At 54.4% G+C, this 547098-nt stretch overlaps 30 protein-coding genes across 109 annotated transcripts; 22 read left to right on the top strand and 8 right to left on the bottom strand.

Moving 5' to 3' along the window:
- Nucleotides 1–13113: 13113 nt before the first annotated feature.
- On the bottom strand, nt 13114–80402 carry LOC102462624 (integrin alpha-D). 7 transcript variants are annotated; one of them, XM_075928884.1, is made up of 31 exons: nt 80226–80402; nt 61330–61428; nt 55189–55303; nt 54957–55060; nt 54131–54195; nt 53349–53463; nt 43751–43881; nt 43134–43279; nt 41242–41395; nt 30628–30778; nt 30179–30252; nt 29711–29840; nt 28258–28406; nt 26461–26601; nt 25958–26164; nt 25592–25722; nt 23209–23366; nt 22888–23042; nt 22598–22729; nt 18211–18284; nt 17736–17877; nt 17397–17510; nt 16483–16562; nt 16280–16363; nt 16055–16133; nt 15690–15797; nt 15372–15455; nt 15081–15194; nt 14871–14963; nt 14592–14702; nt 13114–14401 (listed from the first exon to the last, which is right to left on the bottom strand). In XM_075928884.1, exons 2-31 carry the CDS (start codon nt 61364–61366, stop codon nt 14282–14284), a joined length of 3498 nt encoding a protein of 1165 aa, XP_075784999.1. In that variant the 5' UTR covers nt 61367–61428; nt 80226–80402; the 3' UTR covers nt 13114–14281. The 7 variants fall into 7 exon arrangements, with proteins under 7 accessions (XP_075784999.1, XP_075785001.1, XP_075785000.1 ...); XM_075928886.1 differs by having other exon boundaries at nt 61330–61424; XM_075928885.1 differs by lacking the exon at nt 80226–80402 and adding an exon at nt 74974–75435 and having other exon boundaries at nt 61330–61424.
- On the top strand, nt 66921–67787 carry TMEM187 (transmembrane protein 187). Its single transcript, XM_075929109.1, has one exon. It carries the CDS (start codon nt 66930–66932, stop codon nt 67680–67682), a length of 753 nt encoding a protein of 250 aa, XP_075785224.1. The 5' UTR covers nt 66921–66929; the 3' UTR covers nt 67683–67787.
- Nucleotides 80403–95188: 14786 nt separating the features above from the next.
- On the bottom strand, nt 95189–98284 carry LOC102460317 (uncharacterized). 8 transcript variants are annotated; one of them, XM_075929040.1, is made up of 4 exons: nt 98081–98099; nt 97256–97343; nt 96880–96994; nt 95189–96547 (listed from the first exon to the last, which is right to left on the bottom strand). In XM_075929040.1, the coding sequence occupies exons 3-4, from the start codon at nt 96956–96958 to the stop codon at nt 95256–95258; spliced, it is 1371 nt and encodes a 456-aa protein (XP_075785155.1). In that variant the 5' UTR covers nt 96959–96994; nt 97256–97343; nt 98081–98099; the 3' UTR covers nt 95189–95255. The 8 variants fall into 8 exon arrangements, with proteins under 8 accessions (XP_075785155.1, XP_075785156.1, XP_075785153.1 ...); XM_075929041.1 differs by lacking the exons at nt 97256–97343; nt 98081–98099 and adding an exon at nt 98168–98284 and having other exon boundaries at nt 96880–96995; XM_075929038.1 differs by lacking the exon at nt 97256–97343 and having other exon boundaries at nt 98081–98212.
- Nucleotides 98080–133919, top strand: LOC102461287 (uncharacterized). 10 transcript variants are annotated; one of them, XM_075928996.1, is made up of 5 exons: nt 98365–98523; nt 98760–98859; nt 101886–103113; nt 117011–117862; nt 130698–133919. In XM_075928996.1, exons 2-5 carry the CDS (start codon nt 98796–98798, stop codon nt 131722–131724), a joined length of 3171 nt encoding a protein of 1056 aa, XP_075785111.1. In that variant the 5' UTR covers nt 98365–98523; nt 98760–98795; the 3' UTR covers nt 131725–133919. The 10 variants fall into 10 exon arrangements, with proteins under 10 accessions (XP_075785107.1, XP_075785105.1, XP_075785108.1 ...); XM_075928992.1 differs by lacking the exons at nt 98365–98523; nt 117011–117862; nt 130698–133919 and adding an exon at nt 98080–98117 and having other exon boundaries at nt 101889–105692; XM_075928990.1 differs by lacking the exons at nt 98365–98523; nt 117011–117862; nt 130698–133919 and adding an exon at nt 98081–98117 and having other exon boundaries at nt 101886–105692.
- Nucleotides 133920–134694: 775 nt separating this feature from the next.
- LOC102461336 (uncharacterized) lies at nt 134695–153121 on the bottom strand. Of its 8 annotated transcripts, XR_012903747.1 has the most exons (5): nt 152214–152665; nt 151120–151200; nt 149379–149447; nt 147077–147157; nt 134695–138218 (listed from the first exon to the last, which is right to left on the bottom strand). XR_012903747.1 is itself a non-coding variant. In XM_075929016.1 (4 exons), the coding sequence occupies exons 1-2, from the start codon at nt 152569–152571 to the stop codon at nt 148282–148284; spliced, it is 1524 nt and encodes a 507-aa protein (XP_075785131.1). In that variant the 5' UTR covers nt 152572–152665; the 3' UTR covers nt 134958–138218; nt 147077–147157; nt 147951–148281. The 8 variants fall into 8 exon arrangements, 5 of the variants coding, with proteins under 5 accessions (XP_075785131.1, XP_075785134.1, XP_075785133.1 ...); XR_012903745.1 differs by lacking the exon at nt 151120–151200 and having other exon boundaries at nt 134958–138218; XM_075929016.1 differs by lacking the exon at nt 151120–151200 and having other exon boundaries at nt 134958–138218; nt 147951–149447.
- Nucleotides 153122–155102: 1981 nt separating this feature from the next.
- Nucleotides 155103–163173, top strand: PRR14 (proline rich 14). 5 transcript variants are annotated; one of them, XM_075928946.1, is made up of 12 exons: nt 155103–155281; nt 156883–157082; nt 157399–157657; nt 158058–158206; nt 158485–158752; nt 159011–159060; nt 159163–159221; nt 159897–160698; nt 161022–161106; nt 161238–161344; nt 161563–161634; nt 161974–163173. In XM_075928946.1, exons 2-12 carry the CDS (start codon nt 156985–156987, stop codon nt 162230–162232), a joined length of 2208 nt encoding a protein of 735 aa, XP_075785061.1. In that variant the 5' UTR covers nt 155103–155281; nt 156883–156984; the 3' UTR covers nt 162233–163173. The 5 variants fall into 5 exon arrangements, with proteins under 5 accessions (XP_075785061.1, XP_075785059.1, XP_075785062.1 ...); XM_075928944.1 differs by having other exon boundaries at nt 155104–155281; nt 158485–158758; XM_075928947.1 differs by having other exon boundaries at nt 155108–155281; nt 159900–160698.
- A 1538-nt stretch (nt 163174–164711) lies between these two features.
- On the top strand, nt 164712–188573 carry FBRS (fibrosin). 2 transcript variants are annotated; one of them, XM_075928903.1, is made up of 18 exons: nt 164713–166535; nt 167511–167696; nt 167982–168017; nt 168136–168165; nt 168387–168435; nt 170262–170661; nt 171122–171357; nt 171685–171884; nt 171997–172041; nt 177103–177198; nt 177449–177517; nt 177600–177629; nt 177823–177894; nt 185164–185296; nt 185508–185591; nt 185748–185831; nt 186358–186577; nt 186876–188573. In XM_075928903.1, the coding sequence occupies exons 1-18, from the start codon at nt 166191–166193 to the stop codon at nt 187528–187530; spliced, it is 2970 nt and encodes a 989-aa protein (XP_075785018.1). In that variant the 5' UTR covers nt 164713–166190; the 3' UTR covers nt 187531–188573. The 2 variants fall into 2 exon arrangements, with proteins under 2 accessions (XP_075785017.1, XP_075785018.1); XM_075928902.1 differs by having other exon boundaries at nt 164712–166535; nt 185508–185831.
- Nucleotides 188574–194555: 5982 nt separating this feature from the next.
- SRCAP (Snf2 related CREBBP activator protein) lies at nt 194556–224167 on the top strand. Of its 10 annotated transcripts, none has more exons than XM_075928867.1 (34): nt 194556–194825; nt 197598–197665; nt 200185–200417; nt 201918–202157; nt 202495–202680; nt 205116–205256; nt 205693–205927; nt 206231–206508; nt 206752–206842; nt 206963–207067; nt 207725–207880; nt 207963–208222; nt 208299–208476; nt 208751–208887; nt 210479–210648; nt 210741–210933; nt 211453–211589; nt 212009–212195; nt 212513–212682; nt 212894–213225; nt 213515–213805; nt 213895–214059; nt 214849–215073; nt 215285–215596; nt 215678–215925; nt 216206–216549; nt 216792–216994; nt 217151–217320; nt 217576–217772; nt 217891–218005; nt 218207–218335; nt 218420–218602; nt 219005–219088; nt 219732–224167. In XM_075928867.1, the coding sequence occupies exons 3-34, from the start codon at nt 200373–200375 to the stop codon at nt 223032–223034; spliced, it is 9210 nt and encodes a 3069-aa protein (XP_075784982.1). In that variant the 5' UTR covers nt 194556–194825; nt 197598–197665; nt 200185–200372; the 3' UTR covers nt 223035–224167. The 10 variants fall into 10 exon arrangements, with proteins under 10 accessions (XP_075784982.1, XP_075784978.1, XP_075784974.1 ...); XM_075928863.1 differs by lacking the exon at nt 194556–194825 and adding an exon at nt 195202–196821 and having other exon boundaries at nt 206231–206487; nt 206755–206842; XM_075928859.1 differs by lacking the exon at nt 194556–194825 and adding an exon at nt 195202–196821 and having other exon boundaries at nt 206755–206842.
- A 5708-nt stretch (nt 224168–229875) lies between these two features.
- LOC142829360 (uncharacterized) lies at nt 229876–234841 on the top strand. 3 transcript variants are annotated; one of them, XM_075928974.1, is made up of 2 exons: nt 229876–230032; nt 231723–234841. In XM_075928974.1, exon 2 carries the CDS (start codon nt 231769–231771, stop codon nt 233593–233595), a length of 1827 nt encoding a protein of 608 aa, XP_075785089.1. In that variant the 5' UTR covers nt 229876–230032; nt 231723–231768; the 3' UTR covers nt 233596–234841. The 3 variants fall into 3 exon arrangements, with proteins under 3 accessions (XP_075785089.1, XP_075785090.1, XP_075785088.1); XM_075928975.1 differs by having other exon boundaries at nt 229904–230043; XM_075928973.1 differs by having other exon boundaries at nt 229958–230108.
- A 13126-nt stretch (nt 234842–247967) lies between these two features.
- TMEM265 (transmembrane protein 265) lies at nt 247968–251891 on the top strand. Of its 3 annotated transcripts, none has more exons than XM_075929135.1 (3): nt 247968–248594; nt 250397–250648; nt 250968–251891. In XM_075929135.1, exons 2-3 carry the CDS (start codon nt 250433–250435, stop codon nt 251124–251126), a joined length of 375 nt encoding a protein of 124 aa, XP_075785250.1. In that variant the 5' UTR covers nt 247968–248594; nt 250397–250432; the 3' UTR covers nt 251127–251891. The 3 variants fall into 3 exon arrangements, with proteins under 3 accessions (XP_075785250.1, XP_075785249.1, XP_075785248.1); XM_075929134.1 differs by lacking the exon at nt 247968–248594 and adding an exon at nt 248787–249306; XM_075929133.1 differs by lacking the exon at nt 247968–248594 and adding an exon at nt 249316–249504.
- A 5884-nt stretch (nt 251892–257775) lies between these two features.
- PHKG2 (phosphorylase kinase catalytic subunit gamma 2) lies at nt 257776–268262 on the top strand. Of its 2 annotated transcripts, none has more exons than XM_075929053.1 (10): nt 257776–257928; nt 259602–259741; nt 260837–261012; nt 264709–264763; nt 265174–265239; nt 265338–265501; nt 265842–265932; nt 266520–266673; nt 266859–266984; nt 267388–268262. In XM_075929053.1, exons 2-10 carry the CDS (start codon nt 259647–259649, stop codon nt 267697–267699), a joined length of 1239 nt encoding a protein of 412 aa, XP_075785168.1. In that variant the 5' UTR covers nt 257776–257928; nt 259602–259646; the 3' UTR covers nt 267700–268262. The 2 variants fall into 2 exon arrangements, with proteins under 2 accessions (XP_075785168.1, XP_075785167.1); XM_075929052.1 differs by lacking the exon at nt 257776–257928 and adding an exon at nt 258556–258676.
- Nucleotides 268263–268409: 147 nt separating this feature from the next.
- On the bottom strand, nt 268410–273638 carry CFAP119 (cilia and flagella associated protein 119). 4 transcript variants are annotated; one of them, XM_006131358.4, is made up of 9 exons: nt 273517–273638; nt 272084–272115; nt 270947–271012; nt 270547–270716; nt 270109–270179; nt 269830–269946; nt 269513–269576; nt 268789–268872; nt 268410–268624 (listed from the first exon to the last, which is right to left on the bottom strand). In XM_006131358.4, exons 1-9 carry the CDS (start codon nt 273541–273543, stop codon nt 268446–268448), a joined length of 810 nt encoding a protein of 269 aa, XP_006131420.2. In that variant the 5' UTR covers nt 273544–273638; the 3' UTR covers nt 268410–268445. The 4 variants fall into 4 exon arrangements, with proteins under 4 accessions (XP_006131420.2, XP_075785190.1, XP_025044602.1 ...); XM_075929075.1 differs by having other exon boundaries at nt 270947–271072; nt 273517–273599; XM_025188817.2 differs by lacking the exon at nt 272084–272115 and having other exon boundaries at nt 273517–273596.
- A 384-nt stretch (nt 273639–274022) lies between these two features.
- RNF40 (ring finger protein 40) lies at nt 274023–284084 on the top strand. The gene is made up of 20 exons (XM_075928904.1): nt 274023–274095; nt 274684–274884; nt 275075–275242; nt 275820–275985; nt 276183–276416; nt 276529–276650; nt 276780–276926; nt 277176–277250; nt 277488–277607; nt 277757–277936; nt 278205–278340; nt 278780–278901; nt 279106–279539; nt 279620–279737; nt 281027–281176; nt 281324–281536; nt 282646–282771; nt 282981–283121; nt 283214–283315; nt 283446–284084. The coding sequence occupies exons 2-20, from the start codon at nt 274753–274755 to the stop codon at nt 283620–283622; spliced, it is 3063 nt and encodes a 1020-aa protein (XP_075785019.1). The 5' UTR covers nt 274023–274095; nt 274684–274752; the 3' UTR covers nt 283623–284084.
- Nucleotides 284085–288656: 4572 nt separating this feature from the next.
- Nucleotides 288657–298450, top strand: LOC102463670 (uncharacterized). The gene is made up of 4 exons (XM_075929140.1): nt 288657–289917; nt 290854–291005; nt 291906–293171; nt 297511–298450. Exons 2-4 carry the CDS (start codon nt 290867–290869, stop codon nt 298218–298220), a joined length of 2115 nt encoding a protein of 704 aa, XP_075785255.1. The 5' UTR covers nt 288657–289917; nt 290854–290866; the 3' UTR covers nt 298221–298450.
- Nucleotides 298451–302233: 3783 nt separating this feature from the next.
- Nucleotides 302234–310332, top strand: RUSF1 (RUS family member 1). The gene is made up of 15 exons (XM_075929058.1): nt 302234–302326; nt 303601–303764; nt 304210–304287; nt 304556–304670; nt 306683–306728; nt 306829–306861; nt 307378–307483; nt 308100–308201; nt 308350–308420; nt 308590–308774; nt 309053–309110; nt 309296–309366; nt 309519–309677; nt 309788–309865; nt 310051–310332. Exons 2-15 carry the CDS (start codon nt 303606–303608, stop codon nt 310143–310145), a joined length of 1356 nt encoding a protein of 451 aa, XP_075785173.1. The 5' UTR covers nt 302234–302326; nt 303601–303605; the 3' UTR covers nt 310146–310332.
- Nucleotides 310333–310467: 135 nt separating this feature from the next.
- On the top strand, nt 310468–317993 carry LOC102463922 (phosphatidylserine decarboxylase proenzyme, mitochondrial-like). 3 transcript variants are annotated; one of them, XM_075929081.1, is made up of 7 exons: nt 310468–311045; nt 313198–313376; nt 313505–313735; nt 314719–314845; nt 315017–315148; nt 315273–315433; nt 315795–317993. In XM_075929081.1, exons 2-7 carry the CDS (start codon nt 313254–313256, stop codon nt 316017–316019), a joined length of 999 nt encoding a protein of 332 aa, XP_075785196.1. In that variant the 5' UTR covers nt 310468–311045; nt 313198–313253; the 3' UTR covers nt 316020–317993. The 3 variants fall into 3 exon arrangements, with proteins under 3 accessions (XP_075785196.1, XP_075785195.1, XP_006131422.2); XM_075929080.1 differs by having other exon boundaries at nt 310468–311043; nt 313209–313376; nt 315795–317992; XM_006131360.4 differs by lacking the exon at nt 310468–311045 and having other exon boundaries at nt 312854–313376.
- SLC5A2 (solute carrier family 5 member 2) lies at nt 317426–327127 on the bottom strand. Of its 2 annotated transcripts, XM_075928954.1 has the most exons (15): nt 326976–327127; nt 324471–324542; nt 323851–323955; nt 323702–323761; nt 323435–323539; nt 323175–323280; nt 322986–323066; nt 322077–322306; nt 321674–321809; nt 321444–321551; nt 320175–320325; nt 319905–320073; nt 318623–318838; nt 318192–318339; nt 317426–317737 (listed from the first exon to the last, which is right to left on the bottom strand). In XM_075928954.1, exons 1-15 carry the CDS (start codon nt 327072–327074, stop codon nt 317517–317519), a joined length of 2007 nt encoding a protein of 668 aa, XP_075785069.1. In that variant the 5' UTR covers nt 327075–327127; the 3' UTR covers nt 317426–317516. The 2 variants fall into 2 exon arrangements, with proteins under 2 accessions (XP_075785069.1, XP_075785070.1); XM_075928955.1 differs by lacking the exon at nt 318623–318838.
- Nucleotides 327128–330099: 2972 nt separating this feature from the next.
- Nucleotides 330100–335845, bottom strand: LOC102446302 (carbonic anhydrase 4-like). Its single transcript, XM_075929092.1, has 9 exons — nt 335747–335845; nt 335271–335377; nt 335155–335184; nt 334553–334717; nt 334311–334459; nt 334065–334154; nt 333756–333828; nt 332983–333146; nt 330100–332734 (listed from the first exon to the last, which is right to left on the bottom strand). Exons 2-9 carry the CDS (start codon nt 335347–335349, stop codon nt 332525–332527), a joined length of 960 nt encoding a protein of 319 aa, XP_075785207.1. The 5' UTR covers nt 335350–335377; nt 335747–335845; the 3' UTR covers nt 330100–332524.
- A 3543-nt stretch (nt 335846–339388) lies between these two features.
- ARMC5 (armadillo repeat containing 5) lies at nt 339389–352097 on the top strand. Of its 2 annotated transcripts, XM_075928871.1 has the most exons (8): nt 339389–339726; nt 340692–340799; nt 341417–342254; nt 342716–344742; nt 345196–345328; nt 345580–347954; nt 351223–351273; nt 351972–352097. In XM_075928871.1, the coding sequence occupies exons 1-6, from the start codon at nt 339420–339422 to the stop codon at nt 346379–346381; spliced, it is 4215 nt and encodes a 1404-aa protein (XP_075784986.1). In that variant the 5' UTR covers nt 339389–339419; the 3' UTR covers nt 346382–347954; nt 351223–351273; nt 351972–352097. The 2 variants fall into 2 exon arrangements, with proteins under 2 accessions (XP_075784986.1, XP_075784985.1); XM_075928870.1 differs by lacking the exon at nt 351223–351273.
- Nucleotides 347813–364689, top strand: TGFB1I1 (transforming growth factor beta 1 induced transcript 1). 3 transcript variants are annotated; one of them, XM_075928978.1, is made up of 12 exons: nt 347813–347954; nt 351223–351273; nt 351972–352126; nt 352403–352470; nt 353992–354134; nt 354604–354700; nt 354959–355064; nt 356881–357114; nt 357553–357726; nt 360716–360797; nt 361535–361683; nt 362648–364689. In XM_075928978.1, the coding sequence occupies exons 1-12, from the start codon at nt 347813–347815 to the stop codon at nt 362912–362914; spliced, it is 1668 nt and encodes a 555-aa protein (XP_075785093.1). In that variant the 3' UTR covers nt 362915–364689. The 3 variants fall into 3 exon arrangements, with proteins under 3 accessions (XP_075785093.1, XP_075785092.1, XP_075785094.1); XM_075928977.1 differs by having other exon boundaries at nt 351870–352126; XM_075928979.1 differs by lacking the exon at nt 351223–351273.
- Nucleotides 364690–365319: 630 nt separating this feature from the next.
- On the top strand, nt 365320–396328 carry LOC106732577 (uncharacterized). The gene is made up of 13 exons (XM_075928815.1): nt 365320–365531; nt 367029–367198; nt 378623–378739; nt 379136–379282; nt 380009–380164; nt 380429–380527; nt 381190–382085; nt 386423–386544; nt 387261–387739; nt 388466–388589; nt 389810–390805; nt 392804–393004; nt 394398–396328. The coding sequence occupies exons 1-13, from the start codon at nt 365450–365452 to the stop codon at nt 395897–395899; spliced, it is 5091 nt and encodes a 1696-aa protein (XP_075784930.1). The 5' UTR covers nt 365320–365449; the 3' UTR covers nt 395900–396328.
- A 1888-nt stretch (nt 396329–398216) lies between these two features.
- LOC102447019 (uncharacterized) lies at nt 398217–411126 on the top strand. The gene is made up of 7 exons (XM_075928814.1): nt 398217–398347; nt 398898–399024; nt 399586–399699; nt 400432–401007; nt 406767–407078; nt 408575–408688; nt 408973–411126. Exons 1-7 carry the CDS (start codon nt 398234–398236, stop codon nt 410637–410639), a joined length of 3024 nt encoding a protein of 1007 aa, XP_075784929.1. The 5' UTR covers nt 398217–398233; the 3' UTR covers nt 410640–411126.
- Nucleotides 411127–413168: 2042 nt separating this feature from the next.
- LOC102447281 (uncharacterized) lies at nt 413169–420473 on the top strand. 9 transcript variants are annotated; one of them, XM_075928961.1, is made up of 6 exons: nt 413213–413290; nt 413565–413732; nt 413909–413985; nt 414661–414787; nt 415129–415245; nt 416735–420473. In XM_075928961.1, the coding sequence occupies exons 1-6, from the start codon at nt 413272–413274 to the stop codon at nt 418135–418137; spliced, it is 1911 nt and encodes a 636-aa protein (XP_075785076.1). In that variant the 5' UTR covers nt 413213–413271; the 3' UTR covers nt 418138–420473. The 9 variants fall into 9 exon arrangements, with proteins under 9 accessions (XP_075785080.1, XP_075785076.1, XP_075785081.1 ...); XM_075928965.1 differs by lacking the exon at nt 413565–413732 and having other exon boundaries at nt 413169–413290; XM_075928966.1 differs by lacking the exons at nt 413213–413290; nt 413565–413732 and adding an exon at nt 413299–413533.
- Nucleotides 420474–423399: 2926 nt separating this feature from the next.
- On the top strand, nt 423400–426782 carry LOC102447526 (BLOC-1-related complex subunit 6). Its single transcript, XM_075929110.1, has one exon. The coding sequence runs from the start codon at nt 425146–425148 to the stop codon at nt 425851–425853; it is 708 nt and encodes a 235-aa protein (XP_075785225.1). The 5' UTR covers nt 423400–425145; the 3' UTR covers nt 425854–426782.
- A 150-nt stretch (nt 426783–426932) lies between these two features.
- Nucleotides 426933–436281, top strand: ITPA (inosine triphosphatase). The gene is made up of 8 exons (XM_006131361.4): nt 426933–427204; nt 427635–427692; nt 427785–427849; nt 428712–428785; nt 430692–430723; nt 433252–433367; nt 434280–434356; nt 435757–436281. The coding sequence occupies exons 1-8, from the start codon at nt 427151–427153 to the stop codon at nt 435878–435880; spliced, it is 600 nt and encodes a 199-aa protein (XP_006131423.1). The 5' UTR covers nt 426933–427150; the 3' UTR covers nt 435881–436281.
- Nucleotides 436282–441522: 5241 nt separating this feature from the next.
- Nucleotides 441523–467267, top strand: LOC102447774 (uncharacterized). Its single transcript, XM_075928906.1, has 7 exons — nt 441523–441581; nt 453627–453719; nt 456687–456827; nt 457045–457136; nt 457694–457820; nt 458745–458858; nt 459232–467267. The coding sequence occupies exons 3-7, from the start codon at nt 456725–456727 to the stop codon at nt 461826–461828; spliced, it is 3033 nt and encodes a 1010-aa protein (XP_075785021.1). The 5' UTR covers nt 441523–441581; nt 453627–453719; nt 456687–456724; the 3' UTR covers nt 461829–467267.
- Nucleotides 467268–468426: 1159 nt separating this feature from the next.
- LOC102443689 (zinc finger protein 641-like) lies at nt 468427–477326 on the top strand. Of its 6 annotated transcripts, XM_075929032.1 has the most exons (10): nt 468702–468831; nt 470587–470734; nt 471556–471647; nt 471751–471945; nt 473150–473289; nt 473471–473562; nt 474089–474215; nt 474519–474632; nt 474904–475139; nt 475807–477325. In XM_075929032.1, exons 5-10 carry the CDS (start codon nt 473190–473192, stop codon nt 476488–476490), a joined length of 1353 nt encoding a protein of 450 aa, XP_075785147.1. In that variant the 5' UTR covers nt 468702–468831; nt 470587–470734; nt 471556–471647; nt 471751–471945; nt 473150–473189; the 3' UTR covers nt 476491–477325. The 6 variants fall into 6 exon arrangements, with proteins under 6 accessions (XP_075785145.1, XP_075785147.1, XP_075785148.1 ...); XM_075929033.1 differs by lacking the exons at nt 471556–471647; nt 471751–471945 and adding an exon at nt 472486–472585 and having other exon boundaries at nt 475807–477326; XM_075929035.1 differs by lacking the exon at nt 471751–471945 and having other exon boundaries at nt 475807–477326.
- Nucleotides 477327–477481: 155 nt separating this feature from the next.
- Nucleotides 477482–491481, top strand: LOC102447119 (uncharacterized). 7 transcript variants are annotated; one of them, XM_075929045.1, is made up of 5 exons: nt 477482–478139; nt 484805–484897; nt 486497–486682; nt 489544–489630; nt 489748–491352. In XM_075929045.1, the coding sequence occupies exons 3-5, from the start codon at nt 486670–486672 to the stop codon at nt 491040–491042; spliced, it is 1395 nt and encodes a 464-aa protein (XP_075785160.1). In that variant the 5' UTR covers nt 477482–478139; nt 484805–484897; nt 486497–486669; the 3' UTR covers nt 491043–491352. The 7 variants fall into 7 exon arrangements, with proteins under 7 accessions (XP_075785160.1, XP_075785159.1, XP_075785165.1 ...); XM_075929044.1 differs by having other exon boundaries at nt 489745–491350; XM_075929050.1 differs by lacking the exon at nt 486497–486682 and having other exon boundaries at nt 489748–491348.
- A 380-nt stretch (nt 491482–491861) lies between these two features.
- Nucleotides 491862–522785, bottom strand: LOC102448841 (integrin alpha-L). 2 transcript variants are annotated; one of them, XM_075928896.1, is made up of 30 exons: nt 522072–522782; nt 508751–508859; nt 508078–508172; nt 507928–507992; nt 507682–507796; nt 507432–507562; nt 506083–506228; nt 505755–505893; nt 505483–505630; nt 504663–504730; nt 504201–504333; nt 503740–503888; nt 503136–503273; nt 502730–502933; nt 501764–501894; nt 501434–501594; nt 501127–501278; nt 500517–500636; nt 500316–500389; nt 499517–499658; nt 498524–498631; nt 497498–497577; nt 497018–497104; nt 496705–496780; nt 496356–496466; nt 495609–495671; nt 494895–495002; nt 494381–494473; nt 493989–494099; nt 491863–493442 (listed from the first exon to the last, which is right to left on the bottom strand). In XM_075928896.1, the coding sequence occupies exons 1-30, from the start codon at nt 522127–522129 to the stop codon at nt 493302–493304; spliced, it is 3456 nt and encodes a 1151-aa protein (XP_075785011.1). In that variant the 5' UTR covers nt 522130–522782; the 3' UTR covers nt 491863–493301. The 2 variants fall into 2 exon arrangements, with proteins under 2 accessions (XP_075785012.1, XP_075785011.1); XM_075928897.1 differs by lacking the exon at nt 494895–495002 and having other exon boundaries at nt 491862–493442; nt 522072–522785.
- A 363-nt stretch (nt 522786–523148) lies between these two features.
- On the bottom strand, nt 523149–532951 carry LOC102448600 (uncharacterized). Of its 3 annotated transcripts, none has more exons than XM_075929078.1 (2): nt 532759–532951; nt 523149–525512 (listed from the first exon to the last, which is right to left on the bottom strand). In XM_075929078.1, the coding sequence occupies exon 2, from the start codon at nt 525419–525421 to the stop codon at nt 524387–524389; it is 1035 nt and encodes a 344-aa protein (XP_075785193.1). In that variant the 5' UTR covers nt 525422–525512; nt 532759–532951; the 3' UTR covers nt 523149–524386. The 3 variants fall into 3 exon arrangements, with proteins under 3 accessions (XP_075785193.1, XP_075785192.1, XP_075785194.1); XM_075929077.1 differs by lacking the exon at nt 532759–532951 and adding an exon at nt 529345–529849; XM_075929079.1 differs by lacking the exon at nt 532759–532951 and adding an exon at nt 528843–529279.
- Between the last annotated feature and the right edge of the window lie 14147 nt (nt 532952–547098).

Here is a 547098-nt window from a genome sequence, read left to right as displayed (position 1 = left end):
CAAGGGAAGGCATCGCCTTCCCACAGGTGCCTACGCTCTCCAGCAGGGCTGGGCTGTGGCGTGGCAGCCCCGCCCTCCGACTGGCCTGGAAGGATCCGGCTTCAGGGCTGGGGCTGGGGTTTGGTCGCTCTCACTCTGGCGACAACCCAGTTACAACACTTCATGCTGTGCTAGGTCACAATCACTGTCACCATGGCAACATCGGACAGTTGCCTCCATCCCTCACAAGCGGGGTGGCAGCAGGGGTCCCCCCCATTCACCACGGCAGGAAGCAGAGCCCCCTGGGGCCGGGGGAGGGTGGTGGGGTGGCATGGAGCAGGCTGCTGGGTCGCTCCGGCTCCTGCTGCCACAGTCAGTGCAGGGGGGAGGCAGAGGGACCCTGCTGCTGCCCCACTCCAGACCTGTCCACAGGATGGTTGAGGCCCCACCATGAGGCCCCCAAAGCCTGGGGCCTGAGCAGCCATCCTGAACCTAAAATCTAAAATGTCACAGTATTGAAATTGTAGTTGCCCTGACCCAAAAAAGGAGTGTATGGGGGGGGGGATCACAAGGTTGTCATGGTGGAGGTTGCCAGCCTTACTTGTGTGCTGCTGCTGCTGGTGATGCTGCTTTCAGGGCTGTCCAGCTGGAGAGCAGCAGCTGTTGGCCAAGTTCCAGCTCTGAAGGCAGAGATGCCAGCAGCAGCAGCGCAGAAGGAAGGACAGCCTGGTGTGATATTGCCACCCAGCACTGAAGGCAGCAGGGCCCACCAGCAGCAATACAGGAATAACAGTGGCAATGTCATACCAGGCCACCTCTGCGTCTGTGCTGCTGCCTTCAGAACTGGGTGCCAAAGAACTTCCCAGCATTTATTCTGATTGAGCTAGAACAGATCTTCCAGAAAAATGTCCAAACTTGATTTCCAATTTCCAGGGATGAAAAATTGCCCACAACGTTTGGCAAACTGTTCCAGCTGTCAATTGCACTTCCCATTAAAATATCTTGATCAAACAGATAGACAAACTCTCCAAGGGTATGTCTACACTACAAAGTTAGTTCGAACTAACGGACGTTAGTTCGAACTAACTTTAATAGGTGCTACACTAGCGCTCCGCTAGTTCGATTTTGAATCGAACTAGCGGAGCGCTTAGTTCGAACTAGGTAAACCTCATTTTACGAGGACTAACGCCTAGTTCGAACTAGCTAGTTTGAACTAAGGGCTGTGTAGCCCTTTAGTTCGAACTAGTGGGAGGCTAGCCCTCCCCAGGTTTCCCTGGTGGCCACTCTGGCCAACACCAGGGAAACTCTATGCCCCCCTCCCGGCCCCGGACCCCTTAAAGGGGCACGGGCTGGCTACGGTGCCCGTGCCAGGTGCAAGCCTGCCAGCACCCAGCTAGCAGACCCTGCACCTGGCACGGCACAGAGCCACCCACCCGATGCCCCCCAGCCCACCCCCTCTTCCCGGGACCAGGCTGGCGGCTCCCGGGAGCTTCCCCTGGACTGCAATAGGCGGGCACCTTCCTGGGCTAGTGCGGACATCGTGGACCTTGTCCACGATCTCCGCACTAGGCACAGGAAAGTGGCCGTCTAGGGCAGGAGAGCTGCCAGCCTGGCCACCCAGGACCAGGTGTGCATGAAAATCAAGGGGGTCCACTGAGACCCCCGACACTGAGCCCTGAGCTTACAATGGCCGTCCTGGGTCAGACCAAAGGTCCATCTAGCCCAGTAGCCTGTCTGCCGACAGCGGCCAACCCTAGGGATCCTGGAGGGGATGGACCGAAGACAGTGACCAAGCCATTTGTCTCGTGCCATCCCTCTCCAGTCTTCCACAAACTTTGGGCAGGGACTCCACTCCTACCCTCTGGCTAATAGGACTCCATGGACCCAACCTCCATCACTTTATCTCACTTCCCTTTAAACTCTGTTCTAGTTCTAGCCTTCACAGCCTCCTGCAGCAAGGAGTTCCACAGGTTAACTATTTGCTTTGTCAACAACAATAACTTTCTCTTACTAGTTTCAAGCCTGCTACCCATTCCTTTCCTTTGGTGTCCTCTAGTCCTTCTTTATGGGAACTCAGGAAGAACTTTTCTGAATGCACCCTCTCCACCCAACCCCTGCTTTTAGAGACCTCTATCCTGTCCCCCCTCCGTCTCCTCTTTTCTAAGCTGAACAGTCCCAGTCTCTGTAGCCTTTCTTCATCTGGGACCTGTTCCCAACCCCTGATCATGTTAGTTGCCCTCCCCTCTCCCAGCCTTTCTCTTCCCCTCTCCCACCTCCTTTTCCCAGTCTCCCCCAGTTTTGTTCAATAAAGACAGAGTCAATGTTGGAAGAAACGTTATCTTTATTTTGTACATCAATAAGAAGGGGGGCTAGGGAAGGGTAAGTGGAAGGAGGTGAGGGAGGAATGGGGTACGTGCCCCCGATGGGGAGGACTGGGCTGGCTCTGCGGGCTTCTGGGGGTGGAAGCTCTCCTGCAGCCCCCCAATTGCCCCCTCTCCCCAGATGGCAGCCTGCGGCAAGTGCAGCTGGGCTGATGGCCGAGTGGTGTGATGTGCCCAGTGTGGGCACTCAGGGCACTCCAAGCCAGAACTTCTTTGCAAGAGGGGCACCCCTTAGAACTGTGTGTCCGGGGTGGGGGTCGGGACCCTTTAAGCGCAGCCCTCGGCTAGCCTGAGACAGCATCTCCACGCTCTAAGTCCTCCTCTGATGCCCTGCCGGCACTGCTTCCGGCCATCCTTAAGCCCTGTTCAGAGTCCACTCAATGTGGACTTACTAGTTCGAACTAGCAAAACGCTAGTTCAAACTAGTTTTTAGTTCTAGATGCGTTAGTTCGAACTAGCTTAGTTCGAATTAACTAATTCGAACTAAGTTAGTTCGAACTAGCGCTGTAGTGTAGACGTACCCCAAAATACTGAGTAGATTTGCTTTAGAAATATTTGTTGTTTTTTTATCTGGCAGTATAAACATAATAAAAATTAATGAAATTATTTGTATGACCACAGGATGTAACATTAAACATTAACATAGATGTGAAAAAGCTATAAAACTGGGAGACCATTTTTAAAAAACATTATACCCAATACTGGACTGTTAAAAATACCCGGCCATTGTGGACTAGAATGTGTATTTTTTTAAACTGAGCCGCTTTAGCTGTTAGTGCCTTTGCAATGTCATTAATCCCTTGTCTCTGTTGTCTTTGGCTTTCATCCTCAGTTCCAAAGAAACAGTCTTGGGCAGGTCGCTGTGATCCAAACAGTGCCATTTCCTCTCCTTTTTACCCCTTTGTATAGCAGCCTCCTTGCTGTGTTCTTATGTTCTTATCTACTGATTCCTCATTTTTCCAAGAGCATAACAAAGTGGTTTGGTACAAATGGGCTTTGACCACTTGACCTATATGTTCTTGCTTTGCCAAACCACAGGTCATGCACTCAGATTTCAGCCACACAACAGCCACTAGCCTCCGTGACCTATAGCACATTTCAGAGATATTTAGAGCTAGCAATATCCCAGCAAGGGAATCCACCACGACCCTCGGTACATTGTTCCCCTGGGTAATTACTTGCGCTGGTTAAAATATCCATTGTATTTCCTATCTGAATGAGTCTCACTTTAGCTTCCAGACACTGGATTATGTTAGGATTTTCTGTGCTGCACTCAAGAGCCCATCTTCATACATTTGTTCCCCTGGTCGGCCTTTATAGACCAAGATCAGTCCCCTTCACCTTCGCTTCATTAATCTAAACACACACTAGGTACAGGGGCAACATATAAGGAGGGCACGGGACACCGTGTGTCCCACCACCAGCTACTGGCCAGCCCCGCCCATCCACAGAGCTTGGAGGACACATGATGCCCCATCCCCCGCACACACACCTCACCACTGTACCAAAGTGTGCATTTAACTACAGGCTTTCTGGAGGAAAGGTTTCTAGTTCATGCACTTGCCTGAGGCTTTGAGGAGCAAAAAGTTTCCAGTGGGGATGCCCCTTTCCCAAGAACGGACTTCTTGAAATGTGTTAGCAGGGAAAAGTTTAGATAGTCCGTCAGAGTTTATTGTTTTCTTTGTTTGGGGGTTTGGAAATCATGTCTGAGCTAATTGTTTTGCTTTTTTCTAACTAAGGTTTACAGCCCAGGGACTTTCCCTGAGTCTGTATCTCTTCATGGCTATTTACCACCTAGTCAATTTGCTATGCTTGCAACCTTAGTTTTGATAATAAAAGGGTTTTTCTTTTGTTTTGATTAACCGATATTGGTTGATTGTTGTCTCTTTAGGGTTATGTGCCTAGTTACTTGGGCAGTCCATTGTTCTCTGCAGATTCTTTCTGTTTGTTTTCCCAACTCCAAGCAAAATGGAGGTTGGGGAAGGGGGGAGAGCTTTGCATTGGGGAAGGGATTCCCAAATGATCTCTCCCCTGGAAAAAGGTTTATTTTATACCTTTTTAAGTACACTTGGGTGGTGGCAGGGAATTTTTATTTATCTTTTATTTGGCTCTCAGGGAGACTGAGACGGGATAAGCTTGTCTCTGGGAGTGTCAGGGACAGGTTTTACAGAGTTTATTCTGCTAGCCGGCCCCTATCTCTGCATGCAGAATGTTGGGTTGGGGGATTGAGCCGTAACAGAGAGGCTCATGGCTGCCAGGAGTACCAGTGCCCACCGGAGCCACCCTCAGTGTTCGATTTAGCAAGTCTTAACTAGATGCACTAAATCAAACACCAGAAGATGAATCTCCAGAGCAACAAGTGAAAACGTGGCCTAAGGAAAAGAATCCTCATGATAGTGTGGCAGACCACAGCCTGTGAACTGCAAATATCTTACAAAAGGCAGCTATACTGGGAGGTGGGTGAATGCCTTCTTGTTTCCCAGTTAGACTCACCTGAACACAGCCTGGCAATCAGGGCAGACAACGGAGGCCTAATTAGGCGTCAGCCTGCAACAGGGGTTAATTAAGCACCTGTTGCTGTTAAGGTTTCTGGGTCCCTATAAAAGGTTTCCTCCCAGGCAGTAGGAGGGAGAGTTTTGAGAGGCACAGGGCAAAAGGAAGAAGATAATAGAAGGAAGTGGTAGGTGAAGTAGCCTAGGGGAAAGGTAGTGGTATTAGGGTGGGGCAAGAAGCCTTGCCAGCTGCTCCTCCTGTAGGGCCCCTGGGCCAGAGTCTAGTGGAGGGAGGGGGTGGGCGGGCAGGCCTGGATTCTCACCCCCCTTCTCTGGGAGGATTACCCTGCTGGGGAGATGGGAACAGACCAAAGGCTGGGAAAAGGGGGTTTCTCCCCTCCCCCCCACCATTCAGGACTTCTCTGTGATGAGAATGACTTGGTAAGCAGAGACCCTTGCCTCTGGGGATGTCCCAAGGCAACAAAGGGGTCACTGAGTCTGAGGCACACAAGAAACCATCAAGAAGCTCAGAACCCCTGGGGAGCTAACAAGGGACCTTGTCACAATAGTTTTTGCAAGCAGTTTGCTGTAACTGAAGGGAGTAGAAGTGATTTGATTGAGGGAGATCAGGAGAAATGTCTGTTTGTAGAAATCAGCAGTTTGTATATTGAAATGCTTGTTTCAGTTCTTAGCAGCTAGAATTTTTCTGTTTAAAAAATGATTCCACTACCTTTGGTCTGGAAAGATCCAGTGAGCATGTTTGAGGAGCTTTCAGATGGATTGAAAGTTGCTGTGGATGAAGTAAAAACTTGCAGGGAATTTGAACCGCTCTGTGATGACCGAGTGGCTGTGCTTAACCAGCTTCCCGGCCTGAGAAGACAATGTTGCTTGATTCTGTTAAGTGGACAAGGTGTGTCCCAAGGTCAGAGAGCAGACTGGGTAGCTGAATGTGCAGAGCAGAAAAGCTGTGCACTCATTCTCTCCAGAAGGCAGGGTAATGGCAGGTGAAGTTGCAATTTCTCAGTGGACTTGACATCTGATTCCATGTAGGAGCAGAGGTTAATGAGGAAAAGATACCAGAACTTTGAGCCTAGCATGCGAGTGGACCCTGTCTCTGAGGGTACGCCTAGACTGCAGGCTTCTTTCGGAAGAAGCTTTTCCAGGAGAGATCTTCCAAAACTTCTTCTGAAAGAGTGTCCCCACTGCCAAAATGCATCAAAAAAGCAATCTGCTTTTTCGAGAGAGAGCATCCAGACTGAATGGACGCGCTCTCGCATTTAAGCTGTGATTACTATGGACGGAGTGGCCAACAGGGCACCTGTACTTTCCTCTTTCCTCTTCTTTCAAAAAAAACCTCCCTCTTCCACATCCACACATGCCTTTTTCCTAAAGAGCTTGTGACAAGCAAACAGGCAGGAGTACCCAGGCCCAGCTGGCTGAAAGAGCCCTGCCCCTCCAGCCCTGCAGGGCCTGCTCCCAGCAGAGCCAGAGTATAAAGGCAGAGAGTGCCTTGCAGGAGAGGAGGCAGCTGGAGGGTAGAAGGGCACAGGCAGTAACCTGGGTGTTCCTGCGGCAGCTGAGGCCAGAGAGGGGGGCCTGGCATTGGACTCCAGGAGTGAAGCTGGCAGCCAATGAGGGACCGGACCACCTACAACTCCAGCACCAGCCACGGTAAGGACGGAGGCAGATAGACTATAGGGGGGCCAGGGCGGTAGGAAGCAGTCCAGAGCAAGGGATTGCTATCACAGCTTGGTGTGAATCGGCTGGATTCCCCACCAAGCAGGCAGGAGCAAGAGTCCCTGCCTACAGGGCCCTGAGTTGGGACCTGGTGGAGAAGGAGGGCCCGGGTCCCCCTATCACTCCTTTCTGCTCTCTGGGCAAGTACCCCTGGCGGGGAGAGGCTTTCCCTGGGGGCAAGGCCTCAGATACCATATAGGCCCTGATAGAGGGGCCGGGACTTGGTATTGTGACTATTAGCACCGCGTATGCCCTGATCAAGGGGCCAGGACTAGGGCAATGGGACCTTGGGGGGGGGGGGGGAACCCCCTCCCCCTCCAACAGAGCTCTTTTGGAAAAGGCGTTCTTCCTCATGAGGTTTACCGATGTCAGAAAAACCCCTTTGTTTTTTTTATTTTCTTTTGAAAACGCAATAGTAGTGTGGACGTAATTGAAGTTTTTTTGGAAAAATAGCCATTTTTCTGAAAAAAACCTGCAGTCTAGATGCACGCTGAGACAGAAAACAGCCTTACAATTGGTGGCAGCTGAGAATCTGAACGATGATGAATTTTAGTGTCTGTGTTTATATAAATTACCTGATTGGGAGGAGAGAGACTCCTCGGCAGTTGTGAACAGAGGAGCCACACAGCCAGCCAAACAATGGACTCTGTTAAGCAAGGGCCAACAGGGATTGAACCTTTGGAGCAAGGAGGAAGAGGAGAAAAAGCTTAATTTTGCGAAGGGAAGCCACAGATTTCCCCTAAAGCCAAAACTCCAATGGTATTGGGCCAAAGATGCGGCATGACAAACATTTGTAAATGTACACTTTCAATGGAATTGTTCTTACTGTACGTGTTACTTTTGTAACTGATGTGCTAATACCAAGAATGGTAAAAATGTGCATGAGCTTTTGGAAAAACCTATGAACATGTCAAGAGTGATAAGGACACACTTCATATTAAAAAAAAAACCTTGTGATAGTGTACTTTACAGTTGGTGCCTGTAACTAGTCTTGGAACTTTTCATAGGAGAAAAGACATTCCAGATCTATTGTGCTGTATGGGAAGGGGAAACTGAGGCACAGTACCATACTGCTTGCATGGCTAAATCCCAAGATTCCTACACTATGGAGAACAGGAATATTCCACTTAACTTCAAGTTAATGTAATTCCAAAACCTTTGCTAGAGCTTGTAGAGAGACATTAACTTTCTTTAGTTCTTTGCAAGATCACATAAAACATGCAGGAAGACAGATCCAATCCACTAATGGTCTAACCAAGTATTACCTTGAGTTTGCAAAAGGGCTCAATTATATTGTTGCTTCCATCATGACCATTAAATACTACAGCCTGTTTTAGGCAAACATGGTTTTCATAAACCATTCCAGTTATATGCTGATAACTTAATGCTGGATTAGAACCTGTCAGAGTGAACAAAAAAAGTGAAAAGGCCTCAGTATGCAGTCAGTGATGCTGGTATCGTCCCTTCCTGCAGTCATTTTCATTGGGGGTGTGACCTTATTGGATTGCGATATGAACACATGGATCATTGTTGCAACCACTATTATGTGTTTGCACTACATCTTGTACAAAGTGGGCCAAGTGAGGTGTCTGTAAAAAGCTTGTGATTTGCTGGTTGTTTATGCCACTCATATGCATGCAGCATTTTTGTTTGAAGTTAAGTATTTGTTCTGTACTCGTATGTCAATTTTTTTTTCTGGGAGATATCAACAGGAGGCCTGGGCAGCCTATTCTGAAAGGACTCCTAGTCAAGTGACTAGAGGTACTTGACTGACACTGGGCCTTGGGTGGTGCCAATCTGCATCTCATCAGCTTTGCTGTGAATGTTCAGACCAGCATGGGAGTGATGGCTGCTAACCATAACAGCCTGAGTCATGCATAGATAGTGACTTGTTCATGTCCATTTTGTAGCTGCATTTTTCCACAGGAAAACAATGAGAGTCCCTTCACATGGACGAGGGATATAAAAGAGCAGCTGGAAATCCCTGCATTTTGTGTTCACTCCTCCTCACCTCTGGAGGATCTTTGCTATCAACTGAAGCTTGAAAAGAAAAAAAAAACTGGTGATCCATCCCAGCTGTGGATGTACTCCAGAGACTCAATTTATGGTGACAGATTATTCCACCTCTGCTACAAGCCTGCACGAAGAACTCTGCAACTGGTGTATGGCATTTGATTCTGCTAACAATTTTAGTTTGCACTCTTTCTTTCTATAAACATACCCTGAGATTTTAGACTCTAAAGGACTGGCACAAGCATGCTTTTGGGGTAAGAGCTGAGTGATAAATTGACCTGAGCCTGTGGTGGTCCTTAGGCATCAGAAGAACCTTTTCATGTGGTAAGACTGGTTTTCATAACCTCTTGTGGGTGGAAGGAGCAGTACTGATGACACAGGAAAAGTGGAGTGTCTAAGGAAATTGTTTGTATGGCTTCCTGTTGGCCACTGTGGTTAAACAGAACTGCTATTTGGGACTGGTTTGACATCTCATAGTGGAATATCCCTATTTTGGGCTGTAAGTAGCCCTGTCTCAAAACAATTTGCCCAGAATTGATACTCTCAGGCATGCTCCCCAGAAACCTCTCTATTACAACCCCAGCTAAATCCATCTTACTCTGTATAAAAGTTTTTTACACAGTCTAGGGGAATAGAATACAAAGGAAACTGAACCCAGGAGTCTGGATTGCCAGGCTCCCCCCCGCCCCTTCCCACACACACTAAATCCCCATTCTCCTCCCAGAGCTGAGGAGAAAACCCAGGAGTCCTGGTGCACAGGCCCCAGGCTGTAACCCACCAGACCCCACTCGTCTCCCAGAGCCAGCCACGGACAGGACCCAGGAGTCCTGAGCCTCCAGCTACTTCCATCCCCCTGCGAGAGGGGTACATGCTGGGCACCCATGGGGGGGAGGCCAGCTTTTCCCAGTGCCTGGGTCTGGCACTTACCTATACAGAGGTACGAGCAGAGGCAGAGGCGATCCATCCTGTGTTGGGGGTGTAGATGCTTTCCTAGGACGTGGGAGCTTCCAGGTCACTGCCCAGAGGAAAGAGATAATATTTGAAAAGAAAGGAACAGGGCTGGGGCTAGGGAGGGGGCGAGGACTCAGGAATGTTACACAAGGAGGGAGCAAAGTGAAATAGGACTGTGCTGATGACTTCTTTCTAATTGTCAGACACAGCCCACAGCTATGAGGAGACACATGAAAATCAAACAAAAAAGACCAACCACACGTAGCCTGAACCTACCCCTCGCTCCACTTCCCACTGATAATCAGCTAATCATTTTCCACCCCCTGCCCTTTCTGAATTCAAACATCCCTCTAACTTCAGTTGTTGGGAAAACACTGTGAACACACACACACATGTACAACTGGACAGAGAAAATTGGACATACACCCATACTCCAAGACAAAGACACACACAGCTACATTGCACTAGACAAATACACAATTAGACGCAACTGCAGTGACACACACAGGCTGTGTCTACACTGGCATGATTTTTGTGCAAAAGCGGCTGCCTGTCTACATTGGCCGTGAGTATTTGCACAAGAACACTGACATTGTAATGTACAAGATCAGTGCTTCTTACGCAAATACTCTGATGCTCCCGCTCAGGGATAAGCCCTCTTGCACAAGTGCTCTTGCGCAAGAGGCCAGTGTAGACAGGCAATGTTAATTTCTTGTGCAAGAAAGCCCGATGGCTAAAATGGTCATCGGAGCTTTCTTCCGCAAGAGAGCGTCCACACTGGCACAGATGCTTTTGCGCAAAAGCATATGCCTGTGTGGACGCTGTATTGCGCAAATACTTAATGGAAAAACTTTTCCATTTAAAGTACTAGTGCAAAAGCGCACCAGTGTAGACGCAGCCACACAGCTAAATAGACACAAACACCGAGACCGAAACACAATATTGAAATACACAAATCACACACACAGGACAAGACTGTCACCCAAATACACACACTGAGACAGCCAGACATGGACAGTCATACTCAAAGGGTCCATTTACACACACGTATTCAAAAAACACACTGAGAAACCCTCTCACACCACCCGGCAGTGAAACAACCCCACACTTTTCTTACACCCAAGGGAGACCACTGCACAAACGCCACCCTCCCAGCAGTTCCTGCAGGAGCTAAGCCCTGTGGGCCAGTGCTCCCTTTGCCTGTGAGAGCTGCATGGCTTGAGCAGGGCAGAGGGCTCCCAGCCCAGTGGCAGCGATATTGGGGGCAGTTCACAGGAGGGAAGCAGGGCTCTGCTAGGCCAGGGCCAGGATGGGGGAAACTCAGGGAACGGGGGGTTTCAACAGCAAACTGGGTTCACTTCTTGTAGGCTGCATTGTGGTGGCACAGCTAGCCAGCCCCTTCGCCCCCCACCAGTGGCTATAGCTCAGCACCAGGCAGGGAATCCCTGTATAAACAGATGCTGTCCCACACCCTAGAGGCAGTTGCATCTCAGCACTAGGCAAGGGACCCCTGTATAAACCACACCTGAGCCCCACCCCAGAGGCAGTCACATCTCAGTGCTGAGCTAGTTACCCTGTATAAACAGCCCCCACCTGCCCCCCTCCAGAGACAGCTGGCGCCCAGACACTCTGACCCCAGAGGAAACAGATAGGAGAGTTGGTCAGTTCAGAAGAATGGGGAACTAGAGCTGCTGCTAATTTCTCCCATTCTTATCTACAGGGCCGGCCTTGTGGTTGGGCCCGGGGAAGGGAGGAGAGATGTGGCTGTGCCCAGCTGGGGGCTCCTCTGGGCAGAAGGGAGGAACTCAGGTGTTCAGCCAGCCCAGGGCTCCCCTGGCTAAGGGGAGGGGGGCACTCAGGCTGTTTCCACAGGAAGGGAGTGAATGTGGGGCTCTGGCCACAGGGGGAAGGAGTCTCAGGGCTCCGGTTGGGGGGGCACAGAAGGGGCAGAGCCTAGGGCTAGTCTCCCCAAAAAGGGGCTCCACCCACCGTCCATGGTCTTGTCTCTTTTGCACTGAGTGATTCCTCTGTGTTCAGGCTCCAGTGGGTTTCTCCTGCCTGAAGGTTAAATGGCTGCTGGAGGCAGGTGTCTCTGGGTGACTCTCTCCTTTTACAGGGCACATACAAAGTCCTGGTTCTCTGAACAGCAACAATCAAACAGCAGGAGACAGTTTTGTTGCTCACACTCCCACCCATTTCCAGCCAGCTCTCTCTGCAAAACCCCTCTTGCCGCCTTCTCAGGACCATGCTTTTCGCGTGACTAGGGCTAACGTTTCCTTAACGACTTTCTTTTGCTTACACAGTACACCCAGAAAAGACTCTCACCCCCACCCTCGATACACATGCTGCTCAGTTTCCGACTGGCCTTGCATGGCCTGCACTTTGCAGTACCTCTCTGCTGAGTGTCCCAGCAGAACCGGTGTTACCAGCTTTGCCTGTTACTTTGGAGTGTGCTTCTCTATTAGGGTCACTCTTCTGAAGGGGGTCAGGTTGTTCTATCAGTGCGCTGTGTCACTTGTGTTCTCATACAGAATCCGACTTCCCCTTGGTGCCAGGTCCCTCCCTATGGAGCTCTCCTGCAGCATCCAGGTTCCCCAGGACGGGGTTGTTCCCACCCTAGAATCACACCCCCCCCTACTCACACCCACTGCCAGAGACTCCATGCTCTGCTAAAATCTATCTTTCTCTCTCAAATATTCTTACATACCAGTGTGTTTTCTTTCCTTTATAGCCTCTTTCAGACTGCTAAACTTGCAACTGCTGCCTGTGCTTCAAGACAACTGGAAGAGTTAAATTATCTTGGCTCATGTGACTACTTTATTATTTTTATTTTGTTGCAACAAGTGTCTATTTTGCACCCTTTTTAAACAAAAGTAGGTGTGGTACCAAACTACTGTACTATCATTGTTGCAGTATAATATTAACACAGATTTTTTTTTGCAAAGTTAAAGGTCTCAGTTATAAATATTTGTACATATATTTCTGCCTCAACATGTAGTGCAATTGCAAACAAAAATAATTCTTCAAGAGAAATGTAAAACAAACAAACAAAAAACCTAGATTATGTTAACTAACTTAAACTGTTTAAGGTTTCATCCCACAGACTAGGGATGTTAAATTTAGATTAATCGGCTAATCAAATAGTTAATTCAATTTGCATATTCGATTAGTCAATAAGAGCACCTCCACCTTTGAAGTGTCCTCCACCCAGGGCTATTCCTACACGTCAAAGGTGAAAACACTGCTGGAAACACGAGGTCAGTGGCGGACGCAAGCCAGTGCTCCCTGCAGCATTTCAGAGTGGCAGTACTGCATGAAGCCTGAGGTCATTCCCCAGCTGACCCCAGGCTCCATGCGGCACTGCTGCTTTGAAGCACCCCCTCCTCTTTCCACACCCTTCCCCTCCTGCCTTTTTCTGATTGAGGCAGCAAAGGGGAGAGAATTGACTAGTCGAGTAGTCATTCACATCGCTACCACAGACCAGAAACACCAGACGATATCACAACACAAAACACACCAGAAAATAACAGTATACGGTGAAGAAATGTCCAAGAATCAAGACAAGAAAAATGAAGTGTTTTATAAACAAGAGATTGTTCACCTTGATCTACCATCTATGAGCAATTTGTTAGAAATTACTGTTAGTTAACTTAAACATGGCTATATGTAAAATCGACTGTGTGATTGCTATAGCACTCTATTACTGCTGTATTGTATTATTGCTGTACACCATGTATAATGTGCGTTACATTGCTAAACTGTTTAACCAACACATAGGTAAAAATCACCAAACAAATGGCAGCAAGCAACATGAAAGCAAGAAAAGAACAAACTGGTAAACAAAAAGTAATAAATTGCATAGAACTCAAATTGAGTAAACAAATACCCTGTTAATGCCAGTGACATTGTCCCTTAACCAGGCACATGTCATTCAAAATAATCTCGTTCAGTGTCTCATTACCAGTGCTAAATCCTAACACAGCAACAATTGATCGCTGTCCATTCAAGCATGCTTTCTATTTTTCTTAATTTAAATTTTCAGTTACTGAAAATCACAGATGGAATCAAACCCTAATATTAAAATCAATGTTTTCATTGCAGTAAGTCAAATTATAATTGTTCAAACACAAATTATTAGCATCACAGGTCAAAATATACAAACACAAGAGCCTTAAATCAAGCTCTAATACACTCTCAAGCAGAAATTTTGATTATTACGGATGGAAATATTTTGCCACCAGTTTCTATGTGTACAATGAACTCAGCTTTTACCAATTAAATCCAGTCCTTCCAAGCACAGTTATAAAGCTTTAACTTTTTGAATCTCAACCTCTACTGCCATTAAATAATTGCCTGATCATCACATATCGCGTGGCCCCTGAAACATACAAATTCCCACAACCGTGATCATTGAAATTGATAAAAAATGGGGGGGAAATGCTTAAAACTTATAATTTTCCACATCACAATTTAAATCAATAGAACTCAACAAAAAAAAGCCTATGAACTAACTTGTGTCTTCCTTCAAAATTATAGGAAGGTAACTATCCGGCCAAGTCTAATCTGAGTATTGATTAGCTTGAGTTGGCACCAGGACATGATTGGCTGGTGGGAGGGTAGGCAGTGATCAGTCTTTCTGTATCTTGAAGGTGACAAATGCAAGAGGGTAGGGTGGAGCTGGAGCAGCCCAGCGGGAAGCAAAGCCAGGGGGAATGGGTGCATGGCGGGCTATTGTGCGGATACATCAGAAGCAGGGGAGTTGCCATCAGTGGCACTCTGGGTCGGGCCAGCCCCCTCGTCCTCCAGAGTGTCCATCATCTCCTTGTACTGGCGCTTGAAGAAGCCAAACTGGAAAGATACAGAGGGGAAAGATGATGAGAGCCAGATGGACACAGGCTCAGAGCAGGAGTGGGAGAGACAGGCTGTAAGAAGCTCCAAAGGAAAGAGACCTGCCCCTCCCCCACCATCTCGAGAGCCACAGGCCTGGCTGGCAGGGTGATGGGCTGTGGAGGATGGGTGTGAGCCCTGCCCCCCTCACCTTGTAGAGGGCTGCAGTGATGAGAGCCAGCAGGACCAGGCCTCCCACGCTGCTGCCCACAATGATGGGCAGGTAGTTATAGACCACGAGCTGCTCCACCACCGTCTGCACCTGGGGGAGAAGCCGTGAGATGGGGACCCAGGACTCCTGCCACCATCCCCCCACCTCTGCTCTAAACCCCCAGACTCCACTTCCTGCCGGAGCAGGGACAGGAGACCTGGCTCCCAGCTCTAACCACTAGCCCATGCTCTCTCTGTCCCGGCATGGTCACTCTGGTACCTGGCGCTGGACAAATCCCTCCTTCTGGGTGTATTTCTTCTCCTCGTATTCAATCCGGGCCTCGCTCACCAGGGTCACTTTCTGCTGCTGAGTCTGGAACAGAGAAACTCCCTGTCCCTGACTGGAAATGACACCGACCTGCCCAGAGCATCATCCCAGGGGTCCCAGAGCAACTGACAGGCCAGTCGTACAGGAGCAATCCCTGTGTACCTGCGAGACCCACTGAAAGCTGACGTTCCCTTTGATCATGAACTCCAGTGGCTGCTGCATTTTCAGGGAGGCGACTGTGCACCGGATCTTCTTACAGGTGGCCACGGAGCAGTCCTGGGGTGGAAGGATATCGCCAGGTGAGGCAGGGACATGCAGGGACTTGGCAAGGCCATGGGGGCCTGGGTCTGTCTATAGCAGGAGGCTTTCCCCCAACCCAACCCAGCCCACCACTTGCTGTATGTGTTAATGCAGGAAAAAGGGGCTGCTGGTACCACACTGGCCTGAACTCACCAGCAGGGGGCGCTCGTTCATCTGCTTCACAATGTCCTTCAAACCAGGTGTTCCCACCTCACTGATGCACTGAGCCAGCTGGAGCTGGACCAGGAGAGAGACATGGAGTTAACAGGGTGGGAAGAAGACATGGGGCCTTTCCCCTGTTGGGCACCAGCTTCAATCCACCTCCAGAAAAGAGAACTGGCTGGTTTAGGTGGTGCAAACATGGAGCCCTTTCCTCCCCCCCGCCCTGCCCCGTCCCACCAGGGGCGCTGTGGGGGCAATTCAGGTGTCACGGGGCCCATCACACACACAAGCCCAGGGAGAGGCAGGTACCTTGGAGGGGACGACCTCAGAGGCGTCCCACACACGGACCCCGCTCAGCTCCACGGGGAACTGGAACGTGACCGACAGGGGGACGCTTCGCTGCCGCAGATTCTTCACCTGGAAGAAACAGACTCCCCATAGGAACTTCAGGGAGACAACCCAGCAGCTCTGACCCCCAGACTCCGGCTCCACTCCTCAGACCCTGCTCACCTCCCAGAGCTGGGGAAGAGAACCCAGGAGTCCTGGCTCCCTGCCCACCCCACCCCTCTGTGCTCTAACCCACTAGATCCAGTTCAGGCAGTTCCACCCCCACCCCCTCTTCTGAGCCCCCCCTTGCTCCACCTCCCCCTCACACACTGTGCGACCGGCCTCACCTCGTACCGATGTGTCACTGGCGCGCTTGTCTCTGCCGCGTTGGCGGAGAAGTTGATGTACTTGGTCGACTCCTCGAGGCTGGGGGAGGAACGAGGGAGACGGGAGTGTGATGGAGGGAGCTGGAGGGTGGCAGTGGGGTGTCATGCCCTACATGTGGCACTGTGCTGCAGAGAAAAGGGGCCCAGCACGGGGGGGATCTCCCATCTGCCTCTGTACTGACCTACCTGGTGAGGATGATGAAGATGCCGTACTTGACCGGCAGCTCCACCCGGTGAACCATGCGCTCGGTGACGGGGCCGCCATTGTCACTGGAGAGATGGGGAGGCAAAGGAGGACGGGCAACAGGTAAGAGGAGACCCGGTGGCCATGTGACCCCCCTGCCTTCCACTGTGCCCTCCCAGCCCTCTGGTCCCGCACAGCCCCTCACCTGCTGGCGCTGGCCGTGATCTGCAGCCTGTCCCCTAGATCGGCCTCAGAGGAGACATCAAATGTGGCGATGAAGACGGCCTGGGAAACACACAGGGGGTGAGAGAGTCGCAGGGCTCAGGGCCTGTGGAACTGCCAGAGACTGCGGGGGAGGGGCTGGCACGGAGGTTAGGGGCAAGGGGCTGTGGTATGAATAAATGGGCCCAGACAGTGTGTCTAGACTACAGGGTTTTTTCGAAAAAAGTGGCCTTTTTTTGAAAAATCTTTACCTGTGTCTAGACTGCTGCCACATTCTTTCGAAAGTAAATAGAAAAAACACAGCAGTTTTTTCGACTGCAGAAAACCTCATTTTACGAGGAATAACACTTTTTTTTTAAAGTGCTCTTTCGAAAAAAGATGGTATGTAATGCAAACTGTGCTTTTTCAAAAGAGAGCAGCCAGACTGCCTGGGTGCTCTCTTTCAAAAAAGCGATTTGCTTTTTCGAAAGCACTGGGTGTAGTCTAGATGCTCTTTTTCGAAAGAGGACTACAGTCTAGACATAGTCAGAGAGGCAAAGGTACTACCATGGCCGGGGCCCTGCCCAACATCAAACAACCTTAACCCAGTCAGGGATCTCGAGACCCCAGCTGGCTTCATGCCATGGCAATGCCCCATTAACTGTCCTTTTAAGGACCCCAACAGGGAAGGACACAGCCCCTCCCCTCACTATCATCTCCTCCAGTGGGGCCTCGTTCCCAGCGGCCCAATCCAGCCCTTGTTTCCCAGCCCTGACACGGCCTGACCCAGCCTGGAGTGAGTTCAGGGCTCTGTTTGCACACCCCTCACCACAGCCTGGACTGCCCCAGTGATCTGCCCCTTTCTGCTCACAGCTGGGTTCACACCTGGGGCATTCCCAGGCGAGGGCCCGTCCCTACCTCGGCTCCGCTCCAGAAGATGGGGGGGTTGATGTGGCAGGTGCTGTTCCTCTGAGTCTGCTCCTCCGAGCTCACTGCCGAGCTGCACTTAATGGCCATGGTGGTCCTGTTAGACTGAGCACAGAGACCAGCCAGTGAGAGACAGGGCCCAGAGCGCCCCCTGCTGGGCCACCTGCCTGCTCCCTGCTGCACAGCACCCCCTGCTGAGCCCCTTGCTTGCTCCTGACAGCACTGCACCCTCTACTGAGCTCCTCATCCACTGCCTTTAAGACAGTGCTCCCTGCTGAGCCCTTGTCCACTCCCTACAGCATGCCCCATGCCAAGCGTGCATCGTGGTACCTGTAGCAGCAGGACCCGGCGGTAGGACAGCGCGGCCGGGTAGAAGAACCGCACTGTGGTGCTGTAGGAATTCTCCCCGCGGTTCTGGATGGAAACGGTGATGTTGAATTCAGGCATCACCCCCACCACCAGGGTGCTCAAACTAAGGGACAGAGAAAGTGGTGAGTTTCCTCAGGGCAATGCCCTGACTGACCTGTGAACTTCATCTATCAGTGTCCAGCTGGGGACCCCAGCACTCTTAGCTTCCCACAGCAGTGCCCAGCTGGGATTTCTTCTGCTGTGAGTATCCCATAACAGTGCCTAGCTGAGGAACCCAGTGCTGTGAGCTTCCCAAAAGCAGTGCCCCCCACCTAGGATCCATCAACACTGGAAATCTGGCAAGATTTCCAGCTGGATGTTGAAGATCCAAGGTGTGATCAAGCCAGATGGGTTCGCCCATGGCAGGTGTTTTTTGGGGTAGGCTTAGGTAACTTACCCAGAGAAATTGAAGGAGATTTCTAGCTGGTCATCACAGCGGCCATCTGTGCCACAATCCTTCTGAAAAGGGAGCTGGGGAGAGACACAGGCGTGCATTGGTCAGGATGCGCATGGACAGGGCTCCAGCACCTCCTGCAAGAATGACACTTCAGGGACTAAGGGACCTTCCAGTTACCCCAACACCTCTCAGTCTGCTGCACAGGAGACAGCTAATCAGCTTGTTCCCTGCCACCAAACCATGCACACACATACACACACACTTTTCTCCTCCTCCTTCTACCTCCTGGCTCTGACCAGCAGCAGAATCACAATTCTAAAGGTGCCAGTGCCGGCAGACTTCCTGGCTCATAGAGGGGATGGAAAACAGGGTGTAATATGACTGGATTATAATATGAACATACAGATCATGGTTGCAACCACTATTATATGTTTGCACCTGATATTGTACAAAGTGGGCCAAGTAAGAAGTCTATGAAAAGCTGATGGTTCACTGATTGTGTTTATGCTATTTGTATGCATGTATTGCTTTTGTATTTGAAGTTATCTGTATTAGCTCTGTACTTGTATTTCAAATGTTTGCTTCTGAGAGATCAACAGGTGGCTTGGTCAGCCTATTGTGAGAAGACTATTAGTCAAGTGAACAGAAGTATTTCACTGACAATGCACCTTAAGTGGTGCCAATCCACACCTTTTCTGTGAATGTTCAGACCAGTAAGTGATGAATCATGCCTGGACAGGTGACTTGCTCATGCGACCAACTCTATCTAGGGACATACTTTCACACAGTGAGAACAATGGGAGTCCCTCCACATGTCTAAGGGTATAAAAAGGGCCCTTGGGGACTCTTCTTTTGTCTTCAATCCAGCTCATCATCTCGGGAGCATCTTTGCTACAAACTCACGCTTGAAAGGAGTGATGACTCCAAACAGAGGATGTACTCCAGAGATTTGATTTAAAATAGCAGATTATTCCACCTCTGCTACAAGCTTGCACCAAGAACTTGCAATTGGTGTATGTTTTTCATTCCTTTAACAATTTTAACTTTATATCTTTTTTATGAATAAGCCCTTAGATTTTAGATTCTAAAGAATTGGCTAGCTGCATGCCTTTTTGAGTAAGATCTGAGTTACAAATTAACCTGGAAATATGGCTGATCCTTTGGCCTCAGAAGAACCTAGATGGATTTGGTGAGATTGATTTTCATAACCTCTCATCTGTATAAGGAGTGCTGCCTGTGGGGCACAAGAGAACTGGAGTATCTGAAGGGCATTCCTTGTTTGACTTTTTGCTAGACAATGTGGCAAACAGAAGTGCTCTTTGTGACTGATTTGGTGCTTTATAGTAGAGTATCCCCAGTCTTGGGCTTTAAGTAGCCCCATCTCTAAGCAATTTGCCATGATTTGATAAGAACATAAGAATGGCCAGACTGGGTCAAACCAATGGTCCATCTAGCCCGGTATCGTGTCTGCCGACAGTGGCCAATACCAGATGCCCCAGAGAAAGGGAACAGAACAGGTAATCCTCACGTGATCCTTCTCCACGTCTAGACTGAGGTTTCAATTTTGAAATAGTGCTTTTTTCAAAAGAGCGCCATTACGTGATTATGCAAATGAAGTGTGGGATATTTAAATCCCGGCTTCATTTGCCCTTTCAAAGTGCTTCATTTACATCCCTCTACCAACAGAGGGATGTAGTCTATACACAGCCTTAGGCAAACTCTCCCCTTGGTCACAATAGGGCTGGGTAGACACAGACAACATCCCAGAATCACACGCACCCGGGGCGGCCCGTGCCTATAGGCAAACTAGGCAGCCGCCTAGGGCGCCAAGTTGCATAGGGCACCAAATTCCAAACCCTGCCCCTTCCATTTCCCATTCCCTTTCCGGTGCCTTACCTGGAGCACGGCTTCCCTGCGGCCAGGAGGGAGGTAAGTCCTGGGAGAGGCAGCACACGGTGGGGGGGGGAGGAACGTGGGGGAGTTGGCCCCAGGGGAGGAGGAACACAGGGGGGTTTCCCCTGTGCTGCGGGAGCGGGGGGTTGCCCCGGGAGAGGCGCATGCTGTCTTCTCTCTGGCAGGGTGGGATCTTGGGGGGGGTGCAGGGGACTCTCTTCCTCAACTGGCACCCTGTTCCCTCTCCCCGGCCCCCAGCCCCCGAACTCCATCCCCAGCCCCCAGCACTCCATCCCTGGCCCCCGGCTCCCAGCCCCAGAACTACAACTCCATCCCCAACCCCCTGACCCCTCAGTCACCAGCCACAGAACTCCATCCCCAGCCCCTCAGCCGCCAGCCACAGAACTCCAGCCCCAGAACTCCAACTCCATCCCCAACCCCCTGGGCCCCAGCTCCCAACCCTCTTGGCCCCCAGCCACAGAACTCCAGCCCCAGCCCCTCAGCCCCCAGCCACAGAAATCCATTCCCAGCCCCTCGGCCCCCAGCCACAGATCTCCATCCCCAGCCCTCCTCTCCCCAGCACAGAACCAAAACCCTCAGTCGATATCTGCCCTTGGGATTGCGGGCGGGGGGGGGGGAGACGCAGATTGCATGGTTCGCCTAGGGTGCCAGTTGCTGGCAGCAAGTCTAGGGCCGCCCCTGCACGCACCCCCTTCACAAACCTCCCTGTTAGCTACTAGTAACAGAAGATTTACACTCATACAGGTTCTGGGGCTGGGTTGATATCAGCCGGATTACACATACCTGCCAGGCCATAATCACACCCCATACCCACACAGTTATACCCTGAACACCTAGGAGGATACAGTCTCTGCCATTGTTCCTTCTCTGGATCTGGAGTTTCCTGGGGGTGTTGAACAGTGATTGGAGCATCCATGGGAGCATGGGGGTTAGATGGTGAAGTTGGAGTGCTCAGCAGCTTAGTTTTCACCACTTCAGCTATGGCCTTCTCTTTAGCACATCTTGCCTGTGCTTCCACTTCCACTCACCTCATCTGTGCCTCTAATTCTGCTAGCCTTGCCTTGGCCTTCACTTGTGCACGCTTCACCTCGGCCTCTATTTCTGCTAGCCTCACCTGTTTTTCCACTTCCACTTGTGCTAGCCTTGCCTCCCTTTCTGCTTTTATTTGTTTCATGCATAGTAAGAACTCCACTTCTTTCTTAGTTAGAGGTCTGCCTGAAGGAACATGCTCCTGTCTCCCCTCCTTAGGGTGTGACTCTTCCCTGGAGCAAGACATCTTGCCCTGATCTAGCCTAGCTATCCAGTTGCCCCGAAAGCTAGAAAAAAAAACTGGGTTGGACTGTCTGGCTTTAGGTTACCCTTTGTGTGCCTCTCCCCAAGGCAGCAACAGAAAAGAAAAAACAAAACTCCAAAGCTTGCAACTAGTCAAAAGAAAAATCTGTGTCCTTTTAAAATTCTGCATTCTCAAAATTGTCAAGGCTGTTCCCCACTCTGGCACAACGAATGCAGAAGTGGGGCCCCACAAAAGCACCCCAAAACCTTGTCTCTACAGGCTCGGGTACAAAAAACTTCCTCCCCAAATCCTAATACCCGGATTTGGGGAAATCCGCTGCCACCACCCAAGTAATTCCAAGAAAACCAGGTAAAACTCTCCCCTGCCCCAACCTCTTTATAACTTGGAGTTGGCAAAAACAGAGGGGATTCACAGACAACAATGGACTCTGCCCTTATAATTAGGCACTGAGTCAAAGGACACAACAATCAACCAATTCCGGTTAATTAGAAAAAAGAAAAATTTTTATTATCAAAACAAAACTACCGTTGCAAGCATAGTAAAGTGGCTAGATGGAAAGAGCCACTAACTGATCTAGGTACTCAGGTGGACCCCCCCCGGGCTAACAGCTTTAATTACAAAAGAGAAAAAAATGCACTTAACAGCTCAGACATTAGTTTCAAATTTCCAAATCAGGAAAAACAACAAATCCTGACCGACTATCTAAACTTTTCCCTACTTACACCTTATAAGAAGTCCGTTCTTGGAGAGAGAAGTGTCTCCCATCTCCCCCAGTCTTGGAAGAAAAAACTGCTCTAAAACTCAAACCCAGAAGAGAGAGAGAAAACCCCCTCTCTTTCAGTTTGAAATTTCTACCTGCATTGTTATTGGCTGACCACCCAACACCTGGCTAGGTACAGGAGGAATTAGTTAACCCCTTAGTCACCAGCTGCTGATCAGCGCTCCTGATTATGAGACCTTGAGAGGAAATTGAAATGTTCACATCCAAGGGTGACGGGTCCATCATCAAGGCAAGATTGGCATCATTCTCTGCTCCCACACTGGGGTCTGCATTCTGTAAGAGGTTCAGGAGGCTGCTGCTGCTGGCTCTAAACTTTGCTGTCTTTTGATTTTGAACTCTAAGGTCACTGACTCGATCCCTGCAACAGACCCACCTGTGATTGGGCTCTGGCACCTTACCAAGCCTGCAGACACCAGCGCAGAGTCCTCACTCAGGATGGGTCTGAGGCCGTCGGTGGCAGCAATGGGTTCTCCCGTGAGGGTGTAGTTGAGGCGCAGGGTGATGGGGGTTAAGGTGTCCTCAGGGCAGAACTGGAAAGACAGAGACATGTTGGGCTCCTGGAGGGAAAGGGAGGCTGGGCAGGATCCAGAGAGAGGGTTTTTTGCTAGGCAATTTGGAGCAAGGGGCAGGGTGGAAGGTACAGACACAGCAGGAGGGGAAGAAGCTGGGACCCCCCACACACACTCACCAGTAACATTATCTGGTGCTTCTCACATTTCATCTCAATGCCCAGACGGAGGTTCCCGCTCAGGACGGGGCCAGTGGAGCCGAAGCCAGCTCGGATCTTCATCCGCCCAGGGTCTAGGGCCAGGCTGTATTGGATCATGCTAAAGATCTCGTCACCTATGAGGGAGGGGAAATGAGGGTCAGAGAGAGACTGAGAATGGGACTCTCAAGGGGAAATGGGACATAGGTCTTTTCCCCCAAGGGCGCTGGCTCCAAATCAAGCCTCAAGCAAGGGGCGGGCTGGCTCAGGAAAGTGGAGAATGGGGAATAGGTTTGGTCTGACCTAGGTTGTCCCTGGTGCTCTTTGTGATGGTGAAGCAGATCTCTGTCTCGCTGGCCTCCGTGCTGAGTTGCTCCTGCTCCTGGCAGTTGATGGCTGAGGTGGGAATCATAGTGGGCTGGAAATTGATGGTGATTCCAACTCTGAGCACTGGTCTGGACCTGGCATGGGGGGGGCAAAGAACCATCGTCAAGCTACTCCCTGAAATGAGGCCAGGCCCCATTGCTCCCCTCACCCTCCCACCCAGCTTGGAACTGCTCCCAGAAGCTCAGGGAGACCTATTATGGATGCATAGCACTGCCAGAGCAGATGTTGGGGGAAGAGAAGGGAACAGAAAAGCTGTCACACACACACACACACACACATACACACACACACACACACACACACACACAGATGTTGGGGGAAGAGAAGGGAACAGAAAAGCTGTCACACACACACACACACACACACACTGTATTGCTGCTATGTGTGGGCTTGTCTACGCTACAGATAGCTGAGTTTAATAACTAGTTCTCATTCTCAAAATGATGCTTCAAAGCCTCTCTGATTCAAATAGCCCCCCTTGCACCCCTGCAATAGCCCTAGTATCTGGCTGCTCAAAATCAGCAGCTAGACAATCTGCCTCAGCACACCACGCTGGACAAGCTTTTCATCCTTAGCCTCACAAAGACGAGAGCGCTTAGGGTATGTCTACAGGATGCAAATGTAGTATACCGAAATTGCTAATGAAGGGCAGGATTTAAATACAATGAGTTTTAACAGTTATTCCGAGAGAAGGGTTTTCTCTCGAAATAACGCATCTACACAGGGCGATTTATTGTGCAATAATGCAATTTCAAAATGGTGGCTGGACGCAGTTATGCTAATTAAGCATGGGATATTTCAATCCCCACGCTTCATTAGCAATTTCGGTACACTACATTTGCATCCCTATCTCGAGATAGGGAGCAAATGTAGACATACCCTTACAGAATAGCTATAACAATTAGAATGTTTTCCTCACTTAGATCTAATCTGCCATAAAGGAAACACCAGCACACTTTTAATCTGCTAAATGCACATTCCACAATCATTCTTCATCTACTCAGACTATTGATGAAGCTCTAATTGCGCAATCCAAGTTTCCCATGTAAGGCTTCATGAGCCATAGGAGTATAGGTACACTGGGTCTCCCAGGATCACAATGAGTATTTCAACATATCCCTCTGTAATCTTTTGGTCTGGAAAGACAGTCACTGCTTGCAGCTTTCTGTACAGGTCCATGTTTCTGCCAATGCATGTACCATGAACCTTCCCAAATGACACTGCCTTGATGTCAATGAAACACTCATGGGGATCCACAGTCACCTGCAATACTATAGTGAAGTGCTGATGTACTCCATGATGGTCTAGGGACAAAGTTGGAATATGCATTCCATCAATTATCCTTCTGCAGTTTCTCATTTCCACAAAGCCATTCACTATTTCATGCACAATATCAAGAGTCATTGTCTTTCATAGCAGGATTCAACTAATGGCCCTGCACACTTGCATTAACACTGCCCTTGTGATTGACTTCATGACTTCAACTGATTTGCAACCAACTGGTAACAGTCCAGGGTAGCCAGCATCTACAATGCAATCATCATTTGCTTCTCCACCAAGAGGGCAGCCCTCATTTTGGTGTCCTTGCACTGCAGGGATGAGGGGAGCTCTGTACACAGTTCCAAGAAGGTGGTGTTCCACATCCAAAAGTCCTGTACCCACTGCTTATCGTCCCAGAGCTGCACAGTGATGTGATCCCTACCAGTCAGTGCTTTTTTCCCCAAGCCCAAAAGTGACAGTCCACTATTTTTAGCTGATCTGTGAATACCAAAGCAATCTGATGTTGTTTCTTTCCCTTGCACACAGCAGGTGGAAGCTCATGATACGCTGCCCCACCATTCATGATGTATTCACAACAGTGATCACAACAGCAGAAAGCCATGCAGGATCCGTCCTTTTGGACAGAGATGGCAGGCAAACAGTAAAGAAGGGCCACTGAAAAATTCTACGGAATACACTTGAAAGCCGATGGAATATTGGGATGAAAAGAACTGCATCATGGGATAATGAGCCTGCATCCATGATGCACTGTGATCCACTCCACCTTCCCACCACTCCTTGCTGAAGAATGTGGGGAGTAGAGAGACAGGTACCCACAGTTCAATGTTTTCACTGTCAATGCAACAGCACCAAGTGTAGCTGTGCTCTGCCGACATAAGGAGCTTAGTATGAAGATGCAATAGTGATGAAATGATAGCACTTTTTGACCGTCGACCTCACTTGTATTGAAAAAATTCCATAGCATAGACAAGGATTGACATTGTCTTGCGGGGCAGGGGCAGGACACAGAGGGACTCACCTCAGCAGCAGGACCTGCCCTTGTGCTCCCACCGCGATGTCCGGCAGCCCATCCCCCGTCAGGTCTGTCCCGCCACTGACGGCCTGGCCAAAGTAGTGCAGCCTGCTGGGGAACTGCGCCCCCTCTATGCGCTGTGGGGCAGAGAGAGCAGTAAGGAGTGCGGAAGGGATGGCTGATCTTATAAAGTGGGCAGCAGAGAGAAAGGGCTAGGAAATGGGTGAATCTTCTGTATAATGATCATTAGGGGGCAGCAGAGAGGAATAGGAAAGGGGCAGCTAGGGGCTCACCAGCATTAGGGGGCTATAGGGCGCCATGATGTCACTTCAGGGCTGTGTGCTGAATCTTCCCTGCAGGAGCTGGGCTCACCTGTCTGTACCGGGGACTGAGGCCTCCCTTTTCCCCATGGAAGATGTACAAGGCTCCGTGGTTGTTGTCCTCCATGGGGGCCCCGATGGCCACGTCCGTCTGTCCGTCCCCGCTGATGTCCCCGATTTCAGACATGCTGGCCCCGAAGCGCCCAGACACCTGCCCCACCTGCCCCTGCAAAGTCTTGCTGCAGATCAGCGTCGCCCCCTGCAGGCCCATCCAAAGAGACAGGAGAAGAAAGGATCAGCACTGACTGCCAGGGGAGAGCGCCCCCTACAGAGATCCTTCCCCGCTCCCTGCAGCACAGCGCCCCCTAGAGATGCTCTGGAGCACTAGAGCCAGCACTGACTGGGAGGGATGAGCACCCCCTACTGAGCTTCTATCCTGCTCCCTAGAGCTCCACTCCTGCTACTGCCATTCTCATTGTCGCAGCCCCACAGCACTCCAGTCAAACTAGAACCTCAGGCCACCCATCTTCCCCATTGCACCGTCCTCTTTCTTACCGGCCAGTTAATCAGGCAGACACAGACCCGGCCTCCGGTCGAAGGTGTGTGGTACATGGGGGCTCCGATCAGAATCAGGTCTGTGTTCTCATCACTGTTCAGGTCCACAGCGCACAGTGTGCCCCCAAAATATGAGCCAATCTGGAGATGCAGATAAGTTACCCCCTCAATTTCATCCCCTCTCCTTTCTCCTCCCATTGGGAGCCTTCTGGCCTAAGGGGAAAAGGATTCAGCCCAAATGTCCATTCCATCTTTAGCATCAATCTCCTGCAGCACAGCAGGTGGCACCATCACTGTGTGTGTTCTTGAATGTAAATCTTGCAGGTAAATCTTGGCGGGACAGGGATGCTGAATGTTAACTATCAGAGGGGTAGCTGTGTTAGTCTGAATCTGCAAAAGCAGCAAGGAGTCCTGTGGCACCTTATAGACTAACTGAAGTGTTGGAGCATAAGCTTTCATGGGCAAAGACCCACTTCGTCAGATGCATCTGACGAAGTGGGTCTTTGCCCACGAAAGCTTATGCTCCAACACTTCAGTTAGTCTAAAAGGTGCCACAGGACTCCTCGCCACTTTTGAATGTTAACTGCGGTTCAATTTTCTCTTAAAGGTTGGACTACAAATAAATTTCATTTGCTTATTAAGCCACTCATCACCTTTGTATGGCTGGAATGTATAGGCAGTTGGAGCTTAGAAAAATTCACTGTAATTGTGGTGTGATCTTTTCCAGGCTGTTTACATCACTAATAACATTATTTTCCTTGTCTGAATCTCTCTTGCCCAGATCCACAAAGCTAATTATGTGATTAACTCCTATACTTATCTGCCACTGTGATCCACAAAACCTCTGCATGGCTGCCATTGACCCCTGTAGGTACCTAAACTGACTGAGTGCTTAAGTTTTTGCAGTAGAATTTCCTCATATTGATGCTTCAAGGGCCGCACATGTGCCTTACTGCCCTACTCTAAGCAACCAATTGCCCATTTCACACCACACTCCAGTATGATCCACAAACCGTGGGAAAACAGGCGCTTCTCCATCTAATTCCCCTGTGGAACCTCTCTGGTACCAGTGGCCAGCAGAGAGTTGACTCAGCATCTACAATTTCCCATATCAGTGCTCTACCCCTGTGCTGTGGGATATTCTTGTATAGCCTCCCTCAGTCTCTAAAGTTGTTCCACTTTAACTAATTAAGTCTGAGTTGGGCCACAGAACATGTGCAAATCACAACTACCCCATGCTCAGTGGTCAGAGCACTCCTTGAGAAAGGGCTGATCCCCGTTAAAGCCTTCTCCGCAATCAGGCAAAGCAGGGATTTGACCAGGGGTCGCCCATGTCCTAGGTGAGCATTCTAAACCTTGGGCTGCAAGGGAAACTCTCTCCTCCAGCTAGTTTGAAAAGATCTTGGCATCTCTGAGCATGCCTAATGGATGAGCCACACGCTGTGGGCTAGGTGAAAGAGTGTCCATTGTGCCTTCCTCATGCATCCATCATTGGCAGGGGCAGTTGCCTTCCTGCAGCATCACAATGCCTAAGTCCTTTGGTGGGTCAGGGCCTCCATCTGTACCTGTCTTATGAGTTCTGTCTAGACTGTCTAGAAGGCAACAGCAGTAGGATATTGGAGAGATGCTGAATGTGAGCTGTGGCGCAGTTCTCTAACCCAGTCAAGCTTACTCCCTGCCTGAGGCTCTCTCACTCAATTGTGCCTGAAGGTAAAGCCAAACACAAAATTACACAATGTCAAAACCTTAAAGGCTTCCTCCAGAACCCTGTTCCCTTGTATCCATGTTCCATATTACCTGCTCTCCCATCACCTCCGATCTGAGTGCCCATTCCCCTCCCTTGGTATCTCGGCCGAACAGGACGACTTTGCCAGTGTGTTGGTAGCGAGGGGCCCCGACCACATAGCTGCTCTGCCCATTGGCTGTGACAATCTGAGATGAATAACCTCAAAGGAAGAGAGTGACATGGGGAGGTGAGAAAACAGCTATGCAACAGTGTCATGGGTAGGACCACCCCATTTGATGTGCCACCTCATGTACTGGGGTTTCACCTCTACCAGCTTGGATTTTCTCTCCCTGTTTTGCTGAATTAGGTTCTCGGGCCTCCTACAGAACTCAGTCCCACAAAGGGCACACCGAGGTGGAGTCACATACTGAAGACAGCTGTGTGACACAGGACTCGCCTGGCTCTTATGTGCACATCCCTTTTTGGGGATAAACCCAAAATACTCCCGTCTTGCTCTATGCAGAAAGGTCTGCACTGGGCAAGCTCATAAAAATTTGCCTTCTCCTTCAATGTGGAAAGAGGTATGCACAGCTTCTCCACTCTCCCACCCTGCTATGAATTGCACAAACTAAGTTATAATAGTGTTATTCAGTACAAAAGGAGAATGTTAAGGGATTACAGGGGAGAGCAAACAGAACAAAGCAGATTGCCCAAGTAAATAAACATTAACTGCCAACTGCGCTGAGCACACTAGACAGGTAAGACAGAAAGAAGTGACAATTGTTCTTCGAGATGTGCCCCGACACCAAGAGTGAAGCACCCACATGCCCACTCGAAGAAGAATGAGCAGATTCTCACCCTGAGTGATAAACAGGCAGTAGATTCTCAAGGCACAAGAGGCCCTGACTTTCCCAGGCTTCCATACTCAGCTAAAAATCTGTCTAGCTCGGACCATCACATCCCACTGTCCTTGCCTCTACAGTGTTTCCAGGTGTGTTGTTGTAGGGAGAGTGACACCCCTAATCTCTTTGATGTCATTGTCCCCATTTTAAATCTTCTTCCCACTTGCTGGAAAATTCTTTTGTTGGGACCTGGGTCAGACAGTTCCCCTTGTGTTGTGCTATCTCAGAGAGGTTTCTGTTGTACCCTGTTCCTGGGGTAACCCTGGTGCTTGTGTGCATTGCCCCAGTAAATTGGCTAACACCTTTATCGTTGTACCTGGAAAGCTGCTGTGGGCATTGTGAACCTCACCACACATTTCAGTAACACATACGCAGCCAAACACCATAGCTCCACATACAACAACACCACAAACTATCCAATGAGATACTCATGTTTAGCAGAGCAAGACTTTTAGAATGATCCTTTGGACAAAACATCTCCTCCTTACAGGACAGTGAGGGGATCTTGGGGTGTCAGTGCTACAAAACGATCCCTTTCTGAGAACTGAGATGCAGCCATCTCTGGGGTGAGAAGCGGGGGCAGTTTACACAGGTAAGGGGAAATCTTTGAGTTTGTTCTTACCGAGATAAGCATCATTCATGTCCCTGGAGGTTCTGGGTATATTGATGAAGCTTGGCTTTCCACTACTTCCATACAGGTAAATCCCACCGGACCAATCATAGGCCCCCACTGCTCCCAGCACAGGGCCATCCTAAAGCAACACATACATTGCAAATGGGACTGATTACAAGAAACAGACAGCACAGCATGTTTGTATCCCCTGGCACTGTGCTGAAACACTGGGGTATGTGGTGCTGGTAGAGGCAGAGAGCACCCCTACTGGGTCCCCACGCCAATTACTGGAGTATAGCAACCCCTAGTGCCTGCCCTGAGAGGGAGGGGAGGATGCCCCCTTCACTGCTGCAGACTAGTAAAGGACTGTTTCCCCTGCAAACACTAGACCAACCAGCACCTGTTTAACTTGAAAGTGCTGGCAGGGCCCCAGCACAGGGCAGGATATGACGCACTCTAGGGTCAGGCATCACTCACCGGGGACAGCAGGGAGCTGAACCCCTCCTGAGACATCTCCAACTGGAAGGAGCTGCCGCTGTGGGTCTGGGTGCCTGAGGGGACAGACAGACAGACATGGGAGAGACCATCAAAGAGGGGAAAGGCCCTGTGTCCCATTCCCTTCTCCTCAGAGCCAGACCTTCTCCCCACGTAGAGGCTGGATTGGCTCCCGTACCCCCTAGAGAGAAGACCTCAGTATCACATCCCTCAGTCCCTTGAGCCAGCAGACTCCTGCCCAGGGGGGCCTGGATGACAAAGATATCAGAGGTATTCATGAAGAAACAGCAATAGGCAGATATTGGACGGGGAAAGAGAGAGAATATTTGGGGCCTATTTGAGCTCTGGATTCCCAACAGTTCCCCCTCCCATCTGGGAGAACTATCTCTAGAGCCCCTGGGCCAGTGCAGCCCCTGCTCTGGTTCTGGTACCTTCGATGGCGAAGATCTTCTCCTGCAGCTGGCTCTCAATGCCCTGGAGGGCGTCGAAATTGTCCACCCGGAAGACGTGCTGGTCGGCGGGTGCAGAGGCGATCTCTTGGAGCTCCTTCTGGGCAGCATCACTGGAGAAGGCCCGGCCGACCTTCATGGGATAGAGGGCGTTGCAGGGGAGATGAAGGCATCAGCATCAGTCATAGCCAAGAGCCCTGGGCACGTACCCACCTGTTCTGAGAGCTGCTGGGCTCTAGAGAGGCACAGCTCAGCCAGCGCCAGGTGCCGCTCAGATAGGCAGGATGGCTCTGGAGCAGCTGGTCATAAGTGTCACTGGTGTGAGGAGAGGGGACCACAAGGCTGGAGTTATGGAGGCTGCTCCATTTCAGCACCAAGTTTTGTAGGTTGTGTCAGCAGCAGCGCACGGGCAGCTTCTTGCCATGAGGACTGTTAATCCTCTGGGGCCTACATGACTGAGTCCCCAGGGCGCAGGGAGGGGTGGGTGTGGGCCATGTCTCTGGGGGTGCCTCAGGGTGGGGTGAAGGGATGGGACCACTGAGCTATTCTGGGTGGGTTGTTTGCAGCTGGTTCCGCGGTGAAGTGCAGGCATCTCCCAATCGCTGGGCCCGACATAAACAGCAGACAAAGATCTAACAAGATCCACTGGCTAGAAGGGGAATTTACACCAATTCAGAGTGGAAAGAAGGTGTCAGTTAAACTGTGAGGGGAATTAACCATTGGAGCAGCTCACCACAGGATTATCTTAAAAGGATAATGCTTACCAGTTCCAGTTAACTGGAAACCCCTGGGGGCTGAACCAGCATTGACTATTCTAGCAGGACCGACATGGTGGCAGCCCCAGCCCCAGCTTGGATCTTGCTCATTTAGGTAAATGGTTAAATGTCAAATGTTGGAGGGCAGGGACGGGGTCCAAAGTGACCTAGACAAATTGGAGTATTAGGCCAAAAGAAATCTAATGAGGTTCAATAAGGACGAGTGCAGAGATCTGCACTTGGGACAGAAGAATCCCAAGCATTGTTACAAGCTGGAGACCTGCTGGCTAAGCAGCAGTTCAGCAGAAAAGGACCTGGGGATTACAGTGGATGAGAATCTGGATAGGAGTCAACAGAGTACCCTTGCAGCCAAGAAGTCCAAAGACATATTAGGTTGCATTAGGAGGAGCATTGCCACCAGATCTAGAGAAGTGATTATTCCCCTTTATTCGGCATTGGTGAGGCCACATCTAGAGTGTTGCATCCAGTTCTGGGCTCCCACTACTGAAAGGATGTGGATGCATTGGAGAGGGTCCAGCGGAGGGCAACCAAAATGTTTATGGGGCTGGAGCACATGGCCTAGAAGGAGAGGCTGAGGGACTTTTGCTTATTTAGTCTGCAGAAGTGAAGAGTGAGGGGGGATTTGCTAGCAGACTTCAACTTCGTGAAGAGGGGTGTCATGGTCATGAGGGATGGCCAGCAGCCTGGGGACTAAGGGGTTAACTGTACCTAGCCAGGTAGCATTCAGCCAATAGAAATGCAGGTAGGGATTTCAAACTGAGACAAAGGAATTTTGGGGTTTTCCCTCCTTTGTCTCTGGCAGTTTTTGCTCTTGACAGTGAGGGTATGCCTACACTTGTGCCTTCTTTCGATAGAGGGATGAAAATGCAGACATTCGAAATTGTAAATGAAGCCGGTATTTAAATATCCCGCACTTCATTTGCATAATCGCGTTATGGTGCTATTTCTAAATAAAAATGCTGTGAGATGTGGTTATTTTGAAAGCAAACTCTTCTTCCGAAATAACTGTTAAACCTCATTTTATAAGGAATAAAGGTTATTTCAGAAGAAAGGTTTTCTTTTGAAATAACCACATCTACACAGCGTTTTTATTTTGGAATAGCATTATTTTGAAATAGCACCATAATGCGATTATGCAAATGAAGTGTGGGATATTTAAATCCTGGCTTCATTTACAATTTTGAATGTCTGCATTTGCATCTCTCTATCAAAAGAGGGTGCAAGTGTAGACATACCCTTGAGAGAGACAGAAGACATGTCTCCAAGAAAGACTCTTCAAAATGTGTAAGTAGGGTAAAATTTAGATAAATCTGTTAGGTTTTATTGTTGATCTGATGTCTGTGCTGTTAGAAATGGGTTTTCCTCTCCTTTGTAACTAAGTTTTGGCCTAGGGGAGTCCCCATGTGTATATTAATTGGTGATTTTTTCCATCTAGTCATTATGCTTGCAACAGAAGTATTGTTTTGATAATAAAAGTTTTCTTTCTTTCTTTTTATTAACTGGGTATTGGTTCATTTCTGTGTCCTGGAAAATCTGTTTGTGGGATCTATAGGCCTCTGACTAGGGGACAGCAGCCATAGACTGCCATTTGTATTTTCTCTTTCTTTTTCAAGCTCTTTGGAGAAAAGAGCTTGGGGCATCCCTGGGGATGGTTTCAAGTGTCCACCCCTGATTGTGGGTCCAAAAGCACTTGGTGGTGGCAGCAGATTTTTATCCCCCAAATGTAGGTTTTCAGGATTTGGGGGAGGGGGGAGTTTTATACCAAAGCCTGGAAAGATAAGGTTTTGGGGTACTTTTGCGGGCCCCCACTTCTGCATTCATCATACCAGAGTGAGGAATCAGCCTTGACGGGGCTTCCAAAGAGGATGGAGAGAGGCTATTCTCAGTGGGGACAGATGGCAGAACAAGGAGCAATGGGCTCACGTTGCTGTGGGGGAGGTCTAGGTTGGACATTAGGAAAAACTATTTCACTAGGAAGGTGGGGAAGCACTGTCATAGGTTTCCAAAGGAGGTGGTGGAATCTCCATCCCTAGAAGTTGTTAAGTCCCGGCTTAACAAAGCCCTGACTGGGTTGATTTAGTTGAGATTGCTCCTGCTTTGGGCAGGAGGCTGGACTCAATGACCTTCTGAGATCTCTTCCAGCCCTAAGATTCTATGATTCTATGAAAATTCAACCAGGTAACTGATTAATCAGGATTTTACATCCCTAGTGTAAAGTTGCCCTTTGTCTTGCTGCTGGTGCCCATTTCAATCTTTTTGGCTCAGCAGTTTAACGGAGATCAATGTCAAGTGACAGACCAGTTTGCGGAGGATCAGAGCTGCTGTTTGAACCCCAGGGTGTGCGTAAAAAAGACTTTATAAGAACTGGGTGACTTTGCTGTTTATCTCAGGAACCCATTCTTCAAATGACCCCATATTTGGGCTCCTTACCCTACTCTGTGTGCCCATGAGGCAAACCAAATTTCATGGCAATCTGAGTCAGCACGTGGACTGCAGGGCAGGCAGAAAAAGGGAGTTATGCACTTTGTGTAGTAGCGACTGTTCTTCGACATGTGCCCCTCCATGGGTGCTCTACTATAGGTGACTGGTCACCCGGAGCCGCAGATCAGAGCCTTGCAAAGCAGTTTCCCCCATTGAACCATGTGTGGGCAAGGGGCACCTCATGCCACTCCCACCCAAACTTGTAGTTTGCGCAGCTTAACCCCTCCCTTTCAGCACCTCGTCTACACCCAAGAAATGAGACTCCAAACAGAGAGGAGAAAGGAAGTGTCGTGGAGCACCCATGGGAACACACATCTCGAAGAACAGTCGCTACTGCACGAAGTGAGTAACTCCCTTTTCTTCCTCGAGTGATTTCCCCGTGGGTGCTCCACTATAGATGACTAAATAGCAGTATCTGGTATGGATGGAGGGAGCCAGAGTCACTGTTTGGCAGTAGTGGACAAAACTGCAGTAGCCTCCGCTGAATCAGAAGCAAGTTGTGGTAATATGGCATAATTTTTGGCAAAAGTATGGTCCAATGATCATGTCACAGCTCAATAAATGTCTATCAACAGAATGTTGTTCAAGAGGGCCGTGGAAGCTGCTATAGCCCGAGTGGAATGTGCTCTTGGTGGATGCTGAAACGGTCTGTTAGTCATGGTATGACACTTAATTATGCATGTGGATATCCATCTTGAAATACACTGGGATGAAATGGGTGTGTCTCTTGAGCATTCTGCGATGGAAATAAAAAGTCTTTGAGATTTCCGGAATGCTCGTGTTCTGTCCAGAAAGAATGCCAATGCTCGTCAGATATCGAGAGTATCTAGGGTAGCATCTCATGATAAGGCATGTGGCTTCAGGAAAAAGGTAGGTAGAACAATGGGTTCATTCACATGGAATGGTGTACAGACTTTTGGTAAGAATGCCGGATGGGGGTCTTAACATGACTCTGTCCTTTGTAAAGAACATATATGGGGGTCAGCCATTAGCGTTGCAAGTTCCCCAACTCTCCTTACTGAAGTGACAGCTAGTAGAAAACAGACCTTCATAAAGAGGAAGGATAGTTCAACAGTGGCCAGCAGATTAAAGGGGGATGTCTGGTCAGATAATCCAAAACAAGATTCAAATCCCATGAGGGAGTGGGGTCCTGTGAGGAGGGAATATGTTATGAAGGCCCTTAAAGAACCTTTTGGTGATAGGATGCTGGAATACAGAAAAACCATCCACCAGTGTGTGAAAGGCTGTTATTGTGGAAAGGTGGACCCTTAGAGATGAGTGTGAAAGCCCCAACATCTTAAGGTTTAAAATGTAATCGAGAACAATGTTCAGTGGGCACATCCGTGGTTCAGCATTGGACCCCTGGCACCACCGAGAGAACTGGGCCTATTTTTGTAGGTAAGTTTTTCATGTAGATGGTCTTCTGCTATGAAGGAGAATGCCTTTCACCCCCTGAGAGCATAGTTCTTCTAATTCTGTGAACCACAGAGTAGCCACGCCTGGAGGTGAGTATTGGGTTGCAGATGCAACATCTTTCTTCTGTTCTGGGAGAAAAGGTTGTATCAGCATGGCAGAGGGTAAGGAGGTTGGACTGCAAGCTCGTGTAAGTATAGGTACTAGGTCTGGCATGACCACGATGGGGCTATGCACCATCGGTGTGAATTTTGTGTAGGACTCTGGGGATAAGCAGTATAGGTGAAAAAGCATAATGCATGGGGTCTGTCTGCTTGATCAGAAATGCATCCCCTAGGGAGTACTTGCCGAGTCCCACTCAGGAGCAGAATCAGGGGCATTTCGTATTTTGGAGAGAAGCAAAGAGGTCTATTGATGGCTTCCCCCATTTGTGGAATATTAAGTTGGTGACCTCTGGGTGTAGTTCCCACTCGTGGTCCACAGGGAAATTGCGTGATGTCCTTCATCATGTTGCTGGCCCCAGGCAGGTAGGATGCTGTAAGCATAGTCTGGTTGCAGACACACCAGCTCCATAAGCTGATGGCCTCTGCACATGGGGAGTGGGAGCTGTTCTGTGTTTATATAAAACATCATGCAGATGTTGTCTGTAAGGATTCTAACTGTACGATTAACAAGTTCAGGTGCAAAATGTGCACATGCATTTCTTACAGCTCTCAGTTCCAGGAGGTTGAAGTGCAATGATGTCTCATGCAGGGACCATTTGCCTTGGACTAATTGGTCATTCATGTGGGCTCCTCAGCCTAGAAGGTAATCTGTAGTAGTCTGTGATAATCTGTACCATTGGCTCAAGTCGGTGGAATGGGACCTCTGCCAGGAGATTGTCTGCTAACGTCCATCATCGCAGAGAGTTGAGAACATCTGGAGGTACGATAATTCTCTTGTTTTGATAATGTTGGGATGGAATGTACACAGTTGCTATCCATAGTTGAGAGCAGCAGATGTGCACACAGGCATGACAGATCATGTATCTCATTGCAACCATATGCCCCATCAGTCAGAGACAGGTGAGTATGGTAGTAAAATGGGTCATGGGCCAAGATGGAATCTAGGCGGGCACCTATAAATTCTATGTCTTGTACTGGATGCAACATTGATTTCTTTTGTTGGTTAGAAGCCCTAGACGTCTGAGGAAAGTTCTAGTTATATGTATCATAGAGGAGATTTCCTCGCATGACATCTGTTTTAATCAGGCAGTCATCGAGATACAGAAAGATGATGACGTGTTGTTGCCTGAGGTATGCTGCGACTACTGTTGGTACTTTTGAAAATACCTGGGGAACAGATGAAAGGCCAAAGACTAGGACTTTGTATTGAAAATGGTCTGATCCAAGATTGAAGCATAGGTAACATGGGTGTTCTGGATGTATGGTGACATGAAAGTAAGCATCTTTCAGGTCAAGGGCTGCAAACCTGTACCCTTGATCCAATGCCGGAATAATTGTATTTAGTGTGACCATCTTGAATTGGTGTTTTTTTAGAAATTTGTTCAATTTGCAGAGGTCGAGGATCAGCCTCCAACCCCTGGTTTTTTTCTCTGTGGGGAAATAGTTTGAGTAGAACCCCCTTCCATGAAATTCCTCGGGTACTTTCTCTATGGCCCCAATCAGCAAGAGATGATCAATCTCTTGTTTTAATAGGGACTCGTGAGAGAGGGATCCCTGAAGAGAGATGGAGTAGGGATTCGGGGTGGTGGATGGAGGTAAATGATATTGTGTCCGACACAAATTATTTCCAACACCCACCGGTCTGATGTTATAGACTCCCATTGTGTTAGAAAAGAGTGCAAATGGTGGGTAAAGAGGTGGTCAGATTGTAAAGGCATTGGATTGCAAGGAATATTTTGCAGACCCTCAACCACACCCTCAAATTTGCTGTTTAGTGGTTTGGTTGGTGGCGGGGCGGCTCTGGTTGGGGAGTCTTTTCAGTGGCTGTTGTCTCGGCCTGGTATCTTCATAGGGCCGCTGTGGTGATCAATTATATTGACCATATCTATTGCAGTTGTAGTTGTTATAGCGGATGTATCGCTTACATCCATAGGGCGGAGTGTACATGCCCAGAGTCCAAAGTGTCGTTCTCGAATCTTTACTACTATGCAAGACCTCATCTGTTTTGGTTGCGAATAACTTACGTTTGTCAAATGACAGGTCCTCGACTTTGGACTGAAACTCGCGGGGACACCAGAGGCCTGTAAGATGCCCTGCAAGAGGAAGACCAAGGACAGGGTAGGCCCACTGCTTAGTGAGGAGGGAGAAGCAGTAACAGGAAACTTGGAAATGGCAGAGATGCTCAATGACTTCTTTGTTTCGGTCTTCACCGAGAAGTCTGGAGGTGTGCCTAACGTAGTGAATACAAGCAGAGAGAGGGTAAGTTTAGAAGATAGGATACACAAAGAACAAGTTAAAAATCACTTAGGAAAGTTAGATGTCAGCAAGTCACCAGGTCCTGATGAAATGCATCCCAGGATACTCAAGGAGCTGATAGAGGAGGTATCTGAGCCTTTAGCTATGATTTTTTAAAAATCATGGCAGACAGGGGAGATTCCAGAAGACTGGAAAAGGGCAAATATTGTGCCCATCTATAAAAAGGGGAATAAGAACAACCCAGGAAACTACAGACCGGTCAGTTTAACGTCTGTCCCAGGGAAGATAATGGAGCAGGTAATTAAGGAAATCATATGCAAACACTTTGAAGGTAATAAAGTGATAGGGAATAGCCAGCATGGGTTTGTGAAGAACAAGTCATGCCAAACTAATCTGATAGCTTTCTTTGATAGGATAACGAGCCTTGTGGATAAGGGAGAAGCGGTGGATGTCATATACCTAGACTTTAGTAAGGCATTTGATACAGTCTCGCATGATATTCTTATTGATAAACTAGGCAAATATAACTTAGATAGGGCCACGATAAGATGGGTGCATAATTTGCTGGATAACCGTAGTCAGAGAGTTGTTGTTAACGATGCTAAATCCTGCTGGAAAGGGATAACAAGTGGAGTTCCGCAAGGGTCTGTTTTGGGACCCGTACTGTTCAATATCTTCATCAATGATGTAGATATTGGGATAGAGAGTAAGCTTATTAAGTTTGCAGATGATACCAAACTGGGTGGGGTTGCAACTTCTTTGGAGGATAGGGACATAATTCAAAATGACCTTAGCAAGTTAGAGAAATGGTCAGAGGTAAACAGGATGAGGTTTAATAAAGAGAAATGCAAAGTGCTCCACTTAGGAAGGAACAATCAGTTCCATACATACAAGATGCGAAGCGACTGTCTAGGAAGGAGCATGGCGGAAAGGGATCTAGGGGTCATAGTGGACCACAAGTTGAATATGAGTCAACAGTGTGATGCTGTTACAAAAAAAGCAAATATGATTCTAGGTTGTATCAACAGGTGTGTTGTAAGCAAAACTCATGAAGTCATTCTGCCGCTCTACTCTGCACTAGTTAGGCCTCAGCTGGAGTACTGTGTCCAGTTCTGGGCGTCACATTTCAAGAAAGATGTGGAGAAATTGGAAAGGGTACAGAGAAGAGCGACAAGAATGATTAAAGGTTTAGAGAACATGACCTATGAAGCCAGGCTTCATGAACTGGGCTTGTTTAGTTTGGAAAAAAGAAGATTAAGGGGGGACATGATAGCGGTTTTCAAATATCTAAAAGGGTGTCACAAGGAGGAAGGAGAAAATTTGTTCCTCTTGGTTACTGAGGACAGGACAAGGAGTAATGGGCTTAAAGTGCAGCAGGGGAGGTTTAGATTGGACATTAGGAAAAAATTCCTAACTGTTAGGGTGATCAAATATTGGAATAAATTGCCAAGGGAGGTGGTGGAATCTCCCTCTCTGGAGATATTTAAGAACAGGTTAGATAGACATCTGTCAGGGATGGTGTAGACAGAGCTTGGTCCTGCCTTGAGGGTGGGGGGCTGGACTTGATGACCTCTTGAGGTCCCTTCCAGTCCTATTATTCTATGATTCTATGATTACAATTGCTGTAGCTATCATCCTAGCTCCAGTGCTGGTGACATCCAGTGCTATTTATAGTGCAGTACAGGTGATCGTGTGGCCCTTATGGACTACTGCCTTTAAGACAGATCTCCCTGACTCAGGAAGATGTTCCATAAGATCCCCCAATTTTAAATAATTATCAAAGTCATGGTTAGCCAAAAGTACAGAGTAGTTGGCTATTCTTAGTTGCAGCATAGAAGAAGAATAGACCTTTTTGCCAAAGAGATCTAATTTCTTGTGGTCTTTGTCTTGATTGCCTGATCTATACTGTGGTAGCTTGGATCTCTGCTGGGCTGATTCCACCACCAGGAAGTTTGCTTGAGGGTGTGTGAGCAGAAATTCAGTATCCTTTGGCAGGACGAAATATTTTCTGTCCATCCTCTTGCTAGTAAGTTGAGTAGATGCAGGTGCTTTCTCCAATTCATATGATATTTCCATAATTGCCTCATCTATAGGTAAGGCAATCTTCACTTGGGATGTAGGGTGTAGGTTTTTAAACAGACAGTGTTGTTTTTCCTGTACCTCCTGAGGGGAGACTTGTTGGCTTGTTGCCACCCTCTTGAAAAGTTCTTGAAATTGTCTAATGTCATCTCTTGGGCATGTATCAGATGGTATAACAGCTACATCTGGCATTGAGGTAGAATTGTCCATTGGGACTGCATCAAGTGTGTGAGAGTCCAGGTCTGTGTGAAGCACTTGTGCGTCGTCCTCCTCAGAGTCTTCTGTAGGAGGGAGGGGGTGGGAGGCAGACCTCTTCTTGCTGGTGTGGAGTGAATTGAGGACTGACGTCTGCACAGGTCCCAATATTCCCAAGGAGCCCACTATGGTGGGCAAGGCACTGGGGGATAAGCCCAATGTGAGTACCAGGGTTTTGGTGTGGTCTAGGTCTATAGCAGTGGGGTCGTGACCCCACCGGTGATGCCTGCAGTGAGGAGAATGCAGTCATCTGGTCATCCTGAGGTAAGGGACCATGGTGAGACCATTCCGGGAATTGAATTATCTCAGGAGAGTCACGAGCCGAGGGCATTTCGAGTGGCAGAACTGCAGCAAGAGGGCAAGAGAGGGGGTGCCTGCTATAATTATCCAGCACTGACTGCATGGTTTCCCCCAAGCACCATATGCATAACGAATGGCCATCTAATACCAGCAAAGGCTCTCGGCACTCCTCACATTTTTTTGAAGCCCAAGGACATTGACATGTTGAATTGTCTATGATATCTGTTTATGTTCCTTCTGTATTTCACTTTATCTTCTTTTTTTGTTTTGAACCGAGAACAGCTGGTAGAAGTGTGGTTTGTCCTGTACTTGAGCAGCAGAACCACGTTCACATCCCCTAAGGCGAAATTGTATTTATTTATTTATTGTATAAAATAAACTTGGGAAACTCCTAATAAACTAGTAAGATAACTATTGTTAAATTATTAAAGGTAACTAACTATAACTGTGAAACGCTGTGTGAGGTAACAGGCTGAGGGGAGATGTTAACGCTCTGTTCGCTGACAAGGGGAGGGGTTGAGCCATGCGAGCTTCATGCTCGGGCCGGAGTGGTGTGAAGTGCTCCTTGCGCATGGGCAGCTCAATGGGGAAAACTGCTTTGCAAGGCTCCGATCTGCAGCTTCGGGCAACCCGTCACCTACAGTGGAGCACCCATGGGGACATCTCTCGAAGAAGAAATCTGACAACTAAACTAGAAAGCAACGCTCAACTTGTACATCAGAAGTTTCAGCTCTTCTATAAAGTCACACGTTGGCCCAATTACAGCCCAGCATTGTTTTTTCTCCCTAACCCAATGTGATCCCACCTTCCTGTCCCATATTCCTTGACATGGCCTCAGACCCACACCAGTTCTCTGCCCAGCCTCAGCTTACCCCAATGGCATAGCGGATGATCCCAGCTCTCTCTGCCTCGGGAATGGCATCTGAATAAGAAAGTGGGTCTCCAAATTTCCGCCCATCTGTGATCACAATGAGAACCTTGGTGGCCTCATTCCGAGCACCACTCCTAAATGTGAACAGCTCCCACCTGGAAAAGGGAGGGTTGAGAACACATGGGAGGATTAGTGATATATAACCACATCTAGCTTCCATCTACTGCTTTGGTATTGCTGATCAGAAAGTCCTTGTCATTGTCTCCATTTTACCAATGGGAAAACTGAGGCACAGGGCATTGCTGCAACTTGAAGTCACACAGCAACAGGGATTCAGAGCTGGCCATAGAACCCTGGAGTCCTTGCTCCTGGCACTACTGTAACCTATTGGTGCCCAGTCCCCTCCTAGAGTCAAGAGCAGAGCTCAGGGGTGCTGAGCTAAGTTCCCCTTAAGCTGCACAGCCATGCAGCTTCCCACTCAGGGCTGCAGCTGCTGTGGCCACAGCCAGGGAAAAGGGACCTCTTCTCACCAGCCCCAGCAGCAAGCCACCCAAGTAAACCCAAGTTCAAACCTGCTGCCCAATGCTGATCCTCTGCAGCCCTGAGCAACCTTTTGCACCCCAAAGCCCTCATCTCTGGCCCACCCCAAAGCCCATACCTCCAGCCCAAAGCCTGTACCCCCTTCTCCACCCAGAAGCCCAGTCCAGAGCCTATGTTCCCTGCTGTATCCCAACCCCGCACCACTCCCCAAACCTCTCACTTCAGCCTCACCCTGGAGCCTGCACCCCCCACCACAGCCATTGCACCCCAACCCTCTATCCTAGCCCTTAGAAACACAGACAGCTGGGTTTGTAATGACCAGGAGACTTGCCTGCCTGGTGCAAATGTTGTGGCTCTCAAGACGTCTAGTGAGACTTACATGCGGTGCTAGGCAGAAGCCAGTGGTCATGGTACATATACATACTAGTGACATATGGAAGGGTAGGAGAGAGGTCCTGGGGGCCAAATTTAGGCTGCTAGGAAAGAAATTGAAATCCAGGACCTAACTGGTGATGTTCTCTGAAATGCTTCCAGTTCCACATGCAGGGGAGAGGTAGGCAGACAGAACTGCAGGGTCTCAATGTGTGAATAAGACAAAGGTGTAGGCAGGAGGGGTTTAGATTTATGAGAAACTGGGGATGCCATATGAAGAGAGATTAAAAAGTCTGAAACTTTTCATCTTAGAAAAGAGGAGACTAAGAGGTATATGACAGAGGTCTATAAAATCATGTCTGGTGTGGAAAAAATGAAAAAGGAAAAGTTATTGGCTTGTTCCCATAACATAAGAACTAGGAGTCACCAAATGAAATTAATAGGTAGCAGATTGAAAACAAACAAAAGGAATTGTTTCTTTGTGCAACTCACAGTCAACCTGTGGAACTCCTTACCAGATAATTTTGTGAAGGCCAGGACTTTAACAGACTCAAAAAAGAGCTAGATGATGGGTCCACCTATGGCTATTAGCCAGGATGGCTAGGAATTATTTCCCTAGTCTCTGTTTGTCAGAGACTGAGATTAAGTGACAGGGGTGGGAACACTTGATGATTCCCTGTTCTGTTCATTCCCTCTGGAGGCACATAGTATTGGCCACTGTTAGCAGATCAGACACTAGGCTACATGATCTGTCCCAGTATGGCCATTCTTATGTTCTTATATCCTTAAATTTGTTATGTGCACCAATATGAAGCTGAGGTGTTGCATTTCACCTCCACATTGGTGCACGTAAGAAAAGTAATTCCATTCAGGCATGAGAAAAATTAAAGGAGACAATGGTCCTGAGTCCATCTATCTAGCTTGCAGGCCCTGACAGCCCTTTCCCTTTGGAGTCCACACAGGGAGGGGGGCGATACCTACACCACTTTCCGGATGGCGGTGGCTGTGTATGTCCATCCACCCAGCTGTGCAACCTTCCAGACAAGGTAATTCGGCTTACGATTTCTCCTGTACGCTGTGAAGTCGAAGTGCTGTTTAAATTCATTGGAGTACTGCATGAGGGCAAACTGCAAGAGGAGGCACAGAAAGAGAGGAAAACAACCTAAGGGATGAAGGGTAAGGAATCAGACTCAGTCAAGGGCTGGGACTGGCAGTTGGGGATAGTCAATTCTGTGGGAACATTTTTCTGGTTTGGAATGCAAAATCCATTATAGCCAGTCCCCAACTTACAAACGAGTTACGTATCAAACACTTGGTCATAACTCGATCTATTCGTAAGTCGGACCCCATTCATTTAAATGCGACTGCGCTGTTTGTAAGCACGGATCGCACATTAGTAACTTGGGGACTGGCTGTAATGCGCTTAATGGGAGGTTGGTCGTAAGTCCAAACAGTCGTAAGTCGATGAGTTTGTAACTCGGGGACCAGCTGTACTCCTCCCTGCAGCACAGCACCCCCAAGCGCCGCACTGGATCATTGGGGTCAGCACCGACTGCGAGGGGCAGGTAAATAGGTAGGGTTCTGCCTCTGCCTGTTACCTGCGTGTCGGTGCCACGGAAACGCTTCATGATCTCAGAGAGAAACATCTTCATCTTTTCAAAGTCCTTGGGTAGGATACTGCTCGAGCCGTCGATGAGAAGCGTGATGTCCGTGACATGTTTGGGGCACTCTGAGGGGGACAGGGAAGAAGCGCGTCCTGACTCACCACCACAAGGAACAGGACTATGTAGCATTTTAAAGACTAACAAGATGGTTTATTAGATGATGAGCTTTCGTGGGCCAGACCCACTTCCTCAGATCAAATAGTGGAAGAAAATTGTCACAACCATATATACCAAAGGATACAATTAAAAAAAATGAACACATATGAAAAGGACAAATCACATTTCAGAACAGAAGGGGGATGGGGGGGTAAATGTCTGTGAGCTAATGATATTAGAGGTGATAATTGGGGAAGCTATCTTTGTAATGGGTAAGGTAATTAGATTCTTTATTCAAACTCAGGCTTTATTCACAAGGACTGAGCTGCCCATCTAGCCTGATATCCCACCTATCAGCTAACTCAATCAAACCACTTCATATGATGATTTCTCGCCATTCATAGGATGGTTTGGGGCTACCCTCTGGCTCTGCATTTTGGGAGGACCTGCATGGCCCAGATTGGTCCAGTGGATTAGCAGGGGGCCTGGTGTTGGCAGCAGGGACTGGGCCTATCCCCGCACTCACAGGCAGCAGTGGAATCATAGAATCATAGAATCATAGAATAATAGGACTGGAAGGGACCTCGAGAGGTCATCGAGTCCAGCCCCCCGCCCTCAAGGCAGGACCAAGCTCCGTCTACACCATCCCTGACAGATGTCTATCTAACCTGTTCTTAAATATCTCCAGAGAGGGAGATTCCACCACCTCCCTTGGCAATTTATTTCAATATTTGACCACCCTGACAGTTAGGAATTTTTTCCTAATGTCCAATCTAAACCTCCCCTGCTGCACTTTAAGCCCATTACTCCTTGTCCTGTCCTCAGAAACCAAGAGGAACAAATTTTCGCCTTCCTCCTTGTGACACCCTTTTAGATATTTGAAAACCGCTATCATGTCCCCCCTTAATCTTCTTTTTTCCAAACTAAACAAGCCCAGTTCATGAAGCCTGGCTTCATAGGTCATGTTCTCTAAACCTTTAATCATTCTTGTCGCTCTTCTCTGTACCCTTTCCAATTTCTCCACATCTTTCTTGAAATGTGGCGCCCAGAACTGGACACAGTACTCCAGCTGAGGCCTAACTAGTGCAGAATAGAGCGGCAGAATGACTTCACGAGTTTTGCTTACAACACACCTGTTGATACAACCTAGAATCATATTTGCTTTTTTTGCAACAGCATCACACTGTTGACTCATATTCAACTTGTGGTCCACTATGACCCCTAGATCCCTTTCCGCCATGCTCCTTCCTAGACAGTCGCTTCCCATCTTGTATGTATGGAACTGATTGTTCCTTCCTAAGTGGAGCACTCTGCATTTCTCCTTATTAAACCTCATCCTGTTTACCTCTGACCATTTCTCTAACTTGCTAAGGTCATTTTGAATTATGTCCCTATCCTCCAAAGAAGTTGCAACCCCACCCAGTTTGGTATCATCTGCAAACTTAAAGTGGAACAGAACAATGTGGCTGAGGCTGGGTGGATCTTGCTGCTTCCTGGCACCATCAGTGAGTGCAAGGGTGGCCCTGAGCCCTGCTACTAGTTTCAAAATCCCGCTAATGCCACGAGCTGCATTCCTTCATCTTAAAGCAGGGGTTCTTAACCAGTGAGGTGCACCTCCCCAGGGGAGGTGTGAAGGGGATACAGGAGAGGTGTGAGGTGCCTCCCAGAAAATTTATCGCAATTGCCTTCTTACTGGAAAAAATTCTAAAGTTTAGATTTCTTCATAATTAATATTATGAATTAAAATTATAAACATTAATTTCTTATTAACTTCTAGAGATCGGTGGCCCAGGCAGGGAAACCTTCGCTGGCCTGAGGGAAGGAAGCTGTGGGAGGCCCAGGCCAGGGTCTCAGCCTCGTCAGCCAGGAGCTCTGGGCAGGCCTCTGTCTCCCTCAGAGGCTGGGCCCCGACTGAGCTCCCTGGCAGAGTTCTTATAGTCCTAGCCACGCCCCTCAGCTTCCTTTCAGGTGAGGGGGCGGGGCTAGGCTGTGCACAAAATGGCTCCTGGGGGGGGGGGGGGGACATGAAATTCACTTTCAGGGGAGGTGTGAAGGTAAAAAGGTTAAGAACCCCTGGAAGGAGTGGAATGGGGACAGACTAGGGACAGAGCAGGGACATGAAGTGGGACAGGGTAGAAAAGAACGGTTACTTATCTGTAACTGTTTTTCTTCGAGATGTGTTGCTCATGTCCATTCGAATTAGGTGTGCGCACAGCGTGCACTGCGTCTTCCAGAGCATTTTCCCTCGCAGTACCCGTAGCGCCGGCAGGGCGCCCCCTGGAGTGGCGCCACCATGGCGGAGCATAAGTGTCCCTGCCAGTGCTCCCCCACCTCAGTTCCTTCTTGCCAGACGCTCCGACAAACAGGTAGGGGGGAGTCGAATGGACATAAGCAACACATCGCAAAGAACAACAGTTACAGGTAAGTAACCGTTCTTTTCTTCTTCAAGTGGTTGCTCATGTCCATTCGAATTAGGTGACTTCCAAGCCAACCCCACTTCATGGAGGAGGGGTCGGAGCACCCAGAAAGAGAGGTCCACGAAAGTTGAACAACCCAAAACTTATTTATTCAAATAACATAACACAGAGAACTGTAAAAAAGTGCAAAGTGATACAGATAAAAACAAACATATTTACAATACAGAGCTGAGGACCGCAGAGCCCAACCCTGAGTCCTCCCTAGCCTGCTGTGTCAGCACGTAGTGCGCCGTAAAGGTATGGAGCGACGACCACGTGGCTGCCCTGCAGATTTCAGTGATTGGAACCTGCGCCTCAAAAGCTACTGAGGACGCCTGCGCCCTGGTGGAATGTGCTGTAACCCAGGGCGGGACCTTCCCGGCCAAGGCATAACACTCCCTGATACACCTCGCGACCCAATTGGACAACCTCTGGGTTGATATGGGCTCATTCTGTCAGCAAAAGCAATAAAAAATTGTGTGGACTTGCGAAAGGGTTTAGTCCTATCAATATAAAAGGCTAGCGCACGTCTAGCATCCAGGGAATGGAGCACTTGCTCCTTAGGGGAGGCATGGGGCTTTGGAAAGAAAACTGGGAGGTAAATTTCTTGGGACAAATGGAATGGTGACACCATCTTGGGGAGAAAGGCTGGATGAGGGCAGAGCCTCACATTATTGTCTGAGAACACTAGGTAGAGTGGGTTTACAGTTAACGCCCTCAGCTCGGAGACCCTGCGAGCCGACGTAATGGCCACAATGAACGCAACCTTCATAGAGAGGTGCTTCAAAGAGCATATGGCCAGCAGCTCAAAGGGGGGTGACACGAGTCTAGACAACACAAGGTTAAGGTCCCAAGTGGGGAGAGGGGGCCTAACTGAGGGGCACAACTTGTGCAAACCCTTAAGGAACCTTTTGACCACAGGGTCAGAAAACAGGGAGACTCCTGCTGATCCAACATGGAAGGCGGAGAGAGATGCCACATGGACTTTGATAGAAGAGGTAGAGAGGCCACCGGACCTAAGCTCAAAAAGGTAGTCCAGACTGGACGGGACAGGTGCACAGGATGGGTGCACTCCCCTTCTGGACGCCCAAGACGAGAAGCGCCGCCACTTGGCTGCGTATGACCACCTGGTAGATGGTTTCCTACTACTTAGGAGCACCATCTGTACCTCCTGGGAACATTCCCTTTCCGGTTGGGTCAGCCACGGATAAACCAGGCCGTCAGGTGGAGAGAGCTGAGATTCAGGTGAACCATGAGGTCCCCGTCCCAAGGTTGGGTCAGGAGGTCCCAAACCAGCGGGAGCGTTATAGGGTCCTTGGTGAGCATATACACCAGGATAGAGAACCAGAACTACCTGGGCCACTGAGGGGCTATCAGGATGACCATGGACCTGAAGGTCCTGACCCTGGTCAGAACCCTGGGAATTAGGGGAAATGGAGGGAATGCATAGAGGATGCCCGCCGGCCACGGCACGGACATGGCATCTCGCCTGGAGTATTCCCCCAGCCCTAACAGGGAGCAGTAACTCTGGCACTTGGCATTGTGTGCCGAGGCAAACAGGTCCACTAAGGAATAACCCCACCTGTGGAAAACCTGATGAGAGACCATCCGTGGGCTCCAAAGGACTTGCTCAGAGCATCGGCCAACAGATTCTTGCACCCCGGTAGGTACTCTGACTGCAATACTATATCGTGCGGTACGCACAGGTCCCACAGCCCCAAGGCCTTGCGGCAGAGAGGAGGCAACCAGGATCCCCCCTGCCTGTTGAGGTAAAACACAGCCGCCGTGTTGTCCAGGCACACCAGGACAGAGCGGCAAGACAGCTTCGACAAGAAGGTCTCGCAGGTTCTCCTGACTGCCCTGAGCTCCCGGACATTTATGTGCAGAGCCCGCTCTGCAGGAGACCACAGGCCTTGGGTTCTGTGACATCCCAGGTGCGCTCCCCAACCCAGGTCCGAAGCATCTGTGACGAGTGTAAGTGAGGGAGGAGGTACAGTAAACGGAACCCTGCTGCACACCACAGCCTCCTGAGTCCACCATTGTAAGGAGGCTATCACCTCCAGAAGCACTGTGAGAACCGTGTCCCAGAGACTCCTGGACTGATTGAATGCCCTTGCCAACCAGGCCTGCAGCGGCCTGAGTCTCATTCGAGCATGGCATACCACATATGTACATGCCGCCATGTGTCCCAGCAGCCTCGAGCAGACCCAGGCGGTAGTGATGGGGAACCGGGTTAACTCGGAGACCAGCTCCACTACGGACAGAAACCTGGTTCTGGGGAGGAGTGCTTTCGCCACCCTGGCGTCTAAGAGAGCACCTACGAATTCAAGGTGCTGAGAGGGAGTCAACAATGACTTTCCTTGTTTAGCATGAGTCCCAGGCTTACGAAGAGGGCCCTTGAGAGGGAAACATGGGCCTCCACTTGTTCGTAGAAACGACCACGAATGAGCCAGTCATCTAGGTATGGAAAAACGTGTACCCCTTTTTTGCGGAGGAACGCCGCTACGACCGCCATGCATTTTGAAAAGACCCTGGGTGCTGTTGAAAGGCCAAATGGGAGCACCATAAATTGGAAGTGGCATCGGGAAACAATAAAACGGAGAAACATCCTGTGGATGGGTCTTATTGCCACATGGAAGTAAGCATCTTTGAGATGGAGAGTTGCGTACCAGTCTCCTAGCTGTAAAAAACCGGGATAACAGAAGCCAGGATTACCATTCTGAACTTGGATTTCGCCACTGTCTTGTTGAGGTCCCTGAGATCTAAGATAGGACAAACCCTGCCCTTGGGTTTTGGGACAATGAAATACCGGGAATAAAACCCCTTGCCCTTCAGATGTGAAGGGACCCTCTCTACAGCTCCCTTTTCAAGGAGCGCCAACACCTCCTGACGGAGGATGCCTTCGTGAGAGGTGTTCCTGAAAAGGGACGGGGTGGGTGGGTTGGAAGGGGGCGAGCCCAGGAAGGGGATGGTATAGCCATTTCTGACTATTTTCAGAACCCAAGCATCGGTGGTGATTTCTGCCCACGCGTGGGCAAACTGGGATAAGCTGGCCCCAAACAGGGGGCCAGGGTGGGAGGTTGGTGTGCAACTCTCTAGCAGCCCGTCAAAACTGGTGCTTGGGCTGCTGAGAGGGGCCTTAACCAACTCCACGAGGGTTGTCCCCTCTCGGGCAGCGACGACAACCCCTTGAGGACAACGGGGCCGCAGCCACCCCTGCACCCCCACTGGGGGCACGAGAAAGGCATCTCCAGTAATCCCCACAGGGGACCTGGGACTGCGTTCTCCCCTGCTGTCTATAGGGAATCTGACGATGCTGAGGGGCCGGCATGTGGATCCCCAAGGACCAGAGAGTAGATCTCGTGTCCTTAAGCGTATGGAGCCTGGAGTCAGTGTGCTCCAAAAACAACGCTTTGCCATCAAAAGGCAGGTCCTGAATCACGGTTTGGACATCCAGAGGTATTCCGGACACCTGCAGCCAGGTACCACGGCACATAACTACACCCGACGCCATGGTACGGGCTGCAGAGTCAACAGCATCCAGGGAAGCCTGGAGAGCCGTGCGGGTGATGGTTCTGCCCTCCGAGGTCACGGCCGCAAACTCCTGACGGGCCTCAGCAGAGAGCTTATCCTTAAACTTATCTACCGCCTGCCATGTATTATAAGCATATCGACTCAGCATTGCTTGCTGGTTAGCAATGCAGAGCTGCACCCCACCAGTGGCATACATCTTACATCCCATCAGGTCAAGACATTTGGGCTCCCTAGCCTTTGGGGACGGCCCCGGCTGCGGAAGCCTCTCCTTTTGAGCCACAGCTTGAACGACCAGGGACCCCGGAACAGGTTGGGAGTACAGGTGTTCGTGCCCCAACTGGGGAACGTAATAGCGCCTCTCAACTCCCTTTAAGGTAGGGGTCAGGGAAGCTGGGGTCTGCCACAGGGCATTAGTAATCTTGGCCATGGTTTTATTAAGTGTCAAAGGCAAGCGGGCGGGTGCATCATCTGAGAGGATGTCAATCATGGGGGGTCCATGTCCTCCACTACTGGCTCCACTGGGACACCCAGGTTGGAGGCCAGACACCTAAGCAGATCCTGATGTGCTCGAGCATCCAAAGTAGGCAACGCCGGTGCGGGACCCGCCAAGGCTTCATCAGGAGACGAAGATGACAACGACTCCTGGATCAGTACCGGATCCAGTGTAGGGACCGGTATAGGGGCCGGCTGGACAGGCAGCACCGCTTGAGGAAGTGGCTCTGGCACCGAAGCCTGAGGCTCTGTAGCAGCCTCTGTAGCAACAGACCTCTGGGGCGAAGGAGAGAGTCGTGACAGCGACGCCGACAGCGGCACTCGGTGCCCCGAGACACCGGACACCATGGAGGGGGGCACAGGCCCCTGCCACTGGTGGTATGCCCACGGCATCCAGAAGGGCCATTGCGGTTGTGGCGGCCAAGTCTACTGCACACGCGGACGATCATGCCGGTGCCGGAAACGGGATCTATGACGAGAGGAAGCTCCCGAGGACTCCGATCTGAACAAGGCCACATCAGAATCTGACAAGTAGTCAGACTCAGGCCAGGGGGGCACAGATGACGAATGCTATGCCACCAATGGGGGAGCAAACCTGGCCATAGACTCGGGTTTGCCCGCGTGCGTGCGATGAGGGCATGCCGGCACTGGGAAGATAGGTCCCAGTGCCAGTTGCGGTGCCAGGAGGACAGGTCCCAGTGCTGTGAGTGGAGTCAGTGCTGGGAAGACAGGTCCTGGTGCTGGTTATGGTGCCGACACGGTGGATGGCTGTGCTGTCGAAGTCAGCGCCGGTTGCAGAACCCCAAAAGCCGGCTGTCCTTCTGCCAGCAGCCCCATCGCTGTTCCCGCAAACTACCACAGGCTGGGATGAAGGCGCTAGAGTTACAGAGACAAATCTCAAAGGGATCAGTGTTACTGGCGATGGTGGTACCGGCATGGCCCACGGGGCCGATGCTGGTGCCTGTATCGGTGCTGAAACCTGTATCGGTGCCGAAGAGCCCGGAGCCAGAACTTACATAGGTGCCGAAGAGCTTGCTGTGGAAGAGCCCGGTGCCGAAGACAGGGGCGGCATCCCGGGAAAGCTGCTCGGCACTGGTACCAATGATGGTGCCGTAGACGGTGCCACAAGGCCTGGGTAATACGGCACTGGTGCAGCCAAGATGGGGTCTGGAAGAGGTCCCAGCACCGAAGGGGGTCGAGCCCAGTCAAGCGCCGGGTGAAGCCTGGCAGACTGTGCCGAGACCAGCACCGAGGTAGAGGCAAGCGGTACTGGTCCCACAGTGGACGGTCCCACTGCATAAGCAACCGGTGTCAGCCGATCGCGCCGGTGTGGAGGCAAAGCCAGTGCCAACACAGCCTCTGGCGTAGGCGACCTCGACCTCTCCGCCTCAGCCAACGATGGAGGGGAGGTAGTGAGGCTAATGAGATCCTGCGCCACCTCAAAAGTGTCCGGCGTGGAGTGATGATGCGAGGGCAGCTGACCCAGGCTGGATGGTCATCCCGCTCACTTACGCCGCACAGTGGTAGTCGAGGACGTGTGCCCTGGAGATCTGGTACTATGGTGTAGGCCCGACTTGGACTTCTGGCTTGGAGACCTACCACGGGACGTTCTTGATCTCTTCGGTACCGGGGACTGAGAACGGTGCCGAACCCTTGATACTGAGGCCTGCGCGCGAGATGGAGCGTCGTGTGTCGACGCCAGCGCACTGCCGCCACAGAATGTCCAGTCGGTGCTGGCTGTAAAGCTGCCTCCATGAGGAGAAGCTTTAAACGGGAGTCCCTCTCCCTCTTAGTGTGCAGCTTAAATGACCTGCAGATCTTACAGGCGTCTGTTAGGTGGCCCTCACCCAGACACTTCAGACAACTATCGTGAGGGTCTCCTTTGGGCATAAACTTTGCGCACAGAGCGCATGCCTTAAAGTCTTGCAGCCCTGGCATTCTTCACCCCCGAAGGGGGAGAAGAAAAATAAAGAACTACTAACTATCTAACTAATGTGAACAATTTAGAACTATCTACAACACTAAGAGAAACGGGAACCATTAACTGCTCTAACAGAGAGACACGCTCCAACGACTGTCACAGGCGGTAAGAAGAAACTGAGGTGGGGGAGCACTGGCAGGGGTACTTATGCCCCGCCAAGGCAGCATCACTCCAGGGGGCGCCCTGCCAGCGCTACAGGTACCACTAGGGAAAACGCTCTGGAAGACGCAGTGCATGTGGTGCGCACACCTAATTCAAATGGACATGAGCAACCACTCAAAGAAGAACTCCTATTTTTCTAGGAGGGTGGTAAAGTCCTGGAATGGGTTCCCTAAGGAGATGGTGGAATCTCCAGCCCTAGAGGTTTTTAAATCTCATCTTGAAAAAGCCCTGGCTGGGATGATTTAGTTGGAGTGGATCCTGCTTTGAGCAGGGGGCTGGACTCAACTCTTGAGGTCTCTTCCCACCCTAGAATTCTATGATTTTATGATGCTTACAGAGATGGCAAGAGGTAGGGCAGGGGAAGGTCCTGGGATGGTGGAGGGGGGGTTGTCCCAGTCCCCACACACCTCCAGGGACATCCCTATCAGTAGTCCCTTCTGTCACAATATCATCCCTTCCCTGTTGTTGAGGGGTCCTGAGAGCAGTGTGTGACATGCACTGGAATGAAAAATGCACCCACCCCTCCCAAAGCTGGGGACAGAACTTAGGGGTCCTGGCCCCCAACCTCCCCTGCTCTAACCTAACATACCCCACTGCCTTCAGTGAACAGACACACACTCCAGCAGTTCTGACTGCCAGCTCCTACTGACATCCTGAATCAAACCAATCGGCCCCTCAAGGCAGGTATCTCACCCCCTATCAGATCCATGGGCCCATCTAGAACCATCTTCCCTGCACCTCCTCATGGCCCATGTACCCACCCATAGCTCCAGGATGGTAGTCCCCCACTCACACTGGTGTCACCCTTCACCTGCCAGGCTGTCCGGGATGCGCCGGAGTTGCTGGAGGCTCTGGTCCAGGAGGAAGCAGTAGCCATTGATGTACATGTTCTCCCCGCAGGCCCGGTGCACTGTGGGGCCGCAGGCCTGGGACACAAGGCACAGGGTCAGCAGGTATCCCTCTGAACAGAGCACTGAGGTGGGGGAAGAGAGACCGGGGCCTGCTCCATCCCCCACCATAGATATGCAGAGAAAGGCAGAGGACCCCCTTGGGAAAGACAGGACACCAGGACTGAGCATCCAACTCCCAGAAAGGGGAGAGGGGAGCCCCACATGGGCATCACCTATTTGCCACACACCTTGCAATGGCTACATTCAGCCACTGTCACCTGGTTGCCGGGCTCCCTGCTGTGTCCGTGCACAGTGACCATCACCATGGCAACAACCCCCCTTTCAATGCTTCCTGTTAAGTCAGCACAGTCACGAAGGCATCAGCCAGTTCCCTCCCTCCCATCATCATCTCACAGCCCCTATTGCAAAAGCGAGGCTACCTAGCTACCACCATTCCCTACTATGTTACTAGGTGGCCCCTTCAGTTACAGGTATTACCAAAAGCTCTTGCATAGTAACCATGTTGCCATGGTAACATCACCCAATTGTCATCTCTGCACCATTGTTTCAGCCACACCGACACCGCCCAGTTACTACCATCCGTGAGGAGTGGGCTTTGGGGGGGGAGCTGTCCCATGGAACCATAAAGGAATAATGCTGGACCCGAGTCCCAGCACCCATCTCCCCCGGGTGTGGTACCTACCAGGAACTGGGAACCTCGGGCAGCCAGAGATAAACCGAGAGACATGTTCGTGGCATCAGCAGGCCCTGAAAGGGCAGAGTAGGGCTGTCAGGGGGATTCGACCAGAACATCAGATAAATAAGGGGCCCAGACCGTTAAAAGTCCTGTTGGCAGGGCTGGAAGACTCCCCACCTGGCACCGCATGGCTCTCAGAAGCAGCGACGTCCTACACAGAGGGACAGGCAGGGAGACTCCATACACTGCCCCCACCTCATGCCCTGGCTCCACAGCTTTCATTGGCCAGGAATGCAGTCAATGGAAGCTGTGGGGGTGGCGCCTGCAGGCAGAGACAGCACCCAGTGCCAAGAACCACCTGGCCACCCCTAAGCCTACAAGCCACTTCCAGGGATCCCTCCAAGGTAACTGCTGCCCGAAGCCTGCACCTCCCACTCCTTCCCACACCTCAACTCCCTGCCCTTCCCACACCCAAACTCCCTCCTGGAGCCTGCATGTCCTCCTGCAAACCAACCCCCTGCCCAAAGCTGGTGAAATGAGCATGTGAAGTAGGGGAGTGACGAGCGGGCAAGGGACAGGACGGGGTGGATGGAGTGAGGCCTCAGAGAAGGGGCAGGGTAAGAGTTTCAGTTCTGTGGGGTTAGAAAGTTGACAACCTGAGGGAACAGATGCACCACAGGGAGAGCAAATAAACTCTCCTCCCATCCCAGAGAATAGGATAGGCTTGAGGATTTCTCACTCCCAGCTCCCCCTGCTCTAACCACTACACCCCGCACAACTGGGGACAGAACCCAGCGGTCCTGGCTCCCACCCCACAGCGCAGAGGCCCTACTCTGGATGGGGATCTCCTGGCAGCTTTTGGAGCGCACGTCACAGTTGTAGACTTTGCCGGTTTCATTCACATTTCCAATCTGCAGTGGGGCCCCAATAATCAACCTGTGGGAGAAAGCAGGGGAGTTCAGGAGATGCCTCATCACAGGCCCAGGAAGGGCAGCCCAGCCAAACAGCCCACTCAAGGGTGGGCACAAGTCATATGGGGCTCTGAGCCCATGTTTGGGCCTTACCCCCCAGTGCTGGAATTCCCAAGCTGCACCACGCTCTGCCCGAACCCCACGGCTGCCTCCTGGAAGGTGGTGGGTCCCTCCACATCCACGCTGAATCCACGGCTGGGGGCCAGCACTGCAGGGGTTAAACAGTCTCCAGTTAGAGTTTCCCCTGTGGAGAACAGGCAGGTGGCTGGGGGCCGGCTTCTTCTGGCTACAGGACTGAATTCCAGCTCCGCCCCCCCCAGACACACACACAGCTCTCTCCAAACCACCATGCCCCACTCCTCTCCCAATGCCAGGAATAGAACCTGGGTGTCCTGACTCCAGCTCCTCACCACCTATTCCCTGGTATCTAGCCCCTATATGACACACATCATTCCACACACTCATTGGCCTAAGGCCACTGCCGAACACCCCCACTGAAACATAAATCTCATAAGCAGGGCCCTGCTAAATCCACTGTCCATTCTGATCCACATCATGGTCACCAGATTTTAAAAATCACAGATTTCATGCTTGCAGCTCTTTTAATCTGAAATGTCACAGTGTTGAAATTGTCGGGATGCTCATGCAAAAAGGAGTTGGAGGATCACAAGGTTATTGCCAAGGGCATAAATGCCAACTTTCCTCTTTCTGAGGAGAGTTCAACTCTACACACACACACACACACACACACACGCACACACCCCTGCCCTGTTCAGACAGACAGCGACGGGATTAGTTCTTTTGGCCACAGCATCACATTGCTGAGTTTGTGTCACAGGAGCCAGAGCTGAGACGCACCAAGCTCAAGTCACACACACCACCAAACAGCCTACACTGAACCCCAAACACAGAGGGTAGCCAACTCCCCGGATGCATCGCCACCCCTGTAGGACTGGCCAGGGGCAGTGGGGAAACCCCTCCCTGACTGGTCGCCCTTTCCGCCTCCTCGGGAAAGGCAGCCAATCAGGCAAATGAAATTGTGGGAGAGAAGTAGGAAGTGGCGATAATCTGTCAGGGTGGCTCTGCTCTCCTCCCCACTCTCCACCCTGCAAGCCCAAACCTGTGGAGCAGAGATTCCTGCTGGGAAGTAATAAAATTCCTCCAGATTTGCAGGAGGGGCAGACGTGGGGGAAGTTAGATGCAGAATTGGGGGGGGGCGAGCTGGAAACTTTGGGGGCTGGATGGAGAAAGGGCAGGGTCAGGCAATTTCAATCTTCCCTTCATGCTGCTTTCAGCCCTGTCTCTCAAACTCACCAATCCCAGCTCCAAGTCTGCCCACCACCCCAAAGTCTGCCTGCCCTTATGCCCTGCAAGGTTCCAGCTTCACAGAGATGTGACATTGAAAAAAAAAAAGAATCTGTGGTGACTTTTATACCAAGACTTTACCAACCATGTCCCCTTCCTACCCACAAACCCTAGCCTTGGCCCACATCCTACCAGGCACACCTGCCCAAAGTATAGTATAGCCCTCTACCAATACATTCTCCTGCTCTCATGTTTAACTCACAATTGTGAAGGACTTGTATCTTACATATGCTCACAGTCACTACGAGACAGAGAGCTGGTGCTAGGCATGTGACCAGTGCTTGTGTTTAAAATGTTTGGGGCAGTGCTCTGTCTAGTGTTAACAATGGTCCTGCTGGAACACGTTGCCATTTGTTTTCACAAATTTAACCTTGGATGCCAGCCCCCCTTGCTATCGCCTGATGAGAAGCTATGCAGGGCATGGAAACAGCCTCACAAAATTCAAGAGGATTTTTTGCATGACATCATGCTTCAAGCTGCTGAAAAGAAAAAAACTGAAGGAGCAGAGGGACAGTGAGAGGAAGGAATAAAAGAACATGGAGCAGTTCCTAAATATTATGGAGCACCAAGCAGACATGCTTGCACTTGAAACGGGGCAGCTGTGTGACTGCTCCCCCTGCAGCCAGCATCCCAAAGCTGTTTTCCATTCATTCCTCACACCACCAAAACAATTTGACCATCACCCTGTCCCTAGCCAGAACCTGCCAGACTCCATACCTCGCCTCTCACTGTCCTGCCCTGCAGATGCCCACAGGCAACCAATGCACACAGCCCCCATCCCTATGCACGTTAGCTCTGAGGAACTGCAGCCTCCATTGCACTGCACGAGACAACAGGGCTGTATACGAAACCTGCTGGACACATGCAAACTTGTAAACATCCTTGGGGTCTCACTTCTTCTGTCATGAATAAGAACTGCAAGGGAGAGTTTGACTTACCTGGAGTGCGAGGAAAGCATCAAGCTAACTTGGAGCTGCAACTGAGGGAGGAGGGCTTTAGACATTCAGCCAATTAAATGCATATAAGCAATTTCAAACAAGAGAGGGGTTTTTTCCCTTTGTTTGGAGTCAAGCAGCAGTTTCCCAGCAGGTACAGAGCAGGAGAGATGGACTCTCTCAGGAACAGAATCCTTGAATTCATTAAAATGTGAAAGTAGGAAAAAGTTTAGCTAGCCTGTTGGGTTTTGTTTTCCTTGTTTGGGGGTTTGGAAATCTCAGCTGGTAAAGTGTTTTTCTCTTCTGTTTTATAACTAAGAACTACAATCCAGGAAGAATCCCTGAATCTATTTCAATTCATGGCTTTTAACACCCAGTCATTTACTATGCTTGCAACAGTAGTCTTGTTTTAATAATAAAAGTGTTTCCTCTTTTGTTTAGTTAATAGTTATTGGTTAATTTTTGTGTCCTTAAACTTACATGCCTACGTGAAATCACTTTACTGGGAGATCCAGAGCCCTGTTGTCTCTGCTGATTATCTGTTTATTTCTTCTACTCCTAGCAGAACAGAGATGAGGACAGCAAGAGCTTTGTCACAAGTCTCAAGGGCACTGAAACCAGACAAGTTACAGAGCCAGAGTTTATTCTATTAGCCAGCCCCCATTATTTACACTCAAAACGACAGGTTGGAGAATTGATCCATGACATCTTCCCATCCCTCTTCCCTCCCAGCAAGTACAGGTGTGTCATGCTGCATGTGTGTTTTACGTTTCTTGTTTTTAATAAATGAAATTGTTGTATTTCAAAACAATCTTTATTCTACCGCATGAAAGCAAGCAGGCAAGCACATCACTGCAAAGCAAAGGTCACTTTAGCACAAAGTGCATCATATGGACCAATCAAAATAATCCCTTTGCAATGCAGCCACTGCACTCCCATGTGTGGCAACACATATTACTGACTTTCAGCATCAAATTGCTGCCTCAAGGCATCTCTAACCCTTCTTGCCCTGCACTGGGCTCCTCTAACAGTCCTGATATTGGACTTTTCAAACTCAACCTCCAGGCACTGAGCCTCAATGGTCTAACTGAGTGAAGCTTCCCCCAATCCTTTCCATCAATATTATGGAGGGTATAGCAAAGGACTATATCTATAGGATGTTGCATGAGCCATGTCTAGCTTCTCATACAAACATCGCCAGCAGGGGCTGGAACACACAAAATCTACTAGGCTGAGTCCTCCTAGGCTCTGGTATGCCAGGGGAATATGGAGAGTGTCTTTCTCCTCAGTTGAGTGCCATGTCAGTGAGGGTTTTTTGTGTATGGCTCCCAAATGAATTTTCTGTGGGTCAGTGGCCCCCGATCCAAAAAAGGTTCCCCAACCCTGCTTTAGAGAAAGATCCCATCTTCGTTTAAAATTGCCCATGACAGGGAATGCACCAGGACCCCTGGTAAACTGCTCCAGTGTTCAATTCCCCTCACTGTTAAAAATTTGTACCTTCTTTCCAGTCTAAATGTGTCTTGCTTCATCCATTGGATTGTGTTAGTCATTTCTCTGCTAGATTGAAGAGCCAATATGTGTTCTCCGGAAAGGTATTTACAGACAGAGATCAGCACCCCTTAGCCTTCATTTTGTTAATCGAAATAATGGTAGCCTCAAAGAACTCAGTCTATCAGGTGGGTTTTCTAATGCTTCAGTCAGTCTCGTGGCTGTTCTTTGAGCCTCCTCAAATTTAGTAACGCCCTTCTTGAACTGTGGGCTACAGAACTGGCTGCAGAAGGGGCCAGTGGTCACACCAGGGCCAAAGGCAGAGTAAAATAATGTCGCTGCTCCTACCCAAGCACCTTGGCCCAGGCTGTTCTCGGTCTCTCTGCCACATCTCTCAATTAGTGCTTGCGTCATGGGAGCCAGAGCTGAGACCCACCAAACTCATGCCACACACAAAACATCAGGCAACCAATCAGTAGCAAAAGCAAGTCCCTAACACACAGCGTAGCCAACTCCCCCAATGCAGCGCTCCCCTCCCTTCTGCCCTCTCCATCCCTGCAAACCCAGGCCTGTGAAGGAGAGTCCCTTTGGAGCTGCCCCCCTTAGACCTGGAAGATGGTAAATACCCCCCTCCCAGAGCTGTAAGAGGCAAAGTGGGGTTGGGCAGTTGGGGACCAGGAAGAAAGGAGATGAAGGTAAGAGAAATTCCCCATTCTTCCCTTCATCCTTTTCCAGGCCCCATCTCCCAGTCCTAGCCCATCCCCCTCATCCTCAGTCACCCCAAAGCTTCCCCCGTCCATCCCCTGATGGACCCAGGCCTCACTGACAAACGCTATGTGACACTGCAGGAGGGGGGAGTTGCTGTGGTGTTACAGGACTGAGCAATTGCAGAACTGCATCCACTACATACCTGCTGGACTTTCCCCCCAACACCCACACACCCACATCCTATCAAATGTGGTGGTTCCCCTCCCCCATGCTTGATCAAAACTGGCTTGTGACTCTAGATGCGCATACCTCAGAGATGCTTTGGACAAAACACCTCATGTAACCTATCCGTTTTAATGTTACAGGCTGCTGGGGCTGCCTGGACTATTTTGGTGCTTGTATCATTCCTGTATGTGAAGTTAGAATTACGAAGTGTGAATCTGGTTATAGTTTTCAGAGTGGTAACGAGATCCAATACCCATGCCCCCCAAAGCCTAACAACTTGGTGATCAACTCATCGACTTGTAAAAAGCCTTGTTTGTCCTGTAAGTCAAAACAGTGGTTGGTCCTAGGAAATCATGTGACCATACCACCTGGGACTGGCATCCATTTTGAATTGGGTATTTTTCCAAGTGGGGGGGAGTGTAAAACAAAAGAGTCCCACGTTAGGGGACAGTCTATGTAAGCACAGGGAAGATATCAGCCCTTGGTCTTCAGCTACCCTGGGAAACTGCCTGATAGACCTTAAAAGGATACAAAGAACTTTAAAGAGGGCTGAGAATCTCTCTCTGACTTGAAGATTATGTGTGACATAAGAACAGCTATTTAGGGTAAGAATTTGTGTGCAATAAGCTTTTAGGGCAATTAGAACTAGCTATGCATTTTTTTTTTCATTTTAATTCTGTAACTTACTTAGATCTGTTTTCACTTGCAACCACTTAAATCCCACTGTTTGTGCTTAATAAAGTACTTTTGCTTACTCGTGTAACAATTGGCATACTGTAACAATTGTTACCTGGGGGAAACAACTACTGTGCATCTCTTTTACATTGATAAAGGAGGCTTTCCTGATGAGCTTTCACTGGGTAAAACTTTTATATAGAAAAAAATGTATTTGGGTTTTTGATCCCTTTTGTGGGCTGAATTCCTGGATGCTGAGCCCTAGACCTGCAACCTTCCAGAGCTGAAGTGGTTCAGTGTCTGCATTGCTCTGCAGGGAGGCAGTTACCCCAGCTCTGTGCCTGGTCTGGAGGAGACCAGAGGATCTGGCCCAGCAGGACAGAGTGGCGGAGAGCCTCAGGGAGAGCAAGGCGGGTGTCAGTGGCATGATCAGTACACTAAGGAACAATTCTAAGGAGCCTTCTGTGACTGCAGCCCATCACACCGAACACACAACCGCACAGAGAAGGGCAGTCGCACCTGTGCCCACTCCCATCCGAGAGTCAGGAGGACCAGAATGCAGAGGGAACTGAACCCAGGAGTCCACATAACCAGCCCTCCCTGCCCCTCAGACACGAGAGACCTGTTCTCCTCCCAGACCTAAGGAAAAAACAGGAGTCCTAGTGCACAGGCCCCAGGCTGTAACCCATCAGACCCCACTCCTCTCCCAGTGCCAGCTGAGGACAGGACCCAGGGCTCCTGAGCCTCCAGCTGTTCACATCCCCCTGCCATAGGGGCACTCGCTGGGCACCCATGGGGAGGAGCCCAGCTCTTCCCAATGCCTGTGGCTGGCACTTACCTGTGCAAAAGTAGAAGAGCAGAGGCAGGGGGTCCATCCTGTGCTAGGCTGAGGGGGTGCAAATGCTCTCCTAGGACATGTGAGGTTTCAGGATGCTGCCTGGCAAGGAGATAACAGCTCAGAGGATGGAGAAGTTATATATGAAAAAAACCTCAGCGGGGGGAGGACTTAGGGTGTTAGAGGGAGGGAGCAGAAAAGAAAGGAACAAATAACTGAGTGTCTCAAAGTAGTGAGATACACACAGCTACAAACAAACAAAAAACACCGACCAAACATGACTTGAACTCCACCCTGGTCAGTGGTCAGCTAGTTATTTTACATGATTGCATGCACTTTCCAGCACTAAGACAACCACAAACATATTTTTTTACATTCAGGGATGACCACTACACAAGATCCACTCTCCCAGACATTCCCACAGGGAAGCAGGGCTCTGATAGGCAGGGACCAGGATAGAGGAAACTCAGGGAACAGGGTAAGTTTCGACAGCAAACTGGGTTCACTTCTTGTAAGTTGCATTGCTGCGGGAGGCGAGCCAGCCCCTGTACCCCTGCCCTGCTGGTGACTGTAGCTCAGTTCTAGGCGAGGAACCCCTGAGCCCCAACCAATGTTCCCTCCAATGTTTTCCATCCATATGTGGAATAAGTTTTTCTGTGCACTGCGGCATGTGTGAATGTGCACCACCAATAGAAACATACACTGCCAGTGGTGGGAGCTTTGCAATAAGCCAGGAAGCATTGGAATCTCACCTGGGCAGCCTTCCAAGTGCTCAGCACTGGCCCCACACCAAATGCAGGCGTATCTCAGTGGTGGGCTAGTTACCCTGTATAAACAGCCTCCCTCCTCTAGAGACAGCTGAGGCCCAGTCACTCCATGGTCCAGAGGAAAGCAGAGACGACAAATGGTCAGTTCAGAAAAAAGCAGGAACTAGAGATGCTTCTAATTTTTCCAGTTCCCACCTGCAGGGCCATGAGTGACCATGCCCAGGGCTCAGGGGCACCATCTGAGGGCCACAAGTTGGCAGGCCTGGGCTGCCAGAGGGGGGCTGAGCCAGTGCTGGCAAGCTCGGGGCTGGTGCTCCTGGCCAGCTGGGCAGAAGGGGTGGGCGTTGCTTCCCAGAACTGCCAACCTGGCAAGGAGTCACAGGCAACAGAGCTCACCCCTGCAAAGCCAACTGGCCAGCCTCTGGGTCTTCCTTTCCCACATAACCTCTCCCCTCCAGCTCGATGATGGGGGGTGACCCCAGGGCTCAGAAACTCCTCCCTGTGCACCCCCATTGGGATCTGGGGCCCAAAGCTGGTCTTCGCGCCCTGCCCCCAGACTGCTGCTGTCAAATTCAAGGAAGCTGGCTGTGACGGACCGGGCCATGTCTGGGCACAGCTGAGGGCGTCCGCTCAGGGCAAATTGCTCAAATCCGGGGCTCCTTACAGCCCCCCTGACTGGTGACCTCTCCAAATAGGCCACAAACCAGTCTCACAGAGCGCTTCAGCTGCCTGCCTGAAGCCTCACGAGCAAAACCCCTCCGACACCCCAGCAATATCCGTGCCCCAAATGGCCCCGGGCCTATACACAGTTGGGGGGTCCTAGCACCCAATCCCACCTACCCCGAACAAGTTCTGTCCGGTTCCAAGAAACCAGCCACAGATCCCTGGTCAATTTACCCTCTGGACCTTATCCACAAATCACGCTGGGCCAATCCTTTAGAATATATATCTAAAGGTTTATTATTACAATAAAGAAAAGCATGAGAGTCAGGTTATTAAAGTACAGTACGTTACATGCACCGAATCTCCCAGTTCTCGATGCAGGCTCTAGCAGAGGTGTTGCAGCTGCTGGTTTAAAAGTTCTTGTTGCACATCCTATCATCAGGATGGGTTCACAGGTCTTCCAGGCTCTTCGATCCCTGCAGTGCTGCCTCTGGGATGAAGTGCTGAGCTGAGAACAAAATGGCATCGACCACATTGCCTCTTTATACCCCCTTCCTGCCTCTTCTGGTATGCAGCAGGTCACCTGGTCCTCAGCCTCTCTCTGCTGGCCGCTCTTAGATGTCCGCCCTCATGCTTTAGGTGTGTCTTTGGGCCATCAAGTGCCATTGTTCCACAGGGCTTCACTACTCAGCCTGTCCATAGCAATGCTTAACCACATTCAGAGAAATATTCAGCTTCCACACAGATTACAGATCTACACACACAGACATTATATACTCACATAAATAGTGTACACAGGATCAGAAAACAACAAGCTTCCATTCAATACCCCACATGGCTCCCTTTTATACCAATTTCTGGGGCCAACACCCCCACCTAGGGGTGCAGCAGCGATCTGGCTGCTTCCCTCCAATTCGGTAATGTGACACTGGCACCATTTCTCTGGAATCCTGAGGCATGCAATTCTGCACCAGCTACCACAGATGGGAAAGTAGCAAAACCACTCACAGAGCCAACTCCCTGTTCCACATTTAAGAACACTCCACCGGGCCCTCAGTCATGGTCTTGTGCCCTTAAGCCTCAAGGCAACAACAATATGCTTTTTGGGCTGAGCCATTATACTGGGATCCCTCTGCTGGTTCTCATTCAACCCTACTATGAGGGGAATTCCCAAAACTCTCACATCAAAAATCAATCCAAAACCTGGGTGCATGGAGTTTGAGGAACAAGACACAGATCTTACAGGCCAGAATGGGATAACCCTATAGAAAGGGCACAGTCCCTATTGGCTCAGGAATTTACATCCTGGCTCCCTGTATGAGATTGCAAAAGTTACTGAGGCCTTGTCTACAGTGAACTGTTTTGTTGTCAAAACCTGCCCTTTGGCACAAGAACAGTGAGAGCATTTACACTGTGGTGTGACTGTTGTCAGGAAAAACACTTCACCCCATGAGAGACTTGTCTTTTTCCCTCCCTTTATTGTCAACAAAGAGCCAGTGTGGACTCTGATGTTTGTTTTGTTGAGAGAACTGACTTCTGCCAATATCTCACAATGCCTGCCCTGATAGTTGTGCTCAGTGTTTTGTGATCTCTGCTGCCCTGCAGACATGTGCCCCTCCCCTGTCAAAGATCCAGTATCTGACAGCTGAGTGAGGTGCTCCATTTGGGGAACAGACAAAGATCAAATCATTCAAATGCTCCTGTTTGGCCCTGCACTGGCAGACTACTGCTGCTGCAGGGGGAGGGCAAGAGAGACTGCTGTGCTGTTTTGATATTCCTCAGCACAGAGAGCTCACAGAGTTACAAGAGAATCCCAAGAAGTGCAGGGATCAGCTCTGCCTTTCCACAACACCGCCCTGTGGGATGTTTATCCACATTGCTTTGCTCTGTCTGTCGTCAGGGTGCTAGCAATGTGGCTAAAACATGTCCACAATGAGAGGCAGAAGAAATGGTTTGATGGGTTTTCACTTTTGGCAACTTTTGCATGTCAACGGGACTTTTGTCACCAAACCTTCACAGTGCAGACAGGGCCTGAATCTCTCTAGAGCTCAGCTTTCCCCAGCTAAGGCTAATTAGCTTTCCTGTGTCCAATTAGACTGAGTTCTTCAGGGCAATGATCCTCTCTCATTATGCCCTTGTGCAGCATCCAGCACTGTTTGGACTCTGACCTTCATCAGTTTTCTGTGCAGCACCCCAGAAAGACCTGGTAGAAAGGAACAGAGTGGTTCCATGACAGACCAGCAGACAACTTGGGAGGGTTGGGGCAATGAACAGGGTTTATAACAAGGACTCAAGTCAGCATTAGGTCTCTGAGTATCTCTAGCTCCTACCACATACCGAGTTTAGTCTAATTAAAACCTGGCTTCCTTTTCCTCCCCTTTAAGTGTGAGAGTGAGGGGGCTGAGCTGAAAAATTCACACATCAATTTCACAATCTATTCAGATGTAGATTCGCAGCCTCTGGTGTGCAATACCAACACCTTTCTGAGATAATCCCCCCTCTCCTATATCTGCAGGACCAATCTGGCAGCACCCGAGCTGTTTTGCCCCACGAGTCCCCAAGTCAGCCGCTGCTGAAACTGACCAGCAGCTGACTAGGGGAAGCCTGGGGCAGAGCAGCTCCAATTGTCCAGCTGCCTGGAGCACTTCCGGGTTCCAGGTGGTGCCAGACTAGCAGGAGTGCCGGACCACTAGATGCCGGACAACTGTAGTTTTACTGTATAAACAGGCAGAGATAACAAAAGGCTTGTCCTTAAAATTAAATTAAGGCCAAGCCCCACCTTACCTGAGCTGAGGACTAGGGCTTCCACACAGTGTGACCCCAACCTTCCCTGGCCACAGGAGAGCTGTGCAGCAGGGCCCGAGACCCACTCAGGCAGCTGGGCAGTGTAGGCATTTGGGAAGGCAATGCCTTTCCTTGCCTACCTTACCCACCTCCTATGGAGTGGCCCCTGCAGGGAAAGAGAAAGGCTCACCCCATAGCACCCTGGCCAGGACCAGCAGCTGCAGCCCTGCACATGGTACAAATCCCCCAGACAGGCTCCCCAGCTGTGCCCCTTCTCAGCTTTGGGCTCAGCACCCCCACACTCGGGAGTTCAAGGGGCTTTGGGCTAGCTCTGGAGGGATGTGGGTGGGGGAGTCCACAGAATCTCCATCCCCCAACCATGGCACCCTGAGTGGTCACCCAGCTTACTGGCCTTAGGCAGGCCTGGCCTCCCAAAGGTGTGGAACACCCCACTCACCATGCCACCCTCACTTCTAAGCTGCCTTTGAAGCTGGGTGCCCAGGTAGCAACTGCTGCCCTCCAGCCACTCAGTTCTGAAGGCAGTGCTGCTGCCAGCAAGGCCATGTCAGCACCACAGAGTTTTTTCTGGGATACCTCTGCTGTGTCCAAGGAACATGTCTGCTCTTCCCAAAAAAATTTTGGAAAAGCAGATGCATTTTTTTCGGTAGCCCTGTAAACCTTGTTTCATGAGGAAGGGATGTGCCGAAAAAAGGGGTTTTTCCAACATCTAGCCCCATGAAGACTGCTGTGGGTCCAAGTGAGGGGCCCCAGCAGGCCCCTGGTGGGGGGCAGGACTTGAGGAGGGGCTGTGGAGTGTAGTGAGGGGCCGCAGCACACCTGGGCGGCAGGACTGGAGCAGGGGCTGTGGGTCAGAGAGAATGGCCCTGGCAGGCCTTGCAGGGGACAGGACTGGAGAAAGGGCTCTGGGGCGGAGTGAGAGGGGGTCTGGAAGAGCAGGGGGGAAGGCAGTTTTGGGGCAGAGTGAGGGGCTCCGGCAGGCCTGGTGGGAGACAGGACTTGAGGGATGTCTGGGGGTCAGAGTGAGGAGCCCCAGCAGGCCTGGTGGGGAGCAGGACTGGAGGAGGGGGCTGTGGGTCAGAGTGAGGGATCTCAGCAGGCATTGTGGGGGGGCATGGGGCTGAGTGAGGGGGCCCCAGCAGGCCTGGTGGGGGGCAGAACTGGGGGGAGTCGTGGGGCGGAGTGAGAGGCCCCGGCAGGGCAGGCATGGCGCTGTGGGGCGGAGTGGGGGGGCCCCGCAGGCCGGGGGGGTGCAGGCCACAGCTGCTGGCGGAGGGCTGGCGCTGCCGGGGTTAAGGCACCCGGGAAGGGGCGGGACGCAGCTCGGCCAATGGCTGCGCGGCCATGGCGCGCCGTGGGAGCAGAGCAGCCATGGGGCCCGAGGAGCGAGCCGCGCTGCTGCATGTGTCGGGGGTCAGCGCGCTCGGCCTGGCCGTGGTGGCCGCCGGCGCGCTGGACAGCGTGGCCGTGGAGGTGGGCTACGGGCACTACGCTGAGCCCCCGGTGCCCTGGCTGCCCGCCGCGCTGGCCATGCCCTGCAACTCGCTGGTGAACCTGGGCTACGTGGCGCTGGGCTGGCGCTGGTTTCCCCGGCGCGGGAGCGGGCGCCCCCGCTACCTGCAGGCCGTCTTCGCCCTGATGGCGCTGGGCTACGGCCCGCTGCAGTGGGCCCGGCTCTGGAGCCAGCACCCGCGGCTGGCGGTGCTGGACCAGTGGGCGACCCTGCCCATCTTCGCCTGGGCAGGGCTGTGGTGCCACGTCCTGGCGCAGGGCTGGGAGCCCCGCTGTGCGGGACTGACCATGGCTGCCTCGCTGCTCAGCTACAGCCTGGCCCTGGCCCACTCCCGCGGCTTCGAGGTGGCCCTGGGCGCACACGTGGCCGGCGTGGCGGCGGCGGCATGGCGGGCGCAGCGGCGCCGGGGGGACGCGGCCTCAGGCTGGACTGCAGCAGCTGGCTTCACCGCTTGCCTGGGCTTCGTGGCGCTGAAGCTGGCAGACCTGTGGCTGGCGCAGTGGGGCCCCTTCCAGCGACTCAGCGGCCACTTCTGGTCCAAGGTGTGCGATGTGCTGCAGTTCCACTGCGCCTTCCTCTTCGCCACGCGCCTGGGCGCCCCCCGCCCGTGATGGAGACCCGCAGCCACCTTCGTGACTGGCCCCCAAGCCACCCGCCGCAGGAGCCTTTGTGACCCGCCCCGAGCCGCCAGGCCCAATAAAGAGCCCCCACAACTGCGGGAGTCTTTGTGCCCAGCCCGCGCAACAGAGGTGGGAGTCTCCTGGCTACAGTCACACAGCCCCCAGACCCCTCACTCTGCTTCTGGTCCCCCCGGCCCCCCCACTGACCTGGCCCCCCCACTGACCTACCCCACCCCTTGGCTAAACCCCATGAGCACACCCGCACTCCAAGGCACACTCCCTGCTTTACCAGCAGCAGTTGCAAGTCAGGAGTGAGGAGCTCCAGCAGGGGCTGTGGCTCAGGGCCCTGGCAGAACAGGGCCGGGGGGCTGTGACTAGGAGTGAGGGGCCATGGCAGAATGGGAGGGGGTTGTGGGTTGGGCCCCAGCAGGATTTGTGGGGGCACTGCTGGGGGTCAGAGTGAGGGACCCCAGCAGGGCTGCAGGGGCTGTGGGTTGGAGTGAAACAAAGGATCATTTGATGATCCTGAAACCATTGCCAGACACTCTGGTTAACAGGAAACAAAGGGTAAGAATAAAGGGTCAGTTTTCAGAATGGAGAGAAGTAAATAGAGTGTCCTCTAAGAGCTTGTACTGCTGGGCTGTGTCTAGACTGGCCAGTTTTTCCAGAAAATCAGCCGCTTTTCCGGGAAAAACTTGCCAGCTGTCTACACTGGCCGCTTGAATTTCCACAAAAGCACTGACTTCCTACTGTAAGAAATCAGTGCTTCTTGTGGAAATACTATTCTGCTCCTGTTCAGGCAAAAGTCCCTTTTGTGCAAAGCTTTTGTGCAAAAGGGCCAGTGTAGACAGCTCAGTTTTGTTTTCCGCAAAAAAGCCCCGATCCAGAAAATCATGCCAATCTAGACACAGCCCTGTGGTATTAGGCCATTTGACATTCATACATGGTCTGGCATTTGCAGAGGATACAAAATTACTCAGGATAGTTCAAACCAAAGTGACTGCAAAGCATGACAAAGGGATTTCACAAAACTAGGTGACTTGGCAGCACAATGGCAGATGAAATTCAGTGTTTAAAGCAAAGTAATAACAAAATAGAATCCCAACTGCACATACAAACTAGGCCGGCCCACAACATTTTGGCATCTGAGGCGGGGAGTTCAAATGACACCCCCATACTCCCTCGCTTAGGCCAAAACTTTGAAAGGTCTAAATTCTGCCTTCTGCCTGTTCTACTCCTCTCATGGTTCTGTTCTGCTACCTACATATGCACCAGCAGCAGACACAATTTTCTACACTCGAGTCCTAGTGCTGCCCCCCCACCCACCCACAGTGTGGCACCTGAGGCGGCTGCCTCAGTTCGCCTCATGGTAAGGCCAGCCCTGCATACAAAGAGATGGTACCTATGGCACTCTCATTCTCCTACTTCAAAAAACTTAAAAGATTATCTCCACTCATCAAGGGGACAGACACAACCAAAGACAGTAGCTGTTCTTAGCGTGCATCAGAGTAGTATGAGGTAACAAATGTAAATAAGATTGCTGAGAGTTTCAGCCAGAAAGTTACAACAAGGCACAATGTCTTTAAACTGGGATGTTAGTGAAGAAAGCTTGTAGGTGATTGCAATGACATTAATACACTGTCATCCCAGAGAATGTAATTATAGAATCATAGACTATTAAAATGCGAAGGGACCTCAAGAGGTCACCAAGTCCAGTCCCCTACATTTAGGGAAGGATCAAGCACCATCTACTATATTTAGTCCATAATAGAACTCTCTCAATAACTAAAATATGAAAGTTTATAAATATGCAGAAAATAGCCTCCCCCCAACACGAGTACCCACCCACAAAACCAAGAGTTAACATCTAGTCATATCAGGCAGCAGCCCTGCAGAGCTGGGCTCCCATCTGGCAGCCACAGAGTTTTCTGTAAGTTGAGGTTCCTAGAAATGGGGCTGACTGAGCCCTAGGAGGGTCCACGGGCAGTGCGTGAAGGCTCAGCTGGGGAAAGCAAGCCAAAGTCCTACTCCTGTCCAAAGCCATACCCCTTTCCCCAAGACCATGCCCCTTTAACAACCTCCCATTCCCAGCCAAGCCCCATCTTACCTCAGCTGAGGGTTAGGGCTTCTACATGGTAGGACCCCAACCTTCCCTAGCCACAAGAGAACTGTGCAGCAGGGACTCAGCCTCTCCCGAACAGCTGGGCAGTGTAGGCATTTGGGATGGCAATACCTTTCCCGGCTTACATTACCCACTGCCTATGGAGTGGCCCCTGCAGAGAAAGAGAAAGGCTCACCCCACACCAGCCTGGCCAGGACCAGCAGCTGCAGCCCGGCACATGGTATAAACCCTTAGACAGGCTACCCCAGCTGTGCCCCTTCCCAGTTTTGGGCTCAGCACCCCCACACTCGGGAGTTCAAGGGGCTTTGGGCTAGCTCTGGAGGGATATGGGTGGGGGAGTCCACAGAATCTCCATCCCCCAACCATGGCACCCTGAGTGGTCACCCAGCTTACTGGCCCCAGGCAGGCCTGGCCCCACAAAGGTGTGGAACACCCCACTCACCATGCCACCCTCACTTCTAAGCTGCCTTTGAAGCTGGGTGCCCAGGCAGCAACCGCTGTTCTCCAGCCGCTCAGTTCTGAAGGCAGTGCTGCTGCCAGCAAGGCCATGTCAGCACTGCAGAGTTTTTTCCGGGATACCTCTGCTGTGTCCAAGGAACATGTCTGCTCTTCCGAAAAAAATTTGGAAGAGTAGATGCGCTTTTTGGCATCCATGTAAACCTCATTTCATGAAGAAGGAGGGATGTGCTGAAAAAAGGTATTTTTTTTTGTGACATTTGGCCTCGTGTGCACAGGCCAAATGCCAGAAAAGCCTCTTCTGACAAAAGAAGTGGGAAAATGTACGCAAATTGCAATTTGCTTACCTTTTTCCATAACTACACTGCAGTCTAGACACAGCCCAAGAGTGCAAAACTAAGAGTAGCAATACTGTGACACCCCCTTCATAACCTTGGGATTCCCCCCATCACCTCTTTTTTGAATTAGGGCTCCCCCAGTTAACACTGAAATTTTAGGCTTAAGTATCTGCAGCCATAAAATAGACCATCTTTAAAGGCTCATGGCTGTGAAATGGACCAAAATTGACCATGAAATTGATAGAGCCCTACCTATAGGTTTAACTTCTGATACAAGTGAATTGGGATAAGTGACAAAGTCGCTCACTGCTGCTATGGCATCCCCTCCTACTCTGGGAATAGATCTTCTAGTCAAAACCCCTTCCCGCAGCTGCACACTGTTAGCACAGAGAATTTTACAGCATGCTCTTAGCACTGCTTCATGTTATTTTGAAATAAGGGGAGTTAATTCAAAATAACTCCCCAGCGTCAACATGCCCCTATGGTCCTTACTCAGATACTTCCCTCAGTAGCTATCACCCTTTTGTTTAGTTTCCTGAGCTGGGATTCTAACTGGGAACCTGGAGAGCCAGTGATGTCACCCTCAACTTCTCCATCATCAGGTTTTGCTAATTGCTGCTGTGAAGCCTGCTTTAACTGGCTTTCCCTTCTTGGGCCTGATTACAGGCAGTCCCCGGGTTACGTACAAGATAGGGACTGTAGGCTTGTTCTTAAGTTGAATTTGTATGTAAGTCAGAACTGGTACATATTGTAGGGGAAACGCTAGCCAAACATTTCTCCAGAGCTCAGTTTTATTCTCCCACACCTCACTTCCCTCAGTCCTTTATTCTCAAGCTGAAGTGTCTGCTGAAAAAAGCCGCTCCACGTCTCCCTGGTCTGCTGGGGGGAGGGGGGGCGCGCTAGCTTCCCGTCTCCCTAGTCTGCTGGGGGGAAGCAGCTAGCGCGGGGTTGCCTCACCCCGTTTGTAAGTAGGGATCCGATGTAAGTCGGATCCATGTAACCCGGGGACTGCCTGTATTTTGTATTTTTAACAAGGAGACTTGCTGGTTTAATTCCCTGCATACCCATAAAAAGTAGCACTTAGCCACTCATTTTTCTTGGGGAAGGTTTACTGGTAGAATATCACTTCCATAAAGTATTACATTTAATCAGAGAGAGTACACCTCACAGATTCTGGCCTTTGCTGAATAATTCGAGCCAGTGGTCCATGGAGCATTTATGATACCAGTTCAACCATTCTCACAGGCTGACAGTCCATGTTTGTACCTACTTAAAAGCAGCTTACTTCAGTTCCTCAAAAAAACTGAAAAGGCCTTTATATTTTAAAAATAAAAATCAACAAAAGAAGGCTGATCCAGAGGTCACCAGTCAGCAGCACGTAGACTAGGACCAAAATACAAGCAGTCAGTGGAGCTGCACCACCAATTTAAAACTACAGCTCTCAGCACAATTTTGCTGGTGTCCTCCTTCCTCATCAAGGCAATTCCACAGCCTATGGAATGGCTGATGCCACGCCATCCATAAAAGGAGCACCACTGCACTCAAAAATGGTGGTCATTTCCCTGTGCCAGATGTAAAAGGCTGATACCAACAGCCCCGCTTGGGGTTAGCAGTTGCTGTTATCTACTTCCAGTAAGGGTCGGATACCTCATTGCCCTTCTCCTGGTAATAGGGTTTGGCTGTAGTAGACCAGAATAAACAGGAAAGAAAAATGGTTATTGTCTACATCCAGCTCTTTCCCCCTCAACAGTCCAACTGAGTCAAGCCTGAGGGCATAGTAGTAAAAGGCTTATAAGCCACTTTCAATCCCACTCTGAGCTGATGGGCCCAATTGGTCACTGTTCACAAATGAAAAGAAAGCAGGACCTCTCTCCCCCAAGGAAAACCCACAGAGGGGTCCTGCCACCATCACCTCTTGTTAGTACTGAGAATTTTAAAAGGTTAATAAGATGAATGACTGATCATTCTGTGCTACAGATTACAGCCCTGTTCCTCTGATGCAGGGTGTGTCACCAGTGGTTCACCCTAGTGTTCGGTAACACCCTTTCCTTCTCCAAACAAAGAGGAAGCGGTGTGTAAAGTAAACCAAGATAAAGTGTATTGGGGCATGATACAAAATCAGGAAATTTGGGGTAGAGAGATAAAACACAAGCAAGTAAACCAAAGAAAATAGTGATACAGTGACTCATTCAGTGCACTGGAAGCCCAGCCCCACCTGTATACCCTGGCCCCACAAAGAAGTCAGAGTAGGGAGACCCCTATACAAAGACCTGATCTGGTGATGGATGGTGACTGCCACTTGAAAGGTGCTCAGGACCTGCAACCCCTGGGCTCCACAGAGCCTTTGGAGATGACAGCTGAGGAGTCCCTTGATGTTATGCAGGGAGAGAAGAGAGCTGCAGGTGGTTCAGGATGCAGATGAGTGGATGGTGCTCGGTGATGGCTAATGGCTGGGACGTCTCTTCCTTTTTCTCCTGATAGGCGCTCATGGGGATGAGTTTGAGAAGACCTGCACTCTTGCTGCCTCTGGGGTGGACAGCAGTGACTGACATCACTCACAGGCTTATATAGCCGGGTGGGGAACTTAATGCCTGGTGACCAGATCCAACCCCTAAGGCTCCAGGCTTCCCCCCCAACATTGGGGAGCCCACACCAGCATTGTACAGACCCCACACTCCCTAGCCCACTCCTGCACCCTACAATCCTCCAGCCAGCTCCTGCATCCCTCTCCTGCCAGACCCTGCACCCTCATTTCACTCTTGTACCCCCTTCCTGCCCAGACCCTGCACTTCCACTTTGCTCTTGGATCCTTCCTCCCACAGACGACACACCCTTGTCCACCTCACACTGCTCCCCCCAGCTTGTCTCCTGGCAGCCCCCTCCCACACTGAACCCCTCATTTTTGGCCCCACCCCACAGCCTATGGGGGCCCCCTCACTAGGCTCTGGTTTGAGGGGAACATGTTTATCTCCTCAGTCAGGGGTCACATCTGTGATAAGGTTTTTTGGGGTGGGTGGTTCTTTTATTTGCCCCTCCCCCCCATTGATTTTTTGAGGGTCAGCAGCCCCCCCAACTCAAAAAAGCTTCCCCACCCCAGTCTATGGGCATCTTGACAGGAAACCTGAGGGGAGCGGAACTTTCACCAAGGCGGGAAAATCCGGTTAGAACCGGTTCCCCAACGGTCCCTGAATGTTCCAGAGGGAGAAGGCAAAGCCCAAGATGGGGCCCAGGGGTCAAAGGTGACCAACTCCATTTTGTATTACATGAAATCATTGTTTTTACATTAAAATCATTGACATATAGTCATGAACATGCAACAATTATAATATAGGAGAGAGTGGCCCACTCACTGCTATGGTGCCCCCTCCTAGCTGTTCTGGGACTAGCCCCATCAACAGCCTCTTCCCATAGTTACACACTATCCCTCTGGCTTTGTGAATCTGCAGCCTCCTCTCTAGCTCTGCAAACTGCTGCTGCCTCTTCATGACTCAGCCCTCCAGCCTGGTCACTGCACATCTCCCCACTTCCAGGGCCTATTAAAATCTTCAGCAATCCCAGGTAGTTTTCCTCACTCACTACCACATGCTGTGTCACTCCCCCAGCACCAGTCAATGAACCCCAGTCCACCCTCTGCTCCAGCTTTCAGTCCAGGGATCCTCAATTCAGAAGTTCTGAATTTTCCTTTCCTAGCTACTCCTTCCATGGCCTGTTCTCTACCACGCCTGGTTTCAACCACTTCCAGCCACCCCCCAACACCTGCACTGCCTTTGCCAGCTTTCTGGTTTTATAGGCTCTGCTTCTTCCATCCCAGCTGAGCTGATGCAATCGATTCCCTGCTGCCTGGCTCTACCTCCAGGTGCAGCTAGTGGCATTAATAGGCCTACCAAGCCACTTAACCCCTTCCACAGCCTGATACAGGGAGCCTCTTGTCCTTCAAACTTGGGATGCTCTTAAGGTCCCGGCCTGTGCTCTCTGTAAGCTGAGCGCTTCGGCAGCCACCCAGAAGAGATTCAGATACTACCCATCTGATTAGCAGAGTGCTCACAGCCAGCAGCATGTGTTTCTACTTGTGGTGCACATGCACACATGCCTTGGTGCTAGGGTTACCAGGTAGTCTCAGAAAAAGTACCGGACACACTTGATCAGGGGAAGAGACCGGCCGGGAGGGGAGCAGGGCTGGCCGGGAAGAAAGGAGGGACGACAGGAAGCAGAGCTGGTCGGGGGGGAGTCGGAGGTAGCGGGGCTGGCTGGGGGAGATCGGGGGAGGGACGGTCAGCAGGAAGCAGAGCTGGTTGGGGGGGTCAAGGACAGCAGGGCTGGCTGGGGGTGGTGGGAAGCGAATCAGCCGACCGGGAGCGGGACTGACCTGGGCATGTGCAGATCCAAGGGCGCTGCCCGTCCCGTGCACGGTCCTGGTGAAGCACGAGCGAGTCCAGCTCCGGCTCCACAACACGCTTGACCAGCGCCCAGGAGCAGGGACAGAGCTTCCCTTCCTCCTCAGGCACAACTAGCTGAGGGCTCCCAGCGCTGATTACATCCTTCCTCCCAGCCACTCCCCCAGTCCCCGCCAGGCTTCTGTCCAGCGTCCAGCCAGAAAACCAGAAAATACCGGACATTGCACGTGTCCAGTATTTTCTGAATTTTTGTTACCAGACTGTCTGGTTGAATACCGGACACCTGGCAACCCTACTTGGTGCACATAATTTATCCCACACATGGATGGAAAATAATTAGAGGGAACATTGGTCCCAGCTATAGACTGCCTTTTGCATTTCTTTTTTAACTGTAACCTTATGTGTCTAACCTCTCACACCTCCTCTTCTTTGAATCTCTCCCTCAAGTTCTGTTAAAAGCAGAGGTGAAAGTAAGTGGGTGTGCCCATATGCACAGCTCCAGCAAGAGCTGGCTGAGCTGCTGCAAAAGCCATCAGGGAGCTATTGAAAGAATTGGCCGGAACCCAGGTTGCAATAGGACAGTGCCTGTAAGAAATTTTAACTTACTTTCACCACTGGTTAAATGCTTTGTTTTTCCTTGAGACACCTCTAAGTGCCTTGTGCTTCTACAGAAGCAGCAAGTTGGTGGCAGGTGTCTGCAAGGCAGGGGGCTGGACACTCAACTGTAACAAAATGGCTGAGGTACATTGCTGGCCTGCAGTGGGAAAGAGCTGAAGACAATCTCCCAGATGAGGGAGCAGGCAGGGATCTCTCCTGCTGAGAGTGGGTGGTAATGGTGCACCCCTGGACACAGTGAAAAGTGTCACAAGGCTATGTGTAACCAAGAAGTGCCAGGGCAACATTCTGGGGGGGTTCTAGCACGATTCGAGCATAGCATTGAGCAAAGGAGACTGCCAGCTGCGTAGGATTCCTGCAGTGGCAGCTGTGTGGTGGGTTGTCCCTCACACTGAGCCACAGCCTGATCTCCCCTCGCTATCCTAGTTTAAAGACAAATTTGGACTGAAATAAGGTGCATATTTTTTAACAGTGTGGGGGATTAACCATCAGAAAAGCTCACCCAGGGTGGTGGATTCTCCTGCACTCGCAATTTTAAAATCAGCAGTGGAAATGTCTCTGAAAGTTCAGCTTTTGGAATTATTTGGGGGACCGTTTTTGACCTGTGTCCCACAGGCGATCAGAAGAGATTACCAAAGTGGCCTGGGAATCAGTGGAGGTTTGTAACAGGGAGGTCTGTCCCTTTAAGAGTAGGAGGGAAGGACTGCCCTAGGTCAGCCTCTGGTCTACTGAGCATCCCTGTAAAGGGTCCTGGCACTTCTTCAGGAGATGCTGAGGGAAGGGAGGAGGCAGAGAGGAATGTGGTTTTGGGGGAATAGAAATACCGGAAGGAGGGGGAGGAACACCAGGTTGGGCAAGGTTGACAGGGAACCCGATTCCATGCTCCTGGAAGGGGCAGGGCCGGAGCAGCCAGCATTCAGTGCCACCCAGAGTGCACCCTCTCCCAGCCCTTAGCGCTGCTCAGAGCATGCCACACCGTGCTCTGGTGGCAATTTAAAGAGCCCAGCGCTCTGGCCAAGCTTAGAAGTGCCAGGCTATGAATGCCAAGCCTAGAGGTGCCTGGCCCCAGCCCTGGCACAAATCAAGCATCGTTTAAGGGTGTGAGACCAGGGTCCTGGTACAGAGAGGCTCCCCTCTCTCTCAGCCACTTATACTGCTTCCTGTCTCCTAGCAGAGGAGACCCCGACAGGGAAAGGTGGGCTGACCGCAGACCCCTCCCAATCCAGGGAGGGGAAGCTGACCCGAGTCAGCACAACCCCAACAGGGAGGGCTCTAAGACTCCTGACCCAGGGAGAAGCAGGGTTGGCCTTGTGGGGCTGATGAAGAGCTTTGGACTCCATAAAGTAGGTCGCCAATCAGAACCCTCAAGAGGGATTCAGCCCTAAGAGCTGGGAGTCAGTGATGGCAGAAAACCCAAGGGTAGGAGGCCTGAAGGGCCATCCCAAGCCACTAGGGGGTGCTTTGGAGGCAACAAGCCTGTTCGTGAAACATGCTCCTCACCTCATCAACTGAGCCCCTACCAACCATGTGTGCACTGAAGAACATGACTAGTATCTGCCATATGAAGTTCGCTCCTGTTCACATGCAAGGCCTTCCCTTGTCGCTTGCTGGCTTGGGCAGTGGCTTCCCATTTCAAGCTCTCACTCCATAAAGGGGTGTTTATTTGCTCCTTCAATTTAGTCTGAAAGAATGGTGCGTAACATACTACCAGCTTTGCCAATAAATGAAGGACCCTCTTGATGGCAGCTATTAGCCCTTCCTCAGGGCACATTTGTAAAGAGTGTTGTCCATGGTTAGTTAGTTAATGCCTATTACCCCCGCTGGCATCTGGGGCAGCAACGAAGGTTCTCCATTTTTGTTTGTCTTTGGCCATTTTCTTCAGTGTGTCCCAGTTGTAATTCATTCTCTTCATGTCTGCCTCAATAGTACACCGCCATGTTGTCTTGGACCTCCCACGTTTCCGTCATCCTTCAGGCGTCCAGTGACGCGCTCTCTTTACAATGGCGTCTGCCTCCTTTCTCATCACATGCCCTATCCATCTCCAATGTCTTCTTGTAATGATAGTGGTCATGTCCATGGGTGGGGGGGGGGGTGGGTATAATAGGCCAGGAAGGCTCTGCCTCCTCTGGGATTGCTGTGACCCCTACGCCCCAGTTACAGGCTTTGGTGGTAAAGTTTAGGACTCCAGAGAAATTACATAGGAACCCAGGAAGCCGAGTCACAAATATTGCCCCCTCAGCTGCCCCAGAACCTACAAGGGGCATAACAAGAGTGTCTTTGAAGAGATCCTTTTCCCCAAGGCAGCTTAGTCTGGGCAGAGGAGGGGAGATGCAGCTGTCCTGGGGCTCCTCCAGGCAGGTGGGGAGGGGGATCAAGGCTCAGTCAGCCCGGGATCCTCCGGCTGGGGGGGAGAAGCCTTAGCACTTCTCCGGGAGCGAGGGGGGTGGCCCTCACAAGGTCTTGGGGCTCCAACCACTGGGGGGGCATGGGAAGAAGGGACAGAGCCTGAGGCTAGCTTCCGCAAAGGTGGCCTCCACTTGCTGCCCCTGGCATTGTCCCTTTTGCATTGAGTGGTTAGTCACTGTGTGGGGTCTTGTGGGGTTTATAATTAAAGATTAAATGGATGATGGAGTCAGGTGTTTCTTTGACACAATCCTGTTTGTGTACAAGGAACATACAAAATCCTGTTTCCCTGAACACCTCAGGAATCAAACAGGGGAGATAGTTTCTTTGCTCACAGTCCCACCCTCCTTTCCAGCCAGCCCTCTCTGCAAAACCTCTCACCTACTTCTCAGGGCTTTCCGCACTACTGGGGCTAACATTTCCGCAACGACTTCCTTCTATTCACACACAGCCCACTCAGGAAAACCCTCACCCCACCCACCCACACAGCTCAGTTGCCAAGTGGCCTTTCACAGCCTGCATTGTGAGCGGCAGCTCCTTGGCTTTTAGCTAGCCATCTCAGAGAGGGCTCGATGGTTTGGTTTTCATGCGTCTCCTGAACAAACATCCATCTGAATTAGCATTTCTCCGAGCCAGGGCCGTCCTTAGGCACACACAGCTTACAAGCTGCATAGGACATATGCCTAGGGATGCACACTGGGAGTCTGGCAGCTCCAAGACCCCACTCACTCCGTGTGGCACATGGCTCAAGCGTGGGCTGGAGGACTCTGGAGGAGCTGGGGGTGGCCGCACAGTCTGCAGCTGGAAAGGAGATGCTTTCCCCTTCAAAGCATCGCTTGTCTCCACCCTTTGCACCGCCAGCCTGTGTTCATGCCACTTGCTGCCCTGAGCCTGCAGGAAGCAGCCCTCCCTGCCCTGCTCCAGGGTTGCAAATTCTCCCAGACTGGTCACCATGACAGCAAATGGCATGCAGTTTGACCAGTCTGGGAAAGTTGGAAACCCACTGCCCCCCACAGCTGCAGCCCTGCAAAGTGGGGCTTTTAGTCCCCTTATTATGCTGCATGTGATTTCTACTGTCCTGTAGAAACCCTTGTGTGTGCCTCAGTTTCCCTCGGCACTGAACCAATACCTAGATAGATGCAAATTTCAGTGTGATAGCCTCCTGCATGTACACAACCGCAGAAGCCTGTCCTAACCTGAGCTCAGCAGGGGAGTGACCTGGTGACACCTTTTGCCCCCAAAACTGGACAAAGGCCAGAGAAGGGATCTGGCTTGGGTAGCTGGCACCAAGCTGCTGTGTGAGAGAATTAGTCTGGCCTGACTTTGGATACAGGTAGGGTTGCCAGATGGACACCCGGTATTTTTTTGGTCAAGCAAAAAAAAAAAAAAAGAAACACACGATAAGCAGCAATCACAACCCTGCCTCCCAGCTGGGACTCCCAGACAATACCAGACACATGCAGGGATCTGAGGGATAAGGGGCGTCCTGACGGTAACCTGGTGGGGAGGGTTCCCGCGTGGCCTAGGGGATAGTCCCAGCTGGGAGGCGGGGCCACGATTGGCGCTAGGATTGCACAGAAGCCTGGCGGGGGCGGGGGGAGTGGCTGGAACTCCCAGCCACTCCCCCCACCCCCGCCAGGCTTCTGACGTGACCAGACGCACCCAGTGGTGATTGCAGCCCCGCCTCCCAGCTGGGACTATCCCCTAGGCCACGCGGGAACCCTCCCCACCAGGTTACCATCAGGACACCCCTTATCCCTCAGATCCCTGCATGTGTCCGGTATTGTCTGATTTTTTTTTTACCAGGCAGAGGGTTCAAATACCAGACTGTCCGGTAGGATACCCGACACCTGGCAACCCTAGATACAGGAAGGGGGTCAGGGGCCTGTTTGTGAGCTGGATGGTATTGCCTGCTTCTGGTTTCTGTGCTGACAAATCCTTTCTATGCTGTGTCCCTGTCACCTAATAAATTATACATGCTGGCCAAGAGTCACATTTGCCTGCAGATAGGGGTGACTCACCCACACCTTGGTGATTAGCCCCCACACTCACAGAGCAGCCGCTCCCCTGGCGCAGGAAGGGTGCTGGACTGCGTAGAGCATCTACACTGGTAGGGACAGCTCTGATCCAACCCATAACCAAACCCTCCCCTCTCAGAAAAGAAATAATTTAACAGATTGCCAATGACGCAGTTGCGGATATTTACCTGTGGATGCAGGGCCTCGGTCAGGATGTTTTTCACAGCAACTCCAATTCAATTTACAAAATCCTGCCTGGGAGACCGGAGCTTTCCTGTGGGGAGTGGTGGTGTTGCAAAGGTGGTGTTGCAAGTTATAATGGATGTAAAGCTGAATTGTTATTGGCTTAAGTTCTGTAAGTTCCCCTTTCCTGAATGAATGCACGGTATGAGTGGGAAACAAACTTTTCATGAACTTTTACTCACCCAAACTTGAGTGCACACAGCCCCTTGCACAGAATGCACACGGCCCAGCAAGGACATTGAGGAAGTCCTATGGACCCAGATGCTGCACATGGCCTAATCATCCTCAATGCATGAAAGAGAGAACCCAAAAGGGAAATCCCCAAGCAGGACCTCCTGAAGGTACCCTCTGCTCAGATCACCTTGCCAGCCGACTGGCTCTAGGGTCATCACAGGAAGATACCAACAACGTGAACTTCAGCATCAACCTGTCCTGGTGTCTGGTGCTCAGCCTGTATTTCGTCAGACTGTAAGAGTGATTGCAGATAGCAAGAGTGAATCTCCCTTTTCCCCTCCTTCCAGAGTAGGTTAAAGTAATTAAAGCCATTTGCACTCGTTATCTCATGGTCCCAATCCTTGGTAGTCTAAGGTTAGTTGCAAGTGAACTTGTATCTCCCAGGTTCCTTATTTCCTCCCACCCCCCACCCCCCACTTGCAACAGTGAAAACTCTCTTTGCCAAATGATGTTCCCCTCGTGGCCTGCATGGCTATCTCAGTCCTCTATTTGGGAAATATTTTGTTGTTCTGGATTCTATTCCTTCAACCTCCACCCACCACAACCTCCATTCACAGGTCCCACAGGTGAACCAAGAACATTTGCAAGTCTGCGAGTCATGAGCAAGCTCATGGGCCTTCCACTGTCAGCTCAGTTTCACATACTGGGGGACTATGTCTACACTGGTGGGTTCTTGCACAAGAATATCTAGTGCAAAGGTTCTTGTGCAAGAACACGCTCACACTGCCATGTGCTTTTGCGCAAGAGCATTCATGGCAATGTGGACGCTCTCTTGCGCAAGAAAACTCTGATGGCCATTTTAGGCATAGGGCTTTCTTGCAACCGAAACCCCTGCAGCATGTCCGCACTGCCTTCTTGCGCAAGAGCTCTTGCTCAAGAGGGCTTACACTTGTTAGAAAAGAGCGTAGCTCTTGCACAAGAAGCCCTGTCCTCCGAAGCTGTACTGTAAATTTTCTTGCACAAGAGCGAGTGGGCAGTGTGGATGCTCTGTGGGTTCTTGCACAAGAACCCACCAGTGTAGACGTAGCCGGGGAGTCCTCTGCTGCACTGGGGGCATTTATAGGGTCTCTCCTTGGTATTGCCCAAAAAGAGCAGGTAGGCAGAGCCAGAGATCAGAGCAGGGGTAAACCTGAAGCTAGGAGCAGCTGAGAAACCCATAGTCAGGTCCAGACTGGGGTCTGTAGGGAGGGTCAGGGACCAGCAAATGGGCCAGGAGGCAAGTTCAAATCAAGCCAGGAGATCAAGAGCAAGGCACAGTCTTGGCAGCTACAGATGCCTCACCCTGCTGCCTGAACCCCTCCTGGAATGCCTCTTGGGTTTATATAGGGCAGGGAGCCAATCAGAAGCCATGGAGCTGCTGCCTATCCAACCTTTGAGGTGGAACAGCCCCTGGGTTGTGTGCACAGTGGGTCAGGGGGAGTAGAGCAGTTTGGCTACTGCTGGGTAGCAGCCTGAAGCTGCCTGCGGCTACTAGAGCCCTGAATTCTGGAGCCTGCTGTTCCCTTTCCGTTTATAATATTTTTGTGCCAAAAGGACAACACAAACTGTGGGTTCCAATCATGGAAGTCTTCCTGGAAGCTGGGTACGTGGTCTTGGGATATAGGCTGCCAAGATTGCTCTGCCAGGCCATGGCCCCTACCCCACTCCCCAGTCTATAAGGAGCCATGTTTGATTTCTGAATCCAAGAAAGTGAATGGCATATCGGGTTGCATTAGGAGGAGCATTTCCAGCAGATCAAGGGAAGTGATTACTCCCCTTTATTCAGCACTGTGAGACCACATCTGGAGTATTGTGTCCAGTTCAGTCCCTCCCCCCATTCCAGAAAGGATGTGGATGCATTGGATACAGTCCAGTGGATAGCAAGAAAAATTATCAGGGGGTGGGTGCACATAACTTATCAGGAGAGGCTGAGGGATTTTGGCTTATTTGGTCTATGAAAGAGCCAAGTGAGGGGGGATTTATAGCAGCCTTCAACTACCTGAAGGAGAGGTTCCAAAAAAGATGGAGAGAGGCTGTTCTCAGTGGTGGCAGATGACAGATTAGGAACAACTATTTCCCTGGGAGGGGGTGAGGCACTGAAATAGGTTCCCTAGAGAGGGGATGGAATCTCCATCCCTAGAGATTTTTACGTCCCAGCTTGACAAAGCCCTGGCTGGGATGATTTCAGCCCCATTGGTCCTGCTTTTAATAGGGTGTTGAACTTGATGACTTCTTGAGGTCTCTTCCAACCCTACAATTCCATGATTCTAACTCATGGCCCTTGTCCTCCTGTCTTGAGACTCATTGGAGGGGACCATGGCTGACCCTGGAGAGTCCAAATCAAGCCAAGATCAAGCCAGGAGTTCAGGAGCATAGAACAGGAACAGTCATAGCAGCTATAGAAGAGACATGCTGCTGTCTAGATGCTTTCTGGACCATCTCTTGGGTTGAGACAGGGAAAGGAGCCAATAGGTCAGCTGCCTGTTAAGCCCATGAGACTGAACATCCCATGGTCTGTGTCCACAATCTAACTGCATAACATGGGTGTGACAGGACATGCCATGGGCTTTATGAAAATATGCATCTGATATGAATGAGCCCATGAGGTGAACTGAGGCGACCGCGGGAGGTGCCACTAGGACCCAGAGTGTAGAAAATTGTGTCTGCTGCTGGTGCATATGGGGGAGTCATTTGAGCTCCCGTCCTGAGGTGCCAAAATGTTGTGGGCAGGCCCTGCTCATGCTCACATCCCTCAATGAGCTACAGCCTCTATGTGTGTGTGTGAGATCACTGTGGGGTGTGAGTGTGTGGGTGAGATCACCATGGGGTGTGTGTGTGTGAGAGAGAGAGAGAGAGAGAGAGAGATCACCATGATCTGCAGAGTATGTGTGTGTGTGTATGTGGTCACGGTAGTGTGTGTGTGTGTATGATGACCGTGGCTGCAGTGTATGTGTGAGAGATCACTGTGGGAGGGGGGGTGAGAAGACCATTGCCTGCAGTGTTTGTGTGTATGTATGTGATCACCGAAGCACACTACATTTAAGATAAAAAAGACAACAAAAATTTTTTAAAATTTTTAAAAAGACAATCTTTCTAAAAGCATACGAAAAGAGTAAGAGTGAAGTTTTCAGCTACCAATTTAAGAGACAGATTGGATGGCTAACAGTTAACTACCTTGAATCATACTTAGCTATCCAATCTGTCTCCTAAATTGGTAGCTGAAAACTTTATTTTTACTCTTTTGGTGCACTTTTAGAAAGATTGTCTTTTTTAAAAGTATATATATATATATATATATATATTTGTCATTACACTTGGGTGGTGACAGCAACCAATCACGTTTCTTTTGGGTCACAGGGAAACTAAGACCGGACAAGTTTGTCTCTGAGAGCTACAGAGACAGGTTCTTACAGAGTTTATTCTGCTAGCTAGCCCCGGTATCTACACTTGAAGCACCAGGTTGGGGAATTGAGCCGAGACACACACTAAGCAATGGACAGCTGGAGCAATAAGGACAATTTCACGGCTGTGATAATGTGTCACTCCCAGACCATGAAATAAGCCCTATTCCTAATCTTCCCCTTGAAATCTCATCTCCCCGTGCTCCTGGGAGTGTCCCAGCTGAGGGCTCCTAGTTATGTCTGGAAAAGTACAGGACTTCCTCTTCACCTCCATGTTTGCTCCAGAGGAATGGAATCAGACACACCTCTAGGTACCTTCTGGGGTAGGACCTGTTACAACACTGTGAAATTCCAGACAACGTGCAAATACCCAATTTTAGACCCTCTGGCCATGAAATTAATCAAAATGGACTATGAATTAGGTAGGGCCTTAATGATAAGTGAGTCCCACCTCCCAGCTGGAGAAGTGTGTCTCAAGCAGATGTGAAAGTAAGGAGGTATCTCCCCCCCTTCTGCCGCCAAGTTTCCCTTCCGCAACCTATGCCCACAACTGTTCTTCCTTCTCTTATCTCTCACTCCCACTGCAGCACCAATCCCTCCCTACATAATCCTTTGCTCCCTTACTTCCCCTCCCAGCAAGTGTTTGCATGTGTCATTTTTATTTTATTTTGTTGTAGGGCTTTCTGAATACTCTGCTGTACTCAGATTATATTTCCCCAAAATACAAAGCCTCATTAGCGGAAGTGGACTATAAGAATGTGCCTTTTTTATTTCAGGTTTCTTCCCACAGTAGGGCTTGAATTCATAGTGTTTGGTTCTTTTGGTATATATGGTTGTGACTACTTTCTTCCACTATTTGATCTGAGGAAGTGGGTCTGGCCCACGAAAGCTCATCATCTAATAAACCATCTTGTTAGTCTTTAAAGTGCTACATTGTCCTGCATTTTGCTTCAACTACCCCAGACTAACACGGCTACATTTCTATCACTGTTCTTTAGATAGGTATTTATATATAGATACACACAGAAACCCATATAGCCTTGAGGATGTTACATGCACTGAAGTTATGTGCTAACTGGGCTGCAAGTAGTCTGTGATCTTAAAGTTGAGAACCACTTCCTCACAGCCACACATTTGCTATGAGTAAAGATGGCTTTCAGCCCTTTTCAGCTCTGTCTCTGCACATGCTCACTGTAATCCAGTGGTTTTCAACCCATGGTCTGCAGACCTTTGTGGGGTCTATACCTCCAATAAAACATTTTAGAGGGTCTGAAAAAAAGAAACTGAAAACCACAGGTGTAATCCATTCAGCATCAGAAGCCTTAGGCACAAGACTAACTGAGAAAGTGAACTATTTTGTTAATAACAAAGGGAAAGTGGGTGCCATGAACTTTCTGAGGGCAAACTCAAGTGTGTAAAACCCTTGTATTACAATCAAAGCCATGGTCTCATCCCCAGGTCTGGGCAAAAATACATTTGTAGACTAGGTCAACTTTAAGAAGTTTTTTCCCCCTAGAGGCTGTATCTAGGGGACTCTTTAGTTAAATTTTTCAGGATTTAAAATACTAACCATACCCAACATCTAGCCTTGACTCCTACACCTCCCCCACCCCCAGTCCTCTGGCCTGCATTTCCTCATACCCACCCACACTCCAGTTGGAGTGAAACTGCATTAATAAAAGAACACCAGAGTTATTGTTAAATGACATACATTTTACAATCAAATATTTAACGTGACAAATCCTCCTCAGGTTTCGGTTTTTACTTCTTGTCAGGTGGAATGGCTTCACTTCTGGTCTGATGTGACATAATCGTACTGTCTGGGCCTCAGTCAAAGAGATGGTAAAGGGGGATTCTCTTGCTAAAGTAAAGCAGTTTTGTATTCAGTGTATATAAATAGAGATTAGGACAACCTCTGCCATCCTTCTTAGAAGAGTCTGTGTCAGGTGCACAATTTACAGTAGAAAGTAATTGAAAAAATGCCTCCTAAGAATATGGGGTGAGCTGCAATAGGATAGTACCTATAAGAAATGTAAGTTACCTTCACCCCAGGTCTCAAGACACGTTGCCTCTGAGGAACCTGCCTTAAACAACAAGGCCTAGAGAACGCAACACTCAGTACACATACTATGTCCCTTGAAACAAAAGACAGAAGTATGTAGCACTTTAAAGACTAACAAGATGGTTTATTAGGTGATGAGCTTTTGTGGACCAGACCCACTTCCTCAGCTCAATATGGAGAAGAAAATCAGCACAACCATTTATATCAAAGTGATACAATCAAAAAAATGAACGCATGTGAAATTGACAAATCAAATTTTAGGACAGAGTGGGGGTGAGGGGGGAAGGTTAGTGTCTGTGAGGTAATGACATTAGCGGTGATAATTGGGGAAGCTATCTTTGTAATGGGTGAGATAATTAGTCTTTGTTTACACCCATACATAAAGTGTCAAATTTAAGCATGAATGACAATTCTGAAGCTTCTCGTTGAAGTCTGGAGTTAAAGTCTCTTTGAAGCAATATGCATGTTTTAAGATCATTGAGGGAATGGTCAGTCTGGCTGAAATGGCGAGCAACAGCTTTCTCTTGAAGCACCTATATGGGATACCTCTGATCTGATCTCACCTCACTCTGCTGCAGCATGGGAGGGAAGAAGAGGGTCTGTGTAGCTGAGCCCAGCAGGATTCCCTCCACACACGCCAACGCAATCCAGACAGTTGGGAAGTAGCACAGGGGAACACCCCCCCCCCCCTTTAATTTTTCCTGCTGGTTGCAGAATGACTTTCTTGTTTCACCGTTGGGGACTGGCGCCCTCTGCTGGGAGATTAGAGGAATATAAATTATCAAGGAGGCAAAGAGCTACTGCAGGGATTCCCCAAATTTGTGATACCACAACCCCCCCCCCTCTAAATTGCTCACGACCCCCTGGGGGGTTGGGACCCACAGTTTGAGTAGTGGAGCTACTGTTTCTGCCTGTTCCCATTTTGCAGACAATACTGCGACAGTATTTCAGAAGATAAAGTTTCTAGGGGACCCTCTCTTGCTACTCAGGAGGTGGAGGATTGAGCTAGACAGCTCCAGAATCTGTCCCCTTGCACAGTTACAAATGGTCAAGTGTCTTTGCACTGTGCTGTGATATACTGTGCTATATACACACACACTGCAGCGAGTACAGAAATAAGCCACAAGAACAACTGAAAACATAGATTCAGGGAGCTCAATCTATTCAGTTTACCGAAAAGAAGGTGGTGGGGTGTCTTGATCCCAGTCTATACATATATACACAAGAAACAAATATTTCGTAGTGGGCTCTTCGGTCTTGTGGATAAAGGTATAATGTGGTGCAATAACTGGAAGCAGAGTCCAGGCAAACTCAGGCTGGAAATAGACCCATTTCGAACAATGAGAGCCGAGCCGAGCCGAGCCCAGCCCAGCCCAGCCCTACCCTACCCTACCCTACCTTGCCTTTTCTCTCTCTCCTCTGGATTATCAGTTGCTTTTGGTCTGTTATTTATAGCTACCAGAGGCAGCCCCACCCTCCTCATGACACTAAACAAGGGTGCACCTGGTGACCTGGATAAACAGGATTTAAAGGTCCAGCTACCTTATAACGTGGCCCACGTAAAACGGATTATTGTGCTCTGGAGGTTCCACGGCAGGTGTGTGGAATGTTGGGCTCTGGAGGTTCCATGGCAGTTGGGCATGTTCTGGTTTGGCAGTTGGGTGGGAGGCTGGGGTCTCAGGTGGAGGGGGGGAGGGGAAATACCTCAGTCACTAACCTGGGGGTAGATGAGGAGGCAGAAATGCCTCAGGGGTTCATGAGCTCAGCTGTCCCTGAGCCCACAACTTTGTGGGGACTGTGGTCAAGTGCACAATGGTATGTTCCTAGCTGGGCTGAGACCTAACTAATTTTATTCTAGATCTAATGAACCCAGCATGAGATTCACTCACAAGGCCTCATATCCCCTTCCCAGTTCTCCTGACCCAGCCAGTCCCACCGTCCTGGGTCCAGATAGGAGCTGGCACCCCTAGAGGGAAAAGGCCCCATTTCCCATTCCTTTCCCCTGAAGCCAGCCCATCCCTTGCCCTGAGGCTGCTTGGAGCCAGTGCCCCTAGAGGGGAAAAGCTGCATGTCCCCTACCCAGACCTGAGAACAAAGGGGATAGCCCCTGTCTAAATAACCCTGTGGAGAGCCCTTTTGGACTCTTCTCTGGGCCCCACAATCCTGTGGAGATGTAGACAGACTATGGGGAGCGTAGGGCAGACCAGCAGCTATAATCAGAGGCTGCTGGGAGCCATTTACAAGGGCAGATTAAAGAAGCTGGCTCAGCAGTGGGCTGAGTGTGGAATTTACAAAAAAGGTGGTGCTGGGACCCAGGGTTTGTATCCTTGGTTGGGGAGCAAAGGAAATTCCAAGCTACAGAGAAAGCTCCAAGACCTGCCACTTCTGTGGTCAAAAGAAGGTAAAAGATGAGCTAAAAATCCCTTCTCTCCCCCAAATCAACTCCACAAACTCTCAGCACAAAGCCTCATCCCACTCTTCATGGCATCTTATAAAAATAAGATGGTCTAAATCTGGAACTCCACATTAATACCAGTGGAGTCAGGGCTGAACTCTGATCTGTTACCTTGGATTAGATCTGGTCCCCTTCTGATTAGCCAACAGACCATCCTAGTAACAAAACCAGTCCTTTGCTGAATCAGCACCTAAAATGGCCAGTATTAGACATTGGGTATTCCTCCTCACCACCAGCATTGGTTTTTAAAAGTTCACCTTCAATGTGATCCATTAAAATTTGCATCCAGAATGGAATTTTACACCTTTGCCATATGGATCCCTGGTCCAAAGAGTGATTTTCACTTCCTTGTGATCCTTTTTAAAGACCTATCCCTGTGAAAGATGCATTTTCACTACCGTCATTGTTCCTAAAGATAGAAGCCATAAGGAAACACAATACTAAGGACCTTTTCATGTGAAAGAAGTATTTTACAAATAGATCACTCTTTGTAAAGGGAAATAAGTGCTTCCTTTTGCTCTTAAGATGTTCGTCTGTAACTTTAAAAATGAGTAGTAACTTCTGCAGCTCATCTGATCAAGTGGATTTTGCCCACAAAAGCCCATGATACGATATATATTTTTGTTAGTTTCTAAGAACTGCTTGCTATTTGGATGCATTTTCAAATTAAGCATTGATTCTGGAGCAGTCTGTTTGTGGACAGGTCATTGGCCTTTCCGCAGGGAACTAAAGAGCATTTTGGATACCTGAATGTCAAAAATAATACAGGTTGAACCTCCCAAATCCTGGACTCTCTGGTCCGGCAACATCTGTGGTCCAGCACGGATGTTGCTGGACCAAAGAGCTTCAGGAGCAGGAGCCAGCCGAGAGAATAAAGGTTTGCGAAGTCCCAGCTGGGCCAACAGTGGCTAGGCAGGGGAATCCTGGCATCAGTGGAGCCAGGCAGCATCAGGGAGCCTCTCCCCCCCCCTACTGGGGAACCCCGTTATCAGTGGAGTCAGGCAGGGCCCAGCCAGGGAACCCCAGGAATCCCCCAGCAGCAGCAGGAAACCCTAGGAAATGCTTGGCAGCAGCAGGATCAAACAATAGACCGGGAATCCCAGCTCCCAATAGAGGAACCCCAGCATCAGTAGGGCCCAGCTGGCATCGGGGAGTCTCTGCCCTGACTAGGGAACCCTGGTGTGAGTGGAATCAGGTGGCAAGGGAGCCCCTGCTAGCAGGCCAGTGGTGGCCAAGAAACCCTAAGAAACCTTTGGCAGCAGCAGGGCCTGGGGTTGGGGAACCCCTGGGAACCCTGAGTGCAGCTGGCGGGCAGCAGGGTAGGGAGCTTTGGCCAGGCCAGCTTTAGCAGGGCAGCGGCAAGGGTGGGGAACCCAAGCCAGGGATAGGAGCTGTCAGTGGAGCCTTGACCTTCCCTGGTCCAGCAAATTCCTAAGTCCAGGATGGCTCAGGTCCCGAGAGTACCGGACCAAGGAGGTCCAACCTGTAGTAATGAAATTTGGCCAATCTGCTTGGATTTTATTTCACTGAAATATGACCTGACCCCACAAATGTTATAGCCTAAAGGCAGATGCAGCCATCTGCCATTTTATTTTGTTGAGACTTGATCCAATCAAGGCAGCTGCTATTTTCGCTAACAATGGCATTGAACAAGAAATCTAAAAAGCTACACATATGAATAGCTACAGCTTGAGGTGCTGTTACAGACCAGTTTAAGTTTTCTGGTCTGTGTTATTCAGGAGCTCAAATTAGAATGTTCTGGCCTCCAAATCTATAATTCTACAGATGTCAACGCAGAGCCATTGATTCTTTTAGAGCACATGATTTCTGGCTTTGCCATGGGAAAAGTTGCCCATTACAGAGTCGTAGATCCCAAAGCCAGGAGGGACCATGTAATCATAAGTTCACGATACTAAGGAACAGTAGAAGACAGTGCTTTTTTTGTGACAGTAAGCCCCAGGATGACATACTGGCACCTATTTTGCCATCATAATTTGAATGAAATTCCCCTCTGGCCGACTGGCACCTATTTCCTGGGGTGGCTTTTTTTGCTCAACAACTTTTCTGTGGGTTTTTTTCCCCCTCTCAACAACTTGGAGTACTGACACCTTCTTTTCTTATAAAAAAAAACAAAACAAAAAAAAACACACTGATAGAAGGGAAAACAGCAAAACAGAGACAATGAATTTCAAGAAGGCAGATTTTAGTAAACTCAGAGATCTGAATGATAAAGTCCCCTGGGAAGCAAGATTATGAGGAAAAACAATTGAAGAGAGTTGGTAGTTTTTAAAGGGACATTATTATTAAGGGCCCAAAAGCAAACTATTCCACAGTGTAGGAAAGATAAAAAGTATGGCAGGAGACCACCTTGGATCACCCACAAGATCTTACATGATCTAAAAATCAAAAAGGAATTGTATAAAAAGTGGAAACTAGGTCAAATGACAAAGGATGAATATAAGCAAACAACACAGGTATGCAGGGGCAAGAGTATAAAGGCAAAAGCACTAGGGGTATGTCTAGACTACATGGCTCTGTCGACGGAGCCATGTAGATGAGTTTACTACACATTGGAAAATGAAGCGGCGATTTAAATTTACATCAAAATGGCCGCCGCGCTGTGCCAATCAGCTGTTTGGCAGCGATAGTCTGGACACGCCGTTGTCGACAAGGGAAGCCCTTGTCGACCGCTTCGTTATGCATCGTGAAATGAGGTTTACCGGAGCAGTCGACAAAGGCTTCCCTTGTCAACTGTGGCGCATCCAGACTACCGCGCTGTGCCGCCAAACAGCTGATTGGCACAGTGCAGCGGCCATTTTGATGTAAATGAAGCAGCGATTATTTAAATCAGCTAGTAAACTCATCTACATGGCTCCGTCGACAGAGCCCTGTAGTCTAGACGTACCCAAAGAGAGCTAAATCTAGCTAGAGGCATAAAGTGTACCAAGAAGATGTTCTACAAGTATATTAGGAGCAAGAAGACGACCAAGGATAAAGTAGGCCCATTGCTCAGTGAGAGGGAGAAACAATAACAGGAAACTTAGAAATGGCAGAGGTGCTTAATGGCTTCGTTTCAGTTTTCGTCAAGAAGCTGGATGGTGACGGGATGCCTAACATAGTGAATGCTAGTGGAAATGGGGTAGGTTTAGAAGTTAAAATAAAAGTACAAGTTAAAAATTACTTAGAAAAGTTAGATGTCTGCAAATCACCAGAGCCTGATAAAATGCATCCTAGAATACTCAAGGAGCTGATAAAGCTATCATCTTTGAAAAATCATGGATGTTGGGAGAGATTCCAGAAGACTGGAAAAGGGCAAATCTAGTGCCCATCTATAAAAGGGGAAATAAGAACAACCTAGGAAGCCACAGACCAGCCAGTTTAACTTCTGTGCCAGGGAAGATAATGGAGCAAGTAATTAAGGAATTCATCTGCAAACATCTGAAAGAAAATAAGGTGACAGGTAACAGCCAGCATGGATTTGTAAAGAACAAATCATGTCAATCCAATTTGATAATTTTCTTTGACAGGATAACAAGTCTTGTGGATAAGGAAGAAGTGGTAGGCATGGTATACCTAGCCTTTAGTAAGGCATTTGATATAGTTTGGCATGACCTTATCAATAAACTAGGGAAAACAACCTAAATGGGGCTTCTATAAGGTGGGCGCATAACTGGCTGAATAGTCATTCTCAGAGAGTAGTTATTAATGGTTCACAATCCTGCATAACAAGTGGGGTTCCACAGGGGTCTGTTTTGGGGCCAGTTCTGTTCAATAACTTCAACAATGATTTAGATGATGGCATAGAGAGTACTATTACTAAGATTGCAGATGATACCACACTGGGAGGAGTTGCAATTGCTTTGGAGGATAGGGTCAAAATCCAAAAAGATCTGGACAAACTAGAGAAATGAGGTAAACAGGATGAAGTTTAATAAGGACAAATGCAAAGTCCTCCACTTAGGAAGGAGCAATCAATTTCACACATACAGAATGGGAAGTGATTGTCTAGGATGGAGTACTGCCGAAAGAGATTTAGGGGTCATAGTGGATGACAAGTTAAACACGAGTCAACAGTTTGACACTGTTGCAAAAAAAGCAAACATGATTCTGGGAGAAATGTAGCCGTGTTAGTCTGGTGCAGCTGAAACAAAAAACAGGAATGTGTAGCACTTTAAAGACTAACAAGATGGTTTAATAGGTGATGAGCTTTCGTGGGCCAGACCCACTTCCTCAGATCAAATAGTAGAAGAACATAGTCACAACCATATATACCAAAGGAAACATTTTTTTTAAATTGTATCCTTTGGTATACAGGCAGTCCCCGGGTTACGTCAATCCGACTTACGTCAGATCCCTACTTACGAACGGGGTGAGGCAACCCCGCACTAGCTGCCCCCCCCCCCCCCCCCCAGCAGACCAGGGAGACGCGGAGAGGCTTTTCTCGCCGCCGAGGATGCGGGTGGCTGGACCGCCGAGATGCGCCGCGGTCTCGCCGCCCGCGTCCTCGGCGGCGAGAAAAGCCGCTCCGCGTCTCCCTGGTCTGCTGGGGGGGGCGCAGCTAGTGCGGGGTGCCTCTCCCACTGTCGCCGCCTCTGGCGGTGCGGGGGGCGCTTCCCCCCAGCAGACCAGGGAGACGCGGAGCGGCTTTTCTTGCCGCAGAGGATGCGGGCGGCGGGACTGCCAAGATGCGCGATGCTGCCCCGAGTGCCGCAGGGGAAGCGCCCACCGCACCGCGGGAGGTGGTGACAGTGGGGGAGGCACCCCGCCCCGCCAGCTTTGGGTCCATTGGCCCCGCGGACGCCCCTGGGCAGCTTCAACACCCCCCGCTGTCGACTGGAAGGAGGGTCTTGAGAATAAAGCTTGAGAATAAAGGACTTTGGGAAGTGAGGTGTGGGAGAATAAAACTGAGCTCTGGAGAAATGTTTGGCTAGAGTTTCCCCTACAATATGTACCAGTTCTGACTTACATACAAATTCAACTTAAGAACAAACCTACAGTCCCTATCTTGTACGTAACCCGGGGACTGCCTGTATATGGTTGTGACAATTTTCTTCCACTATTTGATCTGAGGAAGTGGGTCTGGCCCACAAAAGCTCATCACCTAATAAACCATCTTGTTAGTCTTTAAAGTGCTACACGTTCCTGTTTTATGATTCTGGGAGGCATTAACAGGAGTGTTGTGAGCAAGACATAAGAAGTCATTCTTCCGCTCTACTCTGCACTGATTAGGCCTCAATTGGAGTATTGTGTCCAGTTCTGGGCACCACATTTAAAGAAAGATGTGGAGAAATTGGAGACGGTCCAGAGAAAAGCAACAAAAATTATTAAAGGTTTAGAAAACAGGAGCTATGAGGGAAGATTGAAAGAACTAGGCTTGTTTAGTTCAGAAAAGAGAAGAACAAGGGGGGACATGATAGCGGTTTTCAAGTATCTAAGAAGGAGGGAGAAAATTGTTCTCCTTGGCCTCTGAAGATAGGACAAGAAGCAATGGGCTTAAACTGCAGCAAGGGAGGTGTAGGTTAGACATTAGGAAAAATTTCATCAGGGCAGTTAAACACTGGAATAAATTGCCTCGGGGGTTGTGGAATTTCCATCTCGGTAGATATTTAAGAGCAGGTTAGACAGACATCTTCAGAGATGATCTAGATGGTGTTTGGTCCTGCTGTGAGGGTAGGGGACTGGACTCGATGACCTCTCAAGGTCCCTTTCAGTTCCAGTAGTCTATGATTCTACAATCATCTAGTCTTATCTCCTGTATATTGCAGGTCTGAGGTCTGGTCAATGTTTGAACTAGAGCTGATTTTAGAAAACCTCCAATCATGATTTTAAATTTGATGACAAAAAAATCCACCACAAGACGCTTGGCAAATTGTCCCCAGGACTAATTTCCCCACCCATTTAAAAAAAAAAAAAAAAAAAAAAGCACTTTGCTTCTCATCTGAATTGGTCTAGCTTCAGTTACTGATCATTGGATCGGGTCAGACCTTCCTCATGGAGATACTTGTGAACTGTAAACAAGTCATCCCTTCATCTCCTCCTTGTTCAGATAAATAGATTGAGCTCCTTGAGTCTCATTATAAAGGCAGGTTTTCTAATTCTTTAGTCATTCTATGGACGCCTCATAATGAGGGCCCTACCAAATTCACAGCCATGCAAAATGAGTCATGGGCCCTGAAATCTGGTGTCCACCCATGAAATCTGGCTTTGTGTGTGCTTTTACCCTCTATTATACAGATTTCTCAAACTGGGGTCCGGACCCAAGAGAGAGTTGAAGGGGGATCACAAGGATACTTTAGGAGGGTCACAGTGTTGCCATCCTTACTTCTGTGCTGCCTTCAGCGCTGGGTACCTGGAGAGCAGTGGTTGTAATGTCGGCCGGGTGCCCGGCTCTGAAGGCAGCACCCGTCCAGCAGCATGGCAGAAGTAAGGCTGGCAATACCATGCTTACGTCACCCTTACATCTACTGCTGCTTTCAGCGCTGGGCACCCAGAAAGTGGCACCTGCTGACAAAGGTCCAAGCTGTGCAGGAAGCAGTGCAGAAATGAGTGGCAACACCAGATCCTGCCAAATTACTTCTGTGCTGCTGCTAGCAGTAGCTCCACCTTCAGAGCTGGATTCCTGGCCAGCAGCCACTGCGCTGCAGCTGCCTGGCTCTGAAGAAAGCGCCACCGCCAACAGCAGCACAGAAGAAAGGTGGCAGGGCTTGCAACCCTGTCTCCAGTGCCCTTTGGGTCAGGATTCCTACAGTTACAACACCATGACATTTCACATTTAAATAGCTGACATGTTTTTAATGCTATGACTGTGAAATTGATCGAAATGGACCATGAATTTGGTACAGCCCTACTCAGAACGCTTCTTCTCGGCCCCCTCTCTAATTTGTCTACATCCTTCTTGAAAGGCGGGCCCCAGAACTGGTACCACTATTCCAGCTGCAGTCGCAGCAGGGCCAACGACTCCGCTCCTCTGATCCTGGCCCCCGGCAGCCCATTGCCCCTCCTGGGGAGGCTTCTCTGCCACATGGGTCCTTGCATGTTTGCTGAGCTTGGAGCTGTCGATGAAACTCCGCCCGCACTGGGTGCACTGATAAGGTCTCTCCCCCGTGTGGGTGCGCAGGTGTTTGACCAGGGTGGATTTCAGATTGAAGCACTTCCTGCACTGGGGGCAGGCGTAGGGCCGCTCCCCACGGTGGATCCGCTGGTGCTGGAGGAGGTTGGCGCTCAGGTTGAAGCTCTTGCCGCACTCAGGGCAGGCATAGGGACGCTCTCCGGTGTGGATGCGCCGGTGCTTCCCCAGCGACGAGTTGAGGCCGAAGCGCTTCCCGCACTCGGGACACTGGTAGGGGCGCTCGCCCCGATGGATGCGCCGGTGTTGGAGGAGGGTGGAGCTCTGGGTGAAGCTCTTCCCACACTCGTTGCACGCATAGGGCTTCTCCCCCGTGTGCACGCGCTGGTGCTTCACCAGGTTGGAGCTCTGGCTGAAGCCCTTCCCGCAGTCGGGACACTGGTAGGGCCGCTCCCCTGTGTGGGTGCGCTGGTGCTGGGCCAGATTGGAGCTGCTGCTGAAGCTTTTCCCGCAATCAGGGCAGGGGTGGAGCTTCCCCGGTAAGTGGGACCGCAGGTGCTGAGGGAGGGAGCTGAGGCTGAAGCTCTTCCCGCACTCGGGGCAGATGTAGGGCTGCGTGCCTAGGTGGGTGCGGGCGTGCTTGGCCAGCGTGTGACTGCGGTTGAAGCACTTCCCGCACTCGCTGCATGGGAAGGGCCGCTCCCCGGTGTGGATGCGCCGGTGTTGGACCAGGTGGGAGCTCTGGCTGAAGGATTTACCGCAGTCGGGGCAGCAGTAGGGCCGCTCCCCAGTGTGGATGCGCTGGTGCTGAGCCAGATGGGAGCTCTGGCTGAAGGATTTCCCGCAGTCAAGGCATTTATAGGATCTCTCTCCCATGTAGGTGGTTTCCAGTATAATGATGTTTTCTGGGATCCCATAAGCATCACACTCCTTAAGGGTCTCCCCCAGGGGGTCTCCTTGCCTCCATCCTGACCTGCCAGCAGCTCTCCGCTTGGGACGCTGGCACAGCGCATGTGTGTCTGCTCCCACACACCCTTCCTGCTGGGGAGTCTCCTTCTCTCCTGCATCTGCTGGGAAACAGAGAATCCAGGTTTTTCCCACAGCAGAATTGGCCCCTCCTCCAAGCCCTCAGAGAAAGGCTGGGAGACAGGAGGGGAGGGCTCCCATGAGAGGTGGGAGCCAGGTGTGACATGTGGAAGACTCTAGTGGCTTGCTGGGAACCTTTTGCTGCTGTTTTGCTACCTCACATCTCTCGCTGACTCGCCCTACGGGTTTGGGGGGGAGGGGGGGAATCTCTGGCCAAGGTTTGGCAAGACATCAGACTAGACCAGAACGGCTCCTTCTATGGCTCTAGTGTGGCACCCTGGGGTGCTGGTTTGTGGAGGGTCCCAAGGCTCCTTACCTGTGCAAATGACAGTCAAGTTTTCCCTTTCCTGGGAGCCCTGGAGATCCCGGATGCTCTGCTCTTCTCCATGCTCCATCCAGAAGACCCCGGAGTCCAGGGCCAGGAATCCTGTCTGTCAGGAAGGGAAAAAAAGAGAAGCCCTGGTTTGAAAAACAACCATGAAACCCTTCAAAGAGCACCTCTGCCCAGAACTCCTGCCCCATCCATAGCTGGTGGGGGAGGAGGGGCACTGCAGGGCTGCAATTTCCTGCCTCTGCTGCTGTTTCCCTCCCTAGCCTAAGAACTTCCTCTAGCTGCCTCTTCCCTGTGCCCTGCTCATCACCCGCCTGACCGGGTGGTGCCCTCCTACCCCTGGGATGCAGCCAGGACTTACCGCTAGCACACCAAGGGACAGGGAACCAGGCCAGGAGCCAGGGACAGGAAAATCCCTGCACTATTTACAGCCTCCCTTATGGCCCCGCCTGCAAAGGGGAGGGATTAGGAAACTGGTGGGTTTAACTCCTGATGTTCCCTCCATGCAAGTGCCAACCCCAGCTTCCCACTCCCCTCTGGCCTGTCTCACACGCACACACAGGTCACAGAAACTGCACACGCTGATTTCAGGCACACGCTGGCTGCACAGATTCACACCTCTGCTTTTCACTCACACACACACTTATGCACACTCACATATTCTGCCTACACACACAAAACCTTTCCTTGTCCATCAGATCTATGCAACATTATACTGTACACACGGGACCCCAGTATACTCTGTGACATCCCCAGTAAATTCCTCTGGCTACATATTATGTGCACACTCGGTACAGACACAAAAACACCCTGATTTCACACACCCACGCGGACTGCACACCCAGCCCTCACACTCGCACAGATTGCACATACACACTGATTGCACACCCAGCCCACACACTCGCACGGATTGCACATACACACTGATTGCACACCCAGCCCACACACTCGCACGGATTGCACATACACACTGATTGCACACCCAGCCCCCACCCTCACGGAATTCCCACCCAGCCCCCACACTCTCACACGGATTGTGTGTGCGCACACTGACCGCACATGCACAGCTTGCACTCACATCAGGACTACACCCCTTCCCCGACTGCACCTGCATCTACCCACAAGACTCGCACGGATGCCCCGCGCCGACACAAGGGCCACTCACACCCGCACAGGAATTACGCACCCGCACTCCACGCAAGGACCGCACACAGGCGCGCCGGGTGCGCACCCACAGGCACCACAAGGATTCCTACACCCCCCCCCCCCCCCCCCGCATTGTGTGGCCCGGGCAGCGCCGGGTCTCGCTCCCTGCGCGGCACCGCGGAGAAGCCTCAGCCAGCCCCGCTGCGCGCTGCGCGCTGCGCCCCCGGCGAGCCCCGCTCCCCCGGCTCCGGGTGGGAACCAAACTGCGCGGGCGGCGGCGCGTGGGGAGAGCCGGGCTGGCCCCACCGCCCTCCCCTTCCCGGAGCACATGGTGCCGCCGTCAGGGGGCTGGAATAGCGCAGGGACCTTCCTGTCCAGCCTCCTGGCTCCGCTCCGGGCGCGCCCGCTCCCGAGCCCGACTCCCGGCCCCGCGTGTGCGCAGGGCGCGCCCCGGCCGCAGCCCCTGGAGGCCCCGGCCGGCCGGTGAGCGGCGCTGCGGGCAGGGGGGGGACCCAGCAGCCCAGGCGGGAAACCGCTGCCCGGAGCAAGCGGCCGCGGGGACCCGGGGCTCGGAGCCCCAGTGGGGCCGGAGAGTCGCCCCCTCCCAGCAGCGGGGGGGTCTGGGCAGCTGAGCCCAGCAAGGCCCCCCCCCCCGGCCTGGGGGTGGCTCCTTGCAGGGCCATTTCCAAACCAGAGCGTCCCCCTCTTCCCCCCTGCAGGCAGGACTCCCTGGCCCCCACGCCGGGATCTCCCAGATGGAGCCGGAGGAAGAGCCGCGTGTCCCGGGGCCGCAGGAGAGCCCCGGCGGGGCCTGCGCAGGTGAGGAAGTTTCCCCGTGCGGGAGCTGCAGGCCGGGCTGGATCTGTCGCAGGGAAAGGCCAGGAGGGGTCTCTTGGGGGGATCAGGACCAGAGAATCGCACCCCAAACTCCTAGGGCCCCTGGCAGCAATCCCCAAAGGTGCCACGAAGCGGCAAAGTTGGTGTTGAATTATTGAGGTTCCTGTGGCCATGTGTAGGCGTTGGAGAGGCCCAGCAAAGCCACCAGGCACTCCCCCACCCTCAGCCAGGAAGTCCCCCACCCTCGTTACCTGTGGAGTAGGGCTGGGCTGCTGACCCACAGAAAAATCAGTCTGGGGCCACATCCAAGGGAGAAACAAACAAAAAAGAAAACAAATCCTCCTTTATGTGGCTCTCAGCTGAGGAGAAAGACCCTTCCCACATTCCCCTCACACACCAGAGCCTAGTGGGGCTCGGGCTAGTAGATTTTGTGTGCTCCAGCCCTGCAGGGACGTGCCAGTGTAGGCTCCCCAGTGAGGGGTGGAGGGAAGCCCTGAGCTTCGGGGGCCAGATCCAGACAAGCTGGGGGCCACATCCAGCCCTGGGCCTTAGATTCTTCTCCCCTACTTTAGAGCTATGCAAATGGGTGGGTACTCATTCTGGATCCACGGGTATCCCTGGCTCATTGGTGCAGATGAGGATGCAAATTTGATTCTATGCAGGGTTCTACCAATCTGATCTATCCTCCAGGGTGTCACACGCCATCGACACCACCTGGCACCTGCACACAAAGCCTAGCAGCCATAGCCTACAGGAGCCTAAACTCTGATGTGCAACAGACAGAGAATAAACAAGACTAAGGCACACCAGTGTTTGAGCCCTCTTCCACCCATCATGCCAGGGAAATGTTTAAATGAGAGATGATCCACACCTTCAAAGCTAAGAGGAAGGTGAAAAAAAGCCCCAAAGTCTCTGCCAGTGGGGGGGGGGGGAGGGGAGAATTTTTCTTCCCCTCATATCTGGCGGTTCTCATGGTTCTTAGAGGTACCTAGAGGTCTTCCAGGGAGCACATCAACTCATCTAATACTTGCCTAGTTTAATAATTGGCTACCGAAAAGCATTAGCAAAGTGAATAGAAATAAAAATGTCATGCAGGCAATGGCTTATTTATACTGCTCTGCATGCTAAAATGTAAGTGCAATGTTTGTATTCCAATGGATTTCTTTCATCGTTACAATAAAAACTGGGTTATCCAGCACTTTACCAACCAGAAAGCTCTATAAACCAGCATTTCTGATCTTCAGTAGGGTCAAGTTGGCATGGGGCCGGCTGGCTAGCTTCCTACCTGGTCTGAGTGGCTCCCTGCAAGCAGCGATGTGTCCCTGCTGCTCCTGGGTGGCAGAGCAGCCATGGGGGTGCTTAGCTGCCCAGCCCTTAGCTATGGCCTTGCAGGTCCCATTGGCTGTGATTCCCAGCCAATGATAACTGTGGAAGCAGCCCCTGTGGGCAGAGGCAGCACATAGCTGCCTGGCCACACCTCCACCTTGGAGCAGCTGGGGTTTGTCACCACTTACAAGGAGTCACCCTAGGTGACGCCACCTGTATCCAGCACCCCAAAACTGTTCCTGAATCCCGATCCCCTGCCCTGAACCCTTCCACACCAAACTCCCTCCCTCTGAATTAACCAGAGTTTTTGACTTACCAGCACCCCTGAATTCCCACAACATGCCAGATAACAAAGCTTTTTATTGTATGTGGTAAAAACGAGAGCACCATTTTTTCCATAATGGTGTGGCTGTGGCACTTCTTAATTTTTTTGTCTGATTTTATAAGCAAGTTGTTTTTAAGCAAGGAGAAATTTGGGAGTACCTAAGACAAATCAGACTCCTGAAAGGGGTACAGGGCACGGATGTAAAAGAGTAATCAAGTCAACTACTCACATTTCCCCTCTCCCCTGCTATCTCTATAGCAGAGGCAGCAAGGGGCGGAGGCAGGAGCAGGTGCTGGGGAGAGCCAGCTTAAAAGCCAGTGCCCCCCAAGCACCCTTTCCACAGTGCGGGGGTGGGGAGAACAGACTGGAGCAGAGGTGCAGCTGTCGGGACCCAGCACAAGCGGGTGGCTCTTACTACAATGCAAAGGCAGAGGCGCAGTGAGTAGCTGCTTCATCAAAATTTAACATCTCTAGTACAGGGGTTTGGAAAGGCTGAGAACCACTGAGCTCTGATCTACGCGATGGAGTTATTTCCACATAACTCCCCTTGTTTTGAAATAATGGTGAAGCACCCACACTACTAAGCCTGTTGTTTCAAAATAATGGGCTGCTCATTTCGAAATCTGTTCTGCTTCCCTTGGGGAATGAGATTATTTCAAAATAGTTATTTCAAAATAATTTCCTAGCATAGACATGCACTGGTCTAGACACTGAGCATGGGAGCATCATACAGCCAGGCAAGCATCAGAGAGAGAGTTAGGTGGCACCTCAGCACATGAACAGAAGAGCAGGACTCTATCTCCAGCCATGGCCATCACCAGTGCTTCACCCCCTCCCTCCTCCAAAAAACAAACAAAACCCACAACCTCCCAGATCCTCCTATCAGTGGACGACTGAAGTCTGAGCCTTTAGGAGCATAAGACAAACTAGAAATGAGTCCCACTCTCCTACGTGACATGGGCACTCCGATTTGTCCTCACCACTCTCATGGTGAGAGATCTTTTAGTGGGCTGCCTGATTTGTTCTGCCCTGTCTCACTCAGTGTCTGATGCTCACCGGAAGGCCAGAAGCATGTGATTTATCTAGTCCCGACTGTCATGCTGTTAAAATCCCCCAAAATAAGTGCTTTAGAACTAAAGCAAATCCTTACCAAACAAATCCTATCTTGATTTAAAAGTTGCCAAAGATGGAGAATCCCTCTTGACTCTTGGTAAGTTATTTTGATGGTTAATTTCCCTCAAGGTAAAACATTTACACTGTATTTGTTTGGGAAAATTCATTTCCTACACATCAGATTTGCTGCTCCCTCTCTCCAGCACAGTGAATGAGCCCTCCTTGGATTCTCCCTTTCTCCCAGCAGGTGCCAAGATAGAGGAGGAGAATCTAAAGCAGAAAGGGCCAAAGATAAAGGAGGAGAATCTAGAGCCGGAAGGTCTCACAGAAGTGGAGCCACAAGAGTTGTCCTGGAGGGTTAAGAAAGAAGAGGACAGCGGAGCTGGCTGGCAAGAGGAAATAGACACAATCTATCAAGATGAGATTGACTTCAGGATGATGATGGAGCCCAGCCAAGCCCAGCCGGGGGAGAGTGCCTACAGCTGCTCAGACTGTGGGAAGACCTTCCGGCAGAGCTCCCACCTGGTTCAGCACCAGCGCATCCACACGGGCCAGAAGCCCTACAAGTGTACCGAGTGTGGGAAGAGCTTCGTTCTCAGCTCCAACCTCACGGAGCACCTGCGCATCCACACCGGGGAGCGGCCCTACAAGTGTGGCCAGTGCGACAAGAGCTTCAGCCAGAGTTCCCACCTCTTCCAGCACCAGCGCATCCACACAGGCGAGCGGCCCTACCAGTGCACCGAGTGCGGGAAGAGCTTCAACCGCAATTACACCCTGGTGAAGCATTTCCGCACCCACATCGGGGAGCAGCCCTTTATCTGCAGTGAGTGCGGGAGGAGTTTCAGCCTGGGCTCCTTCGCCCAGCACGTCCGCACCCACACGGGCGAGAAGCCCTACAGCTGCGCTGAGTGCGGCAAAAGCTTCAGCAGCAGCTCCAACCTGAGCCAGCACCGGCGCATCCACACCGGGGAGAAGCCCTACAGCTGCAACCACTGTGGGAAAAGCTTCAGCCAGAGCTCCAACCTCATCAAGCACCGGCGCATTCACACCGGGGAGAGGCCCTACAGCTGCCCCGAGTGCGGCAAGACCTTCAACCAGAGCTCCTCGCTCATGCAGCACAGGCGCATCCACCGCGGTGAGCGGCCCTACCAGTGCACCGAGTGCGGGAAGCGCTTCAGCGTCAGCTCCCACCTTGTGGAGCACCGGCGGATCCACCGCGGTGAAAAGCCTTACAAGTGCGTCGACTGCGGGAAGAGCTTTGGCTGCAACTCCTCCCTGATGAAGCACCAGCGCATCCACACTGGGGAGCGGCCCTACAAGTGCACCGAGTGCGGGAAGTGCTTCATCGACAGCTCCAAGCTGAACAACCACCGGCGCACCCACTCCGGGGAGCGGCCCTACAAGTGCACGGACTGCGGGAAGGGCTTTGGAGACAGCTCCGCTCTCATGAAGCACCAGAGAACGCACTCCAAGTAGGCGCCCAGCTGGGGACAGCACTGGTGTGGCTCTCTAGAGGGTGACGTTGACATGCCCTGGGGAACTGGAGCATCTATAAAAAGAGACATTGACGTGCCTTCCCGGAGAACAAGGGCACCTTTATGGAGGGTAAATTGGTGTCCTCGCTCCCCGTCCTCACTGCTCAGCAAGACACCAATCCATCTCGGAAGCCAATGTGCCCTGATCTGCAGCCCTCTCTCCTTTCTCCAGTGGATAAAAGTGCGGATGGATTCCAAAAAGGCAGGAAGTGCTAAGGCAAATTGCCTAGCTGTGACGTGGGCCATGGGGATGCGTAGAGAGGAAATAAGCAAAAGATAGTGAGGTATGGGCTGGGAATCAGGACTCTTGTCTTCTTTGTGCGCTCTGAGTAGCGGGATTGGGAACAGAGTCTCCTGACTTCGGGAACATCGAGGGATAGAAATAGAGCAAGGGCCTGTGAGCTGGGACTCATGCATTCTGTCCTCAGGGAGGGGAGTAGGGTCTGAGAGCAGGGGGCTAGGAGCCAGGACCCATGGATTAGTTTCCTAGCTTTGTGGGGTTATAGAAGGTGAAATCGGTTTGTTTGCAGTTGTGCATAGGTGTGTAGTTTAGAGCAGAGGCCTGGCCATCAGGGTTCTATGCCTTGCTCTGGCACATTATAGTTCTGTGCCTCAGTTTCTTCATCCCTCAAATGAGAATAACGGTACCCAGCATTTTTCTGAAGTGCTTTCAGAGTCATAGATTAAAAGTGCTTATTATGCTGTATTTGATGAGTAATTGTCTAAGCTAGAAATGACTCTGTTTTGTTCCTGCTCGGTGTTAGCTGTAGAGCACAGATCTCTAGGTCTTTTCTTCACCTGGTTTGCAAGAATTAAGAGCCACAGTTGATCTCTTGTTTCTCTCAGCCAACCAGGAGAAGACATTTAAAGGCATCCTGGAAAGAGAAATAAACCTGGGAATTGTACCTTTTACATTTTGCTACTTTATGATGCACAAAAGAAAGCCGGGGACGGGGGGTAGAATAAGTCTGCTTGGGATTTGTACGGAAGAAATTCAGTTATATAATTTGGAAGTCTCTGAAAGACTGGAGAACTGGTCTGAGCAGTGAAACCTGAGAGTGGATTTCAAATGTAGGACTAGGACAGGTGTGGCCCAACCTATTCTGGGCCCAACCCTTTCATGGCCACATCAGATGGCTCCCCTGCCCAGGTCAGCACAAGGAGCTGGGAGGAGAGGGCCATTTTTGGGAGCGCGGGGGCAGCTTACGAGCCATGCGGGGAGGCTTCGGAAGCTGCACCCTGGGGGGAGGAAAGAGCCACATGCGGCTTGCGAGCCTCGGGTTGGCCATGGCTGGGCTAGGAGGTTTTGATTGCAATCTCAGAGGCTGTCCATTGTGCAAGATATCTTAAGATGGCCTGTGTTGTGGGGTCTTACCACCCCTCCCATTGCCCACCCACCTGAAGTTGGGGCACACCCAAGTGGGCCCTTCTGGCTGTGCCACTGTCACACATGCTTTGGTGCACATAACAAATTTCAGTTTGCACATGGATGGAAAAATTAGAACATTGGTCAAGAGGGTGGACCAGAGGACAGAATGAAACTCTAGACTTTTGGGAGCAAATAGACTAACCGCCAAGGCTCTTTAGAATAATAAGCCAGCATCAGGATGGGGCAGGGAGAGGCAGTGATGGCTGACAGAGTGGGGGAATTGGAGAGAGAGAAAACGGCTACGATTTTTTTCTAAAATAGCTAGTTATTTTTTGGAAAGCTTGATCTGAGCCTGATTTTCAGAGGTTGAGCACTCAGTGCTTTCTAGGGAGTCACTTTCCTTTCAAGGGGGGGTTCCCCCAATTTGACTCCCCTAAAAACTGAGACACTGAATCACTTGTTGCTTTTGACAATGGTGGCCACTGAATCTGCAGAGCAACTAGCCAGAGTCCTTTCTGTTACCTTAGCCAAGTCCTCCACCCACCCTCTCCTTAAGTCAGTTATTTGCTCCTTTGACTCACATGGGGAAAGCTTTTCTAAAACCAAAGGAAACCCATCTTGCTTTAGAGAAGTGACTGCTGTTCAAATGCCCATTTTAGGTAATTTTTTAAGTTTTTGTTGTTGGGAGGGTGGGTGTATTTCAATTTGAGGACCTTTCTCATCACAGAGAGGGGAAGTAGAGGGATTGGCATGGTTTCATTGTCACAGGGAAAAGGGGGACCTTTCCCTCACAACCCAGAGATCTTTCTGCCGTGGCTTCCTGAGGTGTCAGAACCCAAAGATTTCTCTCCTGCAGCTTTTGAGGTGTCATAATGCAGAGCTGTCTCTCCAGCCATTTCAGTCAAGGTTACAAGATGTGGAGAGAGACTTACTGCAGGAAATCTACTTATGGATAGATCGGGGCCTTCTCACTATGTAGCTTTTATGGGAGGGATGTTTGAATTAATCTAACATTTGGTGTAGGGGTGATTTTTTTTTTACTACTGTATCTTTTTTTCCTTTTTAGTAATGCTATTTTTCTATCTGTGCCGGGAGCTTCCTGTAGTTAGGTCTAAGAGGTCACAATAAATATTTGGAGCTAAAAGATGGTGTGTGGTTGGTTGGTTTGTTTTTTATTTTTGTTTGTTTGGTGGTCTGCGAAGTCCAGAAAAATCACAGCTGTGGGGAATTGAGAGGTCTGCAGAGGGAGGGATTCTGTGGGTGAAATGAGGTCCTTGGAAGGGGAGAGTAGGAGTTCACAGGCCTGTATGAAGGGTTTGAATCCCAGTGCCTAGGCTGCTTCATGGTAAAATGGGTTTACGGTGGAGCATTCAGTATCCTCAGTCTTTGTGTGTGGTGGGTCTCTGGTTCTTGGAAAAGATTAATGGGAAACAAAGAAAATGGTGGGGAGTCTAAATGTAGCTCAGTTTCTATAATCTCTGATTGCATCAACATTAGGGGCAGATGCTGTTCTGCCTAACTCCAGTGTAAATCTAGAGCGACCCCCGCAGTGTCCATGGCCAGATTCTGATTGTTCTTATTAGCAAACAGGTTTAATTGTTCTAGTCTGTGTTTGTTCCTTTACAACATAGAGCCAGGTAACAGTTGTAAACTATATGCTTAATCCAGGCTGCTGCTGAGTTAGTCTCGATTGTGTTTCTCACATATAAACACAGTAATTCAAAGGACCTGATTATGATCTCAAACCAGAATACATGCAGAGTGACTCCAGTGAAGGCAGCAGATTTACTGTAGGTATAAACTTCTTCAACTGAGAACAGAATCCAACCCTACTCCATTGACATCAGTGAGGTAAATCCGGATTAGTACCAGAATCACTAAGGGTACATCTACACTGCAATACTATTTCGGATACCAGAGTACACCAAAAAAGCTATCCCGCGTCTTCATGGCAAGCCCATTATTTCGGGCTCTCTATTCCAACTTCCCTGTAAACCTCATTCTAGGAGTAAGAGAAGTTTCGGAATAGCTGTTTATTTCTAAATTTAATTTTTAAATAAGCTACTTTGAAATTACCTCAAAATAAGCTACACAAGTGGTGTAGCACAAATTGCGTCACTTATTTCAAGGTAAGGGTGCTGTATAAATGCACCCTAAGAGTAGAAACCAGCCTTGAAAGAACATCTACAGGTGAAATTCGATAATGGCAGAAACTTTTTCCCCACTGTGACATTTCTCAAGGTACAATCTGGACCGAGGTGGGCAACCTGCCGCCCCACCCCCAGCACTTTCAAAGCACCGCGAATCCGCTGATTCACTCTCTGATCCTGCTCCGCTCCCTCCCAGAGCTGGAACATGCAAATCAGCTGTTCATGTCCTGTGCCTGAGAGGGGCTGCATGTCACCCACCCACCCTGCATTCAGGGATCAAGGGACCCCACACCACCTGCCTGCCCACTCCAGAGCTGGAACAGCCACATGCTGCCCTCCCTGTGCTCTGGGGCAGGAGGGGGGCTCCAGCAGGGAAAGGGGACAGGTCCTTGGGTGGGTGTAGGGCTGGCCACAGACTAGCCCCTCAACAGCTGGAGATTCACCCCCTGCCTGTGGCTTCCCGTGCAATGCATGGGGAGGGAGAAGTGCCTAAGAATGCCATCCACAAAAGCCAGAAAATATCTAATCCCACCCACTGCTCCAAGCAAGACCAACCCCAACTAAATTCTCCCAGCCAGGACTTTGCCAAGCTGGGCCTTAAAAAAGCCTCTAGAGATGGAGATTCCACCCCCTCCCTAGGGAATCCATCCCAGCGCTTCACCAACCTCCCAGAGAAATAGTTTTTCCTAATATCCAACCTAGACCTCCCCCACTGCAACTTGAGACCATTGCTCCTTGTTCTGCCATGTCACCACTGAGAACAGCCTCTCTCCGTCCTCTTTGGAACCTCGCTTCATGTATTTGAAGGCTGCCATCAAATCCCCCCCTCACTCTGCTCTTCTGCAGACTGAATAAACCCAAACCCCTCAGCCTCTCCTCATAAGTCATATGTGCTCCAGCTCCCGAATCATTTTGTTGCCCTCCGCTGGACTCTCTCCAGTGCCTCCACATCCTTTTTGTAGTGGGGGCAAAACTAGATGCAGTATTCCAGATGTGGCCTCACCAGTGCTGAATAGAGGGGAAAAACACTTCCCTCAGTCTGCTGGCAATGCTTCTACTCATGCAGCCCAATAGGCTGTTAGCTTTCTTAGCTACAAGGGCCCACTGTTGACTCATATCCAGCTTTTCATCCACTGTAATCCCCAGGGCCTTTTCTGCCAAACTGCTGCTTAGCCGGTCGGTCCCCAGCCTATAGCAGTGCTTGGGATTCTTCCATCCCAAGTGAAGGACTCTGCACTTAGCCTTGTTGAACCTCATCAGATTTCTTTTGGCCCAATCCTCCAACTTGTCTAGGAACCTATCCCTGCCCTCTAGCAGATCTACCTCTCCCTCTAGCTTAATGTCATCTGTAAACTTGCTGAGGGTGCAATCCATCCCCTCAGCCAGGTCATTAATGAAGCTGTCGAGCAAAACCGGCCATAGGATCAAGTCCTGGGATGCTGCTTGGTACTGGCTGACAACTAGACGTTGAGTCCCAAAGAGGAACTCACCACCTGGTGTTACAGTTTAGTCACCTGCTTTTTTGAGCCTCCCCTTAAAAGCTAGACAATGCAATCCAAAAGGTAAGTGTTGTAAGCTGTACTGCTTTGCATTGATGCTGCAGAACAATCTAACATAGCTCTTTAGGTCCTTTGGGAAGTGGTGAAAGCCCTGACTGGCCCCCACCAAATTCTAATACATGCCCAAGTGAGCACGATCCTGCATTGATAAAAGATTTCTTGAGCTGCTCTGTTCTGTTTTTTAAGCATAGCACTGAACATGGTGTTTTGCAGCCATTAACCAAACATGGGGGAAGAACTAAAGTAAAATTCACTGAATTGATAAGATATTGAGTGGCAAGAGAAGACCTTTACATTAAGATGCATAAATTAACACCTGGATACATGTGGAATGGGATGAGGTATTTGTTTAAAGTTTACTAGTTTGGTAAGTTGGTAGGTGTAAAATGTTGGCGCACAGCGAAGAAGAATGAAATAGCAGATTCAATCTGGCCTAAATTGGCAGGCAGACAAGTGTAGATAGGACCCATAAATGATCAATCCAATGCTGCAGGGAAGGGTCAAATAGGCATACTCAATCCAAAATTAGGTGAGGGGCACCAGACCATAATAGTACACAGACCATAATACTAAGCTTCAGAGGCGTAGCCAAGTCAGTCTGTAACAGGAAAAACTTAAAAAACCAGCAAATAGTCTAGTAGCATCTTAAAGACTAACAAAACATGTGGATGATATCGTGAGCAAAAGCTACTTCTTCAGATGACTAGAGTATTAGAAGCCCAGATCCAAGAATAAGAGGGGTGAGGGGAGACAGAAAAGGAGGAGGGCAAAAAAGAGAGAGAGTAGATGGTCCAAGTAGTTACAAAAGGCTGATAAGAACAATTAGCACCTCCGTTGGTTGGTTGGTTAAGTCATTAGGATGAGAAGGCTTGTTATGTTACACATTTGATTGACAGCCAGATTTAGCAACAGTCATAGGACTAGACAGATCAATCCAAGGAGGTTTAACAGTGACTGGCGGATAGCATATGCTCATGGCAGGAAATGAGCCACTCTGAAAGGTTCCAGTGGCTGGTAAAGCTGAAGAAAAGCAGGCCAAAGTCAGTCAAGTTAGGAAGTCCGGGAAAGATCAGCTCAGAAGAAAGAAACTGAAAAGACTTGAAAGAAGCAGAAACTGGGGCAGATGCAGAACCAGGGACAGGCCAGAAGGAGCCTGACACAGAAGAGAGGAAAAGAAGAGTATGGGGAGTAAGCATATGAACCACCCCACCCCCAGTTAGTGGCTTTAAAGCTCAAGCAGTAGTAGCTCTACACTGAACTCTAGAGGTCACAGGTTCAAATGTGCCTGCCGGAGGTTACACAGTCCTAGCAATAGCTTTAATGAATGTGTGCCTGTCTGTCTGGGTTAATAAAGGTGTGTGGTATGAATGTTTTAGAGATGTAAAGTTTCAGAATGCAGTCAGTGACAGCCCTGCAAGCAGAACAGAGTGTCCAAGGGTTCTGCAGAGGGCTCACTCTTTGCTTTCATTTACGTTTAGATGAATTTCAGTTATGGAAGGTTGGTAACACTGAATAAAGAAAGTACTTTGTTTCAGAAAAATCATGCCCAGGTGGCGAGGAGTCCTGTGGCACCTTATAGACTAACTGAAGTGTCGGAGCATAAGCTTTCGTGGGCAAAGACCCACTTCGTCAGATGCCCACGAAAGCTTATGCTCCGACACTTCAGTTAGTCTATAAGGTGCCACAGGACTCCTCGCCACTTCTGCAGATTCAGACTAACACGGCCACCCCTCTGATACGTGCCCAGGTGTTTATCAATTGCATTGGAGTGCTGCATCCATGTCTTCCAAGGACAACAGCTCTAAACTGTACTAGGAAGTTTTGTCCTAGAAGTGTTTCCTGCAAAACCCTGGCAATTTCTCTAGGGCAGGCCCCCTTTTACCTTACCAAGAGAGAGAAATGAGTCACCTGAAGGTAGGGGTAACAGGTGAGCTAGTGTGGGGGTACTTTGCATCTGGTTTAGGAGGGTAACGGAGGAATTAGTGACCACTTCCCATAGCTACAATAATCACAACTGTCAGAGCACATCTACACTACAGAGATGATCGAAGCTGCTGCTGTCAGTCTTCCAGGGTTTGAATTAGCAGGTCTAGTGAAGACACACTAATTCAAACTGAGAGGGACGCTCTATGAGTGCGGGTAGTCCTGCTTCCATGAGGAGTAAGGGAAGTCGAAGGGAGTGCTCTCCCTTCGACTTCCTGCAATATAGACAGCGCCAGAAGTCGAGTTAAGGTACTTTGATCTCAGCTATACAATTAACATAGTTGAAGTTGCGTATCTCAATTCAACCTTATCCCATAGTGTAGACAGAGCCTAAAACAACTGCACGGGAGGGATGGGAGAAAAGGACAGAGGAAAGACCGTGTGCACCAGAGCCCCCGAGAGCTCTGGGTAAACCCACAGGTCTCTTAAATAAGAGCACAGTAACTGACTGACTGGTATACCTGGAGTAACAGGAACAGATAGCTGAGCTATGATTAGAGACTATGAATTCAGAGGATTTTTTTTTTTACTCCCTTATGAGGTTCAGGTTGGGAAAGAAAGAAATATCATTAAACGTGGGAGAGGTGTTAAGGCTTTTCTTTTCAAATGTAATGTGATTTCATAGGGAAAAACAGCACCTGGCATAAGACCAAAATGATACATACTAGCACAGTAGAGGGAGAGAAGATTCTTCTATTTGTAGTTTATAGGAATCAGAAGAACACATCTGAGATGACAGAAGATTATCACCTACTGTTTCTAAAATCTTCTGTACAAGAATCCTTCTCCACACAATCCATCTGTGGTTACATGTATTAAAAATGTAATGGAAGACTTGCATAAAAGGTTTAGTGTGAGCAACTTAAAATTAACTATTAGTTGTGTTTCACAAAAACATATTCATTTCACTCACACAATCATTTGATCTCAGTTGGGTTTAACAGTTGTTGAATTACCATTAGTTTGAATGTAGTTATTAAACTTAGAACAGATTAACCACAGCTTTAACCAAACTTGTGAAACTTGTTATAAGAACCAAAGCTGATTCACAGATCTCTGATCATTATCTGCCACCTTACTGATAAAATTAAAGGCAAAACACAAAGAGTGTTGCATTTGCTAAAGTGATTCTAATGCTTCAGAGGTTGGTAGTTATATCAAAAGGAAGCCTGAGCCGTGGAAGACAGAGCTGAAATTATTACATCAGCCTAATGAGGCAAAATCAGGGATAGTGAGGTATTTGTGCCAACAATAAGAAACATGTGCTCAGTCTTGCAGAGCCTTGAGCCAATATTGGACAAAAACAACACACACATTGTAGTCTCTATGACATGATGGTTAGTGATATAAATGTTATAAAATCATCCAGGGGACAGATACCAGAAAGTCTCTCTGGTCTCCATTTTGTGTTCCTAGCTTCTACTTTGGTCTCCATTTTATACCCCTAGCCCCTCATGCCCAGCCTAAACCCAGAGCCCTCACAATCCTTCATACCATTGATTGAAAAATTGGGAAGAGATCTCTGGGTTATGGCATCTTCATTAGATGTTGGAGAAAGATCTCTGGATTATAATGTCCTGTAAAATTGCAGGAAATAGATCTGCATCTTGCAAAGATGCAAGCATGCCAATCCCTCTGCCTTTCTCCCCCTTCACAAGTGATTATAAAGATTCACAAATTAAATGACACACACCCTCCCCTCAAAGAGAAAAATAAAATAAAATACAATCCAAGGTTTTAAAAAACCTCACTTTAAAAGGGCATTTTACCTGCAGTCACTTCTCTAAAGCAATCCAGGTTTCTTTTGGTTTTAGAAAAGATTTGCCCACATGAATAGAAAGAGCAAACAATTGGCTTAAGGGGGAGGGGAGTGAAGAGTGAGGGGAGGGCCTTCCTAAGGAGAAGACAAGGATTCTAGCTAGTTAATTTGAAAATTCAGTGGCCACCACTGTCAAAAGTAGCAAGGGAAAAGGAGTGTCTTTTTAGGGGACTCAAATTTGGGGAGACCCCCTTCAATGATGCCTCAAAAGGCACTGAGCACTCAGCTTCTTCAAAATCACTCAGTGCCCCCCCCCCCCCCCAATAACTAGCCAGTTGGGGAAAAGATTAGCCATTTCCTTTCCTTCTCCCGCCTCTCTCACCTTTTGTCAATCAAAGCTCTTCCATGCCACATCTGCATGCCAGCTTGTTAGTCTAAAAAGCCCAGGTGGCTAGCCAGTTCTCCATGCAACCCTGCCACAGATTTACAGACTGCCCCGGCCTAGCATTGGGTGCCCGTTGCTGGTTGTCATGCATGCGCTGAGCCTAGCAGCATCTCTAGGAGTGGAGACCTGGGCCTGCAAAAAGCAAGCCCCCTCCTCCGTCACTCTGCAGGGAGGGAAGAGCCTTGTGTCACTGCTAATACGCAACCGGCTGCATCGCTCCCCAAGACCAGACTGTCTCTGCAGACATCAATCCAGCTCACTGCAGGAGCTCCCATTGCCAAGCAGGGATGCTGGAGTCTGCAGACCCAATGAGTTGGGGAGGCCGCATGGCCTGCCCTGGTAAAACAGGGTGTTCCCTGAGGACTGCCACACTAAAAGGGTTCCTCCTTAGAGACTGTTTATAGAACAGGATGCAGCACAGAACCAGTAAACCCATGTGTGACGGGGTGTTTGCCTCACATTGCCTCTAAAGGGCTTAATGAGGCTACATGGACCAATTCACCGCCAAGGCAGCACCAGGGAGCAAAGAGGACTAATTAAACTCAAAGGATGAAGCTCCCCTGGAGAGGAATAGGAAGCACTTGCATAAAGGCCAGGTAGCTGCAGGGAGGCCTGGAATCACACTGTAGGGCTTGCGGGAACGGGGAGCTTGGCCCAGAAGCAAAGACTCACCCACAGGAGGGTAGAGAGGAAGAGGCAGAAACAATACAGGAAGCAGACCAGGGAAACAGCAATCAGGTGAGGGACAACGCAGGCCTTTCGAACCACTGGATGTAGGACCCCTGGGCTGGAGCCCAGAGAAAAAGCCAGGCCTGGGTTCCCCTACCAGCCACTGGGGAAATGGCCCCATTGCTGGGCGCTGAAGTGGAAGATTTCCTGGGATGACTGGTAGAGTCAGATTTTGGTATTAGCCCTTTTCTTCTCCGCCCTCTCCACCGCCTGAAGGGAAAACCTATAGTTATCTGGCCAAAGGGCCAAGCCACGAACAGGGAGCCATTGAGTTGACACAGAGAGAGAGAGAGAGAGAGAGAGAGAGAGAGTGCACTTGCAGAAGGGGCATCAGATGGGCAGAGCTAATCCCTAGGGCTATGTCTAGACTGCAAGCCTCTTTCGAAAGAGAGCGTCTAGACTGCACGCGGAACTTTCGAAAGAGCAAGCCGCTTTTTCGAAAGAAAGCACCCAGCGAGTCTGGATGCTCTCTTTCGAAGAAGCCCTATTTACATTCAAGAACGCCTTCTTTCGAAAGAAGGCGTTCTTCCTCGTGAAATGAGGTTTACCGCCGTCGAAAGAAAAGCCGCATTCTTTCGATTTAATTTCGAAAGAACGCGGCTGCAGTCTAGACGCAGGTGAAGTTTTTTTGGAAAAAGGCTACTTTTCCCGAAAAACCCCCTGAGTCTGGACACAGCCGTGGCCACAAGGAAGCAATCCAGCAGTAAGTACAGCCCCCATGACACCAAGATATGAACATAGGAAAAGAATCTGACAGTCTCACTTTGTTGACACTTATCTGACTCAGTTACTCAAGGACCACATTGGAGAAAAATCCTCCATTAAAAATGTGGGTTAAAATTTTCAACAGTGATGGGCAGCACCCAATTATTAATGGCTATGGGGGCCCAGTTTTCAGACAGTGCTGAGCACTTCCACCTGAAAATTAGGCCTTTTTAAGATATTGACTGAAAACTCCTCGCCTCAACTTACGTTATAAAGTCACAATGCGCATTCAGATCAGGTTTCACTGATCACACCAAGTCCTCCACTCTTCCCAGGAGACTTTCAAATTGTACAACTCCTGATTTTCTAATGCACAACCCCAAGCAGCTTGATATTTCCCTCCCCCAACCCCCAGATTTTGTTTTGTGTATTGAAAAGTGGCAGCATTAAAGAACACAATCCCCAGTTATATTCCCCTTTCCAGGATACCTTTACATGTCTTTTCCTGGTTGGTTAAGAGAAAAGAGATCTCAATTGTGAATCTCAATTTACAGCAAACCAGGCTAAGAAAAGACCAAGAGGTCTATGCTCTACAGCTAACTGAGAGCAGGAACTACTCCTGGGGGAATTCTGTGCAATATTTCAACGTTCTGCATATTTGTCTAAATAACACAATATATTCACACCTGTTTCAATTATTTGTGGTCATTTATTTAAGAGTACCTGGCAGCAAGTGCAGCTGTAACAATACAGACCACAAATCAGAGTTGGAAAACGTTTGACAAATAGATTCCTTACTAGGTGTGTTAATAGAGAACGCTGAATAATTCATTTAAGCCTCTGCCCTGGGTCCAGGAGCCCCCACTCCTCCCGGGAGAACCACACGGCCACCTCGGCGAAGGCCACCGGCACCTGGAACCAGAAGGGCCCAGCTCAGCACCCGCCGCCCCAGCCACACCCCAAGGCTGGATCAGGGTCGGGCACGAGGGGCACCACAGGGGGCGCCCCAAGGGGGAGTCTGCAGCAGGAGCCAGGGGGAAGGGGCAGCGATCCCGGGCCAACTGCACATCCCACTGTGCCTCTCACCTGGCAGCCAGCCACAGCGCCCACCAGCACCAGCTCCCAGGCCATGCGGCCCCCCACGTCGCCCTGGGCAGGATCTGTGGGGCGCACAGGGGGACAGTGTCAGAGGCAGGGCTCAGCCCCACGGGGTGGGGGTATCGGGCCCCTTTGGAGCAAATCGCTCTGCGGGACACCCCGGCTGGCACAAGACCCAGAGGCTGCCGGGAATCATGTTCCTCCCGGGGCACGTGGGGAGCTGCGGGGAGACCGCCCCACGCTGCCGCCGCTTGCTGCCCCGCACCCGGGCCGGGGGACACACATGGGTCTGTTCCAGGCAGGGGCGGGGAGCCGGCTCCCTTCGCTCCCGCTCTCAGCCCCCCTGTACCCATATCCCGCAGCTCCGGCAGCGGCTGGTCCTGGGAACCACCTGCTGCCGCCCGCGGGCTGCGAACCCGCACAGGGGTGGGGGGCTCCCTGTTCGTGAGATCATCTCCCCCCCCATTGCGTCACGCCGCCGGGAGCCAATCCCCGGCCCGCCCACAGGGATGAATGAACGGGCTCTGGAGAGCGCGGGGAGAAGGCATACAAGCCCCGCCCCCTGCACAGCTGTGAGGTCAGGCCGCGGGAACGTGCTTTCATGTGCGCCCCCCGGCCGGAGGGATAACAGCCTTCTACTGCTGCTGCGACCTGGGGCCTCCGCGCCGGGCTGTGAGGTGGGTGGTAATGTGATGCACGAAGGAGCCTGGTGTATAGGGGTCCCTTGCGTGCCCCTGGGCCTGCAGCATCCCGGGGGCTGGGCGGGGGAGTCCGTCGTGCCACGAGCGTCACTTCACCGGGGGCATTTCCACGTGAGTTGGAGAGAAACGTGGGGGGGGAGCAGCCTGCGATTGGCTCCAGCTGGGGACTCCTGGGCTCTGACCTCATTTCCGGGAGCGGAGGGGCGCCCAATGGGCCGAGCTGCAAGTTCCAGCCTGCCCTGCAATAGAGACATTCAGCCCCCCGCTTCCCAGAGCGGAGCCGGGGCTGCTGCTACCTCGCGTGGGGCTGGGGCAGCGCAGGGATCTTCCTGGCCCAACCCCCGGACGCTTGGGTCCCAAGTCGCCCCACTTCTCCCGCTGACAGCTGGAGGGAGATTGCCCCGGCTGGGTGGTGAGCAAGGAATCGCTGCCTGGGGCGGCAGGGAGAGGGGAATGGGGCTCCCTGAACTGCAGCTGGCACCCGGGAGAGCCCCTGGGGGGGGGGGTCCTGTGCCCCTGAGCCTAGCAAAGCCCCCCGCCCTAAACCAGCCACTCCTTGGAAATATTTCATGGCTACTTATCAGGATTTCCTACCTCCCCCCCCTTTGCAGGTAGCAATTCTTGTCTGTGCCTGGCACTAGGGGAACAGGGGCTGCATCCTCAGGGCACCTAGGTCAGGAACAGTCTGGTCCTTACTGGCAGAGGTGACCTGGCACCGGTGACATAGGAGTGGGCTTGGGGACTCTTCATGGACTAAGAGGCAGCCCCCCAGGATGCCACGCCTGAGCCGTGGATTGGGAAGGTCAGAAGAGCCCCTTCCGCTCAGCTAGTGCAGTGCCCTGCCAAACCCTGGCCAGGGAACCCCGCCCTGAGCATCAGCCAGCCACAAAGCTGGGGGGCCCTGACGTGCCACAACTGGCATCAAAGGATTTAGGTTATAGGGCAGTGAGGGGATCCCAGCAAAGCCACCTGGAGCCCACCCACCCTGACCCTTGGGAGGAGCCCTCTCCTCCCCCAAGCTCTCTCAAGGCTCAGCGGGGCTGTTGGGGGCAGAATCAGCCCGTGGGGATTTGCTTCCTGCGTGTCAGTGACAAACTCCCTTTGCTGTCCCATCTCTCTGGCACACGGAACAGGCCCTGTCTGCAGTGTGTCTCTCTCTCGCAAAAGGTGCCAGGATGGAGAAGGAGAATCCTGCACAGGAAGAGCCTGAAGGAGCAGAGCTGCATGGGATGTCCCGGAGCACCGAGTGGGGAGAGGCCAGCAGGGCTGGACAGCAGCTGGGGACAGAGGCGATGTCACCGAAGGAGATGCACGTCAGGGTGGCGACAGAGCCCAGCCAAGCCCAGTGCAAGTTGCGCCCCTACAGCTGCTCGGACTGCGAGAAGAGCTTCCGACAAAGCTCCCACCTGGTCCAGCACCAGCGCATCCACACGGGCCAGAAGCCCTACAAGTGCAGCGAGTGTGGGAAGAGCTTTGTTCTCAGCTACAACCTGATCGATCACCAGCGCATCCACACTGGTGAGCGGCCCTACCAGTGTGGTCAGTGTGGGAAGAGCTTCATCCGGAGCTCCCACCTCTTCCAGCACCAGCGCATCCACACGGGCGAGCGGCCCTACCAGTGCACCGAGTGCGGGAAGAGCTTCAACCGCAATTACACCCTGGTGAAGCATTTCCGCACCCACATCGGGGAGCAGCCCTTTATCTGCAGTGAGTGCGGGAGGAGTTTCAGCCTGGGCTCCTTCGCCCAGCACGTCCGCACCCACACGGGCGAGAAGCCCTACAGCTGCACCGAGTGTGGTGAAAGCTTCAGCAGCAGCTCCAACCTGAGCCAGCACCGGCGCATCCACACCGGGGAGAAGCCCTACAGCTGCAGCCACTGCGGGAAAAGCTTCAGCCAGAGCTCCAACCTCATCAAGCACCGGCGCATTCACACCGGGGAGAGGCCCTACAGCTGCCCCGAGTGTGGCAAGACCTTCAACCAGAGCTCCTCGCTCGTGCAGCACCAGCGCATCCACCGTGGTGAGCGGCCCTACCAGTGCACTGAGTGCGGCAAGCGCTTCGTGGACAGCTCCAAGCTGAACAAGCACTGGCGCACCCACACGGGCGAGCGGCCCTACAAGTGCACGGACTGTGGGAAGGACTTCCGAGACAGCTCCGCCCTCATGAAGCACCAGAGGGTCCACACCAAGCAGATGCTGCCCAGTGGCTGGGAGGGGACTTTTGAGGGGGTGGGAAATGATGTGATGGGCTCAACTCAGGATGTAACATACATGTCCTGTATGGGAGACAGCTCTGGAAAGAGGGAAATTAGCATGACAGCAGGGGACTCTCTGGAGGTATGTCTACGCAACAGCATTAATTCGAGTTAGTTAATTCGAATTAAGCTATTTCTAAGTTAATTCGAAATAACGCATCTACACACAAAACCTATTTTGAAGTAGCACGTCCACACTCAGTGGACCCTGAACCAAAGTTAAGGCTGGCTGGAACCGGTGCCAGCAGGGCATCAGGTTAGGACTTAGTGTGTGGGTTGCTGCCTGAGACTAACTGAGCTCCATGCTTAAAGGGACCCTACCCCCACCCCCGACAGACAGTTCTCAGGGTTCCCCCACTTGCTTGTCTACCTCAATGAGGGACAGCAAAGCAGTCCTGTCTTGGAGTGCCCTGAGTGTCCACACTTGGGACACCACAGCACTCAGCCACATGGAGCCAGAGCTGCCCCTGGGCACGCTGGTGCATCTCGTGGGGTCGTTGCCATTAGCCCGGCTGCACTTGCTGCAGGCTGCCATCTGGGGGGGTCCATTAGGGGGCTGTCAGGATCCAGGAGGCCCTGCAGGAGAGCTTCCACCCCGAGGAGCCCTCAGAACCGCCCCGGTCCTCCCAACCGGGGGCTCATGCCCCATTCCTCCCTCACGTCATTCCACTTACCCCTCCTTAGCCCCCCTTCCTGATGTCAAACAAAAGACACATATGTTCAAAAATAGAAATTGGGTTTATCAACAAAACTGGGGGGGGGGGATGAACCTCTGGGGAGACTGGGAAAAGGAGGCGGGAGAGGGGAGGGGGAAACCTGGGAGGAGGGAGCTAGAAGGGGGAAGCAAGGGGAAGAAAGGGGAGGGGAAGCTCAGGGCCCAGGATTGGGGGTCTTGCCGAACCAACTTGATTTTCATGCAAACCTGCTCCTGAGTTCTCATGTGGCCTTTGGTGGCCAGGTTGGCAGCTATCCTGCCATAGAGGCTGCATTCCTCTGTGTAGTGTGGAGATCATGGATGTTGGGGGCATCCCCCCAAACCTGAATAAGGTCCATGATCTCCACCCTGGACCATGAAGGCGCCCGATTTCTCCAGCACCTGTCAGGCTCCTGGTAGCTGGCAGACTGCTCCTGGGGAGCGGTGGAGGGCTGGCTGCCAGTGGCTTGCTGGCTCATGTTTTGGGGCCACTGGGTCAGGGGCCACAGCTGGCCCTGGGCTGGCAGGCTTGGAACTGGCACAGGCACTGTGGCCAGGGTCTACCCCTTTAATGGCTCCGGGGCTGGGGGGAGGAGAGTACGTTTTCCTGATTGTGCCCAGAGTGGCCACCAGGGCTCCCTGGGAAGGGCTGGAGGCCCCCTATTTCAAATTATGTGACTACATAGCACTTAATTGGAAATAGCTATTTTGAATTTGGCATTACTTCTCATAGAATGAAGTTTACCAAAAATAACGGCTGTTATTTCAAATTAACTTTGATGTGTAGACATACCCTGGCAGTTTCCTTGTGTACCATACACTGAGGCATGCATGTCAATCCTAGAGGTATTTACTAGTGTTCTTGTGTGTCACAGCCTCACCGACACATCGGAAAAAGTTACCTGGTTCAAGGCTTGTTCTCTTCCCCCCCCCCCCCCCCCCCCAAAGCGTGCACTGGGAGGCTTCTTGCTTTCTCAGGTTAACACACAAAACAGGACACTGTCTTAACTCCATCCTTACCTTTCAGGGACACCCATCCCCATGGTCTCAGCTACTGCTGCTCCTGGCAAGTTCCCAGTTTCAGCCAGCTCTACTCCCTGCCTGGTGCAGCAGCTACAGGGCTGCTTCCCTGAGCTCCTGGACCCTTGCTCCTGGGACCCATCACAGGGCTAACTCCACTCCAGTGTGGCATTCCTTCCTCCTACCAGCAGCCCTTTATTGGCCCAGATGTAGCCCAGCTCTCTTTCATTAGCTGGATTGGGCTCATCTGCTCTGCCCTCTACTCCTAAGACTGCGCCCCTTCCGAGAGCACAGAGCCTGCTCCCCACCCCACCTTGTCCAGGGTCCCAACATGACTGTTGGCACCTCTGTCCAGGATGGAAGATTTTACCGCTAGATAGGAGTTCACCTGCATGTCACTTACTGCCAGTTCTGGTATCACATGTCACCAGGCCAGTGTTTTCCCCAGCTCCAAAGGATGCTTTGCCATGCCCAGTCTTTTCAAGGAGTTGATTTCTTTTGCAGAGATTAGCATACAAAGCAGAAAACGGCTGTAACTCAGTCGTTGGCCCTGGGCTTCAGAACCACCCCTCCCTGGGGTCTCGAGCACTGCTGCATCTGGCAGCTTCCCTATTTCAGCCAGCTCTACCTAGATCTACAGTCCAGCTGGCCCAGTGTCCTGCCATCTGACAGTGGCCAGTTCTAGGGGTTTCAAAGGGAAAGAACAGAACGGCAATTATCAAGTGATCCATCCCATGTGATCCAGTCCCAGCCTCTGGCAGTCATAAGTTTAGGGACAGTCAGGGTGTGCCTAGACTACAAGGTTTTGTCAACAAAACTATACCTGCATCTACACTGCCGCCGAGTTCTGTCAACATAACGTCGGCAGAACTCAGCAGTTTTGTCAACAGCTGTAAACCTCGTTCTATGAGGAATAACGCCTTTTGTCGACAGAGTTCTGTCGACAAAGTGTTATTGCATCTACACTGTCCTTTGTGTCTCCACTCTCATGTCGACAAAGCGGCTTGCTTTGTCAGCAGAACTGGGTGTAGTCTCAACGCTCTTTGTCAACAGAAGCTTTGTCGACAGTATCTGTCGACAAAACTTCTGTCGACAAAAGCCTGTAGTTTAGATGTACCCTCAAAGCATGGGGTTGCATCCCTGACCACCTTGGCTAATAGCCATTGATGACCTGTTCTGCATGAATTTACCTTTTTTAACCCTGTGATAATTTTGGCCATCACAACATGCTCTAGCAATGAGTTCCACAGATCAACTCTCCAGTGTGTAGAAGTTCTTCCTTGTGTTTGTTTAAAATCTGCTGCCTATTAATTTCATCCGATGACTCCTGGTTCTTAGGTTATGTGAAGGGGTAAATAACTCTTCCTTACTCATTTTCTCCAAATCATTCTTGATTGTATAGATTTCTGTCATGAAATCTCCCATAGTCATCTCTTTTCCAACCTGAACAGTCCCAAGTTTTTTTAATCTCTTCTCCTCTGGAAACTATTCCATACCATGAGTCATTTGTGGGGCCCTTCTCTGTAACTTTTCCATTTCTAATATATCTCTTTGACTTGTGACAACTGCATGCAGTATTCAAGGTGTGAGCAGGCCATAGATTTATATAGTGGAAGTCCTCTCCCGTGAGCCCCCAGCCTGTTGCTCCAAGGACCCACCACAGGAACTAGTTTCATTCCTGTGTGGCTTTCCCTCCATAGGACTCAGCTTGTCTAGATCCTTCCTTCCTCTAGTCACCTACACAGAATCCTTCATTGACCCAGGTATAACTTAGCCCTCTTTAATTAGGCAGATTGCTCTGGTCCATGGGCACTGGACTTAGCCTATCCACAGGGCCCAACTGCCCTGTGACACAGTCCTTGAGGGAATATGCTGGAGCATTCTGTCTATCTTGATCATGGTGGATGGAGCCAGGGTTCCTGGAAAATATTACAAGGAGACAAGATGAAAAGATGTGGAGTCTCTAATATAGATCAGTGTCTGCAACCACTGACCGCATCAGTACTGAGGGCAGATTCTGATCTCATGACCTCAGTATAAATCCAGTGCAAGCTCTCTGATGCCAGTGGAGTCAGGGCGGGATTCTGATCTTGGTGTGCCTCCTTGGTGTAAATCCAGAGTGAGCCCACTGATGTCCGGGCTAGATTCTGATGAATCTTGCTAGCGAAATTCTGGTCTGTGTTCCTTTAAGATCTATTCTAGAGCCATGCTCGATTGCTGGATAACACATAATGGTCCTGACCTATATATTTTTTTATCCATGCTAGTGAATTACTCTCAATTCTGTTGTCATGGGTTTTTCACACACAAACCCAGTAATTCAAGGAACCCGATTCTGATCTCACACCAGAGTAAATCCAGAGGGACTCCAGAAAAGTCAACAGGATTACTCTGAATTTAAACCAAGCCTGACTTCAGTGCATGAGGTGCCTTTGGATTTACACTGTGGTCACTGAGATCACAGTTCAGTTGTGGTTCCATTGCTGGCAGTGGAACCGCTCCAGATATATAAAGCCCTGCGTGGATACAAAATTTTGTATCCGCATCTGCATTTGTGTCTGCAAAAATGAGCTGTGGATATCTGAATTCATGTCCGTGGATGCTTTTCCGGCGGATATTTTCAGATTTCCAGTGCTCTACAGATTTATACTAATGTTGCTGAGATCAGAATCTACCCCTAAATCCACAGGGGCCACTGCAGATTTTCACAAGGGTCACATCACAATCCAACTCCGTGATGTCAAATTTCTATTGACACAGTCCCTTCAATTATGGAAGGAGCAGATGCTAGTGAAATGATACTTCTGTATTGACCAGAACCCTGACTTCTGCTACATCAGCACTTTGATGGGAGTGGGAGTGGCATGCTGACTGCCCCCAGTGAACACTTGGGTGGTGGTGGTTTTTGTATTTGTCTGTTTCCAATAAAATGTGTATGGCACACTTAAGAGGAAGAGACTGTGTGTTATTCTAAACCTTGTTCCTGCTGTTGAAGTAGCTAAAACCCCAAGTTTATGCATCTCCCAGCACCAGGAATTAACCCCTATTGATCCAGAGGCATTTTTCTATGAGAGGCTATGAAAAATGGAATGCAGAGGTTTATGGGGATGACTTGAGGGATTTTTAGCTCTTCTCTTGACAGGCAGGTTCTCTGTCACTGTTTCTGCAGCCATCATGGCCTGGGAGTTGGGAATTTCCTTTATACCTCAACCAAGGGAGGCCTTGGGCCCAGGGGCGGCCCATGCCTATAGGCAAACTAGGCAGCCGCCTAGGGCGCCAAGTAACATGGGGCGCCAAATTTCAAACCCTGCCCCTTCCATTTCCCATTCCCTTTCCGGTGCCTTACCTGGAGCATTGCTTCCCTGCAGCCAGGAGGGGGGGGAAGTCCTGGGAGAGGCAACGCGCAGGGGGGCTTCCCCTGTGCCATGGGGGGGAGGTTTTGACCTCAGGGGAGGAGGAACTGGGGGGGGGGGGTTGGCCCCAGGGGAAGAGGAATGCGGGGGGGTTCCCCTGCACTGCGGGAGGGGGGGTCACCCCGGGAGAGGCGCATGCCGACTTTTCTCTGAGGGGGTGGGATCTTGGGAGGAGACGGGTGCAGGGGACTCACTCCCACGACTGGCACCCTGTTCCCTCTCCCTGGCCCCCAGCCCCCGAACTCCATCCCCAGCCCCCCTCTTCCCAGCACAGAACCAAAACCCTCAGTCGATATCTGCCCTTGGAGTTGGGGGGGGAGGGTGCCAATTGCATGGTTCGCCTAGGGTGCCAGTTGCTGGCAGCTAGTCTGGGGCCGCCCCTGCTTGGGTCCCAAACTGGGATTCCAACTCTGGATCCCAGCACCGCCCTTTTTTGTATATTCCCTACTTGACCCCTGCTGAGCAAACTCCTTTCATTTGCCCTTGTAAACGGCTCCCTGCAGCCTATGGGTACGTCTAGACTACAGGCTTCTGTCGACAGAAGTTTTGTCGACAGATTCTGTCGACAAAATTTCTGTCGACAAAGAGCGTCTAGACTACATTGAGTTCTGTCGACAAAGCAAGCTGCTTTGTCGACATGGTAGTGTAGATGCAAAGGACAGTTTACATGCAATAACACCTTCTGTCGACAGAAAGTCTGTCGACAGAAGGCGTTATGCCTCGTAAAATGAGGTTTACCAGCGTCGACAAAACTGCTGAGTTCTGTCGACGTTATGTCGACAGAACTCAGTGGTAGTGTGGACGCAGGTATAGTTTTGTCGACAAAAGTCCACTTTTGTCGACAAAACTCTGTAGTCTAGACACACCCTATGGCTCCCCATAGTCTGTCTATGTAACCTTCCCCCCACTCACACATGTAGAGAATCTACCCATTCTCCAGATACTTAATTATGCTCTGTCTCATACCCCCTTCCTTTTTTCTTTTTCTCCCCCCTCCCCTTCCCTATTTATTTCGAGTTTTCATATCCCCTACCCATAACTCTGGTCATCTGAAGAAGTGGGCTGTGCCCACAAAAGCTCATGATCCCATCTACATGTTTTGTTAGTCTATAAAGTGCTACCAGACCATTTGTTGTTTTTTACATGTGGTATGGTTCACTGTCCCATGTAGTGGCACTTAGACCACGTACAGTGAGAGACAAGAACGAGAGAGCTGTACAGCCTAAGATGAGACCCAGCTGGCTCTATAGATCAGGTTGTAGAGGATCCTACACTAAGCTCCAGAAGTGTGGGTTACGTTTACATCTCCCCAGGATTGTGGGGCCCAGGGATGAGCCTAGAAGGGCCTTCCCTGGACTATATAGATAGGGACTATCCCCTCGGTTCTCAGGTCTGGGGATGGGACATGCAGCCTTTTCCCTCTAGGGGCACTGACTGAGCAGCCTCAGGACAGTGGGACTGGCTGGCTTGGGGCAGGAGGGCAGGGAATGGAATATGGGGCATTGTAAGTGAATCTCATGTGCTGGGTTCATTAGTCTAGACCAGGGGTCTCCAAACTTTTCAGCCCGAGGGCCGCATTAACTATCAAACAGCAGTTCGGGGGCCGACTACACACTTGAGGTCCAAATAAAAAACAATCAAAACATGGATGTTGTTTTTAATTATGTATTTAATATTATTTTATTCAGTTATTATTTAATAACACATTCATACACTACACATGAACACCTGTATTAGTGTGAATGGTGAAATTGTTTCCTGGATGCCAAAATAGCAGACATTTCTGGCTTTAGATTTGTTGTCCCTAACATCAACAGTGACCTGAGATTATCATCGGACAAGTTTGTTCTCAAATTGTTCTTCACGTATTTCATTCTTGAAAATGTTTGTTCACACAGGTATGTTGTTCCAAAGATTGAAAGGTACCTTGATGCAAAAGTTTTGACATTAGGAAAGTCTTTCTTGGGCAAAAACTGGTAAAAACCCACCAGTCCTATTTTGAACTTGTCCCTAAGGAGGTCATTTGCTTGCAACTCAATGACTTCCAGCTGCAGTTCATCTGGGCAACTGGCCACATCTGCTTCAAATGGGTTTTGAAACAATCTCACTTCTTCTGCCTTTGAATCCAAAAAGGTCTCCACGGGCCGGATGAGAGGGCCTCGCGGGCCGCATCCGGCCCCCGGGCCGTAGTTTGGAGACCCCTGGTCTAGACTCTAGCATGAAAGGAGTTGGGTCTCAGCCCAGCTTAGAACACACCATTGTGCACTTGGCCACAGTCCCCACAAAATGGTGGACTCAGGGACAGCCGGGCTCATGAACCCCTGAGGCTTTTCTGCCTCCTCATCTACCCCCAGGATTAGCAACTGAGATATTTACCCCCCACTCCTGTGATCCCCCCCCCCCATCCACTTCAGGCCCCAGCCTCCCACCCAACTGCCAGAACTGCCAAACCAGAACATGCCCAACTGCCATGGAATCTCCAGAGCCCAACATTCCACACACCTGCCATGGAATCTCCAGAGCCCAACATTCCACACACCCGCCATGGAACCTCCAGACCCCAACATTCCACACACCTGCCATGGAACCTCCAGATCCCAACATTCCACACACCTGCCATGGAACCTCCAGACCCCAACATTCCACACACCCGCCATGGAACCTCCAGACCCCAACATTATACCCAACTGTCATAGAATTTTCAGACCCCAGCATATATATAGACACACACACACCCCCCCCCCACCCACCCCCCGGACTACTATGGAACCTCTAGCGCCCAACCTTCCACCTTAAATGAACCTTCACCTATAAGACACTGATTTCCTGCTGCAGCGGTTACTCTGTAGGGGTATTTTAGTGTTGCAGAGAGAACTGGGGCAGCTGTTTGTTCCAGGATGGATTAACCCCGTGGTGGTGGCTGATATGGTGGGACAAGGGCACTTGATCTGAGATACAGGACTCAGTTCCATGACTAGATCAGTGGTTTTCAAACTTTTGGGAGGGGGAATGTCAGGCACTGGGTCTCATTGCTGCAGGGGGACCAGGTGACCAGCAGGGGTGCTAAGGCAGCTACCAGCTTGTCCTGGCACCGCAGACTGCGCTGCGCCCCTGAAGCAGCCAGCAGCAGGCCCCACTCCTACATAGAGTGGGGGGGAGAGCACACAGGGCTCCACTCCCTGCCCTGAACACTAACTCCATGCTCCCATTGGCTGGGAACCTGTTGCTGACTGCTTTTAGGGCAAAGCATGGCCTGTGGTGCCAGGAGAGGCAGGAAGCCTGCCTTAGAACTCCCACTGACTGTTGACCAGGAGCTGCTCAAGGTAAGCCCCTCCTGCCTCAGCCCTGACCCCCCGCCCCCCAAGCCAGAGTCCCCGCCTATACTCCAAAGCTCTCATCCCCACCCCAGAGTCCACACTCTAGTCAAATTATATTTTTTAAAACACACCCAGTAGGATACAGTGGGTTGCTGTTTGGATGCACTCCGTATGGTAACTGTAGAGTTTACCTGCAGAATTGCAGGGATCCGTGCCAACTTGACCCCACTGCATTGATCCACAGAGCCCAGCAAATGCACTGATACCCATTTTAAATTTGTGAGTCTCCACGTCTGTGGATATGGGTATCTATGGCTCATTTTTGCAGCTACAGAGGCAGGGACAAATTCTGGATCTAAAACCCTGCAAATTTGCCGATATCTGCTTTATGTCCACAGATGTGAATGCTGATATCCACAGCTCATTTCGTAGATGGGGATGCAGATACCAATTTTGTATCCACCCAGGGCTCTATTGAACCACTTTACAAGTTTGTTGAACACTCCCTTCTTATGACAAGCAGCAGCACCCAATTTACCTTCCCTGGCCCCTGCCTTTCCCTATGTGCATCTGCCACGTCCCCTTTTATCCAGCCCCTCTCTACACAACCAGTCCCTCCCTACCTTTCCTATCTCATTACAGAAGTGATGTGTCTAGTCTGGCCAGTTTTTCCAGAAAAACTTGCCAGCTGTCTACACTGGCCACTTGAATTTCCACAAAAGCACTGACGATCTCATATAAGATTGTCAGTGTTCTTGCGGAAATACTATGCTGCTCCCATTTGGGCAAAAGTCCTTTTGCGCAAAACTTTTGCACAAAGGGGGCCAGTGTAGACAGCTGAGATTTGTTTTCCACAAAAAAGCCCCGACCACAAAAATGGTGATCGGGGCTTTTTTGCGGAAAAGCGCATCTAGATTGGCCACGGACGCTTTTCTGCAAAAAGTGCTTTTGCGGAAAAGCGTCCTGCCAATCTAGACGCTCTTTTCCACAAATGCTTTTAACTGAAAACTTTTCCATTAAAAGCATTTCCGGAAAATCATGCCAGTCTAGACGTAGCCCAGGGGTGGGGAACCTACGGCCCAGCAGCTGGATGCAGCCCATGGGTTGCCTGGATCAGGCCCCTGAGGTGGGGAGCCCATGCTGGCACTCCAGCACCCCGCAGCCTCTCCACAACCCCCAGCTCCCAACTGATTTTTCTGTGGCTCAGCAAAAAAGGTTCCCCACCCCTGCATTGCAACCTGCCTGCTGCTCTCATTCCCTGCCCCGGCCAACCCTCTGGGGCTCCCTTATCCTGCCCATGTGCCCATAGCGCTCTGCCCTCGTTATGAATATGCAAAATAAGGTGGCTCTGAGTTTGCTCCAGCCTTGCCCATGGTGCATTGCAAAGGGAAACTCCATTTCCCAGAGTCCCTTGCAAAGGGGACTGCACTAAATGGGGACGGGATCCCAGCCCGTTCCCTGCCCCCCTGAGTTCCTGCCCCAGCAGCCCTGGGGTGCCCCCGGGAGGAGCGGAGGCTCCTGGACCCAGGGCAGAGCCAGCTCTGCAGGGACGTCCTGCTGGAGAAGTACCAGACGCTGCTCTGCTGGGTGAGGCGCCGCTGCCCCTCGGGGGCTCGAATGTGCAGGACCGCCCCCCCCCCCCCGATTTCTGAGCCACACCGGGAGGGGAGATGAGGAAGCGAGTGTGCAGGGGGGAGAGAGGCTGGATGTGCATGGGGAGGGGTGCGCGCACACACGTGCAAGCAGGGAAGTGCCGGGTGTGCATGGGGAAAGGGGGGCACACACACGTGCAAGCAGGGAAGTGCCGGGTGTGCATGGGGAAAGGGGGGCACACACACGTGCAAGCAGGGAAGTGCCGGGTGTGCATAGGGAAAGGGGGGCACACACACGTGCAAGCAGGGAAGTGCCGGGTGTGCATGGGGAAAGGGGGGCGCGCACACATATGCAAGCAGGGAAGTGCCGGGTGTGCATAGGGAAAGGGGGGCACACACACGTGCAAGCTGGGAAGTGCCGGGTGTGCATAGGGAAAGGGGGGCGCACACACGTGCAAGCAGGGAAGTGCTGGGTGTGCATAGGGAAAGGGGGGCGCACACACGTGCAAGCAGGGAAGTGCCGGGTGTGCATGGGGAAAGGGGGGCGCGCACACATATGCAAGCAGGGAAGTGCCGGGTGTGCATAGGGAAAGGGGGGCACACACACGTGCAAGCTGGGAAGTGCCGGGTGTGCATAGGGAAAGGGGGGCGCACACACGTGCAAGCAGGGAAGTGCTGGGTGTGCATAGGGAAAGGGGGGCACACACACGTGCAAGCAGGGAAGTGCTGGGTGTGCATAGGGAAAGGGGGGCACACACACGTGCAAGCAGGGAAGTGCTGGGTGTGCATAGGGAAAGGGGGGCACACACGTGCAAGCAGGGAAGTGCTGGGTGTGCATAGGGAAAGGGGGGCACACACACGTGCAAGCAGGGAAGTGCCGGGTGTGCATAGGGAAAGGGGGGCACACACACGTGCAAGCAGGGAAGTGCCGGGTGTGCATAGGGAAAGGGGGGCACACACACGTGCAAGCAGGGAAGTGCCGGGTGTGCATAGGGAAAGGGGGGCACACACACGTGCAAGCAGGGAAGTGCCGGGTGTGCATAGGGAAAGGGGGGCACACACACGTGCAAGCAGGGAAGTGCCGGGTGTGCATAGGGAAAGGGGGGCACACACACGTGCAAGCAGGGAAGTGCCGGGTGTGCATAGGGAAAGGGGGGCACACACACGTGCAAGCAGGGAAGTGCCGGGTGTGCATAGGGAAAGGGGGGCACACACACGTGCAAGCAGGGAAGTGCCGGGTGTGCATAGGGAAAGGGGGGCACACACACGTGCAAGCAGGGAAGTGCCGGGTGTGCATGGGGAAAGGGGGGCACACACACGTGCAAGCAGGGAAGTGTGCATGGACAGGGCAGGATTGGAGCATGCTGCCAGTCCCCATCTCTATGGTTATGGGGAGTGTGGAAGTAGCATGGGTACCAACTTCCAGATTTCCCGGGCAGTGCATCAGCCCCTGCAGAGGGATTGTTCTGCATTAGCCTTTCGGTTATAGAAAATGAGGTGGCGTGGCGTGGCGTGGCTCGCCTCTCCTCTACATCGAGCCTCTCACTGTGTTCTCTTAAATCTTTTTATGATGAAGCCCAGGCATTACAGGGGAGTCATGAGCTGTACAGGCTTGCTCCATGGTTACATGTAGGCAGGGGGAAATGCCCATTCTGGGGCCCATCTCTATGGATCCAGGGAAGTGCATGCTCTAGGTATGGTTCTGGCTAAGCCCAGACGAGGCACACACTAAGATGGGCCTTTGTGGTTACTGGCAGAGCAGGAAGATTTGTGCTCTATGTCCCATCACTACATTCTGGGGGATAGGCTTGGGAATATCATTCTGAGCTGTGTCTCTGGTTCCAGGTGCATTCTACACCCATCTCTATGATTACAGGCAGGCTAGAGAGATGTGTGCACCAAAGCCCATCTCTATGGTTACAAGAGCGCATGGAAATTACATTTTAGGCTATATCCCTCTGGCCAGGTATCAGATTGCACAATATGGGGAGCCAGTGTGAGGTCATAGCAACCTTGAGAGTGGACTACAGAGAGGGGGAGAATATTTTTTAATTTTCTTGAGGCGATATTACATTCATTGTCTTGTTCGCAGAACTGTATGGAAATTAAGGGATTGGCTCATTTGCATAAACCCTCCAGGTTTTCGAATTACAATATCCCATATATGTTTCAGAGAAGTAGCCATGTTAGTCTGTTTCTGCAGAAACAAGGAGTCCTGTGGCACTTTAAAGACTAACAAATTGTATTAGGGTGCAAAAGCTTATGCCCTAATAAATTTGCTAGTGTTTAAGATGCCACCGGACTCCTTGTTGTGATATCCTTTATAGGCAATGGATGGGCAGTGAGAGATTGGGAGAGGTGTCTAAAGGATGCTTCTGAACAGGGTAAATGCCTTCTACTTATGCCCAGGCCTATCACAGCACCGGCAATTCACTGAGCATAGCCCAGATTTGCCTTGCCACAGGGAGCGAAGGGTTGGGAGGTTTCACTTCCTGCCCATCAGGTTTTTAACAAGCCCCAGCAGGATTCTGTTTCTCTCCCAGCAGGTTTCAAGATCAAGGAGAGCAACCCCCAGCAAGAAGAGGCTGTGGGGGCAGAACTGCAAGAGATGTCCCAGAGAAGTGAGCAGGGAGAGGCTGGCCATAGCCAGGGCGGGAAAGGGAGGCAGGAAGGGGAGACAGAGGGAGACCCCACAGATGAAGAATGTTCCAAGCAGCTTCTTGGCTTACAAAGAATCTGCACAGCAGAGAGACCCTATAAATGCCCCAAATGTGGGAAAAGCTTCACCCAGAGCTCTATGCTCATCCGCCATGAGAGATCCCACACAGGAGAGAAACCTTACACGTGCTCTGTCTGCGGGAAGAGTTTCAGTCAGAGGTCCAATCACACGCAGCATCAGAGGATCCACACTGGGGAGCGACCCTACAAATGCACCGACTGTGGGAAGAGCTTCTCTTTGAGCTCCCGCCTGCTCCAGCATCAGATGGTCCATACCGGAGAGCGGCCCTACAAATGTCCCGACTGTGGGAAGAGTTTCAACCAGAAGTCGAACCTGAAGCAGCACCAGCGAATCCACACAGGGGAGCGACCCTACAGACGCCCTGACTATGGAGAAAACCAATCTCTGAGTCCACACCAGGGGATCCAGAAAGTCGAGAGACCTTATAAGTGTCCCCAGTGTGGAAAATGCTTCCGTGTCAGCTCACACCTAATTAGACACCAAGTCACCCACACGGGAGAGCGACCGTATAAATGCTCTGACTGCGGGAGAAGTTTCTCGCTGAGTTCTCACCTCATCCGGCACCAGACGGTCCACACAGAGGATAAGCCCTACCTCTGCACTGAGTGCGGGAAGAGCTTTAGCCTCAGCTCCAGGCTCGATAGGCACCTGAGAACCCACACGGGCGAGAGACCCTATAAATGCCCCAACTGTGGGAGTGGCTTCGTTGACAGTTCAGCACTTATTAAGCACCAGAGAATTCACACCGGGGAGCGACCATATACCTGCCCCGAATGTGGGAAGAGCTTTGGTCGGAGCTCATACCTTATCACCCACCAGAGAACCCATACAGGAGAGAGACCTTACAAATGTCCCGACTGTGGGAAAAGCTTCGTCGGCAGCTCTGATCTTAATAAACACCAGCGCATCCACACGGGAGAGCGCCCCTATCACTGTCCTGACTGTGGGAAGAGCTTTAGTCGGAGCTCAAACCTTATTGCCCATCAGAGAATCCACACGCGTTCCTTCACTCCTGTTTAGGGATGTGGTTACAGGGATTTTGAATACTGGCATTAAAGGTGTTGTGGGGGGGGGTATTTATCTGCAGTGTTCCCTGTGAACTTGGGTGACCACCCAATAGAGATTCAAATGCTGACAGCATGTGTGTGTGTTTGGTGGTGCACATCTGCACAGTCTTGGTGTGCACAACAAAATTTATTCTGCTCATGGATGGAAAAAATAGAGGGAACATGGTTTATCTAATCACTTGGCTCCCTCTTATTTCCAACTTTGCTAGTGCCTTGTTCATCTTGTGCTACATACTGTGTTTTAATATGGTTAAATGCAAATGTATACATCTGGGAACAAAGAAAGTTGGCCCTACATACAGGATGGGGAACTCTGTCCTGCGAATCATGGTGGATAATTAGCTCAACATGAGCTCTCAGTGCAATGCTGTGGCCAAAAGATCTAATGCAATCCTGGGATGCATCAACAGGGGAATTTTAAATGGGAGCACAGAAGTTATTGTCCCTCGATATTAGACATTCTTGCAACCACTGCAGGAATCCTGTGTCCAGTTTTGGTACTTACAATTCAGGAAAGATGTTGATAAATTGGAGAGGGATCAGAGAAGAGCCATAAAAATGATTAAAGGCTTAGAAAACTGCCTCATAGTGATGGACTCAAGGAGGTTCATCTATTTAGCTGACTAAAGAAGGTTATGAGGTGACTTGATCAGTCCATACATCACTCCATAAGGAAACATATTTAATAATGGAGTTTTCAGTCTAGCAAACAAAGGTCTAACATGATCCAGTGTCTGGAAGTTGAAGGTAGGCAAACTAAGACTGAAAATAAGACATGATTTTCTTAATGGTGAGAGTAATTAACCGTTGGAGAACTGACCAAAGGCTGTCACTGACAATTTTTGAATCAAGTTTGGATGTTTTTCTAAAAACTCTGCTCTAGGAATTATTTTGGGGGAACCACTCTGGACTATGCTACGCAGGGGGTCAGAGTAGAGCAGCAGGGGGCAGCCTCTGGCCTCCCAACCACATGTAGCCCATCAGCATTGTGTGGGGACCACCCAACCTCCCTCTGCCCCCTACGTCTCTTGCATGCAGGGTGCCCTGCGATCACCTGCTTCTCGCTTCTCCCCCTCCCTCCCAGCACTTCCAGAGCACTGTGAATCACCTGATTCCCAGCTGTTCAAGCTCCAGGAGAGAGGGGAGGAGGGGGAATGGGGTGTGAATCAGAGGAGTCACAGCACTCTGGAAATGCTGGGAGGAGGAGGAGAGGGGACAGGGGAAGAGGCAGTAAAGAGACCAAGTGAGGACTTGAGGAAAGGAGTGGGGGAGGGAGAGGTTTGAGCAACCCCTGGCAAATGAGAAGTGACACACTTTCAAAGCAAGGGCGCGTGTGAGGTACAGGCTGATTGCACACAACGTTGTGAGAGCCGTGCGCACCCTCTGCTTCTTTATGTTACTTTGGCCAGCAACTTAATTTCCTCTAAAAATGGATCACTTAAAATCGAAAAGGCATGGTAAAGAAGGAGAATTAAGTGTAATGTTTTTCATCTTATTTTTGGAATCACAGTTAATGCATGGGCCCAATTTCAATCTTGTGGTGCACTGAGATAAAGGGGGGCACTCATGCAGCCCACTCACTAGCTTGGGTTGCCCATTGCTGCTGGACTACATAAACACAAAGGCTACGTCGAGACTGGCCTGATTTTCCAGAAAAGCTTTTAACGGAAAAGTTTTCCATTAAAAGCATTTTCGGAAAAGCGCGTCTAGATTGGCGCGGATGCTTTTCCGCAAAAGCACTTTTTGCGGAAAAGTGTCCATGCCAATTTAGACACGCTTTTGCGCAAAAAAGCCCCGATCGCCATTTTAGCCATCAGGGCTTTTTTGCGCAAAACAGTACTGTGCTGTCTACACTGGCCCTCTTGCGCAAATAATTTGCGCAAGAGGGCTTTTGCCTAAATGGGAGTAGCATAGTATTTCCGCAAGAACACTGACAATCTTACATGAGATCATCAGTGTTCTTGCAGAAATTCAAGCGGCCAGTGTAGACAGCTGGCAAGTTTTTCCGCAAAAGCAGCTGATTTTGCGGAAAAACTGGCCAGTCTAGACACAGCCAAAGGCTTTTGAATCTATCAAGCTACTTAAAGCCTGGGCTAGATTACATTTTTTTTAGTAGATAAATGTTGATTTCACTGTATACCCATAAACCAGCAAAACAATATATCCATTGATAATCAACATTTGCAGATAGGTAAAAGTAAGACAAATGTCGCTTTAGAACTTTTTTGAGTCAAAACCCAGGGACTGGAAGGAAGATGGTTAGAAATGGACTAATGAATGAACAATAAAACCTGGTAGGATTTGTTGATGTCAGGACATTTACTATGTATATTTTGACATGGGGCATTGACAATTTAGTTTTAATGGTCTATAAAATTTTAATGTTTTGCTATCATTAAACAATTATCTGACTTTCCCCATTTAATTTCAGCAGCTGTGAAAATTTAAATAGATGAGATAAAAATAAAGGCTTAAAAATAAATATTGCTATTTATTAACATTTTTTTAAATTTGCCACCCCTAATTTTATTTATACACACACACCATTTTTTAACGTTAAATTAGATTCTTTAGTCTTTGGAACAGGGCCTGTCACTTCAGTACATGCAGTGCCTAGCACAATGGAGTCCCATGTTTGATTGGTCCTTCTGGGTGTAACCAGGATGGAAAAATTCAAATAATAAAAATGTCCATGTTTGCAACACTTTGGTCTATAAAATGGTTTTGCAGGTGTAACCCACACAGCTACTGGGCATAGTTCACTGTCCTATGTTGTGGCACTTAGATCACTTGCAGGGGAGGGAAAGAATGAGTTTCCTTTATAGCAGGGGTGGGTAAAAGGGACTCTGTGGGTTGGATCCAGCCCACGAGGCAAGTTGATCCAGCCTGCGGAGGTCCTGCACCAGGCCAATCAGGGTCTGGGGATGCGGGGAATCGTGAAGTTTCCCGCCCTGCCAGGAGTGCATGGCACATCTAAGCACCGCACGCTCCTTGGAGGACAGGGGCAGGGTGGGAGGAGACTTTGCACACTTCCCTGCCCCCAGGCCAATCAGGGCTTGGTGGTGGCGGGGGGGGGGATGTGAAGTTTTCTGCTGCCCTGCAAGGGGCTCAGAACTTAAAGTCAATTGTCAGCTGCTGCTCAGCTGGCGGTTAACTTTAAGCAGGGTGCTTCCTTGCAGGGTGGGAGCAGGGAGCGAGAGACTTCATATGCTCCCCTCCTCTGGCCCTGATTGACCGGGCAGCGCATGAAGTCTCCTTCCACTGCCAGGGGCACAGGTACCCAGAGGGAACCGCCAGCTGTTTAGAACTTTGGGGGGGCTTTGTACGCTCCTCCAGCTCCAGACCAAGCTGGGTGGGAAAGCATGGACGTGTCCTGGCCCCGCCCCTTCCCCCTGAGACCTGGAGCCACTTTAAACATTTTTGAAGTGGCCCCTGGTCAAAAATGATTGCCTACCCCTGCTCTACAGCCTTAGCTTAGAGCCAGCTGGCCCTGAGCTCCAGCAGTAGAAACTCCTGCGCTAAGCTCCAGAAGTTGGTTCCACTTGTCGACCTCCTTGTAGCCAGGTTCTGAAATTCAGCGGAGGGGAAGCCCTTGGGTAGAGAGGTGCCTTTTCTTTGTCCTGGAGAGTCTGCTCCAGTTTGGCTGAGAGATCAGTCGTCACAGGTCACCAAATCTTTTCTCTCGCGTGAATTCCTCCAGAAAATGGTGAGAGGCTACTGGAATAACAACTGGACTCAACCATCCTTACAGCCAGGCCTGTTCTGCTGCAGCGCATGCTACGGACAGGGATGGGAAGGGCTGGCAAGGGGAGGTGGAGAGGGGACACACACAGCCCTCCCCCCATGAGGGAGGACAAGGGCTGCAGGGAGGCCCTGAAAGAGAGGCTGGCACACAGGGAACGTGAGTGAGAGATGGAAGGATAAAAGGAGTCCCTGACGTGTGCAATGAGCGGGTTGGGATTGGCTGGAGAAACAGACCTGTGCGGTCATGTGGGGGAGATGGTACTAGCTTGGGAAGGAGTATTCCTGGTCCTTGAGGAATCCCGTCCATCCTCTGTGCCTCTTTCCTTGTCCTGTGCAGGCCTGTCTCTTGGTTGGGACGGCTGTAGTAAAGTTCTTCTGAAATGTGCTACCTTTCAAGTGCACTGAACATCCCCCAGTCCAGTGCCACAGGAGATCTTGTCTCGACGTCGCTCACTTTTCTGTATCTGTCGCATCCCCTCTTGCTCACCCCCTCTCTACACTAAACAGCCCCTGGCTTTCCAGCCTCGTTTCGTACGACAGCCTGTCCTGCCTTGCTGATCATCCTCATTGCCCGGCCCTGCCCAAGAGGACCATTGTGATCCCCATGTCTGATCTCTAGTAGAGAAGAAGTCAGAGGCCTGCCCTGAATTAATTGCTGCTCTTCCCCCCCCCCCCCCCAGCACTCTTGAACAAAGGTGACAGCTCCCTCACCTGCTCATGAGTATTCAAGAGGGGGAGGGCCTGAAATCTCCAGCCTGCCCCCAACAAACAGCCAACCCTGGCGCATTGCAAAAGGGAGACTTCATTTCCCAGAGACCTTTGCAAAGCCACCACACTGAGAGCGGCATAAGATCTCACCCCCACCCTAGTCCTACACTACAGAGTAGTTCCTGCCCCAGCCCTCTTGCTTGGGACGGGGCAGGTGCTGGGGCTAATTGAGTACAGCAGTGTGTGTCAACCTTTTTTTATAAAGTACTCCCTTTTAAAAATAATTATAAATATCCCCTTTTTCCAAAAAAAAAAATAAAATTATAAGTACCCCCAGTACCTACAGTTTTCAGACACACAAAAAATGTTTCTACCATTGCAACACGTTTGTTTAAACAACTTAATCGTAGGGCGATGACATTTTTGGGTGTAAAAAGTACAAAAATAATAAAACGCTGTCAAACTTAAAAAGTTTTCTCCAAATTTCAGTTGTGTGGATGTACCTCCCCGGACTTCTCACGAGTACCCCTGAGGGTGCTTGTACCACTGGTTGAGAAACACTGGAGTACAGGACACTTCCAGCCCGCTCAATTAGCTTCATTAGCGCTGGCACTATAATTGACAGATACTTTCCCCCCACACATCACTCTTCTTTTCTGTTATAAATTGTGAGCGTTCCCCCTTTTCTCTTCACTCCGATCATCTGAGGAAGTGGGTTTTGCCCAGAGCTTTTGTGTGTGTGTGTGTTTTGAAATAAGTTATTTCGAAAGAATAACTCCCAAAATAACTATTTTGAAATAGCACATCCACATTACAGGGAAGCCATGAAACTAGTCTGAGAGCAGGCTCTCTAAATGCAGATGTGCTATCTTGACGTAGAGCCTCAGGAAGCACTGGGGAGTAATTATTTTGAATGGCCCTGGGGAAGAGCTATTTTGAAATAGCAGCCATGGAGCATCCACACGACTGCTATTTCGATATAGCTATTTTGAAATGGGCGTTATTCCTCGTGAAATGCGGGATTATTATTCTGGAGAAAGAAGTCTGTTATTTTGAAATAATTTCGAAATAGCGTGCTTGCTGTGTGGACGTTCGCCTTGCTATTTCGAAATAGCGCAAGTTATTTCGAAGTAACGCTGTAGTGTAGACGTGCCCTAAGGTGCTACAGGACTACTGCTTGCTTTTTAATGGAAAGGGCAGTATATCAGGAACGGTGGTTGATTTTCCGCTTAGTAGCTTGGGTGTACGGTAAAAGGCATCCATAATAATTGCAGGCAAGAGTTGCGCTGTTTAGTGTGCTGGGGACATGGCATAAAAGCTCTTGATTTATAGCCTCATGACGTAGTAAGGATTGTGTTCGTTGTTTGCTTTGTTATGTTGTGTGTGATTCCTACTGTTCTGTGCTGTTCTGTTGTAACCGTGTGTGTGTGCCTCAGTTTCCCTGGGCACTGCGCTGGGAATGTTGGGTGTGGCTCTCACTGAGGGGGAGGCTGCCCCATCTTAGCGCGTACACAACAATAGCTCAGGAGCTTCAGGGGGTAGCCGAGTTAGTCTGTTACAGAAAAAAACAACAAATGGTCTGGTAGCACTTAATATAGAGTGAGTTTTCATATCCCCTACTCATAACTCCGGCCATCTGAAGAAGTGGGCCGTGCCCACGAAAGCTCATGATCCCATCTACATGTTTTGTTAGTCTAGAAAGTGCAACAATAGCTCAGGCTGTCCTGTAACGCGAGCCTCGGTGGAAGATTCACCTTTTGAAGCTAGCCAAAGGAGGGGGCAGGGCTGGGAGGTGAGTGTGTGAGCTCTCTGGGCTGGGCGGGCTGAGAATGCAGGAGGGGGCCGGGGCATTGGATTGTACTGTCTGCTCCTGGTCGGTGCGGCGCCGTGTCGCTGTCAAGGAATAAACCGTCTGTCCTATTTGCTGGCTCAGAGTCACGTGGGACTGGGGATGGGGCTGCAGGGCCTGGTGGCTCCCCACACTCCACGACAAACCTACAGAGGAAAGAGACGATCAAAGAACCAACCCCACCACTTCCTCTCTGCCGGCGGGGTCCCAGCCCTGCCCCTGAGCGCTTCCCCCAAGCACACAGACCCCTCGCTCCCTTTGTGGCCGAGACTCAGGCAGAGGTTGGGCAGCAGTAGCACTTTGCGAGGGCGCGCCTGCTGCCACCATCACAAAGAGCTCCCCCACCCCCCGCTGGGGAGAACAGAGCAAACTTGTGCCAAGCCCCGCCCCCCCCTGTGGCAGGGGGGGGGGCAGCCAGACCGAGCAGGTGGAGCTGCTAGCAGCCAGTTGTGAGGTTCAGTGTAACGTTGAACCCGGGGATGGGGGAGGGGCTTGCAAAACTTCCCTTCTGCCCTCCTCCCCCCCCACCTTCGGGGCAGGCTGCGCAGAGAGCGAGTGAGCACGCCGGGGCAGAAAGGGTTAAGTGGGGTGAGTCCTACCCCGCCCCCACACACATGGGGTGGGGCCACACTGGCACAGGGCGAGCCCCGGCTGCAGCCCCAGCCTGACAGACGGGGAGTGGGGACCCTGGGCCGGGGGCGGTGCGGAGGCAGGAAATCACTGCCGGGGGGGAGGATCGGGGCCAAAGAGACCCGTCCAGCCAGCCCTGGGGGGGTGTGCTGCTCAGCCCAGCAGGGTCCCTCACCCCCACCCCTCCTCTCTCTTGGGAAGGGGTTGGGGGGTTTGCTTCTCTCTCCCCCTTTGCTGCCCCTCTGCCGGCACAAGGAAGGGGCCCAGCTGGATTGTGTCCCCCAGGAAGCAGGCAGGGAGCCCCCAGGGGCTGGGCCTGCAGAGCAGCTGGGGGGTGACCCTATTCAGGGAGCCCCCATAGGCGACACTCTGGCCACCTGCCCCACATGCAGGAAGAGCTACTGCCAGCCCATCTACCTATTCACCCAATCTTCCTGAATTGTCAAAATGGGTCCCCATCTGGAAAAGGCTGGGAATCGCTGCTCCAGGGTGCTAGAGATTGATGATCCCAGGAGAGAGAAGGATCACAGGGCGGGATCAAGGGGTCCCACCAGTCTAGAGTTGGAATATGCATCAACCTGTCGGAATGTGAAAAGCAGCTCAAATCCCTCGCCCTGCAACCTGCTGCTTTCAAAGTGAGCTGAAGCGGGCAAGTGTTTTCTCAAGCACCTTGAAACACAGCGAGAGCTTTTGTGCCCTTAAATGCAGAGCCAAGGGCTATGGCTCAGTAAAACAATCCGCCGGGGCCGACCCACAAGTCGAGCAGGTAGGGGGTGATGTTGAGAGGCACTGGCCGTCACGCACCTCCTTCCAGCCGCTTATGGAGTGGACGGAGAGCCGCAGAAAAAGGAAGCGCCTGGCAAGAGACCAGGGCAGGCCAGACAGGAGCCCTGTGGGCTGCTTGCAGGTGCGAGCCCTCGGAGATCAGCACGGGTTGGAGGCAGAAAGCTGAGAGAAGGAGATGGGAGCAGGACCGTGGAGGGAAGCAGAGTTGAGCACAGAGCCCAATGGAGAAGCAAAGGTGGGGATCGTGCTCCAGGGAAGTGGCCGGCTGCCACTTGTTTTTCGCAGTGTGCAGAGAAACAGGGTGCTTCTGGGCATTCTTTGTAAACAGACACAGTCACCCATGGACTAGACTTGACTTGTCTCTCCGCTAGCTGTTGTCCAAAGAGGAACAGTCCTGCAAGGCCCTGGCTGTGGGTTAAAAGCTCCAGCCAGAAGGGAAACATGATAAGTATCAGATATTTGACCCATGAGAAATTCTAGAGTCAGCCACTCCCTGGGGAAGAGAACAGCATGAGCCTGAAGCATCACAGATGAACCCTGTCTGAAAACTGGATCCCAGATGGGGTGGACCAGTGTTCTAGAGTGGTCCAGAAAATCTCCTTTCTGGGGTAAGGAAGGAATTAGGGGAAGATTAGGGGTCAGGACGAATTCTCCTCCACGTCAGATTTCCTGGGCCCTTGGCAGGGCTGTCCTCTTCCTATTCACTGTGGAGTGCGGGTCGCCTGTCTTCAGCATCTGGGCAGGGAATTATAAAACTGGAGATCTCAAGAGGTCCTCAAGTCCAGCTCCCTGTGCTGCTGCAGGACCAAGTAAACATAGACCAGGTCTACAGGCATCTATGCAACCTAATGTTGAAGATTCCACGACCTCCCTGAATAAAACTGTTCCAAGCTTCACTACACTAAGGCTGCATCTAGACTGGCAAGTTTTTCCGCAAAAGCAGCTGCCTACACTGGCCACTTGATTTTGTGCAAAAGCACTGACGTTCTACTGTTCGAAATCAGTGCTTCTTGCGCAAATGCTTTGACGTTCCCGTTCGGGCAAAAGCCCTTTTCCAGAAATGTTTTTGCGCAGGAGGGCCAGTGTAGACAGCTAAAAACTGTTTTGCGCAAAAAAGCACCGGTGGCGAAAATGGCGATTGGGGCTTTCTTGCGCAAAACCGCATCTAGATTGGCAAGGACGCTTTTCCACAAAAAGTGCTTTTGCGGAAAAGCGTCCGTGCCAATCTAGACGCTCTTTTCCGCAAATGCTTTTAATGGAAAAACTTTTCCGTTAAAAGCATTTGTGGAAAATCATGCCAGTCTAGACGTAGCCCACGGGTCAGATTGCTTTTCGTGATGTCTAACCTATATCTCCCTGGCCGCAGATTAAGCCCATTGCTTCTTATTCTGTGGTCAGTAGTCGTGGTGAACAATAGATCACTCATTTTTAGAACTGCCCTTAACCTAGTATAAGACTATGATCAGGTCCCTGCCACAGCCTTCCTGTCTCAAAACAGGAAGTACTCTTAAACATGCCTGAGTATTTTAACCTTTCCTCACAGGCCAGGTTCTCTACTTTTTTATCATTTTTATTCCTCTCCTCTCGACTCTCTCTCCAGCTTGGCCAAGTCTTTCCTAACGTGGACACGATTCTCCAACTGGGGTTGCCATAGTGCGGAGTCAAGCAGGAAATTACCACCCTTGTGTACATATAGCACTCCTGTTAATACACCCCAGACTGGTGTGCCTTTTCCCCTGTGGCATTATTCCCCTATTCCATTTGTGACCCACGGTAACCCTCACATCCTTTCCAGCACTACCACCCCCTCGCCTGTTGTTCCCCATTTTGCAGCTGTGCATTTCATTTTTCCTTCCTACATGAAGAACTTCGCATTTGTTTGTGTTGAAATTGCATCTTCTTGATATCAGACCAATCCTCCAATTTGTCACAGTCACGCTGAATTCTGATCCTTCATCCAAAGTGCTTGCAACCCCTCCCAATTTGATGTCACCTGCTTATTTTATCCTGATACCCTCTGCTCCATTCTCTGAGTCATTAATTAAAATATTAACTAGTGGTGGATTTAGGACTGACTCTTTATAGGACCCCACTAGCTGCACCCTCCCAGTTTGACAGCAAAGCATTGATATCTACCCTTGGGCTACATCTATACTGCGTGCTCTTGTGCAAAAACAGTTTTGCGCAAAAGTTCTTGCACAAGAGAGCGTCCACACTGCTATGTGCTTTTGTGGAAGAGATGTGCTTTTGCTCAAGAGCGTCCATGGCACTGTGGACGCTCTCTTGCATAAGAAAGCTCTGGTAGCCATTTTAGCCATAGGGCTTTCTTGCTCAAGAAACCCCTGTTGCCCAACTACACTGCTTCTTGTGGAAGAGCTCTTGCGCAAGAGGGTTTATTCCTCATGGGGAGAGAAATAACTCTTGTGCAAGAAGCCCTGTTTTCCAATGCTTTACTGTAAATTTATTTGCGCAGGAACGCACATGCAGTGAAGACACTCTGCAAGTTTTTGCGCAAGAAGAGCTATTCTTGCACAAAAAGCCTGCAGTGTAGACGTAGCCTTGGCGTATGGTCGATCTCACCCAATCAGGCACTGGTGGCTCATTGGTTTCTCATGTTCCCTGTGTGTAGCTCACAACAGGGCTGAAATGCTTTGGTCTAACTAAAGTCATTGGGCTTAATAGTGTTGGCCTGGGCTCTACAGGAAGTCAGATTAAATGAGCTAATGGCCTCAAAATGTCTGTGAAATTTTGCTGCTTGTTCAGGCTGGGTTTGGCCATGCAGGTTGGGAGCAGACCTGTAACCGAGGGCTCTGTTATGTGTAATGACACTTTCAAAATGCATCCAGGCCTCTGGGACCCTGGTAGGTCAATTAAAAATGGCTGCCCACCAGTCTCTTCCTTGCCTTTCAGAGTTTGCATTTCAGCCCCCCTCCATCAGCTGTGGGGAACAGTCACACTGCGTTAATTTTCTGGCAGTGGATTGCCCGTGTTTGCTAGTGAGGAAGTGATGGTAGCAGTAAGGGGGAGAGGGGGAGGGGCATCTGCATGTGCAGGGTTACAAGCTTGGAGGGGCTGGGGGGGGCTGTTGTGGCCCAGCAGTGCCTGTCCCTGACATACACCTCGGCTACATCTAGACTGGCATGATTTTCCGCAAATGCTTTTAACGGAAAAGTTTCCCGTTCAAAGCATTTGCGGAAAAGAGCGTCTAGATTGGCACGGACGCTTTTCCGCAAAAAAGCCTCAATTGCCATTTTCGCGATCGGGGCTTTTTTGCACAAAACAAATCTGAGCTGTCTACACCGGCCCTTTTGTGCAAAAGTTTTGCACAAAAGGACTTTTGTCCGAACAGGAGCAGCATAGTATTTCCGCAAGAAGCACTGATTTCAGACAGTAGGAAGTCAGTGCTCTTGCGGAAATTCAAGCAGCCAGTGTAGACAGCTGGCAAGTTTTTCCACAACAGCAGCTGCTTTTGCAGAAAAACTTGCCAGTCTAGACACAGCCCTCCATGTACAACAGAGGCAAGATGTGCGGTGGCCCATTTGGCTCAGGGGACTGCGAAACACAGCCTGTTGCAATAGCTCAGAGAGGTGTGTACTGCTCCGTTCATCTTGGCAGGTGTTCCCGTCCCCGTCCAGCCGTTTCCATGCTGGTGCACGCGCCATGAACTGAGCACGCCCAGCACAGACCCCATGCTGGAGTCCAGTGAGCATAACACTCACATTTCCAAACAGGCCCCCCCCCCTCCCCAAATGGCCCCAGATAACACACAAAAGGCAGGGGGAGCGTGAACGCCTGTAGTCCAGTCACTTGTATTGAAGATTTGGCTTCCCTGTGGTTGGGTTCTAGGGCCAGTGCTTGTTGCCTTAATCCCTGGGGCGAGGCGGCTGAGCAGAGTTCAGGAGGAAAGGCGTTCCCAAGGAAACAGCAGCTCGCAGGGGAGAGAATGACGCCAGCAGAGCTAGGAAGGGCTGTCTACCCACCTTAGGCCTAGAGGCCAATGTTTATCTTTTCTCTGCCTTAGTTTGCTTGCTGCTCTGCCCTGCCCAGATGGCCAGAGCCTACTAGACTGTCTGGCATTTGGCTCTGCCAGGAGGCCAGGGCCTCAGACTGCTTCCTGATCTGCCTGACCCGCAGCCCAGCAGGTCCGAGTCTTCAGAGTGCTAGTTCCCTTTAAGCTTCCTTGGACAGGCATGCAGTAGTGCGGAAGCATGGCTTCCCTCCGCAGCTAATGGGGAGGGATGGTCACGGATCCTTACAGAAAGCAAAGGGATTTCCTAACTCCAATGACCTCACTATTAAAGCCCTTGAGAGTTAAAAGAGCTTTGAAAACAAGCACAAAGCAAACCCCATCTCCTGCTCTGAGCTGGACAAACTCCCATCTGGGGCCATGTCCAGGTTCCTCTTGCCCTCTCCTTTCTCTGCACTTCTGGATTACACACGGCCCCCTCCCCCCATCCAATGCTCCCTAGAGCCAGTCACTAAGAGACATTCAGAGTTGGCAGCTGCAGCTCGCTGTGTCCTGGATGGTCCTTCACCAAGGGTCAAGCTCTTTCCAGTCCGGGGCATTTCTATGGGTTGCAGGATAATAGAAGGCTTCGTGGCAGTTGTGTCAGATGGAATGTTGGCTTCATGGAGGTTCCATGGCAGTTGGAACATTGGCTTCACGGAGGTTCCATGGCAGTTGTGGCAGATGGAATGTTGGCTTCACGGAGGTTCCATGGCAGTTGTGGCAGATGGAATGTTGGCTTCACGGAGGTTCCATGGCAGTTGGAACGTTGGCTTCATGGAGATTCCATGGCAGTTGGAACGTTGGCTTCACGGAGATTCCGTGGCAGTTGTGGCAGATGGAATGTTGGGCTTATGAAGATTGAAGCTAGAATGTTCTGTGGGAAATGGGATCTGAGTGGGAGCAATGGGTAAGGGCTCCCTGCTGTGATCATTTCTAAGGAGCTGGTTCTGCCCCAGCAGTCCAATGGCACTCAGCACAGCTGGAGAAGCATGCCCAATTCTGGGCACCAAGCTCTGCAAAAGATGTGGACAAACTGGAGAGTCCGGAGGCAAGGAACAAAACAATGAAAGGGTTAGAGAACTCATGAAGGAAGGATAAAAAATAGGGTGTGATTAGTCTTGAAAAAAGAAAATTGAAGGGGAACCCCCAAGCAGTTTTCAAATGCATTAAGGGTTGTTGTCATGGGGACAGCGATCAGTCGTTTACCGTGCCCAACGAAGGTAAGACAAAAAGTAATGGGCTTAATCAGCAGCAAGCAACGTGTAGGTTAGTTATTAGGGAAAATATTCCAACTCTAAGAGCAGGTTAGAGGTTTCGGAGGGAGGTGGTGGAATCCGCAATATGGCTGGTGTTTAAGAACAGGTTGGACAAACGCCTGTCAGGGGTGGTCTAGGGTTACTTGGTCCTGCCTCAGTGCAGGGGGCTGGACTTGATGACCTCTCATGGTCCCTTCCAGCCCTAGAATTACAGTAATTCCTCATTTAACACAGTAGATACGTTTCAGAAAATGATCGTGCTAAGTGAAAACGTGTTATGCGGGGTCAATTTTCCCATTGAAAATAATGGAAAAGGTGGGGGTTGCGTTTCAAGCGCATGTGCGCTTACAGCTCCAGCCTGCATTTGTTAGCAGCTGGGACTGGGACATAAGGTTGGGGGAGAAAGGGGACTGGGTTATAGCAGGGAGAGGAGGTGTTTGGCTCTGGGGAAGGAAAGGGAAGGACAGGGGAGGGGGCTTGCAGCTGGCGGCTGGGTTTCCCCAGCTGGCCGGTCACCGGCAACTGCGTGGGGCTTACCCTGCCTCTGGAGGTTCACCGCTCACCACGCCATTCCCCGGCGACCCCCTCTGGCTGGATGCCTCGCTCCCTCTCCTCGCTTAACATGCAAGGCACCCGGCCAGAGGGGACCACCGGGGAACTGCACGGTGAGCGGAGAACCTCCGCTGCTTTGTCAGGAGGCAGTAGAAGCCCCGCGCAGCTGCTGGTGAAGCCCCGACAGCTGCATGTGGGGGGCAGAGGAGAGGGAGCGAGGCATCCAGCCAGAGGGGGTCGCTGGGGAATAGCGCGGCGAGCGGAGAACCTCTGGAGGCAGGGTAAGCCCCACGCAGCTGCCGGTGACGGGCCAGCTGGGGAAACCCAGCCATCAGCTGCAAGCGGGGGACGGAGGAGAGGGAGCAAAGCATCCAGCCAGAGGAGGTCGCTGGGGAACAGCATGGCGAGCGGAGAACCTCTGCCACTTTGCAGGGAAAGCCTCGCGCAGCTGCTGGCCACCGGCCAGCCCTAGGGGAAATCATGTTATTGCAGGGATGGGTCGAGTTGTTCGAAAAATTGTATTAAAAAAAAATTAATACTATCACGAAAACGTGTTAAGCGGGCATGTGTTAAGCAAGGAATTACTGTATGGCTGTGTCTAGACTGGCAAGTTTTTCTGCAAAAGCAGCTGCTTTTGCGGAAAAACTTGCCAGCTGTCTACACTAACCGCTTGAATTTCCGCAAGAACACTGACTTCCTACTGTCTGAAATCAGTGCTTCTTGCGGAAATACTATGCTGCTCCCATTTAGGCAAAAGTCCTTTTGCGCAAAAGCTTTTGCACAAAAGGGCCAGTGTAGACAGCTCAGATTTGTTTTGTGCAAAAAAGCCCCGATCGCAAAAATGGCGATCGGGGCTTTTTTGCGGAAAAGCGCGTCTAGATTGGCACGGACGCTTTTCCACAAAAAGTGCTTTTGTGGAAAAGCGTCCTGCCAATCTAGATGCTCTTTTCCGAAAATGCTTTTAACAGAAAACTTTTCCATTAAAAGCATTTGCGGAAAATCATGCCAGTCTAGACGTAGCCTTTGTGATTCTCTGAGCTCTGGGAGAAAGGCCGGGGGAGGAGAGGGCTCCTGCCAGGGGTCAGGCAAGGCAGGAGGGAGCTGGGAACCGTACCTCCGTTGAGGACAATACTGAGCCGTGTTCTGTCAGGATCCGAGCTGCAAATGGGGATGACTAGGATCCCAAGTAGCTTCTGAGCTTCCCTGCAACTGAGAGGACACGTCCAGGGCCATGCTGAGCCCTGAGACAGGCCCTCAGCACAGAGACAGGGTGTGACGTAGTGGGGACCGTGTTGGTTGTTTGCTTTGTGATGCTGTATGTGATTCCTACTGTCCTGTACTGTTCTGTTGTAACTCCGTGTGTGTGCCTCAGTTTCCCCGGGCACTGCACCGGAACCTGTCTGGGGATGGGAACATTGGAGGTGGCTCGCACTGAGGGGAAGGCTGCCCCAGGTTGTCCCATTTTAGCAGGTACGTAACAATAGCTCAGGCTGTCCTGTAACCTGAGCCTGGATGGGGGGAGCAACCAGGTGACACCTTACCTAGGAATCTGAACAAAGACGGGGGTGGGGCTGCCTGGAGGGCTGGGACCAGTTGCTGGGTGTGGGAATTTAGTTTTTCAGCTCGCTTAGGGAAAAGGGAGTCTAGCTGGCTTAGGGGGCTGGTCCCCCTGTACCCAGGATGGATTGTACTGAATGCTCCTGGTTCTTGTAACAAGAAGTCTGTGCTACGCTGTGTCCATGTTAAACAATAAACCTTCTGTTCTACTTGCCAGCTCAGAGTCACATCCGGCTGCGGATGGGGGTGTAGGGCCCGGTGACTCTCCACACTCCGTGACACGGGTAGGCAGGTCCTGATGGGGACAAGAATTTTATTTTCTACAGATATAACTGATTGACATAGCAGGACTGGATCATCACCAAAAACAGCAGCAGTGTGGGGCCCAGTGTCTGCTGGGCACCAAGAGCAGCCACCCCATCCTCAGGACGCCACCTGCATCAAGCACAGGAACAGATGTTCCCCAGGTGCTAGGGGGCTCCTGAGCTAGCAAGTCTGTGCACCATGGTCAGACCACCCGGACACTGGAGCTGCCACCCAGGAGAAGGCAATGAGGCACACCTGCACCCCTGTCCCAGCCATCTTGCCTTGGAGAGCAGCCCCCCCCTCCAGTTTCCAGCAACTTCACCAACCCCTCCCCATGGCTCCCAATACCTCCCCCTCGTCAGCTCCTGGGAGAGGGGAAGGAGCAGAAAGTGAGGCCCAAGCAGTGGAGTTCCAGGCAAATGAAGGGACAAGCCCCCGCAAAAACCCAGCATCGACAAAAGCCCCCATGTCCTTCAGAGATTACTCCCTCGCTACTATAGGGATTCTCACTTCTTCCCCACCAAGATCCCACTGCCATGTACCTGGGAACCTTCCCTCTTGGCAACATGGAAGGGGTGGAGCTACCGTGGCCTCCTTTGAGGGGCAGTGACCCCAGGCTGAGAATCTTGCCTTGTGCTCGCTGATCATTTCTAATAGCTCCAACTCAACTAGGACAGACAGGACCCCCCGCCTTTATCTAATTTCCACCCGTGGGCCTTTCAGTCATCTCCATTCCTCCTGCTCCTCTCCCCCCCACACTGCTCCCACACTGCAATGCCTACATTACTAGTACAGATGGGCTTTGCCTCGCTCCAGGCAAGAAGCTACATCAGGTGTCTGGGCTGATGTGGTTCCTAGGGAGGCCTGGTCCCAGTTCTCTAAGGTCCTTGGTCTCTGAGGAGGGCTGGTCCCAGGTTTCCAAGGTCCATGGTCCCTAAAGAGGCCTGGTCTCTAAGGATGCCTGATTCCAGAACTCCAAGGTCCTTGGCCTCTCTAAGGAGGCCTGTTCCCTAAGGAGGCCTGCTCCCTGGTTTCTAAGGAGGCCTGGTTTCTAAGGTCCCTAAAGAGGCCTGAATAGTAAACAAAACTGTCCGTCCAGATTGCGTGGGGGCTCTATGCCACATGGATCCTCTGGTGCTGGGCAAGGTGAGAGCTGAGGATGAAGCTCTTTCCACACTCCGGGCATTTGTAGGGTTTCTCTGCCAAATGGGTGCGCTGGTGCTGATTCAGGGTGGAGCTATCCCCAAAGCTCTTCCCACACTCTGGGCACTTGTAGGGCCGCTCACTGGTGTGAGTACGCTGGTGCTGGATCAGGGCAGAGCTGTCCCCAAAGCCTTTCCCACACTGGGTGCACTGGTAGGGCCGCTCCCCGGTGTGGCTGCGCTGGTGCTTGCTGAAAGATGAGCCCCAGCTAAAGCTCTTCCCACATTTGGGGCAGCTGTAGGGCCGCTCCCCTGTGTGGGTCCTTTGGTGCTTCCCCAGGGTTGACTTGTGCCGGAAGCTCTTCCTGCACTGGGGGCATTTGTAGGGCTTATCGCCCCGGTGGGTCCTCTGGTGCCCAATCAGGGTGGAGCTGTGGCTGAAGCTCATCCCGCAATCGGTGCAGTGGTAAGGGCGTTCCCCAGTGTGGACCCGCTGGTGCTGGACCAGATGGGAGTTCCGGCTGAAGCGCTTCCCGCACTCGGTGCACGGGTAGGGCCGCTCGCCTGTGTGGATGCGCTGGTGCTGGATGAGGTAGGAGCTGTCACTGAAGCTCTTGCTGCAATCGGGGCATTGGTAGGGTCTCTCGCCATGGTGCACCTTCTGGTGCCGGGTCAGGCCCGACTTGTCTCCGAAGCTCTTCCCGCAATCCGGGCACTCATAGGGCCGCTCGCCTGTGTGGGTGCGGCGGTGCTGCAGGAGGTAGGAGCTGTCATTGAAGCCCTTCCCGCAGTCGGGGCATTTGTAGGGCCGCTCGCCTGTGTGGATCCGCTGGTGCTTGGTGAGGTGGGAGCTCTGGCTGAAGGATTTCCCGCACTGGGAGCAGCTATAGGGTCTCTCCCCCGTGTGGATCCGCTGATGCTTAATAAGGTCTGAATACTGGCTAAAGCTCTTCCCACATTGCCCACAGATGGTCAGTCTCTGGGGGATGGACATGCTATTGAGAAGCCCAAAGCCATTTTCCATCCCTCGGAGGTCTCTCTGCTGCTGTACCACCTTGTTGGCCTCACCCCATTCCAGGATCTGTGACATCCTATCTGGCTCCTGCTGGGGATTGTCCTCCTCCTTCCCGGCACCTGCTGGAAGAGAGAGAAAATCCATTTCCAGGGAGAGAACAGAAGCCGGATGGGCAGGAAGAAACCCCGCAACCTTCCAGCAAAGGAATTTGTCATTCAACCGTTGATATGTCTGAAAAGTTTACTCTGGTTGTGAAGGACCATGGAAGGAAGACAGCCACCCAATCTATCTACCCAAACCTCTCTGTGTTGTGCCTACTCAGCCTGGTCTAATGCCACTGTCTGAATCCTCCCTTATCACATGGCAGCTTATGCGTTGCCATTCATCCAAATCCTGGCTATAGTTCTGGGGTCCACAGCTTCAAATGTAACAAATTAGAAAGGGCTCAGAGAAGTGCAACAAGAATGATTCATCTGCAATAGACTTACTGAGCTCAGTTGATTTAGCCTATCAAATGGAAGTGACTTGATCGCAGTCACTGGGAGACAGTAGCAGCCATTATAAGGCCAGAAGGGAGCCTTTAGTCTGACTTTCTGTGTAGCAGAGCCTGGAGAACATCCTTCCAGCTAATTCTCATTTGAACCAGAGCAGGTCTTCTTACAAAAAGCAAATCTTGATTTTTCAAACTGCCTGTGGTAGAGAATCCACTACAAACCTTGGGAAGTTGTTCCAATAAGAAATTGCCCTTATGGACAAAAATAAGGGCACTTTCTTTCCAGTCTGAATTTGTCTTCCTTCAAATCCTAGCCTTTGGATCCTGGAACAGCCTTACCCAGGGCTGTGATGGATTGTCTGTTACATGGAAACGGGGGTGCATTTCTTTAGGGAGACAATGCAGCCTACGAGATAGAAAACTGGGTGTGTGTCTACACTACAGGGATTTTTTGAACGTGGCATAAGGATCTTGCGGAAAACGGGCTTTTTGCATACAAAAAAGAGTCCACACTACTTTTTTTTCCACAAAAACCCTTTGCGCAAAAACAGTGTGAATAAATTATGCAAATTAGGCACAATGATATGCTAACCTATGCCTCATTTGCATACTCTCTGTGGCAAAACTGGCAGTGTAGACGTAGCCTCTGTGTGCCAATTTCCCCATGTGTAAAGCTGGGGAAATGAGATCCCAGCTGAAAAACATGGCATGAGAGCTAAGTACTACTGTTCCCTAGCTTTCAAGCTTTTTCCATACCATGGCCCCTGTTACAACAGAAAAATCTGTAGGTTCTGTCCCCTCCCCGCAGGTAAAGAAGGAAGGAGAGCAATCCCCTACCTTTTTCAACACTCTCCCAGGGGAATACAGACAAAACCTTATGCTCTAATTTACTTTCAGGGGCTGGACAGCTTAAGAAAGCAGGATTTCCTCCACTGTGAGAGTCACAAAGCCAGGGATGTCCTTAGAATTTATGGGGCCCTAGGCAGTACTGTGAAATTGGTGCCCTATCCCTGACCAGACTGTTGGGGGTGATGATTTTTTAGAGATGAGAATTTTATAATCTTCAGCAACGCACAAATGAAATTGTTTTAAAGCAAATTGAAAACTAAGGTTCTGTAGAAACAAACACCATAAATTCAGAAACTGACAGGATATACCTGGGGGCAGGGGGGGATCTAGGGCAGGACAAGCGGGGCGGCCACCCCGGGCCCCACGCTTCAAGAAGCCCCGTGTCAAAGGGGGGCCCCGCAAAATCGTCATCTGCCCCTGCCTGGGGATGGCAAATGAAATGCCTTCATTACCTCCTGAAGGGCTCTTTCACAGGTTAGATGTTCTGCTCATAGCTCTGGCAGGCTTTTTCACTTGTAAGTTAACTAGGTCCTCTCCAGGCGAAGTAGAACCACAGAACAAGGATAGGAAGAGCAGGTAAGTGGACATAAAGACCCAGTGGTGCCCCAAGTTTTCAGGTGCCCTTCACATATGCGTATTCTATGCATGGGTACGGATGGCCCTGGGTAAGGCTCTTTAGCCTAGGCTATGCAGGAAGGGTGAGCTGGACAACAGCATGGTTACTGTGGGCCAACTGTCTGGTATTTATGGGCAGTCCCCCTCTGGTTTTCCAATCTATGGTGCTAATTAGTCTGCCACCAGCCTTTCCCAATGCTCCTCTGGCCCAGCTTATCTAGTACCCCCACCCAGACCAAGGCCACCAAGTCTAGTTGTTGTGGCAGAGACGTGGGGAATGACTGAGTGCACATCCAGCGTGAACAACCCCCCTGCCAAGTCCTGTCTCAGTCACCCCATCCCTGGGGCTGCCTTCCCCCACATTGGCGGGCTGGCAGAGTTTCCCACGATGCTTTGTGCCGCACAAAGCTGAGCTGGCGGGGTAGCTCCTCCCCAGTGCATTGTAGGAGATGCTGTCCTAGGCACGTGGGGATGGTGGGATGGCGCTCCAGGGGTACAGCTGCAGCCTCACTGCCCAGAGAGGAGGCCAGCAGCTCAGGCTGAAAGCCCCGCCGAGCTAGGAAAGAGGGGAGGGTGGGAGGCAGATCCATACTGGTGGCAGTGGCCTGATGATCACCCGGCCAAGGTTGAGGGAAGGCGCCTGGCACTGGGAGGCCTCCTAAGCTGGGAGGCCAAGCGCCAGCAGGAGCTGGTGCCCTGCCCCCTGACACCTGCTGCTAGAAACACCCCACTGCCAGCAGCCTCCTGCCTTGCGGGGGGTGGGCCTGGGCCAGTAGGCGGGTGTCCCAGAGGGACCACGGGTCCCATTGTCCGCTGGGCAGAGGGGGCAGCCCCTTGGAGACTGAGCGAGGCAGGACAAGCCTGGGGCGGGGGGGCTGTGCCGGGACCCAGCTTTCCCCTTCCCTCCCGGCCGGGATCGCTCGCTCCTCACCTGCCGGGGCGCCTCTGGGGACCCCCCACGCCGCGGAGCCCTGGAGAGCCGGGGCCCGCGGCTCTTCCCCCCGCTCCATGCGGGACACCTCGGCCGGGCGGGGGAATGCTGCGGGGCGGGGAGGAGGAAAGCGGCGAGGCGGGCTGGGTGCGATCTCCCCAGCCCTGCTCCCGGCGGGGGAGAAGCGCTCAGAGGCAGAGAGCCCAGCCTGGCCGCGAGTTCGGCTCCTCCCTCCCCGGGCCGTAGCGCTGCGCAAGCCCCGGCTGGGAGCGGGGCTCCGGGCAGGACGGTCCCTGTGCTGCTCCAGCGCCAGGCTCCGGGAGCGGTGGGTGGAACCGGTTCCTCCCCCCGGCACCATGCACCCGGCCGGGCAGGATCTCTCCGGCCCCGCTTTTGCAGCGGCTGGCTCGCTCCCTTGGCTTAGCTGGGACTGCACCCAGGAGTCCTGATCCCTCCCCCGCCCCCAGAGCTGGGGGGTAGAAGAACCCGGGAGTCCTGACTCCCAGCCCCCACACTGCCACTCCCTCCCCCCGAGCCGGGGTAGAAGAATCCCGCAGTGACTCCGTTCTCATAGGCTGAAGACTCCCCCAGATTACCGCACGGCAGGGCGAGACTTGCAGACCACGACTGAAGAGACCCAGGCAGGGAGAAGCTACACAATCACCCCCTGTATTTCAGGCGTTCAATGGGCCTACGGTATGGGCGAGAGCTCCCTGTCCCTGTGCTACCCGGGTACAAGAGGAGAGATTATGGAGAATGGGAGACCATTTTACCGGACAAGCTTGTGAGGCTCCATGCGCTGCTTGAGGGTGTTTTTCTTTGGCGTGTTTTGCAGGGAGGGCTCCCTTGCCCACTGCTCAGATGCCACTGTCTCTGGGGTGACGTTTTCTGGGGGCTGTTTATACAGGGATCCCTTCCCTAGCCCTAAGATGCAGTCCCCTTGGGGTGGGGTCAGGGCTGACTATACAGGATCTCTTAGACAAAGCCATCTCAGGGTGGGCAGGGGGCCATTTATACAGGGATCCTTTGCCCAGTGCAGAGGTGCAGCCACCTCAGAGGTAGAGAGTGGGGATTTCTACAGGATCTACAATATTTCTGTAGGTTCCCTCACTTGGAGCTGATACGCAGTCACCTCCGCTATGGGGCACAAGGGCTGTTTATTTCAGGATCCCTCCAGAGTTTTAAACCAATGTCACTGTATTTTAGGATTTATTTTATGAGTTCTGAATGCTCCTGGCCTGGCTGGGCGCCCCCAGCCTGGATCAGATCCGCTCTCTAGGCAGCAGCCCACCATGGACTGGTGAGCCTGGGATCAGGTGTCAGAGCAGCTGATGTCCTGGCACCTCTCAAATACTACACAGGTATCTGACACGGGAGGGAGTCACTGGCCTGCTATGAAGACAGGGCACCTGCTGAGGAATGATACTGAGGGAGATGAGACAGAACTGGGCCGGGGGGGAGGGAGAGGCTCCTGGCAGCCTTTCTGGAATCCCAGCTTTTCCCTCCACTCCCAGACAGCTTCTAAGGGAGAGGGGAAGGATGGCTCAGTGGTTTAAGCAGTAGCTTGCTAAACTCAGGGTTGTGAGTTCAATCCTTGCAGAGACCATTTGGGGCAAAAATTTGTCAGGGATAGTACTTGGTCCTGCTGTGAAGGTAGGGGGCTAGACTCCATGACCTTTCAAGGTCTTTTCCAGTTCTAGGAGATAGTAATCTCCATTAATTTAAAGCCAGTATCTCTCATTCCCCATCTGTGTGGGACTTTCTCTGGGATCCTCAACTCTTTCCCTCCTTCCATCTAGAAGATCACAGCTGGGTCAGGGAATCCTGCTCAGAGGAAGGAAACAGGCCAGATCGTGCTTGGTGAAATCTCCCCAAGGGCTTGGTGTGGAGAATGTGCCCTGATTTTAACCCCGGCCCTAATCCCTAAGCATGTAGAAGTTCGGCTGCAGGATCCCAGCAAAGGGAAAATGTTCACAGGGATGCTTTTGAGAAACAAGATGCCTGGGGGTAGATGGCCTGTACCTTGTGTAGGAGGGGGAACCCCGTACACAGGAGTGTGGTGGGGCGTAGGCACCGCACAGGTAGCTTATCACCGTGAGAGCCAGCCCAGTGACTATGTAACAAGGGACCCTTCCACACACACAGAGTCATGGCCACGCTGGAGCAAACCCATGGGCCCCTCTAGCTTGGTATCCCTCCCTCTCCTGGGATCAGCCCCACGAAGAAAAGCCAGCATGGTGTAGAATGAGCACGGCACATGGAAGATGGTTGCAAAGCCAGGGAACGGCCAGGTCTCAGAGCGCATCCTGTTGCAGGGTGTGTGCCCGGGGGGCCCGCAGGGATGGGGTCTGAGCCTCAGGCTATTGCACCTGGACACAACTGGATCCCTGCCCAGCCTGCAGAGGACACGCACTGCCAGGAGGCCGAGGGGGATGTCCAGGGGGGAAGGAGGGGCAGGTGGGGCACCCCATAGTGCAATTACAATTTTGGTGGGTGCACTAGAGCAGGTGGCTGGGTGGGAGTGAGCTGCATGGCGAGGGAAGCTCGGCGCGTGTTTTAATCTGGTGCAGTGTGAACAGGACTGTAGGGGCACTAAGAAGGTGAGCCAACGTACCCAGGATGGGGAAGTGTCCCCCCGCCCCTCGCAGGTCGCCTGGCCCTTTAAATACCCAGCTTCTGGACCGCATCCAAAATGGCCTCCCCCTAAAACGGCTTCACCGTCTCCGATGCCCTTATCCAAGATGGCAGCACCGCATGGCGTCACTGCTAGGTCCTCGTCCCACCGCCCACGCGCCGTACTCTCAGGCTCCTGCCCCTCCCCAAGATGGCGGCGGCTCAGCTCGAGGCGCGGCACGATTTGCCCTTTTCCAAGATGGCGGCTTGCACGGCTTCACGCTCCGAGAGCCCCGGGGCAGCAAGGCGCGCACCTGTTGGCTGAGGGCGGACGGGAGCAAGGCCCGCTGCCATTGGCTGGGAGGAGTCGGGCCGGGGAGCGTCGGCAGAAACGGGGCGGGGCGGGACGGAACGAAGCTGAGCCGCTGCCGGGGACCGAACAAGAGCGAGAGCCGGTGAGTGGTGGGGGGAGGGGGCAGTGGGGAGAGCTGGGGGGCAGTGGGGGGAGGGGGCAATGGGGAGAGCTGGGGGCAGTGGGGGGAGGGGAGCAGTGGGGGGAGCTGGGGGCAGTGGAGGGAGGGGGCAATGGGGGGAGCTGGGGGCAGTGGGGGGAGAGGGCAATGGGGAGCAGTGGGGAGAGCTGGGGGGAGGGGGCAATAAGGGGAATTGGGGAGAGCTGGGGGGAGGGGGCAATGGGGAGACCTAGGGGCAGTGGAGAGACCTGGGGGGTAGGGGGCAGTGGGCACTGGGAGAGTTGGGGGGAGGGGGCAATGGGGGGCATTGGGGAGAGCTGGGGGCAGTGGGCAATGGGGGGAGGGGCAATGGGGAAAGCTGGGGGCAATGGGAAATGGGGAGACCTGGGGGGAGGGGGTAGTGAGGGGAAGGGGCAATGGGGAGACCTGGGGACAGTGGGCAATGGGGAGACCTGGGGGGAGGAGGTAGTGGGGGGAAGGAGCAATGGTGAGAACTGGGGGAGGGGGCAGTGGGGAGAGCTGAGGGAACAATCATGAAAGGGTGAAGCGGGGGGAGGCGATTAAGGGGGTTAGGGAGCAATGAGGGCTTTTGGGGGTGTCTGGGGGAAGGTAATGGGGAGATCGGGGGAAGGGAGATGGTCTGGGGGGGAGACTCAGTGGAAGGATAACTGGGGGGATTTGGGATGGGGAGGATTTGAGGGAGGAAAGTCAGGGTAGGGCAGCTGGGGAGAAGAGAGAGGTCTGTGAAGGAGGCCAGCAATGGGGGAGACTTGGTGGAAGAGCAATTTAAGGGAACTGTGGGGGGAGGGACCTACAGGAAAGGAGGTAGTTTGTGGAGGGGGTGCAGGATGAGAGAGTAGCCAATGTGGGGTGAGCCAAGGGATGAGGACCTGCGAGAGAGAATGAGAGGGAAGAGGAGGGTCTGGGTGGAAAAAGAAGCTAGGTGTGCTGGGGCAATGGCTTCTGGGGGCATAGACCCCAATGGGGAGAGGTTTGGGGAGTAACCAGAGTGGGAGACAGAGAGGGGAGAAGCAGGGCAGGTGGGGGGTGGGGCAGATCTAAGGAGAGAAGGGATGAACCTGAAGGGGGGAGGTGAGTCCTAGGGACATAGGGAGGCAGGACAAAGGGATGGGGTTGCTCCATCAGGGCCCCTGTAGGTGATGGTTGGAGCCCCACACCTCCCACACCCGAAGCTGGTGTCAAATCACAGGCAAGCAGGCTCTCTGGTTACCACTAGCAATAGCTTTGCCTGCCCGCTAATGCCCTGTAATTATTCACTCAGCAGCTCCCTGCTCTGCGTGTCCATTGTGATCTCTGAGTTCTGCACCGTGGGAATGTACCACCATTGCTGCCCCTCCCTCCAGCACTGAAGAACTCTTCCCCCCCCCCCCCCCCACATACCCACCTCCTAAGGTGGGAGGGGTGGGAGCTCAGTGCACATAGCCTGAGCCCTCTGCTCTAGGGGCCATGCTACCACCCCTAGGGTGCAGGAGGTTGGGGGCCGTCATGCTGAGCTCCCAGGAGCTTCTTGGGGTGGTGTCTTGCAGTGCTCCTTGTAACCCTGGATTCTCTCTCTTGGGCAGAGGAGGCCGTGCCAGAGGATGAGCAGGCAGGAGGCTGCCCCGGGACGACCTCTCAACTCCTGATCCCAGGGGCTGCCCCCTACATTCCAGCTGGAGCCAGCCATGGAGCACCCCATGGCCAGAGGGGCACTGGCAGGGGGCTGCACCAAGGTGTCTGCCTCAGAGCAGCACGTCCGTTGCCGGAGGCTCATTGTGTACAGGTGAGGGCACGGTGGGGGGGTGTCACCTCTGTCCAGCAGCCTCCCCTCCAAGATCAGGGCCTGTCCATCCCACGCTGGGCAGACCTCTAGGTCAGGGCCCTTCCTCCTCCCCTGGCCCGGGCAGGAGGAGTGTGGTGCATGGGGGAGTCTCAAGGGCTGTGCGAGTTGGAGGACAGGACGCTAGGTGAGAGGCAGCACGGGGCAATGATCTCAGCCAGGCTAGGTTGATGATTTGGGGTGAGGAGCTGTGGGGCTCTGGGTCCTGGGGAGAACATCATGCCTATAATCAGGGGGATTTGGGGTCTCTCTCTTCCAGGCCCTCTCCCGAGAAGCAGTGCCCCCCCGCCCCCCTGGGGCCTGAGGAGAAGAACCCGCCGCTGTGCTGGCTGCCCCGGGGCCGGGCAAGGCGCCAGTCGGAGAGACTGCTGGGCAGACAGCGGCGGCTGCAGCAAGGGGGGCAGGCTCAGTGGGGCCGGGGGACAGAGCTGTGGCTGGTGGCCTCGCCCATGGAGAGATCCCGGCAGAGGGTACTGGCCATTGCTCTGGAGGAGTGTCCTGCCACCACACGGGGGGCTGTGAGTGCGGGGGGAGGGATGGTCTGGAAGTGGGAAGGGCCCTGCTTGCAGATCTGATGGTTTGAGTCCCTCCCCCAGGGCGGTCAGCCAGCTCCCTTGAACCTGCTGAGTCCTTTGCCACTCCCTGGTGTGGATTTCTCAAGCCAGCCTCTCCCCCATGTCCCCCCTTCTCTCTCAGCCCCCTGCTGTGGGTTGCTCCCAGATGGCCCAGGAACTCCTGTGCTGAGCCTGAGGGGGGCTAGAACTGTTTGGTATTTGTACCCCCATTACATGTGGGAGGGGGCCAGGCTGGGCCTTGAAGGGGAAGAAGCTTGGGGTTGCGAGGAGCTGGGGGTCAGTTTGGGGGATGTTGTAGGGGATGGGGTCCATGTTTAACTCCATGATGTATCTTGCCCAGCAGATCTCCCAAAGGGGCCCATCCTCCTCAGCTCATCCAACCACCCCCTCCCTCCCAGGACAGCCCCTCCCTGGGGAGGCCTTGCCCTCAAATGGGAGCCCCCAGCCCGGATCGGATCAGACCCCTAGGAAGGAGGAGCCTACCATGGACCGGTGAGCAGGGGATCAGGAGTCCTGGCACCTCTCAAGTGCTGAGCAGGTGTCTGCTGGGGGAGGGGGTCACTGGCTTCTGGGGCAGGAGCATGAGGATCTGCTGGGGGTGGGGGAGGCTGGGAAGGGGCAGCGGTGCTCAGTGGAGCTGATGGCGGGATTGCGGAAAGGGTGTTGGTGGTGTGAGGATTTGAGGAAAGGGGGCTGAAAATCCTGGGGGATGAAGATTGTCAGTGGGTGGGAGGAGTTTTGAGGTCCATAGTCCCTTCTCGTTCTTCCAGGACCTCCCCCGAGAAGCAAAGCTCTCCTGCCAGCCAGGGCCCAGAGAAGAAAGCCTCCCCCTCGTGCTGCCCACCGCCAGGCATGGCCGGCTCTGAGCCAGAGCGTCTGTGGGGCAAGCGATGGCTGTTGCAGCAGGAGGTACCACAGCAGAACTGGATGCCGAGGGCGTCTCCTGCCACCTCCCACTGGGGGAAGGAGCTCGTGTCGTCGCCCATGGAGAGGGCTCAGCAGCGTGTCCTGACTGTGGCACTGGAGGAGTGTCCCATGGTACCAGTGAGCATCTGGGGGGCTAAAGGGCTGTTCAGCCCAGAGGGGAGGGCACGGTGTGTGTGTGTGTGCGCGCGTGCTGTCAGAGCCCCTGCCAGAGGTGGGTGGGGATTTCGGCAGCTAGTGTTCTCCCAGGAGGGGAGGAGACTGGTCTTAGAACCAAGGCGGAAGCTGCCCTGACCAGTCATTGCTGTTCTGTCTGCCACGGGGGTGGATCCCGTCCCCTGCCCCAGCTCAGATGCCGCCTCTCATTGGCAGGATGCTGATCTGCAGCAGGAAGATCTGCTGACACCATCATCTCCTAGCACGTGAGTGCACTTCCCTACCAACTAGCTGGGGTGGGACGTGGGGCCTTTTCCCTCTAGGGGGCGCTGGCCCCAGAACATCACTTCCTCTCTTTCTCCTGACAGGGCTGATCAGCTGACGGCATCTTCCTCCTCAGCCCAATGGCAGCACTGCTCACAGCCAGGTGGGCAGAGCTCCAATGCACACAGAGGCAGGGCAAGGGGAGGAGCTTAGACATGGGGGTGGGGCTGCAAGCAGAGTAGGGGTTGAACTTCTCAAAACGTTTTTTTGAGTGAAAATATTGTTGAGAAGGAAACATTAATTTCAAAGAAACGTCAGACGGGGGAAAATCCTATTTGGGTGTTTGGGAAGTGGCCATTTTTTTTAAACTTGTTTTTATTTTATCGAAAAGACACCTCGAAGTTTTTCAAGAGATTGAATCAAAGCAAGAGCGTTTAGCTCTTTCTTGGTGAAACTTTGCTGCTCAAAATGTGACTTCCCCAAGTTTTGTTTTGTCCCACGGGAGTCAGTTGCGTTTTTGTTCTGAAAGTTGGGCCAGGAGCCAAGATTGGATGTTTTCCTGGGAAGCGCAGAACCTGCTTGCACCCAGTTCTAGTGCAGAGGTCCAAATGGGTGAAGGGTGGGAAGGAAAAGGGCTGGCAGGATGACGTCCATCGGGAGCTGGACTTCGGGGGGGGGGGGGGGGAAGCGGATGTCTGAGATGGGTGGAGGGGGAGTAAGGAGGCTTCTGAAGGACTTTGGGAAGCTTGCAGAGGGCTTAAGGGGTTCAGTCCCTTTTGGGGCAAAGCATGGCATGGTCCTCCTGTGGCGGCTTCTGATGCCTGTGCCATCTTCCCAGCAGATCCTGCCCCAGGAGAAATTGAGCCATCTGGCAGCCTCCTTCCCTCCTCCTCCTCTGCCTGGCCTCCTCCCATCTGTTCACTGCTGCGCCCCCAGGCCTCGGCCCCCCGCTTCCGGCACTGGGGCATCACCCCTTTCTTCCAGACTGTCAAATCCAAGCTGGAGACCTTCGCCGACATCTTCCTGAGCCCAGTCAAGCCACGCCTGTGCCCCCCACCTCCTCCCCGGCTGGAGGAGGGGGAGGGGCAGTCGGCAGAGCCCCCCTGCCCTGAGGAGGAGCCAGCACAGAGCCAGGGTGGGCCGAGCCAGCCGGGGGCACGCAGCCCACGCCAGGGGATGAACATCGAGGTGAAAATTGCCATCTCGGAACCAGCGGAGCGGAGGGGCCCTGGCAAGGCCGAAGATGATGAGGAGGGGGATGGCGTTGTGAGCCGCAGACCCTCCATCCGCCAGTGGCGCCTGAGCCCTGAGGACCCCGGCCAGCCCCGCCTGGGCCGCAGCTACTCCTGCCCTGACTTCCCTTGGGCTATGCCGTCGCCCTTGCCAGCGCCCGCCCCCTGCCCAGCACGCCGGCGCCGCCACACGGTCTGCAGCCTGGAGGTGTCGCGGGAGTTGCTGTGGGACCATCCCTCGCCCCGTGCCCTGCCCTGCCTGCGCAAGGAGGTCTTCCCCTTCCCCCTCCCATCCTCTCGTCGTTCGCTCAGCCCAGTGGTGCGCATGGCCCGCTGTGATGAGACCTGTTCTTCCTGCCCGGGGCCACCCCGCCACGAGGAGTCTGCCGCTGCCCTGCTCCACCCCAGGTAACCCTGCCCCCTACATTCTCCTCCCTCCTCCCCCCAGCCATGCTCCCTGACGCTGCTTGGCCTAGGGATCTGTCCCCTGGGCCCCACTGCTGGGTGCCAGGTGACCCTGCTACTGCCTGCCCCACCTGTTATCCCCTGCCTGCCCCTTACACCATCCCACCTTGCCCCAGGAAATCCTGCCTCATCCCTCTTGCTACCCAACCTTGGCCTAGGTAATTCCACTGCCATCTGCCTGACCCAGCATCTCGGCTCCTGGTGCCATGGAGCCTCCAGAAAAGGGCCCCAAAGGTTCGAGTCTCTATGGTCTTCTTGCCTCACAGGGACCGCTCCCAGGGCTCGGAGCAGGGGGACAGGGGCCATGGCACCACCACAGGCAGGATTGTGCTGTCACACACAGATGCCAAGGTGAGATGGCCCAGTAGGGGTGCCGTGGGGGCGGGGGGTGGGTGGCACTTGGGTGGTGTAGGGGCATGCTCCACTCAGTCTGTGCATGACAGGGAATCCTTCCTGACCCTGTCCTATTTACCTCCCTGTAGAGCTCCCAGGAAGGGACCACAGGGAAAGTGTCCCACTTCCGCATCCGCAAGACTCCCTCCAAACAGCAAGCGAACCTCACGCCCATGGGCCTGCCCCGGCCAGTCAGGTATGGGGACATCTGCTGGTGTGTAACTGAGAGTCCAGACTCCTGGGTTCTGTCCCTGGCTCTGAATCTCCCTGACGATTACAGCTGGCCACAGGACTCTTGTTCTAGAGCTGGGCATCACTGTTGTGCAGCATTGTCCGGGCCCCACCCCAGCGCCTGCTGCGTCGCTGCACAGACATCCTTGTGCCCTGTTGCTCAGTCTGGTCTCCCCATCGCAGGTTAGACAAGAAGGAGTTCAGTCTGGAGGAGATCTATACCAATAAGAACTACCGCACTCCCACCGAAAAGAGGTGAGGAGGCCCTGGGGGCTGCTGCTGGAGGGGTGAGGAGTTGGGGGAGTAATGGGGGGAAGGGTGACATCCACCTCCCCTAACTCACAGGAAGGGAAGAGCCCTGGCTGCAGAGGTGGGGAGGGGTGCAGGAGGTTAAATCTAGCTGTGCTTGGTTCTTGCTGCTGGGAGCCCAGGAATCTGATCCCCCATCTGCCCTGTCCCCTATGCTGAGGGGATTCTAGCTGGGGGACACAGTAGGGCATCCGAGCCCCATTTGTACTATGGGTGTCCAGCCAGGAGATGGGGCGGTTGGTACTTGGCACCTGGGTCCATCTAGCCTTTTCCGCTCACCCGCAGGACCTTTGAAACCATCTTCGAGGAGCCTCGGGAGCGGAACGGGGCACTGGTGCTCACCAGCCAGCGCAAACTGAAGCGCACCATGGAGTTCCAGGACAGCAGCCTGCCCCGCAAGCAGCGCCGGTCCCGGTCCCGGGGGAGGCTGGCAGGGCGGGTGCCCGGTGGGCGCCGGGCCCCACCCCAGCACCCCAACCTGGAGGAACTTTTGCGCCAGCGCCTGGCTGAGCTGGATGCCCTGTTTGAAGCCGATAGGGACTAGGGGGCACTTCATTGTCCAAATACACACTGGGGGCATCAAACCAGAGACTGGGGTGGGCAACTCCCAGAATCCTGTGGGATCCCAGGAGAGTGGTTATGTCCTAGGATGCTCCCAGTATCCTCAGCTCTCCCAGGGAGCATCTCCCTTTGGGACATACTCAGAATATTCTGCTTGTGGGTCCTCCTCTTAGAGCCATCATGCCCTCCAGGGATGCTCCCAGAATCCCCGGGGCTCCTGAATCGATGTCCGGGCAGGGATCTCTCTGGGAGGATGTATTAGCTCTGCCCAGAATCCTTTGCTTCCCAGGAGACATCTCCCCTTTGAGCCCTGGTTCTGCCCACAATTGACTGCTTGCCTGAGGGCAGCTCTTAGCTCAGGCAGATCTGGAAGAAGCTGGGGCACCCGTCCGGAAGCCAGTCACTAAGATGCCTCCACTGCTGCTCCCCTCACAAGCTCCTGGTCCAGTCCAGGAGCAGGGTAGGGGAGTGAAGGTCCAGCAGGTGTACCAAACCTTCCCTTTCTCTGTACTTAGTTGCCTACGCACAAATCCTCCTGGTGCCTCCATCCTCCCGGTGCCTCTGTCTAGCACCCCCAGCAGTGGAACGTGCTGGGGCAGATTGTTTAGCAGGGCAAGTATTGGCCATTTTAGGGTCACCTTCCACTGGGTACCTTGGGGTCAAGTGGCCTTTGTCCAGTCAGGCTGGGATATAAGGGCAGGAAGAGGGACTTGTGGGTAAAGGCACCAGGGCGTCCGTTCCCTGTGTGTATTGGGGAGAGGAGGGCATTTTCCCTCTGAAGGGCACTGGTAGGAGCCCTGCGCATGGAGCATCTCCGGAGCTGGGCCCTATTGGGCCACTCAGTGGATGTGTGGTTTTATGTGTGTGTGTGTTTTTTTTTTTTTTTTGAGATCTATATTTCTATTAAACTTTTCAACAAAAACATCCACCCTGTTGTCTGATCACCTTCATTCATGCTGTTCCTGGCCATTGTGCTGTGGGGAAGGGGAGCTGAATAGGGGGCGCTCTCCTGCAATCAGCGCTGATCTCAGTGTGGTGCTAGAAGGCGTTAGGGAGCAGGGTGGGGGTGCTTTCCTTTTGCAGCCACTACTAACCCCTGCAAGCCGGTAGGGGGCACTGGGCTGCATTGAGCTCAGCTGGAGTCTGTGGCAATGGATAGAGGAGGAAGCTGGTGGGAGGTAAGCTCAGAACCTCCGTGCCCTGTGGATGGGAGATGGTTATATGTTGTCCTGGCCCTGCTGGCTTAACTGTCCCAGGCTGTTAGTGCCAAAGGTAGAGTTCGGAGTTATCTGACTGCCACTCCTTGCTTGGTCAGGCTCATTTGCCTGCCTTGAGCCTGCTGTAGGTACTCCAATGCCTTGCCTGAATCTGCCCTGCCAATACCGTGTCTCTTAAGGAACCATAGCCCCAAACAGCGTGGGTCCTGCAGTCGAGAAGGCTCCTGCTCTCGTGAGGGAAAGGAGCAGGGAGGAGGCCAGAGTTAAGGTAACTCCTTTATCATAGCAGCTAGGCGCCCCAGTCACAAACCAGCCGCAACTGTTCTTGGTGCTCCACCAACAAAATGATTGCCCCTTATGTGCTGGCATGGGTATGGGATGTGATATCCCAGGAGGTTGGGATAAGAAATGCTGCTGCATTGGATGCTCAGTCCCTGTGTGTTAAGTGGAGGAGAGGGAGGCTCACTGCTGGTTTTGGAGCAACCTGCTCATTGGGTATTGAGCTAAGTCCCCTGCCTTTGTTGGCTTGTTAGGATGGGGCATCTGCATCTGCTGCAGCAATGGACTCCTTGGTGCTGGGTCAGCCCCCCTCCTACAGCTATAGCTTCTGGGAGGGAAGGGATGGTCACCAGGTGGGATGCTGATGTCAGGATGCTGAGGAATGACTAATGTTCCCTCTAACTTTTTCCCATCCCTGTACAGAATACATTTGACGTGCCCTGCCGCACGTGTGGGTGTGCACCACCCGTGGAAATGCATGCTGCTGGCTGGGCAGCATTTGAATCTCTCCTGGGGGGCCACCCAAGCGCTCTGCTTCCAGGGAACACTGGCGGTCACATTGCAACACGGCCTGGCGTGGTTGTGTGCCATGGGGGCAGGAGAGCAGCACGTGGGGCTGTGACATCACAGGGCGGGGGGGTGAGATCACAACATGGCCTGGTGACGTCAGGATGGAGTCAGGTGGCTGGGTGGGGCTCTGCCTTCACGGTAGGATGTGATGTCATCCAGCTGGGCTGTGACCTCATGAGACAGGTCGGGGGCGGTGACGTCACTCGGCTGTGGCGTGACGCCGCGCGGCGTCTCCTGGCGGTGCTATGACATCACAAGGGGCGGGGGAGTCCCGGCTCGGGAGGAGACTGCAGGGATTACTTCTCCCCGCGGAGGGATGCGGTGTCTCTGTGCGCGTGCCTCACCGGACGGAGGGATCGCACGCTGTGGGCGGGGTTGCGTCGCGTGCCGTGCGCAGAGGGGAAGAGGATCCGGCAGCGACGCACAGACAGAGCAAAGAGTCGGGGGGCAGCGGCGAGCGGGGTGCGGCCCGAGGACGGGACCAACCGGGCCCGCTCCCGTGGGGGAAGCAGAAACCGGCTCGGACCGCACCATTCCACCCCCACCGCACCGGCCAATCAGCGGGAGGCGGGGGGGCCGCGAGGACAGCGGAGGGCACGCGCCTCGCGGCCAATCAGCGCGGGGGTCGCGAGACGCCCCACTCCCCGCAACGGCCGCGAGACACCCCCTCGCTCCGTCACCGCCAAGGGATTCCTGCCCTCTACGGCCGCGTTCTTAAAGGGGCAGAGAGCGACGAGAGGCGAGCGGGGGGGGGGGGGGGATTTCTGCCGGAGGAAAACAACCGTCCCAGCGCCTGTCAACGGATTTAAAGGGAGCCCGAGGCTGGTGAAGGGGAGTTCGCTCCTGCCCCATTGTGGAAAGGGGGCTTTTTGGTCGGAGGAGTTCGACGTCGCGTTCTTAAAGGGGAAGCTGGCTGGCCTGATTACGGAAGTGGCTGGTGGGATTTAAACTCTGGGTTCTTAAAGGGGATGCGGTTCCTGAAATGGATTCCAAGAAGCGGTTTCACTCCGGTTTCTTAAAGGGGCAGTGACCCCTGCGGGAAGGCAGAGGCTGCGCTACCTGGATTCGCACGGGGGGAAGGTGACCTGCCCAAAGAGCGAGCCCCAACGGCTGGCCGAAGCTGGAGCCTTAAAGGGGAAGTCGCCCGTCTCCCCTCCCCCGACGTGTTTCGCTGCTGGCCAGTGACCAGAGTGACCCTCCCGGCAGAGCGCCTCGAGCCCACGCACTTAAAGGGGAAGCTAAATCCCAAGCGCTGCCCCCCAGTGCAATTTTTTGTGGGGGGGATTTAAATCGAGCCTGCTGAAGGGGCTGGAGGAATGTGAGGCCTGATTTAAAGGGAAAGCCTCTGCGAGACCCCGCCTCAGCCAGGTCCTCGCCTGCCCTTAAAGGGGAGGCCCTTGAAAAGAGACAGTTGCAGTTCCTTGTGGCAGTGATTTAATCTGAATTAAAGGGGAGGTGCGCCCCTTGGCCTGCCCCCCGGGCTTGGAGTTTATGTTAAGGGGCATTCGACCTCTCCTACTTGAAAGGCCGGCCTTAAAGGGGAGCACGCACCGAGCGGCCCCTGTGGTGGTCTGAAGGAGAAGCCACCCCCAAAGAAACAGCCACCGGGGTTTTGTGTTGGGGGGCCCTAAATCGGATTTCAAAGGGGAGACGCACCAGCGTGTGTCAAAAGCCACTTTAGAGGGGAGGTTGCCAGCAAGTGTTTAAAGGGGAGGACAAAGACACACCCCACTTTCTGGGGAGCACCTCCCACCTCTGGATATTCACCAGTCAGCGCCCAGAGGCGAGAGGAAGGACTCAGTTGAGAATAGCTGCCATGCAGCAGGCGGGAGAAGGGTGAAGGGCATCGCAGGAAAAGACTTGGCCAGGGACAGCATGGAAGCAACTGCAGCTCCTGCCCCCTGCTGGAGTGGGGGAGGTGGCCGGGCCCGGCGACTGCGGCGCTGCTCGCGGCGGGACCGTGAGAGCCGCCGGACCCAACGTCGAGGGGGGCGCCCAGGGGAACCCGCCCACCGTGGCGTCCTCTCTTCCTCCTCAGACTCAGAGAGTGAAGGCCCTGCCCCACCAGCTCCTGTGGCACCTGGCAAACCCCGGCGCCGGCCCTTACGCCGGAGGACGAGGCCATCAGGCTCCTCTTGCAGTCACGAGGAGGAGGAGGAGGAAGAGGACTTGATTGATGGCTTCGCCATTGCTAGTTTCATCAGTCTGGAGGCACTGGAGGTGAGAGACAGATTTGCCTTCAGCTTCAGGCATTATGGGATACAGGATACACGTGGCAGAGCCCGCTCCAAGCAATATTTAGCTGTGTGCAACACACAAACAAACACCACACCCGAAACAGACAATTGTAGGCAGCCCAGCTGGCACTGGGTGGTTCGATGTGTTTGGGTTCTGAAGTAATCCGTGTATAGCCATGGAGATTGGTCCATGCTGAGAGATCCTAGGGACTGGGATATAGTGGAGAAGATGGGGCCATGTCTCTGGGATGGTGGTTAGGATGTAGTGGGGGGACTGGGATGTGTCTTGATGCTTGAGGGTAGGCATATAAACAGCTCTTGGGCTGTATCAGTGCTGGGCAAGGGATCTCAGTGTAAGCAGCCCCCTTCACTCCACCCCAGATAGTGGCCACTTCTCAGTGCCAGGAGCTCCCAAGGGCGGGGTATAGTAGGAGGGGAGGGATATAGCAGAGACACGGGGCCTGAGATGCAGGGTGCTGTGGCCAGGAAGGTTGCTTTCCTTTGGGAAGAGGACCTGTATCAGGCTGCAAGAAAGATCTCTTCCAGTTGAGATGTGAGGCAGGGATTCCTGGTTTCAGTAGTGCAGGGTGGGGAGCTCTCTGAGCTGTGTGTTCCTGTTCTGCTTGGATTCAAACTTGTTCCTCTTGTCAGTCAGGACTGATTAGGAATTGAGGCGTAAGCCCTGGAGTGATGGTTGAACTCCAGTAGAGCAATTATAATCCACCATGTCCTTCCCCAGAGGTGACTGCATCTCGACGCCAGGCAGGGGATCCCTCCATAAACAGCTCCTGGGCTGTGTCTCAATGCTGGGCAAGGGATCTCTGTACAAATGACACCCCTCCCCCCCATTCCAGCCCAGAGGTGACTGCATCTCAGTACAGGATGAGGGGACTCGTTGGGGTGGCTGGGCAGGTGTCATCTGTCCTCGAGCTGATTCACCGTCTCCTCCTTCCCACAGAAGGACACAACATTGAGGACCCCCGAGCGGCTGGAGCATCGGCTGAAGCACTCGGGGAAGCGGAAGCGGGACGAGGGGAGCGGCTCAGAGGAGGAGGAGGGCCGAGACGAGAGCTCAGAGAAGGGGTGTGGGCGGCATGTGGGGGAGCGGGCGCTGAGGAGACGCAGCAAGAGGAGGAGGAAAGAGGTGAGGAGGGGGGCTGGACAGGATGCGGTTGCAAGGGAGTGTGGGCGGCTTGGTGAGATGGCGATGCAGTGGCAGGTGAGGGGCTATGAAAAGGGGATGCTGGAGAGGGCAAGGGTTTGGCAGGGGGCTGCCGGGGATGGTGAAAGGGTGGGCAGGGCGGGTGTGGGGGCTGGATGAGGACTGCAGGGGGCTGGGTTGCGGGAGGAGCTGGGCACACACTGTGGGGACATCCCGACTCTACCCAGCAGGGGCGATGCTGCCAATCATACCTTTTGTCTTCCACAGGCCTCCCTCCGCTCCTACTTGGAAACAGGATACATAGTAAGTGGCTCCCTCGCGCTCCGCCTCTCCCCCCTTTGCTTGGCCCACGGCACCCCCTAGGGGCAGGCTCGGGCAGCTCGCCCTCCGCTCATCCCACCTTTGTCTTTCTCCCTTGCAGTGCGACACAGAGAGCGACCCAGGGGAGCAGGTGAGAGGCCCCGAACCCTCCCTCTTTCTATTCCCCCCCAAGCCCCACCCACCCTCCCCTCTCCTCTCCTCATACCCCTCCCCACTGGTAGGCGCGTTAGGAAGGGGAGCTGAGGAGAACCTGGTGGGGCTCAGGGATGGTGGGGGGATCCTGGCATGTATTTGGCACCAAAAGGGTCCCCACAGCCAGTGATGACATGAGTCTATTTCTCTCCCTGTTAGGCCTCCAATGATGACCTGGATCAATCGTTCACTGTCTCAACCAGCAAAGGTGGGTGTCAAAGGGAAAGAGCGCCCCCTTGCTGAGCCCCTTCACCATGCTCACTTCAGCACAGCGCCCCCTCCTCCCCCGGTGACATTAGCTGGGGTACAGTTTGCACTGTGGAACAGCTGTGCCCCCTTAATTCTTTAACTCGGGGTGCCTTTCACACTGCTTTGCTGTAAGAACAGCCACTCCTGGTCCTGCTCCCGCACAGCTCCTAGTAGCATGCAAATCACTCCCAGCTAATGACATGAACACTCTGGCCAACCACTCCTGAATGACATACAGGGCAACATACCAGCAAACCCCCAGTCCCAAACTTTCCCCTAGAAACATGCAGCTTGTGCTGCTCAGCTCCCTACTGGATGATACAAGCTCACAGGAAGTCCACAATCGAATCACTTCAGTCCAAACATGCCGGTGTAGGTAAAGCCACAAAACAAGTTTATTAACTACAGAAAGGAAGACTTTAAGTAATTACAAGTAACGAGGCATTCAAGTCAGAATTGGGTACAAAGAACACGAATGAGTAAAAGACAAACTAACACTTACCGTAACAAGCTAAAGCAGTCCTGTGGCCTACCAGTGGGGACGGGGATGATGAGAGGGGAGGGTGAGTGGGATTTGGGGGGAAATAGACTTTTAACCTGCCTGGGTATTCATTAATGAACTTAGAAGTAGTCATTCTTCTACAGAGGAATTTCACAAGCCAGCTACAGAGTGTGGAATTGACCTTTGTGTGCAAATTTGACGCCACCTCCCTTGGCCTGAACAAAGACTTGAACTGGTTAACATATTATAACACCAGCTTTCCTTACATTCAACACCCTATTGACTCGAAAGCTAAGTAGGGGGACTCTTCCAGCCCACACAGTTGGCCTCATTACCCCCAGGGCTACAATTGACAGGCAATATTTTTTCTCCCTCTCCCTTATTCTGAGAGTCCACCCCTTTTTTCTCCACTGAAGATCATCTCATCTGAAGAAGTGGGCTTTGCCCACGAAAGCTTTTAGTCTCTAAAGTGCCACAGGGCTACTCATTGTTTTTAAAGTTACAGACTAATACATCTACCCCGTGAGACTTAAAAAGCAAAAAGGTTTTTCTCACCAATAAGCATATAGCAGTCTGGCTGGATTGCTTTGGCCAGGACCTTCTCTCATTTCATAGCTACCATGAGTAGAGATGAGGGGGAGAGGTAATTTGAAGGTCACTTACTCATTCTTGTATCCTTTTCCCTTCTTTGAGGATTACTTGAAGGTGGTACATTGAGGTGATAGGTACTCTGTTTCTATGGAAACTCCCAAATGCAGCTTTGCCAGTATGTAAAGTTCTTGCTCAGACCCTTCTCCTTGCCAAAGAATGGCTTCTTATCTATGTAATAGTCGTTGATGGTTCATTGTTTGTGCTGATAACTGGCCAGGGCCATCCCTCTGAAGAACTGGTTTGGGCTTGCTTTTTAAACTTGGACTATGTTACAGCAATGTGCTGCAGTAGAATTTAATAACCTCATATACATTGCTCACACACATTTTACCAGGACAATAATGTTCAGCAGATTATGAATTTTCAAGTCATATTTCAGAAGACATTTTCTACACTGAATGGCTCTAGTTTTGTAAAAAGGATGACAATGGGATGCAATCTCACAACCCCCTAGCGCTGCATCGGGGCCTAGGACAGCATAAGTTACTGGGAGAGCACCTCCGCCTGAGCTCCTCCTCTTGAGAGAGCACCACTGTGCTCCATGCAGCCCATGCTGTAGTGGGGCATCAGCAGTGAGGAGAGTGCCTCTTGTTCCTGAGTGGTCTCTTACTGGGTGCTGTCTCTCTCCTCAGCCTCAGGCCCAGTTGGTGTAGTGAACGGGAGCTGTGCAGCCAAACTCTCTGTGATCCACAAGGTCTCGGGGCTGGAGCGGAGCCAGGAGCGGAGCCATGAGGCCGACGGGGACCCCTTGCTAGTGCCTTTCCTGCCCAAGGACCCGCTTTCTCAGGCAGCCCCAGCCCCTCCTGTGGCTCCAGCCCGGCCCCCTACTCCTCCAGCTCCGCCGCCCTCCCGGACACCCAACCTGGCTGCTGCCCGCACCACACCCCAGCCCCGGGGCCAGCCGCCGGCACCACAGGGGGGCCCAGCACCCCACAGCCTGCCTCAGCCTGCTGTGCATGGGAAGGGAGCACCCTTCGCCAGCCCCACGCCTCCGGGGACTTACGGAGCAGGGCTGGACCTCAGCATGGCCGGGTGAGTATGTGATGTGGTGGGTTCCTGCTGTCTTCTTTCCCCCTTCATTCTGTCTCCTTGTTCCCCTCCTTTTCATGCTCTCTCTCATTTGTGCTTCCCCCCCTTGTCTGGTCGCACATTCCTTTCCTGGTTCCTTCCTCCACATCTTCCCCCACTTTGTTTTCATGATCCCCCCACTTGCACTTTCTCCTTTGGCTCCATTTCATTCCCTTTCCCCAAATTCTTTCCTTACTCTGTCTCGTTTGTTCCCCCTCCCTCCGCTGCCCCCCGAGCTATTTGTTCCCTCAGTCTGGGTTGGTGTCTCTCATTGGCTCATGTTTTCTGGCCTTTTCCCCTCATTCGTATTCCCCCTAGTTTTTCTGGTTCTATCTCGGTGGTTCTTTCCTCCTCTCCCTCCTCCCCCTGTCTCTCTTGTTCCCTCCCCTGGGCTGACTCTTACTCTCTCTCTGTCTTTTTTCAGGTGCAGCCGGAGCAGCGCACATGGCAAGCCCCTGCTACCCCCGTGCTCTTCCTCCTCACAGCTGGCCCCTCGCCCCTCTACCCCCTCGCTGGCCCTGCCCCCCCATGCTTTCCCTTCCAGCCTGCGGCCCCCTACCCACCATCACCCGCCCCTCTTCCCCCCATCTCCTGGCCTGCCCCCGCCACCTCCTCTGCTCCAGGTTGCCGGGCACCCGGCCGCAGCTGCTGCCTTATCCGGTAAGTTGGGAGGGCTGGAGTGTGTGTCAGGGTCTCTGGGAGAGGCTGGGGAGCTGGAAGGGGGGGCTGCTTGGGTCAGTCCCATCTCTCTGGGGAAGGGGCTGGTGGAGGGGGGGAAGGGGGAAGATGGTTTCCCATGCGTCCAGGGGAGAGGGGCCAACAGGTGGATCACATCTCTGGGGGAATGGCAGGGGGAGGGGTTTCATTTCTCAGGAAGAGACTGGCAGGGGGTGTCCCATCTCTCTGGGAGCTATGCGGGGATGGGCTACAAGGGGCTCCCATCGCTCCTAGATAACTCTGCCCCTGCTCTCTCCTCTCCCTGCTCAGAACAAGAGCTGATCCGGCAGGGCCTGAGCTCGCGGTTCCTGACGGCGCAGGGCGGGGCCGACATGGGGGCCGCCGCCATCCGCCCGCTGGCCTTCCAGTTCCACCAGCACAACCACCAGCACCAGCACACCCACCAGCACACGCACCAGCACTTCACCCCCTTCCCGCCAGGCATGGTGCCTGCCCCCGCCCCCGCCATGGTGAGTGACCTCAGGGCAGAAGACATTCTGCCTCGCAGGGTGGGGGAGGTGTAGGAAGGGACATGGGCAGTGCTGTGTTGGGGTCCCTGATAACCTGCTTTTTCTTTCCTAGTTTGAGAAATACCCAGGCAAGATTGATGGGCTTCTGAGGCATAACGTGAGTGCGGGGGTTCCTGGGGGCTGGGATATTGTGGGGGGCAGGGCTGTGTCCTGGTGGGGGGGGTTCCTGAGGGCTGGGATATTATGGGGGGCAGGGCTGTGTCCTGGTGGGGGGGGGTTCCTGAGGGCTGGGATATTATGGGGGGCAGGGCTGTGTCCTGGTGGGGGGGGGGTCCTGAGGGCTGGGATATTATGGGGGGCAGGGCTGTGTCCTGGTGGGGGGGGGGTTCCTGAGGGCTGGGATATTATGGGGGGCAGGGCTGTGTCTCGGTGTAGGGGTTCCTGGGGGCTGGGATATTGTGGGGGGCTGGGCTGTGTCCTGGTGGGGGGGGTTCCTGGGGACTGGGATATTACGGGGGGCAGGGCTGTGTCCTGGTGCAGGGGTTCCTGGGGGCTGGGATATTGCGGGGGGGGCAGGATCGTGTCTCAGTTTCAGGGTGGTTCTTAGAGAGGTGTCCCTATAGGTGCTACCCTGTAAGTGTGGTTTTACCCCCTGCTCCTCTGATTGGAGATTTCTGAGAGCAGAGTCTGGTCTGCTCACCTGCGTGTGCTAGTCTGCCTCCTGCCCCAAGACGTTGTATAGCACTGCCCGGCCAACCCCCTCAGCTGCCAGACAGAGCTCTGGCAGTGGTTCCCACTGATATTACCTCAGCTGTGTCCCGCTTTGTTACCGTTGGTGGTACTTCGTGTTAGTGTCAGTACAGTATTTCGTGAGTGGTACATATAGTTTCCTAGATAGGAAAAAGTAACTTTTAAAAAACCTGTCCCACTTGAATAAATATTAGTTCGTAGATACGATAGTCCCTGTTCACTGGGAAGCCGTGCCCAGCTCGGGCGGTGTCAGACATCTGCTTTGCCGGGAAGCGATCCTGGTAAGTGACAGGCATTGCCAGTGCATCAGCTGTCTCTGGGCATCGCCCGTTGCACAGGAGGGGAAGTTCTGTCGGCGTTGAAATCTAGAGCTAGAAAAATCAGGGACATCTAACTTCAGCTTCTCATGATGGAGCGCTCATGCCACCTGGCTTCTGACACAAGTTGAGGACCCCTCTACACTGGTGTCCAGGGAAATACACTTCTTCCACTGTCTCTCAGATGCTGTTGTCGAAGGCGTCTAAGAGGAAGATGCGCGACTCCTCTCATAAGCCTTCCAAAAGTTGTGCTTTGAGTTCGCCAGGTCTATCTCAAAAACAGTCAGTGTCTTCTGCTACGTGAGCACCATCCGTTCCCTGGTACGTCTCCACGAGGCTGCTGGTTCCTCAGGTTCCAAGGACGCCACTGCAAAGCCTCGGGCACAAAGACCTCCTCAGTACACTTAGCTGATCAAAGCAGCAAGAAGAGCAAGAAGAGCTCTTCCTCAGTACCAAAGAAATCTGTTTGGGCTCCAACCCCGCTTTCCCTTGGGGCAGCTGAGACTCTCAGTTCTGTCGGCTTCCTCAGCCACAGCTACCACAGTGCAGACCATGGATGTGGAAATGGCAGCAGACTTGGTACCACAAGAGTTTTTCCCCCAGGGCCTCACTGTATCTGTCCCTTAATTCTCCACCTCCTGTCTCCAGCATATTTTCAGTATCAAGGACACGGGGATCACTAGATGTTCACCTGAGAGGTGAAACCATCATTCTGATTTCTCCAGGCATTCCGCCATTTCATAGTGAGTTTGAGGAAGTGGGGTTCTGATGTAGACCTTGCCTTCCCAAATATTGATCCAGAGCTGACCTCCTCACCGGTATAGAGGCCCCCTCCAGAGGTATATCTCCATTTATGATATGGCACATCTCATAGAGCTGGAAGGGACCTTGAGAGGTCATCAGATACAGTCCCCTGCCCTCACTGCAGGACCAAGTACCATCCCTGATAGATTTGCCCCAGATCCCCCTCAAGGATTGAACTCACAACCCTGGGTTTAGCAGGCTAATGCGCAAACCACTGAGCTATCCCTCCTTGATGAGTCTGTGCCATGAGTGGTCATAAGGTCACAGCCACCACGTCGCTGGTGTGACCACCCGTGGGTGCCCCTCTTGTGTCTTCTGCATCACCTCCTTGGCCATACAAGGACCCTTGGGCAACCTATCACCAGCCATTTTCCAGGATTTCAAGCACCATCCATCATAAAAATAGGCAACTGTCATTGCCTGCCCTTCTAGGAGACCTGGTCCTCAAGGAGAAACGTTTGAGAAGGAGGCCAAAGCCAATGAAGAAGCCTCCTCCAGCGAGCATCTCTTCCTCTCTGGATGAAGCAGTCATGCCTGCTCCTCCATCCTTGGCCAATAACTTTGAGCAGTTGGGGATCTGGTCAAGAGAATTGCTGACTCCTCGCATGATCACCTCATCATAAGCTGCCTGCTGTCCTTCATTCACCCTTATCTGCCCACATAGCCTGGCCAGTCAACCAGGCTCTTCTGGACCCCACAAAGATCACCCGGCACAATTGCACCTCTATGGGTGTGAGAGGGGGGACAGGGAATGTTATGCTGCAGCAAAAGTCAGAGTTTATTTTCTCGTCTTTCGTTGGTGATCAACATGGTTAACTAATGTGGGAGGCAGCACCGTGCTAAATGCACACTCTATGAAAAGTCATAAGGACCTACATTTGTACATGGTGCCTCTGTGCTAGATTGCGACACATCTGGCTGCTCACATGGCCCAAGGTAAGTGGGCATCAGAAGAGACCATGCTACACATCAACTTCCAGATAAGCCATTCTTCAGTTTCTACTGCTGATCTGGAGCCAGCACATAAAGGCCAGGTGGACACCCTATCATCCATGTTCTGTATCCGTTGGCATGGAGAAGCACGCTCCCCCTTCCTCTGCACACAACTCGGCAGCTTCAAAAATTGGTGCGTATGCAGTCGGACAGTCATCACAGTAGCCTGTCTTCCAGAGGCTCAGCATGTGTGTGTGGGTACTCTTGGCAGGGATGTCTTCCAAGACCATGCATGAGAAATAGATTCCAGCATATTATAGTACCTGTTCTGGGAACGGGGCACCTCTAGGATAGGCCCCAAAACTGCAGAAGGATGCTTGACTGGCAGATAGCAAGTTCCAATCCACCATAGTGATAACCAGGAAATGTGCCTAGTTTTGTTCCAGAGATGGACTGGGTCACCGATTCTTGTGGGATGCCTTCTGCCATCATTGGTCATCAGATCTGCTGCATATATTCCCCCTGGCTTCTCTGATAGTCAAAGTCCTCATCAAAATAAAGGACAAAGCCAGAGGCACCCTAAAAGTTTTGATCTGGCCCAGGTAAATGTAGGTAGTTTTCCTGATACAGGTGGCTGGCTGTTTTACCAGTCACTCTCCATGCTGCCTGCTTGGGAGATTCTTCATGCCTGTCTTGGAGTGCTTCCTCTTAACGCACAGCTGTTCCCTGGTTCACAGGATTCAAGACCCACTGCTCAGAGTGGGTCAGAAAGTACTGTTACAAATCAAAAACCACACTCAAGGTTTGTCTGTTGGGGTGACCTCAGACACATTCCATTGGCAACCTCATCACTGCCAGATACACTGGACTATATCCTAACGTTAAAAACGTCAGGGCAGTCGCTGTGCTCCGTTAGGGTCCACCTGGCAGCTGTCATGGCTTTCCATTCTCCGGTAGTGGGGTCGCCCACGCAACAGTAGTGAGGTTCCCTACGTGGTTCCGAAAACAAAATATATCAGTCCAGAATCCAGCTTGGAACCTCCATCTGGTCCTTGAGTGCCTTTGGAGATCACAGTTTAACCTGAGCTACCTGCTCCCTCTGTCATTGAAAACAACATTCCAGGTAGCAGTCAGATTGGCACGACTAGTTGAGGAAATAAGGCACTTCGTGGCCTAGCCCCCTTTCACAGAATTTTTTAAGGGCAGGGTCACATTACAACCTCACCCCAAATTTACATTTTCCTCTGCGTTCCATATTAGGCAACCAATTCACTTCCCAGACTTCTGCCCTGAGCCTCACCCAGATAAACAAGAAGCATCGTTGTACACTCTTGGCATTGGGAGAATCCTGGCCTCATATCTGGATAAGAGTAAACCCTCCAGAAAGACACCTCCCCACTCCTGCTCCCCAGACTACTAGTCTGACTCCAGGTAGCTCAAAAAGGCCTGCAGTCTCTAACCAAAGACTTACCAAGGGGATAGCCGTCTGCATTAATTCTTGCTACAAATCTTGTTAGATTCAGGCACCTCTGCACATGTGAACTCACTCTGCGGTTCATTTCCACCTCTGTGTGTCTCTGTGTTGAAAGATCTAAGGCCTCTACTTGGGCTGCTGTTCACTGAATGCTAGACAGTAACTCACAGCTCCGCCTCTGATGCTGTGTTTGGCTCGGCTGCACTTTCTTCCCCACCGGGCTCTACTGCAAAGCACGGGCTTTAGAGGGAACTGCTTGGTAGTCACTGGAGCGAGCGCTGCTAGGGACGCCCCTCAAAGATGTTGAGAAGCTTACTTGCCCTGTGCAGTAACTGGCCCTTCGAGACGTGTCCCCCTTGGGGTGCACCCCTCCCTGCCCTTCCTCCCTTCTGCTTCCAAGTTCTCTGCCACAGGGCTTCCTGGCTGAGGGGCGTTGGCTCACACACGCTCTGTAACACGGCCCGGGGCAGGAGGCTAGTGGGCGTGTGCGGGCTGAATGGGCACGGCTGTGAGACATCTCCAATGAAAGGCACAGGGCGTGTTGGACACGGTCTACAGTGCAGCATCCATAGGGACGTGTCTCGGAGAACCACAGTCACTGCCCCGGGGAGGAACCATTTCTTCCCAGGGCAGGGATGTAGTTGTGGGGAACAAGGCAGCACCTGGGTGCTAGGCGATCCTAGGAGCTAGTATTTCAGATGGTAGGGGGATGGGCAGCGTCTCAGTGGCTGGGATATAGCCTGGGGAGGGGACCGTGTCTGGGTGCTGGGGTAGCTACGGGGGACAGGGCCATAGGGTGTCTGGGGGATGGGATATAAGTAGGAGGAGGGGGACATGTCGCAGGGCTGGGGGGCCAAGGTCCTAGGGTGCTGCTTATTCCCCAGGGACCAAGAGACCCCCTGCAGTGACGGCACCTCTCTCTGTGCCTTCTCTCCCCTAGTTCTACGCCACATTTCCTCCCACCGTGTCGGGCATCCCACCTGTCCTGCCCCCTGCTGTTTCCTTTGGCTCGCTGCAGGGGGCTTTTCAGCCTAAGGTGAGTGGGGAGGTAGACCCAGATTGGGAGGGAAACGAGTGCTAGAGCTGGGGCGGGTTGCTGGGATCCAGGACTTGTGGGTTCTATTCCCTGCTCTGGGAGGAAAGTGAGATCTTGTGGGTCAGACCTGGGGGTCTGGGAGCCTAGGGTCTAGGGAGGGATGGGGGAGAGGACTTTCCTGGCTTTGACTCTGGCTATGGCAGGGGGACTTCTTTGTGTGCAGACTCCTGACCCCTTGTTCTCTCCCCAGAGCACTAACCCAGAGCTGCCGTCGCGGCTGGGAGCTGTCGCCCCCACTTTATCCCAGAAAGGGGGTCAGGTGAGCAGGGCAATAGGCTGCTGATGCTGCTGGTACGTGGGCACAGATCCCCCTCTAACCACCTGCTCTCTGTTTTTTGTAGCTCACGGACCCTTTCAGACCTTCCCTGAGGGTAAGTAACCACGTGTGCCAGTCCTGTTGCAGCAGGGAGGCTGTGAGAAATGGGGCGGGGGGATGGGGGGGGATAGGCCAGTGTGTGCCCAGCAGGGGGCGCAGTGGAGCATGGGTCACAAGCGGGGGATAGCGCACGGGGGGCACTGCCCTGGTGTGTCCCAGGGGCTGATGCTTTCCCCTTTTCCTTGTAGAAGCCTGGCAAATGGTGCTCCATGCACGTCCGCGTGGCCCACATGATCCTGCGGCACCAGGAGAAGATGAAGGTAGAGTCGTGTGGTGCCCTTTCTAGGTCCCAGTGGCACTGCAGGGGACATCAGATCCTGACCAGTAGCGCCCCCTGCAGTACCTGGGCGGGGATCCTGCACTCAGTCTGGAAGCACAATGTGTGGGCACCTTAGCCATAAAAAGACAAGGGAGGTGTCAGCTGAGTCTTAAATCTCTCCAGAATTCTACATTCGGTGGTGTCACCCTCTGCAGTGTGGCATGGGGGACTTGCTGCCCCCTTCTTCCCCTGGCTTTCAGTCCTCCCATTGGTGGGAGTTTTGATAATACGGTGTCATCAGAAAGGAACCCGGTTGGGTATCATTCAAAAGGCCTTTCTCCCGCAAACGCAACAGCCCCAGATATGACAAACCTAGAACAGTTACACGGTTCCTGTGACGCTAACCTGGCGTCCTTTTTTCAATGAGATTACAAGTTGGGAACAGGATTTTTTTATTTCTAATTTAACACGGGGATACGTTGGTTACATAAAAAAAGACGTTCTTTGGTAATCGTAGGGACGTTAGCCTTGACACACAGGACTGAAAACATGTTTCATCAGACTCCGCATTGGTGGCCTCTCCATCCCGACACGTTGTTACACTAATGGTTGTCCATGTGGCTCTTGCACATCTCTGTACAAGGCCGGCTGCTGGCCAGACATTTGCAGGCGGGTGATTATTTGGGCTTTGCACGTGAGCATTTGATGAGCTAAGGATGGAGTTGGGAATACGTGATATTTTGCACACAACTGGTGTGATCAGTTCTTCCTCCAAGATCCATCCAGGCCAGATTGGGGCAGGTATATTTGGATGCCCTTGATCATCTTGGAGCTAGGGATGTTAAATATTGATTAACTGAATAGTCGAGGAACCTCATGAATTCTTATTGGTTACTTGACTATTCTCTAGTCCTCGGGAGCAGGGCTGGCAGCCAGTGCACTCCGGCTTCACTCCTGAAGAGCCCCCTGCCACTCTGCACTGCTGCCTCTGTATCAGAGGGGTGGTTCTCTGTTTATCCCTTTTTCTAGATCATTTATTAGTATGTTGAAAGGCATTTGCCCCAGTGCAGATCTGTGAGAACATGCTATTTACTTTTCTCTCCATTCTGAAAACGGATTATTCTTACCCTTTGTTCCCTGGCTTTTAACGAGACCTTCCCTCTCATCCTGTAACAGCTTAGTTTGCTTAAGAATTGTTGATGAGGGAGCTTGTAAAAGCTTTTCTCTTTTCCCCCCCCCCCAAACTTCCTCTATCAACATCTTAATATGGGTCAGTTCTTAAGATTTGTCACTTAAAAAGAAAGACTTAGGTGTGTGGGTCTCTTTTGCATGGTCTGCAATGAATTTCAATGTAAAGAATTAAGTTAGCTCCTCAGTGGTTTTGTCTTTTAGTGCTCCTTTAGCACCTTCATCCTCTACTGGCCTCACTTTTAGAAGGCTTCCTGCTTCTGATGTACTTAAAATATTTTGCTGTTTAGATTGTGTCTTCAGATTATTTTTGTTGTCTGCCTGATGATATTTTCACACTCAATTTGCCAGTTTGTTCCTTTCTGTTCTCTTCATTTGACCTCCAATTTTTAAATGATGCCTTTTTGCTTCTGATTACTATTTTTACTCCATTCTTTAGCCATGGCCGCATTTTTTGGGCCCTCTTATTATTTTTTTAATTTGCAGAATACATTTAATTTGAGCCTCAATTATGGTGCTTGTAAAAAGTTTCCCTGCAACTTGCAGATATTTCACTTTTGTGACTGTTCTCTCCAATTTCAAGTTAACTAGCTTCCTCATTTTTGTGTAGTTCTCTCTAATTTAAATGCTACTGTGGTGGGTTTCTTTAGTATTCCTCTTCCCCTCCAAGAATGTCAGATTTAATTATATTATGGTCACTATTGCTGTGTGATTCAGTTATATTCACTTCTTGCACTGGCTCCTTTGGTGCTCTTGAGATTAAGTCAAGAACCATCTTTCCCCTTATGGGTTCCAGGACTAAGCTGCTCCAAGAAGCCATCATTAATGGTGTTGAAAAGTATTACTTCTGCATTCCATCCTGACATGTACTCAGTCAATATGGGGATAACTAAAATCCCCTGTATTGAGTTTTCTGGTTTTATAGCCTTTCTAATCTCCTGAACTTTTACAATTCCCATTTTGGTTGGGTGGTTGGTGGTATATGCTGTCACTCTTCAAGCATGGAATTTCTGTCCATAGAGATTCCTTAGTACAGTTTATTTTATTTTAGATGTTTACCATATTTGGCTTTGTGCTTTCTTCCACCTACAGTGCCGTTCCCCCACTAGCACGAGCTAGTCTGTCTTTCCAATATATTTTGTACACTGCAGTTACCTTGTTCTGCCAAGTTTCTCTGATGCCTATGACATCAATATCCTCATTTAATACCAGGCACTGAAGTTTGCCCATCTTAGTATTTAGACTTCTAGCATTTGCATACAAGCACTTATAAAAATCTGTCACCTTTTTAATTGTCTGCCTTCATGAGATGTGTATCGAATGGAACTTTTTCATTTAACTGTTTTTCGAATTCCTGCCTGTACTTGACCAATTTCTATGCTCTCCTCTTTACTACAATATAAAGAATCGCAGTTACTAGCCCTCTGCATAGGCTATATCTGAACTGTGTGGTCCTCTGCACCTGTCTGCCTTTCTCCAACCCGTAGTTTACAAACATCGGTGAGTGTCAGATGTTTTGAACACCTTTAAAACAAGAAGAGAGGTGAATCAAATGCCTGATAATAAAATAATTTGGTCTTCTAGTAGTGTCGCGTCTCGAAAAGCCATGGAATCCTGGTTGTGGATGGCACATAACGGTCCAAGCGATAAGAACACATCTTCATAGTTCCCAGGAGCTGGCTAAAACTGAAGTGATCTTGCATGTCCCCAAAGCCACAGGGAGAGCTGCTACTAAACTCTGCAGTTTTGCCTAAGACGCAAGATGTTCTGGATTCTTTTTGTGTGCCTGCCTCTGGAGAGTGGGATCTAGAACATCATGCGTCTTGTGCAAAAAATAGGAATTCGGTAGCACTGCTCCTTCTGTGGCTTTAGTGGTTTGCAAAATAATTTTAGTCTTAGCCAGCTTCTGGGAGCTACGAAGGAATTCCACTGAACAACGCAAGACAGCAGCTTCAGTAGGGCCTGCAAGGCTGAAATTCTTCCATCAGTTGTTTGCACGCTGGAGTGCTACCTCAGCAAGAAATGCTGTTAACGCCTCCATCAGGAAAGAATGAGACAGTAGCTTCTTCATTGTGAAATTGGAGATGTTTGTGAAGTCAGTGATTTTTGTGTCTGACAGAGGCAATATCCAGGTATGTCTCCTCCCTGCTAATGTTAATTGATTTCCCCCACATATGTGTCAGAAATGAGCGGGAGGTCATCACGGGTCCTGTATTTTCTCTGTAACCTCCTAATGAAATGTTCAGCTAGATCTCGACAGAGTATTAACAGGTTTTGCGTTTGTCAGGAGCCTCTCTACCATCTAGGAGTGCTATGCCGAAAGACCTTTGCTGCTGTAAGGCATGGCTCGGGTTGTCAGTAGGTCCTGGCTTAGGAAACTCAAGTGAGATGTGTACTAGTTTGCGTCTTGCCTGGTACATAGATGTTGTTCGGTGACGTTCAAAGATGGCTTGTGGTACCATGACAAACTTATTCTTTCTCAAAGTGTCACAAAGGTCTGCATCACTCTGAGATCTGGACACAACCAGAAGAGTGGACAGTGACCTGGTTAGACTTTCCCTCTGACTGACTTCTTTGTGTTTGAGCATAGCTTTAGGCTACTGCTCTTCTGTGGTGCTATAGATTGACATCGTCTTGGATATGTGTTTGGGTTTTGAGGGCTTCCTACACGTCGTAGCCCAGCGTATCCGTTTGACCGGCACCTTTAGCTGTGTCATCGCTGGAGGCTGCTATTCATGGTTCCGGACCCTTATTGCAAATGGATTGGCAGGACAAGTTATCTCAGCAGGTAGCTTTACAGCTCCCCTTTCTTGGCATTTAACAACACCTAACAAAACTAGATGGGGCATGGCAACTTCTGGGGGAGTCATCCCCACCATGTGTAATGTTTCGGTCGCAATTCGACAGAATCTTGTGGTTGTGAGAAAAACCAGGAAAGCATTTGGATGCTGTAACGCTCACGGGTCCTCCAATGATTTTCAGTGCTCTGTTACCATGTTCTGAGCGGTCGTCTGAACCAAGTGCACAGAAAGGAGCTGGCAACCTTTTAACGGCCCAAATTCCTTTTCTAAATTCCTCCCGGCCTTTCCACATCTCTTATTTCAGCAAAGAACGAAGCAACCATCACAGAATATTTAGATACTTCAGGTGTATTCAGATAAGCATGGCCTGATGAAAGTCATTGTAGGGCATTTACAGAGCTAGCTGAAGCAATCTTAGCCCATTAGCAATTATCTGTGAGAACTCCTGGAGGAAGAGGGTGAGCTCCCAGAAGGCTGGAGCAGGACAGGCACTGTATCTATTTTTAAAAAGGGGAACAAAGAGGACTGAGGGAATTCTAGACTGATCTGCCTGACTTCGATCCCTGGAAAGATACTGGAGCGACTAATTAAACAATCCGTTTGTAAGTACCTGGAGGATAATAGTTATTAGGACTAGCCAGCATGGGTTTCAGGAACAAATAATGCCAAATCAGTTTCCTTCAGGATGTGATACAGATCTTAGTCAGGCTTATAATACTGTCCACCAAATATAAGCAAACAGGGTAATGTGTTCTACATGAAATTACTGTAAAAGGGATGCACAACGGTGGAAAGATTGTAGTCAAGGAGCAGTTATCAGTGGTTTGCTGTCAAACTGGGAGGGCGTGTTTAGTGGTGTTTACAGGAGACATCCATGGTACTAGTCAGTATTTTCACAAATGATTGGATAATGGAGTTGAGAGAGTATTTATGAAATGTGCAGATGGCACGGTGCTGGGAGAGGTTGCAGGCACTTTGGAGGAAAAGGATTAGAATTAAAAACACGTTGCTGGAGGATGTATCTGAATTCCACGAGATGGAATGTAATAAAGATGAGTACAGAGTACCCCTCTGGGGAAGAAAAATCAAAGGCACAACTACCCCATGGGGAATAACTGCATGGTTGCCCTGCTGGAAAGGATCTGGGAGTTAGAGGAGGTCACAAAACGAATGAATCGAGAATGTGATGCAGCTGTGAAAAAGGCTCATATCATTCTAGGGCAGTGGTTCCCAAACTTTTCGGCATCACGCCCCCTTTTTGATTTTTGAGAAACCTTCACGCCCCCCCCCTCCCAAAAAACCCCAGCGAAACTTGGGATGGAATTGACGGGGTGTGTGTGGCTGGGTCGCTTCATGCCCCCCCTGGAAGGTCTTCAAGCCCCCTAGTTTGGGAACCCATGTTCTAGGGTGTGTTAACAGCAGTGTCCTATGCATGACAAGGGAGGTCATTGGACTGCTCTGCTGAGCACTAGTGAGGCCTCTGGAGTACTGTGTCCAGTTCTGAGCACCATGCTTTAGAAAAGATGTGTACGGGTTGGAGAGAGCCCAGAGGAGCACAACCAAAATGATTAAGAAGTTTGACAAAGCTGACCTATGAGGAAAGGTTTAAAAAAACAAAACAACCTGGGGCATGTTCAGTCTTGAGGAAAAAGTCAACTGAGAAGGGACTGGCTGACAATCTTCGAATGTGAACAGGGCTGTTCTGAAAAGGACAATTATCGGTTGTTCTCTGTGTCCACTAGAGGTAGGACAAGAAGCAACAGGCTTAGCTTGCAGCCAGGGAGCTGTAGCTCTAAGGGTAGGGAAGCTCTGGGCCAGGCTTCCAGGGGAGGTGGAGGATTCCTCAGCACATCTCTGGAGATTTTTCAGACAGGATTGGACACACCCTGGTCTGGGGTTACTTGATCAAAGGCCCCCGAGCCTTCGTAGAAGAGGGGACAGGCAGGCAGCGCATGACGGTGGCTAGTGGAGGGTGCATGTCAGAGGTTTGTGGGGCATGGGGCTGCCCCCCATGTATCTTCTGCCTCCACCTCTTGACTTCCCTCAGCAGTCAGTCTACAAAGCAGGCAGCAGCACTGGCAGGGAAGGGGAAGCAGCCCCGTTTGGGGGGAGCTCAGTCAGCTGCCCTGCTACTTCCTCCCTCCCCACACTGCAGGGGAGTGCAGCTGCTGGGCATCCTGGCCAGAGGCATCCTGAGGACATGGGAGGGGTCCAGGTAGCCCCCCATGTATCGCCTCAGGCGGGCCACAGAAGCTTCCTGTGCCTCTTCCTTCCTAACCGTTGCACTCCCCTGCTATACTCCCTCCCCACATGGCACCCCCCTGCCCTCTTCTACCTCCAACAGCTGCAACCTGCCTGTCGCCCTCCTGCCCTTCCCACCAGCTGCCATGCAGCACCCTGAGCCGCTGTCCGCCACAAAGCACAGCCCCTGTTGGTGCTGCTCCACGCTTGCCCCAGGCTTGCAGAGTGTGGCTGGCGGCTGAGCGCTTCACCAGCGCCTGTTGCGGCTCCTTGGGCGATATCCTCACAGGCGGTAACGAGGCTGGCCCGCACCAGAGAGCCGCGGCTTTCTTGCCGGTGACACCAAATCCGCTGGAGGCTTCCCTTGAATGTAACCCTGGAGACCTGAATGCTCTGAGCATTAGCTGACACCACAGTTATCCGGCGAGGGCCCCGCTTTCACTTCGGGAGAGCTGCCCGTTTCCCATCCCCGGGTTAAAGTACAGTTACGAACCCCTGGGTGCATTCAGCGTGTTTCTCGAGCCCATAGCTTCGCTGTTGCTCCAGGTGTGTCACCTTTGGCCTAGTGCGTTGATGGGAGAAAGGGCTTTTGAGTGATCCCTGGCTCGGCTCACTGGGAAACACGTGTCCGCTGTGGGCGCTCTGCTAATCAGCCGCGTGGCACCTGAACCTCTGCTGGGCGGCGCCCAAGTGTTCCGCTCACAGGGCGCACTGGCTGCGAGTCCCTCCTGCCACTCCACAGAGGGTGCCAGCAGTGAAATCAAGATCTGTCGAGCTTTACGACTTGGTCCCTCCCTCACCTTTCTGCCGTGAACTTTCCCCAGCACTGCCGGTGCTCCCAGACTGCCTGCTCCGGCCCAGGGTTCCCAGAACGTGAGGCGGGCCCGTTCCCTGGCACCAGGGGCTGTGGGCTGATGCTGTGTGGAACCCTGGGGAGCAACCTTTGGGGGCGACCCTGTGTGGGTGGGGGTCGGTGAGATGGCCCTGTGGCATGCAGTGAGGATCCCCCGTTGCTGACCTCCTTTCTTTCCTCCCCCCAGCTGATGCAGGGAGATCCCCACAAGCTGGATTTCCGGAACGACCTGATCACCTGCCTTCCTGGCACAGGGACCTTTGGGAGCCTCGCTCACGGCCAGGAGCTCACGCGCCCCGCCACGCTCTTCACCCCCGCAGGTCAGCGCCTTCCCGGCCCCGAGATCCTGCCCTGTCCCAGCTCTGGGGCTTGGGAGAACTGGGCATAAGAGGGCCCGGGGGGTTGGAAGCTTTCTGAGAGAGGGGGTAATGGGCTGGCTGAGAGGCTGGAGGGAGCTGGGTCAGCTAAGAGCTGTGGGGGCTGGATCCCTCTGCCCCCCAAACTATCTAATGCTCTTTCTGTCCTTCACAGGTGCTGTCCATTCAGGCTCTGGTGCCTCCTTTGGGCCCCCGAGCACGCCACACAGCTCTTTCCTGGGCCCCAGCGCACACATTGGTAAGAGCTGGGAGTGGCTTACCAGGCACCACAGCGAGGCATGGAGTCAGGGGCGATACGTGGACTGTGCCGGGCGCACTGGGGGAGGGGCACCAGGACCCCGGGGGGCAGCTCGGTGCCCGTTTATCCCTCCCTCTCCTCCTCCTTGCTTTACAGATCCCTTCAGCCGCCCCGCCAGCTTCGCTGCCCTGGGGGCGCTCTCCAACGGGGCCTTTGGAGGCCTGGGGAACCCTTCCTTCAGTGAGTAGATCGGGCAGGGCCATGGGCATTAGGGTGGGCTCCATGCTGGGAAGGGGAGTGGCTGGTCTAGGCCCTGCGTGGGGCGAATCCTAGGGGTCACAGCCCCCCCTGGGAGGGAGAAGGGCAGGTGCGGTGAGAGGTTGGTGGCGGAGTCAGTGTGGGAAAGTGGTGGATGTGGGGTGAGCTCTGGGGAGAGAGCCCCCCCGTGAGAGAGGGGGTGGGGCCCCGGTGAGGTGGGGCGGGCAAGGCGGGAGTGCAGTCCATAAGGGACAAGTTGCACAGGGTTCACCCTGGAGCAGGGCCTGTGCGGGAGGGGCATGCAGGCCCCATGGTTCCTAGCAACCTCTGTAAGCTTAATCCTGATGGAATAAGGCAGCCCCTCCATGTGGGGGCGGGGCCTCTCTTAGCAGGGGCGGGGCTACGTATGGTGAGCCCTGGGAGCGCCGCCTCCCTTGAGTGGCGGGGCCCAGGTATGGTGCTCTGGGCCCTTCCTGGTCTCACTCTGGTCTCTGTGTTCCTGTCCCAGACTCCAGCTCCATGTTTGGGCAGAAGGAGAGCCCTGGGGCCCAGGCCTATGGCAGCCCCCATGACCCCTGGAACCGGCTGCACCGCACGCCCCCCTCCTTCCCCACTGCCCCCGCCTGGCCCAAAGGGGGTGCGGGTGATGCAGCTGAGCGCGGGCCGGCCCAGCATGACAAGGAGCCTGACAAACGGGAGGTGCCTGCTATAAAGGATGAGAAGGACAGGTACGAGCTGGGGGTGGACCAGGCTGGCAGGGCGGAGGGAGACCGATGCAGGAGGGCAGGGGATGAGGGATGCTGGGGAGGTTTTGGGAGGATCCAGGCAATGAAGTCAAGGTTGGGGTGGAGGAAAGGGGGGCAGGGCCTAGTTGAGGATTGGGGCCTAATGGGGGGGCTGGGGAAGATGGGGTTGGGCTGGTTGGGGATTAGGGGGACCCAATGCATGACGAAAAGGAGGGAGACAGGCTGAGGATTGTGTGGGGCTCAGCCCAGTTTGTGGCACTAACCCCCACCTCTGTTCCAGGGACACCCTCTTCTCCAGGGCCCCCCCTCGTGCCTCGCCGGTGCCCCTCCCCTCTAAGCACCCTGCCTCCCTGGGGCTGGAGGACGTCCCCCTGCGAGCACACAGCGAGCCAAGCCGGGAGCAGCGTTATGGCAGCCCGGTGGGGGGCCGTGCCTCACGCTCACCCTACCCTGACCCTACCCTCAAGAAGGAGGTGAAGGTGAAGGAGGAGCCGGAGCTGGGTGTCCTGGAGGGGGCGCTGCGGGCGGGCGGGCCCTTCCCTGGGGCTCTGCATGTCTCCCACCCGCTGGGGGCGCTGGCTGTCTTTGAGCGGCCTCAGGGCTCCCCGTACCTGGTGGCTGGGCCAGGCCCTGGCACCCCCTATGCCGCTCTGGAGGCCTGGCGGGAGCCCTACGCCCTGTCCCGCTACTTGGAGCGCGAGCTGCCTGAGGACTACGAGCGTGCCCGGCTCTATGGGCTAGCGCCACCTCCCCCCGGTCTGTTGGCCTACCCGCGCCATGCCACACTGCTGGCCAAGGGCCCGCCCCCAGAGGGGTTGCTTGGTGCACCTCCCCCCCTCATCCCTGCCGTGCCCGGCACCCGGCCCAGCTCCCCTCGCCGTGCCCCGGACCTCCGTGAGCTCACCACCGCCTACAAGGACCGGGACTCCAGATAATGATGCCCGTGTGCCCCTCACCCTGGCATCGGAGGCAGCCAGGATTGCTCCTAACCTGGCATCAGCGAGGGCATTCCCTTCCCCATGCTGGGCTGGCTAGGTTCTCCCCTCCCTGCAGCTAGGGGCAGTATACTTCCCTGCCCACCCCAGCACCAGGAGCAGCGTCTCTCAAACCGGCTGGCTAGGATCCCCCCCACGTGTCCTCCCCCACAACTGGCCCGCCAGGATCCTTCCCACTAGGCATCAACATTGGTGTCCACGCTCCCCACCGTGGCTTCAAGTGTCATGTCCCCTCCCCCTCCCTTGGACTGGCCACGATCAGGGGTGAGAGCACTGAGGAAACCTCCCCCCCACACCGATCGTTACACACAGACACCCCCTCAGAGAGGATGGGGGCAGGATGGCGGGTTTCAAGGTGCGGCCGCACCTCCCCACCTTCCCCTGGCCTGGCTGTACCCTGGTAAAGGAGAGCTGGCAGTGGGGGCCCCTACGCTGTCCCGGGCGTGGCTTGCGGGGAAAGACCCTGTTACTGAACGGCTGGGGTTTCGCTTAGTTTTGTTGGGGTCACTGGGGAGGTGGGGGCTAGGGGTCTGGGTTAGAGGGCAATCTCCCCAGGCTAGTGGGGTTTCAGGGCAGGAGACTGGGCTTCGGAGGAGTGCTCCCCCAATCTCCCTGTAAGTGGGGATTGGGGGGGGCTTTGCTTTGCCCCCTGTGGGTGGAGGGGGGGCAAGAGCAGAGCTGGGACCCCCAGCCTAGTGTAAATATCTCCCCGCTCCCTTGGGTGAGCTGGGTTTTGTACATTTATACCAGGTTTGAGGTGGTGATTTTAAACGACCCTCCTTCCCTCCCCCATTTTTAATGTACCGCGCTTTTTCTATTCCTGTATCGACGTCGTGACGCTCCCCTCCCTGTCCCCACTGGACCTGATCAGAAAGGGGGTTTACGGCGGCGGGGGAGGGAAATTGGAGGCCCCCACCCCCGCACTGGACACTGCCGTTTTCTCCCCTGCCCCTCTTTAATTAAACCCCAAGTTGGTGCTTCTGGATGGATTCCTCTTTGTGGTTCCTTCTACCTGTGGGCGGCGCAGGGAGCTGGGTTCTTCTAATCCAGGGCAGGGTCGGAACCTGCTGCTGCTGAAATATTCAGGCCCAGGCCTGGGCGTCTCCAGGGGGGAGTGAGCAGCTGGTGCCTCGACGCACTGACGTGAAGGGGGCCGTAGACTGATCCTGGGGTTCAGGCTCTGCCCCAGAACTCCTGGCTCCGCTGCCTGCACAATCTTTCTGGGCTTCATCTGTAAAACGGGGCGAATCGCCCTGCCCTCTGTCACTGTAGTTCATGAGCTCCAGGACGGGGCCCCGGAGTGTTTCTCTGTGCAACACCAAGCCCAACAGGGGCCTTATCCATTCAGGGAGCGGAGTGAGCAGAGTGGGGTGCAGTGGCTGTCCCCATTCCATGCAGGGAGGGTCTGCGTGGCCTGCAGTGCAGTGCAACCCATGTCTGGAGAGGTCCCCAAAGGCCCTGACATGGTGACCCCCATCCTGTGCGGGGAGGGGTCCATGCAGCCTCCAGCATGATAGCCCTAATGCCTGCTCTACAGCTGTAGCGGCTCTCCTGCCCTGCGCACTCACTGTGCACTCAAAACCGCATGCCCCGTCCCTTCTGTTCCAGTGGCGCCCAACTGGCAAGGGGCAGAATCTCCCTGGTTCTCTGCCCCGCCCTTTGCAGGTCAGAAGCACTGGCACCTGCTTAGATTTCCTCTGCTTCGTCCCCATGGCAGCGCCTGTGCCAGTGCATCACAGGGACCTTTGGCATGTCCCCCTGGAGCCCGCTGCAGAGCAGAGTAGAGAAGCAGCTGGGGAAGCCTGTAACGCCAGCCAGGCCAGCAGGAGATGCTGTGGGGCTGGGGAAATGGTGGCAAGCTATGCAAAGGGTACTGGCAGCAAAGGCATGTGGCCCTCCCCACAATCACCATCTGCTGAGGCAGCCTTGACCCTGGGCTCCTCCATGTCGGGCATGATGCGCCAACCCAGAGCCAGTTGTGTTTAGGTGGGGTTCTGTGTTCAGAAGGCATGAAATAGGGTTGGAGGGAAGGCTGGGATCCAGGACACCTGGGCTCTGGAAGAGGAGAAGCATTGATCAGAGCTGGGGCCTCGCATCCTCAAGGGCTCACCAAAATGGGGAAAATGCTCCATGTTACAGAGGATTCCTAATCATTGTCTACTGCAGCGGAGCAGATAGTCTCCTTGGGCAAGGTTTTTATGTGTGTTTGGGGGTGGGGGGAGGCTGGCTTCACATGCCTGGAAGGGCCAGGAACAGCCAGCCCTTAACACTGTGCATGCCCATGGCACCCCTCAGAGCCTCCCAGAGCAAGGCATGGTCCTATGGTGGCAATTTAAAGGGGCCTGGGGCTCTAGCAACACCTGTGAGCACCAGGACACTTTGAATCACTAGGAACCAGGGTAACTGCCCCCTGTGCCCCTCCCCTGTCAGCAGGTCCTACCTACTGCGGTCAGGATGGGTGCTCTGTGCCAAAGGCAATTCTGGGAGGTAATTCTGGGACTCGTGAGTTTGGAATGGGCCTTCACTTTCAATTGGTGCTGCAGCAATCCAGAATTATCATTCGCTGTGTTTATCATTCTCCGGCGTGTTCTGTCCCAACAGAACCCACAGCAAGGGGTAGGGATACCTCCGGTTGTGCAGTGATATGCTGACCCATTGCCCCAGTGGGTGGAATCAAGAGCAATAGGGGAGTGACCAGGAGAGAGGTCATTATTCTTTCTGCCAGAGTCTGTTCAGGACAGAAATCAGATCTCAGGACTAGGGTGAAGGTGAGGCCTATTGGGTCCTATTACGTCAGAATGAAGCAGGATGTTCCGGGAAGAGTCACTGAATAGTTCAACTGTATCTGACTGTTGTTCCCTAGGGGACAATAGTGAGACAAAAGAGGGAATGAAATTGTTTGCAGTGTATAGTAAGAGAACCAAAAAAAGTGCCATCGGAGCTTAACCAAGTAAAAGAAGCAGCGAGAGATAAAAAGGCATCTTTTAAAAGGTGGAAGTTAAATACTAGTGAAGGAAATAGAAAGGAGCACAAACTCTGTCAAATGAAGTGTAAAAATGTTATTAGGAAAGCCAAAAAGAACAAAAGCCCAAGTAATAACAAAATGTTTAGGAAGCCTGCTAAACAGCCAGTGAGGCCACTGGATGGTTGAGATGCTAAGGAGCACTCAAAGATAAGTCACTGCAGAAAAACTAAATGAGTTCTTTGCATTGGTTTTCATAGGTGAGGATGTGAGGGAGATTCCCAAACCTGAGCCATTTTTTTAGGTGACAAATCTGAGGAATTGTCCCAGACTGAGGTGTCAGAGGAGGTTTTGGAACAAACTGGTAAATTTAACAGTAACAAGTCACCAGATGGCATTCACCTAAGAGTTCCAGAAAGAACTTAAATATGAAATTGTGAATCTACTAACTCTGGTTTATAACCTCTCCTGTAAATCCTCTTCTGTACCAAATGACTGGAGGATAGCTAATGTGATGCCAGTTTTTAAAAAGGTTTCTAGAGGTGATCCTGGCAATTACAGGCTGGTAAGTCTAACTTCAGTATTGGCAAATTGGTTGAAACTATAGTAAGGAATAAAATTGTCAGACACGTGGATAAACATAATGGCTGTGTCTAGACTGGCATGATTTTGCGGAAATACTTTTAACGGAAAAGTTTTTCCGTTAAAAGTATTTCCGCAAAAGCGCGTCTAGATTGGCACGGATGCATTTCCGCAAAAAGTGCTTTTGCGGAAGAAAACCCCGATTGCCATTTTAGCCATCGGGGCTTTTTTGCGCAAAACAGTTCTTTCCTGTCTACACTGGCCCTCTTGCGCAAGTGGGCTTTTTCCCAAGTGGGAGCATGAAAGTATTTGCGCAAGAAGCACTGATTTTGTATACATTACAAAGTCAGTGCTCTTGCGCAAATTCAAGCGGCCAGTGTAGACAGCTGGCAAGTTTTTGCGCAAAAGCTACTGTTTTTGCGCAAAATCTTGCCAGTCTAGAGGCACCCAGTTTGTTGGGGGGAAATCAACATAGTTTCTGTAAAGGGAAATCATTCCTCACCAATCTACTAGAATTCTTTGAGGGGGTCAACAAGCATAGGGACAATGGAGGGCCAGTGTGGATATAGTTACCCCTCTCCATTCTGAAAACCGACCGTTTATTCCTACCCTTTGTTTCCTATATTTAACCAGTTATCAGTCCATTACATGGGATAGGAGGGAAGGTCCTGATAGCTTACTTTGCTTAAAAGCCTTTGGTGAGGAACCTTGTCTAAGACTTAAGTACACTAATGGTATCCAGCAGGGGTCAGTAATGGTACCAATCCTAACCAACCTATTAATAGATCTGGAGAAAGGGGTAAACAGTGAGATGGTAAAATTTGCAAATGATACAAAACTGCTCAGAATAGTTAAATCCAAAGCAGACCGTGAAGAGCTTCAAAACGATCTAAAAAAACTAGATGAGAGCACAACAAAATGGCAGATGACTTTTAATGTTGATAAAAGCAAAGTAGTGTATATTGGAAAATATAATCCAACTATGTAGAAATGATGGGGACTAAATGAGTGGTAACAGCTCGAGAGAGATCTTGGGGTCATTGTGGATAGTTCTCTGAAAACATCCACTCAATACAGAGCAGCAGTCAAAAATAAACAATGTTGGGAATAAAAAGGGGATAGAAAATAAGACTGAGAGTATCTTGCTGCCTCTATATAAATTCATGTTATGTCCGAATCTTGAATAATGCATGCAGATGTGGTTGCCTCATCTCAAAAAACATATCTTCGCCTTAGGAAAAGTTCAGAAAAGGGCAACAAAATGATTAAGAGTATAGAATGGCTGCTATATGAGGAGAGTTTAATAATGGGACTTTTTCAGCTTAAAAAAGAGATAACTAAGGGGAGATATGGTAGAGGTCTATAAAATCATTACTAGCGTGGAGAAAGTAGATGAGGAAAAGCTATTTATTTGAGCCCATAACACAAGAATGAAGGGTCATCAAATGAAATTTTTAGATAGCAGATTTAAAACAAAAAGTATTCACATTATGCACATTAAACCTATGGAACTCCTTGCTTGAGGATGTTGTGAAGGCCAGAACTTTAACAGAGTTGAAAAAAGAGCTAGATAAATTTATGGAGAATAGGTCCATCAATGGCTCTTAGCCAGGATGGGCATGAATAGTGTCCCTAGTCTGTTAGAAGCTGGGAATGGGTGATGGATTATTTGATGTTTACCTGTTCTGTTTAATTCCCTCTGGGGCACCTGGGACTGGCCAGTCAGAAGACCAAATACTGGGCTAGATGGACCTTTGGTCTGACCCATTAAGACCATCCTTATGTTCTTATGCACATTGATCCTTCCCTCCACCTATGCCTGTGCATACCTCTTCCTCCCTATATCCTCCCATCTTTCCTCATCCAGTTACCTACATCCATTAATCCTTCCCCATGAACACTCATTTAAATCTGTCCATACTTCCAATCCATCTATCCTCATCCATGCCCCCATCCCTGCCTCCCTCCACATACATACCTCTCAATCCACACCCACTTAACATGTCTTTATTTACAAACACATTCAATATATCCAATTCCAAATCCATCCCTTTCCATACACATTTATCTAGATCAATCCCTCCATAGGCCCATCTTTCCCTTCATTCATCCCCACATGGACCCCTCCATCCAGCCTTCCACTCACAGCCATGTATCTGTTTCCAGAAACTCAGACATCTGCCCCACCCTCCTTAATCACTGCTCTATCTACTAACTACAGGGCGTCCCTGCTATGTGTCTCCCCAGTATATTTTGGTTCTGCACTAATGTTGTTGATGCTTGTAGGAACTGTTGTGTTATAAGTTCTCCCATTACCTGCTCTTCACCTCGCACACAAAAAAAAACCCTCAAAAATCAATTCACACAAACGGAAGTCAGTTGCAGGGGGAAAAAATCCCTTCTTTATGCTGTTTCACTATACGTCCATGTTTTTTGGAAAGTATCTTGGACCTATAACAGGGATGCTCTGCACAGGGATTGTTTATGCAGAAATGATGGATCCCCTCTCTGGGGGTAGGGAGCGTTTAAATAAAAGCAAGTTTTCTTTTTCTCAACTCTGTTCTAGTTCAACCAGGGAGGTGTGGGACTGGACACAGGATGCATTGGTGGAGACTCCCCACCCTATAGGGTCCCAACAAGATCATCTAATGGGGGCTAACTCCTGTCCCCAAGAATTGAGTGAAACGCCCGGCTGCTTGCTCGCCTTCTCCCTAGAGCCCAGCCGTAGCTCCGTCTAGACCAAGGCACTGCTGGCCCCCGCACACGAGCAACAGTGAAAGGTGCACGTCAGCAAATTGTGCACGGAAAAACTATCACAAGGCTTTTAGTTTCCCTGTACAGTAAGTCCTGGCAATTGATCATGGTCCCTGTACAGGGAACTCTCACTGGAGTTGCAGGGAAATACACCCCCAAAATCCAAGGGGAAAAGCCCTTGCTCCCTTCCGTGGAACTACAATTCCCAGCAGCCTCTTCTGCCCTCTGAACTACAATTCCCAGCAGCCTCTTCTGTCCTCTGAACTACAATTCCCAGCAGCCTCGTCTGTGACACCCCACCCCACCCCGCATGGAACTACATTTCTCAGTGTGACCCTCGGCCCCAGCTCTATGGTTTAACATTTCCCAATGAACCAGCTTTCTCTGGGGAACAATATTTCCCGTCATCCCCTGCGCCCTTTCTGCGGGCAGAACTCCATTTCCCACAATTCCGTGAGCTCAGCGCTCTGTGGGACTCTGACTCCGTTTCCCGCGCTTCGCGCTCTCGCGAGGTTCTGCGGCTGTCGCTCGCGCTCTGTTCTCTATTGTCCCGCCCGAACTCCACTTCCCGTCGTCCCTCGCGGCTCCGGCTGCGTCCCTCAGGCAGCTCTCGCGAGAATTGGCTGGCGGCGAAGCGGGCGGGTGGGGGGGGGGGAGAGCCGGCCCTGGTGGTGGAGGTGGTGGCGTCCGCCATTTTGCCGCGGCGGCTCGTCTTGGCTCGGCAGGGCCTGGTTTGGGGTCGGCATCCGGGGGGGAGGGGCCGGCGCAGGGCTGATCGGAGCCGGGGGACCCCGCGCGCGGGGAGGGGCGGGCTGGCTGCGGCCGGGGGGCCGTGGATGGCGGCGGATTTGGCCCGGCGGCGGCGCTGGGGCTGAGGCGGCGGCAGGAGGAGGCGGAGCAGGAGGCGCCTCCCTCCCTCCTCCCCCCTCCCACCCAGGTAAGATGGCGGCCCTGCCGGGGCTCCGCGCTCTCCCCCTCCCCCCGACCCATGGGGCGCGAGATGCGCTTGGGGAGGGAGGGGGGCCCGAGGCAGGAGGGAGCGCGCGCGCCGCCAACGGCCGCTCCCCCTGCCCGCGCGGCAGTAACAGCCACGCTCCCTAGGGGGAGCAGCCTCTCTGGGGAGTGCGGGGGTGGGGTCAAAGGGCAAAGGGATGGTGGGGTCACGGGGCAAGAGGGTGTTGGGCTGTAGGGGTCAGAGGTTAAAGGGTCAAAGGGCACGGGGCGTCGGGGTGGGGGTCAAAGGGTGTTAGGGGCTGGGGAGCAAGGGGCTGGGTTGGGAATAGGGGCCAAGGGGGGAGGGCGGGCGCTGAGGGAGGGCAGGGGTTAGAGGTCACAGGGCAAGAGGGGGTGGGTTGCAGTGGGGTCAGCGCTGTGGAGCCAGCTCGTGCTTCTCTCTCGGGGGTGGCAGATCTGAGGGTGTCTGAGCAGGGTCGGGGGCTCAGAGCTTGTGGAACAGGCAGTTGCAGGGTCAGTGGGGCAGGGGCAGGGTTCGGCACAACAGGCAGTCATGGAGTTTGTGGAGCAAGGGGCACCCAGGGTAGTGGGGCAGGAGCAGGGAGCACTGGGAGTGGTGGGGCAGGAGCAGGGGATGTGGGAGATTGTCAGTTTAAAGCAAGGGTCTCGGGGACACAGCGTGCCAAGGTTAGTAGTGACAGCAGATGCAGGACAGGCTCTAGACAAGACAGAGGTGGTTGGCAAAAGGAAGTTGGCACCAGGGAGTGTTGGGAAGCGGGAGATGGTGGACATAGGGGTGACAGGCTTGGCAAGACAGACTTGTGAGGTAATGGGGTTAATGGGATATAGGGGATATCAGATGATGGATTTGGCAGGTTTAATGATACAGAGGGACAAAGTACCAGGGTTGGCTGGATGGGATCCGACGGTCCTGGGGTTGGAGGTAAAGGGATGTGCAGTAAAAAGACGGGGTCAGCGCGTGAGTGGGTCAATGGATGTGGTGATGGTACCCAGGGTATCAGGCTTGAATGACACATGTTACAGGAGGATGGAGTTGGTAGGGCTGGCAGGACAGGACCAGGGTGTAGCAGTGGCAGGATCTGGATCTGGAGTGGTGGGACAAAATCTTGATGTGACTGGGTTGGCAGGATGGGTTCAGGTGTCAAGGAGGCTGGAGGCAAAAATGAGACCGGGTCAGGAGGTAGAAGCATCTGGGATAGTGGGAAAAGGGGTGACAGGGCTTGCAGAGCAGGATCCAAGACTTAGTGGGTTGAAGGTGGTGGGAAGCAGAGTGGCTGTGTTATCCAGGCAAAGTCCAGAGGTGCCGGAGTTGGAAGGGGATGTGGGATGTGGATGGAGGATGGGGGGATGTGATTTTGCATTGGGAGCAAAGGAAGGAGAAGGGCTCAGACTGGCAGGTTTGGTATTGGGAAGGCACAGAATGAGGGAGTTAGTGGGACAGGGTCAGGCATTGGCAGAGTTGGTGGTGGCAGGGCATGGTGTGCAGGGGCTGGCAAGGCAGGGTCATGAGCTGGCAGGGGTCAAACATGGGGTGACAGAATCTGTGGGGTGGGCATTGGCAATGAAGGGATACAGAGCTAGGAGGTTGGCAGTACGGGGTCAGGGAATAACAGGATTGGAGGTGGTTGGGCATGGGCTTACTGGGATGTCGGGACACAATCAGGATGTTCCAGAGCACAGCAATACAGAGTGGGGTCACGGGGAGCCTGAGTTAGCAAAGACAGGACACCAGGGACCAGGGTGGGCACAGCTGGATCAGGGAATGAGTGAACTGGTGGTGGTGGGACACAAAGTGACTGGCCTGAAAGTGTGGGGAAGTGGGACTGTGGGATTGGTAGGGGGTAGGTTATAGGTTAACAATGAGCAGCTAGGCACATTGGGACCAGGAAACAGGAAGGTGTAGTAGGATTGTGGTTTACAGGGATACACAGGTTATGGTGTGGGGGTATAGTAATGTGGTAAGCAGAATGAAGTTTGTGATTGGGGGCAGGGGTTAGCAGATAATGTCAATGGGATTGGGTATTGGGGGGTGGGTTAGGAAGGGGTCACAGGGTAGGCAAAGATTGGGTTACCAGAGCATCAATAGATCAGAGCATGGGAGATTAGAAAGGAGTGAAGGGCTGAGAAGGGCTAATATGGGTGTGTAAGGGATAGGATGCAGTAACAACATGGAGCAAGGCAGTGGGTGGGGAAGTGGGATGGGATTGGAGGAGAAAAGGCAGGTGTCTGGGCTCTCAACTCCATCCTGTCCCTTTGGGACACCAGACTTTGCAGACAAGCCAGCTAGCTAAGTGGAGATGTGTTATATCTGGCTTGACAACATCCAAGCATTGCTATTGACGGCAGATTTCTCTCAGACTATGCATTAGGACAGGCAGGGTATCCCCATCCCTGCCTCTCCCAGCACCCTGAACAGGTCTCTGCCTCTCCCCATAGGCAAGGATTTGGTACCTGGTGCTCAGAGAAAACTCTCCGCTATATCCTGCAGCTGGATTTGTAGTCTGCCAGCTGCATTTCAGTCCCGGAGAGACAGGTTTAGCTAGACCCAAGGACTGGTTTGTGTGAACCATGTTGAACTAAGGGTGCAGGGAAAAGTGGAAGGAAGTGGCCGGAGTCTATGTTTGTGGAATACACTCTGAGAGAAAAGGCTGGAATGGATTATTTGTTACCTCTCAGGTGTGAAATGTGGGGGAAGTCTGGACCCATGCCCCCATCCTGTCCCATCTTATTGCAGGAGCAGTCTTCCCCGGGAAAGAGAAACCGTGGAAGTGGAGTCTGACGAGGAGTTCTCAGCTCACACAGGTATGGTTGGGACATGCTGTTTGGGTGGCTCCGGCATTGGTCCCCTTCTTGGAGGACACCAGCAGCATAGCATTGCCCTTTGCAAAGGAAGCTTTGGATGTTCTCCAGAGCTGTGTCATGTTCCACTCCACAGGCAGGAGCATTTCAGCAAGTGTATCCTTCCCCCTCTTTGGAATCCCAAATTAGAAGGTGATGGAAAAACACAGATCACTGGTTAAAAGGGCTGAGGGACTCGATGGGCAGAGGTTGATTAAACCACTTGGATTCCCTGTGTCAAACTGAGAATCAGCCTAAAGTTTTCTCCTAGCAGGAAACAGAAGTATTTTGAACACAGTGCATCTGTCTTGTTCTGTTGTTGTATGCAACCTAGTGCGGTGGGATTCTGATTTGTGACTCATGCATCTATGCTGCTGTAATAATAGCATAAATAAGATAATTTTTTAGTTTCAGTTTCAAACCTCAGCCCTAGATGCATTAAAATAGTGCCTATACTAGTGATGCTGAACTTGGAAACTTCCTGATCAACTCTTCCAACTTAGCCAGTGGACTGTGTCTGTATTATGGAGTTGATACGGTGCATATCGATTAGAGTGATGTAAGAGTGTAGCTATTTAAACAGGGGACCAACAAGCTGGGTGCCCAAATGGCTTATCAGTACCCAAATGGCTACATGAAGCTTCTGGTTCAGCATCCAGAGAGCCACCTGCTGGCCCATATTGTTCTGTATCTGGGGCAGCAGCCAGCTCCTTGGGAGCAGGGTGGCACGTGGGAGCCAGCTCCTGGCACGCACCAGCTCCTGGGGAACTGGCTGCCACTCTGCATATAACTGCTGAATTTTTAAGTTATTACACGGTTAATCAATTGCATGCATTTTAACATACCAATTGTAAATCAATGCAGATTTTTTTTAAAAAACTTAGATGAGGCCAAATTTCATAGAATCGTATAACACTAGAACTGGAAGGGAGCTCGAGAGGTCATCAAGTCCAGTCCCCTGCTCTCACGGCAGGACCAAGAGCTGTCTGGATCATCCCTGACGGGTGTCTGTCTAACCTGCTCTTAAATATCTCCAGTGATGGAGATTCCACACCTCCTTAAGCAATTTATTCCAGTGTTTAACCACCCTGAAAGAAAGTTTTTCTTAATGTCCAATCTAAACCTACCTTGTGGCAATTTAAGACCATTTATCCTTGTCCTATCCTCAGAGGTCAAAGAGTACAATTTTCCCGCCTCCTTCTTGTAACACCCTTTTAGGTACTTGAAAGCTGCTATCATGTCCCGTCTCAGTCTTCTCTTTTCTAAACTAAACAAGCCCAGTTCTTTCAGTCTTCCCTCATAGCTTTTGTTTTCTAGACCTTTAATCATTTTTGTTGCTCTTCTCTGGACCGTCTCCGATTTCTCCACATCTTTCTTGAAATGTGGTGCCCGGAACTGGACACAGTACTCCAATTGAGGCCTAATCAGCACAGAGTAGAGTGGAAGAATGACTCCTCATATCTTGCTCACAACACTACTATTAATGCATCCCAGACTCTGTTTGCTTTCTTGGCCACAGTGTCACACTGTTGGCTCATGTTTAACTTGTCCACTATGACCCCTAGATCCCTTTCTGTAGTACTCCTTCCTAAACAGTCACTTTCCATTCAGTATGTGTGAAACGGATTGTTCCTTCCTAAGTGGAGTACTTTGCATTTCTGCCTAACCCAATTTCAGTGGCTGTTAAAATATGAACAAAAATTGAAATTAAAGTGTACCTTATTTTGAATTTAGTTCCTAGTTCTTGATGTTTGATTGACAGGTAGAATTGGGAGCAAAAGGCAGTGTAGTTAAGGACAAAGTTTTTCCTCGTTATAAACTTAAGAATTTTTTTTCATTAAAGATGAGCATCTACCCCAGAGCATAGAACAACTGAGGAGTCCTGACTCTGTTCCCTTTTGCTCTACCCCACTAGACCCCACTTCTCCTAGAGCCAGGGCTGGAATCTAGAGTCCTGACTCTCAGCCCCCTCCTCTAACCGTTAATCAGACATACAGGCAGTCCCCGGGTTACATGGATCCGACTTACATCGGATCCCTACTTACAAACGGGGTGAGGCAACCCCACACTAGCTGCGCCCCCCCTCCCCCCAGCAGACCGCCGAGACGCGCCGCGGTCCCACCGCCCGCGTCCTCTGCGGCTTTTCTCAGCAGACACCTCAGCTTGAGAATAAAGGACTGAGGGAAGTGAGGTGTGGGAGAATAAAACTGAGCTCTGGAGAAATGTTTGGCTAGAGTTTCCCCTACAATATGTACCAGTTCCGACTTACATACAAATTCAACTTAAGAACAAACCTACAGTCCCTATCTTGTACGTAACCCGGGGACTGCCTGTACTCCTCTATTTCTGTTGTATGAGTCTCCACAGAGGAGATGTGTGTTGCCTTCTGAATATGGACAGCCTTTGGTAGCAGAGGAGTCTCCTCAGAAGACCCAGCCAGCAGTGTGAATCCATGTTTGAGGTTACTTCCACATCTCTTGCAGGTGATTCAGAGACAGGCAGCCCCGAGCGCAGGCTGGGCTGCCAGGGGACCCAGGAGCTGGACAGCTCGTCCCAGCAGTTGCTTGACCAGAATGAGGCCGGTTCTCAGCATGCACTGGAGCAGGACGACAGCACTTCGGCCACGAGCAAAGCTATCGGGGCGCGAGGCGAAGAGCAAGGGATCAGTAAAATGCAGAGCCACCCTCCCCGACAGCACCATGCACTGCGCAGTGAGGTAGGGGCTCCCAGCCTAGCCTTGGGTCTGAGATGGGATGTGCTGAGTTGCTGCCTGGGTGGGAGAACTGGAGAGACTTGAATGCTGCTGGGAGTTTGGGGGAGGAGGAGTACTCTTGCAGTGAGCGCTGACCCCAGTGTGGTACTTGAAGGAGCTGTACTGCAAGAAGCAGGGTTTGGGATCACTCGGTGGCCATTCTTTCCCCTCAGTAAATGCTGACCCCAATGCCTAAGGCCAGCACTGGGAAAGCTGTGCTGCATGGTAGGGAGCACTCCCGCTTCAGTCAGTGCCAACCCCAATGCGAAGCTAGGGGGCACTTTTCCTTTGTAGCCAGTGCTTTCCCCAGTGCTGTGCTGGCAGTCACTGTCTGTGCTACAAAATTAGGTTGACCTAAATTATGTCAACATACAGACACTTCTGTTGTTAAATCACTTGTGCAGGTGCATATTTGGCTCCTTGTGTTCATGGTACATATTCTCACTAGGAGCACTTGTATCAATTGTATTGTCACTGTGGGACGGCTTCTGAAAGCCAGCAACAGTTGGCAAAAGCAACCCAGTGTCTACGTCGCCACTGAATTGACCTAATTATATCAATGGTGACTATGCTGCTTGAGGAGGTGGTATTACTAAATCAGCATAGAGAGGCCAAATTTAAGTAAAGCCACTTCCACCACTAGGTTGATAGAAGACAGTGTGCATGGACTTAACTCTGTAATGTAAACCAGGCTTTTAAAGTTGTAAATCTTTCATTAAGACAGTGATACTCAGGCTGAGGCTCGGAACCACAAGTGGCTCTTTAATGTGTGACTCTTCGCAACCTATGATATTTAAACACCATGTAACTTAATTATTACCCTATCAAGATGTTTGTACTGTGTTATTAACCAACTGTAGTTGATAAAATAAGAATACTTGGTCATTTATTTTGCTGTAAGAACATACAGCAAAACAAAATGTATAGTACTGTAGTGAATACAAGGAATTCATGCTACTGCAGCTCTTTTGGGTAATGTTGATCACTAATTTGGCTCCGGAACCACTGAGATCTGAGTATCGCTACATCAAGAGATTTAAAATGAGTCAAAACCCCTTTCTATTAAAGCTGTCCTGGCCCTTTTTTTCAAGACTTGGAATGTGAATCTTACTGTTTTGTTCAAATTTTAAATGTAATTCCATTCTGCTTCCTTAATGTCTTCTGTAATTTCAGGTGGATATGAGATTCTGTCACTTCCTGTCCAGAATTGTTATGTGAAGCTGATAAATAGAAGCCATGCCTCAACCCAGAGCTGGCTGTGCTTCAGTGCTGCATGAGGGATCCCTCTATAAACAGCCCCACACAGAGACAGCTGCGTCTCAGTACTGGGCAAGCCTTTCTTGTGCATATATATGCAGAAAAGCACTTTGTGGTCTTTAGGCTGAAAGGGCTTCTGAATTCACTGGTTCCATATGTAGCTGTGGCAGAGACTGTCCCAGTCACATCATCCTCTTTTGCCCCCAGATTGCACCAGACAAAATGACGGGGAGCAATCCTGTGTCACCGGCCTCTTCGGGGTCACCTGCCTCCAGCGGCAGCATCTCGCCGCCACATCTCACTCACGATTCCTCCCTGGACAGTCACCTGGGCTTTGATGTGCCCAGGCTGCAGAGCAAAGCTCTGGCGTCCCCGGGGGCTTATGCCTCGGACCCAGCCAGCATGTGGGACAAGACGCACGCTGAGATCGCTGAGCAGGCCAAGCATGTGAGGAGCTGACTGTCTGAAGGGTCCCTCGGCTGGAGTACTCCATGCTCCCAGGGCCATGACCCAGATTCCCTCAAGGAGTGTGGGGGGTGGAAGGGAGTGGGAGGCATGACCCAGATGCCCTTAAGGAAATCTGGTGGGGGAGGGGAGGTGTAATGATCCAGACCCCATCGGGGTGCCCTGGCTAGGGAGGAGAGGTAATGTGACTCATATCCCTTCTAGATCCCTTATTCCTGTGTCACTGTGGGACATCACAATTTAGGGTCAGATGGATCTCAGCCATCAATTGTTCTGTGGGTCTCCCTGGCATCCCCGCTGACTTGGTGCTGTGTTCTAGGAGGCAGAGATTGAGAACCGCATCTCAGAGATGAAAAAGGAGGGTTTCTGGTCCTTAAAGAGGCTCTCCAAGGTGCCAGAGCCAGTTCGCCCCAAGGTGCACTGGGATTACCTCTGTGAGGAGATGCAGTGGCTTTCAGCAGACTTCGCCCAGGAGCGCCGTTGGAAGAGGGGTGTGGCCAGGAAGGTGAGCTCTACCTCTCCCTCAAACAGCTCTGGCTGGTTTATTAAGTCCCCTAAAAACACAAAGGTGGGCATGGATTATCTTGGAAATAGTTGTACCATTAGGAGCTGCAGGGCAGAGTAAATGGTGCAAACTGTGGACATTTGAGATGAACCTGTGAAAATATAACATCAAAATGTTCTAGGTCTTCTAACTCACTTTTACATACACCTTGGGCTCAAAACTATGGCTCCCAAGCAGGATTCATTTCAGCCAGCATTATGCACCCACCAGGCCCCCTGGGATATCTACAATATGAGAGTCATTGAGTGTCAAATTTCGGAATTCCAGTGTAGGTCAAACCACACTGCAGGGCTGATTGATTTAAATTGAAGGTGTATAAGTGATTTTAATCAAGATTTAAATCTGCAAGCAGGTAATCTTGATTTAAATTGTTTATTTAACTCTTGTTTTGCATTTTTAGTTGTTTTTTTAAAGAAACATTTATTCTCATTGGTTGGTAACCAGTATAACAATTGCGTTACAACTAAATATACCCTAACTCTAACCCTAGCAGTGCTTGATTGGATGCAGAGGGAGCATGTGGCCCTCTTAGTCAATGTAGTGTGCATCAGCTCACAACTCACTTCATGTGCCTTTGGTTTATGTGGTGTCTCTTTAGCAATACCAGTTGTGGGAAAAAACCCACTATACAGACAGAAATCAGCAGAATCTGGCAACCCTGCATGTGGGCAACGATAAACAAAACGTCTCACGGGCCACATACAGAATCCTGATAGGCTGCATGTGGCCCTCGGGCAGCAGGTTGCGCACCACTGGGCTAAGGTCATCCAGGCTCTGCATGGGAGTAGCTCCCTAACAATTACTCCCCTCCCCCCCTTTCAAAAAAAATCCATTAATTTCACACCCATATCCAACAGCCCTCCAAGTGCACACCCACACTCCTTTCCAGCAGTTACTTCCCCCTCTCTCAGCTCCTCTGTTACCTTTGACTCCTCCAAGCCTTTGCACTGCTTCTGAGGGGGGCAGGAAATGTGATTCTTTATTGTAGCTTAAATTAATTATTACTCAGAGTTCTGTATTAACATACATGGCAAGGAATCGGTCAGAAACATATTCTGAATCTTTTTTGTTGTCTGCATTATTACAGAGTTGGTGACAGGTATTTTGAAATAAATAAGCAAAATAATTGAAACTGGTATGATTATATAGTGTTATTTTGACAAATATGCAGAATTATAAATTACCGTGCTCAGAAATTTAAATTTTTGGTGTAGAATTCCCCAGGAGTTATTTAACCAAGTGTATAGTTTAACTTACATTTTTTCAGATTCTTAATTTTAACATTTATTATTGGTTAAAAACAGTGAATGATATATTTTGTTGTTTAGTAGATTTATTTTTATTATTCATGTTAAGTTCTATTTGGAAATTGCACAAAAACAGCATTTTCATGTCAGACAAATAAGAGAAGAATCAAAATATGTTTTATATGGAAAACTAACTGATTTATTAAACAAAGGAAGCATTTAGTTCACTGAATTATGTTTTTGGTCACCATCTCCTTCAAAATTTTAGAACTAGTAGATCTCTCCCTCTCACACCTAATTTTTATTCTTAGGAAAGGAAGAAAAAAAATAACTTTTCTGCATTTTCCACACCCAACTGGTTTATTACTATGAAATAACTAGTCATTCAACTGAATTAGTTGGATAAAACAGAACTGAAGAAAATTAGTCTTCAGGTGCAGAATAGGTTACTTCTGTCAAAAGTTGGTTTACCACTACAGCAAACTCTGGTTCCAGGTGCTTTGCCTGTGACTCAAATTTAGTATTAAATAGGTTTATTTTAATATAAAACCTCTAGCTAATTTAAATGTTGAAAATCTGATTAAAAAAGAATAGTGTTTTGTCCATCCAGCCATGCCAAAGAGGGTAGATATGCAGAAGGACAGGGTGTCTGTTGCAAGATAGAGTGTTTGCAGGTCGCCTGGTGTCAAGATAGCTGGATAGCTCCCATGTTCTGTGAGTTCAAAACCTGTCCTCAGCAGCTTTGTGAGACTGCTGGCACATTCTTCAGGGGCTTTTCTGGGAGTTCTGCCCTGAGAACAGACCTTCTGGTCTAAGAGAGAGTATTTCCAAAGGCTCTGAAATCCATCCAGGTGCCATCTGTCTGCCATACATCCAAGCGCCCTTCTGTCTGTCCATGTTCCTTTGCTCCATCTAGGCTTGACCTGTCTGTCCTATGCACTAAACGAAAACCTTCCTGATCCTCCTCCTCAAATTGTGGCTAGTGTCCCAGCTGTTGGTTGGCAGCATGTTCCTGGGCTATAGCTCCAGTTAGAGAGATCTCCCCGTCCCCAGTACAGTCAGCCCTGGGTTGGAGCTGACCCATTCCCTCCATGCATGCATCTCACCCTCTTCCCTCACCTCCTCCAGGTTGTACGGATGGTGATCCGGCACCATGAAGAGCAGAAGCAGAAGGAGGAGCGAGCTAAGCGGGAAGAGCAGGCCAAGCTGAGGCGCATCGCCTCCTCCATCGCCAAAGAGGTCAAGCAGTTCTGGAGCAATGTGGAGAAGGTGGGTAGGGTACCCAGCACTGGAGGGAGCACCCAGGCTGGCTTTGGGCCTGGGCTTCTTCAAATAAGAATTGTCACATACAGACCTCTTTAGCCTGGTATCTGTGCCTATTTGCTACTCTCGCTTAGGCTGTCGGGTTTCTCTGTACCAGCATCTCCTGCTCTCTGTTGCTTCAGCTTGAGCATCAGGACTCTCTAGCCCTAGGTCTCTGCCTCTTCACTGCTTCAGGGTGGGTTTTGCTAACACGGCATCTGGTATCAATCAGTAGAATAGTCATCGGAGAGGAGATTTCCTTTTGCCTCTCAGGTGGGCCATAGCAGGAAGGGTCTGCAGAAGCGAGTACGACAGTCTTAACAATATGCTACCTATTGAGACCTCCCTCTAACTCTTTTCTTTCACTTTGATGTCCCTCCCTGCCCTGGCCCTCCATCGGCAGGTGGTGCAGTTCAAGCAGCAGTCTCGCCTGGAGGAAAAGAGAAAGAAGGCCTTGGACCTGCAGCTAGACTTCATTGTGGGCCAAACAGAGAAGTACTCAGATTTGCTGACTCAGAGCCTCAACGAGACTTTTCCCATTGCCAGCAAGACTGGCTCCTCCTCCCACATCAGTTCCTCCCACGCTGGCTCCACCGCGTCCAGCCCCCCGCCACCCACACACCTCACCGATGATGAAGGTAGGGAATCAAAGCACCCAGCATCCCATTTCCTGCTCACCTTGAGCCAGCCAGTCCTCCCTAGACTTAAAGGTCTTGAATCTTTTTCCCCTGAGCTAGCTAGTCTCTCCTGGCCTGGGGTTGGATTGGAGCTGGCACGCTCTAAAGAGAAAAGATTCCATGTCCCATCCTCTGAGTCTTCCAATCCTGTCCGCCTAGGGCCCAATCAGCTGCTGACTCCTAAGGGGAAAAGGCTCCAGATCTCCCAGGGTTTCCCACTTGCTGTCACTGCCCCAGATTCACCCTCGCTTCAACCTTCTGCAGATGGGGACTTCCAGCCCCATGAGGAGTCAGACGATGAGGAGACGATTGAGGTGGAGGAACAGCAGGAAGGGAACGACTCGGAGACGCATCGGCGTGAGATAGAGCTGCTGAAGCAGGAGAGTGAGCTGCCCCTAGAGGAGCTGCTGCAGTCCCTGCCTGCCCAGATCCTGGAGAATTCCTGCATCACTGCCCCCTCTACCTCCAGCTCCGAAAATGAGGAGGAGGAAGAGGAGGCAGCGGGGGAGAGTGAGGAGGAGGTAGAGCAACAATCGAAGATGGTAAAGCTGGCTGATGGGTGGGTCAGACCTGCCAGGGAGGCTAAGGGGTTTGGTGATCAGCGACAGTCTGGGAGGTAGGAGCTGGGACACTCCGACGGAGGCAGCATTTTGCTCAGAGCAAGCACCTCCCTTCCTGTCCACTGTCCTGGAGAAGGGTAGGAGGGCTTGGAAGGGCCAAAGCTCTCCTGGTGCGGAAGGGCCTGGCCCATCCTCCTCTCCAAGCCCTGTTCTTCATGCCTCCAGCAGGAGAAAGAAAAGTCTGTCATACAGAGGAACAAAAGGCCGTGGAAGCCTGACAAGGAGGACGAGGAGTTCACAGCCAATGAGGAGGAAGGTGAGCATAGCAAGGGATTTGCTGGTGTGGCTAGGTTCTGGATGGATGGGAGGTGACCTGGCTGCCGCTGGTGGGGCTGATGAATTGACAGGACTCTCCCCAATCTGCATGGTAATACAGCCCCCTTTCTCTCAGCTGAGGATGAAGAGGAGACAATTGATGCTGAAGAGAAGCTGGAAGGGGACATGGATCACAGGAACGAACTGGATGAGTTGGCCCGGGAAGGTATGGAGGGGGGTCTGTGGAGAGCATGTCTAGGAATGGGCTGGGACAGGCCTAATTGTCCTCCTACCTCTAGGATCCTTCCCTGTCATTTAACTGAACGGGTGATAGAGGTTTTACCCACCCAAGCTTGCTAGGGGATGGAGTCCTCCGGAGTGTGAAGATCTCAGGACAGGGTAATAACCCCAGCAGTGGAGCCAAATCCAACACCTTGGGATGCCCCAAATCTTTATCTGGCAGATTTATTCTTGGAATCTCATGTTGAAATCAGTCCTTGCACCTTCCCCTCAGTGCTGCCTCATTCCTGAGCCCTGAAGGACCAGGCATCGTGGAACTGGACTGACTCCAGCCCCAACATTCAATGTGGCTTGGGTCTCTGAGGGACGCAGGTTCACTGTTCCACCATCCCCTGCATTATGTCATCTGCGTTCAGAGAGCACTTAAACAGGTCCCTGCCTGGCCCCATAGGCTGGGATTTGGTAGCTGGTGCTCAAAGGAACCTCTCCATTGCAACCCGCAGCCAGGTCTGTCCTGTGCTGGCTGCGTTACAGATCTGGAGAGACATTTAGTCCCAGGGCGCAGTGGGACATGACATCACCCTGCCCGATCCCAGCCTCTACACATCCCCAAGTGCCCTCTGACCCAGTCGCTGTCTGGCAGGGGAACTACCCATGGAGGAGCTGCTGCAGAAATATGCTGGCGCCTACGCCTCGGACTTTGAGATGGATGAGTCGGACAGCTCCTCGGGTGCCTCGGAGCCCAGCACCTCGGAGTATGAGGAAGAGTCTGAGGATGAGGACCACAGCAGCCAGTCAGGTATGGAAGGAGGAGGTGGTGCGGTCTGAGGCGAAAGTGGGTGTCTTAAGGCAGTGCTTATGCTGGCTGGATCTTCTCCCAGACTCCACCACAGAGGAGGAGAGCGAGGAGGTAGAGGAGGAGAGCCAGGAAGAGGAGGAGGAGGATGCCACCACTGAGGAAGTGACGACAGCAAGCCGGGAGGAAGACTTTGGTGTGGAGTATCTGCTGAAAAGGGACGAGGATCGGGGAGAGGGGGGCAACGACGCAGCCCCTGCCCTGGGACCCAAGAAGGAGATCACGGACATTGCAGCCACTGCCGAGAGCCTTCAGCCCAAGGGCTACACCCTGGCCACCACCCAGGTAAGCAGGACTGCAGTGGGGAGGGGGCTAGAGAAGGGGAGAAGGCAGCAGACTAAGCCCCTCCCCCATTGTGCAGGTGAAGACGCCTATCCCTTACCTGCTGCGGGGGACCCTACGGGAGTATCAACACATCGGCCTGGACTGGCTGGTCACCATGTACGAAAAGAAGCTCAACGGGATCCTGGCGGACGAGATGGGGCTGGGCAAGACCATCCAGACCATCTCCCTGCTGGCTCATCTGGCCTGCGAGAAGGGTGAGGGGGTGGGACAGTCCTTCCTGGGCAGCTCCATCTCTGCTGGGAACAAGAGAGGAAGGGGGAATCCTGCATGGGTGGGCCCAGATGCCTGGATCGCAGTAGCCACCTTCCCCACAGAGAACCTCAGAGCTGAAAGGCTGTGGAAATGGAGCTCCCTTCCCCAGGGCTGGCGGAGGCTCATTGGCAGGGGCGTGCGTGTGGCAGTGACTGCCGCGCCAAGGTCCCTGAGCCTGCAGCTTGAGAGCAGCTCTGCTCTGTGTTGGTCCCACAGGTAGCTGGGGGCCCCACCTGATCATCGTGCCCACCAGCGTGATGCTGAACTGGGAGATGGAGATCAAGCGCTGGTGCCCCAGTTTCAAGATCCTCACCTACTATGGGGCGCAGAAGGAGCGCAAGCTCAAGCGGCAGGTGAGGATCCCCTTCCTCACCCCCAGTGCACCCAGCAAATGGGATACAGGACTGACTCTCCACAGTGGCTGAGGGTTGTCTGCTCTCCCTGGCAGAGGGGGGTGAGTGTAATAGTCATACAGACTGAGTGTGAGAGCCCCAGATGAACCCAGCCAAAAACCTGCCCCCACATGCTGTAGAGGAAAGGGAAATCATCTCTCCCAACCTAGGATTCCTGCCAGTCTGACCTGGGGAAAAATTCCTTCCTAGCCCCACATATGGTGATCAGTTGGACCAGCCAGTCAAGTAATTTAGAGAGACTGTGTATGTGTGCGCCCTGGCTGCCCTCCCATGTCCCATTTCCAGCATGGCCATCCCCAGGGCTCTACAAATAATGCAGTGTACTTGCCCATGGCGAGTAGATTGCAACCCGGACGAGCCGGGTTCTGGCGCTCTGCGCATGCGCACATCGCCGGACAGCGCAGCTGGTGAGTAGGGTTTGCCGCGGTTCAGTGAGCCCTGCCCATCCCTGATACTTCAGAGGAAGGCAATGATTAAAGCATCACAGAAATGGAATGCATGGTGAGATCGTTTCCTGACCCCTGCCAGTGGATAGCTGAAGCATGAGCTTTAGGAGCATAAGAAATCTCCCTCCTGTCAACACAAGCAACCCCATCATCTCCCTTAGAACTAATGAAGATTTTTGCTCCCAGAACCGCTGGGGGCTGCTCCAGAACCTGTTGGAAACCTAATTTCCAGATAGAATTTGTTCATGGCCAGTTTATAACCATTTGTTCTTAAGCCCGCCTTGCCCTTTATAGCTCTTCCCCCTCCTTGATATTTACTCCTCCCCCAGCATATTTATACAGCTTAGTCAGATCCCCCTCAGTCTTCATTTGACTAAGCTAAATAAGCCAAGCTCTTCCAGCTTTCTCTGGTGGGATCAGCCCTCCATTTGCCTGGTCATCTTCATAGCTTTTCTGTGCACCAGTTCCGGTTTGCATTTATCTTTCTGGAACCAGAGCTGTGCACGGTTTCTGTGAAGGTCTTACCCGTGCACTGGACAGGCATTAATACTTCTCCCTCTCTCTACTAGAAATGCCTCTCCTGAGACTTCTTAGAATCACATTTGCCTTTCTCACTGCTGCAATACATTGGTGGCTCAGTTATTCTGTGATCAACCCACACACCCACAGCTCTCCTCTCTTGCTTCCAACTGATGAGCTTGTAGCAGAACTTCTTATTAGAGCTGAGGTGCAGGACTCTGTACTTTGTTCTACTAGATTTCATCCCATCTCTGTCTGTCAGTGTCAGGGTCATCCAGCACTTCTAGTGTAATATTCCAGTTTTCTCTATTGAAGTGCCTCCCGGTTCTGTATCGTTAGAACACTCCTTCTTTATGAGGAGGCAGGCTTCTGCAGGGTCACACAGGATACTGGCTGGCTTGGAGGGAGCAGGGAGACAGACATGAAGCCTTTACCCTTTGAGGTGCCTGCTCTAGTCTGTTCCTGGACAGTGGACCTGCTGGTTTGGGGATGGGAAGGGGATCTGGATGGTCCATCCTTTAGGGGCTCTCAGCCCCTCCCAGTGTAACCCAGCTCCCCTCCTGCAGGGCTGGACCAAGCCCAACGCCTTCCACATCTGCATCACCTCGTACAAGCTAGTGCTGCAGGACCACCAGGCATTCCGGCGCAAGAACTGGAAGTACCTGATTCTGGATGAGGCCCAGAACATCAAGAACTTCAAATCCCAGCGCTGGCAGTCGCTGCTCAACTTCAACAGGTGGGTACCTCTAGCTGAGGGCGGGGGGCCCTGGCCCAGCATGTCCCAGTACACTCACTGCTCTGCCCTGCCTTTCCCCATGTCTCTTCCAGTCAGAGGCGGCTGCTGCTGACGGGCACCCCCCTGCAGAACAGCCTGATGGAGCTCTGGTCCCTCATGCACTTCCTGATGCCCCACGTCTTCCAGTCACATCGCGAGTTCAAGGAGTGGTTCTCCAACCCACTGACAGGCATGATAGAGGGCAGCCAGGAGTACAATGAGAGCCTGGTCAAGCGGCTGCACAAGGTGAGAGTCGGAACTGTGGAGCTGCTGGGGATTGGGGCTGGTTTTGAGGGGTGGGAAGCAGGGGCTATTAGGAATCAGGCCTGGGATGGGGTCTGCAAGGGACTGGGGTTGGAAGAGGAAATGAGTCAGGATCAGGATGTGGGTGGTTTGATCCAATGCTCAGAGCAGGGGTGACAGGCCTAGTGGTCAGAATTGGAAACAAGTCAGGAAGTCAGTCAGTTGCTCACACAACTTTCTGTGCTGCTTGCTGCTTTGAATAGTACAGTTGGGCCAATCGGTGGGGGCTGGGCATTGTCCACAAGCAGGATTCTCATAGGTCATGCCTCTGAAGGGTCAGAGTTCTTTCTGCTAGCCTCACTTCCCGTAGGGTGGGGGATGCTGCCCAGTGGGGACCAGGGTGTGAGGGCAGACTTTCCCTGTTGGGCTGTGCGTGGGCATTTCAAGCTAGTGATCAGGACACCTGGGACCGTTAGGGGCAGGGCTGGCTTTCAGACTGATGCCTCTGCCCCACCCCGGCAGGTGCTGCGGCCCTTCCTCCTGCGGAGGGTGAAGGTGGACGTGGAGAAGCAAATGCCAAAGAAATACGAGCACGTTATCAAGTGCCGGCTGTCCAAGCGCCAGCGTTATCTCTACGATGACTTCATGGCCCAGGCCACGTGAGTGCAGAGGGGACAGGACACTTGGGTCTGACCTGGTTTTGGGGGTGTGGGGTAACTAATGGTTTAGAGAAGGGGGGGCTGGGAGTCAGCACTCCTGGGTTCTGTCCCCAGCTCTGTCAGGGAGTGGGGCCAGATCTCAATTCCAGGGATTGCATTCTGCTGCTCTGAATCCTGTCCATAGTTTCAGTTGGACACAGCTTCCTGTCCCAAACGGCTGTGGTGAGTTGCTGTGTTAATCAGGCACTGCTCCCTAGCCCTGACTCAGATCCCTGTACAGTGTTCCCATGCGGTCAGCACTGGGTGGCTGAACCCAGGGTGGGGTTGCTCTATGGTTCTTACATGCCTGCCAGCCCAGAAACGCAACTTGTGGTAGCAGCCAGGAGCTCTAGCTGACTCTGCTCTTGGTTTCCCTTCAGCACCAAGGAGACTCTGGCCACGGGGCATTTCATGAGTGTCATTAACATCCTGATGCAGCTGCGGAAGGTGTGCAACCACCCCAACCTCTTCGACCCCCGTCCCATCCACTCGCCTTTCATCACCGAGGGCATCTGTTTCAGCACCGCCTCCCTCGTTCTGGGCGCCCTCGAAAGGGACCCCTTTAAGGCAGGTGCCCCCAACCTTCCAAGGGAGATGGGACGGGCTTTCTCCTCTAGGGAACATCAGCTCCAATGCAGCCACAGGGCAGGGGCTTAGCTGGCTAAGAGAAGACAAGGTGGGGGGGGGGGGGCGTGATATAGGGCCATTCCCCTCTAGGGGGAGCAAAGAGTATTGGTTTGCTTTTGTGGCCATGGCAGAGGGAGCGGGGGGAATGGCACATGGGTCCTTTCCCCTTCCTGCCAGCCCTGGTGTTGCTCCAGAGGGAAGCATGAGGAGCCATGGGGAGGGCTGGTCCTCTCCTAACTGGGCTTGGCCCCTTGCAGCATGTGGACATGGGAATTTTCGACCTCATCAACCTGGAGGGGCGTGTGTCCCGCTATGAGGCCGACACCTTCCTGCCGAAGTGGAAGGTGACAAGGAAGCTAATTGAGGAAATCGCAGAGTCCCCAGACCCTCCGCCCAGGCCCAAGCCTGTCAAGATGAAAGTAAACAGGTACTGCAGCCCCCCACTGTGGATCGCTACGGGAGGGGAGGAGGCTGTCTTTGGCTGGGGATCTCAATGGGGGATGGTTCCATAGCACAGAGTAGGAGGTTGGGAGGAGACCTGGTTTTCTCTAGAGGGGGAGGCCTGGATTTGCAGGAGGGTCAGCAGGGAGTGGTGAATTCCCTTCCCCCTCACACTGTCTGTGTCCCCCTCCCTGCAGGATGCTGCAGCCGGTGCCAAAGCCAGAGAACCGGACCGTGGTGCTGGTGAACAGCCCTCGCCCCATAACCCCCTTGCAGAGACCTATGACTCCTGTGCTGCCAGAGGCTCTGGCTCCCATGCACCCAATGGGCCCCGTTCTCCCAGGGCCCATTCAGCCGCCCTTACTCCCTCACCCTATGGCCGTACCTGTCTCGCTGCCCTTGCCCCTCCCGCCGTCCCCAGTGCCGGTGCCTCCCGCTGCCAGGCCACAGGGCCCAACACTAGTGCCTACGCTGAGCCAGAACAACGCTGCTGCTGCCGTGCTCCAGGCCCCGGTGTCTGCACCGCAGGGTAAGGGCCTTGCTCCCGTGGGAGGGGTGGGGTGGGGCTGAGTTCCCACTGGGATCCTCTAGGATGAGGCCCTTGCCTCTGCTTGAGGCCTGAGATACCATACTTGGGAGGGTGTGGCCAGGATTTCCCCTCCCCTCTCCTTTTTGGGATGCAGGGCCTGGCCAAGTAAAAGCGCCTTGGCCTCTTTCCCAGGCTGGCGGAGCTGGGCTGGTAACCTCCTTGCCCTTCCGTGGGCTGCGTGGCTAGGCTGGCAGACTCCTCTCTAACCAGCCCCTCTTTCCTCCCGCAGTCCTGCCTACACTGATGCCTGCGGCCCAGCTGGTCCCAAATGCCCCCCAGCCTCCCGTGCTGCCGGCCCCTGCTGCCACTGCTGCTGCCTCCGCCCTCAAGCCTGGGCCAGTGCCAGCCCCCGCTGTACGGCTAGCCGCCAGCCCCCTGAACCCTGGCACCATGGGGGGCATGATGAAGCCAGTGACAGTCCATTCCACCACCAACACCCTGCCTGGCTACAGCTTCCCAGCCACCAGTGCTGTGCAGCAGAGACTGCTGCTCTCCCCAGACATGCAGGCCCGGCTGCCCTGTGAGTACAAGGGGCGCTGCAGGGAGTGGGGGGGAGGGTGGTGGGTACCTGGCCCCTCCCTGGGAACTGACCCCGTCTCCTCTCTGCAGCGGGCGAGGTAGTGAGTATCGCACAGCTGGCCTCTCTGGCCAACCGGCCGCTGCAGAGCGCCCCAGGCAGCAAGCCCCTCACCTTCCAGATCCAAGGCAACAAGCTGACCCTGACGGGCACCCAGGTGCGGCAGGTCACCATGGCCCAGCCCCGACAGCTGCAAAGTAGGTAAACCCCTCCCCTCCCTTGTGGCCCAGGTACCTCTGCCCTGTTCCCCGGGATATCTGTAAAATCGGCCCCCACGCCCCATCCCAGAGGTGGCTGCATCTCAGCAGTCCCTGAGTATTGAGAGCCTTAGAGCCCTCTCCCTGCCCCACTCACTCCTTCCTCTGCTTCCACCATTGCTGTCCTCACTGCCTCTCACTCATGCCCCGTGCCCTGGCTGCTTTCTCGCCTCTTCTCCCCACGCAGCCAGAGCTCTGCTGGGGGCTGCTCAACACTGTCCTTAGACCAGGCAAGCCAGAGTGGAGGGAGAGGTGTGAGAGACAACAGCACTTGGGGGAGGGGATGGAAGAGCCCTGGTGGTGGAGTAAGAACAGATCTGCAGCGCAGCCAAGGGAAGATGCAGGGAACTGAGGAGCATTAGGTCAAGGGGAACCAAGAGGCACTGATTGGCGGGGAGCAGAGAGGTGCAGGATGTGCGGAGGGATACTGATGGGGTGGGGAGTGGAGAACCAAGGTGAGCAGGGAGCAGAGGGGCATGGGAAGGAAGGAAGGAGGGCGGGGGAGACACAGATGGCCAGGGTGGCATCCCTCTTAGCTCCAGCCGTCTCCGCCCATGAGGCGTCTGTTGACCCGAGGGATAGAGCAAACCTCTGAGCCTGCCCTGCTGTAAGGCCCCAGTGCCGGCCTGGCCGGGTCGCAGCAGGCAGGCGCACAAGGGACCGGGCTGGGCGTGTGCGCGCTGGTGGGGAAGCTTGCAGGTACCAGCTGTTCATGCTCTCCCCCTGCAGGGAATGTAGTTCACCTGGTCTCGGCCGGGGGACAACACCACATCATCAGCCAGCCTACCCAGGTGGCGCTCATCCAGGCCATGACGCAGCAGAGTGGGCAGGCGCAGGGCGGGGTGCAGGCCATGCCAGGCCCCCAGCCCACCACCATCCTGCCCGCCACAGCCTCTGCCACTACGGCAGCCGCCACGTCAGCAGCCATCAGTGTCCCCATAGGTGCCACACAAGGTGAGTGCCAGCGGCCTGGGGGCAGAGCACGGCGAGCAGAGGCCAGATTCCTGGGTTCTGTTCCCAGTTCTCGGAGCAGAATGGAGCTAGTGGGATTGAGCAGAAGGGGCTGGGAAGTAGTGGTCCTGGGTTTTGTCCTCAGCTGTGGGAGGAGAGTGGGGTCTAGTGGTTCACGTGGGCACGTGTATAACCCGGTTTTCCTTGCTCCCAGTGCCCTCCTCGGTGGTGAACAGCTCTGGGGTGGTAAAGATTGTGGTACGGCAAGCCCCACGGGATGGCCTGGTGCCTGCCCCAGCCCTCCAGCAGCCTCCCCGCCCAGCTACAGCCACCTCGACCACCACCCTGCCTACCCTACCAGCTACCCTGATGGCACAGCGAGCCCAGCTCCCTGTGGCACCCATCCCGCCCGTGCGGCTGCCCACTCAACCGCTGGTTCCTGTGCGGACACCCACCCCACTCCAGGCCCTAGTGCGGCCCATGATACGGGTAGTGCAGGCACCAGTGCCCAGCATGGAGCAGCCAGGTAAGTTTGTCTTCTCTGCCTTCCTAGTTGGGGTTCTGTGCCCTAGGACTCGCACTGATCCCACCTGGCTTTCCTCTGCAGCACCAGCGCCACCTTCTCCTGTCCCGGCGGCCCCTCTCCCCAACCCTCCTGCCACCACCATCGCCACTGTCAGCTGCCCCTCGCTGGCTCTCCGGCCCGCGCCTGCAGCTGCGCCCAGCCCAGGGCCCAAGGAGGAACCTGAGACACTAACGCTACGCTCCACCACACCCACCCCACCACCCCCATCGCCACGGGCCCCACGGCACAGACGGCAGCCCCCTCCCCCGCCCCGGTCACCCTTCTATCTGGTGAGTGAATGAATGCTGGGACTGAGTGGGGAGAAGAGGGAGCTGAGCCTGGGTCAGAGTGGGCAGGGGGAGGGGCTGGGATAGCCCAAGCTGGACTTAATGTGGGGAGGAGGATCTCCATGTAGTGGGACTGGGATAGGTCTGGACCAACTGGGAAGGGGAGGGGAGAGGGGAGCTGTGCTAGCCCAGACTGGGCCGGGTGGAAGGGGGAGAGTTTTGGGGCTGGGGGGGTGTCCCGTAGTAAGCCCTGAGGCCTGTGTGTCTGTGGTCCTGGCAACAGGAATCACTTGAAGAGAAGCGGAAGAAGCAGAAAGAGGAGCGCCTGGACCGGCTCTTCCGCCTCAACGAGCAGCACTGCAACCTGGCGCCCATCTACGGCACTGAGGTGCTGCGCCTCTGCACCCTCTTCCCTCCCAGCCCTGCTGGGGAGCAGGAGGAGGAGGGGCAGGAAGTGGCCCCCAAGTTGGATGGCTGGAAGGGGGCCAGCTACACCCACTGCTACGTGGCGCAGGTGCAGCGGGACCCCCAGCACCTAGAGGCGTACTGGCAGCGGGCCACAGCCCTTGCCCAGGCCATCCTGACACCCCAGCAGAGGGTTGAGCAGTTGGCAGACATCATCGAGAGGTAATGCCTCCCGGCGGCGCGGCTGGGCCCCTCTGAGGACCAGGGATCTGGGGCAGCTGCCTTGGGAAAGGGGTTAGAACCCAGCAGCCCTGACTCCCAGTTTCCTGCTCAGCCCCACTGTAATCCACTGACTCCCCCTCCCCTCCCAGAGCTGATGATGGTGAAGGCGTGTCCACAGTCCCCCATGCTTGCTGCTGTGCCACGGCTCTTCGCACCCTCAGCCCTGCCTGTTGTATCTGCAGGTTCATCTTTGCTATGCCTCCCGTGGAGGCACCTGCCATCACCATTCACACCTCTCACCCACCCCCGTCACTCCTGCTCCACCAGGCCATCTTCAAGGAGACGCTGCGGCGGGAGATCTCACCCCGCGCCAGTGGCCTGCATCGCATCGTCTGCAACATGCGCACCCAGTTCCCTGACCTCCGCCTCATCCAGTACGACTGTGGTATGTGGGCCCCTGGCTGACCCAGAGGAGGGCTGGGATGCAGGGAGGCTGAGTGAAGGGGACTGCTCAAGGGAAAAGCAGAGGCTAGATTTGTTCTTGGTTCTCCTTCACCCTCTGTCTTGCTGGTCTGATCAGTGTCCCCTTTCCTTCCTGCAGGAAAGCTCCAGACCCTGGACCTGTTGCTGCGACAGCTGAAGGCCGGTGCACACCGTGTCCTCATCTTCACCCAGATGACCCGTATGCTGGACGTGCTGGAGCAGTTCCTCAACTACCATGGGCACATCTACCTGCGCCTGGATGGTAGCACCCGTGTGGAACAGAGACAGGTATCTCCATCTGCTGCCTTTCCCTCGTGTCCATGTCTTGTGAGGCTTCACTCAGCAGCCAGGCTAGAGGCTCCTCAGAGCCACCCGGTCTCTCCTGCTGGTCTCATCCACTTCACACCAGGTCTCATCCACTTCACTTCCTTCCCAGAACCTGGGGGTCCAGACTGAGCCCTGCTGCTGTACCCGGTGCCACTAGACCCCACCAGCTCCATGTCCTATCTGCTACCCCTGATTTTGGCTCCCCCTCCCTGGCAGGCGCTGATGGAGCGTTTCAACGCCGACAAGCGCATCTTCTGCTTCATCCTATCAACACGCAGTGGAGGTGTGGGGGTGAACCTGACGGGTGCTGACACGGTGGTGTTCTACGACAGCGACTGGAACCCCACCATGGATGCGCAGGCCCAGGACCGCTGCCACCGCATCGGCCAGACCCGTGACGTTCACATCTACAGGTCTGCTGTGTGCCCCGCATCACCTGCTCTGTCTCCTCCTGACAGCACGTGTCCTCTCCCAAGTTATGAGGCTGACGCTGGCCCAGTGGGTAAGTTTCCTCTCTGCCTCCCCGTGCAGGCTGATCAGCGAGCGGACAGTAGAGGAGAACATCCTGAAAAAGGCCAATCAGAAGAGGATGCTGGGAGACATGGCCATTGAGGGAGGAAACTTCACCACAGCTTACTTCAAACAGGTATCTCGCCCTGCTGAAGCAGTTGTGTTCTCTGCTTCGTTGCAGCCCTCGTGGACTTGCAACTAAGGCAGGGCTAGAAGCTGAAACTCCTTGCCAGAACCCAGGAGTCCTGACTCCCTGCTCTAACCCAAAAGACCCTACTCTCTTCCCTGAATAGGGGGACACTGGTCTGTGCCTAATCTGGGTGTATCTGCCCCTCAGCAAACCATCCGGGAGCTCTTTGACATGCCCTTGGATGAGCCGGCCAAGAAGGATGGGGAGGTCCTCACCATGGCACCAGAGGATGAGGAGGATCCCATGGCTAACAAGCAGACCCAGATCCTGGAGCAGGTAAACCCCACCCAGCCATGGGGAGGGCAGGGTTTCCCTCCGCTCTGCTGCCTCATCCACTGAGGTGAGTGTGTCTCGTGGCAGGCGCTGTGCAAGGCCGAGGACCCTGAAGACATCCGGGCGGCTACGCAGGCCAAGGCTGAGCAGGTGGCGGAGCTGGCCGAGTTCAACGAGAACATTCCCTTAGATGCCGATGAGCGGCCCAGCAAGGAGGAAGAGGAGGAGATGTCTAAGGCTGAGCAGGAGATTGCCTCACTCGTGGAGCAGGTGCACCTTGATTCGAAGGGGATCCACCTTGTATCACCTCACTCATCTTGTTCCTACCCCCTATACATTAGTGTATCTCAACTGTGGGAGCATTGCATCATGGGAAGGGAGTGGGTGGCTGTGTCCTTGCTGCCCCCTGCTGGAAGAACTGAGCCCTGCTCTTGGTGGATAGGTTCAGAATCTTACAGACTCTTCCAGCGGACCCCTGGGTTTCACCAATTAGATCGGCCCAACATTTCAGGGCTCTTATGTGCAAAAGGACCCAAGAGTCTTGACTCCCCGCCCCCTGTTGCTCTAACCCAGTATGCCCCACTCTTCTGCCAGAACTAGGGATAGATCCCAGGAATCCTGGCTTCCCAAATCTATCTGGTCACTCCTGTGCCTCGTCTTCTCCCCCTGCAGCTCACCCCCATCGAACGCTATGCCATGAACTTCCTGGAGGCCTCCTTGGAGGACATCAGCCGAGAAGAGCTGAAGCAGGCAGAGGTAAATGTGACCCCCTGGAACTCTTTAATTGCTTGAGGCGGGGTGGAGCATCTCATCATGGCTGACCAGAATGGCTTTGGCAGCACTTCCAACCTTAAGCGCGTGGCCCTCCACATGCAACGCAGCTTCGGTGGTGCAGCCGCACAGCAACCATCTCTTAGGCTGTTGTGAGCCCTACACCCCTGGGCTTATAACCTTTCATGGAGATGACACTGGAGCACCGGCTGACTGGTGGACAGGGTGGCCCCGGGGCACCAAGGCATAGTGTAAGCCTATCTAGATCAGTGTCCTGTCCCCCTTGCTGCCTCAGATCACACCCAGGGGCCATCTAGCTGGGTATCCCGTCCCCTTCACCATCCCAGGTCACAGCCACAGGGTTATCTGGCTCCTTGTATCCTGTTCCAGATCATGCTCATGGGACCATCGAGGCACAAGCATCCCTCTCATATTCTGCCGTGTACCTCGCCCTTTCCCTGCTGCCCTAGCTGAGACCCATGGGCCAAACTAGTCCAATATCCTGCCCTGAATTAGGCCAATGGGCCCATCTGACTTTGTGTCCCACCCTCTCCTTGCTGCAGTGGCTCAGAGCAGGTACTTTGGCTGCCTAGCATATGACTGCTGTCTCTCCCTCCCCCCCATCTAGGAGCAGGTGGAGGCCGCCCGGAAGGACATAGACCAGGCCAAGGATGAGGTGGTGTTCAAGCTGCCTGACGACGAGGATGAGGGTAGGCTCAGTGAAGAAGGCTACATGAAGAAGAGCAAGAAGGCCAGGGTGCCCAGCCGTGCATGCCCAGAACGGGCTGGCACGCGCATGAGTGAGCGACTGCGGGGCACTCGCCTCTCCCTGCGCGAGGCAGATGGAGTGGACACCGAGTTGCCCCACGCCCGGCTCCCAAGCCTGCGCCACCTGCGGGGCCAGCATGCCAGGCTGGAGTCTGAGGAGCCAGAAGATCACCTGTCCCTGGTGGCCCAGCACACACGTGGCGCCGCCATCCGCAGGGACCTGGTGCGGGAGGAGATGCCGGCTCTAACCCGCAGGGCTGTGGCCAAGAGGGAGGACCCAGGGAAGGTTCCAGGAGCTGGTGAAAGGATGCTGCGGCCCATTCATCACAGAACAGAGGCTCCCATTGCTGGGGAGAGGGTACTTCGGGCCTCCCCACAGAGACCTGAACCCTCTGCCACCGGGGACAAGTTGTTGCGAGGCACCCATCAGAGAGCTGAGCCCCTGGCCGCTATAGAGCGGGTGCTCCGAGCCATCCCTCAGAGAGCAGATGCCCCAGTACCTGGGGACAGGGTGCTACGAGGCACCCAGCAGAGAACAGAGTCTCTGGCTACCATGGAGCGGGTGCTGCGGAGTGCGCCCCCAAGAACAGATGTTCCAGCTCCAGGGGACAGAGTGCCCCGGCCAGCCTTCTTCAGGCCAGAGGTGGCACCTGCTAGAGAGCAGGACCTGACTCCCGAGACACCGATCACTGGGGCGAAACTTCTCCAGCTGAGACCGGAGGTAGCACCTGCCAGAGAGTCCTCCCAGTCAACACTTCCAGCTACTGAGATGGGGATGGCCATGGGAGTGCCAGCCCTGGTAGGGCATGAGAGCACAGCATCCACAGAGGAGCCGGCCTCGAAAATGCTCCCCGCTGAACATGTGCTGCAGATGAAGCCACCACTCTTTGGGGAAGAGGTGCTGGGTTCAGTGGAGCTTGTGACTAGAGAGAAGATGGGGAGCACAGAGCTGTCTTCTGCCTCAGAGAAAGTTCCTCTCCCAGCCCCCTGTGGACTGGAGATCCCAGCCACTGACAAGCTGGTGCCAAGCCTGGAGACGCCAGCTTCTGGGGAGGAGACACCTGAAGAAGCCAAGGGATTCCAGAGCAAAGCCAAGGTGGCCCAAGAGCTGGCCCAACACCCAGGGGAGCTGCATAGTGTGGATGTGAAGAGGGGGGAGCCAGTCAGGCATGTCCCAGAGGAGCTGGAGAGCCCAGTGCCTGATGGGCCTGTAGCAGAGCTCCCCCTGGAGATGCCCACCCATGGTGCTGCTAAGACAGGGATCGAATCGTCCACTGCTGAGTTTTTCTCCACCACAGAGGACAAAGTCCCAGGAGAGGCAGAGCCCCAGCCAGCCTGGCCTCTCATGGGCCCCCTGAACCAGCCTGTGGAGGCTGCCAACTCCCTGCCTCGACTGAAAATGCCTCCCCCCAGCAAAGAGCAGAATGGGCTAGAGAGGCCTTCCCCTTTCTCAAATAGCCTAAGCAAGGCCCAGCCCCAAGACCTGGCCCAGGACTCCACAGAGCCAGCAGAACTAATCAGTGGTGGCAGCGGCACCCTGAAGGAGATGCCCAAGAGGGGTCTGGGGGACCAGGAAGGCAAGCCCCAGCACCCAGATGGAGTGAGTGCAGCCTCTCTGGAGCTGGGGGAAATGCAGTCAGGGACAACCTCCTCTTCGGACAGCCCGTCGCCAGCAAAAACACCACGCCGGCGCACCAGTGCTGATGTGGAGATCCGGCAGAATCACCAGGGCCAGGATGGCCCAGCTGCCAAGGTCTTGCGCAAGCTGCCAGGCCGCCTGGTCACTGTAGTGGAGGAGAAAGAGCTGATCCGGCGCCGGCGCAACCGCGTCCACAAGACAGATGCCACTGGTAGCACTGTGGTGAGTCCCAGCAGCAGTTCCGCTCACAGCATCTCAGAAATGGAACTATCCCCCTCTGGCAAGGAGCTGCCGCTGCTCCGTGACCTGCCCGCACGCCGTAGGATTGAGCTGGAGAGTCGGGCTGCCAAGGAGAGGGGAGATGAGGGCTCTGGTCTGGAACTGCCCCCCAGCCTGCCCCCGCCTCCCCTCAAGCGTAAACGGGGTCGACCCCCCAAGAACAAGTCTCCAGAGCAGCCAAGCCAGGGCGAAGTACAGCTACCACCTGGCACCCACGTGCCCCGCATTAGTAAGCCAGAGATCAAGACTCCGGAGCCATCCTCACCCAAGACAAAAACCCTGGAGCAGCCATGCAAGGGGGAGACATGGCCACTGCCTAGCACCCCAAAACCACGTGGCCAGAAGCTGGAACCTAAGGCCCCCGAGCCAGCCTCTCCAAGGAACAAGACAGAGAGCAGTGAGAATGATTCCCCCTTGGAGAAGCGCCGGCGGGGCCGGCCCCCGAAGACACATTGGGTCCCTGCCGCTCCTAGCACTGAATCACCCCCAAAGCGCAAGCGGGGCCGGCCCCCCAAGAACCCAGCTTCCCCCCGTGTTGAGACACCAGCCCCTCGTCCTGGCTCAACCTCAGACCGCGACACATCCACTGAGAAGGAGCCGCCCCCACCTGGCCACAAGAGAAGGCGGAGGAGGAAGGAAGAGCCCGGTCCGGCCCCCAGTGAGAGCTCGTCAGATGGTGAAGAAGCCCGGCCCCTCACCCGGCTGGCCCGGCTCCGGCAGGAAGAGAAGCTGGAATCAGGCAGTGAGTGCTCGGCCCTGCTTCCATCCCAGAATGCAGCCCCTAAGCCAGAGCCAGACGGCACCTCCTCAGGGGAGAGCAGCATGTCAGAACAGACCCCAGCTCGCTCCACCCGACAGCGGCCAGGCAGCTTGATGCCACCACTGGAGCAGGAGCATCAAAGGCGCAAGCGGGGGTGCCTGTCAGAGGGTGGCAAGTCATCCGGGGCTGCTGGCTCTTCAGAGGAGGAGGGAGGTGGTGAGTCGGAATCATCGGCAGAGTTGAGCGGGGAGGAGGGCGAACGGCAGCCCAAGCGCCAACGCCGCCACGCAGCCCGAGCCCCTAGCGGCAGGAGACGGCAGTGCCCCCAGGGCAGCTCGGCTGACCGAATCCTGCGAAGTGCTGCTGCCACTCCAGCCGGCAATACTCGCTCAGCTGCTGGCGCCCCCACGCCCTCGGCCACTGCTGCTCCTGCTGCCATGGTTACCTCCTCGCTAAGTATCAGAGGCCGAAAGCCCAAAACGTGACCACAGCCTGGGAGATCCTAGAGTCACTTCCCACTGGGATAGATCGGAGCTCACCTACCCACCCACCCCCATCCCACCCTCCTCGGGCAGCAGTCCAACCATGCTGGGCTTCCTGCATCCCTGCCACCCCGTCTGGACTGCTAAACCACTACTTGAACTCGGGAGGGGCTGGTGGCAGAGCTGTCCGATTTCCCCTTGCCCCAATACACGCTCGGCTCTGTGGGCACAAGTTAACCCAGCTGCAAGGTGCGGCAGCTTGGGTGACCCTGCTGCTCCGGCCCTGGGGAAGACGTGTCTCGAGAGGGAAGGGGGCTCTGCTCCCTGACATCATGGAGCAGGCAAGTGATGTGTGTGGCTCCCCCTGGTTCTGGGCACGGGGTCAGCTGAGGGCCTGGCTGGATTGGCCCAGGCGTTACACATCCTTTTTTATTTCTATTGTCTTGCCCAATCCAGGCCTGGTTCCAATTTCCACTCCTGCCCCACCAATGGAGGGAGCTCCCCTCTGATTTCTAAAAACTCACCCTTTCTTTTTAACTAGCTTGGGTTGGTTTTTAACTGACGCGACCAAATTGGTGGCCTCCCACTCCTACCTGGGGTTCTCGATTTCCTTCCTGCTCTTCCATGCAGGAGCCATGTTGTCAGGCTGTTGCAGCCAAATGTGGCCACTGGGGACAGACTGGAACACGGGGTGCAGCAGCCCCGAACACACAGAAGACATTGTCCTCTTTTTAATTATGTACATTTCAGACTCACAGCTCCAAGGACTCTTGGGGCTCTGATTGGTTGGACCCTAACCCCTTGACACACACAACCCCCCACCTTTCTCTCTATGTACAGCCCTTGTTGTAAAATAGGTTCTTTTGAACATAATCTATGCAAAGGTTATTTTGTATAGGGGAGTACACCATTCCCCCCTCCGTGGCAGGACTGGGGGCAGCAGCTGTTGTCTGATGGTTGGGGGGGTGAGCGTGTGGTTGGGGCACAGGGGGTGTAGGGACTGGGGGGAGGTGTTCCCATGGAGCTGTCTTTCCTACTGAAGCATGTTCAGAACGTGTACAGAGGTCCGATGTAATCTTTCTTCAGAATAATGCTATGAATAAAGTGTTTAAAAAAAAAAAAAAAAGAAAAACCAACAGCACAGCCCCCGCCTCTGCAGTGTGGTTTGTGCCTCTTCCACATGCCTGGTTCCTTTCCACTCCTTCCCAGCCTCCTCCTCTTATGGCCGTGATTTTCATTGTAACCTGCCACTGTGCTCTTTCACTGCCTGCCGCCGCATAGCTCACTCCCATGCTGGGATCATGGGTATCCCTCACCTAACCCATTTCCTGCCATTTTCAGAGGTTTGGGCCGTAGTGGCACTTCAGTTGTCTCCTCCCACCCCTGTTCTCTGTAGCTCACAGCAGGACCAAAATGTGTTGGGCTAATTGAAGTCATTGGACCTAACAAAGGGAACTGGGTGGGATTAATGACTGGTGCTCTACAGCAGGTCAGACTAGATGCTCCGTTGAGCTCTTTCCGGACTTAAGCTGTAAAACAGCCCTCCTGGAGCATCACCTTTCCTGTGTTGAGCCCTGTATGTGATGGTCAAGCTAGAACATGCGTCGGAGAGGGGACAGACTGGCTCAGAGTCAGTGGTCATCTAGCCCAGTATCCTGTCTGGCAGCCCCAACCACTAGAGGAAGGTGTGGGAATATCCCAGTAGCAGATGTAGGGGTCATCTGACCCTACATCAGATTCACACTGCAATTTCTAAGAATTAAAGATGAGTTCAGGTCCAAGAAGGAGAGGTGTACTTTGTGTTGGCGTTCGCATGAGCTATGCTAACTCTGGGTGTTGTTTAGCAGGCCTCCGAAAATCTTAGTATTGCCATTATCATGTGGCAGTGAGTTCCCCAAGACTAATTTCTGTGTATGAAAAAAGGATTTCCTTTGCTATAATTTTGCTGTCCCCTTGTTCATATGTTGTAAGTTGGGGAAAACAGGCTTTCTCCCCACTCTCAGCCCATCAGTATTTTAAAAACTTCCATTGTGTTCCTTCTGCCTCTTACCCAACCCAATTTCTGTCAATCTCTTGGAGGCCCAGGCAATGCGTCCAATGACTCCTGAGAACGGGGAATCTACCATGAGCCACATGATGGCACTTCTAAAACAAGAGCCTCCAGTATAGTTATTCTTAGGACAAAAGCATCACAAAGAAAACATTCTTAAAAACAAAGTATTGACAATTTCATAATCATGCCAGGAGTAGCCTGCCTTGGATATCATTTGTGGTTGCAGTATCCATCATTCCACTCTATGCCTTTTATGACTCAGCCATGTGATTTGCATTGTCCTGTATGGCTCAGCCACATGGCTGGCACCTTTTTATGCCCTTCATGGCACAGCTGTGGGCATGGCACATCACTGTGCCTGTAATATGCCATAGTCAGGTGGCTGCCACCTCCCCCTTCCTTTGATGGTAATGGTGCGTGCAGGACAGCTAGTCTGGGTGTGTGAGGAGGTGGGAATGCTTTGTGCTAGTTATATGACTCCCATGGCTGACTCAAAGCCTCTTCCCACTTTGCATTGCTCTCCTTGTGAGGGAAAGTTTGCTCTGTGGGTCAGGGGAGATTAAGGATAGGTTTTGAGTTGCACATTCCAGTTAAGCCCAGTAAGTTCAGTGAGAACAGTCTGGAATCTGCATCCCCCTATACTGCCAATGGAAGAACCAAGATGAGGCCATGGGGAAAAATGACCCACAGCTGGAAACAAAAGAATGAAGTGCCAAGGGACAGTGCCAAGGAGCCAGGATGGACCTCAGAAGAGCAGGGCAGTGTGGGACTTGGCTCCTCCCAGTGGGGACGCTTTGAAGCCTGGCTTGTGCATGCTGTCTGTTCTCATGGTGGCTCCTAGGTAACTAATAGGGCCCTACCAAATTCACAGCCATGAAATATCATGGACAATGAAGTCTGGTATCTAGGGTAAAATGTACAGAATACTTAAATTTCGGTGGGGGGAGGAACCAGCATTTTTCAAATGTTGGGTCCTGATTCAAAAGTTGCAGGGAGTCATGGTATTGTCACCCTTCTATGCTGCCTTCAGAGCTGGGCAGCCAGAGAGCAGTAGTTGGCTCAGCACCCAGCTATAAAGGTAGCACTCTGCCAGCAGTAGTGCAGAAGAAGTACAGTACCATGCCACCCTTAATTCTACACTGCTGCCTTCACAACTAGGTAGCCAGATAGTGGCAGCTGCTGACTGAGGACCCAGCTCTATAGGCAGAAGTAAGGGAAGCAATACCATACCATCCTATCCTTATGGCTACTGGTAGTGACTCTCTTCAGAGCTGGTCTCCCAGCCAGCAGCTGCTGTCCGGCTGCCTGGCTCTTAACAGCTGCACTGCCTTCAGTAGCAATGCAGAAGGGTAGCAATACCACACACACAAACATTCCTTTTTAGGTCAGGACACCTACAATTACAACATCATGACATTTCAGCTATAAAGAGCTGAAATCAAGACAATTACAATTTTTAAAATCCTATGATCAGGGGTTGCCGAGCCATGGCGAGCCCTGCTCGCCAGCAGCGCTGTCCGGCGTTCTGTGAATGCGCGGATCGTTCTGCGCATGCTCAGATCGCCTGAACCCGGCTCTTCCGGGTTGTAATCTACTCGCCACAGGCAAGTAGATTACATAGATTGAAGCCCTGCCTATGACTCTGAAATTGGTGGAGCCCTGTTAATAGCTGATGCCTTGTTTTGAAAGGTTGTTGCCTGGATCCTGCGAGAAGTTTATCTTTGTTGACATCAATACTGAGAGATGGGGTGCCTTGAGCTCAAAGATCCGGTCAGCATGGGCACAGGGAATGCCCTTGTGGTACATCAGGAGTCCTGGACATTGGGCACATTAATGGCCAGGACAGAGCACAGATCCGATGAATCCACACCGCTCTCCCTCTGCCCTTAAATGCAATTGGTGGAGTAACAGCCTGGGCCATGAGACTACTTCTCAAGCCCTTTATTCTTTGTGTGTGAAATACACACACATCCCTCTCTATTCTCACCTCTTTATTCCCATTTATTCTAACACTGGAATAAATTGCCTAAGGAGGCTGTGGACTCTCCATCACTGGAGATATTTGAGAGCAGGTGGGATAGACATCTATCATAGATGGTGCTTGGTCCTTCCATGAGGTCTCTCTCAAGGTCCCTTCCAGTTCTAATGTTCTGTGATATTATACTTTGTTCCTATGGGTCAGGTCAAAGGTCCATCTAGCCCAGTATCCTGTCTTCTGACAATGGCCAATGCCAGGTGCCCCCAGAGGGAGTAAACAGAACAGGGAACGAAGTGATCCATCCCGTCACCCATTTCCAGCTTCTGACTGAGCTAGGGACACCATACATACCAATGCTACATTCTACCTGCCCAAATCCTGAACCCCACCTGCTCTGCTTGTCCTGCCCACCACATGCCCTGCCCACGCTGCTGGCAGTCCATCCCGCACCCAACCTACCCTACATTCCACTCAGCCCATCTCATGTCTTGCATCCCTTCCACCCCATACCCACCTTGTCTACCCTATATCCAGCCCCTGCACTCTGCCTGGCTCCTGCCTTCTGCCTGGCCTGTGTTCTCGGCATGGCCTGCATTCTATGTTCCTACACAGTGAGACTTAGCATATTAGAAAACAGTGTTTGTAAAAACCCCTAGGTAATCCAGATTGCTCTGTATCAATTACCTTGTGTCTTCTGTATTTACCACTCCCCCAGTCTTTGTGTCACCTGCAGACTCAATCAGTGATTAATTTGTTTTGTGCCAGGTCACTAATAAAAATATTAAACAGTGCAGGGTCAAGAACCGATCTCCGCCCCCAGGAACCTCTCTCACTGAGACAGCCTCTTCCTCCCCTGTATGCCCAAACCAAGGCACAGCCCTATTCCCCCACTATAGTCCAAAAGCCAGGAACCTCCAGCACTGAGATGGTACAAAGGTTGGGTGGGCCCCGCCCGGATCATCGCTGCAGTCTCTGCCTCATCCCCCTTGGATTTCCTAGTGTAATTGTTCTCCATGCTGAATGCCATCTCCTCCCCCATGGAGTTCCTCTTCCCCTCCTGTTCCTAGGTCTGATTTCTTTCTCTCCCTGAGCATATTGGAAAATCATTAGCCACCACCCAGGAGGGGCTGAGTTTCTAGCCAAGAGCAAGAGTGCTAAAGGGAATAACTATCCCAGACCACCAAAGCAGCAATGAGTGTGGTCTGCCATAGGGAAGGGCAAGGAGTAGAGCAGAGGGAACTGAGAGGGCAGGCTGGCTTGGATAGGGCCTGATGGGGAGTTTCCATCCCTACTGGGGAAACAGACTTTTGGGAAGGTGCGTGGAAGGAGGTGCCCCCCTATGGGAGAATTGACTTAACTGGCAGCAGGGTCCTGGGCTAACATCTCAGCTGCGCCCATTTTCCTCTGTATGCTTCTGAGTTCCAAGCCCTGCTTTGACAGTGCCTTTTTAGGGCTGGGTCCGGTCTCTCAGCATAAGCTCACTGACTCGAAGCTGGCCTTGTCAAACACATCCACCCACCTGGCCAAGTCTCAGCCAGGACATAGTATACATACAAGTTGGTTCAAGGAATGGAGCCTGGGAACCAGACCTACTGGATTCTAGCCCCAGGGTTTTGGGCAGTGAGAGGGGATTGCATATTAGAGGAGAGGATGGCCTGAGAGTCAGGGCACCTGCCCTAGCCTTTCCACTGTCTCATAAAACATTTATCTTCCCTTCTTTGTGCCTCAGTGTACCCTTTGTTGATGGTATGTTTCTATGGAAATCCCCATGCTTCTGGGGCATATGAAAGAAGGAGGGTTCTTATCAATGAGCCAAAATCTAGTTTCTGGGGCAGGGGGAGCTGTTTGATCAGCTATAGCTGCCTCCTGGGATTAGCTTGGGAGTTTTTCTCTTTCCCTGGCCAGACAGGGCTCCCCCACCTCGACATATGGGCAACAGCAGAACAAGAGATGAGTGTCTGTCACATGGGTGGTGGGGGAACAGCTAGCTTGGGGAGATAGGTCACCCCACCCCTTCTACCCATGGTCCCACCACTTCCATGCCCACCAGAGCCTACCCAGCTCCTCTTGCAGCCACTGGCTCCTGCCCTGGACCCCAGGTCTTCTCAGCCACGTGAGTGTGGGCCACACTGCCAGCCTCACCCCGTCCCCTGCAGCTGCCATCCGCTGCATGGGGCTAGGAGGCACCTGCTGGACATAGGCAGACGCCTCCCCTGCATCTCTGTGGGTGGGCAATGCCTTGCCCTGCCCTGCCTCCGTTACCCGCCGTCCCCCTGCCCGAAGCCCCAGGCCCAGGAAACATGTCTCTGGATTCCAGGCACCCTGGGCCCTGCCAGGGGCAGGAGGGCTCTAAAGCAGCCTCCAGACCCCCACCCTGCCCTCCAAGGCCCCCCCACTGGGGCATCATATGACCTGAGGGCACCTCAGGGTCAGTGCTCATCATGTGACAGCCCTCAGATCACGTGGCCAAGCTACAGCAATGACCTCTTGGCTGAGGGGGCCCTAACCCTGCCCTGGGGGTCAGAGGTCACCTGGTTGACCCCCTGTTAGCCCAGGAAGCTGTCTATGAAAGGGCGCCGCCTCTTCTCCCCTTTGGCTGGCCGGCTCCCTCCTCTTGGCTCCTGATTGGCTGGCTACTGGGCACTGCCGCGCCTTCCCCACGGCTGAGTGACACGTCAATCATAGCGCCGCGGTGCCTCTCCAGCGTTGATTGGGTCTCTGAGCCGTCACTCAACTTTAAACCCCTCCTGTTGCTTCTGTTTGGCCGCTCTGCTCGAGAGTCGCCCAGCCCCGGAGCTCGATTGGTCCATCTCGCTGCCGCTCAATGGCCCGGGCCCGCCCTCTATTTGCTCCCTGCCCATTGACTGGCCTGCCTGCTTGGCGCGCGTGAGGTCTCTGTTCCGGAAGTGGGCTCGGCGCGGCCCAATCAACGCTTGGCCTGGCAGCGCGGGGCGGGTCGGAATCGAGGAGGTGCCGTGCGCGTGAGCGGCTGTGGCGTGGATCGGGGTGGCGGGGGGTCGTATCCGGGGTGACGGTTGGGGGAGGGGTGAGTGATATCCGGGTTGACGGTTGGTCGGGTGGGGGAGGAGTTAGTGGTACCCAGGTGACGGTTGGTCGGGTGGGGGAGGGGCGAGTGATATCCGGGGTGACGGTTGGTCGGGTGGCGGAGGGGCGAGTGGTACCCGGGGTGACGGTTGGTCGGGTGGCGGGGGGGCGAGTGATATCCGGGGTGACGGTTGGTCGGGTGGAGGAGGAGCTAGTGGCACCCGGGGTGACGGTTGGTCGGGTGGGGGAGGGGCGAGTGGTACCCGGGGTGACGGTTGGTCGGGTGGCGGAGGGGCTAGTGGTACCCGGGGTGACGGTTGGTCGGGTGGCGGGGGGGCGAGTGATATCCGGGGTGACGGTTGGTCGGGTGGCGGAGGGGCGAGTGGTACCCGGGGTGGCGGAGGGGCGAGTGGTACCCGGGGTGACGGTTGGTCGCGTGGGGGAGGGGCTAGTGGTACCCGGGGTGACGGTTGGTCGCGTGGGGGAGGGGCTAGTGGTACCCGGGGTGACGGTTGGTCGCGTGGGGGAGGGGCTAGTGGTACCCGGGGTGACGGTTGGTCGGGTGGGGGAGGGGCGAGTGGTACCCGGGGTGACGGTTGGTCGGGTGGCGGAGGGGCTAGTGGTACCCGGGGTGACGGTTGGTCGGGTGGGGGAGGGGCGAGTGGTACCCGGGGTGACGGTTGGTCGGGTGGCGGAGGGGCTAGTGGTACCCGGGGTGACGGTTGGTCGGGTGGCGGGGGGGCGAGTGATATCCGGGGTGACGGTTGGTCGGGTGGCGGAGGGGCGAGTGATATCCGGGGTGACGGTTGGTCGGGTGGCGGAGGGGCGAGTGGTACCCGGGGTGACGGTTGGTCGGGTGGGGGAGGGGCGAGTGGTACCCGGGGTGACGGTTGGTCGGGTGGCGGAGGGGCGAGTGGTACCCGGGGTGACGGTTGGTCGGGTGGCGGAGGGGCTAGTGGTACCCGGGGTGACGGTTGGTCGGGTGGGGGAGGGGCGAGTGGTACCCGGGGTGACGGTTGGTCGGGTGGCGGAGGGGCGAGTGGTACCCGGGGTGACGGTTGGTCGGGTGGCGGAGGGGCGAGTGGTACCCGGGGTGACGGTTGGTCGGGTGGAGGAGGAGCTAGTGGTACCCGGGGTGACGGTTGGTCGGGTGGGGGAGGGGCGAGTGGTACCCGGGGTGACGGTTGGTCGGGTGGCGGAGGGGCGAGTGGTACCCGGGGTGACGGTTGGTCGGGTGGCGGAGGGGCGAGTGGTACCCGGGGTGACGGTTGGTCGGGTGGGGGCGGGGCTAGTGGTACCCGGGGTGACGGTTGGTCGGGTGGCGGAGGGGCTAGTGGTACCCGGGGTGACGGTTGGTCGGGTGGAGGAGGGGCTAGTGGTACCCGGGGTGACGGTGGTCCGGTGGGGGAGGGGGCAAGTGGTACCGGGAGTGATGGTTGAGTGTGGGTGTTGGTGTGTTGGTGGGTTGGCTGGTTGGGGGAAGGGTTGCCTAGAGGAGGGGTGGACCTGGGAGTCAGGCTCTAACGCTGGATGGGGAACATGGAGTCAGGTGGGGGATTGCAGGTAGAGATGGGTAGCTTCCCCCTCTCCATTTGCTCTGTCTTTCCTCCTCCAGCTGGCACTCAGGTCAGGGAACCTAGCCCCAGGAGAAGCTGACCAGGATGACCCAGGACATACGGCTTGAGAACAAACTGCCTGACTTGGGGGGCACGAGAGAGTTGGACCAGAAAGAGGACGGCTGGGCCAGCCGCATCTTGGAACCGGGGCTGTGCTCCACTGGCAAGGAACTACTGCAGCGCCGTGCCCAGCCCACCAGTCGTAAGATCAAGGTGGAGAGTGAAAACAAAGGCTCTAAGCTGGAGGTGGCCACCAGCCTATCATCTGTGCCACTGAAGCTTAAACGGGGCCGGCCCCCCAAGAACAAGTCTGTGAAGCAGCCAAGCCGAGGGAAGGTGAAGACCCCAGCCGGCACCCCCAAGTCTCTTGCCAGGAAGCCAGAGATCAAGGTGCCTGAGCCCTCCTCATCCAGCAGCAAGAAGAGCAGTGAGAATGATTCTTCCCTGCAGAAGCGCAAGAGGGGCCGGCCTCCCAAGGTACACTGTGTCCCAGTCCCCCCCAGCGCTGAGTCACCCCAAAAGTGGGGATGGCCTTCTAAGGTTGCCCCCAGTACTGAGTTGCCCCGCAAGCGGGGCCGGCCCCCAAAGGTACACTGTGTGCGAGTCGTCCCCAGCACTGAGTCACCCCGTAAGCGGGGCCGGCCTCCCAAGGCCCAGTGTTCCCTGGTCATCCCCAGCGTTGAATCACCCCACAAGCAGGACCAGCCTCCCAAAGTTGCCCCCAGCACTGAGTCACCCCGCAAGCGGGGCCGGCCTCCCAAGGCACAGAGTTCTGCAGTCATCACCAGCACTGAGTTGCCTCGCAAGCGGGGTCGGCCACCCAAGGCACAGCGTTTCCTGGTCATCCCCAGCACTGATTCACCCCGTAAACGTGGCAGGCCTCCCAAGATCAAGTCTCTGGAGAAGCTGAGGCAGGGGGAGGCACAGTTCCCATCCGATGCCCATAAGTCCCACATAAGGAAGCTGGAGACCAAGGCCTCTGGATTGTCCTCAACTAGGAGTGAGACAGAAAGCAGTGAAAGCAACTCATGCCTCAAGAAGCGCAAGCAGGGTCGGCCTCCTAAGGTGCATGGTGCCCCGATCACTCCTCCTCCGCCTGATTTGCCCCGTAAGCGGCACCATTCCTCCAAAAACAAGCTCCCAGAAATCAACAAGGGGGATGTGCAGCCATCACCCAGTGTGCCCACCCTCCATGTCATGAAACTGGAGACCAAGATGCCTGAACCTTCCTCCCCGAGGAGCAGGACCTCAGAACTGCCAGGGGAGGGGGAAGCACAGCCATCACCCAGCACCCCAAAGCCACATGCCCAGAAGCCAGGAACCAGTGTCTCTGAGCCAGCCTCATCTAAGAGCAAGACAGTAAGCAGTGAGAATGGCTGCCCTCTGGAGAAGCCCAAGCGGGGCCGGCCCCGCAAGGTGCCTTGGGCCCCGGCTGTCCCCAGTGTTGAATCACCCTCCAAGCGCAAGCGGGGCCGGCCCGCCAAGAGCCCAGCCTCGCCTCACATGGAGGTTGCAGTTGTATGCTCCAGGTCAGCCTCAGACCGTGACACGTCTGCTGAGAATGAGCCACCTTTGCCTGGTCGCAAGAGGAGGCGGCGATGGAGGAAGGAGGATCCTGTCCTGGCTGGCAGTGAGAGTTCATTGGATAGTGAGGATGGGATGGCTCCTCCCTGGCAGAAAGAAAAGCCAGAGTTGGACAGTGAGACCTCAGCCTTGCTTCCACCCCAGAACGCCATCCCTGAAGCAGAGCCAGATAGCATCTCATTGGGGGAGAACAGTGCCTCTGAGCACCCCCCAACTCGTTCCACCCGCAGCACAGCAGCAGTTAGCAGTAGCAAAATGGGGCCCATTAGTGGCTCATTGAGAATGTAGAAAAGAAAAAGAAAAGAACAGGCTTAAAAAGAAAAGAGAGCAGCCTTTAAACCTTCAAATTCCAACACCACTGTCTGATGAGGACACTTTAACTCAAAGGCTTTGATGTTTATGGCCTGCTCCTTTTTTTCCTTCTCCTTCATGTCTCACTTAACTCAGGGTGCCAAAGTTGATGCTGTTGGCTGCGCTTTAGAACACTTCACTATTTTCCTCATACCCTTGCTTTTGATTTCCAATTCTACATGGGTATATAATGCTCCCGCAGGATTTCTCCCTTTCTAATAAACTTACCCCTGATCTTTTCCTTTCATACATTGCTTCCCTTGCTTCATCCTCTCCCTTTGTTATAAAGATTTCCTAGATTCCAAGGCCAGAAGGGACCATTATGCTCTCTGTAGTCTGAGGTCATGCCTGACCTTAGGATCTCCTTTCCCATCTCTTATAAATTGTTTTTCCTCCCATATTCCATGTTCTCCTATAATTTTTTGTGCTTGCATTCTTCATCATTTTCATATGTCCCACTTCACCCTTTTTATTTCATTACTTGGTTTGTTTAAAAGGTACTCTGTTCTTACCATCATCACTGGTAAATTAATAAACCTTTAAGTGCAGCCTCCCTGTCGAGAATCAGCTCATGGTCTACAGCAGGAGGGCAGGGATAATCACCCTTCTGTTATTGAAGAAAGAGCTGTATGGCTCCATTTCTTTGTGAAAATCTTATTGCTAACTCTTGCTATGCCAAGTGCTCAAAAGGTGGCAAGGAAATGATGGTTCATTTCCATAAAATTGTGAGCACTTCTGTTTTAGCGGTCAGCCTTGAAAAGACTTTACCTGATTTGTAGGCTCTGCAGAGGTAGGTTGCAGTATTGTCAGATGCAATAAAACAGGTGCCATCAAGAATTTAACAAACCAAAATATAGAGCCGTGGAGAGTGCTTACTTATGTAAAAAGGGAATGAGGCACTAATGTGAGTGGTGCCATAAACAAAGATTTGATTTATTTGGTCCATGGTGTTCCCTCAGGAGTATAGCAAGGGACTGATAAAACTAGGCAAAAATTGAAGACGGAGTTTGTAGCCAGAGATAAAAAATGTGAAATAATACTGTTGCAACTGCTTAATATGTATGCAAAATGATCTTAAAGTAACAGTGCTGAATAAAAATTCAGCGCCATGTTTCACTTTGTAGATTCATTTTGTGGGATTGTTACCTACAAGTAAAAAAGAAAATAAATATTTTTTGCTTCAGCAGTGGCTTGTGTGTTGGTAGTCCAGATATTCTCCTATTTGGCCCTACTGGCAAAAATTGAAATCAGATCAAGGAACTAATTTTACAGGGGGGGTGGAAAAAACTACAAAATTGTCTTCTGACATTAGGAATAAAACAAAAATTCCACATTCCATACTGTGCTGAGGACAGGTAGGGTATGTCTACACTACCACCCTAGTTTGAACTAGGGTGGTTAATGTAGGCAACCGGAGTTGCAAATGAAGCCTGGGATTTGAATTTCCCGGGCTTCATTTGCATGTTGCCGGGCGCCGCCATTTTTAAATGTCTGTACACCTCGTTCCACGAGGAGTAATGGTAGTTCGGAATAGGAAGCCTGATCCGAACTACCTAGTTCATGCCGCGTGTAGCCGCAGGCACGGAGTCCGAACTAGCAGACATTTAAAAATGGTGGCACCCGGCAACATGCAAATGAAGCCTGGGAAATTCAAATCCCGGGCTTCATTTGCAACTCCGGTTGCCTACATTAACCACCCTAGTTCAAACTAGGGTGGTAGTGTAGACATACCCATAGAAAGGATGAAGAGAACTATCAAATAGCTGTTAAGAGAGTTTATCTCACTAAAGGGAAGAGACTGCGACAGACTCATTCCATTACTTGGCAGTTGGGACTACTTTGCTTGTGCAACAAATTGCATTTTAACAAGCACATGTGTACATAAGTAAAGAATTAGGTACACCAAAGTGAAAAGTAAAAGTGTATTTTGAAAAAGATAAAGGAAAATGACTGGAAAGTAGGAGACCATGTCATGCTTCTGTTACACTTACCAGAGCATAATTTGTGTAGCAAATAGGTTGGTCCCCATTGAGGTGAGGATAAATTAAGATCATCTGTGTGTAATTGGGTTACTGGGAATATGAGAAATGTGGATCAAGTTTAGCATGCTAACCAATTTCAGCTGTTTTAGGATTACATTGCCCAGATCAAAGACACTGAGATTTATCAGTGCATAGTGAAATGCTCCAGGCATTTGAAGGGAAAAGATAATTGCAGGTGACAGATGAGCCAATTACACTTCTACCTACTATATAAGAACAACTGAGTGCTCTAAGGTGAGACCATGCTCAGTAGCCTAATTGCTATCTCTGTCCCTGCTGCTTTGTTTTAAAATGTGCAGTTCATGCATAAATCTGTTGCTTTAAATCTTTCTCAAATGTATTGTTGCTGTATGCATTTTTATCAGGAACAAGTACAAAATCTGGGAGCTGTTCAAGGAACTATTGTTTTTTAAGAAACGGGTAGTCTGAAGTCTTTCAAAATAAGCATCTCTGACATTTTGATGGAATTGTTGGTTGCATGTTAGGATTATTTGGATCAGGGACATCTATTTAGAACAGAGGAGATTTAGAAAATGTAAGACTACACATTGCCTATTTCAAGCACCAGGCCGTGGAGTTTCTAAACCAGTAATATGGCATTAATAGCCTAACAATTGAGGAAAGGTGTAATGTGTATAACAAGCATGACATTGCTAAACTGTTCAAATTTTAATTAATAAAAACGTGACAACTGGTAAGGAGATTATTTGCTATGTTATCTGCCATAGCCAGTTTGTCAAGTGATCTTGAAACGGATACATTTTCTGATTTTTATCAATGACAAACAGTTAGCTAAATGGTCTTTCTTTCAGTGTATCTCAAAGGCTCTTGTAAACCAGCAGCGGCTCAAATCCTGTGAACCTATTCCTTGAGCACAGTTTGTAATTTGGGGCAGTGACACCATCATAAGAGGTACTTCTTGATCTAAACAGTCTTGTTCTGTGTTGGCCTCAAAAGGTGTACCAAACCTTTTTGCTGCCATGGTTAATAAACATTTGTCCATTCACTTGATTACCTAGAAGAAGACATCTACAAAGACTGGATACTAGCTACTGGTATTTCATTCGGCAGTACAAACCTGGGGCTGACCATACGAAGCCTGCTACCATGTATCAATGTGTCTGTGTAAAGTCTTTGACATCACAGCTCTTGTTAGAGATGTAGATGGTTAACCGGTTAATCTTAATGGTTGAAGCTTACTGATTCTGGTTAACCGGTAGGGGCTGGAGCAGCTCCCCAGGCAGGGGGCTGCTCCTGTCCTGCAGGGCCCACCACAGCAGCCCCTGACCATGATGGGCCCGACCAGGCCCCCACACCGCAGGTTACACTCTGGCTGTCAGCCTCACTCCTGGGGAGCCAACTGCAGAGTCTACAGCAAAGCTTCCCTGGGAACAGGGCCAGCAGCCCTTCCTGACCCCACTCCTGGGGAGGTGGCTTTACTGCGGACTTTGCAGTATAAAGCTTATTTCAGTGCACTGTAGAGCCCACAGCGCATGTAACTGATATGATTTTTACTGGTTACACAATGACAGTTTTAATGAAGTTTTACATCCCAGCTCCTGTATGTGGGCATGCCAGCCTGACACCTCTATGAGACAGATGAACAAGGTGAAACTGACTCTTCTGCAAAGCTTGCCAAGTGGTGATGTCTAGCAGTTAGAGTAATTTAGGCTCTGGAGAGATGATGTTGTATAGTAACCAATCATAAAAAATTTACCAATGGAGACCTCTCACGTCAAACAATAATGAGTAGGCTGGAAAATAATGAGTAGGCTGGAAAAGGCATCAATGAATCCATAATCCAAAGTGAACCCCATCACAAGGAGGATGGTGAAAAATACCAGTTTAACCAACATGTGAACTCACTAACCTTAAATGTTAAAATATGAGTGGCAAAATACTCAACTGTGTCATGCACAAAGCAGAAAAGGCTCTAGATAATCGTGCATGATGGTGACTTAGCAATGCTGTTGAATGCTTGTATAGAGAATACTTTTAAGGCTTTAATGTATATGTCAGTTGCATCGTGTTTTGCTAGAGCAGCATACATTTCATTTAAATGTTTTCACATCAGCTATCTGCGTGATTTTTTCTCCCCAGGGTGTTTCACTGGTATTAATTGGGGAGGGGGGACTTTTAGCCAATACTGTATGTTTCTAAACAGTTTTGTATTTCCTGCATTTGGGCTAAGTTGTGTTACTATGAAGCAGACTCCTAGCATGTTTTGTGTTCATGCTAAGCTTACATTTTGTTCACTTGTGACCCCTAAACTGATTTTGAAAGGTTCCATATTTTAAAATAAACTATTTTGCCTTTGCTAGGAACAGCTGGCTTACGGTCTCAAGTAATGTGGAGCTCGGTTCCTGGAATAACAAAAGGGTCAAGGGGCTGAGATCTAAATATGCATGATCTCAGATACATAGTGTGTTAGGAAAATGAGTTAAAAGCTGATCACCCCAATCCCATACACTGAGACAACAGGAGGGGTGGAAACTAGAGCATCATGCGTATAGTATTTCTCTGCTTTCTATTTTCTTCTACCTTCACCTATGATGTTTCTAGTGGTCTCCATGAGGTTGAATATGGGCAAAGCAGGGAGCCATTTTGCTGTTTTTTGGTTATGCTTATGTATAGTCAGGGCTTGACAAACCGCTGAATCTACTTGCCTGTGGTGAGTAGATTTCAGCCGGTCGCTCCGTGACTCCCATTCACCTGCACTTCAAGCATGCGCAGTGCAGGACTGGCAAGTGGCTCTTGCCGGGGTTTGTCAAGCCCTGTGTATAGTAGTTTCAGTTCTATGTGAGACCCACCAATCTCAGTTTTGTTTGATCAGTTTTATATAGTTGTATGAGTACTGTGATCAGTGACTTGTGCACTCTAAATTAATCAAAGGCTACTCAGTGAATTAATGTAATGTAACCCTTCGTGTTTGTAAGTGTAGGGACTGTCAGAGATGAGATGTACGTTCTGTTAAGGTTTGCCAAATAACAACCAGTGTTCAAGATACAGAGTATAAAGTGATTGGAATGATTGGTGCAGATGTCTTGGGATAATTGGTGAGGATATCTGTAGATCTTGAAAAATAGGCGAGGAAAATAGATAAGAATAGGGAAGTTAGGCCTTGATGTCCCAGTGGGATTTGGAAGATTTTCTGCCTGTTGAAAACACAAGATATAAACATGTTGATTAAGAATTGTGCTGATATATCTGTCTTTGCTTAATAAACTGACTGGGGGTGGGGAGGGAGGGAGGAGTTAGCTGACATGTCATTGGTCAGTGAATTGACCCCTCAGTGATTTGTATAAGGAAACTTAGCATTTCCCCCTTCTGCAGCAGGACTGGGGGCAGCAGCCATTCTCTAGGTGTCGGCAGGGAATATGTAATTGGGGAGCTGGGAAATCAGAGGCTCAGAGTGGGAGAGGGGATCCCATGAAGTTGTCTTTCCAACTGAAGCATGTTCAGAACATGTACGGAGGGTTGATACAATCTCACTTCAGAATAATGCTATAAATAACATGTTTTAAAACAATTGAAAGGAAAAACCACCAGCCTCTGCATTGTGGTGTGTGCCTCTCCCATTCCCTCAAGGTTATGCCCATTTCTTCTGCACCATGGGGTGCTTGTCTACTGGGATCTCTGGGCTTCTCTAAACCTAATCAGTTCCTTCCCATTGCCCCACCCTCAGGCATTGCTGGCAGCTCAGTCCTTCTCCCTTCCCCCACCCCCATCACTGCCTGTGTGTCAACAGGGCTGAAATGATTTGATCTAACAAGTCCTTGGGCTCCAGTGCAGCAGGGAGTGGATGGCATGTGTAAGAAAAACAGGTTATAAAATAAACCTTAGTTAAGCAACTGCTTATCGTCTCAGTTTTCTTAGGGTTCTTTTCTTATTGGTTCTTTAATTAAAAAAAGGTCATGGGAGTTGAATTGGATTAAATATCCTTAATAGCAGCTACAAGTTTAAGATGTAAGACAAGAGTAATGTTAGGTGTGACACTCTAAGCAAGAATGGTGGTCAATATAACCATGTAGGTTTTCAGAATTAAATTACACAACCACCATCAAAAGCTTTTTACTCTGTCACTCAGAACAGGGTCTTAGGCCAGGTCTACACTAGACCTGGAAGGTTGGCTTAAAGCAGTGGTTCTCAACTCGTTTCGGTCCACAGACCACCAGACCAAAAAATTTTCATGGACATTTTCCTTTTTAAGACACGATTAAAAAGAGCAAACAATGAACGTTTTGGTTTGAAATTTATTTCTTACTAACAGATTTTTGGATTCTCTTCTCACTGACAAGCTTTTCAATGTTTGGAGTGGTACCTGATAATGCACAACAAATATCGCTTTCCACTGCAAGCTGATTCCTCTGTTTAGACTTAACATGCAACAAACACGAAAATCCAGTCTCTCACGTATAAGTTGCTGCAAATGGCAAAAGAAATCTGGCTGCGTGTGCTGACAGATTAGGGTAACTCCCGGTCACTTTGGCCCAAAATTTCTCTATGGGAGACTGCTGGTACACGTCTTGAGCCGCAAAATCATTTTCAGATCCAAGAATTCCTATTGCAGATCCTCTGGAACACTATTAACATACGTTGTAAATGAATTCCTGATGAAAGATAATCCATCCCCTGGCCTGTCCACCTCCAGAAAATATCGTTGGAATTTGTCTCGTAGCTTCCATAAATGATTGAGTATTTGCGTCTGAATGTCTTCCTTTTCCCCGAGCATGGCATCCACCTATAGAAATTGAACCAAATTATTGCCTTAGACTCTTACGATCCAGAGTTCCAATTTTTCAAGAAAAGCCTTGATGATGCTTTGGTTATAGAACAGATTTACACCTTTCCCTTGCAGCTGAAGAATCAGTTTGTTCAAGATTCCAAAAAGACCGACAAGATACGCAAGTTCTAAATTTGACTGCGTCAGCACATTTCAGAATTCCTCTTTCCCTTGAGCCTGGAGAAATAAATTCAACTCCTCTCTCAGTTGAAAAACTCTGTTGAGTATGTTCCCTGCTGACAACCACCGTACAGAAGTGTAGAATAGCAACACAAAGTTGGAACCCATGTCCAGGCAAAATTTTTTGAACAGCCTGGTGTTCAGAGCTGATGATGTGATTCACCACTTTCACCAACCCTTTGAAAACGGCGTTCAGTTGATCAGGCAATGTTTTTGACGCCAAAGCTTCCCTATGAATGAAGCAATGAACTCCAGTTACCATTGGAGCACGCTGTTTCACCAGCATTTGGAAGCCTGATCTTGAACCCAGCGTGGCAGGTGCACCATCAGTGGTGATGCCCACAAGATTTACCCAATCCAGACCCTGTACTTCAAAGAAATTGTTAACAATTTCCATCACATCCTGAGCCTTTGTGGTGGTATCAAGAGTCTTACAAAAAAGAAACTCATCTTTGAAGTCTCCCTCAACCATGTATCATGCGAACACCAATAGCTGAGAGCACAATGCGACGTCGGTCGATTCATCCAATTGTATGGCAAAGAATGGAGACGTCTTTATTTCATCCACAACTTGTTCACTGATGTTCTGTGATCTCATTTATCCATCTCAATGCTGTGTCATTAGAGACAGAGATATAATTCAGCTTCCTTGCTGCTTCCTCGCCAAGAACAAGCCACACCATCTCTTTTGCACAGGGGAGCACAAGTTGCTCTACAATGATATGAGGCTTCTTGGCCTGTGCAACTTTGTATGCAACAATGTAGGAAGTACTGCACTTCATTGCTTGTCTTATTGTAGAATGCACTTGTTGAGTCGAGGCGCTGCCATTTCAGACCTGATAACCGCTGCTCAAAATAATTTTCATCCTTTTGCAACAAGTTGGGGTGACACTTGTTGAGATGGAATTTCAGCTTAGCTGGCTTCATTGAGTCATTCCCCAAGACTTTGAAACAAATAACACATTGTGGCAAATCCACGCCACCTTTTTCTTGACAAGTGAAGCCAAATTTGATGTAGTCCTCCAAATACTTGCGCTTGACATTTCTTCCTGTTGTTGCCATTATAAACAAACTACACCACACCTGTAAAACAGTGCACATAGCACAGGATGAACGACACAGCAACCGCTCAGTACGACGGCAGCAGCTACACTGACGCTCAGAGCCTCAGACGGAAGTTACTGGCAACACAACGTGGTTGTGTCCTAGGTGAGGCTATGGATGATGCGCCGCGTGCTTGTGAACACAGCGTAAAACAGCCTAACAGCAGCGCCTGCTCTCACCGTGTGACTTTGGACAATGTTCCTGTGGACCACCGAAAAAGTCACCATGGACCACCAGTTGAGAACCACAGGCTTAAGGTATGAAACTCCAGCTAACCTTAAGCTGAGCTTGGCGCCATCCCCAGTGCGGGAGGCCAGCGGGGGCATATGCTCCTGTCAACTTCCCTTCTCACTACTGCAAGGAGTACAGATGCTGACTAAAGCTGCCCTCCATTTGATTTATGGGTCTATACTAGACCCACTAAATTGAACACCAGAATGTTGATCTCTGGCACGGTGAGTAAAGACATGCCTTCACTGACACAGACTGGTAAAAGCAACTTCAGTGCTGCTGTCACACCAGAGGAAGAATAATCCAAAATTTAGAAGATAATTTGGCCAGTTTCTTACATGCCAATTCACCCATGAAGCCATAGCAGTCAGCCCTTTTTATCTGTTTTACAAGGAGTGAGATTAGCTCCAAGCTAATGCTCCTAAATAGCTAAAATAAATTCCTACATTCTAATCAGCCGTGTAGACTCAGTGCAGATCAAGAAACTTGGCCTAAGACTTGACCAGCAGGTGTGACCCAGACACAATGTCCTAAACCAGTGGTCCCCAACCTTTTGGGGCTGCCGTGCGCCTGGGGGCGGCAGCTGCGCGCCCGGAGTCTGGGGAGCAAGAATGGCTTGGGCCGGCCCTGGTCACTTGGTGGGCGCACATAAATAATTCCCCAGTGGGTGCCATGGCGCCCGCGAGCACCGCGTTGGGGACCAGTCTCCTAAACAAAAAATATGGAATGAAGAGAAGCCTTAACTCCAACTCTATTCTCCAGAGACCCACAGCAGGGCTTTCTTTCTGATCCAGCAAATTGACTGGATACTTGCTCCACAGAGGGCCTCAATCCTTAGAGGAAGATTGGAAGTATTTGCCGAGGAGGACTCTTAAGGCTGTGCTTATTGCGACTGAAACTCTGCTGAACTTGTGATCACTAGGAAATCTCTGAGGAGGGGTGAGGGTGGGGGGGTGAGGGTTGAAAGCTGGTTCTTGCTAGAGCCCATGTGAGAGTTGAGATGAACTCTGGTAAGCTTATTTAGTACATGTGTTGGTTCTTTCGTTGGTTTTAATGGTTTCTCAGTCAGCATTGTACCTTAAGAATAAAGTCGCCTTGCCTAGGAAGTGGTTTGGTAACTCATATTGCATGCAATCACTGTCATCTCTGGAGAGAGATCAAACAAGTCTCTGAGCAGCCTGACTGTGCTGGGAGCAATGGTAGGGAACTGTCCATCCTGGAAATACCCCAGTCAGAAGTGGGAGAGACCAAAGTTTCCACTCAAGAAAGCCAGAGGGTTTGGTGCCCCTTATTAAACGACTGAGGGCAGATATAGCTGCACTTGCCCTGAACAGGTACAACGGTATGGAATGATAACTATGGTACATTCACATGCAGTGGTCTTCTATGTTAACAGTAATTTGTTTTAATTTCAAACCTACTGAACAACAATTTTGATTGGAATTTGCCACCACATAAGGATGTATACTGTAACTCTGTGACTGTCTTTAAAGCTCATAGACAGACATGTACATTTCCTTGCTAGTTGGGAACCTAGTTTCAGGAAGTGGTCAGTTGAGCGACTTGGGTCATCACCCATTAGTCTGTGTTATTTCCAGATCTTAGCTCATTTGTCAGCTTTCAGTGTTGTTGTTGTTCACAGTAATGCTACGTCTAGACTGCATTGCTTTTTCGGGATACCTCTGGTATCCCAAAAAAGCAATGCCGTGTCCAAGGAACATGTCCACTTTTTTGAAATTTGTTTTTGAAAGAACAGACACACTCTTTCACCATCCCTGTAAAGCTCGTTCTAAGAGGAATAAGGGATGGCTCGAAAGAGCACTTTTGCAATTTGGCGCCAAATTTCGAAAGAGCCTCTTTCGAAAGTAAATCAAAAAAAGATACACAATTTGCGTACCACCAGTTGCGTATCTTTTTCCGATTTAACAGTGCAGTCTAGACATAGCCTAAGAGTTGACGTTGCAAACACTGATAGAGTAAGAGACACAACTATTGTCTTTTCCTAGTGCATTAGCAAACAATTTGCTGGAAAATAGAGACAGTTAAAGGTGCCTGTCTGGGACAAGTACTTCGTATTACCAGGACTCCTCCTAAGGGATCAGCTCAGGATGTCAGTCTTTTCCTTCCAGATGTCTTCAGCTTTCAAAAAGCTGAAGGAAACAGGCTGAGTTCCCTTTTTTGGAAGTCTGGTGTGGACCAAACAGATAGTGAAGATTTGAACTGTGCAACCAAAATGAATCATCTCTCACCATCAGGAAATGAAACATCAGCTTTAGAGGTTTTGCTGCTGGGACTAAAACTTTCTAGTCTCTTTGTGCAGCACATTTTATCTGGCCAGCTTGTGTAAAACAAGTTGGGCTATGACGGTACAACTATCTTAGGACATACCTTGGCTTATGTGCACCAGTTGGCAGCTTATAGAATCATAGAATCATAGAATAATAGGACTGGAAGGGACCTCAAGAGGTCATCGAGTCCAGCCCCCCGCCCTCAAGGCAGGATCAAGCTCCGTCTACACCATCCCTGACAGATGTCTATCTAACCTGTTCTTAAATATCTCCAGAGAGGGAGATTCCACCACCTCCCTTGGCAATTTATTCCAATATTTGACCACCCTGACAGTTAGGAATTTTTTCCTAATGTCCAATCTAAACCTCCCCTGCTGCACTTTAAGCCCATTACTCCTTGTCCTGTCCTCAGAAACCAAGAGGAACAAATTTTCGCCTTCCTCCTTGTGACACCCTTTTAGATATTTGAAAACCGCTATCATGTCCCCCCTTAATCTTCTTTTTTCCAAACTAAACAAGCCCAGTTCATGAAGCCTGGCTTCATAGGTCATGTTCTCTAAACCTTTAATCATTCTTGTCGCTCTTCTCTGTACCCTTTCCAATTTCTCCACATCTTTCTTGAAATGTGGCGCCCAGAACTGGACACAGTACTCCAGCTGAGGCCTAACTAGTGCAGAGTAGAGCGGCAGAATGACTTCACGAGTTTTGCTTACAACACACCTGTTGATACAACCTAGAATCATATTTGCTATTTTTGCAACAGCATCACACTGTTGACTCATATTCAACTTGTGGTCCACTATGACCCCTAGATCCCTTTCCGCCATGCTCCTTCCTAGACAGTCGCTTCCCATCTTGTATGTATGGAACTGATTGTTCCTTCCTAAGTGGAGCACTTTGCATTTCTCTTTATTAAACCTCATCCTGTTTACCTCTGACCATTTCTCTAACTTTCTAAGGTCATTTTGAATTATGTCCCTATCCTCCAAAGAAGTTGCAACCCCACCCAGTTTGGTATCATCTGCAAACTTAATAAGCGTACTCTCTATCCCAATATCTACATCATTGATGAAGATATTGAACAGTACGGGTCCCAAAACAGACCCTTGAGGAACTCCACTTGCTATCCCTTTCCAGCAGGATTTAGAACCGTTAACAACAACTCTCTGACTACGGTTATCCAGCCAATTATGCACCCACCTTATCGTGGCCCTATCTAAGTTATATTTGCCTAGTTTATCAATAAGAATATATGTGAGACCGTATCAAATGCCTTACTAAAGTCTAGGTATATGACATCCACCGCTTCTCCCTTATCCACAAGGCTCGTTATCTTATCAAAGAAAGCTATCAGATTAGTTTGGCATGACTTGTTCTTCACAAACCCATGCTGGCTATTCCCTATCACTTTATTACCTTCCAAGTGTTTGCATATGATTTCCTTAATTACCTGCTCCATTATCTTCCCTGGGACAGACGTTAAACTGACCGGTCTGTAGTTTCCTGGGTTGTTCTTATTCCCCTTTTTATAGATGGGTACAATATTTGCCCTTTTCCAGTCTTCTGGAATCTCCCTGTCTGCCATGATTTTTCAAAGATCATAGCTAAAGGCTCAGATACCTCCTCTGTCAGCTCCTTGAGTATCCTGGGATGCATTTCATCAGGACCTGGTGACTTGCTGACATCTAACTTTCCTAAGTGATTTTTAACTTGTTCTTTGTGTATCCTATCTTCTAAACTTACCCTCTCTCTGCTTGTATTCACTACTTTAGGCATTCTTCCAGACTTCTCGGTGAAGACCGAAACAAAGAAGTCATTGAGCATCTCCGCCATTTCCAAGTTTCCTGTTACTGCTTCTCCCTCCTCACTAAGCAGTGGGCCTACCCTGTCCTTGGTCTTCCTCTTGCTTTTAATGTATTTATAAAAGGTCTTCTTGTTTCCCTTTATGCCTGTAGCTAGTTTGATCTCATTTTGTGCCTTTGCCTTTCTAATCTTGCCCCTGCATTCCCGTGTTGCTTGCTTATATTCATCCTTTGTTAGTTGTCCTAGTTTCCATTTTTTATATGACTCCTTTTTTATTTTGAGATCATGCAAGATCTCCTTGTTAAGCCAAGCTGGTCTTTTGCCATATTTTCTATCTTTCCTACACAGCGGAATTGTTTGCTTTTGGGCCCTTAACAACGTCCCTTTGAAATACTTCCAACTCTCCTCAGTTGTTTTTCCCTTCAGTCTTGCTTCCCATGGGACCTTACCTACAAGTTCTCTGAGCTTATCAAAATCTGCCTTCCTGAAATCCATTACCTCAATTGTGCTGGTCTCCCTTCTACCTTTCCTTAAGATCATGAACTCTATTATTTCGTGATCACTGTCCCCTATACTGTCTTCCACTTTCAAGTTCTCAACTAGTTCCTCCCTATTTGTTAAAACCAAATCCAGAACAGCTTCTCCTCTGGTAGCTTTTTCAACCTTCTGAAACAGAAAGTTGTCTCCAATGCAGTCCAGAAACTTATTGGATAGCCTGTGCCTCGCTGTGTTAGTTTCCCAACATATGTCTGGATAGTTGAAGTCCCCCATCACCACCAAATCTTGGGCTTTGGATAGTTTTGTTAATTGTTTAAAAAAGGCCTCATCCACCTCTTCCACCTGGCTAGGTGGCCTGTAGTAGACTCCTAGCATGATATCACCCTCGTTTTTTACTCCTTTTAGCTTAACCCAGAGACTCTCTACACGGCTATCTCCTACGTTCATCTCCACTTCAGTCCAAGTGTGTACATTTTTAATATACAAGGCAACCCCTCCTCCCTTTTTTCCCTCTCTGTCCTTCCTGAGCAAGCCGTACCCTTCCATACCAACATTCCAATCATGTGTCCCATCCCACCAGGTTTCTGTAATACCAATGATATCATAGTTGTATTCATTGGTTAGCAATTCCAGTTCTTCCTGCTTATTACCCATACTTCTCGCATTTGTATATAGGCATCTAAGATACTGATTTGATCTTGCCTCCCTGTTATGCCCTGACCCTCCTTTCTCCTTGCCATTATAGGCCGTAGTCCCCCCCATCTCAGCAAGTTGTTGTTTGTAGGCCCTTTGCATCCTTTGGCCAATTGTTCTTCTGGCTTAAGTTGCAGTTCCTCCATCAGTGACCACTTCCTCAGATCAAATAGTGGAAGAAAATTGTCGCAACTATATATACCAAAGGATACAATTAAAAAAATGTGCCACTTCAACCAGGAAGGACACTGTCTCACCGACTTAACCACCTGCATTCTGCTACAAAGACCTTTTACATCTGCACTTGAAAGGGAATCCTCTGAACTGTCATTCATGTTAAAATTCGACACTCTCCGGTGGGGGATTGAACAAAGACCCCAACTGCCTTACCCATTACCAAGATAGCTTCTCCAATTATCACCTCTAATACCATTAGCTCACAGACACTTACCTTCCTTCCTCCCCCCCCTCCCCTGCATCCCCCTTCTGTTCTGAAATGTGATTTGTCCTTTTCATATGTGTTCATTTTTTTTAATTGTATCCTTTGGTATATATGATTGTGACTATTTTCTTCCACTATTTGATCTGAGGAAGTGGGTCTGGCCCACGAAAGCTCATCATCTAATAAACCATCTTGTTAGTCTTTAAAGTGCTACATAGTCCTGCATTTTAATTAGTTTAGGTGTGTCTGCCCTGGCCTTTTCATTGCTTTGTCTGATTCCAGGGGAAGGGGGGGAGGATGGTTTTCCATGAATGTCACTCCCTGGCTCCCCAAGAGCACAGGGCTGCGAGAGAACAATGCACTCTGCACTGCCTCTGTTTAACACAGAGCTGTTTAGCTCAGTGGCTGGAGCAGGTGGACAAAGTGGCAGAGGGAGAAAACCCAATGGGGAACTAGATAAAATACTCAGAAGTGCTTCCAGAAGTTTGAGCATCTTTGTTCAGCTCATTACAACCCGCTCTTCAGAAAAAAGGGCCATTTGAAAATAAAACTAAAAGGGAGGGGTCAACAAAGTGACTGTCATAATCAAGTAGGGGTGTTGTAAAGCAACGAGCGGGGTTGGCTATGGAGCACCACAAACGAAGGAGAGCTTTGTCCAACAATGAGGCCCGTCACGTGTACCTGCCGCTCTAAACTGGGGGGTTGCATTCACCCCTGTTGGTGATGCACTTGGCATCCCAGGGGTGTGTGTGGTACGTGCCATAAAAAATACCGGCATAGCTGTGCAGAAGCTTTTAAACCTGATTTGTCTCAATGGCTTTTTACAGGTGCACATTTCATGTTAATTGGGTCCCTCCAGACTTTAACCAGCAGTAAGTACATGTTTAAAACTCCCTCTAGGAAGGCTATGTAAGTGTCAGCGCACCCGGAGCATAGAGCCTGCTTGGCAAACGGTCCCTGCCTCATTTACTGGCACTAATCCTACCAAAACCAATACCATGTGGGTGTCTCGGGCAGAGAGAGGCAAGCGGAAGGCATTGCCCTTATATGGCACAGCTAGGTAGAATGATACTTCCCTATGCCCTTATATGGCAGGACCAGGAACCGACACTTGGAGGTGCCATACAAGGGCAGGGGAAGGGACACACACCCCAGCTGTGCCATGCAAGGGCAGGGTGAAGTATTACACCAAGCCTGGGACATACCATAGGAATGAGTGACGACCAGTTCCCCACTCACTCTGGCAGTCCTAGGGGGTGGGTCAGCCCCAGCTCTGAGCCCCAAATGCTTCCTGATTCAGCCCTCCTGAGGAGGAAGTGGTGGCTCGCAGCACATTTGCTCAGCCTTGGGGCTGTTCCTTGGACAAACTCAGGCTGAGAGGCAGAGGGGGACACAGACGCTTTCACCTGTCCTCCTGCTGCCCACGTGTGGGGTGAGGAGGCCCTGGCAGGGCAGGGGGAGAGCTAATGGAAAGGAGCAGCCACAGCTGATCAGATGGCTCCTCCTGCACCCTTTCTCTCACTCGCCCAGAGGCAGGATGATGTCAACACTCAAGCCACCTGCCCAGCCTGAATATCCACCCAGGTACCTGCCGTGGGATCAGGTGGGTGGGTGTGTTTGAGGAGGCAGCTTTGAGTCACAGTCAATGAGCTCATGCTGAGAGACTGGCCCCAGCTCTAAAGAGGCACTGCCAGACCTGGGCTGGGAACTTACAGGAGTGCAGACAAACAGGGAGAGGGAGACGGGCTCAGCTGAGATCCAAGGCCAGGACCCTGCGGCCAGGTGAGACAATTCTCCTATGAGGGGCACCCCTTCCCAGCCCCCTTCCCCACCTGCACAGCCCCCTTCCCAAGGATTTTTTTTCTCCAGCACAGATGGAAACTCCCCATCAGGACTCATCCAACTCATCCTCCCTCTCCCCAGCCTTCCCTAGGGCAGACCAGAGTCACAACGGCCCTGATGCTATGGGGCAGTTGTTCCCTTTAGCACCCTGCTCTGGGCTAGAGGTGCACACACACACTCTGCCCCCGCCCCCAGGGGGTGACTGCTGATTTTCCAGCCAGGGCTGTTAGGTTTGGCCTGAGGGTGGCTGTAAGCAGCAGCAGGGGCTGGGGGGTTTGAGAGGCACTGAGGAGATAGCAGCCACGGGATTGGGAAGCCCAGAGGCTGGTGTTTGCTCTGCGCTCAGAGCCCCCTTTCAGCATCTTTGAAACAAGCTGATGGAGAATTTTCCCTGGAGAAGGGAGCGACTCGAAACCAGAGACGGGGGACTGGCTGGCTCAGCTGGGGGGGCTTTGCCATCATGGAGCCCTGGGGGGGGGGTGTTGCTGGCTGAGGCAGCTGCTGCCACTGGCAAGTCAGGAATGTGTTGCACTGGCGTGGGTGCCACCCTCCCTCTCCTGGGCAGCTGGGCATTCCCCGGCAGGCTGTGACTCAAGGCGAGGGAATCCAGGAAGGGCGCAGGTGATCCCATGCGCGGACAGCCAATGCAAGGGACAGGGACCCGTCTGTGGGGTCCCAGCCGTAAGCAGGGAGGAGGGCTCAACACCCCGTCCCCAAGCCAGTCGGGGACTCCAGCACCCCGGAGGGAAGGGCAGTGAGCAAGGCCATGCCTGGGGCTACAGGAGCTAGGGCAGGGCTGTGGCATGTAACTAGCTGTGTCTCTGTCCTGCAGGTGCCCCGCAGTCCCACCCAGCAGCCCTCGGTGCCCATGGGAGAGGAGATGGCGCTCAGCGTGGGGAACGGCAGTGCTGGGAAACCCGCAGGGGACGGGACAGAGACTGCCGTGATGATTCAGGTGGGGCCCTCGCAGCCTGAGCCGCCCACCTGGAGACCACGTCCCCGGGCCCTCCGCAACCTGGCTATAGGCAGCATTGTCTGCGGCTGCTCCTGCCTCGGGGTGCTGGCCCTAATCTATGCTGTCAAGGTGAGAGGGGCTGGGATATCATGGGGTGGGGCCATGACTTGGTGCTGGAGGTGCCCAGGAGTTGGATGTTCACCAGTGTCTCAGTGCTGGGGACTTCTGGGGGGCTGGGACGTAGCAGGGGGCTCAAGGCTATGGCTGGGGGCTGGGACGTAGCAGGGGAGAGAGATGGGGACAGAGATGGGCCTTGGTGCTGAGGGCTGGGGAGGGGCTGGGATATAGCGGGGGCATGTCTCGGTGCTGGGGGCTACCAGGGATTGGCTATAGTAGTGAGGGAGGGTGATGGGGCTGGGATTCTGGTGACTCTCCCTTGTCTCCCCAGGCCAATGAGAAGCGGAAGAAGAACTCTCCTGACGCGGATCTCTGGGCCCGGAAGTCCTTCCGTTTCTCCCTTCTCAGCATTGGAGTCTGGGTGGCTCTGCTCATCCTGGTGCCACTGCTCATGGGCCTCATCTCCTACCTGATTGCCAGGGCCGAGTGATCTCCTGCTGCATCCCCATTGCAGCCAGGGCAAGCACCATTTCCCGCAGCTGGCTTGGAATCGCCCCAGCCCTGCTGGTTCTGGAGCAGCTCCAGCTTCTCCGTGGCTTGGGACTGAGACTTCAGAGACCAGGGTGGGGTGGGACAGGATCCACCGTGACTGTCTGTTCCCAGGAGGGATGGTGAGAAGGGAACGTCAAGTTAAAACTTGTGGCTGGCGGAGCTAAGAACAAGATTCCGTTACGAGATGGAGATGGTAAAACTGTCAATGCTGCTGTCGAAAAGGCAGCAGTGTTCAATAGTCTCTCAACGCAGGATGATGAACTCTTATCACAAGGACGATGAAGGCCCGGTAGTGCCCAGGAGGATGTTAAACGTCTGCAGAATGTGTCCCCCGCACGCCTCACGAAGTTGGCCGAGGAGTTCGCCAATTTTTAATACACGTTGGAATGAAATTCCAGAAGACAGGAAGAATGCTAATACTGCGCCCAGGAAGCAGGCATGAACAGGCAAATTCTAGGCTGGTTTTGCTTCACATCAGTCCTGGGTAACAGAAGGGAAAAACAGAGAAGGGATTCTATCAACAAAGATTGCAAAGATGTGACTAAAGCCAGACAGCCTTGTTTTATGGCAAAGATGTTTTGTCAGAGCAAGCCTGATTTAATTCTTTAATGAGGTGACAAGTTTGCTGTAATATACGTGGGGGTGTCGCAAGGCAGTTGTCTTTGACTGACATGACATTCTGATTGAAAATACACCATCAGCTTTCAGCTTTCAGGGGGGAGCTGTGTGATTTGTTTCAGCAAAACAATGAGGAGTCTTGTGGCACCTTAAAGATGAACAGATTTATTTGGGCATCAGCTTTTGTGGGTTGGAACCCACGTCACTTTATCACATGTGTCTGCCAAAGTGGGCTCCAGCCCACGAAAGCCCAGGCCCAAATAAATCTGTTTGTCTTTAAGGTGCTGCAGGACTCCTCGGTGGTGGTTTAAGGTGCTGCAGGACTCCTCAGTGTTTTTACAACATCAAAAGAACACAGATTAAATGGGCTGGCTGACATGAGACCAAGAAGCAGTCAGCAATGTGGAATCATCCCTGATTGTTTTTGGTGGGGTTCAACAGGGATTGGTATTGGGGCAAGACGCTCTTCAACATTTTCATGAATGATCTGGAAGTGAATAGGTGCGGATAAATTTGCAGATGACACGCAAACTGGTGGAGAGGTGACTAACAACAAGGACGCAGCTATTTCACAGAGCCACATAGATCGCCTGTGCATGGGAGGCTTCCCTGAGGTACCCTCCGCTAAAGGCCCCTTGCAACTTCCTGCCCGTAGCATGGGAGTCGTTTGCTTGCATGTGTTGCCAGAGGTTGGTGGACTCTCCTCTCAGCCTCCACAGTCCCTCCGCAGGAGGGCAATAGCTGCACACCAGCCCCCAAGTCTTCTGCACATCTCCTTGGAGTATCCAGTCCCAGTTGCATTGACTATTCACAGACCTGCCACTCCCAGAGGAACGACACATCTCAGCTCAGCCCAGGATCACCGCACTGTTTAACGCACTGCACTTTGCTTTGTTTATAGCAACTAGAAAAACAGCGAGTCATGAAATAGCAAGTAGATACAAATATTGGAGACAGGTTACAGCTAAACCAAAATCATGATATGCCTTCTAGAGTCTAGATTTGAATAATAGACCATTCCCAGTCTTTGAAATGTTAGGTCACCGAAGGGCTTTCTTCCATTTATAAACAGGCTGACTATGATCCTACGTTCATCAGACAGCTTGTCCCCTAGGTGAAGGCTACTGTAGATTTTTCTGCATGCTTCTAGTGTACCAGACTCATGCTTTGGTCTTAGTTATAAGCAGGACACCCCATGCTCTTGTGTGGGTCAGCAAGATCCCAACATCTACAGGAAGACTTTGCAATCTTGATTAGCTGCTGGCTCTGGATACAAATAGATTTACGGTGTAAGACCCACAATAAGCATTGGGCAGCTAGGGAGAGAGAAGCATCTCCATCTTCAGTTGACCCGTCCTAACAATTGAAGACCATAAAGTTCAGGAATGTAACTTCTAGAGTGTTATCATGGAGCAAAGATTAAGCTGATTAGTGGCCTACTGGCCGCATGGAGACCTCATATGCCCTTCGTCTGGTTAATTATTATGCATATAGTCTCGCATGACCTATCAATAAAAGTATTGATTTATACCCCCTCCCCTCGGCTCAGTTATTCACACAAGTGCATGGCTAGGTTGGCTGGCTGACTGGGAAATGTTTTAAGCTCTGCAGACCTTTAGCTCTGCAGGCAGGTAAGCTGGTTTGGCTGTTGGCTGGTAAGTCTCCTCTCCAGAGCCTGCCTCTGGCACCCCGGCCCCTCTGCCCCCCCCAATCAACATACCCAAACCCTCAACCCCCCCCAATCAACATACCCAAACCTTCTGTCCCCTCTTGCACCCATACACCCTCCCTGATCTGACACCCCAATCTTCTGCCCCAGATCACAATCCCCTCCTAACCTAGGTCACATCCCAAATCCCTGCACTCCAGTCCCCTGCCCAGGTCACAAACACCTCCTTCACCCAAACTCCCTCCCAGACTCCATTCTCCCTTCTACACCCCAATCCCTTACCCCAAGCTCCCTTCTGCACCCAACCTGCATCCCAGACCCCACACTTCCTCCATTCATATAATTGAAGAGTGCAGCCCTCGACCTCTTTCCAAAATCTTGGAGTGGCCCACTGTAAAAAATTATTGCCCAGTCCTGTATTACCTCCAGAAATATGCCAAATTACTCCTTGAGGGGTAATTACACCCGGGTTAAGAACCACTGATCTAAATAGTTGATGAAGCTATTGAAAAAACTGGTCCCAAAAGTGATCCCTATGGAACCCAACTTATGCCCTACCAGCATGACGGTGAACCGTTAATACCTACTCTCTAAGAATGGTTCTCTCACAAGTTATGCGCCCACTTTAGAGTCGCCCCACCTACATTGTGTTTTCTGGCCCAAAACTGGCCAATGGGATTGTGCCGGCAGCTGCATTTCTGAGCAGCATGTTAGGCTGCAGGGCAAGCAAGGGAGCCTGCCTGGGGCTCCCCACTGCTTCCGCGGGCTGGATCTGGTGGCTTGGCGGCCATATCAGCCTGTGGGGCATATTTTGGCCAGGCCTGGGGTAATAAGTTTAAAATACAATAGGCAGTCAACTTTGTTCAACATAATGTACGAGAAAACAACATACAATAAACATGATTAATTATAATTTTATTTTTGTCTATTGCCATTTAAAAAAGGAGGAGGGGTACATTTGGTTTATTGGTTAAGCTTAAGGGGTAACCGCACCAAAGAGGTTAAGAACCACTGATTTAGATAATAGCATAGGGTGAGGGTGGGGAACATCAGGCCCGGATGTGGCCCCTGGCTTGCCTGGATCCGGCCCCCAAGGCTTAGCCTCCCTCTCTGCATTGGGGAGCTCACGCTATTGCTCCAGCCTCCCCGTTGCTCCACCACAGAGTTGAAGCACATGAAATCTACTAGGCTGGACCCTCCCAGGCTCTGCCATGTGAGGGGAATGTGGGGATCGCCTGGGGGCCACGTCATTGCCAGGTTGCTTGGTTTTATTGTTTTTGCTTCTCACTTGTATGCGGCCCGCTGACTGTGGGTCAGCTGCCTCTGACCCTAAAAAGGTTCCCCACCCCTGGCATAGAGAGTACACTTATAAAGCTGGGAGGGGTTGCAACTGCTTTGGGGGAAAGGGTCATAATTCAAAATGATCTGGACAAACTGGAGAAATGGTCTGAGATTAATAGGATGAAGTTTAATAAGGACAAATGCAAAGTCCTCCACTTAAGGAGGAACAATCAGTTTCACATATACAAAATGGGAAGTGACTGTCTAGGAAGGAGTACGGCAGAAAGGGTTCTAGAGGTCATTGTGAACCACAAGTTAAATATGAGTCAACAGTGTGACTCTGTTGCAAAAAAAGCAAACATCATTCTGGGATGCATTAAGAGAAGCATTGTGAGCAAGACACGAGAAGTCATTATTCCCCTCTATTCTGTGCTGATTAGGCCTCAGTTGGAGTATTGTATCCAACTCTAGGCACTACATTTCAGGAAAGATGTGGAGAAATTGGAGAAGGTTCAGAGAAAAGCAACAAAAATTATGAAAGGTCTAGAAAACATGACCTATGAGGAAAGGCTGAAAGCACTGGGTTTTAGTTTGGAAAAGGGAAGACCAAGAGAGGACATGATAGCAGCTTACAAGTACCTAAAAGGCTGTTACAAGGAGGAAGGAGAAAAATTATTCTCCTTAACCTCTGATGATAGAACAAGGAGCAATGGGCTTAAATTGCAGGAAGGAAGGTTTAGGCTGGACATTAGGAAAAACTTCCTGTCAGGGTAGTTAAACACTGGAATAAATTGCCTAGGGAGGTTGTGGAATCTCCCATCATTGGAGATATTTAAGAGCAGGTTAGACAGACACCTGTCAGGGATGTTGCTTGGTCCTGCCATGAGGGCAGGGGACAGGACTTGATGACCTCTCGAGGTCCCTTCCAGTTCTAGCTTTCTGTTCTATTATATTCATCAGCACCAGGGAATCCCTGTGAACCTCTATGCATCACCTATGCCATCTGCCAGTTGGCACTAAGGGATGCCTGGGTCACAGTCAACTAGGTCCATTCAAACAAAACCTGCGAGTTACGCAGCTAGGACTGAGAAATGCAGGGCCCAGCATGCAAAGGGTGACTGGCAGTGAGGCAGAAGAGGATCTAGGAGAGGAGACATAAGAACGGCCGTACTGGGTCAGCCCAAAGGTCCTTCTATCCCAGTATCCTGTCTGCTGACAGTGGCCAGCACCAGGTGCCCCAGAGAGTGTGGACCGAAGACAATGATCAAGCGATTTGTCTCCTGCCATCTGAGGGGGAAATCTCACTCCCCTGGGGTACAGAGCCCCCAGAAGGGTCCGAGGCCGGAGGTCAAATCAGTGAGGCAGGAGAGAAACCTAGAAGAGAAAACTTTATGATGCATGCATGCAGGCTGTCACTTCCAAGAGTGAAGCAGCAGCCCTGACAGACAGATTCAGGTATCCTTTATACAGAATGCTTAGACAGTTCAGTTGTTGATTGTTCTTCTTTAACATATCAAAGTCTCAGCAGAAGTACTCTGAGACTTCTGTTCACCCCAGGAGTGCTAGAAGTAAGTTTTTACAGTACACAAAGCCACATGAGAACTTGAGTGGGGGAGTCTACAAGGCAAACTGTGACAAAGATAAGGGTTTACATGACAAATTGTGACAGACTAGGAGTATCCATGAACTTGAGATAGGATAGTGATAGAAATGTAGCCGTGTTAGTCTGGGGTAGTTGAAGCAAAATGCAGGACAATGTAGCACTTTAAAGACTAACAAGATGGTTTATTAGATGATGAGCTTTCGTGGGCCATATTTGTTCATATTTGTTCATTTTTTTTAATTGTATCCTTTGGTATATATGGTTGTGACTACTTTCTTCCACTATTTGATCTGAGGAAGTGGGTCTGGCCCACGAAAGCTCATCATCTAATAAACCATCTTGTTAGTCTTTAAAGTGCTACATTGTCCTGCATTTTGCTTGAGATAGGAGGCATTGTAAGGGTCTTTGATTAGAGCTAATTTGATTTCTCTCTGTTACAGGGAGAGAGGCCTGGAAAACTTTTTAACCCTCACAGCAGTTTTCTTTCAGAGAGTTTTGATTTCCTGCACAGTCCCCCCTTTAGACACAATTGGAGTTATTGGATTTTTCTCCCACACATCTCTCTCCAGCCTCTGACAGACAGAGGCCAAGGACACCATTCTATCCCCTGGCTAATAGCCTTTTATGGGCCTAACCTCCATGAAATTATCTAGCTTCTCTTTAAACTCTGTTACAGTCCTAGCCGCTGGGCGGCCCGCGGAGCACGGGCGCTAACGTGAGCGGGGCAGGTAGGCGGGCGGGGCAGGAGCACCGGGCGCTGCCCCCAGGGCACGTCCAGCCCCTCGGCCCGGCTGGCGGGGGCCTCGGCCAAAGGCCAGCGGCTGGTGAGATTCGCCACCCTGCGGGGCCCCTCTGGCCTGGGGAGCCTGGGACCCATCGTGGGGGGGCCCAGAGCAGCCCCCCCCAGCCAGTCCCGCCCCCCGTTGGTCACATGACTTGGGGAGACCACAGGGTTATCTAGGGTCAGTGCTGATCATGTGACAGTCCTCAGGTCACGTGACCAGGCTGCAGCTGCGGCTTCTTGGCTGAGGGGCCCTAACTCTGCCCGGGGTCAGAGGTCACCTGGTGACCCCATATTAACCCAGGATGCCGCCCCCCCCCCCCCCCCCCCAGCTCTCCCCTCTTTCCCCGCCTCCCCCCGCCTGGCTCTATCTTAGCTCCTGATTGGTTTGCTGTAAAGACCTTGCCCGGGCCCTCGGTTGACTGGCTGATGGGTTGGTCAATCATAGTGCCGCTCTTCGTCCCCGCTCCTGATTGGCTACGTGAGCCCTCATTCAGCTACAAACCCCGCCTTCTCGTCCTCGTTGGTCCGGCGGCCCGCCATTCTCAACATCTGGCCCGGACCCGACAGCCCGATTGGCCGATCAGGCTGCTACTCAAGTCTGAGATCCGCCTCCCACTGGAGTCCCGGCTCCTACGCCAAGACGAGCGACGCGCTCTCCCTGCGTGCGGATTGGCCGCCCCGCCTCTCCTCCCGCCTGGCGTGGGGAGGGGGCGGGGACAGGGCCGACCAATCGGGGCTGGCGCAGGGGGTGGGGCTGGGAGTCCCGTTCGAAATCGACGTGCCGGGTGAGACGTCAGGAGGGACAGGAGGGGAGGGGGCGCCCTGTGGGGGGGCACATGGGAGGGGAGGGGGTGCCCTGTGGGGGGGCAGGCTGGGAGGGGAGGGGTGCCCTGTGGGGGGCAGGCTGGGAGGGGGGCACATGGGAGGGAAGGGGGCGCCCTGTGGGGGGGGGCAGGCTGGGAGGGGGGCACATGGGAGGGGAGGGGGCGCCCTGTGGGGGGCAGGCTGGGAGGGGAGGGGTGCCCTGTGGGGGGCAGGCTGGGAGGGGGGCACATGGGAGGGAAGGGGGCGCCCTGTGGGGGGGGCAGGCTGGGAGGGGGGCACATGGGAGGGAAGGGGGTGCCCTGTGGGGGGCAGGCTGGGAGGGGGCACATGGGAGGGAAGGGGGCACCCTGTGGGGGGCAGGCTGGGAGGGGGGCACATGGGAGGGGAGGGGCGCCCTGTGGGGGGCAGGCTGGGAGGGGGGCACATGGGAGGGGAGGGGTGCCCTGTGGGGGGCAGGCTGGGAGGGGGGCACATGGGAGGGAAGGGGGCGCCCTGTGGGGGGCAGGCTGGGAGGGGGGCACATGGGAGGGAAGGGGGTGCCCTGTGGGGGGCAGGCTGGGAGGGGGCACATGGGAGGGAAGGGGGCGCCCTGTGGGGGGCAGGCTGGGAGGGGGGCACATGGGAGGGGAGGGTTGCGGGCGCCCTGTGGGGTTCCGATGCTGGATCGGAGCACCCTGTGACACTGTGCTGGCTGCTGCCTCTGACCTCGTTAGTGGCTGTGGCGGGTTGGACCCCAGCTCCCTTGTCTGCGCCCCACAGCTTCCCCTGTGCACTGAGCATCTCTGCCCCGCCTGGCCTCAGCTGGCCAATGGCCCCTCAGCCAGCACCTTGGGGAGGGGAAACCCCACTGCCCCCCAGCCTGCACTCACTACCCTGATCCCCAGCTTGACGTGTCTTCCTGCTCCAGCCACCAGGAGCTGCCCCGCCTTCCCTCTCCTGTCTGGGCCCACCTAGTCCTTCGCGTGGGCCACACCAGGGACCCTCCTTCATCTCCTTGGGTCACAAGATTGCCAGAACCATGGCAGTCTCCCAGGACAGGGCAGTTTTGCTCACTGCGCTTGCGTACCTAGAACGTGCTGGGGGTACGGACGGAACCGGAGCAGCGCTGTGACTGGAGGCAGAGGGAGCGCGTGGCTCTCACAGTCAGGATTGGGTGCCGTCAGCCCGCACTGCTGGAAACCAGCAGGATCTGGCACCCTGTGCATGGGCAACAGTAACCAAAGTGTCTCTTGGGACACACGCTGCACATTGCTGGTCTAGCAAGAAGCCTCCAAGAAGGCTTCTCCAAAGTGCTCTTACTGAGGTCTAATCACCTTAGGCCTGGGGGCTGGGAAGGGTGACAGGGAAAGAGGGGACAGGCTGGCTTGGCGAGGGGGATTGGAGGGATTGGAGGGAAGATGCTCTCTGGCTGGGGAGGGATGCAAGGAGGTGGTTGTCTGGAGGGGACAGAGAGGGGACAAGCTAGCTGGGTAAGACAAGTGGAGTACTGGGGAGGGAAAATGGGTCAGCTGGGGAAGGGAAATCAGGTCAGCTGAGTGTGTCCCATGCTTTAGGGAAGGGGGGTATCTGGGAAAGGGAGCAGTGATCCTGCTCCACTTGCTGTTGTGACTCATCCTCCTCTCCCACCCTCCAGCAGGTGCAGGGGTCCTGGAGCCCAGCTCCTGGGGAGCAGGCCAGCATGACCCGAGGTGTGGGGCTAGATGATGAGCTGCCTGACTGGGCCGGCGCCAAGGAGTTCTACCAGAAATATGACCCCAAGGACGTCATCGGCAGGTGGGGAAGGGGCTTGCTTGCTGGTTGGGGGGAGGTTTTTTCGTGGGAGCTGCTGTGCACACAGGGATGGGGGGTTGCAGCCATTCATGGCAGGGAGGTGAGCAGTGTGGTCTGGAAGGCGTGTGCGTGTGTGTCTGTCTCACTGGAGTGCCTGCCTCTCTCTGGCAGGCAGGGGAGCAGATGATGGAGCTGATATAAGGTACTTAGACTTCTGGAAGGAGTTTGACTTGCTACCGCATGATCTTTTGATTAAAAAAACCCTCGAACCATCCAAAATGAACATGGCACATGTGAATTCAAAGCTGGCTAACTTATAAACCTCAAAATATAGCCATAAACGGGAAATCCTTATCTACTGGGTGTGTTTCTAAAGGGGACCCCTAGAGGAAAACAAAATGACATAACATAAAGGTTGCCGAGGATGCACAAATTGGGGAAGTGGTTAAATAATGAAGACGACATAACTGATCCAGAGCAATTGGGGATCATACGGCAAACTGCCCCGGGTGTTGTGAAGATGCCAGAGGATGTGGTGAAGACCAGGACTTTTTAACAGGGTTCAAAAAAGAGCTAGATAGATTCATAGAGGGTAGGTCCATCAATGGCTCTTAGCCGGGATGGGTAGGAATGGTGTCCCTGGCCTCTGTTTGCCAGGGGCTGGAGATGGATGGCAGGGGAGGGATCCCTTGATGATTGCCTGTTCGGTTCACTCCTTCCGGGGCACCTGGCATTGGCCGCTGTCGGCAGACAGGACACTGGGCTGCATGGAGCTTTGGTCTGACCCAGCCTGGCCGTTCTTATGAGACATAAACGTTTTTAACAAGTGGAACAATTGAGCAAGGGCTGTGTGGACTTTCCACCACTGGCCATTTTCAGTCCAGACCAGGTGTTCGTTCTTAAAGGGTTTTTTTTAAAGTTTAAATCCTTGTTCAAACAGGATTAAATTCAGGGGTCTCTGAGCTGTGTCACCCCGGGGGGCTAACTAGAATGATCACAGTGGTTCCTTCTAGGCTTGCTTGGAACACCCGAATCGACAGGGCGAGGAGGGCTGTGGGTCTCTGTCTCACGGGGTGTCTGTTGGTCTGTCCGTGGCAGGGGGGTGAGCAGCGTGGTGCGGCGCTGCTTGCACAAGCAGACGGGCCAGGAGTTCGCGGTGAAGATCATCGAGGTGACCCCGGAGCGCATGACCCCGCAGCAGCTGGAGGAGGTGCGGACCGCCACGGGCAAGGAGATCGCCATCCTGCGCCAGGTGGCGGGGCACCCCTACATCAGTGAGTGACACCCCCTCCCGGGACACCCCCTGTCAGCAAGTGGGTATGTTTGTGCAGCAAACAGCAGGGGTGGTCTTCACGTGTGTGGATTGCAGAGCTAGAAGGGACTATTGTGAGGATCTCGGGTTCGACTCAGGCCAGAGAGCTGCCGTGGGTTACTCCTTAAGGAACAGTCAGGCTTGGTTTTAGAATGGCCAGTGATGGAAAGATTTGTTCTGTGGGCTAATGATGCTCGTCGTTAAACACATCCGCTTTGTGTCCAAGCTGAATTTAGCTTCAGTTTCCAGCCTTGGAGCATGTTAGAGCTTCCTCTGCTCAAGTGAAAAGTCCATTGTTTGATATTCGTTCCCCGTGCAGGCGTTTGTAGTCTGGGATTATCACCCCAAACCTCTTTGGTGACGTGTAAGAGATCAAGGTCCTTGAGTCTATCGTGATGAGGCAGGTTTTCCCATCTTGTAATCCAGTGGCCTCTGAACTGTGAGTGCACCCCTCTCGGGGGTACAGAGGAACTTTCGGGGAGGGGATGGAAGCATCACTCAGCTCTGCTCCAACCCAGCCCTTCCTCCAGCTGTGGCCCCAGCCTTGGGCCCTTTACTCCATCCATACCTCCCCTGAGCCGCGGCCCCGCTCTTGAGGGAGGGATGCTGGTGGGGGCCACTGTTTAATCGTTCTTGTGGGTATTCTTTGATCCTGCTCCAATTTATCAGCATCCTTCGTGCCTTGTGGGCCCCAGGACACAGTATTCCGGCAGCAGTAGCACCAGAGCCCAGTGCAGAGGTAAAATAACCTCTCTGCTCCTACCCGAGAGTCCCTCATTTGTGCATCCAAAGGTTTCATTAGCCATTTGGGTCAGTGTCAGCTCCTGTTCGGCTGATTATCCACCATGGCCCCAAGCCCCAAATCTCTTGGTGTCCCTTGCTCCCAGGAGGTTCTCTGTTCCCGGTGGTGGCAAGCTGGGGTTAGCAGCTCAGGCGGAAGCCAAGAGGGCTGGCATTGATTTCACCCACTGTCCCAAGTGACTGTGTCTTGGCAGCTCGATGAACCACAGTGAAGAATTGGTCTTTTGGTCTGTGCTGCTGTATCCAATGACATCCTCCAAACGTCCTGGGAGCCCGACCCCTGGTTCCACCCCTTGTGACGTCCCAGCAAACAGTCCCAGCCTTAAACAATAAGGGAGCGTCTAAACTACATGGCTCCGTCGATGGAGCCGTGTAGATTAGGCTGATCAGCAAAGGGAAATGAAGCCGTGATTTAAATAATCGCGGTTTCATTTAAATTTAAATGGCTGCCGCGCTGAGCAGACAAACAGCTGATCAGCTATTTGTCGGCTCAGCATGGCAGCCATTAAATTTAAATGAAGCCACGATTATTTAAATCGCGGCTTCATTTCCCTTTGCTGAACAAACAAATTTACATGGCTCCATCAACGGAGCCATGTAGTCTAGACGTACCCTAAGGGCTGGAAGAGACCTCAGGAATCCATCTAGTCTCACTCCCCTGCCCAAAGCAGGACCAACCCCAACTCAATCATGCCAGCCAGGGCTTTGTCAAACTGGGCCTTAAAAACCTCTAGGGACGGAGATTCCACCTCTCCCTAGGGAACCCAGCCCAGCACTTCACCACCCTCCTAGGGAAAGAGTTTTTCCTAATATCCAACCTAGACCTCTGTCACTGTAACTTGAGACACCAAGTTCTGTCACTTGTCCCCACAGAAACCAGCCTCTCTCCATCCTCTTTGGAACCTCCCGTCAGGAAGTTGAAGGCTGCTATCAAATCCCCCCCTCAAAGGAAAACATTCGAAATTGCAAATGAAGCCGGGATTTAAATATCCCGTGCTTCATTTGCATATTCACGTTATGGCGCTATTTCAAAATAACAGACGCTGTTAAGACACGGTTATTTCGAGAGAAAACCGTTATCTCGAAATAACCCTTATTCCTCATACAACCAGGTTTACCAGTTATTTCAAGAGAAGGGTTTTCTCTCAAAATAACTGCATCTTAACAGTGTCTGTTATTTCGAAATAGCGCCACAACGCGAATATACAGCGCTTGACAAACTATAGAATCTACTCACCCATGGCGAGTAGATTTCAGCCGCGCGTCCCATTTACCGGTGGCGCGCGCATGTGCAATGCGGCTCTTGCATATGTGCAGTGCGGGGCTGGCGAGCGGCTTTTGCCGCCGTTTGTCGAGCCCTGCAAATATGCATCATTTGCATCCCTCTCTCAAAAGAGGGTGCAAGTGTAGACATACCCCTACAGACTAAATAAACCCAAATCCCTCAGCCTCTCCTCATGGATCATGTGCTCCAGCCCCCTAATCATTTTGGTTGTCCTCCGCTGGACTCTCTCCAATGCGTCCACATCCTTTCTGAAGTGGGGGGCCCAGAATTGGACACAATACTCCAGATGTGGTCTCACCAGAGCTGAATAAAGGGGAATAATCACATTTCTGGATCTGCTGGCAATGCTCTTCCTAATGCAGCCTAATATGTCATTAGCCTTCTTGGCTACAAGGGCCCACTGTTGACTCCTATCCAGCTTCTCGTCCACTGTAACCCCCAGGTCCTTTTCTGCAGAACTGCTACTTAGCCAGTCGGCCCCCAGCCTGTAACAATGTTTGGGATTCTTCCATCCCAAGGGCAGGACTCTGCACTTGTCCTTTGATCCCCTCAGAAATGCCTCTTGTATCCCAGGCGAGGGGTGAAGAAGGAAGTGTCTGGAGTCCTGCAGGTCTCCTGCAATAATTCCTCACGTCGCTCTGCATTCCTGGCCAGTAGAAATGTTCCTTTAACCTGCCACAGGTTCCGTGCGCTCCCAAGGGATCAGCAAAAGGAGGATGGTGCTAACAGCTGTAGTTCCCCACAGGGCTACATGGGTGGGCAACGTGCATGTTGCTTTTCTCTGTCTTGCAGGCCCCAGCCTCAGCCCCTCCCACGCCTGGGGACTTTCTGGTGCTCTGGAATATTGTGACTCTCACAGGGCCCTTCCGCAGTGGTCCAGGCTGAGTCTCTGATGCAGGCTGAGTCTGTGCACCCAGGACTTGTCTGAGCTAAGGGAGGAGGGAGCCATCGGTGACTCTGGGATCTGCCCAGGGTTTTCCAGCACGTCCACTTATGCGTCGTCGGCTCCTTTTCTCGGCTCACTTTCTCTCTCAGCTCCACAGCTCGGTTGGGGCAGCTGCTTCTCTTCTCTTTCCTTCTCACCTCCTCTGGCTTAAGAATAGGTAGCTTCCTGCTCCTTCCGCCACTTCTCTGCTTGCTGCTTCTGGAGCTCTGCAGTTTCTTCTCCCCCCTGGCTTTGTGGTTGTTTTGCTGCTGCTTGTTTGGTGGTTTACTGCTTCAGTTCCCCTGTTCTACCTCTAGGCAGATAGAAACAGACCAACGACAACCTCTCCCTGGTAGTGCCCAGCGACTGTACAGGAGGCTCACTTAGATTTGATATTGCCAGTGCATGGAAGTCTAGTGCTGGTGTCGCTGTTTTCCTGCTACCCCAGGTCACTGTGTCTCCACGGGTAGTTTGACCCCAGTACAGAGCACAGCTTGTTTGCAGTGCGCCTGTATTCAGTGACCACCACCCCCTCAAATCTCTTGGGCACCCTAATGGCAGGAAGTCCCAGTCGTGATGCCCCCCCTGCCCTATGGCAGGGAGTGCCCTGCTGTGCCCCCAGCTCTCACCCCTCTCTCTCCCCACAGTCACCCTCATCGATTCCTACGAGTCGTCCACGTTCATGTTCCTGGTGTTTGATCTGTGAGTATGAGATCCCGCCCGCCCTGCATTCGTGTGGCGCTGTCCCAGAAGGGCCTACACATTTCCCGCTCCCACCAGGAGCCCTCTCCCCGTCCTTACAAGGCCCTGCCACACCGCAGGGGGCCCCCGCCCTGCCACGTGTGACCCCATCCCCTGCAGGGCCGCCCCACGTTCCAGCGTTCTCACCAGGAACGGAGCCAGCCAGCCTCCTGCAGACTCCGGGGCTGCTGGGCACTGTGAGTGCCTGTCCCAATGGCTCAGGAGAGGTGGTGCCCACAGGTCCTGTCCTGCCTGCCTGGGCTCCCCCCAACTCCCTCCATCCAGCTTCCCAGGTTGATTTCCAGCCACCCCACCAGGGCCGATCTCCCCCCGCCCTCCCAGGCTCGCTGGTAACTCCCTTCTCTCCCCAGCATGCGGCGCGGGGAGCTCTTTGACTACCTGACTGAGAAAGTGACGCTGAGCGAGAAGGAGACCAGGTACAGTACAGCACCCCCTGCTGGGAGAAGCTGGGGCTGCAGCAGCTGGGCTCTCCCTCAGTGGCTGCAGGAGTGAGCTGGCTCCCCTTCCCCCCCAGGTGCATCATGCGAGCGCTGCTGGAGGCGGTCAGCTACCTGCACGCCAGCCACATCATCCACCGGGACCTGAAGCCCGAGAACATCCTCATGGACGATCAGCTCAACATCAAGCTCTCCGACTTCGGCTTCTCCTGCCGGCTGGAGCCAGGGCAGAAACTGCGGGGTCAGAGCAGGCCGGGGGAGGGGCAGGAGGCTGGGCCCAGGGGCCAGCAGTGCTGGGGAGAGGGCAGGCCCAGCTGAGCTGTGGTTGGGGGAAGGGGCGGTTGGCTGATCGCTCCAGGAGGTGCGGGGAGGGAGAGGCCAAGGGCCTGACGAGTGGGGGGAGAGGTTGGAGGGGCTGGCTGGACCTGCAGCTGATTCAGGGTTGGGGGAAAGGAGGAGGCTGGGCTGGTGGGACAAGAGAGGGGGGCTGCTGGGGATTGCTCCAGTGGGGATGGGGGGTGATTCAGAAGGGTATTGGGGGCACTGTTGGTGCCTGACATGCGGCTCTCTTCCCACCCCAGAGCTGTGTGGGACCCCCGGGTACCTGGCCCCAGAGATCCTCAAGTGCTCCATGGATGAAACACACCCGGGCTATGGCCAGGAGGTGGACCTGTGAGTCCCTGTTCCAGCAGCCACTGCGGGGCCTGGGGGAGGGGCTTGGCTGTGATTTGGGGGGGAGGGGGCTGTCGTGTCTACCTCAGTGCTCGTCTTGGCTCTGACACCCCCCAGCTGCCCTGCCAGCTTCCCACCAGTGCGTGGCGGGGAGGGAGGGACCCTCACCCAGTCCCCAGCTAGTGGCTGTGCCCCCCTCATGCCTTCCCCAAGCACCAGAGTCCTGATGGGTCCAGTTCGAGGGGCTTGGCCCCTCCCACCGTATTGTTTCTGTGTCCCAGCCCCATCGTCCCACCTGCCATCTTGTGGGGGAGGGTCCCAGCCCCACACAGTAGCCACCAGCTCCTCTTGCTGCTGATTCCCTGCCCTGTTCCTGGCTCCATCCTCGGCCCCCTCCCTGGAGAATAGTGGTGGCTGGCTCCATGGTCGCAGGCGAAGGAGTCATCTGTCCGTTCACCCGTGAGTCTGTCTGTCCATCTGTTCCCGTCCGTTATTCTCCTCCCGGGGGCTCCGCCCGCCCTAGGTCTTGCTCATGGAAGTGCAGCGTGACCCCACCCCCCAGCTCACCCCGCCTCTCCTCCCCCCAGGTGGGCATGCGGCGTGATCTTCTTCACCCTGCTGGCCGGCTCGCCCCCGTTCTGGCACCGCAAGCAGATGCTGATGCTGCGCATGATCATGGAGGGGCGCTACCAGTTCAGCTCTCCCGAGTGGGATGACCGCTCCGACACCGTCAAGGACCTGGTGAGAGCAGAAGGCCCCCGCCTCCCCCTGCAAATCCCCCCCTCCGGACTCCATCCCGAAACGAATCAGCCTCCCGCCCCATCCTGAACGGAGCGTCCCCCTCCCACCCCAGGCCCTTGTCCTGAGGGGGTTGCCCCCGTGCACCATGACCTAGTGGTTCGGCCCCCTGACTCCTGTCCTTGCAGATCTCGCGGCTGCTGCATGTGGAGCCGGTGGAACGGCTGACGGCGGAGCAGGCTCTGCAGCACCCCTTCTTCCAGCGCTGTGTGGGGCGCCCCATCCGCCAGTTCAGCCCCTACCGCCAGTTCAGGGTGAGTCACCCCCTTCTCTCCCCTCCTCCACTAGCTGGGCTCTTCCGCTTTCCCCAGCACTGTAATGGCCCCAGTGCTGGGCAGAACCACCACCCACGCTGGGTAGGGGGCGCGTCTTCCAGAGTACACGCGCGCACCCCTGCCTGCAGTGAGCTAATGGGCTCTCCCAGGGCTCCCCCCCGCCACTGCACACACTGGGATAATGGCCTCTCCCGTGCCGCCACATCCCTGCCCCCATTGGCCTCTCCCCCTTCTCTCAGTGGGAGAATGGTCTCTCCTGCTGCTCTATTCCCCCCAGATCTGGAACAGGGATAATGGCATCTTCCGTGTTCCCCACCCGCTAGGATAATGGTTTCTCCCACGTGCCCCCTCCCCCCGGCTGATGGTCTGTCCTGCCCGGCAGGTGCTGGTGTGGACAGTGCTGGCCTCCATCCGCATGTTCTCCAGCTACCGGGTGCGCACGCGGCCGGTGACGCGGGAGCTGCTGCTGCACGACCCCTACGCGCTGAAGGCCGTGCGCAAGCTCATCGACGCCTGCGCCTTCCGCATCTACGGCCACTGGGTCAAGAAGGGCGAGCAGCAGAACCGCGCCGCCCTCTTCGAGAACCTGCCCAAGGCGCTGCTGCTGGCTCTGCTGGGCGCCGAGGGCGAGGGGGCGGAGCTGGGCCATGAGGAGGGGGCGGAGCTGGGCAGCACCACTGCTCTCTTCCACTAGGAGGCAGGGACCAGGCTGGGCTGGGGGGCCTCCCGGGGGGGCCTCCCGTTGCCAGGGAACTGCATGCGAGGGGGGGAGATGGTTGCACTGCGGGGACCCCCTGAGCGGTGGGAGGCCCCAGGGCATAGCAGGGACCACTGGGGGGATAGAAGAATGTGCCCGGGGGCCCGGACGCAGGTTTGTTCGGGATCGCTGGGTGGTCCCAGTGTCTGGCCAGGATGGGGGGCAGGAAGGGGCAGCCCTGCCTGGGAGAGATGGAGGGACCCTGTGTGTGTGGCAGGGAGGGGGAGTCCCTCGTAGGGGAGGAGTCTGCTGTGCTGTGCGCGTGTGTCTGGGATGCAGGGGCAGCTCGCATCCTCCCCCCCTTGGCTTTCTGTACTGGGGCAGCGTTGTGCCCTGGAGCAGACAGGGCCCAATGTCCCCCCTTCCCCGCTGGCGGAAGGGGGGCCGAGTGCTCCCCCTCCACTGGGTGCAGCCAGCCCTGTTCATGTAGCTTGATTAACGTTTATTTTTGCCTTGTTTGAATTCTTGTAAATGAGAATAAAAATCGATTGTGACCCCTCCATGACTGAAGCTCCTTCCCCCCCGTTGGGGGAACCCAGGGCTGGGGCGTGTCTCCCCACAGAGGGGCAGTGGGGGAGAGGACTTTGGGACCGGGATTTCCCCCGGCAGGGTGCAGTCTTGCAGGACAGTGAGATACGGAGCCACCATTCGTGTGGAGCCCTTTATTGCAGTCCCCCCTCGCCTCATTTCCGGTGGCCTCGGCCGCCCCCCTTGGGGGAGGTGGATGTCTTCTCCAGCAGGGCCAGCTTGGTGTTGAACTGCTCCTCGCTCGCCCGGAGCTGCTCCTCCATCGCCAGCCGCAGCTGGGCCAGCTCCTGGCAGAGCTGAGCCGAGATGTATTCCCGCAGCGGGGCCGTGGGGCCTGCAGGGCAGAGCGGGGTGAAGAAAGCGGCCAGCCAACCCCTCCCCCACCTTGGGGCTGAAATGGGGCCCACCCCTACCCTTGGGCCATGCTGGAGGCCCCTCCCCTGCCCCCCAGTGGGGAAAGCCCCATATCTGGTTCCTTGAGGAGCTGTGATTTCTTACTCTCACTGGGGGCTGTGGTTCCACTCTCGGCTTCCTCCTCTTCCACTGGGGAGACAGGCACCTTCACACTGTCCCCCACCTCTCCTGGGGGGGAAGACACTGGTTAATCATGGCAGGCGTGGCTTCGTTCCCTGAATGCGCAACCCTCCTGTGTCCCCTAAAGCCCCCCTCCTTCCTGCAGTGCCTGGGAGCTGGTCCCGCCCAGCACCCACAGGTGCCCTGCTCTGCTAGGATCAAAACGCCCCTGCCTCGGTGTTCTGGGGTTGGGAATTGTTCTGCATTAGAACAGGGCTGGGAAAAATGCGGCCTGTGGGCCAGATGCGGGTCACCAAATTAGCGCCATTGGGCCACCGGAGACTTTATTTATCTGCTGGTCCGGCTGCTTCCAGCTTCTGATGACTGGGGTTTGCCGTTTCTAGCCAATGGGAGCCGCAGGAAGTGGTGGCCCAGCCCACACTGCTTCCCACAGCTCCGATGGGCCAGGAAGAGCGAGCCACAGCCAACGGGAGCTGAGAGTGGCCAGACCTGCAGATAAACAAAGCCTCTGGCAGCCTAACCTGCTGACTCACGTGTGTCCTGTTTACTGCCCATCCCGTGTTAGAGAATCTTCACCTTTCAGCGGAAAGAAGCCCCCAACATTCCCCCCTCCCTCCCCTCTCCGCGCTCCCTCCCGTGGCTGGGTGGTTTTGAGTGGGGGGGGATTCAGTGAGCACTACTCACTCACCCAGCTCGGCAGCAGGCTCTGGCTCCGGCAGTCCCACATAGGACAGCGATATGTCCAGCCGGACCTGCAAGGTGAGAGCACAGCAGTCCTGGAAGCTGCAGAGGCCGTCTAGGGTTGGGCATACGGGCGGGCTGGGCTATGTTGACCCTGCTCCTGTTAGGACTCAGGAAGGGGGACTGTGTGTGGATAACCCCACCGGAGATGTGGGGCAGGCCAGGTACACGGGGGGTCCTGGGAGTGATGGACCCCTGGGGGCACCATTATATGCAGGATCCCCAGGGTGCTGGGTGTGGCTAACACTCCCGGGGGCGCCATACCTGCGGCGTGAAGGCGTACTTGTACAGCTTGAAGTGGCGGAAGTAGGTGTTCACCACGTAGTCGCTGATGAGTGCCAGCTGCTCCTGGCTGAAGAGGTCGATGCTGAACGGAGGCCTCTGGGGGTGGGGAGAGGAGAGCATGAGGCCGGAGATGGGCAGGGGCTCTCCCTCCCCCGACTCCTGCCTCTGACTAGGCTCTGCCATTGGCGAGCTAGCAGCAGCCCGGAGGGTTGAGTGGCTGGAGCTGCCCCCATGGGCGGGGCGGGGAGGCGGGCTCACCCGGATGGCATGGCAGAAGAGCAGCTCGGTGAGGTAGTGGTAACATTCCTCCACATTGGGCAGTGGTGTCTCTGGGGGAGCAGAGGCAGCTGAGGGACCTGCACACCCCATGGCTTCACCCACCCTGCAAGCTCCTCCCACACAAGCACATTCTTCCAGGCTCCTTGCTGTAGCTGCCTCACCCTTATAGGCACCGTCTGCACCATGCCCAACCTACAGGCTCCTCCCAAGAGCCCTATGCAGCCTATAGGCTCCACTCCTTGCTATTGCCATATTCACCCTGTAGGCTCCTCCCCCTCGGTGCCCAGCCCTACTCATAGTAGCTCCTCTACAGCCCATACTCATTTTTGTAGGCTTCTCCCCTGAAACTCAGCCCCACCTACTCCCTTCAGCTCCTCCGCCACTTTGGAGGGAATCCCCCTTTGCCCCGTCTCTTACCCACGCAGGCCTCATGGGTGTCCCGGACGATGGCGAAGAAGGCGGAGCTCTGCTCCCGGGTAAAATTGTGCTCCCGGCTGAACTGCATCGTGTAGAAGTAGAGATCCAGCAGTATGGCAGCCCGGGGGTCTGATTCCCAGTCCTGCAGCTGGAACTGCTCTGCCAGCACCCTGGAGAGAGGGGGCCACCTGACAGCAGGAGTGGGGCTTCTCCCCTTTCCCAGGGGCACCCTCCAGGGTGGGAGGCAGTAGGCTGGACCTGAGAATATAGGGGGTGTTCTCCCTACAGTGCAAGGGCAGTGTGGATCCCCAAGCTGAAGCTCAGGGATTGCGTGTCTCCCCCCAGAGCTGGGGGGATGGGCACCGACCCAGAGCCTTCCCTGAGTCCTAAAGCCAGTTACCTCTTCAGCTGGTCGCTGGTCTGTGCTTTGTCGATGAGGTCCATGGAGTGAGCGTCCAGGTACTTCCTGCGCCAGGGAGAGGGCCCCAAGGCCATTAGCGAAATGTGAAGCCCCCTCAACAGCCCACTGTGGAACATCGCTAAGAGAGCATTAATTGGGGAGGATGAGGAGGCACTTTGTGTGTCTCAGCTGATCCCAGAGGCCCCGTTTTTGTCATTCCAAGTACTCCTCCCTGGTGTTACCTGCAGCTTAAGGACAGAGTTGGTCCTATGTGCTGGCTACGCCAGACTCTCCAGAAAGGAGGAGGAGAGAGGTTCACCTGACCAGCTGCAGCCCAGTATGACTCCCTGGCCCAAAAGACGGACCCTAATTTAGATCCATCCTAGGCCTGGAACCTTAGCCAGTGGGATGGTGCCTTGCAAACCATTACAAATGCCACGTGCTCTCTGGAGAGCCACCAGCTGCCAGGCCTGGGCACTGTCTTGGGGTACGGCCCTTTAGCTACAAGCAGGTAGGGAGGATAAGTGTGAGATGGGTCCTTCACAATCACTTCCCAGATCTGGGCTGTGGGCTAAACCCCATCAGCTTAGAAACACTTTGGCTCCCAGGACGTCTGGTTCTCTAGAGTCGTGTTTGGAGCCACATGACCTGTGGGGTGAGAGGGAAGAGCAGAAGTCTGGCACGGAAACTTACCCAACCTAGCAGCTAAAGAAGGGAAACATTTCAGAGGAGAAGGCCTTGGACACATTTGAAAAGATCTGGTCTGACCTTTTTAGACACCTTTGGTTAATCCTAGCTGATGGATACCGAGATGTCGCTCTGCTTCCCCTGCTCTTTGCTCTGCTTTCTTTTGCAGTTAGTTTCATCTGCTCTGTTCTCCACTTATTTGGGGGGAGGGGTGTCAATAAATAGTTCTGAGAAGCTGCAGCGCAGGTGGGGCAGCTGGATAGCAGTCGCACAGCCACACCACCCAGGGGAACCTGCCTGGTACTGGACTGCTGTTGCCTCTGGGATGGGGAGGTGGATGAGAGCCATGCAGAGCCACCACATGGGGATGGCTCATCAAGCGCTGAGATGGAGAGCCTCTGGAGCTGAGCAGCACCACAGTCCCCTTTGGAAGGCATGGCTGCTACTCACCACATGCAGATCTGGGCTTTGTGGAACTGGGGCTGAAAGAGAGAGCAATGGGGGGGGGGGTGTCAGTGAATACAATGGGAGTGTCTGAGGCACTGGGGAGGGGGAATGGCAGGTCCCACTTTCTTCACCTTTCCCAAAGAGGGTGGCCTGGCCAGTGGCCATCTTGAGTCAAAAAAACACGTCATGTGTTAAACCTGAAAAGTGAGTTAGTTCATGTACTCAGTTGCTTGATGTTCCTAAGGGTTGGTAACAGCTCAGGGTGATCTTGTTCTCCTTCCTCCAGTGGCCATGGAGAACAATTGATCATTGTCCTCTTTAGAATAGCCCTTATAATATTGGATAATGTATCAGATCACCCTCAGGCTCCTTTTCTCAAGACTAAGCAAGCCCACTTGGTAGCCCTTCCTACTAGATCAGGGAGTAAACTAAACTTAACCTAAACCTGGGAAGTAATTAGGTGAGGAATATTAATTATTTTATGGCAATGCTGTGTTTGGCTGTGCAGAGAGCGAGCAGCATAAATGAGGTGGTGACTATTAAGGAGATGAGGTTTGTTAAAAAGTTGACTGGCGGGGCGGGGTGAATGGTCATGTTGAATTAGTATTAATTAATGTTGATAATTAAAACACTTGACTGTGACTAGGCTGCTGGTGTGTGCCAATCCCGCAGGCAGCTGTTGTCCCCTTGTGCTCCTGTTGGTCTGTGGAGCTCCACGTAGGGTCTTTGGTTTCACCCGGAGATTGGCGGCTCTTTGGGGCAGGGCCTGTATGGGCCGAGCACAAAGGGGCCGGGGCAGCTTGTGGAAAACGACTCCCATCCCGGCTAGTGACTGAGGGCGCAGGAGTTAATGGATATTCACCAGGGCTGAGAGGATGAATATTGAGGAGGCGCGGGAGCCGCATGCCCTGGCGGTGCCTGTTCCCGCAGGTGCATGTTAAGGGCGGCCCAGTCCGAGGTGGCTCACGTCACCTTCCCCTCCCGGCTGGACAGGGGTGGCCCCCGAATGCAAATCAGCCTCCACACAGGCACCAGCTGATGAATATTCATGAGCTGATGAATATTCATGATGTGACCATTGTGTGGCTGGGGTGACTCCCCCGAGGGAGCGCTAGTGTCGCATTTATTAATGACGTGACGAAGGCTAATTAGCCGGTTCATATTAATGAAATGCGCGCTAATTAGCCCATGTGTTAATTAGACACAATCTATCCTTGCCAATGCAGTGCCCCCTGCGTGTTAATTAGCGGCTCTATGTTAATCAGGTGAATGTTAGCGAGCTCATTAACGAAATGAGAGCATGCATATTCATTAGCCCATATTAATATTAACGAGAGTTCATGAATATTCATAAGGCCGAAGTGCCCCACCCCGGGGAAGGGGCTACGCAGCGCGGTTGCCATGGAGACAGCGTAGCGCGCCCCCTACCCGCTCACCTGCGTCAGGCCGCCCCCCGACCCCATCCTCGCCTTGGCGCCGGGTCCCCGAAACACTCCGCACGCGTCGCCACGGCAACCCCCGCTCCGCCAATCAGAGAGCGTATCGAGGCTGGAGCCAATTAAAGAAGAATTCACTGGACGGGTGAGAGCCCATTCGCCAATCACCGAAGGTCTCTTTTCCAGCCAATCATAAAGCATATCTCTTCAGGGCATTAATTACATCAGCCAATCAAAAACGGTATTTTCTGCTGAGGGTGCTTTAGCCAATCAGCGCATGCTTCTCTTTGAAGGCTGGCTTCTGTGATCCAATCCTAGACACCTCCCCCCTTTCACCTCTCAGCCAATCCCCGACGGGTGTCTAATATCAACCAATCTACGGTCTGGACACTGGTTGACTAACCACGCCCCTCCCTCGCTCTCATCCAATGGAGAAAGAGGGGGAAAAAACCCACCTCTCTCTGCGCATGTGCAGCGCAGGGGGGAGGGGCCGTGTCGCGGGAGTGTCAGGTGAGCGCGTGCGCAGTGGCGGGGCTGGGGGTGGGCCCGGGTGGTGGAGCCTCTGGGATCGCGGCGCAGGTGAGAGATCGGCGGGGGGGCGACGTCCCCTTCCTTAGCCCCGCCCACAGCTCCCCGTGGGGTGGGGGTGCGAGTGGGGTGGGGTGGGGGTGGCAAGGGGGGTGCGAGTGGGGTGGGGTGGGGGTGGCAAGGGGGGTGCGAGTGGGGTGGGGTGGGGGTGGCAAGGGGGGTGCGAGTGGGGGTGGGAAGGGGGTGCGAGTGGGGTGGGGTGGGGGTGGGAAGGGGGGTGCGAGTGGGGTGGGGGTGGCAAGGGGGTGCGAGTGGGGTGGGGTGGGGTGGGGGTGGCAAGGGGGTGCGAGTGGGGTGGGGTGGGGGTGGCAAGGGGGTGCGGGTGGGGTGGGGTGGGGGTGGGAAGGGGGTGCGAGTGGGGTGGGGTGGGAGTGGGAAGGGCCGCGGGGCGGGGGAGTTGCACGGGGTGGGTGGAGGTGGCGGAGTGATGCTATTAAGCGTGTCCGGTGCCCGTTGGGTGGGGGGGCCAGGTTCGGGGATAGCAAAGGGGGGAGCGGGGTGGATAAATGTCCGAGAGGTTGGAGGGGACACAGATGATGGGGTGGGGAGGCACTTCACCCTGCCCTGTTTACCTTCCAGGTGAGCCGCGACCCTGGGCTGACGCCCCCGCCCCCTGCTGCTGCCCAGAGCCCCCTGGCCGGCGGCACCATGTCGGGGCCAGGGAGCAAGCGGGCGGCCGGGGATGGAGGCTCAGGGCCTCCTGAGAAGAAAGCCAACCGGGAGGAGAAAACGACCACCACCTTGATTGAACCGATCCGCCTAGGGGGCATCTCCTCCACGGTCAGTGCCTGGGGTGGGGACTGTGGGGAGGAAGTGGGGGTTGGTGTAGCGAGGGCATTTGGGAAGTTCAAGAGAAACTGGGGGGGGGGTATGGAAGGGATTTAGGACCCCGATTGGGGACGGGGGCTGAGGGGAAAGGATGGGGGCATGGCAAGGAGCCTCTGCTGACCCCCCCCAATTCCCCCCGCAGGAGGAGATGGACCTGAAGGTGCTGCAGTTCAAGAATAAGAAGCTAGCGGAGCGGCTGGAGCAGCGCCAGGCCTTTGAGGACGAGCTACGCGAGCGCATTGAGAAGCTGGAGAAGCGCCAGGCTACAGATGATGCCACCCTGCTGATTGTCAACCGCTACTGGAGCCAGGCGAGACCCCCCCGCCGATCCCTCCCCCCAGCCATGGGCCTCCCACCACAATCCCTCCTGCCTTCTCTCCTTCCTGCCCCACCCAGTCCTCCAGCTGTGCACTCCATACCCACCCCCTTCTCGTCCTAGCCACAGCCATCTGGCTCTGCACTCTGCCAGCCTGTCACAATCCCCCAGCTCCACCACGCTACGCCTGCCCTACATCCCCCCAACCTTGCTCTGCTTACCCCCATCACCCATCCTCTCACGTTGCTTATTGTCATGTGCAATTGGAGAGCCACCTCCCTGGCCCCTCGGTGTATGTGCCGCATCTACGTGTACTGCAGTTTCTGCAGTGAACACAACACGCTGCCTTCAGTACGCTAGTGGGACTGATTCACTGTCTCTGGGGGGGAAAGTGGGGGTCTAGTGGTTAGAGCAGGGGGCTGGGAGCCAGGATTCCTGGGTTCTCGGGTCTGTTACCACAGTCTTTCTCCTGCACATGCATCTGCCCCAGTCAGTGGATTCCCAACTAGGGGGGCAGGTGTTATTTCATCCCCTAGGCCTGACTCCCTGCCCCATCTTCATCTCCCTGCAGCTGGATGAAAACGTGCAGGTCCTGCTGAGAGGCTATGATGGGGACTGTGAGCCCCCACCCCCTGGAACCCCTGCTCCCCCAACTGCAGAGGAGCCCAGGTCAGAGTCAATGGGACCAGACCCTGAGAGCACAGTCAGCCCTAGTACCGAGGGCCCAGATAGGACAGGTGAGCATGAGAACGGTACCGGGCTACAGGGGGCGCTGCGCTGGAGCGGGACGTTTGGGGAGGGGGTCCGTGGTTAGAGCGGTGCCTTCTTGCCAGTCAGGGCCTCGGCAGGGTCGGGGGGCTGTCCCCTCGCAGTCTTTATTGATTTCAGTGTAGTGATTAAATTCTTCTCTGTCCGACTACCTCCCCCCCTGCAGAAACAGCCCCATCTGTTGCAGCCCCATCCACGCCCTGGAAGGCTGGGGGGTCGTTGCTGAATGAGCCAGCCCTGTCCTTCCTGGCCACACTGGCCAGCAGCAGCAGCGAGGAGATCGAGCTGCAGCTGCAAGAGCGCATGGAGTTCTCCAAGGCCGCTGTGTCCCGGGTGGTCGAAGTCTCCAACAAGATCCACCGGCGCACAGAGGAGCTGTGCCAGAAGATCCACACCCGTGGTGAGCCCCGTGCCTGGGTCCCCCCCGGGAAGAGGGTGGGGGTCAAGCAGGTTAGAGTTGGGGCACTGGGAGCCAGGACGCCTGGGTCCTCAGGGCTGTGACTCCTCCTCAGATGACTTGGACCAACTGGATGAGGCACTGAAGTCCTTAAACAAAGAGCTGATGAGAGAGAATCAGCGGCTGCAGGACTTAGCTATGCAGCTGCAGGAGAAACACCACAAGATCTCGCTAGAGGTAGGAGCCGGCTCCCCAAGCAGGGGGGCTGGCTGGGTTGGGGGTGGGGAATGGGATACTGGGCCTTTCGGGGGCTAGCTGGTTTGGTGCGGCCCCAGCCCCGCTCACCTTGCTCTCTTCCCGGTGCAGTACACGGAGCTGCAGGACAAGGTGACATCGTCGGAGACCAAGGTGCTGGAGATGGAGACGACGGTGGAAGATCTGCAGTGGGACATTGAGAAGCTGCGCAAGCGCGAGCAGAAGCTCAACAAACATCTCGCTGAGGCGCTAGAGCAGGTGACCTGCCCCCATGCCCCAGGCTTCCCTCTTCTCACCCTCCCCCACAATCCACTTCCCTTGTCTCACTGCTCCCATCTGGCCCCCAGCAGCTGCAGCCGTAGCTTCTCTCTGCTTCCTGTGTCTGAGTCCCGCTGCCCCCTCATCCCCCATGTCTGGGCTCCCCCGCCACATGTCCATTCCCCAAGCACTGGGGGGGCCTGATTGGTGAGGGGGGCTGCTGACTCTTTTCTTTCTGATCTTTTGCAGCTGAACTCTGGTTACTACGTGTCAGGCAGCTCCGGGGGCTTCCAGGGTGGCCAGATCACCCTCAGTATGCAGAAGGTGAGGGGCAGGGCGGGAGGGGTGGGAGTGTCTGGCATTCACGCAGGTGGAATTGAGGGTCCCCGTGGGTGGGGATTCAGTGCAGAGAGAGGTGGGGGTCTCTAGCACTGGGATTGGTGCCTTGCTGCAGGGAAGGTGGGGGGGGGGGGTGGCTTGAAGCATGTGCTGAGGTATTCCTAGGGAGAGGGGGTGTTGGGGCAGGAGACAGCCTCTTTCATCCGAGCCCTGTCTCGGCAGTTCGAGATGCTGAATGCGGAGCTGGAGGAGAACCAGGAGCTGGCCAACAGCCGCATGGCTGAACTGGAGAAGCTGCAGCAGGAGCTGCAACAGGCTGTCAGGACCAACGAGAAGCTCAAGGTAACGGAGGGAGGGCGGTGTCCCCAGGGCTGGGCTGGGCTGGGAGGGGTGGAAGGTGGTGCCCCCCTGGTGCCAGACATAGGGGGAGATGTGGGGCCTAGCCGGGAGTGGGGGGTGGGGCCTGCGGCAATGACACCCCCTGCCCCCAGATGGCGCTGCGCTCGCTGCCGGAGGAGGCGGTGAAGGAGACCCTGGACTACAAGGTGCTGCAGTCGCAGTTCTCGCTGCTCTACAACGAGAGCCTGCAGGTGAAGACCCAGCTGGACGAGGCGCGTGCCCTGCTGCTCACCACCAAGAACAGCCACCTGCGCCACATCGAGCACATGGAGGTGAGGCTGGAAGGAGGAGTCTCAGTTGGGGGGCGGGGCCTCTTGAGGGGGCGGGGCTAACGGGTAGGATGCGCCATCTCTTTTGTGCATGGGGTGGTTAGGCTTTGTGTTATGCTGGAACGTACCATTTGTGGTGCTGTGCTGTGTATTGGGATGTACCACCCAGGCCGGGGGTGGCGATACTACCTGCGGGAAGCCAGATGGGTCTGGGGGAGAGCGATTCCCCCCTCCCCGCTCCCGCTCTGAGCTGCCACCTGCCCCGCTGCAGAGCGACGAGCTGAACCTGCAGAAGAAGCTGCGCACGGAGGTGATCCAGCTGGAGGACACGCTGGCCCAGGTGCGCAAGGAGTACGAGATGCTGCGCATCGAGTTCGAGCAGAACCTGGCGGCCAATGAGCAAGCAGGTGAGGAAGAGACACTCCCTCCGTGCCCGGCCCTGTGGTATGGCCCTGTGTATAGAGCACCCCTCCCCCACATGGTACAGCCCAGAGGGGTGGGCAGGCCTCTCCCAAGGGGGTGCTGTTTCTCACAGCAGTGCCCCCTCCCATGTGGCAAGCTGCCCTAGTGAAACCCCTGTGCCCAGCGTGGCGCGTGCCCTCACCCTGGGGGCTGCTGCCTTCTCTGTGAGCTTCCTGCCCAGCAGAGGCTCGTAGCGACAACCCTCCGCTCGCCCAGTGCAGTGAGCTTCCTCCCAGCAGTGCCCTGCCGCTGGCATTGCCTGCCAGGATCTCGGGACTGCAGTGAGTTTTCCTCTGCCCTGCCCCCGGCCACCCCCCTCCATGGCAGATGCTCTGCAAGTGCCGCCGTCTGCCTGGGTAACCGTGCCCCCTGCTCCTCTCCCAGGCCCCATTAACCGGGAGATGCGCCACCTGATCAGCAGCCTCCAGAACCACAACCACCAGCTGAAGGGAGACGTGCAGCGCTACAAACGCAAGCTGCGCGAGGTGCAGGCTGAGATCAACAAGGTGAGCGCCCTGCTGGGGCGACCCCGCCGGGGGGGAGGCAGGGAGCCGTGTAGGGATATGCACTGGAGTGGGGTTGGGAGGGCTCTGCATGGGGAAGGGGCAGTGTTTGGGGTCTGGTTTGGGGAGGGGCAATTTAAAGGGGCCAGGGAAGGATCTGGCCGGGGGAGGGGAGACAGCCCAGGGGTCTCACTCTCGCTGTCTCAGATCCGGATGCAGTCGAGTGGCTTCCCCTGCGGCTCAGCCACGCTGGCCCCGGCCCCTGCGCCGGAGGAGCCAGTGGGCGTGGTGCCAGCCGTGGTGGTGAAGGAGGAGGAGGGGGGTGCGCCCGCGCTGGAGGTGAAGAAGGAGCCCAAGGAGGCTGTGGTGGCCACGGTGAAGAAGGAGGAGGCTGCGCCCCCGCCTGAAGGGCTGGTGAAGAAGGAGGAGGAGGAGCTGCCCCCGCCGGCCCCCCAGCCGCCCCCCCCACCCCGCATGAAGGAGCCTCCCGAGCGCCCCAAGGGGAGCCGCGGGGGGGACCGGGAGCGCTCGCGGGACCGCGACAGGGACAGCTCAGCCCGGGAGCGCGACCGCCAGAAGGGCAGCGACGACCCCAAGAAGAAGGACTCAGACCTGCTCAAGCAGCTGCGCGTTGAGCTCAAGTGAGAGAACCCCGGCGTGGGGGGGGGGGGTGCCCCAGGCTGGCTGGGGAGTGCAGGGCCCTGATCCCTCTCCTCCCCAGGAAGGCCCAGGAGAGCCAGAAAGAGATGAAGCTGCTGCTGGACATGTACAAATCGGCCCCCAAAGAGCAGCGGGACAAGGTGCAGCTCATGGCTGCTGAGAAGAAGACCAAGGCCGAGGCGAGTGGGACCTGTGCGGGGATGCGGATGGGGATGGGGCTCTGGCGGGTGGGTCTATGGGTAGGCTGCAGATTGAGGGGTAAAGTCCACCTGGCTCTCTGTACGGGAGCGTTTGGGGCCGTGACGCCGGCTCTCTGCCCCGCGGGTGGAGGAGCTGGGAGGTCCTGGGGCCGTGACGCCGGCTCTCTGCCCCGCGGGTGGAGGAGCTGGGAGGTCCTGGGGCCGTGACGCCGGCTCTCTGCCCCGCGGGTGGAGGAGCTGGGGGGTCCTGGGGCCGTGACGCCGGCTCTCTGCCCCGCGGGTGGAGGAGTTGGGGGGTCCTGGGGCCGTGACGCCGTCTCTCTGCCCCGCGGGTGGAGGAGCTGGGGGGTCCTGGGGCCGTGACGCCGTCTCTCTGCCCCGCGGGTGGAGGAGCTGGGGGGTCCTGGGGCCGTGACGCCGTCTCTCTGCCCCGCGGGTGGAGGAGCTGGGGGGTCCTGGGGCCGTGACGCCATCTCTCTGCCCCGCGGGTGGAGGAGCTGGGGGGTCCTGGGGCCGTGACGCCATCTCTCTGCCCCGCGGGTGGAGGAGTTGGGGGGTCCTGGGGCCGTGACGCCGTCTCTCTGCCCCGCGGGTGGAGGAGCTGGGGGGTCCTGGGGCCATGACGCCGTCTCTCTGCCCCGCAGGTGGAGGAGCTGGGGGGTTCTGGGGCCGTGACGCCGTCTCTCTGCCCCGCGGGTGGAGGAGCTGGGGGGTCCTGGGGCCGTGACGCCGTCTCTCTGCCCCGCAGGTGGAGGAGTTGGGAGGTCCTGGGGCCGTGACGCCGTCTCTCTGCCCCGCGGGTGGAGGAGCTGGGGGGTTCTGGGGCCGTGACGCCGTCTCTCTGCCCCGCGGGTGGAGGAGCTGGGGGGTCCTGGGGCCGTGACGCCGTCTCTCTGCCCCGCGGGTGGAGGAGCTGGGGGGTCCTGGGGCCGTGACGCCGTCTCTCTGCCCCGCGGGTGGAGGAGCTGGGGGGTCCTGGGGCCGTGACGCCGTCTCTCTGCCCCGCGGGTGGAGGAGCTGGGAGGTCCTGGGGCCGTGACGCCGTGTCTCTGTCCCGCGGGTGGAGGAGCTGGGGGGTCCTGGGGCCGTGACGCCGTCTCTCTGCCCCGCGGGTGGAGGAGCTGGGGGGTTCTGGGGCCGTGACGCCGTCTCTCTGCCCCGCGGGTGGAGGAGCTGGGGGGTCCTGGGGCCGTGACGCCGTCTCTCTGCCCCGCGGGTGGAGGAGCTGGGGGGTTCTGGGGCCGTGACGCCGTCTCTCTGCCCCGCAGGTGGAGGAGCTGCGTGGGCGGGTGCGGGAGCTGGAGGAGAAGGAGAAGAAGGAGAGCAAGAAGATGGCGGATGAGGACGCCCTGCGCAAGATCAAGCTGGCGGAGGAGCAGATTGAGCACCTGCAGAAGAAACTGGCTGCTACCAAGCAGGTGCTGAGAGTGGCAGGAGGGAGGCTGATGGGGGGGGGGGGATGTTCCCTTGAATGGGGCGGGGGTGGCTGTGGGCACTGGGCAAACTGGCCGAAAGGACTTGGCGGGGGAGGTGTCCCGGCCTCCTGACCTTGCCCCCTGCTGCAGGAGGAGGAGGCCCTGCTGTCGGAGATGGATGTGACGGGCCAGGCCTTCGAGGACATGCAGGAGCAGAACATGCGCCTCATGCAGCAGCTGCGCGAGAAGGACGACGCCAACTTCAAGCTCATGTCCGAGCGGATCAAGTCCAACCAGATCCACAAGCTGCTGCGCGAGGAGAAGGACGAGCTGGCGGATCAGGTGCTGGCCCTCAAGTCCCAGGTAGGGGGCGCTGCACGGCGGGGGCGGGGACTCAGCCAGGGGGCGCTGCACGGCGGGGGCAGGGTCTCAGCCAGGGGGCGCTCTCCCTCACAGTCAGCGTTTGCCCCCGTGCAGCACTAGGGGGCGCTGCACAGAGCAGGATGGGGGATTTTAGGGGCACTGTCCAGGGCTCCCTCAGGGCTGCTGTGTACAGAGCTGCTGCAGCCGCCTCGCCCCGGCCGTGGCAGCTCCCCGCGGGGGCTGGAGGAGCGCGCCTCGCCCCGGCCGTGGCAGCTCCCCGCGGGGGCTGGAGGAGCGCGCCTCGCCCCGGCCGTGGCAGCAGGGCCACGTTAAGAAAGGGGCTTCAGCCCAGCGTCCATGTGCTGCTGTTCCTTCCCCCCGGGTGGAGCCGTGTTGCTGCGAGCGCTGGGGAGCTCCATCCCTGTGCTCCCCTCGCTTGGAGCCTCCATCCCCACAGCTCCCATTGGTCAGGAGTTGTGGCCAATGGGAGCTGCAGGTGGTAGGGCCTACCGGTGAGTGCAGGGCATGGAGCCACCTGCTCCCCCCTCCCCCAACACCAAACAGGAGCTGCCCCACATAAGCGTCCCGCACCTCAACCCAGAGCACCAGCCCTGAGCCTGCTCCGTCACCCTGGCTCTTTCCTAGACCCCAACTCGCCTCCTGCACCCCAACTCCCACCCAGACACTGGGCCCTCACCCATGCTCCTGCCTTGAGCTCACTCCCGCGCTCCCAGCCCCTTTGTCCCAACGTGGAGCCCTCTCCCGCACTCGAAATGCCTCATCCCCGGCCCCGCTGCAGAGCCTGCCACCCCCCCCGAACCACCCATCTCCCACAACCCTGAACCCCCTTGAAATTCCTCAGCCACATCCCCACCACAGGTCGTCTACGTGCACCAGCATGGAGGTGCTGTGTCGCCCATCGCTCCATGTCACACGTCTCCATGTTGGTGCACATAACAAAACTCATTCCGCCCCTGGACATAACGGCTCAGAAGGGAGCACTGCCGCTCTCCCCCGGCAGGCAGGGAGCCCCGTGCGGGGGGGGGCAGGGCAGTATTGGCTGCCAGTTGGCAGCGGCGCTCTCCTGACCTGACCGGGCTGCGTTGCAGGTGGACGCCCAGCTGCTGGTGGTGCAGAAGCTGGAGGAGAAGGAGCGGGTGCTGCAGGGGAACCTGGGCACGGTGGAGAAGGAGCTGACCCTGCGCAGCCAGGCCCTCGAGCTCAACAAGAGGAAGGTGAGTGGGAGGGAAAGGCCGTGGGGTGGGGCGCTAGGCCTGGGGCTCTTGCAGGTCTCCAGGGCTCTGTCTTGCAGATCTATAGGGTCGGCTCTGTCTGGGGCCTTACTGCGGGGGGAGGAAGGGAGCTGGCAGTGCCACTACCATGGGGGAAGATTACGGTGCAGGGAGAACTGCCCGGGACGCTCCCAACCCTACATCCCATGCAGGCGGTGGAAGCGGCCCAGCTGGCCGAGGACCTGAAGGTGCAGCTGGAGCATGTGCAGTGCAAGCTGAAGGAAATCCAGTCCTGCATGGCGGAGAACCGGGCTGCCAAGGAGAAGGAGTCCTTCAACCTCAAGCGGGCCCAGGTAGGGGGTGGGCACTGGGGCAGGGGCCTGTGGGGTGTACTGGGGGGGGCGCAGGGGAGGTGCCTTGCTGACTGGATCCCTGCCCCTTGCAGGAGGACATCTCCCGGCTGCGGCGCAAGCTGGAGAAGCAGAAGAAGGTGGAGGTGTACGCCGACGCTGACGAGATACTGCAGGAAGAGATCAAGGAGTACAAGGTGGGCAGGAGGGGGAAGCCTGGTGCTGGGGGGCGAGCTAGGGGAGGGGGCTGTGCTCAGGCCCAGGCGGGGGAAGGGTCCCCGCCTCGTCCCCCCCACTGACAGAGTCTGTGCGCTTCCCGCCCTCTAGGCCAAACTGACCTGTCCCTGCTGCAACACGCGCAAGAAGGACGCGGTGCTCACCAAGTGCTTCCACGTCTTCTGCTTCGACTGCGTCAAGACGCGCTACGACACCCGCCAGCGCAAGTGCCCCAAGTGCAACGCGGCCTTCGGCGCCAACGACTTCCACCGCATCTACATCAGCTGAGCGCCCGCAGTCCCCTGCATCCCCCCCGCCGGGCGCTGCAGAGCCTGCCAGCCCCCACCCTGGCTCTTCCTTCCACAGATCCCCCACCCCCGGGACTTGCTGCTGGGATCCACGTGGCAGATCCCCTCCTCCCAGCCCTCTGCGCTCCGCTCAGCAGATGCTGCCAGGATCCACCTGGCCTGCCCTATGGATCCCACCCACGTGCTCCCTGGTCCCTTGAGAGAAGGGTCCTCTGGATCCTCCCTGGGTTCCATTAGATCCTCCGGGGCTGGTCTCCTCCCACTGTGTGAACCCCGGTGAGAATCCTGTTGTGCTGAGAGGATGCCCTGTGGGGGTGAAGGGTCCCAGGGGCGGGGGGTAGAGAGGGACCGTTCATTCTATTTGGATTTTATTTTATTTTTAAATACGTTTTGTTGCGTGGGAAATAAAGACTGGAGAGTGCCACCGGGGCCAGATCCCACACCCAGGAGCGTCTGCCTCACTGCTTGGGGAAGGGGAGGGGAGGGGGGCTGCAAACATGGGGTGTGTATTACACGGGAGGCTTTTATGGAGCATTACGCTGCTGTGAAAACCCTGCGTCTGGCCCATGCCAGCTGGCTTCGGGTCGTTTAATTGTAGAGCAGGGTTCCATGTTGGGTCCAGGGCCCTGGCTCTAGGACCGTGGGAGGTGGGAGCGTTCCAGGGCTTGGACTGCAGCCTAAACCAGAACATCTACAACTCAGCAGCCCCACAGTCTGAGCATGGGCCAAGCGCAGGGTCTCAACTGCAGCGTGGACCGACCTACAGCTCTTACAGCCAGAAGGGAGCAGCTGGATCGTTTCCTGCATAGCGCGTGCCAGAGAACATCCCAAAATAATTCCTAGAGCTGAGCTTCTGGAACAATAGCTAATCTGCGTGTAAAAATAGTCCATGCTGACCCGTCTCTAAGGCACCTGGGAAAATTGCTAGTTCCTCTCACTGTTTACAGTTTACACCTTTTTCCCATTTGAATGTGTTGAGCTTCGACTTCCAGCCCCTGGATTGTTTTAGATCTTCCTCTGGTAGCTTAAAGAGCTGATTATTCAATATTTGTTCCCCATGAGGAACTTGCAGACTGGGCTGAAGACACCTCTTCCCCTTCTCTTAAGATAACTAGATAGAGCTTCTGGAGTCCGGCGCTAGAGGCAGGTTTCTCCTTTTCTGACTCATCTCCTATTTCTCAACATCCTTCTCTAATTGGGACCACTTGGCTCCAAGTGTCCAGCAGTGGTCACACCAGTGCCAAATTCAGCGGGAAAACAACCGCTCTGCCCCTGCTGGGTCACTAGTTAACGGATTAATCAGGATTTTACATCCCTACGTGCCAGTTAGCTGCCTTTTCATCCCTTTCGGGTGCATCTTGTTCCTGGTCTAGCCTTCTCCGTGTTCTACTCAAAATGCCCTGTGGTACCAAGTCAGAGGCCTGCTAGCACTCAAAATACAGCAACATTAGTGCTTGTATCCTCATACGTGGCAACTCACCCAAAGTTACCAGAGTCTGACAGAAGCTCTCGTCTGTGCAGCCATATTGTTCGGTATTAATTGCATGGTTTTCCCTCATTAATAGAGTTCCACATCAGCTGATTGGTTCTCGTCAGTGGGATCGAGGTCAGGCTGGCAGGCCAGGGATTACCAAGGTCATACTGTTCACCCTTTTACGTTGGCAGAACTTCTGCATGTGGACAGCCGGGCACAGCTCACAGCTTTCTGGGGCAGGGGAAGGGGCTGCCTCCTTTTCTAACCTGTCCCCCTGCGGTGTCAGGGATGGCACCAGAGCCCTAGCCTCCCTGTGGCAGATTGTCAGGCTCCAGCCTGGCCCAAACCTGCCCTACTGGAGCAGGAAAGAGGCACATTGGAAGCAGAGCAGAGGTGAGGCCACACCAGGCTGTTTGAGGGAGGCTCAGCCTCTCCCTGCCCACACTACCTGCTGCTCATGCTGGAGACAGTTTGCTTTTAAAGAGTTTCTTTAAAAAAATCTGCTAACTTCCTGGAACTCGTTTCCCTCAGACTTGCGTCTCGTGGCTCTTACCTGCCAATACTCTTAACGGCTGCCTGTCTGCTGTCCTCACTCTCCTGCCATTCCTTGGAGTTGTGAGCTAGATGATTTCTTGAGCACATCAGTGGTGCTTGACCCCTTTTAATAGTGGGGGTGCTGAAAGCCAGCCCCCTGTTCCCTGTCCGTGCCACCCCACACACACTTGGGGCTGTGAGGAGTGCTATATCTCAAGGAAGGGGGGATGCAGACCTGGGTAAGGGGGCCAAAGAGCTGAGCCCCAGGTGTGGGACTGAGGGCTTAGCCCTGAATAAAATCTGGGGGTGCTGTAGCATGCCTGCACCCCTCCTTCCTGTGGATCATGTTGATCCAAGCTCCCTTCCAGCTTCTCCCCTCGTGGCTTTCTCTGCCTTCTGCAGTAAACATGGTTCCCAATGCATTCCAAGAACTGCTGGAAAATCTGTGCCCCACTGTATTTTTCCCAGCCTCTGTCTGTGTAGGTGAAGTCCCCCATCACCACTAAGGTTTGGTCTATTTAGACCCCTATCAGTGCACCTGTGTCCATCAGGGATGTGATGAGTCCACACCTCTCAGCGATGCACTTACAACCTAATCCCTCGTGCAGACCGCCCTGTGTTGGCGGGAGAGCTGCCAGTACTCACTGCCTTTTGGGTCTTCATTCAAGTGCTACAGGAGTGCAGCTACACCCATGCAGCATTTCAAGTACGGGTTTGCCCTGTGGCAGTGGTCACCAACCAGTCGATCGGGATCTACTGGTTGATCTTGGAGCCTCTGACAGGTGAACTTGACTGGTTTGGCCAAGAGGCTGCCAAGTGCCTGCACTTCGGCTGTTCCTGCCCCCACTGCTGTGCAACTCCTGCCCTTTGCCTTCAAGCTGTTCCCCTCTCTCACCCTGTATCCTGTCTCCACAGAATGGAGGGGGAGCACGACGGGTTGGGATGGAGGAAATTTTCTGGCTGCTTTTGAGAGTGGTGCAGGGCAAGGGCAGCAGTGAGCCTGCCTTAGCCCCGAGCCACCTGTGGTAAGCAGCGTCCAGCTGGGGCCTGAATCCCTGAACCGGTCATGTACCCCCTCCTGCACCCCAAGCCCCTGCCCTAGCTCTGAGCCCCCCTAGATCCAGACTCCCTTGCAGAGCCTGTACCCTGAACCACCTCCTGCACCCAACCCCAGGCTCAGCTCAGAGCCCTTCTCATACACCAAATTCCTTAGCCCAAGATCAAAACCTGTGCCCCAACTCTCTGCCCCTGCCTGGTGAAGGGGAGGGAGGGAGCAGGGGCAGGGCTTTGGAGAAGGGGCACAAGGCCCCAAGGAGGTGGGGCAAAAATATCTGAGTTTGAGAGAGATCCTGGATTGCACTTTAAAAGGTTGGAGGCCACTGCCCTACCGCTTGTGCTGGGTGGGGGGTGATTTCATTTTTTTTCTCAAAAAGACTCATTCATCTCTTTGTTCTGGTGGCCTCCTATAGACTCCTACCATGCCCTCACCTTCATCTTTACTCCTTTAATCCGATCGCAGAGATTTTCAGGTCTAAGGCAGCTTTGGTGTACAAGACACCCCCTCCCTTCTCCCCACTGCCTGCCCTTCCTGAACAAGCTGTGCTTCCCTGGACCAATATTTTAGTCCTGTGAATTGTCCCGCCACCTCACTGTGGTGCCTGTCATGGCCTGTGTGTGATTATTCACGAATATTTCCAGTTCTTCCTATTTATCCCCCCTCCCAGCATTAGTAGTCAGACACCCAGGAGCCCTGGCTCCCAGCCCCCCTATTTCCAACCCAGGACCCCCCACTCCTCTCCCAGATGCGGGGAGCCCTTTAGCCACATACATGCTTGAAACTTTGCTCCTAGTTTCCAACTCGTCTCCGTGGGGCTGGTCTCTGCTGTTCCATGAACCCCCAGCAGCTACGGCTGAAAAGTTCAGGACCGACCCAGTTTTCAGCACCCCTCGCAGGGCCCACAAGCCAGCGGATACCCGCTAGATCGGGGCGGGTGTCCGCATCCCTGGAGGTCCACGGGGGTATCCGCGGCTCAGTTTTGCGGATACAACTTTTCTCTCCACGCAGGACTCTCCGCAAGCGGCGCCTCGGGCGGGCAGCGGGAGCTGCGGTGGGGAGCGCCCAGCACCCGTGGGGTGCGCCCAGCACCCGTGGGGTGCGCGCACCCCCTCCAGAGCCCCCAGCCCTGTTCCTGCTGCGTGGCACAGAGCCCCCTAGCCCCGCACCACTCTCACCCGGGCCAGCGACCCTGCTGAGCGCTGCAGCTGGCGGGGCGCAGGGCTGCGCTTCCCCCGCGTGGAGCCCCCACACGCGTGGGGCGATTCCTAGCGGAGATCAGGAAGCGGAGCGAGGAGGGGACGGAATAAGGCAGGGACCTTCCTGTTCCCAGCGAGCCCCCCCGGCTGGCGGGCGAGCCTGGCAGCGGGGAGCGCGCACACAAAGAGCCCGCTGCCCGCCCTGCCTGGGGCCGGCTCCCCGGCTGCAGCCCCGGCCGCGGCAGGGGGCATCGCGCCGGGCGGGCGCTGCGCGGGGGGCGCAGAGGAGGCGCAGCGAGAGGCGGCTCCCGGGGAGGGAGAAGCGCAGGAAATCGCCGCCTGGAGGAAGCGGCCGCGGTGAGGAGGGGACCGGAGCCCAAGGGGGGCTCTGGGGGCGGAGACCCCCCAAAGCGGCTCCGGGATGCTAAGCCCAGGGAGAAGCTGAAAGGAGCCGGGGAGCTCACCCCAGACGCCGGGGTCCCCGCTCCCACGGGAAAGTTTCCCAGGAGCTGGGTTTAAATATCTCCCCGCGGTGTTTAATGTCTGGTGCAGACACGGACCCCAGGAGTCCGGTGTGGGGGGCTGGATAGTGAATTGTCTCCTCCGTCCTCCTGGTTCTCCGGGCAGGCACCAGCGATTTCTGTGTGGATGGTGTTAGCCTCCCTCCAATGGGTTGCGTGTGTTTTGGGGGTGCGGTCAGAGGCTTGAGAGAAGTGCAGGAGTTGGAAGGGGCAGTGCAAGGACTTTGCCATTTTGCTGCCGTCGTTAGGTTTCAGAGTGAACGGCCCCTTGAGACGAGTGGAGGCAATTCCTGCATTTCAGGGCAAGTCTTCGCACCAGCATCAAGGCTACCTAAGTGACTGGACATACAGCCACGGCAGCAACTGAATCGGTTTGTGTCCACACTGCTCAACTTGTGTTGGAGATGCACATGCTCACCAGGCATGATTTGGGGGTGGTTTCTGAGAAGCAGCAACAGTCAATTTAAGTAATTCAGTGTCTCCATGTTGCCCTGACTGCATCGACTTCAGCGCTGCGCCTCTTGCAGGGGTGGAGTGATGAAGTCCATACGGTGGGCAAGTTACATCTGGGAGCTACATTCTACTGTAGATGCTTATGGAGCTGTGTCCTGTGGACCAGGCCTTAGAGGGATGGGGTCAGGGTCTCTGCTGACTCAGGCAGATGTTGGGTCAAGGTCTCCAAATTCCCTGTGCACCTGTGACAGCTAGAAACATTTTTTCCCCTTAGTGAAAACTGAGGTTCTGTGGCTAATTGTGCATTCTGGACACTTAACACACATCTCTGGTTTCATCCTATTCTGTGCCTAGCCTAGCTCAGTTCAGAACTGAAAATCTTTAACACAGAACATAAGAACGGCCAGACTGGGTCAGACCAACGGTCCATTCAGCCCCGTATCCTGTTTGGGGACAGTGGCCAAAACCAGATGCCCCAGAAGGAGGGAACACAACAGGGAATCCTCATGCGATCCCTCCCCTATGACCCACCTCCAGACAAACAGAGGCTAAGGACACCACTCCTACCCATCCTGGCTAATAGCCACTGATGGACCTAACCTCCATGAATCTTTTTTTAACCCTGTTCTAGCCTTCACCGCATCCTCTGGCAAGGAGTTCCATAGGTTGACTGTGCACTGAGTGATGAAAAACTTCCGTTTGTTTGTTTAAAACCTGCTGCCCATTAATTTCAGTTGGTGACCCTTAGTTCCCATATTGTGGGAATAAGTAAATAACCTCTCCTTATTCATTTTTTCCACATCAGTCATGATTTTATAGACCTCTACCATATCCCCCCTCAGTCTCCTCTTTTCTAAGATGAAAAGTCCCAGTCTTTTTAATCTCTCTTCATATGGGAGCTGTTCCAAACCCCTCATCATTTTGTTGCTCTTTTTTTAACCTTTTCCAATACCAGTATATCTTTTTTGAAATGAGGCGAACACCTCTGTACGCAGTATTCAAGATGTGGATGTACCATGGCTTTATATAGAGTCAATAAGGTATTTTCTGTCTTATTCTCTATCCCTTTTTTAATGACTCCTAACATTCTATTTGCTTTTTTGACTGTCGCTGCACATTGAGTGGATGTTTCCAGAGAACTATCCACAATGACTCCAAGATCTCTCTCTTGAGTAGTTGTAGTTAAATTAGTCCCCATCATATTGCATGTATGGCTGGGATTATGTTTTCCGATGTGCATTACTTTACATTTATCAACATTACATTTCATTTGCCATTTTGTTGCCCAATCGCTTAGTTTGGTGAGATCTTTGTGAAGCTCTTCACACTCTGCTTTGGTCTTAACTATCTTGAGCCGTTTGGTATCATCTGCAAATTTTGCCACCTCACTGTTTACCCCTTTCTCTAGATCATTGATAAATAAGTTGAATAGGATGGGTCCCAGGATAGACCCTTGGGGGACCCCACTAGTTACCTCTCTCCACTGGGAAAACAGACAACTCATTGAGACCAACAGCTACTTTCTAGGGCTAGATAATGCCTGGAGCAGGGTTCCCTGTAAGCTAGGCCCTTGTGCAGCCGCTCAGGAGAAATTCCAATGCCGCCCAGCTGATTAGCAGAGCGCCCATAGCTAAGTTTTGAGTTTCTATAGGTGGTGCACATTTGCATATGCCTTGGTGCACATACACATTTTATTCTGCACACAGATGGAAAAATATTAGAGGGGACATTGGCCCAGCACAGCTGTAGGAGTGTTCTGTATGAGGCATGAGGCATGTGGCAGTGGGAGCAGCGGGGAATAAAGCATCGTCCTGTGGCTGTAAATTGTCCCAATGCCAGCTGGAGGGTATTAAGTGATGGAGCCAAGATTAGATCCCATTGTAAGCTCTTGGTCAAGGGTCCCCCCGGAAGTGGGGTGCTAACAGTGGATAACACCTGCATGAGAAGGGGAAACCTAACAGTCTGTTTGAATTCAGCGACTCGTTCCACATGACTGGGATCATTCCTGGCCTTGCACCAGCTTTCCCTGACCCGGCAGCGATTTCCCCCATGGAGCGAGGGGAAGAGCCCAGGGTCCCGGATCTCCAAGACTCTGAGGGAAGGGACATCCCCAGAGGCACCTCCACAGGTGAGGAATATGAAGGAAAAATCTCGAGTCCCAGCAAAGCCACTAGGAGCCCCCTCCCCCCAGTTCTGTTTTCCACTCCCCCTTCCCCATCCCTGTGGGACCCCATCCACAGCCTTGAGCAATACACCCAGCGGGGGGGGGGGGGAGGGGGATTTTGGCTCCACCTTCTGCAGGGCCAGATGCATCCCCCAGTGCACAGCACTGGCTCTTCCTGCTCCCCCCATGCCAGCTGGGGAACCGCAAGGGCCACTGAGGAGTCCAACCTCTCCCCAAGCAATGCCCTCCCTCCCCCCAATTCCGTTTCCATAGAGACGGGATGGGGAGATGTGGAAAGGGCTACACCCCCAACAGGGGTAGGGACCTGTAAGGCCTCATCTCTATGGCTCTTGGTGTGCGGGGGCAGGGCGATGTAGGCTCTAGGTCTGGCTCTAGGTCTGGTCTCTGTGATTATGGGGGGGGGGGGTGACTCACCGTGGTGCCTTGGAGTAGAGCCAGTTGCACCCTAATTCCACAGGCTGGCATCTCTCTGGGCATAACTGGGATCTGCCTGGCCCGAGGGAGGGTCTCTTTGCTGCAGCTCTGCCGGGCCCATCTCCCAACACACAAGGGCAGGGCCAGAGAGGAGACACACCCTGTGAGGAGGGGATCTGTGGGGGGTAGCATCACCTTTCACAGACCCAACAGCTACTGGGCATGGGGGTCTCCCATCCAGGGGCCAAACAGACCAGCCTCTGCTTAGCAGGGGAGATCAGACCAGCTCCCCCTGGGAGTTGGCAGGGCAGTAGTCATGGGCCCCGTGGCAGCTGGGCCATGGCCTCTCCTCTCCCGTCTCGTGATGAGTTGGGGGGATTCCGTGCCAGCCTATGAGGAATGAGCCTGTCTGGACACCCTGTCTCCCAGCAGACGCCAGGGCAGAGGAGACGCCCCAGTGGGAAGGCCCAGCGGGAGCCGAGCCGCGTGGGAGCTCCAAGGACGCGGCGGGCCAGCCCGACTGGGAGTCGGTGTGCGAGAGCCCCCTGCAGGAGATGCTGGTGCGCCAGCGCGCCCACCTGGGCGAGAAGCCCTACAAGTGCCCCGAGTGCGGGAAGAGTTTCCACCAGAGCTCCCATCTCATCCGGCACCAGCGCATCCACACGGGCGAGCGGCCCTACCCGTGCGCCGAGTGCGGCAAGGCCTTCTCGCAGAGCTCCCTGCTCACCCGCCACCAGCGCACCCACACCGGGGAGAAGCCCTACAAATGCCCCGACTGCGGGAAGAGCTTCAGCCGCGGCTCCAACCTCAGCCAGCACCGGCGCATCCACACCGGGGAGCGGCCCTACCAGTGCGCCGAGTGCGGCAAGCGCTTCACGCTCAGCTCCCACCTGATCCGCCACCAGCGCACCCACACGGGTGAGCGGCCCTACACGTGCGGCGAGTGCGGCAAGACCTTTGCCGAGAGCTCCCACCTGCGCCAGCACCGCCGCACCCACCGGGGCGAGCCGCCCTACAAGTGCCCCGACTGCGGGCGCGCCTTCGCCCTGAGCCTGGACTTCGTGCAGCACGTGCGGGAGCACACGGAGCGCCGCCCCTACCGCTGCGGGGCCTGCGGGCGCTGCTTCCCCCTCAGCTCGGCCCTCCTGCAGCACCGCAAGAGCCACCACCGCCCCCCGGCCGCCCCCAAGGCCCACCCCTGTGGGGTGTGCGGGAAGGTGTTCGGCAAGAGCTCGCACCTGGTGACCCACCGGCGGGTGCACACGGGCGAGAAGCCCTTCGCCTGCGCCGAGTGCGGGCGCGGCTTCAGCCAGAGCGCCGACCTGGCCAAGCACCGGCGCACCCACACCGGTGAGCGGCCCTACCGCTGCCCCGAGTGCGGCAAGGCCTTCAGCGTCTCCTCCACCCTGGTCAAGCACCAGCGCAGCCACAAGGGTGAGCGGCCCTACCCCTGCCCCGAGTGTGGCAAGCGCTTCAGCCAGAGCTCCAACCTCATGCAGCACCAGCGCGGCCACCGCGGGCACCGGCCCTACCGCTGCACCCAGTGCGGCAAGGCCTTCGCCCAGAGCTCGGCCCTGCTGCAGCACCACCGCACCCACACCGGCGAGAAGCCCTTCGCCTGCCTGCAGTGCGGCAAGGCCTTCAGCCTCAGCTCCAACCTGCGCCAGCACCGCCGCACCCACCGCCAGGACACCGGCCCGGCCTGGGGCGTGGCGGGTGGAGCCAGCCCGCTGCTGCACATCCAGAAATACCTCGGCTGAGCCCCGTGAGGGCGGAGGTGGCCGTGAGCCAGGACTCCTGGGTTCTTTGGGAGTTGAAGCCAGGGGAGTGGAGGAGCAGGGCCGGGAGCCAGGACTCCTGGGCTCTACCCCTGGCTCTGGGTTTTGTGCTTGTGGGTGAGTCTTTCCCCCCGTCTCTGCCTCGTCTGGGGGAAGGGAACGAGGCTGCTGCCCGTCCTTTGGGGGGGGCGCCGCTTTGGGATCGATGGCTGAAATGCGCTGGCACGGCGGCCGGTGATGAGCAGGCTCGTCCCAATTGGATCGGAGCAGCAGGAGCGGGGCGGGGGGCCGAGGGATGGTGTAGGATGCATGTGGCGGGTGGGGCAGGAGGAAAATGGGAAGGGGGAGGGGGCATGAGCCGGGGCGGAGACGCAGCAGAAGCGGTTGGGGAGGACGCTGGAGCAGGAGGAAGGATCTGAGTCCCCGGCGCACTGGAGCCAGGGGCAAAGTGCCCCAGCGTGGGGGCCTCTCTCGCTCCCCCACTCGGCAGGGCTCATTAACTAGGGACGTAAAGATCGGTCAAAACAGTTACCCGGTTAAGCAGCTGAAATGACATCGTTTAACTGGGTAACCGTGGATGGGCCGGTGCAGGGCAGCTGGGGTTGGGGTCCAACCGGGCCTGGGGTCCTGCTGGGTCTGGGGAGAGGACTGCTCCAGGCCAGCCTGCCCACTGCGGGTGAAGCCGGGGCCACACCAGCATGTCTGCCTGCCTGCTAGGGCTGCTCTGGCTGGGGTTCCGCCCGCCACATGGCCCCACCTGCCGCCCCAATGCAGCCAGGGTCCCGCCAGCTGGCCCAACACAGCCGGAGCTGCTCTGGCCTGGCATGGCTGGCCATCCACTGGGGTTTGGGGAAGGTCGGTTAACGGGTTATCCCATAAGCCTAATGCTTCCAGGGTAACCGGTCAAACTTTTGCATCCCCGTCAACATCCTGTCTCCTAATGTCGGTGGCCGTCCTGGAGGGACCATCCCTTCCGTCTCCAGAATCTTGCTGCCTTTGCACCCCACTCTCTGCGCCTTCCCGCTCACAAGGACCAGGGGGTTCGGGAGCTGGGGGAGGGCGGCGTGAGAGTCTGCTGCGTTCCAGAGAGGCTGCTCCCTGAGAGGCTGGACAAATGGACACATCCAGACGGGGGCAGCTTGGCTCCACTCCTGCGCGGGGCTACAGGAGCCCAGTGACACCTGGGGAATGTCCCCTCCTGAGCCTGGGCCCGGCAGAGTAGGTTCCCAGAAATCTGTCTGGCCCCAGCCCAAAGTCCGTTCCTGGATCCTGCTCCCCTGCTGGATTTGTGAGCGGTTGGGTTTCTTGTTGTGTTAGCGAGTTGTATCTGTAGGAAATAAACTCCCGTCCCTTTTGATTTGCCTCCCCTGTGTCTGTGCTGTGACCCCCACCATGGGGAACTGAATGGCCCTGCCCTGGATGTGTCATTGTGCCAGCAGGGAAGCTCAGAAGCTACTTGGGCTTCCAGCAGGGTTCCCTGTAAGGTGCACTCCTGCATGGGCGCACACCAAAAATTTCAGTCCTACCCATCCCTTCCGGAGAGCCACAGCTGCGGCCCCGGATTCTCCCGGGGTGGGGCCACGTGACAGATGGCTGCCTTGCTCAGGAGCAGTTGGGCAGCCACTATACAGCCAGTGTGGCAGCTGCCGGAGTTGAAGCCTGGACCGTGGTACTTAAAATAGCACCGCGGCACCAGCTCCAGTCCCAGCACATGGGGCAGCTGCCCACTATGCAGCCCTGCCCCTGGGAACAGCTGGGGCCACGGCTGCATGGGAACTGGAGGGGCCAGGACCACAGAACTAAAAATAGCTACGCTGCCCAGCTCGAGTCCCGGCACACGGAGGCGCTGTTTCTGACATGGACCCGTTTCTGAAGGTCCAGCGTGACTGTGACTGTCAGTGCTAGGCAGGAATTGGGGGCCCTAAGCAGGAATATTTTGTCTCCCCCAATACTAAAACAAGTGAATAAGGGCCCCCCATGCTGCTCAGGATCCTAAGAAGTTGCTTAGTTTGCTGATTCCTAGCACCAGCTCTGTCCTACATTGTCATTCTCCCCAACTCATAGAGATGGCTATTGACAGGGCTAGCGTGTGTGGTAAAGGTGGTCACTAGCCATATTTCCATGGCCAGGCTGGCAGAGAAAACTATGTGGTTATTAGACTCTTGGAAGACTCACTATAGAGACCCTGCCCCAGAGTTTCTCCCAGGTGGCCTCCAGCCACAGAGAACGCTAGTGCCTGGGTGTAGTGATGGATGGAGTAGACCAATGCAGGCAGCTACTCTTGCTACAATTCTATGACTTCAGGGTAGCTGTGGGGGGCACAGGGCTGTATGGCCAGGGAGCCCTTGGGGGTAGGAGGTGGGGAGCGGTTGGACCTGGGGAGAAGTGTGTGGGCAGAACAGGGGTGAAAGTAACTAATTTATTCCAGGTACTGTTGTAATTGCACCCCCCAGGGGTACACAGGGCAGAGGGTTGGGGGGGTGCTCAAGGCAGGGGAGATGTGGAGGGGTGCAGGAGTCAGGGCCGGGACTTGGGGTGTGTGGGTGTGGGGCGCTCAGGGCAGGGAGCATGGGGGCTCAGGGGGTGTGGGGGTTTGCAGGAGTCCGGGCAGGGGGCTGAGGGTGTAGGATGAAGTGCAGGGTGGGGGGGCTTAGAGCTGTTTTCCTTTAAGCCCCAGCTCCCGGAGGTGTCAGGCTTCATTCTTACAGAAAAAGGACGTTTCTAGCCCTTGTGGCCGTGGGAAAAGGCTTCCAAATGCCACCCGAGTGCAGCCTAAAGGCTCACAAAGCAGAGGGCAAAGAACAAGACGGACTCTCAGTTCTGCAGAACCTCATGGTGTTTTAAGGCCAATCCTGTGATTGGCGGTGAGCCTGACTTGTGACTGTGGAGCACGAGGGGCTGCCACCCTGCTGGTGGCTCTGGTCTGCCTCCGGCTGAGGGAGAGCAGGGCGCTTCCCCACCCTGGCTATGCTTCAAACCCCCCCCCCAACGAAAGCGCCCTCGTTGCCTTAGGAGTGGGTGTGACAGCCCCCAATCAGGGGCAGCCCCCCCTTGGGGAAAGGCCCCGTGTCCCACTTTCCCCCTCCCAGAGCCAGCCAGGCCCCTGCCCCGCAGCCAGATTGGGACTGGTGCCAGCTAGAGAGGGAGGGCCGGTGCCAGGTCACCCAGGCCCCTGCCCTGGGGCTGGACAGAGGCAGTGACCCCGATGTTCCCATTTCTGCCTGCTGGAGCGCCCTGCGCCTGCCAGGCCCGGCCCCTCTATGAATATGCAAAAGGAGGCGGGGTGAGACATCTCCAAGCTGCCCATGGTGCATTGCACAGGGAACTGCATTTCCCAGCGTGCCTTGCAGAGGGGACAGCCCTCAAAAGGGGAGGGGGGCAGGCTCCCAGCCCCTTGGTTCCTGCCCAGAGCGGCAGGTGCTGAGCGGGGCCCTCGGGGCTCCGCAGGGATCGCGCGGTTCCCCGGGCGCAGCGGCGCCGCGCGGTTCCCGGGCGCAGGGCCGAGGCAGCGCTGCAGGGACGTGCCCTGCAGGAGAGTGTCCAGGCGCTGCGCTCCCGGGTGAGGCGCCGCTGCCCCGCGGGCACCAGGAGACCTGGGGGCTTTGAGGGACCCCGGGCAGCTTCGGCCCCTCCCCGCTTACATCAGCCCTGCTGCCTCGGCACAGGCACTGTCACCCCCCCGGGGCGTCCCCCGCTGACAGCGGGGCCGGGATGTTCCCCGCCCCGGGGCGAGCTCACCCAGCCCCGCCTCGCTCCTGCCCCCAGCAGGATCCCCCGCATGGAGCGGGGGGAAGAGCCGCGGGCCCCGGCTCTCCAGGGCTCCGCGGTGGGGGGGGGGGTGTCCCCAGAGGCGCCCCGGCAGGTGAGGAGCGAGCGAGCCCGGCCGGGAGGGAAGGGGAAAGCTGGGTCCCGGCACAGCCCCCCCGCCCCAGCCTCGCTCACTGTCATCCCCGGCCGCAGGTCCCTGTCCCCACAGCTAAGATCACTCCTGGCTCCTGCGGCAGGAGCCCTCTCCTGCCCCAGCCGGGCCGGGGGGCAGCCCTGGCCCCTCCTCTCCCCCAGGGAAGGGTTTGGGGGGATTCGCTTCCTGCCCATCAGCTTTTCTGCTCAGTCACCCCCCGCCTCCGCCATTGTCTCTGTCCCAGCAGGTGCCAGGATGGAGGAGACTCCCCAGCAGGCAGGGCCTGTGGGAGCAGAGCCACGTGGGACCGCCCAGTGCCAGGAGCAGGGGCAGAGTCAGGGTGGGCTGGGCCGGCCCTACCAGTGCCCCGAGTGCGGGAAGAGCTTTGCCCGCAGCACCCTCCTCATCCGGCACCAGCGCATCCACACGGGCGAGAAGCCCTACAAGTGCGGGGAGTGCGGCAAGAGCTTCTACCAGAGCTCCAACCTGGCCCAGCACTGGCGCACCCACACCGAGGAGAAACCCTACAGCTGCCCGGACTGCGGGCGCGGCTTCCGCCACAACGCCCACCTGGCCCAGCACCGGCGCACCCACACCGGCGAGCGCCCCTTCCCCTGCGCCCAGTGCGGCAAGGCCTTCAGCCAGCGCTCCAACCTGCTACAGCACCGGCGCACCCACACGGGCGAGCGCCCCTTCGTCTGTACCCACTGCGGGAAGGGCTTCGGCGACAGCTCCAACCTGCTGCAGCACCTGCGCACCCACACGCCCGAGAGGCCCTACCAGTGCCCCGAGTGCGGGCGCGGCTTCCGCCACGGCAAGCACCTGACCCAGCACCGCTCCCTGCACACGGGTCAGAAAACCCACTGCTGCCCTGACTGTGGGAAGGGCTTCAACTGGCGTTCGCACCTGGCCCAGCACCGGCGCGTCCACACGGGGGAGCGGCCCTACCCCTGCCCCCAGTGCGGGAAGGCCTTCACCCAGAGATCCAACCTGTTGCAACACCAGGCCCTCCATCGCTCTGCCCAGGGCCTGGCGGAGCAGCTGCAGATGAGCCATAGGGCTTAGGGATGGCTGGGGTCAGAGGAGAGAGACCCACCGCTCAGCATGGGAAGCCTGGGGTTAGAGGGCCTTCTCTCTTAGACACCTAGGACTTCCTCACAGCATGGACACCCCAATTGGGTCGTGCTCGGATGTACTGCCAGGGAATAGGGTTGGTGGATTGAACAGGCTCTCAGAGGGGAGGTAATTTGCTGGAGAGGAGAACCAGGACTTTAGTAATAAAGGGTGTACAGTAAGAGTGAGTCCCTGTGTGTGTGCAGCACTGCCCCCTGCTGGAAGGAAGTGGGTGTGTGCAGCACTGCCCCCTGCAGGAGCAAAATGCAGGACAATGTAGCACTTTAAAGACTAACAAGATGGTTTATTAGATGATGAGCTTTCGTGGGCCAGACCCACTTCCTCAGATCAAATAGTGGAAGAAAATAGTCACAACCATATATACCAAAGGATACAATTTAAAAAAAATGAACAAATATGAAAAGGACAAATCACATTGCAGAACAGAAGGGGGATGCGGGGGGGTGGGAAGGGGAGGAAGGAAGGTAAGTGTCTGTGAATTGCTGATATTAAAAGTAGGGAGAGTGGGATGTTTGTGAGTTAATGGTATTACAGGTGATAATTGGGGAAACTGTCTTGGTAATGGGTGAGAAAGTTCAAAGACTTGTTAAGTCCTTGTTGGTAAGTGTCGAATTTTAACATGAATGACAGTTCAGAGGATTCCCTTTCAAGTGCAGATGTAAAAGGTCTTTGTAGCAGAATGCAGGTGGCTAAGTCATTTAGAGAGTGTCCTTTCTGGTTAAAGTGGCAAGAAACTGTTTTCTCTTTGTGATCTTGTCTGATATCTGTTTTGTGGGCATTAATCCCACAAAACAGGGATTTTGGTGGCGTGTGTGCAGGAGGGAATTGGTGGCGTGTGTGCAGCAGTGACCCCTGCAGGAGGGAATTGGTGGTGTGTGCAGCACTGCCCCCTGCTGGAGGGAATTGGGCATGTGTGTGCCACCCTAATGATGGGCAATCACTCACTGCTGAGTATGAGCCTCTTCCATGGGAGTTGTGGCCCCTCAGGTGGCTGACAAGGTTGATCCTCGAACTACAAGCTCTATTACAGTGAGGACAGATGTTTCCAGGGACAGCAGAAGGCTGCTCACCATGACTGGAAACCAGTCTCCCTTTCCTCCTGCACCTCTTCTCCTCAGCTCACCAGTGGGCAAATTCAAATGCAGGGGTGCATTGTGTAGGACTTGTCTCCATTGTGAGCGATCCTCAGCAAGTGTCTCCCAAGTGTCAACATCAGTGTTGCACTTCTTCAAGTTATCCTTTAGCAAGTCCTTATAACGTCTCCATTGTCCTCCCACATTATGGTACCTTTCCTCCCGCTGGAAAAAACAGGACGGCTGTCTCTAGACTGGCAAGTTTTTCCGCAAAAGCAGCTGCTTTTGCGGAAAAACTTGCCAGCTGTCTACACTGGCCGCTTGAATTTCTGCAAGAACACGGACTTCCTACTGTCTGAAATCAGCGCTTCTTGTGGAAATACTATGCTGCTCCCGTTCGGACAAAAGTCCCTTTTGCGCAAAGATTTTGTGCAAAAGGGCCAGTGTAGACAGCTCAGATGTGTTTTGCACAAAAAAGCTCCGATGGCGAAAATGGCGATTGGGGCTTTTTTGTGCAAAATCGCGTCTAGATTGGCACAGACGCTTTTCCGCAAAAAGTGCTTTGAAGAAAAGCGTCCATGCTACTCTAGACGCTCTTTTCCGCAAATGCTTTTAACAGAAAACTTTTCCATTAAAAGCATTTGCGGAAAATCATGCCAGTCTAGACGTAGCCAACCTGTTTTGGGAGGCGATGGGCTGGCAGCCGAACAACATGACCCAGCCCCGTGACGTTGCTGCCAGATGATCATTGCCTTGGTGCTGGTGGTCTTTGCCTGTCCCAGGACACTGGTGTTTGTGCGCCTGTCTTCCCATTTGATCTTCAAGATCTTGCGGAGGCAGCATTACCGCTCAAGGACTTACAAGTGAGGTCTGTAGGTTGTCCAGGTTTCAGACTCATACAATAGTACAGTGATCCCCAACGTGGTGCCCGTGGGTGCCATGGCACCCGCCAGGGCATTTATGTGTGCCCGCCGAGTGATCAGGGCCAGCCCTGCCCTGGGTACATGGCGCATGTGCAGCCCCACCCGGGGGGGGCGCAGCAGCCCCAAAAGGTTGGGGACCACTGCTAGCATATACAAGGGTGCACAGTAAGTGCATTTGTAGGTGTGCATGCAGCACTGCCCCCTGCTGGAGGGAGTTGGGGCTGTGTATGGATCCCTGCTATCCCCTAGTGGACTAGATGAGCCCAGATACCTGTGTGATTCTGTATCCAAGTGGCGATACCAGACACCTCCTCCACCCAAGTCCCTCCTCGCTCTTTCACCGTCAACCCCCTTGAAATCCAGAAGGCAAGAAAAACAGTTTGTCCTAGAATGGAAACACAAGCACCAAGGAAGGACAAAGTCCAGGTGCTGGCGAGGTAGACAGTAGAGCACCATGTGGCACAGCCCTCCCCAAGCCAGGGCTAGCCCCCTGCAGTCCCAACACCTGTTCCTTGCTCCAGTTGGCTAGAGTCAGTCCCCATCCCCTTCCCACAGCCAGGGATTGAACCCAGTACACCCAGCCCAGCTTTCTTACAGGGGCCTATGGCCAGGCATGACTCTTCCTGAGGCTATTCTTATACAGCCTTGTATTTCCCTATCTCATATATATCTTCCTAGCCCCCAACCCTTTGTACCCCGGATCTCACTCCATTCCCATACATGCCCTTCCAGACAGGTTTGTGGCCCAGCCCCATCTAGAGTTGCCAACTTTCTACTCACACAAAACTGAACATCCCGGCTCCACCTTCCCAGAGACCCCATCGTTACTGACTCCATCCCCTTCCCTTCCTTCCTTGCTCTTCCCCACCCTCACTTTTGCCAGGCTGGGGTGGGGCAGGCTCCAGCTGGGGAGGGTGGGGCCAAGGATAAGGGGATGGGGTGCAAGCTGAGAATAGGGGATGCATGGTGTGCAGGCTCTAGGAAGGAGTTAGGGTGCAAGATGGGACTCCAGACTGGGGCTCCCAAGAAGCAGCTGCCAGGTCCCTGCAGCCTCTAGGCCAGGAGTGGGCAAACTTTTTGGCCTGCGGGCCACACTGGGTACAGAAATTTAAGGAAGACCAGGTAGGGAAGGGTGGGGTAGAGTTGTGTCTCCAAACAGCCAGGTGCGGGGTCAGAACGTGGCATCTTTATGGGGCAGCTTCCCTCCCGATAGCAGTGGGGAGAAACGTGGGTGTGAGCTCCTGAAATGCACACAGCGCAGCCCTCCTGAAACACACCCACACTGCAGCCATGTGTGAGCCCCACTAATGCTCATTGTAATGCACAGTCTCTTGAAACTCACCGCAATGCCTGAGCTCCAGTATTGCACGTGTAACACAGACAGGGCTTCTGAAACACACACGTGGGTGCTCACAAGTTGCAGTGTGTAACACACACCCACATACGCAGCTCTCCTGAAGCACAAATGTACCTTGAACAGCCTGGGGCTTGATCCCCTGTAACATCCCACAGCCTTGTAACAAAGGCACCACAGAGCTCAACCCATCTCTTAACTGGCATACTCTCCTGTGTGTCCCATGGGCCACGACACTCCCTGGACAAAGGCAGCTCCAAGACACCACTTTCTATACGGGTACAAACAAGGTGAACATACCGGGCGCCTGGCAGCCCGCGCCCCACCAGGGACCCAGCAGGCTGAGAGGTTGGTGCCAGAATCCAGCTCTGCACCCCCAACCCATGAGCCCTGCAGCTGGGGACCTCCATCTAGGGTTACACCCCTGTCCCCCCCTGGGGAAAAACTACACCCCCCCATAATGCCCCATGGGGGGGGAAGAGGGGGGAACCCTACGCCCCACAATGCCTTGCGCGGGGAAAAAACTACATCCCCCATAATGCCCCATGCGGGGGGAAGGGGGGGGACCCTACGCCCCACAATGCCTTGCGCGGGAAAAAAAACTACATCCCCCATAATGCCCCGCGCGGGGGAGCGGGGGCTAGAACACTGCACTGCCACGAGTTCCTTGTGCCCCGCCAGCCCCAGGTAGGTGCGGGAAGCTGGGCCCGGGGTGTGTCCCGGACGCGGGGGAGGGGCGCTTCCCGGGCCTCTCCCCCATCTGCCAACGTGTCCCGCGCCGGGCTTGCGGGGCGCTCGGAGTGGGGCGGGGGAGGGACAGTGTAACTCAGCAACTCTGCACCCCCATGTCACCGCAGCTGTGTGTGTAGCAGCTACACCGTGTGTCACAGTCACACGCACAGCACGTGTCACAATGTAACACATATGCACCCACAGCTGGTGACTCGGTGTAACGCCCACACATGTGCACGCAGGGAGCATGTAACACGCACACGTGCAGCCAGCTTGTAGGGCACACACGTACTGCCATGCGTAGGCACAGAGAAAGGAACAGCGTCACATGCCTTCATGCAGAGCAATGTGACTCAGAGCATGTAACACAAGTGTACCCTGCACACACAAGTGTATAATGCACATAGTGCAATGGACACGCACAGAGCATGTAATAATGCACCTGTTGCACATGTACAGAGCAGCAGTGTAATGTACATGTGCACTTGCACACACTTGTACGCTCATGTGCATTGTCACATGCACGTGCGTAAAATGTATAGCACACACCACACACTTGCACACAGTAGCATACAGACAGACTGCACACTGTTTGTGCATATGCACTACTGCAAACATGGTGTGTAACACAAGCATCCTGCAGGCAGATTACGCATGCACACAGGCTAAGATGCCCACAGCATTTCACGCACTGACAGCCCACTCACACGGAGTGTCACACTGAGCATGTGCAGTGTCTGCATTACATTGGGTGTTTATGGTGTGTGTAATGTGTGTGTGCACTAGCACAGTCAGGTTATGTCTACACTGGCAGGTTCTACATCTAGTGCAAGGGTTCTTGTGCAAGAGCATGTCCACACTGCAGTGTGCTTTTGCACAAGAGCATCCATGGCAGTGTAGACACTCTCTTACGCAAAAAAGCTCTGATGGCCATTTTAGCCACAGGGCTTTCTTGCTCAAGAAACCCCTGCCGTGCAAGAGCTCCTGTGCAAGAGGGCTTACACTTGTTAGAAAAGAGCGTAGCTCTTGCACAAGAAGCCCTGTCCTCCAACGCCGTACTGTAAAACTTCTTGCGCAAGAAGGAGCGGGCAGTGTGGACGCTCTGCAGGTTCTTGTGCAAGAACCGACATTCTTGCACAAGAACCCGCCAGTGTAGACATAGCCCCAGTGTGTTGTGTTCTTGTCCTGTGCCCGTGGACTTCTCCCTCCCTCTAACCCCTCTCCCCTAGATCCAATGCCGGCCATGCCCAGCCTGGGGTTGCAGCCGCTCTGCACAGAGCAATACGGTTCCCGCAGTGCCCGGTGCTACCTGCCCTCTCCCGACGGGCACCTCAGCTGTGTGGGGGATGATCCCAGGCATGTGGGGTGGCACTCGCTTCGGGAGATCTTCATGGTGAGATGAGCAGTGGAGGGTCCAAAGGCAGCTAGCCCTGGGGGGGAGGGTCCGAGAGAAAAGACAGGGAGTTGTGGGGAGCCAGAAAGTCTGATGGGTAATTCAGAGGTGGGCAGGGGAGGAGGGGCTCAGAAGTAAGAAAGGTAAATTGGCGGGGGGGGGGGGGGAAGAGATCAGGGTGGGGGACCCGGATTGGGAAGGCAACTCAGCCAGGCTGCATCTGAGTGGGGAGAGGGTCAGAGATTAGGAAGGCAAACTGAGGAGGATAATGGGGAGATGTGGGGAAGGGAGATTTGGAGGCATTTACGGGGGGTGGTGGAACGTTTTGGAGGGTGGAGCGTGTAGTGGACTGAGTGGAGATGTCAGGGTGGGATGTGTGGTCTCTGATTCCTCGGAGGAAGGTCCCTGTTCTGCTCACCCTTGCACCCCCTATTCTCTGCTGCAGTCCGTGTTTCTGCCTCAGGGGTACCCCGAGAGTGTGAGCCAGGACTACCTGTCCTACCAGATCTGGGACACTGTGCAGGTGAGGTGGTGAAGGGGAGGTGAGGGAACCCAGCCCCAGACCTGAGGACTTGGGGGGCTTCTGCTGCTTAGCAGTAGGTTTTGGGGGCTCAGAGTGCGGTGAGGTATGGCCAAATCCCCCTCTTTATAGTCTTGGGTGGAGGAGGACTGGCTGAGGGCAGAAGGGTGTGATGGGGGTAATGGGCACTCAGAAGCCAGGGGTTGGGAAAGGTTGGTACCTGCATCTCCAGGGGCTGCCCTATAGTAACAGCCTCCCCTGTTCCCCCCAGGCCTTTGCCAGCAGCATCACAGGGGCACTGGCCACACAGGCCGTGCTGAAAGGGGTGGGCGTGGGGGACCAGACCTCAACTGTTGCTGCAGCCACGGTCACCTGGATACTCAAAGGTGAGAGACAACCCGCTGAATCACCCTGACTGATCCTGCTCCTGGGGACACCTACTCCATAAATCCCTGCCCTCAATCCCATCATCTGGGACAGGTTAAAAAGATGATGTGGTTTAGCAGGGAAGTCAAGGCAGCTATCAAAAACGAAAAAATCACATGTAATGAATGGGAGGAAAGGGAACATCCGGACAGTGATTAGAAATCAGAAGCCTGATAAAGACAGCCGTGTGGACGTAACATACTTAGGTTTCTGTGAGGTTTTTCACATGGTGCTGCATGGCATCTTCATTAAAAGCCTAAGAATGATTTACAAACAGGTCTCAAAATGTGCCTGTGAACAGGGAGTCACTATCCTGTGGGCGAGTTACTAGCGGGGTCCTGCGGGGATCAGTTTCTGCCTTTTTTGTTGTTGAACATTTGTTTAAAAGACATGCTGGAAAACACACAATCATCACCGATAAGACAGACAGTCTGGGGAGTGGGAAATAGTGAAGAGGACTGGTCACCGACACAGAGCGATCTGCGCAGCTAGGCTCAGGTAAACAATATGTGATTTGACATGCCTAAATACATAGCGGCTGTGTCTACATTGGCATGCTGCCTGTCTACACTGGCGGGGAGCTCTTGCACAAGAACACTGACGTTCTAATGTATGAAATCAGGGCTTTTTGCACAAGAACTATGATGCTCCCGCTCAGGGATAAGCCCTCTTGCACAACTGTTCTTGCGCAAGAGGCCAGTGTAGACAGGCAACGTTAATTTCTTGCGCAAGAAAGCCCGATGGCTAAAATGGCCATCGGAGCTTTCTTGCTCAAGAGAGCGTCTACACTTGTATAGATGCTTTTGTGCAAAAGCACATGTCTTGCGCAAAGGCACGTGCCAGTGTAGACACTCTCTTGAGCAAATACTTTAACGCAAAAACTCTTGCGTTAAAAGTATTTGCACAAAATCTTGCCAATGTAGATGTAGCCAGTAGGTATAGGAACGAAGAACAGGGAAGACAGGACTGTGGGGGAAAAAAGGGAGGTCCTGTGAACAATCAGCTGAAGAAGAAATGCCAGTGTAGTGCGATCCTGGGATACAGAAACAGGCATCTTGAGTCGGAGCAGAGAGGTGATTTTTCCTCGGTATTTATCGTTGCTGCGTCTGCTGCTGGAACCCTGTGTCCAGTGCCGGATCCTGCAGTTCCTGAAGGAGGTTGCCACATTGGAGAGGGATCAGAGAAGAGCCGTGAGGAGGATTAAAGGACGAGAAAACCTGCCGTGTAGCGATAGACTCCAGGAACTCGATTTATTTAGCTTAACAAAGAGAAGGCGAAGGGGATGACTTGACAGTCTGTAAGTGCCTCTATGGGGAACAGAGATTCAGTCGTGGGCTCTTCAGCGGGGCAGAGCAAGGTCTAACTGGCTCCACTGTCTGCAGTTTGAAGGAGACTGGAACAGGGATTTCCTGACACCCCCCTTGGGGGTGTATACCCCCCTGAATTTCCCCAATACCCTCCCAGTTTTGTGAACTATGGTGCCATACAGCTCACCTTCACCGTCATGGTGTCACCCCTCACCGGCCCTGACACTCCCCCCTTTCTAAATTCGAACACCCCTCCTAATTTCAATTCCCGGGGAGGCTACCGGACTGGAAATAAAGGTGGCTATTTCACAGCGCCCGTTATAAACCACTGGGACAATTTCCTGCGGGTCATGGGGGATTCTCTGTCACTGACAACTTTTCAGTCACGTTTCAATGCTTCCCTACAAGCTCTGCTCTAGGAATGACTCTGGGGCAGGCCTCTGGTGCGTGTGGGACGAGATGATCCCTTCTGGCCTGGGAATCAAATCCATCCCGGCTTGGGACTCCCCCATACCTGCGTGCCTGCATGCTGGCCTGCAGCATCCCCCACTCGCTCCCACTAACTCCAGTACTGCCCCCCAGACTTCCCTGAACCCCCCCATTCACCCCCCTGGACCTGCCATTTCCCTGGCCCCCCCGACACCCCTTCTCTGTCTCCGCTGCAGATGGGACGGGGATGCTTGGCCGGATCCTGTTTGCCTGGATGAAAGGGTGAGTTGAACGCCCCGCGGAGGAGGACGTTTCGGGGTCACCAGGGCTGGCGGGGCTGTCTCATGGTCACCCTTGTGACCCCTTCTCTCCCTTCCCCCAGGAGCAAACTGGACTGTGACGCCAAGCAGTGGAGGTGAGTGAGGAAAGGCCCCGCCCCCCCTTTCCCCTTGACATCCCTGCCCCCAATTCCTCGTCCCCGGGTGCCCGACACCCCTCTCCCTGAGCTGCCCTTCAACTGCCCTTGGCTGGTCCCCGCTTGCTGATCTTTGACCCCTGCACCTTACATGTGTTGGCCTTGCTCTCTGCACGTGAGAGGACGATCCTCCCGTGCGAGTCTTTCAGGTGACCCTCGCGCTCTGACCTCCCACTGGGCCTTTATCCGCCCAGCCCCCCTTGTGTGATCGTCCCCTTTTACCACCCGCTGGGCAGCGCTTGCTTTGGCACTGCATCGTGTGTGCCCTTTGACCCCCATCATGTGACCCTTGACCCATGGCATTTCTGGGGTGCTGCTTGACCTTTGACCTCAACCCCTGGGTGACCGTCACGCTTTGATCCTCATGGTGCAATTCTCAACCTTGGACCTCCCCCACAGAGACACACCTGACCCCTAATGCTGCCACGCCCCCCCCCCTCCCCTTGGGCTCCGCAGGCTCTTCGCAGATGGGCTCAATGACCTGGCCATCTTCATGGAGATCTTGGCCCCTGCCTTCCCAGCATGCTTCACTCTCATCGTCTGCACCAGCGGCTTCTTCAAGGTAGCGGGGAGGGGCTGGGATGCTGGTGGGGGCATGAAAGGGTTCAGTGTGTCGGGAAGGAGACGGATGCAAGGGGTTGAGGGGCTGGTGGGTTCTGGGTGAAGAGCTGGCATGCGGGGCTGGCACTGGGGATTGGGGCATTGGTGTGGGGAGGGCTGGCAGGGGGTTGGCCCTGGGGCCACGGTCAGCATCAGCCGCCTGGACAGCAGAAGTTGAATTTCACATCAGGTTTTTGACCTTTGGCGGCATTCTCAGTCTGAGCAAAACGTGGCTGTTCTGAGTCTCCGGGAAGGAAAATTCCACAAAACTTTGGAGACATTTTGCTTCAGTGTCACCTCTTTGCACAGCGGAGGCCGGCTCCTGAGGCCCTGAGAGCGTCCCATGGCAACAGATGCCAAAGCAAAATCACAAGAATCTAAACAAAAATGCTTCTCTCATTGAAAAATCGGGACCTTGTGGGAACATATTTGCCCCCTTCCCCCCCCCCCCGATGAAATTCTGCTGAAACCGCCCCGATTTCACGGGAACCGCCCGTTCCCTTGGGATATGGCTCTGTCTTACGTTGCTACCAGCGACACTCGTTGGCATGAACCCCTCTCCTCTCTCTCCGCCCCAGTGCATCGTAGGAGTGGCCGGAGGTGCCACCCGGGCAGCCCTCACCATGCACCAGGCCCGGCGGGACAACATGGCGGACGTCTCGGCCAAGGACGGGAGCCAGGTGGGATCCTACCTGGGGGGGGAGAGCCAATGTCAAGGGGCACCCGTAGTCCAGGGACAGGTGCCCCCAAAGTGCAGCAGGGCAGTGATGCCCCTGGAGGATACCTTGCTACTGCAGACGCCTTCACTGACTCCTCTCCTCCCCCCAGGAGACGCTGGTGAATCTAGCTGGCCTGCTCGTTAGCCTCCTCCTCATCCCCCTTGTCACCGACAGGCTCCAGTGAGTGCCCCAAGCCCCCGGGGAAGTGTTTGGGGGTGGGGGATTGCACAGACGTTGGGGGGGAATTATGGGCGGTGGGAGGCAGCCGGGATTGTAGGGCGCAGTAATGGGGGACTGAGGGACCCTGCCACAGTCTCTGACCCTGCCCCTGTGCTCCCCCCCCCCCCAGGCTCACCTACGCCCTCTATGGGCTGTTCACGGCTCTACACCTCTACGCCAACTACCGGGCCGTGCGGGCCGTCTGCATGGAGACGCTCAACCGGGCCCGGCTGCGCCTTGCCCTGCACCACTACCTGTGCCAGGGCTGGGTCCCCACGCCTGCCCAGGCCAACCCTCGGGAACCCCTGCTGCCAGGTGAGCTGGGGCAGGGGGAGGAGGAGAACGCCAGCATGGGTAGAGACAGGCCAGTTCTGAGACGGGGAAGGCCCCATGTCCCCACCCCTCCCCAAGGCAGCCAGTTACCCCTCCCTGGGGTCAGATTGGAGCCAGCTTCCCCCATGTCCCATTCTCTGCCCCTCTGAGCCAGCCAGTGCCTCACCCCTGAGTCAGTGCCCCATAGAGGGGAAAGATCTGTGGCCCATCCCCACCCCCGGCACCCAACTGACCAGACTCTTTGCTCCCCACTTCTGCAGGATTCCAGCAGCATCTTGGGATAACTCTGGGGGCCTCACTCCCCGTGCTGGTGTCCAGGTGAGTAACGGAGGTTAACTTGCCTCTCACAGGTCCCTAGGAAGACCCCTCGGCACCCTCCTGTGGCTGTTCCTGCTCATAGAAACCGATCTTCTCCGGGTAACATCTTGTGGCAGGGAGTTCCAGAGGCTAAACAAAGTCCATGTCTCCTCTCTGAGTATCCTTTCCCTCTGTCTATCCCCCAGCGTAGCTGAGTTCCAGCAGGCCTGCCAGGGCAACACGAGGAACTATCTAATCGCTCTGAACCGAAAAGCTGGTGAGCAGGGACTGGGAGGGAGAAGGGGGACCCGGGTGTCCCGCACAGCAGCCATGGGGGGCAGAGAGGGGAAGGGAAAGGGGACCCGGGTGTGCAGGATGGCAGTGCAGTGAGGCGGTGTGGGACACCCTTCTGTGCCCTCCTCCCCACAGGCACCGTGGCTGTGGGGCTGCGCTATGGGTCGAGCAGCGTGGATGCCATCGAGGCCTGCGCCCACGCCTTGCTGCTGGAGGCCCTGCTGTGCCAGGCTCTGCCCCCGGGCGCCCTGGAGGGAGAATCGCTGCAGAAGCTGCAAAGGCAGCTGCATGGAGGTGAGGGGCGGGGCAGGGGGGTGACCAGACGCCCCTTGTGCCTACTCCCATGGGGCGGGGAGAGGTAGGGGGGCCAGTGGTTTCCCAGCCGGCTCTGTTCTGTCTTGCAGCCCCTGATGGGGAGGTCTGGGCGGTGCTAACAGGAACTCGCCAGCTGCTGGACAGGCTCTTCCCCCCGTTCCTAGCAGGTAAGTGTGCACTCAGCCCTCAAGGACCCCTAGTGCCCATGCACTGGGGAGCGCCCCCCTCCCCCGGGGAACATCCCACCCCCTGCACTGAGCCCCACCCCCATAAAATGGCCCTGGGGAGAGCGCCCCCTGCTGGGGAAACTCACCCCCCCTCCCCTGGCCCTGGGTTGGTCTGTCTCTTGCAGGGCTGGTTGCGGCAGGCTGGGTCACGGATCGGAACCTGCTCGGAGCGGAGGAGTGGCGTCTGGATTGGACTCCAAAGGACAAGAAAGACCTGTAGCCCTGCCCCCGGCCCGGCCCCACCATCGGTACCGACCCCAACGAGACCAAAACATCCTGTGCCTTAGCGGGCGCACCCCAGGGAGCTACCTGGGACCAGATTCAGTCCAGGTCCATGTGGGACCAGAGTTACAGACACCACCCTGCTCCCCTGTACTACTTGGAAATAAAGTTCTTATATATATATACATGGACTAAGGGCTTTTCCCTCCTAGGGATCCAGGTTGAGATGCTGGGGGTTTATACAGGGATCCCTTGCCCAGCGCTGAGATGCAGCCACCTCTGGGGTGTGGCGCATGGGCGGTTTATACAGAGAGCCCTAGCCTGGGCTGAGATGCAGCCATCTCTGGGGTGGGGTGCAAGGGCAGTTTATACAGAGATCTCTAGCCTGGGCTGAGATGCAGCCATCTCTGGGGTGTGGCGCATGGGTGGTTTATACAGAGAGCCGTAGCCTGGGCTGAGATGCAGCCATCTCTGGGGTGGGTCGCAAGGGCGGTTTATACAGAGATCCCTAACCTGGGCTGAGATGCAGCCACCTCTGGGGTGGGGCGCATGGGCGGTTTATACAGAGAGCCCTAACCTGGGCTGAGATGCAGCCACCTCTGGGGTGCGGCACAGGGGGGTGGATATACAGGGATCCCTCACTGGGCCAAGCTGCAGCTATATCTGGGGCATAGTTCAAGCCCCCACTGTGCATGTGTACGTGTCCAGGTGATGTCATGGTCCCACCGTGAGGGGTGATGGTGAGGCCATGTGCTTGTGCAGAGCCAATTTCGTGAGGAAGAGCCCAGCCCCTCCATGCTGTTGCATGAGTCATTGTGCACATGTCATGTGATGGTCATCACAGAGCATTCGCGGGTGGGAGAGACGGAGCCGAGCCAGCAGTATCCTTGCTGCCAGTGAGTGTTTGTCTGGGCTGGCTTTGCCGTGTGCGTGTGTGTGTGTGGGGGGGTGATTTGTGCGTTGCCATTTTCTGTGTGATTCTGTGTGTTTTTCTCTGTACCCTGGTAGTGAGGGTTATTTTGTGTTTTTCTGTGTGTGATTGTGTGAGTCTGTTAGTGTTCTGTGTGTGTGTGATTTTGTGTTTGTGGGAATGCTACCCTCTGTATTGTAGTGTGTGTGATTGTATGATTGTTAGTGTTCTCTCTGTGTGATGGTGTGTGTGTGATGGTGTGTTTGTGGGAATGTTACCCTCTGTATTGTCATAGTGTGACTGTGTGTTAGGAGCATTCTCTGTATGCTGGTGTGTGTGATTATGTCATGGTGCGTGCGTCTTGTTCTGCATACCCTGGTGTGTGTGAGGCTGTGCGCCACTGTTGTTTTGCGTGCCATGATGTAGGAGGCCACGGGAGGATGTTTGTGTGCCAGTGTGTCTGAGCCGAGTTGTGGGGTGTGTGTGTGTGCACATACACACCAGCATCGGTAGGTGTCAGCTGTGCCTGAGAGTCTCCTTCCTACTACCAGTATGTGCGTGTGTGTGTGTGTTGAAAGGTGTCAAATGTGTGTGGTTTATTGGCACTGGTTGTGTGTTTTGCTGTCAGCAAGTGCGTGTTAGTGTTGTTTCCTGTGTGCAGAAAGAACAGGAAATGTCATTCATGGCTCTGGGGTGTGTGTCACATTACTGATGGGAGGGTTTGTTTCCTGAGCGTGTGACACAATGGCCAGGAGTCACTCTCCCAACTGCTGTACATCATTGTGTGCGTTTGTGCGTATTTGTGCATGTTTCCGGTGTTAAACTGAGTGGGAAGCTGTGTGTAGGTTTTCAGGAGTCAGACCCTAATCTCAGCTGTTGCATGTGTGTATTTTTGTGCGTGTTACCCTGTCTGTGTGTATATGACACTGAGCATGTGTGCGGGAGAGGTGTGTTACTCTTTGTGTGACACTGTGTGTTGTGCACAGAGACACCATGTATTGGTGTGCGTGAAGTACACTGTACTCTAGGTGTATGTCACTGTTACGCTCTTTGCATTAGTCTGTTAGGGTATGTCTATACTACCACCCTAGTTCGAACTAGGGTGGTTAATGTAGTCATACGAACTTGCAAATGAAGCCCAGGATTTGAATTTCCCGGGCTTCATTTGCATGTTGCCGGGCGCCGCCATTTTTAAATGTCCGCTAGTGCGGACTCCGTGCCCGTGGCTACACGCGGCACGAACTAGGTAGTTCGGACTAGGCTTCCTAGGAACGAGGCGTACAGATAGTTCGGAATAGGAAGCCTAGTCCGAACTACCTAGTTCGTGCTGCGTGTAGCCGCGGGCACGGAGTCCGCACTAGCGGACATTTAAAAATGGCGGCGCCCGGCAACATGCAAATGAAGCCCGGGAAATTCAAATCCCGGGCTTCATTTGCAAGTTCGTATGACTACATTAACCACCCTAGTTCGAACTAGGGTGGTAGTGTAAACATACCCTGAGTGTGCTACAATTATTGCTCGCTGTATGTGTGTGTGACATCTGTGCACATGTGCGTCTCTGCATGTGTTACACTGTGCTCCCTGTGGGACACTGTTGTGTTTTCTGCCTTACCCTATTGGTGTGGTAACAGGGTTACACTTGCTTGGTGTTTGCCATGTCTGTTCCATTTGTAGCTGCAACACTTATGGGTGTGTGTGTGTGTGTGTGTGTGTGTGTGTGTGTGTGTGTGTGTGTGTGAGAGAGAGAGAGAGAGAGAGAGAGAGAGAGAGAGAGAGAGAGAGAGAGAGAGATGTGGCCAGTGCCTGTGTGTTACACTGCACACAACACTCCTGTGTTCTCTGTGTATGTTTGTATCATGCTGTGTGTCACTGGGTGTAACTCTGAGTGGCTCTCGGGGAGGTGGCTGTCTCTGTCTCTCAGGTATCCTCTCCCCTGTGGCATCCCTGAGTCTGGGCATTGCTCTCCTGATGGGCATGGAGGGCCCTGGCCTGGCTTTAGGGGCTGCTCCTGGGGTAGAGTGACCCCTGAAGCTGGGATCATCCCTGGCAAAGGCAGCCTGTGCCAGTCATCTCATAACTTCCAGGGGTGCCTGCCCTGTGCTCCCCTCCCAGATGCCTGGGTCCCATTCCCTGTCTTGGTTTCTCCCCCAGGGGTGAGCTGTGGTGCGTGTGCGGTGCTGTACGTGTCCCTCCGGGATGGCCGTCCCTCGACTCTCCCTGCAGCGCCATCTGCCCCCGATTCCTGGCCGTGCCCTGCGGCTCCGCTCCTGGCAGGTCCTCAAGCCCCTCGCCCGTGCGGGGCTGCAGCCCACCAGCAAGGTCAGGGCATGGGGGTCAGAAAGGGGGCTGGTGAGGGGGAGGAAGGGTGGAAGGGATGGGAGAGGAAGAGGGGGGCACACACGGGGCTCTATGGGGTGGGCGCCCCCTGCTGACTCTCCCCCCTGCAGGCCGTGTACCGCCGTGCCCCCACCCGGCTGCTCTCACGACTCTGGGGGTTGCTGACGGGGCTGGCGCTGCCCCGCTGGCTGCGGCGCCCCCTGCTGGCGCTCTACGTCTGGGCCTTCTCCATCAACATGGCCGAGGCGGCAGAGGAAGATCTGAGCGGCTACCGCAGCCTTGGGGAGCTCTTCCGGCGCCCGCTCAAGCCTTGGGTGCGCCCCATCGCCTCCCATGACATGGTATGTCCTGCCCTGCTCCCCCCTCCATTGCCCATCCATGGCATGGTACATCCTGCCTTGTCCCCCCATCACCCATGGCAAGGTACATCCCACCCTGTTGTACCCCCACCCGCACCCCATTGTCCTCTCATGGGATGGTACATTCTGCCCTTCCCCCCATTGCCATCTCATGGGATGGAACATTCTGCCCTTTCCTCTCCCCCCCCCATTGCCCTCTAATGGTGTGGTATGTCCCCACCTTGTCCCCCATTTCTCTTCTATGGCATGGTATATCTCATGCTGCCTCCCTCGTCCCCCCGTGGAATGGTATATCCCACCCTTCCCCTCCAAGGCCTTACCATGGCCTGGTACATTCCCCCCTGCTCCCGTCATGGGATGGTATGTTCAGTCCCACCCCTTCACAGTATGGTTACATCCCACTCCTGCAGCACCCCCTGTAGTAGGTCTCATTTTGATTTCTCCCCACCATGGTATGGTATGCCCCACCATCCTCCCACACAAATCATGGTATGTTCCATTCCCCATGACATGGAGATCCTATTTTCCCCTTCCCCGTGTCATGGGTCTTCCCTTCCCATGAACCCCCTTTGACATGGTATGTCCCACATAGTGACAATTCATACCCATGTCCCGTCCCAAGGCCAGGGTCACAGACCCCGTCCACATGTGCCTAGTGACCTGAGCTGGCATTGGCTACAGCTCACCAGGGCCGTGCGAGCTGCTGCATGTGAGCTCTCCTACATGTGCGAGATACGGGCACGTTCCCCAGAACTTCAAGGCTCACACTTTCGCAGCCTGGCTTTTCACGAGACCTTTGCCTGTGTCTGTGCAGTGGCCCTCTCCAGAGCCTTGCCCCAGGGCCCTGGAGAGTGGGAGCCCCCCAATCAGTACCCAGCTGTTACACACGTGAATGCCTCGAACTGTCCTTGTGAGTCCCCGTGCAAAGCCATCCCCACTTCTCATCCTGTCCTGGCTGGTTGCAGGTCAGCCCGGCAGATGGCCGGATCGTGCACCTGGGCCGGGTGCGGAGGAGCCGCCTGGAGCAGGTGAAGGGCGTGACGTACTCTCTGGAGAGCTTCCTGGGGCCCCAGGACTGGAGGGGAGACGGGGGTGAGTGAGGGGCTGGGAGTGGGCTGATGTGGAGAGTTTGGGCCCAGGGTCCAATTTGGAGGGGCTGGGACAGATCCCAGGGGCCAATCTGGGAGATGAGGGGGCTATGCTGGGGGGAGGCAATCCAAGAAGGCACCGATTAACCCTTTGCTGTCTGTCTCTCCCCCCCAGGCCGAGGTTTCTCCCCACAGTGGCGCCCGGGGCACCGGCTCTATCAGTGCGTCATCTATCTGGCGCCAGGCGACTATCACCGCTTCCACTCGCCCACTGACTGGCACATCCAGCACCGCCGGCACTTTCCCGGTACGGCCCTGCCAAGGGGAGGGGAGCAGGCTGGAGGGGGTCAGATGTTACCCTGGTTGTCACTAATGCTGGGGTCTCTTCTTTCCCCCGTCCGTCCGTCTTGCTCCGTGTCTGTCCGTGGCAGGCTCCCTGATGTCGGTGAGCCCCAGCGTGGTGCGCTGGATCCCGGGGCTGTTCTGCCACAACGAGCGGGTGGTGCTGAGCGGGGAGTGGGCCCACGGCTTCTTCTCCTTCACTGCCGTGGGGGCCACCAACGTGGGCTCCATCCGCATCTACTGTGACCAGGTGGGGCTGGGGGGAGAGGGAGCTGGGAACCCAGAGAGGGCAGCCCTCTGATGTGGTGAGCGTGTGTGCTCATGGGGTTGCATGTGGGGCAGCCTGGTGGATGCGCACACACTTGTGGGATCAGACAAGGGGGGGGTCTGGTGAGTGTGTGTGTGCACTCGTGCTTGCACGTGGGGAACCTCTGGTGAATATGTGCCCACTTATGGGATTGCATGTGGGGGGGGTAGTGAGTGCACACTCCAGGGGAATCACACGTGAGGGGGGCTTGGTGAGCACACAGTCACGTGGCTTTTGTGAACCAGAGCCAACGTGGAGTGAGGGGGTGCCCGTCACCATGGTAACCCCCTTTTCTCTCTGGCAGGACCTGCGCACCAACTGTGCCCGCCACGTGCAGGGTGGCTACCACGACTGCAGCTACACAGCATGGGCGGGGCCAGCCGGGGTCCCCGCCCCTAAGGGGGCTGGCCTGGGCGAATTCAACCTGGGCTCCACCGTCGTCCTCCTTTTCCAGGGGCCCCGGCACTTTGGCTTCCGCACCAGCGCTGGGCGCAGGGTGCGGGTGGGGCAGGCGCTGGGCAGCCTGTGACACAGTAGGCAGGGAGGCATGTCCTCATTTCAGGGGGACCTCAGTGGGGGAGGCGCCCCAGATTTAGTAGGGTACAGGGAGAGGACACCGGACTTGTGAGAGAAGGGAAACCACAATTTCTGATGGGAGAACTGGACCCCTCTTTACTGAAGGGGAGTGAAGGGGTCCCCATTCCAGTGGCTGCCTCAACTTTCTCCTGGGGAACGGGGGGGCTTTAGGCTCCCCTTCACAGCCATGGAGGCAACATAGGTGGGACCCTCATCTTAGCAGGGAAGGGATTTTAGGAGGTGGGGGCACCAGGAGCCCTACTTTCAGGAGGGGATAGAGAGAGACTCCCCTCTTTCCAGTGAGGGAATATGAGGTGGCTCCATGCCCACTTTGATTCTAATGGGGAAAAGGGGGATACTTGGTTTTAAGGGGTCCCAAATTCAGAGGGGAAGGCATGGGGGGGGATCCGAATCCCCTTAATTCCCGTGAGGGATGATGTGATCCTAGATACTTTGGGATTGAAATCTGGGAGAAACTTTCGCACTGTCCTCTCTGCATCCCTCCCCACTCCATCCCTGCACCACAAGGGGGGGGCTGAGCGCCAGAGGGGCAGCATATCTCTGAAATAGAGCTTTCTATTTTCATATACAGCCTGTGTCCTGGTGTCTGTGGGGGGGGGGGGGGCTTTCCCCTCTAGGGGGCGCCAGTTCTGACCTGGCCTGGGCTAAGGGACTGGCTGGCTGCATCAGGGAGGTGAGGATGGGATTGGGGCCTTGTCCCTCTAGGGGGCGCCGTCTCCAGCCCAGAAAAGCAAACGCTGGCTGGAGTTTGTGTGTTCACTAGCACATTCACCAGGGTCGGGGCGGGGGGGGTGAGGAGGGGCTCTGGGCAGGGATCTGTGTGCAAGGGGAAAGCCGGGGGCGGGGGAGCAAAGCCCCTCCCCAGGATTGGTGCCAGGGTTGCTTGCTCTTCCCCGTCCAGTCTGTCAGGGAGCGAGAGCAAAGTGCCCAGCTCATCTGCCCTCCCCAGCCAGAGTGAGGAATGCAGCAAACTGGGCACTGTCCCCTCGCTCCCTGACAAAGGGGAACAGCCAGCAGTGTCCCCCTGCGAATCGGGGGAGGGAGGTGTTCAGCTCCCCCTCTCTACAGGGTGCTTGAGGGTTGGGAGGCTCAGGGCTGGGGCAGTCCCAGATGGGGGAGGGGGGTTCCCAGCCTGCCCCTTCCACCTGCCGGCTGATTCTGTCTCTTTCCTGTTTGGGGTGATGAGACACAATCGCACGCCAGGCACAGCCCGTTTTCCTGGCACCACCAACCCCTTCTGCTGCTTTGAATTCTGATAGCAGGAAGCCGTGCGCTGGCTTTGGTGGCACTTTCCCTTTCGGGGCGGTTCTTGGACAGACAGACCAACGCTCACAAAAACACAGTCGATTGTCTATTCCGCTCCACGCTCTTCCCAGCCGGAGTTGCACGGGGCAGGGGTGCAGGGGCACAGGCAGGGGTGCAGGTTGGCTCAGGCATAGTAGCCCCACAGGAAGAAAGCAAGGGCCATCATGACAATGGCATTGAGGTTGACAACGTGGCTCCAGGTCGGGTGCTCTGTAATGTCCGGCAGGTGCTGGGTCTCCTCAGCCTCTCTGGTCACACTTGGCTCATTTGCTGCCGTGCCCCCCAGGCTGCAGAACCAGGCCATGAAGCGCCTCAAGGAGCCCTGGGGCTGGTCTGCCGGGGGGGCTGGAGAAAGAAAGTGAGTGAACAGCGCCCCCTGCCTGCTCCCTCCCTGCCCCTTACAGCACAGCGCCCCCTGCTGAGCCCCCGCCTGCTCCCTGCAGCACAGCGCCCCCTGCTGAGCCCCTGCCTGCTCCCTGCAGCACAGCACCCCCTGCTGGCCCCCACCTGCTCCCTGCAGCACAGCGCCCCCTGCTGAGCCCCTGCCTGCTCCCTGCAGCACAGCGCCCCCTGCTGAGCCCCTCCCTGCTCCCTGCAGCACAGCACCCCCTGCTGAGCCCCCGCCTGCTCCCTGCAGCACAGTGCCCCCTGCTGAGCCCCTCCCTGCTCCCTGCAGCACAGCGCCCCCTGCTGAGCCCCTCCCTGCTCCCTGCAGCACAGCGCCCCCTGCTGAACTCCCGCCTGCTCCCTGCTGAGCCCCCGCCTGCTCCCTGCAGCACTTAGTCTTTTAGAGTCCCACCTTCCACCTCCATCACATGCTCCACAGTCCCGTTCTCGGCCACGCCCTGCTGCTGTCTCAGTTCTTTCCTCCTCCTCTCCTCATCCTCCATGTCCAGGTCCACGCGCTCCTCCTTGCTGTGACGCAGGCTGAACACCAGCCGGTGTAGCTGGGCAGTGGGGGGAGGGGATCATAGGGTGAGAACTCTTCATTGAGACACTTGGGTCCCATCCCCCATCCTGCTCTCTCCCCTAGGGGTGAATGCCCTGCAGAGCTGTCCCGGACACCTGGGTCCCTTTTCCCCTCTGTCTCTTCCCCTAGGGGTGTGTGCCCTGCGCTCCAGTCCCAGACACTTCCCCACCCTGGTCTCTCCCAGCAGGGTGAGCGCCCTGTGCAGCTGCGCTGGATGCCTGGGTCCCATCCCTCCCTCCAGCCTCCCATGGGTTGCTCACGTGCTTCTCGGGGATGGGCGGGGTGCAGAGTGAGATCCCCAGCACCAGGGTGATGCTGGCGAGGAAGAGGATGATGGCGAAGTACAGGTAGTGCACCCCACAGATGAGGCGGGGGCAGGCGCTGGGGAAGATGCAGCTGCCGGTGCCATAGGCAAATTCAGGCAGCATACGGGCCAGGCCCATCAGCAGACCCCCGACCAGTCCCCAGAATGCACCCTGTGTGGAGAAAGAGGGGGATCACAGGTACACCTAGGCCCTTGCTCCCTCCATGCCCCCCATCCTCCCATGCCTGGGTCCCCGGCTCCCTTCCACGCTCTGCTGCCCGGGTGCCTGACGCTGGCAGATCATGCCAAGGCCCCTGGGCCCCATTGGACAGTGACCTAGGCACAGCTGGGTCACTGCTCCCTGGCCACCCAGCTCTGAAGGCAGCGCAGAAGTAAGGGTGCCAATACCACGACCCTGCCAGAATGTCCTTGTGACTTCTCTGCAGCTCCCGCAGTTTGAGAAACTCTGCTCTCCCCATGAAATTGGTACAGCACAGGGCAGAAGCCCACAGAAGACCAGAGTTCATGGTCCCTGCTGCGTTTTGCATGGCTGTGAATTTGGGAGGACCCCGTTATGAGAGGTGCTGCTGCCACCCACTCATTTGAGTGTGTAGGGGTAACCTGCTTTGCCCTTGTAACTAACTCTCTTGTTTCATCCTAACCTGCACCTAGTGCGTGACAGGCTTCTCTGTGTGGCTTGGCTTTGGTGTGAGCGCGGCGGGGTAATGGCCCTGGTGGGCGTGACTGGTCCCTTGAGACAGGGAGTAACCTGAATGTTGTGTTTGGGTGTGAGTCTGCCCTGACATTAGTGCTTACACACGTGAGCCGTTCTGGACAGTGTGACCTTCCCACACTGCACCCCCTCCCCCGCTCCTCCTCCCCTTTCTTTCCATTGCCGGACACGTGGGTCCCTCATTCCACCAGCCCCTCCTTGCCCTCCCCGGACACCTGGGCCCCTCATACCAACAGCCCCTCCTCCCCCCCCCCGGACACCTGGGTCCCTCATTCCACCAGCCCCTCCTCGCCCTCCCCGGACACCTGGGTCCCTCATTCCACCAGCCCCTCCTCGCCCTCCCCGGACACCTGGGTCCCTCATTCCACCAGCCCCTCCTCGCCCTCCCCGGACACCTGGGTCCCTCATTCCACCAGCCCCTCCTCACCCTCCCCGGACACCTGGGTCCCTCATTCCACCAGCCCCTCCTCGCCCTCCCCGGACACATAGGTCCCCTGGCACTCACAGGCTCGTTGACCCTCTTGACAAAGACGGCGAGGAAGAAGACAGCAGCGATGGGTGGTGCCAGGTAGCTGGCAATGGCCTGGATGTAATCAAAGAGCTGCCCGCTCTGCGCGGCCTGCACCACTGGGATCCATGCAATGCTGACGGCCACGATGCACAGAATCCACACCCTGCCCAGAGACCACGGTGAGAGGCAGGGACACGGCTGGGCCCACAGCAGCCTTAGGGGCATCACACTCCCTGCAGCACAGCGCCCTTAGTGCGTCCTCACCTGCCCACAATCAGCAGCTCCTTGGTCCGGGCCTGGGGCCGCAGGCGGTTGTAGATGTCCATGGTGAACAAGGTGCTGCTGCTATTGAAGATGGAGGCCAAGGAGCTCATCAGGGCAGCCAACATCACGGCCAGCATCAACCCCCGCAGACCTGTAGGGGGCAACTGGGAGTCATACGGCCCCTCCCTGCCGCACAGCGCCCCCTGCTGAGCCCCCCGTCTGCTCCCTGCCACACAGCGCCCCCTGCTGAGCCTCTGTCTGCTCCCTGCAGCACAGTGCCCCCTCCTGAGCACCCTGCCTGCTCCCTGCAGCACAGCGCCCCCTGCTGAGCCCCCGTCTGCTCCCTGCAGCACAGCGCCCCCTGCTGAGCCTCTGCCTGCTCCCTGCAGCACAGTGCCCCCTCCTGAGCACCCTGCCTGCTCCCTGCAGCACAGCGCCCCCTGCTGAGCCCCCGTCTGCTCCCTGCAGCACAGCGCCCCCTGCTGAGCCTCTGCCTGCTCCCTGCAGCACAGTGCCCCCTCCTGAGCACCCTGCCTGCTCCCTGCAGCACAGCGCCCCCTGCTGAGCCCCCGTCTGCTCCCTGCAGCACAGCGCCCCCTGCTGAGCCTCTGCCTGCTCCCTGCAGCACAGTGCCCCCTCCTGAGCACCCTGCCTGCTCCCTGCAGCACAGCGCCCCCTGCTGAGCCTCTGCCTGCTCCCTGCAGCACAGCGCCCCCTGCTGAGCCTCTGCCTGCTCCCTGCAGCACAGTGCCCCCTCCTGAGCACCCTGCCTGCTCCCTGCAGCACAGTGCCCCCTGCTGAGCCCCCGTCTGCTCCCTGCAGCACAGCGCCCCCTGCTGAGCACCCTGTCTGCTCCCTGCAGCACAGCGCCCCCTGCTGAGCCTCTGCCTGCTCCCTGCAGCACAGTGCCCCCTCCTGAGCACCCTGCCTGCTCCCTGCAGCACAGCGCCCCCTGCTGAGCCCCCGTCTGCTCCCTGCAGCACAGTGCCCCCTGCTGAGTCCCTGCCTGCTCCCACAGCACAGTGCCCCTGCTTGGTCCCCATCTGCTCCCTGCAGCACAGTGCCCCCTGCTGAGCCCTCCCCACTGCTCCCTGCAGCACAGCGCCCCCTGCTGAGCCCCTCCCTGCTCCCTACAGCACAGCGTCCCCTGCTGAGCCCCCCCTGCTCCCTGCAGCACAGCACCCCCTGCTGAGCCCCCGGCCTGCTCCCTGCAGCACAGCGCCCCCTAGCAATGCACTAGCACATTGGATGCCAGTGCCCACCGTTTACCGGCAGGCATGAGCTCCACCACCAGCTTGGGGTAGGCGATGTTGGAGCAGCCAACTTCAGTTCCACAGATTCGCTTGCATTCCTCTGGCACCACACATGCCACCTCGTCTGCAGAGAAAATGGGGTCATCAAGGGGGAGCAGGGCCGGAGGCAGGGGCCTGGGGTCTCATCAGCAGGGAGCAGCAGAGCCCAGCTGTCCGGTCCCCTGGTGAGGCTGGGGGGCACTGTACCTGCATAGAGGATGCGGCTGATCATGCCGGGCATCACCATGAGGAACATTGGCAGCAGCTTCAGGTACCCGCAGAGGATGCAGCCAGCTTTGACGTGTGTCAGGCTCTTGCCTGCCAGGCAACGCTGCACAATCACCTGTGAGCAGGGAATGCCCCAGTGAAAGGCCCCTATGCCCTGAGCCAGCCACGGGGAGATGGCACCCGCAGAGGGAAATGGCCCCAGGCCCTATCCCCCATACACCTGAGCTTGCTAATCCCCACGACTGGAGCCGGATCCCTAGAAGAGGAAAAGCCTCAGGTTCCATCCTCTAAGCCCCGAACCAACCAGTCCCCTGCCCTGGGGCTGAATTGGGGCTGGCACTCCCAGAGGGGAAGGCCCCAGGCCCCACTCCCTACTCCATACCTGGTCGCTGCACCAGTACCAGGTGGAGATGATGGTGAGGCCGAAGATGAGCGCTGGCCAGGGGAGGTCTCCGGTCAGGGGGTCGCGGAAGAGGTGGAAGGCATCAGGGCGGGGCTGGTAGCAGTTGGCGGAGATGTTGTACTGGGCCGGGGCGAGGGAGAGGGTCTTGTTGGGAAGGGCCATCATGTACTTGTTATAGAGGCCCTGGTAGCCTCCCACCTCGTAGAACGCTGCAAAGCAACCAGCAGGGACCAGAGGTGACAAGTGCCTCACATCTGGGAGGGGCCGGGGCTGGAGACCCTGCGAGCACCCCCCTCCCCAATAGCCAGCGCTCCTGCCTCCTCCTTACAGCGCCCCCTGCTGCGGCTGGAGTCACCAGTGCCCCCTAGAGCCAGCTCCCCACCTGCTCCTTTTAGCACCCCCTGCTGGCATGGGAGTCCCTGGGAACCTGTCTCCTACAGCACCCCCTGTAGGTGTTGGAGTCACTAGAAAAAACTACCCTTTACAGCACCCCCTGCTGGCTCTGAAGTCACAGGTGTCCCTCCGCAGAGCCAGCACCCCACCTTGCGCCCTTCAGCGCCCCCTGCAGGGGCTGCAGTAGCTCCTGCCCACAGCCAGCTCCCCCCATCCTGCCCCTTACAGTGCCACCTGCTGGAGTCACTGGGAACCTGCTCCCTACAGCACCCCCTGCAGGGGCTTGAGTCCCCGGGAGCACCCACCCCTGACAGCAGGTACCACCCACCCCACAGTGCCCCTATTGGGACTGGAGTCCCTGGGATCCCTTCCCCCTTCCCTGCTCCCTACAGCACCCCCTGCTGGGACTAGAGGCCCCAGACACTTCCTTTCAGCTGCAGTCCCTGCCCCTGCCCCTGCCCCTGCCCCTGCCCAAAGGGTGGGGGTCTCACTCACCAAAGCCCATGAGGATGAAGGCTCCGCCAATGATGACGAAGGTTTGCACGGTATCGGTGTACATCAGGGCTGCCAGCCCCCCTGGGACAGCAAGAATGGGTGGGGTGACACAGCACTCACCTGCCCCCCCCCCCCGCAGCCCCTAGACCCCCATCTCCTGGGCCCCCAGCCCAGACACAGCCCCGTTACCTGTCACCGTGTAGATGGTGGTAATTATGAGCAGGGCAATGACAGCCACGTAGATATCCCAGCCCAGAGCCTGCTGGATAAAAACAGCCCCCGAGAACATGTCCACCTACAGGGGGCGGTAGAGGGTGGGCGGGGGGTCAGCACCAGGCTGAGGTCCACAGCACCCCCTGCTGGGAGAAGCTGGGAGCACTGCCCACAGCCCGGCTGCCTGCCCCACTCCCCCCAGCCCGCCCCAGCTGGGAGGAGGGTTAACGACCTACTGAGATTTTAGTGAAGATGTAGAGAAAGAGGGAGAGGACGGAGAGATAGATCCGGATTCGCCGCCCCCCGAATCGCTTCTTCAGGTACTGGGGCATCGTGATCACCTGCAGGGGAAGGCAGAACACACTGGAGCCCAGGTGACCTGGTTCCCAGCCCCTCCCCCCCACTTCAACCCATTAGAGCCCTTTGCCCCCCACTGCCCCCAAGCCAGGGACAGAACCCAGGCGTCCAGCTCCCTGCCCCACCCTGGCCGGCAGGAGGCTCACCCCAGCAGTGAGGTAGACAGGGACGAAGAGCCATCCGAGGAGGAGGACCACGAAGAGAGCCTGGAGGGGAGACCGGAGAGGGTCAGGGAGGAGCAGCCCCACAGAGGGGAGGGCTAGGGAGGGGGTTACGGGCACAGGGAGCTGCTTACGTTCCACTCGAAGCCGGCCACAGCCAGGCCGTTGGCCGCCCCGGTGCCAGCCAGACCCACAAAGTGCCCACTGCCGATGTTACTGGCAAAGAGAGACGCGCCCACCTGCAGCACAGCACAAGGGAGAGACTGGCCTATGGAGAGAGGCCCCAGAGCACACCCCCCTAATAGCAACCCCTGCCCCCAGGCACTGTCCCCTAGCCCCAGCCCTGCCCCCAGCCCTTCCCCCTAACCGCAGCCCTGCCCCCCAGCACTGTCCCCTAATCCCAGCCCTGCCCCTGAGCACTGTCTCCTAACCCCAGCCCTTCCCCCTAACTGCAGCCCTGCCCCCCAGGCACTGCCCCCTAATTCAGCCCTGCCCTGGGCACTGCCCCCTAACTCCAGTCCTGCCCCTGGACACTGCCCCCAAAACCAACCCCCAGCACCCAACCTGTCATCCCCCTGATGGCAAGCCCTTACCCCCAGTCTCATCCCAGCTGCTGCTCCAGTCCTGTATGAACCCCCTTCTGTAATCCCAGCTCTGACTCCAGCCCCATATGTTCGGGGAATCCCTCACACATCCCCCTGGGTGCTGCCTCTTTGTCTCTCTGTCTATCTTCCCGCCCCACTGCAGCACTCACCGGCCACCAGACCATGTTTCTACCCGCCAGGAAGTAGCCCCCGATGCTGCCCCGGTTGGTGCGGCGCATAGACTGTGGGGGCAAGAGCAGGAGAAGGGGGTTTTCCAGGGCCTGCCTGTTTGCGCTTTTCCACCAGCTCCGGGGAGACCCTGCCAGCCTTGTATCCCTGGGTGACTGGACGGGGGCTCAGCGACTCAGGGCTCCTACGGCCAGACAGGCGCCTTGTAGCCGTCTCGCCCGACTTCCACATATTAGAGCTATTAGAGCCACAGCCCGCCGTGCCGGCAATGGAGAATCAGCCACAGCCCTGGAGCAGTTGTTCCAATGGCTGATTCCACCCCCGTCTAGAAACGTAGCCCTCATTTCCCGGCTGAACGTGTCTAGTTTCATCTTCCAGCCACTGGGTCGTGTCAGACCTTCTGAAGAGCCCATGATGCCTTATTGGGTCTCCCCACAGGTGCTCACAGACTGTGAGTAGATCACCCCCTTCACCGGCTCTTCTTTAAGCTAAATAGACTGACTGGCTTCACTCACGAGGAGGCAGGCTGTCCAAGGAGAAGGTGTGATCGGCCTTCGGAACTCCCCACCACTAGACGTTGTGGGGGCCAAGATCGAAAGCAGGACCGGCTATTTCAGTGGCTGAAACTAGCCAGCGTGAGTGGCACAGCTCCAGCTGCAGGGCTGCTGGGTCCCTACCAGAGACCCGGTTGAGAATGGATGTATCTCGTGGGACTGAGGGGGAGGGTCTGACACTTTCCTTTGCCGGAGACTGGGGTAGGTGGGCCTCGGTTGGGAGCCAGCCTGGCGTGGAGTGAGTTATCCCATTGGAGTGGCGGCGTTTTGCCTGAGTGATTCTGGTGTGTCCCACGTGTGTGTCTTGGTCATGTATTGCAGCAAGCTAAGGTGTCCCCAGGATGGGAGGAGGGGGGAGGATCCTGATTGGATGGGTAGAGACGGGGCCCATGGGTGGAGGGGCCACAGTGACTTATTAATGCCAAGGGGCGGGGGCCGAGGGACTACGTGCAGCCAGGCAATGCAGGGGGCGCACACGATACATTGCTTCTCCCTGACTAATCTACTAATCTGTTGACATTTACACCTCATTACAGACCCCATACGCATTCCTGGACCATGTACTTCCTAGTAATAATTAACACCCTCTTCCCCTGTCCCTGGCCAATCAGGAGCTGAGCTCAACCAGCTGAGAATAGAAGAGAGGAAAAAAACAACCCTACAACCAGACCCCACCCGTCCTTCCACTGTGAGATGTGTCCCTCCTGGGGGGAGGGGGAGCAGAGGGTGCTGTAATGGGCAAAAGGGGCAAAGATGTCTTGTGGATGGTGGGGCAAGGACAGTCCCATTCCAGAGCCAACGGGGTGGGTTCTAGGTACATCAACCATGCCAGTGACTCATGTTCTAGGCACATCAATCACAGGAGACAGTTGGGTTCTAGGGCCCAGCTCAGTGAAAGGACTCAGGCGCTGTGGTGCTTAACATGGGGTGGCCTAACGTGTAAGAACAGCACTGGGCCAATCCTGGGATCCCCCAAGACTGAGCTGGGCACTAGTCTCCCTATATAATCAATGGGGCGAGCCTTAGAAAGGGAACCACAAATACCAGAGTGCTCATGGGGAACCAGCTGAGCCAGCCTATGGGACAGGTGGATAGAGGGTTGTCTAGAGGGCTTGAGAGAGGGGTGCGTATAGGGCTGGGTGATAGCTAGATAGAGGGGTGTATAGGGATGGATGGATCAACAGGGGATGTGTATAGGGATGGGTGGCTAGTTATGGGGGGGTGTATGGAGAAGGATGGATGGATGGGTCACTAGAGGGGTGTGTATAGAAAGGGTGGTTAGATTGGGGATGGATGGATAGAAGGGTGTAGCGGGCTTAGGTGGATGGATAGAGGGGTGTGTAGGGGATGGGCAGATGAATAGACGGGTATGTAGGGGATAGATTGATAGAAGGGTACTAGAGCAGCAGTGCACAACCCGAGGGCTGCCCTCCGGGCGGGTTGCAGCACCTTGAGCCAGGCCGGCTGGTATTTTCTTTTCCTGGCTCGGCACCCGTACACACAGCGGGGTTGGGGGCAGGAGCGGAGCAGCAATTAAAGGGGCCACGCTTTTTTTTTTTTTTGCTCAATGAAAATTTTTCCAGACCCCTTTTATTGGATCTGGGGGTCAGGAATGCAAAAAGGTTGCGCACCCCTGGCACAGAGGATGGGTGGATCGAGGGATGGAGGCCACAGGGGATGGGTGGATAGAGCGATGGAGGCCATAGGGGATGGGTGGATGGCTAGAGGGGTGCATAGGGGATGGGTGAACATCCTTGATTCAAGTTCTGAGTCTAATTTGGGGGTGGTTAGTTCTGGTTCTGGGTCCAGGTCTCTGCCTGGTGGTTCTGGGTCCCAGAAGTGTGAACTGGGTCTCTAGCTGCCCCACAGGCCTTCCCCTGGTGCCCAGTGTGTGGGGGCAGAGGGGTCTGGGGCAAAGGGCCAGGCACCTACCCAGAGCCCCACGCCGATGACCAGGACGAAGTAGCCCACGATGACGCTGATGTCGGCAGCGTTGTTGATGGTGGCCCGGGGCTGCGGCAGCTCCTCCATCCTGTCTCTCTCCCTGCACCCAAATGACACTGCCTGGAAGGGTCCCCGGGGGCCAGCCCGGCCGGTTAATAGCAAACCCGGTCATGGGGCTGGATGTGCGATTAACCAGCCCAGGGACTGCTGGGAAGGGCGAATAGCGACTCCCAGCCCCGCCCAGAGTCCTGGCTCCCAGTCCCACTGTCCTGCCGGGCACCGGCTCTGGGCTGAGCCACCGTGGGCCAGGGGCTCCTGTCAGCGCCGGGCATTCGCCTTGTCCCCTCCTTCCCTGGCTGTCTCTGCCCTGCCATTCCTGGGCAGTGGGTGCAGCCGAACCTCGGTTCGGAGCTGGCTGGGGCCCTCCCGGCCTAGGAGCAGCAGAGAGGCTGGGCTGAGCCAGGCAGAATCCTGCCCTGCAGGTGAGGGGCCCTGCTAGCCTGCGCCCCTAGGGGATGGGCAGGGCTCCTGGCAGGGAAAGGGGGGGCTGTTGTCACAGGGCAAAGGGGAGTCAGGAGCGGCAGGAGGGCTGCAGATCCATGTTTCTTCCACTTCATCTGTCCCTTACAGACCCACCTACATGTCTGCCCATCTCCCCACACCTCTGCACCTTCCCCTCATGAACCAACCGCCCATCCCCCATCCCCCCACAGAGCCAACCGCCCATCCCTCCTCCATCCCCCCACAGAGCCAACCGCCCATCCCCCGCCATCCCCCCACAGAGCCAACCGCCCATCCCCCTTCATCCCCCCACAGAGCCAACTGCCCATCCCCCTCCATCCCCCCACAGAGCCAACTGCCCATCCCCCTCCATCCCCCCACAGAGCCAACCGCCCATCCCCCTCCATCCCCCCACAGAGCCAACCGCCCATCCCTCCTCCATCCCCCACAGAGCCAACCGCCCATCCCCCTCCATTCCCCCACAGAGCCAACCGCCCATCCCTCCTCCATCCCCCCACAGAGCCAACCGCCCATCCCTCCTCCATCCCCCCACAGAGCCAACCGCCCATCCCCCACCATCCCCCCACAGAGCCAACCGCCCATCCCCCTCCATCCCCCCACAGAGCCAACCACCCATCCCTCTCCATCCCCCCACAGAGCCAACCGCCCATCCCTCCTCCATCCCCCCACAGAGCCAAATGCCCATCATGCCCCCATCCCCCTACAGAACCAACCGCCCATCCCTCCTCCATCCCCCACAGAGCCAACCGCCCATCCCCCGCCATCCCCCCACAGAGCCAACCGCCCATCCCTCCTCCATCCCCCCACAGAGCCAACCGCCCATCCCCCGCCATCCCCCCACAGAGCCAACCGCCCATCCCCCTCCATCCCCCCACAGAGCCAACCACCCATCCCTCTCCATCCCCCCACAGAGCCAACCGCCCATCCCTCCTCCATCCCCCCACAGAGCCAAATACCCATCATGCCCCCATCCCCCTACAGAACCAACCGCCCATCATGCCCCCACCCCCCACACAGAGCCAACCCCCCATCCACCCTCTATCCCCACAGAGCCAGCTGCCCATCCATCCATCATTTCTTTGTCTCTGTGATGGGGTGTTTACTGATGCGCCCTCTAATTTTTCCCATGCATGTGTGGAATGAATTTTGTAATGTGCACCAATGTGGGGGCGATGTATGATGGGGGTAGGGCTGAGGGGTTTGGAGTGTGGGAGGGGGCTCGGGGTTGGGGCAGGGGGTTGGGAGGGGGAGGGCTCCAGCTGCGGGTGCTGGGTCTGGGGTGGTGCTGTGAATGAGAGGCTGGGGTGAAACCTGTCTCAATGCTGCAGCCGGGAAAGGGGCGGCCCCCATCCTTCTCTCTCTGCAGCAGCACCAGGGCTGTGGGGGCAAGTCTCTCCCTGCCTGAGCGCCTGCAGGGCCCTTCATGGGCTGCTGCATGAGTGCACAGCTTAGAGGGAACTTTAGTGTTCACCCCAGACCAGAGAGGAAGGGGTTAATGGAGGCCAGCAGCCATGGAGGGGAGTGTTCCACGCAGCCTAGCCTGTGTAGGAAGCAGCCAATTGGTGGGAGGCTGCATGGAACAGCCAATCAAGGCCCAGCAGGCTCACATAAAAGGCCGTGCAAGGCCAGTAGCAGTCAGTTGCTCTGGGTAGCCCAAGGGGTGAGTGCTGGTCCTAATGGGCTGCAGGAAGGGCAGCACCATGGACAGAGGAGCTGCTGGCGGGGGCCGAGGGAGTCAAAGAAGCTCCTGGCTGGTGGCAGCGATTTACTGGCGACTGCTCTGAGAAGTGGGTAAGAAGGTGTTGAGGCCACAGGAAGTGGTCCAGGAACAGAAGCAGCATGGAGCAGAGTTAAGGAGTCACAGCAGGAGGCTGCTATCTACAGGGTCCCTGGGTCAGGACCCCCTCCCCCTGCCCATCACTGAGGAAGAGGCTGGACTATTGAATTGGGGGGGGGGGGACAGGCTGGTGGCCTGGCTGGAGGGCTTGAAGAGGCCACTGTGGTAGTTGGAGTGAGGTGGGTCTACTTGTGGAGACAATGGCAAGAGGAGGTGCTGGCTGGCAGAGCTAATCCCTGTGATGGCCAGCAGGAGGTGCTGCTGTTGTGAGTGGACTCTGTCATACCCAGCTCTCTGGAGGCCTCCCTATTCACCCATCCTTCCTTCCATCACCCTATGATACTGGCTATCTACCCCTCCCCCCCCCACTCCCTCTATCCCTCTACCTGTGCCTGTCCATCTGAGCTAGAAGGATGCCCGGGCTGGTGTGGAAAGTGGCACTAGGCAGCTCTATGAACAGCATTGCCCATGCAGCCAAGCCCTCCTGTGCCTGGAGCCCATCGGGCTGGCTTGTGCACTAGGCCTGAGGTTGGACTGACAGGGCTCAGCTCTGGCTCTCAACACAGCCCCATAGCCATGCGGGCCTGGGCTGCACTGGGGGTCTGAAGCTGGGGGAGCAGGGTGGGTTTCAGAGCTGAACTCTCGCCTGAGCCCAGAGCACAAAGCTGAGGCTATCGGGCCCAGCTCAGTGCCTGGCTGCTGCTGGTCGCTGCTTGGCAGGTAGCTGGCAGCCGAAGCTGAGCAGAGTTGGGGATAGAAACCAGAATGTGGAGGTAACGGGGGAGGGAAAGATGTCACAGCACCCCCTGCTGGGCTCCTATCTCCTGTGCTGCCCAGCTCAATCCTGGCAGTAGGACACAGAAGAGGGCTCATCCCTCCAATAGGGGGCAGCACATACAATCCAAACACCCCCTTGAATTTCTCATGTTTGCCTCTGTTATTACCATATTAATACTGATTTATTATATTTTATAATAATCAATAATTTATTAATAATAAATAAATTCACAGTGACTACTACAAGCCCCAACCGAGCTCAGCACCGCATCATGCCATGCGGACCATCCCAAAGAGCTCGGCCCGCTGGCGCCAGGTGCTGCACATACACCGTGGGAGTCAGCCGCTTTCCCAGAGCTCCATCTCAATAGCTATATGGTGACCGTTTAGCAGGTGCCAAATAAGGCTGGTGATTAACCCTTTGTAGCCCTTGCTGAATGGGAACAGCCCAGCTTGTTCCGGGAGCTACAGAGTTAAGCCTCACAATAAGCCTATGAGCTAGTTAATTATTACGATCTGTTTTGCTAACTGCACTTAGGCACCTAGAATTAGCGACTGTGCCAATTAAACCCTGGCAGCGCTGTGATTGGATGCAGGGGGAGCACCCGGCTCTGTCAGTGGTGTGCAATCCGCACCTACCTCCCTTCACCTGCCCTTGATTTATGTGTCACTGAAGTAAAACTGGTTGGGGAAAACCTACCCGGACAGAAAGCAGCAGAGGCTGGCAACGGTAAACACAAAGCCTCGGGCCACGCACAGAAGCTAGGCGGCAGGGCTGGCCTTACCGTGAGGCGAACTGAGGTGACCTCCTCAGGTGCCACTAGGACCCAGAGTGTAGAAAATTGTGTCTGCTGCTGGGGCATGTGTGTTCTCTCTGCTCTAGATGCACAGAGATGGTGGGGTGCTGTGCTGGAGGAAGGAGGCCACAAGAGACGTGGCAGGCAGGAGAAAAGGGGGCATGGGGGTGTCATTTGAGCTCCCTGCCTCAGGTGCCAAAATGTGGGCTGGCCTTGCTTAGGGGCCACATGTGGCCATCAGGTGGCAGGTTGCCCACCAGGGTGCTAGCCCTATGCTGCTTCTAGCCAACAGATCCAGGAGTTCTCTGGCTTTTCCCTGGGTCACAACTCACAGGATGCTGCCTGGTGTCCCAGATCAGGGCAACTGAATCCTTGGGAGGCTCCTCACTCCTCAGCCAGCCCCTCTCTTGGACCTAGCTCAGTGTCTTGCTTCTGCCTTGGGGGTCCAGCCTGCCCAGTTCCCTGACTTCCCCGGCAGGGCAGGCCTTGTCCTCAGGGGCTCCCCCAGCATCAGTGCCCACAGGTAAGTCACCACCCAGCTAGCAGACTTCTCTGCCACACTTTCCCCTTAAGAATAAAACGTACTGGGAGCCACACCAGAACCTCATCGGCTCTCCAGCGATCACCTCCGCCGGGGCTCAGGTGGGTCCATGGGGCTTTCAAGGCACAAGCTCACAGCAGCTGTTGGCTCAGAACCCTCCTGAAGTGGAGTCCTTCCTTCTACCCAGCTGAGGGCTCAGGTCTCAGGCCAGCTGCTGACAGTGGCAGGAGCTCTGGAGGTGAGAGGTCGCCTTGATGTCCTCCCAAGCCTCTCCGAGGGATCCCACTCCACTAATGGCTCATCCTTAGCTGGCCCGTTGTGTCCAGAGCCCTTCAGGCACTTCCCAGGGTGTCCATGAGCTGCCCTGCACAATCCCGCAACAACGTCTGCCTGTTCCACACAATGAGTGCCCAGGGTGTTGCAAGAAAGGCTTGTCCAGGGTGTTGCAGGAGACCGCTGCCTCAGCTGGCTGTCTTGCTTTGCAGGGGTGCTGCTCTCCATCCTGTGCATTCTCCTTTCTCACCCCCTCTTCTCCCTCTCACCCCCTTACCCCCGGCAGGGCTCATTCTGCCAGCAAGAGGCTGTAGGACACACGGATGGACACATGGGCAGGGCTCACCCCTCCAGGAGGCAATAGGACAGACTGACAGACACAGCAGGGCTTACCCCTCCAGTAGGGGGCAGTAAGACAGAGGGACACACGCCCACAGAGTGGGGGCCTCACACCTCCAGTAGGTTGGAGAGATGGACACGCAAATACGTAGCAGGGCTCAGCCCTCCAGCAGGGGGCAGTAGGACAGACATAGTATTCAGCAAAACCCCCTCCCCCCCCTCAGTCCCAGCTCTGAAGTTCCCACCCTGTTGCCAAGAGGAGCCTGGTCAATGCTGTCTCCAGGACCCTAGAGCAGAATTTTACAGATGGGGAAACTGAGGCCCAGAGCATGGATGGCGCTTGGTCACAGTCCCAAAGGGAGTCTGTGGCGGAGCCAGGAATGGAACCCAGGCGTCCTGGCTCCCAGCAACGCCCCCTCCTCCCCGAGCCCAGCCTCTGGTGCCTGTGCCCCTATAGGTGCCAGGCAAGTGCTGCAGTGCTGAGGAGCAGGGGGATCAGGGCTGCAGACCGGGGGGCAGGAGAGGCGCTGTGGGCAGTCCCAAGGGCAGCTGAGGCCTGCACTTGGCGGCCCCCAAGGCTCTGCACGGACCGGAAGTTGTTCTTCAGCAGGGGCCCGCTCTCTGAGTCGGTGGAGTGGAGGGTGGAGGCAAATGCAGTCACCTGGAAAAGAGGGGAGAGATTAGCAGGGGAGGCAAACTGGGCTGCTCTGCTGGGCAGAAGGGAGGCGGTTGTAGGGGGCTCTCTCAGGAGCAGAGAGAACGGGCATTTCAACAACAGAGGGTGGGGCGAGCTGGAGAAGAGAACCCAGGAGGCCTGGCTCCCTTGCCCCCTCTCTAAGCCCATCAGACCCCACTCCCTTCCCAAACCTAGGAGGAGACCTGCCGTCCTCCCTTCCCCCCCATGCTCACCACGTCCTTCTGCACCACGATGGGGTCGGGAAAGACCGTCCAGACCACGGCTTCGGTGCAGTTGGGGGTCGTGAGGGAGCCCCGGTAGCGGTAATAGCGGGCTAGGTCCACCGAGCCCAGCAGATCCTGCAGGGAAAAGGAGCCGTCCACATCCGTGTCCTCCCCTGGAGGGACAGAAAGAGAGTGAGGCCCAGCTTGGCCCTGCCCTGAGCAGGGGCGAGAGCCCAAGTGTCCTGCCCCCCAACTCCCCCCCGCCCTGCCCCACACCTCACTCTTCTAGTGCTGCATCTAGAACCCAGGAGTCCTGACTCCCAGCCCCCCAGCCCATTAATCCCTGCTCCCATTGTCATGTTCTCTTGCTCCCCTGACGCCCACCCGTCCTTTCCCCTTCCCATCCCCCGCGCGTCCTCTTAGCCCCGCCCCCTGGTCCCCACTGAGTCTCATTCATGTGGCGGGGCGAAGTGAGCAGAGAGGGGGGCACTGGGGAGGCTGAGGCCCAGGCAGGGCCTGGGGCAGGGGGTGGGGATTGGGGTGAAGTGGGGGTGGGGTCATGGTCCAGGCACTAGGGGAGCTTCCAGCCCTGCCCATGCCATAATCCGGTGGGTCTCAACCTATTTACCACTGGGGGTGCATCCAGTCCTGCCCGAATGGCCCCGTGGATGCCACACGGGCCGCAGCTGTGTGCTGATTGGTCTGCAGGTGGCCCGTGGGCTGCAGGTTGAGACCCACTGTCATAAGCCAGCGTCCCCCATCCCCGGTCTGGGGCTACTCACCTTCCACAGGCACCTTCTTCAAGCACTGGGTGAAGTTACCCCAGGAGCGGGAGGGTTGTGCCTTATCTGTTGCCTGGGGGGACAAGATCCCATGAGTACACATAGGGAAACTGAGGCACAGGGAGGGATGAGAGTCCTAGAGCAGCTCTGTGACTCCAGTCCCTCCTCGAATCGTAAGATGCCACTTCCCACCCAGAGAACCCAGGAGTCCTGCTGCCCCCGCTGCTCTAATCCATCGGACCCTGCTCCTTGGACAGAGATGGGGGCAGAACCCAGGCGCCCTGCTCGTGGCCCTGCACGGTCTCTCACCTGGAGGAAAAAGGCCAGCACAGCGATTCCCTCGGGATCCTGGGCAGCATCGACCACGCTCAGGTTATTCTTGGTATGAACAATGTGGAGCTAAAGGAGGAGAGGAAAATTGGAGAGTGTCCCCGGCTGAGCCCCCAGTCCCCCCCCCCCCGCCCCCGCCTGCTCCCTGCTGCACAGAGCCCCCGGCTGCACCCTCCTCTGCTCACAGCACCCCCAGCGCCCTGGTTCACGCCCTGCCTCTCTCACCTCCATGGCGAATTGTTGGTTATTGATGCGATGCTCCGAGCCGGGCTGGTCGGGCCCCTGGCCCCAGTGCAGGTGGAAGGATTTGGCTGTGTAGGTAGCTGGGAGCCCCGGGCCACTGAGCTGGAGACCGTCCTCTAAATGCACATACACTGCAGGGGGAGAGAAACCAAGCCAGGCCATGGGACCCAGGTGTCCGGCAGGCAGCGCAAGGCGCTCGCCCCTAGGGGGTGCTCTGTACCTACCTGTCTTCCCCGTGTTTTGCATGTCCTTCAGCTTTTTGGCATCTCCATAGCCAGTGAGTTTCAGAGCCCCCAGCTGGGGCGCGCGGACGGCCGCACTGGCGTTGATGTTGATCGGGGACTGCTTGGTGCCATTACATTGCCCCAGAGCCGCCCATGTCGCCGGACCTGCGGAGAGGGGAGGGGCCAACAGAAAGGGGGAGGGGCCAAAGAAGGGAAATGGGGGAGGAGTCAGAATGTTAATTAGCTTCTGTCACCCACCCCAGAGGCGGCTGCCTGATGCAAATTTTAATCTTGGAGTGAGGTCTCCTGGGTGGTGCCCCCGGCTCTGGCAGGGGAGTGGGCTCTGATGGGACAGAGTGGGGGGAATTAGGGGTCAGGGACTCCTGGGTTCTCTCTCGAGCTATGACGGGGGAGTGCTGCCTAGTGGTTTAGAGTAGGGGGAGGTGGGGCTAGGGCTTGGAGGACTCTCGGGTTCTAGCCCTTGCTTTGGAATGCTGACCTTACCCTACCCTGTGCCTCAGTTTCCCCACCCATGCCAATGCAGGAAAACAGTAATTAGCTTCCTCTCTGGGTGTGGTCAGGGGGTGGCAGGGTTCTCTTACCGCATTGTGCGTCTCCATAGCACCAGGAATCTGCAGGACAGAAAGAGGGGTTTAGAGCAGGGAGGTGGCCAATAACCCCATCCTGCTGCCCCAGCACGGGTGGGGAGCAGCGTTACCTGCGGCACTGGTACTGGTGTGGCTGCCTCCCAACAGCATACCCAGGACAAAGAGGTGCTGGACCCAGATGGGCGTCATTTCTCAGACGTCTCTTGCGGCGAGGACCCTGGAGGAAGAGTTGCAGAGAATGGATTCAACTCCCCTGCTCTGAGCCAGATAGTCCCCCACTCTGGGGCCAGATTGGAGACTGTGCCCCAAAGGGGACAGGGTCTGGGCCCCATTTCCCCCCTCCCAAAGCTGGTGCCCCTCAAGGGGACAGGAGCCCTTCCCAAACATCCCACCCTCTGGGCCAGTGGTACCCCTAGAGGGGATGGGCCCTGGGCCCCATTCCCTCCCCCGTGAACTGGTGCCCCTAGGATGGGCCCCATTTCCCACCCCCCTGAGAGCTTGCGCCCTCGAGGGGACAGGCCCCCTGCCCCATTTCCACACACCCCCACCAACCCCCTAGGGATGCTCCACAGCCAGCAGCTCTCACCTGTGCTCTGCCCGGCGGAGAAAGGTGACACTGTAGGGGTGAAGGGCTCCTTGCAGCTCCTTATATACACAGGGTCACCACCCAACCCAGCCCGGCCCGGCCCAGCCCAGCTCCGCCAGGGGTGGAATTACAAGGATGAGTTACACATCCAGGGGAGGGGCAGGGACAGAGACCGAGGAAGGTGGGGGAGGGAGGAAGCCAAGCAGGGAGCTGAAAGAGGGAAGGGAAGGGAAGGGAAGAGGGGGATGGTGGGCAAGAGGAGGGGATGGGGCACCAGAGGGGGGGGCAGTGCCACCCCTTGTGCGGCTGTGGGCATGGCCCTGGCGAACCTCTTGCGGGGGGAGAGCCGGGCCCAGACACCCACATCAACTCATGCTCTTCTGAGAAGGGATGGGCAGGGGAGATGGTGCAAGAAGGAAATGACAGGGCAGTCTGGTGTGGGGCAGGGCACGTCCCCCACTGCTGGGTGAGCACCTCACAGTCACCATGGGGTGAGGGCCTGTCCCAAACCACTGATCCCTATTGCTCGGGAGAGACCCCAGGAGTCCTGCTGAAGCCCACCAGATCCCACTCCACTCCCAGAGCTGGGGAGCAGACCCAGAAGTCCCCCTCTAACCGCTAGAGCAGGGGCAGGGAACCTTTTCTCTACCAAGGGCCCCCGACCCACAGAAAAAAATCCATTGCAGGCCACAGACAAGCCTCTCGGGGCTCTCCCCTCCCCTGCAGTGGGGTGAGCCAGCACTCATGGCACCAGCCCCGTGAGGGGGGGGGAGTGGAGGCTGGGGGGCAGCAGAAATTAGAGGTTCAGAGTGAGAAAGGGGCTCCAGGCTGGAGCAGGGAGTTGGGGCCTGGGCTCCATATGGGAGTGCGAGATGTGGGGTGAGTCTGGGTCTGAGGGGTTTGGAGTACATGGAGGAGGGGGCCCAAGGATAGGCCAGGGGTTGAGGTCTGGAAGCGGGAGGGGGTTCTGGCCTGGGCAGGAAGTTTGGGGTGCAGGCTCTGGCTGGCTCCTAGTCAGCAATGCAGTGGGGCTAAGCTGGCTCCCTCCTACCCTGGCTCCCAGAAGCTGCCGCCATGTCAGGCCCCTAAGCAGTGGCCAGGTGGCTCTGCATGGTGTGAGCCATTCACGTCTGCAAGCGCCACCCCTCAGTTACCATTGGCCCTGGTTCCCAGCCAACGGGAACTGCAATGCCAGCGCTGGGGGTGGGAACAGCATACAAAACTTCCTTGATATCCCCTGCGCCTAGGGCCACACTGGGACTTCCAGCCTACAGGCTGGATGGAATTAAGTAGCAGGCCAGATGCAGCCCACAGACCAGAGTTTCCTACCTGTGCACTACACTCTACTGCTCTCCCAGTGTGGGGAAGAGAACCCAGGAGTCCCGGCTCCTAGCTCCCCTGCTCTTACCACTAGGCCCTACTGCCTTCCTAGCACTGGCTCCCAGGGCTCAATCATTAGACTAGATTTTACCACCCTGGTTTTTGGCACTCAGAAGAGAGAGAGTGCCCCCACAGAGCCCCCCTTCACACCCTGTGTCGCTCTGGGGCACTGCGCCAGCTCCCTCTACTGAACAGCCAGGTGTGTGCACAGCCACGAGGGGCTCCGCTGCTGGCTCTTGAGCAAGGCGAAGGTGCTGATGCCATCTCCAGTCACCCCCTGATATGATGATACCCAGATCTGTTTCCCCATCTGCTGAAACTCAAGCTGGGCGGATGGAGCAACCCTGCTTCCTGGGTTTACAGCTTCTCACTCCCAATGTGACCGGCTGTGACTGACTCACAGCAGTGTCAGGCTGGTGTCGTTCTTACACGCTGCTCCACAGCGGGGAAATACCCACGGCTCCCCAGGAGCCAGAAAACTTCCTTGATCCTCTCACCTGGGGCTAGAACCAGAAGTCCTGGCTCAGCACCTCCCAGCTCACCTTCTAGGCCCTACTCCTCTCCCAGAGCTGGGCTAGAACCCAGGAATCCTGATTCTCAGCCCCCCACAGCTCTAGCCCCAAGCCTCCCCTTCCTCCCAGAGCTGGGCAGAGAACCAGGCATCTTGGCTCCATGCTGGTATGCAGGAAGGCTCAAAATCGGTCTGTGTCTCCACCTCTGCCCTGACTGGTTCTCTGACCCAGAGCCGTGGCGTCGCTGAGGCTTCAGGGCAGAAGGGTGAGGCCGGATCATTGTGGTGACACATCACCCTGACCAGAGGTTTTAAACTTTCAACGTTGGCTGCTTCACCACTGTCTCCTGCGCTGACCATGCCAGTCATTAATGGTGGGGGTGGGTTACAGTAGCGAATGAGATGGAAGAGGGCTGAAAATCAGGACTCCTGGGTTCTCCTCCCAGCTCTGGGAGGGAAGTGGGGTCTAATGGGTTAAAATGGGGGGCTAGATTCAGGACCATTTTGGAGGCGGGAGCTCAGATCGTTAAGACTTATGGGGCAGAGGACTCTCTCTCCTTGTCTGTAGCATCTACAGCCCCGACTGGGAACCAGTTTGGCTAATGGGTGGCTTGTGGGAACTGGTCTGTGCTGTACCCAGAGGGAAGTGTCTTCCTCTCCTAGCTGGGAGCCTATAAACAGGCAGGTGCTGACAGTGTAAACTCTATGGAGCTTCACCTCAACAGCTGATCTCCCCACAGCCCTAGGGCTGGTGCAGACAGAGGTCATCTTGTCCTTGTTTATCATTTCTGTCTCTCCCTGTGGGCCCAGAGCCCCAGAGGGGTTAGTGCCCTGCACAGCTGCAGGGGCAGAAGAGATGTTAGGGATGGGATCTAGTAGTTTGGAGGGAACATGGGAGCTTGTTCCTTGGTTCTGGCAGGACAATAGGGTCCACTGGACACCTGCTGGGGGTTAGACAAGACCCTTGTGGTCCCTTCTAGCCCTACAATTCTATGACCATGCCCTGGGGTGGTGGGTTCCTGTCTCCTCTGTGGTTCCTCCCAACTCCCTGATGCAACCCTAGGTGAACGGGTGGCAAGCAGGAGCGTAGTGCAGCTACCCCACCCTAACCTGTGGGCTCCCCACCCAGGGCTGTGACGTTGATGCCCAGCTCAGCTCTGCCTATGGTAAGTTTGCTATGCACCACCGCTGGGCATGTTCTCCTGGAATTGCATGAGGGGAAAGTGAGGCACCAACAGGGGAAGAGACCCAATGAGCCAGCCAATGACAGAATCCAGGATTCCTGGCTCCCCCGCCACCTCCGCTGGACACCACAGCCCTACCAGAGCTGGGGATAGAACCCAGGATTCCTGGATTAAATATAGCTCCATGCAGCCAGCTCTAGGGTGGGTGACAGCAGCTATTATTAACATTCTGGCCCCGCCCACTCGCTCTCTTTGGCTCCTCCCTCTGCCTGTTGACTCCTCCCCACTCATCAGAACCAGATAGATGGGAGGCCCTGGGGCCGGCCCGAGAACCGCAGCTCCCGTGAGGCTTTGCTCCCGCCCTGCCGGCGCAGTGTAGTCTTTTCCCATGAGCGCCCATGGGGAGCAAAACTACAGCCCCCACAATGCCTCGCGCTCGGCCTGCGCCGGCGCCGCGCCTCATGGGAGTTGTAGTCCCTCGGGGCCGCCTTAGCGCGGGCTCCGGGGCGCCGCGAACTACAACTCCCATAATGCCCCGGGGCCGACTCCTTTCAAGGCCCCCCCCGCCCCTTGCTCTTGCCCTTGGGCCTCGCCCGCGATGGCCGCCGCAGCCGGGGGGAGCTGCCCCGCCGAGTCGCTGGGCTACTGCCTGGCCCAGCTGCGGGGCGGGGCCGAGCCCGGGCTGGGCCGGGCGCTGCTGACCCTGCGGACCCGGCACATCAAGCAGCCCGGCGGCATCGAGCGGTTCCGGGCCCGCGGGGGGCTGGCGCCCCTGCTGGGGCTCCTGGCCGGCGCCCTCCGGCCCCGCCGCACCCTCGACCTGGCCCTCAGCATCCTGGGCAACTGCTGCACCGAGGCGGGGAGCCGGGCCCAGGTGCGGGAGCTGGGGGGGATCCCCTCTCTGGGTGAGTGACGTGAGGGGAAATCCCTTCGCTGGGTGAGAGTGACGTGGGGGAATCCCTTCGCTGGGTCTGACGCAGGGGGGAATCCCCGAAGCGGAATGGTACAGTCCGGGGTTACCCTGCTCCTGTCAGCCCTAGGGTGCTGCCTGGCTCCCCTGGAGCCAGAATGGTACAGTCTGGTGTCACCCTTCTCTTGCCAGCCCGAGGGGGGCAGCCTAAGTCTCCCCAAGCCACAGTGGTACAGTCTGGGGTTACCCGGCTCCTGGCACCCCTGGGGGTGCAGCCACAGAGGTATTGTCTGTGGTCCCCCTGAGATGTAGTGTAATAGTCTGGGGTTATCTACACCAGCCTGGCCTCTGAAGATGGGCCAAAGTGGTACAGTCTGCATTCTCCTTGCACCTGTTAGCCTGGAAGTGCAGCTTGGATCCCACCAATCTGTAATGGTACAGTCCAGCGTGTCTCCCCCACCCCCTTCCCCGCTCCCCAGTGGCATGTCTCAGGAATCTCTGCACCTGCCAGGCTGGGTTGGAGTGTGAGGTTTCCTCCCTGAGCCAACATGGTACGGTCCAGGTACCCTGCACCTGAATGCACTAGATTCAAGGTTGCATCTGGAGTCTCTGTACCCCACACTGGCCGCACGAGCACCCCCATTTGTGCTGCAATGGTGCTATGGTTTGATTTCTCTTCCCTGGCTATGGTGTGACCCAGCATTGCCCCTGGGCATGCATGATACAATGTGGGGTCCCCATCAGTGGTACAGTCCTGTGCGCCTCCCCCCCATCTCTCCTTGGGATGGAATTACCTGATGTCTCGTGCTGCCCTACTCCCCAGGGGTGGCTGCATCTTGGTGCCAGATGAAGGATAAACAGCCTCTGCACCCTGTCTCCGAGGCAGGTGCATGGCAGTTCTGTAGGAGGGGTACAGCACTCGCCATGGCTCACAGGTGATGTCTTTCTCTCGCTTCCCAGTGATGATCCTGAAAGCTCTTGGGGTTGAAAGTATCCAAAACCGGACAGCACGGGCCCTGGGCAACCTGGCCATTGATTCAGAGAACCTGCAGGCTATCCATGATGCTGGTGAGTGAGGTCATGCCTCCCTTTGAATGGGGGCAAGACTAGGGGCTGTAGTTCTTGCTCCACATTGGTGACCCCCTCTAGTCTTGCTAGCCTCCAGGTAATTCCTAGGCGGAGGTAATGCAGGGAGCCTCCTCTGATTACCTCTGATGTGGGTAATACTGGGGCTCGGCCCCATACCAGGATGGGGAGCCCTCTGCTGGCCACTGTTCCCACTATTTTTTTTTCCATTCATATGTGGAATAAATTGTATTATGTGCACCAAAGTATGTGTGGATGTGCACCACCAGCAGAAACACAAGCTGCCAGCTGTGGATGACTATGGGCGCTTTGCTAATCAGCTGGGCAGCATTTAAATCTCTCCTGGGTGGCTACCTGAGCTTACAGGGATCACTGCTGCTGACCTGGGGGATAATGGGCTTCACTCCTATATTGGGGAGCCCGCTCTCTGATCCCTGGTGGGGCTAATATTGGGATTGACCCCAAACAGGAAAGGAGCAATGAGGGGGTTCACCTCCATAGCGGGGAGGAGTCCCCTGCCGACCTGGGAGGGAATGATTGGGGTTAATTCCCAGGATCTGGGGCTCACTAACCCCGTTTCTCTCTCCACCCCCTCCTAGGTGCAGTGCCTCCCCTGGTGCAGATCCTTGCCAGCTCCCAGGACAGCGAGTGCCTGCAGAGTGTCATTCGGGCCCTGCGGAATCTGGGCGCCACCCCAGCACACCGCTTGGCGCTGGCCCAGCAGGGCGCAGTGCGGGCCATCTCGGAGCGCCTGGCTGCCAGCCCCGACGATGCCTCCCTGGCTGCTGCGGCTGCCCGGGCCCTGCTGGAGCTCACCAAGGGCTGCAGCCGTGACTGCGCGGAGCAGCTGAGCCTGGGGGGCGGCGTGGCACCGCTGGTGGCATTAGCCGGGCACAGCAAGCGGGCGGTGCGAGAGGCGGCCGTCTCGGCGCTGACCAATCTCTGCCTGCAGGGGATGCTGCGGCCGGCAGTGGGCAATGCCGGGGGCGTGGCACTGCTGGTGGGGGAGATCAAGCGCCGGCGCGGGACGGGAGCCGCTGGCGCCGTCCTGCAGCCCCTGGTCAGGGCACTGTGCCTGCTGTGCCGCGAGGCGGTGAATCGCAGCCGGGTGCGGGAGGCCGGCGGGCTGGAGCTGCTGCTGGCGTTGCTGCAGGACGAGCGCCAGCAAGGCTGCCATGCCCGCGTGGTGGTGGCCTTCGTGGCCTTCTTCTACGACCAGGAGGCGCTGGAGGCTCTGCAGGCCGGCGGGCTGGTGGCCCTGCTGGTGGAGCGGCTGGTGGCCCAGGGCCAGTGGGCAGCGCGCTGCGAGGAGGCGGACAGGGAAGAGGAGGGAGAAAGCGAGGACGAGCGGGACGCGGCCTCCTTTGACTTCCCGCCCGAGGGGCGACGGGAGAGCGGGACACCAGGAGGAGAGTCTTCCAGCTTCCAGAGCCTCAGGTGAGTACCTCCCTGCTGTGCTTGGGGCTAGCGGGAGGGGGTTCTCCTCTTCCCCACCCCATGGGTTCCCAAACTGGGGCGCGTGCGAAGAAATTCCGGGGGGGCGCAAAGTGATCCAGTCCCCCCCATCAAACACCGCCCCCCTAAGTTTTGCTGCTATTTTTGTTTTTCAGCCCCAGTTAGTTCGTTCTTTCTTTCCTTCCTTCCTTCCTTCCTTCCTTCCTTCCTTCCTTCCTTCCCCCCCCCTCAAGTTTTGCTGCTATTTGGGGTGGGGGGCATGATGCCGAAAAGTTTGGGAACCACTGGTGCTTCCTGCCTGCCCAGGGCTCCTGGCTCCCTGTCTTGTCTATTTCCCCTGGGTTAGCTCCCTTGCTGTGGGCTCGCTTGCTTCCCCCTTTCTTCCTGCCCTCAGGGCTTGCTTGACCCCCACTCTGGCTTTGACGCCTTCCCTCTTGCCACAGGTCCTGGCTGCTCTCCGAGGGTTACATTGCCAGTCCCGGTGACCTCTCCCCGCAATGGTCCCCCGACGGCTCCCTCAGCCCCGTCCTCGAGCTGCAGGACGACCCACCAGGGCCAGGCCCGCCGCCTGCAGGGCTCAGCTTTCCCACTTGCCTGGATTCTCCGTCACTGGATCTGGCTGCTGGGGTGCAGCACTTGGCACCCGTGACAGACTCCGATTCAGCCATGGGGAGCCATGGGGCAGAAACCCCTGGATCAAAGGCATCTGTTGCAGCACGTTTGGGTCCGGTTGCAGCTGCTGGGCACCAGCCGGCAGAGTTCCTGCCAGCCGCAGCACCGGAATTGGCCACTGCACACTGTACTGAGGTGCCAAGCCCAGCCAGGAGCACTGAGCACAGCACAGCCCCTGAGGAGCTGTTGCCCAACCCAAAGTCCACTGGGACCAAGAGAGATCGTCCAGCGCAGATTGCGCTGGGAGCTGCTAGTGCCGCCCGCAACCTGCAGGCTCGGGTGCTGCCGTCAGCAACTCTGGGAGAGGAGCTCTCGCCAAACTTCGCTCGGACTGACGGGCCAAATCCAGCCACCGAAGAGTTGTGCCCAGCCATGCTGGTACCATCTGGATCTGGCTGGCATGCCAGGGTGCCTTCAGGTGAGCCAGGTCCCGTGTTGGCACCACTGATTCCTGTAGAGGCTGAGCGGCACGTCACGCCACTGTCTTGTGAGCTGCGCTCGGCATCACCGAATCCCACCCGGTCCGATCCGGCACCGAGCCCCGTTTCTAAGGATCTGTGTCAGGTGTCACCGAATCCCACCCGGTCCGATCCGGCACCGAGCCCCGTTCCTAAGGATCTGTGTCAGGTGTCACCGATTCCCACCCGGTCCGATCCGGCACCGAGCCCCGTTCCTAAGGATCTGTGTCAGGTGTCACCGATTCCCAGCGGGTCCGATCCGGCACTGAGCCCCGTTTCTAAGGATCTGTGTCAGGTGTCACCGATTCCCAGCGGGTCCGATCCGGCACTGAGCCCCGTTTCTAAGGATCTGTGTCAGGTGTCACCGATTCCCAGCGGGTCCGATCCGGCACTGAGCCCCGTTTCTAAGGATCTGTGTCAGGTGTCACCGATTCCCACCTGGTCCGATCCGGCACCGAGCCCCGTTCCTAAGGATCTGTGTCAGGTGTCACCGATTCCCACCCGGTCCGATCCGGCACCGAGCCCCGTTCCTAAGGATCTGTGTCAGGTGTCACCGATTCCCACCCGGTCCGATCCGGCACCGAGCCCCGTTCCTAAGGATCTGTGTCAGGTGTCACCGGTTCCCAGCGGGTCCGATCCGGCTCCAAGTCTCAGTTCCAAGCATCTGCGTCCAGTGTCACCAATTCCCACTGGGACCAATCGATCTGATCCGGCACCAAGCCCTGCCCCTGAGCAGCTGCGTCTGGTGTCACCGATTCCCCCCGGGACCAGCCGGTCCGATCCGGCACTGAGCCCCGTTCCTAAGGATCTACGTCTGGTGTCACCGATTCCTGGTGGGACTGAGCAGCGCCTGTTTGGTGATGACTTTCCGGAGCCCAGGCCCCGGCGTCGGAGCAAATCACGTCCATATTTGGATGGAGCCACCTCCACGCTGGCTCTGCTCCGTGCTCCTGGTGAGGTCCCAGCCCCACGGTTCTTGCCGTGGGGCGTGGAGGAGGAGTTCTGTGCCCCCGAGGCACCCGCCCTGCTGCTGCTGTCGCGGTTCTCCCAGGCCGAGGACCCCAGCCGCAGCCTGGTGACGGGCCCTGTGCTGCGGGGGCTGCTGGCCTACGTCACCGGAGCCCCCAGCCCGTCACCGCGCTGCCTGAGGCTGCTGCACCGACTCACCTGCAACCCCGTCTGCCTGGAGGCCTTTGTGCGCTGCTACGCCCCCTCCCTGCTGCGGGCCTGGCTGGTGCTGGGCGTGTCCCCAGAGGAGGCTGCTGCCGCCGCTGTGGGTCACGAGAGACCCAGAGGTCCAGGCAGTGGGCACCAGGACGGCAGGAGGTTCAAGGAGCTGGGTGAGTCCTTTTCCCCGCTGAGCCCCAGTCCTGGGCCATGGGGGCCCCCCTGGCTGCAACCCGGGGGGGCGGGTGAGTGCCCCAGTCCCGGGCCATGCTGCGTTATGGGGCTCCCAGGATCCCAGCATGGGAGCAGTCTGTCCCCCTGAGGGACCTGGGGTTTGCTTGGGGTTAATGGGGTCTCCTGCTCCCCAGCTTGTTGGGATGCTTGGACTTGGGCTCTCGGGATCACGGTGCCCCCGTGTGGCAGGGGGTGGGGCTGGGGGTACCAAGAGGGGGGTGGGATTTGGGGGAGTGCTATGCCTGGCTGGTTCCATGGGTTGTTGGGGGGGGGGTGGGAGGGGAGGGCAGTGTTGTGCTGCAGGGGGAGGGGGCTCTGTGCCATAGGATGTTGGGGTCACTGGGACTGAGGCCGGGATCTGACTGGCACCCCTTCACCCCCTCCCCCCCCAGGAGAGGCCCTGCTGTGCAATCTGTGTGTCCAGGCTGAGTCGCCCTTTGGGGCGGGCGTCGTCACCCACATGCTGCTCTCGGGCTCCGAGGCCGACCAGGTGGCCTGTGCTGTCGCCCTGCCCCTCATCTGCAGGTGGGCGGGGCCAGGGGAGGGGCAAGTGATGGGCGGGGCCAGTGGGGCTGGTTGGTGGGGGATCTGGGCCCCGCTTTGGGAAGGAGGCCAGTCCAGGGCGGTGGTGGGAATGGAGGCGGGGGGAGATGGATGGATGCGATATGTGGGGAGGGAATCCTGGGGGGCTGATCCAGAGGGAGCCTGGGACCATCTGGTGGGGGGAAGGGAGGTGAAGGCTGGAGGCTGATCTATTCCCCCCCTCCCCCCCACAGGAAGAAGTCCCTCTGCCGGAGGCTGCTCCTGGAGCACTCGGGCCTGCGCCTCCTGCTGGCTGCTCTGACGCGTGGCGCCGACCCCCCCTTCACCTTCTATGCCATGGACTCGCTCTCCCTGCTGCTGGGCGCTGCTGCCCCCCCAGCCCCGCTCCCTGCCCCGCCCGCCCCCAAGCGCTCCAGGCTGGCGGACTCCCCGCCGTGCCCCTACCAGCGCCTGGTGGAGGCGGGTGGGGCCGACCTGCACTTCCGCTTGGACTCGGGCGCCCTGGTGCCAGCCTCCCGCCAGGCCGCCTGCGCCAGCTCCGACGTCCTGCGGGCCATGCTGGCAGGCGGCTTTGCTGAGGCGCGCCAGGCCCTGGTGCCCATCCACGGGGTGGCGCCTGCCCCCTTCTTGGCGCTGACCCACTTCCTGCACGGCTGCCGAGCCGAGCCGTGCCCGGCCCTGGGGGTCCCCTTCCCGCCTGGCGAGGGGGAGCTGGCGGAGCAGACGCTGGCTGTGGCTGAGCAATTCCTGCTGCCCGAGCTGCAGGAGCTGGTGGAGGAGGCCTTGTGCGGCCAGTGCCTGGGCCCCGGGACCGGCCCGGAGCAGCTCTACTGGCTGGGCGAGCGGCTGTGCCGGGGGCGGCTGCTGCGGCGCTGTGCCCGCTACGTCGTCCTAGGGGGGGTGGCGGAGCCCACCTGCCAGGCAGCCACGCTGGCCCGGATCCTCCGAGTCACCCGGGACCCCGAGGGGCTGGCTCAGGAGCTGCTGGCGGTTGCCATGGAGACACCATGGGGCGTGGGCACTGACAGCACCTAGGGGAGCTGGGCAGGAGGGTGCCCCCTTGTGCAGGGGGCTTGGCTTAGGGTGCCTCTTATGCCCCTCTGGGGGGGCTTTGGGAGCAGAGGAATCGGGGGCCAGGAAGGGAGCTGGGGGGAGACTGATGCTTAGGTTAGTGGTGGGGGGGCCCCGAGGGGCAGAAATGGTGTAATGGCAAGGTAGAGTGGGGGGAAGGGGCCCCAGTGTGAGAGGTAGCAGAGAGAGGGCATGAGCCAGGGAAGTTGGGGCTCTTGGGTGAGTTTCTCCTCGGCCCCCCCATTGGAGCAGGGAATCTGCCTGTCCCCGGGAAGGGCTTGTAGCGTATTGGGGGGAGATTTACATTTGCAGCACAGGGGCCCAACCGGGGCCAGGGAGAGCAGGTGAGAGGGGCTTCTCTCCTGCTTTGCAGGGCCCCCGTGTGTGGGGGAGGCAGAGCCAGGCTGGGGGGAGGGGGGGTTCACACAGCTTTGCCACATGGGGCTCCCTGCTGGCCCATGGAGGGGGTACTGAGCAGTGCCCCATGCTGTGGGGCGCAGGGAGCGTTATTCACGGGCGGGGGGGCTGCTGTGTGGGAGGGGGCTGGCTGTGGGTCATGACTGTACAGAATAAGCGACTGGCCGGAGAAATACAGGCTGGGCTGTACCATGTGCATGTGTGTCCTCATTTCACTGCGTGCCCTCCCCCCAAGCTGGGGGAGACCCCAGGAGTCCTGACTCCCAGCCCCCTCCTGCCCTCTGTACCTGACTCACCTGCCCCTGCCCCTCCAGTAGGGGATAAATCCCAAACGTCCTGGCTCTCCCCCCTCCCAAGCTGGGCAAAGACCCCAGGAGTCCTGGCTCCTAGCACTCAGCCCTCAGATCCTGCCGTGCTCCGGGGTGGGCTGGGGAGGGGAGCAGCGGGGGGCCTGTCCCAGTTGTCAGCCTGAGCTGGTGGGGGGCAGGGGGCAGTGGATCAGGGCTGGGGGGAGCAAGGCTGAGGGCTGCCTCCTCTTCCACTGCCCCCCCCATCCCCATAGGCACAGGAAGTGCCTGTTACTCAACTGCTTCCAGATGGGCAGGGCGGTGGCTTCCCGAGGGCTGGGATGTGTCACCCCCCCCGCCCCCCTCCCACTGGGAGCCCCCAGCCTCCCTGCCCCCACCCGTGCTGCTGAGGCCCCTCCCTGCCCCCCACTCTGTGCTGCCCCCTCCCACGGACGGGTCCCCCTTGCTCCCCCTTCTGTCTCCCGCTGGGGGGGCTGTCCCTGCCCTGCCCCCCCCCCCCCGCAGCCTGGAGGCCACTTGACTCCTTGGGCCCCAGTCCCCCCCCCAACGTCCCAGCCAGGGGAGCCCGGGCGCTGCGGCGGCCGCTGGCGAGCGAACCCCGCAGCCCGGGCCCCCCCTCCCGCGGGGCTGGGACCCAGGAGTCCGGCCCGGCCGTGTCCCGTTGCCATACATGGTCAGCGCGCAGGGGCTGAGCCGGGCTCTCCGGGAAGACGCGTCACGGGGCGGGGGGGCGGCCGGGCTCTCCCCTCCATCCGCCGCTGGGGCCGGACCGCGCCGCGCCGGGCCGGGCCGGGCCGCCATGGACGACCTGGGTAAGGGACACGCCACCGGGCTGGGGGACCCGCCGCGCCCCGCCCGGCCCCAGGGCCGCGCCCTGCGCCCGCTGCCGGCTCCCGCTCTGCCCGCCGCCCGCTTCCCTCCCGTCTGGCGGCTCCTTCCCTTTTCCCTCCCTCGGCTCGGCTCGGCTCGGCTCGGCTCTTCCCCCCCCCCATGTCTCCCCCTTTGCTCCCTCTCTGAGCCTCTTTCTTTCTTTTTCTTTCTTTCTTTCTCTCCCCTCCCGCTGCCTGGCTTTGTGCCCATCCATCCTTTTCTCTGCCTGCCCCTTTGCCCAGAGCTGGCAGGACTTGGGGGGGGGGGGGGGGGGCGCGTTTCCTGCCCCCCCTGTGCCCGTCGAGAGGAGCAGGAATTTCTCACCACATGCCTGTGGCTTCAGGGCGCGGAGATGCCTGGGGTGTGGCCCACCTGGTAATAACCAGGGAACCCCCCAAAAAAGCATCCTCCCTACCACCCCGCAGAGAGTTACAGCCCTGCGCTAGCAGAGTCCCTTCTCCTTCCTCCGCTAACCCGGGGGGGGGGGGCTGGAAGTTGTGGGGTGCTGCATCATGGGGCTGGGGGTTCAGGGCAGAGCTGGGGGTCTGTCTCAGGACTCAGCTGTGTTGCTGGGGATTGGGAGGCTGCCTCACACTAAGAGGACCCAGGGATTGTGTCCACGGAAAGGGGTCAGGATAAAGTAGTGGGGTTGCAACCCAGGAAGGGTTTGGGGGGCTGCATCCCCAGGAAGGAGACTGCGGGGGCAGGGTTGGGGGGGGTCTGCATCCACGGAATGGGACTGGGGGGCTCGTGGGAATGAGGTCTCAGGATCTGGGATCAGGGTGGGGAGGCAGAGTCTGAAGAGGGGGTCTGGATCCCCGGGGAGGGGGCTAGACTGGGGGCTGAGTTCTGGGGGGCTGAGGATGTTCATCCCCACCCCAGGTAGAAACCCCAATGAGCCCTACAGTGATGACACATCTGTGCCGGGGTAGGAGTGTGTGGGGGGGTCACTGAGCCTAGGATTCACCCCCCCACACACACACTTGCCAGGTTTCCCAGGAATCCTCTCCCAACAGGGGTGGAGGCTCCCCCTTTTCTGGGTCCAAAACAGCAGAGGAGTGGACAGCTCAAAGCAGGTGTGACCAGGATGGGGGAGCCACTGGGCCCCAGGTGTGGCTGTCAGAGGGGATGCCCTTGGCTCACTAAACCTGAATCCCACTTTCCCCCTCTGTCCCTTGGCCTTGTTTGTTATTGTAGGGTCTCCTGTGCCCAATAGAGGGGTGTATGCATAATGGATTATGGCCCTAGGTGCCATGACCATACGCTCACCTTAGACCTACCCATGCAGGGTGGTTACTGTAGGGTCTCTTTCGGACCTCCAGAGCAGCTGACACTCCTTTGTTATTGTAGGGTCACCAACAAACACTCCTTTATTTTTATATGGCTTCTTTTAGGCCTTGGGCACCCCCAGTTTTTTGCTGCAGGGGCTTGTGTGAGGATACTTTGTTATTGTAGGGTGCCCATTCTCCTAAGCCTTCCTGTGCATGCTGAAGGGCCGGGGGTTATTGTAGATCTTCTGTGCGCTGGCTGCGGGACAGGGCACTCTGTGTTATGGTAGGGTCTCCTGCGACTGCGGAGCTGCTTGGCTTGCCTGGGGTTCTGGCGAGGGCCGAGTCAGGCTAGTGTGAGATTGTGGTCTTGCCCCTCCCTGGCTTGGCTGCTGCCGCTGCTGGGAATGAAAAAGACTCTGTGGGACTCAGACTGTGGTGGAAAATGTTCCCACAAAGGAGCGATTGTAGGAGTGGGGGGAGCTGGCTGGGGGGTGGGAGATCTCCAGGGAGAAGAGCAGGGGCACGCTCCCTGCACAGACCAGTGTGGCACTAGGGCAGCAAGGGGCAACCAAGGCTACTGAGTGGGCTGCAGGAGTGACTCTCCTTCACCTCCCTGGGCCGCAGGAGTGTCAAACCCAGCACCGTCTCCCGGGACAGGGCAGTTTTGCTCACTGTCCCTAGAATTGGCGGGTGTGCCCACCGGACCGTAGCAGCCTGGTGATTGGACGCGGGGGGGAGCGCGTGGCGCTCACAATGTTGGCTGCAACCAGCACGCACCTCACTTCATGTGACCCGGCTTTACGTGCGTGTCGCTTTAATAAAACCGCTGGGAAAAAACCGTCGTGGATGGAAACCAGCGGAATCTGGCAACTCTGCGCATGGGCAACGGGAAACACAGTATCTCACGGGCCACACGTACAACCCCAATGGGCCGCACGGGGCTGCAGGTTGCCCCCCACTACGCTAGGGGATTCAATGTAGGAGGGAGCACATGGGGACTCAGTAGGAGCTGCTGTGCTGCAGGGAGCAGGCGGGGGGCCAGCAGGGGGCGCTGTGCTGCGGGGAGCAGGCGGGGGGCCAGCAGGGGGCGCTGTGCTGCGGGGAGCAGGCAAGGGGCCAGCAGGGGGTGCTGTGCTGCGGGGAGCAAGCAAGGGGCCAGCAGGGGGCGCTGTGCTGCAGGGAGCAGGCAGGAGGACCAGGAGGGGGCGCTGTGCTGCGGGGAGCAGGCAAGGGGCCAGCAGGGGGCGCTGTGCTGCAGGGAGCAGGCAGGGGTACCAGGAGGGGGCGCTGTGCTGCAGGGAGCAGGCAGGAGGACCAGGAGGGGGTGCTGTGCTGCAGGGAGCAGTTGGGGGCCCAGCAGGGGGCGCTGTGCTGCAGGGAGCAGGCGGGGGGGCCAGCAGGGGGTTCTGTGCTGCAGGGAGCAGGCGGGGGGCCAGCAGGGGGCGCTGTGCTGCGGGGAGCAGGCAAGGGGCCAGCAGGGGGCGCTGTGCTGCAGGGAGCAGGCAGGGGGGCCAGGAGGGGGCGCTGTGCTGCAGGGAGCAGGCAGGGGGGCCAGCAGGGGGCGCTGTGCTGCAGGGAGCAGGCAGGGGGACCAGGAGGGGGCGCTGTGCTGCGGGGAACAGGCAGGAGGACCAGGAGGGGGCGCTGTGCTGCAGGGAGCAGGCGGGGGACCAGGAGGGGGGGTTGTGCTGCGGGGAGCAGGCAGGGGGCCAGCAGGGGGCGCTGTGCTGCAGGGAGCAGGTGGGGGACCAGGAAGGGGGGTTGTGCTGCGGGGAGCAGGCAGGGGGCCAGCAGGGGGCGCTGTGCTGCAGGGAGCAAGCGCGGGACCAGGAGTGGTCCCACAATGTGGCACTATCTCTTCATGGTCTGTGCTGATCCCAATATCCCTCTGTCCCTGTCCCCCACCTTCCATCCCCTTCTGTCCTGTCTCCTTTTCCAGGTGACCCGGGCTCCCCTTCTTTCCCGCTTCGCCCCCGTATAGTGGTGTTTGGTACGTACGAGCTTCCCCGCCGACGCACGACCATGGGACTACTCCCAGGCTGCCGACACTGGGGTCTTTGGGGTTGCTAAAGCTTAGGGTTGCCAGATGGTTTCACCAAAACTACTGGACACACTTGACATTCCATCACAATCGACGTTTCATCTGAGTTAGAAAATACCCGACATTTCTATGTTCTCAATGTGTTTCCTGAACAGAAAGCTCAAATACTGGACTGTCTGGTTCAAAACCGGACACCTGGCAACCCTACTAACGGTTGAATCTGTCCTTGGGCGGGGAGTGGGTCAGAGGGAGTGGAGGTGTGGGGGCGGGTGGCTGGAAGTCAGGACTCTGGGTTCTGTCCCAGCTGTGGGGGGAGGTGAGGTCTAGTGGTTGGAGCAGGGTTTGGCTGGGAGTCAGGACTCCTGGGCTCTAGCCTGGCTCTAGTAGGGCCTAGTGGGTTACAGTGGGGGATAGAAGATCAGGACTCGGGGGGGGGGGGGGCTTTCCCCCAGCTCTGGAAAGCCACAGATCTTGCTACAAATTCCATAGGTCCAGAGTTGGGCACCTTTTCCCCTGTTCTTGTCCCTTGTCTCTGCTTCCCACAGCCCCTGCTTCCTCTGTGCGGCCCCTCCCTCCCAGAAACCCCCTCCTTCCCATCCATCCTAGCCTCTCCCCGACCCCCCCGCCTCTCTCTCTGCTCCTAACAGATGCCCTGCTGGCCGATCTGGAGACCACAACCTCCCACATTTCCAAGCGCCCAGTACTGCTCACAGACTCCGGGGCCACCCATGCCAACGGGACGGGGCAGGATGGGACGCCTGAGGCCAGGCCCCTCCCACCACCCTACAACCCTCAGCAGCAGGTAACTTTAGGGGGTACCGCAGGGAGCGGGGTGGAGATTCAGTGGGGAGCACTGTCCTCTGGCAGTCAATGCTGGCCTGGCCCGAGCACCCCAGTGTAGTGTGAGGAGATGCTGCAAGCAGGGTAGATGATCAGTCCCAGTGCAGTTGTTCATCTGCCTCTGTGCTCCACCCCAGAGGTGGCTGCATCTCCCCGGCTTGTCTGAGACCCAGCAATCTCGTGTCACTGCTGAGTTTGTTGATTGACTCCCTGCACCCTCATCTCTGTTTTTTTGCAGGTCATGTCCATGAACCCCCCACCTGTCTCCGCCCCGCCCAGCGGGGGCGATAAAGAGCATCTCTACAGGTGCGGCCCTGGCATTTTCCGCTTCGGTCTCTAGGAGTGGTAATGGCTGTGGGGAAGGACCTGGGTGTGGGGCAAGTGGGGAAAGGGAGAGAGAGACTGGCAGGGATGGGTGTGGAGCAGGGGAGGAGAAATGTGAAAGATGGGGAGTGTGAGGTGGAGAAGGAGAAGCAGGTGGGGGTGGGGATGGGGAGTGTGGGGCAGGGAGGAGAAGCGGGTGGGGAGTGTGGGGCGGGGTGGGGAGTGTGGGGTGGGGAAGGAGAAGCAGAAGGGGGTGGGGAATGTGGGGCAGAGAAGTGGGGGAGATGGGCAGTGTGGGGGGGAGGAGAAACAGGAGGGGGTGCGGAGTGTGGGGCGGAGAAGTGGGTGGGGATGGGGAGTGTGGGGTGGGGAAGGAGAAGTGGGTGGGGGAGGGGAGTGTGGGGCGGGGAGGAGAAGTGGGGTGGAGTGGGGAATGTGGGGCGGGGAGGAGAAGTGGGGCGGGGTGGGGAGTGTGGGGTGGGGAAGGAGAAGCGGGTGGGGGAGGGGAGTGTGGAGCGGAGAAGCGGGTGGGGATGAGGAGTGTGGGGTGAGGAGGAGAAGTGGGTGGGGGAGGGGAGTGTGGGGCGGGGAGGAGAAGTGGGGCGGAGTGGGGAATGTGGGGCGGGGAAGGAGAAGCGGGTGGGGGTTGGGAGTGTGGAGCGGAGAAGCGGGTGGGGATGAGGAGTGTGGGGTGAGGAGGAGAAGCGGGTGGGGGTTGGGAGTGTGGGGCGGGGAAGCGGGTGGGGATGAGGAGTGTGGGGTGAGGAGGAGAAGGGGGTGGGGGAGGGGAGTGTGGGGCGGGGAGGAGAAGTGGGGTGGAGTGGGGAATGTGGGGCGGGGAGGAGAAGTGGGGCGGGGTGGGGAATGTGGGGCGGGGAGGAGAAGTGGGGCGGGGTGGGGAATGTGGGGCGGGGAGGAGAAGTGGGGCGGGGTGGGGAATGTGGGGTGGGGAAGGAGAAGCGGGTGGGGATGAGGAGTGTGGGGTGAGGAGGAGAAGGGGGTGGGGGAGGGGAGTGTGGGGCGGGGAGGAGAAGTGGGGTGGAGTGGGGAATGTGGGGCGGGGTGGGGAGTGTGGGGTGGGGAGGAGAAGCGGGTGGGGGTTGGGAGTGTGGAGCGGAGAAGCGGGTGGGGATGAGGAGTGTGGGGTGGGGAAGGAGAAGTGGGTGGGGGAGGGGAGTGTGGGGCGGGGAGGAGAAGTAGGGTGGGGGTTGGGAGTGTGGGGTGAGGAGGAGAAGGGGGGTGGGGTGGAGAAGCAAGCAGGGGTGGAGTAGGTTAAAGCGGGTATGGGTGAGGAGGAGACACAGACGGGTAGGGATGGAAGCCGGGCAGGCCTCCCCTTGGCTCTGGCCCACTCCCAACTGGCCCTGGTCCAGCATCTCCATTAGGAGGTTCCCTATAAATAGCTTCCCCAGCCTGCCCTGCCTCCCCCAGCTCCCCGAGCCGGGTGGGAGCTGGCTCCTTCCTGTGGGTGCCTGGAGGCTGCTCACCCTCTGCCTTCCCCAGCACTGTGTGCAAGCCCCGCTCGCCCCGGCCGAAGGACCCCGCTGCGCCTCCCTTCTCCTCCTCCAGCGGGGTGCTGGGCGCTGGCCTCTGCGAGCTGGATCGGCTGCTGCAGGAGCTCAACGCCACGCAGTTCAACATCACAGGTAGGGGGCTGCTGCTCCTGCCGTGGCACCTCCCCTCTGGGGCACCGCCCCCTGCTGGTCTGGGATCTAGGGACCCCTCTGGGGCACCGCCCCCTGCTGGGCTGGGATCATTCTAGGGTCTCCTCTGGGGCCCCACTGCCCCCTGCTGGGCTGGGATTTAAGGACACCCCCCCAGGGGCTCCATCACCCCCTGCTGGGCTTGGGCCTAGGGTCCCCTCCGGGGCTCTGCTGGCCCCTGCTCGGCTGGGATCTTGAGTCCCTTGCTGGATTGGGATCCAGGTTCCCCTCCAGGACCCCACTGCCCCTGAATAGGCTGGAATCGGGGCCACCCGGTGCTGTAGCACAGGCTTAGTCCAGTCTATTTGGTCAGGATCCAAATGGTGAGAAATACTGCCCCCTGGTGGATACGTGTGGCCACTGCAGGCAACTCATGGCAACCCTGGTGCGCGCGTCTTTGTCTTTTCCTCAGATGAAATCATGTCCCAGTTCCCATCCAACAAGGGCCCCGATGGGGAGAAGCGGAAGGAGAAGCCGGAGGATGCTGGGGAAGGAGGTTCCCCAACTCAGTAAGTGACTCTCCCATGCCTGACCATTGGTCCAAGGGGTTAAGTGTCCCACTGGTTGGGAGTCCAGGCTCAAGGCTGAATGAGAAACACCCCAGAGGTGGCTGCATCTCAGTGGCAGGCCCCTGTATAATCAGCCCCTGAGCCCCACCCCAGAGGTGGCTGCATCTCAGACTGCCTGAGGGGTTCCTGTATAAACAGCTCTGGGTGCCTTTGGGGGAAGTTGGGGGCCCAGTAACCATCCTGTCATTTCCCTCCTAGCTCCACTGGCTCCACCCCCACTCCCATGAAGCCATCAGCCACATCTGCTACCCTGGAGTTAGACAAGCTCATGGCCTCCCTGTCCGACTTCCGAGTCCAGAGCAACGTGAGTCTGGCCCTGAGACAGTCTGGGGGACGAGGCTACGTCTGGGGGAGGGCACTAATGAGATGAGGGCTCTTCCTGTCCCCAATGGGATCCCAGTAAGCGTGGGAGTGAACGGTGCATCGGGGAGACGGCGTGTGTGCTAGAGGAGGGACTTGTGTGCTCTGAGCAAAGGCTGGTGATGCAGACAAGGGAGTATGTGCATGCAAATGTGTGCAAGCAGTAGTGTGTGTGCAAATGAGTGTGTGTGCAAATGAGTGTGCATAGACATAGGGGTGGGAGAACATGAGTGTGAAAGTGTGTGTACAAATGAAGTTTCAGTTGTGGGCCTGAGTATGCCTCTACATGATTGTGGAAGTGGGTGTGTGCAAATGATCATGTGCACAAGATGTACTAGGTGCAGATGACTGGAGGGAAGCTTGGGTGTGCAGATAAGTGTGAAAGATCATTAGTGTATGAGTTGGGGTGCAATAGATCATGGGTCTGTGTGTGCGGCCATGCACGTGCATGAAAGTACCTGTGGCAAAAAGTTCTTGAACCTGCAGGTGTGCACCAGTATGGGTGTGCAAACGAGTGCAAAGTTGAATTTGTGTGTGCCAAGGGAGGTGCAAGAATGAGCGACACACCAGGTGGGGGAGTGTAGAGGTGTCTGTAGGGCACCAGTGTAAGTATCCAGGAGTGGGTGAGAAACGACAGGTATTGGTGCCAAGCGTGGGTGGTGGGAGCTGTGATTGTGAATGTGAAAAAGAGTATGGTGGTGCACAAGTGCGTGCCCTCCTGGAGGGAGGGTGATAGGAGTGTGTCGGGGTGAGCTGGCAGGGTTCAGAAGTGACTTGGCAAGATCACAAATGGGGCAGCGGCTGATTCTGCCTATCTCCTGCCTAGAGCCGCCCTGCGGGAGCCTGGCACCAGCCTTTGGGTGGCCCTCACGCTGGTATGTGGCTCCACCTGGCCTGCAGCGGCTGTGTGCCATGTGGTACTGTCCGGCTGTGGAGGTGTGGCCCGGTCTGGCTGGGTGCATTGTGCTGCAGGGGGTGCCAGATGGGGCAGTAGACAGCTCGGCCGCTCGCGGGGCTGGCACTGCATGGCGACGGGCATTTCCTGTGTAGCGTGGCGTGGTTTGCCAGTGTCCTGTGGCTCCTCGTGGCATGGTGCAGCCTGGGAGTGCAGCCGCTGGGCACAATGTGGTGCAGAGACGGGCAGCTGGTGCGGAAGGGCGCGCTGGCCAGATCAGATTTGCCTTGGCGTGGGTTATGAGGGTCATCCAGGGACGGGCACACTTTGGGGTCCTGTGTCATTCCTCAGGGGTAGAGGGAAACTGAGGCAGCATGGTGCCCTTTGGCGGGGGAGGGGAACCTAAGGCTCGGGGGCCGGATGCAGCCCTCAGCTTGCCTGGATCAGGCCCCTGAGGCTCAGGGCTCCCTTCCCAGCATTGGGATCCTGCGCTGGCACTCCACCCCCCCCCCCCATATCTTCCCCGTGGGGCTGGAGCACACGAAATCTACTAGCCTGGGTCCCTGGTGGATGAGGGGAGGGTCTTTCTCCTCAGTCGAGGGCCGCGTCAGTGAGAGTTCGGGGTTTGTTTGGGTTTTTTTGCTTCTCGCTTCTTTGTGGCCCCCGTCTGATTTTTCTGTGGGTCAGTGGCCCCTGACCCAGGAAAGGGCCCCCAGCCTGGGGTTATGGCTACTGCAGGGCCAGGCAACCCTGCCTGCGGCCAATGCGGGTGGCTCGGTTTGGCTCCCTGTGGCGTGTGTAGCAGGCTGGTGCTTTGGCGTACAGCACATCTCAGCACCTCCTATCACAGCTGCTTCCCTTCCAGCTCCCGGGAGCCTCTACGGCGCCCCCCCCGGCCCGCATCTCCATGGTGCAGCAGCCGGTGGTGTCGTCCGTCGGCCCCAACCCCTCGGTGCCGCTCCCCACAGCTACGTCGGCCCCGCAGGGGGTCAACTTGGACAGCATGCTGGTGATGCTGCAGTCGGATCTGAGTCGCCAGGGCATCCCCACCGGCAGCAAGGGGCTGTGTGCCTCCTGCCAGAAACCCATCGCTGGGCAGGTCTGGACAGGCCCGGGGGGCAGGGGGCGGGGAAATCAGGGAGGTGGCTGCAGGAGCCAGGAGGGGGCACCTGGGATCCATGGAGGCAGGACTGGAGAGTGACGGAAGTGGATGGGGGGAGGGATGGGATGTGGTGGGGTTAGCTCTGGAAGGGGGAGGGGAAGGCGGCTGGGAGGTGCAGAGGGTGTGAGGGGGAACGGGGTGGAGGGGGCTGGGACAGTGCAGCACAGGGGGGAAAGGAGGAGCACCAGGTGGAGTGTGCGGGGGGGAGATAAGGAGAGAGAGGGGCCTGTGGCGGGTGGGGGAGAGAGGGGAAATGAAGGGGCCAGTGTGGGAAGGAGGAGAAGGGCGGATCTGGATCTTTTCTCCTCTCAGTAACAGGCGTGTGTCCATCCATCTCTCTGCCCGTCTGTCTCCCCCTCCCTTGCCCTTGTCCAGGTGGTGACGGCGCTGGGCAGCACCTGGCACCCTGAGCACTTTGTCTGCACCCACTGCCAGACGGAGATGGGCGGCAGCAACTTCTTTGAGAAGGACGGCGCCCCCTACTGCGAGAAGGATTACTTCCAGCTGTTCTCGCCCCGCTGCGGCCTCTGCAATGAGCCCATCCTGGATGTGAGTTGGCCACGCAGCGCCCATTGGGTGCCATTCCCTCACGGCCTAGTGTGACACAGGAGAATCCAGCACTGCACAATGCAGTGCGAGGCCGTGCAGTGCCAGGAAGTGTTGCGAAACAGGAGAGCACAGTACCGCCCAATGCAGTGCAGTGTAAGAGAGCATAGTGCCGTGCACTATCACAAAGTATGAGAGTGCAGTGCCACACAATGGGATGCAGTGTTAGAGTGCTGTGCAGTACCATGCAGTGCGAGTGTAGGGCATGCAGTGTGAGAGCACAATGCAACACAATTCAGTGCAGTGCTAGTGCAGTGCCATATAAGGCAGCACATTGCAAGAGCACAACACCGTGTGAGACAGCGCAGTGCCACACAATGCAGTGAAAGCGTGTGACAGAGCTCTGTGCCACAGGGTGCAATGCAGCACTATAGACTGTAGTGCCATGTACTGAGTTATAGTGCTATAGACTAAAATGTAAGCAATGCAGTGACCGAGTGCAGTGCAACATAACGCAATGCCATGCCAAATGTAGTGACTGCATCAGCGCGACCCAACAGCATGTGCAGTGAAGCTGTAGAACTCAGTGCAGAACTATTCAAAGCAGCACAGTGGCCTGCATCATTATGGCATGCAACGTAGGGCTGCAGATTGCAGTGCGTTAAAGGCAGTGCATTGCCATAAAACAGGCTAGTACAGATTTCCAGTGCAGTGCTAGAGAAGGCAGAGTGATGCCTCAGAAAGCAGTGCCCGGCAATGCCGTGTGAAGCTCTGGGATGCAGTGGGCTTTGACACTGCGTGACACATCATTACGTGCAACAGTGCAGTGCAGTGCAGTGCAGTGCAGTGCAACAGAGCCAGCCAAGGGAACTAAAGTTACAGACTGCAAGGCAGGGCTGCCCAGGGCAGTGCATTGCCAGGCCAAGCCACTCCAGAGTGCAGTGGAACCCCCTGCAGGCATGTGGGTTCTTCTGGCCCTGTGTGACAGGACCCTCAGGGCACCGTCTGAAATGGTGGGATTCCTGTGCCCCCTTAACTCTCCAGCCAGGGCTCTCGCTCACAAAGCTACGCGAGTGACAAGCAGCAAACCCCTCCAGGTGCTCTTATCACTCAGCCATCAGCATGTGGAGCCCCCCCCACCTCCCACCTGGGTTGATGGCACAAAAGCTCTACAAGCCGCTCCTGAGTTATAGAGAGAGGCACCAGCCAACCATCCCAACCTCAGCCTTGCACCCCATAAATACACCACCTTACACTGCTCAAGTCTCGCTTGGCCAGGGCAAGCTCATGAATTAGGTGACCGCCCCAAGAAAGTCTCGCAGCCGAGCTTGCTGACCGGCGCGGAGAGTCCTCAAGCTCTTCAACCAAAAAGGCACCATTTCAGGGAAAGTATAAAACAGATCTATTAACTACTGAGAGATCAATGTTCAGGGCTTAGCAGCCACTGGCACAGAAATCAAGGCTGGCTCATGAGAAATAAAGTCACACTGTAAATTGTACAGACTTAACACGATTTGAATCAAGCTGTTTCTCGCCCCTAGTAGATGCTGCAGGCAGCTCCCGGTCCTTAATACATGGGCTAGATTCCCTTTCCGGCCTGGGACCAATCTCCCCAGTCTCATGTCTTTGTCTTCCAGAGGCTCTTCCAAGTGTTGAGACAGGAGAGGAGGCCGAGTGAGGATGTTACTGAAAAAACTTTTAAAACAATGAATAGTCCTGAAGCACCTCAGAGACTAAAAAAACATGGAGGCTACGTCTACACTGGCATGATTTTCCGAAAATGCTTTTAACGGAAACGTTTTCCTTTAAAAGCATTTTCGGAAAAGCACGTCTAGATTGGCAGGATGCTTTTCCGCAAACGCACTTTTTGCGGAAAAGCGTCCGTGGCCAATCTAGACGCGGTTTTCCGCAAAAAAGCCCTGATCACCATTTTCGCAATCGGGGCTTTTTTGCGGAAAACACTACTGTGCTGTTTACACCGGCCCTTTTGCGCAAAAGTCTTTTGGAAAAAGACTTTTGCCCAAACGGGAGCAGCATAGTATTTCCGGAAAAGCACTGACGATCTTACATGAGATCGTCAGTGCTTTTCCAGAAATTCAAGCGGCCAGTGTAGACAGCCGGCAAGTTTTTCCGCAAAATCATGTGATTTTGCGGAAAAACTTGCCAGTCTAGACACAGCCGGAGATGGGCTCCTGAGTTTCGTGGGCACAGCTCACTTCTTCAGATGACTGGAGTTTAAGGGGTCCAGTTTTCAAATAAATAGCACAGAGATGGGATGGGGGGAGGGTGCGGAAGAGGAGGAAAAAGAAGAGGGAAAAAAAGGGGAAATAAATTGTCAAGTAGAGTGTCCATGCCGAACAAAGCTGCTAAGAGTACTTAGTACCCACCCTACATAACCTTTGTTTGGTTTTTTATGTCATTAGGATGTGGAATGTAGCCGGCCATCCAGCCAACCCCTTTGTTGAGACTTCAGCTGTAGGAATCAAACTTGTAAATGAAATTAAGTTTTGTAGCTTCCCTGTGCCACTGGCTTTAGAAATTGGTTTGACATAATACGGTGATTTTGAGATCCATTAATGAGAGCCCAGGCAAGTCACTGTCCCTCTTTTATGCTTTCTACCAGCTGCTGGAGAGATCCTTCCTGCGAGGGGGGTTAGACGGCCTTCGTCCTCACGCTCTCTCTCTGAGGAGTCTCTGGGCAGGCCATTGGGAGAGCGGATCCCCATTCATGGGCCAGCCCCACATGTCCATCTGGCCCTGATGTAACGGGGCATTTCCCAACCGCGCACCTAGCAGAACTGCAGCTATAGGGGTAAACCCTCCGCTCCAACAGGCTACCAGCGCTCAGTGGCCCAGGGCCTTGGAATGACACCTCACAAAGCACGCTCTGTGCAAAGCCCAGCACAGTCGTATCGCAGCGGTGACCGGGGGAGGGGCGGGCAGCGTGCTTATTTGTGGTACCCAAGTCACACCCTGACTCTGTCCCTCCCAGAAAATGGTGACGGCTCTGGATAAGAACTGGCACCCGGAGCATTTCTGCTGTGTGAAGTGCAGGAGGCCCTTTGGGGAGGAAGGTGAGTGAGCATCCCTGCCCCACTGAGGCAGCACCCAAGTAACCCCTCCATGAGACAAAGCAGTGGCACAACTAGCCCCGCCCATACTGCCTGACAGAGAACAGCACCCCCAACTAGCCCCGCCCATACTGCCTGACAGAGAACAGCACCCCCAACTAGCCCCGCCCATAATGCCTGACAAAGAACAGCACCCCCAACTAGCCCCACCCATACTGCCTGACAAAGAACAGCACCCCCAACTAGCCCCACCCATACTGCCTGATAGGGAACAGCACCCCCAACTAGCCCCGCCCATACTGCCTGACAAAGAACAGCACCCCCAACTAGCCCCGCCCATACTGCCTGACAAAGAACAGCACCCCAACTAGCCCCGCCCATACTGCCTGACAAAGAACAGCACCCCCAACTAGCCCCGCTCATACAGCCTGACAGCACCCCCAACTAGCCCCGCCCCTCACTGCCTGACAGAGAACAGCACCCCAACTAGCCCCGCCCCTCACTGCCTGACAGAGAACAGCACCCCAACTAGCCCCGCCCCTCACTGCCTGACAGAGAACAGCACCCCCAACTAGCCCCGCCCCTCACTGCCTGACAGAGAACAGCACCCCAATTAGTCTGGCCCCCACTGCATCCTCTGTGGAAGCACCTGGAGCCCTTCCTTGTTGTGACCCTCCCACGCTGCTGCAGTGCGGCTGGTCACTGGGCAGCCCCCTGGACCCTGCTCTGTGTCCCTGCAGGTTTTCACGAGAAGGACGGCCAGCAGTACTGCCGCCAGGACTTCTACGAGCTCTTCTCCACGCGCTGCCAGGGCTGCGGCCAGGCCATCCTGGAGAACTACATCTCGGCCCTCAGCGCCCTCTGGCACCCCGAGTGCTTCGTCTGCAGGGTGAGCCGCCGGGCACCACGCAGCAGGGCCAGAGGGGAGAGGGCAGCGAGGGAGGAGGAGGAAGGGGGACAGAGTAGGGCAGTGTTTCTCAACCTTTTTTTTAAAGTACCCCTTTTTTAAAAAACAAAAATCTAAGCACCCCCAGGACCTACAGTTTTCAGACACATTTTTTTCTACCGTTGCAACATATTTGTTTAAAGAACTTAATTGTAGCTGGGCGGGCGTTGCCATTTTTGGGTGTAAAAAATACAAAAATAAAACACTGTAACACTTAAAACAAAAATTCAGTTTTCTTCACATTTCAGTTGTGTTGACGTACCCCCGGACTTCTCTTGAGCACCCCTAAGGGTACTCGTCCCACTGGTGTAGGGAATGGGGGAAGGGTGCAGGGAGCACGGGGAATGTGCAGCGCTGGGAGATGAGGGATGGTACCGAGGTGGGGAAGGACAGTGGGAGGATAAGGGCAGTGCAAAGGGAAGGTGCATTGTGGGGGGAGGTGGGAATGGGGAGGGGGCAGTGTAGGAGGAAGTGAGGGGGAGGGGCAGTGTGGGAGCAGGAGGGGAGGAGCAATGCAGGGGGATGAGGGGAGGGGTGAGTTTGGGGCAAGTGAGGGGGAAGGAGGAAGAGGCGGTGTGGGGGGAAATGAGGGGGAGGGGCAATGCAGAGGCACGAGTGGAGGGGCAAGTTTTGGGGAAGGGGCGGTGTGGAGGTAAGTGGGGGGAGGAGCAATGCAAAGAGACATGGGGAGGGGTGAGTTTGGGGGATGGGGCGGTGCGGGGGAAAGTGAGGGGGAAGGGCAATGCAGAGGGACGAGGGGAGGGGTGAGTTTGGGGGATGGGGCGGTGCGGGGGAAATTGAGGGGGAGGGGCGGGGACAGTGTGGGGGATGTGGGGGCTGGGGAGGGAAGCCGGGGCAGCATGCGTGGGGCATGGTGTGTGCACTAACCCCCCTGCCCTCCCCCCAGGAGTGCTACGCGCCCTTCCTGCAGGGCAGCTTCTTCGAGCACGGCGGGCGGCCCTACTGCGAGACGCACTACCACAAGCAGCGGGGCTCGCTGTGCTGGGGCTGCGAGAAGCCCATCGCCGGGCGCTGCATCACCGCCATGGCCCGCAAGTTCCACCCCGAGCACTTCGTCTGCGCCTTCTGCCTCAAGCAGCTCAACAAGGGCACCTTCAAGGAGCAGAACGACAAGCCCTACTGCCACCCCTGCTTCCTCAAGCTCTTCGGCTGAGCCACGCCCATCTCCGGGCAGGCCCCGCCCCCTGGGCCGGCCACACCCCGGCAGGCCCCGCCCCCGGGCCAGTCAGAACCCAACAGGCCCCGCCCCCGGGCCAGTCAGAACCCATCAGGCCCCACCCCCTGGGCCAGCCACACCCAGAAGGCCGGGCTTTCTGACCCTGCTGTACCTCAACAGGCCCCGCCCTGGGCCCGGTCACGCCCAGGCTAGCCCCACCCCTTTCCCAGCCATACTCCAGCCAGCCATGCCCTTGGCACAAATCACACCCCGGCAGGCATGGCCACTCCCTGGCTGGCTCCTTACCTGGCTTAGCCACACCTTCCATTGCTCAGAGGGGGGCGGAAAAGCCATGGCCCCCAGCACAGCCATGTCAATCATTGCCAAAGGCTGGTTAAGCCACGCCTCCCAAGCCAACCTGGAAAGCCCCTCCTCTTTCAGAGCCACACCCACAATCGGCAATTGGCAGCACGTCTGGCATTCCTGCCCTGCTGCTGACGGGCCTGGCTCCCCTCCCTCCCCAGCCGCCTGGGGCCCATATGCTAAGCAGAATTTGAGCCCCAGGCCCACAGGGGATGGGCACTGGCCATGGACCACCTTGTCTAACAACAAGGTTGTGGGGAGCAGAGGGGAAGGGCCCCTGGGCGGAGGCCTGCCTTCAGGGGGTGTGGCTGCCTGGGCTAAGCCCTGCTCCTGGGCACAAGAAAGGGGCGGGGCTTATTTTTCCAAAACTCACGTTGAAATGTTATAGGATCACAAAGTGTCTGCAGCTCTGGGGGAGGGAATGGGGGGGGGGTTAAAATGGGGCTGGTGGGAGGTAATTGGGGGGAGGGAAGAAAAGGGTTTATTACAAGCACAAATAAGGGGGGTATTTTATACTCATACAAATGTATTGCTGTTTAAACACAGTGGGGGGGTCTCCCCAGGCTGGCACCAGCAATCCTCACCTCCAACACTATATGGGTGTTAAACAGCCCCTGCGCCCCACCCCAGAGGTGGCTGCATCTCAGTGCAGGGTGAGGGCTCCCTCTATAAACAGCCCCTGTGAGCCACCCCAGAGACAATGGGGTGGGCCATAGGCTCTGAGGTCTTCTCCTCAAGGGGGTGTTGGTGTATGGAGGGCTGATTGCCTGCTAATGGGGACCCTACTGTGCTCCACAATGTGTCTTGTCTTTGATTTTGCTTTTTACACACTCAGTTATGCTGAAGCATTAAGTATTTATTGTACTTTTGGGCTCTTTTTTAAGACACGCTCATGACCGCGCTCTGGGCTCTGCTCCAGCTTAGAGGCAGGATCGAGACGCGCCGGAGAGCCTGGGGGCTGAGCGACATGGATCCTGGGGAGACGGGAGGGATGTAGGTGAAGAGATTTCTGGTCTGGAAGCAGAGAGCGATAAGACTGACGGGATCCGGGAAGGAGACAGAGGGACGTGGAGCCTTTCCCCTGTACACGGCACCCACCCCAAACACTGACTGGCTCAAACTGTGAGCAGTGGGCCCAGAGGCTTCCCCTCTAGGGAGCACTGGTCCTAGGTTACTTGCTGGGAGAGCAGGCAGGGCCCGGAGGGAGGGGTGTGTGTGTTATTCTTGCTGATCTAGGATTGTATCAGGGCCACGTTTTTTTTTCTTTTACTGTATAAGCCCAAAATGCTTCTTCACTCACTGCTGTCAGGTGCCCGCCGGGCACCGGCCTCCATGGGCCATGTCTGCCCGGCCTGCTCTCACTGCTGTATCCATGGGGGTGACAGAATAAAAAGCCACCTTTGAGTAAACACGTGTGCGTCTGTTTGGTGGGCGGGGAGTTCGCAGCCTCCCCAGCCACGTTCCCCTTCTGACTTGTATCAGCTCCCCGCTCTTCCGCGGAGCCTCCCAGGGAAGCGTCCCGCACAAGGGGAGGCTAAATGGAACTAGAGTCCAAGGCCAGAGATCATCTCGTCTCACCTCCTGTGTGAGGCAGGCCAGGGACCTGCCCCCGAGTAATTCCCAGCGCAGAGCTTTTCAAGTGGGGCTGCATGGATGGAGAGAGGGGTCTGTGTGGGGCTGGAGGGATACCTGGACGAGGCCACTGGGAAAAGCATTTGCGTTTCAGAGTGACGCCAGCCGGCTCTGTATGGTCTCTCCCCTGACTTGCGTGATGAGCTGGGGGTCAGTGGCCTCGGCCCTCAGTGAAAGTCAGTGGGGCTTTAATCAGCCCCCTTCTAGGGTTGCCAGGCATCCGGTATTGGCCCGGACAATCCGGTATTTGCAGCCTGTAAAAAAACCAGAAAATACCAGACATGTAAAATGTCCAGTATTTTCTATTTTTCTTGGACAGAAGGCTGCTTGGGACATTCCACCCCTGCTGCATCTGGTGGGGGCAGGGGTGGGGGGAGTGCCGAGTCTAGGGATTTAAAGGCGCAGTGCCTCTTTCTTTTTTTTGCTCAACCAAATTTTTCCCCACCAATTTTTGTTGTTGTTGTTGTTGTTGGTTTTTTTTAAGTATCTGGCAACCCTACCCCCTTTCCCTAACAGGAGAAAGAGGAAGGGCTGAAGATGAGCCAGGAGGCAGAGACTGACAGTCCCCACAACCAATGGGGAGCAACTTCTTTCCAAGTCAGCCAGATTGACAGAGCAGGTAGATCAATGAGGGAGTCAGCTAATTATTTTGGGAAAATCCTCTCTCACTCCTATCTGGGGCAGGGGGGCTGCTGGAAGTTAGCCCCGTGGTCCATGGTATGTGGCCTCCAGGCTAGTGGCTGGGCCAGCCAGGGGCGTGCCTCTTGTCGGGCGCTCAGTGCGCCACACTGCAGAGGTGCTGCAGCAACAGCAGTTGCTCTGGTTGGCTGCGTCTAGACTGGCAAGTTTTTTCCGCAAAAGCAGCAGCTTTCGTGCAAAAACTTGCCAGCTCTCTACACTGGCCGCTTGATTTTGCGCAAAAGCACTGACGTTCTACTGTTCGAAATCAGTGCTTCTTGCGCAAATGTTTTGACGTTCCTGTTCGGGCAAAAGCCCTTTTCCGGAAATGTTTTTGCACAAGAGGGCCAGCGTAGACAGCTAAAAACTGTTTTGCGCAAAAAACCCCGATGGCGAAAATGGCGATCGGGGCTTTCTTGTGCAAAACCACATCTAGATTGGCACGGACACTTTTCTGCAAAAAGTGCTTTTGCGGAAAAGCGTCCGTGCCAATCTAGACGCTCTTTTCCGCAAATGCTTTTAACGGAAAAACTTTTCCGTTAAAAGCATTTGCAGGAAATCATGCCAGTCTAGATGTAGCCGTTGTGTGGCAGAGTGGGAGGGGCCTTCTCTGTCCCCGGGAGCCCCTTCCCAGCACAGATCTCACCCCTCCAACTCTCCCTCAAAGCATGCAGTCTGCTGGGACAACAGTAACTTTGCCCCCCCTGTGGCTGGACCATTGAGCAGGGTAGCATGGGGAGTGTATGGCAGAGGTAGGGTGAAAGGGAGCTATCCCAGGCATTGTGACGCCTAGTGCTCATCCCCCCCCCCCGCTATACCCACTAGGCCTCACTCCCCTCTCAGAGCTGGAGAGAGAGCTCAGATAGGAGGCCAGTTTCTCTTCATCCAGCCATGCTGACTATGCAGGATTCCTCAGGGGTTTTTTTGGGGGGTGGGGGAGGGACTACAACTCGCATAATGCCGAGGAAACCCCCTTTCCCACACACCCTTGCAGGGGCAGGTCAGCAGAACCAGAGAGCTCAGCTGGAAAACAGGGGTCCTGCTGCTGCCCTGGCTTCTCCTGTCCTACCACAGAGCGGGGGGCTGTAGCCCCCACTCCCTGCTGGGCTGCTCCATGTGGCTCCACTGCTCCCCCCATGCCCCACCCACCTGCTGCTACCTGCGCCAGGTAGGTGCTGGAGTGGGAGCTTTTCCATGGGACACCCCTCCCAGGGGCTAAACACAGCTCCCAGCGCTGGGGAGAGAGGCCAGGAGTCCTGGCTCCCAGTCCCCTCCTCTCCCAGGAGTCCCTGTTGCGGGGGACCCCAGAAGGAAATGCTGGTGGTTATTTCCCAGGCTGTCAAGCAGACCGAGGGAGGGGGGGGATGCAACCCGAGCAGACAGCGGAGGGTGGTGGGGGCGGGAGGGGTATGTCTCCACTACATTTCCTCATCCGCAGACCTGGCCGTCTCCCTCGGCTTCAGCGCCAAGACTCCAGCCCGAACCACAACACCTGCAAAGCCGCTTTTCATCACAAGGCTGCAGTCCCCAGCTCCGGGGCTCTGCGCTTTGGGAGTTAAACGCAGTGCGGACGTACCCGGAGGGACCTTGGTTCCGGCTGCAGTGGCTGTGAGTAACCTTGGCACCATCTGAGTTTTGGTTTTTTTATGATATTGACCGACAACACCAATGGTTATTTTAAGCCTTTTTATTTGCACGGATTGAAGTGTTCACAACTGCTGGCGGAGGAGGGAGGCCAGGCTCTGTAATGACAGCAGACGCGGTGATTCCCCGAGCTACAGCTTGCTACCGGTTGAAGCATTAACTGTCAACATCACCTGTCAGAAGCTACAGAGCCAGTAGCCTCAACTCTAACACTGACAAGGTTCTCGGGCAGCATTTTTCTTCTGTTGCCTGTAAATTCTCGTGATTGTGGGTGGAAACATGTTTCTATCAGTTGGCGGCGAGTGTGCGGGTCAATCGACATTTACTGATGCTGATTGAGAACCGGCAGCTGCTCCCAACCCTCGTCATGTGAGGGTTGGGAGCAGCTGGCCCTACCCACACTCTGCCCCCAGGATCAGGCAGGTCCGAGCTGCTGCTGCTTCTGCCTCCTGTGAGATGGCACGGAGCAAGCGAAGCCGCCACTGGGTGGGGTTGCACCCCTGACAGGGCAGGGCTGGAGACAGACTTTGCCAGGCCCTGAACAAGGTGTGTGTGGGGTCAGATCCGGGCCCCCTGGAAGGGGCGGGCCCTCAGGCAGAAGTGTGGGGCTATGGGCTAGCCTCCCTCCGCCAGCCCTCAGTCCCTCCTGCATGTTGCAGTCCAGGGCTCTGGTAGCAATTTAACAGGTCCGGGGCTCCGGTCGCTGCTGCTGCTGGGGTGGCGACCAGGAACCTCAGGCCCTTTTAAAGAGCCACCAGAGGCCTGGAACATGGCAACCCAGCCCAACATAAGCACTATGGTCCTACTACTTGTGCACGGTCACCCGCGATGCTCCTTTTGTCAGCAGCGCACGCCCACGTGTGGGGTGTAGCGTCAGCAGTGAGGGGGGTGCCCTGGGGTAGCTCTCCCCCTGCTGCAGCCAGGAGGGGTGGGAAGGAGGAGTGGATCGCAGTGCATCATGGGTGCCAGCTCAACGTCCCATAATGCAGTTCTTTCCGTCCCAGCATGCCACGTGCTTGTTCCGACGGTATTTGGCGGCATTTATCGATTGCCCCAGTGCGCCTGCCGTCTCTGTCGGAAGGGATGCTCTCCGCGGCTAGGGCCACTGCCGTGGGGACCTGTGCATGATGAACTCCAGCCTGAGGAGGGATTGCCTGACCTGCTGCATGCCCTCGAAAGAAGCGACACCAGCTTGCTTTTGGTATTCACGGCGCAGCTGCGCACGGAGGCCCGGCCCTTCTAGGTTCATTGGATCAAATTGGTTCTGGTTTTTTGGCCTCCGAAGACTGGAGCACCTCTTGGAACAGGTCCTTGCTCTGCCGCAGTGGCTTCCTTAACTGGGAGAGGCGCTCGGCTGGTGTGAGGGGGTTCCCCTGAAAGCCACGTCTGCGGAAGCACCAGAAACAATGCACAGAAGCATGCTTGCTTGTCTGGGCGGAGCATTGACTCACCACAGTAAAATACACCCTTGTCACTCAACAACCCCTTTCTCTCTGGCCCTTGGCAAGCAGTCCAAACCGGGTGCGTTCAGCTGGGGAGGAGCTGGGCATGCAAGATGGGGCAAAGACTCTGTATGTTTGTTTTTTTAAGGGGATGAGTGCAGGCAATTAGGAACAGTCCTGGCCCGAGGGCAAGGCGGTTGCCTTGGGCCCCACGCCTTCAGGGCCCTGCGCTGCCCGGTGCCCGCCCACCCAGCCACTTGTTCACTGCCCTGTCTGTGCGGCGTAGCCACTGTCAGCTGGCTGCCTTGTGCCTCGCAAACTCTATGGCCAGGCCTGATTAGCAACAATGCTGTAAATTCCCGCACCATTTCCCACAAGTGGGGTCACTGCAGCCGACCTCTCATTCCCGAGGTGAAGCAAGGGTGCATCTTCTGCATGCGTGTGGCTTCAGATCTGGTCCTGCTCACCTTGGGGCCACTTTGCTCCCTGCACAAGTGCTTGTCGAGCGGTGCAGGAAAGCTTCCTACAGCGGGGGGAGGAACACAGCATCTTTGCCAAGGAGCCTTAAATAGAGGACTAGCGAGTACCTCCAGGAGCGGTTCCTAGAGAACACTCTGAAGAATTCCCGTGCAATCTCCCATTTGTTCTGAAAGCCCAGAGAGTCTGTTTTCCTTCTTCTCTTTCTGAGCTTGGCCATGTGATGGAGTGAGGTCACAGAAGACCCTTTGGCATTGTTCTCCCTCTCTGTCAATGAAAGAGAGGTGCACACTGGCCATACCCCCTCTCCTCCACCAGTAACAACTATTTACACTGGCCCTGATAATAAAAACACTTTTTGTTTACTAAGTACAAACAGGAGGATGTAAGTGGTTGCAAGAGAAAATGGACAGATCCGAGTAAGTTACTAAGTGAAAATGAAAAGAAAATGCATAGCTACTTCTAATTCACTAAGAAACTTATTGCGAGCAGATTCTTACCCTAAAGAGCTGTTCTTGTTCTAGGCATAATCTTCAGGTCAAAGATGATCTTTTACTCTGACCTGGGTCCTCTGCCCTCTTTCGGAGTGTATCACGTCAGCTGAAGACCAAGAGCTGATAACTTCCCCTTGCTTAAATAGTCGTCTCCCCAGGGAAGGAATCTTTTGTTCTACAGTCCCCCTTTCATGGAAAACTACCTGTGTCAAAAAATGGAATCCCAGTACCAGGTGATATGGTCAGATGTTTAACTAGTCCAATCACCTTTGAACTTACAGGACAAAAAAGGTTGTTTACAAATCATTAAGTTGATCTCCCAATGGGTATGGCTTGGGGTAGGGAGACCAGTAATGGTTCTCATTGTTTATATTTTAAATGTACCAATCTCACACTTCATATATCTAACTTCACATTCAAAAATGATACATGCGCCAAAATAGAATCTGCAGATCCAGCAGACTGTAATATTAAACTCGCTAGGGTACAAGAGGTACTTTGTTTAAAGCTTTTTTGAGTGATGCATATTTATATTCATAAGCCAATTTTCATAAAGCATGTTGGGGGGACCATCACAGGGCAACACTTGGGATATTTGACATTTTCCCTTTCAGTACCAAGCTACTGGATTCAGGTGGCTACTTAAGAATCGCAGTTTTTTAAAAGTCTCCGCTTGTGGAGAAAAGTGTAAAGCTGTACAGATAAAAGAAAAGGAGCCACACATACTTTTTTCAGCAAGAAATGTGCTTTTAAAAAAAGAGAATTTTGTGATTTTCGAGGGACCCGCGTGATGATTTTACAAGACGTGGATTTGGAGGTAGTAGGGGTTCACTGTTCTGTGCTGGAAGCCGGGATGCTTCACTGGGAGGAAATACAGCTAAACAAATACTCCTCACTGGAGTTGCAGAAAGCTGGTGAGACTTTCTGGCCTGGGTTATGAAGAGTTGGCAGAATTTGATTGGTTCTAATTTCAACAGCTAATACTGATGTTTCTTAAGTGTATCTTTGAGATTCTTATCAAATATAGTATCAGAGGGGTCACCGTGTTAGTCTGGATCTGCAAACGCGACAAGGAGTCCTGTGGCACCTTCTAGACTAACAGATGTGCTGGAGCATAAGCTTTCATGGGCAAAGACCCACTTCGTCAGATGCATGTCGTGGAAATATCCAGAGGCAGGTATAAATATGCAGGCCAGAATCAAGCTAGAGATAAGGAGGTGAATCCAATCAGGGAGGATGAGGCCCACTTCTAGCAGCTGATCTGGAGGTGTGAACACCAAGAGAGGAGAAGCTGCTTTTGTAGTTAGCTAGCCATTCACAATCGTTGTTTAAACCTGAGCTGATGGTATCAAACTTGCAGCTGAACTGTAGCTCAGCAGTTTCTCTTTGGACTCTGGTCTTGAAGTTTTTTTGCTGCAGGATGGCTACCTTTAGACCTGCTATTGTGTGTCCAGGCAGACAGAAACCTGTAGGAGAACACTTCAGTCTCCCTGGACACACAATAGCAGGTCTAAAGGTAGCCATCCTGCAGCAAAAAAACTTCAAGACCAGAGTCCAAAGAGAAACTGCTGAGCTACAGTTCAGCTGCAAGTTTTATACCATCAGCTCAGGTTTAAACAAAGACTGTGAATGGCTAGCTAACTACAAAAGCAGCTTCTCCTCTCTTGGTGTTCACACCTCCAGATCAGCTGCTAGAAGTGGGCCTCATCCTCCCTGATTGGATTCACCTCCTTATCTCTAGCCTGATTCTGGCCTGCACATTTATACCTGCCTCCGGATATTTCCACGACATGCATCTGACGAAGTGGGTCTTTGCCCACGAAAGCTAGTGCTCCAATACATCTGTTAGTCTAGAAGGTGCCACAGGACTCCTTGTTGCTTTTTTCAAATTTAAATTTGCACAGTTCCAGTAAAATAGGGGGGGAAGGTTTAGTCAATACGATTTAATGACAGTAGACTGGGGTGGGCAAAATATGGCCCACGGGCTGGATCTGGCCCACCAAACAGTTGGATCTGGCCTGCCACAGCCCAATGGGACCCTCGGGCAGCCAGCCGCAGCCTGACACCAAAGGCCCAAAGGCCTCACCCTAGACATTCACAGGCAAACCAGGGTGGGAGTTCAACTTATTAAGCTATTGGAAACACCCCTCCAATGTCCAGCGTGAAGCAGTGCCATGTAATCGGTAGCACCCCAGCATTTTTTAGTGACTTACAATCTGATTTAATTAACGTGCTTACCCCGGGGGCACCCCCTGCATCACTAGCTGGCTCGGTAGACTGGTTATTTCTGCCATTCAGGAATGCAGGGCTCTCCTGGTGCTTTTGCAGGATACCCGCCAAACTCTTAGTGCAGCCACACCCCCTGCTGGCACAGGAATGTTCAGCATGTTATTAAAATACAGTGCGGGGGGGGGGTGCGGGAAGGGGAAAGGGACAGTTGTCAGGTTAAAGAAAAAGTGCTGCCAATGGGTTCATCTAAACCAATATCCCCACTCCCTGTGGTTCCCGATCAGACCCCTGCATCCATTATTCTGGATCAGACCCATGTGCCCATCTAGCCCGGTATCCCGTCTCCAGCAGGGGCTGGCACCAGCTGTTTCAGAGGAGCTTGTAAGGAGACCCCCTAGTGGACAGTTCCAGAACTACCGAGAGAGCTGCCGCCAAACTACTGCCAATTCCTTACGCCTGTGCTTTCAGCGCCTTCCAATGACAAAAACGGAAACAATTCGAGGCTGAGGCTTTCCCCAGATCCCCGCTGGGCTTGGATATTTGATCCCCACCGCAGAGGCAGCTGCAAAAAATCCTGTTCTTCAAAGTTCTCAGGCTTAGGGTTGCTGGATGGGGGGTCAGATTGCCTGTGGCCTTGGTTTTTTTTTTTGCCATCCTCTGCAGGGTAGGGTGGGTCCCCTGGCAGCAGCAGCTGGACAGATCTCTTCTGATCCATTCCCCGGGGAGCTGGGAGTTGGGCCGGCAGTTCTTCCCACATGCTGTGCGTTTGTAGGGTAACCCATGGTGGACATCAGTAGTGGGCCTGGCTGGGGTCTCCTCCTCCCTGCTCCAGGCTCTGAGACGGCCTGCGTGGCTCTGCAGGACACAGGTGACTGCCTTGCCCAGGGAAGAGCGGGGACGACCTCCCTCTGCCCCAGGCCTGCCCTTGCCCCACCACCTCCCCTCCCCTCTTTCCCCAGGGGGATGAGCAGGGACCGGCAGCAGGCCCCCCTCTGCACTCACCGGCAGTGGTGGGATAAGTGGAGCAACACGGCTCCCGCTGCTTTGCTCCCCTGGCCGCCTCACTCCACTCCCACCGGGGAGCGTGGGGCCGTCCCACACCCTCTCGGAGTGGCGCAGCTGGGAAAACAAAGCCTGCCCTTCCTCCGCTCTGTGAGTGCAGGAGAGACAGACCCCTGCTGCCAGCACTGCCCCTTCCCCCCCCTCACCCTGCTAGTCCTCCTGCCGGCTGGCTCCTTCCCCCCACAGCATTTGGGGGTAGGGATGTAAGAGTGCAATGGTTTAAACAGGTAACCGATAAGCAGAAGCTTAAAAGCCGGCTCCTGGCGTGCACCGGCACCTGGGGTGCCGCCCACCGCCCCCTGTGTAACCGCTGAGATTTTCAGTAGTTACATGGTTAATCAATTACACGCATTTTAACATCCCTATTTGGAGGCATGTGACCTTTTGTGCCCCCCTCTCACATGTCGCCCCTGGGCTCATGGGCTGTTTCCAGGCCTGTGCGTGAGCATGTGACGGTCTAGGAAGGTGTATGGCAGAAAGGGATCTAGGGGTCATAGCGGACCACAAGCTAAATGAGTCAACAGTGTGATACTGTTGCAAAAAAAGGCAAACGTGGTTCTGGGATGCATTCACAGTATTGTGAGCAAGGCACGAGAAGCAATTTTTCAGCTCTACTCTGTGCTGATTAGGCCTCAGCTGGAGTCTTGTGTCCAGTTCTGGGCACCGCATTTCAAGAAAGATGTGGAGAAACTGGAGACGGTCCAGAGAAAAGCAACACAAATGATGAAAGGTCTAGAATGCATGAGCTATGAGGGAAGACTGACGGAACTGGGCTTGTTTAGTCTGGAAAAGAGACGACTGAGAGGGGACATGATAGCGGTTTTCAAGTACCTAATGGAGCAGGGCTACTTATGTGGCCCGTGGTCCGTTGGTTTGCGGTCCACAGGTGGGAGCCAAAACAAAAAAGTAGTCAATGTAATGGTCTTCTGGTGATATGTGTTTTAGTAGTTAAATTCCTGGACTCTCATTGCTCATGAAAAGTGCTGTCATAGGGGTGGAAATTGGGTAAATGTTGCATTTTATTAATATCAGCAGAACTGACTTAAGTGGGGTCCGCGTGTTGTGTAGTTTTGCCTTAATCTTTGTATTCATGCCCATCAGTGTGAAAAGCTATTTGCATAGATATTTGCATGTATATGCAACCACACTTAAGTCCTGGCCCTCAGCGTGTGCTGACAGTATAATTGTGGCCCCCTGGGGCTTCCAAAGTTGAGTAGCTTTGTAATCGAGTGTTACAGGGTGGAGGGGGAAAATTGTTCTCTTTGACCTCTGAGGATAGGACAAGGAGCAATGGGCTTACATTGCTGTAAGGGAGGTTGAGGTTGCACATTAGGAAAAGCGTCCTGTCAGGGTGGTTAAAAGCTGGAATAAACTGCATGGGGAGGTTGTGGAATCTCCATCTCTGGAGATATTTCAGAGCAGGTTGGACAGACTCCTACCAGGGATGATCTAGACGGTGCTGGGTCCTGCCGTGAGGGCTGGGGACCGGACTCAATAAGCTCTCGAGGTCCCTTCCAGTTCTAGTGTGCTAGGATTCTATGCACAGTCCACTGTAAATGTGGGTTTACAAGTGCTAGAGCTGGGTTTGCAGCTCTGCTACTGTTTTCACACCTCACTATGCAGATCGTCTGATTCCTGGCTGTGGTGTGACCTGTGCCCACACTGCAAACTGACAGGGCCCAGACCTGAAACGGGGACTTGGCTCAAACCTGGGTCAGGGAGTGGGGGCTTGTTCCCTGCACTGGGAGAGAGGGGGCAGCAATGGGGTTTGTGCCTGAGCAGAGAAACCTGATGGGCAGCAAGGGGGAGAGGGGAAAGAAGAGCTGGGGGTTCAGCTGCCCCAGAGCTGGTTGGAGGGGTTCTCTCTGAGCCCAGCTTTGACTCCCTCATGCCTCTGTCCACCTCCCCACACAGCCATTTCCTGCGTCTGCTTCTCTTCCGCCGCCTACAGAACAAGGGTGGGGGGGGTCATCTATTCTCAGAGAGGTTCCCCAAGGGGGTGGGTCTCATTGTAGGTGAGGATCCTGCCATGCCTTCCTCCAGCAGCCAGGTGCAGGGAAAGGAAGGTCCCACCCGCCCTGGAGTGCTACAGTCTAAGACCTCCAATCTCCAGGAGCAGGGGGAAAATACTCAACCAGACAATTCTTAGAAACAGCAGAGTGGAGAACACAAGCCAGCAGTGAAACTAATCCCTCCAGTCAGGGATCGAACCCAAGAGTCCCAACGCCCCACCCAATTCCCCCTTCTTAGAGCCAGGAACAGAACCCAGGAGCCCTGACTCTTAACTTGCTGCTCTAACCACTCACCCTCACTCTGCTCCCAGAAGGTGTAATGCACTATTGTGTCTCTACACCTCTCTCTTAGGGTTGCCAGGTGTCCTGTTTTGAACCAGACAGTCCAGTATTTGAGCTTTCTGTTTGGGAAACACATTGAGAAAATAGAAATGTCCGGTATTTTCTAACTAAGATGGAATGTCGATTGTGATGGAATGTCAGGTGTGTCCGGTATTTTTGTTGAAACCATCCGGCAACCCTACTCTCTCTGTGGCGAGAAGGGTTACATACAGCCCCTCATTGCCCTGTGTCTCCCCTGTAGCCCAGGGACTCCGACATTCCCACAGCAGCATTGGGGGTCTCAGCAGACACACTTACTATCTGAGCAGTGGGTAAGGTTGGAAGCTGTTGGGCTGAACTCACACACAAGGCTCAGGACACCTGGGTTGTAGACATGTCAGGGTGGGCAGTGGGGTATAATGGTTGGAGCATCGGAGCGGGGAGGCAGGACGCCTGGGTCCTAGCATGTCAGGGTGGGCAGTGGGGTGTAATGGTTGGAGCACCAAGGTGGGAAGGCAGGACGCCTGGGTCCTAGCATGTCACGGTGGGCAGTGGGGTGTAATGGTTGGAGCACCGGGGCGGGGAGTCAGGATGCCTGGGTGCTAGTGTGTCACGGTGGGCAGTGGGGTGTAATGGTTGGAGCACCTGGGCAGGGAGGCAGGACGCCTGGGTCCTAGCATGTCACGGTGGGCAGTGGGGTGTAATGGTTGGAGCACCGGGGCAGGGAGGCAGGATGCCTGGGTCCTAGCATGTCACAGTGGGCAGTGGGGTGTAATGGTTGGAGCACCGGAGGGGGAGGCAGGATGCCTGGGTCCTAGCATGTCACGGTGGGCAGTGGGGTGTAATGGTTGGAGCACCGGGGCAGGGAGGCAGGATGCCTGGGTCCTAGCATGTCACAGTGGGCAGTGGGGTGTAATGGTTGGAGCACCGGGGCAGGGAGGCAGGACGCCTGGGTGCTAGTGTGTCACAGTGGGCAGTGGGGTGTAATGGTTGGAGCACCGGGGCAGGGAGGCAGGATGCCTGGGTGCTAGTGTGTCACAGTGGGCAGTGGGGTGTAATGGTTGGAGCACCGGAGCGGGGAGGCAGGACGCCTGGGTGCTAGTGTGTCACAGTGGGCAGTGGGGTGTAATGGTTGGAGCACCGGAGCGGGGAGGCAGGACGCCTGGGTGCTAGTGTGTCACAGTGGGCAGTGGGGTGTAATGGTTGGAGCACCGGAGCGGGGAGGCAGGACGCCTGGGTGCTAGTGTGTCATGGTGGGCAGTGGGGTGTAATGGTTGGAGCACCGGGGCGGGGAGGCAGGATGCCTGGGTGCTAGTGTGTCATGGTGGGCAGTGGGGTGTAATGGTTGGAGCACCGGAGCGGGGAGGCAGGATGCCTAGGTCCTAGCATGTCACGGTGGGCAGTGGGGTGTAATGGTTGGAGCACCGGGGCGGGAGGCAGGACGCCTGGGTCCTAGCATGGCACGGAGGGCAGTGGGGTGTAATGGTTGGAGCACCGGGGCGGGGAGGCAGGACGCCTGGGTCCTAGCATGGCACGGTGGGCAGTGGGGTGTAATGGTTGGAGCACTGAGGCGGGAGGCAGGACGCCTGGGTCCTAGCATGGCACGGTGGGCAGTGGGGTGTAATGGTTGGAGCACCGGGGCGGGGAGGCAGGACGCCTGGGTCCTAGCATGGCACGGTGGGCAGTGGGGTGTAATGGTTGGAGCACTGAGGCGGGGAGGCAGGACGCCTGGGTCCTAGCATGGCTCGGTGGGCAGTGGGGTGTAATGGTTGGAGCACCGGGGCGGGAGGCAGGACGCCTGGGTCCTAGCATGGCACGGTGGGCAGTGGGGTGTAATGGTTGGAGCACTGAGGCGGGGAGGCAGGACGCCTGCGTCCTAGCATGGCACGGTGGGCAGTGGGGTGTAATGGTTGCAGCACCGGGGCGGGAGGCAGGACGCCTGGGTCCTAGCATGGCACGGTGGGCAGTGGGGTGTAATGGTTGGAGCACTGAGGCGGGAGGCAGGACGCCTGGGTCCTAGCATGGCACGGTGGGCAGTGGGGTGTAATGGTTGGAGCACCGGGGCGGGGAGGCAGGACGCCTGGGTCCTAGCATGGCACGGTGGGCAGTGGGGTGTAATGGTTGGAGCACTGAGGCGGGAGGCAGGACGCCTGGGTCCTAGCATGGCACGGTGGGCAGTGGGGTGTAATGGTTGGAGCACCGGGGCGGGGAGGCAGGACGCCTGGGTCCTAGCATGGCACGGTGGGCAGTGGGGTGTAATGGTTGGAGCACTGAGGCGGGAGGCAGGACGCCTGGGTCCTAGCATGGCACGGTGGGCAGTGGGGTGTAATGGTTGGAGCACCGGGGCGGGGAGGCAGGACGCCTGGGTCCTAGCATGGCACGGTGGGCAGTGGGGTGTAATGGTTGGAGCACTGAGGCGGGAGGCAGGACGCCTGGGTTCTATCCCGGGCTGGCTGCGGGCGCGCGGTGACCGAGCGAGGTCTCGCGGCTTCGCGCTGCCTGTGGGGGCGGGGCGCCCGGCCGCCTGGGTTCCCCCCCCGAGGCGGGGGCGGGGGCGGCCAGTGCGGTGAGGCGCTGGCTGGAGGGCTCCCTCCTCCCAGCCCACTCGCTCTGCGGCGGCTCTGCCGGCCAATGGGAGCCGGGCTGGGGCGGGGTGGCCTGTCCCAGCCAATCGCTATGGAGAGCCGCCTGCCTCCCCCCCCACCTCCCCACATCCTCCCCCTGCCCCCCCTTGTAACGTTGTCTCCGCTCCCTCGCCTGCTCCCCTCCCCGCGGGGACCGCAGCGCCGGGCGAGCTGGAGCCGGGGGCGCGCCCAGGGGTGGGGAGCCCGGCTGGGGAGCTCGCTCCCGCCCCCGCCCCCGCGGTGAGTGGGTGGCGGGGGGGGGGCACAGGAAGCAGTCAGCACCGGCCCCAACTTCCTCCCGGGGAGGGGGAGCCCCCCCCCAGAGCCAACGGGGTAACGTGGCGGGGGGGGGGGGGAGGCAACAGCACGTGTGTGTGTGTAAGGGGGAAACAGCTGATTGCTGGGGTGGGGGCGATCCTGGCCAGGGGGGATGGGCTCGGGTGGGGCGGCTCCGAGAGCAGAGGTGGGAGCTGTCCTGGGCTCAGTGAGCAATACCAATGCCTGCCTTGGGGGAGAGGGCTGGGGGGGGGTCAGAACTCATGGGTCCGCCCCCTGGTTCTGGGAGTGGGGTCGGGGAGAATTGGGGGATTATGCCTCCAGGGTTCTACCCCTTGCAGTGGGGGTTGGGGGGTGTCAGGACTCCAGGGTTGTACCCCTGGCTCTGGGTACGGGTCTGGCACTTGGTGCATGGCGCTGGTTTTAACCCTGTGTTTTCCTCTTCCCCAAGCTGCCCTTGTCCCCATCTGCTGACTCAATGGAGGAGGAGGAAGACGAGATGGAGGAGCAGGAGGGGAGCTCTCAGTCGGACGGATTCAGGCCAGCGGCCTCCACCGACGGGGATTCGGTGAGGGACTGGCGGGCAGCGACTGCGCCTTTGGGGGGTTCCCCTCCTGCAGGAAGCTGAGGGGCTGATGTGGGGGACTAATGGTGGCTGGGTGGGCCCAGGATTGGGGTGAAAGGAGTAGAAATGGGGGTGGGGGCTGGGACTGGGGGGAAGGAACAGAAGGAAGGGAGGCTAGCTGGGCGGAGAACTGTACTAACCTTGTTCTCTCCTTCTGTGCATATGCAGCTAGCACTGGGGTGCAGCCTGCTGCCCTACCAGCGGGGCTGGGGAAGGCCTGGTTGTGTATGTGGAGTGGATCCTGGGCCCGGCCACATCCAGAAGGGATTTGGTGTGGGTCTTAGAATGGGAGCTTGTCTTGCTGAGTCCCCTGTTCCCCTCTGATGCCCCCCCCTTTAGTCGCAGTCCGCTTCTCCGTCAAAGTGGGACTCTCCTGCTCCTCTGGATGAGCAGCCCGAGCTGCAGCAGGAGGAAGAGGAACCGGAGGAGGAGGAGGGCCAGGAGTTCCAGGTGCGGACATTGAGGATCCCAGCAGATGGGGACTCGGTGAGTAACTAACATACTGATATGTGCGGGGGGGGGGGGGCATTTGACACTAGGGAGTGTGATGCTGCAGGGAGTGAGGCGGGAGGCGAGTCCGCCACAGGCAGTGCTGACCCCAGGACTGCCGCAGCACAGTGCTGGGTGAGGGACCTCTGTATAAACTGTTCCCAAGCCTCACCCCAGAGGTGGCTGCATTGCAGCCTGTATAAACAAACCCTGTCTGCTGCCGCAGAAACAGTCAAGCTCTTGGGCCTGTGAAAAGATGGGGGGGAGTGTTAACCTGGAAATAGCTGAGCAGTTTCTGGATTGGGGGGAAGTCCCAAGAACAAGACACTGTTACTGCATGCAGTGTCTGAAGCCATCTGAGGTCTGCTAGCTCCCCTTTAAGTGGCTGCATGGAGTGTATGGCGGAGGGGAGGCTGGGATTCAGGACTCTTGGGTTCTGTCTGTGGTTCTGGGGGAAGACTGGGGTCTGGTGGGTTAGAGCAGGGGGACTCCTGGGTTCTGTTCCCAGTACTGAAACCTTAAATAATTAATTTGCCCCATCTTGTGCCTCAGTTTCTCCCTTAGGGCTAAGCCTTTATCTGTCAGTTGCAGCCTCTCCCTGTCTGGGACCAGGAAGCAGCGTTTGAATTGTGCCTGGGAGCTGGATCCAGTCTGTGCGAGGGCTCCAGGCTGGCATGCCCCTCCCACGCTGTTTAACCATCTCCCCACTTGCCTTTTCCCAAGCTGGACTCTGCTGCTTTCCCAGAGGAGCTGTCTGAGGAGGAGGAGGGAGATGAGGAGGAAGAAGAAGAGCTGGTAATTAGAAGGGTGAAGGCAGAGGAGGAAGAAGACCAAGAGTTTGAGGTGCAGAAGCTGAGGGTTTCCATGGATGGAAATTCAGTGAGTGGGGCTGACCTGGGGAAGGGGGAGGTGGCTGGGTTGATGCTGGGGGAAGGTGAGCTGGGCTGAACTGGGGAGAGGGATGTCTAGGACAAGGGGCCATGGAACCAATACGGATGGGGGAATGAGAGGGAAGGGGGCTGGGCTGATCTAGGTGGGAGCTAGCTGGCCCAGGGGCCAATCTGAGGAGAGGCAGGGGATAGGCCGGCTGGGTCAATGCAGGGCAGTGGTTCCTTTGCTCTAACCCAGACTCCTGCCCCCCAGCTGGAGTCGGTGGCATGCCGCGAGGGGGAGCCAGCCATGGATTCAGAGGAGCCCAAGTTCGAGGTACAGAAGCTGAGGATCCCAGTGGAGGGGAATTCGGTAAGTGACCATGCAGGGCTGGGGGTCACAGCTGCCCCTTCACCACCTGAGCCCCAGTGAGGGACCACAGTGAAAGGACAGGATGCAGGTGCAGGCTGGGGTCTTGGAGACTGTTTGCTCAGCTGTTGGAGAATGAAGGGTTAAATCAGAGCTCCCTGGGGTGGGGCAAAATGTGGGGCAGATCATGGGGCTATAGGGCTGGAGGAATTCCAGGGATTCTCCTATTGGGGATAATTCTCCTTAGTGGCACTAGCTCACACCCAACCAGCTCACTGGAAATGAGGGGCAGAATGTTGGGAGGGGGGAACTGGAGTTCTAGGGGCAGAATGTTGGGGGGGGCAAAGTTCCATGGGTGGAATATTGGGGGGGGCAGAGTTCTAGGGGCAGAATGTTGGGATTGCAGTTATGGAAGGAGAAAAGGAGAACTAGCAGAGTCAGAGAGGGCCGGAGGCAGGGTGAGGAGGCAGAAGGAGGTTCATTGTCTGCCATTCTCTCCTGAGGGTGCTGTCCCTGGTTCTGGAAGGGCAATAGGGGCTAGCAAGTGGGGGGTGGGAGTCAAGACGCCTGGGTTCTGTCCCCAGCTCTGGGATGGGAGGGGAGCTGGGGACTCTATTCCTGGTTCTGCGGAAATGAGTTAATGCCCTGGTGCCTTTGCCCCACAGCCCATCCTGCAGCTGATGGCGTCCCCGGGGAGTGGGGGCAGGGCAAGGGCACCAGCGCCAGACCGCTCCAACACCTGCACAGAGTGCGGCAAGAGCTTCAGCCGTCGCTCCAATCTGGTGAAGCACCAGATCATCCACACCGGCGAGAAGCCCTTCTCGTGCGGGGAGTGCGGGCGCAGCTTCACCCAGAGCTCGGCCCTCACCAAACACCAGCGCACCCACACTGGGGAGCGCCCCTACGTCTGCAGGGAATGTGGCAAGGCCTTCACCGCTAGCTCCAACCTGCTGCAGCACCAACGCTTCCACACCGGGGAGCGCCCCTACGTCTGCGGTGAGTGTGGCAAGGCCTTCAGCCAGAGCTCCAACTACAACCTGCACCGGCGCACCCACACCGGTGTCACCCCCTACCAGTGCGGTATCTGCGGCAAGCGCTTCACGGGCAGCTCCTGCCTGGCTCGCCATCGGCGCACCCACACCGGCGAAAAGCCCTACCAGTGCTCCGAGTGCGGCAAGCGCTTCTCCGGCAGCTCCACCTTGGTCAACCACCGGCGCACCCACACCGGCGAGAAGCCCTACGGCTGCGCGGAGTGCGGCAAGGCCTTCACCCACCATTCCAACCTGGTGGACCACTGGCGCGTCCACACTGGCGAGAAGCCCTATATCTGCGCTGAGTGCGGCAAGAGCTTCCGGCTCAGCTCCCACATCATCCGGCACCGGCGCACCCACGCCCATGCTGGTGCTGCCAACTCCGCCAATGCCAACGGGGCGGACCGTCTCTACATCTGCAGCCAGTGTGGCAAGAGCTTCCAGCTCGGACCCAGCCACCTCCAGCAGCAAGCCCAACAGGAAGAGGGACCCTATAGGTGTACTGAGTGTGGCAACAGCTGTTGGACGTAGGGGGCGGAGCCTGTGGCATGGGCAGGGTTTGGCAGATTATCCCCCTCTCCCTCCTGCTTCAGGCACTTTGGACATGAACAGGTTGTGGGATCGGTTCCTACAGGGGAGTAGAAATTGGATCCTGTTGAAGGCCGGACGAGGAGTTCTGCTTGTGGTCCTGTCCCTGTATGCAGGGAGTGTGCCCTCAGCTGTTGGAGAGGGCGGGACTTGGTGCTCAACTAGCTGCCACGCCCCCAGTTCCAACGTCCAGCTGTGAGCTCTGCTCCTGCGGAGGCGGGGCTTGGTTGCCACAGGGGGCGGAGCTCTGCCAGCAGCAGTAGCAGGACCTCCAGAGCCTGATGTAGCAGGGTGGCAGTGGCAGCTGGATGCAGAGATGGGGCATGGTCCTCCCAAGTAGGAGGAATGTGGAGCCTGCAGGGGGTGGAGGCCAGCCCCCTTCCCCTATGGCAGGGAGCCACCTGCCTCCCAGGAGCCCTCATTTCTGTTGCATTTCTCCTGATAGGGTGAGGCAACCCAGCCATGGCCGGGGGGATTAGCTGAATTCCCCCCAGAGGGCTGAGTTTTAAGGTAGGGTCCCCCATAGTCCATCTTCCCCTCTTCACTGGAAGGAGCAAATTTGGAGAGCATGGATTGGGGCTAGTGGAGCAGGGGGAAATCAGGGTGCCTCCAAGCAGGGGGTTATGCACCCCCTCCGTTCTGAGCCCAGCCCTCACTCTGGTGGGGGCCATGCCACTGTCACAAAGAATCAGTGGAGGGGGCTGATGAGGAGGAAGGGATCTCAGACCCCCTTGGGAGGGGGCAGGGACCCATGGTCCTGTGGACTTCAGCCCTGCTTCCTAGCTGTAGTGCTGTGGGGGTGATATTGGGAGGGGGGAATCCATAACCTGGGGCGCAGTTTGGTGCTCTGGGGGGTGACCCGACTGGGATCGGCTCCCCCTGCATGAGGGGTTCACAAGGGAACCCAGAAATGGATGCCCTGTGTCTCGAGGGATTTATCATCAGGGTGACTCCCCCAAGGCTGAGTCTGCAGCTGGAGAGCAGTGGGGGGAATATAGGGATGACGTGCCCGTAGGGCAGTGGGATGCCCCATGGCTGGCCTGTGGGGGAATCGTGGTGCTGTGGGGAGAACACGCTGGACTTCTCTTTTGTTTGAGTGGGCAATAAACCATAGCCAACCACTGGGGGAGGGGTTGGCTATTTCCCCCTCCAATCCTACAGGCCTATCCCATCCTGTTGTCGGCCCATCCCTTTGTTCCCCTGGGATGTTGCTGGCTGGGGGCCTTGCTTTCTGCTCCTTCCTCTCTCCTGGGAGCCAGGTGAGGGAGGGGGTGAGAGGCTACTGCGACATGGAGGGGCTGCTTCCCAACTGGCTGCAAACACAGGTGCTCCCATATGGACGGTTATCTCGGCTCCAGCATCCGGCTCCTCTGTGGCCCACAGACCTGCTAGTTCAGGAGCCCAGTGCCAGCTAGGGGACGTCCCATCCTAGAGCCTAGGATCTCAGTTCCCAGCAGGCACTTGGCCATGCTATAGTTCTGGGCTGGATGATGAGTGTCACCGCTAGGGGATGAACCCTCTTCCCCTTCCTCTCCACCCCTCACAACTCCATCCTCAGAGCCCTCACTGCAGGCAGCAGTAACAGCCCCATCTGGCTTGTGTCCAAGGAGTTGAGGTAGCGCAGTGTCAATCCTTAGTCCAGACATAGACCTGAAGGGAGAATTGGGGGTGGGAAGAAGCTAGTACAGCTTCCCCTTGCCTTGTCTGGTATATTACATTGGTGACTGAGGTCTGCCTCTTTGTGCTGGGATCTGTACAGCCCCTATGGAGTATCAATTTGATAACTGGCCAGCTGCTGCACAGGGCCAGAGTGAGGGACAGCCCCAGTCCCAGAGAGCACCCAGTCTAGATAAATGGTAGGGGGGAAACTGAGGCACGGACAGGGAAGTGACTTACCCAAAACCACATAGCAGGTGAGTGGTAGATCTGCGTATAGAATCCAGGAGTCTTATCTCCCAGCTTCCCTGACTCCACAGCCCATTGGGCCAAACTGCTCTTTCAGCAGTGACAGAAGGTGGGGGGTGGCGTGGGAGGAAGCCCTTGTATGTTAGAGAAGTAGGAACTAAGCTTGTACAATCTTGTCAAACTCCAATTGCCTGGATTTTTTCTGCCAGTAGAGGGCTCCTGGAGCAGGGTCTTCCTGTGTCAATTTTCTGTACAGCTCCTAGCACACTAGGATGCCAGTACTTGTCCTGGGTTGATGACACTGCCTCAGAACAGATAAATCAGTAGTAATTAACAAAATGACTGGTGCATGAATTGTGACATTCATACTTGCCTCACCTCCGTTCTCTGTCGCACACACATACACAGCCATGCACCAGACAGGGAGCAAGGAGCCTGTCTGTTCTCGGCAGTTCCAGACTCTTGGGAAAATTGATTTTGGTTTGAACCAAACCCAAATGTTTAGATGTTTCCATTGAATAAAAAATTGGGAGGGAGGGAAACATTTTGGGTCAAATAAAAAGGGTTGTTTAAATTGTAAGCGTTTTTAAAGCATTCTTGATTTTATTCTAAAAGTAGAATTAAAAGAAGTTTTGAACCAAAAAAAAGCATTTTTGATCTAGCAACTTGAGACATGTAAAAACATTTGCCAGAAGTTTAGTTTTTTTTCTCCTGCCCAACTAATTTAGTGAAACTGATGTGAACTGAGTCTGTGTGGCTGCATTGGCATACTTCTCTTGGAAGGAAAGAGGTGTGTGTGAGAAAAACTTCCCCCAGTTCTGCCCACGTACACCCATATATGCACCCTCTTACGCAGACTATGACACGTTCAGTGAATGAGAAAGAATGGATGTATCCATGTCCAATCACTGTTTGCAGATGTTATTTGTTTGTTGCTGCGTTTTCAAGCACACACCCATAGATTCTAACACAAGAACTAGGGGTCACCAATTGAAATTAACAGATGGCAGGTTTAAAACAAACCTAAGGAAGTATTTCTTCACACAGGACACGGTCAACCGGTGTCAGAGGATGTTGTGAAGACCAGGGCTACGTCTAGACTGGCATGATTTTCCAGAAATGCTTTAACGGAAAAGTTTTTCTGTTAAAAGCATTTGCGGAAAAGAGCGTCTAGATTGGTATGGATGCTTTTCTGCAAACGCACTTTTTGCGGAAAAGCGTCCGTGCCAATCTAGATGTAGTTTTGCGCAAGAAAGCCCCGATCGCCATTTTTGCAATTGGGGCTTTTTTGCACAAAACAATACCGCAAATAAAAGCATTTGCGCAAGAGGGCTTTTGCCCAAACGGGAGCAGCATAGTATTTCTGCAAGAACACTGACACTCTTACATTAAATCATCAGTGTTTTTGCGGATATGCAAGCGGCCAGTGTAGACAGCTGGCAAGTTTTTCCGCAAAAGCAGCTGCTTTTGTGGAAAAACTTGCCAGTCTAGACACAGCCCAGGACTGTAACACGGTTCAAAAAAAAGCTAGATGAATTAATGGAGGGGAGGTCCATCAATAGCTATTAGATAGGATGGGCAGGAAAGGTGTCCCTAGCCTCTGTGAGAAGCTGGGAATGGGTGGCAGGAGGGATCACTCGATTCCCTGTTCTGTTCATTCCCTCTGGGGCACCTGGCATTGGTTGCTGCCTGAGGGCAGGTTAGTGAGCGAGACAGACCTTTGGTCTGACCCAGTCTGGCTGTTTTACATTCGTATTGGGATAACAGCACTGCCCTGATGGGTCCAGGGCCCGGGTACTGAATGGTGGTGAGTAGAAACTTGTGAGGGAATGCGTCTGTTTCCTGGTGTGATGACTTTCCAGTGGGGGCCAGTGCCCGGGGCTGCGTCACAGTCTTACTGGTGCCGGGGACTGACGCAGAACTAGCCTGTGGATCCCCTCCAAGGGGGCTGCTGCAGGGTGTGGCATGAAGGAGAGCCCCTGATCTCACTTGGGGTCTGTCTGCCCAGCACGGGGCACCACAGGGGCCCTGGTCCCAGGGAAGGGGGTTGGGTTCCCAGGCAGACTCAGGCCTCAGTCCAGACCCAGCTCCAGGCCCCAGAAGGCAGAGCAGCGCAGAGAACCCAGGGGCTCGGGGGTCTGCCTGCGTGGGGAGGGGAGCTGCGTGGGGAGGGGCTGGGCCGCAGGACGCCCGGGTTCTCGCCCTGGCTGGGAGGGGGGCAGGGCGTGGGGGGCTCCAGTGGGTGCATTGCCCCGCCCCCCAGCCCAGCTGGCGCTCTTGCAGGGTGAGTGGGCACCGGGCTCAGCACCAATGAGCGCGGGGGAGGAGGGGGCGGATTGCGCCCTTGATGGACATGCGGCTACTCCAATGGCAGCTGCCGCCCCGCTCTGCATGGCAGGCGGCTGAGCCACTCCCCGCCCGCCGCCGCCAACCTGCCCCACCCTCCCGGCCCTGCAGCGCCGCAGCCAGGAGCTTGCTGGGCTCGGCCCCGGGGAGGTGAGTGAGACTCGCTCCTGGGTCCATCTCCGGCTCGGCAGGGCAGGGAGCCCGGCCTGCTGGGTTCTCTCCCTGGCTGGGGGAGGGGAGTGAGGGCTAGTGGTTAGAGCAGGGGGCGGGGCTGGGATCTTGGATTCTCTCCCTGGCTGGGGGAGGAGAGTGAGGGCTAGTGGTTAGAACAGGGGGCGGGGCTGGGATCTTGGATTCTCTCCCTGGCTGGGGGAGGAGAGTGAGGGCTAGTGGTTAGAGCAGGGGGCGGGGCTGGAATCTTGGATTCTCTCCCTGGCTGGGGGAGGGGAGTGAGGGCTAGTGGTTAGAGCAGGGGGCGGGGCTGGGATTTTGGATTCTCTCCCTGGCTGGGGGAGGAGAGTGAGGGCTAGTGGTTAGAGCGGGGGCTGGGATCTCAGACTCCTGGGTTCTCTGCCCAGCACTGGGAGGGGCGCGGGGGCTGGTGGGTTAAAAAGTGGGGGGAAGGGCTGTGGGGGAGGGTTGGGTCTGGTCTGGTCTCCTTAAGTGGGTAAAAGTTCCTAGCAGCTGGAATCACCAACCTGGGGGCACCAGTGCTGGGTCTGTGTCTGTGTCTGTGTCTCTCCCCAGGGCAGGGGGGCTGTTCCTTCTGTGGTTCTAATTTCTCTCCCCTCTCCACAGAGGGGACCCACCCCTGGCTGATTTCACCCTCCCTGCTTGGATCTGCCCCCCCCCCCCACCCCTGACAGACAGCTGGTGCTGCAGGGACTCCATTGCTGACGCCAGGCAATCCCCAGGGAGATCCAGCTCGCGACAGGCCATGGCTGCCCAGGTGGCTCCCCCAGTCGCTCTCGGGTTCGGGTTCCAGTCCCTGCCCGGATGTGGCCTGGTTCCCAAAGAGGAAGTGGAGGAGCCAGATGGCCACGGACCCATTGGCATGGAGAGACACCGGCTGCGCTTCAGGGGGTTCCGCTACCAGGAGGCCAAGGGGCCTCGGGAGGCTTACGGCCACCTCTGCCTCCTCTCCCGGGCCTGGCTGCGGCCGGAGCGACACACCAAGGAGCAGATGCTGGACCTGCTGGTGCTGGAGCAGTTCCTGAGCATCCTGCCCCAGGAGACCCAGAGCTGGGTGGGGGGGTGTCACCCCCAGACCGGGGAGCAGGCCGTGGCTCTGGTGGAGGGTCTCCAGGGAGCCAAGCAAGAGCCCAGAATATGGCCACAGCAGGAGGTAATTTACAATCATCAGGACTTGGAGACGGGACTTTTCCCATCTAAGGGCAGCTCTGATCCAGTCCCAGTGGGGCAAGTGAGGGGCGGGGAATGGGACACAGGGCTTTTCCTCTCTGTTAGTAGAGCTAATGGAAAACCCATTTCGGAGAGATGATTATTCTGGTGAGCAATGCACAGCCACAGTTGTCTAGGGGGAGAAATTTCAGAGTTTTGTGGGGAAATTTTGATTTTTTTTCCTATGGGGAAAAAGTCTCAGCAACACCCCCTCGCCCACCTGCCCACAAGTCTCTGGTTGCAGTAGCAAAACATTCAGGGTGGGGCGCTGCCTGGAGGAAGGCCTGCTCTTCCCACACAGCTCGCTCTGGGGCTGAAGTGGCAGAGAGCCTAGCTGATCAGTGTCCCTGCTTTCTGAAGTGGGAGGGAAGGGAGAGGGCCTATCTTTGACTCCAGTCCTGGGGCTGTGGGGAGGGGCTGTGCGATGGCTTGTCCAGCAGCTGGGAAGCTGTAAAACTCCCACTGGGTTCTCCCGGAATAGACTTTTCTGTTAAAAGCAGCAGGAAAAAGCTGCTTAAAAAATTAATCCTAGTTGGAGGCAAAAATGTCGAAACCCGCAGCATTTTGGGCAGGCAGGGGTTTGCCTTGTCTGGCCAGCTCTGTTTGCTGGTGGGGAGCGAGGGGCAGGTCTGCCCTGCCGGCACTGAACGAGGTGCCCTTGTTGTTCCAGGAGCCGGTGGCGTGGGAGGAGGCTGTGGGTTCCTTCGGGGCAGAGCGAGCAGCGCTGGCCCCAGAGCACGGCGAGCTCGGCAGGGAGATTAAGCAGGAGGAGGAAGAGACTCTGATCTCTCCGGGTAAGGAGCTACTTCCCTTCAAGGATCAAGAGCTTGAATCTCCTGGGGCCTTGGGATCAATCCCTGCAGCCCCCAGACCCTGCAGCACTGACGTTGTCCCCAGTCTGGGATTTCTGTGAGTAGAGAACAGTTCAAAGGGACACTGGGCCTGGGGCGCGCCTCTAGTTAACCTGTGGGGCTGAGGCCGGGCTGGCATAGTCCACAGGGGAGTCCAAGGCTGATTGAAGGAGTTGACCTCCGGTCACCAGGGGCAAGAATCTTTCTCGCTGGAGGTGAGGGGGGTGATTCCTAGCTTGGGGTGCCCCGAGAGCCGGCACAGCCAGTGTCAGCCAGAGTGTCACATCAGGCTGAGAGAGGGAAATTCCTGCTCCTTTGCTTCCATGTGGCTGGAGCAAGATCAGCAGCTCTTGTGCATCCCAGTAGTGTGCCCAGGGTGGGGGTCTGGCCAGGGCGCTCTTCTTGGGCCTCCCAATCCCCCGGGTCCTGGGCTTCCAGGCAGCTCTTACCACAGCCGAGCTCCAGCTTCTGACCTGGCCAGGGGGAATCTAGGGAGAAGAGGAGAAGCAAGGGGTGAGGCCACAGCACTGGGGTGGCTCCCCCAGTTCTACACAGATTCTGATCCCCCTATGGGGCCCCCCTAATTGGCCCGGGTCCCTGTGTACAGTCCCCATGGGGCTGTGTTAACATGCCACTGCACATTACCCTGGTGACTAATTTCTGCTCTGTCCTCTAGCATCCTGTCAGTAGAAATACATTATTCCTTAATATTGCCCAGTGCACCTCCCCGCTGATTATGATTCTTGCTTCCATGTTACTCTCTGTGGACGAGAACCCTGCCAGGCATGTGCAGTGAGTTTGTCAGGTCTCAGGAGCAATTGATTTGCAAAGGGAAGGGGCCTGTTGCCAGGGCTCAGCGTGTCACTGCCTCGGAGACTGTCTGGGGGTGAAGGGAAAAGCTGGGAGCCCCCCAGTTCTGTCCTGTCCCACTCAGTGTCCCCTCCCAGCAGGTGGCCTGTCCTCACAGCTGGCGTCACTCCCGCTTTCCACCCCCAGCAGGAGCCTGCCCCTCCCCCAGGCTTTCTCAGCGAGGCTGGTGGGGCAGCTCCAGCCCCTTCTCTCCCCTCCAAAGAAGTGTTTGTGGGTTTCACCACCAGGTTTTCAGCTCAGTGGTAAACCCCTTTCTGACCCCTCCATCCCCCGGTGGATTCTCTCTCTCCCAGCAGGTGCTGGAACAGAGGAGGGGGCTCCCCAGCAGGAGGGCTCTGTGGAAGTGAAGACATGTGGAGGGAATGGTGGCAGGGACGGACAGCAGCGGGGAGATCCGCTGGATGATGGACAGAACTCCTCCTCTGAGCACGAAACGAGTTTCTCCAGCCTCAGCATGCCAGTGGCGGGGAGGCCTATCCGGTCCAACTGCAGGGGTGAGAACCAGGGGCCCTGCCCCGCGAAGCCCCTGAAATCCCAGCACCCCAACACCTGTGCTGTGTGCGGCAAGACCTTCAGCAACAGCTCCAACCTGAAGAAGCACCAGACCACCCACACCGGGGAGAAGCCCCACGGCTGCCTCCAGTGCGGCAAGCGCTTCAGCCACAGCTCGAACCTGCGCAAGCACGAGCGCACCCATACCGGCGAGCGCCCCTTCCGCTGCCCCGAGTGCGGCAAGAGCTTCCGCGAGAGCTCCAAGCTGCTGCGCCACCAGGGCACCCACGCCCGGGAGTGCCCCTTCCGCTGCGCCGAGTGCGGCAAGGCCTTCGGCGACGTGGCCCGGTGCCTGCGCCACCAGGCCCGGCACACGGCCCGGGCCTATGCCTGCGGGGAGTGCGGCAAGAGCTTCCGCCAGAGCTCCACCCTGCTGCTGCACCAGCGCGTCCACACTGGTGAGAAGCCCTTCGCCTGCCCCGACTGTGGCAAGAGCTTCAGCGTCAACGCCAACCTGGCCCAGCACCGGCGCACCCACACCGGCGAGCGCCCCTTCCCCTGCGCCCAGTGCGGCAAGCGCTTCACCCAGAAAGCCACCCTGGTCAAGCACCAGCGCACCCACCAGCGGGGCGAGGGGGACGGAGACGCCCCGGGCCCCAGGCTGGCGCAGCCCCTGCGGGTCCTCCCGGAGCAGGGCCCTTCGCCGGGCCAGATGTGGGAGATGCTGCGGCTGCAGCTGGGGGCCCGCTCCCCTGTCCTGGGGCCACGGTGGAGGACTGGGGACATGCCCCTGGGCTGAGAAGGGAAGGGGGCGTTGGCACGGCAACAGGCTCCTGTGGAGAGACCCTCACAGGACTTGGGGGCTGTGTTCCTGAGAGAAATGTCAAGGTCTCTGTGAGAGACCCTGAGTAGGAGAGTGCCAGTGTTTGCCCGGGAGGCCTCACTGGAGAAACCAGGGAAAGGCTTCGCTTCCCTTCCGTTGCTTCCGGGCCGGCTGAGGGTGGGGAATGGGACAAGGGGCCTTTTCCCTCTACGGGCGGCCGCCGGGTCGGGGGACTGGTTGGCTCAGAGGCGGGAGAATGGGACATGGGGCCTGCCACTTAAAACATCCTGGCTCGTCTTCACAAGCATTAGCGACCTTCCAGGGGCCGGTTCTTTAATTGCCTTGACGCTGGACAAACGGACCCTTCAGCTGCGAGGGGGAGCCCGTCACCACTCCAGGTGGGCCGGCCCATCCTCACCCTGCAGCAGCCTCCCAGTTGAGTCTCCCAGGTGTTGGGCTAGCCGCTCCGCAGGCTCCATTTGGACTCTGTTTCCTCACTGGGTGATCGGGGTCTATTGTCCTTGTGTAATAAAGAAACTGCCCCAACGCTGTGTCCTTCCTGTCGCCTGCTAGGGTCTGCCCTGGCTCTGTACTTGCCTGGTCTGGATCGTTGTGGCCAAGGCTGCTGTACCTCTGCGCCCATTGGAGAAATGGCCTAGATTTGGGGGTGCAGGGTTACCAGTGGAAGGGAACATGATTCCCTTGCTAGGAACTGGGTGCAGAATCCACCCTTTTCCTATGTAAGCGCAGTGCCTGCAAGCTGGATCTCCATATCCCAGGCTAACCCGTGGGGCTTTCTGTCTCCCTCTTGGGCTATGGCTAGACTCCGGGGCTGTGTCTAGACTGCACCCCTTTTGCGGAAAAGGGATGCAGATTAGACACATCGCAATTGCAAATGAAGTGGGGATTTAAATCTCCCCTGCTTCATTTGCATAAACATGGCTGGGGCTTTGCCGGCAAAAAGTGCCAGTCTAGACGGGGATTTTTTGGAAAATAAAGCCTTTTCCGAAAGATCCCTTATTCCTCTTAAAATCAGGAATAAGGGGTCTTTCGGAAAAAGTTTTATTTTCCGAAAGATCCCCATCTAGACTGGCGGTTTTTGCCGGCAAAGCCCCGAGCTGGAAAAAAGCGGCAGCCATGTTTATGCAAATGAAGCGGGGGAGATTTAAATCCCCGCTTCATTTGCAATTGGGCTGTGTCTAATCTGCATCCCTTTTCCGCAAAAGGGGTGCAGTCTCGACACAGCCCGGGGGTTTTCTAGGGTACTGGAGGTATCCCAGAAAAACTCTGCCTGCCCAGCTGATAAGCAAAGTGCTCAGGAAGTGTTTCTACTGGTGGTGCACATCTACATGTGCCTCAGTGCATGTAACAAAATGTCTTCCCCATATGAATGGAAAAAGAGGGCACATCGGTCTCTGCCCTCCCTTAGCTCCCACACCAGGCCAGTGGCCCTCACCCTGCCTCCCAGTTGGCACACAGCTGCTGTCCTCCCAAGCAGCCGGCTTGGAGCTACATGGCCTGGCTATGGCCCACCCAAGGCACAGAGCTGCATGTGGTAAATGGATTGAGAAGCGGTGCACTAAAGGTGAGTGTTGGCAAACGCCCACGTGCCCACTGTTGCAAGTCCCCCGAGGTGGGTCGGCAGGCGTGGTCGAACCTGCGACCTTGGGATCCAATAGCGCAAGCTAAAAGCGCCCGCTCGCAAGTGGCCCCATCAGCCACTGGGGGGCGCCACCGAGCCAGCAGAAAAGTAACCTCTGGAGTCCCGCAGGGACCCGCCCCCCCTCGAGGGAACCTGCTGCGTGCGAGTCTGGCGCTGGACCGGGGGGCGGTGGACCAGGCTGTAAACAGGCCCGTGGTACAAGTTTGTTCTGGGCCTGGAAAAATTATACTGAGGGGTCCTCTGGCTGTGGAGCCCCCGGTGCAGAGACAGGGCTGTCCTGAGACGCGCCCGGCCAGCGCTGAGATGCAGCCACCTCTGGGGGGCGGCGCGGGCTACTCACAGCGCGCTACGGTGGGGCCGAGCGGGTTAAAGCCATAGAGCTGCAGCCGTGGGGGAAGGGGAGGAGGCAGCACAGGAAGCAACTTCCTGCTGCAAAAGCTACCGCTCGGCAAAGTGGCCGCTGCGGGCTGAGCGCCCCGGGGCACGTGGGTCCCCAAGCATCGGATCCGGGTTGGTACCGAGCCCCCGGCCCCAGCGCCGAGAGACCCAGCGGGGAGGCGGGCCCGGGCACTGGGAGAAACTGCAGCAAATCGCCGTCTGGAGGAAGTAACCAGGGCAAGGAGGCTGAGGTGGCAGGGGGCTGTGGGGTGAGATTGAGGGGCACTGGTAGGGCTGGGGAGGCAGGGGACTGTGGGGTGGGGCTGAGGGGCACTGGTAGGGCTGAGGTGGCAGGGGACTGTGGGGTAGGGCTGAGGGTAGGGCTGAGGGGCACTGGTAGGGCTGGGGTGGCAGGGGGCTGTGGGGTGGGATTGAGGGGCACTGGTAGGGCTGTGGAGTGGGGCTGAGGGGCACTGGTAGGGCTGAGGTGGCAGGGGGCTGTGGGGTGGCATTGAGGGGCACTGGTGGGGCTGAGGTGGCAGGGGGCTGTGGGGTGGGATTGAGGGGCACTGGTAGGGCTGAGGTGGCAGGGGGCTGTGGGGTGGGGCTGAGGGGCACTGGTAGGGCTGGGGTGGCAGGGGGCTGTGGGGTGGGGCTGAGGGGCACTGGTAGGGCTGAGGTGGCAGGGGGCTGTGGGGTGGCATTGAGGGGCACTGGTGGGGCTGAGGTGGCAGGGGGCTGTGGGGTGGGATTGAGGGGCACTGGTAGGGCTGTGGGGTGGGGCTGAGGGGCACTGGTAGGGCTGTGGGGTGGGGCTGAGGGGCACTGGTAGGGCTGAGGTAGCAGGGGGCTGTGGGGTGGCATTGAGGGGCATTGTGGGGTAGGGCTGAGGTGGCAGGGGGCTGTGGGTCAGGACTGAGGGGCACTGATGGGGCTGTATCAGGGCGCCAGCCAGCCTGCCGTATTCACGTCTAGCCCCAGTTTTCTGGCTCCTGAGAGGCAGGTCCCTCCAGCCAGCCAGGCATCTGGGGTGCGCAGGGGTTGAATTTCTCACCGGATCTTGGCTGTGTGTGTCCCTCTGCAGACTGCTCTGACCTGTCCCTGGCAGTCTCCATCTGTGGTAAGGGGCGTCCCTGGGTGTCTCCAGGGCCCGCAACTGGATGGCGCAGGAGGGCAGCCACACTGAGCCCAGTCCTGACAGCCTGACCCAGGATGAGATGGAGCCGGATACCCCCCTGGCCGCGGAGAGCCAGCCGCCGGCTGGGTGTGCAGAGGATCCTGAAGCACAGCAGGAAACGGGTAACCAGTGGGGCTGGGCAGTCCGTGCACCAGGTTGCAGGCCCTGGGGTTGTCTTTACAGCCAATTCCTTTCTGTGCCAGCTGCAGGGGTTACGCTGGGGCCAACCCGGCCGCTGCTCTCCCCTCTGGGAAAGGATTGGGGGGTTTTGCTCCCTGCCCATCAGGTTTTCCACTCCCTTAGCTGCCTGTTTTCTCCCCAACTGGATTCTCTCTCTGCCCCGCACAGGTACTGACATGGAGGAGGAAATTCCCCCATGGGAAGGGCCTGCAGGAGAGGAGCTGCATGGACCATCCCGGAGCCCCCCGCGGGAGGAGGCTGGCGAGGTGGGCCGGCAGAGGCGGGCGAGGCGGGATGGTGAGGTGGCCCCGCCAGGTCGCGCCCTCCGCGAGGGGCCCATCATCTGCGGTGACTGCGGGAAGAGCTTCGCCAAGGACTCGGAGTTCATCAAGCACGAGCGCACCCACACGGGCGAGCGGCCCTATCAGTGCCCCGACTGCGGGAAGGGCTTCACCAACAGCTCCAACCTCCTGCGCCACCAACGCATCCACAGCGGGGCCCGGCCCTATCCCTGCGCCGAGTGCGGGAAGAGCTTCCGCCACAAGGAGCACCTGACCCGCCACGCCCGCGTCCACACCACGGAAAAGCCCCATGTCTGCGCCCACTGCGGGGAGGCCTACAGCACCCGCACCAACCTGCTGCGCCACCAGAGCAGCCACACCAGGGAGCTGCCCTACAAGTGCCCCGAGTGCGGGCGGCGCTTCGGGGAGGCGGCGGCACTGGCCGGCCACGTGGTGATCCACAGCGGGAAGCCCCACATCTGCCCCGAGTGCGGGAAGAGCTTCCGGCGCGGCTCGTCGCTGCGGGAGCACCAGCGGGTGCACACTGGGGAGCGCCCCTACGGCTGCCCGCAGTGCGGGAAGGGCTTCAGCCAGCGCTCCTCCCTGGTGCTGCACCGGCGCACCCACACGGGCGAGCGCCCCTATGTCTGTGGCGACTGTGGGCGCAGCTTCAGCGTCAGCTCGGCCCTCATCACCCACCAGCGGCTGCACACTGGGGAGCGCCCCTTCCCGTGCCCGGAGTGCCAGAAGCGCTTCAGCGACCGGAAGGCCCTCAAGCGGCACCAGCGCGTCCACACCGGCGAGCGGCCCTACCGCTGTGCCGACTGCGGCAAGGGCTTCAGCCAGAGCTCGGCGCTGGCCACCCACCAGCGCATCCACACCGGGGAGACCCCCTACGGCTGCGGGGCCTGTGGCAAGCGCTTCGGAGACCTCTCGGCCCTCAAGCGGCACGAGCGCATCCACACCGGGGAGCGGCCCTACCGCTGCGGCCAGTGCGGGAAAGCCTTCAAGCACAGCTCGGCCCTGGCCCAGCACGGCCGCACCCACACCGGCGAGAAACCCTATGTCTGCTCCCAGTGCGGCAAAGCCTTCTCCCAGGGCTCCACCCTCATCCAGCACCAGCGGGTGCACACTGGCGAGCGCCCCTACCCTTGCCCGCAATGCGGGCGCAGCTTCTCCCAGGGCTCTGCCCTCACCCAGCACCAACGCACCCATGCCAAGGAGAGCGACCCGCTGCTGGGGCCTGGTGGGGCCCGGCTTTACCGGGACCCCTTTGTCCAGCCACGGGATGAGGACGAGGAGGAGGACGGAGTGGGGGAGGTGCTGGTGCTGCCTCCTGGGACGTGGGATGCAGAGCTGGACGTGCAGATCAAAGAGGAGCCGGAGTGATGGAGGAGGGTGCTGCTGAATCAGCGGAGGGTGGGCGTCAGGACTGGATGTGGGTGTCACAGGGGCTCATCTCTGCACCAGAAATCCCCTCTGTGCTGGAGCTGTGGACAGAGTCTGCAGGGTGGGGGCGTCTCCCCCTTCACCGCTCTCCACTCAGCAGGGATCGTTAACCCCCACAAGCCCAGCCTGTCCCAGGGGAATCTGTCCTGTTGGTCCCCAGATCTCGCCCTCTCTGTGCCTTGGTCTCTGCTCCCTCCCCTCTCTCAGGGCTGGTGGAGGTTGGGGGGGACTGGTCACTCTCCCCAGGAGGCCAGAGAGACGGAAGTCTCCCAGGCCTATCTGAGTTGTGCTGGGGACAAGGCCGTTTTTTATCCATTGTCTCTGTTTCTACTTCTGTCTGAAAACAATAAACATCCAGGACTTTCCTTGCCCACAGCCCATGACGGCTCCGCTGGGGCTCTCTACTGACATGCAAAAGGGAGCGGTGAGGTCGGGGTGGGGGGGTAGCGGGGCTTGGTGTGTATTTAGTGAGCCAGGTACTGGATGGGGCGCCAAGACTCCTGGCCTCTATCCCAGGCCCTTGAAAGGGAGGAGAGAGGGATCCAGTGGTGGGTGCAAGGGGGCTGGGAGCCAGGACTTCTGAGTTCTAGCCCCAGCTCTGAGGGAGGGAGTTAGAGTGGGAGGAGGGGCCCAGAAGAGGGAGTTAAGATTACTTGATTCTAAGCTCTGCTGCTGACTTGCTGTGTGATCAGAGGCAAGTCACTTCCCCCTCTCTGCCTTGGTTTCCCCATTTGTAGCACGGGGATCATACTAATTAGTAAAACACTGAGATCTAGGGAAGAATGATGCTGTGTAAGAGCCAGGGCTCTACTCTTTGTATTATCGCAGCACCTCTCCAGGCGTCAGTCAGGGAGCAAGACCCCATGGTGCTTGGGCGCTGCCCATGTCGCCTTGCTCAGACTCAGAGCCAGGGCTGAAAATTGAGTCCATCCCGATTGTGCGGTTTTTCACCACCTGAATACTCCAGAACTTTTGGGTCTCAACATTCTACCCCCAGCTGCCACAGAACCTTTGTGTTCCCAGCATTCCACCTCCAGCTGCCACAGAACCTTTGGGTCCTCAACATTCCACCCCCAGCTGCCACAGAACCTTTGGGTTCCCAGCATTCCACCCCCAGCTGCCACAGAACCTTTGGGTCCTCAACATTCCACCCCCAGCTGCTGCAGAACCTTTGTGTTCCCAACATTCCACCCCCAGTGGCTGTGGACTCCTTGGGCCCCCAGCATTCTGTCCCTTGCTGCCACAGAACCCTTGGGCTATGTCTACACATCTTCCCTCTTCTGCAAAAGCTATGCAAATGAAGCACAGATTAGCATATTGCTATGCTTCATTTGCATAATTAATTAGGAGCCTTTTTTGCACAAAAAGGTGCAGTCTACACAGTGCCTTATGCACAAAAATCTCTTGCACAAAAATGGCTCCTAATTATGCAAATGAAGCACAGTAATATGCTAATCTGTGCTTCCTTTGCATAGGCTTTTGCAGAAGAGGGAAGCTGTGTAGACGTAGCCTTGGACTCCCAACATTCTACTCCCGATGCCATTTTCAACCACCTTGGAACCTTCCATTCCTGCCCCACTCATGCACCCCGGTTGGCACTGCCAAGCTCACCCCGCAGCCCTGTCTCCCATGCCTCTACTCTGGTGCTGCCAGTCAGGACCAGTGGGAGAGAGAGAGGGTCCCTGGCGGCAGCCACTTTCCTGTCTATTGGCCCTTTTGTCCTGGAACTGGGGAGAGAATTTGAAGGGGAGGGGCCAGGCATCTGTGGGCGATGAAAACCTCGGGAAGGGCGGGGTTAGAGGCCCACAATGTGGTGGTCACCAGGGCTGGGGGTTGGCCCATGGGCCGAGGTCCATGTCACACTCGGGATAAGTCTCACGACATATGGAATGGATGCAAGTTGCCTGGCCTTTGGTTTGGATGCCACCTGAATGTCAGCATAATGTCATGGAGCAGGCCCGGGGGGGGGGGGGGGCAGCTGCCCCAGGGCCTGGGGCCCTTTAAACAGCCCCTGCAGAGTTGTGATGTGGGGGCTCTTAGGGTGCCTGGGGAGGCGGGGTGCTGCGCGGCACGCTCCAGGCAGTGCTTGGGAGGGGAGGATGCTGAGGACCAGGATTGAGAAGGGCTGGCGGCAGAGTTGGGCTGGCAGAGGCTGAGAAGCTGGTGGGGAGGGGGATACACGCGCACAGGCCCGTTCATTCATCCCTGGCTCCGGGCCGGGGATTGGCTCCGGGCGGCGTGACGCAAGCGGGGGGGGGGGAAATCTCACCCAACATGGAGCCTCCCAGCTGGGGCGCCCGGCTTCTGCGCGGGTTCGCAGCCCGCGGGCGACGGGAGGCGGCTCCCAGGACTAGCCGCTGCCGGAGGCTCAGGAGCTGCGGGACATGGGTACTGGGGGCAGGCGGGAGCTAGCAGCGGGAGCGAAGGGGCCCGGCTCCCCGCCAGTGCCTGGCACAGACCCATATATCTCCCCTGGCCCATGGAAGCCCAGTTCCCGGCTCGCGCACGCCCGGGTGCGGGGCAGCAAGCGGCGGCAGCAGCAGCGTGGGGTTGGGCTGTGCCAAGGGGGCGCTGTCCCCTCTGTGCCAGCCGGGGTGTCCCGCAGAGCGATTTGCTCCAAAGGGGCCCGATACCCCCAGCCCGTGGGGCTGAGCCCTGCCTCTGACACTGTCCCCCTGTGCTCCCCACAGATCCTGCCCAGGGCGACGTGGGGGGCCGCATGGCCTGGGAGCTGGTGCTGGTGGGCGCTGTGGCTGGCTGCCAGGTGAGAGGCACAGTGGGATGTGCAGTTGGCCCGGGATCGCTGCCCCTTCCCCCTGGCTCCTGCTGCAGACTCCCCCTTGGGGCGCCCCCTGTGGTGCCCCTCGTGCCCGACCCTAATCCAGCCTTGGGGTGTGGCTGGGGCAACGGGTGCTGAGCTGGGCCCTTCTGGTTCCAGGTGCCGGTGGTCTTCGCCGAGGTGGCCGTGTGGTTCTCCCGGGAGGAGTGGGGGCTCCTGGACCCAGGGCAGAGGCAGCTCTACAGGGACGTCATGCGGGAGAATTACCAGATGCTGCTCTCGCTGGGTGAGGCGCCGATGCCCCTCGGGCACCAGGGGCTCACGTAGCAGAGAGTCTCTGATGGCCGGGGACAGCGTCAGCTCAGGGCTCTTCCCTGGCCCCGTAGCTTGTTGTGGGATTGGCCCTGCCCCAACCCACACAGGAGAGACTGTCCCCCCCACGCCGCTCACTGGAAGGGGACTCACTGGGGCAGTTTGAGACCCACCCCCAGGGCTCTCTAGGCTCCTGGTGGCTGTATTTCCTTGCTCCAGTTCACACATGCACCGGATCCCTGTATCCCCTGCCAAGGCCAGCTGTGTGCCCAGCAGTGGTTCTGCTCCCTGTGGGGCTAGGAGTGGCCCAGCCTCTCCCTGAGCCTTTTGGCCCCTCACTGTGTGTGGGGAGCCCTGACTCCTTTACGGGGCCCAGCCCGACCTCCTGGCATCACCCCGCCCCAAAGGGGCCCTGTGACATTTCCCCCTGCACGGAGAACAGGGCTGGGGTTGAACTGAGGGCACGTTCTATGCACCGAGCCCTCTAGGGAGATGTCACCAAACCCCATCTCACCTGTTTCCTTCCCCCAACCAGGATTCCCTGTCCCTGATCCAGCCATGATCTGTGGGATGGAGCAAGGGGAAGAGCTGAGGGTCCTGGATCTCCAGGGCTCTGAGGAAAGGGAGATCCCGAGAGGCGCCTGCACAGGTGAGGAATGAGTGACGCCACCTCGGAGTGCAGGGGAAAGCAGGGATGTCAGTAAAATTCACTAAAATCCCCCAGTTCCGTTTGGTCTCGTTCTGTATTGTGCCTTCCAGGCACCTCTCCTTGTGGCAGGCGTCACTCCTGGGTCCTAGCAAAGCCACCGTGAGCTGTCCCCAGGATTTAGGAGAGTCTGTCATGTCTGTCCGGTTGCTGATGTTACGGGAGAGGTGCCTAGACTTGGGGGCAGGACCCCAATGCCAGCTTAGCAGTGCTTGAAAAACTGGCTAGAGGAGAAGCTGAGAGTCCATTAGTCAAGCCAGTCCCTCTATCCTGGGCAATTTTAAAATCAAGTTTGGGTGTTTTTCTGAGAGAGCTGGGCTAGTTCAAACTGGGAGCAATTCAGGGGAGTTCGCTGATTTGTGCTGTACAGGAGATCGGACTAGATCTTTTTTAGCCTTAGACTCTATGAAGCTATGAATTTTGGACCTGGCCCATGTTTCCAGTAAGCTGTGCGCTTGTGCAGCCATTCAGGAGAGATTCCAATGCAGCCCAGCTGACTAGCAGAACTAGGTTTTGTCTTTCTACAGTAGTGCACATCTGCACATGCCTTGGTGCATGTTAAAAAAATTATTCCACATGCTGATGAAAAAAGTCTGCACGTGGATGGAAAAAATTAGAGGGATCATTGGACTTTGATTAAAATTATGATTCCCAGTTGGATTCTCTCTCTCTCAGTAGGTTCCAGAATAGAGAAGGAGAATTCCCAGCAGGAAGGGCCTGAGGGAGTGAAGCCGAATGGGACATCCTGGAGCTCTGGCAGCGGCACAGGATGGCAGCGGGGAGAGAAGGAGCCAGGACGCAGGTGCAGGAGGGCCGGGCCCATCCGCTGCGGGGACTGTGGGAAAAGTTTCACCAAGAACTCGGAGCTAATCAAACACCAGCGCACGCACACGGGGGAAAGGCCCTACCAGTGCCCGGATTGCGAGAGGCGCTTCGCCATCCGCTCCAGCTTAGATCGCCACCGGCGTGTCCACACGGGTGAGCGCCCCTTCCCCTGCACCCACTGCAGGAAGAGCTTCAAGCTCAGCTCCGCCCTGAGCCAGCACCGGCGCGTTCATGCTCAGCAGGGGCCTTGCTTCTGTGCTGAGTGTGGCAGGGGCTTCAGAGACAGCGCTGCACTGACCCAGCACCAGACTGAGCACCGGAATGACAGAGACCCCACCAACGGCCCTGTGGGGACACGGGTCTACAAGGACCCTTTCGTCCAGGCGTGGGACTTTGACGGGGAGGCTGTGGGATGTGATATCCTGAGCCTGTGAAAGCAGAGAGTAGGTGATGGGATCTGCACCTGGGTCGTGGAGCTGGACGGGAGATGGCGGAGCGAGAAGAGAGCAGCCGTCAGGAAGACAAGGACGGAAGCTGTGCTCTCTGGAGCAGGACTGGGAGACAATGTGGTCTAACGCCGGGGCTCTCAACCAGAGATCTGTCAGGAGGTACCGCCATTCATCTAGGGATTTGCCTAGTTTATATTGACTTTGCTCGTGTGTGTTGTAAAACTACAATCTCAGACAGATGGGTTGAGAAAGTAAAGCATTCGTCTGTAAGAATGGGCTGTGATACAGGCTGTGGTTTTATGTTTGCCTTTGTTGGCAAATTGTTTTGAAGTGGAGGTGAAACTTGGGGGAACTCGCAAGACAAATCAGACTCCTGAGCTGGATACAGTGGTCCAGAAAGTTTAAGAAGCTCAGGTCTAGTGAACAGAGCACTATGTTACGACATCTGGGTTCATTTCCTGGCTCAGCCTCTGGCTGGCTGGGTGAGCTGAGGCAAGTCCCTGCTACCTCTGGGCCTCATTTTTCTCTCCTGCAAAATGGGGATAATCATACAGGTCTCATTGTCAAGTTCTTTGGGATCTTATGATGGAAAGCACTAGATAAGAGCTGGGCACAGTTCTAATGGCTGAAAAAAATCATGTAAACATTATTTTGATGGACTATTGGGGTTTGATTTCTTTTTTTCCCCTATGGAAAGGGTTCACATTCTGTGGGAAAATACTGATTTTTTGTTGTTGTTGTTGTTAAAAAAAACAGGTGACAGAAAACAAAAATTTCATCCAGAAACTGAAGTGTTTTAATTTTGTGTGTGTGCCCCAGTGCTTCCTAAGAGTTGTGGTTTGGCTGAACTCTCTAGACTGTCTCCCATGATGCATTGCTTCCCGTTGCTTAGCAGATACCATAGTACGTGATGGGAGATGTAGGATAACCAGGTAGGCCAACTTCTGGAAGAGAATGGGAGCACAAAGCACTGAAATTACAAGTCCCTTGGAGCATTTCCAAATTTAATTTTTGTTTTGGCTGAAATTTTCCTTTTTTCTTTGGAAATTGTAGGCAAGTGATTTTTCTCCCCCCTTCGCCCTCCCTCCCCCCGCAATGAAAAATATCAGGGATGGAGACCCAGAAACATTTTCCAATGAGCTCTACCCACAGGTCCCTTTTGCCTGAGCTAATGGATCAGACCTGTTAGCTGGGAGGCAGCAATGTAACCCACTGGTGAGTGTGTCCCTGATTCACAAAGGGTATGAGTCTGTTCCAGGCCTGATTAAAGAGGGCTGGTCTTTTATCTTGTATATCTTGAGGTCATCAGTTCAGTTCTGGGTGTAAGACACTGACATTAGCAGCCCTGTTATGTGATAAGCCACAAAGCAGTGGATGGAGGGGAAAAAAGCGAGGATGGTGGTTTTGCTTCACAACAGCCTCCACCACCCCCACCGCAGAGGAATTGCCTCAGCTCTCAAGGTGCTAGCTGCCCCAGAATGGGGCACATTTCTCCCTCCTTTGCCCCTGGCTCAGCAGGAATCATTAGCCCCTCCCCCCCACAGCTAATTCCTGGCTCTGCCACCTTCTTGCTGTGTGACTTTCATTCCCCACCATCTCCCCTCCTATTTCTTATGTACATTTGAGCTTTAGGGGCAGGGTCTGGCTCTCTGTGTGTCTGTGCAGAACCTGGCTGCCCAGAAGGGGGCTGGATCTCACTTGGGGTCTGTGCAGCACCTGGCACCATGGGGGGCCTGGTAATCGGTCAGGGTCTCTGCAGTGCCTGGCCCATTGGGGAGCCCAGTCTGTTAGGGTCTGTGCAACATGGGCACATTGGGGGCCCCTGATCTCAGGGATGACCCTTTGCACTAGTGATCTTCTCTTCTTACTGTGTACTTTAGAAATGTGCGTCTGTCCGTCTGTGAGTCCTTCTCTTCAAGAACTCCTGAACGGTATAGCTAGGGCCTCCAAATTCAACAGGCTGCTTCCTCTCCTCCTAACTTACAGCAAGGTCAAGGTGTGGTTGTGCCAGGACAATGGATGTGCCTAGAATGTGACTGCTTCATAGCAAACAGAAAGGGAGGGGTGTGATAGTAGGGGCAGTTATGCTCATGCATGACCACAGGGGGAGCAGCAAGCGAGTGGCCCCTGTGATCCCAGGGAGAAGCTGGCGGCCACCCCCACCCTCTTCCCTGAGCCCTCCATCCCTCTGCTGAGCCCCACCTCCTCCCAACCCCTTGCCCTGACTCCTTAGCCCCTCCTCACCTTCATACCCTAACTCTTGCATCCCCCCACATCTCCAGCCCCCTGCCCTTAGCTCCTCCTCAACCCCCAACCCTGCCTCCTGCACCTCCATGCTCCCAGCCTCCTACCTTGAGCCCTCCACATCCCCAAGGCCCTGTCCTGACTCCTGCATCCTACACACTGCTAGCCCCCTGCCCTAAAGGACCCAAGCAACACCAGGTAGGTCTTTTAGTCCATTATATATTTGAGTTTGTCTGTCTGTTCAAGAGCTCCTCCTAAATGGTAAGCACTAGGACCACCAAGTTCGGTAGCCAGCTTCCTCTTATAGCGTAGAGCAAACTCAGGGTTTGGTGGTGCCAGGAAAACGGGCTGTGTCTGCAATGGGATTACTTCTCATGGCACCAAACAGGAAAGAGACAATCACCAAAGGAAGTACAATTCTAAAACTGACATAAATGAATACATGTTGAAAGACTGACCCAAGATGAGCCAGAAAAATCAGATGCACCTGGAATAGGATTGTCTCAATAAATCTTACAGAAAAGAGCTAAAACGGAGACGTGTGGAGTAGTGTTCTGTTTTGGCACCGCTAAATCAATGAATAAGGTTTAAAAACAAGGAAAAAAATGTTGTTGGAAGCCAAATTAACTAGAGCTCTTTTCTGTTAAAATCTAGCGAATGATAAGAGTTCACAGGGATAAAGGAAAAAGATATCTGATAGAATTCCCATTTTAAAAAAATGTAAATGGACAAATTTTAAAAATCCCCTTTATAAAGAAATCCAAACGGAAAATTAACTTCATAATAGTAACACTGAATGGTTGAAAAATACAATTGTTTAAATAAAGCACGTACATTTTCCTTTTTATTAAAGAAAAAAGGGTAATTGAGTTAAGGATCTGAGCGACTAATCCATCATTCTCTGTAATCCTTCACTCCTGTCATCTGAAGGATGTGCCCACGAAAGCTCATACCACCATCTAGACAGTATTTGGTCCTGCCATGAGGGCAGGGGACTGGACTCGATGACCTCTCGAGGTCCCTTCCAGTCCTAGTATTCTATGATTCTATAATACGTGTTATGTTAGTCTTTAAGGTGCTACTTGACTATCCTTTTTTTTTTAAATTTTTCCGGTTACAGACTCACTCAGCTACCCCTCTGAAGCTTCTCCCTAATGTTAGAACCTTCATGATCCACATCTCAGCCTGGCTTTGCATTGTCTGTATCTGGAGAGGGAATGAGCAAATGCTTTAGTGAGTTCAGTGTTTCTGTTAAACCTAGTTAATAATAAGAGTTCACCGGGATAAAGGAAAAAACACACCTGATTGAATTCCCATTTTTAAAAAATTTAAGTGAGTTCAGTGTTGCTGTTTGTCTATTCTTTTTCATCATTTACCTACATTTGGGTCAGTTGGAGCTTGGCCGAGGGTTTGACTGTGCTGGATCAGCAGAGGAGTGGTTACCGACTCTGGCTTGAAACGTGCCAGTTTCCAACCTTGTTAAGTCTGGGAGGCACTGTAGGCCACTGGATTGGTCAGCACTCCTCGTTTCTACCCCCAGCTCTTGCAAGCAAGCATGGTCTAGTTGCTTAGAGCAGGAGGGCAGGGCATTCTACTTGTAGCTCGCTTTCCTCATCTATCAATGGAGGGTGATAAGGCCAACCTCCCTCCAACCAGTGGTTTGAGATCTATGGCAGAAACATTCTATATCTCTGTAAAATAAATGCTGTAATCTGTATGTATGTGTTAGATTGTGCTAGGTTTAAAACACCCTGGCTGCGTCTAGACTGGCAAGTTTTTCACAAAAATGGCGATCGGGGCTTTTTTGCGCAAAAGCGTGTCTAGATTGGCACGGACGCTTTTCCGCAAAAAGTGCTTTTGTGGAAAAGCGTCCGTGCCAATCTAGATGCTCTTTTCCGCAAATGCTTTTAACGGAAAACTTTTCTGTTAAAAGCATTTGTGGAAAATCATGCCAATCTAGATGTAGCCCATGGCTCTTAAGTGTGTCTGACGTGTTGGTGATGCAGTAGAACTATGATCATTATGTAAATTAAATCTCCTCCCCTCCTGCACCATTTGTCAGATCTAGCTTTCTGTTATCTGCAGCACACTGGAGATGGTTGGGAATACGTTGATTAAATGTTTCCATCAAAAATGCCTATTGGTCAAAACCAAAACTATTTGTGGGAATTTTTTGACAAAGTTCTTGACTGAAAAAATAAATCAAACTCCAAGAGGTTTGAAATTGGTCACAGTACCTGTTTGTTTTTTAATTAACATTTTTTTCCCCCATTTCAAAGCAACTTTCATCTGTAAATTGAAGAGAAGTTATAGGAAAAAAATACAAAAATGGTCAAAATCAAAATGAAACAGCATGATCGTGTCAAAATGAAACCTGAACCCAAATTCCACCCCACAGAATTATAGTTCATTAAAAATTCCAAAACTTTGACTTTGCATGCCAATTTAGCATGGGAAGGATTTCCAAAAATTTGAAAAATTTTCATGGGACAGAAAATGAGCTCTAGGTAGGATCTTTTGGGTTTTCTCCTCCTTTCTGGTCACGACCCTTGTGCCTCTCACCTCTTTGCATAGGTTGGCAGGCTGAACATGGATTTTGTGGCTGCTAACTACAGTACAGGCTTCTGTCTCATTTAGCAGGTAGCAGTAGAAGGCTGTTGTTGTTCTCCATGCAGCTCAGGCACTGGAAGGACAGATGGCTCTTGTTCTCCCTGTCGGTTTCAGGTGAAATCCTTGCTTGGGTCTACAAAGTGCAAGGCCACTTGACCCCATAGCTAGAATTGCTCTCTCCGCTGTGTCTGGCCTCTGTCCTACCCCACTTGCATTTCTCGGGGCAACTGCTACCATCCTAACGGAGGCAGGTGAAGTACAGGTTGAAACTCTCTTAACCAGGATTCTCTGGTCCAGCAACATCGAGGGTCTGGCATGGACATTGCAGGACCAGAGAGCCCTGGTGGAGGGCTAGCGGCACAGACCCCGGCGGGACTGGCAGGGCAGTGGGCTGCCCAGGAGGGTTGGGAGACCAGTCCCAGAGCCCCAGCCTGTGGCTCCTAGCCCTGCCAGGTAGCCATGTCTGTGCTGGCAGGAGGTGGGGGCTGTGCTGGCAGGAGGTGGGGAGCCAGCTGTGAGGCCAGTGGGCTGGCACAGCAGATGCCAGTGGATCCTGGAGCCCCAGTGTATAGCGGCCCTGCAGGGCTGGGAGCCATGGCAGCAATGGCTGCCCAATGGGGCCAGCGGGCTGGGCCAGGGAGGCCGGTGGCAGGGGTCTAGAAATGACCTCTTGTGGTCTGGCAAAATCCCTCATCCAGGACCAGTCAGGTCCCAAGGCTTCAGGACCAGGGAGGTCCAACCTGTACTGTCAACCTGATGCTCCTGCCTCTGCAACCAGCTGGCAGCAACCCCCCAGGGCGCGCCTGCCGTTGGGGACCCTGTGAGGTTCCTTCCAATGGCCCCGCTGATCTTTTCCATCCAAGTGCGGAATAATTTTTTTAGGTGCACCGAGGCCTGTGCCAATGTGCACCACCCGCGAAAGCGAAACCCAGCGGGGGGGCTCGTGGTCTCGCTCCGCCCCGGGGGCCCCTGCCCAAATGTCACTCGCTAAGTGGGGTGCCCGCCCCGCCCCCCTGCCGCTCTGGCCGCGCCGCAGAGGCGGGTTCGCCGGGCCGGCAGGAAGCGCGGCGCGATCGGGCCGCAAACAGCCGGGGACCTTCCTGGGCCAGCCCCCGCCCGGGAGTCCCGCCCCGCAGCCCGCGCGAGGGGCCGCGGCCCGGCTGCAGCCCCCGGGGCGTCGCGCCGGCCGCCGCCGTGAGTGGGGCGCTGGGGGTCCCGTGGGGCAGGCAGCCGAGCACGGCCAAGGAGAGGCGGGCTGGGGCTCTGGCAGAGCTGGGGGGGAGAGCTCGGGCTGGGACAGCAGGAGGTTGGGGGGCAGGATGGAGGGGCGCCGGCAGAGCCCAGAGTAGAGGGGCAGCAGCAGAGCTGTGGGGCGGGGCAATGCAGAGCCTAGAGCCGGGATAGGAGGGGGCTGTGGGGCAGAATGGAAGGGTATTGGCAGAGCTGTGGGGCTGGGATAGGAAGGAGCTGTGGGGCAGTGCAGTGCCCAGAGCCGGGATAGGAAGGGGCTGTGGGGCAGAATGGAGGGGCATTGGCAGAGCTGTGGGGCTGGGATAGGAAGGAGCTGTGGGGCAGCGCAGAGCTGGGATGGGAGGAGGCTGTGGGGCAGAATGGAGGGGCATTGGCAGAGCTGTGGGGCTGGGATAGGAAGGAGCTGTGGGGCAGCGCAGAGCTGGGATGGGAGGAGGCTGTGGGGCAGAATGAAAGGGCATTGGCAGAGCTGTGGGGCTGGGATAGGAAGGAGCTGTGGGGCAGTGCAGAGCCCAGAGCTGGGATAGGAGAGGGGCAGAATGGAGGGGCATTGGCAGAGCTATGGGGAGAGGGAAGCTGCCAGCTCTCCAGTGACTAGCCTGTGTCCCAGACCCAGTTCAGTGGGTCCCTGTCTGGAGCCATGAGTGGGAGGGGCTGGGAAGTCCCAGCTGGAAGGGCTGCCCCCCCCCCCCCGCTCCCCCCCTTCCCCCCTCCGTGGTGCTCCAGTGGGGAGAGAGGGAGCTGCTCCCTGCTTGGCTGGAGCTAACGGGGCTGATCACGTTCCCAGCAGGGCCCACTCCACATGGGTTCCAGTGGGGGGGGGGGGGCGGCGGTGTTGGTCCCCTGCCCCGGCTGGGGCTGGGCCCTGACCCTGTTTCCCTTCCAGACCTGCCCCGGCTCTGCCCCGGCTGCCCAGCCCACATGAGGAGGGGAGTGATGGAGGGCAGCAGCGCCTGCCCTAGCTCCTTAGACCCGGCTTCCAGGTGAGCTCCTCCCCAGCCATGGTCCTGGGGTTGCTGGCCAACCAAACCCTGCCTCCCCTTCTACCCCTGGCCACCAGCCCCATGGCTTTCGAGCCTGGCAGCAGGGGAGGGCGGGGAGCACAATGCGGCTCCAGCCTGCTCCACTCTGCTCCCAGCCGCATGGCTCTGGGGAGGGGCTTGGGGTGCAGGGGCGGAGCAGGGACGTGGAGGAAGGGGTGGAGTGTGGCTGGGGAGGGGCGAGGTGGGGCAAGGAGTGTAGTGGAGGCAGGGTCTGGAGCAGGACAGGGGTTGTCCTGGGTCCGCACCCCTCCAGGGACAGCCCTGCCAATGGGTCCCCATGAACTTTCCCCCAGCAGAGAACAGGGCCACGGTTAGAATCCGGAGCGTTCCTTGCCCCAGGCCGTCCCGGGAGATTTCACAAAGCGCCATCTTGCTTGTTTCCTTCCCTGTCGGCAGGCGTCCCCATCCCTGACCCTGCTGCCAGCTCCCGGATGGAGCCAGGGGAAGAGCCGAGGGTGCCGGACCTCCAGGGCTCTGAGGAAAAGGAGACCCCAAGAGGCGCCCGCACAGGTGAGCGATGAGTGACACCAGCCCAGAGACAGGAGTGAAGGGGAAGCCGCAGGGAGCCCCCCCCATGACGGGCGTCACTCCCAGCCCCACCTGTCCTCCCTGGCCTCTGAGGGCTCAGCTTGGCCACTGGGCAGAACGGGCCCCTTCTCCCCCCTCCTCCCCCCGGGAAGGGTTTGGGGCAATTGGCTTCCAGCCCATCAGGTTTTCTGCTCAGCCACAAACCCCTTTTCTACCCCCCGCCCCAGCGCTGGGAACAAGCCCCAGTTGGATTTTCTCTGTCCCAGCAGGTGCCGGGATGGTGAGCGAGCATGAGGAGGCGATTCCCCAGCAGGAAGGGCCAGCAGGCGCACAGCTACACAGGACGCCCCAGAGTCCCGCGCGGGGAGAGGCCGTCGAGAACCAAGGTGGGGTGGGGCTGGCAGAGCGGAAGGCCCAGGCCGAATCCCCACCCCCGGCACGGCACAGGCGGGTGGGGCGCGTCATCTGTGGCGACTGCGGGAAGAGCTTTGTGAAGAACTGTGACCTCTTCAAGCACCAGCGGGTGCACACGGGAGAGAAACCCTACAGCTGCCCGGACTGCGGGCGGAGCTTCACCTTCCACTCCACCCTCAGCAAGCACCAGCACATCCACACCGGCGCCCGGCCCTACCCCTGCGCCGAGTGCGGGAAGAGCTTCCGGCAGAAGGGCCACCTGACCCGCCACGCCCGCGTCCACGCCGGGCTCAAGCCCCACGTGTGCGCCCACTGCGGGGCGGCATACAGCACCCGCACCAACCTGCTGCGGCACCAGGGCAGCCACACGGGGGAGCTGCCCTACAAGTGCACCGAGTGCGGCCGGCGCTTCAGGGAGATCGCCAGGCTGGTGGCGCACCTGGTGGCGCACTCCGGGGCGCGGGCCCACAAGTGCCCCGAGTGCGGGAAGAGCTTCCGGCGGGGCTCCTCGCTGACGGAGCACCGGCGGGTGCACACCGGGGAGAAGCCCCACGTCTGCCCCCAGTGCGGCGAGAGCTTCATGCGCCGGGCCACCTTCAACGACCACGTCCGGGGCCACTCCGGGGAGCGGCCCAACGTCTGCAGCGTCTGCGGGAAGAGCTTCACCAAGCGGCACTCCCTGCTGCAGCACCAGCGCTCCCACACCGGGGAGAAGCCCCACCAGTGCCCCGACTGCCCCAAAAGCTTCATCGCCAGCTCGGCCCTGGTGCAGCACCGCCGCATCCACACCGGGGAGACGCCCTACCGCTGCGAGGAGTGCGGGCGCAGCTTCAGCCAGCGCTCGGTGCTGACCACGCACCGCCGGCTGCACACCGGCGAGCGGCCCTACAAGTGCGGCCAGTGCGGCAAGGGCTTCAGCCAGAGCTCGGCGCTCACCCAGCACCGCCGCACCCACACCGGGGAGTCGCCCTACGGCTGCGCCCAGTGCGGGCGGAACTTCAGCGGCATGTCGGCCCTCAAGCGGCACCACCGCACCCACACCGGCGAGCGGCCCTTCCGCTGCGCCCAGTGCGGGAAGGGCTTCAAGCAGAGCTCCACGCTGGTCCAGCACACCCGCATCCACACGCAGGAGCGGCCCTTCTCCTGCACCCACTGCGGCAAGAGCTTCAGCCAGCGGTCGGCTCTCGCCAAGCACCAGCGGACTCACGCCAAGGGGAGCGGCGGGGCCCACGAGGCTGTGGGGACACGATTCTACAAGGACCCCTTTGTCCAGCCGGGGGAGGACGGCCCCGAGCCCGAGGAGGTGGTGGTGGTGCTCCCGCCGGGGACCTGGGACTCCGAGTTGCCCCCCCAGATAAAAGAGGAGCCAGGGATGCTCCTGCATGTGAAAGAGGAGGCAGAACCGCCTCAGCATATTCAAGATGGCTCCCCGCAGGTTAAAGAGGAGCAGCCGGAGCTGCCGCAGGAAATTAAAGAGGAGCCGGCACCTCCGCTGCAGATTAAAGAGGAGCCTGAGTGAAGAGTTTTGAGAGGGGTTAGATGGAGGGTTTGGACCTCAGATGGTGGTAGAGGAATTAAATGGGGTGGGGCTTTTTCCACGGATCCTGAGCCACCCCTCCCCAGGTGGCCGGGGAGAAGATGGAGTCGTCAGGGCCTGAGATGTCGGAATAAAAATGAAACTTGCGCTTTATGAGAGAAAAAGGGGACCGGCCATTACGTTCTGCTTCTCAGGGGCCCCAGGCGTGCCTTCCCCCTGGAATTGGGTGACAGAATGCCCCAGGGTAAGAGAGTTTTCCCTCTGCCCCACTTGGCAGGGAGCATTAACCCCTCCCAGGCTTAGCCCAGCTCCTAATGATAAAGTTGTAGCATGTTTAGCCGTGGTAGGGGAGACCCTGGCTCTCACTGCCAGTGCCTAGACGAGAGTGGGAAAATGGTTTTTGTCAGGGGTTCTCTCTGTCGGTTTTCTCTCTTATTTCTTCCCGGTCAATAAACAGTTTCCTGGTGGAGATGAAGTCCTCTCTGGATTGTGGTAGCCCCTAGAAATTCCACTCGTGGGCCTGGACCGGCGAGGGGCAACCGAGGCTAGTGAGTGGGTCGTGTGCGAGGCCTCCTTCATCAGTGAGCAGCAAGATTGTCATAACCAACATGGTCTTCCAGGAGAGGGCAGTTTAGCTCCCTGCACTTGCCCACCTAGAACATGCGGGCTGGGCCGATTGAACCGGGGCAGCGCTGTGACGGGAGGCAGAGGGAACCCCCCGCGCTCACAGTCAGTTGTGTGCCGCCAGCATGCACCTCACCTCATGTGCCCCGGCTTTACGTGGGTGTCACTTCAGTAACGGGCAGGGAAAAACCAGTGTGGATGAAAACCAGCCGAGTGTGGCAACCCTGTGCGCAGGCACCAGCAAACACAATGTCTCATGGGTCACACATCGCACCCCCATAGGTCACATGTGGCCTGCAGGTTGCCCACCACTGTCCAGGGCCTCTCTGTGCCCCATGCGGTACAAGCACTCACCAAAAACCCATTACTGGGGAGATGGAGGGGGGTGATTGCCAACGTGCAGGCATGAGAGGAGGAGGGGGAATAAAAATGGGGACAGATGCTGTCCTCTGTGGTGTGTTGAGTCATAAAAGAACCTGGGAGGGTTACACACAGGCCTGTGGGTGAGCACTATGGGGTAAAGTAAATAGACCGTCCTCGATGTGGTGCTGGCAGCGTCCTCGCTGTGATGGTGGCAGAGACTTTCTCCACAGGTTGCACTCGTGCTTTCCGGTGACTGGTCTTGGCATGGACAAAGCTTCCTTTAGCTGCCATGGAGACTTCCTGGCCCAGCATGCCAGTTTCCCACCATTTTCACCAACCAGGCACTCCCCCCTGCCCAGGGCCCACCCCACCATTTCATCCCCAGCCACTTCCCCACCCATCAGGCCAATGTTCATCCAACAATGCAGGCCCCCCCCCGTTTGACCTTCCCACCATTTGCAACAGCCACAGATCTGTCAGGTCTGCGACCTGCCGCAGAGTCTGTGGAGGGGAATGGGGGTGGGCACCATAATGAGCTGTAGTTGGTCTTTCACCTCAAAATATTGCTCACACTGAGGCAGGGAAGGAAAGACTTGTGTACCCAGCTGACACCGCGTGGGATGGGGAAGAGTGGCTGGGAGCAAGCAGGAGTGGGCTGAGCTAGGATGTCCAGAGTCAAGCCCAAAGTTCCCTCTCTTTCCATCCATGTGCGGAATAATTTTATGTGCCTCAAAGCCTGGGTGCATGTGCACCACCAGCAAAATTAAAAATCTGAGCTGGGGGTGCCTGGAATCTCTCCTGAGCAGCCGCATCAGCGCCCAGCTTACAGGGAACCCTGGCCAAGCCCCAGCGCTGGGGACAAGGGATATGAGATGGGTGGTGCACACGAGTGCTCAGCACCTTTGTTTTAAGGCCTGTGTGCAAGTGGGCACCAGTTTAGCCCTGATTGAGTGGGGAGAGCGCCCCCTGCTGAGCCCCTGCGCTACAGCACCACTTAGCCTGGCACTGGGGTATTGGGGTCAGCTCTGGGGCAAGGGAAGAGCGCCCCCTACTGTAGGGATCATGTAACCTCATGGGTCATTAGAGGAACAACAATGGGAAGCGGAGCCCTATTCCCCCAAAGGGGCCCATGAATCCTTGAGCAGGGATTTTTCAGGGGGCCTGCTGCCCTCAAGTTGCAGGTTCCCCAGAGCCCTAGTTAGGCCGACTTGGCTGCTGAAATCCCCCCCGTGCTGACCCCAAGGATGCAGGAGCCTGAGTACGTCAGAGGCCTGGGCTGCACAGAGCCAGGAGGGCTGGGCTTAAAGCCTTTGCCAGTAACAGAGAGGTAGCCCTGTTAGTCTGATCTTGCTAAAACAAAAGGAAAAACTATGTAGCTCTTTAAAGACTAACGAGATGGTTTACTAGGTGATGAGCCCTCACTTATTCAATCATCTGGTTTGTCTTTAAAGTGCTACATAGTTTTTCCTTTTGTTTTAGCCTTTCCCAGGGGTTCCCCGATCTGGGAAGTTAATGGGTTAAACCCCACCCCTCTCCCAAGCCCTGCCTGGACCAGAAGCGGGGACTGCAATAGTGCCTGGACCTTCCTGTCCCACCCCCTCTACATCCTGGCTCAGTCACCACGTGCATGTCCACAGACTCCCCAGGTGAGCAGCCCTGCACAGAGAGCAGCCAGAGGCGGCTCCAGGGGGAGGGAGAGAAACAGCCACAGAGGCAGGAAATTGCTGCCTGGAGGCTGGAAAGCAGCGGCTGGGATTGAGAAGCGGAGTTGGGGGAGTTTGCGGGGTCTGGGGCAGCTCCGAGCCAGAGCTCTCTGCCTGGAAACCCCAGACGAGCTGTGAGCTGGGCCTGCCCTTTGTGCCTAGGATGCATGGCCTCCCCTCCCCCAGGTAATGCTCCTTTGTTATGTCCTTCGCCCAGGCTCTGCTCCGTCCTGGCTGCGGTTCGGCCAGGCTGGGCAGGACATGATCTCAGACGAGATGGACTCCCCCAGGCCCAGGCTGGAGCACCTGACGTGTGTCTCCCACGAGGAGCTCCCAGGATCCTGGAGCGAGCTGTCCCAGGAGCCCCGAGAGCCATGGGAAAGGGGTACCAAGCAGGGTGGTCGGGGTGGCACCATCGGGCTAAGCCCTATGCCAGGGGGGCAGCCCTGCAAGGGGGGAGCGGGTGCCGGGGGCTAAGCATGACCCCAGCATATGGGGGCAGATACTTGCATTGGGACCCCCACATAATACAGTTTTCGCATGCCCCCCCCCTCTTCCCAGGCCAGCTGCTGCCCCAGATATCCGAGGAGGAGAGCAGTGTCGAGCAGGAGTCAGCAGCCCGCATGGTCAGCTTCCAGGTGGGCTGTGTGGTCACCCCATCCACATGACAGAGGGGTGCAGCCCAGCTCTCTCCTGGGGGATGTTAGCTGGCTCCTCCCTGAGGCTTGGAGGGGTCATTCAAAAGCCCCCTGGTCCTCTCTTGCTGGTCCTTGACTTTGTCCTGAACAGCAGCAGCAGGGGGTAGGTTCCTGAGTCTTTGAAATCTGCGCAGAGAGGGGGGGATTCGGGCCTGTTTTGGCAGCAGGGAGCATTCTGGGGAAGATCATCTGGTCAGCTTCCCGCTTTAAACTCCTTCCCTCCGGTCCTTGCTCCCATCCCTCCCTCCCCTTTCTGCTCCACCCGCCTTTTCCTCCTCCCTCTGACACGCCAGCCTCACCCCCGCCTGCCCCCTGGGGTACGTCTAGACTACGGGCTTCTGTCGACAAAGCAAGCCGCTCTGTCGACGTGAGAGTGGAGACGCAAAGGACAGCGTCGATGCAATAACGCCGTCTGTCGACAGAACTCTGTCACCAAAAGGCGTCATTCCTCATAGAATGAGGTTTACCGCTGTCGACGTTATGTCGACAGAACTCGGCGGCAGTGGAGACGCAGGTATAGTTTTGTCGACAAAAGGCCACGTTTGTTGACAAAACCCTGTAGTCTAGACACACCCTTGGTGTCGGATGGGACTGTGGCGTCTCTCGTGGTTCCAGGTGCCGGTGGCCTTCGAGGAGGTGGCCGTGTGGTTCTCCCGGGAGGAATGGGTGCTGCTGGATGAAGGGCAGAGGCAGCTCTACAGGGACGTCATGCAGGAGAATTACCAGACCCTGCTCTCGCTGGGTGAGGAGCAGCTGCCCCTTGGGGATCAGGAGCCGACGGTTGTGGGGTCTCAGAAGTGCCCTGGGCTGTTTTCTGGCCCATCAGATAAGTTCTTTGTTATTTTTCTCATCTGCCTGAGTCATCCAGCTCCCCTGTGTGTGGGGACCCCTGACTCCGCAACAGGGGTGCAGCCCTGTCCCCAGGCACCTTTTTGTCCCAAAGGAACACTTCCTGCCTCCTTGCATCCTGCACCCCACCCCACAGAGAACAGGGCTAGGGTTCGAACCGGGGCCCGTTCTCTGTACCAAACCCTGGGATGAGATTTGACCGAGCGCCATCTCATCTGTTTCCATCTTGGCCAGCAGGAGTCTCCGTCCCTGACCCAGCTGTGATCTCCTGGATGGAGCGCGGGGAAGAGCCGTGGGTCCCGGGTCTGCAGGGCTCCAAGGGAAGGGAGCTCCGGGGAGGTGCCCAGACAAGTAAGGAATGAGTGGCACCGGCTCGCAAACCATTGGGGAGAGGAGGGTAACGCTGGGAACGCCCACCCGGTTCTGTCTCCGTTACTGTGGCAACGCCTACGGGCCCAGTTCAGGATCCAGGCCCTGCTGAGCCAGGTGCCGCACAAACCCAAGACAGACGCGGGGCCTGCCTCGAGGACGCCCCCTGAATGCCAGAGGACGGGCGAAGGGTGGGGTGACCAGGGTCAGGCGGATATCTCTAGACGTGTTAGAGCAGAGGTGGGGAACCTTTTTTGGGTCGGGGGCCACTGACCGACATTAAAATCGGTCTGGGGCCACTCAAAAATGAGATGGAAAAAAAGCCCAAACCAAAAAACCTCACTGAGGTGGCCCCTGACAGCGAAGCAGAAAGACACATTTCCCTCACACACCAGAGCCTGGGGAGGGAGGGAGGGAGGGGTGCAGGCTCTAGGGTGGGGCCAGAAATGAGGGGTTCGGTGTGTGGGAGGGGACTGCTAGGAAGCAGGCTTGGAATGTGGGGGGTTGGTGGGTCTGGGAAGCTTGTAAGGTGCAGGAGCAGAGTGGGGGTGCAGCAGCGGACTGGGGGTGAGGGGGCTGCAAGGCTGGAGTGCCAGCACCAGCTACCCCGGGGGGAGGGGTGGGGGGAAGAGCCCAGAGCTTCAGGGGCTGGATCCAGGATCTGGCCCCCAGCCATAGGCTCCCCAGCCCTGTGTTAAACCCTAACAATGCAGGCTCAGATCCCCAGCTGGTGTAAATGAATTGGTGTGTATGGGATGATGCTAATTTAATTAGCAGTTTGACTCCAGCTGGGAAGCTGGGCTCACTGACTCCAGTGGAGCTACAGCCCATATGTACTCTGAGTTGGGGTCCGGCCCATTCTCTTCCCTGCATTGGAGTCAGCTCTGACCACATGGGAATTACCCCTTGCTAAGCCTCCTTCCCTCCCTTCACTGCAGCGCCCCCTGCTGATCAGTGCTGAGACAGAGTCTCTGTACTTGCTGCAGGAGCCTTTAGATCAGTGTTTCCCAGTTTCATTTGGCCACGGAGCCCTTTTAAACTCAAAATAATTTTGCGGAACCCCTCATAACAGTCTTAGATATGGAGCTGAAAAAGCAGACCACAAATAAGTCAGGATAATAATAAACAAATGCTAAACAAGGTCATGAGATCTACAATTAGTTTAATTGCACATAATTAAAAACAAAAATCACATTTCATGTGTACAAAATATTATTTTTTTAATTGTAAAATGTTATTGTAATGGAATTTTCTCACGGAACCCTTATGTTCACTTCGAGGAACCCCTGGGTTCCGTGGAATACCATTTGGGAAACACTGCTTTAGATCCAGGTCACAGCCACGGTCCTGTCTAGCTGTAGCCATGTCCGGCTTCTTGAAGGAGGGGTTCCTGTGAGATGAGCCTGTTTCTGATCCCAGTGGAGGTGTCGAGCCACGTGGTCAGACCTGGGCTGGATTCTGTCTCTTCCAGCAGGTGCCGGGAGGCAAAGCCCTCAACAGGAAAGGCTGGCAGGAGTGGAGCTCCACAGAACAGCTGAGAGGCCAGAGGGAGAAGAGGCCTCTGATGGGGTGCGATGGCAGCTGGGGAAGCCACCTCGGCAGGAAAGACCCGTGGCCGGTGGTCACCCACGGGCAAGAGAGGGACCCATCCTCTGTGGGGATTGCGGGAAAAGCTTCAGGAAGAGATCGGTGCTCGTCATACACCGGCGCTCCCACACAGGAGAGCGGCCCTACCAGTGCCTGGACTGTGGGAGGCGCTTCACCCTCCGCGCCAACCTCCTGCGCCACCAGCTCATCCACAGCGGGGCCCGGCCCTACCCCTGCGCCGAGTGCGGGAAGAGCTTCCGCCACAAGGAGCACCTGACCCGCCACGTCCGCGGCCACGCCGGGCTCAAGCCTCACGTCTGCGCCCAGTGCGGGGCGGCCTACAGCACCCGCACCAGCCTGCTGCGGCACCAGGGCGGCCACACCGGGGAGCTGCCCTACAAGTGCACGGCGTGCGGCCGGCGCTTCGGGGAGATCACCGGGCTGGTGGCGCACCTGGTGGCGCACTCCGGGGTGCGGGCCCACAAGTGCCCCAAGTGTGGGAAGAGCTTCCGGCACGGCTACTCGCTGATGGAGCACCGGCGGGTGCACACCGGGGAGAAGCCCCACGTCTGCCCCCTGTGCGGGAAGGGCTTCATGTACCACTCCAGCTTCAGCAAGCACCAGCGCGTCCACAGCAGTGAGTGGCCCAAGGCCTGCAGGGAGCGCCGCAAAGGGTTCAACCAGCGGTCGTCCCCGCTGCAGCACCAGCGCACCCACCGGGGCGAGAGACCCTACCCCTGTCCCCAGTGTGGCAAAAGCTTCAGCCAGCGCTCAGCCCTGACCGTCCATCAGCGGCTGCACACCGGAGAGCGGCCCTACAGCTGCACCCACTGCAGCAAGACCTTCAGCGACAGTTCGGCGCTGGGCCACCACCGGCGCACCCACACCAGCGAGACCCCCCACTGCTGCGGGGACTGCGGGAAGGGCTTTAAGGACCGCAGGGCACTCACGCGGCACCGGCGCACCCACACTGGGGAGCGGCCTTACCCCTGCCCCCAGTGTGACAAGCGCTTCAAGCAGAGTTCGACGCTGGTTCAGCACCGGCGGATCCACATGGAGAAGCGGCCCTATGTTTGCCCTCACTGTGGGAGGGGGTTCTACCAGAGCACGGGCCTGACCCGCCATCAGAGGACTCATGCCAAGGAGAGGGGCCTGCAGACGTGTCCACAGCCAGCCGCCTCCACAGAGACCCCTTCGTCCAGGCCCGGGGTGTGGAGTAGGGGCAGCATGGCTGTCTCAGGGGACGTGGCACGCCCAGCCAGGCCTGCAGGGAAAATGAAGCTGTAGCGATAGAGCCACAGAAATGGAGGACTTGAAAGGACCTCGAGAGGCCATTGATTCCAGCCCCCTTTGCTGGGACAGGACCAAGTAATCTTAGGCTACCCCCGAGAGGCATTTGTCCAACCTGTTCTTAAAAACCTCCAGAGACAGGGATTCCACAGTCTCCTCCCTGGTCCAGAGCTTCCCTTCTCTTGGAGTTAGAAAGTTTTCCCTAATAGCTCAGCTACCTCTCCCTGGCTGCAGAGTAAGTCCATTTCTCTCTGTTCTTCCTTCAGTGGACAGGGAAAACAATTGATCTCCATCCCCTTTATAACAGCCCTGAACATATTTAAAAGCAATCAGCTCCTCCCTCCTCTACCCCCACAACAGTCTTCTTTTCCCTAAACGCGCCTAGTTTGTTTAAACAACAAAGGAATCCTGGGGTACCGTAAAGACTAAGGCTATGTCTAGCTCCTTGAATTTGTCACTAGGAGGCAGGTTTTCTAATCCTTTAATCCCGTGGTCACCAACCAGTAGATCGTGATCTACCGGTAGATCTTGGAGGCTCTAAAAGTAGCACTTGAGCCCTCTCTGAACTGCGCACCTGCGCAGTACATTTACATTAGATTTCCTCATTTGAGGAGCAGCTACTCACCGAGCAACAGCACAGGTGAGTAGCTGCGAGAAATGGTGGGAATTTTTTTTTAAAGTAGCAGTATAAGGATTGGGGATAGCAAGTGATGGAGAGGAGTTGAATAGAGAGGGTGGGGCTTCAAGGAAGGGGCGAGGCGGTAGATCTTGGCTTGGTCTGTCATTTAAAAAGTGATCTTGGGTGTAAAAAGGTTGGAGACCACTGCTTTAATCATTCTTGTGGCTCTTTTCTGACTCTTCTCCAATTTATCCGCCCCCTTCTTGAAATGGGAAAACCAGACCTGGGCATGTGATTCCAGCAGTGGCCACATCTGTGCCAAATACAGAAGTGAAATCACCTCTTTATTCCTAGGTGAGGTTCCCCTGTTTATGCACCACCCGGGTCTTCTGGCCACAACATGACACTCCTACTCAGCTGATTACACAGAAAATGGGTCAATATTCTTCAAACCCAAACCCGCCATCCTACACCTCTTACCTAGCCAGGGGTTGGCTTCAGAATCTTTGGTCTTCCTTTGCTCCTGGACAGGAAGGGTCTCAAGATCACTTAGGCCAGTGGTTTTCAGCCTGGGGTCCGTGGACCGCTTGGGGCCTGCAGAGTCTGTCTAAGTAGTCTGTGAAAGGTGATCATGAAGATGAAATTTCAGAGCCCAGAAAAGGCGTTTCTGTTTTCATGTGCAATCCAAAGTATGCGAATACCCCCACCTACAGGTCCCAATGCAGAACTGTCATTACCATAGGATTGTCCAGGGTAGCACCTTTCTCACGCTGTGTCAAATGCTGGGCCCAGCATGTGCACCATTTATAGCCGAATTCAGTCAGCTTTCAGTCTAAGACTTCTGTGGAAGGGATCTATGGGTCACAGGTTGAATTTTCAAGGGGGCTCGCATTTCCACTGGAAAATGTTTAGCAATCTGCAAATGAGAGAGGTTGAAAACCACTGGCTTAGGCATTCTCTTTCCTCAGCACTTGTCCGAGTTCCCTGGGGTCATCTTCTAGCTGCAAGATATTCCATGAGATAGCTGCAGAATACCCTACAGCAAAATGGGGGTCCCCAAGCTCTGTTGGGAGGGGGCTATGCAGTGCCCAGCACAATGGGGCCGGTAGACTCTACTGCAAAACATGTAATAATAAATTTGGACTTCTCTCCACTAGAAATCAGATTAACAAAGACCCAGTCTGTCTTTTCTTAGTTTGCTTTGGTTCTGATGGTTTCATATTTCCCATGGATACCAAGGCCGCCTCATATAGTTATCCATCTAATCAAGCCATCCATCCATTCGCACCCAGCCTGTAGAGGCCGTCCGCTGACCCCGAGGGGGGAAGAGCCCCTCCCTGAGCCTTGGTGGGCTGCACCTGGCCCTAAGGACTCACCTGACTGGAAGCCAGGAAGCGGGGTCAGGGATATAAAAGGCCTGCCAGAGGGGCCAGTCAAGCCCCAGCACCCAGAGAAGCCAGAAGCCTCCCCCATGCACCCAAATGAGGAGCTAGACCCCGGACACGTGGAGGACTGGTCCGGGCTGCCGGGCGACTGCCTGGAGGGTCTGCTTACCTGGCCAGAGGTTCCAGAATGACAGTGCCCAGAGGACCTGCACTGGACCTAGGTAAACCCCAAGGGGGAGAAAGGAGAGAACCCAGGGGTATCCGACCTCCATTGGCGGAGCTAGAACCAGGTCAGCGTGTTGCAGAAGGGATCCCCGCTGACTCAGCAGCAGACCCCTCTGCTGCTGCTAGAGCCCTGGGTGTGCTGGGTGTGTGCAGGGGCAAGCCCCCGTCTTCAACCCCAATTGCCCCTGGCCAGGGGGCTGAGCACAGCTGGGCACAGAGGAGATGCAGCAAGAACTGCCACAAGCGGAAGCCCCAGGGAGGGAGAGAGACAGCAGCAAGGGCAGGAAATCGGTACGTGGAGGAAGTAGCTGCCGTGAGGAGGGCTTCGTTGCCTGCGCTGCGTCTGAGCCCAGAGAGAGACACCCCAGCCAGCTGCAGGGCAGGGTGTCTCTGCAGGTGAGCCTCGCAGGGTCCCCCCCTCCATGGGGCCAGATCGCCAGGTGGCATAAAGGCCAGAGCTGCATTTTGCTCTTTGGCTCCCGGGTCTGCCCTTGGGCTTCCACTCTCACCCCAGGGCCTGTGACAGCATCTTTGTTCCTCACAGCTCAGTCCTTGCCGGCGCCCATCTTGGGCCGAGAGGAGGAAGGAGGATGGACCCACTTCACATATGCCACTCCCAGGTGAGCTGGTGGGTGCTTTGCCCTGCTGGGGTCCCAGCTTTGGCTCCTCTTTGTGGTGCCCAGCCACACCCCACACCCCCATTCCTGCAGCAGCCGACTGGGCCGGGCCCTTCATCCCTGAGGAGAGGCTGTGCCACGCTTTGGGAGCTGCCTCATCTGTCTTGCTGCTCCCATGGGAGCCCAGCCTCCCCCAGGGCTCATTCTCCCGTGGCCCCTCGCTAGAGGATGCTGTTCTGCTCCAAACTCACCTGGGCCGGGCTGCTGAGGCCAAACCACTGGGCTGGGCTCAGAGCTGTGATCAGTACCTGTGTGTGGCCCTGGGCTGGTCACTGCCTCTCTCTGAGCCTCTGTCCCCCTGTGGCAATAACAACCCTTCCTTTGCCTTTCTTGCCTCTTTTGACTGTGAGTGCGAGGGTGTGCAGCTCCCTGCAACAAGGGGGCCCCCATCTCAGGTGGGGTCAATGCGGCGCCTGGCACGATGGGGTCTGGATCTCTAAACCTTGCTCCCTTGTCCTCACTCCTCCTTGTCCATCCCTGGCCATGTGCTCATTCCTCTGTCCTCAACACGGCTCCACCCCCATCTCTCCACCACTTCGGAGCAGTAACATTCCAGGCAAGAGGCTGGTGCGGGGACCTCTCTTCACCTGGATCAAGCCCAGAGCATCAGTTCCCTGGTCATGGCTTTCCTGATGTGGCAGGCCTGGCCTCCGGCTGCCTGAGCTCTCTGATTGTGGCTGGAGCGACAGGAGCTGAGCAGGGTCTCTTGCGTTTCCAGGTAGGAGTGGCGTTTGAGGAGGTGGCTGCCAGCCCTGCTTCCTGCCCCACCTTCCTCCGGGTGCCCCCATCCTCTTCTCCAGCCCCACAGTCCCTGATCCCTCCCCCCAGCTCTGCTTCCCACCCCCTCTTCCTTCCGGCCAGCCCCACAGCCCCCAGCCCTCCCCCGCCAGCTCTGCTTCCCGCCCCCCTCCTGGCCCCCCTCTCCCCCCAGACAAGCGTGTCCGTTTTTTTAGCGGGGTCTACCTGGCAACCCTACATATGTTTCTGGTGAGATTTCAGCTCTGGTTGATAAAGAGAACAACAGTTGTGTAATATACTCAGGCTTCTTCAGGGCGTTTGGCTTTGTCCTGCACGTGTGGATGACACAGCTAGAACATCACAAAATTAACTGGGTTCTAAACTGGCTAAGTGATAGGCCTCAAAATGGAACTACAGGCAGTCCCCGAGTTACGTGGATCCGACTTATGTCGGATCTGCAGTTATGAACGGGGCCCTCTCCCTGGTCTCCAGCAGACCAGGGAGAGGAAGCAAAGTGGCGGAACACGCGGGCAGCAGACAGCCCAGACGCGTCTGGGCTGTCCGCTGCCCGCGTGCTCCGCGGCTTTGCTCTGCTTTGCTTCCCGTCCCCCTAGTCTGCAGACCAGGGGGACGGGGAGCAAAGTGGCGGAACACGCGGGCAGTGTTCCGTCTGCAGACCAGGGGGACGGGGAGCAAAGCAGAGCAAAGCCGCGGAGCACGCAGGCAGCGGACAGCCCAGACGCGTCTGGGCTGTCCGCTGCCCACGTGTTCCGCCACTTTGCTTCCTCTCCCTGGTCTGCTGGAGACCAGGGAGAGGGCCCCGTTCGTAACTGCGGATCCGACATAAGTCGGATCCGCGTAACTCGGGGACTGCCTGTAGTTCCATTTTGAGGCCTATCACTTAGCCAGTTTAGAACCCAGTTAATTTTGTGATGTTCTAGCTGTGTCATCCACACATGCAGGACAAAGCCAAACGCCCTGAAGAAGCCTGAGTATATTACACAACTGTTGTTCTCTTTATCAACCAGAGCTGAAATCTCGCCAGAAACATATGTAGGGTTGCCAGGTAGACCCCGCTAAAAAAACGGACACGCTTGTCTGGGGGGAGAGGGGGGCCAGGAGGGGGGTGGGAAGCAGAGCTGGCGGGGGGGGGGCTGGGGGCTGTGGGGCTGGCCGGAAGGAAGAGGGGGTGGGAAGCAGAGCTGGGGGGAGGGATCAGGGGCTGTGGGGCTGGAGAAGAGGATGGGGGCACCCGGAGGAAGGTGGGGCAGGAAGCAGGGCTGGCAGCCACCTCCTCAAACGCCACTCCTACCTGGAAACGCAAGAGACCCTGCTCAGCTCCTGTCGCTCCAGCCACAATCAGAGAGCTCAGGCAGCTGGAGGCCAGGCTCCCCTTTTAATCTTAAGCTCACTATACTAGATATGCATTTTTGTTAGACTCTAAGGCTGCGTCTAGACTGGCATGATTTTGCGGAAATACTTTTAACGGAAAAGTTTTTCCGTTAAAAGTATTTCTGCAAAAGCATGTCTAGATTGGCACAGATGCTTTTGCGCAAAAGCATCCGTGGCCAGTCTAGACGCAATTTTGCGCAAGAAAGCCCCGATCACCGTTTTAGCCATCGGGGCTTTTTTGTGCAAAACAGTTCTTCCCTGTCTTCACTGGCCCTCTTGCACAAGTATTCTTGCGCAAGAGGGTTTTTTCCCGAGCAGGAGTGTGAAAGTATTTGCACAAGAAGCACTGATTTTGTACATTACAAAGTCAGTGCTCTTGCACAAATTCAAGTGGCCAGTGTATGTGTATACAGCTGGCAAGTGGCCAGTGTATACAGCTGGCAAGTTTTTGCGCAAAAGCAGGTGCTTTTGCGCAAAATCTTGCCAGTCTACATGCACCCTAAGGGTGCATCTACACTGCACAGTAGCTCGAAACAGGATATGCAATTTGAGCTACGCAAATTGCTTATCTTATTTTGATATTATTTCAAAATAACTTATTTTGTGATTTGGCTCTGTTTACATAACACCAAATTTTGAAATACAGAACTATTCCAAAACATCCCTGTCATCAGAATAGTAATAGAGAGGTAGCAGTGTTAGTCAGATCTTGCTAAAACAAAAGGGAAAACTATGTAGCACTTTAAAGACTAACAAGATGGTTTAATAGCTTTCGTGGGCCAGACCTACTTCCTCAGATCATATTCTGGAAGAGAATTAGCATGACCATGTAGAGCAAAGGAATACAATGAAAAAAGTGAACACATTGACAAATCAGATTTAGTACAGAAGGTGGGGTGAGGGAGAGGGAGGGAAGGAATAGCTATTGATGAGTCAGTGAATAGCTAGTCAGGGGTGATAAGTGGGGAAGCTATCTTTGTAATGGGCTAGGTAATTAGCATCTTTATTAAGGCCCATTGGTAAAGTGTCAAATTTAAGCATGAATGAAAGTTCTGAAGTTTCCCTCTGTAATCTGGTGTTAAAGTCTCTTTGAATTAAGATGCATGTAGGAAGGTTGTTAAGACTATGTCCAGGTAGGTTGAAATGAAAACCAACTGGTTTTACCTTGTGAAGATGTCTGATGTCTGATTTGTGGGCCTGAAATAATGGGCTCGCTGTTAAGATGCAGGATTGCTATTTCGGGATCTCTTGGGATCCTGAAATAAAGCTGCAGAGTAGATGTAGCCTTTGATGCTACAGGACTACTCAGGTTTTTACATTACAATGGACAGTAGGTAAAACAGTATAGATGAGTCATTGTAGGAGATTTTAATTTGTCCTATTTTCACTAGTGCTTTTTATGTAGCCTGTTGTAACACTGGGCAAGTCTCTGGATGAGTTGATTGCCCTCTAGAATACCCCTGCATACCCGAGTGCTGCACAGTATAGATCTGGTTGACTCCTTTGGAGAACACAAGTGTCTGGGCCCAACAGAGGTCACTTCTCTGCCCTGTGCTAAGTAGAAGAGTGGCTGATCAGACCCCTTCAGCCCTAAGATCAATGAATCTGCCCTTGGCTTTAGTCTCTCTCTATCCATGACCCTGTTTTCTCTCCTATCTCTTTTTTCCCTCCTCTTCCCGGAGCCTATTGGCTCCCGGGCCCTTTCTCCGCCTTCTGTCTCCCTCACGCTCCCCACCCTCGTCTCCCCTTCTCCTCCCTCTGGCCCGATCTTGCCGGTGATTTGCTCTTCGCCGCCGGGAGAGCCCAATCAGGGATCCCCTCCTCCCAGCTCCTCCTTCCCGACTAAGGGCGCAGGGGAGGAGGCAAACCCGCTCGGTGGCTTTTCTTCCCACGCTCCTCCTCCGGGGTCCCTGGCTCCCTCCCTTGCTCTGCCGCCCGGCCTGTGCCCTGGGAAGCCGCAGCCCGGAGCATGGAGAGGGGCTCCGGCCTGCCGCACCACATCATGGCCCAGGTGCGCGTCCAGCCCCCCGCGGCCGTGGCGGATCCATCCAGGGAAGGCTCGCGGAGGATGCAAGCGGCCGCAGGCGGCGACCGGACGGCCGGGGGTCGGCTGCTGGACAGCCGCAGCTTGGATGGGATCAGCCAGGCGTACGGGGCCAGCCGGGCGCAGGAAGGACGCCGGGCCACCATCTCCAGCGCCCTGGAGCTGGAAGGGACGGTCAGCCACGACGGGGACCTCACCCACTTCGTGGCCAACAACCTGCAGCTGAAAATCAAGCTGAGCTCCAGAGGCAGCCTGGAGGAGCCGGAGCCCCCGGGACAGCCCTTCCCCGGCTTGGGGCGGAGCAAAGCCGCCGACATCCCCCCCATCGACCCCGAGGTGCTGCAGCAGCTGGAGCGGCTGACCCAAGAGGTGGCCCACAAAGTGGACCAGATGATGCGGAGCTTGAACTGCAACATCCAGAACATGACGGCCCTGAGCGTGGGCTACATCCAGACCTACCGGGACGCCGTGGACAGCCTGGGCGAGTCCGTGGACATGAGCATCAAGGGGATGTACACCCTGATGGCCCGCTGCGAGGAGCTGGACCGCTCCATGCAGCCGGTCCACGCCCTGGCCAAACAGATCCGGGAGATCAAAAGGACCCTGGAGGTATTCGAGTCGCTGTGCAAGTAGCGCCGGTGGAAAACATTTGTCGGCTGCTTTGTGGAACCGCTGTGCTGGTTGCAAACTCCAAAAGGGAAAATGGTGTGGTTGTGTGTTTCATGTCGCCCGCTGCCATAAGCCTGGTACACTACAAGCAGACACTGCTTTGTAGAAGGGGTGTCTGAAAAGGGGCTAATTTCCCCCTATTACTTGAAAACCTCCTACCCTCTCTGTTCCTTTGAGGGGATGATGCCTGCAGGTGATTTCAAAGGACCCTAAGGTAATTGTGCGTCCAAATGCTGTTGGAGTTGGAACCCAACCTCAGGGGGAGGCGGGCTGCTTGCAAACTCCCAGGTGTGAAGAATTGTTGGCCTGACAAGGAATAGGGGAAGGGGATTCCCTGGCATGTTTCTCTGTAAAATAAGAATATTTATACTTAATAAAGCTACTCAGTCATTTGCCAAACAACCTAAAATGCGTCCATAGGAAAGAGCGACCGCTCCTGAGCCTTATTTTCAACGCAGCTCAAAATCGCTCTAACTGCTCCCTTGGAGGGGGAGGTTTTCCTTTGCATCCGACGGGAGAACTGGGCCCTGAGCCAGGTGCTTTTGAAATGCCCAGGCTCGGTGTACTCCGCATCGGAGGAGTTCGCACGTTGATTTGCAGCGGGCTGACTCAGAAGCGGGTCTCCCCGAGCCTTGCGGGGCCCCATGTAACAGCCTGACCCGGGGCCGACAGGCGCTGGGAGCGGAGCACACTCGGTTCGGCGCTGCAAGGAGCCGACCCCGCGCTGAACAGGCGGCACGTGGGGGGAGGGGACGCGCCCCCCTTGCTCCGCACGAAGCGGGGGCCCCATGGCCGGGGAACTTAACGCAGGCAGGCGCGTCCTGTCCGGCGGGGCGGGAAAACTGGTGACCCCCCCCCATGGCGGCAGAGGGTCTGTCCCTACGGGTGGGGCCGCGCTACACCCTGGCAGCCGCACCGCCCTGTTGGCTTGACCGGCTCCCCTCATTTTGGGCAGGCCGTCGGTAACCAAGCAACCCCGGCCCGCACTTCCGTTCCCCCCGGAGGAACAGACAAGCACTTCCGGTCTGCTCGAGCGAGTAGGGTGCGTGGGTGACCGGAAGTGCTTTGTCCCCGAACATGCCTCGCTGGTCGTCACCGGAAATGGAAACCCAGGTTCCCTTCATTCCCCGCGGCGAGAGAGTTCGATTCGCTTCCGGCTCCTCGGGGCTCCTCTCTCATTGGACGGTTCCGCGCGTTGCCCCGGTTGCCGGGCGGCGAGGCTGTGATTGGCTGGTCAGCGCGCAGACGCTGTGGCTCTGCGATGGCCGGGAGGAACGTGGTGTTCGTGACCGGCAATGCCAAGAAGCTGGAGGAGGTGAGGGGCAACTGCGCGGATTGGACGCGGGGGGGGGGCCACCGTACCAGAGCGGGTGTCTGCCAAGCCCCGCCCCCAGCGGCACATGTAGTCACGCCCCCCTCGGCCGGGGAGGGAGGGGGAGCATACTATGCCGTCATTAGGTTCCAGAGTTAACAACCCGATTGAACTTGGCGCTGAACGAGCCGGGGGCACCTTGTCCCTGGTTCCCGCCAAACATTCTCCCGTCCATTGGTGCCCTAGTGCCTGCCCTGCTGTCCCCTACCCCACGCTCTGTAGTGCCTGGCTCCTAGGTGGATGGGTGGTGAGAGCCCCTGTGCCTGGGGGTGGGGATGGGGATGGGGATGAGACCAAACCACCCCCCAGTATTGCACATGCTTAGCTAGGCGCTGGCCCCATGGCTGAATGGCTGTTGTCTTGTGCCCAACAGGTCCTTCAGATCCTCGGGGATGCCTTTCCGTACAAACTGGTTGCAAAAAAAATTGACTGTAAGTCCCTGGCTTTGTTTCTTGCTCGTTGCCAGTAACGTTTCAGCTGCTGTTGGCCAACTCTCCCCTCGCAATAAATCCTCTTGTTGCAGTGCCAGAATACCAAGGGGAACCAGATGATATCTCCATTCAGAAATGCCGGGAAGCAGCAAACCAGGTCATTTCTTTTTTCACGCTTCTACAGATGTCAATCAAAAATGAATACAAATTAGCCAAGAGTTTAAGCTAAATGGCTCAGCTCTTACCCATTGCATGACAACCCACCTGTTTGGTACAGAGTTGGATCTGAGGAATTAAATGGGCTTGGACTGTTTGGTGCCAACAAAAAGGACTTAGAAGATTTATATATAGTTATAGAGAAATTACAACAGAGGCATTTACAAGAAAGATTCAGATAATAGAACTGTGGAATACTGGAACTGAAAGGAACCTTGAGAGGTCATCAAATCCAGTCCCCTGCCCTCACGGCAGGACTAAGTACCATCTAAATCATCCCTCACAGATGTTTATCTAACCTGCTCTTAAAAATTTCTAATGATGAAGATTCCACAACCTCCCTAGGCAATTTATTCCAGCAGTTAACCACCCTGAGAGGACATTTTTCCTAATATCCAACCTAAACCCCTCTTGCTGCAATTTAAGCCCATTACTTCTTGTCCTATTATCAGAGGTTAAGGAGAACAATTTTTCTTCTTTCTCTTTGTAACACCTAAGTACCTTAAAAGCTGCTATCATGTCCCCTCTGTCTTCTCTTTTCCAAACTAAACAAATCAAATTATTTCAAAGATGGGGTCTTCCACAGCAAAGACCCTTTGTTCACCTGCTAGTTTTGGCTTGAACAATGTGGCTGTTTGGCCAGTTGAATGTGGCTAGTTTGCTATAGTAGTAGCTACTATAGTAGCTACTGCTTCAGAACTGGGTGGACACCATAGCTCTAACATCATCTGGGAACATAACGGGTTGTACCCAAAAAGGCAGCTGAATCTAATATTTCTGTTTCTTTGACTTCCACTCTGCAGATTCAGGGTCCTGTTATAGTGGAAGACACCAGTTTGTGTTTTAATGCCTTGGGGGGCCTCCCAGGGCCATACATGTAAGTAGGAGTGAATATGCTTGTAGCTCTTTACTGCACTATGCTATGACTGTGGATGTAGGCTATTGAGATGTGCTTCCTGTGGGGCTCTCCAAACACGTAGGCTACATCTAGACTGCCCCCTCTTGCTTAAGAGAATATGCAAATGAGGCAAAGCGGTGAATATTGCCATGCCTCATTTGCACACTTACTGAGCCGCCATTTTTGTGCAAAACTCCCCTCTTGCGCAAGAGCTGTTCTGCCTGAAAAAAAGCAGCAGAACAGCTCTTGCACAAGAGGGGGGTTTTGTGCAAAAATGGCGGCTCATTAAGTGTGCAACTGAGGCAATTCTCTTGTGCAAGAGGGGGCAGTCTAGACATAGCCCAAGAGCAGAATTTTCTCGTGTGTTATTTGCTGAGTAGCTCTGTAGCTTCATCCTGAAGGGAGGGGACTTGTATTCCTTTGGTCCCTGCTTTCCACTTAATTCATAGTGTATGGGATGGTTGGGAGTAAGTCAGTGATCCTAACTTACTCCCAAATACTGCGTACCACTCCTACTTCCCTTCTAGGACCTAGCCTTCAAAGAAATCCATGGGGATTCCCTGCACATTGCCCACAGGCTTTGCACAGACATCATTTGCAGAGTCAGTCTCTTAAACTAAAATGATGGTTTAAAGTGCTTGGACCGAGTTCATCCTTTGTGTAAATACACTGAAGTCATCTGGGCAGGAATTCTGTCCAGTCTACCACTTGAGCAGAGGAAAAAAATAGTTTTGTTCATTTAAATCACTGACTGTATTTTGTTGCATAATGGGCCCCATGAGGCTGCTGCAGTTAAACAGGTGACAGGATTTGTAAATGTAATCACTCAGAACTACTCTAGTAAAGTCCTGCCATAGCCCTGGGCACTGTTTTTAAGTTTTGCAATTTCTCTACAATTTGCTCTGCTTATTCAGGTTCCCAGTGTAGAAAACATAGAAGGCGGAATGTGATTATTTACTTCTGCAACTCACATACAATGAAACTGGGCACATGGCCACACCCCAAATGTGAGATAATTGGCTTAGTGATTCTGGAAGGAGGAAAACAAATCTTAAGATTTTTTTTAACCATCTAACTGCTAGTCTGTGGGAATTACTCTTATGAACATTTGGCCTCAGGAATACTTAGCACTTTGTTAGTTCTCTTTATTTAAAGATCTCTCAAGTATTTTACAAACTCACCTCTGCAAGGTAGCTATTATTTCCTCTCTATAGGTCCTCTCTAAAGTATTGAATATACATGCTAGGTGGTAAGGATGTGAATGGTTAATTGGTTAACCAGTAAGCCTAATCTTAATGGGTGAGGCTTACTGATTACAATTAACAGGTGGGGGCTGGAACAGCCTCCCTGCCCACTATAGGCAGGTGGCTACTTCAGCCCCATAGGGCCTGCTGCAGGTCTGGCGCACTCCAGCCCAGCTGGGCTAGAGTGGTTCTGGGCCTTGTTTAATCAGTTAATTGGTTAAACATCATGTTTAACCAGTTAACTAATTAAATGGGATTTTACATCCCTCCTAGGTGATGCTACGCAATAGGCTGGCATGTCATCAGAATAACAGAACTGGAATAGTATCTTTACTTAAGAAATAGGCCCAATCCTGCGATGAATTGAATGCCAGTGACCTCTAACCAAGCGAGGAGCCCCATTGGTTTCAGGTGACCTACAGGGGTCTGTATCTTCCTGGTTTGAAGCCTAAATCTGCATATTTTAATGTTTGTTAATATACAGAGTGTGTTTCTTAAAAAGTGCAAATTCAACAGGGATTCATAGTACCAGGAAAACTGCAGAGAGAAATCCAACATAGCTTGTAGACATATTTCCATTGTTGATGGCAGTGGTGGAAAATAACCCAGCCACTGACTCTCGTTCTCTTCTTATATTTCAGAAAATGGTTTCTAGAGAAGTTAAAACCAGAAGGTATTTCCCTTTGGATGTCTACTCTGAATGCGATTTGCTGTTCAGAATCACATACTCCTGTGCAGCCTAGCAACACTGGGAAATGAATCCCTTTTCTCTGGGCCTGGGCTTATCCGGTAGTTGAGTTGACTATAGGGATATTAAATTTCGATTAATCAGCTAACACCTCTCCCTTTGAAATGTACAAGAGCTGCTGGCAACTCTTGTACTTTTCAGAGGGAGAACATGGCTGTCTCTCACCCTTTGAAATGTACAAGAGTCATCCTGGCTCTTATACATTTCAAAGGGAGAGAGGCTGCGGGGAGCAAAGCATTCTCTGCTGGCATGGGTTCCCCTCTGTGCCTCTTCCTCTGAAAAGTGCAAGAGCTGCGGGTGGCTCTTGTACATTTTAAAGGGAGAGGAGCAGCAATGGGACCGGCACAAATGGGGACTGTTTCAATCCCCGCTTGTGCCATTTCTCCACTGTCCCTTGCCTCCCCTTCCCCTGCAGAGATGGTGCTGGGGGAAGCCGGCTTTTAAGCGGGGGAAACAACTAGTCGCTTACATCCCTAGTTGACTACTCACATTTCTCCCCCGCCCCCCTTCCTGCCCCTATCATAGACAGCGGGACAGGTGGGGAATAGGAGCTGGTGCTGGGGGGAGCCAGCTTAAAAGCTGGTACCACCTGTGGAGAAGGGCTGTTGTACCCAGTGTGAGCTGGGACTGAGCAAGAATGGCTTAGTCCTGGCGTGTGATGTGTACAGGAGCTACCCCCACCTCCATACCCCCGCCTCCAGGTCTGCAATTTATATGTAGTAGGAGCTGGGCTGTCTGCTCGCCTGGTCTAACTACATTTAAACTGCAGAGTTGCAATGTGGGTAGCTCTCGGAGACTTCCTCCCTCATTGACTAATTATGTTGTTGATACATATTCTATTGACTACAGGATTAGCTATTTACTTGCTTCCTAACATCCATCCTGTGTATGCTCCTTCCTGAGCTGCTTTTTACTGATCCTCCTGTCGCCCAGCTCACCTCTCTCCAGTACCTCCAAACTCCCCTTCTAACCTCTTTCCTTGGTTTCTCTTCCTGCATCAGCTTTTCATCTTTGCTTTCAAGGCTCCTTATAGTTCTATCCCTACCTGCACCTCATCATTGGTCACCCACAACTCCTGATGGTCCCTGTGCCTTTTTCATTGTCTTCTGCCTGGCTCACCCTGTGCCCAGTCCTGGGTAGTTCTCCTGGACCCTGCACACCACAAATCGGCCTCTCCAAATCAACTTCCATTTTCTCTGCCCTCACCAGCTCTTGCCTGCCTTTTATGCAGGTTTGAAAAACCACACAAAGAAAAATGGGAATGAATCTGATGCATATTGAATCACCCAGGCATTATTATTTTTGTGTCCCCCACCCCCGACGTTGGTATCTTTCCTCCACTTTCTGATCCTGTGATCAGTTTCAGGTGGCAGCTCTTCAGAGCAGGCACCATCATACCTATGACCAGTTGATGTTGACCAGTGAGCCTTGGCCATTGGTCCCTTGCACCAGGCATCTCTCCAAGCCAATTGAGGGGCATTCCTATTGCAGGTGGTTTGGGGGACAGCCAAGTGAGTGGGAGGGCAGTTGGGTGGGAACAGCAAAGCGAATTGCTGGCTTTAAAGGTGACCTTAGAGGAGTGTTCCCAGGTAGGCAGCAGAGTTTGTAAGTACCGCATCTCTCATTATGGTGATCTCTTCACTCTTGAAAGCTGCAGGGCATCTGTAAGAGCTCCATACAAAGTAAGATGTGTTAATCCCAGAGTGTGGTGAGCTGTGTTTACTCCCATTGTCCCGGGAACTCAGTTACGGAAAGAGGGAACATGTCAGTGAATTACTAACTATACAAAATGTGCATGTAGCCCATGCTAACATCATGCAGGGCTTGGATTCTCTAGTGGCTGGACCATGTACAAGTTTGCTACTGTCTCAAAGCACAGTGATCTGGTTCTTTAGTTGTAGCTCCTCCTACTTTTAGATTCAGAGGTCCTGGGTTCTGTCCCTGCAGGAGACTTAGCCGAGAGCCTCATTACATGGATATTCAACTCAGCCCTGCTCTCCACTCCAAAACCTCCCTCTTTGCTGCATGATGCTGTCGCAAGCATGGATGGTAGGAAACAGACTGGCCACAAGTTACAGGAGATGTAACCTTAGTATCAGCTGAAGAAAACTGTTATCCTAGGGACCTAGGCAGTTATGTAGCATCTCATCACAAAACCCTTTACAAGGGAGTTAATGAGTGTTTTTAAGGATTCTCTGGAAGAGTCATGAGTAGAGCCCAGGAATCCTCACCACCAGTCTCTGGAATCCCCTTGGGATACTCCATTCACTGCTTAATCCCGGAAATACTCCCTCCCCCTCGTCAGTGTGGATGCAGTCTGTGGGAAGCCTGTCACGGGGACACAAAATGTTATTTGTGTGGGGTTCCCCCTCCCCTCTTTGCAGATTGCCTCTTGTCAGCTATACTGTGTGCCGGGCGGAACACGGAGATGACAGAATCTTTCTTTTGCTCAGGTCTGCACAAACTGTTGGCGGGGTTTGAAGACAAGTCTGCGTATGCTCTCTGCACCTTTGCATTCAGCACGGGAAACCCAGAGGACCCGGTAAAGCTGTTCAGAGGCCAAACTTGCGTAAGTATTTGGATCTCTGTGAGAAAGGAGCTCATGCAGAAAGAGTAGGCTCGGAGCTTGGGGGGCTTGTAACACGAGTCCATTCACGACGCTGGTTCCACTAAGGCAGAATTTTAAGACACAAGTGGCTGAGCTTGGCCGTGTACCTCCGTACTTAGTCACCTCCGTAAATGGCCTGATTTCCCAATGTTGCTGAGCACTTGCGACTTCCAAAGACGTCAGGGAGAGATGGGGATGCTGAAGATCAGGCTACTCATCGTGGTGCCGGGGTACCTAAGTTGGAAAACACTGAAGGTTTTGAATTATCCTCCATGTTGTTGTCTCCACTCCTGTGCCTGGTGGTGCTCCAAGCCCTGTTGCCCAGCTTTACGTATTTAATGCTTTCCTCAGACGTCTGTTGTTCCAGACCCTATCGTTTTGGTTTGAATTTAGAGGGAGTTCAGGGAAAAGCACCCCCAGTCTGGCTATGTCTTGCTGGTACTGAGCAGCACAGGAATGAACGTAGCTGACCTGTCTTCTCCCACCATCCATCCCCAGTGTTTTCTCCTGTTAGCCTTGTAGTTGTTCTCTCCTGAGCCTATGCCTGTTTGCTCATTTATCCTTCAGTCAGTAAGGAATTCTCATTCGGGGGCTGAGCCCTGAAGCCTCAATGCTGTGGGATGTGTGTTGAGCAGGCCCACAAGAGGAAGGTGGGGGGCAGTGCAGAAGGTCTGTCTGCTTACAGCATGGATGTAAGGCGATGGAGCACAAAACCAAGAAATCCTAGTTGTTTCACTTGCCCTTATCTTGGGGGAATACTAACAGTCTTATAGGTAACAGGTTAATTTTTCAGTGTGTAATGACCGGGAATGTAAATGTGGCTGAACAGTGCTGAGAGAGAAACCTCTTATTTCTTCCTCCTTGGATTGGCAGGGTCGCATTGTTGAACCCAGAGGCCCCAGAGACTTTGGCTGGGATCCTTGCTTCCAGCCTGATGGTTACGACCAGACGTAAGTGACTCTGCCTTTAGTTCTTTATGTAAGAAAATGAAGAAACCAAAGGTTCTGTTAATGCAGAAAGTGGAACCCACTTACAGTGAACTGTGCCAGACAGAAGCTGAGATGGGCTTAAAGCAATAGCCTAGATCTGAACTGCTCTGACTGAGGAGTTGGGGGCTTGTGGATCAGAACCTCGCAAGTCAGACCATCCCAAGGCTGTGGGACAGAACCAGGAGACTTGTGTATGCAGGTGTTTCTAATGAACTGTTTCCCACCTGTAAATCCTCACAGACTTTGGAGGCCTGCAGGGGCGGTTTGCTGTTGTTTCTAATAACCACTGCTGATCAGTAGGAGTCAAATTTTTTTTATTGATTCTGACTTTAAGTGAACTTCATAGTTAGAGTACAGGGTTCAGAGGGGGAGCTGTGTTAGTCTGTTTTAGCAAAACAACAAGGAGTCCGGTGGCACATTGAAGACTAACACATTTATTAGGGCATAAGCTTTCATGAGATACTGCTTCACTTCTTTGAATGCTTAAAGAGAAAAAAAAGAAAAAAGGAAGGGATACAGAGATGGGAGTGTGGCATCAGTGCTAATTAAATCAGAATGGAAGGGGAAATTACTTATTGTAATTAGAGAGCCATTTCATGTCTCTATTTAAACCTCTTTTGACTGTCACATTTGCATGACTTCCAGCTCAGCAGTTTCTCCTTGTAGTCTGCTTTTCTTAAGTACTATCACCTGCTCATCACTGTTGGTGAGCCGCAGCCACTCTGATTTAATGAGCACTGATGTTACACTCCCATATCTGTATCTGTGCTTTTATTCTCTTTCTGCATCTGAGGAAGTGAGTTGTATTCTCAACAAGCCGATGCCCTAACAAATTAGCTAGTCTTTAAAGTGCCACCAGAGTCCTGGCTGTTCTACCTAGAGCAGTGCGGTTAAATCGACAGATGTGGCTTTGCACTAAAACAAAACAGCTGCACCAGTCCAGGGCAATGGAGATACAGGCCCAGGGTCTGACTCTTCTTAGGTAACTGACCGGCGTTCACTTCCTTGCCCTCTTAAGATGACAAAGGGGCTTGGTCAGTCAGGCCTGGCAAAAGAGCTTGCTTGAGTCACAAGTAGAAATGGTTATAAAGTAAAGCCTGGAATCAATAGAGGGGCCCTAGTCGCACATACAGGCAGGCCAAGGGAACTGCTTCTGCAAATGAATGTAATAACTACATAAGGTGCAGATCTAGTCTGTCACCAGAGGCATCTCTAATGCTGGCATCATGGTAGACAGTGACGGGTCTGGGCTTAGCTTCAAAATGGCTCAGCTGGAAATCAGAGGGATAAAGTTGCCACGTAAACCATGTTTAGATGCTTAGTTGGGATTGTAGCTAGCCCTGTTTTCTCCCACTTCCCAGGTACGCAGAGCTGCCCAAGGCAGTGAAGAACTCCATCTCTCATCGGTACAGAGCACTGAAAGAGCTCTCCAGTTACTTCAGTCAGCAGAACAATCCAGCAGAGGCAGCCTCCAGTCCCAGTTAGGTTCCAATGTCTTGGGATACATCCACCCTGCCATAAAACCCCACAGCACCCGAGCTTCAGCCCAGCTCAATTTGACTCAGGGTTGCGGGGCTTGGGCTTCTGGGCTAAAACTTGCATTCTCCTCAGGCAGGAAGCTGGCTCAGAGACCTTCCCCGTCTGGTCGGTTTTCAGAGTCTGGCCTCTAGCCAGAGCTCGAATGTTTACAGTGCCATTTTTAGTCCTGCAGCCAGAGCCCTATGCACCAAAATCAGCTGACCCAGGCCAGGTGCAAGTCTCTAATTGCAATGAAGATGTACCCTTCGGACACCATTCTTTTCCAAAGACTTGTATGTGAAATGTGGGGTCCTTTTAGGGTTGTCTGTGCAGTCTATGTAGAATAAAGCTGCTCACTTTAAAACTGGCATGGTTTTCTGTTCCCTTTTGTTCCTTCTGAGGAGTCTGCAAAAGCCAGTGGGTCTGTACTGATTTGCAGGGACTGAAGTGTACTGGGTACAGTTTGATATCAGCATTATCACAGTTTGTCCCTGGATAGTAGCGTTTGTGCAGCTCATTCCACCGCTTCTGTTTTCTGCTATGCTGCTGCCCTATCAACAGGATTTTGGTAGGTGGTGGAAAGGTCAGTCAGTCGTTGCACAAGATCATTGGGGAGAGATGACCCTCATTTTCCCTTTCTCCCTCTATTCATGTATTATAACCCTGGTAGCTAAAAAGCCTCTGTAAAGTATCTGACAGCTAGCCTAACCATATGAAAAACACATTTAAGTAATTTACCTGGACCTTCTGCCTTAATGCATTGATTGTAGCTTTTGCAGTAACTACTGTATCCTCACACCTGTGCTCCTGTGATTTCCTGCTGGAATTTTGGGGACTATATTCCTCTTACAGAAGCGTTAAAGGAATACTATTCTCCCCCAAAGTAGTGCTACATCATAATTCTAATCCCCTCTGTAATGAATCTAGTAAACTTGATGGGTGGTACTAAAAAAAAAAAAAGCAGAGGTCTGTGAGCCTTTATTTTGAAGGGCTGCTCTAACTAGAAGATGAGATTGACCCACCTACATTGCCCAAGGTGTGAAAATTCACACCCCTGAATGGCATAATTAAGATGACCTCAGTTCCCATGTAGCCAGCACTTGGTTGATGAAAGAATTCTTCATCAATCAAGCAACCACTTGTTAGGGAGATGGATTACCTAAGCCAATGATTTTTCCACCTATTTTCATTTAAAGACCCCCTACACATTTTCAAATGAAGCTGCGGTCCCCTTTGGAAATACAAGTCTTAGACTGAAAACTGACTGAGCAAAAGTTGGCTATAAAAGTTACATATGCTTGGTGCAGGGTGCTACACTAACAATTCCAGGTTTTGACCTGTTGGTGGGGCTAGTGAGCTTTCACCAAGTAATCGGAAAATTTACTATTACCCCTGGGTGTCTCTAAGGGTACGTCTACACTGTTACTTCAAAATAATGTTGGAATACTGTCAAGCTGGAGGACTTCTTATTTCGACTCCTGTAAACCTTCAGGCTGTGTCTACACTGGGCCACTTATTCCGGAAAAGCGGCCGCTTTTCCGGAAAAAGTGGCCAGCTGTCTACACTGGCTGCTTGCTTTTCCGGATAAGCAATGATGATCTATTGTAAAATTGTCAGTGTTTTTCCGGAAAAACTATGCTGCTCCCGTTCGTGCAAAAGTCCTTTTTCCGGAAAAGCGTTTCCGGAAAAGGGCCAGTGTAGACAGCCCAGTAGTCTTTTCCGCAAAAAAGCCCCGATCGCAAAAATGACGATCGGGGCTTTTTTGCGGAAAAGCGCGTCTACATTGGCCACGGACGCTTTTTCGGAAAAAGTGCTTTTCCGGAAAAGCATCCTGCCAATGTAGACGTGCTTTTCCGGAAATACTTATAACGGAAAAACTGTTCCGTTTTAAGCATTTCCGGAAAAGGGTGCCAATGTAGACGTAGCCTCATTGTACGAGGAGTAAGGGAAGTCAGAAGAAAAGTGCTTGAAATATGTGCTGTGTAGATGCTCCCAATTTCGAAATAAGCTACACAGTTGCTCAATTTACGTAGATTATTTCGAGTTAAGCCCTGCTGTATAGATGCACCCAAGATGCAGAACCTGTGCGCCAAACAGTGAGTCTGAGTCTAACAAAGAGCACTTTTAGCAAAAGGGTAAGGGAGCTAAACAATTGTTTGGGAAAACACCACAAGCACATTCTAAAGCATGTGACCATACGGAAAACTGGAACCCAGAGCATGCTCACCAGTGTCATTTGTCTCAATTTCCCACCTTGCAATGAAAATTGTGATGAACAAACGGCCCTTTATCATGCTGTACCACTCACAATTGGCTGCCCTTGGTTAAAAAAGACCCAGAGTTAAGATGCATGTTCACAAGGAATGTGAATGGTTGACTGGTGAGACTCACCCTTAATGGGTGAGGCTTACCGGTTCTGGTTAATTGGTGGAGGCTGCAGTGACTCCCTGCCCTGGGCAGGGGGCTGCTCCAGCGCCACGGGGCTGCTCCAGCGCCACGGGCCTGCGGCAGTCAGGTAGTGCTCTAGCCCCTCATCCACCCCCCTCCCCATGGGAGAACCAGTTAAAAATTGTTTAACCAATTAAATGGGATTTTACATCAATAGCTACCACTTCTTTTGTTCTTTGTGCTGCTGCTAGATGCTCACTGCCACTTGTGTGATGCCATGTTCTGAAGTTCTGCTGCTTAACCTATGTTTTTAATGATTTCAGCTTTTAGTGATATCGGTGGGTGTGCACTGCCATTCTTTTCACCACTGTCCTTTCACCACATCTAAGGCATAGCCCCTAGACCTGCTTCTCAGGAATCAATCCCTAGCAATCACTAAAAGTAACAATGGAGCTTGATAGGTCTAGCTTTAGAGCCCTGCAAATCTGTAGATATCTGCTTTAGATCCAGGATATCTGCATCCTGGGATGTCAATGTGGATATCTGCAGCTCATTTTTGTGGATATAGATGTGGATACACATTTTGTATCTGCACAGGGCTCTACCTGTCTTTAAACACAGGAGAGAAAACAGTCACAGGATGCCCAGGACTCTCTAGCTCTGTGGTGTCCAGCCAGTTCTGAAGCAGAACCCACTATAGTGAACTAGCCACATTATTGAAAATGTAAATCATTTTGTGAGACTCTCTGATCATACCAATTCTTGTCTTTTCACGTCAACAGAACGCTTCGACATTGGTTTCAGTCCTGTATGCAAGGGGTGTGTGCAAAGGGTGCGAAAGCATCCCCTCTCTATGATTCCCCAAGTAAGCATGCTCTGGCCGGCCAGGGGAAGGCAGGAATGGCGTGCTGCCAGAGCCTCCCTCCACCATGTTGTGACTGGCTGAGGTTTAGGCTAGAGCTGATTTCCCCGCTTAGGTGGGGGACAGTGAGAGGTGCATTCACACCCTTGTGGATGACATTTACAAAAAAAAGCACTCTCTGCCCCCCCCCCCCCCCCAAGTTCCTGCATATGGGTCTGGGTTTTAATCAACAGAAATCATCACATGTTACAGAAATTCAATCAATGGGACACTTGAGTTTTGTTTCACTGCTAAACCTCTGAAATCAGGCAAAATGTTTTCCCTGAGAGCACATCTCAACTCGGCCTCCATATTTTCATCCAATAACTGTGACCAATACTTCAACTTGATGTACATCGTGACAGAAAATGACACTACACAAAGCCATGTTGAATCACACATGGCAGGAAGTTTGGCAACTGCAGTTTTCAATATAGGAAAGGGAGTCTGTCGCAAAAGTGCATCCCACATTGTCAAAACTGATTCATTTTTGTGACTGAAATCTAGAACCCAGAAATACCAGCCATAGCTTATGATGATGCTTGATGATTTCTGGCCTAAGCAGCATATTTAAGCTAGTCCATGAACGGGCAGAAGTCTTCATCTAGCAGATGGGTCAAATTAATGGAAAGTGGCTTTAGAACTCAGAAAGTTCTGAACTTTTTTTTGTTCTCTGAAAATTTTTGTTTTTTGATTTTTAAAAAAATTTGTGAATACAAGAATTTTTGAGCTTTTATTGTTCAAGGCAACTAGCTACACTCAACCAACAAATAGCCACATGTGGCTAGTGTGTTAACCATAGAGCTGGAAGAGACCTCAGAAGGCCATCAAGTCCAGCCCCCTGCCAAAGCAGGGCCAATCCCAATTAAATTAACCCAGCCAGGGCTTTGTCAAGCCAAGACTTAAACACCTCTAGGGATGGATACTCCACTACTTTCCTAGGTAACCAATCCCAGTGCTTCACTACCCTCCTAGTGAAATAGTTTTTCCTCATATCCAACCTGGACCTCTCCCACCACAACTTGAGACCATTGCTCCTTGTTCTGCCATCCCTCACTACTGTGAACAACCTTTCTACAGCCGCTTTGGAACCTCCCTTCAGGAAGTTGAAGAGTATCAAATCCCCCCTCACTCTTCTCTCCTGCAGACTAAATAGACCCAAATCCCTCAGCCTCTCCTTGTAGGTCATATGCTCCAGCCCCCTAATAATTTTGGTTGCCCTCCACTGGACCCTCTCCAATGCATCCACATCCTTCCAGTAATTGGGGGCCCAGAACTGGACACAATACTCCAGATGTGGCCTCACCAGAGCCGAGTAATGAGGAATAATCACATCTCTGGAACTGCTGACAATGCTCCTCTTAATGCAACCTAATATGCTATTAGTCTTCTTGACTACAAGGGCACCCTGTTGACTCATATCTAGCTTCTCATCCACTGTAATCCCCAGGTCCTTTTCTGCAGAACTGCTACTTAGCCAGTCGGCCCCCAGCCTGTAACAATGCTTGGGATTCTTCCATCCCAAGTGCAGGACTCTGCACTTGTCTTTGTTGAACCTCATCATATTTCTTGTGGCCCAATCCTCCAATTTGCCTAAGTCACTCTGGACTCTATCCCTGCCCTCCAGCGTATCTAACTCTCCTCCTAGCTTAGTGTCATCCGCATACTTGCTGAGGGTGCAATCCATCCCCTCACCCAGGTCATTAATAAAGATGTTGAACAAAACCGCTCCCAGAACTGAACCTTGGGGCACTCCGCTAGAAACCGACCACCATCCTGACATCGAGCTGTTGATCGCTACCCACTGGGGCCGACCTTCCAGCCAGCTTTCTATCCATCTTACCGTCCATTGATCCCATCCACATTCCCGTAACTTGCTGGCAAGAATATTGTAGGAGACGGTATCACAAGCCTTGCTAAAGTCAAGGTATGTCACATCCACTGGACACCACCCTCTTCTAGCCAGGCCTCACTCCAGCATGGAGGAGCATCTCTCCCCCCCCCCCCAGGGATTTAGGGGAGCACCCCCCCTTTGTCCAATCCCGTCTGGTACCCCATGGGGACTTGGCAGCACGGGGCTGTATTGCCTAGAGCTGCTGTTTGATTGCAGTCACCCCTGTCTGCCCCCCCCCCCCCAGGACCGCCGCCTTCACATCCCCCTCGCCCCATCCCCGCAGCCAGGGGCAGGGACTGCAGCCCCCCGCCTACCAGAGACACGTGGGAGCCCAGCTGGGGCGGCAGAGCGCGGCTATTGGTTAGGCGGGCTGTCGCTCCAGGATCCCCTCAGCTGCTGATTGGTGGGCGGAGGGCCGGGGCGGGAGGGTGAAGGGAGGGGCGGGGAGCAAAGGCAGGAGCCGGGACCTGGCTGCGGCGCTGCAGGTAGGAGCTGGGGGCCGGGCCGTGTGCAGCCAGCAGGGGCCCAACTGGGGCGGGCGGCGGCAGCTCTCTCCCCCGCCCGCCCTGTCAGGGTGGCGCCGCTGCCGTTCCCGAGGGGCAGGGGGCGCTGTGGCGGTTGCGCGCGGGGAAAGTTCGCGCCGTGGCCGTTAGAGGGAGGTGGGCGCGTGGCCGTTAGAAGGCGGAGGGGGCGTGGCCGTTAGGGGCCGTTACACGGCGGAGGCGCGCGCGGGGATTGCTCCCCTCAGCCGGTTTAACGGCTCCTCCCCTGAATCCCGGGCCCTGCAGCGAGACCGCTGGCCCTTGGCGAGTGGCTCCTGCCCCGCGGCACGTTTATTGCAAACTGGGCTGCGGCCCCAGGGGTCACCCGTCGGGCGGGGTCGACCCCTAGCTCTTGGCGCCTCTGACAGGGTCCTGACTGGTTTGGCAGGGAAGCTCTCAAGCGCTGGCGCGTCAGTTCCCCCGCTGTCCTGCTGCTCCTGCCCTCTGCCTTGGAGCTGCCCCCCCCCCCCCCCCCGAGCCTCCTGCTTCTGTGCCAGGTGTGGGAGGGAGAAGGGGGGGCACTGATGTCAGGGTGTCCCTTCCCCCCACTTCTGTACCCTGTCTCCACGCAGAGAAGGGATGGAGGGAGCTTGGCAATGCAAATCGCTGTCGCTCTCTCACACGTGCACATTGCCCTTCACTCTCCTCTCCCGACCCAACACACACCGGGGCTGTGTCTAGACTGGCAAGTTTTTCTGCAAAATCATCTGCTTGGGGCGGAAAAACTTGCCAGCTGTCTACACCGGCCGCTTGAATTTCCACAAAAGCACTGATGATCTCATGTAAGATTGTCAGTGCTCTTGCAGAAATACTATGCTGCTCCCGTTCGGACAAAAGTCTTTTTCCGAAAAACTTTTGCGCAAAAGGGACAGTGTAGACAGCAGAGATTTGTTTTCTGCAAAAAAGCTCCGATCGCGAAAATGGCGATCGGGGCTTTTTTGCGGAAAAGCGCGTCTAGATTGGCCACGGACGCTTTTCCGCAAAAAGTGCTTTTGCGGAAAAGCGTCCTGCCAATCTAGATGCTTTTTTCCGAAAATGCTTTTAACGGAAAACTTTTCCGTTAAAAGCATTTCCAGAAAATCATGCCAGTGTAGACGTAGCCCTAGGTGGTTGTTACTACTGCTGCTGTTTGCAAAGTGCCTTGTGTTTGGTTTATGACTGGTTTGTGCGTTTTGTAATTTTCATGTCTCTCTTATGCTTACATTTAATTCTTTGAGCAGTGAGTTCTAACATGCCTAATGGCTGGAGCAATTATCCCTGTGGTAACTGCTGCTCCTGGAAGTAGCTAGCATGTCCCTGCAGCCCCTGAGAAAGGCACATGTGGTCCTTGCCTGCAGACACCGCTCCTGCAGCTCCCATTGATCAGTAATGGGGAACCTTGGCCAGTAGAAGCTGTGGGCTCAGGGCCTGTAGATGAGGGGGTAGCACATGGTGCCATGGAGTCATTGCTGAACATGTCAGCTGCTTTCAGGAGTGGTGCAGGGCCAGGGCAGAGGTAAACCTGCCTTAACCCCATTGCTCCATCACCCACAAGCCATCTCAGTTAAACAGTACCCCGCCAGAGCCTGCTTCCTGAATCCTCCTGTCCCAGCCCTGAACCTCCTCCTGCCCCAGATGTGAGTCCCCCTGCACCCATACCCCTTCCCAGAGCTTGCACCCTGAAACCCTTCCTGGACCCCAATTCCCCCACCCTGGGCTAAGCCCAGAGCACCTCTCACACTCCAAACCCCTTGGCCCAAGACCAGAGCCTGCACCTCAACTCTCTACCAGCCTGATGAAAGTGAGTGAGGAAGAGGGATGGAGTGAGCACGGTGAGGCCTCAGAGAAAGGGTGGTGCAGGGGCAGGGCCTCAAAGAAGGGATAGAAAGGAAGTAGAGCAAGGGTATTTGGGTTTGAGGTAGATCTTACATTGCACTTAAATTGAAAAAGTGAACTTGTGGTTAAAAAGGTTTGAGACCACTGCCCCACACCTCCAAAAATCATGAGTTACGTGACCAGCAACCACAAGCCTCTATGTATGTAGAACGCACTTAGATTTCCACTTAGATCCAGTATGTAGAACGTACTTAGATTTCCACAAAGCCTCTGACAAGGTCACTCAGCAAAGGCTCTTTGGTAAAGTAAGTTGTCATAGGATAAGAGGGAAGATAACCAGATTGATAACTGGTTAAAAGACAGGAAACAAAAGGTAGGAATAACGGTAACTCGTGGTATCCCCCAAGGCACCAATCCACATATTCACAAATGAACTGGAGACGGGTAAACAGTGAGGTGGCAACATTTTGTAGAGGATGTTAAACTGCTCCGCATAGTTGAGACCAAAGCAGACTGTGAAGAACTTCAAAAGAATCTTACCAGACTAGGTGATTTGGCAACAAAATGGCAAATGAATTTCAGTGTTGATAAATGCAAAGTGATGCATATTGGGAAACATAATCCCAACTACATGTACAATATAATGGCTAGTTCTTTGAAAACATCCACTCAGTGTGCAGCAGAAGTCAAAAAAGCAATCAAAATGTTAGGAGCCATTAATAAGACAGAGAATAACTTATTGCCTTTAAAATAAACACACAAACGAAAGTTTTTCTTCACTCAGTGCACAGTCAACCTGTGGAACGCCTTGCCAGAGGATGTGGTGAAGACCAGGACTTTAATGGGGTTCAAAAAAGAGCTAGATAGATTCATAGAGGTTAGGTCCATCGATGGCTATTAGCCAACATGGGTAGGAATGGTGTCCTTAGCCTCTGTTTGTTTGGAAATGGGTGACAGAAGAGGGATCTCATGAGGATTACCTGTAGTGCTCCCTCCCTCTCCGGCATCTGGTATTGGCCACTGTCAGCAGACAGGATACTGGGCTAAATGGAACTCTGGTCTGACCCAGTATGGCCGTTCTTATGTTCGCTGTATAAATTCATGGTATGCCCACATCTTGAATACTGCATACAGATGTGGTTGCTTCATCTCAAAAAAGATACCTTGGCATTGGAAAAGGTTCAGGAAATGGTAACAAAAAAGATTAGGGATTGGAATAGCTACCATAAGAGGAGAGATTAAAAAGACTGGGACTTTTCATCTTAAAAAAGAGACTAAGGGGGGGATACGATAGATTTCTATAAAATCATGACTGGTGAGGAGAAAGTGAATAAGGAAAAGTTATTTACTTGTTCTTATAGCATAAGAATGAGGAGTCACCAAATGAAATTAACAGGTAGCAGATTTAAAATAAAAGGAAGTTTGTCTTCATGCAGCGTACAGTTAACCTCTGGAACTCCTTGCCAGAGGATGTTGTGAAGACCAGGACTTTAACAGGCTTCAAAAAAGAGCTAGACAGATTCATGGAGGTTAAGTCCATCAGTGGCTATTAGCAGGGCTCGACAAATTCTACTCGCCATGGGCGAGTAGATTGTAACCCGGAAGAGCCAGGTTTGGGTGATCTGCGCATGCGCAGATCGCTGGACAGCGCAGCTGGTGAGCGGGGCTCACCGCAGTTCGGCGAGCCCTGGCTATTAGCCAGGATGGGTTGAAATAGTGTACGTAACCTCTGCTTGGTACCAATAAGATGATAGAAGTCGGATCATACCTGATGACTCATATGTCCATGGTGGTGGGAGAAACTGATGTATGTTTTAAATAAGCTACTAAAAGGCTGCAGTTGTTTAGTTCCCTCAGGTCTCTCAGGCTGCACTTCTGAGACACTTGCCTCAGTTTCCCCCAGCTGTTTGACAGGTGCCAACAAGAGAAGGAGACTTCTAGATTAGCCATAAGCGCATTGGTCATTGGGAGAAGGAAGGGGAACTTCCTCTGTTGTTTTCTTGGGACTTGTTGAAATAAGTGTGAAAAACAGTTTGGGGTGTTATTTTCTGTTTGTTTCTGTGAAGGGATACCGTCAGTTTCAGAGATAAGAACAGCAGAATTTTCATACTACAGGTTGGACCTCTCTGGTCTGGCACCCTCGGGACCTGACTGGTCCTGGACAAGGGGATTTGCTGGACCTGGGGAGGTTCCTCCCCTCCTGGCCCATGCTAAACTGCTGCTTCCCCCCTTCCCCCCCCATCTGCTGCCTGGCTAGCTGTTGCTCCCTGGGCCGGAGCTCTCCAGGTCCCTCTGGCCCTGCTGCTGTTGGGGCTGGAGTTGCATGGCTGGAGCTGGAGCTGTGTGGCCACTGCCAGCCCCTTAGTACTTCCCAGTTGCTGGGGCCATATCTCTCCGTTGAAGCACCTCCTCCCCCACCCCCCGGCTCCCAGGTGAGTCCGAGTCCCCCCGTCACATTACTGCCCCATGACCAAACCTCCCTATACCTGGACTCTGTGATCCAGGAACATCTGTGATCCTGCCAGAGCATGGATGTTACTGGATCAGAGAGTCCGGGTTAAGGGAGGTACGACCTGTACAGTTTGTTATATAGGCTAGCTAATAGTGAAGTTTGATTTTTTTAGAATAAAATGAGTTCTATTTTACATGTACAGATAAGTGGAACAAGAGCAAGAGTAGAGTCTGTGGGAGTTGCTTGCAGTATGGTTTTGGAAAACTCTGCTAGAAAATACATTTGGAATATGGAAGAGGTTTAGTACAACTAAAATACAGCAAGATGATATCTGAAAATTCTAACCCATGGGTTTTGTGAGTGAAGTGTTTGATGTGAAAACAGAGCAGAATGGGGAAAAAGACTAAGCTGGTAAAAGGAGAAGCTGTTGAATGTCTGCTCTTTGCTTGTATTTCGCTGGGAGAAAATTGAATAAAACATTACTCAGAAAATCCCAGCAAATTTTGGAGGAGAAAGGAGTTGACAAATCAACTACATGTGGTGTTTGAGAAGTAATCAGTACTTTGTCCTCCTACTGTTCCCCCCACCAAAAAAAACCCAACAGGAGTTAGAGAAAAAGATAAAAAGGAAGTGTAGACATCAGAGAAAGGAAACTGAAGAGGAAACATGTTGACAGGAGCCAGAAGCTTCCAGCTTAAGTTCCTAGACGGTTATAAAACAGACTGTGGTTGGCTGTTTAAGAGATATTGGAAAGATTTTGTGTTAAATAGAGATAAAACTTGTAATAGTACCACAGTGCCCAGTGTTGAGAGCTCCTTCAGAGAGAGAACTGGTACAGAGGAGATAAGTTAAAGGAGAATGAGATGCGTGGAGGAAAGGGAGGAGATAACCTCTCTTTTGTTAGCCCTAGTCTACGCTGGGACTTTATTTTGAAATAATCCTCCTGAGGTCAAATTTATAAATAACAGGCTGTGGAATTTGAAATCTGTACTCCTGCTTTTCATTAGATGTAGCACTAATTCCAAAATAGTTATTTTGAAATAACATTAGTATGGACGCTCTGGTGCCACTATTTTGAAATAATTACTCCCCAGAGTACTTCAAACTATTTGCTCCCCAAGGCTTCCTGGGACTCTTAAGTCCAAGGTAGCGCATCCACAGTAACAGAGCCAGCCTTGGACTTTTACAAGCAACCAGGTCATTACCACACTGTCTAGCCCCATTAAAGTACACATAGTTCACCCGAGGAAGGTTTATACTTTCATGTTGATAAAACAGTGGAGTCCGGATTAACCGACACCCGGTAATCCGACACTCCGCTTTATCCAACCCTGCAGAAAGTCGGTGGGAGCTTCAGGGTCGGATACAGCACAGGCCGAGAGAATGGCCCCGCTTGCTGCCCCATAGCTCTCTAGGAGAAGCTGCTGTTGCCGGGATGTTTCCAGGCAGGAGCGGCAGCAGCAGCTTCTCCTAGAGAGCAAGGGAACAACTGATGCTGCTCCTGAGGGGGACGTCCCCCGCAGGAGTGGCATCAGCTGTTCCCTTGCTTTCTAGGAGAAGCTGCTGCTGCCGGGACGCTTCCAGATACCAAAGTCTAATAAGTTTTATTATAACAGGTGTTAAAATAACAAGCAGAACAAAGCTTGTTGAGTATATAGATTAACTGAATTTCCTCTGATGATAACATTAACTAAATTGTGGTATAAATTGTACTTGTCTAAGCATTCAGATCTAATTACCTAATATGATACTATACTCATATAATCCTCTTCCCTAAGGCCGTGTGTGGAAGGACCAGCCTCCCTCTGCCGGGGGGTCTGGGTGCCAGCTGTGGAGAATAAGGAGACACCTCGGTTATGTCATAATGTCCAACCCCTAACCAAAGTTGGACTTTGCACCCTGAGATTTTGTGGGTACACATCCCTAATTGGAGGACGATATCAGGGCGTCTATGAACATGCATTAGTGAAACCACCTGATGTCTCCTTGGACTTGTTCCCAGCCAAGAAAGAGTGGGAAATCTTGTGGTTAGGTTCCAGGAAACCTGTTCTCTTCAGTTAGCTAAGCTTTGCAGTTTTTGGACTTAAGTCTCACAAAATACTGAGTCATAGTCCAGCTGTGTACCGAAGGCCCAACTGAAGATTTAGCCACAGGGGTTTTTCATTATTCTTACAGAAATTATAAAAACAATGTAACCCTGTACTTACCATTACACTATTGCTCAAGCTAATTCATGGAGGATAAATCAAGTCCTGCAGGCCTTGCATTACTGACATTATTATTAAAATATATAAAGAAAGGGCTAGGACAGGACAGGATAGGATAGGAAAGATATATCTTAGCAGGCCACAGTGGGACTGCCTCTGTTTCAGGGGCCCCCCGTCCGGCCGTGCTCCCTCCTCCTCCTCCTCCAGGCTGTGGCTGCTGCAGCCAGGGGGACCGCCACGCCTTGGAGCTGCCAGATGGCGGCATGGGGCCGAATGGCTCGCAGCTGGCCGAACTGCTGCAGTCCGAGCAAGGCCTCTGCCTGTGCCAGGAGGAGGTGCTGGCCTGCATCAGCCACATGGCTGAGGCCCTGGAGGACTACAGCGCCATCACTTGGCTGGTCTGCCTGTAGCCCGAGGATCTGCAGGAGCTGGCCGAGAGCCAGGTGCTCAGCCTGCACGAGAAGGTGCTGCGCCTGCCTCTCTGGCTGCCGGCAGCCCTGAGGAAGCAGGTGAGGTGCTGGGCAACCCATGGTCTGCTGCCCCCCTGTGCCGGTGGCTGCTTAGTGAGCCAGTGATCCTGCACTGCGGCCATACTTGCTGCTACTGCTGCCCCGAGCCCAGCAACTGTGGCCACTGCCATTGGCCCTGACGCGCTGCCACTGACGCGCCCACCCCTGCCAGCCCTGGATCAACATGGAGCAGGGCAACCTGCTGGAGAAGTGGCTGAAGGAGGAGAGCCGGACTGTGCAGTGATCACAAGGCTCAAGCAGCTGTGTTGGGGGTGCTGAACTTCCCTCCTCCCCACCCCGCTGGGGGAATGGCAGCGCAGTGATGCGCTGTCAGGAGGCTTTCTGTGCTGCTCCCATTAGCTCGCCAATGGACGCAGTGGGGGCACTGCTTGGCAGCAACAGGGGTGCAAGGCCAGGTAAGCGCCCCTCTTCATGCCCAGACCCCCGCACTCCAATCCACCTTCACCTCATCCCCCTGTGAAGACCCCGCACTCCTAGCTTGCTCCTACGCCGTCCATTGCTCCTGCACTTTCCCTCCTGGCCAGACACTCTGCTTCCAGCCTGCTTCTGCACCCCATCTCCCACCTTCACCCCTTCCTGCACTCCACCTCCCACCCAGATCCTGCACTCCCATCTCTGTCCTATTCACTGGCAGCCCTAATCTGCACACTGAACCCCTCATTTTTGTTCCCACCCCGAAGCCTAAGGGGGTCCCCAAAATCTACTAACCCTGGAAGCCCAGAAAAGTAAATTTGGCCTATGGGAAGCCCTGAACCTCAATCCTCCCTGTCCCTTCCCAGCTGGAGTGCCAGAAAAGTGAGGTGTGTCACTTCAGGGCTACATTGTTGAGGGGTTTTGGAGGATTTTTTTCTTTTTTTTGCTTCTCGCTTGTGTGGTCCCCAGCTGACTTTTCTGTGGGTCAGTGGCCTCCAACCCCAAAAAGGTTCCCCACCCCTGCCATAAATAAAGAAAACATTGAAACCTATTGTATTGGACATAAATTAATATTTTACTTTATTTAAAATGAAGTTTGATGAACTAGCTTGAGAAAGTGAAAATGCTTAGTCTGTTTAATCATTTAAATTAAACCATTCTCCTTAGCTGCAGCACTAGCAAATTGGCTCAGGTGTAATTATGTAATGAATGGTGAGTTTCCATTAGCAACTGGTGGTCTGTGGAAAGGTTTGCATTGAGCCAGGTGGTCCAGTGGAGAGAGCTCCTTCCCCCCTCCCAGGAGAGCGGCATGGGCCAGTGCAGGAGGGTTAAAGCTTGGCACATTGGGAAGGTTGCTGACCCTAGATTATCCCATTTATTTTTCTTCAAAATAAAGTATCATGGAATTGTGTGCTCCGTGTAAAGCTTGGGGTTTTTTCTTTTTTTGTTTTTTTGCAGGGGGATAGAGAGAAGCTGCTTAGTTCAGCGCAACGTGTAGAGCAGGGCTACTTAACTTTGGAAGTCTTGGGGGCCACAATGATACTCACAGCACATGCCGAGGGCCGCAGCCTAAGTGTGGTTGCATATACATGCAAATATATATGCAAATAGCTTCTTTCACACTGACGGGCATAAATACAAAGCACTTCCCTCAAGACCCTGGCACTCTAGGCACCTGCTTCCTGGGGGCTAGAAATGCCGACACCCTGTTCCAGCCAGCCCGTCCGCTTGCGTCTTTCAATGCTCACCCTGCCTGGGAGATGCCTCGCCATGTTCAAAGTGTGTTGAGCCCCGAGTAAACCCAAACTGCACAGGGGGCGGCAAGCAAATGGGCTACGGGCTGCATGCGGCCTTCGGGCCACCTGTTGAGTAGCCCTGGGGTAGAGGAATGCAGTGTCTCAGACACATAGTTAGCTGTCTAAGTTAAGACAGACCTCACAGTTGAAATGGCTCCTTCGATTTTTTTTTTTCATGTAAAAGCTTGCGAATGCGGTATGTTTTGAGAGACAGGATTTTAAGGAAAAGAGTGTAGCTGTCTGCAGCATAAGGAGGAGGAAATTTCTAAGCAGAGTGGGGTCAGAGAAGACTGACTGAACACCAGGGAAGGAATGGTTGGGGTGGTGCAATGCAGTGGACAGGCTTGTAGGAGAGGAAGAAATCAGAGCTGGGCTGCATGCAGGAACACTGGAGGGCAGAGGTGTTGCATAAATCGCTAGTTTCGTCCCCTGGAGGCTAAGTCAATTTGCCCCAAGAAGAGAGTCACACATTCAGGCTGGGTCCAACTCCATTTTATTGTTTGCAAACACGTTCGACTAAGGAGCTGTTGCTCAGAGCAGAGTCGACCCCGGGCGTTGGCTAAGCAGCTTCTTTTACAGACATCTTAGATTTCCTTAATTGACTCGGCATAACATGATTGGTTATTTTTTCTTCGTGTTACAACATTATTGGCTAATACACTTCAACTTTATTCATTACTTAAGGCTTGGTGCAACATGCAATAATGCTTGCTAAACAGTTATAGCAATTCTCGGGGCCTGTATGCTTGATCGTGTGGGATGTGCAGTTTCGTTCTTGTCAGATGGAGACGAAAGTAGTTCCCTTTTTTACTGCAGAGGTTCTCGAACTACAGTGGGATTGCTCAGCTCTCATGTTTGTGCATCAAGAGAGGTATCAGTTCTCTGATTTCCTGTCCTTCGCCCTGTATTGCCAAGAGGCAATGGTTCTTCCCTTCACGGATTCAGAGGCAATAAGCACACAAATTGGGTGAAGGCTTAAAGATTTTACTAAGCTAATATTAGAGTGTGTCTAGACTACAGGGTTTTGTTGACAAAAGTGGACTTTTGTCGACAAAACTATACCTGTGTCTACACTACCGCTGAGTTCTGTCGACATAACTGTCGGGGTGGTGAAACACTGGAATAAATTGCCTAGGGAGGTTGTGGAATCTACACCACTGGAGATATTTAAGAGTAGGTTAGATAAATGTCTGTTAGGGATGGTCTAGACCTGTGGTCACCAACCCGTCGATCGCGAGGCCTCGACCAGTTGATCGCGAGGCGTTTGGGCACTCCCACCCCCGAGAAGCCCCACTACCTACCTCTAGTGTGGTGCTGGCTTCCCGTGGGGAGGATGGAAGTCCTATCTGAAGCCCACGTCACTTCCGGGGGTTCCGGAAGTGCGTGGGCTACTCCTCTCCCACAGCTCTGTTGCGTGCTGGGGGAGGGGGCGTCGGCCCTGGAGGAGGAGTGAGGTGGCTTCCCTGCGCCACTGGTGCTGGAGGGGTGAGTGGAGCGCAGGGGTTTCCCTGCGCCGCGGGAGTGGGGTTTGGCCGCACCACACTGCGGGAGGGGGGTTTGGCCCCAGGGCAGGTGCCCACAGGGGGTTGGCTGCGCTGCGGGAACGGGGTGGGGGGGTTGGCCATGTCGCGGGAAGGGGATTTGACTCCGGGGCAGGCACCCACGAGGTTTGGCCACGCTGTGGGAGGGGAGGGGGTTGGCCGCGCTGTGCGGCGGGAGGGGGTTTGGCCCCGGGGCAGGCGCCTGTGGGGGTTTGGCCCTGCCGCGGGAGGGGGGGGCTTGCCCCCGGGGCAAGCACACGCGGGGCCCGGAGGAGGCACATGCTGGCTTCCCTCGGGGGGAGGGAAGAATCCTGGGAGGAGGCAGATGCAGGGGACTCTCTGCTGCCACTGGCACCCCGCCCCCTGTCCCCACTCCCCTGTCCCGAGCCACAGGACTCTGTCCCCTCAAAATGTATAATTATAAATGCTTCATTTAGATTTAAATAGCATGAATAAAAAACAGGCCATTTATTTCATAACTATAAACACGTGATTTTAATTTTATATATTGCCTAATTTAAAAATAAACTGTTTATCAGAGTGTGTAAGTAATGGCTGGGGATAGCAAGTGATGGACAGGAGGAGAATAGAGAGGGCGGGGCTGTAGATCTTCACCTGTTCTGAGATTTAAAGAGTGATCTTGGGTGTAAAAAGGTTGGAGACCACTCATCTAGACAGTACTGAGTCCTGCCATGAGGGCAGGGGACTGGACTCAATGACTTCTTGAGGTCCCTTCTGTTGCATAAATTGCTAGTTTCGTCCCCTGGAGGCTAGTCCAATTTGCCTCAAGAAGAGTCACACTTTCAGGCTGGGTCTAACTCCATTTTATTGTTTGCAAACAAGGTTGACAGAGGAGCTCTGTGCTCAAAGCAAAGTCGACCCGGGGCAACGCCTGAGCTGAAACTTTTGTGGATTCCACATTCCTTCTGGCCAATGTGTTGCAATGTGATTGGTTACTGTGAGTTTACTTAGTTCCCTTATATGGAAAGAGCTAGCAGAAAGATTAGCAGCTTCTGAGGAATGCACAATCAGCTAAATGAGACATGCTGTTTCGAGCTTAAGCGTTGAGGGGAAGAAGCACACTTAGTTTTTACTAAACTTCCAGTCCTAGTATTCTATGATTCTATGATAAGGCAAATCTTTAATCGACATGCACAAAAAAAGATTATCCCTTTTCCACAGCAGCCAACTGCATATTTTGAATACGGAAAGATGGAAAGTCATAATCTCGCCCCCACTCCCTTTATCACTGATTATTTCTAAAAAGGAGAACTCACTCGGAGCTTTTCATTGAATGAGGGAGAAAACAAGATACGTTCCTTACTCCAATTTGTTCCTGTTGTAACAAAGAAACCCAGAGTGGCAAACTTTGCTGTATGGTTAAAAGTTCCTGCTGAGGAGTTGGGCAGAATAATTACTTCAGTCCGAAGGGTTGAGAACGGAGAAGAGCTCTGAAGAACTCTCCTCATGCGATGATCATTTTCTGCTGAAAAGAGGGGAGTAGCTGAGGGCTCTGATGTGAGTGAAGTAGGAAGTTCTTTCCTGCAGTTGCAGGCACAGAGCAGGGGAGTTTGCTCTAAGCTCCGAGTTCTCTGTGAAAGGCTTTGAAGAAATAATTTCTTTGGAACAATTTGTTGAGGAGCATTTATATTTGAAAAGCCATGGATCCCTTGTACAGAAAGTGTTTTGTGAGTGACAGAAGTATTTTACCCAGATAGAATCTCTGTTCTCCAGTCTCTAGAAAACCCCAGGAACAAACTCCATCAGCTAAGAAACTCAGCAACTGCAAGAGGAACTGACAGAGTCCATGGCTGGAGAAAGAAAACTGTAAGTGCTAATTTCCTTGTTGTCACCATTCAGTGTGGTGATATTTCCATCCAAACTGGAATTTCACACTGCTGTGCCTAGCAGAATGGGGCTGTGGTCCACGAGGAAGCCTCTGGGGGACTGTGGTAATAAATATTACATTACAAGTCCGCCTGTTGTAATAATAGAGGGCAGTTCAGGACTGTGGGAAAAATTGTATAAAATCTTCCAGTCACCTATAATGAGGGAATTTTTTCCATCCAGCCAAAAGTTTGTTTTTCGCTACAAAAGTAGTAAGCTTCTTTGTTTAGGCTAAGCCTGTTAAGTAATATGCTAATGTTCCGGTTTGAAAATCAGAGGGATTTATAAACCTATTTGTTTATCACTATTTTAAACTTTTTGTACTAATGGTTTGTTTCTCTTTTTCTTTTGTGTATATTAAGGTTTGTAGTTTCTGTAACTGGGAATAACTTAATGTAAAGGCATTTTTAAACAAAATGCAAAAGTGGTAAAATAAAGTGTTTTTAAATTGTTAAAGATTAAGCTTTTAAAGAAAACTTCTGCTCACACAGCATCATGAACAACTCTTTTTTAACTGAATGCTGGCTTAATTCATCGCTACTATGACACTAACTGTAAATTGTGGTTCCAATCAGTGGAAAGGGTGATGGCAGCCCCCAAGTTATTGAGACTGGAAAAACAACACAAAGTGTGTGGGTGGCTGTTTTCGTGTATGTGAAACAGCCCAGTTCTAGTGGTTTGGATTAGCTATCTCTGTGATGGGCTGAATTGCTTCAGTGGCTGTGAAATGTAATGTTGGCAGGTAAAGTCTATAATAGACTAAAATGCCTGTGTATTTTACTACTTATGAGTGTTGCAAATGGCTCATGGATGCAACAGCGTTTCTGAAGAATGTAAGCTGACTACTTTTTAAAAGGAGGAAATCTATAGTGCTAAAACCTTGCAAAGGCTAAAATTCTACAAATTAGCAAATTTAATGACTCATGTTTGATAGTTTCAGGGTTTATGTAAAGGTGCAGCTTTAAATGAGGAGGAGGAAAAAAAGGGGAAGAGATTTTTTTGAGATTCACTTGGTCCTGCGTCAGCCCAGGGGACTGCACTGGAAGACCCTCTGAAGTCCCTTCCCACCTTTACTTTTTTATTTTAATTTTTTTAACTCGGTCTCGCTATTTAAAATATTTGAGGCATATTTATTGTAAAATATAATAATGTAAAATACAAGACCCAAAAGAGGGGCATAAAACTTGCTAAAACACCTCAAGAGGAGGAGCATGCACACACATAACTATGATTCTGTGAGCCGCAAGAAAGAAATTAACACCTCCTATATTGTATTTAGGTAATTTTAACTTCAGTATGTATAAACCTGTGATTCCAGTTGTGACTATAAAATCAGTCTACCCTCCCTACAACTGGAGTATTAATTAAATTCAGCAAGTTTTTTTTTATTTCAATGTCTTGGTTATTTATTGGAACTATCCCTCTAAGTATTGCTTCTGTCAAATTTAGTTTAATGTAAAAACTTTTCAGACAAAAAACAGAAGAAGCAAGAGCCCCAGCTGAACTTCTAGGTGTGCAGCTAAGAGTTAAGAGCACAAAGAGGAAGTACTGCCTGATCTCCTTTTAAAACTTATTCCAGCATCAGTATGTCAGTCAGGGCTGAAAAACTGCATAGTCTCAGTGTTACTTTCCTGACAGTCCCTGGGAGACTGTGGAAACAAGAGGAACAGACAGTATTGGTGCTCAATGAGTCAATTGTCATCTACATTTCTCCTTAGCTGAACTAGGAAATTAAAGCTTGCTGCCCAATGACCAGTGTTTTAAGACAAAAGCACCAGGGAATTTGTAAAGATTTACTCTAGACCTTGGTTCGCATGGTCAGGAACTTATTACCCACCAAGTAAGAGATGGCTTAGCAAACAGGCACCTTTGTGTGCAGTCATTCTGGAATGTAAAATATAGCATGCCTTCAGTTCTGAGAGCCACACATTTTTTGATCTGAATGTGACAAATATACCTTGAGCCATGAAACTAGAGATAAGTAACCTGTGCAGACTAGACTGGCTTTCTTGTTTAATAAGGAACATGGAACAGGTGGTTTTCTGGGTATTTTAATGTTACTCCAGAATTCAGCATCTTCCTATGACGAGGCTGTTCCTGACCCAGAGCCCAGTGGATTCCGATAGGATGGTGATTGGAGCCCTTATCAGAACATTAAATTAGAACTTCTCTCTCACTACCAAAAAAAAAAAAAAAAAAAAAAAGGCAAGTGCCCTGGAAAATGTAAAGGCCAGGTATAGAGCTTTTTGGAGTCTAAAAAGGGTCTTGAGAGAGGGACAGTTAAATCTGGATTTGGTCAAGGTTCAAACAAAAAGATTTTCATTAAATAAAATAGTGCTCAAACGTAGAAGCATTGAATTACATGGGAAGGTGTTTGGGGAACCAAATGTTATTTTTTTCCTGTCTTTGTAAGCGCCTAATAGACTGGGATCTTGGCTTGCGTCTGGAACTTCTGAGCTCCAGGGTAATGCAAATAAATCATTATAATGTTACTTAAAAAGCTTAAAAAGAGCTAAGGACCAGGAGTGTAAATGTGCTCTGCTATTCCTAGCTACTATATCCAATCAAATCAAAGGCACAAATGACGCAATATCACATAAGTGCAGAAAGGAGTCACTAGAAAGTACAAATCAACTCAGGAAGGAAGAAGGCTTGGTGTGGGCAGAAGGTTACAACCCAGAAATACAAAACGGAGGGATCTCTTTCAGTCATTAGTGGGAAGAACTCAGCTGATATTGGTAAAACTGGAAGTTGGAAATCGGGGGACACAGAGCCCATTTCATGTATGTGAAAGGCCCATCAGCTTTCAATAACAGTAAAATAGAGAATCTGAGAGCCACTTGGCACTGGCCCCTACATTAATACCATTGTCCCCCATTCTGAGCTGTCAACATGTATATTTTCCAGGTCTCAGTTTGTGTGATCAGAAGAGAAGAGTCTCTAAGATGATGGAGCCCCCCTCCAGTGCAAGGTCACAGAGATTCTTCTACCTAGGACAAGAGCAGAGCTGTGACTTCAGGGAGAATTGGCAGTATCCACGGAAACTAGGTAAGAAGTTGTGTTTGGGGATGCATGAGGTGCAAGGGAGTGTGGATAGCACAGCAGGAAAGGGTGTCCCCGGGGCAGCCTGTATCAAACCATCAGAACAGCATTTGGTTGTCTAGTGGTGTGTTGAAGGATGTTCCCTCTTCCTAGTAGATATGTGAGATCTAGGAATGCATGTGTTTTTGAGAGTCCCTCTAATGGCACCTTTATCATCCTTTAGATCTTCCTGTACCTCACCTGTGTGTTATTTATGATAAGGGGAATGAAGGAGACCAGGAAATGGTGGCCTCGCTCCGTAGGTTCGGCTTTATGGTGAGTGTGAAACAGTCTGTGCTGCTCCTCCTGTCACACTGTGCTGCTTCCTCATCTATCCTCGCTCATTCCTCCGGCTGCCTCCCGGCTCCTCCATTGCTCAATGGTCTTTCCAGCTTTGCTTCTTTCCCCTTATCACGCCCCTTTCTTTGGGAGGGGCCTTGTGCATGTGGAACTCCTCCCACCCCTGCATAGCTCACTGCATGCCACTCCAGTTGGCTATGCCTCTGGCCATTCATCCCATGACCGACGGTTGAGACTACTGTGGGAACAGCATGTTATCCTGTGCCCAGAGGGGCTCCCTTATGGCAGCAGGTGCCTGCGTCAGTGGCCTGGGTTGGGGCTAGGCGCTCTGTAGGGATGGGAGCTTTGGGGGCAGGCTGAGTCTGGCATCCCCTGCTGGGTGGAGGAGGTTGGGATAGTGGGAAATGGATTCTTTCTCCTCCTCCAATGCTGCACCCACAGTGATGGCACTGCCCTTTGCTGCTCCTTGTGCCCGAGTGGTGGGCTTGTGGCCAGAGCAGGCAGGGGCTGAGTGCAGACACCTGTCATTTCAGATGCCGGTGACGTTTGAAGAGGTGGCTGTGTACTTCTCTGTAGCGGAGTGGGCTATTTTGGATGAAAAGCAGAGGCAACTCTACAGGGATGTCATGCAGGAGAACTATGAGACTCTCCTCTCATTAGGTGAGCAGCTGTTAAAGTCTCCATCAATTTGTCTGTCTGTGAGTGTGTCTGTCTGTTTGCTGAAGAACTCCTCCTAAATGGTAAGAGGTAGAACCACCGAACTTGGTATGCAGCTTCCTCTTATCATGACTGAAAGTAAAGCAAGGGGTTGGTGGTGCCAGGAAAATGGGATGTGCTTAGAATGCCATTGCTTCTCATAATACCAAAGAATGAAACTGACATAACAGTCAGTTAAACTGACATAACTGAGTTACTGTTGAAAAAGGCTGAACTGAGATGAGCCAAAAAGATGGATGATCCTGGATTAGGATTGCTTCTCAATAAACTTTACAGAAAAGAGTTAAAATGGAGAAATTTGGGGTAGTTCTCTGTTTTGGCACTGTTAAATCAATGCTTGTGGTGTGAAAACTAGAAGACAATGCTATTGGAAAACAAATTGACTATAGTCCTTTTTGGTTAAAATATAACGAATGATAAGAGGTGATTGAGATTAAGGGAAAAAATACACTTCATGGAATTCCCATTCAAGAACTTTTACTAAAAATAATAAACACATTTTAACAATCTCTTTTTGAAGAAATCCAATATAAAAATTAATGTAATGAAAATAACACTATATTTTTGAAATATGCAGTAATTGAATAAAGCATGTACATTTTCCATTTATTTTCTAAAAAAACCCCTAAAATTAACTGTGTTAAGGATACCAGCAATGCTGGGTAAATCTGTATTCTTCCTATAAGGAACACAGCTCAGTTCCCAACATACAGCCTGCTTGCCAAAATGTGATGCACAAATCTTTTATAGCCTGTATGGATTGTGTTTTTCCTCTTCAGCAAAAAAAATCATGGACTTTTCTTTGTAGTTATGTGTTTGACAATCACTTACCATGTTGCGATGCATGTACCTCTTTCCAACTGGCAGGATTTCCAATCCCGAAACCAGAGGTGCTATCCCGAATGGAACAAGGAGAAGAGCCATGGATCCCAGATCTCCAGCGTTCTGAGGAAAGGGAAATCCTGAGAGGCATAAGCACTGGTGAGGAATGAGTGACACCAACTGAGAAACTATCAGCGACTGGGATAAGCTGGGCTCCCAGTAAACCAACTGAGTCCTCTCTGTATTCTGTCTCATCTCATCTGACCCACTATTGTGCCCAGTCCTCATGGTGGGCAGGAGTCACTCCTGGTTCTCAATCATTGTTCTTGATCCCTGACAAAAGCCTTTTCCTCTCTCAGCCCTTTTCTTAGGCCTGAGATGGAATTTTGAGGCAGAACTGGCCCCTCCTCCTTCATTAGGTAGAATTCACTACCTGCATAGCAGGTTCTGATATCAATGATAAATCCCCTTCTGGCCCCTCCATCCCCAGCACAGGGGGAGTTGATCCCATCTGGACTTTCTCTCCCAACAGGTACTTGGACAGCAAGTGTAATCAAGGAGGAAAGTTGCCAGCAGGAAGGGGCTGTGGGAGTGAATCTGCACAGGATGTTCTTAGGAAGACCACCCTACTCTGACAGGGCAGATGCCAGCAAGAGCCACGGCAGGGAGGGACAACAGAGGGGAAACCTTCCAGGCAGGAGTTCATCCATTCACAGGAAAAGAGGTTTGAGGAAATCCAAAGACATCAGCTCCCAAGTAACCATTGTGGGGAAGACACCAAATACTGTCAATGAACAGGGGGAAGGTTTCAGTAACAGCTCGCTCCTTATTCAAAACTGTCAACTAATCAGTGCCAAAAAGCATGCTGTCAGGTGTAGTGAGTGTGGCAAAAGCTTCTCTCGACAAGAATACCTTCAGATACATCTGAAAATTCATAGAGCGGAGAGACTCTATAAATGTAGTGAATGCAGGAAAAGCTTCAGACACAAGACAAGCCTCGTTCTACACCGTTACACAGTGCACAAGTTGGGGATGCCCCGTAAGTGTCAAGTGTGCGGCCAGCTCTTTATCCTGAGAGAGAGACTTATTCAGCATCAAAGAACCCACTCAAAAGAGGCTCACAGATTGTTCAGAGATGGGATCGTTAATGAGAACAGAGATGAGATACCCCAGAATAAAGGATGTGCAAGGGCAAAGCCAGACATGGTGGTGTCAGGGAGACGCCAGTACCCTGAGTGGGGAGATGCTAGTGAAAATACAGGCAAGGTGAAACAAGAGCACACTGATCCCCCAGACTGGAGACAAAGTAAATCCACTTCAAGCAAAACAGGCTTCACAAACTCTGAAGACACCAGCACACAGCATAGAGACTGCATGGGGGAGAGACTGAATACAGGCACTGAACTTGGGAAAAGTTTCAGTAACAGCTCTCTCCTTATTAAGCATCATCAAACTGGTGCCGAAAAGAGAACTTACAAGTGTAATGAATGTAGGGAAAGCTTCACACAACAAAAACACCTGCACTTACATCTGAGAACTCACAAAGGAGAGAGACCATATAAATGTAAAGAGTGTGGGAAAAGCTTCAGTCGGAGTTCAGTGCTCAAAGATCATGCCATGAGTCACAGAATGGAACAACCTTATAAATGTGTTGAGTGTGGGAAAAGATTTAGAGAGAAGACGATCCTTGCATATCATCGTTACATCGTCCATAGGGTGGAGAGACCTTATAAGTGTCCAGACTGTGGCCAGCTCTTTGTCCTGAGAGAGAGACTTATTCAGCATCAGAGAATTCATGCAGGAGTGGAACATGGAGGATTTAACGATGGGATCATGAGTGAAGGTGAGGCTAAGAATCTTCCATGTGAAGGACCTACAAGAGCAGAATCGCATAGGACACTCTCAGGAAGTCCCTGGGGTCCTGATCAGGGAAAAGGCAATGGAAGTCAGGGCAAAGCACGAAGGCAGCAGAGACGCCCTGCAGGCAAAAGAGGCAGTGTGGCTAACCGCAATGAAAGAGATTCCAGGAAACTGAAAAGCACTATCACCGCCCAGAGCACCAACAGCGGAGCAGAAACAAGCAAAACTGGTGACAAGGAGACAGGCTCCAATAGCAGCTCAGTCCTTGCTGTGCATCAGAAAATTCACCAGGAAGAGAAACGTTACAGCTGTTCTGAATGTGGAAAAAGCTACCAACAGCATGCTCACCTTCGAAGGCATCAGAAGAACCACACCGGAGAGAGACCTTATGTATGTGCTGAGTGTGGAAAGAGCTTTGTGTACAGATCAATACTCAGCAGACACGAAAGGACCCACAAAGAGGAGAAAAACTACATTTGCACTGATTGTGGGAAAACCTTCAGTGAATATTCATACCTTACAGCACATCAGCGAATCCACAGAGAAGAGAGACCTTATCAGTGTCCTGACTGCGACAAAAGCTTTAGACTGCGTGGACACTTCACCAGTCACCGTAGAACCCACACTGGGGATAAACCTTATAAATGCACAGAATGTGGGCAAGGTTTTGGGCGGAAATCAACCCTGACTAAACACATGAGAATACACACCGGAGAGCGGCCATATAAATGCACCCAGTGTGAGAAGAGCTTTCGTCAGAAGTTTGCTCTTTCCCAGCATCAGTTGTTGCACCAGGGAGAGACTCCTTACAAATGTACGGAATGTGGGAAAAGCTTTCGTCATAAGTACAGCCTTACCCAGCATCAGTTATTGCACCGGGGAGAGACTCTTTACAAATGTACGGAATGTGGGAAAAGCTTTTGTCAGAAGTCCAGCCTTACCCAGCATCAATCTCTGCACCGTGGGGAGAAACCTCACAGATGTATGGAATGTGGGAAAAACTTTCGTCAGAAGTCCAGCCTTACCCAGCATCAATCTCTGCATCGGGGAGAGAGACCTCATGAATGTATGGTTTGTGGGAAAAGCTTTCGTGTGAAGTCCAAGCTTACTGAGCATCAGTCTGTGCATCGGACAGAGAGACCTCACAGATGTTCTGAATGTGGGAAAAGCTTCAAAGGTCCATCAGATCTTAATAAACACTTGGCAAAACTTCACAGGAAACTCAGTACAGCAAATGTACATTTATATCAAATAGATCTGCAATCGTGATGATAGAAAATAACAAGAGTGGAACTTTTTAAATTCTTCACTCTCACTTATCCTCATCAAATCTTGTATTTTAGAATGGGTGGGTATTATTGCCTTATTTATTATTATGGGATCAGGATGTGGGAAAGGAACAAAACTAGTGAAGAGAGGAACAGATTTGTGAAATGGGGTCGGGGAATGATTAGTGGGGATTTCGAGGGCGTGGAGTTGAATTTTGCGAGTTGAGCAGTGGCATGCCATCTGTGGATGCCAAGCCTGAACTGCATCCCCTTGTGAGCCCGGAATATGCCTTCCTGGCTGGCTGTGCCAGTGAGACAATCCCATCCGGCCCCTGAGCACACATGCAGGATACCTGTTTGTAGACTAAAATGGCATCCTCCACACATTCGGATGACCCAGGTATTATATATAAAATTATCATGTCACTTAACAGATTGATAACCTAACTGAGATATGTCAACTGTAACTGTAAACAATGACTCATCATTGAATAGGTGTGTTCCTATTGAGATCCTGTAGAGATTGGTTATTACAACGTTTTTATCAATGACCTGGAAAAAAAGGCTGATAGAGTTTGCAAGAGACACAGAAATAACAAACAGGACAGGTCGCTGATTCACAGTGAACTGGGTCACTTTGCAAACTGGGCACAAGAAAACATTATGCCTTTTAATGCTGCTAAACGTAAATGCCTTCATGTATGAATGACAAATTTAGGCCATGCCTTTCGGATTCTCTCCTGGGAAGGTGTGAGCCTGGAAAAAATTTGGGGTTATAGTAAATATTCAGTTGAATATGAGCTCCCAATGTATTGCTGTCTCCAAAACACCCAGTGCAGTCCTGAGATGCGAAACCAGGGAGATCTTGAAGAGGAATAGAAAGGTTATTTTTCCTCTGTTTTTGGCACTGTGCAACTGTATTTGTAATACGTATCTCAGGGCTTACTCCTTAAATTTTGCTAGTACAGTTATACCAGCAGAACTTCCTATGAATAAGTGCGTCATCATGGGAAGTTACGGTGATAATTTTTAAGCCGTTAGCAAGAGAAGTTTTAAAGATGATGGGAGAACAAGACTAAATCAGCCCTGTCACATACACAAAGTAGCTGTGCACTAGGCACTAACTGAATATAGCACTATTGACTAATGATGCAGCTCTCTTCCAAGGGCATATGGGTAATAATGGGTTGCCAATATGTGTAAGGCAAGTATTACAAATTGGCTGTTGTAATTGGTAATGCCAATCCTACTTCCTCTTTGAGTTGTACATCCCACAGTCCACTGAAGGTATCCAGAAAAAAATACCCGTAATTCTTTCTACAGGGACCTGCTACTTATCCATATGAATAGCTGCTTAAAATGTTTCACAGTTTACTCCTGAAAATACAGCTGGGTAGAGAGCTGGGTAAGAAATGAAAAGAGAAAATGCCCCGTTTAACTTTCAACTGATGAAGCCCTATTGTGACTTGTTAGCTGGTGAAGTCCCAGAAGGCTGTGCGGCTATGCAAAGTATGAAATATACGTGTGACAGATTGCTAGGCTTGCTGATGAAATAAGGAAAGGAGAGGTACTGAGAGTGTGCTGTTTGCAGATATTTTAGCCATTAATAGCAGGTCCCAAATGTTTTGTTGTGTAAAGGACAGGCAAGTGGTAGGAACACAACAAGGAAGTAACTCAGCTGTAAACAACTGGGCTGTGTCTACATTGGTGCGATCTTGCGCAAAAGCAGCCACTTTTGTGCCAAAACTTACTGCCTGTCTACACTGGCTTGAGTTCTTGCGCAAGAACACTGATGTTCTGATGTATGAAATCAGTGCTTCTTGCACAAGAACTCTGATGCTCCCGCTCAGGAATAAGCCCTCTTGCGCAAGAGGCCAGTGTAGACAGGCAACATGAATTTCTTGCGCAAGAAAGCCCTCTGGTTAAAATGGCCATCAGAGATTTCTTGCGCAAGAGAGCGCCTGCACTGGCATGGATGCTCTTGTGCAAAAGCACATCTCTTGCACAAAAGCACCTGCCAGTGTAGACGCTCTCTTCTGGAAGAGTTTTTGCAGAAGAACTCTTCCGCAAAAGAGTTCTTGCGCAAAATCATGCCAATGTAGATGTAGCCCAACTGAGGCCTAACCAGCGCAGAGTAGAGCGGAAGAATGACTTCTCGTGTCTTGCTCACAACACACCTGTTAATGCATCCCAGAATCATGTTTGCTTTTTTTTTTGCAACAGCATCACACTGCTGACTCATATTCAGCTTTTGGTCCACTATAACCCCTAGATCCCTTTCTGCCGTACTCCTTCCTAGACAGTCGCTTCCCATTCTGTATGTGTGAAACTGATTGTTCCTTCCTAAGTGGAGCACTTTACATTTGTCTTTATTAAACTTCATCCTGTTTACCTCAGACCATTTCTCCAATTTGTCCAGATCATTTTGAATTATGACCCTATCCTTCAGAGCAGTCGCAACCCCTCTCAGCTTGGTATCATCTGCAAACTTAATAAGCGTACTTTCTATGCCAATATCTAAATAGTTGATGAAGATATTGAACAGAGCCGGTCCCAAAAAGAAGCCTGCAGTTTAGACATAGCCTATGACCATGAGTGATCACTTAAGGCAGATAGAACTCTTGTTTCATATTTTGGATGGGTGCTTTTGCAGGGCTTGTTCCCATTGTTCTTTGGCCTTCAAGGTGGTTCTGGCAGCTGGTCGCTGAGGGGGCTGATTCCATTACACACACTCACACATAGACACTTTTAAATGAGATTACAGACACACACCTAACTTTAAACAGAGTGAGGCAGTACAAAGTGTAAAATGGGGTCACTTTAGTTGCAATGTATTAACGCTTTCAAACGGGGGTTCCTTTACAATATGGGGATACATAACATTGGTAGCCATAGTTCATTAAAAGGGCAATTTCATTCTTCACCCCTACACTCCCACAAGCAGCGCCCTTGCAGCTTGCATGGAAGAGTGCAAGGATGATGATGGGGGTGGGGGCAAGGCATGGAGACTCCCTTCCTCCGAGGGACACTCATCACACAGAGACACACACTCTGGCCTCAGCAGCCGGCTGCTTTGAGCAGTCTGGGACTGCAGCTGCCTGGAAGCTGCCTGAGGGTCCCACTGGGCAACAGTGGGATGGATCCAGCCCGCGGGCAATATTTTGCCCACTCCTGTGCTATGAGGCGTCTGTAGGAGGCTCAAGCAGTTTTGGTGGTTTCTATTGTTCTCACAAGCCCCCCTAGCATGTGAGAACATAAGAATGGCCATACTAGGTCAGACCAAAGGTCCAATTAGCCCACTGTCCTGTCTTCCAACAGCAGCCATGTGCCCCATAGGGAGTGAACAGGTAATTATTAAGTGATCTCAACCATTTCCAGCCTCTGACAAACAGAGGCTACGGACACCATTCCTACCCATCTTGGCTAATAGTCATTAATGGACCTAACCTCCATGAATTTATCTAGTTCTTTTTGAACCCTGTTACAGACCTGGTCTTCACAACATCATCTGGCAAGGAGTTCCACAGGTTGTGCGCTGCATGAAGAAAAACGTTCTTATGTTTGTTTTATACCTGTTACCTATTAATTTCATTTGGTGACCCCCTAGTCCATATGTTATGGGAACAACTAAATAACTTTTCCTTATTCACGTTTCCCACACCAGTCTTGATTTTATAGACCTCTATCACATCCCCCTTAGTCTCCTCTTTTCTAAGCTGTAAAGTCCAAGTCTTTTTAATGTCTTTTCATATGGGACCCATTCCAAACCCCTCATCATTTTTGTTGCCCTTTTCTGGTCCTTTGATCAGCCTAGTGCCAATCCCCCATCCTGCTCTGCTCCACCCCGCTGGCCTCTCCCAGCCACTGTGCTCCACTTCTCCATGGTAGTGGGAAGCAGAGTGTCCTGAGGCCAGGCCATGCTGCTTTCTGCTGCCATGGGCCACAGTGGCTTGGGAGAGGGTGGCAGGGTTGGGCAAAGTGGAGCAGGCTGCCAGGTCACTCTGGCTTCTGCCACTGCAATGAGTGAGTGGCGGCAGGAAGGGGGTGACCATGAGAAAACTGAGGCGACTGCTGGGTGGCTTTCCAAAGCCACACAGGATTTGGGGCAGTTGCCCCAAACCAGCCTATGGACAGATACGGAATATTCTTCATTGGATGTTCTTGCAGGTGTGTTGAATGTGTCTTCCACAATCCCCCCTCCAATCCTATGCATCCTCATCTCCTGGAAAGAAGGAACTGAGGGGACAGTGTTGTGCTTAAAAGAAGCACCCGGGATCTTTTTCAGAGGGATAAGGCAACACGCCACATTTATTGAACATACAGAGATCAATCAATACTTTATCATATGCATATGATACATTACACTCTTGCACTTTCTCTCACACACGCACAAGAACACTCCGTCTTGTTACCAAGTTGCTCCCCCTAACTGCACTGGCCAGGTGAGTTAGATGGGGGAGGGGTGGAGTTTGGCTTTTGCCAATCCAGATCGATGCTCCCATGTTGACAAGACAAAAACCTGGGGTCCCTCTGCAAGATGCCTCCTATTTATCCCTCTCATGCAGCCCATTAGTCATCTCCTTGCCTTTTTTAATGTTGCTTCAAAGAGGGTCCTTCCAAGGGCAGGCACTTGCTGCTCGACTCCCAAGGCCTCTGTATGTCCAGTCTTCATTTCCATGACCTCACTTCACAGGTATTGTCTTGGATCTGGCTCCCAGCCCCTCTCCACCCTTGCAACTGCTGCTTGAGGTGCTCACCTTTCATTCTCCATTCACACCTCATTCATTTCAACAGGACAATCAATGAAAGGGGAGAGATCTATTCTACTCCTAGCAAAAAACATTTTTCTTTACCTTAACTATGCCTAAGACCTATAACATAAAGAGCTTAAGTACAAAGTTTCTATGGAAAAGACTGGATACAAGGGATTCTATAAGAAGGCTTAACATAAAGATATATCTAAAAGGACAAGATCTGTATCTATAAAAGGACTTACAAAGTTTCTCTTAATACAAAGTCATATGAGAATGATACATGGTCATATGGAAATGTTGCCGAGATTTATCCACAGCAGGAGGATGGTGAGGTGCCTCATGGCAACAGGTGCCTCTGAGGGGAAAATGACCAGAAGCAGGTGGACATACACCTGAAAGGGATGGGGCAGGGCAACATGCCTCACAGAACAACTTTTACAGAAGATCTGTGACCACCTTTGTAAATTAAAGCAGCTATTCTCACTGGATCACCTCATGCTGGAGCAAGGCATTAAGGAAAGTCCAAATATTGTGTCAGGATAAGCTGGCTGGATATGGGGATAGGGATGTAAGCGACTAATTTACTAGTCGCTTCCCCTCCACCTTGCTGCCTCTATCACAAAGGGGGGGTAAAACGGGGTCCTGGAAGGAGCCGGCTTAAAAGCTGGTTCCCTCCAGCTCTGTGGGAGGAAGCAGGATCACAGCTGCCAACTTTGAAATGTACAAGACTCCCAGCAGGGAGTCTTGTACATTTCAAAGTTGGAACAGCTTCAGTCTTTGAAATGTACAAGAGTCCCTGCTGGGGCTCTTGTACATTTCAAAGCTGAAGTTCAGGCATGGAGCCCAGGGTCAGCAGGACTCCCTGCTGGTCCCAGGCTCCACACAGCATTTCAATCTGTGAAACGGGTCTCTTGTACATTTCAAAGGCAGAAGGTGGACGTTCTTATCCACAAATAAGTCAAATAGTGGATGGAAATTCCATCAACTATTCGATTAGTTAATTAATCGAAATTTAACATCCCTATATGGGGACTGTGCACTCATTGCAAAACACTGCCACTTCCTTAGTGTTTCTAGCTTCCTACCCACACTCTCTCCCTGCTCTGGGCTGCCAAGTGCTAAGCAAATGCAATATGCAGGGCCTGGGAGGTGGGTATCAGAGGCTGAGGGAGGCAATACCTCCCCAAGCAGCCGGTCGTGCTCCCCTTCTAGTTTCCGCTCCCTCCTCCCCAATTCCACTTGGCTCCCTGCAGACTCCCAGGGTGGCCCGGGCTTGGGCTATGCTGCCTGCCTTCCCTGTGCTCCTGGGCTGGGTCTGTACTGCCCAGTAGAGCTTTATCTCAGTGTGACGTTGTCTTGTTTTCATATCGCGTGGTGTCCTGCCCCACTTGTCCAGTATTAATCTGGATGGGCCTCTTTTTGAGCAGTCTGTGCCCTATTCAGTACTGGGATGAAGACAGATGGAGTTTGGCCTTGTCTGGGATGGGGGACAGCGTTCTGCCCCCCTCTGACTTCAAAATGGCACCCTGCTCGCAGTATGACCTTGCACGTAGGAAACAACAGTGCGGGGCAGGGCATTTTTTCAAGCAGTGGCCCCCATGGGGCTGGACTTTGCCCTCCCCAGGAGTAAGGGGTCACACCAGCGGGGACAGGCTGGCATCCCCTTAAAGATGATGTCCTTCTGGGATCTCACATGCATGTGGTCCTCACCCTCTCTGGAAGTATCCCATCGCCTTCTCGAGGGGGTGCCAGCTTTCCAAGTGCTGCCAGCTGGACCCCCAAAGCCCCACCTCTGCCCCGCCCCTTTCCGCACGCCCCGCCCCTCCCTGCAGGCCCCGCCTCCCCCCTTCTCTGCCTCTTCTTCCCAAGACTCTGTCCCATTGCTCACCCATCCCCCTCGCAGTGAATTGTCTCCACCAGCCTGGCTCCTTTCCTCCGCGACTCTGCCCGGTAGGAGGGGGCCGGCCCGGGTTAATGACCCGCCGCTTTCCCCGGGCCCCTCATCATCGGACTTTGCCCGAGCCAGACGCTGCCACGCCCCGTTTTGGGCAGATTTCCCCGGCACCTGGAGCTGCCCCGGGGGGCGGCCCCGCGGGAGCGGCTGCGGCGCAGGTGAGGGGGCAGCTCGGCGCACGGGGAGTGGCAGCTGCTGCCGGCCGGGCCCGGGGGCGGGGACTGCCTGTTCTCCGCGGCCGCGTCTCCGGCTCCCGGCGGGGGCTGCCGGCGCGGCGCAGCGCGCTGGCCGGAGCGGTGAGTGCTGGGGGGCAGGGACAAAGGGGGCAGAGGCTGCGCCCAGCGGGGGGCTGGGCAGCCCGTCCCCAGGGTCGGCTGAGCCCAGGCCGGTCCCCTCCCTCTCTCCCCACCGAGCGCAGGGGGAGAGTGTCCGTGCAGCTGGGCCCCGCAGGGTCCTCCCCGGGCAGCCTCTGGGGCGGTCGGTACCGCTAGGGCGACCAGAGCAAGTGTGAAAAATCAGGCCAAGCTGGGCGAGGGGATGAATGGGGGGAATAGGCCCCTCTAGATGCCCCAACTATAAGGACAGCGGGTCGCCCAGCCTGCAAGCCAGGCAGCCACTGGCCCGCAGAACAACATATGTTAAAAAGCCCCGTGAAACAGTAGTGCACATGCACACGTATTAGTGCGCGTGCATATCACACACTGGTGCGTTAACACCTCCAGTGTAATTACTGCACCTCCCCGTGCCCCAGCCCATGCTGGCCTGCATGTGGATACAATTGTTTTCTTACACCAGTGCTGACAGAGGAAAGGGAATAAGCTAGAAGGCAGGGGTTCAAGCTTCCGACAGCCCTGCAGTGACAGGCAGCTGGCCCTGGGTAGCTCCTATCCTAGTGGCTCCATCCCCTGGGCTCTGGCTGTGGGGAAGCAGGACCCAGCTGGAAGGCTCTGGGATCTGGCCCCAGCAGTGCAGCAGCGAGAGCCAGACCTGGGATCACCAGCCCCCACTGTTGGCCCTTGGCCTCCTAGATCTGGGCTCTGGCTGCGTGGCAGTGGGCTTCATTCCTAGGCACTGACTTCAGGCTGCAGGGCTCAGAGATCTTGGCGGGGGGCTTCGGGCTCTGGTCCTGGTCTCACCACCCCCGATCCCTGCCCTCCCACTCCAGCCTTTGGCTTTTTAGCTGCAGGCTCTCTCCCCTGAGCTCCTGCTATGGGACCTTTGGATCCGACCATGGGGCTTTGGGCTCCATTCCCAGGCTCATAACTCATTACCCGAGTCCTGGCTGCCTCCTCCATCCCAAAACTCTGGCTGCATGGAAGTGGGCTGCATCCCCAGGCTCTGGCCGTGGGACCCCAGGATCCCAGGGTTTGGGCCCTCACCCTCCGCTTATCTCCCCTCCCCATCACCTTGGCCTCTGCTATGGCCTCTAGCTCCGGGATTCAGCCGTGTGGCTGCTAGGGGTGCTGTGCTAATCTCTGACTAACAATCTTAGATTGATCTGACGAAGTGGGCTGTGCCCGTGAAAGCTCATGATCCCATCTCCATGTTTTTTTAATCTCTAAGGGTACAGCTGCACTTGCTCCCTAGTTTGAGCTAGGGATGCAAATGTAATTGCTAATGAAGTGCAGATTTAAATATCCCGTGTTTCATTAGCATGATCTCACTGGCACATTACTCCACTCAACAGCTGATTCGAACAGGAAGTGCGCACTGGAACGTGCTGGTGAGAGCATGCTAATGAAGCGTGGGATATTTAAATCCCTGCTTCATTAGCAATTTCGGTCGCCTAAATTTGCATCCCTAGTTCGAACTAGGGAGCAAGTGTAGACATACCCTAAGGTGCTGTAGACTTTTCATTGTTTTTTTTAAGTGTTTCCAGTTACAGACTAACTCGGCTCCCCCTCTGGATCTTAGATTCAGCAATTCCAGTTGAGCTTGTCATTTCAACCATCTTGAGTCACGAACTCAGACACGCGACAGCTTTAAGCTCAAAGCTATTGCTGAAGAAACAATTTCTTTTTGTTGTGTTGACAAGCTCTGTTGTTTGCTAGGTGTTTTCCGGGGTGTAGAAGTATTTTACTCCGTGGGAACCTTGCTGTTCTCCCAACTCTGCAAACCACCAACAAGAAAGTCCATCCGCTCAGGGCCTTGGCACCAATAAGAGGGGCTGCTGGAGTGCATGGCTGGAGAAAGAAAACTGTAAGTGCTCATTTCCATTTAGTCGCCATTCTGCATGGTGATAGTTCCATCCAAACTTGGGTTTCACACTGCTGTGCCTAGCAGAATGGGGCTGTGGTCCGCGAGGGGGGACTGTGGTAATAAATATGGCATTACAGGAAGGGATGTAAAATCCTGTTTAACGGATTAAACGTTAAATGTAACCAGTTAACGGATTAAATGAGGCAGGTAGTGTGATGTAGTGGGAGGTGCTGTCTGCTCTGTCACCCCTGTGATGTGTGATTCCCACTGACTCGCCCACATGTGTATTGGCCCCAACACCTAATCCCAGCCTGAGCAGATAACACTGATCTTCCCAGGGGGAGAGACAAAGGAAGGGGAGCGGAGATGGCCAGCTGGCTGGGGGGCAGAGCCTGGGAGCAAGGCAATCTTTTTGAGAGGGGAAACCATGAAGAGAAGAGACAAGGCAGAGTGCTGGGAGTTGAGGGGCCTGTGCACTGCTGCCCCAAGGTGTCTAGGGCTGCCTGCCCCTGACTCCTTATGTCCACATCATGTCTATGCTGTGCTGTATCCTGGAAAAGCAATAAACCCCCTCTATTCTACTGCCTGGTGGAGTCTCACCTTGCTGGAAACGGGGTGCAGGGTCGGGGGATACACGACGCGCCGCCGTAAGTGGTTATACTTGTGCCATTTGGAAATTGCTACGCCCTTAGCCCAGATGTGAAAGTACTTAAAGCAGATGTTGAGGGCCAAAATCTTTTAGCCTTGAATGGGACACGTACACCTGGAGCCATGTAGCTGGTGATAAGTAACCTATGTCGACTGGCTTTCCTGTGTAACAGACATGGAACCAGATGGCTTTCTGGGTCTATTGATGCTCCTCCAGAATTCAGTATCCTCCCGGGGCAAGTCTGTGACTGACACGGAGGCCAAGGTAACATGGAGTTAACTGGAGCCCCTTCTTGGAAAGTTAAATCAAACTAGAGCCACCCTCTTGCTGCATAAAAAAGCCTCCACCTGAGCTTACTTGATTTCAGGAGTGGCCCGAGGCCGGCTGTGGCAGCTGGCGCCCCAGGCAGAAGGCACGATCGGCGCCCCCACCTGCACGGCCATCAATGGCCGTGACATCATCATCGCGTGCTCAGGCGGGCGGCACCCTAGGCGACTGCCTAGGCTCACGGGCCGCCCCTGCTTGATTTATATACATGGATTTTCTAAAACTACACCAAACCGTAAGGTCTAAGGTTTTAAGCTGCAACTTATTGTGATCTTTGTCAAACTTTGTAATCTGTGTAACCAGGGCTGGCCCAAGCCATTTGTGCACCTGGAGTGCGACGCATGCATGGCCCCAGTTCAGCCCTGCCTCCTAGGTACCCGGTGCAGGCGCGGCCCCACCCCCTACTATGGGGCACCCCAGGCAGTAGCCAGGTCAGCCTGTAGTTTGGGCCAGCTCTGTGTGTAACTCTCAGAAACTTACTGTAAGCTGCATCTATGTAACTCTCAGCCACCTTGCTTGTAACTTTCCCTAAGCTGCATTCTCCCCATGGTGAATGGAGAGAGAGTGTGAGAGTGTGTTTGAAGAAGACAGGGAACGATGGAGCACATTTCAATGAGTTATCACAGTCTGGGCATGCTCTCTGCTGGATAAAGGGAAGTCTGGGCATGCTCTCTGATGACGAGGTGAATGAGTCACAGGAGCCATTATTCAGACACTATATAAAGAGAAGGAGCACATGTGAGACTTTCTTTTTCCTTCCCTTGCTCCTGAGAAGCTCCTCTCCAGTGTGTCTCCTCCTGACCAGCTTCCCCAGCCATGATGAGCAGACAGACCCTCTAGGATCCACATGCCTTGGCTCCTTCTGCAACTCATGGGTGCGTTTACGCTGGCCGCTTGAATTTGCGCAAGAACACTGACGATCTCATGTAAGATTGTCAGTGTTCTTGCGCAAATACTATGATGCTCCCGCTTGGGAAAAAGCCCTTTTGTGCAAAAAAGCCCCAATGGCGAAAATGGCGGTCGGGGCTTTCTTGTGCAAAACCTCATCTAGACTGGCCACGGATGCTTTTGCGCAAATCTAGATGCTCTTTTGCACAAATGCTTTTAACGGAAAAACTTTTCCGTTAAAAGCATTTGTGCAAAATCATGCCAGTCTAGACGTAGCCCATGTGTCTGTGAAAGTGTGAGAGTGCCAGAGGGCAGGAATGAATGGGCGTGAATGAATGGAGGGGTGTGTGCTTGCTTGTGTGTGTATGACAGAGAGAGAGTGTGTTCTATCTTTAGTTTAAATCTTTGGTGGCTGCTTTCTCCTCTTTAGTTTTACCTAGTGGAAATACGCCCATACTAGTGTAACCCTGGGTGGTCTCCAGTGAGAATATTTTTGGGGTAACAAATACCATTGTCCCTCATACACAGCTGACAACATGTATATTTCCCAGGTCTCCATTGGGTGATCGGAAGAGAAGGGTCTCTGAGAAGATGGAGCCTCCCTCTGGTGAAATGTCACAGAGGTTCCTCCACCCAGGACCAGAGCTGAGCTGTGACTTGAGAGTGAATCGGTTGTGTCCACGGCAACTGGGTAATAAGTTGTATGTGGTCTTGGGAAGGGTGTCCCCGAGGCAGCCTGTTTGAAACCATCGGAACAGCATTCGGTTGCCGAGCGACGTGTGAAATGGGGGTGGTTTCCTGTTCCTGTGAGAACTGTGAGGCTCGTATGTATCTGTGTGGGTGCCTCCAACAGTATCTTTATTTTCCTTTAGATCTCCCTGCGCCTTATTTGCTTGTTCCTTATGACAAAGGGAGTGAAGGAGGCCAGGAAGTGGTGGCCTCGCTCCGTAGGTTCGGCTTTATGGTGAGTGTGAAACAGTCTCTGCTGCGCCTCCTTGTCTGGCCTCGCTCATTCCTCCTGTCAAATGCCCGCTCCTCCATCACTCAATAGTCTGTCCAGCTTTGCTTCTTTCCCCTTATCACACCCCTTTCTTTGGGAGGGGCCATGTGCATGTGGAGCTCCCACCAGCCCAGTACAGCTCACTGCATGCCACTCCAGTTGGCCACGCCTCTGGCCATTCATCCCGTGACTGACGGGTGGGACTACCGTGGGAACAACATGTCAGAGGGGCTCCCTTGTGGCAGCAGGGGCCGGCGCCTCTGGCCTGGGCTGGGGTTAGGAGCTCTGTAGGGATGGGAGCTTTGGGGGCAGGCTGAGTCTGGCATCCCCTGCTGGGTGGAGGAGGTTGGGATAGTGGGAAATGGATTCTTTCTCCTCCTCCAATGCTGCACCCACAGTGATGGCACTGCCCTTTGCTGCTCCTTGTGCCCGAGTAGTGGGCTTGTGGCCAGAGCAGGCAGGTGCTGAGTGCGGACACCTGTCATTTCAGATGCCGGTGACGTTTGAGGAGGTGGCTGTGTACTTCTCTGAAGCGGAGTGGGCTATTTTGGATGAAGAGCAGAGGCAACTCTACAGGGATGTCATGCAGGAGAACTATGAGACTCTCCTCTCGTTAGGTGAGCAGCTGTTCTAGTCTTCATCATGGAGACTATGACCCAGATCTACTATGTATTCTAGAATTTGTCTGTCTGTAAATGTCTCTGTTTGCACAAGAACTCCTCCTAAATGGTAAGAGCTAGGACCCCCAACCTTGGTGTGCAGCTTCCTCTTATCATGACTGAAAGGAAAGTCAGGGGTTGGTGGTGCCAGGAAAACAGGATGTGCCTAGAATGGAATTGCTTCTCATGATGTTTTTTGTAGTTAGATGTCTGACGAAGACTCAGCTCCCTGTGATGCAGGTACCTTTTTCCAACGTGCAGGATTTCCCATCCCGATGCCAGATGCGCTGTCCCGGATGGAGCGAGGGGAAGAGCCATGGATCCCAGATCTCCAGCGCTATGAGGAAAGGGAAATCCCAAGAGGCAGTATCACAGGTGAGGAACGGGTGACACCCACTGAGAATCCCTCCATCCCAGAGGGTAGAGCCTGAGCCCTGGAAAAAACCCTTCTCCTCCCTCAGTCTTTTTCTTACCGTTGAGGTGAGAGTTTGAGGTAGAACTGGCCTCTCCTCTCCCCTCTGTGGAAAGATTGGGTGGGGGAGGGGATTCACTTACGGACCATCAGGTTCGGTCATCAGCGATAGATCCCTTTGCTTGGCCCTTCTGTACAGGGAGTCAGTCCCATCTGGACTTTCTCTCCCAACAGGTACCGGGACGGCCCATGAAATTGAGGAGGAGAGTCCCCAGGAGGAAGGGGCTGTGGAGGTGACTCTGCACAAGATGTTCTCAAGAAGACCACGGTGCCCCGACGGGGCAGGCGCCAGCGAGAGTGAGGGCGAGGTGGGACGACAGAGGGGAAACCCTCCAGGCAGGAGTAAATCCGCCCACAGTAAAAGAGGCTTGAGGAAATCCAAGGACGCCGGCTCGCACCAAGTAACCCATGTGAGGGAAACGCTAAATACACTCAGTGAACGGGGGAAGGTTTCGGTAACCGCTCGCGCCTCCTGCAGCGCTGGCAGCTTATTAGTGAGGCAGCACATCCCTGCAAGTGTGCTGAGTGTGGCAGAAGGTTTTCTTGCCGAGAATCCCTTCGGACACACCTGAGCACTCACATGGGGGAGAGACCCTATCGATGCAAAGTTTCCGACGCGAGACAAGCCTCATTCTGCATGGTCACACAGTGCACAAGTCGGAGACACCCCATAAGTGTCCAGTGCTTTTAGCGGGGGGGGGGGGGGGGGGAGAGGGAAGGGGAGGGGAGAGGAGAGGAGAGAGAGAGAGAGAGAGAGACACACACACACACACACACACACACACACACACACACACACACACACACACACACACACTTATTGAGCACCGGAGACCCATCTAGAGGGTTTAGTGATGGGATCGGGAGGGAGAACAGGGACAGGAAACCCCCAAAGGAAGGGCTAGCGGAGCGGGACAGGGCGTTCTCGGGGAGTCCCCAGGGTCTTGAGTGGGGTGAAGGCCTTGAAAGCGAGGGAGCCACACCCAAGCCGCATGGGTGCCCTATGGGGGGAGAGGCTGCAAATCTATTCAATGTAAAAACATTTCCAAGAAATTGAACTGCACCTTCACCCTGCAGGGCACCAGTACGGGAGCACAACTGAATACAAGTCGCAGCAACATGAAAAGTTACAGTGGCAGCTCAGCAGCGTGTCAAACAGCTGGCTCCAGACAGAGACGTTACAGCTGTGCCGAGTGTGGGAAAAGCTATTACCACAACTCCCACCTCCGATGGCATCAGAAAAAGCACACGGGGGACAGGCCCCATGTCTGCGCCGACTGCGGAAAGAGCTTTACCTGCAAATCGTTACTCAGCCGGCACGAGAGAATTCACAGAGAGGAGAAGAACTACAGCTGCACGGAGTGTGGGAGAAAATTCAGAGAGTATTTGCACCTTGCTTCGCATCAGACAATCCACACGGGCGAGAAGGCCTATCAGTGTCCCGACTGCAACAAAAGCTTCAGGCTGAAGGGGGTCCTTTGCACTCACCGTAAAACCCACATCGGAGCCAAACCCTTCAAATGCACTGAATGCGGGCAAAGCTTTGGACGGAAAGAATCCCTCCAGAAGCACCAAAGAATCCACACCGGGGAGAAACCCTATACATGCACCCTGTGTGGGAAAAGCTTTAGTCAAAAGTTCACCCTCTCCCAGCATCACTTCACGCACCAGGAAGAGAAGCCTCATAAATGTATGGAATGTGGGAAAGGCTTCAATCAAAAATTTTACCTTGTGCAACACTTAGCAAACCACCACGTGTGAGCGAGGAACCGAGTACAGCAAGTGCAGCTTTCGATTAAATAGCTCGATAATCACTAAGATGGAAACCAGTGGAGTGGTATTTTTTTGAATTCCAGTGAGACGTTTCTCAACCCACGCTTATTCTAAAACACAAGACTTCAAGGTGGAGGGGTGGGTAGTATTTACGAAGGTGACAGGAGGACAAAACTAATGGAGAAGAACAGATCTTTCATTGGGTAGGAGCAGTTAGTGGGATTTTCGAGGCAGTGGAGTTGGGTTTTATGAGCTGAGCCATGGCATGCCCTCTCTGGATGCAACACGTGGATTGCAAATTCAGGGGAGCAGTGTTCCCTGTAAGCTGAGCGCTTGGGCGGAGAGATTCCAATGCTGCCCTACTGATTAGCACCGCACCCACTGCTGGCAGCGTGTGTTTCTATGGGTGGTGCACATCAGCACATGCCTCAGTGCACATAACAAAATTTATTCTGCATATGGATGGGAAAAAAATTAGAAGGAACATTGCATGTGAACCCTGAATATGACTTCCTGATGGGCTGTGTCCGTGGGACAACTGCACCTGGCCCCTGAACACACGGGGAGATGCCATTTTGTAGAACAAAATGGCTTCCTCCGCATTCTGTGAAGACCGAGCTATTTTATAAAAGCTGAACCTGGCACTCAGGAAATGGATTAACACCTGGCTAACCGAGATGTCTCCAAACATAACTGTGATCAGGGGATCGTCACTGAGCAATTGTATTTCTAGTCAGCTCCTGCAGAGATCGAGTATTAATCCGATGCCGGGGTTGGACAATAAGCGGTTGGCCAGGATTAGATCCTGGTGGGCCACCAGGTGCTGAGTGTCAGTTATGGCTGCTCGCAGCTCCCATTGGCTGTGGTTCACCATTCCCAGCCAATGGGAGATGCAGGAAGTGGTGGCCTGGCTCATGCCATTTCCCGCAACTCCCATTGGCTGGGAATGGTGAACCACAGCCAACGGGAGCAGCCAGTGGCCATACACTCAGGTAAACAAAGCATCTGGCGGCCCGTCAGGGGTTAAGCCTGGTGTATTGCATCCAACCTGCAGGCCACTTATCGCCCAGGCCTGTCCTTTGCTCATGTTGATCAATGGAAAAACCCATAAAATGATGGCCGATAAAGTTTGCAGATACCATGCTAATTCGGGGAGTAGTAAATAATGGAAAGGACAGTTCGCTGATTCACCGTGAACGGGGTTATTCTGCAGACTGAGCTCAGGGAAACAGTATGCACGTTAATACGGCTAAACATAAATGTATGTGTCTAGGACAGGGCTGGACAAAATACAGGCTGCATCCAGCCCCCCAAGCCATTGAGGTTTCCTCAGTGGGGAAACCTCAGCCAGGCACCCTGCCTGCCCTGCTCCCCTGCACGCCGCTCAGAACAGCAGCTGCGGGGCTGTGTGTCTTTGAACAGCTGTGAGACCGGAGGGGGGGGGAGAGGCTTTGTGCACTGCCCCCTCCCCCCGCACAATGCCACTGACCAGTTTCCGGCAGTGCACAAAGTACCCCTCCCCTTCCTCTCAGGCTCGTAGCTATTCACAGACACTCATGGGCTCTGCAGCTCGTGTGGGTGGGGCCGAAAGGAGCCTGACTCAGAAACATGCTGGACTGCTGACCAGGAGTTCCCAGGTCAGTCTCCCAGCTAGATCCTGCCTCTGGCGCCTCAGCCCCTCCTTCCCCGCAACCCTCTGTCCCCCTCCTGCACCCCGGGCTCCTGCCCCAGGTCACACTGCCGCCTTCATCCAAACTAGGGATGTTAAGTAGCGATTAATTTGCTAGTCGAGTAGTGGATGGAATTTCAATCCACTAGTCGATAAGCACTTCCACATTCTGCCTTTGAAATATACAAGAGCCCCAGTGAGGAGCCTGAGGTCAGCAGACTGCCACTTTTCAGTACCCCTCTTCCCCCCCTCCCCCACTGGTGCCTCTATCTGAAAGAGACAGCAAAGCAGGGGAGTGATTAGTCAACTATCCTATCAACTAGTTGCTGATCGGATAGCTGATTAGTCCTTTACATCCCTAATTCAAACTTCTCCTTTGAGCTGTGCATCCCACAGTTCACTGAGGGGGTCCGGTTAAATACCCCATTTAACTGGCAATTGGTTACGCCCAAGTGTGACTTGTTAGCTTGTGAAGTCCCAAAAGGCTGGGCAGCTATGCAAGTGTATGAAGTATACGTGTGACAGGTTGCTAGGCTAGCTGCTGAAATAAGGACTGGAGAGGTACTGAGTGGGTGCTGTTTGCAGATGTTTTAACCATTAGTTGCAAGTCCTAAATGTTTTGCCACGTAAGGGACATGCGAGTGGTACTAATAGAACAAGGGAGCAGCTAGGTTGTACACAAGTATGGCATATGTGTCGGGATAAGTAAATTGGAACGGACACAGATGCTGGCATTTAAAGATAGGTCAGAAAAGATTTTACAGTCCATCTGGGTGCAAAAGTCTCATGATGCTTTGCAGTTAAGAGAACCACGTCTATCAGGGAATGAAAGTTTACAATGCAATAATCCAATGACATGTTAAATATGGTATAAGATCTATTTTGCCAGTGTACTAACTCCTACGGATTTGCTGGATATGTAATGAATACAAATGTCAAAGTTTTAAAACAATGACTAACATGTAGGTGTGGAAACAACTGGAAAATTACAAGGATGAGGGAATTGAGGAAATAATCGAGGCTATATGGAGGAAATGTACACCAGAGGGAGAAAACTGATAAGGATTGAAATGCTGAACTAAAGTGATAAGTATCTGAGGGGTCATTTCATCAAACACAATGAGGAGTCCTATGACACTTTAAAACACTAATGAATTTATTTGGGCATAAGTTTTCGTGGGCTGGCACTCACTTCCTTCAGATGTCATGAAGTAAGACCATTGGCAAACCAGATCCAGACTGTGTGAAACTTCAGAAAGGGCATTCTGCAGTTGTGGGTGATTGTCTTCCTCTCTGTATGTCCTGCCTTGCCTTTAGTACATTCATTCAAAGCTGACATGCTCTCCAAATTTACATTTAAGAGGTTATTTATTAAACGTACCATCACCATTTCTATCCATTCTTGGTTATTCGTGTATTAATGATTGGCCAATTACTGATAGATTATCAACCCAAGAAAGATCACAGAATGCTAGAACTGGAAGGAACCTCAAGAGGCCATCAAGTCCAGTCCCCTGTCCTCATGCAGCAGGACCAAGCACCATCTACATCAGTGGTTCCCAAACTTTTTGGCATCACGCCCCCTTTTTGATTTTTGAAAAACCCTCCCGCCCCTCCCCCCCCCCCCCCCCCCCCCAAAATAGCAAAACTTGTTGAGCAAAAAAAAAAAAGGAACTGACTGGGGCAGTAAAACTTGGTGCGGGGGGAGCTGGATCACCTTCCCCCCCCCCAGCCCTGGAATTTCTTCATGCCCCCTTAAGGGGGCATGTCCCCCCAGTTTGGGTACCCATGATATACACTATCCCTGATAGATGTCTGTCTAGCCTGCTCTGAAATATCTCCAGTGTTGGAGATACCACAAGCTCCTTAGGCAATTTATCCCAGAAGTTTTCCTAATGTCCATCCTAAATCTCCCTTGCTGCAATTTGAGCCCATTGCTTCTTAGAATCATAGAACACTAGAACTCGAAGGGACCTCGAGAGATCATCAAATCCAGCCCCCTGCCCTCACAGCAGGACCAAGCACCATCTAGATCAGTGGTTCCCAACCTTTTTGAGGACACACATCCCTGTGAAAATTAAAATGGGAACCACTGATCTAGATCATTCCTGACAGGTGTCTGTCTAACCTGCTCTTAAATATCTCCAGTGATGAAGATTCCACAACCTCCTTGGGCAATTTATTCCAGTGTTTAACCACCTTGACAGTTAGGAACTTTTTCCTCATGTCCAAGCTAAACCTCCCTTGCTGCAGTTTAAGCCCCTTGCTTCTTGTTCTATCCTCAGAGGCCAAGGAGAACAATTCCTGCCCCCCCCATCCTGTGACACCCTTCTAAATACCTGAAAACCGCTATCATGCCCCTACTCAGTCTTGTCTTTTCCAAACTAACCAAGCCCAATTCCTTCAGCCTTCCCTCACAGCTCATGTTTTCTAGACCTTTAATCCTTTTTGTTGCTCTTCTCTGGACTTTCTCCGGCGTGTCTACCTCTTTCTTGAAATGCGGTGCCCAGAACTGGACACAATACTCCAACTGAGGCCTAACCAGCGCAGAGTAGAGTGGAAGAATGACTTCTCGTGTCTTGCTCACAACACACCTGTTAATGCATCCCAGAATCATGTTTGCTTTTTTTTTGCAACAGCATCACACTGTTGACTCGTATTTAGCTTGTGGTCCACTATGGGCCATATGGCCCCTACATCCCTTTCTGTAGTACTCCTTAGATAGTCACTTCCCATTCTTCATGTAAGCGACAGTCCCTGGAATAGTGTTCTCTATAGTGGTAGGCTGCATCTAGATTGGCATGATTTTCTGGAAATGCTTTTAACGGAAAAGTTTTGCATTAAAAGCATTGTCAGAACAGAGCATTTAGATTGGCATGGACGCTTTTGCGGAAAAGCGTCCGTGCCAATCTAGACGCGGTTTTGCGCAAAAAAGCCCCGATCGCCATTTTCGCAATCGGGGCTTTTTTGCGGAAAACAAATCTGAGCTGTCTACACTGGCCCTTTTGTGCAAAGCTTTTGTGCAAAAGGGACTTTTGCCTGAACGGGAGCAGAATAGTATTTCCGCAAGAAGCACTGATTTCTTACAGTAGGAAGTCATTGCTTTTGCGGAAATTCAAGCGGCCAGTGTAGACAGCTGGCAAGTTTTTCTGGAAAAGCGGCTGATTTTCCAAAAAACCTGGCCAGTCTAGACACAGCCGTAATGTCTGACCTTTCTGTATTATACAGGTTTATTTTATTGCTAATCAGTCACATGGAAGAGCTGAGTGATGAGGTCTCACTAATTAATGCTGAACTTAACCAGCAACCACCTCAAACCAGTTACAAGATCACATTTCTAGCTGTGCTAGGAATGGAGCCTCACAGAGAGTGGATTTCATAAGGTCTGAGGACTGTCCCCCAGATATGTGAAGCATTTTAGAGGAGACTAAAGAGGCAGGGATGAAGGTTATCTTCCTTTTCCTTTCCCGATAGTCTGATTTAACAAAACAAGCACTTCCTGACTCTGTGTGCTGCTCATGAAACACGAATGCCCTAGAGGAAAGGCAGCTGTCCCTATTATGAAATAGTGGGTTGGTGTATTTTTGGAGCTGAGCTGAGGCTGTTGTAACAATGCAGCTGGCAACAAAAGCACCCCAATGGCTCCTTGCAGTGCTTTTCCGCTAGAAGGTTGTGGGGGTGAACCCTTTATTCCCGAAGAATTTGTAAGGGGGTGGGATCCTGTCCTGGCCCACAGGTGTGACAATCCCGATTTGCACCGTAGGAACTCTTTTATACTCGCACCGTAGGAACTCTTTTATACCTACAGGAAATACACACTCGGCAAGGTAGACAGAAATAGCACAGAGGCACACTGGAACATCCCCACACGCCCCAAGTCTTGCAGAACCACCAGCATGTCTGCCCTGATCTGCCTCATCGCCCTCCCCTGCCTTCTCTTCACCCATGGCCCTCATTTGGGTCACTCTCCAGGGCAAAATCTCTTCCTTCGCTGCCCTGGGATGCGGCTGTTCTAATACATTACACTGGCATTGCCATGTCTAATGCATATTTGATAGGGGGTTGCCCTTATTTGTATTTCTTCCTGTTACCAGTGTAACCCCCTTTTTCCGCCCCAGGTTACTTGGGGGCAGGTCTCACACACAGATGTGCCCGGGTGCCTGATGGTTTTAACATAAAAGGAGATCCTGAGTACCCCAGTGGTGGTGATGTTTAATTGGGGAAACCCTATCCACCCCCTTGCTGCTGTCCCTTGCTCATAAAGAACATACAATGGTGGTGCCTCCACCTGGCTGGCCCTGTACACACTTATTGGTGTGCCTTGGGAGCCTCCAGGAATAAAATTATTCCAGCAATAATCTGGATCTAACTCCAGACCAACAATTACAAATCATAAATAATATACATCCAGTAGATTACATTAGAATGAAAAACCTTTACTTAAACTCTGTGGCTACGTCTACATTGGCGGGTTCTCATGCAAAAATTCGTTGGCAGAAGAGTTCTTGTGCAAAAACTCTTCCAGAAGAGAGTGTCTACACTGGCATGTGCTTTTGCGCAAGAGCATCCATGCCAGTGTAGATGCTCTCTTGCACAAGAAAGCTCTGATGGTCATTTTAACCACAGGGCTTTTTTGCACAAGAAATTCATGTTGCCTGTCTACACTGGCCTCTTGCGCAAGAACAGTTGCGCAAAAGGGCTTATTCCTGAGCGGGAGCGTCAGAGTTCTGGAGCAAGAAGCCCTGATTTCATACATTAGAACGTCAGTTTACTTGCGCAAGAACACGCGGCCAGTGTAGACAGGCAGCAAGTTTTTGCGCAAGAGCGGCTGCTTTTGCGCAAGATCACACCAGTGTAGACATAGCCACTTTCTTTAAGTTGTTAACAGATTAACAGTGAATAACATTAATAAAGTACACTGAAATAATAGGAACGTATCTATCTGGCATTTGCACTGCCACCATTTATCCCAGCATGGAGTGTGCACTGCTCTGGACTCACAGTACCATTACACTTGCTTGCGTGGGTGCGCTTGAAGATTTTGCAGCTGAAGATGATTCTAGTCTCCTTCTGTGTGCTGGGTGCAGGGTAGTACTTCTAGCCACAGGTACAGCCGAAGGCCAATCAGAAGCAGCCTGCTAGATTCCAGTCCCAAAGGCTCTGAATCCAAGTCTGTAGCTGCAACCTAACAGCTCCTGGACTGGATAAAACTCCTCCACAGCAGCCTGGCTCCTTTTTTCCAAAAACAAAGGGAAGAGTCCACAGACTGCTGAGAGTCACTCTCCACATATTGGAGAATCAGACCCCAAACAAAGGGTAAGTCCCCTCCTGGTTTCCTCAAGGGCTTATGGGAATTGTAGTCTCTGGGGCTAGACTGCAGCACATAGGCTCTTCCCAGAGAATAAGCAGACACACCTTGGCTACATCTAGACTGGCATGATGTTCCGCAAATGCTTTTAACGGAAAAGTTTTTCCGTTAAAAGCATTTGCAGAAAAGAGCATCTAGATTGGCACGGACGCTTTTCCGCAAAAGAACTTTTTGCGGAAAAGCGTCCGTGCCAATTTAGACGTGGTTTTGCGCAAGAAAGCCCCGATCGCCATTTTCGTAGTCAGGGCTTTTTTGCGCAAAACAATACCGCGTTGTCTGCACTGGCCCTCTTGTGCAAAAGCATTTGTGCAAGAGGGCTTTTGCCTGAACGGGAACAGCATAGCATTTCCACAAGAACACGGACAATCTTACGTGAGATTGTCAGTGTTCTTGCGGAAATTCAAGCGGCCAGTGTAGACAGTTGGCAAGTTTTTCCGCAAAAGCAGCTGCTTTTGCGGAAAAACTTGCCAGTCTAGACGCAGCCCTTTAGTAAGGGGACTACACCAGTGCTAAAATCTCCTTTTCCTACAGGTTAGTATAACTATGATTTCAGCCGTTCTCTCCCTTGTTGCAGATCAGTCTGAGTGTTTCTTATCCTGCTTTCAGTCGACATGGAGAACAAAAATTCAGCTTCCCTGTTAAAAGAGTCTTTAATGTATTTGAAAATTGTTATCAGCTTCCCTCACTCCCATTCCTTTTTCTCCAGACCAGATAGTACAGAATTATTTTTTTTAGTCCTTTCAGGAAATCTCTCATGAGGATTTTTGTTGTTGTTGTGTTTCTCTTCAATTTGTCTTAAACTGGAGACTTTATGGAAGTTATAATAAGTGAAACAGTGCAAAATATAATGCAGTAGAAATTACACAGTTACAGAACAGTAACTAATAAGGCAAATCTTTAATCAACATGAACAAAAAAAGGATTATCCCTTTTCCACACTAGCCAACTGTATACTTTGAATGAGAACGGAGAAGAGCTCTGAAGAACTCTCCTCATGCGATGATCATTTTCTGCTGAAAAGCGGGGAGTAGCTGAGGGCTCTGATGTGAGTGAAGTAGGAAGTTCTTTCCTGCAGTTGCAGGCACAGAGCAGGGGAGTTTGCTTTAAGCTCCGAGTTCTCTGTGAAAGGCTTTGAAGAAATAATTTCTTTGGAACAATTTGTTGAGGCGCATTTATATTTGAAAAGCCCCTTTCTATTCTTCATATAGAAAGAGTTTTGGAGTGGCAGAAGTATTTTACCCTACTAGAATCTCTCTGTTCTCCAGTCTCTAGAAAATCCCAGGAACAAACTCCATCAACTAAGAAACTCAGCAATTGCAAGAGGAACTGACAGAGTCCATGGCTGGAGAAAGAAAACTGTAAGTGCTCATTTCCTTTTAGTCTCCATTCCACGTGGTGATAGTTCCATCCAAACTTGAATTTCACACTGCTGTGCCTAGTAGAATGGGGCCACGAGGAAACCTCTGAGGGACTGTGGTAATAAATGTATGACAAGTCCACTTATTGGACTTATTGGGAAAACTGCTTAAATTGTATAAAATCTTCTAGTCACCTATAATGAGGGAAATTTTTCCATCCAGCTACAAGTTTGTTTTAGCTACAGAAGTAGTGAGTTGAAAGTTCTTAGCTTTGTTAACTTCTGAAAGGTTTACCTGTGATTTTGGTAGCACCTAGTCAAATAAGAATGGTAAATCCTATAACTCTAGCATTGTAACTAAGATTCAGTAACGCTAGAATTTAAATTAAGATGTTCAGTAAACTAGAGTAGTTGTGGGATCAGAAATCAATGGATCTGAAACTGGTTAAGGTTAAAGTATGCATTCAGTAGCTGGAAATTCTGGCAAACTAACAATTGTTGTCCAAATGACTTTTAGCTTCTTTGTTTAGGCTAAGCATGCAAAGTAATTTGCTAACATTCCTATTTGAAAATCAGAGAGTTTTATAAATCTGTTGGATTGTTATCACTATCTCAATGTTCTATTACTATCTTAAGTTCTTTTACAAATGGTGCGTTTCTCTTTTTGTGTAAGTTAAGGTTTGTAGTTTTTGTAACTGGGAATAGCTTACTATAAAGGCATCTTTAAACAAAATGGAAAAGTGGTAAAATAAACTGTTCTTTAGCAGCCTAAACTTTAACAATAAATAAATAAAATAAACCCTTCTGCTCACTCAATATCAGGAACAACTCTTTTAACTGAATGCTGGCTTAATTCACAGCTCCTATAGCACTGACTGTAAATTGTGTTTCCAGCCAGTGGAAAGGGTGATGGCAGCCCCCTAGTTGTTGAGATTAGAAAAATAACACAAAGTGTGGGTGGTTGTTTTTGTGTATGTGAAACAGCCCAGTTCTAGTGGTTCGGATTAGCTATCTCTGTGATGGGCTGAATTGCTTCAGTGGTTGTGAGATGTTGGCGGACAAAGTCTGTCAGGGTGTGTCTAGACTACAGGGTTTTGTCAACAAAAGTGGACTTTTGTCGACAAAACTATACCTGCGTCCACACTGCCTTTGAGTTATGTTGACATAACGTCGACAAAACTCAGCAGTTTTGTCGACGTATGTAAACCTCATTCTACGAGGAATAACACCTTTTATCGACAGAGTTCTGTTGATAGAAGGCATTATTGCATCTACACTGTCCTTTGCGTCCACACTGTTATGTCGACAAAGCGGCTCACTTTGTCGACAGAACTGGATGTAGTCTAGACGCTCTTTGTCGACAGAAGCTTTGTCGACAGTATCTGTCGACAAAACCCTGTAGTCTAGACATATCCTCATAGACTGAAATGCCTGTGTCTTTTACAGCTTATGAGAGGAGCAAATGGCTCATGGATGCAACATTTCTAAAGAATGTGATCTGACTCCTTTTTAAAAGGAGGAAACGTATAGGGCTAAAAACTTGCAAAGGCTAAAATTCGGCAAATTACCAAATTTGACCACTCATGTCTGATATTTTCAGGGTTTAAGTAAAGGTGCAGCTTTAAATGAGGAGGAAGAGACAAAGAGACTTTTTTGAGGCTGACTTGGTCCTGCCTCAGCCCCGGCGACTGGACTGGTTGACCTTTGGAAGCTTCTTACCACGATTACATTTCTACAATTCTGTGAAGCACAAGAAAGAAATGAACAACTCCTATGTTATATTTAAGTAATTTTAACTTTAGCATGTATCACTTTGTGATTCCAGTTGTGAATACAAAATCAGTCTAACCTCCCTACAGCTGGAGTATTAATTAGATTCAGCAAGTAATTTTGGATTTCAATGTCTTGGTTATTTATTGGAAGTATCCCTCTTAGTGTTGCTTCTGTCAAATTTAGCTTAATGTAAAACCGTTTCAGAGAAAGCCAGAGCCTGAGCTAAATTGCTGGGAAGGCAGCTAAAAGTTGTTTAAGAGTAAAAAGAGGAACTGCCACCTGATCTCTTAAAACTTATTCCAGGATCGGTATGTCAGTCCGGGCTGAAAAACCACAATATTCTCAGTGTTACTTTCTTGCCAGTCTCTCAGGGTATGTCTACACTACCCTCCTAGTTCGAACTAGGAGGGTAACGTAGGCATACCGCACTTGCAAATGAAGCCCGGGATTTGAATTTCCCGGGCTTCATTTGCATAAACTGGGCGCCGCCATTTTTAAATCCCTGCTCGTTCGAACCCTTTCCGCGGCACGGACTAGATAGTTCGGGCTAGGCTTCCTAGTCCGAACTACCGTTACTCCAGGTGCAGGTGTATAGGCAAAAAGTGAAACCTCTCCGTTTTTGTGACCGTCACAGTTTCTGTCATACATACATGACAGAAAGGAGATGCAGTGACTTCTGATAGACAGAGAAACAAAGAGAAAACTATTAAATACTAAAAAAGTGAGAGGCAGAGTTTGAGACAGGAACTGTATGTAGAATATTTCACACTTGTACACATACAGAGGAACGGTGGTGTCTAGGAATTGGGAGGCCTGTGCCTTTAAGAACTCAAGCCCAGGAGCCCGCCCCCTGCTCGGGGGCTGACAGGCAGCGTCCAGGGAAAATAAAGAAAAAAAAGACTTTGCCGCTGGAAAACTGATATTTACAAGGACATCAGGTGGCTTGTCCTGCTGGGTGACTGTTCCCACCTCTCCCCCTCCCTAAACGGGGGTTTTCTCCGTGCACAGGGTCTGGCAGTGTCCCCCAGCCCGGGCTTAACCAAGGCTACCACCCCCCACCCCCCTGATTTTTCAAATTTTGCCCCTCTTCTGCAGCTAAAAAAAGATTGATGCCTCCAGCCGGTAAATTTCTGCCCCATGCTCAGAACCTGACACCCCCCCCCCCTGCAATTTGCCCCCCTTCATCATTTTAAACCCCTCCGAAGAGGAGGAAGCAAATCTGAGGAGGCAGCGAGGGCAGAGGCTACAGCGAGGGACACTGAGTTTGCTCAGTTCCGGTGCGCATGCTCAGTGCACCCAAAGTAGCAAATTCAGAGAAGTTACTGTGTCGGTCGCTGCACTGGGCCGGGGGCGCGGAGGCGCTTTGCCCGGGAGCGCGGCGGCCCCACGGGCCCGGCTCCCCCGCCCCCAGGCCGTGCGGGGCAGGGCGAGAGCAGCCGCAGGCCCCTGGCCCGGCCTCGGAAGCGCCGCTGGGGCCGCTGCGCGCCCGCCCGGGGACAACGCGCCCGGCCGCGGGGCGGTGAGCGGGGCGCGGGGCGCGGGGCAGGACCTCGCTGCCGGGAGGAGGCGGCCGCAGAGTCGGGGCGGGGGGGATCGGAGCTCAGTAGGGGCGAGAGCCCCCCCCCCCCCGACAGCTCGGGGCATGGCTCTGGGGGGGGGGGCATGGCTAAATGTGGCTGGAGCCCCCCCCCCCCCCGACAGCTCGGGGCATGGCTCTGGGGGGGGGGCATGGCTAAATGTGGCTGGAGCCCCCCCCCCCCCGACAGCTCGGGGCATGGCTCTGGGGGGGGGGCATGGCTAAATGTGGCTGGAGCCCCCCCCCCCCCGACAGCTCGGGGCATGGCTCTGGGGGGGGGCATGGCTAAATGTGGCTGGAGACCCCCCCCCGACAGCTCGGGGCATGGCTCTGGGGGGGGGGCATGGCTAAATGTGGCTGGAGACCCCCCCCCGACAGCTCGGGGCATGGCTCTGGGGGGGGGCATGGCTAAATGTGGCTGGAGACCCCCCCCCCGACAGCTCGGGGCATGGCTCTGGGGGGGGGCATGGCTAAATGTGGCTGGAGACCCCCCCCCCCGACAGCTCGGGGCATGGCTCTGGGGGGGGCATGGCTAAATGTGGCTGGAGACACCCCCCCCCGACAGCTCGGGGCATGGCTCGGGGGGGGGGGGGACATGGCTAAATGTGGCTGGAGACCCCTCCCCCCGCAGCTTGCCCTGAGGCATCCTGGGACAGGGGAGGTCGGAGCTAAATGGAGGCTGGAGAGACCCTCCGAGCCAGCTGTGGGGCATCAGGGGCTGGGGAGACCCTCTGAGCCAGCTGTGGGGCATCAGGGACTGGGGACTAGGGAGACCCTCCGAGCCAGCTGTGGGGCATCAGGGGCTGGGGACTGGGGAGACCCTCCGAGCCAGCTGTGGGGCATCAGGTGCTGGGGACTGCGGAGACCCTCTGAACCAGCTGTGGGGCATCAGGGGCTGGGGGCTGGGGAGACCCTCCGAGCCAGCTGTGGGGCATCAGGGACTGGGGGCTGGGGAGACTCTCCGAGCCAGCTGTGGGGCATCAGGGGCTGGGGACTGCGGAGACCCTCCGAGCCAGCTGTGGGGCATCAGGGGCTGGGGACTGGGGAGACGCTCCGAGCCAGCTGTGGGGCATCAGGAGCTGGGGGAGGAGCTAAATGACAGAAGCCCCCTCCCCAGCCCCAAGAGCTGTGGGGCAGCCTGGGCCGTGAGGGGATCAGAACCAAATGGGGGCTGGAGAGACACCCCCCCAGGCAGCCGTGGGGCGGCAGGAGATGTGGGTGGGTCTGTGCCCCTGGGGCGGGAGTAAAAGCTGGGTGCATCGTCCATAGCGAACAGCTGCCGTTTCCTTCCCCCGTAGCTGCCCAGGCCTCCCGCATGGAGCCGGGTGAAGAGCCGCAGGTCCCGGATCCTCGGGGAGGCGAGATCCCCGGAGGCGCCCGCGCAGGTGAGGGAAGAGCCACATTGGCTGGGAATGAGCCGAGGGTCCTGTGGGACTGGGAGCAAAGCCCTCTGCCATTCCCCCTCCCCGGCACAGCCCTGTCTGGCCTTCCTCTCCCAGCAGGTGCCAGACCCGAGGCGGCGAATCCCCGGCAGGAGGGGCCTGCAGGAACAGAGCCTCACGGGACGTCCCGGAGCCCTGCGTGGGGAGACGCTAATGGGGTGGCCCAGCAGCAGGGCGACCCAGCGGGGGAGACACGCCGAGGGGCAGGGGGCCCGGAGCTGCTTCCCAGCACCCTCGCGGGGCAGAAATCCAACCTCTGCCCCGAGTGCGGGAAGAGCTTCGGGAACCGCGCGCACCTGGCCCGCCACCGCCGCACGCACACGGGCGAGCGCCCCTACACCTGCCCCGAGTGCGGGAAGAGCTACCGGCAGGACTCGCACCTGGCCCAGCACCGGCGCGCCCACACCGGCGAGCGGCCCTACCGGTGCACCGCCTGCGGCAAGGCCTTCTCGCAGAGCTCCAAGCTCCTCATCCACCAGCGCACCCACACGGGCGAGCGCCCCTACACCTGCGGCGAGTGCGGGCGCAGCTTCGGGCACAGCTCGGACCTGGTCCAGCACCGGCGGGTGCACACAGGGGAGAAGCCCTTCCCCTGCCCGCAGTGCGGCAAATGCTTCGCCCAGCGCTCCACGGTGATCCAGCACCAGCGCTTCCACACGGGCGAGCGCCCCTTCGCCTGCCCGGACTGCGGCCAGGCCTTCGGGCAGCGCGCCGACCTGCGGCGGCACCGGCGCACCCACAGTGGCGAGAAGCCCTACGGCTGTGCCGAGTGCGGCAAGCGCTTCCTGGAGAGCTCCCACCTGCTGCGGCACCAGCGCATCCACGCGGGCGAGCGGCCCTACGGCTGCCCCCAGTGCGGCAAGGCCTTCGCCCAGCGCTCCAATCTGCGGCAGCACCAGCGCGGCCACCGCGGCGAGCGCCCCTTCGTCTGCGGCGACTGCGGCAAGGGCTTCGGCGCCAGCGCGGCCCTGCTGCAGCACCAGCACACCCACACCGGCGAGCGGCCCTACCGCTGCCCTCAGTGTGGCAAGGCCTTCAGCGTCTCCTCCTCCTACAACCTCCACCGGCGCGTCCACACCGGCCTCAAGCCCTACACCTGCTCCGACTGCGGCAAGGCCTTCAGCCGCAGCTACACCCTGCTCCAGCACCAGAGCACCCACTCCGGCGAGCGGCCCTACCGCTGCCCTCACTGCGGCAGGGCCTTCGGCCGCAGGGCAGCGATGACCCAGCACCAGAGGACTCACCTGGGCCAGGAGCCCACCGGGTTGATGCCGCTGGGAGCCGGGGGGGAGGCCCAGCTCGGAGGGACCCAGGAAGAGGAGGCCAGCAGCCAGGAGGCGGCCGGGCAGGGGTGACTGGGGCGGGCGTGGGAAGGGGATATGTGCCTGGCAGGACAAGCACGGGAAGAGCGACGGCTGCAGTGGGTGCTGGGGGAATTGGCGGGAAGAGGATCACTGTGACCACGCCAGGCGGCCTGGCTCGAGCCCCAGGGTGGAAGGGGAGAGCAGGTCATGTCTGGGGGCAATGGGGGAGGGGAAGGGTGGGACCTGTCAGGAGGGAATAGGAGTGAGGGACAGGAAGGGCAGGATGTGTCTGGTGGGAATGGGGATGAGGAAGGGCCATACGTGTCTGGGGGAAGTGGGCAGTGGGCGAAGGGGAGGGGGTACATGTTTGGGGGAGATCGAGCAGTGGGGGATGGGAAGGGTAGCACTGGAAGAAGCTGCCTGGCTGACAGCCTGGTGGGCTGGCATAGGCTCTGCTCTGCTCAGGGTCTGGAGGAACAGGCAGTGGGGCGGGGAAGGGCGGTATGTGTCTGGGGGGGCGGGCAGCAGGGGAGGGGAAGGGCGGTACATGTCTGGGGAGGAGGTGGTATGTGTCTGGGGGGAACGGGCAGTGGGGAGGGGGAGGGCGAGGGCAGTACATGTCTGGGGGAGGAGGTGGTATGTGTCTGGGGGGGCGGGCAGCAGGGAAGGGGAAGGACGGTACATGTCTGGGGGAGGAGGTGGTATGTGTCTGGGGGGGCGGGCAGTGGGGAGGGCGAGGGCAGTACATGTCTGGGGGAGGAGGTGGTATGTGTCGGGGGGGACGGGCAGCGGAGGAGGGGCAGGGCGGTACATGTCTGGGTGTGGAGGTGGTATGTGTCTGGGGGGGCGGGCAGTGGGGAGGGCGAGGGCAGTATGTGTCTGGGGGGGAAATGGGCAGGCAGGCAGGGGAAGGACGATACATATCTAGGGGGAGTGGGGGAGGGCACTGTGTGTTGGGGGAGGGTGGTATGTGTCGGGGGGGACGGGCAGCGGAGGAGGGGCAGGGCGGCATGTGTCTGGGGGAGTGGGCGGCAGAGGCGTGCACGGCCCCGGGTGAACGCTGCCCCCCAGGCCCGTGAGGCGTAAGCGTTCGTAGGGGGCTGAGGCTGCTCTGTCTCATCCCCAGGGTGGGGAAGGCCATGGGCAGCACAAAAGCCAAGCTGGAGCGCTTCCCCCAAATCACTCCCGGTCCCATTAGAGCAGATCCTTTTTAAAAAGACCCTCCGACCTTGATTTAAAAAGTTGTTGGAGTAGAGAATCCATCACAGCCCCAGGTAAATTGTTCCAGTGGTTAATTACCCCCCCGGTTCCAACGCTCCCGTGGGAATGTGTCCCTATTCCTTCTGCTAGCTCTGCCCACTGACAGATGTTCATCCCTCGCTCCTAGCCTGTGAGCTAGCCTCCCCGTATCCCTCCCTTTGTGACGCTAAGGAGCTCGAGTCCCTGGAGTTTCTCGCTCTCAGACGTGTGATCAGTCGTTCTCGCGGCTCTTCTTCGAACCCTCTCGACATCCTTGTGGGCACCAGCGCGGGACGCGGGATCCCGGCTGCGGTCGCCGCATTGCCAAGTGCAGAGGTAAAATCCCCTTTTGGGCTGTGATGCAAAATGGCCAGAGCGCGGGGCGGGCCGCGACCGATAGCCAGACATGCATTGTCGTCGGCTCCAGAGAGGGCGAGGGCACTATGGGAGGGTCAGGGCCTCGCTGCATAGTAACCAGCCGCTATTAAAGCCGTCGGCTCCGTCATCGGTTTCTGCTGATCTGGCTCCGCAGTCAGTTTATTACATTCCACGTCGGGCATCCCAGGAAGTGCCGCCTGCCTCGGTATCTGTCACCTCTCCGGATTGTTTTCCCTCTTGGTTGCTGAGGCGGACGGACTGGCTGCCGAGGAGGAGCACGGGGCTGGGCAGGCCGGGCGAAATGACGTCCTTTGCCAAGCTGGCTCAGTGCTGTGGGAGCTCCCCGGCACGCCCTGCCCTGGTCCTCGCGTTGCTCTGGGGAGAGTGGAGATTGGCACCGGTGGCCTGCCCAGCCCCTCTCTCTGTGCTGTGGAGGCCGTCAAGGTGGGAGGGTTCAGACTTTGGGGGTGCCTGTTCTACCCCAGCAAGGTAGGACCGCTCCCCTCAGGAGGCCGGAGGGAGACACGGGTCTGCAAAGGCCCAGCTGCTGCGATGCTCCTTTGGGCCGCTGGGGGATGCCGGCGAGGGCAGGGTCCCCGCTGAGTGTGGGGTACGTGGCTCCTCTGAGCAGGTGGGGGTGGGGTGACGAGGGGGAGGCCTTGGATCCACAGTCAGGGGGCAGGAAGGATCTGGTCATTCGCTAGGAGCGTCTGTGGTGAGAGCCTCCTTTTGCTCTCCATCCGCCTTCGGCTCTGCCTCCGGGCTGGCCCCTGCAGGCCCCACCCCATTGCCATAGTCTAGCCTCTCCTTGTAATTCCGCTTGAAGAAGCCGCACTGCCAGGAAAAGGAAAAAAAACCAGCCCTGATTGGCAGGGGGACGAGAGGAGCTTGACTCTGACCCATGCTGAGGCTGAATCGGGGCCGGTGTCCCCCTCAGGGGAAAAGCCCTGTGCTCCATTCCCTGCCCCCCCCCCCGCCCAGGGACTGGAGCCAGTGGCCTTGAGAGGGGAAAGGCCCCATGTCCCACTCGCTCCTCTCTGAGCCAGCCAGGTCCTGCCTGTGGTTTCAGCTGGACGTGGGATTCTTTTCCCATTTGCTGTTGGCACCCTAGTGGTGGAAGCATCTCACAGCTGGGCCGGGGGTCAGTGTAGAAACAGCCCCCTTATGCTCATACTCCACCCCAGAGGTGGCTGCATTTCCGCCCGTGTGCTCAGGTTGTGATGTGATTCCTGCCACGTCTCCACGGGGCTTTGGGGGTCCCGTGGAGGGAGATGTTGCTGGAGAAAAGACGGGGCGATTTTATTGGCTTCTGCAGCGGTCAAACCAGCTGGCTGCACTGCACCATTCCTGAGTGACCCAGCCAGCCCCTGCCCGTCTCACCTTGTACAGGCCGACGATGATCAGGATAAATAGGAGCAGCCCCCCTACGCCGCTGCCTACGTATATGGGGAGGTAATTCATCACGTAGACCAGCTCCACCTCCGTGGTGACCTGCAAGGGCAGACACAGGGAAATGCAGGGCAAGGGAAACCCCACCGGCCTGAGGTTGCCTGGATCCGCTCACTCCCCAGGCTGGGAGAGGGCAAAGGGAGCTGTGCTGACTGGTGATTGCACCCCGGGGGCAGGAGGACTCAGCCTCTGGGCTGAGTGGCCCTCGTGGAGGAGCAGATGGTTGGGACAGGGTGGTGGGCACCGCTTCTGGGACACAGAGGGGGTGGGCAGCAGGGCAGCTGCTCACGGGGAGCAAGGCATGGGGGGGGGGGGCTTGGTACCTGGGATTGCATGAAGTCGTTGCTCAACAGGCTGTATTTGTGGGTGTTGAATGTAAAACACAGGGCAGTGCAGAACGGGGACTGGGAGGACTCCTGGGGAGAGAGAGAGAGAGACACCAGGCCTCAGACACCCTGCCCCATAGCTGGTATCCGTGGGGGGAGGGGCTCCCGGGGCAGAGATGAGAGCTGGGTCCATGCCACCTCCGGGGGGCAGCCTCAGTGGGGCTCTCTGCCTTGCTTGGCACCTCGGGGAGCATCACACCTCACCCTGCGGGTGCTCTGTCCCCTGCCAAGGGCCACCCCAGAGATGGGGAGTTTGGCCTGTGGGGTGACTTGCGACAGAGAGGTGGAAGAGCAGGAAACTCCACCCTGCTGCAAGAGAGACCGTAGCCCCGTTTCTTTCCTGAGGGGGGGTCCTGTCCTGAGCCAGCCAGCAGCCCCACCCGGGGCTGGAGAAACCCCGGCGCCCCCTAGAGGAGAAAGGCCCCATAGGCCCCTCACACAGAGCCCTGACCTGAATTTCGCTGGCATCGTGCAGCAGCCCGGTGACAGTGATGACGGAGGGGGTGTCTAGTTCTCCCAGGCGGCACTCGTAGATTTGCTGCTGTGCGGACAAGCAGCTCTAGGAAGAAGCACACAGGGGGGAGGGAGTTCTCTGGAGAGCTGACGTGGGGGCACAGACATGGGGTCACAACAACCACTTTCTCCAAGGGACCAGGGAAGTTCCTGAAGTCAGAAATGGGCGAGTGCCAACGGGCCACAGCCTGGCAGCGGGGAACCCAGGCAGGTTTCACAAGCTACCTGGAGCAGGCTGGGTTAGTGCCAGGATGGGTGGCTTAGAATGAAAGTTGGAGGGTCATCAGGAGGCATTGGCCCCTCGCAGTCAGAGCTCGCTGCAATGTCCCAGTGTGGCACTAGGGGGTGCTGTGCTGCAGCCAGCCGGGCTGGGCCCTCACTAGGGGGCGCTCTCGCCTCCAGATCCTGGGTGTTAAAAATTCCCTGACGCTTGTCTCCCAAGGGTGGGGCTGTTAACATTGGTGTCCTGGCCCCATGACATACTGCATGCAGCACAAATAGCCCAGCATCTTCCCCCCAGAGGAGGCTGCCTCTCAGTGGCAGGCCAGGAATCCTTGTAGCAACAGTCCCCATGCCCTGCCCCAGAGGTGGCTGCATCTCGGCCCCTGGCGAGGGAGCCCTGTAAAGGCCTTCAGGCTAGCGAGGCTCCTACCTGGGCATGGTTGAAGCAGGGGCTGTGGGCGTCCTTGCGAACATGGCAGGTCACGTTGGAATCCTGGGGGGAGCAAGGGGATCCCAGGAAAGTCCGTCACATGAAGTGTGTGTGCGTGGCACATCAGATTGTCACACCCTGCCTGGGTCCTGTATCCCAGCCCCTTGCTACAGGGGTTGCACTGCAGGGCTCCTGGCTGTGCCCGTCTCCCACCCGGGCACTAGGGAGGTTGTGCCACACAGGGCCCGGCTGTGCCCTTCTCCCACCCAGGCACTAGGGAGGTTGTGTGATGCAGGGCCCGGCTGTGCCTGTCTCCCACCCGGGCACTACGGAGGTTGTGTGATGCAGGGCCCGGCTGTGCCTGTCTCCCACCCGGGCACTAGGGAGGTTGTGTGATGCAGGGCCCGGCTGTGTTCATCTCCCACCCGGGCACTAGGGAGGTTGTGTGATGCAGGGCCCGGCTGTGTCCATCTCCCACCCCGGCACTAGAGAGGTAGTGTGAGCAGGGCCCGGCTGTGCCTGTCTCCCACTCAGGCATTAGGGAGGTTGTGTGATGCAGGGCCTGGCTGTGCCTGTCTCCCACCCGGGCACTAGGGAGGTTGTGTGATGCAGGGCCCAGCTGTGCCCGTCTCCCACCCGGGCACTAGGGAGGTTATGCCACACAGGACCCAGCTGTGCCCGTCTCCCACCCGGGCACTAGGGGGCTGTGCAAAGTGCCTGGTCTCCACTTCTCCCCACCGTACTCACCGTCTGCACGCCCTGAGGCAACCAAAATAGTTCCTTCAGGAACACATCTGGCACCACCACAAACACCGTCACATCCAGCTGTGGGAAACTCCCGGGCAGCAGGTTCTCCACCTGCCAAAGGGATGAGGCTGCAGACCAGGCGACTGTGGCCGGGCCAGGCGCGGGGCCACAGGGGATGTGGGGCAGTAGGGGACGGGCGCGAGGGGGTTTCAAGTCGAGCAAGGCAGCGGGGGGAGGGTTATGCAGGAGGCGGGGGCATGGGAGGCAGGCGACGGGGGGAGCTGGTAGAGGGAAGGCTGGGGGAGTTGGAGGGCGCCCCTGGTCCCCCCCCTCCCGCCCAGCCCCTCACCTGGTACAGATGCTGAATGGTCTTGTTCTCTGGGAGCAGGGAGCTGAAGTTAACGTACTGGGTGGAGCTGTCCAGCCTGCGGGGGGAGGGGCAGCAGTGAGACGAGAGGCCAACATGGGCTCTGACCCCCCAGGTTGGGGGGAGGGGAGCTTACGGCATGAAGGAGCCAGAACTCCTGGGTTCTACTCCCGGCTCTGGGGAGCGGGGTCGAGTGAGGTGGGGGAGGGGGAGAAGCAGTGGGAGATTCAGGACCCCTGGATTCTGTCCCAGCTCTTGGGGGGGGGGGAGGCCTGGCTGGGGGAGGGGCTCTTACCTTTTGGTGATGATGTTTACAGGGTACAGGACTGGGATCTGCAGGAGGGCTCTGTTATTTTCAAGGCTCCCGTTCCTCTCATTGTCACTGCAGGGGAGGGTGAGATGGACAAGCTGGGAACCCATTATAGATCCCCCCAGGCCTGAATGTGAGCGAGGCTCTCCGCCCCACAGAGCCAGAGCCCCACGGCAGGCCTGATGCTTGCACCTTAAACCCCAGACAGTCCAAAGTGCATTACTGGCTCAGCTCTGATACGGCCACCCCGTTCCCCAGCACTGAGCTGCAGCCGCCTCTGGGGTAGGGTGCAGGACACAACCCAGCGTGCTTCGGGTGCTGTCCCCAGTGCTGCTCTCCGTGGCTCAGGACACAAGCCTCCACTTGGCAGTGCTCAAGCCCTGCTTGCCATGGGGCAGGACCAGGGGGCAGCCCCAGAGGCAGCCTGGGCCAGGTGACATGGCTACTCCAGAGCTCTGCTCCCACCTGCTGGCCATGACCTGCAGCTCCAGAAAGTCCTCCCAGGAGCTGTCGCTGAGAACGTCAAACAGCAGCTGGAACAGAATCTGCACAGGGCAAGAAAGACCAGAGTCAGCACAGGCTGCCAAGAGGACTGTGCCCCCTCCCGTGTGCCCCCCCGCAGCACAGTGCCCCCTAGTGAGTGTCCCCAGTGAATAATCCTGGTCCCTGCAGCACAGCGCCCCCTAGGGAACACTCCACCTACTCCCTGCAGCTCAGCCCCAGCTGCGTCTAGACTGGCAAGTTTTTCTGCAAAAGCAGCTGCTTTTATGGAAAAACTTGCCAGCTGTCTACACTGGCCGCTTGAATTTCCGCAAGAACACTGACGATCTCATGTAAGAAATCAGTGCTTCTTGTGGAAATACTATGCTGCTCCCGTTCGGGCAAAAGCCCTCTTGCACAAATGATTTTGCGCAAGAGGGCCAGTGTAGACAATGCAGTATTGTTTTGCGCAAAAAAGCCCTGATCGCGAAAATGGCGATCGGGGCTTTCTTGCGCAAAACCACGTCTAGATTGGCACAGACGCTTTTCCGCAAAAAGTTCTTTTGCGGAAAAGCGTCTGTGCCAATCTAGACGCTCTTTTCCGCAGCTGCTTTTAACGGAAAAACTTTTCCGTTAAAAGCATTTGTGGAAAATCATGCCAGTCTAGATGAAGTCTTCTAGTACCTCACTGGGGGTATGTCTACACTTACACCCTCTTTCGAGGGAGGGATGTAAATGCAGACATTCGAAATTGCAAATGAAGTGGGGATTTAAATATCCCATGCTTCATTTGCATAATCACGTTATGGTGCTATTTCGAAATAAAAACGCTCTGTCAATGAGGTTATTTCAAAAGAAAACCCTTCTTCTGAAATAATCCTTAAAGGGTCATCGCAAGAGCATGCAAGTGTAGACATACCATGAGGCATTGGCACAGCACTACTGAGCCCCACTCCTTGGAGTACAGCGCCCCCTAGTGCAGCCCCATGACCCAGCATCCTGCCGACTCACCGAACTGTTCCCCCAGTAGATCGGATGGCTGATATTACAGGAAAGGTTCCTGAAGTTGGTGTCGGGGGCCACCAGGCCATTGCAGCTAATTCTGGCCTGGACATTGCGCTGTGAGAGGAAACACCCATAAGAAATAAGCCGTTGGAGCCAAGAAGGCTAATGGCATCTTAGGGTGCATTAAGAGGAGTCAGCAGTTCCAGAGACGTGATTATTCCCCTTTATTCGGCTCTGGAGAGGCCACATCTGGAGTGTTGTGTCCAGTTCTGGGCCCTCCTGCTCTAGGAAGGATGTGGATACGTTGGAGAGGGTCCAGTGGTGGGCAGCTACAACGACTAGGGGGCTGGAGCACAGGACCTATGAGGAGAGGCTGAAGGCTTTGGGCTTATTTATCAGCCTGTAACTCCCTGAAGGGGGGTTCCAAAGAGGATGAAGAGAGGCTGTTCTCAGTGGTGACGGATGGCAGACCGAGGAGCAATGGGCTCAAGTTGCAGTGGGAGAGGTCCAGGTGGGATATGAGGAAAACTATTTCCCTGGTTGGTGAAGCGCTGGGCTGGGTTCCCTCGGGAGGGGCTGGACTCTCCATCCCTAGAAACTTTGAAGGCCTGGCTTGACAAAGCCCTGGCTGAGATGATGGAGTTGGGGTTTGGTCCTGCTTTGGACAGGGGGCTGGACTTGATGACTTCCTGACATCTCGTGCAGCCTTAGGATCCTATGGGGCGGGGGAGCAGGGTCAGGACCTCAACATGCCTGGAAACATGCCAAGACACCCAACTCCAGCCAGACAAACCACCCTCCCCCTCGTGCTCCAATTTGGTCCTGCCCCACGGCACATCCCCCACCCCCTGAGCCTAGGTCCCAATCAGAGCAGGCACCCCTGGAGGGGACGGGCCCCATGTCCTAGTCCCTTTCTGCATGAGGCAACCAGAGACCAGTCCAGAAGAAAGCTGCCCTGAGTGTCTCAGCACAGGAGAGGTCTGCTGGGTGCCTCCCTACCTCCAGCACCGAGGCCTTGCGGAAGGACAGCCCCGGCGGCAGGGGCATGTGGACAGTGGCGCGGTAGGCATCTTCCCCTTCATTGATCAGCTTCAGAACCACCTGCAGTGCGTCAGAGGGCGACACCAACAGCGCCTTCGACCTGCGGGAAGGGCAGGAGCAAGGGACCCAGTTGAACAGCAGCTCCCCACACGGAGCAGCAGGTAAAGAGCGGGGAAGGGGACTGAAAAGAACCCAGGTGTCTGGGAAACAGGTGGCACATGGCAGCAGATCCCATCTCTGCTTCCCATGATCTGGTTTGCCTCCTTCTCCCGCCAATCCATGGATGAGATAAGAGAGGAGAACAATTGGGAGGCCCCCTCCTGGCAGCACAGCGCCCCCTGCTGGGCCCCTGCCTGCTGCCTGCAGCACAGCACCCCCTGCTGAGTCCCACCTGCTCCCTGCAGCACAGCGCCCCCTGCTGGGTCCCACCTGCTCCCTGCAGCACAGTGCCCCCTGCTGGGTCCCACCTGCTGCCTGCAGCACAGTGCCCCCCACCTGCTCCCTGCAGCACAGTGCCCCCTGCTGGGTCCCACCTGCTCCCTGCAGCACAGTGCCCCCTGCTGGGTCCCACCTGCTCCCTGCAGCACAGCGTCCCTTACTGGGTCCTGCCTGCCCCCTGCAGCACAGAGCCCCCTGCTGCACCCCCGCCTGCTCCCTGCAGCACAGTGCCCCCTGCTGGGTGCCGCTTGCTCCCTGCAGCACAGTGCCCCTTGCTGGGCCCCTGCCTGCTCCCTGCAGCCCAGTCTGTGTGCTATACGTGTTTTCGTGGAAATGGATTTTCAGGTCGGCTTCGCACTTCTCATCCTTCCCACAGTTCTTCTCGAAGGGGATCTGCAAGAGAGATCAGAGCCGGAAAGTTAATGTCAGATCAGGTGGACTGGGTGGGCCTCCTGCTGGATCAGTCACGGAGACCAGCCAGCCCCACAGAGCCGAGTGAGGCCAGTCTGAGCCCCCTCACCTCTGTTACAGCTGAGTTGTACAAGGGGTTCAGCACTGGGAGCCAGCTAGTGATGTTGTCCTCTTCGAGGGCAAAGCGCAGCAAGATATTGATTGGAGTCACATAATCCTCAATGCAGTTCTGAACAGAGAGTGAGTGGAATAGAAACAGCATCAAGCCCCACCCCAGAGGTGGCTGCATCATACTACCCAGCGAGGGATCCCCTATAACCAGTCCTCATGCTTCACCCCAGAGGTGGCTGCATCTCAGTGCCCAGCGAGGGATCCCCTATAACCAGTCCTCATGCTTCACCCCAGAGGTGGCTGCATCTCAGTGCCCAGCGAGGGATCCCCTATAACCAGTCCCCGTGCTTCACCCCAGAGATGGCTGCATCTCAGTGCCCAGCGAGGGATCCCCTATAACCAGTCCCCGTGCTTCACCCCAGAGATGGCTGCATCTCAGTGCCCAGCGAGGGATCCCCTATAACCAGTCCCCATACTCCACCCCAGAAGTGGGCACACTGTGGCACTGGATAATGGACCCTTTGTATCAACAGCCACCATGCCCTGCTCCCAAGGCAGCTGCAGAATTAGCCCAATGGTTCCCCCTGGTGACCACAGTGGAGCCTTACCCCAATTTGGAGCCGCTCGTTTATGCAGTGCTCCCCATCCGAGATGCTCCGGCTCCCGGACATGTTCCTCTGCCCGTTCCCAAACTCCCCGCGGCTCCTCATGCGGTTGGCATCCACCTCCAGCCAGTAGGTGAGGTTGGCAGAGAGCGGCTCTGGTGGGCGAAAGGGGGACATGCGGGAAGGCTGGACTCTGGGCATGTGGGGTCAAGCAGGAGGAACTGGGGGACAGGTCACTCCGGGCTCTACTGGAGCTCTGGGAGAGGAGTGGGAGCTACCAGGTTAGCGTGTGTGGAGGGGTGTTTCTGACCTCGGTAGCGCACAGTGGCTCGGACGGTGTCGAAGCAGACGGTGAGTGTAACCTGAACACCCTGCTGGGAGGCAGCAGCCCCTGAACACTCCACCTGCTTTACTGGGATTTCCTTTGGCAAGAAATGCATCGTGGGCGTCACTGTCAGGATGGGGCGGGAGCTGGGGAAACAATCGACTGTGTCAACCAGCACCGCCTGGAGGAGACAGCTTCATGCCCCAGCCCGCACCCCCCCATCCAGCCAGTTCCCCCAGCCCTCAGCCCAGGCGGGACCCAACCGAGGGGAAAAGCCCCAGGTCCCACTCCCGGGCGCCTGGAAAACAGCTGCACCTCAGCACGAACACCTCTCCGAGAGCCCCGACGGCGATGTCTGTGAGTCCGTCCCCTCCCAGGTCCATCTGTCCGTGAATGGACTGGCCGAAGTATTTCACACCTGGAGAGACTGTTGCACCTTCAATTCTCTGTGGGACACGGAGTCGGAAAAATCACATCAGTCTGGGAATGTGACTGGCAGATTCCTGCAGCACGCCCCCCGGCCTGTAGCTCCCAGGGGATGGTACATGGCCAGGATGCCTCATGGACCAGCGCCCCCTAGTGCCAGGCTGGAGACAGGTCACGGCCCAGACCCTTACAGCACAGCGCCCCCTAGTGCCAGGCTGGAGACAGGTCACGGCCCAGACCCTTACAGCACAGCGCCCCCTAGTGCCAGGCTGGAGACAGGTCACGGCCCAGACCCTTACAGCACAGCGCCCCCTAGTGCCAGGCTGGAGACAGGTCACAGCCCAGACCCTTACAGCACAGCGCCCCCTAGTGCCAGGCTGGAGACAGGTCACAGCCCAGACCCTTACAGCACAGCGCCCCCTAGTGCCAGGCTGGAGACAGGTCACAGCCCAGACCCTTACAGCACAGCGCCCCCTAGTGCCAGGCTGGAGACAGGTCACGGCCCAGACCCTTACAGCACAGCGCCCCCTAGTGCCAGGCTGGAGACAGGTCACAGCCCAGACCCTTACAGCACAGCGCCCCCTAGTGCCAGGCTGGAGACAGGTCACAGCCCAGACCCTTACAGCACAGCGCCCCCTAGTGCCAGGCTGGAGACAGGTCACAGCCCAGACCCTTACAGCACAGCGCCCCCTAGTGCCAGGCTGGAGACAGGTCACGGCCCAGACCCTTACAGCACAGCGCCCCCTAGTGCCAGGGTGGGAAATGGGACATGGCACTGATCCCTCAGCACCAGGTTAGTAGTGGGGCACAGCCAGGATGCCCCACATCACCGCGCCCCCTTCAGTCTCTCCTGACCTGGCTGTACTCTGTGTTGAGCCCTGTTGGGTGGCCGTTGTAGATATAGACAGCGCCCCGCTCCTCGTTCTCCAGCGGCGCCCCCACGGCTACGTCAGCCCAGCCGTCCCCGTTCAAGTCAGCCAGTTGTGTGATGGCTGCTCCGAACCGGCCCAGTGGGTTCCCCATGGCACCCTGTAGCACTGTGGTGTTGGTGAGCCTGGCCTGAGGAGTGAGCACAGAGAGGTTAGGTACAGGGCCAGTGCCTCCAGCCCTGGGAACGCCCTAGTGCACCCCCTGCTGGGAGCCCAGCATAACAGTGGGACCCCCCTATTCCCTCCCAGGAGAGTGACCCTGCTGGGGAGAGCCCCATCACCACACCTGTAGCCCCAGGCTGACCACAGCACTGTCTATGCCCCCTACTCACCTGGTCCCAGTGATAGATATGGACCCTGCCCCCACTCCTCTCCTCATAGTACAGTGGGGACCCCACTAGGAGCATGTCCGTGTCCCCATCCCCGTCCATGTCCACAGAGCACAGAACTGCCCCAAAATAGGAGCCAATCTACAAAACAAAGGGAGGTGGGGGGTCAGAGAGGTTGGGAACAACCGCAGCGCCCCCTGCTGAGCCCCCTGCCTGCTCCTTGCAGCCCCCCCGTTGAGCCCCTCCCTGCTCCCTACAGCACAGCGCCCCCTGCTGAGCCCCCACCTGCTCCCTGCAGCACAGCGCCCCCTGCTGAGCCCCTGCCTGCTCCCTGCAGCACAGCGCCCCCTGCTGAGCCCCCACCTGCTCCCTGCAGCACAGCGCCCCCTACTGAGCCCCCACCTGCTCCCTGCAGCACAGCACCTCCCTGTTGAGCCCCCCGCTTGCTCCCTGCAGCACAGCGCCCCCTGCTGAGCCCCCTGCCTGCTCCCTGCAGCACAGCACCCCCTGCTGAGCCCCCCGCTTGCTCCCTGCAGCACAGCACCCCCTGCTGAGCCCCCCGCTTGCTCCCTGCAGCACAGCACGCCCCCCATGGTCCCATTCTCACTTGCTTGCCCTTGATGTGCTGAATATCTGTCCAGTTGGTGCTGTCAGGGTGTGTTTGAAACACGACGACCATCCCAATGTGCTGGTAGCGGGGGGCGCCCACAGCATAGAGCGTTCTGTTCTGGTGCTGCATGGACTTCACCGCGTAGCCTGGGGGCAGGAAACACCTCGGGATGAGAGGGGGAGGCGCAGGCCTCGCTAGCTGAGCGGGGTGGCGGGGGGGGGGGGGGATGGCCTGATCAGCCTGCCCAAGCTTTGGTAGACAGAGAACTGCACAGAGGCCCTGCTGTCTCCCCCAAGAGGTATGGGCCCAACCCAGAGAGTCCCCTCTGTGAGCATCAGGTGAGGAATCCCTGTATAAATGGCTGCCGCATCCCACCCCAGAGGCAGCTGCATCTCAGTGCCGAAGGAGGGGGGGCTCCAGGGGCGGGTGGGGAGGCTCTGGGGCTGGAGGTAACATACCCAGGTAGGCATCTTTTATCTCCTCATTGCTGGAGGGGCTCTTGATGAAGATCTCTTGTGCTGGGTCCCCCTGCAGCTCAATCAGACCCCCTGCCCAATCATCTGCCCCCACGGCCCCCAGCACCAGCCGGCCCTGCACAGGGAGAGAAAGTCACCATGGGGCAAAGGAGAGGGCAGAGGCACTGGGGAACCCCTCAACTCCCATGCTTGGGTCCCCCCTGACTCTCTTAATGCCCACAGCTCCATGCCTCCCAATCCCCTGCACTCCCATAGCCCAGCCCCCCATACTCCAAGTCCCTCCCCTCCTGAGCCCCTATACTCCTGGCCCCATGGTCCAGTCTCTCCACCAGCCCCCTCCCCAAACCTCCACAGGCAGGCCCTTCCTGACCCTCTTCCACCTCAATAGCCCAGATCCTTTCCCCACCTAATGCCCCACAGCCTTGACCCTTTCTTCTAACTCACTTTGGACATGTCCACGCTGAACCCGCTGGAGGAGAGCTCCAGGTGGAAGGAGCTGCGGCTGCTGGTACCTACAAGACAGACGGGGCTGGGAGCTCAGAGCAGTGACTCCTGTATGAACAGCACCCGTGCCTCACCCCAGAGACAGATGCATCTCAGGGGCGGCTGACAGAAAGGAGGGTTAGAGTAAGGGGGCTCCACAGCAGGACTCCTGGGTCCTACCATGGGCTCTGGGAAGGGAGTGGGAGCTGGGGGGTTAGAGAAATGATGGGAGAAGGGGGAGTCAGGGTTCTGATTATGTACCTCAGTATTGCTGAGTTCTGTGTCCACTGCATGCTCTGGGCTGCTGCCCATATCCAATGCATCCACCAGGGGCGCTGGGGGCTGTGTGCACCTCTTGCATCCATCTGGGGCTCTGGGGACTGTGCGTATCTAGGGCATCCACCAGGGGGTGCTGGGGGCTGTGTGCACCTCTTGCATCCATCTGGGGCACTGGGGACTGTGTGTATCTAGGACATCCACCAGGGGGCGCTGGGTGCTGTGTGCACCTCGTGCATCCACCAGGAGGCGCTGGGGGCTGTGTGCACCTCTTGCATCCATCTGGGGCACTGGGGACTGTGTGTATCTAGGACATCCACCAGGGGGCGCTGGGTGCTGTGTGCACCTCATGCATCCACCAGGGGGCGCTGGGGACTGTGTGGATCTAGTGCATGCGGGGCATTGGGTGCTGTGTGTACTTATTGCAGCCACTCGAGGGCGCTGGGGGCACCTAGTGCATCCACCACCTAGTGCTCCCTCCTCGGTCGGGCCTGGGGGCGGGTACCTTCGATGTCGTAGATTTTGGCCTGCAATTCGCTGAAGAGATTTTTGAGCTTGTCGAAACTGTCCAGCACTTTGACAAACTGGCTGACGGGCTCGGAGGCGAATTGCTTCAAGATCCCGAACTTGTCCTTTGCAAAGTTATTGCCAATCTGGGTAGAGCAAGGGGGGAGGGTGCAGCCTGCATCAGTCCCACTGGGCCAGGAATCCTGGGTTCTCTCCCCAGTGGTGACCGCAGAGGGGCTGGGAGGAGCCAGCACATCTGGGGTTCCTTACCCCAATGATGTAGCGAACAATATTCTTCTTTTCGGCAGCCTTCACATCCCCCGAGTCAGAGGGATCCCCGTCTGTGATCATGATCATCACTCGCTTCGCATCTTCCCGGGCGCCACGTTTCGGGGTGAACACCTGTTCCCTGCAGGACACAAGGCAACAGGGCAGCCAAACTCAGAAGTAGCCACTTCCAGACCTGGCCACAGGTGCTGTTTATACAGGGATCCCCACCAGCACCGAGGTGTGCCCCTCCTCACTCTGGGGTGGAGCATGGGGGGGGGGGGGTTGGTTACCATGAGTCCATCTCTCCCTCCCTCCCCAGGTTACTCACGCAACTGTGTGGATGGCTTTGAAAGTGAAGGTCAGGCTCTTCATGTGCCTCACTTTCCCCAGGAGCATCCGGGGATTTGGGTTTTCTTTGTAAGCATTAAAGTCAAATTCTATCCTCACATCAAGGGAAAACTGCACTGCAGCAAACTGGCGGGGGAGAAGGGCTGTCAGAACTTCATTGCTGAAGCCCAGCACCCTAGTGCCAAGCTGGGAGATGGGGCAGAGCCAGGACCCCCTGCAACACAGCGCCCCCTCGTGCCAAGCTGGGAAATGGGGCAGAGCCAGGACCCCCTGCAACACATCGCCCCCTGGTGCCAAGCTGGGAAATGGGGCAGAGCCAGGCGTCCCTGCAACACAGCGCCCCCTCGTGCCAAGCTGGGAAATGGGGCAGAGCCAGGACCCGCTGCAACACAGTGCCCCCTAGTGCCAAGCTGGGAAATGGGGCACTGCTTGGACCCCCTGCAACACAGCGCCCCCTCGTGTCAAGCTGGGAAATGGGGCAGAGCCAGGACCCCCTGCAACACAGCGCCCCCTCGTGTCAAGCTGGGAAATGGGGCAGAGCCAGGACCCCCTGCAACACAGCGCCCCTTCGTGCCAAACTGGGAAATGGGGCACTGCTTGGACCCCCTGCAATGCAGCGTCCCTTGGTGCCAAGCTGGGAGATGGGGCAGAGCCCGGATTCCCTGCAACGCAGCGCCCCCTAGTGCCAAGCTGGGAAATGGGGCAGAGCCAGGAGTCCCTGCAATGCAGTGCCCCCTAGTGCCAAGCTGGGAAATGGGGCACTGCTAGGACCCCCTGCAACACAGCGCCCCCTCGTGTCAAGCTGGGAGATGGGGCAGAGCCAGGATTCCCTGCAACACAGCGCCCCCTCGTGCCAAACTGGGAAATGGGGCAGAGCCAGGCGTCCCTGCAACACAGCGCCCCCTAGTGCCAAGCTGGGAGATGGGGCAGAGCCAGGACCCCCTGCAACACAGTGCCCCCTCGTGCCAAGCTGGGAAATGGGGCAGAGCCAGGACCCCCTGCAACACAGCGCCCCTTCGTGCCAAGCTAGGAAATGGGGCACTGCTTGGACCCCCTGCAATGCAGCGTCCCTTGGTGCCAAGCTGGGAGATGGGGCAGAGCCCGGATTCCCTGCAACGCAGCGCCCCCTAGTGCCAAGCTGGGAAATGGGGCAGAGCCAGGAGTCCCTGCAATGCAGTGCCCCCTAGTGCCAAGCTGGGAAATGGGGCACTGCTAGGACCCCCTGCAACGCAGTGTCCCCACGTGCCAAGCTGGGAGATGGGGCAGAGCCAGGACCCCCTGCAACACAGCGCCCCTTAGGACTAGGCGGGGCAGGAGTCAATCCCATACGCGTATCGTGCTGTTTCCCAGTTTCTCCATGACGCTGATCATGAAGTCCAAGATGGCTTGGAACTGCTCGTCGGTCATGCTTCCAGACCCATCAAACAGAAACACCAGATCCACGTTCCCCTTCAGGCAGTCTGCGGGGGACCAATGACAGGGCTGGAGCGCAGTCGGTGGGGGGGAGGCTAGAGCAGGACTCCTGGGTGCTGTGGGGAAGCAGTGGGGGAACAGCGCTTGGGGCTTGTCTGTCCCTTACCTACATATCCTGGTGTCACCTCCTGGGGCCTCTCCAGGCGTCCCCTGAAGAGGTAGCAGGCCCCACTCACGTACAGGTTCCCATCACACGTTCGTTGCAAGCCTGGGCCACAGGTCTGGGGGGTACCAAGTGGGGCAGTTATCAGCCAGGGGCGGTGGCAGGAAACCAGCCTTCCTTTGACCAGCCCCTCCCATGGGGCAGGAGCGTGTCTATAACCCATCAGGCCGCCCCTCCCCGTGGACTCACAATCACCCGGTCGTCTTCACTGTCACTCTCCAGGACCATGCCGAGATACGGCATCTGAGCGCTGTCTGCAAGGAGAGGGAACCGGGGTCAGTGCCATGCCCCTTCCAGGACTCCGCCTCCCCTGCCTCCCCCATGTCTCCCCAGACCCACTCGGCAGAGGGATGGGCTGGCAGGAGCCGTTCTTCACTGCGCACTGGTACAGCTGGCCGGTGGAGTTCTGGTCGCCCGGCGCGCCCACGAGCAGGCTGGAAAACAAGGCAGATGAGACCCAGGGGGCGAGAAATTCCCGCCTGCCGGGGACACCACTCAGGGCGGGAGCTGGACCCAGGCGAGGTGACTCCCAGCCCCAATGAGGTTGTGATTTCTGGGCTTCACTTTGCCCCTCCTCGGGGGCCCGAGATGCCAGACCGGGCCCTGGGCAGAATTCACTTCCCAGTGCACCCTGGGGGATGCAGCCTGGTTTCGGGTAGTGAAAGGGGAACAAGCTTTGTGGTTTGTGCATGACCCAGGAGTGGCCGTGACCTGGCTGGGGGATCCCGCTGGGAAAGAGCTGGCCAGGGCGTGGCCATACCGGCATCGCGGTCCGGGCCGGGTTACAGAACGGAGCCGCCCCCTTTAATCCCCCAGGCCCTCTCGAGCTGAGAACAGAGCCCAGGAGGTGGGCCAGCCTGCCCCACCTGCTCTAAGCCACTCCCCTGCCTGCACCCAGGAGTCCCTGCCCCCTGGCTCCCGCCCCTCCTAGTGCCCAGGGGAGAACCCAGAAGTCCTGGCTCCCTGCCACCTCTGAGCCACCAGAACCCACTCCCCTGTGAGTGTCTCTTACCTTGCATCTTTGGACTGCAGCACCTGATACCCGAAATTCCCACCTGCATCGGAGGCCAGCACCCGTGGGTGGATGGTGTCGATGTTGTACCCCAGGGTGGGGGTTGGCTCTGCAGGGGAGAGGGAGGTTGATGGAAATTGGATCAGAGCAGCTCTTAGTGTGGGCACAGGAGCATCCTCCCATGCAGCTCCCTCCGCATGCAGGGTGGGGGCCAGCGTTCCCTGGCAGCCTAGCGCTTGGGCGGCTGTCCAGAAGAGATTCAAATGCACCCAGCTGATTGCAGAGCTCCCACTGCCGGCAGCATGTACTTCTCGTGGTGGTGCACATCTGCACATGCACAGAACAACATTTATTCCACACATGGGTGGAACTAGTTAAGGCCGCATTTCTCAAACTGTGGGTCCCGACCCCCTAGGGGGCTGCGAGCAACTTAGAGGGGGTCGCGGTATCACAAAGTTTGAGAACCCCTGAGTTAGAGGGCACATGGGTGGGGATATCTCTGCTCCCCCTCAAACTCTACCCCAGCCCTCTGCCCCAGAGAATCCACGCCAGTCTCCCCAGCACCCTGACCTGGTGCTGTATCCGTCTGCTCTGCCTTCTCCCCACTCCATCTCTCCCTCCTGGGAACCCTGCCTTGGTTCGGTCTTCTGTGCCGTGTGGTTTGTGACACGTGGTCTGACCCCAGCCCCGGGCCCGGCCCAGTTCTGCAATGTCAGTTCACACCTCCCCGCCCTGCTTGCCCCATGTGGCTGTCAGTGCGCCACTAGCTGACAGCGGGGCGCCTGGCTCGCTGCCTGCATAGGTTGGGGGAGCGGGGACAGAGAGAGCTCCACACATAGGCAGCCCCCGCCCTGGAGGGTCATGGGATGGGAGATGGGTTTGTTTATTCCATCCAGCCCCCAGCCACGCTGTAAGCCAGGGGAGTGCTTAATGCACCTTGCAGGACAGAGGCAAATCAGTGCTGAGACCCAACAAACTCACCTCACAGCGGGAACCACTGCACAGGGCTCAGGCGGGAATGGCTTTCAGCCACGGGGCTGCAGCCAGCGCCCCATGTCCCTGCCTTACGCCCCCCCCCCCCCCGCCAGCCAGTCACCCCTTTGAGGCTGGCCCCCTCTAGAGGCGGAAGGCCCTGTGTCTCCAGCCTGGGGCCAGAGGGCCAGGGGAAAAGCCCATCCCCCTCCAACTACAGCCAGGGAGGCCCCATGGCAGCAAACAGGGGAGTGCCCTGGCTCCTGGGCTGAAGGGAGGGGAGCCCCACATGCTGTGAATAACCCACTTCCACCCTGACCTGATTGGCCTCATTAACCCAAGCAACTTCTTTCTTCTATATAGTCCTGCTCCTGCGACGTGCACTCCAATTCATCTGATGAAGTGGGTTTTACCCACGCAAGCTTATGCCCTAATAACTGTTAGTCTGTAAGGTGCCACGGGCCTCCTCGTTGTTTATGCTTCATTTAACTCATTGCTCGGGGGTGGGGCTGGCGTTGAGGGGAGCAGGATAAGGGCTGACCCCAGGAGAGAAGACAGCCTCAGCCCTGGCGCACAGTAGCAACTTGAGGCCAGGTGAGAAACACCTCTCCATGGTTGTGGTAGCTGCAGCAGGTGCAGCCAGGAGAAGGGTGCATGTCCCCCAGCTGAGGAACAGACAGACATACAGACACAAAGACAAACTCTCTTAACTGTACAGTAGACAGCTGTTCCTTTTCCCACCTCTGCCCCTTGGTGGCCTCGTGGGTTTATAGTGGTCCACATCCCCATCTCTGGCCCCTTGCTTCCCCCCCCCATGGTCATTATATAGTATAACTGACCCCCCCTTTCTGTTTTATGAGAAATAATCACAATCCAGGCACATCCCATTGTCCTGGCACAACCAAACCCTGCCCTTATTTTAAGTTACAATAAGAGGAAGCTGCCTAGCAAATGTGGTGGTCCTACCTCTTGCTGTTTAGGATGGGTGCTTGAACAAACAGACAAACTCTCTAAAATATATAGCGGATAGAGAGCAGCATAAACAAGTCACCTGAGTGAAACTTTCACATGGCTAACTTCTGTGGAGCCTCTTGTAAAACTAGGCACATATCTGAATGAGTTACTGTACCCCCCACTAGACCCTCCCAAATCCACCAGCCCCCCCCACACCTCAAGCCTGCTTCATGGCATCTCTCTTCCACACTCTGAACCCCTCATTTCTGGCCCCATCCCAGAGCCTCGTGAGGCCCACAAAATCTACTAGCCCAGTCCCTCTAGGCAAGGGAAATGTGGGGAGTGTTTTTCTGTTTCTCAGTCGGGGGCCACCTCACTGTGATTTTGGGGGGGGAGGTTGCTTCTCACTTTTGTGTGCCCGTGAGTGGTTTTTCTGTGGGCCAGCACCCCCCTACCTAAAAAAGTCTCCTCACCCGTTGTCTAGACAGCAAGTATGTCTAGCAAAGGATATTTCAGGGGGAGGGGGTGGAAAAGGCGCCTATGTAAAAAATACCCCAAAATTGGGACTGTCCCGATAAAATTGGGACAGATGGTCACCCTAGCTCTGACCCTTCTTCCTGCATCTCCATGGCTTTCTGTCCCAGCTGGAAGGAGAGCGGCCCCGCATCTGCCAGGGTCAGTTTAGGGCATTGTTCCCGGGGGGCAGAGTTAAGGTTACACTGAGATCTGCTTTCCCCTGAAACTACAAGGTGAAACTGCTCAGTGTGAGCCCATAGGTGGCTCAGTCCCTGCAGGACGCTGACTGTCAGTCTGTGTCTAAAGTGACTGGTTTGACCCAAGGGCCTGGCAGGGGGTTGGTGACTTGGACTTTGTGCCAGATCTAAGAACTGAGCTCTTTGCTGCGGGTCCACTCCTGCCGTCAGCGGCGCCTTTATCGACCCACGTTTCATTGCTCCCAGCACCACTGCTCAGCAAACGGAGGAGGGACCGGCAGCAGGTGCCCTGGTGCTGACGCAGGGGCGCAGCAAAGGTCGAGAAAGCCTTTCAGTTTGGAGGCCGATTTCTTCCAAGGGCTCTAGCTCAGCGTCACTCAACCTTTCCAGCCTCCCTCACCCTCTTTCTCTCACCTACTCCCACACTGCACCTCGCTCCAGAACAACGAGCCAGAAAACGACAACCTTGTCACCGCCACGCAGTTGCTGACTTGCTCCTTCCCGCTCCCCACCCCCCGAATTATAAAACAAAGTCACTGGGTATAAATGTTGTGCTTGCCCCAAATTCGTCATGATCAGCTTAGGCTGGACTAACGATCTCGGCTGGTTAACACATTAACACATTCCCCTCTCACCTCAATGCTGTGAATAACCCACTTCCACCCTGACCTGATTGGCCTCATTAACCCAAGCAACTTCTTTCTTCTATATAGTCCTGCTCCTGCGACGTGCACTCCAATTCATCTGATGAAGTGGGTTTTACCCACGCAAGCTTATGCCCTAATAACTGTTAGTCTGTAAGGTGCCACAGGCCTCCTCGTTGTTTATGCTTCATTTAACTCATTGCTTGGGGGTGGAGCTGGCGTTGAGGGGTGCAGGATAAGGGCTGACCCCAGGAGAGAAGACAACCTCAGCCCTGGCGCACAGTAGCAACTTGAGGCCAGGTGAGAAACACCTCTCCATGGTTGTGGTAGCTGCAGCAGGTGCAGCCAGGAGAAGGGTGCATGTCCCCCAGCTGAGGAACAGACAGACATACAGACACAAAGACAAACTCTCTTAACTGTACAGTAGACAGCTGTTCCTTTTCCCACCTCTGCCCCTTGGTGGCCTCGTGGGTTTATAGTGGTCCACATCCCCATCCCCTGCCCCTTGCTTCCCCCCCCCCATGGTCCTTATATAGTATAACTGACCCCCCCTTTCTGTTTTATGAGAAACAATCACAATCCAGGCACATCCCATTGTCCTGGTACAACCAAACCCTGCCCTTATTTTAAGTTACAATAAGAGGAAGCTGCCTACCAAATGTGGTGGTCCTACCTCTTGCTGTTTAGGATGGGTGCTTGAACAAACAGACAAACTCTCTAAAATATATAGCGGATAGAGAGCAGCACAAACAAGTCACCTGAGTGAAACTTTCACATGGCTAACTTCTGTGGAGCCTCTTGTAAAACTAGGCACATATCTGAAAGAGTTGCTGTACCCCCCACTAGACCTCTGTGTATCCCTAGGGGTACGTATACCCCCAACTGCAAACCACTGCTTTAGAATCCATACACTTATTCATATTCCTTTCAAATCTGTCGTGTGGTGCTGGGTAGGGTTAGCGACCCAGCCTGGGATAATTTGAATGAGAAATGTTCCCCAAACGCGGTATGCGTTACAATTGATTCTGACGAAGATTTTTGCACAGACGTGAGGCTCACACCATGCGCCTGTGCTCCATAAGGTCTTAATCGCGCGGCACTCAACCCAACTAGTGCTAAGTGGCAACTGATTTGGTGTCAAGCGATTCCCTGCAGGCATAGGGACACCCACAGCCCCTACGGGGAACCCAAATGGAATGTGAAAAAAAGTTTGGCTCTTTCACTGGGCGCATGGGCACCAGCTGTGAACCAAACAGCAGTGGCAGGGGAAAGGGGAGTGATGTGGCCCCAGCCTGCTCTTCTCACCCCACTTCCAGCTGTATCACTCAGGGGAGGGGGCTTAGGGGAAGAGGCAGGAAGGGGCAGGGGGGAACGGATCAGCAGTATGATGGGGGAGGGCAGGGGCAGGGCCTGTGGCAGAGGAGAGTTGTCCTGGTTTTTCCCCCCAGGTGTGGGGAGGAGTCATGTGGGGGGAGGCAGCCACCTGGCCAGTACCCCCGTGTCCCCAATCAGCAGTCGACCTCCTTCCTCCCTCTGTCCGTCCTGCTCTGCTTCTTCCCCATCTATGTTCTGCCCCAGGCCCTGCCCCGGCACGACCTCTTACCCCCACTGCCCCGCCCATGCGGTGCCCCCTAGGCCCTGCCCCCACTCAGCCTCTTCTCCATAAGGCCCCGCCCACACTGTGCCCACGCACCCAGCTCTGCTCGACTTCTTACTGCTTACTGCTCACAAAGGGGAGGCAAGTGTTGGGCGGGGCCTCACGGGAAAGAGGCTGAGTGTGGGCGGGGCTTGAGGTGCAAAGTGGGCAGAGTAGGGGCTGGTGTCACACTCTATGGCCCCTTCTGAGCGTGGGCCGGGTGCCCCAGCGCCATTATAATCCTGGTACTGCCCCCACAACAAACCATATGGGGGGAGAGACTCACATAGCAGCGGTGTGGCCAAGCAGCGAGACCAGGGAGAAGGAGGACTCAGGGCCAGTCCTGGTTTGGCTGCTGAGAGGCCTTGACCAAGTCCCTTTACCTCTTTTCCCCTTAATTCTCCACCCGTAACATGGGGTTCCATGTATTTGCCTCCTTCCGAAAGCACGTTGCAGTTTGCTACGATAAAGCCCTATGCCTGAACGGTGGTGTGGCTACATTCATCACCCACAGGAGCATGTCAACTGCAACCCTTCCTTACAACTGCGGACCTCCGCTCTTACTATTAATAAAGCTTCTTTCTGTGCAAAACAATTCATGCACACCCAGTGGAAGTTGCCCAGATTTCTCTCCCGTCCTCCCAGAATGCTGAGTTCAGCAAAACCCGAACACTTGCAAACCAGGAAATACAAAGTGAAATTCTAGGACCCCTTAGCCTTGACTCTGCTCTCCCCAGGGCTGGTAAGAGCCAGTAGGAATTATCTACATGCCCTGCAGCTGCATTCCCCATGCTTAGGAGCAGCTGTGCGGCATGATGGAGGGATTAATTGGAGCAGTTGGCAGAGCAGTGATAGCATGAGCTGGTCAGCGGGGGAGAAGTTGTGAGCCCCACTCCCTGACCCCCACGTATGTGATCAAAGAGATGCATGTGTTCTTTAATCTGCCTCATTTTAGCTCTGTGAACTAGGCTGAGCAAAGGGCAGGTAAAGGTCACTCCTGTTCAATATAGCACAAAGGCAGAGTGTCTGTATGTGTGTTATGAGGACACTGGGGCAGCACTCAAAGGGGGCAGAGTTAAGGTTACGGCAGCTCTCTATTTCCTAGTACTCAACGGGGGCAGAGTTAAGGTTATGGCAGCTCTCTATTTCCTAGTACTCAACGGGGGCAGAGTTAAGGTTATGACAGCTCTCTATTTCCTAGTACTCAAAGGGGACAGAGTTAAGGTTACGGCAGCTCTCTATTTCCTAGTACTCAAAGGGGGCAGAGTTAAGGTTACAGCAGCTCTCTATTTCCTAGTACTCAAAGGGGGCAGAGTTAAGGTTACAGCAGCTCTCTATTTCCTAGTACTCAAAGGGGGCAGAGTTAAGGTTACGGCAGCTCTCTATTTCCTAGTTTTCAGTGGTTTGAGTTTTGCTAAACTCAGCGTTGTGGAAAGGCACAAGACAGTCCCGGGCCACCTTAACCGAGCTCACAAAGGTGGTTGTCAGGGAATTCCTTTGGTGCTATCTGCCTGGACAACGCTATCGGAACACAGGATGAAGCTGCGGGAGATCTTTGGAATGCCAGCTCTTAAACAGAAGCCAGATTTCTATAGGGAGCTCCCCGCAGACTGAGAACAGCTCGTGCACATGACTCACAGCTCCCCCAGGCCAGACTCAGGCTAGGATGCCACCCTGTAATTTCTCTAACATAGCTGCTCTAAGCTTTCCCTTCAGCTTACCTGTTCCAGCCCCCACGAGTGAGGCAAGTCATACGCACTGTGGCCTACACACAGAGCCTCAAACTTGCCTTACGTGGGCGGTGCTTTGTGTCAAAAGCCATAAACCAGCAAGCGTTATGTCTCAAGAGCCGGATTTCACCCTCGATTCCTTCCCAAGGGGGCAGTGGGGGCAGGATGTTGGTGGAGATCACAGCTCCACATGTGGCCAGTTTGGGGAGCATGTGAAACCCCCCCCCCCACATTAGAATCCCTTCCCCCACATCCAAACCACTATCCCTTGGGGCACAGCAGTTTTCAAGCCAATACTAGCGGGTGTGTGGGTTTTAGGGTTTTAGAGCGCTGAGGGAAATCATCTGTCAAGACTTTTGCCACCTCGGTAGAATCCATCTGTCTAACCCGCTTTTCACCCCAGCATTTCTCAGTGCAAGAGCCACCTGCTCTCACCCGCAGCCCATTTCCAAACTGCAGGTGATAAGAACTGAAAGAGGAAGAGGCCCCATGAAGGCAAAAGCCCGCGTGTGAAATGAGCAATGGCTGCGCTACCTCTGCTGCTCTTCACTTCTGTCTCTCAGGGGTGTGAATAACCCCCCCTAGAGACATGTTATGTCATCCAATCCACAGGTGCGCCCAGTGCCGCTGGCAGAAGGGCTTCTCCCACAGCTGCCCGTGAGCTGGGCTTTTTGTGGCGACAGGAACGCGATTCCCAGGCCTACCCTTGTGGGCACGGAGAGCTCTTCCACGCCTCTCGCGCGTGTCTACACTAGGCCTTTAGTTCAAACTAAGCCTCCGTAAGTCAAATGAATAAGTAGAGTGTCCACACTACCAAGCCCCTTGTATCAAAATAACAGGCTGCTTATTTCGAAATCTGTCCTTCTGCTTTCCTCGGGGAATAACGCGAATTTCGAAATAGTTGTTTCGAAATAGTGGTGCTGCCATTTCAAAATAATGACTCCCTAGAGTCGTTCAAACTAATTGGCCTCCTGGGGCTCTACGTTGAGGTAGAGCGTCCACATTTACGCATCCACGTCCTCTGATTCATTTCGAGTCTCCCCCATAGTGTGGACCCGCTATTTCGATTTTGTAAAGTCAGGAGTTTGTAAGTCAAATGTAGCTATTTTGAAATTGTTTCCTAGTGTAGATGTGGCCCTAGAGCAGCCATGGCCAACCTGCGGCTCTTCCTCCCCAAAAGCGTGGCTCACGAAGCCGCCCCGGTGCCCCCCCAAATGGCCCCTGGCTCCTCTGGTCAGTGATTAAAAATGGCGCCCAAGACGTCAGCCATCGACGGGAGCCTTGGCCAAAAAGCCCAAGCTTGCTTGCTCCTTAAAGGGGCAGCCTCCTTTTTTTTTTTTTTACTCGACAATTCTGGTGAGGCTCTTTGTAACAGGGCAGCTGCCCTGTACTGGCCCCTTTAAGAGCCAAACCCCAGCCTGGAGCAGGCCCGGGGAGTTCAGCCCAGCTGGGCGGCGTTGACCAATTAAGGCCCAGCTGGGAGCTATAAAAGGGAAGGGCTGCTTCAGCAAAGGGAGTGTGAGCCTGGCTGCCGAGGGAGCAGGACGCTCTCTGGAGCTAGGGTAGGGCTAGAGAGCCAGGCTGGGCCAGGGCGCTCGGACAGCCAACCGGCCAGCCTGCTAGGCCTGTGGCAGGCCGTGCCGTAGGCCTAGCAGGCTGGCCGTCCAAGCGCCCTGGCCCAGCCTGACTCTCTAGCCCTGCTCTAGCTCCAGAGAGCGTCCTGCTCCCTCAGCAGCCAGGCTCACGGCCTTGCCGCAGGCCTAGCAAGCTGGCCGGTTGGCTGTCCGAGCGCCCTGGCCCAGCCTGGCTCTCTAGCCCTGCCCTAGCTCCAGAGAGCGTCCTGCTCCCTGGGCAGCCAGGCTCACACTCCCTTTGCTGAAGCAGCCCTTCCCTTTTATAGCTCCCAGCTGGGCCTTAATTGGTCAACGCCGCCCAGCTGGGCTGAACTCCCTGGGCCTGCTCCAGGCTGGGGTTTGGCTCTTAAAGGGGCCAGTACAGGGCAGCTGCCCTGTTACACTCTTCTTTGCATTTTTTCTGCCGCTGTTTCGTCTCTCTTTGTTAAATGGGTTGGCCACCCCTTCCCTAGAGAGATGCCTCGTTTTATACCAAGCGACAGAGCAACATCAGTACACTCTCCCGTGTTAGGCCGCGCCATTCACTGACCTGTCAGCACGAGCGTTACATTCCAAGTGCTTTATTTCATTATGAGAGGGCCCCAAGGAGCCAGCCAGCAACTGTTCACTCAGGCGGCTGCTGTGACACTTCTGTGTTTTCAAGTCTGAGTTTTGTGAGCCAGCTGGCAGGATGAGGAAGTGAAACTTGGGGAGCACAAGATTGAATCCGACTCCTGACAGGGACTGGAAGGGAACGGCCGTGCTGTTGCACGTCGAGAGGTGGGCTTACCTGCCGTGAGAGGCATTTTCATGCCATTGCAGGCCAAGGGGAGACAAAGCATGGGTAGAAGTCCTGGCTCCAACCCACTAGATCCCTCCCCCTTCCCAAGCTGGGGACAGAACCCAGGAGTCCGGGCCCCTAGGCCTCCTAGCGCTAGCCCCCCACCCCATTTGCTCCAGAGTTATCAGCAGGAAGTCTGGTGAAAGCAAAGTGCGCGTGCACTTGCTTCACACACAGTAACCACAAGCGGAAATAGCTGTTTCAATTTCTTATACAACTGGACAGAAAGCTAGGGTGTGTTTTGTATTCCTAGGGTCCCATGGCACTCAGGTCCCCCGGTATTATAAGACTGGCTTTAAATATCCTGACTTTTGTTTGTTTGTTTGTTACAATAATACATTTGTGGCTTTCCTTATTTGGCGTCTGAGCCCCCAAGGGTCACTGTTGCTTGTGTTCTCCCCCAAGACAAGGGCTGGAGACCTGCACTGCTTTTAAAATACAAATGACATGGTTCGTATCTAATCTCATGACTCCAGCAGCTGGGGCTTTATGCAAAATGCCAAATGTCGGGAGCTGACAACACTGCAGAGCTCATGGCCTGAAGGTACGAGGAACCCTGGTGTCCTGAAGGCTGGAGAAGTAAGATCCTTAGAGGGGGCTGGAGGAGAGGTTCCTGCAATGGCAAGGGATCACAGATAGGGGGTGCTAGTCAGGTGGGGGCGGGGGAAGGAGCTCCTGTATCAGGAGGGAACACTGATAGGGGATGCCTGTGGAGGCGTTGTTGGAGGGGTTCCCACACTAGTGGGGGTGCTCGTGTGAGCAGGACTGGGTGTGGGGGGGGGCATGCCAAGTGGCAGGTAGGCAAGTGGGGGCTGTGGCAACAGAGGCCTGAGATAGACACCTCGCTTGAGTTCTGAGCTGTCCTCAGGTGCAGCTGTTCCCCTCTGAACAGCTGCAGTGGCAGAAGAGGAGACATGCACACACAAGAATTTTAAAGTTGGGCAGTGTTAAGGGGAAACGGATTGGAGGTGTCCAGCCTGGGGCATCATTACTGACTGAAGCTGTCCAGACCAGCCTGGCTGAAATTAGCAAGGACATCTGGCCCTGATCTGTCAGACATAGCTAGTACTGACCCAGGGAAGAGCCATGACATAAGACGCGTGGCAGGGCAGGTGGCGGCGAACGCGTGGCAGGAAACCTTCACCTTGCACTTAACTGAGGGTGTGAAGTGAGGTGCCAGTTCCATTTTGGCCTTATTTCTTGTAACTGTTTCTGAAGTTTGCGCCTCATGGCTAGGGCCCTCCCCAGTTCACATCCGGTCCAGGGTGTCTCTAGCAATCAAGGGTATGAGTATGTTTCTCAGCCAAGGGCATCCAGCTTCAGGAAATGCTTATGAGCCAGGGCATCAGGCTGGGGGCTGACAGACTGTACCCTATACCCATACCCTACCCCTAGTGTGATCATCTTTGTACAAAGGACACCTTGTGAGCAATGGGGCTGAGAGATTCACCAGGTCTTTGGGCAAGGAGTTGGGGGCGGCTCTGTCCCAGAAGGGGCGGGGCCTTTGGTGGGAAGGGGAGGGGCTAGGATGGAAGGGGCTGGATTTCAGGGGGAAGAGGCGGAGCCTCATGCAAAAAGGGGTGGGGCTAGCTTCCCTCAGGCAGCCTGAGAGCCACCGGGAGCGTTCTGCATGGGACTCCAATGATGATTTAAAGGGCCTGGAGCTACTGTGGCAGTGGCCAGAGCCCTGGGCCCTTTTGAATTGTCCGGCCCCGGGGTAATTGCTGCCCCCTGCCAATGTCAGCAGACCTGCTTGCGAGGGAGCATTTGACCAGGCACAATTGGCCGGTCAGCATCGCCCTGACATGGCAGCCCCGTGCGGGACCTCGCATGATGCCACCTGGACGTGCAAGCCGCGGTTGGCATCCAGGCCTGTCACACCAGGGACGGGGAGCGCTGCTCCCTTTGCACGGGTGCAGGAAAGAGAGACGAGCCAGCAGGGAGGGAAACAAAAGCAGCTCCCACAGGTCAGGGAAAGCAGCAGGGAAAGTAGCATCCTTCCCTGTCCGCTCTCTCACCAAACAGCCCAAGGCCCTCTCGCCCCAGGCGGGTCAGACAGAGCTAGTACCGACCCTGGGAAGAGCCATGACCTAAGACGTGTGGCAGGGCAGGTGGCGGCGAACGCGTGGCAGGAAGCCTTCGCCTTGCACTTAACAGAGGGTGTGAAGTGAGGTGCCAGTTCCATTTTGGTCTTGTTTCTTGTAACTGTTTCTGAAGTTTGCGCCTCATGGCTAGGGCCCTCCCCAGTTCACAGCCATGACAAGATGTGAAATCTGGTCTCCCCCTCCGTGCGTTTACTCTGCACTATGCAGATTTCACTGGGGAGGCCGGCATGGGTGGCGGGAGACGGCATTGCCTTCCCACACCGCCAGCGTGGCCCCGCCCACACCGTGCTCCGGGCCGGGGAAGACGGGAGCCATGTGCCCCCTGCCATCTCCGTGCTCCGGGCCGGGGAGACTGGAGCCATGTGCTCCCTGCCATCTCCGTGCTCCGGGCCGGGGAGACGGGAGCCATGTGCCCCCTGCCATCTCCGTGCTCCGGGCCGGGGAGACGGGAGCCATGTGCCCCCTGCCATCTCCGTGCTCCGGGCCGGGGAGACGGGAGCCATGTGCCCCCTGCCATCTCCGTGCTCCGGGGCTGGGGAGGCTGGGGCTGTGCTGTCTTCCCTCCTCCCGTCCCCATGGAAGTGAGGGGCACACACACGCTCTGTAGTGGGGGGGGGGGCGGGGAGGCAGCTTGGCTCCCACGGGGGCAGGGCCTCACAAAAGGGGCAGGGTTGGGGGCGGGGCTGGGGGCTGGCCTCCCCTATCCTACCTTCATCAACTGCTCCTGGAGACCAGCGTTTTTCAAAGTGGGGGCCCTGACCCAAAAGGGAGATGCGGGGAGGTGGCAAGGAGATGACAAGGTTATCACAGAGGGTGGGTGATATCACCCCCCTTCTGCGCTGCCCTCAGGACTGGACAGCCGGAGAGCGGTGGCAGGGGGCTGCTGCCCGAGGGCTCGCTCTGCAGGCAGCAGCACAGAGTAAAGGTGGCAACAACAACTCTGCCACGTTTCTTTCGGTGCCGCTGCCGGCAGCCGTTCTGTCCTCAGAGCTGGGCTCCCAGACAGCAGCCGCTGCTCTCCAACCTCCCAGCTCTGCTGCCAACGCAAGGGTACCAGAACCGCAACCCCACCCTACAGTACTATTGTGCTCCCCGCCCCCCACTCCTTTCTGGGTCAGGACCTAACAACGACAGCACCGTGACGCTGTAAGGAACGGAAATCACGCCACTGCCTAGTTTGAAAATCCCAGGAGTGTGAAATGGACCCAAATGGTGGATTTGGTGGGGCCCTGCTCATTGCTTGTACTCGGTTAATAAAGGTGTTTGGTTGCTTCGTCTCACCCAGCGTCTTTAATCTGAAGTGCCTGGAAGACTCTAGCTGGGGCAAGGAGAGGAGGGCCTGTTATTCTGTGAATGACACGACAGACTTTATCGAAATGTGCGGCATCCGGGAGAGGGCTGGGACGTGATTTCTGGGGGGGAATCGGAGACAGGGCACCCCCCTGCAATAGGCCCAGAGCTGGCAAGAGCCACCACCCACAGGCGTTGCTAGGGGCGATTTGAATGATTTGCATGGGGGAGGGCTGGCGAGGAGCCCTCCTGGGTGCAGGGTACCGCAGCAAAGCGGCATCCATGGCGCTGGGAGTCGGAGAGCCGGGGCGAGCCTGCGTCTCCAGAATCTAGATGGTACCCGGGGCGGATCACAGGACAGAGGGCGTCGGGCGGTGGCGTTGCTCCGGTTGGCTGAGATGACCCAGGCCATGAAGCCCGGGGGTCTCTAAAGGGGGTGGCACAACGGAGGGAGCTGGCTCCGGGCATTGCTCACAGCTGAAGGCATCTGGCCCGGGGTGCAAACCCCACTGCCTTTCCTCACACTGCAAGGATGTTTCTAGTGGGCCTGCTTCCCTCTCCCTTTCCAGTAGGTCTCCCCATCCCCCAGGGCAGCGGCTGGAAGGAGAGGAACCCGCAAATCCATTGCAGTGCCAGGATTGGTTCTTCCCACCCATCAGCATCCTCCGCGAACCTATGCTGCCCCCTGGGCCTGGCGCCAAACCCGCTCCCCTGCCCGGTGGCCTCCCTGCCCCCTCAGGCGCTCTCCGTCCCCACCCTCCATCCTGTTTCCTTCCGTGGGCCCCTGGCAGGGGGCCCACCGGTCCGCCCGAGTTCAACCCACCTGGGAGAGGCAGCCCGAGCAGCAGCAGCAGAGGGAGGGCGCGTGGGGTCCTGGCCATGTCTACGTCCGGAGCCTGATGGAGGCTGAGGGTTTACACGGCAAAGATCTCCCCCATGATGGCGAAGGGGCAGAGCTGGCGGGGGCAGACAGCAGCTGGGGCACAGGCGTAGAGGAAGGCACCACCGCTAGGTGCCGGAAACAAAGTTAGAGGGAAATGAGTAGGCAGATTCTATCACCCGCTTTTTCCCATGGGGGGTGGGGGAGGGAGGAGGTGTGGGACCGGCCACGGGGGTGGGGAAGGGGGAGGAGCGCAGAAGCATTTGCAGAGCCGGAGCTGTTCGCGCTCATGTCTGGTGAGAACGATCAAAACATCAGGTGTGGGGTGGGGAGGTCGGAAAAAACTGCGCCTTTTGGGTCAGGTGACCTCAGCGGGGCAGGCGTCAGAAGGGTTAGTGGCTAGTGGTTGATGTTCTGCCAAGGAATCCAGGATATTCCAGGGCAGGAAGCAAAAAGGGAGGCTACACACAGACTGTGCCCTTGGACCCCAGGAGTCCCACTCTGCAACAGGCTGAGCAGAATAAGCCACGTCCGGCCCTTTCCCTGCCACCCGGCACAAAGGGGGTCTGGCCTCTGGTAGCTCCTGGAACAAAACAGCTTGGGTAATTCCATCTCACTTCCCTCTGTCCCATGCCTGCTTGCTGCAGCTTCGACTTTCACTTCCCCCCAAAAACCCTGGGTCACATTCCTGTTAAACCCCCCCACTCCAGGCAGAAGACCCCGGGTGTAGATCAGTTCCCCAGACAAAATAAGCTATTCCGGGAACAGGCCTTTTTGTGCCAACATGACTCTGCCCCGTGTTTCCTTGTGCTCCACCACTGCTCCCTCTGTGTCCATCTCTTGTCTTGTTTTCAACTTAGACTGTGAGGTTTCTGGGGCAGGGACGGTCTTCTTGTTCCGTGTTTGCACAGCGGGTGCTGGTCCAGGAGGACTCCTCGGCACGACGGGAATGGAAATACACAGCAAGAAAAACAAAAGCCCCTTTAACTAGATTGATGTCGAGAAAGAACTACACACGTGTGGAGACTCGGCTTTACTATGGGACACACCCAAACCCCCAGCAGATTTTTTTTTAAGTAAGACGTTTAGACTTAATTCATAAAGAAAAGAGGCTCAAAACCAACCTCCACTGTTTTTCCCTCTGCAGGTCACATTACATATGGACATTTGCTCCACTGACATCGTGGAAAGGATGGGTTCTTGTTTTGCCTTGTTAAATGCCACATCAATCAGACCTCGGAAAAAACAGTGTGTACAGAGACAGAAAAGCATGATCACCACTTGGAAGGCTCTGCACCTCCTCCGCACCTGGGCAAGTGGGACTGTCTATCATCGTGCTATGCACAAGGGCAGGTTTGGCGATTGTAACGGTCCCTTCTGCCTACGGTTCAGATTTCCAGGGGGGCCTCAGGATTTAGGTGCCAGAATTCAATCAGACTTGGTCACTTGATACCCATTAGACTCATTTGAAAATACTATTGGATTGATCTATGATAGTCTAGCCATGTTCTCACAGCAACACCACACTGACATTGGCCAATGGTTGAGCTTCTCCTCTGATTAATTTACAACAATACAGCCATGTTCTCACAACAAAATCATGTTAACATTGGCCAATGGTTGAGCTTCTTCTGGGTCTGAATAATCTATCATAATCCAGCCATGTTCTCACAATAAGACCATGTAGACATTTGACCATTGGCTGAACTTCTCCTCAGGTTGATTAACCTCTGAAAATCCAGATACGTTCTCACAGCAAAACCATGTTGCCATTGGCCAACGGTTGAGCTTCTCCTCCAGTTGATTATGATAATCCTGCCATGTTCTCACACCAAAACCATGTTGACGTTGGCCAACGGTTGATCTCCTCCAGTTGATTATGATAATCCTGCCACGTTCTCACACCAAAACCATGTTGATGTTGGCCAATGGTTGATCTCCTCCAGTTGATTATGATAATCCTGCCATGGTCTCAAACCAAAACCATGATGACATAGGTCAGTTGTGGACTCTCTCATCTGACTGATGATGCTATGATATCCCAGACACAAACACACAACACTACTGTGATGATATTGGCCAACTGTTGATGCTCTCCTCCAGCCACCTAATGTGCGTTGGTCCAGCCATGCTGTCATGCCAAGGCCACGTTGATGCTGGCTAGTGGTTGATGTTCTGCCAAGGAATCCAGGATATTCCAGTTCACAGATACAGGTTAGTGGTTACTTCCAATGGATACTCCCCCCTAATGGCCTCTATCACGTGTGGCTTCTCTGATGCTGGATCAGGGCTGAGCTCTCGATGAAGCTTTCCCCACACTGGGGACACTTGTAGGGCCTTTCGCCTGTGTGGATCCTCCGGTGTCGGAAGAGGGTGGAGCTCTGGGTGAAGCTCTTCCCGCACTCTGGGCAGGTGTAGGGCCGCTCCCCGGTGTGAACCCTCAGATGCCTCGTGAGGGTGGCGCTCTGGGTGAAACCCTTCCCACACTGGGTGCATTGGAATGTCTCGGCTTTCAGGTGGGACCTCTGATGCTGAGCCAGACCCGAGCCATCCCGGAAGCTCCTCCCACATTGGGGGCACTTAAATGGCTGCTCCCTGCCATGGGCACGCTGATGCCGGAGGAGGTTGGAGCTGCGGCCAAAGCCGCGCCCGCAGTCGGGGCACCGGTAGGGTTTCTCCCCGGTGTGGATGCGCTGGTGGATGATCAGAGAGGAGCTGTCCAAGAAGCTCTTCCCGCAGTCAGGGCACGGGAAGGGCCGGATGCCCCAGTGAGCCTGGCGGTGGGTGGAAAGCTGGGAGCGCTGGGGGAAGCTCTTCCCGCAGTCGGCGCACACGTAGGGCCGCTCCCCCCGGTGGGCGCGGCGGTGTGCCTCCAGCACGGAACGGTGGCGGAAGCTCTTCCCGCAGTCGGGGCAGAGGTAGGGGCGTGCGCCGGCGGGCGCGCACCGGTGCTGCAGGAAGCGGGCGGCCTCAGCGAAGTTCTTCCCGCAGCTGGGGCACTGGTGGGGCTGCCGTCCCCGGTGGGTGCGCTGGTGCCGGATCAGGTTGGAGCCGCGGCTGAAGCTCCGGCCGCAGTCGGCGCAGGGGTAGGGCCGCTCCCCGGTGTGCACCCGCCGGTGCGTGAGCAGGGCCGAGCTGTCCGCGAAGCTCTTCCCGCACTCGCCGCACCGGAAGGGCTTGCCGCGCGCGTGGGCCCGCTGGTGCCGCAGGAATGGGGCGCTCCGGCGGTAGCTCTTCCCGCACTGGCTGCAGAGGGTCCGCGGCTCCTCTGCCGCGGGTGGCAACAGGGACATTTGGGGGGCTCCCGTCACACCTCGTACAGAGACTGTCCCGGCTCCTGCTGGCCCCTCCGGCCGCTAGGCTCCTCCCTGATCTCACGGGCACCTGCGGGCAGAGAGACCGAACCACAAACAGTAAAACTCAGACTCCAGGGCTGACCCGGCCTGGAGCTGGCTGGCTGGGGGGCCCTTGCTGGACTCAGCAGCACAGGCATGGCCATTGCTCCCCACTGCCCCGTCCTCTCTGCTCCCCACTGCCATCCTGCCCCCCGACACCTGCCGGCATCTCCCCACATGGGGCTCTGGGACCAACCCTGCGACTTTTCCTGCTGGGGATTCTCCCCCTCTGCCCTGGCACCTGCAATCTAGCTGGGAATCCTTCCCTGGAGCGGGAGGGCAACGGGGTCTGACACTGAGCAGAAGACCCAGGAAGTGAATCCTAAATCCTTCCCCAAGGGAGAGGTGAGCTGATTTCGCTGCAGTGGCCTGGCTGAGCCCCCAGAGAAAGGCTGGGGGAGGAGAGGGCGCCAGCCAGGAGGAACAGGAGCCAGGATGCGGGTTTGAGAACAGGACACCACTTGCCAGGCCTACGTGGTGGGGAGGGGGGAAAAATTTGATTTAAGATACGGAACTATGAGAACCGCGTCGCTGGAGTCAATGAACCTTCAATCAAATTCCTCCAGCGGCCCCACTGTGGGTGGTCGACACGAGACACTCTCCCATCGACGTCCCTTACTCCTGACAACCCTGTGGAGTACCGGGATTGATCAGAGCACCAGCAGCATTCGATTTAGCGGACCTGCTAAATCAAACCCTGGAAGACCGATCTCTGGGTAAGTACAGGCAAGGCCCTAGATTTCCTTGCTGCTGTCACACTTGCCCAGGTGGGTTCAATTCCTAGCTCTGCTACAGATCATTGGGGTGACCTTGGGTGAGTCACTGCATTTCTTCAGGGCTCGGTTTTCCCATCTGTAGAATGGGGATAAGAAGCCGGCCTTTGCCTAGACTGTGAGCTCTTCAGGGAAGGGATGGTGTCTCGCTGTGTGTGCAACGCCGAGTGGGATGGGGTCTTGACCTCAGTCGGGGTTTATGCAGCCCCCGCCATAGTGGGGGACCCTGATCTGGGTAGAAGTTTGTGCCTGGAGCAAGGGGGCCTGGATCTTACTCAGGATCTGTGCCTCACCCAGCACAACGCATAGATTCCAAGGCCAAAAGAGACCCCGGTGACCCCCTATTGCACACTCCTCCTTAATGCAGCCAACAAACGTTCCTAAAATAATTCCCAGAGCAGATCTGTTAGGGGAAAAGCCACCCAATCTTGATTTTAAAATGGGCCAGTAATGAAGAACCCACCGCAACCCTTGCTAAAGGCTTCCCATCGTTAATTACCACCCCGTAACAACTTACCTCTGACCTATCCTCCAAACTGATCTAGCTTCAACTTCCAATCATAGGGTTGTTTTCCACATGGGCTGTGCTGAAAAGCCCGTGATCAAATATTTGTCCCCCCCACAGGGACTTAAAGATTGTCATTAGGTCGCCTCTTAGCCTTCTCTTTGTTAAACTAAATTAACGGAGCTCTTTCAATCTCTCACTATCTATAAAGCACGGTTTCTAATCATGCAATCGTCTTAGTGGCTCTTTTCTCAACCCCTTCTCCAATGCGTCAACGCCCTGTTTTTGACTTGTGGACAGGAGAAAGGAACACACAACTCCAGTAAGTCGTCAGACCAGGGCCAAATACAGAGATAAACTAGCCTCTCTGCTCTTACTTAAAATACCAATGTTTATGCATCCTTTAATGCGCCTCTTATCCCTTGTGCCCACAGCATCACACTGGGGGGGAGGGGATCGTGGCCAACTGATTATCCAGCTCATGGCCTCTAAACCATCAGCAGCATTGCTTGCTAGGATAAAGTCGTAAGCGTCATTTGTAGTCTGTGCTTCTGTACATATTACAACACACAGGCTGTGTCTAGACTGGAATGTTTTTCTGCAAAATCAGATGATTTTTGCGGAAAAACTTGCCAGCTGTCTACACTGGCCGTTTGAATTTCCGGAAAAGCAGTGACAATCTCATGTAAAATCATCAGTGCTTTTCCGGAAATACTATGCTGCTCCCGTTCGGGCAAAAGTCTTTTTCCGAAAGACTTTTGCGCAAAAGGGCCAGTGTAAACAGCACAGTACTGTTTTCCGCAAAAAAGCCTCGATTGAGAAAATGGCGATCGGGGCTTTTTTGTGGAAAAGCGCGTCTAGATTGGCCACAGATGCTTTTCTACAAAAAGTGCTTTTGCGGAAAAGCATCCTGCCAATCTAGATGCGATTTTTCCAAAAATGCTTTTAACGGAAAACGTTTCCGTTAAAAGCATTTTCGGAAAATCATGCCAGTGTAGACGTAGCCTCACTGTTTGCCTGCAACGTGCGCACAAAGCAATGAAGGGCAACTTCTGTCAGGGACTTGGCCTCGTTATCGATGGCTCTCTCCATTTGAATGGTGTGCCCAAACTTTATCAGTGAGGAGTTTATATTTTCTTCTACGTCATCAATCAAGGAGTTAACTTGAGGAGCCATGGACTCAACCCTGTGGGACCCCATTACAAACACACCCCCTTGATGGTAATTCACATTGACAGCTCTGCTTTTAAGCCTTCCACTTAGCCAGCTTTTGGTCCATCCCATGAGTGCCAGGTTAATTTGCTACGTTCTGGTTTTTGCTCTGAACATCATGCGGTATCCAAGCAAATACAGCTTGAACCTAGTCCTGCACCCTCAGGACCTGACTGGTTCTGAACCAGAGAACTGCCAGACCATAGACGGACGATATTGTCTAGCAGCATTACCAACATTTCCACGGCTTACTGGGCTGTTAGCGAACATTTTGGGGTAAGTGACAGCTAAATAACAGCACAGAACACTGAGAGCCGGGACTGATGGCTGTAAACAAACTTTATGGGACTGCGGGAAACTTGGTTACACTCATAATAAATGGACATCCGGCTAAGTAAAATCATGCCGGACCACAGATGTGGCCGGACTAGAGAGGTTCAATCTTTTCCTTACAGAAATCTGAGAGCTTCAGGGGGTAGCCTGTTAATCTGTACAGGATAAACTTAAAAAACAACAAACTGGTCTGGTGGCACTGTATAGACTAACAAAACATGTAGCAGGGCTGTGCCCACGAAAGCTCCTGATACCATCTCCATGTTTTGTTAGTCTATAAAGTGCTACCAGACCATTTCTTGTTTTTTAAAGAAATCTAAGTATCTTACATCAGCACTACCGCCTCTGTCAACTCCATTTAGAACCTCCTCCAAAAAAACTCCCCACCCAAGCTCTTGCACAAGTGCCGCTCCCAGCTCTCTCGCAGTGAGGGATCCCCAGCGCCTGGCTGTGGCTAAGGTGCCCCCTCTGACCTGTGGCGGGGGGTGAGCGATACCTGGCAGCTGAATCCATTTTGCAAAGACACCTCAATGCGTGTAGCCCCTTTGGTGCCAGGCCAGCGCTGCAAAACGCAGCTCAAACACGCCGAGCGGAGAGGGCCTGGCTGGGGTGGGGGCGGGCAGCCACTGCACCCTGCTGGCTCCCAGTGCTTCCCAGCGCGGCCTGGGTGTGCAGCTTGCTCAGTGGCTCTCGGCTCCCCCCACTATACATCGCCCCAGCGTCCTAGGGGGGCAGATCTCAGCCAGGTCTCCCCTGCACCCCCCAGGCGGTCGGGCATTTTGCTCTAAGGAAGTGCTACAAACCGCAAACTGGGGTGGGCGCTGCAGGGCCCAGACCCACCTCCCGCTGTGCTGGCTCGGGAGGGGGGGGGGGCCCTCTCCGATCCCCACCCTCTTCGGCTCCGGATTCTCCCCTCCCCCGCCCTTGCGGCCGCTTTTTCCAGACCGCGATTTCCTGCCGGAGCGGCTGCTTCGCTTCCTCCGCGGCGCCCCACTCACCGCCCGGCCACGGCGCGCGGGGTGGCGGGTTCGGGCCCCGCACGGGGCAGCCTGGATCCGGCTCCTTGGGCGGCAGGTCTCAGGCCCAGGCTGCCGGGGCTGGACAGGAAGGTCCCGGCGCGATTCCCGGCCCGGGCAGAGGCGCGTGGGGTTAACCCTGCCCGCTCCGGGCTGGGGAGAGAGACATCGCCCGGCCCCCCACGCTTGGGGGAGGGGGGACCCCTAGGGGTTGCCCCGCCCCGGGCTCCTCTGATAGCTCAGCCCAGCCCCCCTCCCCCGCTCCCCCAGGCCCGGGATCGGGGGCTCAGCTGGGACCGTGGGGGGAGGCGGGTCAGGAGCGCAGCTGACGGGCGCAGGGGCCCGCGCTAGCACAGACACCTTTGGGGCAGGGGACCTGGCTCCGCGCGGGCTAAGAGCCCCCAGCGCTCAGTGCAGGAGCAGATCCGGGGGACCCGGTATGGGTCTGGCTGGTTTTCCCCCCCCTCCGCCGGGAATTCACCCCTCCCCGGATGTGCCTAGTGTGGGAACTTTGCTCCCTCCCAAAGAGTCCAGGGACTTTTCTAACTGGGGCTGCAGGGCCGGAGCCGGGAGCCAGAGCCCTGGGGGTGGGTGCGAGGGGCCAGCTGGGAACCGCTCCAGAGGGATCTGCCTTTTGTGGGGAACACCCAAAGCAGGGCCCTCCCCTGCCTGGTCTGTAGCTACGGGGGGGGGGGGGGGGGGGGAGAGTCGCTGCACCCCTCCCAGCTCTGCCCACTGAACCCAGGAGTCCTGGCCGCCCACCCCACCAGCCCCCACATCCCTCCCAGAGCTGGGGCCAGCGCTCAGGACAGCTGACCCGCTGCTCAGATGTGGGGCCCAGTTGTTTGTGTGGCTTGTGGGCTCAAGGCGTGGCACATCCTTCCCTAGCATCTAGTCCACAGAACAACAGATCGGATCACCCCTGTGGTCAGCTTCTCACAGCTACAAGGGATGGAATTTTTTTATCTAGCTTCCTTTTTGAAAAAAATAAAAATAATCTGAGCTATTTAAATCGCACAGTGAGACGCCGCCCTGCTGAGGCCAGTGAAAAGAAATCGGACAATTCTGGGGTGAGAGGCCACAAATCAAGCCCCTTTCCCCATCAGCCCTGTTCACTGATGGTGTCTCACATCAGCAGGGTGAATGGTCTGATCCAGGTAACACAGGCAGCTCAGTCTGATATTAATCCCAGATAAGGCATCAGAGGGGCTGATATTGAACTCAGATAATAAAGAGCGATAGAACCAATGCCAATCCAAATGAGATTAATCAAAACAGATTCCGGCAAACTCACTTGGTATCTTCCTTTTTGAATGAGTTTGCAAGCTTGGTTGTAAGTATTGATGGATGATTCTTAGATTTCTGTAAGGCATGTGATTTGGTACAGCATGGCATTGTGGTAACAAACTAGATATACAATTAACCTGGCACACATCAAGTGGATTAAGAGCTGGCTGACTGGCAGGTCCCAAAATGTAACTGTAAATCATTCACAGTTGGGGGCAGGAGTTTAATGGGGTTCCAAATTCTTGGTCTGATGCTATTTACCATTTTTATCAATGGCCTGGAAGACAAGCTAAAGCCATCACTGAAAGTTCACAGAGAATACAAAAATCAGAGGAGTTGCATATAAGGAAAAGGAGAGGTCACAGACACAGAGAGAGTTGGATCGCTCAGTAGGCCATACTACGGCTACATCTAGACTGGCATGATTTTCCGCAAATGCTTTTAACGGAAAAGTTTTTCAGTTAAAAGCATTTGCGGAAAAGAGCGTCTAGATTGGCACGGACGCTTTTCCGCAAAAGCACTTTTTGCAGAAAAGCGTCCATGCCAGTCTAGACGCACTTTTGCACAAAACAAATCTGAGCTGTCTACACTGGCCCTTTTGCGCAAAAGCTTTGTGCAAAAGGACTTTTGTCCGAACGGGAGCAGCATAGTATTGCTGCAAGAAGCACTGATTTCTTACATGAGATCGTCAGTGTTCTTGCGGAAATTCAAGCGGCCAGTGTAGACATCTGGCAAGTTTTTCCGCAAAAGCAGCTGCTTTTGCGGAAAAACTTGCCAGTCTAGACACAGCCTACGTGATTTAATACAAGCAAGCAAACCATACGTGATTGAATACAATTGAATGCCTACACCTAGGAGCTGTAGGCCATAATCACAGGACGGGAGGTTCTGTCGGGGTAAGCAGTGACTCCAAAACAGATTTGGGGGTTGGGACAGATAATCAGCTGACCAGGAAATCCCAGGGTGATGCCATGGTCAAAAGGTGATCTTGGATGCATGAATGGGAAATCTTGAGGAGGAGCAGAGAGGTTATGTTACCCTTCTGTTAGGCACTGGAGCAACCACGGCTGGGACCCCGTGTGCAGTTCTGGTGTTCACAGAAGAAAGGTGCTGGTTGGTACATTGGCGAGAGGTCAGAGAAAAGCCACAAGAATGATGGAAACCTGCCTCGTAGCTGGGGCCCTGCCAAATTCACAGTCCATTTGGGTCAGTTTCACAGTCATAAGGTTTTAAAAATGGTACTTTCATGATTTCAGCTATTTAAATCTGAAATGTCACCATTTCATAATTGTAGGGCGGCTGACCCCAAACGGAGCTCTGTGTGGCTATGTCTACACTGCGCTGGTTTTGCACAGGAAATATGCAAAATGAGGCTAAGCATGAATATCGCCACACCTCATTTGCATACCTAATGAGCCACCAAGGAGTTGTCTACACTGCCCCTCCTTGCACAAAAAAACCCCTCTTGTGCGGAGCCTTTCTTCCTGAAAATAAGCGGCGGAACGGCATTGCGCAAGAGTGGTTTTTTGTGCAAGAAGGGGCAGTGTAGACAGCTTGCGCAAAAGCCCGTGCCGCAAAAATGGTGGCTCATTAGGTATGCAAATGAGGCGTGGCGATATTCCACGCTGTAGCGTAGTGGGGGGGGCTGTCAGCTCTGTGACCCGGGGTCCCCCTGCGCTGTGATGGGAGATTCTCACTGTCTCGCTCAAAAGTGTATTAACCCAGACACCAAAGCTCAGCCTCCCAGGGAGAGAGACAAAGGGAGGAAGGGCGGGACCAGCACCTGGCTGGGGGGCAGGGAGGGAGGCAGTGGCTGTCTGGGAAGCATGGAGAGAAGTGGCTAAGTGGGGAGCCCAGGGGCAATGGGCCCTACCCCTAGGGTCGGAGGCATCCTGGCCCTGGCCCTTGTAGCCACATCACATCTGTGCTGTGCAGTATCCTGAAGGAACAATAAACCCCTCTCTATTCTACGACTGGCGGAGTCTGCTCTTCCTGCTACAGGGGTGCAGGAACGGGGGAGCCCCGACTGCGTCGTCACACACGCTGAGCCTCATTCACTTATTTCTTGCACAAAACCAGCTCAGAGTAGAACTGGCCGAAGTGACTTACCTGTGTGGCACCTCCTGCTGGTCATTCTAGGAATCAGCTGCTCAGCGCTGCAGCGCCCCCTTCTGGGGGGCATCACACTTGCTGTTATCTTTTCTTCACCACCACTTTGTGTCCCAGACTGTCGGGGAGCACGCGCTAGCATGTAAGGGGCAGATGGTGCTCCATGCCAAGCTGGTGTAATCGGGCCAGGTCCCCACTGGTGTGAATCTGCCCTGGCTCCACGTGGACCTGACGGTACATTGCTCGGGCCCATGACGTGCAGCCCGGCTAAGCCAACCCCAGGTCGCTGCACCCTTCCCCCCTCCCCGTCCAGCACCCTTTGAAAAGCGAAAGTCGGTTGGGTCCTCTGTGCTTGTGGAGAACTGGCTGGGGGGGAGGGGTGTCTTGGGTCCCAGTTTGGCTCCGATCTCCCCCTCCCCGGCTCTGTGGCTGCTTCCTCCAGGCAGCGATTTCCTGCCTCTGTGGCTTGGCCTCTCTCTGCTCCCGCAGCGCATGGGCTGGGGTAGCAGCAGCTGTTGGAGCTGAAGTGACATGCTCCCTTCCGGCCCCAGCGTCCGCAGCTCGCTGGTTTTACCTCGCCGCTCTCTGGTCTGCAGGCCCTGGGAGCCCCCCGGCTGCTGAGCTCTCCTAGCCTGGGCACCTCCAGCCTCCCAAGAGACACAACCCTCCAGGGGAAGCCAGAGTCTAACCCCCACGGGGAGGCCCAGGCTAGGCCCCAGCTGCAGGTGGGGCGGGATGTTCTGCCCCCGGGTTTCAACGAGGGAACCTCCCTCAGAGACCCCACGGGAACCCTGCACCCCCAGGCCAGGCCCTGACACACCCTGGCTTGGACCTGCTGCCCCTGCAGGGTGGGCTCCAGTCAGGGCCAGATTTACCCCTTAGGACCCCTGGGCCATGGGCGCTTGCTCACCTAGGCTGGGGGAGGCGGTGCCCCCCCCCCCCAACAGCCAGGCCTGGCCGCTGGCCCCACCCACGCTCTGCCCTGCCAAGGACCCCACTCCTCCTGCGGCCCCTTAGCCGTCCCCTGTGCACACCGAGGGCTGGGGGTGGCGGGGGCCGTGTGCTGACACCTCCCCCATGATCTGGGGCAGGAGAGGCTGCAGCTCCACACTCCTGAGGGGCTGGGGGAGGGAGGCCAGTCTGGGGTGGGGCTCAGGGCTGGTAGCTGGGCTGGGGCGGGGGGCTCAGCAGAGCTTTGGGGGGCAGGGGCAGGGCTGGGAGAAAGCCCTCCTCAGCTGGAGGTTCACCCGCTGCCCAAGCCCTGGTTTCTAGGGGGCTTCGGGACTTGTGTCCAAGCTCAAAGAACCGTTTTGTTTCCCCATCTAGTGGCCAAACTATGGAAGTTTTTCAGCTTCCTCCAGCCTGCAGGCTCAGGGCCCTGGTCCTGCAACTCAGGCAGCAGCGCCTGGAGCGCAGAGATCCAGAGCCCCCCGGTTCAACCCACGCAGGCGTCCTGGCAGTGGTGCCATTGCGTGAGCCCGCAAAGAGCCGGGAGCATTTGGATTCCAAATCCCGAAGCTGGGAAGGGGGCCAGGGAGGGAGGCAGGTTCTGGGCACCCCCAAACCTGCCGCCCCTGCCAGCACCGCTCTCCCACCAACCACAGCCAGTGGCTGTTTCGCCAGTGAGACCCCCTCCCAGTTAAGGCTCTGGGAGGGGAGTTCGGGTGCAGGCTCTGGCTGGGACAGGGGCTGGAGGTGCAGAGGGGTCAGGCTGTGGGAGGAGAGTTCAGGTGCAGCAAGGGCATTTCAGTCTGGGAAATGAACCCGGCATTAACCCCAGGTAATAGTGTCTGCACAGCCGGGCCAGGTGCACACGGCGGGGTTGGTGGCTGTGGTAAAGGACATTTCTTACAGGTACTGTCCTATTGCACCCCCCTCTTGGTAGGTAGGTAGGGCAGGGGGTTGGAGTGTGGGGTGCGTAGGAGGTAGGGCAGGGGGTTGGGTTGTGGGGTGAGTAGGAGATAGGGCAGGGGGTTGGGTTGTGGGGTGCGTAGGAGGTAGGGAAGGGGGTTGGGTTGTGGGGTGTGTAGGAGGTAGGGCAGGGGGTTGGGTTGTGGGGTGTGTAGGAGGTAGGGCAGGGGGTTGGGTTGTGGGGTGTGTAGGAGGTAGGGCAGGGGGTTGGGTTGTGGGGTGTGTAGGAGGTAGGGCAGGGGGCTGGGGTGTGGGGTGTGTAGGAGGTAGGGCAGGGGGTTGGGTTGTGGGGTGTGCAGGAGATAGGGCAGGGGGTTGGGTTGTGGGGTGTGTAGGAGGTAGGGCAGGGGGTTGGGGTGTGGGGTGTGTAGGAGGTAGGGCAGGGGGTTGGAGTGTGGGGTGTGTAGGAGGTAGGGCAGAGGGTTGGGGTGTGGGGTGTGTAGGAGGTAGGGCAGGGGGTTGGGCTGTGGGGTGTGTAGGAGGTAGGGCAGGGGGTTGGGGTGTGGGGTGTGTAGGAGGTAGGGCAGGGGGTTGGGGTGTGTAGGAGGTAGGGCAGGGGGTTGGGTTGTGGGGTGTGTAGGAGGTAGGGCAGGGGGTTGGGTTGTGGGGTGTGCAGGAGATAGGGCAGGGGCTTGGGTTGTGGGGTGTGTAGGAGATAGGGCAGGGGGTTGGGTTGTGGGGTGTGTAGGAGGTAGGGCAGGGGGTTGGGTTGTGGGGTGTGTAGGAGGTAGGGCAGGGGGCTGGGGTGTGGGGTGTGTAGGAGGTAGGGCAGGGGGGGTTGGGTTGTGGGGTGTGCAGGAGGTAGGGCAGGGGGTTGGGTTGTGGGGTGTGTAGGAGGTAGGGCAGGGGGTTGGGTTGTGGGGTGTGTAGGAGGTAGGGCAGGGGGTTGGGTTGTGGGGTGTGCAGGAGATAGGGCAGGGGGTTGGGTTGTGGGGTGTGTAGGAGATAGGGCAGGGGGTTGGGTTGTGGGGTGTGTAGGAGGTAGGGCAGGGGGTTGGGTTGTGGGGTGTGTAGGAGGTAGGGCAGGGGGCTGGGGTGTGGGGTGTGTAGGAGGTAGGGCAGGGGGTTGGGTTGTGGGGTGTGCAGGAGGTAGGGCAGGGGGTTGGGTTGCGGGGTGTGTAGGAGGTAGGGCAGGGGGTTGGGTTGTGGGGTGTGTAGGAGGTAGGGCAGGGGGTTGGGGTGTGGGGTGTGTAGGAGGTAGGGCAGGGGGTTGGGTTGTGGGGTGTGTAGGAGGTAGGGCAGGGGGTTGGGGTGTGGGGTGCGGAGGAGTTAGGGCAGGGAGTTGGGGTGTGGGGTGCGTAGGAGGTAGGGCAGGGGGTTGGGTTGTGGGGTGTGTAGGAGGTAGGGCAGGGGGTTGGGGTGTGGGGTGCGTAGGAGTTAGGGCAGGGGGTTGGGTTGTGGGGTGCGTAGGAGGTAGGGCAGGGGGTTGGGTTGTGGGGTGTGTAGGAGGTAGGGCAGGGGGCTGGGCTGTGGGGTGAGTAGGAGGTAGGGCAGGGGGTTGGGGTGTGGGGTGAGTAGGAGATAGGGCAGGGGGTTGGGGTGTGGGGTGAGTAGGAGATAGGGCAGGGGGTTGGGGTGTGGGGTGAGTAGGAGGTAGGGCAGGGGGTTGGGGTGTGGGGTGAGTAGGATGTAGGGCAGGGGGTTGGGGTGTGGGGTGTGTAGGAGGTAGGGCAGGGGGTTGGGGTGTGGGGTGAATAGGAGATAGGGCAGGGGGTTGGGGTGTGGGGTGAGTAGGAGATAGGGCAGGGGGTTGGGGTGTGGGGTGAGTAGGAGATAGGGCAGGGGGTTGGGGTGTGGGGTGAGTAGGAGGTAGGGCAGGGGGTTGGGCTGTGGGGTGTGTAGGAGGTAGGGCAGGGGGTTGGGTTGTGTGTGGGAGAGTAGAAGCCAGGCCAGGGCTGTGGGGCTCAAGGCAGGTGCAGGATTCAGGCAGGAGGTCGGGGTGTGTGCGAGGGCTCTGGCAGGGGACTAGGTGTGGGGGAAAGCTTGGGACTGGGCGACCTCAGGGCTGGGGGTGTGACCACTGGGCAGGCCAGGTCACCTGTTCCCTGGGCTGGCTGGGATGGTGACAACACCGCCTGGCTGCCCAAGCTGGCTGAGGCCCACTGGAGCTGGGGCTGGGGACCATGGTGGGGGTGGTTCCAGCTCCTGTGGATGCAGAAGGGAGGTGTGGGTCCAGCATGCACACGGGAACCTTACCAGTGTGGGGTGGCCGGCAGCATCCAGCGCCCCGCCCCCAGCCAGCCACACGCCCACTGGGGCACCGCACGGGGCCCTCCGGCCTATTTCACCTTCGGAGTCAGAGCCCATCCAGTAGTTCACCACCGATGTCTGAGCCTGCACGATGCAAATCAGTGTGTAGGGCAACCCCCTCAGGCCTTGGTCTTCTCCCGCTGCAATCAAAGCAAATTCTGACGGGGCCTCAGCCGTCCCTCACAATTTGCTGCCTCTGGAGCAGAGGATGACAAAGATGAAAGGTGGGAAACCACAATGGGAATTTGTAACCAATCTGAAATCTCCATTATAAACATGGACAGAACTAAAGACGGGTATTTTCAAGATTGAAAAAGTTTAACAAGATAAACAAACCAGAATAGATTTTCGTTTCTAGTTTTGCCCAAGAGCAAGCAGCAAAACACATTTGATACAAAATGTATCAATAGCTTTGTTCTTTACAGAATTGTCCATTAACATTAAACTTCTCTATTGTTCATTTATATTTCGGCTTGCTTTTCCAAGAAAATCAAAATTTCTCTTAGCGATTTTCTTCATAGGGTTCCTCTGGAAGGCAGGGTTCATGTGCCCATCTCTTACACAAGGTGCACTGGACTGTTGAAAAGTAATAGACAACAAAACGAAATCACAGAATTAATAAGGCCAAGGATAATTTCAATTAACTCAAAAAATAACTAGATAATTCTTTACTACTGTGGAATGATTCAAAGAGTTTTGCTCCGTAGGCAGGTTATGATGTTGGGTCTATATGCAACTGGCTAGATGCTATGATTCAACTCTTGTTCTTGTGGTTTAAGCAAGCATATTCTGCTTTCTTAGCTGCTTCAACATGTGGCGACAGTAAGGTAGGGGGAAGCAGGAGCCAGTGCTGGAAGCCGGTTCGCCCCAGCACTGTGTCTGAGGGGGACAGGGGAGGCAGAAGCGCGAGGAAAGGGCGTGAGCAGGCAGTGTTTGTGACAGGACATTGTTCCACTTTTCCTGTTATCTTCCCATAACCTATGGGCTCTCTGGATATATGTAACAAAGTTATTACCTAACGCTTTAGACATTAACTGGTTGGCGCATTACAAAGCCAATTTTTCCTGCCTTTAACATCTGCATTTCCACTTCAAAAGCTACGTATAGGACACAACAGGTCATACAATTGCCAGGTACTTCTGCTGCTGTGCGTATAACTTTTGGTTTCTGTATTTTCTGCTCCAATTCATTCGCTGAAGTGGGTTTTTCCCACAAAAGCTCATGAGTCTATATATTTTGCTTAGTCTCAAAGGTGCCGTAGGACTTTTCATTCTTTTGAAAGTTACAGACCAACCCAGCTACCCCTCTGAAAGATTAAAAGGATTGCTATTTCTCTTCTAAACACAGCTATGGCCTCTTGTGCACTTCCTACAGTATTAATGTCTTTATGCTAAAGATAAGTTTCTGCAAACCAGTAACACTTTCAATTAGCTTCGGAGGGGTAGCTGAGTTAGTGTGTGACTGGAAAAATGTAAAAAACAACGAATAGTCCAGCAGCATCTTAAAGACTAACAAAACATGGAGGTGGGATCATGAGGTTTCATATCTGGAGAAGTGGGTTGTGCCCCCGAAAGCTCATACCAACATCTACATGTTTTGTTAGTCTGTAAGGTGCTGGTAGACCAGTCGTTGTTTTTTAACTTCTACTTAGAAATTCATTGTAATTACACACCACCAGTAAGTAACACTGAGAATTTGATACTGAATTCGTTTTGGAGTAGTGGCCCACAGTTGTGCCCATCAATTTGTCTCTTGTGTGCCAATATTTTTGTTTGCCAACCAAGGGTGGATTTTTCAGTTTCTTGGCAGAGGAAGGATCTGACATTTGAACGACATGCACAAAAGAGTACAGGAAGCCCAGCACATCAGAAGGTTTTGCTTTTTCTTACAATTTCTGCGCATGTCCATAATCCTTTGTTCTATTTAATGAAGGGTTGCAATCCATGTTCCTTCTAATTTTTTCCACTTGTGCAGAAAAAAAATTGTTACCTGCACCAAGGCATGAGCAGATGTGCACCACCAGCAGAAACACATGCTGTCTGCTGTGAGCACTTTGCTAATCAGTTGGGCAGCACTTGCATCTCTGCTGGATGGCCACCCACATGCTCAGCTTACAGGGAGTTGCAGGGACTGAATGCTCAGATGTCTTACATGACATCTCATTCGATTTGCTGTGGCCCGTGTTGCTCATAACTCCTCACTCAGACTAAAGACTAGTGTTTTGTGCCCACATGCAATGAAGCAGTGAGTCATGCTCAGACTGCACCAGTGCACCCAGAAACATGCTAGTTCCATGTTCTTTATAGCTCTCAGGAAGATATTCTCCGCACATGCATCTGATGAAGTGGACCTTTGCCCACGAAAACTCATGCTCCAATCAATCTGTTAGTCTATAAGGTACCACAGGACTCCTTGTCGCTTTTGCAGATTCAGACTAACACAGCCACCCCTCTGATACTATTCTCCTCACTGTTACAGTGACTGAAAATAGTTTCACGCTCTCCAGGTGAACTATGAAAATAAATATCTAAAAAAATCAACCCCAGTTCCTCAGGAAGACTCTGTCATTGCTGGTCTCATCACACAAGAAGTCAACTATTAATACTTCTTTGGTTTTTCACTCGTATGGTCTGCAAGTATAAATACACACCGGTATTATTTATAAAATGGTTGAAATTATTAGATGATTTTTCAAAACACGGGGTGCGGATATTCTCATTTGTAATGTCTCAGGCCAGGTCTACACGAAAGGGGAAAGTCAACTTAGGATATGCAACTCCAGCTATGTTACTTATGTAGCTGGAGTTGAAGTATCTTAAATCAAGTTTGGGCGCCATCTGCACCATGGGAGGTTGACAGGAGTATGTGCTCCCGTCTTCTTCCCTTACTCCAATGTAGGAGCCAGACTACCGGTGCCAATTGGAGTGTCCTTCTCAGTTTGAATTAGCCTGTCTTCACTAGACCCGCTAATTCAAACTCCAGAAGATCAATTGCAGTAGCTTCAATCTTCTCTGTAGTGTAGACATGTGGATAAATCTCTGTAACATTTCCATATAACCATGTATCATTCTTATATAACTTTGTATTAAGAGAAACTTTGTAAGTCCAGATAGATAGATAGATAGATAGATAGATAGATAGATAGATAGATAGATAGATAGATATAGTGCTTTTTTGTTAAAAAAAAAAAAAGGTGCATGTACTCCAGAGGAAAAGTTGTTGAGCTCTGACTGAAGGTGCTGGTATTGTGTCTGGAGGTATCAATACCGGGCAGTACCATCACAAAAAAAGCACTGTGTGTGTGTGTGTGTGTGTGTGTGTATACACACACACACACACACACACACACACACACACACACATCTTGTCCTATTAGCTATATCTTTATGTTAAACTTTCTTATAGACTCCCTTGTATTAATAGAAACCTTGTATCTAGTCTTCTCCATATAAACTTTGTATCAGGCCCTTTAGGTTAGACTTTAGGAATAGGTAAGGTAAAGAAAAATGTCTTTTGCTAGTAGAGTAGTTCTCTCCCCTTTCATTGACTGCCCTGTTGAAATGAAGGTGTGAAGGGAGAAGGCGTGAAAGGTGAGCACTTCCAGCAGCAGTTGCAAGGGTGGAGAGGGGCTGGGAGCCAGATCCAAAGTCAATAAGACTTGTGAAGTGAGCTCATATTGAAAAGAACATTGGACAAACAGAGGCCTTGGGAGCCAAGTAGCAAGTGCCTGCCCTCGGAAGGACCCTCTTTGAAGCAGCATTAAAAAAGGCGTCACAAGTATCTCACTGCACATGTAAATGATGACTAGCTGGCTGCATGAGCGGGATAAATACGAGGCATCTTGCAGAGGGACCCCGGGTTTTCATCTTGTCAACATCTGAGCATCGCTCCGGATCTGCAGAAGCCCGGCTCCACCCCTCCCCCATCTAACTCACCTGGCCAGTGTAGTTAGGGAGAACAACTATTGGTAACAACAAGACGGAGTGTGCTTGTGCATGTGTGAGTGCAGGAGTATAATGTATCACATGCATATAATAAAGTATAAATAGATCTATGTACGCTCAGTAAATGTGGCGTGTCGCCTTATCCCCCTGAAAAAGATCTCGGGTGCTTCTTTTAAGCACAACAGACAAATCCTCACTGACACACAAGAGAAAAAGCAGAGTGTGACTTCTTTGATTCCCACAGTACAGACGATATTCTTTACCTACGCGTTACCTACACAGCAATGCATTCTTCACACTAGCACTGTGTTTTTTTACACTGCGGTTTGCTGCGTTTCAAGATGCACATTAAAGTTCCGTTTTTATTTGTAGGTGTTAAACGTTTTGAAAACCCACAGCACAGGAAATTATATCACAGCTACACAGCCCTGTTTGAAACATCTTGTGTATTACAACACTGAGTGCAGGCCATCAAGTGCAACAGTGGAAAACATCTCACATATGGTAACCCAATGTGTCGGTGCATTGAAAGGAAGCAATAAGATATCACTTTGCATGATTCCATTCTGCGTTCATTGACACAAGAATGAAAAATGCAGTTTTACTTGCCAGCAAAGCAAACCATGCAATGTAGAGTATACTATATTTCACTATTTTAATGATAGAGATCCCTATTTTAGGGCACACGATTGTGTTTGCTGTATCTTACAACTGCGTTTAACCATGTTAACGAACACGTGCTTTACTCATAGACTCATAGACTTTAAGGTCAGAAGGGACCATTATGATCATCTAGTCTGACCCCCTGCACAGTGCAGGCCACAGAATCTCACCCACCCCTCCTAGAATAATCCTCTCACCCATATCTCGGATATCGAAGCCTTCAAATAGTTTGAAGACCCCAAGATGCAGAGAATCCTCCAGCTGTGACCTGTACCCCATGCTACAGAGGAAGGCGAAAAAACTCCAGGGCCTCTGCCAATCTACCCTGGAGGAAAATTCCTTCCCAACCCCAAATATGGCGATCAGCTAAACCCTGAGCATGTGGGCAAGACTCACCAGCCAGACACCCAGAAAGTTCTCTATAGTAACTCCTATCATCCCTCCATTGACCTATTTCCCACTGATAATGAATGGTCAATTAGTTACCAAGATCATGTTATCTCATTAAACCATCCCCTTCATAAACCCATCTAGTTTAATCTTGAAACCAGCTAGATCTTTTGCCCCCACTACTTCCCTTGGAAGGCCATCCCAGAACCTCACTCCTCTAATGGTTAGAAACCTTCGTCTAATCTCAAGTCTGAACTTCCTACTAGCCAGTTTATATCCATTTGTTCTTGTGTCCACATTGGTATTAAGCTTAAATAATTCCTCTCCCTCCCTGGTATTTATCCCTCTAATATATTTAAAGAGAGCAATCATGTCCCCCCTCAGCCTTCCTTTGGTTAAGGTAAATAAGCCATGAGTCTCCTTTCATAAGACAGGTTTTCCATTCCTCGGATCATCCTAGTGGCCCTTCTTTGTATCTGTTCCAGTTTGAATTCATCCTTCTTAAACATGGGAGACCAGAACTGCACACAGTATTCCAAATGGGGTCTCACCAATGCCCAGGTGGGGCATGAAAGTGTGTGAACATTGATTTACCTTCTCCAGTTTCATCTGCCTCTCTCTACCTCACAACATGCTAGTGGAAACTACCAATGTAGCTGTTGACATGTGAGTTTTGAATGGATTAATTCTTGTGGCACACATGGACCATAATGTATCTCTAAGGGTATGTCTACACTACCACCCTAGTTCGAACTAGGGTGGTAATGTAGTCAACCGGAGTTGCAAAAGAAGCCCGGGATTTGAATTTCCCGGGCTTCATTTGCATATTGCCGGGCGCAGCCGTTTTTAAATGTCCGCTAGTTCGGACTCCGTGCCCCGCGGCTACACACGGCACGAACTAGGTAGTTCGGAATAGGAAGCCTAGTCCGAACTACCTAGTTCGTGCCGCGGGTAGCCGTGGGGCACGGAGTCCAAACTAGCGGACATTTAAAAATGGCGGTGCCCGGTAATATGCAAATGAAGCCCGGGAAATTCAAATCCCGGGCTTCATTTGCAATTCCGGTTGACTACATTACCACTCTAGTTCGAACTAGGGTGGTAGTGTAGATATACCCTTACATATGTACTTGGAAGGGATCCTTACTGCTACAAATAAGTTATGTAAGATGTATTACAAGCCTTTTCTTTTAAAGGCACCATCTGCTCTGAGTTACTTTAAAAAATGACTAAACCATGCACATGCAGGTGTTGAAATCATGGTCCCACAGAACTCTCTAGCAAAACTAACGTGGCCCTCAACATGTGAAGGATTGTATCTCAGGTATGTATCTCAAAATACTTTTGAATACACGGTTGGCACAGTGAAATGCTACAATTAGAGCTTTATATTCACACTTCCTGGCTACATGGCGTGAAACATGTCTTTGCACATATTTATCTGATAATTATTGAAATAGATATCTCTATGTTGTGCTCCAAAAAGTGGCTTACTTTTCCATTTGCTTTCTCGACCACACAACAAGAATACGCAATTACCTACAGCAGAGGATAAAATAATAGTTCAAAAACTTTAAAAACAGCTGATGAATAAATCCAATTACCATCCATTTTTACTGTTATTTAAATGCACCTCAACACCCAGATAGTTTCTTGGCTTCAGGTCATAAAAGTATCCTATAAACTGATTTTTTTCTCTTGGGCCTTCAGTTTCCACATCATATGTGCAAAAATGAAAGGGTGTCTTTTTTCATGCAGTGCAAGTCAACCTCTGGAACTCCTTGCCAGAGGATAGAGTGAAGATCAGGACTTTAACAAAGTTAAAAAAGGAACTAGATAAATTCACGGAGGATAGGGTCCATCTATACTTATTAGCCAGGGTGGGCAGGAATGGTGTCCCCAGCCTCTGTTTGTGAGAGGCTGGGAGTCGGGACTGGGTGATGGGAGAGATCACTTGATGTATCCCTGTTCTGTTCTCTCCCTTTGGGGCACCTGGCATTGGCCACTGTCAGCAGATAGGGCATTGGGCTACATAGACCTTTGATTGGACTCAGTGTGACCATTTTATGTTCTCGTGTAAATTTTACTAGACCAAAAAAAGTAACACCTATTACATGCCTGATAACAGTTTCCTTTGCTTGGTCTTACACTGGGAATGCTGCCATCTGTACACACAAACTTTTAACCATTTGTTTAAAACAAAAAAGTGTGCTAAGCAATTACCTTGGTGTAAGCATTCGTTGGCGCCCCATCCTCCAGAAGCAAATCATCATCATTTGGATCCGTCCTTGCAACTTCTTCTGCCTCACACTCCTCGTCTTCTGTGCCTCTGACCCCTACACCACGCACGCTGTGCTCAGGTGTGCAAAAGGCACTGCCACCTGTTTTCCCAATCACTTCTGAGGGAGCTGGTTTTTCAGTCTCGTTCATAGCAATTGCCATGTTTTCCTCTCATCTGTTTCCAAACCCCTCATGTGGGTTGCTGTTTGAATAGATTTAAGTGGGAGCTACTGTACAGAGATCCTAACAGTTCCCTGAACTGTTTTCCAATTTAATACTTTTACCCTGAACAGCCGTAACTTTGTATGATCCATGACAGCTAGGGGGCAGTAGGCCTCCCTTTATTAAAAAAACGAGAAGTTCTGTGGCACCGTATAGACTAACATTTATTGTTGCATAGGCTTTCATGGGCAAAGACCCACTCTGTCAGACGCATGCATCTGACAAAATAGGCCTTTGCCCACAAAAGCTTATGCTCCAATAAATTGGTTAGTCTATGCAGTGGTTCACAAATGTTTCAGCATCATGCCCCCCCTTTATGATTTTTGAGAAACCCTCACCCCACCCCCCAAAAAAAAACTTGTCAAGAAAAAAAAGAAAAAAACAAAAACCCCAACAACCACCAGCCATGCACTCCAGGAGTGTGTTCCGGTAGACACCCAAACCAGGTAGCCAGGTAAAACAGAAAATACCGAACATTTCACATGGTATTTTCTGAATTTTTTTACCAGATGGACTAGGCTCTTTCTTGAGGTGGGGGGAGGGGAATTGACCGATGGGCTGGGTTGCCTCATGGCCCCCCCACCCCCGAATCTCTTCAGCAGTATCTGTGGCCCAGCAGGATTTTAGTTAGCCACATGCCCACTTATCATGGGTGTGACCAAATTTCCCGCGGTCCCATAAAGTTTGTTTACAGCCACCAGTGCTGGGTCTCAGTGTTTTGTGCTGTTACTTAGCTCTAATTTACCCCAAATGTCTTCTCACAGCCCAGCAAGCGTTGGGAGTGTTGGTGATGTTGCTAGACAATACTGACCTCCTGTGGTTCGGCAAATTCTCTTCTTCAGCACCGGTCAGGTGCCGAGGTTCAGTCTGTATGACTAAGAGCCCGGGCACTGTCAAGGGAGGTGGAATGATAGACTAAACCTGCAGAAATATGCCATTCTGGCGCAAGGAGCAATCGCTGTCCCCCAGCCTGCCACTCAAACCTACCGCACTTGCTGGAGGAAATTCCAGGCCTCTCTCTGTAGCAATAACAACGAATCGTGGTAAACAAGGATCTGTGACTCTCTCCTTCAGAGATTTCTTGCTACTGCTCAAGGCAGCGAACAGGGCTTGACAAGAAGATGGAGAGAGGCTGTTCTCAGTGGTGGCAGAACGAGGAGCAATGGCCTTAAGTTACAGTGGTGGAGGTCTAGGTGGGATATTAGGGAAAACTCTTTCCCTAGGCGGGTGGGGAAGCGCTGGGATGGGTTTCCTAGGGAGGGGGTGGAATCTCCATCCCCAGAGGTTTTAAGTCCTGGCTTGACAAAGCCCTGGACAGGATGGTTAGTTGGGATTGTTCCTGCTTTGGGCAGGGGGCTGGACTTGATGACTCTGGAGGCCTCTTCCACCCTGTGATTCCACGATATGCAGCCTGCCCTAAGCACAGTCCTGAGGCACAGAGACTGGAAAGGATGTAAAAGAAATTTCGGCTGATACGGGGTAGATGGCTCAAAGTGCAAGGTTTACTTTTAAGTTTTTTAAGTGGTGGGGGGGGGGGAGGATCCAGCTTTAATTCCCCCCCCCTCCTTTCTGGAAGGTGGGCACCACTTAACCTAGTGTGGACAGAACATGTTATTACAAGAGAATAAAAGTCACGTTTTTGCACCAAATGTATTAGTATTGTTCTTTGCTCCAGCCCCACCCTGCAGCAACCCCTCTCCTCCTCACAGACCCCTCCCTGCCCCCAGCCAGCAGACCCTGCCCTGCTGCCATGGGCCTGGGCTGACACTGCTCTGCCCCCAACCCCAGATCACACAGCAGGGGGGAGGGGGGACGTGGGGGCCGGAGCTAGGGAGGCTGAGGATGGAGGAGGGTCCCTCTCCCAGTGAGGTTACCCAGAGACATCCCCGATCTGGCCTGAGCTGATCCCAGGGCACGTGCTGGTCCTGCAGCTCCACCTCGCCATGGGTTTCTGGGGGAGCCACCCGAGCCAGTCAGGACTGAGGCAAACTCAGTGGCAGCTGCCTCACGTCTGAGCGGAGGTGCCGGGTGGGGGGAGTGGGCTGGCTTGGGAACTGGACAGGACTGTGCTGCTGCAGGGAGAGTCAGGCTGAGATGCTGCCCACCCCCAGTGCTCCCGTCAGCTGGGCCCTTGTGCGGCCGCCCAGGAGAGATACCAATGCTGCTGGTTCCCACTGCCCAATGCCAGGTTGTGTCGACTGGTGGTGCTCAGCCGCACACGCCTCAGTGCACATAAACATCATTCCCCACATGGACGGAACGTATGAAGAGCACGTATTGCCATGCACGCCGGAGCGCACTGTGCTAGGGAGGTCAGGGGAGGAGGATCCCCGCAGGGCGGCTGGGGCAGGAAGGTTGGATGGGCGGGAGGCAAGCTTGTGTAGAGCTGGTTGAATTACAAACCTGAGAACACAAAGACAAGGGCTCCTGGGAGAAATTTGAAAATCGGGAAACAGCTGCTCCCCCTGCAGCCTCTTCCATCACCTATAACCCCCCCAACCTCCCTGGAGCCTTCTGCAAGAATGAGGGTTTGTGAGGGGAAGGGCCGGACTTGGTATCTGTGTTGGGGAGGGCCAGGGCCTGGGAAGGGCTTTCCCAAAGAGCCCGAGGGCAAAAGGTGTGTGGAGAGGAAACCGGATTCCCAGCCACTCCCCACTGAGGGACTCTCCCCTTTTCCCTACCT

The sequence above is a fragment of the Pelodiscus sinensis genome, chromosome 4, assembly GCF_049634645.1.
Source record: "Pelodiscus sinensis isolate JC-2024 chromosome 4, ASM4963464v1, whole genome shotgun sequence".
Lineage (NCBI taxonomy): Eukaryota > Metazoa > Chordata > Testudines > Trionychidae > Pelodiscus > Pelodiscus sinensis.
This window is presented reverse-complemented; position numbering and strand designations above follow the sequence as displayed.

Coding starts and splice junctions, on each gene's coding strand:
- LOC102462624 (XM_075928884.1), bottom strand. CDS start 61,366: ATGGACCCCCTGCCTCTGCTCTTCTACTTTTGCACAG. Junction 15,456..15,689: donor CTGAGGTCGTCCCCTCCAAG/GTACCTGCCTCT, acceptor CTCCTGGTCCAG/CTCCAGCTGGCTCAGTGCAT. Junction 15,195..15,371: donor TGAACGAGCGCCCCCTGCTG/GTGAGTTCAGGC, acceptor CTTCCACCCCAG/GACTGCTCCGTGGCCACCTG.
- TMEM187 (XM_075929109.1), top strand. CDS start 66,930: ATGGGGCCCGAGGAGCGAGCCGCGCTGCTGCATGTGTCGGGGGTCAGC.
- LOC102460317 (XM_075929036.1), bottom strand. Junction 96,548..96,879: donor CTTGACTGTCATTTGCACAG/GTAAGGAGCCTT, acceptor TCTGTTTCCCAG/CAGATGCAGGAGAGAAGGAG.
- LOC102461287 (XM_075928996.1), top strand. CDS start 98,796: ATGGAGCCGGAGGAAGAGCCGCGTGTCCCGGGGCCGCAGGAGAGCCCC. Junction 98,860..101,885: donor CCCCGGCGGGGCCTGCGCAG/GTGAGGAAGTTT, acceptor CCTTTCTCCCAG/CAGGTGCCAAGATAGAGGAG. Junction 103,114..117,010: donor CACCAGAGAACGCACTCCAA/GTAGGCGCCCAG, acceptor GACAGAGCCCAG/CCAAGCCCAGTGCAAGTTGC.
- LOC102461336 (XM_075929016.1), bottom strand. CDS start 152,571: ATGGTGCCGGGGGGAGGAACCGGTTCCACCCACCGCTCCCGGAGCCTG. Junction 149,448..152,213: donor CCCCAGAGGCGCCCCGGCAG/GTGAGGAGCGAG, acceptor TCTCTCTTCCAG/CAGGTGCCGGGAAGGAGGAG.
- PRR14 (XM_075928944.1), top strand. CDS start 156,985: ATGGAGCACCCCATGGCCAGAGGGGCACTGGCAGGGGGCTGCACCAAG. Junction 157,083..157,398: donor CGGAGGCTCATTGTGTACAG/GTGAGGGCACGG, acceptor TCTCTCTTCCAG/GCCCTCTCCCGAGAAGCAGT. Junction 161,345..161,562: donor GGCCTGCCCCGGCCAGTCAG/GTATGGGGACAT, acceptor TCCCCATCGCAG/GTTAGACAAGAAGGAGTTCA.
- FBRS (XM_075928902.1), top strand. CDS start 166,191: ATGGAAGCAACTGCAGCTCCTGCCCCCTGCTGGAGTGGGGGAGGTGGC. Junction 177,630..177,822: donor CTTTCAGACCTTCCCTGAGG/GTAAGTAACCAC, acceptor TTTTCCTTGTAG/AAGCCTGGCAAATGGTGCTC. Junction 185,297..185,507: donor CACGCTCTTCACCCCCGCAG/GTCAGCGCCTTC, acceptor TGTCCTTCACAG/GTGCTGTCCATTCAGGCTCT.
- SRCAP (XM_075928858.1), top strand. Junction 211,590..212,008: donor GACTTCATGGCCCAGGCCAC/GTGAGTGCAGAG, acceptor GTTTCCCTTCAG/CACCAAGGAGACTCTGGCCA. Junction 216,995..217,150: donor CCTCATCCAGTACGACTGTG/GTATGTGGGCCC, acceptor TCCTTCCTGCAG/GAAAGCTCCAGACCCTGGAC.
- LOC142829360 (XM_075928974.1), top strand. CDS start 231,769: ATGACCCAGGACATACGGCTTGAGAACAAACTGCCTGACTTGGGGGGC.
- TMEM265 (XM_075929135.1), top strand. CDS start 250,433: ATGGGAGAGGAGATGGCGCTCAGCGTGGGGAACGGCAGTGCTGGGAAA. Junction 250,649..250,967: donor CCCTAATCTATGCTGTCAAG/GTGAGAGGGGCT, acceptor TTGTCTCCCCAG/GCCAATGAGAAGCGGAAGAA.
- PHKG2 (XM_075929052.1), top strand. CDS start 258,587: ATGGGAGGGGAGGGTTGCGGGCGCCCTGTGGGGTTCCGATGCTGGATC. Junction 258,677..259,601: donor TGGCTGCTGCCTCTGACCTC/GTTAGTGGCTGT, acceptor CCCACCCTCCAG/CAGGTGCAGGGGTCCTGGAG. Junction 265,240..265,337: donor CTGAGCGAGAAGGAGACCAG/GTACAGTACAGC, acceptor CTTCCCCCCCAG/GTGCATCATGCGAGCGCTGC.
- CFAP119 (XM_075929076.1), bottom strand. CDS start 272,070: ATGCCTTCCAAAGGGGACTGTGGTGCTGCTCAGCTCCAGAGGCTCTCC. Junction 270,717..270,946: donor ACCAGCGACCAGCTGAAGAG/GTAACTGGCTTT, acceptor CCCTCTCTCCAG/GGTGCTGGCAGAGCAGTTCC. Junction 268,873..269,512: donor AGAGCCTGCTGCCGAGCTGG/GTGAGTGAGTAG, acceptor CTTCCCCCCCAG/GAGAGGTGGGGGACAGTGTG.
- RNF40 (XM_075928904.1), top strand. CDS start 274,753: ATGTCGGGGCCAGGGAGCAAGCGGGCGGCCGGGGATGGAGGCTCAGGG. Junction 277,608..277,756: donor GGACCAACGAGAAGCTCAAG/GTAACGGAGGGA, acceptor CCCTGCCCCCAG/ATGGCGCTGCGCTCGCTGCC. Junction 278,341..278,779: donor GGCGGCCAATGAGCAAGCAG/GTGAGGAAGAGA, acceptor CTCCTCTCCCAG/GCCCCATTAACCGGGAGATG.
- LOC102463670 (XM_075929140.1), top strand. CDS start 290,867: ATGACTGGGATCATTCCTGGCCTTGCACCAGCTTTCCCTGACCCGGCA. Junction 291,006..291,905: donor CCCCAGAGGCACCTCCACAG/GTGAGGAATATG, acceptor CCTGTCTCCCAG/CAGACGCCAGGGCAGAGGAG. Junction 293,172..297,510: donor CACCCACCGCCAGGACACCG/GCCCGGCCTGGG, acceptor GGCTGGGCCGGC/CCTACCAGTGCCCCGAGTGC.
- RUSF1 (XM_075929058.1), top strand. CDS start 303,606: ATGCCGGCCATGCCCAGCCTGGGGTTGCAGCCGCTCTGCACAGAGCAA. Junction 304,288..304,555: donor AGATCTGGGACACTGTGCAG/GTGAGGTGGTGA, acceptor TGTTCCCCCCAG/GCCTTTGCCAGCAGCATCAC. Junction 308,202..308,349: donor CGGCCAAGGACGGGAGCCAG/GTGGGATCCTAC, acceptor TCCTCCCCCCAG/GAGACGCTGGTGAATCTAGC.
- LOC102463922 (XM_075929081.1), top strand. CDS start 313,254: ATGGCCGTCCCTCGACTCTCCCTGCAGCGCCATCTGCCCCCGATTCCT. Junction 313,377..313,504: donor GGCTGCAGCCCACCAGCAAG/GTCAGGGCATGG, acceptor TCCCCCCTGCAG/GCCGTGTACCGCCGTGCCCC. Junction 315,434..315,794: donor TCCGCATCTACTGTGACCAG/GTGGGGCTGGGG, acceptor TCTCTCTGGCAG/GACCTGCGCACCAACTGTGC.
- SLC5A2 (XM_075928954.1), bottom strand. CDS start 327,074: ATGGAGGAGCTGCCGCAGCCCCGGGCCACCATCAACAACGCTGCCGAC. Junction 323,281..323,434: donor ACATCTTCACTAAAATCTCA/GTAGGTCGTTAA, acceptor CGCCCCCTGTAG/GTGGACATGTTCTCGGGGGC. Junction 320,074..320,174: donor GAGCTGCTGATTGTGGGCAG/GTGAGGACGCAC, acceptor GTCTCTGGGCAG/GGTGTGGATTCTGTGCATCG.
- LOC102446302 (XM_075929092.1), bottom strand. CDS start 335,349: ATGACGCCCATCTGGGTCCAGCACCTCTTTGTCCTGGGTATGCTGTTG. Junction 335,185..335,270: donor CACCAGTACCAGTGCCGCAG/GTAACGCTGCTC, acceptor TCTGTCCTGCAG/ATTCCTGGTGCTATGGAGAC. Junction 332,735..332,982: donor TCGTGGTGCAGAAGGACGTG/GTGAGCATGGGG, acceptor CCTCTTTTCCAG/GTGACTGCATTTGCCTCCAC.
- ARMC5 (XM_075928870.1), top strand. CDS start 339,420: ATGGCCGCCGCAGCCGGGGGGAGCTGCCCCGCCGAGTCGCTGGGCTAC. Junction 339,727..340,691: donor GGGGGGGATCCCCTCTCTGG/GTGAGTGACGTG, acceptor CTCGCTTCCCAG/TGATGATCCTGAAAGCTCTT. Junction 342,255..342,715: donor TCCAGCTTCCAGAGCCTCAG/GTGAGTACCTCC, acceptor CTCTTGCCACAG/GTCCTGGCTGCTCTCCGAGG.
- TGFB1I1 (XM_075928977.1), top strand. CDS start 347,813: ATGGTCAGCGCGCAGGGGCTGAGCCGGGCTCTCCGGGAAGACGCGTCA. Junction 351,274..351,869: donor CCCCCGTATAGTGGTGTTTG/GTACGTACGAGC, acceptor TGCTTCCCACAG/CCCCTGCTTCCTCTGTGCGG. Junction 355,065..356,880: donor ACTTCCGAGTCCAGAGCAAC/GTGAGTCTGGCC, acceptor CTTCCCTTCCAG/CTCCCGGGAGCCTCTACGGC.
- LOC106732577 (XM_075928815.1), top strand. CDS start 365,450: ATGAGCCAGGAGGCAGAGACTGACAGTCCCCACAACCAATGGGGAGCA. Junction 378,740..379,135: donor CCTCCACCGACGGGGATTCG/GTGAGGGACTGG, acceptor CCCCCCCTTTAG/TCGCAGTCCGCTTCTCCGTC. Junction 393,005..394,397: donor TCCCCAAGCATCGGATCCGG/GTTGGTACCGAG, acceptor TGCCCCGCACAG/GTACTGACATGGAGGAGGAA.
- LOC102447019 (XM_075928814.1), top strand. CDS start 398,234: ATGGAGCCTCCCAGCTGGGGCGCCCGGCTTCTGCGCGGGTTCGCAGCC. Junction 398,348..398,897: donor TCAGGAGCTGCGGGACATGG/GTACTGGGGGCA, acceptor TTCTGGTTCCAG/GTGCCGGTGGTCTTCGCCGA. Junction 407,079..408,574: donor GCGTCGCGCCGGCCGCCGCC/GTGAGTGGGGCG, acceptor CCCTGTCGGCAG/GCGTCCCCATCCCTGACCCT.
- LOC102447281 (XM_075928961.1), top strand. Junction 413,986..414,660: donor CCCGCATGGTCAGCTTCCAG/GTGGGCTGTGTG, acceptor TCGTGGTTCCAG/GTGCCGGTGGCCTTCGAGGA. Junction 414,788..415,128: donor CCAGACCCTGCTCTCGCTGG/GTGAGGAGCAGC, acceptor CATCTTGGCCAG/CAGGAGTCTCCGTCCCTGAC.
- LOC102447526 (XM_075929110.1), top strand. CDS start 425,146: ATGGAGAGGGGCTCCGGCCTGCCGCACCACATCATGGCCCAGGTGCGC.
- ITPA (XM_006131361.4), top strand. CDS start 427,151: ATGGCCGGGAGGAACGTGGTGTTCGTGACCGGCAATGCCAAGAAGCTG. Junction 428,786..430,691: donor GGCCTCCCAGGGCCATACAT/GTAAGTAGGAGT, acceptor CTTATATTTCAG/AAAATGGTTTCTAGAGAAGT. Junction 430,724..433,251: donor AGAGAAGTTAAAACCAGAAG/GTATTTCCCTTT, acceptor TCTTTTGCTCAG/GTCTGCACAAACTGTTGGCG.
- LOC102447774 (XM_075928906.1), top strand. CDS start 456,725: ATGATGGAGCCCCCCTCCAGTGCAAGGTCACAGAGATTCTTCTACCTA. Junction 456,828..457,044: donor GCAGTATCCACGGAAACTAG/GTAAGAAGTTGT, acceptor ATCATCCTTTAG/ATCTTCCTGTACCTCACCTG. Junction 457,821..458,744: donor TGAGACTCTCCTCTCATTAG/GTGAGCAGCTGT, acceptor TCCAACTGGCAG/GATTTCCAATCCCGAAACCA.
- LOC102443689 (XM_075929030.1), top strand. CDS start 470,715: ATGGCTGGAGAAAGAAAACT. Junction 473,290..473,470: donor GTTGTGTCCACGGCAACTGG/GTAATAAGTTGT, acceptor ATTTTCCTTTAG/ATCTCCCTGCGCCTTATTTG. Junction 473,563..474,088: donor TCCGTAGGTTCGGCTTTATG/GTGAGTGTGAAA, acceptor CTGTCATTTCAG/ATGCCGGTGACGTTTGAGGA.
- LOC102447119 (XM_075929044.1), top strand. Junction 489,631..489,744: donor CCCCGGAGGCGCCCGCGCAG/GTGAGGGAAGAG, acceptor TTCCTCTCCCAG/CAGGTGCCAGACCCGAGGCG.
- LOC102448841 (XM_075928896.1), bottom strand. CDS start 522,129: ATGGCCAGGACCCCACGCGCCCTCCCTCTGCTGCTGCTGCTCGGGCTG. Junction 497,105..497,497: donor CTGCAGGTCATGGCCAGCAG/GTGGGAGCAGAG, acceptor CCTCCCCTGCAG/TGACAATGAGAGGAACGGGA. Junction 495,003..495,608: donor CCTGCTTCAACCATGCCCAG/GTAGGAGCCTCG, acceptor GCTTCTTCCTAG/AGCTGCTTGTCCGCACAGCA.
- LOC102448600 (XM_075929078.1), bottom strand. CDS start 525,421: ATGTCCCTGTTGCCACCCGCGGCAGAGGAGCCGCGGACCCTCTGCAGC.